We start from the raw sequence: 482,736 nt of genomic DNA, 5'->3' as shown, positions 1-482,736 counted from the left end.
CTAATGACACTGCCTAATTCAAACAAAATTAAACTTTAGACCAGAAAATGTTGCTTTACTTTAAATGCACTACTGAGCAAAGGGAGGACTGCCAACTCAAGTCTGGGCTACTTGATCCATGTGATTCTTCACTGATCATCTGCACCTAAGTTGAAAACTGCACATCTGTATCATGCACTCATTCAGAGAAATTAAATAAATGGGTTTTAATCTTACCAAAATACTGATTTGCACCCAGCCAGGTAAGCCTTCTGATTTAGCCCATCATGCAGTCAGACAGCATTAATGTTATTACCAAGACAATGGGAAACCAAGCAGCTGTAAGAGGACAAAAATGTGAAACTGCAACAGCCAAAGATTTAATTTGCCTTAACTTCTGTGGAACCACAACTTTAGTCACAAAACAGAAATCACTTTGTTCTGTAGTGTTATCATATATTGGTTTTAATAAGTTTTTAACACATAGGTGTTGTGATGCACTAAATAGTTATTTAGTTTGTTGTTTTGCACTGGGTGATTGGGAATTTGCACTGAGTAGTTTTTATATTGCACTGTGTCACATTGGTCTATTCCACACACCTTTCCCTCCCCCCCCCCCCCCCCCAAACCTCAGGTGTGATGGGCTCTCCCTGACCTGCTCTCCCCTCCCCTTCTCCTCACCTGTGTCCCATTGGATGTGGCACTCTCTCTCAATCAAACGCCTCGGCCTCTGTTACCCCCTGAGGTGCTGCCTGGATCTGAAGTGGCTCCTGATAATAAACAGGATTTAGTCCCAAGGAGAAGAGCACCTTTCATCTTTTATCTGTGTCCATGTAGGATTCCCACCCCATGATCAGAGGAGACAAAAAGGGAATTCCTACACATAGGGATACAAAACAGAAAAAAAACCCAAGCTTGTGTCTCACACTCTGAAAGTATTGATTTAAACCAGTCATGTCTGCTTGATGCTGGTGTGAGCTGGTCCACTGCATGGAAAATCAAGATTCCTGTTGTTAATATTCAAAACCAAGCAATTACTAGTGTTAAGTGGCATATTGCATTGCTATTGAGCTTGACATGACTAACTTCCACCCAGCAAAAAAGATCCACACAAAACTATAATAAAGATAATTTACACACTAGACTCTCCTTGCTCACATATCAAAGAGCTGAAAGAACAGTTGGAGAGCTCTTATGCATAAAAAGAACAATCTTTTCTGCAGTGACAAGCCTTAGCTGTTTTTTTTCATATAAATTATATTTCAGAATTGGCAGAATTACAGGTTGATAAATAAAATCAGAAAAACAACTAGTGAAAAACAGATGGGGAAGAAAAAGTCTTTTCATGTAGAAATTCAATATTAAAGAAATGAAGATTCAAAAAGACTGGCTGGTAAAATAGGAGGAGCTGAGAAAAAAAAAAAAAGGCTAAACATACTCTAGGTCAATACCTACCACAGTTGAGTGAATATTTTACAGATTACTGAATTTCTGAAGGCTGTGTGAAGTCATCAATAACTGCATAGTTTGGCCCATTTGTGCAGTGTAATCTGTAGAGATTTGCCTAGCTTTTCCTGTTGCAAGGAACATAATTTTTCATTGGACTAGGACATATGTTTAGAAAAGGCCTCTAGGACTGATTCAAGGACTTCAAGTGAAGCAGAACCACTGCACCCCTAAAGTATTGTTCCAGTGGCTTCCCATCCTCAGGGTTAAGCACTCATGTTTTCAGGTGGAATGTGTTTGGCTTTAACTTGCCAGCACTTAGGAAGAATTTCTATCCCCACAGGTTTCAAAGCTTTTCCAAAGTTTTAGAATACCTTTACACAGAAAATTATCTTCCTCTTTAAATGCTGTTTTGATGGTCAGATACAAGCCTTTCACAAAATCATAGAATCATATATAAATAGAATACCCTGAGTTGGAAGGGACCCACAAGAATCATCAAGCATGCAACAGCTTTAGCTAGCACTTGAGCTAAATACTCAGGAAGCAGCCAGAGCTGCCAGGAGTAAGGGAGAGGAGGATTTAGGAAAGTAGAATGTGCTTAAGAAGTCAGGAAGTTTCATAGTGCTAATAGAACGCTCATAGGCCTACAGAAAGCGCTTTGGACAAAGAAATGAACAGTTCGGGTCAGAAGCTTAATAATGGCCTTATTCAAAACATAATGCAACTCTAGCTGCTGGCTGAGCTGTAGCAACATGTGACAATTTCACCTCTTTAATGTTTCTGGTACCCATCCAGAATCCTGAAGTGAAGAGCTTTTATTGAAAAAGTTCTCTTACAAGGTGTCAGCCTAGGATGACACCATCTGATAGCCTAGTTCTGTACAGCACATTATACAATTTATGAAGGTGCAATATTCAATAATATTTATCCAGTAATTGTACCTTTTGTATGTGTCTTTGATAGGAATACTGAAAAAGGCCGGATCTGACTTTGTTACCCAGCGATGACTTTTACATATGACTTCACATCATGCAATTCACCTGTTTACCTCTGTTTTTATGGATATACCTGAGCCCCCTTTACATCATAATAAAGTTTATTACTAAGAGATCTTTCTATTACTGTCTCAGGAGGAGGACATCTCTCAATTAATAAGCAAGAGTTAGATGGGGAAAACTAAAAAAAAAATACAGAGAAACAAAAATCAATATGTCTTTCCCCTGTATTTTATGTCCTTTTGTATATACTAACCAGAAAATGTCAGTGCCAGGGAATTAAGTTTATTTTAAGAGTTCTCCAAATATGAAACAAGCAACTGGTTTAAAAGAAGGTACCAAACAAAATCAAGCTGTCAGCATCAGTTTTCTCAAAGATGTGGGTCTTTGTAAGGGGCCAGGCATCTAACAAAGCCCTTTGGTGTGTAACTGGGAGTGTGGGTTGTTTTAGCATCTAGGGGAGTGCAATGTTTTCAGCCTGACCAGACAGGTTTATAGGTTTACATACTGTGAGAGAATGAGGCCCATGATGGGTCCAAAACATAGCCAAGAAATCTATTGGTTTTGCTGGGAAAGTTTGAAGCATGAGTGATAGGTTTTAGTCTATTTCATAGCCAAGGCTTATAGTCTTCCTTCACTATAGAAGAGCTATTAAATGGCTCAGTAATTTTATTAAGCTGGGCCAAAGATTGACACAACTTGGCTGGCTTTTCATTTGAGTGCTTCCAGTGTGTCCAAGTAGTGGTGTGAAGGTCCACTTTCTCCAGAGGAGGAAGATATATATCAGCTTTTCTGGTGAATACAGGAGGCTGTAGTCAAGCTTTGTATTTTTCCTGAAATTCAGTTGTAGTGGAGAAAGGAAGACAGGGACTGGCTTTGTCTGGTATGGTTTTGGAAGTTTGGTTGGCTAACCAGCCCACCCCAGGTAAGAAAATCTGTGTGTAGTGAGGCCATCAAATGAAACATAATTGACCTTTTATTTCTGCATTTTATGTACATCATGTTTCACCAGAGGAGGTGGCACATCACAGAATCACAGAATGACTAGATTGGAAGAGACCTTGAAGATCGAGTCCAACCCATGTCCTAACACCTCAACTAAACCATGTAACCAAGTGCCACATCCAAACTTTTTTTAAACACATCCAGGGATGGTGACTCCACCACCTCCCTGGGCAGACCATTTCAGTACTTTATCACTCTTTCCATAAAAAAAAATTTCCTAATATACAACCTATATTTCCCTTGGTGCAGCTTAAGACTGTGTCCTCTTGTTCTGTCACTTGCTGCCTGGAGAAAGAGACTGACCCCACCTGACTACCACCACCTTTGAGGAAGTTGTACAGAGTGATAAGATCACCTCTGAGTCTCCTCTTCTCCAGGCTGAACAACCCCAGCTCCCTCAGCCATTCCTCACAGGGTTTATGTTCCAAGCCTCTCACCAGCCTCGTTGCCCTCCTCTGGACGCGCTCAAGCGTCTCAATATCGTTTCCAAACTGAGGGGCCCAGAACTGGACACAGCACTCAAGGTGTGGCCTCACCAGTCCCAAGTACAGGGGAAGAATGACCTCCCTGATGCTGCTGGCCACGCTATTCCTGATACTGGCCAGGAGCCATTGGCCTCCTTGGCCATCAGGGTACACTGCTGGCTCATGTTCAGCCGACTGTTGACCAGTGCCCCCAGGTCCCTTTCTGCCTGGGCACTGTCCAGCCACTCTGTCCCTAGCCTGTAGCACTGCAGGAGTTGTTGTGGCCAAAATGCAGAACTGGGCACTTGGACTTGCTAAACATCATCTTATTGGACTCTGCCCATCCATAATTCATTCTGTAATTCGTTATGTATTCAAAGGGAGCCTTGCTTTTCTGGCCCAGATTCAGAGGTTTACAGTTTTGAGTGGCAACTAGTCCCCTGTAGAAACAGTTGTTCTGGACAATGGTTCTGTGGTAAAATTTCTCTTTTGATGGGGCAAATCTATTGTTTGGTCTGATCTGCTCTGACTGGGTTCATTCTGTAATACACAGTCATCTGAAATGAAAGAGGAATAATACTGAAATTCTCAACTGAAATGCTTTGACAAGTTCAGCCATATATCAATATTATGATCATTACATTTTCTACTTCAAGAAATATTTGTTTATGATGTGGTGTTTCACAAATCTTATTCAAAGAGGAGCTGTAGAATACATTATACACTATTGTGTTAAGCCCTGGAAATGCTGTGCATCTACACAGAAAGTTAAATCAAATAGGCCTGTACCCACTCATGCCTACAGAGATGGTGAAATACTATGAGGGAAAATTCAATTGTATTCTCAGTCTCACAGAGACATTTTCTGCAGGTAACTGAGTGGGTGCCATCCTCATGCTCAGTAAACTAGGAATCATGGAGGTGTAGCATCAAGGCAATGCCTTCAATCTGCTTCAAACATCTTCCTGCTGCTGGGCTGTGGCTGGCTCTGAGCACAGAGTATGCCTGTGTCTGCAGAAGGCTTTTTGGATGTCTCACACAGCATCTCTAGGACAAGGAGAACCACATGTCCACCATTCCACCTTAAAGGCTGAGCTGCAGTGCTACCCTTCTTCTTTCTACCCTCTCACTTGGCCTGGTGGCTGACCTGATGCCTCAGCTGTACAGCTGGGATGCTGCCTATGGTTTGCCAAGTTCAGAGGCTTGCAGCTCATCTTGATGTTAGCAAGCTGTGCTGTGCAGCATCTCCTCAGTCCTTGGCTCTGCTCTCCATGGTGCTCCAGCTGTCAGAACAAACAGAAACTGAGAAAGAACTTGCAACTCTGCCCCAATTCTTCCTTACTAGAAAAACTGTGCCAAAATTTGCAGAATAAGTCTGCACTAATGTGAAACACTAAATTGTATTGCAAAAATAGCCCATATTCCAGAAATCTTGGTATCCAAAGTTATGACTAAGAAAACATTTTAGGTGGTATTTTAGAGACATTCATATGTTCCTTTCTTGACAGGATATCAGGGAAATAAATGAGGCCCTGTAATCTGAAAAGATTTGTGCTATCAAACTAGGAATATATTGCAAAGCTTCCTAACTCACTTACCAGTGCTGAGGCCAGAAGACCACAGTTTTTTCCCCTTACTAGTAATTTTGTGCAACATTCCCTAGAGACCATTATGGTTACTGGTAGGAAGTTGAAATGAAAGAATCTTGGAGCTAATCCAAAGCATGTTTTTTGTTTTCTTTTTAAAATTTTACTTTCTTTCAAACCACACTAAGAGTCATGAGGCAAATAAGTTTCCAGCTGACTCTGCACAGGAAGGAAGTCTAGATGTCAAAGTACTATAGAGTAAATAATGCAGTTAGGGTATTTGTATGAGGAAATTTGAATTCTACGATCCAATCAGAATTTGCCACTCTGTTTCCCTTGGGAAGTAGGAGATGTCCACGTGCCACCACACTGGTAAGATGCTGACCGTGTACCCATGCCTAGGGTACATAATTTTCCTGGAGAAACACTCCAACAGGGTGAACCAAGAACATATACAGATGTGTTTTTACAGGAAATGCATTAATAAAGTGTTTAAAAGTCAGAAGCTAATGAGATTCAGACCACCTCTAAGAGGAGAATGATCAATTTTCTGTTGATCATTCAGACACTCGGTAAGCCAGATCAATAATGGTCTTCTAAATGTTTTAACACAGCTGATTGAAATAAAATCACTTGAAATTTTGGCTTCAATCTGCAATGGTGTTTCATATATGAGAATATTCATTTGAGGGAGGAACAGAATGTTTTGATTTACATATACCTTTATTAAACTTCTACTTTGAAATATATTTTACCAAGCAGGCTTTCAGTTCAATTACAGCAATTGCTTTTCAGTCAGCTAGATAAGGGAAGTATTCACACACACATCTGCAATACCCTCCTTGTCTGTTACTCCACCTCAGTGAACTCCTTGAAGTTCCAGAGTTGTGGTGTAATGTAAGAAAATAATGAGGCACGGCATCAGAGTTTAAAAGGGTGAGTGGTCCCGGCAGGGTCTGCACCAAGACAACCAGACCATAGAGGCAGAGGCTGCACAGGATGCAGCTCCCTGTCCTCTGCAAGCCACCACCAATCCCAGTACAACGGTCCCAAATCCCTTCTTGCCTTGGGCTGTTGTCATCCTTTGGAGCCATTAGCACTTCAGGCACTTCTTTCTCCATGACAAGAGCACTCTCTCAGCCTGAGGGCTGGCTGCTGGGAGCCCAGGGTGCTCTGTGCATCCCCACATGGCTCTGCCCAGGAACATCTGCTCAGGTGACAGTCCCTGGTCTCTATTCTTGGGGCTTCTGCTCTGCCTCGCTGGGAGAGGCCATCATCTCCAGGCAGTTCAGGCCAGTCCCTGCACAAGATATTCCCCTTTTTTGTTTTAAAGGCAGAGTTTGCTCTCTCTGCAGCCTCACTGCACTTTGCATCAGTTTTTGGGGCTGTGTGACTGTTCTGCCTTGCTTGCCCAGTGAAATGGTTCCCCTTGGTGCTGTCCAGTGGAAGTGGGGCACCTAACCCAGGAAAGGATTCCTTTCCCATTTCTTTTGGCATCAGTTTTTTCACTGGCACAATGACAAGGCCAGGCATCCACCCTGGGAACCACACGGACACATTTCACATGACAGCATCTTGCTCCCTGCTGGGCATTGCTCGGGCAAGGGAGATGCTGGAGCTGTGGCTGGGGGTGTCCATGTGGCCCCTGTGACCTCACTGGTGACATCAGCTCTGGAAGCTCTGGTGTAACAAGGGCCTTCACTGGCCAACTGTGACCTCACTCGTGATTTTGGTCCTTCCAAACTCTGATGTCACAAAGGACCGATTGTGCTGTAACTGGTGACATCAGCCTGCAAACCTCTGCCATCACAAGGGATTCCATCCTGGCCAACTGTGACCTCACCGGAGATGTTGGTTCTTTGAAGCTCTGGTGTCACAAAGGCCAGCTCTGCAAAGCTCTGGCACCACGAGGGTTCCACTGTGACCCGCTGTGACCTCACTGGCGACATTGGCTCTGCACATCTCGGGTGTAACAAGGGCTCCCCTGGAAGCATTGTGACCTCACGGCTGATGCCGCTCCCTCGCTGCCCCGCTCCGCTATAAAAGCGGGCGCAACGCCCCCCGCCCCCGCGGCAGCATGGCCCGCTACCGCCGGCGCTCCCGCAGGAGCCGCAGCCGCAGCCGCAGCCGCAGCCGGCGCCGCCGCTCCCGCCGCCGGGGCGTGCGTAAGACGCGCCGGGCCTCCCGCCGCTCCGCGTACCGCCGGCGCCGCCGCTCCAGCCGCAGACGCCGCCGCCGGCGCTGAGCCGAGCGCGGGGCTCGGCCTCGCACGGCGCGAGGAGCGCGCAGAGCGCGGCCGCGGCGCGGGGCTGCGGATGCCAATAAAGGCCAGCAATGTTCACCAGGGTGTGCGTGTCTCTGCCTGTGCCTGCGTGTCCGTGGGTACCCGTGCGTGTCCCGGCTGTGCCTGGCTGTCCCTGAGTTTCCGTAGCTGCCCATTTGTCCAGTGTCAAATCTCTCTTGTGCAGGTGGCGCGGTCCTGAACCCCCAAGTGAAGGGAACACAGAGGGAGGTGTGCAGAGAGCTGTGAGATCATCAAACACAAACATTAACCAAAACTACCAATCCCACCACTAAGCCATGTCCCAAGAGCCACATTTACATCCTCCACTACGCCCCCGCAGAGCCTCGTGGATTGGGCCATGGAAAAAGTCACCAGGAAATAAGAAGACACTTCAGGGTCTTCAGGGTGAGGGCAATGTCACTAACTGGGAGCTTTCCCTGAGTCCCTGTCAGTGACAAATCGCTCCTGTGGAAGTGATGGGGCCCTGAATCCCAAAGTGAAGGGAACACAGAGGGAGGTCTGCAGAGAGATCTCAGGTCGCCAAATCCAAACGTTAACCAAAACTACCAATCCCACCCCTAAGTCATGTCTCAAGTGCCAAATTTACTCCTTCTTTAAAACCCTCTAGGAATGGTGACACCACCACAGACCCGGGCAGTCTGTTCCAATGTTTGACAACACTTTTTGGACAAGAAACCTTTCCACACAGCCAACTAAACCTTCCCAGGTGGATCTCTCAGCACCTTCCTCTCATCCTTTCTCTTTTTCCCTGGGAGAAGAGCCTGGTGCCAGCTGGCTACAGCCCTGTCTGCTGCACCTTGGCAGGTGCTGTCCTCAGCTCTTTGGGTCTCTGTTCTGGGCAGTCCATGGGAGTTAGAAGTTTTGATAAGGATAGTAGAACCAAACAGCCTTGGACAAGTAGATAAAAGCTGTAACTTAGGCAAACAGAAGCCATGCCAAACGCAAGCAGGACACCAGTTCAGCTCTGCAAGTCTGACAAGGCACAAGTTAGGCAAAACAATGATACTGTGCATACTCAAAAGCAGGGGTCGAGGAACAGGTCAAGGAACAGCACCTAAAAAGGACACCAGATGTTGAAGTCAGACCCCAAAGAACCATACAAGGACTTCCAGTAGGGGTGTGACCATGTCAAAGTTAAGGAAGTAGGGATAGCTGATGAATGTGTAATCAGTGTGTGAGATAAAATCTCTGTTCACCCAGCACTCACAACATTCGAATGGAGGAAGGATGCCTGAATGCCCACGGCTGCAATAACGAACAGCTGCTTTCTAGTACTCAAATTGTGTTAGAATGTTTCTATTGGCCAATTTCAGTGTCATTACCCACTCTCAAAATGCTCAGTCGTGGTCTGGTCTTTCTGTAGCAGCAGCAGCAGAAATAAAAGGTCCTTTTGCCAGTCTCTGGTGACTTGACTCCCGTTCTTGCCAAAATGCATGGATGGCATGTGGCCACTTCATAAAGGTGACAGGAAATATCAAAGGGTCATTCCTGGTGTCCTAAACACCAGCTGGAGACACAGTGTACACAATGGAAAAGAAAATTAAAACATGATTTTTATGGATGTTGATTGCTCTCCAACACAGACATTTTTAGAAGTTTAAATACAACTTGTATTTTTTCTTCTTTTAAAGTAGTCTGCAAAGAAAATATAATAGAATTGGCCATTTCTTTCCATGCACAGCAAGGACATCACTACTCATTGAGGAACTGGCACCCAGCAGCATCAGCTCCCTGCTGAGCACCATATCGGTGATGGTACCACACAGATAATGAAAGGGGCAGCCAAGAGAAGGGATGTGGAAGCTGGAGCCCAGGAGCACCTGAGGATCCACAGGATGCCTGGGGCTCTATTTTTATCACGGGAACCTCACCTTCAGGGCCAGTTTTTCCAAAGCAGAACAGTGAAAACTGCACCAGCTGTGCTGGTCTCGGTGTCTCTGAGCACCCGGCACTGGTGGGTGTTCCTGAGTACCAGTTCCACTTGGGATATGCCGTTCCACCGTCCTTCCCAACTGCAGCACTGGATCTCCAGACAATACTCGTTTGCTTTCCTGTTTCTTGAGTGATCGAGCACATGTTTGCTCCTGAAAGCTGAAGGCACCTGACAGATGAACTTCAGCAGTACCAGGAGATCCCGGTGTAACAAATGACTGTATTCCATTGCCACAAGCACCATCTCAGCATCTGTGTTTAACCCTATATGAGACAGATGACACAACGAAATTATGGATTTTTAATTTTCTTTTTCTTGTAAAGGTTGCTGCTATTAGATGAGAGTCAGGTGCTGTCGTGTCCACCTGAAGCCCGCTGGCTTCACCTGCCCAGCTGTGACACAGACAGCTGCAGGGGACACTCCCCTGTATCTCCAGGAGAGTCGGGGAACAGCTTGGACTGAGCGCTTCACTGTCAATCCAGTATGGAGGAGACACAGCATCCAAGGAGAGAAGAAAGGAGTCGACTCAAGGCTGGGGAAGCAATTTGGTTTTAATCCAGGCTCCGAGGAACTCCAAACACTAAATGATCCAGCAACCGAAAGCGCTCTCTGGGAACAGTTTAAATATGGGGGAGGTTACAGGGAAAAGGGAACACCCATTGACCAATGGGGGGATTCGAGGGAGTGGAGGGTGAGGGGATAGATGGGTACAAAAACCAATGGGGGAGGATTAAGGGAGGGGATACCTGGCCCTCATCCAATCACTCGACGCCCAGGATAGAAGAATCTGGAAGAGGGGAATGGGGAGCCGAGTGGTGGACAAGGCACCAAGGGAAGAACAGGGGGATGACTAAGAAATTTCAGGGAGATTGACATGGAGGGTAGAGGTGGGGAAACTTGGGACAGAACCATCAGGAGAAAACGTGGCGTTAAGGGACAAACTATTACAGAATAATTATAAAACTGTAAAAACACAATACAACAGTCAGGTAAAACAAACTCTGTAATCTAGGATTTCATTCCGTGGGAATCAATATCTATCATGGAAGTAAGGCTGTGGCGGAGCCCTTTGTGATGCCAGAGCATCGCAGAGGCGACGTCCCCGCTGAGGTCACGGCGGGGCTGCCCCGCTCCGCTATAAAAGCGGGCGCAACGCCCCCCGCCCCCGCGGCAGCATGGCCTGTTACCGCCGGCGCTCCCGCAGGAGCCGCAGCCGCAGCCGCAGCCGGCGCCGCCGCTCCCGCCGCCGGGGCGTGCGTAAGACGCGCCGGGCCTCCCGCCGCTCCGCGTACCGCCGGCGCCGCCGCTCCAGCCGCAGACGCCGCCGCCGGCGCTGAGCCGAGCGCGGGGCTCGGCCTCGCACGGCGCGAGGAGCGCGCAGAGCGCGGCCGCGGCGCGGGGCTGCGGATGCCAATAAAGGCCAGCAATGTTCACCGGGGTGTGCGTGTCTCTGCCTGTGCCTGCGTGGCGGTGGCTGTTCCTGCGTGTTGGTGGGTGCCCGTGCGTGTGGAAGTGATGGGGCCCTGAATCCCCAAGTGAAGGGAACACAGAGGGAGGTCTGCAGAAACCTCTCAGGTCATCAAATCCAAACGTTAACCCAAAACTACCAATCCTACCACTATTTCATGTCCCAAGTACCATTTTTGCTCCTTTTTGAAATCCCTCTAGGAATGGTGACACCACCAAAGTCCAGGGCAGTCTGTCCCAATGTGTGACAACACTTTTTGGACAAGAAGCCATTCGAATTAAGCCTTCCCGGGTGCAACTCTAGGCACGTTTCTCTCATACTGTGCTTTTTCCCTGGCAGAAGTGCCTGAAGCCAGGCTGATCAGCAGGAATCACAGTACCGTTCAGCACCCTCCTCTCGCCGTGTTCCCTGTGGGATGCGATGGCATTCCCTTAGTGACACCCGGCCCTTCCCGCTCCTCATTTCCTCCCTTCTCCTCCCAGATACAGCCCAGGGACCCCCTCACTGCCGAGTGCCCCGGAGGTGCCGCTGTGGCCGCTCCCGCTGTGGCCGAGCAGCAGCTGCAGCCCCGGCCGGAGCTGCCGCGGGCACCGAGGCTGAGCGGGACGTCGGGGCCGGAGGCAGCGGGGAGCCCGTGAGGAGACGGTGAGGCTGAGGAGCACCTGCGGGGCTGCGGCGCCGGGAGGGAGCGGCGGCACTGAGGGGTCTGGCGGGGAGCTGAGGGGCACGGCGGGACTGAGGGGATTGAGCGATGGCGGGGGCGGCGGGGGCTGGGACGGCCGGGGGCTGAGGGCAGTGGCGGCGCTGGGGACGCTGAGGGCAGCGGTGGGACTGAGGGGGGTGGGGGTGAGGCCATGAGGGCGCTGAGGCCACTAAGAGCAGCATGGAGAGCTGAGAGTGATGACTGAGGGCTGAGGTGGGTGAGGCCGATAGCAACACTGAGGGCTGGACTGCGAGGGCTATGGCAACCTTAGGGCGCTGGGGGCAGCATGGAGCGGTGAGGGCGATGGCGGCACTGAAGGTCCTGAGGGCAGCATGGAGAGGTGAGGACGATGGCGGCACTGAGGGCCATGGCAACACTGTGGGCGCTGAGGGCAGCATGGAGAGGCGAGGGTTATGGTGGCTCCGAGGCCGATGGCAGTGCTGCCGGTCAGAGGGCAGTGACAGCTCTGGGGACACAAAGGGCAATGCCACACATGCATGGTGTCGCAGCATGGCCCTGGCTCTGCTGCTACACCATTCCTGATCCAAATCTGATAAAATGGTGCCACTGGCGTTCCTGGGCACCATTTGATGTCTGGCTGTTGTGGAGCCGTAGCACACACTTTCCACAAGATACTCTCAAATAAAAAGCTCGACCAAATGCCATAAACATTGTCACTGTAGTACATTTTATTAATGCTTTTATCCTGTTCACTCATATTCCACTGATTAATTCAAAATAGCTGTCACCACTTTAATAGCATTCTCTTCTCTCTGGAGACAGGGATGGCCATGCCTTTCTCAAAGGTCCCTGAATGGTGTTGAGCCTCTGAGTAAGTGGAAGCAGCAGTTAATATTTGGTCACTCTGGGTTCCAGTGATCTAAACATTATTTTGACAGATACCGAAATCAGCTGGAAAAGAAACTTTCCAACAGAGTTTGAAGCATTAGAAAACAGGCATTCTTCACCAGTGCCAGACTCACTGGATATTTCCTTTAATCTGGTAAAATGTGGTAAAATTTTACAGCAGGGTATTTATTCCATTACAGAATCACAGAATTCACAGAATGACAAGGTTGGAAGAGACCTTCAAGATCATCGAGTCCAGCCCATGCCCCAACACCTCAACTAAACCCTGGCACCCAGTGCCACATCCAGTCTTTTTTAAAACACATCCAGGGATGTTGACTGCACCACCTCCCCAGGCAGGCCATTCCAGAATTTCATCACACATTCTGTAAAAAAACTTCTTCCTAATATCCAACCTGTATTTCCCTTGGAGAAGCTTGAGACTGTGTCCTCTTGTTCTGTCAATGCTGCCTGGAGAAAGAGACCAACCCCATCTGGCTACAGCCACCATTCAGGGAATTGTAGAGAGTGATAAGGTCACCTCTGAGTCTCCCTATTCTCCAGGCTAAACACCCCAGCTCCTTCAGCCATTCCTCACAGGGTTTATGTTCCAAGCCCCTCTCCAGCCTCATTGCCTCCTCTGGACATGCTCAAGCGTCTCAACGTCCTTCCCAATCTGAGGGGCCAGAACTGGACACAGCACTCGAGGTGTGGCCTCACCAGTGCTGAGTACAGGGGAAGGATGACCACTCTGCTCCTGCTGGCCACACCATTCCTGATACTGGCCAGGAGCCATTGGCCTTCTTGGCCATCAGGGCACGCTGCTGGCTCATGTCCAGCCTGCTGTCGACCAGTGCCCCAAGGTCCCTTTCTGCCTGGCACTGTCCAGCCACTCTGTCCCTAGCCTGTAGCACTGCAGGGGTTGTTGTGGCCAAAATGCAGAACTGGGCACTTGGACTTGTTAAACTCCATCTTATTGGACTCTGCCCATCCATCCAGCCGTTCCAGGTCTCCCTGCAGAGCCCTCCTACCTTCCAAGAGATGGACACATGCTCCCAGCTCAGTGTCATCTGCAGATGTACTGATGAAATACTCAATCCCCACATCCACGTCATCAACAAAAATACTGAACAAAGCTGGCCCAGCACAAAGCCCTGAGGGACACCCCTGGTGACCGTCTCCAGCTGGATGCAGCACCGTTGACCACCTCTCTCTGGGCCGGCCATCCAGCCAGTTCTGAGCCCAGCAAAGAGTGCTCCTGTCCCAGCCGTGGGCTGCAGCTTTTCCAGGAATGTGCTGTGGGAGACAATGTCAAAGGCCTTGCTGGAGTCCAAATAGACACTTCCACAGCCTGTCCCGCGTCCACCAGGAGGGTCACCTGGTCATAAAAGGAGACCAGGTTGGTCAAGCATGACCTACCCCTTCTAAACCCCTGCAGGCTGGGTCTGACACCCTGGCCATCCTGTAAGTGCTGCGTGATGACACTCAGTATAAACTGCTCCATGACCTTACCGGGTACTGAGGTCAGGCTGACTTGCCTGTAATTACCAGGATCCTCCTTCCCTCCCTTGTTGTGAATGGCTGTCACATTGGCCAGATTCCAGTCATCCTGAACCTCACCAGTGAGCCAGGGCTGCTGGTAAATGATGGAAAGCAGCTTCACAAGCTCATCTGCCAGCTTCTCATCACCCTGGGGTGGATCCCACCTGGTCCCATGGATTTATGAACATCCAAGCAGCTCAGCAGTTCTCTGACTGCCTCCTCCTGGAGAACAGGGGGTCATTCTGCTCCCTGACACCACCCACCAGCCCAGGAAGACAGTTGTCCTGAGCACAAGCTGTCTTCCCGCCAAAGACTGAGGCAAAGAAGGTGTTAAGCACTTCTGCATTCTCCTCATCTGCATTACTAAATTCTCTTCGACATCCAGTAGAGAAAAAAGGTTGGTCTTACTCTGCCGTCATGTCCACTCAGTGTCTGCCTGAGTGACCCGGCCAGGTGACGTGGCGATGTCGGAAGGCACTCCCTTCGGTTCCCTGTGGGTTTTCCAGGAGTGCTTCCAGAGGAGTGACCGAACAGCTATTCCACCGAAGAACGAGGCGGACTCTCTTTGGGGGTGAACGTCAAGGAGTTTATTAGCAGCTCCTGGGAGCTCTAACATCCCTCAACAAGGACCAACCAACGAGAGCCCCAAGAGGGACTCGGCAACTGCTTATAACTGGGGGAGCGGAAAGGGCTTACAACCAATAAGGAAGAACTAGGGAGTGGCTCTCGAGAAGATGGACTGGGACAACAACATATCAGGGGAGGTTAGGGGAGGGGTCCCTGGCCTTAATCCAATCACTCAACGCCCCTGATGGAAGTTTCTAGATGGTGGGGATGGGTTGCTGAGTGATGGACGAGGCACTAGGGAGGCGACACAGGAATGACTCAGCATAAATGCTGAGTCAAGGGGCAAGTCTAGGGAGGAGTGACAGGGGCTAAACCACAAGGGTATGAGGGAATAACAGGAACAAACCATTCATAGAACATGGGTAATAACAACAGTATAAGTGAACACAATACAACACAATACAACAATTCCCCCTTTTTGTTTTAAAAAGAGACAAATGGAACTTAATAATTAAACAGAACTTGAAAACTAAAAGGAAGTGAATTCAGTCCGAGGGAGGTATTCTGATTCCGGGTACAGGTCCCCAAACCACGGTTGCTGGGTAGGCGCTGTTTCCTGCCACGGCTGCTCTTCAGCCGGGGTTTCCTCTGAAGGTGTTGAAACAGAGACCCAATTTATCTCTACCGTGGTATTCACTAAGTTGATCACCATTCGTTTGAGGATGCTGAACCCAATGATAATGATAATCAGAAGAAACAAAATCAGAAGTCCGATTTGGAATAAAGATTGCACCCAACCCATGAGTCCCCATCCTTCGAATATGTTCCTCAGCCAGTCTCCTGATTCTTTCTTAATGTCCGTAATCATGTTTTGCATTTTATTAACGGTGGTGTGGATGTCCTCAGCAAATGATGTCAAGTTCAGGCAGCAAAGTCCTTCGAATTCCTCACAACGGTGATTATGGAGGAGAAGGAGAAAATGAATTGCAGCTCGACTCTGAAGGGTAGCCTGCCTCGTTATCTCCTCATCAGATAGGAAGTCTGAAAGCATGGTTGATGTCAAATTGGCTTGTTTAGCAACCCAGCATTCGAGGTGAGCCAATTCCCTGAATGCTTTGGCTACGGCCACCCAAGGCAAAAATGTGATGACCGCAACTCCTTTTGGCTTAGATCAATGGATGATTTACGAGTCACAATTTGGGTCCAGATCTTTCAATTCTCTTTTAGGATGAGCCAATTGACGGGTTGCATTTTTCGTCTGCCAGTTGGTGATTTGAGTTTTGTTGGGTGTAAACAAGCCCAACCGGCCAAAGGTACAGGGACCTCCGATCAGATGAGGGGGGATGCCAGCCCAAGCCCGATCTCCACAAATTAGAAAGGTGCCTTTGGGAAGGGAATGGGGTCAACTATCCGGGGTGGATTGCAGGGGAATGTGAATTATTTTTTGCACCATTTTTTTGCTGTATAATTGACATTATATTGCTTGATTTCTGTAAAGGGTTGGACTTGGGGGTCGGGGTCAACCGCAAAATGAATACAAACAAAAGCCTTGGAGGAACCCAAAAGATCTAATTCTTGGGGAAGGTTTTCCATGATTGGCAACTTTTAGACCCACTCTTTCCAGAGGTTAACTTCTCTGATTACGAAAGAGCGGGCCTTTCTCCAAGGGGAGGCAGAGGTTTTAGAGAAAACAAAAGGAAACTCATCCAACTTCAATGGGATTCCCATGAGGCAGGAGAGCATAGGGTTGGCAGCCGAGGAGGTGGATAAACAAATGTGATCCTGATTCATGGCTTTTGTCAGAGTGGTCCAGACATTGTCCTGAGGCTGAGGTACTATCCATGCCTGCTGGGGATGTAAGATGTTTGTCATCACCACAAGAAGGACGAGGCTCATCCTTGGTGTCATGTTGGGTTGGGTCAGCGCCAAAGGAAAATCTGGGGAGAAAACTGAAACATAACAAGATTAGAAACTTATAAACTCTAAACTTTAAAGGGAGGACCTCTGGCTTCTCTTCCTCCTCCACGCTGCATTGCCTACCTGGGAACTCTGGGCGGGTTTTGGGAGCTTTGGAACATAAGGCTTGATGAACTTTGAAGGGATCCACTTCAAACCGGAGGGAGTGGACATGCAAGCGTACCCACGCCCCCAAGTTATCATATCGTAAGGCCCCTCCTGCTCCCACATCTCCGGATTCTTTACCAGCACAGGAGGTCTGGCTTTCAGGCTGGTTTGTACACTGGTGTTGAAGTGTTACGATTGGCGGGTTCAGGTTCTCAAATGAGCAATTGAGGAAGTTTAAGGTGAACAGTGCTCTCGACAGCCACACCTGGGCGGGCTCCACCTTCATTGTCGGTTGTTGCTGATGTAAAATCCTCTTAAGACTCTGGTGGGCCCTTTCCACCACGGCTTGACCTGTCAGGGAGTAGGGGATGCCAGTCTTATGTTCTACTCCCCATTGCTGCAGGAAGCTTCGGAATTCCTTGGACTTGTACGCCGGGCCATTATCCGTTTTGATGACCCGCGGAACACCGAGCATGGAGAAGGCTTGTACTAGATGTTTTTTGGTATCCACTGCCTTCTGCCATGTGTGGGCAGAGGCGTAGACTGCACCAGAGAAGGTATCTATGGAGACATGTAAGTATTTAAGTCTGCCGAAAGACGTGACATGGGTCACATCCATCTGCCACACCTCACAGCTATGCAACCCCCGAGGGTTGGCTCCTGAGCTCAGTGAGGGTAGGGAATGGGTCTGACACGAAGGACATGTGGCCACAATGGCCCGAGCCTGTTCGCGAGTAAGGTGGAATTGGCGAACTAGGCCGGGCGCATTTTGATGGAACAGCTGGTGGCTGATCTTAGTTTGTTGAAAGACATCTGGGAGTGGGGCCATCCTAACTGCTGTGGCTGTGAGGGCATCGGTGCGCTGATTGCCCTCAACGATGAACCCCGGCAGGTCTGTATGTGACCACACATGCATCACATAATATGGTTGCTCTCAGTGGGAGACTAATTTTACTAATTTTGAGAGCAATTTGTAAAGGGGAATGTTGGACACCTCCTGCAATATCGCATTCTCTGCTCTGGACATTACACCTCCTACCTATGCCGAATCAGTCACCAAGTTAAATGGTTCAGAGAACCTCTCAAAAGCTCTGACTACTGCAGCCAACTCAGCTATTTGGGGTGACCCCTCTACTTGGGCAACATCTGCCTCCCACCGCTGAGTCTGAGGATCCCTCCAAGTCACCACTGACTTGTGGGATGCTCCGGATGTGTCTGTAAAAACTGTCAGAGCCTTAAGAGGTGTTTTACTCTGAGCACTTTTTAGTGATAATGTAAACTGTACCTCCAAATTGAAAATTCTGTGGGCTGGTCTCTGAACAGAGATTTCTCCGGTGTAGCTGTCCAGTGCAAATTGCAGAGCTTCGTTTTCCTGAAGCAAGTGTTCCAGCATCCCTTTTGTGAATTGGCCTGATTCCAATGGGATGTGAATGCATGTAAAGTCACAACCTGCCAGCTCCCTGGTCCGGATTCTGGCTTTCTGGATCAATTCTGCCACCAGCTCTTGTGGCCTTGTCATTCTTTTGGACCGCTGGTGACTGAGGAAAACCCACTCTATTATTGAGAACGGGTCCCTCTGGTCCTGGTCCTTCTTCCTACCCTGGATGATCTCCCACTGGAAGATCATCCCGTGGCGGTATGGCAGCTTACCCAGTATGATGAATTTGAAAGGCAGGCCCGGTTGGTATCGGTGGGCCTGCCAGGCAGACATTGTCTCCTAAACCTTCTCCAACGCAGCTTTCGCCTCTGGGGTAAGAACCCTGGGAGAACTGGGCTCCTCTCCCCCTTTCAATAAATTGAAAAGGGAGGCTAGGTCTTTGTTGGTAATGTCTAGCCAGGGCCTTACCCAGTTTAACAAGCCACACAGCTGCTGGATGTCCGCGAGAGTTTTGATGTTGTTTTTGATAGCAAATTTTTGCGGCACAATGGTCCGCTTATTTATCTCCAGGCCCACGTACTTCCAAGGCGGCATCCGTTGAACCTTGTCCTCACGGAGCTCGAACCCTGCAGCAATCAATGCATTGATTGTCAGTTCAAGTGTGTGGGTAAGCAAATCGTCAGTGGGGCACAAACGAGGATGTCATCCATGTAATGATGTATTATTACGCCCTCGAAGGCTGCACGGACAGGGGACAGCAAGGAAGAGACATACCATTGGCAAATAGATGGACTATTTTTCATTCCCTGAGGAAGAACTTTCCAATGGTACCTCTTCCTTGGGGCTTCTCGGTTGATGGTAGGAACCGAGAAGGCGAAACATGGGGCATCGTCAGGGTGTAGGGGAATTTGGAAAAAACAATTTTTAATATTTACAACAGCCAAATTCCAATTTTCGGGTAGCATCGTAGGGGACAGCATCCCAGGTTGGAGAGAGCCCATATCTTCTATGACTTCGTTAATCTCGCGGAGGTCGTGGAGGAACCGCCACTCGTCTTTGCCTGGTTTTTTGATGACAAAGACAGGGGAATTCCAGGGAGATGTTGTTTCCTGGATATTCCCCTTGGCGAGTTGCTCCACCATGAGCTCCTCAAGCGCCTTCAATTTTTACTTGCTGAGCGGCCACTGCTCTACCCACACTGGAACATCGGTTTTCCAATTCAGTTTCTGGGTAGGGCGCTCATCAGTGACTGCTGCCCGAAAAACCTGGGGAGTCGGGATGTCAATTGTGACTCCCCATTGGGCCATTAGCTCTCTCCCCCACAAGGGTTCCGAATAGTCTAATATGAATGGGCGTATAGAAGCCAATTGCCCATTCAGCCCCTCAATTTTCACGATGCTCTTCGATTGTTTCACCAATTGAATCCCTCCTACACCTTGTACGTGTCCAGCCACGTTTTGCAGCTCCCAATGTGACGGCCACTCCCGAGAGGGAATGATCGTCACATCTGCCCCTGTGTCTAAAAGTCCTTTCATATATTTGTACTCACCCCCCCCCCCCCGTGCAACCCGCACGATATTCTAGGTTTTTCTCTCCCCAGCACCTGAGTCCAACAAACTGTGGGAATGGACCCCAGGTGTTCAGGGTCCCACGGAGGCTCAGGTACTGGAAGAGCCTGGGCGATTACTTGGCCCTTCAGCAGGTACACCAGAGGGTGAGCACAGTGCAGCCATACCACTAAATTCCCTGGATCTGCTGTTACTAGACCCAAGGCAATGGTGATGTCGAGAGGCATGTGTTTGGTGTCCCCAAGGACGATGTACTTACAGTGGAATTTCTTCCAGGTCCCGGGTACCTCTGTGTCCACCGACACAAACCACCAATCGCTGTCCCTAAGATGTAATGGTTCGGTCAATGCCAGCCTGAAAGAGCCAGAAGAGGTAGAGATGGTTAAAATAGGGTCAGGGTAACTGGGATGTTCCCCCAACGGGAATGGAAACCCTTCTGTCTCTTCTGTGCTAGCAGCTGGTTTAGATGTCATCCAGTCTGGTAGAAAATTGTCCTTGTTCCCAGGTAGGTCATCTATTTCCTTGTCCCTTCCCGTAGATGGTATACGACCCACCCTACTTGTGTCCTCATGCAGGGAGGGACTGCGCTGTTTGTTTAGTTTTTTTGAGTCACCTCCTTGGGAGTGCTCCTTTGCCCTTGCTGTCTTTTTTTGAAGTCAAAAGATTCATTTCTTAGAGGGCAGTTCTGCACCCAATGTCCTTTTTGCCGACAGAGATGACAAAGCTGGTCCCTGTTGATTCCCTTCAGTGGTGGTCCCGTGAAATGCCGAGGTGGTACAGCCGGTGGAATGGGCGGTGGCTTGATGCTAGCCGTGTCTGCAGCAGAGATTCTCCTCATAGAGTGGAAGCGGTCCTGCTGGTCCTTGTGAGGGATGGTGACTTTCCTCTCACACACCTCTAGCATCGCGTGGAGTGTGGGGATAGGATCCAATGGCAGACTGAGAATGGCTGCCTTGCAGGGCTCATTGGCGTTGAGCTTTGCCATCTCGGTAAGGATGCCCCGCTTGGCTTCCTCATTTGGCACTTGCAGGTCCATGGCTTTCCGCAACCACTCTACAAAACTTACAAAAGGCTCAGAAGGCGACTGCTTAATATAAACGTAATTATCAACAGGTGTTTTCAGGCTTTAATTTAAAGAAAGCCTTTTCAGCTGCCTTCAGACTCTGCTGCAGAGTCCCCCTAGGTATTTTCTCGGCCTGCTTTTGCCCTGACACCCAGTGTCCTTTCCCACATAATTGGTCGAGTGATAAAATCTGACCCTCAGCATCTAGAGCGGTGTTCTGATCGGCCCACAACTCCGGTAACACAGCCTAGACCTCTCTTTCCCATGCCACCTCCCATAGCATAAACTCTGGGTAAGTAGGCACGAGAAGAGGGTCCATAGATCCGCTGGAGTATACTCATTGGATGTTAATGTTGCCTTTAGGAGGCTTCGGAAATATTCATTTTGGGCCTTGCACAATTCTTTAATTACTTGCTGAGGGATCGGCGACCACTGGGCAAGGAGCCTACCCTCTGGCTGCGGGACGTCTGAAACCAGCGCAGTTGAAAGGGTAGGAAGGGTGTCAGGTAGGCCTGGGTTCCCACTGCCCCCCTGCCCCGGAACCCAAAGCATGGAACTGGAAGAAGGGTTGTGGGAACCATGGGAATCGGGGGCAGAACTGGAAGGGACGACAACAGGGCCAGTGGAAGTGGCATTAGGTGGTAACGTTTCCAGGTGGGTGGAGACATAGGGTGGGGTTAAGGATGACGTGGGAGGGATGATAAGTGGAGAAATAGAACTGGCGGGAAAGTCGGAGAGCCGGAAGGGGTTGGTTCCAGGGAGGAAAGGGTTTTGGGAAGGAGAGGGAGAAGGATCATGGGGAGAAGGGCAAGTGTCAAGAATCGCCAAGTGGCGTCCGCCATTTTGCGCCTCTTGGGGGACATTTTGAGGGGAGATGGGGTGAGGGACACAAAACCAAATTGTAGATCTTTGGGACAGGGCTGTACATTTCGGAGAAATTGGGGGACAGGGAAGGTCCCCAGCAGTCTGGCCAGGGCTGCCTGGGTAGGGGTTGCGAGGATTCTGTGGCGAGCTGGGGAGACGTTGGCAGCCCCATGCCGAATGGCGGGTTGCCCCCCTCAGAATTCCCGATCGAGGGGCTGCAGGAGAGGAAAGAGGGGTAGGATGGGACAAACTGGGTTTGAGAACTGGGGAAAAGTTTGTCAGTGGATGGCTGTCTCTGCATTTGAAAGTAATTTTTTACAATATTTCAAATTTGTAAGGCCAAATAAGTGAATTTGGATAGGGATGGATCCCCTAATCTTAAGATCTCATTCCCTACTCTATCCCAGAATGATATTTGCAAAAGGTTTTGGGCCGTAACATCAGGGAAATGCAGGGACAACCATCTGACAAACTTTTTAACTTCTGAATTTTTAAACTTTTGTTCTCCCCCCGAAAGGATACCCACAACTTGGTAATACAACCTCTTCTGCGAGACAGACAGCCTTGCGCCCATGCTGTCAGATGTTACAGCTGTCTCGCAGACCCGATCCCCAGCCAAGAGAAAAGCAACAACTAAAAAGCAGTCTGCCCTGGCTACCTAGCAACCTACTCAGAGGTTGTCTTGCAACCTGCCCAGTAAGCCTTAGAGAAAACCTCCCTCCCCCCGCTGTACAGCAAAGACAGGGAAGGGACCCAGAGAAAGGTGGGCTAAGCCCCCAAGTGTGCAGAGTTGCTCAGAAAAAATTCTCACCCCCTAGGAAGAGGGAAGATAGAAAAATGGCAACTTACCCAAGCTGCATATTAATGGCCAGGGCAGGAACAGAAAATCCTCAGCTGGGGGGCTTCGGTGGGGGTCTGACTTCTTGGGTGCTGGAGAGGCTACCAGACCCTTCCCCGGGAGCACGACTCACTAAAACGGAGTCTGCTCCCAGCGAGGTAGCTTGACGCCCAGTGGCCGATTAGTCTGGCACCACCGGAAAATAGACTAGTCCAACAGGAAAAATCCTAGGCAAGACAAGCAGTCCCCCGTAGTGTCTGGTCACCTCCTCCGTGGGGTCCGGCGGTCTTCATGGGCCCCACATTGGGCGCCAAGCTGCCGTCATGTCCACTCAGCGTCCACCTGAGTGACCCAGCCAGGTGACATGGCGACGGCGGAAGGCACTCCCTTCAGTTCCCTGTGGGTTTTCCAGGAGTGCCTCCAGAGGAGTGACCGAACAGCTATTCCACCGAAGAACGAGGCGGACTCTCTTTGGGGGTGAACGTCAAGGAGTTTATTAGCAGCTCCTGGGAGCTCTAACATCCCTCAACAAGGACCAACCAACGAGAGCCCCGAGAGGGACTCGGCAACTGCTTATAACTGGGGGAGCGGAAAGGGCTTACAACCAATAAGGAAGAACTAGGGAGTGGCTCTCGAGAAGATGGACTGGGACAACAACATATCAGGGGAGGTTAGGGGAGGGGTCCCTGGCCTTAATCCAATCACTCAACGCCCCTGATGGAAGTTTCTAGATGGTGGGGATGGGTTGCTGAGTGATGGACGAGGCACGAGGGAAGGGACACAGGAATGACTCAGCATAAATGCTGAGTCAAGGGGCAAGTCTAGGGAGGAGTGACAGGGGCTAAACCACAAGGGTATGAGGGAATAACAGGAACAAACCATTCATAGAACATGGGTAATAACAACAGTATAAGTGAACACAATACAACACAATACAACATTACTCTTCCTTTTGCCATTAATATATTTGTAAAAAGCATTTTTTATTATCCTTTACAAAAGTTGCCTAATTAAGTTTTGCGGCGCTGGTTTTTTGCTCTCCCCGGCTGCACGCAGCTCTTGGGAGCCCGGCTGTGGCGTAGCTTCCACGTGCTGCCGGGGTTTGCTGCCGCGGGTTCCCGGACACGGCTCCGTGTCTCGGGCGCGTGGGCTGACCAGTCTCTGTTACCGTGCGCTAGGGATCCGGCAAAGAGGAAGGAATTTGTCCATTTACTCCGTGCTTGGCAGGAACGGTTTATTGGTCACGCGGCGCGGTTCGATGGAAAGACGCGACCGCTCCCGGCACTCGCATGGGAGAAAATGGCGCCTAACTGCCGGCGGGATAGGGCTTCATAGAGGGGCGGGGCGAGAGGATCCACGGCCTGCCGGCCAATAGGGGCGGCTGCCATGGCGGTGACGTCAGCAACAGCGACCAACCAGAGAACCCCACAGGGGCGGGCACCGAGCCAGAGCGGGCTGAGCGGGACCGTGTGGCTCGGGGCGGCCAGCACGGGGTTTCCCGGGGCCGGACAGCAGGGTGCTTACAGGAGCGGCACAGGGGGAAGATCCGGCAGCAGGCAACATGGGGCCAGAAACCGCGGGGGGGAACAACGCGGGGGAAAGGCGGGATTACAGCACTTGACTTATTTTAACATAAATTAAAAACCCTAATCTAAACCCAAACTCCGGGATGCAACAAGTTTGACCTGAGCTTTGGCCTCCCAGTTTTTTTCCTACATGCTCTAGCAACCCCCTTAAACACTTCCTGAGAGACCTGATCCTCCTTCCAAAGTTGATATATCCTCCTTTTATTGCTAAGTTCCTTCATTGCCAATCCAGGCTTGGCATGTGCCTCATCAACTCATCTTTTGGCACACAGGGACAGTCTGTTCCTGTGACTGCAAGACCTCCTGCTTTGAACCACACCCACCTTTCCTGGACTGTGTGTATGATCACAGTCATACATATTCATTACAGCTTGCCAAAAAACCCACTGTGGCAAGCACATTTCTCTCTCTCTCAGGATTTTTCATAGAGGTACACAGAGAGAAAGAAAGAGAAAACAATTTCTATTTCTGCTCTTTGTTTTTCTCATGTGGAATGTGCTTGGAGAAGTGTTTTGCTGGGGTGATTGCTTGATTGGATTCTGGTGAGGATTGTTTGAGTCTGGTGGCCAATCGGATCCACCTGTGTCTGGACTCTGGAGAACAAGGTCATGAGTTGGGAGTAGTTAGAGAAAGTAGCATGTAGTTTTTTGTATCCTCCTTTAGTATATTAATGTATTATAGCATAATTATAATAAAGAAATCATTCAGCCTTCTGAACTAGAGTTAGACATCATCATTCTTCCCATTGGGTTCGCTGGCATCTACAACAACCCACCACAATCCTCTTCATCTGTTTCTTCACTGGTTCCAGCTACACTTCTCCTGTGTGCACAATTTTACATTTTTTTATCCGTTTTGACACTCTGCCTTTAAGCTCTATCCAGCACCTTCAGGGTAACTGAAAATTTATATTCTGTATGTTGTTTTTCAGGACAAACTACTGTTGTCCAGCATGAGATTTTTGGATACTGCATCTTTGTCTCTGGTACTGAAATCTCAAATACAATCAGCAGGAGCAGAAGGGCTGTACAGCAGTGAAGAGGCTCCCTGAAGTCCCTTTCACCAGAGGAAATGCCCAGGGGGGTTCTAACTCCAAACAAGAGCAGGGACCCAGGGCAAGGCACAGTGCTGCCTTCAGGACTGGGGCAGGTGGGCTCAGAGTTTCTGTGGTGCCAGTGCCCAGAGAGGCTTTGGCGATATGCTGGGTGTCTCCAGCCCCCTGCTTCCTTCCACCCAGACCTGCTGATCCTCCTTTTTCCAACCAGGCCATGGCTCTGACACTCGTGTCCTTGCAGGTTCTGCTGGACATCCAGCCCAGGCTGCAGCACCATGGCCAGACTGATGTGAACGTTGCCAAAGGCATGCATTCAGGGCATTCCAGGATGGAATCAAGCTCAGCTGATTCAGTCTTGATTATAGCATATGCCAAATCAGGAGGAGGAAAACTCAGCTTGCACTTCATATTTTCTTCAAACTTACCTTGTTATTAGGTCCTGTGTGAGGCTGGTATGGATTCTCTTGGAGCTAAATTGCTAAATCAGTAATTACATAGGACTCCTGTGCTACTTGGATGTTTTCTAACAGGCAGCAGCCTTTCAAAAAAAAAAAAACAAAACAAAAAAAACAAAAAAAAAAAAAAAAAAAACCAAAAAAAAAAACAACAAGGAAGAAAAAAACCCCCATATATATAATTTGGCTGTCTTATAAAGGGCAGGTTAAGTCAAGCATAGATGCTGAGATGGTGCTTGTGGCAATGGAATACAGTCATTTGTTACACCGGGATCTCCTGGTACTGCTGAAGTTCATCTGTCAGGTGCCTTCAGCTTTCAGGAGCAAACATGTGCTCGATCACTCAAGAAACAGGAAAGCAAACGAGTATTGTCTGGAGATCCAGTGCTGCAGTTGGGAAGGACGGTGGAACGGCATATCCCAAGTGGAACTGGTACTCAGGAACACCCACCAGTGCCGGGTGCTCAGAGACACCGAGACCAGCACAGCTGGTGCAGTTTTCACTGTTCTGCTTTGGAAAAACTGGCCCTGAAGGTGAGGTTCCCGTGATAAAAATAGAGCCCCAGGCATCCTGTGGATCCTCAGGTGCTCCTGGGCTCCAGCTTCCACATCCCTTCTCTTGGCTGCCCCTTTCATTATCTGTGTGGTACCATCACCGATATGGTGCTCAGCAGGGAGCTGATGCTGCTGGGTGCCAGTTCCTCAATGAGTAGTGATGTCCTTGCTGTGCATGGAAAGAAATGGCCAATTCTATTATATTTTCTTTGCAGACTACTTTAAAAGAAGAAAAAATACAAGTTGTATTTAAACTTCTAAAAATGTCTGTGTTGGAGAGCAATCAACATCCATAAAAATCATGTTTTAATTTTCTTTTCCATTGTGTACACTGTGTCTCCAGCTGGTGTTTAGGACACCAGGAATGACCCTTTGATATTTCCTGTCACCTTTATGAAGTGGCCACATGCCATCCATGCATTTTGGCAAGAACGGGAGTCAAGTCACCAGAGACTGGCAAAAGGACCTTTTATTTCTGCTGCTGCTGCTACAGAAAGACCAGACCACGACTGAGCATTTTGAGAGTGGGTAATGACACTGAAATTGGCCAATAGAAACATTCTAACACAATTTGAGTACTAGAAAGCAGCTGTTCGTTATTGCAGCCGTGGGCATTCAGGCATCCTTCCTCCATTCGAATGTTGTGAGTGCTGGGTGAACAGAGATTTTATCTCACACACTGATTACACATTCATCAGCTATCCCTACTTCCTTAACTTTGACATGGTCACACCCCTACTGGAAGTCCTTGTATGGTTCTTTGGGGTCTGACTTCAACATCTGGTGTCCTTTTTAGGTGCTGTTCCTTGACCTGTTCCTCGACCCCTGCTTTTGAGTATGCACAGTATCATTGTTTTGCCTAACTTGTGCCTTGTCAGACTTGCAGAGCTGAACTGGTGTCCTGCTTGCGTTTGGCATGGCTTCTGTTTGCCTAAGTTACAGCTTTTATCTACTTGTCCAAGGCTGTTTGGTTCTACTATCCTTATCAAAACTTCTAACTCCCATGGACTGCCCAGAACAGAGACCCAAAGAGCTGAGGACAGCACCTGCCAAGGTGCAGCAGACAGGGCTGTAGCCAGCTGGCACCAGGCTCTTCTCCCAGGGAAAAAGAGAAAGGATGAGAGGAAGGTGCTGAGAGATCCACCTGGGAAGGTTTAGTTGGCTGTGTGGAAAGGTTTCTTGTCCAAAAAGCGTTGTCAAACATTGGAACAGACTGCCCGGGTCTGTGGTGGTGTCACCATTCCTAGAGGGTTTTAAAGAAGGAGTAAATTTGGCACTTGAGACATGACTTAGGGGTGGGATTGGTAGTTTTGGTTAACGTTTGGATTTGGCGACCTGAGATCTCTCTGCAGACCTCCCTCTGTGTTCCCTTCACTTTGGGATTCAGGGCCCCATCACTTCCACAGGAGCGATTTGTCACTGACAGGGACTCAGGGAAAGCTCCCAGTTAGTGACATTGCCCTCACCCTGAAGACCCTGAAGTGTCTTCTTATTTCCTGGTGACTTTTTCCATGGCCCAATCCACGAGGCTCTGCGGGGGCGTAGTGGAGGATGTAAATGTGGCTCTTGGGACATGGCTTAGTGGTGGGATTGGTAGTTTTGGTTAATGTTTGTGTTTGATGATCTCACAGCTCTCTGCACACCTCCCTCTGTGTTCCCTTCACTTGGGGGTTCAGGACCGCGCCACCTGCACAAGAGAGATTTGACACTGGACAAATGGGCAGCTACGGAAACTCAGGGACAGCCAGGCACAGCCGGGACACGCACGGGTACCCACGGACACGCAGGCACAGGCAGAGACACGCACACCCTGGTGAACATTGCTGGCCTTTATTGGCATCCGCAGCCCCGCGCCGCGGCCGCGCTCTGCGCGCTCCTCGCGCCGTGCGAGGCCGAGCCCCGCGCTCGGCTCAGCGCCGGCGGCGGCGTCTGCGGCTGGAGCGGCGGCGCCGGCGGTACGCGGAGCGGCGGGAGGCCCGGCGCGTCTTACGCACGCCCCGGCGGCGGGAGCGGCGGCGCCGGCTGCGGCTGCGGCTGCGGCTGCGGCTCCTGCGGGAGCGCCGGCGGTAGCGGGCCATGCTGCCGCGGGGGCGGGGGGCGTTGCGCCCGCTTTTATAGCGGAGCGGGGCAGCGAGGGAGCGGCATCAGCCGTGAGGTCACAATGCTTCCAGGGGAGCCCTTGTTACACCCGAGATGTGCAGAGCCAATGTCGCCAGTGAGGTCACAGCGGGTCACAGTGGAACCCTCGTGGTGCCAGAGCTTTGCAGAGCTGGCCTTTGTGACACCAGAGCTTCAAAGAACCAACATCTCCGGTGAGGTCACAGTTGGCCAGGATGGAATCCCTTGTGATGGCAGAGGTTTGCAGGCTGATGTCACCAGTTACAGCACAATCGGTCCTTTGTGACATCAGAGTTTGGAAGGACCAAAATCACGAGTGAGGTCACAGTTGGCCAGTGAAGGCCCTTGTTACACCAGAGCTTCCAGAGCTGATGTCACCAGTGAGGTCACAGGGGCCACATGGACACCCCCAGCCACAGCTCCAGCATCTCCCTTGCCCGAGCAATGCCCAGCAGGGAGCAAGATGCTGTCATGTGAAATGTGTCCGTGTGGTTCCCAGGGTGGATGCCTGGCCTTGTCATTGTGCCAGTGAAAAAACTGATGCCAAAAGAAATGGGAAAGGAATCCTTTCCTGGGTTAGGTGCCCCACTTCCACTGGACAGCACCAAGGGGAACCATTTCACTGGGCAAGCAAGGCAGAACAGTCACACAGCCCCAAAAACTGATGCAAAGTGCAGTGAGGCTGCAGAGAGAGCAAACTCTGCCTTTAAAACAAAAAAGGGGAATATCTTGTGCAGGGACTGGCCTGAACTGCCTGGAGATGATGGCCTCTCCCAGCGAGGCAGAGCAGAAGCCCCAAGAATAGAGACCAGGGACTGTCACCTGAGCAGATGTTCCTGGGCAGAGCCATGTGGGGATGCACAGAGCACCCTGGGCTCCCAGCAGCCAGCCCTCAGGCTGAGAGAGTGCTCTTGTCATGGAGAAAGAAGTGCCTGAAGTGCTAATGGCTCCAAAGGATGACAACAGCCCAAGGCAAGAAGGGATTTGGGACCGTTGTACTGGGATTGGTGGTGGCTTGCAGAGGACAGGGAGCTGCATCCTGTGCAGCCTCTGCCTCTATGGTCTGGTTGTCTTGGTGCAGACCCTGCCGGGACCACTCACCCTTTTAAACTCTGATGCCGTGCCTCATTATTTTCTTACATTACACCACAACTCTGGAACTTCAAGGAGTTCACTGAGGTGGAGTAACAGACAAGGAGGGTATTGCAGATGTGTGTGTGAATACTTCCCTTATCTAGCTGACTGAAAAGCAATTGCTGTAATTGAACTGAAAGCCTGCTTGGTAAAATATATTTCAAAGTAGAAGTTTAATAAAGGTATATGTAAATCAAAACATTCTGTTCCTCCCTCAAATGAATATTCTCATATATGAAACACCATTGCAGATTGAAGCCAAAATTTCAAGTGATTTTATTTCAATCAGCTGTGTTAAAACATTTAGAAGACCATTATTGATCTGGCTTACCGAGTGTCTGAATGATCAACAGAAAATTTGCATTCTGACATCACAAGTATCCCAAAATCTTACTTGAGTAAGTCAGATCTTCCAGAGAATTCAACAAACAAGTTTTGAGTTGAGTACTTTTTCTGTCTCTAAAAGAAGCCAAAAGCACTCACAGTTTTGCTTACTCAGTTCAAATCAAACAGGTTGACAGGGGACACTTGGCTGCTGCTGAGGTCACAGATCCTGGATTCTGAGCACTGCCAAAATTATGGCCTTGGCTGTCAGACTTAAGACTGAAAGGGAAACTAAAAAGGGAAATCAGCTGAACTCAGACTCTACTTCACCCTGCCATTAAACCACAAAATTGCTCTCTACCCTTCTCATTAATACAAACACAGAAACACTGACAGGCATGGTTGCAGAGAAATGAAATGGAAAGCTGTCAGTGCCTGTCACCTCATAGCTATGAGAGCAGTCAGTGTTGGCAGAGCTTCTCTGCATTTAGGTCTCCAGCCATCACCTTGCCTTGCTGAGTTCAGATTCCACATCTCTGCCTCCTGGGCAAGGCAGCCCCGCACACCCTCTGAGCTGTGAGTTATTCTAACAGCTGAAGGAGCTCAAGGTGTAGCAGGTTTACAGGAAAAATGCAACCCTTTGAACATACTTTTTGACTCCTTGTGACAAGAGGTCTATCAAGAAAAAACTCTTCTTAAAAAAAATGTTCTAAAGTGTGTGAGTTATGTCTGTGTGTGTATGGGGGCAGGAGTTATGCAAGGAAAAACTGTGAATTTTCCATGCAAGAAAATTTGTATAAATGCAGAAGCTTATGCCAATACAGTACAGGCAAAATTGGCACAAGATGATCAGGTGGTTTCGTTCATCTGGTCAGAGTCAGATTGTTACTAAAGATCAGTAAAATAAAACATTTACACCAGTGTAGCATGAAAGAGCAGGGATCCTTTATTTGACCAGATGTATGGGGATTAACTGTAATGTCTAATTAAGTATGTAATGCTGCAGTTCATTCAGAGGTTTGCTGTGGTTTGGGGGTTAGTTGGGTTTTTTTTGGTTTGGTTGTTTTGGTTTTATTTTGTTTTGGTTTGTTATGGATAATTTGCATTGTGTTTTGATTTATTTTTAAATAATACTGTATTTTTGAGGGACACAAGAAGTAGTATTTTTTTCCAGAAACCTGTGAAGATGGAGAAGTAATTAACAGAAGTGAGAACGAGGTGAGGACTTAGGTTCCTAAACTGTCAGAAAACAGTGTACTCACCAGAAAGTGCTCTGCTGTAGCCTTGGGTGAGGGATGGCTCAGTCCTGATAACCCTGTTCTAAATAACAGCATCCTCCCAGCCGTAAGACCCATGTAATTTTCCAGAAAATATTTACTGAATTAATTAAGCAGCACAGTTCACTGCCTTAATATAAATAAAATGTTATGTTTTGTAGATGTTTGCCACACATAGATAAGATTATCAGTCATGTATTTTAGTGTAGTTCTGCTGGAATGATATTCTCTTCCAAAACTGTCCCAGCATGAGGAAAATAAATTTAATTTTTTTTCTTGTTTGGACAGTGGAAAACAAAGACAAGTATTAGAACAGCTTTTCTAACCTCTACGTCAGGATGCAATTTTGGACTATGTTTTCTTCATCACATGCACAGCATATCTGAGTTCTGTATCCTTCAGTGAGGAATCCAGCAGTGATTGAAAATATGAGCACCTTTACAGACCAGAGACAGCCTGGCTTCTCTCTCCTCCCAAAGGAGGGATGCCTCTTTGGTAAGATCTGCACCTCCAGCTGCACTGGAACATTCCTGGAACACCTGCACTTATCCCCTGCAAAGAGCATGCTTGGAGGCTGCTTAGGTCAAAACAATTGGTCAGGGTTTTTTTTCCATGGGCTGAGGAACTGCCCATCATCTGCTTTATCAGAATAAAGGGTCACGTCTTTGGCTTCCTTTGGGGTCACAAGCGTCTAAAGCTGAAGAGATTTCCCCCCAAAAGCAGGGAGTGTTTGACAGAGATACCCATGGGTCAAGGGAAGGTCCTGCTGCCTAGAGCCCCAGCCCCCAGCCCCTAGAGCTTTGCCACATTCTCTGTATCCTCTGCTAGGGGTGCCCAGAGGGATTCCAGGGATTCAGGAGCATGGGGAGGCAAAGCATGAGCTCCTGCTGGTATTTCCCCTCCAAGGGAAGCACCTCGGGCCAGCACAAATTCTCCAGCTGTGACTTCACAGGCACTGCTGGCAGTGCTGTGACAGCCTCTGTCACCAAGCAAAAGCATCTGCGAGGGTGGGATGGTGTAGAGAGAACAGAGAGAACACCTTCAAACAGCATCTGACAGAGGTAATGAAGGGGTGGTAAAACACTTTTGAAGGATCAGATGGTAAAAAACTCTGTATGTGAAAATAAGAGACAAAATGAGCTATTGGGGATACCAATATTTCCTGTGGGAACACGCCCAGGCTTGCCCCGTTGCTGAGCTCAGTGGTGGCAGCTGGGGTGGTTTAACCCCAGAGACACCCTTTGGCTCACCCAGAGGCTGCAGGTGGCTGCGAGCTTGCCAGAAACCCCAGTGGATGGTATTCCTCAGTGGAGAGACTTTGGGCTATGGTGAAGGAAGGAGTCACTTCTGCCAGAGGGTTAAATCCAGAGTGTTTATTCCAGCTATGAGCTTCTGAATCCAGTAACAGCTCTAACAGAAGTCCCGACCCCATGGCCGGTGCCCTGTTTTATCCTGGGGGCAGGGGGGAGAGCAGGGGCAGGGGATTAACCAACCAGGTGAGGGGAGATGGGTCCCAGGGAGAAAAAGGCACCTAGATTGCTCAATACTCCCTGGGGGGCAGGGGGAATCTTTTGAAGCTACCAATCACTCGACGCCCTCTCTGGACTTCTTCCAAGATTGACAAATAGGGTTCACAGCAGGGGTTGGAGTGGGGGAAAGGGGAAGGGCTTATACATCTGGGAGGGAGAAGACACACCACAACATCTCCCCCTTTGTTTTGTTTTAAAATGAAGAGGACTGGGTTTGGTGGGCAGAATGCTCATCAAACCATGGTTGGTAAGTTAGGTCCTCTTCCTCAGGGTCAGTGTTAACTGAGCCTTCTGGGTCCTCCATTGGAGCTCTGGGGGCTTCCAAATGGTAGACTTCAGGAGGGGAAGATGAGCTTGAAATCAACTTATAAAACATGCACTTGATTAGCCCAAAAACTATGCTAGTAACTACAATAACAATAACTAGAACAAACAGTACAGAAAACACAGTTTTCAGTATAGATCCCAACAAGCCCGAGAGTCCCCAGCCCTTGAACAGTGCACTCAGCCAGTCGTCTGTTTCTCTCTTGATGTCGTTCACCATGGTTCTCATTTTGTCGATCGTGGTATGGATGTTCTCTTCTTTCAATGAGAAATTGAGGCAGCGAAGTCCTTCAAACTCTTCACAGCGATGGTTGTGCAGGAGGAGCAGATAGTCTATGGCTGCCCTGTTTTGAAGGGTGGCTTTCCTGGTAATTTCCTTGTCTGATAGGAGGTCACTCAGGGCAGTAGAAGTGAGGTTTGCCTGTTTTGCAACCCAACATTCCAATCAGCCTAATTCTCCCATGCGTTTTGCTGCTGAGATCCACGGCAGAAGGACTGTAATTGTGGTGGCCTTAAACCTGGACCAGTGAACAATTTCTGAATTACAGTCTGGGTCTAATTGCCTTAGGTCTCTTTTTTGGATAGCCAATTTATTTGTGTTGCTTTTTATTTGCCAATGCATTAGATTTGTTTGGTTTGGGATGAACAGGCTCAGCTTGCCAAAGGTGCATGGACCTCCGAGCAGACGAGGGGGGAGACCTGCCCATGCTCTGTCTCCACATATTAAAAACACACCTTTTGAGAGTTCATGGGGCTTATAATCGTCACTTGATGGGTGCATGACTAGGACTGGGTTTTTGCACCAGTTCTTGTCTGTGTAGTGTGGGTTGCTAGGGTGGGGGTCGGTGTTTAGTTTGGCTTCATAGTATGGTACCTGGGGATTAAATTTAAAGTGAATGCAAAAAGTTGCATTCATGGAGCCCAAGAGATGGAATTCTTGTGGCTCTTTCTTTGGCACTGGTAACTGTCTTGCCCACCCCTGCCAGAACAGTAGAGGATTGTCAGCAGGGTAGCGACCAGGAGGAGGTGCGAGTGAGTTAACTTCATTTAAAGCGTGCCACATTTTGTTTGGGAACTCTGTGGATTTAAAGGGAACTCCCACCAGGCAAGTTGACAGGGGATCAGAGGCTGTTGCTGTGGACAGACAGATGTGATCTTTTCCAAGGGCTTTGGTCAAGGTGGTCCATACGTTTGCTTTGGGCTGAGGGACTATCCAAGAGATTGCTGGTGGAGTGATCACGAGCAGGACGAGGAGCAGACTTGGTCTCATGGTGTCGAGACTGCACACGAACAGCAGGATCTAAACTGGTAAAAGGCAACTTAAGACAGAAAAAAATTACTACAAACTGTTCCCGATAGGAGGTGTAAATGGAATTTCTTCCAGGGAACACACACGGCGTTTCCTTCTCCAGGCAGTGTCAGCCACCTGGGGCACTTCTGCAGACTCCCCTGAGACCTTGGGGACATAGGGCCTTACCGATTTAGATGGAACCCACTTTAAACCAGAGGGGGTGGACACTCAGGTGTATCCATGTCCCCATGTAACCAATTTGTTAGGTCCCACTGTCTTCCAAGTCTCAGGGTCTTTTACTAAGACTGGAAGCTTTTCTTTCACTGACATTTGACTGTTCCCCCCAAAGTGGCATATGATTGGCAGATTCAAGTTGTCAAAAGAACAGAAAATTAATTGTGAAAATTAATTGTAAAAAGTGCTCTGGACAACCAGATGTGGGGCGGTTCGATTTTCAGCACCTGATTTTGCTGGTCCAGGACTCTTTTGATATCACGGTGAGTCCTTTCTACCACAGCTTGACCTGTAGGGGAGTAGGGGATGCCTTTTTTATGCTCTACTCCCCATTGCTGCAGGAAACTCCCGAATTCCTTGGATTTGTAAGTGGGCCTGTTATCAGTTTTCAGCTCCTTGGGGATGCCCATGAAGGAGAAAGCTTGTAGGAGGTGCTTTATGGCATGAGAGGATGATTGTCCCGTGTGGGGAGAGGCATAGACAGCTCCAGAAAAGGTATCTACACTGACATGGAATATATTTCTGCCGTCCGAAGGATGGTATGTGTGTTGCATCGGTTTGCCACAGCTCACAACTATTCAACCCCCTCGGGTTTGCTCCCGCGCTTATCGTAGGGAGTGCATGTTGTTGGCAATGGGGGCAGGTGGCTACAATTGCTCTGGCCTGTTCTTGAGTGATGTGAAATTGACGAACCAGGCCAGGTGCATTTTGGTGGAAAAGCTGGTGGCTGATTTTTGCCCGCTCAAAAACGTTTGGGAGAGGGGCCATCTCTGCAGGCGCAGCAAGGGTATCTGCCCTTCTGTTGCCTTCAGCGAGAAAACCTGGCAAATTGGTGTGTGACCTGATGTGCATCACATAAAATGGTTGCTTTCAGTGGGAGACTAACCTTTACAAGTTTTGAGAGCAGTTCGAAAAGTGCGATGTTAGGCACTTCTCGCAGTACTGCTTGATCTGCCCTGGATACTACCCCTGCCACGTAGGCAGGGTCTGTAATCAAATTGAATGGTTCTGAGAACCTTTCAAAGGCCCTGACAACTGCAGCCAATTCAGCAACCTGAGGTGAACCTTCCACCTCAGCAATGTCCGACTCCTACTCCTGAGTTTTGGGATTCATCCAAGTCACAACGGACTTGTGGGACTTCCCGGATGCGTCTGTAAAGACAGTTAGAGCCTTTTTTAAAGGTCTCCTACTTTGAACGCTTCCCAGTTTTAGAGTGAATTGTGCCTGTTCCTCAGAAAGTTTGTGGGCAGGCCGATGGATAGAAATTTGTCCTGAGTAGGAATCCAGGGCAAACTGCAGCGCTTCATTTTCCCGAAGGAAACCTTCGAACATTGGTTTAGTAATTGGGCCCGATTTTATCTCAATTGGAATGTGAATGCACCCAAAGTCACATCCTGCCAGCTCCCTGATCCGGGTCCTAGCTTTCCGGATCAGTTCTGCTACCAACTCTGGGGGCTGTGTCATTCTCTTGGACCTTTGGCGACTGAGGAAAATCCACTCGATGATCAAGAGAGGGTCCCTCCAGTCTTGGCCCTTTTTAGGTGTTTCCTCTGCCTTAGGTGTTTGTTTCTGCTCCCACTGGAAAATGATCCCATGGAGATGTGGCAACTGACCTAAGATGATAAATTGGAATGGCAGATCAGGCTGACATCGGTGGGCCTTTCTTGTGGACATTATTGTCTGAACCTTTTCTAGAGCTTTCTGTGCCTCTGGGGTAAGAGCCCTAGGAGACCCTGAGTCCTTTTCCCCTTCCAATAAATAAAAAATGGGGCCGAGGTCATTGTTAGTCAGACCCAGCCAGGGCCTTACCCAATTCAAAGACCCACACAATTTCTGGACATCCACAAAGGTCTCAATCTTTGTTTTGATTTCTAATTTTTGAGGAACAATGGTCCTCTTTCCAATTTCCAAGCCCAAATACTTCCAAGGTGGCATCCTTCAAATTTTCTTTTCCTGGAGCTCAAACCCTGCAACAACCAATGCATTGATCATTAGGTCACGCGCGTGGGTGAATAGATCATCATTGGGGGCACACACAAGGATATCATCCATAAAATGATAGATGATGGCCTTTTCTGCGTCTGCACGCACTGGGGACAGAAAGGAAGCAACATACCACTGACAGATCGTTGGCGAGACCTTTAGTCCTTGAGGAAGAACTTTCCAATGGTACCTCTTCTGTGGGTCTCCTTTGCTGGTGGAGGGGACCGTGAATGCAAAACGCGGGGCATCGTCAGGGTGCAGGGGAATTTGGAAAAAACAATTTTTTATATCAATGACAGCCAAATTCCAATTTTGGGGGAGCATCGCTGGGGATGGCATACCAGATTGGAGAGAGCCCATATCTTCAATAACATTATTAATTTCTCGGAGGTCATGGAGGAGCCGCCACCTCTTTTTGTCAGCCTTCTGGATGACAAACACTGGAGAGTTCCACGGAGACTTGGTCTCCACAATGTGACCCTTTTTCAGCTGCTCTTCCACTAGTTCCTCGAGCACCTTAAGTTTTTGTTTACTGAGCGGCCACTGTTCTATCCAGACTGGTGTATCTGTCTTCCATTTTATTTTTTGGATAGGGCGCTTCTCAGTGACCGCTGCCCAAAGATTCTGTGGAGAGTCTGGAATGTCAATTGTGACTCCCCACTGGGCCATCAGGTTTCTCCCCAATAAGGTCTCTGGATAGTCTAAAACAAACTGAGGTAGATTTGCCAATTGTCCGTTTGGCCCCTCGATTTGGACGATGCTTCTTAGATTGTCTCGCCAATTGCAAGCCCCCTATACCTTGAACGTGACCAGCCATGTTTTGCAAAGCCCAGTGTGATGGCCAATCCTGTGCTGGGATCACTGTGCAGTCTGCACCCATGTCTAAGAGCATCTCAATGCGTTTAGACTCCCCACCCCTTCTGACATTACACCAGATTTTGGGTTTGTCCTTCCCGATAGCTCGGACCCGAGCAACTGTGAGCCCTTGTTTTCCAGTGCTTTCAGGTAGACTCGGCACTGGGATAGCTTGTGCTATGATTTGTCCTTTGGGGAGAAACAGGGGTGGGTGGAAACAGTGCAGCCAGAGAACAAATTACCCAGGATCTGATGTTATCATTCCTGGAGCAATTTCAATGTTTTGTGGTGTGTGTCTGGTGTCCCCAATGACAATGTACTTACAGCGAATTTCGTGCCAGGTACCCTGCTGTTGTGGGTTCACAGAGACAAAATGCCAGTCAGTGTCTTTCAGGTGGAGTGGTTCCGTCAGCTGCAACCTGAAAGGCTCAGTTATAGAAGTTGTGGTTAGAATGGGTTCTCCTAAGTCATAGCAAAGGTTATTTGTTGTCACATTTGGTGGTGGACCAGCAGAAGTGGTTTTTGAAGCATCTGCTTCACTTAGAGAAATTGGGATGTTACCGCGCACTTGGTCTTTTTCGCTTCCCTCATTCCCTTGGCCTGCTCTTTTTGTGTCTGCGCGCCTGGCAGGCCGGCGCTCCCCATTTAGTTTTTTTGCTGTTGACCCTCTGGGAGAGCTTGTAGTTCTCTTTCCCTGCTATTTTTAAATTCATCAGATTGTCTTTTCAGGGGACACTGGTGAGCCCAATGCCCAAGGTTCTTACAAAGCATGCATGGCTTTGTGGGGTCAACCATTGCTGGTCTTTGCTGCTGCCAAGTATGCTGCTGTGCTGATGGAATGGGTGCAGGGCTGGCAATGGCGACTCGCTGTGGTGGTCTTGGCAGCAGCTTTGGTCTGATGTCCTGAGCCACACTCATCAGAGGCACTTTCCTGTTACATACTAGAAGCATATCGTTTAGAGTAGGGGGGGAGTCTAGAGGTAAGCTTAAAATCGCTGCTCGACACTGTTCATTAGCATTTGCCAATGCCATTTCCTCTAAAACTTCTTCCCTTGCATTTTCTTTCCTAACTTGGACTTCAATAGCTCTGGTCAACTTTTCTACAAATTTCGAAAAAGGCTCTGATGGTAGCTGTTTGATCTTACTATAGGGCTCTAGAGGACCCTCAGGTTGAAGGGTCTATCTTCTTTGACTCTCTCAAGGACTTCTACAGGGATTGCTGCAGCTTGGGGCCAATGACCATTGACCCTCACCAGATAGATGCTCAATGGTAACTGGGAGGCCGTTGACATCTTTCGCTGTTTTAGGATCAGCATGCAAGGCTGGGAGAGCCTCTTTCAGCAGTTGTTTCCATGTTATTTCCCATAATTTGAATTCTGTAGTGGTCATGAGACATGCGAAAAGCTGTTTTAAATCATGTGGGACTACTACAGTTCTACTCAGTTCAGGATTTAAAAGGCCACAGAAGTATGGGCTGTGTGGGCTGTATTGTTTATGATTTTTGCAACTTTCCTTTATTATTTGTTGGGCAAAATTTCTCCAATTAGCGGTTGTGGCTCCTCCCCCTTGCCCTGCATGGTGATGTGTAACAGGAGCGAGTGAGAAAATGGGACCCTGTATTGGGTCTGCGGTTCCTTGTTCCTTTGAATTGGAAGCATTGGGATCACCTGTGGGGTTATAGGAACAAGCAGTGGGCGTGTTCCCACCGTGGGAACCCAGGGAGGGGGCGGGGGGGCGGTGGGAACAGGGGGTGGGGCCGGGGGTAGCAAGGGGCGGGGATGCCATGGGAACAGGGGCGTCGGTAGTGTCCAAGACTGAGCACCAAGATGTTTCCTATTACCATCCGAGTAGCAGTTGCATCTAGACAGTTTTCCTTATCTCCTGTTAATAGGCCCATCAATGTCTCGCCTCATGACTTAGAGATAACACTCTCCAAGAGCCAGTTCTGTTTAACAGGTGATTAAGAACACACCTTGTGACTCAAAATAACATCAGCCCATTGTGAGATGCTCCGCCCAGGGGGAGAAGCTAGGCATTCCCACCTGGATAAATCCAGGAATTTCTAGACAGAAAAGCAGCCTTTCCACAGGTTTCCAAGAAGACACAGCAACCACATCTGCCACTCCAAGAGGACTGCAGCCACTCCAATTTGGACTGCTACCAGCATGCTGGCCAAAGCGGATGTCAGGTTGTATTCTGACTTTGCCAGTGGTCTTCCTTTTGTATCATTGTGTGTATTTTTGTCTTTTGTTTTCCCTTTTCCCAATAAATTGCATTTCTGACTTGGAGTCTCTCACTGGTTTTGCTTTCAAACCAGAACATATTTTTGGTGCCCAATGTGGGGCAAGAAGGTACTGAGAGAAGTCAGAATTACAATTTTGTACTGTAGAGGGTACCTATTCATTATGATGCTTAACATGCTTTTTTGGGTCTTATACCTAGCTCTCTATATTTTCCCGAATGTGGGGAATTATCTGGCAGTTGTAATGCTCATGTGTAAACCAGGGTATGGTATGAGAATTGCTTTATTGATCTATTATGTCTATTGCATTATAACCTCTGAGGCAATGAACATGATTTGGAATATGTACTCAATTCTGTTTGCTTGTCCTAATCTAGGCTGGTACATCTGGGGCCTTGGCAACCACACCCAGCCCCTGGGGGGAGGGGTAAAGATTGATTTTTTCCAACCTTTCAGGCTTGACACAGCAGTTTTTGAAAATTTTAAGTTCCCTCTGGATGCCAAGGACAGCATAATGTTGTTGTTAGTTCTGCTTTGTCTTCTCTGCACAGTCTGCAACATGCTTAGAAACAAAACACTACATAGTATGGTGCAGCAAAACATACATAGTGTGATGCAGCGTCTTCTTGAGGAAGAAGAAACAAGGAGCAAAGCAGCAATGTCCGTGTCCGTACAAAATGCCACAACAGCATCCATGTCGACACAGACTGTCACAGAGGAGGAAGGAAGCAAAAGCAAAACAACAGTGTCCGTGTCTACGCAGACTGTCACAGAGGAGGAAACCAAAAGCAAAGCAACGGTGTCTATGCCTACACAGACCGACACAGAGGAGGAAGGGACCGAAAGTGCCATTAGCATCTCCACACAAACCATCACCAAACCAGAGCAGCCTGAACCATTAGTAGTTGCCCCCATTCAGAAGAAGAAATCAAGGAGCAAATCAGTTCGCATAGTGACTGATGAGGATGCTGCAGGACCTTCGTACCCAGCGGAAGAGACAGAACCAGAGATCATCACTCGCTCTCTATCCCTGGGTGAGCTGCGTGACCTGAGGAGGGAATTCACCCGCCAGACAAACGAGTCCATCCTGACCTGGCTGTTCCGCATCTGGGATGCTGCAGCCAATGACACCATTCTGGATGGAAGTGAGGCCAGGCAACTGGGATCACTGTCCCGGGATGTGGTCATTGACCAGGGGATCGGGAGAACCCAAGAAACTCTCAGCCTCTGGCAGCGACTGCTCGCAAGTGTGAGGGACAGATACCTTTGTAAAGAAGACCTCCAGGTGCACCAAGGAAAATGGAACACCATGGAACAAGGTATCCGATGCCTGAGGGAATTGGCTGTGTTGGAGATAATTTCCTCAGAAGACGAGAGATTTCCTAAGAGTCCAGACTGTGTCCAGTGCACATCGCAAATGTGGTTGAGATTTGCACAGCTTGGACCAGAGATGTACTCCTGTCACCTGGCAACACTGCAGTGGAGGGAAGGCGAGGACAGGGTGGGCGTCTTAGCCAATAAATTAAGAATTTACGAGGATACTGTCACCGCCCCATTTCATACCCATGTCTCGTCTGTTGAAACAAGGTTGGCTGAGCAAGTCCGGGACTTGATTGAAGAGAGTCATCAGAAACTAGAAAAGGAACTTAAGGAAGAAGTCTACCATATTTCACCAGAACCAACAAGAGTCTCTGCCATTAGGAGCCAGTGTTCCCAAGCCAAGGAGAAAGGATACACTCCACGAGGAAACCTCTGGTTTTTTCCTTCAGGAGCATGGAGAAGACATGAGGAAGTGGGATGGAAAACCCAGCTCTTCCTTAGCAGCCCGAGTACGTGAACTAAAAAGAACACCTAAAACAAAAAGCTCATCTAGAGTCAATGCTGCTCCAGTCTCTCAACACACAGAATTCCAGACAATATAGGAATGATGATATAACTGATCCTCTCGAAGGAACCTCAAGAACCTATTTACAGGAAGACAGCAACGTGTACCATGACCAGGAATAGAGGGGCCCTGCCTCTAGCCAGGTAGAGGACAGGGACAATCGGATCTATTGGACTGTGTGGATTCGATGGCCTGGCACGTCTGAACCACAAAAATATACAGCTTTGGTTGACACCGGTGCCCAATGTACCCTGATGCCATCAAGATATGTAGGAGCAGAATCCATTTCTATTTCTGGGGTAACAGGAGGATCCCAGCAGCTTACTGTATTGGAGGCTGAAGTGAGTTTAACTGGGTGGCAGAAACACCTCATCGTGACTGGCCCAGAGGCCCCATGCATCCTTGGCATAGACTGTCTCAGAAATGGATATTTCTAAGACCCAAAAGGACATTGCTGGGCTTTCGGAATAGCTGCTGTAGAGGCAGAAGACATCAGAAAGCTGAATACTTTACCCGGTCTCTCAGATGACCCCTCTGCTGTGGGACTGCTGAAAGTTGAAGAACAACATGTACCAATTGCCACAGCAACAGTACACCGTCGGCAATATCGTACCAGCAGAGACTCTGTGATCCCCATCCATGAGATGATTCGTAAACTCGAGAGCCAAGGGGTGGTCAGCAAGGCCCATTCACCTTTCAATAGCCCTATATGGCCAGTGCACGAGTCCAGTGGGGATTGGAGACTGACGGTGGATTATCGTGGCCTGAATGAGGTCACACCACCACTGAGCGCTGCCGTGCCAGACATGTTGGAGCTTCAGTATGAGCTGGAGTCCAAGGCAGCAAAGTGGTATGCGACCATCGATATTGCGAACGCTTTCTTCTCCATTCCTTTGGCAGCAGAATGCAGACCTCAGTTTGCCTTCACCTGGAAGGGAGTGCAGTACACCTGGAACCGACTGCCCCAGGGGTGGAAGTACAGTCCCACCATCTGCCATGGACTGATCCAGGCTGCACTGGAAAAGAATGAGGCTCCCAAACATCTACAGTATATTGATGACATCATTGTGTGGGGGAGCACAGCAGGGGAAGTCTTCGAAAAAGGAGAAAAAATTTTCCAGATTCTGCTGAAAGCTGGTTTTGCCATTAAGCGAAGCAAGGTTAAGGGACCAGCTCGAGAAATTCAGTTTCTAGGAGTCAAGTGGCAAGATGGACGTCGTCAGATCCCGACAGAAGTAATTGACAAGATCACCGCTATGTCTCCACCTACCAACAAGAAGGAGACACAAGCTTTCCTAGGTGCCATAGGCTTTTGGAGGATGCGCATTCCCGAGTATAGCCAGATTGTGAGCCCTCTCTACCTGGTCACCTGCAAGAAGAATGATTTCCACTGGGGCCCTGAGCAGCAACAAGCTTTCACCCAGATCAAGCAGGAAATAGCTCATGCGGTAGCCCTTGGCCCAGCCAGGACAGGACCAGAGGTAAAGAATGTGCTCTACTCTGCAGCCAGGAACCATGGTCTGTCCTGGAGCCTTTGGCAGAAGGTGCCTGGGGAGACTCGGGGTCAACCACTGGGATTCTGGAGCCGGAGCTACAAAGACTCTGAAGCAAACTACACTCCCACAGAGAAGGAAAGCTTGGCTGCCTATGAAGGAGTTCAAGCTGCCTCAGAAGTAATTGGCACCGAAACGCAGCTGCTTCTGGCACCCCGGCTACCAGTGCTGGGGTGGATGTTTAAAGGAAAGGTTCCTTCCACACATCATGCCACAGACACCACATGGAGTAAATGGATTGCCCTCATCACTCAGCGTGCCCATATTGGAAATCCGAATCGCCCTGGGATTCTGGAAATTATAACAAACTGGCCTGAGGGGGAGACTTTTGGATTGTCTTCTGAAGAAGAAGAGCAAGTGGCACATGCCGAGGAGGCCCCACCATATAATGAGCTACCAGAAACTGAAAAGACAATATGCCCTTTTTACGGATGGTTCCTGCCAAATCATAGGCACTAGTCGGAAATGGAAAGCTGCAGTGTGGAGCCCCACATGACAAGTGGCACAAGCTACTGAGGGACAAGGTGGATCGAGTCAGCTTGCAGAGCTTAAAGCTGTCCAGCTGGCTTTAGATATTGCTGAGTGAGAGAAGTGGCCGAGGCTCTATCTCTACACCGACTCATGGATGGTAGCTAATGCTCTGTGGGGATGGCTGAGTCGCTGGAAAAAAGTCAACTGGCAGCACAGAGGGAAACGCATCTGGGCCACCGAGATCTGGCAGGACATTGCCACCCGAGTAGAGAAGCTGACCGTGAAGATCCGATACGTGGATGCACACATACCCAAGAGTCGGGCTACTGAAGAGCATCACAACAACGAACAGGTAGACCGAGCTGCCAAGGTGAAAATATCCCAAGTAGACCTAGATTGGCAGCATAAGGGAGAATTATTCCTAGCTCGTTGGGCCCATGATGCTTCTGGTCATCAGGGGAGAGACGCAACATACCGATGGGCCCGTGACCGAGGGGTGGACCTTACTATGGGCAACATCTCACAGGCCATACACGACTGCGAGACCTGTGCTGCAATCAAACAGGCCAAGTGCATGAAGCCTCTGTGGTACGGTGGGCGATGGCTAAAATACAGGTATGGGGAAGCCTGGCAAACTGACTATATCATGCTTCCCCAAACCCGCCAAGGCAAGCGCTATGTACTGACCATGGTGGAAGCAACCACAGGATGGTTGGAAACCTACCCTGTGCCTCATGCCACTGCCCGGAACACCATCTTAGGCCTAGAAAAGCAGGTCTTGTGGAGACACAGTACCCCTGAGAGAATTGAGTCGGACAATGGGACCCATTTCAAGAACAGCCTTATCAACACCTGGGCCAGAGAACATGGCATTGAGAGATATATCATATCCCCTATCATGCACCAGCTGCCGGGAAAGTTGAACAATGCAATGGACTGCTTAAGACAACCCTGAATGCACTTGGTGGGGGAAACTTCAGGAATTGGGAAATGAACTTAGCAAAAGCTACCTGGATGGTCAACACCTGAGGGTCCATCAATCGAGCTGGTCCTGCCCAATCTGAACCCTTGCACACAGTGGATGGAGATAAAGTCCCTGTGGTACATATGAAAGGTATTTTAGGAAAGACTGTTTGGATTAATCCCACCCCAGGCAAAGACAAACCCATCCATGGGATTGTTTTTGCTCAAGGACCCGGTTATACTTGGTGGGTAATGCAGAAGGATGGGGAAACCTGTTATGTACCACAAGGAAACTTAGTCTTAAGGGAGGACTATGTGTAAGGTTTCATCATGATGCAGATGGAAATAGGAAAAGGGGTGGATAATGTCCAAGACTGAGCACCAAGATGTTTCCTATTACCATCCGAGTAGCAGTTGCATCTAGACAGTTTTCCTTATCTCCTGTTAATAGGCCCATCAATGTCTCGCCTCATGACTCAGAGATAACACTCTCCAAGAGCCAGTTCTGTTTAACAGGTGATTAAGAACACACCTTGTGACTCAAAATAACATCAGCCCATTGTGAGATGCTCCGCCCAGGGGGAGAAGCTAGGCATTCCCACCTGGATAAATCCAGGAATTTCTAGACAGAAAAGCAGCCTTTCCACAGGTTTCCAAGAAGACACAGCAACCACATCTGCCACTCCAAGAGGACTGCAGCTACTCCAGTTTGGACTGCTACCAGCATGCTGGCCAAAGCGGATGTCAGGTTGTATTCTGACTTCGCCAGTGGTCTTCCTTTTGTATCATTGCGTGTATTTTTGTCTTTTGTTTTCCCTTTTCCCAATAAATTGTATTTCTGACTTGGAGTCTCTCACTGGTTTTGCTTTCAAACCAGAACAGGTAGACTCCCCCTGGGGAGGGTATGGGGGCGGCACTGAGGGAGAGACAGGCAGGGTAGGGGGAGGGAAGGTATCATGAGGATGAAGAGGGGTGAGGGGTAAGAAGGATTTTTGGAATGCAGAAGGGACTCATGGGAAGGAGAAGACCAGGTGGGAGATGCTGCCATGTGGCATCCTCCATTTTGTGGGCTCTCTGGTGACTGGGAGAGAAATCACTGCTCTCTGAAAAACCAACACGTGCTCGGGGTTTCTGAGCTGGGGAGACAAGGGGTGGGGGAGAATTCCACTCAGTCTGGCCAGAACCTTGTGGACAGGGGGTCTCAGACACTTTAAAGTGCTCAGGAAGACCAGCTCCCTGGGCATGAGCAGATTCTGCTCTCTTTAAAATATCAAGTTTTGGGGTACAGGGTTGAGAACTGGGGTGAGGGGGAACAGGGAGAGCAGAGGCACATTCCTTGCTGTTTGTCTTTTCCTTCACTTCCCTTTGTTTGAGCAAAGCAGATCGAATTTGCAAACTTCAAAACACAAATTTTGCAGAAGTATTTCCAGACTTTCCCATTTTTACCAATTCGCATCCAACATTGTCCCAGAACTGGGTGCTGTGGACATCCTCGGGTGAAACTTGTGGGAAGTGCAGAAAAAGCCATCTTATAAACTGCTTCAATTTTCCCTTAGAAAACGACACATTTCCACTGACTAAAATTCCTAAAATCTGATAATACACTCCTTTTTGTGCAGTGCTAAGTTTGGCCCCCATCTTAGATGTTACAAGCACAACACAAATCTCCCGCCGACCTAAAACAAAGCCAAAATCACAACCAAATTGCAGAAAACCATGGTTAGGAAGCGAAAACACACCTGGCTTTCAGCCTTGCACAAAGGAGCAGTCTCTGCATGCTTTAAGACTGCTGCCGGCAGCTCCTGCCAAATCCCGCATGCCACGTGGCTGAACCGCGCTGCCCGCGCGCAGCAAGAAAGCCGAGCTGCAGTTCCCCTGCCGCCTGCGCTCCCCCCATGCTGAAACTCGCGCCGAGAGAGGGCTGGGCAGGCTCTGCCGCCTCTCCGTGTCGAGCTGCGTCAGCAAAGCCGCCCTCTGCTTTTAAAAATGGCGGATTCATGCCGCACAAAGCCGTACCACACGTGCTCCCATTCCTGATCCCGCGGGGCCACGCAGCCTTCCCTTGCCCTAGTAAGGGCGAAAAAGACGGGATCCCTCATCAGAGACGTCCCTTTGAGCTTCCCTCCCCACCGTGGAGCAGGAATACTCACCGATCGATGTGAAGGGCTCCTTGGTCTGGCGGGGTTTTCTCTTCACCGGAACAGGACCTCTGTCGTGGTTTGACATAGAAGTGAATTTTTTCTAGGAAGTTGGGTCAAACCAATTAGTAGTCAAGTTTAGATATTAGTACCTGGAGTGACCACTGAAAGTATAGACACACCTCTGAGAACACAGGGGGTTAAAAGCAAGAACTCCCAGGAGAACTGTCTCTTTTAGTTCCGGTCGTCAGAGAGTGCAGACTCTCCCCTGCCCAGCCTTAGGCTGGGTGGGGGAGGGGAAGCCACGCGGCCTTGTCCAGGTAGGCCGAGGGGCTGAGGGTCTGGAACCGAGCCAGCTCCTGTGGACGGAAGGGTGGAGAGAAGTAGAGATGCCTTTGCCCCCCCCCCCCAAGAGGGAAAGAGACAGAGAGCCTGATGGCACCTGGAAATTTGCCGGCAGAGGAGAAGGAGAAGGGGGGGAATGTCCAGCATGGGAGACGGAACACCGGATTGAGATATCAGCCGTCCAGGGAGTCTGAACGTTTAACCCTTTCCAGGAAATGAGGGCTTTTTAAAAGTATTACTCCTCCTTGATTTGTAGTGGAAGAGAGATAGTCCGGGACCTGAGATGTTAGAAGAAGAAATATTTAAGTGGGAGGAGATGATGAAGTAGCTTTTGGCTGGACTTTTCTTGTTAGCCATAGACTGAACCAAAATCTCCTGCAATAGAGACTACATTCTAGAGGGATGCAGTGGTGACCCAGGAAGACCTGTTTCAGCTTCGAACAGCACAAGAATGGCGAGAAACAAAGAAAGCTGAAGAGAGAATAGTGATGCCCTCTGTCTTCGGGAAGAAGATGAGTCCTGTTTTTAGACCCCTCGGCCCCAGGGGAAAATGGGGGGGACTGTAGTCCCAAGATGAGAAGCTAAACTGTTGTATCTTTGGATCCGTAACAAAGCATCCTTAAAAGAGCCCTATGAGCAGTCTGTCCATGCACGGTGGTGAGAGCACTGTGACATAGAATAGAGAGTGTCACACTAGCAGATTTTTTTTTCCAGGCAGTTGCCATGTGTGACAGGGAAACACAGGGTAGCAGCTGTGTTTCCTGGGGGGTCTGTGGTGCAAGAGAGACTTCTCTCTCCCTTGATAGTTTGAGTATAGATTACCTGAAGGGTGGTAATTTGATCAGGAATCCCGGGTAATGTTTCATAGCTGAGTGTTTTTAGAAATTAGGAGGAGGAGGGGTGTTTTAAAAAGTCTTCATCCTAGATTTAGTTTATGTGTTTTCTGTATTAGTAATAGTTTAATAAAGTTTTTTTCCTTTGTTATTAAGCTTAGACCTGCTCTGCTCTGTTCCTAATAACATCTCACAGCATTTATTTAGAGAAGGTGCATTTTCATGGGGATGCTGGCATTGTGCCAGTGTCCAACCATGACAACCTCCGGGGCTGTGGAGGCTACCCTGTTCACCCTCTCGGAAGGTTGGCTCACCAGAAAGGAGCTTTTCTTCCCAGAGGTGCAAAATGTCCACAAAACTGATTCCAGGACAGATCCCACGTTTCTGCTGGCGAGCTAAGAGTTCAAAGCTCCGCCAGTGGACGCCAAGCTGCCAAAAGTCTCTCCGTGGTCTTGCGAAGCTCAGATGTGTCCCCGTCTGGTCGCAGGGCCGAATTTGCCCCACATTGGGCGCCAAATATTGGGGATACCAATATTTCCTGCGGGAACACACCTGGGCTTGCCCCGTTGCTGAGCTCAATGGTGGCAGCTGGGGTGGTTTAACCCCAGAGACACCCTTTGGCTCACCCAGAGGCTGCAGGTGGCTGCGAACTTGCCAGAAACCCCAGTGGATGGTATTCCTCAGTGGAGAGACTTTGGGCTATGGTGAAGGAAGGAGTCACTTCTGCCAGAGGGTTAAATCCAGAGTGTTTATTCCAGCTACAAGCTTCTGAAACCAGTAACAGCTCTAACAGAAGTCCCGACCCCATGGCCGGTGCCCGGTTTTATCCTGGGGGCAGGGGGGAGAGCAGGGGCAGGGGATTAACCAACCAGGTGAGGGGAGATGGGTCCCAGGGAGAAAAAGGCACCTAGATTGCTCAATACTCCCTGGGGGGCAGGAGGAATCTTTTGAATCTACCAATCACTCGACGCCCTCTCTGGACTTCTTCCAAGATTGACAAATAGGGCTCACAGCAGGGGTTGGATTCGGGGAAAGGGGAAGGGCTTATACATCTAGGAGGAGAAGACACACTGCAACAATGAGCAAAGAGGGGAAGGGAAAGGGTAGAGGATAGAATCCATGGAAATTCTATCTACAGGCCATTTTCTGACAATCTGTGTCTCCACCTAAAGCCTCTGGATTTTAGAGCAGTGAAAATCTGGCTCCTCATCTTCCTTGCAGATTGTCCTTGGCCTAAAAGTTAACTTGTATATAATTAGTTACACAGTCTTCTATGCTAGTTGCATCTGCACAATTCTTAAGCAGGATATTTGCTGTTCCCTTGCCCCCCCCTGCTCCTTCTCCCGCATCAAATTCTTATTTCTTTCAATGCTCGTTTTGATGAACAAAGACCTTTTTATTTATTACAATCCCTCCTTTTTCTCTTTACCAATTTGTTCATTAAAACGCTTTAACTCTTTGTAGCTTAAGACCAGGGTTTCATCTACTTCTGAGTCCCTGGGCAATGCTTTGTACCTATCTCTAATAAGCATTAGATGAGCTGCCTCTAGTCTTCCTTTTACAATGGCTATGATTTTATTAAAAATGCAAGGTCCAAAAGTTAAACTTAGTAACAACAATATCACGGGACCTGCAAGGGTTGATAGTAGCATGATAAGCCAAGGGGAGCTATTGAACCAAGTCTCATACCAGCTTTGCTGTGCCTCTCTCTCCCTCTTTCTCTGTTCGAGGCCTTCCCTTAGTTTAGTCATTGTATATCTCACAATTCCCATGTAGTCTGTATATACACAGCATTCCTCCCTAAGAGCAGCACGTAATCCTCCTTGTTGCAAAAATATTAAGTCTAATCCTCTACAATTTTGTAATACTAGCTCTGACAGGGATCTTACAGACTTTTCAAGGGCCGAGATCGACTGTTCAATGCGGGCTAAATCTTCATCTACAGCCCTCCTCAATGAATTGAATTCTTGATTCTGCTTTACTAATGATGCCACCCCAGTGCCAAAACCTGTTTCACCTACAATCATTAGGGTAACCACTGCCAAGGCTGTGAAGGGTTCCCTTTTTGATAAGTGGTGTTCAAGACTGACTTGAGTGTTAAACACATATTCCTCAGGATGATAAATGATTTTAGGGACTATTAACACAATATGCAAAACTCAGAGATTTCGTTGAATAGGCCAAGAGCAATTCAAGGTGTAAGCCCCCCTCTGGAGCATATCCATTTAGTGTTTTTGGCTGGAATTAACCTTTTTGCCGGGTTACCCTTCTGCTGTGCCTTACCGATTGTCTCACATAAATGTTTTTTTTGCCACGGGACCCTCCCTATGCATCATCCCTTTCCAGTTACTGCTGCTAATGTTATTCCTTGGGTCTGGGGGTCCTTCCAGCTACATTGGGGAGGATTACTTCTATTAACTCGCTTGGGTTTTTCAGTGAGCCCTATTGCCTTATAGAAAGGAGGTTTATTATCAAAGCACAGCCAGGATTGTTCAGTAATGTTAGGTCGTGTTACATTGAGGACTTGGTATGCCGCCTGCATAAGTTTCCAAAGGGTACTTTGCTGGGTATCCGGGGTTGGGAGTATGAGGGTCTCGTTTCCGGGCATTGTGGTGTCACTAGTCCCTATAGCTGCTTCGGTTAACGCCTCCTCAGCAATTACAGAGTTAAGGCCTATGGGTAGAGGATCATGTGGTAGGATTTCCTTTTTTATTTGAATATACCCTCCACAATCCGTAGCTGGTTCCCAACACCTTACTCCCCAAGTTTTTCCTATCAGCCATCCTAGGTCCAGGGGGTTGAGCACTTGTATTTTCAGGGACCTGCAATTCCCCTTATACAGAATTTCTCCTTGAGTGCCATACCATGGAGTTTTGCACCCCTCAGGCTACCATGAGACCTTTAAAAATTTATCTGGATGGGTGGCAACCTAGGCGGTTGCTATAGTTTCACAGCCCCAATACCCACACAGATATTCCCCAGGATAATTACAATATCCCCTCCCAGGATTCGAACTAGGACACCAATAGGTAGCCAGGAGTTCAGGTTTACTCCATCCCCTCATAGAGTTTACCAAGTCCTCATTAGTAACAAAAAAGATGGGAGCTACAGTGGTGGCATTATGCTTAATAACTTTCCCTTGGTCTATTTTGGTCAGAGTCCAATTAAATGGCTGGTGTGCATAGTCCCCTTGTACAGGCCTGGTACAACATATAACTAATGCGCACAGAATTTGCCAGCAAGGGTGGAGTCCAAACCGCCCCAGGATTTGATTATCATTATCTCCCCATTCCCAGTGTTTGTTTTGACATGTTATTGCCGGGCTCACCTTTACCCTTGGGAGATCAATATCCTTGAGGCAGTTCTTGAAATACCTTTGAATTGTCCCAGTTTGAGGGCTCTTTCCTCCATCGCTTCTTATCCCTCTGCCTCGCTCGCCAACTCAGTTGCTTCGAGCCGCGAGGCGTACCATCTTCTCGGCAGCAAGGATATTCTTCAGGAGGACCCTTACTCTGTTTTTATTGCCTCTTTTTGAATGATTCCCAGTTTTTATCCTTCACTTGTGGTGAGTCACACCGAATCCCAGGTAAAGTTTTCTGGCAATTCCCTTTTATAATTTGAACAATTAGGGGAATTGGTTCATTGGAGTGGAAACAACAATTTTCAGGCCTAGCCCCCTTAGTAAACACCTCCCACCACTCTTGGGATTCTCTTGGTAGGGTCCCGTTCTCTTCTTCAATCCTTAGGACTGACTCTGTCAGTTCTCTTTCTAATTTATAATACCCTTTACAAATACCCCTAGGAGGAGTGCCTCTATAACTATGGACCCACCACCGTTCCTGGCAGATTTTACAAATATAGCATACAAAAGGGTAACAATCACAATCCTTATTTGTACAATATACTCTAAAATCATTAGTTATAGGATATCCATAGTACAGTATCTCACCATACCAGCTGGTTCGTACAATTTTTACTGAGTCCATTAAGTCAGTTTAAATGTGACCTTAAGATCCCCAGGTTGGCTGGTTATTCTCCAGGGTCTTCGGCAGCAGCAGTAATTGGTCCCTTTATTTGGCTCGCATGTGTCCACCCCTTCTCGGTGGTTCTGACTGCAGTTTCTGTAGTGAGTAAAACAACATAGGGGCCTTCCCAATTTGGAGTCAGTGAGGTTTCTTTCCAGGTTTTTATTAACACCTTATCACCTTGTTTTATATTATGGATTGCTAGGTCTAAAGGAGGTCATTGCACTAGTAACCCAGCTCTTCTAAGCCCTTCCCAAGCCTTCATAAGTTGCATGACATATTGGTTAATTTGTTGATTACTTATTTCAGGGTGATCTATAGGAGAATCCATGTCATAAGGCATCCCATAAAGCATTTCAAATGGAGAAATTCCAATAGCGGTTCTGGGCTGAGTTCGTATATTTAACAAGGCTAAAGGTAAACATTTTACCCAAAATAACTGTGTTTCATACATCAATTTAGTTAGTTGTTTCTTAATTTCCCCATTTACCCTTTCCACTTTACCCGAGCTTTGTGGATGCCAGGGAGTATGATATTGCCACTTTGGTCCTAGAGCTGTAACTACCTCTTTAATTATTTTGGAGGCAAAGTGTAGCCCTCTGTCTGAGTCTATTACTTCTTCTTTTTGCTGTAACACTCCTCGAATGTTGTGGGGAGATAGTACATGTAATTGCCCTCCAAAGGTTATTTTTACTGTTTCCTCTACTAACAGTGCTGCTGCAACTATTGTTTGTAAACCAGTGGGCCAACCCCTAGATACTGGGTCTAGCAGTTTTGATAAATAAGCCATTGGTTTTTTTACTCCCTGCCCAATCTTGAGCTAATACTCCGTATGCTGTACCATCCTTAATGTTTGCAAAAAGATAAAAGGGCCTTTTTAAATCAGGAAGACTGAGAACCGGTGCATTTACTAATTATGCCTTAAGGTCCTGTAGTTTTTCCTCATCTTCCTGAGTCCACCTAAGCAAGTCTTCTTTTGTTAGTTTCTCATATAGGAATTTTACTTTCCTGCTAAATCCCTCTATCCGTTGTCTACAGTACCCAAACAATCCCAGCAGCTGTTTAACCTCCCGCTTCGTCCTTGGCCCTGGCATAGCCAAGATTCCCTTAACCCTTTCCGGGTCTAATTTCTTCATTCCTTGACTCAGTCTATGTCTGAGATACTTCACCTTTTTTTCCACAAATTGCAGTTTGGATTTTGACACTTTGAGTACTTTCAGGCTTAGAAAATTGAGTAATCTTATACTCTCTTCCCTGACAACTTCCTCTTCTTTTCCAGCTATTAACAAGTCATCTACATACTGAATCAGGACAGCCCCTTCTCCCAATTGAAAATCTGTAAGTAACTGCTCCAGTGCCTGGCCAAATAAATCCTTGAATTGCTTTTCATCTGCCAACCTTTTTTTTGCATTCCTGCCGAAAATGCCCTCTCTTGCCACAATAAAAGCAGCTTCCCTGTCCACCCTCCTTTTCTCCCTCCTTCTACCCTCTGGCCGATCGGCTTACTTCCGTGGAACCGATTAGGCGTTCCCTTCTGCCCTTCACGTACCACAGCCATCATTACTCTCGCTTGTTTCCTCTGTCCTTCTTCCTCTCTCCGGACGTACACTTTCTGAGCTTCCCGCAACAACTCATCCAGGCCTCTACCGTGCCAATCCTCAATCTTTTCCAACTTTCTCCTAATGTCAGGCCAGGATCTGGCTATGAATTGGGTCTTTAACAATATCTATCCTTCTGGAGTGTCAGGATTTACTCCGGAGTACAGCTGAAAAGATCTCCGGAGCCATCCTAACCATTCCACGGGATCCTCATCTTTCTTTTGACTCTCACAAAAAGCTTTATTCACATTCTGCCCCTTAGGGACTGATTCTCTGATCCCTTGGATAAGAATTGTTCTTAAGTCTGACATATGTGTTCTATGCAGGGGATCCTGTTTATCCCAATTAGGATGCTGTAAAGGCCACTTAGTATCTGCTTGGGGTCCTGCCTGATGGTGTCTATCCCAGATTCTCATACCGGCCATCCTGATCATCCCTCACTCCTCAGATGTGAATAGAATCCCCAGTATTGACTGCATTTCGTCCCACGTATACACGTTGGGCCCCAGAAACTGATCCACCCACTCTGCAACTCCGAGGAGGTCTTCCAATAGGTGTCCCATTTCTTTCTTGAACTCCCTCACATCTCCTGAGTTGAGAGGTACCTCCACATAACCTATTCCCGGAATTTGGGCTGGTTGTCCCTGCTGACCAGCATTGGGGTTAGGGATCATTCCCAAAGCTACTTCCCTTAATGGACATAGAGCTTGCCCTTCCCTTTCTCTTTCCCCCCTTGTTAGGCTACGAGTAATGCAGCGATTTTCCTCAGGGACCGGCTCTGGGATTTCTACCTCTTGGTTATCAAAATCTCCCCCTTGAGCCAAATCGGAGTAGACTATGGGTGGTGCTGGTGGGGGTGGAGGAGGGGGAGGTATGTATGGTAAAGGGGGTGCAGTTGGAACTTCCTCAGGCTTTTTATTTTTCTTTTTCCCTCCCTGGGTGCTTAAGGCAAAAAGTTTTGCTCTTGTTTCCCCCACTATCCAGAGAGCAGCATACTTGCTCTCTTCCATATCAAAAGGTTCTTTAGAGTTTACATAAATGTTTAATGCCCGGCAAATCCAGTCCTCAAAGCTTCCAAACACTGGCCAAAATAAATTATCACCACGGATCTGTTTCCCTCCCCATACTTCCATACATGTAATGTATCATTTTTGCCCTATCCTTCCCTTTTCTTGAAGGATATTCATCCCAAGATTTTATCATTAGACCTAACGGACTGTCAGGTGGTATCTGGGGAAGTTTTACTGGGGTCCCCATCTCCATGGAGTCAGAGGGCTTGCTTTTCCTCTGTCCCATCCTCCAGCAGACCTTCACGCACACACACTCGCGGCCCCCTGTTCGTGGCTCAGCCCCTCTCGGGGTCTGGAAGCCGCACTACTTAGAGGTTCACACTTGCCTAAAAGGATGTCTCATACATTATGTCCTGGGATCCCAACCCCAACCGAGCGGATTCCCACTTGTATACTCACGCTGTCCTGCGTCTTCACCCGGGCTTTGTGCACAAAGATTATGGGGTTACCAGTATCCCTTTTGCTTAATACCAAATTTAGGTTTGTTGGTAAGGGTCTGGGAAGGCAAAGCCTGCACCAAGGCCGCTGCAAAGGCAGTGGAGCGCCTCCCTGATTAGGAATTCCCACCCGGTCGCCCTCATCCAAGTCACAGCACCAAATTTGTTAAGGACAAATTCAATTGGGGAGGCCAATTATAGATAAATCAATTAACAAGAATTTATTAAGCAAGCCGTAGTAAGCAAAAGACAGTGCTGGGCAGCCAGGGAGTTGCTGCTCTACCACGGCGCGCCCCCCCACCCCTTTGCCCTTTTTGTTTTTATAGTCCGTCTTTTTTTTTTTTTTCTTCTTTCCAGTTGACGTATTTTCCCTCAATGCACTCTGCTCCTGTGCGATTGGTTGCTAGGGGGTCTTTTTTTCTGCCCTTGGTGGTCGTAGGGATGAAGGCTCCTCATCTTCCTTGCAGATTGTCCTTGGCCTAAAAGTTATCTTGTATATAATTAGTTACAGTCTTCTATGCTAGTTGCATCTGCACAATTCTTAAGCAGGAGACTTGCTGTTCCCTCGGCCCCACCGTCTCCTTCTCCCACATCAAATTCTTCTCTCTTTCAATGTTCGTTTTGATGAACAAAGACCTTTTTATTTATTACAGCTGGAAGCAGGGCTGGGCACCTCCAGGCCACATGGCAGGTTCTCCTTGTGGTACCTCTTCAGTCTCTTGGTGTCTGTAGGGACCTCGGGGCAGCAGTCGGGGCTCTGCACCAGAAGCTGTGGCCCGCAGCGCTGCCGCCATGGTCACCCAGCAGGGCCGGCCCAGACTGGGAGCTCGGGCACTTCCTCCTGTGCAGGGCAGCCCTCCTGGCGAGGCACACCAGGTGGAGCTCTGGGAAGCACCAGGAACACGGAGTAGTTCCTGGTAGCACCGGGAACAGGAGCAGCAGCCCTCGGGCACGTTTCCCAGGGCAGCAACTGTGCTTCTAGCAGGGACTGTGACAGATGGCCGGAACGGCAGACTGTCACTTGGGAATTTGAGTCTGCTCTGTAGAGAACAGCAATCCTTCCAGAGTTTTCCAGACTGTAAAGTTTTGAAGTATCCCCATAAAGCCACAGCATTCCCAGTGCAAGTGGCACCCACGAGAGCCTTAATCAGTCCCAGCTCACACAAAGAACGCCAGCCCTGTGCTTTCCCTGTGCTGACAGAGCCCTCAGTCCTCAGTGAAAGGGCTGAAGCTGAAGGGTGCTGGGAGCTGAGTCATGAACCAGCTCCATTCCCTGGGATAGAGGAACTCCCTCTGCAGTGAGCCACACCTCCTCCAGCCCTGCCACCAGCTCTGGGAGGAGCAGCTGGGAGGGAAAGAGCTCCCTGCGAGGCTGCAGGCTGCACCAGTTTTGATCTGGAATGCAGACCCAAAGGGCTCCCTCTCTCCTCTGAGGCCTTGCTAAGCTGGGGACCTTTAGGCTTTTCCTTTAGTTGCTGGACTGGAGACTTGTTTGGCCTCAGATGTTCTGCTGCTTGTTTTTCTCCTGTGTCTCAGGATAGGGATCAGCAGACTGGTACCAAATTTAGGTGATGATTTGAGGCAAGAAGTTTGGACTTTTGCACTGGCTTCATCATTTTGGTGGGGTTTTTCCTGTTGCTGCAACAGTCACCCCACTCAGTGCTGCCTCCATAGCATTGTCACCCTGCAGGACATGGATCCATGGACCTCAGCTGGCAATGGGGACATCAGGGCTGGTGACACAGCTCGCACGGGTCAGGCTGGTGACACAACTCCCACAGGTCAGGTTCATTCATAGCTCTGTTGCCGTGTCGGTGCCTCTGCAGGAGCGTGGGGGCAGGGCTTGGGGAGGTGGTGCCAGTGCAGGATTTGAACCAAAGGCACAGGAGGCTGCAACGCTGCAGACAGGGACTGAACTCTTCTGATCTCCCTTCCTGTCTGCCCAGCTCAGAGCAGCCCTTTTCAGAGCTCTCTCCAGGAACGTGGGCTCTCCTCTTACCAGGCTCCTCGGGCTCCAGGGAACTGTTCCCATTGCTTGTGTTGCCAGGCACCGCTGTCTCAGCTGCAGCTCTGTTTACAGGCTGCTCTCCTGAACACTCAGAGGCAACACTGACATCCTCCTTAGAAGAGAAACAAAAACAAGTTAACCAAAGATCACTCGGTATTTTTTTGGAGTCACTTCGGGCACACAGTAACGTTCTTCTCCACTCCCAAGGGATGTGTAACGAGACGGGAGCACTACTCTGGTGGTTCATATGACAAGTGTTTTCAACTCCAAATTAAAGTTGCCAACGAGAAGCTCAAGCTGCCACAAAATGACTTCCTAGGCGAAACATGAACTCAGAAAACCATAATACAGCAAATGAGGGTTCACGCCCTCACACTCTTGACACTGGCCTATGCCATGTGCTGTAAGAAATGAGGTGGCAGAAATCCAGGTGCTGTCCTTGTTCCCAACCCAGCTGAGCAAGGACAGATCTCACTCCAGGCACTGCCAAGACCGTGTGCTGCAAACCCAAATGCAAACCACACATTTCTGGCTGTTTGCAGGCAAAAATACATTGAAATTGGCCATTTCCAGGAGCATGTGGCAAAAATCTGTAGGCTAAAAAGCACCACTGATCATTAAAAGATGAATGAAAGAAGCCTTTACTTCTCTAGCCTGCAAGTCCAGACCCCAGCAGTGCCATCAAGCAGACTTACCTCCAAAGAGGAGGCCATTTCAGGCTGGAGTGTTGAAAGCTTCTCCTCAAAGAATCCGACACAACTTCAACAGGTGCTGAGCTCGGGCTGATGGCTGTGGGTCAAGCTGGCTTCCTCGGTGCAGTGGCTGCAAAGAGCTCCCAGTGTCCTCCTCAGTGTGCTCCCGAACAGCTGTCGGCCTCAGTGCCGCCGCTGCCCTCAGATCCGCAGAGGCACCATTGCCCTTCGTGTCCCCAGAGCCGTCACTGCCCTCAGACCGGTGGCGCCGCCATCGGCCTCGGAGCCACATCGCCCTCACCTCTCCCTGCTGCTCTCAGCGCCCTCAGTGTCGCCATCGGCCTCACCCACCCATCACTCTCAGCTCTCCATGCTGCTCTTAGTGGCCTCAGCGCCCTCATGGCCTCACCCCCACCCCCCTCAGTCCCACCGCTGCCCTCAGCGTCCCCAGCGCCGCCACTGCCCTCAGCCCCCGGCCGTCCCAGCCCCCGCCGCCCCCGCCATCGCTCAATCCCCTCAGTCCCGCCGTGCCCCTCAGCTCCCCGCCAGACCCCTCAGTGCCGCCGCTCCCTCCCGGCGCCGCAGCCCCGCAGGTGCTCCTCAGCCTCACCGTCTCCTCACGGGCTCCCCGCTGCCTCCGGCCCCGACGTCCCGCTCAGCCTCGGTGCCCGCGGCAGCTCCGGCCGGGGCTGCAGCTGCTGCTCGGCCACAGCGGGAGCGGCCACAGCGGCACCTCCGGGGCACTCGGCAGTGAGGGGGTCCCTGGGCTGTATCTGGGAGGAGAAGGGAGGAAATGAGGAGCGGGAAGGGCCGGGTGTCACTAAGGGAATGCCATCGCATCCCACAGGGAACACGGCGAGAGGAGGGTGCTGAACGGTACTGTGATTCCTGCTGATCAGCCTGGCTTCAGGCACTTCTGCCAGGGAAAAAGCACAGTATGAGAGAAACGTGCCTAGAGTTGCACCCGGGAAGGCTTAATTCGAATGGCTTCTTGTCCAAAAAGTGTTGTCACACATTGGGACAGACTGCCCTGGACTTTGGTGGTGTCACCATTCCTAGAGGGATTTCAAAAAGGAGCAAAAATGGTACTTGGGACATGAAATAGTGGTAGGATTGGTAGTTTTGGGTTAACGTTTGGATTTGATGACCTGAGAGGTTTCTGCAGGCCTCCCTCTGTGTTCCCTTCACTTGGGGATTCAGGGCCCCATCACTTCCACACGCACGGGCACCCACCAACACGCAGGAACAGCCACCGCCACGCAGGCACAGGCAGAGACACGCACACCCCGGTGAACATTGCTGGCCTTTATTGGCATCCGCAGCCCCGCGCCGCGGCCGCGCTCTGCGCGCTCCTCGCGCCGTGCGAGGCCGAGCCCCGCGCTCGGCTCAGCGCCGGCGGCGGCGTCTGCGGCTGGAGCGGCGGCGCCGGCGGTACGCGGAGCGGCGGGAGGCCCGGCGCGTCTTACGCACGCCCCGGCGGCGGGAGCGGCGGCGCCGGCTGCGGCTGCGGCTGCGGCTGCGGCTCCTGCGGGAGCGCCGGCGGTAGCGGGCCATGCTGCCGCGGGGGCGGGGGGCGTTGCGCCCGCTTTTATAGCGGAGCGGGGCAGCGAGGGAGCGGCATCAGCCGTGAGGTCACAATGCTTCCAGGGGAGCCCTTGTGGGGACAGACACGCCGTCACCGGTGAGGTCACAGTGGCCACCTGGGCATGCCCTGATACTCTTCAAACTTCTCTGGTTTGGACACACACATCCCACAGTTTCAGTGTGAGAATTCTTTAGATCTTTATGAACGTTGAGGTATGTCGGCTGGCGTTTGTTTAGTTTTTGGCTAGATTGCTAACGTATTTGTAATTCCCTCGTGCTGTGCCAGGAGACAAAGGGAAACCATGAGGAATTCCCACCGATGCGGAGACTCGACGTGTGCTCACTCTTATTTTTGCAAAACGAAGTCAAAGAATTTGTTCAGCCCAGGGACTCCACCCATTTGAGCTGTCTTTGGTGCTGCTTTAAACCGAAGATCAGGCAATTCTAAATTCCGCAGAAATGTTTACATGCCTTAATCTTCTTTTTATCTTTCATTCCTAGTGTAGCCCCGGCTACTGTGAAGAATGGATATCAGTATCTGCACAACAATCTGTCTTACATTAAGAGACTAATACAGAAATTTGGCAACAGCGAGCAGAGTCCTGGCACCCACTGTCTGCTTCAGCCAGGACACGTCTATCAAGTGTACCTTACTTATTTAAAACTTTAGGTTAATACCTGTAAGATTATGTATGTCATTACTGAACTGTAGCTTATGTACTTAAAATTATGTAAGTTAGCGTCAAACTTCTGTATTAAAGAAGTTTCAGCATTGTAACTACTTGTGTTGTTGCCTTACTTCTGTTGATAATATTTGTTATTCAAATATTATCATATTTGAAGCTGAATTTTTTCTGGTCTTTTAATTTCTTCAGGGCTTAATAATAAATTTAGCAGTAGATTCTGGAGATCCGGTACCTTTACTATGCAGCTGTGTAGATTGTAAGAAAAATACTGTAGGACAGTGCTCTCAGGCACATGGGATAGTGGGGATGTCATGTGCAGGGCCACTAGCTGGACTTTGATGGTCCTTGTGGGTCCCTTCCAACTCAACATATTACGTGATGTTGTAATTGGTGGAACAATTTTGGAATTGTTCGGTGATTAAGAGAAGAATAAAACCGAACATAGGGGAGAACTGGCATCCGAGGAACGAGAGAATCTTTTGACAATAGCGCCTGGGTCCCTCAGCCGCCTCAGCCGCCTCAGCCGCCTCAGCCGCCTCAGCCGCCTCAGCCGCCTCAGCCGCCTCAGCCGCCTCAGCCGCCTCAGCCGCCTCAGCCGCCTCAGCCGCCTCAGCCGCCTCAGCCGCCTCAGCCGCCTCAGCCGCCTCAGCCGCCTCAGCCGCCTCAGCCGCCCTTTGCCCGCTCCCTTCCGCCCCGTCCCGCCCCTTCTCGGCCCGTCCCTTCCCTCCCTTGCCCGCCCGGATTCGCCCCGTCCCTTCCCGCCCGTCCCCGCCCCGGCAGTCGGCGCCATGGAGGACTCGCTGAAGCGAGCGCTCGGCACAGCGGTGCTGCGGCCGACCGGGCACATGGGGAGCGGCTGCGTCAGCCAAGGCCACAGCTACGACACGGACCACGGCCGGGTGTTCGTGAAGTGCAACTCTCAGTCGGAGGTGTGGCGGGGTAGGGATAGGGGCTGCCGGGGGTGGGCAGGCCCCGCGACGGGAAGCAGCATTCCGGGCTTGGTGTGGCAGCAGGAGCAGGGCAGGACTGTCCCTGCGCTGGCCCTGCTGAGGCCACACCTCGAGTGCTGTGTCACCTCTGAGCCCCTCACACAGGGAATGGAGGGGCTGGAGCGTGGCCAGAGAAGGGAACGGAGCTGGGGAAGGGAATGGAGCCCCAGGAGAGGCTGAGGGAGCTGAGAAGGGGCTCAGCCTGGAGAAAAGGAGGCTCAGGGGGGACCTTGTGACTCTGCACAACTCCTGACAGGAGGGGACAGCCGGGGGGGTCGGGCTGTGCTCCAGGGAACAGGGACAGGAGGAGAGGGAAAGGCCTCAGGCTGGGCCAGGGGGGCTCAGGGTGGGCAGCAGCTCTTGGACACTCCCAGGGATCCAGGGGCAGCCACAGCTTCTCCGGGAAACCTGTGCCAGGGCCTCACCACTCTCACAGTCAGGAATTTCTTCCTAATATCAAACCTACTCTCAGCAGCACTTTCTTCCTGGAAAAGGCTGTTGAGCATTGGAAGGGGTTACCCAGGTAGGTGGTGGAGTCCCCATCCCTGCAGGTGCCCAAGGAACGCCTGGACGAGGCACTTAGTGCTGTGGTGTGGGTGACAAGGTGCAGATGGGTCAAAGGTTGGACTTGATGATCTGGGAAGTGTTTTTCCAGCCTGACTGATTCTGAGGCTGGATGGTGTTGTGGTATTGGTGTTGTTTGTCCAGGACATGCAGTACCATGACATGCGGTTGTCACCTCCAAGGGTTGCAGTGGTGTAACAGTGTCTGCAAGTGCTGTGACAGGGGCTAAAGCAACCCAGCAGGCATAAAATTGTCTGCTGAAGGAGTGTGTGCCTTCCACGATTTTAACTAAAACTTCTAATTCCCTGCACACAAGAAAGAGCTTTTCGTAGTGATATTTTTTCACAATTATTCAAGCTTTTCTGCTTTGTCCTTTCAATATCTGGAACGTACTGTCAAAGGTAGATACCTGCATGTGGTAGAAATTTAACTTATTTCTTCAGCATCCTTTTCAGAAACAGTGATCAAGTGGAATTTACTTTAAAGCTACTCCATACTTGTGTTTATCACATAGATAGCTTCCGTGGCAGAACAGGAGCCAAACTTGTATTTGCCCTTCATAGCAAGCAAATGTGTTTGAAAGCATGCATGCCACTATATCTATTCCAAAATTCTCAACAATTTCTGATCAAGTTGGGGAGCTGAATGGGGATGGGATGCATCCCATGGGATGCATGGGATAATACAGGAAGGCTATCCTGATAGTCAGAAGAGAGTTTAAATTGGTGTAGCCCTTCCTTAGGCCGTTGCTAATTCTGTATTTAGCTATACAATCCAACTAGCTTCAAGGTCAGACTTGGGGTGGGGGGAGGAAAGATCTGGATGGATTTTCTGTTCAGCAGTTTCATTTTGTGTGCTTTTTCCTGTGTGTGGATCCTGAGCGCTGATTAAAGCAAACTTTGTTGAAGTGCTGTAAACACTGTGCTGCGTGGGCAGCAGCTGCTGTGCATCAGCAGTTCATAGCCAAGTGTGGTGCTTTAGACAGAGACACAGTATTTCCTGATTTCCTGTGGACACTCTTGAGGCAAAAGGACAGCCAGAGATGTCTCCCAGAGATGGTCAGAGGGACGGAGCACCATGAGGAAAGGCTGGGAGAGCTGGAATTGTTCAGCCTGCAGAAGGGAAGGCACTGTAGAGACATAATTGCACCTTCCAGTGCCAGAAGGGAGCCCACAGGAAAGATGGGGAGAGACTTTTTACAAGGACCTGGAGTGACAGGGAAACGGGGAATGGCTTCCAATTTAAGGAGATTAGGTTTTGGTCAGATATGAGGAAGAAATTCCTGACTGTGAGAGTGGTGAGGCCCTGGCAGAGTGCCCAGAAAAGCTGTGGCTGCACCTGGATCCCTGGCAGTGTCCAAGGCCAGGCTGGACAGGGGTTGGAGATAGTGGAAAGTGTCCCTGCCTGTGGCAGGGGGTGGGACAAGGTGGTGTTTATGGATGTCTTAAGGTCCTTTCCAGCACAAACCATTCTGTGATTGCCTCTTAGTTGATGCCTACTGCAAATTGTCCTGTGACTGTGTTGCATGGAACATTACTAAAGGACTAGCATTCTCTTTCTATTTTATTCACTCTGCTTCCCTGCTTTTGCATTTACCAGATATGTTAAATTTCCCATGTGCTCTGTCTACAACCCCTGCCTGACTCTTGTAGAGAAACATTTCTTCATGTGATGAGTGTCACTCATCTCAGAGGAGAAGTTCAGGAGAGTAGGTTTTCCTTGCTGTGGGTAGCAGGTGCAGAAATAGGTCCCAAATTCAGAACGTCTTCCAAGCAAATGCAGTTGTTGGTGGCTTGGGTTGGGCAAGTGTGGTAAGGGGCATTTGGCTGGTACAGTTGATTGCCACCCATGCCCTTCTCTCATGAGGTAAAAGAAAACAGCATGCAAAACCATTCTGGTGAAAGCTCTAGAACACAGGTCTGATGGGGCATCGCTGATGGAGCTCATACTTTATCCATAAGCAGTTTGCACTCCTTCAGTTGCAAACAGACTTTCTAAATTATAGAGAATTCTAGAACCTAAGTCATTTTCACTCACTTGTTTTATGAAGTGACTTTACTGTATTTGTAAAACTACTGTCAAGTCTGATGGTGTGGTCCTGTCTGTATCTTGTGTGTGAATAAACATTTCCTCCAGCCTTTCTATGTAAGTTTTACTGATTTTGTGGAAGTGCTTTGTTTGCCTGTGACTGATGCTCATGGACACTAATGCTTTCCCTTAATAGGAAGAGGAGCCGCAGAGCGCGGCTGCGGCGCGGGGCTGCGGATGCCAATAAAGGCCAGCAATGTTCACCAGGGTGTGCATGTCCCTGCCTGTCCGTGTCTGTGGGTACCCGTGCGTGTCCCTGCCTGTCCCTGCGTGTCCATGGGTGCCCGTGCGTGTCTTTGCACATCCCCAAGTGGAAGCTTGCCCTGAGTCGCCGTCAGTGTCAAATCCAAACATTAACCCAAACCTACCAATCCAACCAATTTAGTCATGTCTCAAGTGTATGGTGACAGCACCACAGCCCTCGGCAGTCTGTTCCAATGTTTGACTTCTTGGTGAAGAAACTTTTCTCTCATCAAATCCAAACGTTAACCCAAAGCTACCAATCCCACCATTAAGCCATGTCCCAAGAGCCAAATTTACACCCTCTCCTGCAAACTGTCCCTGGAGAGCTCCGCTCCGCAATGAGCCGCTCGCAAATGGGTCACCAAAAAGTCACCAGGAAATAAAAAGACACTTCAGGGACTTGTGACAGTTGCAGGGGAATCAGGAGCCCAGGTGGTGATTTCCTCAGTTCTTCCCAAAACACCCAATTATAGCAGTAGGAATAGGCAGATCTGTCAAGCCAATGCCTGACTCTGAGGTTGGTGTCAATGGAAAAATCTGGGATTTGTTCACCACAGAATGATCTACTCAACACCTGAACCTCTCACACCTGATGGGAGGCACCTTTCTCACAGAGGAAAAAGAGCTCCAGCACAGGAGCCAGCAGGGCTTATTGACAGAGCTTTAAGCTGGCTTGGAAGGGGCAAAAGGTCCAAACCAGCCTTGCTGATTCTAAGAAATGGCATGGTGTGCCAAAAATTGAACAAACAAGCAGGAATAGGATCCCTCAATCTGCTTCAGGAGCTGTTGGCTACAGTGTACCACACCTGAAATGTTTCTACATCCATGTGCTCAGCATGAGGAATAAACAAGAGGAGCTCGAGGCTTTGGTCCAGTCCCAGAGATTTGACATCCTTGGCAGGAGTGAAAGCCAAAGCTGCTGGGATGAGTCTTGGGAATGCAGTGCCCTGGTGGACACTTGCAGGCTCCTCAGGAGGGATGGGCAGGGCAGGAGAGACAGAGGGGAGGCTCTGTAGGGAGCAGCAGGATAACAGTGGCTGGAGCTCCCAGCTGGCAGTGGCACAGCTCAGGTTCTGGACAAGAACCAAGGAGCAAAGAGATGATGTCGATGAAATGAATGGGCCTAGGAGACCTTGTGCTCCAATCAAATAGGCCTTTATTAAGAGATTTCAGCTTAAGGGGTAGGGGGCTCGGGGTTCGCGACGCCACCGCTGCTCCCTCGAGCCGGCGAACGGAGGAAGGGCTGCGATTCCTGTCAGCCACTGGCAGGGTCGGAAGTCTCCACCTTCTTCGGAACACGTCCGAGACTCCCCGATCGGCTCGCAGTCTTAGGGGGTGATTATCTTCAGGTTTCTTCTAAGTTACAGTGGCTAACCCGAAATGCTTTTATGCCCTCTTTCTTCTACCAGGAACTGTCTCCGACTCATGGGCACCGGTAATTTGTAGTTCTGGGCTCGCTTTCTAGGGATACTTCAGATTTAGTTAATTCCGAAGGTATGGTAATTAATATTCACTCCCTGCTAGGCATCTTGGGAACCCGGAAATCTTCTCGGGGAGCAGCAGCAGGAGTACCCGACGCGAGGGAGAGGATTACAAGGATCTGGGTTTCAGAATACAGGAAGATAAAACAGGTGAATCATAACTTTAACATCAACCTATCAACTTTAACATTAAACAGGGACAGCTGGTCCAACTCCTGAGATGTATAGAAAACAGATAAGTGTGAGCTAGCATTGGTACAGTATTAAGAACAGTATTTAGTAACCACTTTAACAAACTCCATCCATGACAACTCCCCCCTCTTTCCCTTTGACCGGGCTTCAGCCCGCGTCAATTCGCTGTATCTAGTTCTCTTTCGTATAGCTTTCTCCATTTCTTATATCTGGCATACAGTTTTCTAGCCTCTTTTCTTTCCGCATCTTCTAATTTCATGATTTTAGCGCTCTCCGTGGGAACCGAATGACTGGACTGGATTATTGATATAATCAACCGGGTTAAGTAGGGGATGATACAAGGAAGAAACAGTAGTCCCGCTAGTCCTATTATCTCAATAACAACCACTTTCTTCCACCACGCACCTTTCCATCCCCAGAAGCTATCCCACCAGTCTGTTTCTAAAAGAGAGGACCATTCCTGCGTTCCTACATGTGCAATCTTCCTTATTTCCTGTGATATGTTCCTGATTACCTCACTTTGGTCATTGATTTCTAAACAGCATTCTGTGGTGTTAAACTTGCCACAGATTCCTCCTTCATCTGCCAGGAGGTAGTCTACCGCCAATCTTATCTGGTAGACTACTGTTCAAGTCTGAGATAACTGCTCACTGACATAGTCGAAGGCTAAAGCTGTTCTGTTAGATACTGTTTCTAGGACTGCTTGCAACCTGATGATTCTATTTAACATGTATATCGGAGTCCGGTAACCCCATGATCCGTCTTGGGCCCAGGTGGCCGGCCCATAGGTTTTTATGATTTCATCTGGGGTCCACACTTGTCCCTTCCACTTTTGGGTGCCCCCTACTTCAATCAAACTCCTCTTTTTCTTTCGATTTAGTTTCCTCAGATCGTCATAAACAGGAACTCCCAGGTCTTGGCCCGCTCCCTTGGGTAGTAGAAAGAAGCTAGGTTTTATGGCCCCTACTGTACAACTCCCCTTCCAATCTCCGGGAAGGTGGGTGTACGCCACCCTCCCACAAATCCAAAATAAATCTTCTGGGGCTTCCCAAAACTCCTCCTTAACCTCATGAGGGAGATCCCAAAATTTAGCTATAGATCTTATTCCTTTGAAAGGATTTGCACTCTCTTCTGCGCATTCATAAAGGTTGCTTCTCTCGTTGTAAATGCATCCCCTCTCCTTTTTGTTTCTAGTCCAGTATCTATTTGGTTCTTGGGGTACCCACCGTGTGAAGAAGGGGGTCCCCTTGGTAATCAGATATCTTTTACAAGCCAATTTTCCTACAGGGGTATGAAATTTTTCTCCAGTTCTCAAGATACATTCTTCCCTGATAACTTCCGCTTTCAACTCCCACTTCTCTTTCCTTCTCTTTTCTAACTTACTCTGACCTTCTTTCACTTGCTGCACCTCTAATACTTCTTTAGGTCCCAAACTCACCCCTTCCCATGGCCACACGTCTGTCATTCGTGTACCCCCACAAATCCAACAGTTTGTTACGTTCAATTCTTTGCTAATCCTCTCCATTAGGTCTATAAATAGGTTCTTCCCTCCCAGGCTTCCCCAGTCTTTATTTCCAGTCTCCATCTCGACTCTCTTTTCCTTTATCATATCTATTCCCCTTGGTATTCCTTCTTCTTTCTTTTCAAAGCATAACCAAGTATCTTTCATAGGGCAGTTCCCTAGGAGTCTCTGCCTAGAAGAGGCAACGTTTCTAGTCATCCAATAAGTTTTTCCTCCCTCCTGGCATACATCCAGTTGGGAACTATTATAGCATACGGGGCTCAGGTTGGTATGCACTCGAACTAGAGATTCCACGTTCTCTCCGTTGTATATGGGGTGATAGCATTTTACACAGGGGTCTACTTCTTTGCCCCCTGCAAGGCTCAAGATCATAACGACTGCTACCACAACCCTTCTCGGAGATAGAACTCTCGCTCTCCGGAGTCCAGTAGGAGCCTTTCTCTCTCTTCTGGCCTCCCCCGGTCTTGCCTCCTTTGAGCCGCCTCCTCTTTGTCTCAGGGTGCCCATTTTCCTGGCCTCGTTCTGCACCCTCCCTTCCTTCCCTTTATCCTAAATTTCACTCTCTAAGCGGATCTCTGCCCGACGGAAGATAACAATACTACGTAACCGCGTAAGTATAACTTATTAAAAGAACTCTTACAGAACTGGTATAACTTCCTGCTAGGTTAACAATCCAGAGAACAGTCTGATACCAGGGTTAGTTTCTGGGAACTTTCCTTAGTTTTATCTTCAAATCCTGGATCAGTGTGGCTGTCCAGGCTGCAGAGGTGTCTGTGGGAGCGCTGGGAGCTCAGTCTCCTCCTGGTGGTGTCACAGGTCCTTTCACTCTGTTAATATGGGTCCACCCCTTTTCCTGTGTTCGGACCGCTGTATGGGTGGTTAACAGCACTTGATATGGCCCTTCAAATCGGGGTGTAAGGGGAGTATGTGTCCAGGTTCTTATTAGGACCCAATCTCCGGGGTTAATATTGTGCACATTCACCTCTAGAGGGGGAGTTTGGGGAAGATACCCCCGTTTCCGGAGTTTTTCAAGGGTCTCCACTATTGTTCTCAGGTATTGTTGGGTGACCTCTTCCCCTTCTACGTACTGTCCCGTACTATACGGAGAAATGAGGAATGGTAAACCAAACAGCATTTCATATGGGGACACTCCTACATCCGCCCTGGGCCTCGTTCTTATTCTTAGCAGTGCAAGGGGTAAGCATTTTACCCAATCCATCTTCGTCTCTAACATTAACTTAGTAATAGTGGTCTTTATACTTCTATTCATTCTTTCGACTCGCCCTGAACTTTGGGGGCGCCATGGGGTGTGCAACCCCCAATGGACCCCTAAGGCCCTTATGATGTCCTGCAAAACCTTGGCTGTAAAATGGGGGCCTCTGTCTGAGTCTATGGTGTTTACTATCCCGTACCTGGGAATAATCTCTTCTAATAATATTTTTACCACTGTTCCCGATGTCTCATTTCAGGTGGGGAACGCCTCCGGCCAGTGGGTCAGGTGGTCTACTATTACTAGTAAGTATTTGAACCCCCTTGCCAGTGGCATCTCTGTGAAATCAATTTGGATTCTCTGGAACAGTCTTTCTGCCAGCTTTCTCCCACCTGGCAAAGGTTTCCTCATGACTTTTTGATCTACTTGTTGGCATGTTATGCACCCTTTCGTCACCGCTTTTGCGATGTCGTACACCCCTGCACACACGTATTCTCTTAAGAAGTGGTCGCAGAGCCCTTGCACCCCCCAATGGGTGAGACGGTGTAATTCAGTTATGATGTTTCTCGCTAGAGCTTTGCATAGAAACTTCCTCCCATCCGGGAGTTCCCATTCCCCTCTAGAATTTTGCTGAAGCTCTAGTTCTTGGATAGCCTTTTTATCCTGGTCATCCAAGAACACCATCCCTCCCCCTTTAGGGCTTCCCTCCTCATTTGTAGGGGTTCCCTTTAATGTAAAGATCCCCCCTGATTCTTCTCGGGCTTGGGCAGCCTCTTTAGCTGCTGTGTCTGCTGCTCGATTTCCCCTAGCGACCAATGTGTCTCCCCTCTGGTGACCCCTCACATGCACGATGGCAACTTCTTCTGGTAGTAACAAGGCTTCTAAGATCTCCTTTATCAGCTCCCGGTGCGCTAAATCCTTTCCTTTCGAATTTAGATAACCTCTCTCTTCCCAGATTTTTCCAAACATATGTGCCACCCCGAAAGCATACCTCGAATCCGTGTATATTGTCCCACTCTTACGCTCAAGCAGTTCTAACCCTCGTTTCAATGCGTACAGTTCACACACTTGGGCGGACCATGAGGCTGGCAATTTTTCCTTCTCTACTACTTCCATATTCCCGTTCTCTGCCGCTTTCACCACCGCATACCCCGACTTCCTTTTTCCCTCTACTACTCTAGACGACCCGTCGCAGAAATAAGCATCACCGTAACTTAAGGGTGTTTCCTTTAGATCTATCCTCATCTTCATCTGTAAACTTACGGTGTCTATGCACCGGTGTTCTACATCTGGGGCTGGCTCCCCGAATAAAAACTGGGCAGGATTCACCAATTTTGCTGTTACTAATTCTAAGTTATCTGCCTCCATGAGCATGATCTCATATTTTAACATTCGTGAATCCAAGAGCCATTTATGTGCCCCTTGGGAGAGTATCGCTTTTATATCGTGAGGGGTATGCATTTTTATCTTCCCATGGAATGTCAGTTTCTTGGCTTCCTCCCCCAGGATAGCCGCCGCCGCTACCGCCTGTAAGCAGGTTGGCCAGCCTCTGGCTACTGGGTCTAAAATTTTTGATAGATATGCCACAGGCTTCTTACATCCTGTCCACTCTTGTGCTAATACTCCATAGGCGACTCCCTCATCTGCATTGATAAACAGGTGAAATTCCCTTTCCAAATCGGGTAACCCTAAGACAGGAGCGGTGACCAATGCGTTTTTCAACTCAACTAGCCTCTCATCGTCTCTCTGTGTCCACCCGGATCTGGAAGCACTAGTTTTTCATACAGAAATTTAACTCTCTGGGTATAATTCTCTATCCAAAATTTGCAGTATCCAAATAGGCCTATGATTTTACGGACATCTCTTTTAGTCTTTGGGGCCGAAATGTTAACTATACCTGAGATCCTTTCTGGTGTCAATCGTTTATATCCTGGTCCTATTATATGTCCGAGGTATGTCACCTGCTGCTCGACGAATTGAAGTTTATCCTTTGATGCTTTCAGCCCAATAGTTGCTAAATAATTTAACAATTTCAAACTAGTGCTTCGGACAGATCCCTCGTCCTTCCCCGAGACCAAGATGTCATCTATGTACTGTAATATCTGTACGTCTCCCTCTGAGGTGAAGGTCTCTAGTACCTGTTCTAATACCTGCCCAAATAGATTGGGTGATTCGCAGTACCCTTGGGGCAGCCTGGTCCACCTTAGTTGCATGCGTCGATTCCCGTCTGGGCTTTCCCAATGAAATGTGAACCAATCTCGGCTCTCTTCTGCCAAAGGGCAGGCGCAGAATGCGTCTTTCAGATCAATTGTGGTAAACCAGGCATGGTTGGGAGGAATTCGGCTTAATAAAGTATAAGGATCCGGGACCGTGGGGTGTTTGGCCACAGTTCTCTTATTTACTTCCCGGAGATCTTATACTAAGCGGTACTTTCCTCCAGCCTTCTTTACCGCCAATACGGGAGTATTGTGGGGGGACATGCATACTTCTAGGACTCCCTCCTTCATTAATGACTGGATGATCGGTTCTAATCCCTTCCGACTTTCTGCCGACAAAGGGTATTGCTTAACCTGTATGGGCGGTCCCTCAGTAATTTCTGCCTCCAAAGGGGGAATGTCTAGCCTCCCGTACTTCCCTGGTTCTGCCCATACTTTGGGATCAATATCCTTTGAGTCTGTCTCCGTCAGCCACAACATCTTCACTACCATCCTTCCCTCCTGGGGTATCACTCCCAATCCCAGCTGTACTTGTAGGTCTCGCCCCAGTAAGTTGGTGTCTAGGTCAGGCAAGTAGACTAAATCCACTTGTCTGGTCCGAGAGTTTCCACTCACTGACACCCCCTCTAATACTGTCGCAAAGAAAGGCTTCCCTTCTGCTCCCACAATCTCGCACTTCTTTTCTCCTGCCTCTATGCCTGATGGAATTATATTGATGCTTGATCTATCTGCACCAGTGTCTACTAGAAATTCTAATTCTTGGTGTTGGGGACCTACCTCTAAAGTTATCAAGGGCTCTAATTGATGGAATACATGGTCCCCTAAAACAAAGAGCCCCCGACACCCCTAATCCTCCCCCCGCAAAATTCTCTCCAAGGTTTCTTGTTCCCGCATGATGGCCTCGTCCCTAGAAGCCTTCGGGCAATTCCTCTTGAAATGGCCTACCTCGCCACAATAGAAACACCTCGCCCCTTCAGTCCTTCTTACCTTCTGCTTCCCCTGGGGAGTTGGGATATCCCTGTTCAATCCCTCCGCATAACCAGAAGCTACACCACTTTTCGGTCTAACTGCTGCTCCCTTTTCCGATTCCAGGCTCTCTCTTGCAATGGCCACTGTCGTGGGGACAGGACATTTTCATGCTCATTATCCCAATCGTGGTTTCTGTTCCCTGTCCTCAGTTTGTTTTGTCTTCCTTCCCCCCCCCCAGCTGGCTGCTGGCTTGCTGCTTAGCTGGCTTGCTGCTTTTGCTTGCTGCTGGCTGCATGCTTTGCTGGCTCTGCTTTCCTCTCTTTTTTTCTCTGCTTTTCGCTGGCTTGCTTTTTTGCCAATTTTTTTCCTTTTTCCCGGTTTCCGTTGTTCCCTTCCCCCCCCCCCCCCGAAGACATCGGACCTACTCCGGGCAGGAGCTCCCCGGGGTCTGCGAAAGAAGCTCCGTACCCTCTGCGGCGAAGAGAGATACAGCTCAACCCCCTTGGACTGGTGAAAACATCTGTGGTCATCTTGGGCTATTTCTCTTGTGCTGGGGAGTGTTTTTTGTTGTGCCTTAATAAACAAGTTTTTTCCACTTCCCCTCTGAAGGAATTCCTCCCGAACCCGGTGGTGGGGGGGAGGTTGCGGAGGGTTTGTTTTCCTATAAGGGGCTCCTTTGGAGGTGTTTTCCCCTAATTTGTCCTAAACCAGGACAAATAATTTGGTGGCCCGTACGGGGAGGCCCAGACAAAGTGGAAAAAACTTTATTCTAATAATATTTTTGGCTTTAACCGTTCTGCGGGAATATTGGTATGTCTCTTTTTAAAGTTATGATGTCATTTGGAGTGAAAGCCTGCCTCTATTTGTGGTCATTAGGGTTCTTCGAAGTTTTGATTGCTTTATGGTCCCTGGAGTTATTTTCTTATCCAGAAGTAGCTCCGGTATTGTCCCTAATACGTAGCTTTTGTAGCAGAGGGGCACTAACGAGAATATTTATCGGGCTGGGCTTGGCTGTAATACTTTGCAAGGGGCTTATAAAAATGTTGTTATCGGCTCCAGGAATGTATAACTCGTGGTTGTGGCTGTGTACTAAATTTGTTATGGGGGAGGAGGTTTTTCAGCCTTTGCTTTCCTTTTCCTCCTCCGAATTGTTTACATCTCTATTAGGAAATGTCCTGTCCTCCCTGACTGCCAAGGATACCATCTTTCTGTTATTTAATTTAATAACCTTTCTCTATACTGTCCGCAGTTTATATAAGATGAAGGCTGAGATTTCTAGAGGGGCTGGTGAGACCTCTGATTTAGGAGTACAACCAAGGGTGAAAAATCCTGAGTGGTGCGGGAAATGGGAGGATATGGGCAAAATTTTAAAGGAGTTTTCTGATCCTGTAGTTTGGGACTTTCCATCCGAACACATCCAGAACCCAGCTGAGGTGGCGAAGTATCTGAAAGGGAAATGCCAGGATAACCTCAAGGAGAAAAGGATCATTGCAGTGAGCTGGGCCCTGGCATATGCTTATTGTACTCTGCTCGATACTGTAGGGCAGCAGACAGAGGAAGGGGGGCAGGGAGATAAACCAGCAGCAATCCCAGTCACTCAGGCTGCAGCCAACAGCCCAGGTTCGAACCCAGTAGTTAAACCAGACTGTAAGCCTCAACCAATGGCCGTGGCTACTAGCACACGAAGTGGAAAGTGCACAGAGAAGACTGATCGACCCGTGGATGACAATGATGAGTACGATGCAGGAGAAGGACCCTCAACACCTCCTGACATAAAATCAGGAGTCAAAGCAAGTGGCACAAGATCAGAGGCTAATATTGATTCCTTCTCCCTGAAGGACCTCCGAGGCCTAAGGAAGGATTATCGGCGACAGCCCGACGAATCTATAATTAGTTGGCTGGTCCGCCTTTGGGATGCGGCAGGGGAGGCTACCATTCTGGATGGCACTGAAGCGAGGCATTTGGGGTCCCTGTCACATGATCCTGTCATCGACCAAGGCATGATGAGGGGGGCTAGCCCTCAAAGCCTCTGGGAACAGGTCCTGGACAGCGTAGCACAAAGATATCTGTGTGCCAATGACCTCTATGTCCAGCAGACACGATGGAAGACCATAGAACAGGGGATCCAGCGCCTGAGGGAGATGGCAGTGGTGGAGATCATTTTTTCAGAAGACGTAACAATTAGGAATCCGGACCTTGTACCATGCACACCTGTAATGTGGCGGAAACTGGTGCGACTTGGGCCACCTGAATACGCTTCTGCTCTACCAATAATGAAGCGGGAGGAGGTATATGAGACTGTGCTTGATATGGCAAAGAAGCTTCGGGCATATGCGGATGCTGTACATGGCCCGACCCATGCCAGAATTGCAGCTGTGGAGACACGACTGCAGGAATTAGAAGGAAAAATAGAGGAAAGCCGCAAGAAACTCAGGGAAGAGATTAAGGAGGACCTCCTCCAAATCTCAGCTGTGCAAATTAGAGGCCCTGGCACCCAACGCAGACGTTCCTTTGTTGGGGAGAGAAGGTACACCCCACGAGCTGAGTTGTGGTTCTTCTTGTGTGAGTCTGGAGAAAACATGAGGAAATGGGATAGGAAGCCTACTGCTGTTCTGGCACAACGAATTGAATTGAAGGAAGGTAAGAAAAGGAAAGCAGCCCCAGTTGCCCGTAGCCGAACAGCCAGGTATGATGATGACATGTCTGACCCCCTTGAGGGAACCTCCAAGACATATGCCCAAGGAAAGAAGGATAACCAGGCATAGAGGGGCCCTGCCTCTAGCCAGGTAGAGGCATGGGAAAACCGTGTTTTCTGGACGGTGTGGATCCGATGGCCTGGCGCATCAGAGCTACAAGAATATAACGCTTTAGTGGATACTGGTGCACAGTGTATGCTAATACCATCCGGATATGTGGGGGCAGAGCCTGTTTTCATTGCCGGTGTGACAGGGGGATCACAACAACTGACCCTGGTGGAAGCTGAGGTGAGCCTGACTGGGAAGGAATGGAAGAAACATCCCATTGTGACCGGCCCAGGGGCTCCATGTATTCTGGACATAGACTTCCTCCGGAGCGGCTATTACAAAGACCCGAAGGGATTCAGGTGGGCCTTTGGAATTGCCGCTGTAGAAGCAGAGAGCATTAAGCAATTAAACACCTTGCCTGGACTGACAGAAAACCCATCTGCAGTAGGGCTCCTAAGGGTGGAAGAGCAACGCGTGCCAATTGCGACCTCGACAGTGCATCGCCGGCAGTATAGAACGAATCGAGATGCCGTGATCCCCATCCACAAACTGATTCGTGAGTTGGAGAGCCAAGGGGTGGTTAGCAAAACCCACTCACCCTTCAACAGCCCCATCTGGCCTGTGCGTAAATCTGAAGGAGAATGGAGATTGACTGTGGACTACCGAGCATTGAATGAAGTGACTCCACCACTGAGCGCTGCTGTGCCGGACATGCTGGAACTCCAGTACGAGCTGGAGTCCAAGGCAGCACAGTGGTACGCCACTATTGACATTGCTCATGCGTTTTTCTCCATTCCTCTGGCAGCAGAATGCAGGCCTCAGTTTGCCTTTACGTGGAAGGGAGTGCAATACACCTGGAATCGACTGCCCCAGGGGTGGAAGCACAGTCCTACCATCTGCCATGGACTGATCCAGGTTGCACTAGAAAAGGGTGAGGCTCCAGAACATTTACAGTATATCGATGATATTATTGTGTGGGGGAAAACGGCAGCAGAAGTGTTTGAGAAAGGAGAGAAAATAATCCAGATTCTCCTGAAAGCCGGTTTTGCCATCAAGAGGAGCAAAGTCAAGGGACCTGCTCGAGAGATCCAGTTCCTGGGAGTGAAGTGGCAAGATGGACGGCGTCAGATTCCTACAGATGTCATCAACAAGATCACAGCTATGTCCCCACCAACCAACAAGAAGGAGACGCAAGCTTTCTTAGGCGCCATAGGTTTTTGGAGAATGCACGTTCCTGAGTACAGTCAGATCGTGAGCCCTCTTTACCTGGTCACCCGCAAGAAGAACAATTTCCATTGGGGCCCTGAGCAGCAACAAGCTTTTGCCCAGATTAAGCAGGAAATTGCTCATGCAGTAGCCCTTGGCCCAGTCAGGACAGGACCAGAGGTCAAGAATGTGCTCTACTCTGCAGCCGGGAACCATGGTCTGTCCTGGAGCCTTTGGCAGAAAGTGCCTGATGAGACTCGAGGCCGACCACTAGGATTTTGGAGTCGGAGCTACAGAGGGTCTGAAGCCAACTACACCCCAACAGAGAAGGAAATTTTGGCTGCCTACAAAGGAGTCCAAGCTGCCTTAGAGGTGATTGGTACAGAAGCACAACTCCTCCTGGCACCCCGACTACCGGTGCTGGGGTGGATGTTCAGAGGAAAGGTTCCTACTACCCACCATGCCACCAGTGCTACATGGAGTAAGTGGATTGCCCTCATCACGCAGCGCGCCCGTATTGGTAAACTGAATCGCCCTGGGATTTTGGAAGTGATTACAAATTGGCCTGAAGGTGAAAATTTTGGTGTCACAGATGAAGAACAAGAACCAGTGACACGGGCTGAAGAGGCTCCACCCTACAACCAGTTACCAGCAGAGGAAACACGCTATGCTCTTTTCACTGACGGTTCCTGTCGCGTCGTAGGGATGAAGCGGAAGTGGAAAGCAGCGGTATGGAGCCCCACACGACAGGTCGCAGAGGCCACTGAAGGAGAAGGTGGATCAAGTCAACTTGCTGAACTCAAAGCCGTTCAACTGGCGCTAGACATTGCAGAAAGGGAGAAGTGGCCAAAGTTCTACCTCTATACTGATTCATGGATGGTAGCCAATGCTCTGTGGGGATGGCTGGAGAGATGGAAAGGGGCTAACTGGCAGCGTCGAGGAAAACCAATCTGGGCTGCTGAAGAATGGAAAGACATTGCTACCCGGGTAGAGAAACTGCCTGTGAAGGTTCGCCATGTAGATGCTCATGTCCCCAAGAGTAGAGCTAATGAAGAACAGCAAAACAATCAGCAGGTAGATCAGGCTGCAAAGATAGGGGTGTCAAAGATAGATTTAGATTGGCAACACAAGGGGGAGTTGTTCCTAGCGCGATGGGCCCATGATGCCTCAGGCCATCAGGGTAGAGATGCCACCTATAAGTGGGCACGAGACCGAGGGGTGGATTTAACCATGGACAGTATTTCTCAGGTTATCCATGACTGTGAGACGTGTGCTGCCATCAAACAGGCCAAGCGGGTGAAGCCCCTATGGTATGGGGGACGGTGGTCCAAGTACAGATATGGGGAGGCCTGGCAGATTGACTACATCACACTGCCTCAAACCCGCCAAGGCAAGCGCTACGTGCTCACAATGGTGGAAGCCACCACAGGATAGTTAGAAACCTACCCTGTGTCTCATGCTACTGCCCGTAACACCATCTTGGGCCTTGAAAAGCAGGTCCTTTGGAGGCATGGTACCCCTGAGAGGATTGAGTCAGACAATGGGACTCATTTTAAGAACAGCCTTATCAACTCCTGGGCTAGGGAACATGGCATTGAGTGGGTGTACCATATCCCCTACCATGCACCAGCTGCAGGCAAGGTAGAGAGGTACAATGGACTGTTAAAAACCACCTTGAAAGCATTGGGTGGGGGATCTTTCAAAAACTGGGAGCAGCATTTGGCACAGGCCACCTGGTTAGTTAACACCCGAGGTTCCACCAATCGAGCAGGTCCTGCCCAGTCTGAGTCCCTGAATATAGTAGACAGAGATAAAGTCCCAGTGGCACATATCAGAGGTTTGTTAGGGAGGACAGTGTGGATCAATTCTGCCTCGAGTACAGACAAACCCATTCGTGGGATTGTCTTTGCTCAGGGACCAGGTTGTACATGGTGGATAATGCAGAAAGATGGAAGAACACGATGTGTACCTCAGGGAGACCTGATTGTGGGGTGAGACTCATATGCAAACATCTCAATTTGCTGGATGTTACTGCCATTGTTTGTACATTAAACCACACAGACATGGGACAGAAGGAAGTGTGTAAATGTCGAAAGTCAGAGCAAGTGAGAATGGAAGGGAATGTGTAAGTGTGGAAGGTTTGAGCAGGTGGGAAGGAAGTTCAGTAACATGTTCACGATATGGGATAAGGGGTGGAATGTCGTGGGGACAGGACATTTTCATGCTCATTATCCCAATCGTGGTTTCTGTTCCCTGTCCTCAGTTTGTTTTGTCTTCCTTCCACCCCCCGGCTGGCTGCTGGCTTGCTGCTTAGCTGGCTTGCTGCTTTTGCTTGCTGCTGGCTGCATGCTTTGCTGGCTCTGCTTTCCTCTCTTTTTTTCTCTGCTTTTCGCTGGCTTGCTTTTTTGCCAATTTTTTTCCTTTTTCCCGGTTTCCGTTGTTCCCTTCCTCCCCCCCCCGAAGACATCGGACCTACTCCGGGCAGGAGCTCCCCGGGGTCTGCGAAAGAAGCTCCGTACCCTCTGCGGCGAAGAGAGATACAGCTCAACCCCCTTGGACTGGTGAAAACATCTGTGGTCATCTTGGGCTATTTCTCTTGTGCTGGGGAGTGTTTTTTGTTGTGCCTTAATAAACAAGTTTTTTCCACTTCCCCTCTGAAGGAATTCCTCCTGAACCCGGTGGTGGGGGGGAGGTTGCGGAGGGTTTGTTTTCCTATAAGAGGCTCCTTTGGAGGTGTTTTCCCCTAATTTGTCCTAAACCAGGACAGCCACCATTACCCTCGCCTTACTCTTTGCCTTTTCTTCCTCTCTTCTTAAATACACCTTTAAAGCCTCCTTCAATAATTCATTCATATCCCTCTCTTGCCAATCGTCCATCTTTTCTAATTTCCTACGGATATCTGGCCATGCTTTCGATACGAACTGTACTTTGAGCAACACCTGTCCTTCCTGGCTCTCAGGGTCTATGTTAGAATACTGTTGAAAATTCCTTTTCAACCTTCCCAGCCAGGTGGCAGGGGTCTCCTCTTTGTCCTGGCAGCAGTCGAAGGCCAATTTGGAGTTAGTCCCCTTCGGTACCGCTTCTTTCATTCCCCTTATAATCAAGGTTCTATACTCTTCCATATCCCTTCTCCCTTGGGGCCGGTTAGGGTTCCACCCTGGGTCCGCTAAAGGTAACTTATGCTCCCCAGGGACCCCCGCCTGATTCTCTCTCTCCCATATCCTTATGGCTGCTGCTCAAACCAATCGGACCTCCTCTGGGCTAAACAATATTTTCAAGATCGAGTTGAGCTCCCCCCAAGTGTAGATGTTAGGTCCTAAAAATTGGTCCACCTGCTGTGAGACTCCCATGGGGTCCTCTATCAAATTGTTCATTTCCTTTTTAAATCCTCTCACCTCCGAGGACGTGAGGGGAGCATTAACATACCCTACTCCGCCCGCCATTCCTCCCATGGGTACCTCCCTCAACAGAAACAACCGGCTAGCCTGTCCAACTCTAGAGCGTGTATTCCGATATGGTCCATCCTCTTCACCCATTTCTATACTTTCTATCTGCGGGGTTTCCACTTCAACCCAGTCTTCTGCCTGATGGGGGTTTCTCTCCCACTGAGGTGGGGGCCTAGGAACTACTCCTGGTGTGGGTGAACTAAATAGGGGAGTGGCAATATTCGCTAAGGGATGTTCTAAGACATGGGGAGAGGTTAGCAACAGGGTTATGTGGAGGACTACTGGGTCGGCGTGTGGCAGGCGTGTTAGGGGTACGTACCTGGGGAATAGGGGTCGCAGGATTGAGGGGTAATAGAGTTGGGTTAAGGGGTTCTGGAGGAAGAGGAGAGGGTACAGGGACAGAAGTCTGGGAGTCAAGGGGCTGATGAGGTGGGTTAAGCTCAGGGGCAAGGTTAGGCGGAGGGGGTAAGGGAATAGGGTTTCGGATCTCTGGGGGAGTTACCGGATACAGGGGAGGTGGCAGATGATCAAGAGGATCCCAAGGTCTACTATTTTCCTCTTCCTCCTCCCCAGTCTCCTGCTTCTTTTCCTTTTGTCTACAAACTTTAACCGGCTTATTCCTAAGCCTCCCTTTTCCCCAACATGCAGCATAAGCAAGCTGTTCCTCGTTCCGCTCTATCTGATCGTACAGACTCCGTATTAATTGGGAGCACATCCACTCATCTTCTGAACCAAACCACGGCCACTCTATTCCCAGTCGTGGCCATACCTCTACATACAGCTGAACCATTCTAATCTTGTCCAATCCTCGGGTCAACTCATCCTCATCCCACTTTTCTAACATTCTCCCAAGGGGGCTGTTTGGGGGAATGCTTTTCTCCTTCCTTCTCCTTCTCTCCCGAGTGCTCCTAATGCTGGTACACTGTCCCATTTTATACACACACAAAAAACGTACCTTGCCTCTACCCAAAATGAAAGCTAATAACAAACACAAACCCGCAAACAAAAGTTCCTGAGGTAATAGCAGTCTCCCTTCTTAGGGAGTGGGCCTCCCCTGCAAGAGAAAACCGCCCTAACAGAACAGAAAACCTAGGGTACCTCCCCGCGCGTCCCTGCTGGGTCCCAGCGGTCACACCTAGGGCGGGAAAACCTTGAAACGGGGTCCTGGCGGGCTACTCCCTCCCCCGGTCCTCAACTCTCCCTTCTCCAGGAAACCCGACTCCTGGTCCCAGCAAGGTAGCGCTCACCCCTTCCAGCACTGCCGGGTCCCTGCCTAGAGGCTGGGTCCTAACGGAAGCACTCGCGTCCTCGCTCCCTCCCTGTAACCCCTTCACGGGTCAAGTCCCTATCGGAGCCCTCACGCTCTCTCTTCCCTCCCCGCGCCTCCTGTGGGGCTCGGTCCTAGCGGGGCCTAGGACGTCCCTCCCTTCACCCCACAACCTTTTTCAGGGGAACCCTCTTGTTCGACCCCGAAGGGAGACGCCTCTTGCGCTTCACCGGGCCCTGTTCGGGCCTCCACTCGCTTCCCCCTGTTCCCGGCCGGCCCCCTCGCGGGAGTCCGGAACCGCGGTACTAGGGGTTCCCATGTGATTCGGGGGTCCAAGCTGCCGGCCCCCGTCTCACTCACACTCGCACTCGCACGCCTCCCGTGTCCCGCCACCGGAGGGGCTTACCACTCCGACGCTCCGTATTCTCGCCGGCTCCTCCCTTAAGGAGATCTCGTCGTCCGGGCGTGGCCAGCAAGTCCCCCGAAGTCCGGAGTGGATGGCCAGTCCTCGTCGTCCTTCGTGGGCGTGGCGATCCCGGACGAGCCCCCAGTTGAAATGAATGGGCCTAGGAGACCTTGTGCTCCAATCAAATAGGCCTTTATTAAGAGATTTCAGCTTAAGGGGTAGGGGGCTCGGGGTTTGCGACGCCACCGCTGCTCCCTCGAGCCGGCGAACGGAGGAAGGGCTGCGATTCCTGTCAGCCACCGGCAGGGTCGGAAGTCTCCACCTTCTTCAGAACACGTCCGAGACTCCCCGATCGGCTCGCAGTCTTAGGGGGTGATTATCTTCAGGTTTCTTCTAAGTTACAGTGGCTAACTCGAAATGCTTTTATGCCCTCTTTCTTCTACCAGGAACTGTCTCCGACTCATGGGCACCGGTAAATTGTAGTTCTGGGCTCGCTTTCTAGGGATACTTCAGATTTAGTTAATTCCGAAGGTATGGTAATTAATATTCACTCCCTGCTAGGCATCTTGGGAACCCGGAAATCTTCTCGGGGAGCAGCGGCAGGAGTACCCGACGCGAGGGAGAGGATTACAAGGATCTGGGTTTCAGAATACAGGAAGATAAAACAGGTGAATCATAACTTTAACATTAAACAGGGACAGCTGGTCCAACTCCTGAGATGTATAGAAAACAGATAAGTGTGAGCTAGCATTGGTACAGTATTAAGAACAGTATTTAATAACCACTTTAACAAACTCCATCCATGACAGTCGATGTCACCGTGGGAGTCCCCGCCCCAAAGGACAGAGAGCTCAGCTTGCCAAGTGAGTTCAGTGACAGGCCATGAGGGTGACTGTGGGAGGGGTCCCCGGAATGCCATGGGAAATCACACAGGTATGAGAGACACATGCAGAGAAAGACATTTCCATCATATGATGTACCCTCCCCAGTTTGTGTCAGTCAAAGGTTGTTCCATTCCCCTGTTCTGGAAAGTTCTTTGTTCTTGTTATCCCCATTAGTTCCCTCTGTAAGATCATTCCTTCCCTTTTTCCTCATTGGTTCCATGTATGTCACTTCATTCCTAGAACCTTCCCCTCATTGGTCCATCTGTACCCTGACCACGCCTATCCCTCCCTAGTTATATAGCTTAGCCCCACCTTCCCTGAGGGCTCTCAGAGTCAGCGGCCCCTTCAAGCAGTTGTGTTCCTGCACCTCTCCCTCCTCCCTCATCCTTCGTCTTGCCTTCCATAAACCCTTGAGGATTACAGCTGCCTGGGCATCCTCCTGTTTATCGGTGGAGCTATCCTTATCTATCTGGGCACCAGCTGATCAGCCAGCTGTGGGCCACCCTGCTGGATCGGATCCCGGGGCGGCCTACAGGTGACTGAGGGCTTGAGCCACCTCTCGGACAAGCTGGACAATCCCAGGAGGAGCCTCGAGACTTTGGTGACCCTGTGGTTCCATGGATTTGCATCTCACACATGCTGCCAAGACAGAGAGATGCTTCTGAGCAAAACCAACACAAAGAAAAACACTGAATGGGAGAGCTGAATTGGCAAATATCCTGCACTTGCATTATGCCATCATTTAGGAAGGTTTATTTGTCTTAAATTCTGTTCTGATAATTCTTAAGATCAACATCTTATGAACTGAAAAATGGAAGAAAAAAGTACAGAATGATCTCTTTAAACCCAAAAAAACCATAAACATTATGGAAATACATGCTGCATGCTAATTTTCTGAAGTGCCACAGGATCACTGCAGCTTGAGAAACATGTTTCTCTGAAAGGTCCATTAGGGATCAGATTTACCACAATGAGAATTCCGATTTTCAGAACCAAGTTTCCTCCCATTTAATCAGGGACACTTTTACTTGTTCTCTTACCCCATGCAGACCTGTTGTGTACGTGCCAGCTGCCAAGGGATGTTGGCAGGAGCTGGGCAAGGTTTTCTCTTCATTAATTATTATTGCTCTTCCCAAAACCAGTGCCTACAGCCTCTGCAGAAACACTGCAAACTTCCCACTGCAAACACCTACACACACCTACACACAGCAATAACTATGGAGGCACCAACAGTAAAACAGCTGCAGGAAATTCCCATTTTTCCATGTGACTTTAACTTGTTCCCCACAATCTAAACAGTGTCAGGCACTGAGGGACAAGTGTCCCTCCTCTACCCAAAGCTCCTGTGTTTAGTCCAGCACAGCCACAACCTCTGCCCCAGAACTCTGGCCATGCCCTGCTTTAGAACTCCCCTGAACACTAACTTGTTGCCACAGGGGGTGACTTTGAGGCTGCATTTGGCTTTGAAGTCAGCCCTGCTTTGTGTGCTGGTGTTGGACAAGAACCTTTAGCTATCAGTGCCAGCAGGGCTTGTCCTTCATTTCTGTGCTTGCAGAGCTGCATTTGCCAGGGACTTCAGTGGCACCAAGGGCAGCTGGGCACTTGCAGGTTTAGACATCACACCCTTCTTTAGTATCCACTCTCAAAATGCTCAGTCGTGGTCTGGTCTTTCTGTAGCAGCAGCAGCAGAAATAAAAGGTCCTTTTGCCAGTCTCTGGTGACTTGACTCCTGTTCTTGCCAAAATGCATGGATGGCATGTGGCCACTTCATAAAGGTGACAGGAAATATCAAAGGGTCATTCCTGGTGTCCTAAACACCAGCTGGAGACACAGTGCACACAATGGAAAAGAAAATTAAAACACGATTTTTATGGATGTTGATTGCTCTCCAACACAGACATTTTTAGAAGTTTAAATACAACTTGTATTTTTTTTTCTTTTAAAGTAGTCTGCAAAGAAAATATAATAGAATTGGCCATTTCTTTCCATGCACAGCAAGGACATCACTACTCATTGAGGAACTGGCACCCAGCAGCATCAGCTCCCTGCTGAGCACCATATCGGTGATGGTACCACACAGATAATGAAAGGGGCAGCCAAGAGAAGGGATGTGGAAGCTGGAGCCCAGGAGCACCTGAGGATCCACAGGATGCCTGGGGCTCTATTTTTATCACGGGAACCTCACCTTCAGGGCCAGTTTTTCCAAAGCAGAACAGTGAAAACTGCACCAGCTGTGCTGGTCTCGGTGTCTCTGAGCACCCGGCACTGGTGGGTGTTCCTGAGTACCAGTTCCACTTGGGATATGCCGTTCCACCGTCCTTCCCAACTGCAGCACTGGATCTCCAGACAATACTCGTTTGCTTTCCTGTTTCTTGAGTGATCGAGCACATGTTTGCTCCTGAAAGCTGAAGGCACCTGACAGATGAACTTCAGCAGTACCAGGAGATCCCGGTGTAACAAATGACTGTATTCCATTGCCACAAGCACCATCTCAGCATCTGTGTTTAACCCTATATGAGACAGATGACACAACAAAATTATGGATTTTTAATTTTCTTTTTCTTGTAAAGGTTGCTGCTATTAGATGAGAGTCAGGTGCTGTCGTGTCCACCTAAAGCCCACTGGCTTCACCTGCCCAGCTGTGACACAGACAGCTGCAGGGGACACTCCCCTGTATCTCCAGGAGAGTCGGGGAACAGCTTGGACTGAGCGCTTCACTGTCAATCCAGTATGGAGGAGACACAGCATCCAAGGAGAGAAGAAAGGAGCCGACTCAAGGCTGGGGAAGCAATTTGGTTTTAATCCACGCTCCGAGGAACTCCGAACACCAAATGATCCAACAACTGAAATGCTTGACTTAACCTGCCCTTTATAAGACAGCCAAATTATATATATGGGGGGTTTTTTCTTCCGTGTTGTTTTGTTTTGTTTTGTGGGGGTTTTTTTTGTTTGTTTGTTTTTTTTTTTTTTTTTTTTTTGAAAGGCTGCTGCTGTTAGAGAACATCCAAGTAGCACAGGAGTCCTATGTAATTACTGATTTAGCAATTTAGCTCCAAGAGAATCCATACCAGTCTCACACAGGACCTAATAACAAGGTAAGTTTGAAGAAAATATGAAGTGCAAGCTGAGTTTTCCTCCTCCTGATTTGGCATATGCTATAATCAAGACTGAATCAGCTGAGCTTGATTCCATCCTGGAATGCCCTGAATGCATGCCTTTGGCAACGTTCACATCAGTCTGGCCATGGTGCTGCAGCCTGGGCTGGATGTCCAGCAGAGCCTGCAAGGACACGAGTGTCAGAGCTATGGCCTGGTGGGAAAAAGGAGGATCAGCAGGTCTGGGTGGAAGGAAGCAGGGGGCTGGAGACACCCAGCATATCGCCAAAGCCTCTCTGGGCACTGGCACCACAGAAACTCTGAGCCCACCTGCCCCAGTCCTGAAGGCAGCACTGTGCCCTGCCCTGGTTCCCTGCTCTTGATTGGAGTTAGAACCCCCCTGGGCATTTCCTCTGGCGAAAGGGACTTCAGGGAGCCTCTTCACTGCTGTACAGCCCTTCTGCTCCTGCTGATTATATTTGAGATTTCAGTACCAGAGACAAAGATGCAGTATCCAAAAATCTCATGCTGGACAACAGTAGTTTGTCCTGAAAAACAACATACAGAATATAAATTTTCAGTTACCCTGAAGGTGCTGGATAGAGCTTAAAGGCAGAGTGTCAAAACTCTGTAAAAAAAAAAAAGTAAAATTGTGCACACAGGAGAAGTGTAGCTGGAACCAGTGAAGAAACAGATGAAGAGGACTGTGGTGGGTTGTTGTAGATGCCGGCGAACCCAATGGGAAGAATGATGATGTCTAACTCTAGTTCAGAAGGCTGAATGATTTCTTTATTATAATTATGCTATAATACATTAATATACTAAAGGAGGATACAAAAAACTACATGCTACTTTCTCTAACTACTCCCAACTCATGACCTTGTTCTCCAGAGTCCAGACACAGGTGGATCCGATTGGCCACCAGACTCAAACAATCCTCACCAGAATCCAATCAAGCAATCACCCCAGCAAAACACTTCTCCAAGCACATTCCACATGAGAAAAACAAAGAGCAGAAATAGAAATTGTTTTCTCTTTCTTTCTCTCTGTGTACCTCTATGAAAAATCCTGAGAGAGAGAGAAATGTGCTTGCCACAGTGGGTTTTTTGGCAAGCTGTAATGAATATGTATGACTGTGATCATACACACAGTCCAGGAAAGGTGGATGTGGTTCAAATCAGGAGGTCTTGCAGTCACAGGAACAGACTGTCCCTGTGTGCCAAAAGATGAGTTGATGAGGCACATGCCAAGCCTGGATTGGCAATGAAGGAACTTAGCAATAAAAGGAGGATATATCAACTTTGGAAGGAGGATCAGGTCTCTCAGGAAGTGTTTAAGGGGGTTGCTAGAGCATGTAGGAAAAAAACTGGGAGGCCAAAGCTCAGGTCAAACTTAATTAGGCAACTTTTGTAAAGGATAATAAAAAATGCTTTTTACAAATATATTAATGGCAAAAGAAAGGGTAAGACCAACCTTTGTTCTCTACTGCATGTTGAAGAGAACTTAGTAATGCAGATGAGGAGAATGCAGAAGTGCTTAACACCTTCTTTGCCTCAGTCTTTGGCGGGAAGACAGCTTGTGTTCAGGACAAATGTCTTCCTGGGCTGGTGGGTGGTGTCAGGAAGCAGAATGACCCCCTGTTCTCCAGGAGGAGGCAGTCAGAGAACTGCTGAGCTGCTTGGATGTTCATAAATCCATGGGACCAGGTGGGATCCACCCCAGGGTGATGAGAAGCTGGCAGATGAGCTTGTGAAGCTGCTTTCCATCATTTACCAGCAGCCCTGGCTCACTGGTGAGGTTCAGGATGACTGGAATCTGGCCAATGTGACAGCCATTCACAACAAGGGAGGGAAGGAGGATCCTGGTAATTACAGGCAAGTCAGCCTGACCTCAGTACCCGGTAAGGTCATGGAGCAGTTTATACTGAGTGTCATCACGCAGCACTTACAGGATGGCCAGGGTGTCAGACCCAGCCTGCAGGGGTTTAGAAGGGGTAGGTCATGCTTGACCAACCTGGTCTCCTTTTATGACCAGGTGACCCTCCTGGTGGACGCGGGACAGGCTGTGGAAGTGTCTATTTGGACTCCAGCAAGGCCTTTGACATTGTCTCCCACAGCACATTCCTGGAAAAGCTGCAGCCCACGGCTGGGACAGGAGCACTCTTTGCTGGGCTCAGAACTGGCTGGATGGCCGGCCCAGAGAGAGGTGGTCAACGGTGCTGCATCCAGCTGGAGACGGTCACCAGGGGTGTCCCTCAGGGCTTTGTGCTGGGCCAGCTCTGTTCAGTATTTTTGTTGATGACGTGGATGTGGGGATTGAGTATTTCATCAGTACATCTGCAGATGACACTGAGCTGGGAGCATGTGTCCATCTCTTGGAAGGTAGGAGGGCTCTGCAGGGAGACCTGGAACGGCTGGATGGATGGGCAGAGTCCAATAAGATGGAGTTTAACAAGTCCGAGTGCCCAGTTCTGCATTTTGGCCACAACAACCCCTGCAGTGCTACAGGCTAGGGACAGAGTGGCTGGACAGTGCCAGGCAGAAAGGGACCTTGGGGCACTGGTCGACAGCAGGCTGGACATGAGCCAGCAGCGTGCCCTGATGGCCAAGAAGGCAAATGGCTCCTGGCCAGTATCAGGAATGGTGTGGCCAGCAGGAGCAGAGCGGTCATCCTTCCCCTGTACTCAGCACTGGTGAGGCCACACCTCGAGTGCTGTGTCCAGTTCTGGCCCCTCAGATTGGGAAGGACGTTGAGACGCTTGAGCGTGTCCAGAGGAGGCAACGAGGCTGGAGAAGGGTTTGTGTTACGATCCGCTTGTTGCGAGGTGTCATCATGGTTCTTTTCACCGATCCCAAAAGTGCAAAAAGGCAAACAACAAAGGACTATCAGTTAATCACAACAAATGCACCTTTATCAGGCGCCAAAACAGTAAATGCGATAGTGGGGTCAGAAAGGAGATAAAAGAATAGAGAGAGAGAGAGAGAAGAGGGGTATGGGAATAGCTACCAACACAGGCAAGATCCTCAGTGGTCTGGATGATGGGGATCCATCTGTTGTGTCAGGGGAGTCTCCGAAGTTCTGGTCAACTCAGGGGTCCAGTTATAGTCCACAAAGGAAAGAGGGGGGAACAAGTGTAACAATGAAAGTCCATTGTAATCGCCACAAGGGAACAGGTGAGTCCACAGAAACCACCAAAGCAAGACGAATACAATGAAGAATAAATCCATTGAAATTACTGAAGGGAAACAGGTCATGTCATTAGTGGTCAGACCACCAATTTCCCCTCCTCCCTATAGTAGGGGTCTCAGTCTCAGTCCTTGGGAGGAGGGTTTTCATTCTTTCTTTGTCATGGTGGTAACAAGGCAGATGAAGTGTCTTCAATGAAGGACCACGGGAGTCATCCCAAAAATTCATTGGGCTTAAGAACGGAGATTAGAAACAGGCCACGCGTCAGGCTGTCCTGTGCTGGGTCCATGTCAGGTCTTTGCCAAGTCCTTGCCAAGTCCTTGCCAAGTTCTTGTCAGGCCTTGTTTGGAACAGCTAGCATGACGGTTCAGTGGTTCCACCTGCGCTGTGTCGTGTTCTAAGCCGGAACTGCAGTGGAGGAAGGGATTCTTTCTCGTGGCAATCGGAAGGCAGAATGGAGAACGAGGGCGCTTCAGACGGCCTCTTACACCACCCCGTGACTGACGATTGCCCTCAAAACATCTTTTTCAGCAGGGTTCCATGGTATCGTTGTGGAGTCTTCAGGACTTGTCGAGTGTTGGCAGCATATCCCGGGGAAAAGAGAAGAGAAAAAAAAAAGGAAGGGAAAGAGAAAACTGAAAAACTAAAACAATCACAACATATTAGTAAGCAAATTATAATTAAACAATAAGCAAAATCAGCATTAATTAAACCAGTAATAGTTAAACAATACATGTTTAAATAATAATAAATATGAATCAATTAAATAATAAATTGATCAAATAATAAACCAGTTAATCAATATTAAACAATAAAGTAATAAACCTAGTATAATCAATATTACTCAGTACAATTTTCTAATCAATCAACAAAAATAATTAAAACAGTGATTAGAACAAATCATAAGAGAAAATTAGGTAAAACATACTTTCTAATCTTATAATCTCCTTGTGTCTACAGTCCTGGGAATATTATAGTGTAAAGGACATCGGCCAAGTGGTGTGCATTAATTATAGATGTCAATTTTGTTAACAGTTTCATCATTCTCCAATTCATAATAAGCAAGATTACTGATAAGACAAAGCCAATCATAACTAAAATCAAAAGGACAACAAAGGGATGACACAATTTGTTCAGGACACTGGTGGCAGTAGGCGACCACCTGAAAAGGGTATCCCACCACCTGTATTCAGCATCACTTTTCACCCTTTCTACCACACAATGTATTTCTTGCACATTATAATGAACGGTTACCAGAGTTTTCTGTCCATTCTTGATTTTTCCTAAGATTTCTATTAGATCTTGAATGAAGCAATAATTGCTTTACCAGAGTAAGGTTCATCCCAGTGGGAGTAGGCAATAGGTTGTGAATCAATGTGAGATTGGTTTCTAAAAGTTCATGTGAAGTAACAGGAGCCTCAAAAGAAAAATCACATCCTGCAATTTTAGTAAAGGTTCAAGCACAAAAATTTGAATGATTTTTAGTATCTACTACTGTACTTCCTACAAACACAGTGTCACAAGCAGTTCTGAAGCATGCACACCCATTGCCTGTATGTACAAGGACTGTTTCAGAAGTCTCATTAGGATGAATATCAAAGTGACAGATATTTTGTTCTGTGTCCAGACAAATATCCTGAGCTACAATTGCATTACCTTCACAGATGAACCCTACTTGTTCTCGGATAGTACAGGACTCTAAATTGACATTTTGCCATTTGTCATCAATTTGACAGGCCCATTCTCTATGTTCAGAGGGATAGAAAGTGGCTCCATCATGATTCAATCCTAGTGCAATGATAGGGAATATCAAGTGAACTGAGGCATTACTTATGGTCAACAGAAATGCTGTGGCTGTGTTTGTGCTGGGGTCATAGGTAAAATTCACTAAATTCCACCAGGATTGGAAATCTCTTATATTTTGGCGCCTCAGCCCGGGTGTCCAGTCAGGCGGGGAGACCCTCGACTGGCCGGTCCACGGGGGGCACTGATGGGGTACGGATAACTCCACCAGAAGGACGAGAGGTCACTCAGGCTGCTATGTTCCTCGAGGGTTTATTGGGGGTAAGGCAGAGGATGAGGGAGAAGAGAAGGGTGCAGGGAGACAACCACTTGGGGAGGGAGCAGGCTCCGAGAGCCCTGAGGAAAGGCGGGGCTGGGTATATAACAGGAGAGGAGTGGGCGTGGTTAGGGTACAAACAGTCCAATTGGGAAAGGGCTAAGGGGAGGAGCAGGGATGGGTTGACATACACAAAGCCAATGAGGGCACGGGAAAGAAGTGGTCTTACAGAGGGAGCCAGTGAAGGTAACAGAAACCGAGAACTTACTAGAACAGGGGGGTAGATTAAACCCTGAAAGACATTAACAAGGGAGGGTACAATATTTGATGAACAGGTCCCCTTAGACTTCTGTCACCTCCCACGGGAGTGCAGGGGCCCCTCCCACAATCTCTTTCTAAGTCAGTGGCACTGTCCCAGACTATTTTCCGAATTTCAGTAGGAAAAGTGCCTTCTTCACCTTCTCTTATAATTAAGGCAGCAACTGACTGCATCCATAATTGAGCCTGGATACAGCTAGGGGCTAAGGAAACATTGTTTTGTGTAGCATCAAGTGCATCAATTATCAATTTGTGGTCATTTATATTTACCTTTTCCCAATTTGGTAATATGTTTGATAGCAACCACTGCTGAGTTCCTAAAGCTGATATGGATGACTGTAGTGGTTGTTGTAATTTGGTCAAATCTCTAGTCGTAGAAGCCAATTTATTCATTAATACCTCTGAATCGATACTCTTCAAGATTCCCAATCCTGTTCCCACAACACCGGTTATGTCTCTTAGCATCCGTCTTTTAGAAGGGTTCCCCTGTCGCAACCAGGCCGTCCAACACTGAAAAGAAATTTGCAAAAAAGTGAACAAGCTGGCTGAATTTCTGAAACATTGTTTTGCAATTTGACTTAAGAGCCCATAACGGATTAAACAATATCTGTTGTTGGGCAGTTTTCCTGATTATATATGGTCCAGTTTCAAAAATTTTCAGGCTAAGCGTAACCAGTGGTTGGGGTGGTAGGTGTCACAACATAAACATCAAGTCCTCCTCTGTATTTAAATCAATACTTTAAACTGTAGATTTGCTGTAGGTTTGAGTGATTCTGGAAGCCCACAATTTAAAGGGGTCATTATTTGGGCTTCACAGTTAATTGCATCAGGGATTCAAAGCCAGGAATTAATTTCTTTTCATGAATCGTTTGCAAGCAAGCGGCTTCGTGCACACTTTCCAAGAGTTGGTCAGGGGTTTTAATTATAGCTATGGGATCTCCCCTTTCCAAGGGGCTTGTTCCCCCGGCCCAAAAAGCCACACACTGTGTCAGGGACCATGTGTCATGTTTATCTCCTGTTGGTAAGAAGACACCATGTCCCCAGTACCCACTGGCTTCCTGTTCAGTTAATTGAATTTGATCACCACCAGTGAGGGACACCCAGAAAACATATTCTGTTTCTGATTCATGTGGGAGGCGCCCGCATTCCCTTTTAAGCTTAGCTAGCTCGGTGGCAGTGCTTAGTTGTGATGGTATGTGTTTAGTTGTGATGTGAGGTTCGAGATCATCATCACTGAGATAGTTATACTCTGTTTTAATCAAGGGTCTCAAGTGATGGCAGCAATGTTCCCCCCAGTTACTTGCTGCTTCAAGTTCTTTATGAGGATAGATTTGTTTAATGTGAGGCGTTTCCTTCTCCTCAGGCTCTGTAGAGGAATCAGCATTATGTGATTTGTTAAAATGTTCCTCTGTTAAGGCAGCTCGCAATGCATAGATCACATTTTTTGCTTCATATAACTGTTTTTGAAAAATTTCAACTAGATATTGAAGGGAGTCTATTATAGCATGTTCCTCACTTCTTTACTCAAAGAGATTTTCTATAGCTGCCGTGAGACAAGCTCACAAAACTGAGCATAAGATAGTTTTATTTTTGCCCAGTTTGAATTTTGTTTCATGTTGTAAGGAACACAATCTATCAATAACATTTTCTAAGTTAAACCAGTTATTTTGTGCCCATTCCTCTCCTCCCGGAGAAGGTTTGGTATTGTGTTTGGCTAGTAGTGCATAAAATTCAGTCTTAATTTCGACACTAAGATTGTCACACATTTTGTGAAGGGACCAAAACCATGACAGGGAGGTACAAACTTAAGTTACACAAAACTACACAGCCTTCGCTGTGTCACCCTTTGCTTCCCTGGGTGGGTGAAAGGACAATAATCTGTCTAGGAGGCTCTGCTTAGTTTCTTCAAGTTGTCCCTTCCTTCCCAGGCCAGATATACACAACAACAACAAAACAACAGAGTCCCACCTTTTGCACTAGGGATCCTTTGTGAATTTCCAAGGACAGTGTGGGTGCTTTTTCACCTGCAACCCGTCTAGACAGAAATCCTGTCCATGACACCAATTTTAATGTCACGATCCGCTTGTTGCGGGGTGTCGTGATAGTTCTTTTCACCGATCCCAAAAGTGCAAAAAGGCAAACAACAAGGGACTATCAGTTAATCACAACAAATGCACCTTTATCAAGGGCCAAAACAGTAAATGCGATAGTGGGGTCAGAAAGGAGAAAAAAAAGGATAGAGAGAGAGAGAGAAGAGGGGTATGGGAATAGCTACCAACACAGGTGAGATCCTCACTGGTCCTGACAATGGGGATCCGTCTTGTCGTGTCGGGGAAGTCTTCGAAGTTCTGGTCAACTCAGGGGTTCAGTTGTAGTCCACAGAGGAAAGAGGGGGGAACATGCAGGACAATGAGAGTCTATTGAAGTTGCTGCAGGGGAACAGGTGAGTCCACTGAAACCACCAACGCAGGACGAACACAATGTAGAATAAGTCCATTGGAATCACTGAAGAAGAACAGGTCATGTCATTAGTGGTTTTCCCCACTCCCTGTGGTAGGGGTCTCAGTCTCAGTCTCAGTCCTTAGGAGGAGGGTTTTCGATCTCCGTCTGTCAGTCACAGGGGTAACGAGGCAGATGAAGGGTCTTCAGTGAAAGACCACTAGAGTCACCCCAAAAGTTCATTTGGCTTAAAAGAGGAGAGTGGGTGAATATGCAGCAGGCCGTTCCTTGCTGGGTCTATGCCAGGTCCTTGCCAACTCCTTGCCAAGTTCTTGCCAGGCCTTGTTCGGAACAGGTAACGTAATGGTACAACAGTCGCACCTGCACTGCCGCTCCCTCCAAGCTGGAACTGTAGTGGGGGGAAGGGATTTGTCCTCATGGCAATCGGTAGGCAAATGTGGGGGCTTCAGACAGCCTCTTACAATACCGAAGGTCACAAGGCTAGAAGAAGAGCATCAGAAGATTAGAAGAACAAGTAAAGATGAATTGCATGTAAGGTGGATGATTATTGTGTGGAAGAATGATGCTGAATGAAGAAAAACAAAGTATAGGTCAGATGGAAGAACTACTAGACACAGTGCAGAAGAGCCAGAGTATTCACTTGAGAAAGAGCAAAAGGGAGAGATGGCACTGTTTCCATCTTGGCAAAAAATGTTGGATGGAAGCATTTGCAGTAACACAGAAATCTATTTTTTTAAGATTTAGTGTCTATTAGACAGTAGAGGTGATTTCTAGAAGGCTGATGAAAAAGAGAGAAGAGATTAAAAAAGTAAAGCACTTCTATCTGGTATGTGTTCCATGAATTCAACATGTAAGAGTATTTTTGAAGTGCAAAAAGAATTCCAAACTTGAAATAGAGACATATGTATGTGTGTTCCTTGGTTTAGTACTCGACAGTTTTTTGTGGAAGTTTTCAGTACTTAAAGTGTCAGTGTTGAAGGAAGTAATTGCTGTTTTTACTTGCACAACTAGCACTGCCACAGGTAGTAGGTACTTTTAAAGAATTTTAGATTCTTGAAAAATCAAAGCATTTGAAAAGGTTCAGCTTATTTCTTTGGGATTCAGTCAAGTATAGTGTATTGGGTTTGTATGGCAAAGCTTTGGTAGTGAGGGGGGTGTTTTTTGTGAGAAGGAAGCTTCCCGCATGTCTGATAAAGCCTCTGGCAGTCAGCTGTAAGAGACACCCGCCTCTGGCCGAGCCATCGGCAACAGTGAGCGTGACTCTGGAGCAGCATATTTGAGAAGAAAATGTGTGCAGCAGTACAAAGAGAGGATTGCGAGTATTTGAGAGGAATAGTTCTCCAGACAGCGAGGTCAGTGCCAAAGGAGTGGCAGGAGGTGCTCCAGGTGCCAGAGCAGAGATTGCCCTGCAGCATGTGGTGAAGACTGTGGTGAGGGAGGATGTTCCCCTGCAGCCCATGGAAGTCCACAGTGAAGCAGTCCATGTGCAGCCTGTGGAGGACCCCAATACCAGAGCAGGTGGCTGCCCAAAGGAGGTTGTGACCCTGTGGGAAGCCTGTGCTGGAGTAGGCTCCTGACAGGACCTGTGGCCCCACAGAGAGTGGAGTTTTCACTGGAGCAGTTTTGCTGGTGGGACTTGTGACCCCATGGGGGTCCCATGCTGGAGCAGTCTGTTCCTGAAGGACTGCACCACATGGGAGGGACCTACACTGGAGCAATTTGTGAAGAGTGGGAGAAATCCCCCCTGTGAGGAGGAAGGAGCAGCAGAGACAAGGTGTGGTGAATTGACCACAGCCTCCATTCCATGTCCCCCATGCACTGAGGGGTAGGAATTGGAGAAAAATGGAAGTTAAACTTGGGAAGAAGGGCAGGGTGGGGGAAGGTGTTTCAACATTTGATTCTATTTCTCATTATCCTACTTGGATTTAATTGGTAATACGCTAAACCGAGTTGCGCAAGTCAGGTCTGTTTTGCCCATGATGGTAACTGGTGAGTGATCTTTCCCTGTCCTTACCTTGACCCTTGGGCCTTTTGTTGAATTCCTTCTCCCCTGTCCAGCTGAGGAGGAGAGGGATAGAGCAGCCTGGGTGGGTGCCTGGTATTCAGCCAAGATCAACCTACCACATGTAGACAAAGACTATATCTGAGGGTATTTGGAAGAATTGCAAACTGTTTTTTCAAGGCAGTCCACACTGAATTTTCCAGTAGATTAATAGAACATGGCGAGGTTCTTAAGATTCTGTTTCACTTGGTTATTAATTTAGAAAAAAATATGAATATTTCCTTGTTAATGAATCACTTGTCTGAAGTTTTTGAGCATTAGTGCTAAGAATCCTTAGGAACTCTTAGGGAACAGGCATAGTTTATAAACAAGTAGTATGTCTGAGCTCTTTGGTGACAGAACTGCGATTCCACTTCTGGTGAGGAGCTGTTCAGTCTTTAATTTTCAGTAAATAGTGGGAAACTAGCAGCATTTAGGTGGTGAAAAAAGCTGAAGCATCTCTGTTCACTGTTGACTAGGGTATCTCCAAAGACACTGGTAACCTTTTGCACTAATGGCATACTGCTTCGCACGCTGATGGCAGGAGACAGCACCCTCTCCACCGTGTCACATGTTACTGTGGGAAGGATCTTGTATTTTGTGTGAGATGGAGCATATGTATTGTTTCTTAAGCGGAAGATGTTTTCTGTATTAATTAGATGGACATTTAAGGTGTATTTGTTGAGTTAGAATCTGAATTAACGTTAAAGAGTTACTGATTTTTTAATTGTAATATGCATATTTTTCTGGGGTTTGTTGTTTTATTTTTTTCTTGTAAAAGCATCTTATATTCGTTTTTTGTCAACAGTTAATTTTGGAACTGTGATGTGATTGTGGAGGGCAGGGGTCAAAATGTTCTGAATTTCCTCTGTCAGCAGAAAAGCCTTAGGAAGGCTTACGTACATATGGTTCAATGCAAGCATGTCAGAATTTCTGTTATCATGTACTTGATTTTGCAGTACCAAGTTTGCAGTTCCTTTGTTTGCCCAATGTTTTCAACATAAAATCTAGTCTAATTTCTAGCAAATTATTTGTGTTCATGTATGATTATGTGAACTTCCTATTGTGGAATTTGGTAAGTCAGTGGAACCAGAATGTTTACTGCAAGTTCTCCACTGCTGGAAAAGAAAAAAACATGGTAATTTTGGCTGCCTGTCTGTTTTCCGAGGAGGGAAAGAGTAGAAGAATCGCTTGTGCATTCTTTACTTCAGCCTGCAAATCTTGTTCTTGATTCATACATTCAGAATATAAAACTAAACAGAAGATAGGCAAAGATGATTAATCAGACATGTGTCTTAATGTTAAGCTTTGCTCGTGATTTAATGGATCTAAGAAATATATGGGGTTTTTTCTCATTATGTGGTATCATACAGCTTTTTAATTCTTATCAGTTGTGAAAGGTAATTTTATTGAAATAAAATTTGTTGGATTTGCAGTTTGTGGCTTTATCTTGAAAATGAGGTTCAAGTGCAAGAATTAGAGAAGTTTCAGATGTACACTTGGGTCTCTGAAATTAAGGTCTGTGGTGGGTGGTGCATTACAGTGCAGTCTACTCTGATACCATTGTAAAACTTTTTGAAGTATTTTCTTTAGTTGTGGATAGTTTTTTTTAAAAATCCTTCTTAAGCTAAACTTAAACATTTTAATACCTTTGCAATGCACCACCAAATTACATGTTTTAGTTTTAAAAAAATCATATTTGTGAAAAATTATGATCTTGGATCTGTGATGTTTACATGTTCTTTTTTGTTGCTGTTTTTCTTTCCATTCCTACAGGATTAAGCACATGAGAGGGATAGGTTCAGTGACTTCTTGCTAATAAAACTGAGAGGTGTGTTGCAAAGCCAAGCTAAAGTAAAACTAATTATTTCTAGTGCTGCTCTAGATGCAGATCTCTTTATTAGGTAGTTTAGATGTTGCCCAGTAATACACTGGAAGTACTTAAGTAAACTCTTAAATCTCAGTATACCTGCCCTGAGACTCATAGATCTTAACTGAACTGTACCAAACCATTCTGAGTAAAGGCACGTGATAAATACACTTACAGTTACCAGCAGTAGTTGTTCCTTGTTTAGTTCTGTTTGTTATTTCTTAACTATTTGTATCTACCTCAGAGGGAATTGTTTTTATCAATGGACATTCTGTAAATGCAGGGATGTCCTGGCCCCCTCCATGTTCAATTCAAGGAGGAAAAGGTTCTTAAAATGCTGGTCTGCATAGCGATAGAGACCCTAGGATTTACAAGAGTGTGATATCTATTAGTATATTCTGGTAGATTCTAGTTCTGGCATCAGAGATTGCTACTAGTTAGAGGATAAAACTCAGATAACTCTGTCTGTTCATTTCAGAAATGCAGTCCTAGGCAAGTTGGCAAGTTTTATGTTTTAATCATATTCTTCAGTTTGTTTAGAATTTTCTACACAAGTCATTGGTTAATCTTAGGGGATGTTAATGAGAAAGTTCTTTTTTCTTATTTACACATAAAAGTGTTCATTTCTGGTTTTCAATTTTAAATTGAAAATAAGGAAAATAAGGCTTGCAGCTTGTTTAATATTTGGCAATGCTTTTTTGGAGGAGGAAAACCTCATTGTAATTTTTGTGTGGCATTCCAGTTTACTTTTTTTGCAGCTTCTCATCCTTTTAGATCAATAGATTTATTTTGGAAATTCTGGCTATAGTCTCTTTCTTCAGTTTGCCTCAGGGGTTATACTGTTATCGCATATTGGACTTCACAAGTGAAAAGATGCTTTTTCCAATTTTGTTAATTTAAGAATTAAGAAAAGGAGGTTTAACATACTTTGTCTGTTAATATAATGAAAAAGATTTGATTCTTCAGCAGTATAGCCGACAGAATCCTGACTACAAAAACCAACATTTTTTAGTTGTGGGTTTCTGTTAAGCACAGAGTTTGTGATTAGAGTTAGAGCTTCTAAAAATACGTGAACTGTAGCTTGTTCTTTCTGAAGGAAAGGTAAGTCCTAGGTGACCTGAACTTAGTTGTGGTAAGTGCTAAGTTATGCTAAGGAACCAAAAAGAGATACGAATTCTTCCTCTGTAGAAACATAATTTAATATCCATAAATAAGGTCTAGAAAACAGTGATGTTAAAAGAGAAATCAGCATAAGTTCTTAGGAGACAAAGACCATGGGAAGTAGTCAGTAAAGAAAGCCAAAATTGGCTGCACTAGTTGAGGACATGGAGAGAAGTCCATCTCCTCATACACTTCTCATGAAAGGAGGTAGTTGAATACAGACGTGGCAGTCTGTTCATGGGATCTTATGCTAGAACTGTGTTAATTGCTCTTGTATTGAGTAATTCAGGTGGCTTACACAGTGAATTCTTTTTTGTGCACCTAAACAAAAGTGACTGTTTTCTTCTTCTCATTTGATAAAATTGCAGTAAATAAATGTCAATCTTATATCTCTTGCTATTAACACTTAATAGCATTGAAGAGGTTAATGAAAAACAAGGTACGCACATGCTTTTCTTTTTTTTTTTTTTTTTTTCGTGGCCCAGTCGCTTAAAGAAGGTAAACTCAAGTGAAGATACTCTTATAAGACTTTCCAAGGGACATAGTCTTTCATTAAATCAGGTCCTAATCATGTTTAATTCATTTTCCTGTCTAGAAAAACTATTTTTAAGAACTGATGTTCTTAAAGCAAAGCTTGGGAATATCTAATCTTTAACGAATTATTTCTGCTTTTAGTCCAAGGAAGACCTTTTAAAGTTAAAGAGATGTTTTTGGAGGACATTTTATGAAGCACTGGGTATACAAACAGAGATGGAGAAGCAGCAAGGTTGGTGGACTTGTTAATTGTTCTGGCTTGACAATGAGTCTCATTGATTGATTGAACAACAAGTAAAATGATTCTCTGTTAAAATTCTGAAGTCAGATTGTTAAATGAGGCATGATTAGATGACAGCACGTATCTTCAAAACTCTGTGTTTACATTGTTGATGTAAATTGTGATTGAAAAAAGTATTTTTACTTTCAGTAGTTATAGTCTTACTTCTTTCAGTTGATAAATGTTTTATTTTTCCTAATTATTATGAAGTAGAATTACATACATGTGTGGGCTTTGCCCACATGAACACTATAGAAACATAAGATACAACATGCATACAATATGCTATGAACATTTTTAAGTGCATTCTTCAGACATGGATGCATTTAACATATTTAGGTCAAGGAGTAGTAACACACTTGAACCAAATATAGGATATTCTTTTCTATTGATTAAATATTTGGGTATACTGATCACAATATTTGAGAAGTTTTCCTGACAGCTGAAATGAATTATTCTCATGAGTATTAAAAATAATTTTTGAAAGGCCAACCCCAAACCTGTAACATACAGTCCTAACTAACATTTATCATAGTGCTCAGCTCTGATCCCTGTGGCTAGAAAAGTTCAGCTGGGGCACTGATGGCTTCTACTGTTTCTTTCACTGGTACACAAAAATTAGTTGGTACGTGCAAGAGTTATATCACTGCTCTTTGGCATTTCTGGAGAAAGATCTGGATTGAGAATTGTGTAGAAGTTACTTATTAATCTCATTTGAATGCAGCAAGTTGCAGGCTTAATGGAGTTAAGCAACCTTCTGACCTTGTTCTTATAGCAGATTTTTGCAGTGGTGCACTTTGGGTGCCCTTAATCAGGGACTTTATATTGGACTGGTAACAATGTTCTAGATTAAATAAGAGATCAAATAGTTTTAACTTTGTGATTAGATATTTCTATTTTTTAAAAACTGAAATTAATGGATAATTAAGATGACTGTAAAACTTTTCACAGAAATCCTTTATGTATTGTAGAAGAAAAACAGCAAAGCACTCTTACTGAGTGGTGTTCTGCTCGAGAAAATTATAGTAAGCTAGAACCTGAGAGACCAAGCTTTGTCCCAAGGACAACTGAAAAGTGTAGTCTGTTGGGTGATGATGGTGACACAGTATTTAATCAACTGGTAAGTTTTTCCTTTTGTTGGGAGATGGGTTTAAATCTGCTTTAAAAACTGTTTTCTGAAGATACTACTCCTGTAGAATTTCTTGAAGAATATTAATATATTTTATAGATGATTTTTTTTAATTAGCAAAAACTACTCTAGTCAAAGTGTGCTTTTCACTTACAATGGTTTGTACACAATTTTTCTTCAGCATACATGGCCAAACTACCATTGCTTAAAGTACTTGCATGATGCAATAAATGCATTAACTGGTACCTGAATGCTGGATTTCAGATTGTTACTTGGAAAAGCAACTGTTCCATTTTTTCATGCGTAATATATGAGAATAAAGGTAAATCTTGGAAGACATCTGTCTTTCAATACTGTTTTTTCTCTTCAGACTGAAAAAGATGCAAATTGCCTTGAACTATGGTCAATAAAAGAAATGGATTCTTGTCTTTCTGACACCTGGTTGCATAAAGATATTGATGCCTTTGCTCAGGTGTTCCATATCAATGTAACTGAAAATGTCAGTGGTAAGTCTATCTTATTACATAGGAAAAAAAACAATAACAAAATGACTTTAATTTCTGTGGCTGTTTTGTCTCCAGGTTCAAAAGTTGTTAGGTTTGAATTCTGATACCTATTGGAAAAGTGAATAGAATTAGCAGAATTAATGCATTGTTTAGTTATTTTTTGGTTTGTGCTTGTTTTGAAGTATTAACAGTTGCTGCGGTGTGTCTAAAGTAGTGTTAAATTCATACAAACTGAGTGGTGGGATGAAGTCAGAAAACAAATTCTGTCTGGCCTGGATTTTAAAAATCATGTAAGCCACATTCACACCACCTTTAGGTGAAAAAGAAAGAATGTTTTTCTTTGGTTTGCTGGTTTATTTGTTTATTTATTTATTCATTTGTAATTCTCAGTTGATAATAGGCACAGTGAAACCAGTGCAACTGCACTAATGATTGCTTCAGGGAGAGGCTTTTTGAGTCAAGTAGAGCAGCTGATCAGTATGGGAGCAAGTATCCACTGCAAATCCTCTAATGGCTGGTAAAAAAACAAACAGGTAAACCAAAACATAGATTTGTCAGTATACAAATGAGAAAGAATTTTCTTTAACATTTAAACTAATTGCTAACTTAACAGACTACTGTAAGCAATAGTAAATTTTGACATTTGAAACATATTTGAACTTCTGCTTATCACATTGTGTTCCTGAAATTATAAATTGAATACAAAAGACACACAGGCTGTGTGTCTTTTGAAGCAAGAAGTTTAAAAAAGATTTCTGTGTACTCTTTCAGGATGGCTGTGGACTGGGCTAAGCACTTGGGAGAGATGGAGGTGGTTGACTTGTTGGAATCCTACAGGTAAGCAACAACTACTTTCTAGAAACAGTTGAAGGGAAATGTTGAAGGGAAATTTGCATTTTGTCTTCTAATCAGAACAATTTTTAGCATTTCGTGCCTTTAAATCTGACCTAAATAGCAGGATTTATTTGAGTCCAGGAATGTTTCAAAAACATGCTTTTTAAAAAAAAATAGTGTTTGTAGTCAGTGTATTTCTTTGATTATGTTTGATTATTGATTTGCACTTGATTATATGCAAATCCTAGGATAAGTATAGTTAGAGTGGTGTAGACTTCTTTCATTTTTTTTTTTTTTTCATTTTGATGCGGGTGTTGCTGTCATGATTATATGTCTAGGCAGGAAATGAGTATAGTGACTTAGATAAATAGAGATATTGATTCTACTATGTACCATTTTCATTTCAGATGCCTATTTAGGAAACAAACCTGCTGTGTTTTTGTCTATACAGTGTTGTCTATACATAGCAGCCATATTAAAGAAACTCAGTAGAAGTGACATTTATACTAGGTCATTCTGGTTTCTTCAGGTTTCTGATTAACTTACAGTTACATTGTCATTTTGCAGAGACTAGTATTTTTTGAACACTTTTTAGTGTAGTTTCCATTTGCATAGTACCTACTTATGGGAGGAAAACATTGCTTTGAAATACTTTTTATTTAACAGGTAAACAAGTAGTGTCTTTATACTTTTGAGTTCTGACACTTCGCTTATGGCTGTGTTTCAATAAAGAGTAAGAAATGAAAGTCATGCTAAAAATTGAAGTTTCATGCTTTGTTGGATTACACTTAAACCAGTGAACAGTAAGAGTACTTTGGAGGTGCTGTTCTGCTACACTTGAAAATTAAAATTGGAAAGGAGTAGTCTTGTTGGTGTTGATCTAAGTTTAGTTCGTTACTGAATGCAAACCTGAAACAGCCTTGATTCTGGTCTGGTCTGTGCATTTTTCTATTTGCTTCAGCAGGTTTTGGAAATCTGGATGAAAGCTCCCTGGTCTGAGCAAGTGGTAGTGACCTTAGCACAGAGGACAGAGAACTACTGACAGCTTATCATCACAGTTTTGATGAAAAGGTGGATCTGGACCTCATTATGCACTTATTTCATAACATCTGTCGTAGTTGTGAGACTGGTAAGTATAAACACACACTCCCCGTAAATTATTGTACTTTGAGCCTTTGATGAATCCTGCCCTTCTTTTGGAAACACTAAATAGGTAAAACCTTCCAAATGCTACTCTGCACAGTACTGATGGATGTTTTAAGCGAATTTGCTGCTTAACTCTGCAAACCTGCTTCTCTTTCAGGAGCGATTTTAATATTTCTTCCTGGATATGATGAGATAGCTTTAGGGACCGCATTCTTTTTGATGACAGGAGACTTGCTGACAATGCGCACAGGTAAAGCCTCTATGGTTGAGGTTTTCACTGTGTCTTTCAAAAATACTTAAATGTGCTCTTTGTCTTGCATTAGATATCAGGTTTTCATGCTTCATTCAAATACGCAGACTTTGGATCAGAAGAAAGGGCTTAAAAGTCACCTCCTGCTGTGCGCAAAATAGTACGTTTTAGAGGACTTTGTCAGATATTGTATTAATCTCTTTTGTCTTTGCTTTTAACTATAGTTCTGATTATTTTGATTATAGTTCTGATTGTTTTGATTGCAGATTCTTTCTACAAATACAGCAGAAACCAGCATAACAGTCAATGATGTTGTATTTGTTATTGACTCAGGCAAGGTGAAAGAGGTATGACTGGTTAAAACCTTCTGTGACAAGTAAACTTCCTAGTGTTATTCTATAATATGTAATAGGTAAATTTTAGAGTACTATTTTCTTATAGTAGGCTGACAGCTAGTGCATGTCAAGTAACAAAGATCACAGAAGTTTTCACATTCTTTTTATGACAAATACTGTAAATAATTAGCTGTTAATAAACCTTGTAAAAACTATTGTAGATTGAAATGTTGATGTATTTTACAGTTTCTGTTAGGTGTTTTAAAATGAGTCCATCTGTTTAGACTGCCATATTCCTGAGACTTAAGAGAGCACTGGGAGTTCCCTTTGTCCTACTGTTGTGTCAAGTCAAAATCAAATCCATTAAGTTTTTAAGTATTGCTTATGTTGTGCTGAATGCCCATTCCCAAATTACGTGTGAAGGAAAGCAGAGATAGTATGATGAGGTAGTTTAAGACCTATGTCTTTGAAAATGAAGTTGGATTTCATAGGGGAGATACATGCCAAATTTCTAAAGTTCCTGTCTTTTTCTGTAACTTTGCATCAAATGTAAGAAAATAAGGATGTGCTTTCCAAGTGAGAAAAGAAGACCTTAATCAATACAATAGCATGTTTTTTCCTGGTTTGTGATAATTCAAAATACTGTCCATATATTTCATTGACTCAAAATTGCCTACTGAGACTACAAAGAAAACTTCAAGTTAGGAAACTGTAGCACAAAGATAATGCAAAACGTGTATTATATATTCAATTGAAAGGAGGTACTTCAGAGCATACCTTTGTGCCAGAAGCTGCTGGTGTTTGTTAAAATTATTTTTTCTATTTTTAAAGAATTTCTGTTAAAAGCTTATTAATAACATTTTTATTTCATGTATCATGGTTAATCATGGTTTTATGTTCCTTGCTCTGCTTTTATAGAAGTCTTTTGATGCACTGAGTTGTGTTACAATGAAAATGGTGTGGATTTCAAAAGCCAGTGCTATCCAGAGAAAAAGCAGGTAAAAAATGCTTGATATTTGTTTTTATTTTGCAGATTTCAGCCGTCCTGTATGTTAAGAGTGAAGTGCAAACCTATAGCAGCCAACTGTTCCCCAGCCAAAACAACTGGGTAATATTTCTAGGCTAGTCCAATATCATGTTGAACAATGGCTAATACTTCTTCTCTGCAGTAAATAAAGAGTCAGCATGTATTTTCTTGGAGTAATTTCCCAAGATACAGAAAAGCAGCACTCAAGAATGTCCCAGAACTTACATTAGGTCTAGGTTGTTGTTCCCCCATGAACTGAATTGCTCTTTCTGCCATGTAGCACCAGCACCACAGTCGTTTGTCTGTGGGTAAAGGACTGCCTGCTGCTAGTTTTTAATTGATACCCTGGTGTCCCTTCTTTAGAAGTGACACTGAGCAGTGATTCCTTATTGACCATCTCCAAAGTACTCATATATATTCAGACTTTGCATATTCATCAGGATCCGCAGGACCATATTCCTCTCAGCGCAGTGAGGGCTGAGAAGTTACATGTGCAGATAGCAACAAATGCCTGTAATCTTGTCATTATCCTCCAGGTTTCACAATTCAGGTTGAGCATGAATTGTGAGCATTTGCTGTCTCTGTTCCTTCGTTCACACATTTTAGGGTCTTCATTCTACCATTTACATCTAGACTTCTAACTGGGGAATTTGAAGAGGAAGAAACAAAGTTTACAACTTACGTTCCCTATGGCACAAGATGGCTGAGATTTGGATTGATCTCAAGTTAGCAAAAAAATTACATCACTTTATTTAGATAGGTCTTACTTCTTTTTGTCCAGATTTTTCAGGGTAGGGTTAAAATTATAAGAACTATTGAAAGTATTTTCTTATAATAAAATTATATAAATTTCCATACTGTCAAAAATAATTAATGCACTGGAAAAATCTTTTAATTCATAGGAGGGACTTCCTCTTCACAACAAAATTACCATTCTCTTAGACCTTCTTCTGCATTTGCATTCTAAGTTTGTGTGGGTTGTTTTTTGTTTGGTTGGGTTTTTATAAAAAGGAAACTCTAATTTTACAGCTTCCCACATTTTATTCTCAAGAGCTGGGTACTGTCAGCTGTCAGCCTGGAGTCTGTTTCCATCTCTTCAGTAGGCTCTGATTTGAGAATATGTTGGAATTTCAGACTCTGGAACTTCTAAGAATGCCGCTTCAAGTGCGTGTTCACTTAGAAGCTAAAACTTTAAAAAAATGTATTATCACCAGACCATACTAATAACTCCAAAAAGGTGTGTAAGTATTTTCTCTTTCCCAAACCTTAATAGTATTTTTCTTCTTTTTAATTTGCAGGAGCTTTGTTTACATACAAAACTTCTGGCTCCAATTAATTGTCCAGCATAGACTTTCTGATGAAAGCTCCTGATCCTCCACCAGCTTGAATTGTGAAAAATGCTCTGCAAATGCTCAAGGTCAGCAGAGGAATACATTTAGATGGCAAATGTGTTTAATTAGTGTTTGTGGTGTGGTAACATATCTTACTGACTTTTAATTGTACTGAAAGGCTTGTTCACTTACTTAAGGATGCTTTGAATTTTTGTTGGTTTTCATTTTGTGTGTGTGTATGTATTTTTCCATGTTAAGGGAAGGGACTACTGTGAAGTCTTGGAACTGAAACTAGTTTGACGTGCTTCTTTAGTGTTTGGGAGCAAATCTAGGTAATGTCCAATATTAATATTCTTTCTGCTTTCATTGTAAATTAATTTTGCCCCCTTTTCCCTTCTTCCCCTTTTCTCTACATCCCCACCGTTTTTCTTTTTTCAAACAGACCATAGATGCCATGGACCCTTGGGAAGATCTCACTGAGCTTGGTTATCACCTCACTGAATTACCTGTAGAGCCACACCTCGGTAAAATGGTGTTGTGTAGTTCTGAAGTCCTGTTCTGACCATTGCCTGTGCTCTTGCCTGCCAAGATCCTTTTGTACTGCCCATGCTGGCCTCCCAAAAGCGAGCAGCCATGCTGTGCAGGAAGCGTTTTGCTGCCGGGATGTTCAGTGACCACATGGCCCTGCTCGGGGCTTTCCAGGTAACCTTTCAGAATGAGAACTGTTCACATATCAGAGTAAATGACCCACCAGCCAAGCTGGGCCTAGAATGGTAGACTATGGCCTTCCTGTATATTGGACTCACAGATTTCTGAGGGACACATTTTGACCTTTTCAAACCTGGTTAAATTCTGTAAGATGCAGCAAGATGCCACTTTATATCCTGTTACATGGGAAACTTAAAATAGCGACCTTGACATAGTGATCTCTATAATAACATAATGAACTTAAAATAGCAGAATTATTGTTACGTTTTGGTTAGGGAATGGGGAAAACAAATCTAGTAATTAAATAAATTGGGGTAGATACATTTACTTTGATTAGTTTTATTGACGTAAATGTAGTTTCTAGAACTCTGCATTTTTTGAATTTTAGATATTTAAATGAGTAGGCAAATGTTTAAAAATTATTCTTTACAGGCATGGCAGAAGTCACGAGTGACGGCTGGGAGAGAGAGCCTTCTGTGAAAAGAACTTCCTGTCTCAAGCCACAATGGAAATCATTGTAGGAATGAGAACACAGTTGCTTGGCCAGCTTAGAGCTTCAGGTAAATAGGTTGGAAAAAGTTCTAACATAATTTTAGAGTTAATTGTTAGAGTAATCAAATTGTAAAGTAGAGTAAACAGAGTAAACAAATTGTAAGGAAAATAGCGTTCACTTGTCATTTTCCTTCCTAAGCTGAAAAAGACCAGTACATATTCATGTTGGGCATGGGCGAGATGCTAGGGTGAGAAAATGTGGCTGGGGAACAGCTGTCATAACTGAAAGCACCCTGGTTGTTCAACATCCTGCTGTCTTGCAGTGTGAGACATGTATCCTTTTATGTTTTTATGTTCCAGTAATTTTTTTCCTGAGGCAGTTGTTCAAATGAGTTTAGACCCTAGGTTCTGAGGCAGAGTCAGTTAATTTCAGCTTAGGCTGGATGTCCTTGGAGAGTGTCCTGAATAAAGAAATCCCTTTATCCCTTACTGTCAGTACTGCTGTGCTTATTCCTTGCATGCTTCTCTTGATCCAATGGCAGTTTATGGTCTGGGGTCCTCCACTACCTCCGTGTGGACAGCCCATTACCTGCTCTTATATTCCAGCTTTGGAATATAAAGCCAACTGTGGGGGCCTCCAAGGTCTCATCCTTTATCCAAAGACAGCTGTTACTTCACCTGCTTAGCTGTTCATGCTAACAGAGAATTCACCTACACTATATTTAAAGTTCACCTACTCTAGATTTTGAGCAGGGTTCACTCATGCTAAGTTGTAAGCAAGTTGCAATAAACTACACTATTTCTAATATACTGTTAAGCTAAGAAGTATTGTAAAAAGCAATTCTATTCTACACTAGTATGAAATCCCCTACCAGGAAGGATTTCAGTGTAAGGGTTTCTTCTTGGTGCTGTTAATGTTGGCAGTTGTGAAAAATGCAACTAATTTGTAGTTTATTTCACTTTTTTTTTTCAAATTCCTTTTGAGAAGCAAAAACGTAGATCTTAAATACAATCAAATATAACACGGTTTTGACCTCTTTCTTTCTTCAGGTTTTGTGAGAGGCAGAGGAGGAGCTGATATTAGAGATGTTAATGCTAACTCTGAGAAGTGGGCTGTGATTAAAGCTGCCTTAAGTGGCCAGGATGTATCCCAGTCTTGTGCATGTAGACAGAGAAAGCCTGCTGTTGACTGGACCAAAGTAGAAGAAAGTGCGATTTCATCCTACCTCTGTTCTTCGTCAACCTCAGTATAAAAAGGTAAAGACACTTTGAACTTTTTAGAAAATATTTTTTCTGGCAGGGGATAGAATGAAAATTTGGAGTTGGTTTACTTTTCCAGTATTTCAGTTAAGTCCTGCTAAGTGGAACAAGACAAAATAGTAAAAAGAAAAAGATAGTTGTAGAAGTATTTGGATGAGGTAATAATTGCTGCTTATGTTTCTGAGGAAAGAGTTCTACTCTGAAACTCCTCTATTTCTTTAGATCTTCTCTTAAAGCAAAATATTTTCCTTTGAGGTGATAGGGTAACTTTTAAATCTGGTTGAATATACTTGTGCTTTTCTTATTCTTGTGTATGTAAATATATATGTATTTATTTCTACATACATAAAGTAAGAACTAAGTTTAATATTTATTTTAATTACACATATATGATAAAATAGCCTAGTCTTATTTGCTCCTGCACAGATTCTCCCAGTGAATGGCCAAACTGCAGCTGTGCAGGCACTCCCTACAGACCAGCTGGAACACGATGAAGTGATGAGAGCTCACAGAACAGCAAACATCAGGTCCTGGTCTGTTGTAACACCCATCGCTATTGCTCTCTTCTGTGGACCAGCTAGGTTACCAGTAATGCTTACAGGCCTTTTCATCCTATCAAGGTATACTGGAGTCTGGATTTGGAATGTTTGTGTTGGTATTATACCAGTATGTGATTTGGAAAACTTATTTTTCAAGTTTATTTTCTACATATTTTGGCTAATTCTTAAAATGACAGAGCTATATATAGTTCCTGTAGCTCTTCAGGAATAATTTATAGGCTGTGTAACAAATGTCTCGAGTTTTGTGAATTCTTGTAAGTTCATAATGTTTACAGTTCTGGAGTCTCAGAAATGACAGTATAGTTTTCAAAAAAAAAAAAAAAAAAAGCAAAACCAAAATGTCTAAAGACAGTACTAATGCTGAGAAGTGTAGTATGGTAGTATGTATATTTTTTCTACAGCCTAGTTTATTTCATACTTTTAACCATATGATTCAAACTGAATAATGTAGGTACAGTTAACGTGGCAAATAATCATATTGCTTTCAGTTGACACATGCATTTTAAAGATTATTTTCTACTGATAACTTTTAATGTCAATTAGCTGTATTATTAGCTAGAAGTAGTAGAGAATTTATTAACATTTCCTTTTTTCATATTTAATTGTGTAGTACTGTAAGAATAGAACCAAAAATAATCTTATCTGTTGTCAGTTCTGTAGATATATTAGTTTGAAGTAAGAGTCCAAGCTGACTTTCCTGACTGCTCCAAAACTGTTACCCTTAAAATAATGTTAATGCTGATTGAATTACACTTTGAAAAAGGAATCCTAAATAACCATATGCATTTATATTTTTTTTCTTAATTGTTATACTAAGATATAAAGCATAAAGCAGTGTGTGTGTGGTTTTACAAACAACCTCAGGCAGAAGTTTGATAATGGCTTGTTATTGACGAAGGTACGTCAGAAGGGGTCAGATCACATCAGTATATGTGTTGATGCAGTAGGGCCCTTAAGAGTTCTGGGAACCTGTTCTCCTTATTGAAGCAAAGACCTTCCCTGAGATATATATGCAGAAATGAAAAAGTGTGCTTACAAATGTTTACATTTTAAGTGAAAATTTAGAAGGAAAATTAGCGTATTGCTGGTAATATAGTAATGTTCAAGTTTTTGTATGTAAGTGTAAGTAATACAGAAATGTTAATGCACTCTTTCTACTTAATTCAGGAGACACAGTACCCAGTGATAGCAGTGACAGTGAGATGGAGGAGAGAAGAACTTCTAATGTATCACTACTGAAGCTAGATGTATGGCTCCAGCTCAAACTGGACTCTGAAGTATGTAATCTTATCACATCCATGCCTGTTTTGTGTAGAAGAATATTCATGTCATGCCATGCCATCATAAAAAGATTCTTACAACAGTTGGATAACCAAAAATTTACTGTAAGAATGGCTGTCATGATCTCTTCAGGTCTCTCAAATTTACAGGAAAACTTACTAAATGAGTTAACCTTTATTTCATGAGTTCAGTAAGAAATATGAAAAACATACAAACACGGACTCAATCTCCTTTTGTCCAGGGTAGTCAATTGTGTGAATTCACATATTCAACATCCAAATTGTAGGGCTTCCTATGGATTGTAACAACCCATGACTCTTAAATTTTGCACCTGCGAGCAAAAAGGAAGAAAGAATTAGTTATCTAGCTAACTGCAAGTGTTCATCCTTCTTCCTCTGTCATGGTGCAGCTGTCCCACATAACACACTGGGAAGCAGGGAAGCCTCAGCAGTCAGCGCTGTTGGATCTGCTTCAGAAGCACTTTAGGTAAGCTGATGTTTTATAATGTCCAGCTTGGCAGTTTGATCCATTTCCATAAGTTAGGAGATTCTAAAGAAAGTGTCAGACAAAAGAAAATGGCCGCAGGGAACAGTAAACTGCAGGAGGCAGTGGCTGCAATAATGGCCCTTCTGCTCTTTGTGGTCACCTGGATTGCCTGTGTGATGCTCCCAGCACACAAGACCTTAGCTTGAGCTGGATTACACAAAATCTGAGGAGAAGTTGAGAGAACATTAAAAATGGCATATTGTGTGTTTCCTTTTCTGAGAGGATGATTAAAGATGCTTGACTAAAATGGAGCACTTGAAACTGGAACCGCTGAAAGAAAATTGCTGTCAGATTTTATGAAAAGCAGAAAAAAGCCCCAGCCTTTGAAGATACAACTTTTCTGGTTATTGTGAAACTCTGATTGTCTTAGAAGGTAAAGTAACCACAGGTCTTTTCCATCAAGTATGTCTAAAGAGCCCATAAATACAAACTGAAGTGGTAGGAAGGGCATTAGACATGAAAAGACTGCTTTTAAAGAAAGGATAAATTTTTAAAGTGAAAAATGAAAAATCCTGTGTGTTTACAATAGAATTTTAAGTTTTGTGCAGTGCAGCATGAAATGGTTTAGAAATTATCTTGGACCTGAGGAAAGAAAAGATAACACCATAATTTAAACGTGAGGTTTTCTTCCCCTCCTTGAGACCTTAGTCTTGCCTTTCAGTTTGCCGGAATGCCAGCTGCTTGATAGGAAAGATGTAGGATACCTTTTGCCTAACGGGTATATTTTTTATTAGTCTTTAACAGAACTGAAATTCATTACAGGCTGCTGGTTTGTTGTTGCAACTCAGACAGAAGTGGCATAGCTTATTTCTGTGTCACATGCAGCTCCTTCTAAGCCATGGTCTCAGGTTGATGAAGCAACTGTAAGAGCAGTTGCAGCTGTTTAAACTGCTGAAGAACAGTCTGCAGGTTTGCAGCAGCCTTCAGGAATTGGCCAGAGACCAAGACCTGTGGCTTCTGAAGATCATCTTGTACCATCTACATGGAGGTCAACTAACACCAGAAGAAGTACAGCAGAAACTGAATTCTCTGACTCCTCTAATGCTGAAAAGTAACGTGTTGAGATCTTCCAGAGACTGTAGCTTGTAATTTATTTATCTATAAAAACATCACTTGAATTTCTGCTAATATTAAGAAAAAAAAAACCAATATAAATTCAGTTAAAAGTTTTGATACTGTCCTGTGCTGTGTTGTAGTTGTGATTTCATTCAGAACTATTTCATATATATGCTGGCTGTTTGGGAGAGCAGTCAGAAATAGTGTCCATGAGTTGTGCTCCTTGGGAAGTAGCAGAAGAGGTTTAACCGTAACACTCAGAAAGGATGCATGCTTTTTTTATTTAGTGTTTAATATGTTCTGGAATTACTGTAATATATATGGTCATCCAGTAGGCCGATATGTAGATATGAATTGTTCTGTGACCTCTTGCAATAATCATGGTCTGTTGTGTATCTACCTTTACTTCTTAGAGTTCTGATGAGTCTACACGTCCCATACTTCAACAGCCAAAGAAGTACAAACGAAAAAATATTTTGCACTCCAAACAAACTTCAGATGACAGGTCAGATCAATCATCAGTGAAGTCTGCAGACAGCAGTAGCTTCCCTAGCCCCTCTGCTAGTCCATCTTCTCCTGTATCTGGAAAGGTACAGTTCTTATAAGCATATTACCCTGCTCTTCAAAATTAACAGAATCTCTTGCTGACATCTTTCAGCAACTATCAGGTACTGTATTGATAAATTAAGAACCTAACTTAGATTTTCATTGTTAACAACCACATAATATTTCTTTTGGAATCGAAAATCAAGAATAAATATCCTTGCTATACTGGTCTAATACAGTAAAAATGTTATTCTTGGCAGACTTCTGAAGTACAGCTATTCAAAGTAGAAAAAAATCCAATTTTGAGTTGTTTTTTTTTTAAACTTGGTATAATAAACAGTGACAGTGTATACAGTACATGCATTTCTGAGCTCTGTTACTGTTATAGCATACATTGGTACAGATTCTCTTTAAGTTTTGTGTTATCTGCCTCATTATGACTGCTTGGCAGTTTTTTGATGATTATTTAATAAAACATACATTTTTAGTGAGGTTATTTTCATGAATAAATTTCCCTGTATTTTTTAAATTCAGTCAGTGTTACAGAGAGAAAATTTGGTTCCTGAAAATGGAAATGCAAGTGTGCTGCAGGCTACGGTCTACAGTGATTAATTTTGTGTCATCTGAAGCTGTCTCAGACTTCAAAAAATTGTAATTAATCACTAGACTCTGTAGGCATGTTCTGTCTTTTTTTTTTTTTTTTTTTTTTTTGCTGGCCCTCATGAATGAATTATAATTCTGAAAAATGCTTAAACATGTAAAATAGATGTAAATATACTTTCACATCAATTCTGACAGAAACAGCTGATAGATAATACATAGTATATTTCTTGTATAGTCTTGGAAAGGAGAGGAGAAACTCCTTGAAGGGTCTGTCTGCATGTGTGTAGAACTTCAGAACTAAAGCTTGGTTTATTTTGTTGTATTTATTAATTGAAATTAATTCTTTCAGGCTTCCAAATTGCTTTCACCAAGACAAAATACTCCAGTTCAGTACTATCTAATGAAAAGTAGCAACTTGCAAAACATTGATACTTCTCAACAGAAGGGAATATGGTCCACTACACCAAGTAATGAACGGAAATGGAATGGAGCCTTTTGGGAGAGCAGCATGGTTTACTTAATATTTGCTGTTCAAGGCCCTGGATGCTTTCAGGTGAGTTCTAACATGATACCAATTGGTGATGGTGGTGGTTGATGGTTTAGGAGAGTGCAGGAAATGGCTGTGTACAGTATGGAGGGCTTTGCTTATGACTTCTGACTTTCTAATAAGCATTGTGCCAATGTCTCTGGTTGCTGAGGAAGAGTACTTCATTCTTCTCCAAAATAGTCCCTTTTAATGAACTTAGTTTTTCCATCAAAGGATAAAACTAAGGTGGCTCCAAACACAATGAGTCAGAATAATGTTTCTACCCTACATAAATGCTTTAAAACAGCAGCAGTGGAACAAACAAAGAAATCCATAAAAAGCAGAGGATTGCTGCCTTTTTCTCTGCATGCCAAAATAAATATTGTAAGTGAACAAGAAGATACAGTCAAGTAAAGCCAGGAAACTCATATGCCTTTAACACAAATTTTAATAAAAACTGTTCTGCTGCAACTGTAGTTTCTCAATGTTAGGAAACCAGAAAGTCATGGCCATGTTTCTTCCAGAGCTGTCTTGTGTTCACATTTAGTGAGGTATTTGTCAACAATTTGCTGACAAATTTGTGGCCAGTTTAAAGGTGAAGACTTGACCTGCTACTGCACAGTTGCAGGTTAACTGTGTTGTAGAGCCTGCTAAGCTCAATTGCTCCAAGTAAAGAAAGTTCAATTTACCTCTTTATATATCATAAACTATTAATAAAAGTCAGCTAAACTTAAAATTTAATGAACCAGTCCAAACATAGAGATCTTGATGATTTCACTGAAGAATTGTGGTGAAATGTACATATGTGTACAGTGATTTGGCAAATGCAAATTCCACATTGGAAAGTAGTTTTCAGCATGCCAGTTGAATCTGAAAATGGCCTGTTGTATTGGTGCTCTTACACAGGAAAGCTGGGAGGGGAGGACACACTGAAGTCAGGATGTAGGTGGATTATGTTGCCTTGCCCTTCCAGTTTTGACAACGCACTGATCTTCATGGGAATGTGAGATTAACATTCCTAATAATATTTTCTTGCCTTAGGTGTCTCTACTTTCAACCTGTAGTTTTCCTCTATTCCTTTCATTAATTTTCATTGATTTTAATGTAAGGCTTGAGCTGTCTAGGACTGCGTGACTTAGAGCAGCAGCATGTGCTGGTAACTTCAGGCAGTGCACTGCATCTCTTGGACTCCTAAGTCATAACTGGAGTAAATTTGCCTGAGCTGTTGATACATTCTGTGTGGCCTGGGTTTATTTTTGGTTTGTTTGGTGTGTGTGTTTAAAGGGTATCCTTAAGTAAGTTAGATGCAATCTTGGATTTGTGGTTTCTTTCATTTCATTTCTGAATACTTGTGTTGTTGGAATTTATTTCAGCTTCATTAAAAAAGGAACTTTAAGCACTTTGACTTACTTCTTTGGAGAACAGCTCCACATTTTTAATTCTATATGAAAATTTGTTAATGAAGAGGCAATAAGGGAAAGAAGGACAGACGGAAGGATGGAAGGAAGAAAGGAAAGGATTTTTGAAATAATTTTGTACAAGTAGCGAGGTATAGCTAATGGACATAGAACATTGATCTTGATACCTGGCACTTTTTACAACTTTATTCAACCTCTGTGTCCTAAGTTGACTGTATGATGCTTTTATCCCCAATTGTCTGTTCTGTTTATGCTGAATAATAAGTTTTACACCTTTAAGACTTGTTCCAAGAGTGAAGGGGAGGGGGGAGAAGTGCAGAGTTTGTTTTCAGAAATGGCACTCACTCCTCCACATTCCTTCTCCTAAACTGTGTTGTCTGCGGACGGACAGACAGCAAGACAGAGCTCTCCTTTGCTTTTTTAGTTAGTTTTAGCTAGCTGAGACAAAGAAGTTCCCTAGACTGTAGCTTTTCCTTTTCTTTAGACTTGCTCAAACCTGCTCTGGACTAAACACCAAAAAGAACAACAGCAGCTTGCACCGTTTTTCTAAGTTTGTCCCTCTTTTAAAGCAACCTAAAGTTTCATTGTTTAATATTGTTTATGTTTTCTTATTTAATAAACAGGTTTTTTCCACTTTTCTAAAAAAAAAAATTCCCAAACCAGTTAAAAAGAAAAGCCAATTAAATCTACCTTCTAAAAGAACCCCTTTAAAAATTCTCTCCCAAATTTATCCTAAACCATAGCAAATACACTCTGTTACAAACCTTAAAAAAGCCCCTTGAATGGTAATTGCGAGAGATTAATTAAAGGACATCCTTTATGGTCAAATTCTAGAAGGTATATTTGAAGTGGGAAAAACAAGTGATAATTTCTGGAGATTTGTTTCCTGTTTGATTCAGATGTGCTCCCCGAGGTAAAATAATCTGCCATACCCAAATAACTGTTCATAATTAGAGGTTTGCATTTCCCGTAAAGCCTCAAGGGAATCTTGATATTTGAGGCAGAATAAAGCTTAGTACTGTTCTCCAGTTTATTAAAGCTAAATGCAACTACAAAAAGCCAGAAAAGAATTTGTACAAGAATTCTCTGTGGCAGTTTTTGCATTCTTCTCAGTCTCCTCCCAAAACATGTCCTTGATACAAGATTCTGGAGCTAAACTTTTTGTATTGTCTTCTCACTGCTTCCCCAAAACCTTTGCAGTTGCAAGAATAAGGAAAGGAGCATGCTGTAAGAACAGGGAAAGGAACATAGCACATGTTTGAAGTTGACAGTGCTTATCCTCTAAGGGCTCTTAAGATGTAAAGAATCTGAACGATAGCAAAAATAAGTCATTTACATTAATGTCTGTGATTCCACCAAGAGCCACTAGCATTATCTGTGACCTGCCTTTCCACATTCTCCACTGCATTTAATGGAATTAAACCTAAAAGATGTGGAGAGTAATGATCTTTAGTTAATAAGGAAGTGACCTGTGGAAGGCACAGATTGGATGGAGCATCTGTTCTAGTGATGGCATCTTCATTACAAATTCTTTTTTGAGAACTGACGTCTTGCCTGAAACAAAAAACCCCAAACAATGGGTAGGCAAAGATTACTTAGGAAAGTTTCTAATCTGCTGTTGACCCCTTGTAGGGAGAGTTCTAATATAAGTCACTATAGCAAAAGTAACAATTCTTTTGGAAAGACCACCAGCAATGTCTTCCAAGGATTTTGTAATAAACAGTTTTTATATGCATAATGGCAGCAGTGCTAATAACTTTTCTAATTTCCTGATCACTTCTAGGAGCTGGAACCACAGGTGGAGAGCAGTTGGAGAGCAGTTGCTGCAGCTTTGGGACCATATTCCTTTGGAATGGAAAAACTCAACTAATTAAGCATGTCAGATAATGAGATAGCGGTAGTTGTTATTTCATGAATTGCATTCCGGTTTTATGGTAGAGTAGAAGGTATCAACATACACTGTATCATTACAGTACTGTCATTTGTAGCTTGTGGAAGAACAGATACACAGAGAACTAAATGTTTTCTTCCTTTTGATTTTTCCTAGCTGACATTGTTGAAACATGAGCTCTAACCACTAGAACCAGCAGCATGCCTACAATACCAAGATAAGGAAGAAGGTGGCACAACAAACTAACTTCTGAAGCTCTTAGTCATGCTAGCTCTTAGCTAGCAGTGGGGAAAAAAAAAATAAAAATAAAAATAAAAAAAAAAAAAAAAAAAAAAAAAAAAAAAGGGACTTATGTTCGTTTCAGTGTTTCCTTGTAAAAAATGTCAGTAAGTTTATCCACCAGTCTTTTTTTTACTGAATTCTTTTTTCTACAGTAGTGTGCAGATATTTGAAAGTGTGATAAAGTTCTAAATTAAGTTTAAAGCACTGCACCACATGTAAGTTGTTTGTGGGTTTAAAATAGCACAGCAGACAGTTTACATTTAAAGCATTCTCAATCCAGTAAATGTATGAAAGAAACCAGTTTAATGTTAATTAATCATTCTTGCAGTTTAATTAAAATAAATAATTTCAGAATAGATATCTCCAAATATGTTGGGAGATTCTGTAATTTTTTGGTGAACTTCTGTATGCAGAGTACAAGAGAGGATGTAGTGAATTACAAACAATTAGACAGCTGGAGAAGGCTATTTTTTTAATTCTAGTTTAAATACAGAAGGGAAAGAAGCATGAGACCTTTTTGAGTGTGGATTGGTCCAGTGGTATTTCCAGTTTCAATTTTTTTTCCCATAAAAATACTCACTCTTTGACAGGCTGAAACAGTCCTTCAAAGGCCTGTGGCCAAATGGTATTCTAATAGTTCACTAACTTGTTGTAAGATTTCTACTTCTTTTGTAAAAAATAAAAAATAATTACCAGTACAACTTGCTTCATCTTTCCATGTAGTTTTCATTTTTTCTTTCCATACCTCGTCTTTCAAGCTCATGTCTTTCTTCTGTACTACTGTTGTTTTGGTTTATTGGGTTTTTCCTTAGTCATTAACATACTGTAATGTAAGGCTGTTACAAATTCAGTCTGCTCACTGTCAGCAATGTTGCTCATTCTTAGGTTAAACCAAGAGCTTTTTCTGCTTCTGAGCTTCTGCTTAGTTTCTCATGTCCTCTCAGGTTGTTCTCATAGTTCAGACTATCCCATGTGTTCATTAACTCTGGCACAGCATCCCTAGAAATTTAAGTTAGACCTGAAACAGGCTACTGCAGGACCTGGTGCAGTCAATAAAAAAGCTGCCAAGGATATGAATGGCTGTGAAAGAGAAGGAGATGAAAAAGGTAGCCAGAGATTTAAAAGAAGAGGGATATTTAGGCATTAAAAAAACAAACAAACATTTAAATAAATAAATAAATAAATAAATATGTTTTCATCTTGAATCCAGTACTGAAGACTCATTTGCACCAAGTAGTGTTCTTTAAAATCCATCTATCTCTCTCTTTTTTTTTTTTTTTTTTTCCCTTGGGAGACATTTATTACTTGTTTAGCACTCTAATTTATATAAAAAGAGTAAAGATAACCTACAAGAACCCTGCTTTTGGAAAACAGTCAGATTTTTGGCATGTTGCTACTTCTCTCTGCCAATCAAGATGCAATCATTTCATAAACAGGCCTAGGACGTGCTTGACATTTCCTCTGACTGCTACCCTTTCTCTCCACATGATCAAAGTGGTCATTGTTGTTCATTAATATGGCATTTGGAGGAATCCTGATTACAAGGACCTTAAGAGGTAAACTTATTTCTTTGTAAGAGTAGAAGCTGGAATGTGTCTTTTTTTTCCCTAGATCTGAAACTGATGGAAGGGAGGGAGAAAATCTGTACTAAAATGTTCAGCTTCTCAGTGTTCCCATTGAACAAGGTACTCGGCATAAACTGGATTTTGTGGACTTGGTGCATTTCTCTATCCTTCAGCTTTCTTCCTTTTTTTAAACTGTCTTCATGCTGTCAAATAACCTGTATGAAGAACTGTGTAATAAAACATTAGATAAAAGCTTTTGTATTGATCTTGCCTGAAGTGGCTCTGCAGTTATTCTGCAGTCTCCTGGAGCTTTCCCAGTGCCTGTGGGACACCTGGGATGCATCTATTTACTGTTTAAGGGAGCCATTAAAGTTTGGGTTTGGTTCACATCTACTGGTGGAGAGAAGGTGCTGAGTAACAGGTAAAACAAGATAGTATCTCTGAATTTGGAAGATCATAAGGACCTCGTTGCTTTAATTTCAAGTGAGGATAAGTACAGCATGGAGCTAAGATCTAGATCCAAGCTGGAGAGAGGCTGAGTTTCACAATGGTTCCTGCTTGTTGTGTTCATTAAAATAGGTTTCTCTGTCTTTCCTTTCCTTGCCTGTAGTCTGTGACTCCTGCTGCAGCTGGGCTTTTATACTCTGTTTTGCTGGATTACAGGTAATTAGTACCAAATACAGAAGGGGTGAATCTGGCTGATACACTGCTTCTGGAGGTCTTAAATTAGAGGAAAAAAATCAGCTGTCTACCATTTGGTGGTGATCCAAGGCCTAAATGAAGTGTAATGTGAGAAGTGGCCTACTGTGTCAGGCAAAACAAGCAGATCTTCTTAGAGAGGTGTTGTGAAAGCTTAAAAAATACCTGCTAAAGGTTCCTCAGGATTTTAGCAGGTGTAGAAAAGGGTGCCAGATCCAACTGGGAAGTAATGTCTGGGAGGTAGTCCAAATAATTAGATCCTGGTAGTTTCTTGTGAGGAATATTTTCTGTGATACAGCTCCAGTATTTGATATAGGTCTCCTGGGATGCAAAACAGCCTACCTGGCTGCTGGCCTTCAGCACGTGAGAAGGTTCTTTCTGGGAGATGACACTCAGATTCTTCTCAGGGCCTGGCAGACGTGTCCTGCTGATGTTCTCCTCCACGTTGGGCAAAGGCATTTCTGGGTCCTTCTTGCCCAGGGGAACTGCCACAGGCACGCTGTGTGCCTGGTCCTTTGTGGCAGTTGACTGCTGGCTGGGCCTTTGGATCCCAGTGGAGACCACACAGGAGACTCATACAGGAATACTGCTCCTGTGCACTGTGTATGTGCCATGGGATGAGGTGCGGCACAGTGCAGCCCCCAAGCTCGGAGAGCTTGTGGCTCTTCCCTGCTCACTGTGGTTGCCCCAACAGTTGGGGATCGTCTTCTCCTCCACTGGCATCTCTGTGGTCCTCTCCTGCAGGACTGGTCCAGGAGATGCCCAAAAATGGGAGGAAAACTTCTTGAGACAGAACTTATATTAGTGTGTCCATGGTGAAACCACCCCCTTGTGAATCCCCCTTATGGGGAAGGAAGCATCCAAGACTCATAAATGTTTGTGATCAAAAGGAACAGCAAAAGTGACAGAGTCTGCAAGACCTCACCAAATTTTGTTAATAACTTACACACTTGGCATGTGAAGTGCTGTATTAGTCCATAGCCTACCCTATATACACAAGGCAGAGGGTTTGGGAGAAATGGCAGGGTGAAAGGGAAGGGAGAAAAGAAAACATGAATTAAAGAGAGGGAGAGAAAGAGAAAGCGGGGGGGAAAGTGCATGAGAGACTGCTAGCCCTGGTTCTAAACTACACACTTGGCATGAAAATTGCTACGTCAGTCCCTAGCCTACCCTATATACACATGGCACAGGGTTTGGGAGAAAGGGGTATGGTGAAAGAGATGGGAGAAAAGGAGAGGTGAGTTAAAGAGAGGGAGGGAGAGAGAAAGAAAAGGGGAGAGAAAGAGAGATCAGCAGTACTGGTTCGGCATCAATCCAGATGATGAGATGTCATTCCTGGTTCCATTGTTGATGCAGATGATGAGATAGATGTCCACGGTCCTGGGAGCACTCTCCAGGATTCAATGGGCTTCCTTCTTGTGGATGGGTTTCCCTGCTCGGAAGCCAGGTTTCTTGCTTTGTATGCCAATTAGTTGTCATGCACAGTCCATTTTTTCAGACGTTTCTGGAAATGGGTCAGAGGCTTTGTGGTAGGTTCTTGCATGATCTTGACTCTGCTCTACAGCCCGTGCTCACATCTTGGCTTCATTCCTGCCCTTTTGCTGTACTGCATTGTGTTTACCTCCAGTGACTAAACAAGGATGTTTGTCCCAGAGGAGTGGTGTCCTACCTCAGCATGGTCCCCTTCTCCAGTCACAACTTGTTCTTTCTCATGTGCAGTTATTACCCACAGTGCTGGGTTCCTCCCAGCATCTCTTGCATGTTTTTACCAGGAGTCCTTGGCGGACTCCACAGCCACGCGGCTATCAGTGTTTGAGACACACACGCTTGCCTCTTCTCTTCTGACATTCTCCACCTGTGTTGCTCCCGTGGGATGCTGAGCAGGCTCAGGGCCAGCCAGCATCTCTGGGGCCTGACCCGGTGCTGGCAGTGGGGCCCGGCTCAGAGCCCCAAGTGCCTGCCTGAAGTGGGAGGGACACAGGCTGGAGGACAGCCTGAGCCCTGCTGAGGCCATGAGCTGCCCTCTGGCAGCCCTGCACTGGCACCTTGCCAAAGGCCTGTGCCTCACAAGGGATGAGCCCCTCTCATGCAGCAGCACTGGAAGCTTTGCCCTCTCTCCCTTTGTACCTTGGCATGGTGTGTCTCGTCTTCCCTTTTGGACAGTCCTTTGTCACCTCCTGCTTTGGACAGTCGTGGACTCTGCAAGCTTCCTGTGCAACAGCTCTTGCTTGAGATTCCCCTTTACAGGTGTAGAAAATATAATGACAAAACTCCAGGATGAGGCCTGGAACGGAACTTTATTGGCAGGAAACGTATAAATACGATCCTTCCAATGCACTTCTAAGCAGAAGAATTTGGGAAAATAAGTTTTAGCAAGTATTTAAAGAGGCAAAGCATTTATGAATATTCTGAAGTTAACTTCCTGAAAAGAGACAATTCTGTTGAGGTGATTCTTCCCTGGTTAAACTAACTGCAATATAGTTTCATTGTCTGAATCCTTTCTTGCTTTTTGCACAGATTTGTGTGGCTCCTCTGTTGTGGTGGTGCATAGCTATGCAAAAGGGCAAAAAGCTTTGTGAATCTGAAGTTGGAGTTTCGTTTCTGTATTTTTCTGTGTATTCATCCCTCCCCCTGAAGCTATTCCCATTGGACTTGACCTGTGATGTATTCAGACTGGGCACTGTCTCTATTGGTTTTACCTTATCACCTATACTCCCTATAAAAACTGCAACCAGACCTGCGCCCGGGGTCACTTGTCCCTGTGGCGTTCGAGCAATACAACTTTCTTTGAACTGCACACGGGTGTCCTCTCTGGTCTCTTTGTCTCGGTCCTAGTAGCGTTCTTAGAACAGTGCAGCCCGTATCACACGAACCAACTGCTGCCTGGAATCTCGGCATAGACCCAGGAGCAGCGGCGTGTGTTGCCTAGCAATGCCCCCCTCGGTGAACCGCTGGCTGGCGCATGGGAAGAACGGAAGCCGGGTAGGACAAAAAAAGGCGACAAGTGGCGCCCAGCCTGTGGGGCCAGGTACGGAGGAAGCTGTTTTAAGTGTGCTACAGGTAGCGCTCTGACTCTGAGCTTTTCCAGACGCCTTTTCCATCTCCATCACTGCAGGAGACACAGCCACCAGCACTGCCGCCGAAAAGCCACCGGCGCCAGAGTCAGCCCAGCGAGGAAAAGCCCTTGGACCACGCCGCTCCTGGGGGGTTCTCGCCCCTCACGTTCGGCTCAGCAGCATTATCGCCACTGACAGACAGTGACGATTTTTGTAAGGTGCCGCTCCCAGAGGGGGAAGACGCAGCTTCCACACACCCAGGAAGATGGCTTCAGATCCAAGAACTGCCGCTGCAGTTTGGTTTTCTAAAAGTTGGTGGTTTGGTAAGTTTCAATACTAGCACGGGAAGGACCTGGCTAGGAACTTACTGGGGGAGGCACCCGCGTTCCTGGAGAGGGAAAGGGCCACGCAGCGTGTGGCGTGGGCGGTGCTGCCGTCGGTTTTTAGACCTTTTGAGGTTTTTTTTCTTTGCTTTTTTTTCCTGTAGCAGGTGGGTGGGACTTTGCTCATGGTCAGAATGGGTATTAGAATGTCCACGCAGCAGAAAGAGATTTATAACCAAGTAGTAAAAGGAACCCTGAGAGAGTCAGGAGAAAGTTTTTATAAGAGTTTTGTGAAACAGTTTATTAAGTGGATGTCTGTAAGCTTTCCAAACGTGTCAGCTCAGGACGTGAGGCAGAAGGATTTTTGGAAGCGTGTCACTGCAGTTTTAACTGAGGGCATTAAGAAGGGAGACCCCTCCATCAAAGAAGGCTTTATGAGAATATTTTTGTTATGAACAGTTTCCACGTGTTCCCCAGAGATGCGGGCAGGGCCTTCCTAGTTCCCATGGCAACACTAACAGAAACTACTAACTCTAGCTAAGTACCCATCTTGAAATGCTAATTAGCTAATTGCTCTGTTTGTTTTCTCTAAACTACCTGGAGATAACTGGCCTCCCACCCCTCCACGCTGCCATTCTGGGACTAACATGCAAATAAAAACCCCTTAGGATCATGGGAGTATTTTTAGGAGATAAAAAGGAATATAAATCAAAAACTGAACACAATAGAGGAGTCTAAACAAATGCCCTAGCTGAGGAAGAGGGAAACACATCCCCTGATTGACTTTTAACTGTCACCATCACCTAAGAAAGAACAGACTATATTAGGCTCTGAGAAGCAGGGAGATAGAGACAGAGAGCCCTGGTGCTGCCACCACGGAAGGAGCGGGGACAGCTGTTGTTCTGGACTTCAGCAACAGACTCTGCACACCACGCCTCCTCATCCTCGGGCCACCGGTGTGCCACAAGGAAAGAAGAAAGGACAGCTGCTGCTCTGGACTCCAGTGACAGACTCTGCACGCCTCCTTCCTTTTGGCTGCCTGGGAAAGCTACGACCGCGGGGGCGAGCTCTGCGTCAAGCTCCCTGCCCAGCTGATCTTTTAATAAAGAGCTGAACATTAATAAAGGCATTAGCCCTGTTCATTTCAATTGGAGGCTCCTCCGGGATAGCCACGCCCGAAGAGGACCCCTGGACAGCTCGACCACCTGCTTCGAGAGACCCTCGGGGCTCGCTGGCTACCTTCGGACCCTAGGATCCGCGTGAGACGAGCAACTCAGTGGAGCATCGGATGGGTAAGAAAAACCGGGAGACGAGTGAGTGAATGAGTGAGTGAGTGAGTGAGTGAGTGAGACGGGGGCCAGCAGCTTGGACCCCCGAAGTGAGAGGGACCCGCTAGTACCGCGTTTCCGGACTCCTGCGAAGGGGCCAGCTGGGAACAGGGGGAAGCGAGTGGAATACAGGAGCGACTGAGGCATCTCCTTAGAAGTAAAGCAGGCCCTCCTCCAAGTGTGTGGAGGTGCCCTAGGGGCAAAGTAAGTCCCTGGCAATCAGGGCAAGGGGAATGTCCCCAGCAGGGCAGGTGGGATGTGGAGGTCCTAGAGGGCATGTCCCCGGCAGGCAGAATGGGATAGGACGGCAGGTGGGATGTCCCTGGCAGGTAGGGCGGGGTGTCCTAGCAGGCAGGAGTGGCATGTACCTGGCAGGCAGAGGGCATGTACCTGGCAGACAGAGAGCATGTCCCCGACAGGCAAAAGGCATGTCCCCGCCAGGCAGGACAGGACAACAGGTCAGGTGGGATGTCCAAGCAGGCAGGAGTGTCATGTCCCCACCGGGCAGAGGGCATGTCCCCGCCAGGCAGGACAGGGCAGGTAGGGCGGGATGTCCTAGCAAGCAGGAGCAGCAAGACCCGCCAGGCAGAGGGCATGTCCCCAGCAGGCAGAACAGGATAACAGGGCAGGTAGGATGTCCATGGCAGGCATGGATGGAGGTCCCCGGCAGAGCAGATAGGGGAATGTCCCTGGAAGGCAGGGCAGGATGTCCCCATCAGAGCAGGCATTAACCCGAGTAAGCAGAAAGGCAGGAAGGCAAGCAAGCTAAGCCTAGAAGGGTCAGGCAAGGGGGCTTGGCCGGAGTTCGAGTGTAAGGCTCAGCAGGACGTTCGACCTTACCTCGGCAGGGAGACCAAGCTTCCCAAGCCTAGTAAGAAGGTTAGGCAAAAGGCCAAATAAGAGTTTGGGCAGGACTTAGCAGGGGTACAAGTCTAGAAAGTCCATCAAGAAGTTCAAAACTTAGGCCAAAGAGAAAAAGAACAGAAGACAATAGATGAGAGTGTGACTAGGGATTGTCCTGGCCAAGAGACAATGTAAAGTGCCAAGAGGGTAGGACCAAGAGTGGGAATTTAGTTAAAAGAGATTAAGTTTAGTCAAGTGATTCAAAATACGAAGTTGGGAGGGGCCAGATGAGCTTTAGCTGCCTGTCAGTATATTCCATTTTAGATAGAAGCACCATTTAAGGTATATATGTTTTTGTTTTTGAGGCCTGAAAATGGGAAGAGGTTATAGTAAAGGAGCAAATCCTTCCAAAGCAAAGAGAATTCCCCCTAACAGCGCCTTGGGGCAACTGTTAGACTAATGGGATTCTCGGGAGACCATGAAGGGTCTAGACAAGAGTAAGATGATACATTACAGTATAGAAGTATGGCTGAAGTTAGAATTACAGGGAGAGTGGTCGTGGTATGGAACCCAAGATCAGTGGATGTGTAATCAATTAAACCAACACCAAAAAAAAAAAACCTGAGAGGACCTTGATATAGAAGAACTATCTTATGCAGCTTGCTGGATGGAGAATTCTATAAATAACAAGACTGAGAATATGCAAGTTACAAAGAAATAGAGAGGAAGACAAAGAGAATAAAGAGGGGGAGACTAGAAAAATAAAGGAATGGGACCCCCTCGATTGCCTGTCCCCTTCTGCTCCTGTTACTTCCCCAACAGTTTCCCCAGTTGGTCCTTCAGCCCCTCCTACTGAATCCCTGATTCCTTTCCCCCGTTTTCCGACCTCTGTTTCATCGTCCCTTCCCTTAGTTTCCTCAACCATCTCCCCAACTCCCTCTTCCCCTTCTCCAGCTGGAGTTTCCTTGCCTCCTCCCACTTGGGAGCTGAGGCCACCCTTGCCCAGGGTTGGTTCACCACCTGGCATGCCCCCTGGCCTCCAGTGTCTGTCTCCACTACTCTTTCCCTGCTTGGTGCCTTAGAAAAAGGGCTGTATTGTAGCACCTGATCCAAAGCACCAAGGGTGGAGGGGCTCTTTCCCCTTAGAGGGGTTCCTATGGGTACAGCAGCTGGGGGAGTTAGGTTTGTGGATGCACCTTTGGCAGCTTCCGAAGTCCGGGGATTAGGGAAAGAGCTAAGAAATTTAGTGGAAGACCCTGTTGGAATATCTAGCCAGTTGGACCAATTTCTAGGGCTGAGTATTTGTATCGGGGGAGACCTGAGCTATTCTAAGCATTCTGTTCTTTCTGAGAAAGGTCCAGATGATCTGAGCGGCAGGGGTGAAGATATGGGAAAGAGAGGGTGGATTGGGGCCCCCAGGGAAGCAGGGGATGCCCTTGGTGGACCCCAACTGGAGTCCCAGCCAACAAGAAGGTAGGCAAAACATGAGAGACTATAGGCCCTCATGATAAGAGGGACCAAAGAGCATCCCTAGGGGAAGCAACACAAAATTGGCCTTTGATGGTACTCAGGAGAAGGATGAGACCCCGGCAATTTGGCTTAACTGACTAAAACGAAATTTCCAGTTATATTCAAATATAGACTCACATAGCCCAGAGGGTCAAGTCCTCTTAAAGGTCTAGTTTGTCACCAAATCCTGACCCGATATTAGACAAAAACTAGAAAAGATAGAGGACTGGCAAGAAATGAACATGAATGAGTTGCTCAAAGAAGCCCCAAGAATGTATTTAAGTGGGAAAGATAAAAAAAGCCAATAGCCTACCTCTTAAAACTACTAGACCCAGTAGCCAGAGGATGGCAAACTTGCCTGCAAGTAATCGCAGTAGCAGCAGCTATCCTGATAAAAGAAGCCCAAAAGTTGATCCTGCAAGGGAAAATTAAAGTACAAACATTTACTAGTGATCATGGATCACCTCACTCACTGGGTGGAGGCTTTCCCAACCAAAAAGGAAACTGCAGGAAGTTGCAAGAATAATCTTAGAAAACATCATACCACAATATGGGCTAGTCAATAACATTGACTTGGACCAAGGTCCACATTTTGTCGCTCAAACTTTACATCAAGTAACAAAAGTCCTGGGGATAAGGTGGAGATTGCACACCCCATGGCATCCTGAAAGCTCTAGAAGAGTGGAAAGGATGAATAGAACTCTTAAAAATGTGTTAACTAAATTAATTGAAGAAACAAAGATGAATTGGCCAAGGTGTTTACCTCTCGCTCTCTTGCGCATCAGAACCAGATCTCGGTCCGACATAGGGGTCTCTCCCTATGAAATAATGTTTGGACTCCTTTTTTTTTTTAATCACCCCTTTCAGTACAGCAGATTATCTGGAAGGGGAGGCAGCAACTCAGAAATATTTAGAGGTCATAGGAAAATCCCTAGAAGGCCTCCGAAATAAGGGATATCTCTCCCAAACTTCCCCTCTGGACGCCAATGCCCACATCAGTCCTGGGGACTGGGTGTTGATAAAGTCATGGTACACTACCACTCCATTAAGCCCCAAATTTGAAGGACCTTTCCAGGTACTACTCACCACACACACTGCGGTACGGACCCAAGAAAAAGGCTGGACCCACGTCACCAGAGTTAAAGGACCAGTGCCACCCCCAGACGCCAGACCAGACCCAACAGTGTCACCTGCCTCCTCTTGTGCATGGACAGTAATTAAGAAACCAGAGGACATAAAATTAACTTTAAAGAAGACTTGCTAGAGGCTGATATACAGTAAGGTGTTAATAATTGTTTCTGAGTTAAAGTACCATAGTAAAGGTTTAAGTACTTGGTAATTGTTTAATAAGACTAAGGGTCCTTTAGCCAAAGGAGTTAACTGAAAAAAAAAATTAAATTTAATTAGAATATTATTAAATCTTACTTGGTTTCTAAAGGACATGAGAATTACCATCAGACATGAGTAAAAGCATACAAAAGCAAAAAGCAGTTAGCCCTCAAAAGCCAAAGACTGTAAGTTGATGCAGGCTTAAGCCCGAACAAAGAAATAGAGGAGGGATTTGTTATGAACAGTTTCCACGTGTTCCCCAGAGATGCGGGCAGGGCCTTCCTAGTTCCCATAGCAACACTAACAGAAACTACTAACTCTAGCTAAGTACCCATCTTGAAATGCTAATTAGCTAATTGCTCTGTTTGTTTTCTCTAAACTACCTGGAGATAACTGGCCTCCCACCCCTCCACGCTGCCATTCTGGGACTAACACGCAAATAAAAACCCCTTAGGATCATGGGAGTATTTTTAGGAGATAAAAAGGAATATAAATCAAAAACTGAACACAATAGAGGAGTCTAAACAAATGCCCTAGCTGAGGAAGAGGGAAACACATCCCCTGATTGACTTTTAACTATCGCCATCACCTAAGAAAGAACAGACTATATTAGGCTCTGAGAAGCAGGGAGATAGAGACAGAGAGCCCTGGTGCTGCCACCACGGAAGGAGCGGGGACAGCTGTTGTTCTGGACTTCAGCAACAGACTCTGCACACCACGCCTCCTCATCCTCGGGCCACCGGTGTGCCACAAGGAAAGAAGAAAGGACAGCTGCTGCTCTGGACTCCAGTGACAGACTCTGCACGCCTCCTTCCTTTTGGCTGCCTGGGAAAGCTACGACCGCGGGGGCGAGCTCTGCGTCAAGCTCCCTGCCCAGCTGATCTTTTTAATAAAGAGCTGAACATTAATAAAGGCATTAGCCCTGTTCATTTCACTTTTTGCTAGTTTATGACATTGTAAAAGAAGGCGCGGATAGTAAGGAAGCACGGGAAACTGAAAAGAGTCCATCTGCTTTATCTCCTGTGCCTCCCCCATCTCCTCGGTCTGAAAATGCTGATCGCACTGCTGAAACCTCAGTTTCTAACCCCTTTCCTGACCCTTCTCATGCAGCTCACAGTTCTGGTTGTTCCCGAAAATGCTGTACCCCTTCTAACCCCTTCTCACACCCCCCACGAGAAGACCCGCCAAAAGATGGCGGCGGCCACATGGCAGGGGGCTTTGTTCCATCACAAGAGGGCCAAAGCAGCGTGGCGGGGGTTTCTCCTTCCCAGAATCCCTTCGTACCCTTCCCCATGCCAGCCCCAGACCCACCTTTCCCTTGTCCCTCCTCCTCTCTTGAGGCAGACAATGAATCCCATCCCAAGTGCTGTTGCACGGCTCCACCCACAGCACCACCCCTCAAAGTTGTACCCACACCTTCACCCCTCAAGGTTGCATCACCCGCTCCCGCCCCACCGGGCATCATCAACCTCAGCCACTCCCACACAAGCTTCCACCCTCCAGCCACCGAACCCTGCCCCCCACTTCCTGTTTCCCACACCCCGGGCTCTGGTTCCCATGGCAACGTGAAGGGCGGGGGAACCGAGCCCGGGAAACAGAAAACAGCCAGGGATTCAGATTCCCTGTTCCTGGCTCCAGTAACCTACAATGCAAGAGGACAAAACCCCAGATGGGAACCCCTTTCGTATGAATGCATAAGGGAACTCTGCAAAACATAATGTGAATTTGGGCAGAAAAGCGAATTTTTTAAGAGCATTTTAAAAGCAACTTTCAATTCTAACACCTTAGTCCCTGCTGATTTAAAGTGTTTTGTTGCATCCCGGAGTTTGGGTTTAGATTAGGGTTTTTAATTTATGTTAAATAAGTCAAGTTCTGTAATCCCGCGTTTCCCCCGTGTTTCCCCCCCCCCGCGATTTCTGGCCCCATGCTGCCTGCTGCCGGCTCTTACCCCTCTGCCGCTTCTGTATCCACCCTGCCGTCCGGCCCCGGGAAACCCCGTGCTGGCCACCTCAAGCCACACGATCCTGCTCAGCCCAAGGCTCGGTGCCCGCCCCTGCGGGGTTCTCTGGTTGGTCGCTGTTGCTGGCGTCACCGCCACGGCAGCCGCCCCTATTGGCCGGCAGGCCGTGGATCCTCTCGCCCCGCCCCTCCATAAAACCCTATCCCGCCGGCAGCCAGGTGCCATTTTCTCCCATGCGAGTGCCGGGAGCGGTCGCGTCTTTCCATCGATCCGCGCCATGTGTGACCAATAAACCGTTCCTGCCAAGCACGGAGTAAATGGACAAATTCCTTACCTCTTTGCCGGATCCCTAGTGCACGGTAACAGAGGCTGGCCAGCCCACGCACCCGAGACACGGAGCCGTGTCCGGGAACCCGTGGCAGCAAACCCCGGCAGCACGTGGAAGCTACGCCACAGCCGGGCTCCCAAGAGCCGCGTGCAGCCGGGGAGAGCGAAAACCCACACCGCAGTGTTTGTTCAGTTGCTTGCTCCCTCAATCAGAATATAAAATGTGGGAAAGAACTTGGAAAAGGTTGGCAGGAATCCTTCTTCCAGAAATTTTGCAGAGTGACGATTATGCCACAGATATAGAGGATGAAGAGATCACCCTAGAACATCTTGTGGGTGAGGGTGATTGGAACCAAGCTCAGAGGCAGGCAGCAGGAATTCCCAAACCAGTGTTAAACCTGACAAAGGATGCAGCAGAGCGAGCTTTTCTTAGTATGCCTTCTAAGGAACCTGTAATACCTTATATCGCTCTCAAGCAATCTGTTACAGATTTCGTTGATCGAGTGAGAGACACTGTCGAGAAGAGGGTGGAAGGGCAAGAAGCACAAGACCAGCTCATGTTAGAAATTGTCACCACAAATGTAAATGAAGCCTGTCGGCGAGTTATCATGGCACTTCCAGTGTCCCCTCCACCAGCGCTGGATCAGCTCATCAAGGAGTGCACAAGAAAAGCCACACTGATGGCAGAGGACTTGGTGAAAAGGCCTCGGGAAAAGGTGGTTGCTCCGACATCAGCAACCCCAAAAACTCCAGCATTGAGATCTTGTCCACCCAAATGCAGGTGTTATTACTGCAATCAGGAAGTCCACCTCATCAGCCAATGCCCCTTTCAGGGGACAGCGCCTCTTCAGGGGGGGAGGGCGGGGGGGGGGGAGAGTTCTCCAACCAGTAAAAAAACTAACTGGGGAGCGCGGACCTACCCCGCGCGATGATACAAATGGGGTGTGTCAGGGTGTTGTTGCCAAAGCTGCTGTACACTGCATAGTTCCAAGTGTCAGCAGCCAAGCTGACACTACTGATAAGACTGAACCTTACCGATTGCGACTCACTGAACCCATTCATTTTTCTGACCAGGACTGTTATTTCATCATAGCAATTGCAGAGCTGCTACCCCGCATTCGGGACTGTGAAACTCGCAGATGGAATGATCTACTAAACTGCAAGTACCTTGTCATTGGTGGCACAAAGTACACCCCACAAGAGACAGAGATCCCTCCTGCCATCCTTTCACTTGATCCTAGGACCTTCTATCTCATGGCACGTTGTGTCCACCCCCCCCCCCCTTCCTGTCACAGGGACAGATCATTGCCCAGGCAATCCCAGTGCCTCAGCTTTTTTGTGATGATCTAGACCTGTCAGTCTTTTACACCGAGACACTGGGAGAGGAGAAGCCTCTCGTGTGGTGTGGCCTTAAAGAGCAAGGGGCATTCCATTCAAATTCAGGGGATGATGGACACAGGGGCAGATGTAACAGTCACTCCCTCACACAAATGGCCGCAACAGTGTGAGCTGGAAAGTGTAGGCAACCCAATTTTAGGTGTGGGGGGTCCACAATTGGCACAACAGCCTAAGAATACAGTCCAAATTAAGGGACCGAATGGGCAATTAGCATCTCTACGCCCGTTCGTTTTAGATTTAAAGATCACTCTCTGGGGAAGAGATGCCTTAGCCCAGTGGGGGGCAAAATTAGAACTACCAGACCCCCAGGGTTTTTAGGTGCGGCCACTGAAGAGCGCCCTACCCAAAAACTCAAGTGGCTCACAGATTGGTAGACTCTACCCAAATGTGAGTCTACCAATCTGTGAGCCACTTGAGTTTTTGGGTAGGGCGCTCTTCAGTTTGGGTAGAGCAGTAGCCGCTGAATAAAGAAAAGCTAAAAGCGCTCACTCAGATTGTAAAAGATGAATTGACAAAAGGACATATAGTGGAAACCAACAGCCCTTGGAATTCACTGGTTTTTGTTATTAAGAAACTGGGGAAGGACAAGTGGCGACTCCTCCACAATCTCAGAAAAATTAATAACGTAATTGAGGACTTGGGAGCTCTCCAACCAGGGATGCCTTCCCCATCTATGCTCCCCCAAGATTGGAAATTGGCAGCGACAGACATCAAAGACTGTTTCTTTCAAATTCCCCTGCACCCAGATGATGCACCATGCTTCGTCTTCTCTGTACCTTCCATCAACAGAGAGGCTCCCATGAAACGCTACCACTGGAAAGTCCTACCTCAGGGCCTCAAATGCTCTCCTACCATCTGCCAGTGGTACGTTGACAGAGTTCTATCCCCAGTGCGTGCCAAGTGGGAAAACTGCATTTTTTATCATTATATGGATGATGTCCTTGTCTGTGCTAACAGTGACAATGTACTTGCAGAGGCATTGGAGGACACTATCACAGTCTTGTTGGCGGTTGGATTTGAGTTGCAGAAAGAAAAAGTGCAACACCTGCTGCCTTGGAAATATCTGGGCCTTGAAATTAACAACAGGACCATCATACCCCAGAGGCCAATGATAAATGACAGCCCAAAGACATTACGGGACCTCCACTAGCTGTGTGGGTCTTTAAACTGGATCAGACCCTGGCTGGGGCTCACCACGGGAGATTTATCTCCCATCTTCAATTTATTGAAGTGGGGGGAAGAGCTAGACTCCCCGAGGGCTCTGACCCAAGAAGCCAAGGCTGCTTTGGAGAAAATTCAATCCACCCTAGCAGACAAACAAGCCCACAGATGCCATGAGGGCCTGCCCTTTCGATTTATCATCCTTGGTAAGCTGCCACACCTCCGTGGGTTGATCTTCCAGTGGGACACAGACCAACAGGATCCTCTCTTGATCATAGAGTGGGTGTTCCTGGGTCATCAGTTGTCCAAAAGTATCACCAAGCCACAAGAGTTGATGGCCCAGCTGATCATGCGGGTCAGGGCTCGCCTGTGGGTGTTGGCAGGGTGTGATTTCATGTGCATTCATCTCCCTATTAGAATATCTACGGGGAGACTCTCTAAGGAAACTTTTGAGCACCTGCTTCGGACCAATGAAAACTTGCAGTTTTCTCTAGACAGCTACACCGGACAAATTCTCGTTAACCATCCAGGCCACAAATTGTTTGAAACACAGTTTGATTTGATTCCAAAAGGTATTCAGAGTGCCACTGAAGGCATTGACCATTTTTACCAACGTGTCCAGAGGGTCCCACAAGTCTGTGATCACATGGAAGGACCCCCAGACTCAGCAGTGGGAAGCTGATGTAAAGGTTGTAGAGGGTTCCCCACAAGTTGCTGAGCTGGACACTGTTGTCAGGGCCTTTGAGAGGTTTCCAGAACCAATTAATATAGTTACAGATTTGGCATATGTAGCAGGTGTTGTGTCCAGGACAGAACATACAGTGCTCAGGGAAGTTTCCAACCCAGTAATATTCAGTCTACTCTCGAAATTGATCCATCTGGTTTCCCATTGAGAGCAGCCCTTTTTTGTAATGCACGTGCAATCACACACCAACCTCCCAGGTTTTATCGCAGAAGGCAACCTCAGGACAGATGCTTTGGCCGCTCCTCTACAGCTGGCTGGCCAACCAAACATCTTAGAGCAGGCCAAACTAAGCCATCAATTGTTCCATCAAAATGCACCAGGTCTGGTCTGCCAATTCCACCTGCGGCTTGACCGAGCCAAGGCAATTGTGGCTGCATGCCCTGAATGTCAGGAGTCCACTTTACCAACTCTGAGTTCTGGAGTGAACCCAAGGGGACTTCGCAGTTGTGAAGTGTGGCAAACAGACATCACACATATACAGGAGTTTGGGAGATTTCAACATGTACATGTTTCAGTAGATACTTTCTCCGGAAGACTTCCGGAGAAGTCTTCACCTCAGCCCACAGAAGACAAAAAGCCGCAGATTCAAAAAAGCACCTCATGCAAGCATTCGCAACCTTGGGGGTTCCCACCACTATCAAAACTGATAACGGCCCAGCTTATATTTCAAAGGTGTTTGGTGAGTTTTTACAGGAATGGGGGGTGAATCATCGGATGGAAATTCCACACTTCCCCACAGGCCAGGCTGTGATAGAAAGAACACATCATACCTTGAAAAAGGTCCTCCTTCGCCAGCGGGGAGATATTCCAGCTTTATCTCCACAACTGAGGCTCTGCAAAGCCCTTTTTACTATCAACTTTTTAAATTGTTCTTTTGATAGGCCTGAACCACCAGTTCTGCGTCATTTTAAACAACATCAACAGCTAAGGCCCAAAGAGAGACCACCAGTGTTAATTAGGGATCCAGACTCTGGAGAAATCCAGGATCCACACCACCTCATCACTTGGGGATGGGGGTATGCCTGCGTGTCCACACCCTCTGGACTCAGGTGGATCCCTAAGAAATGGGTCAAACCCTATACTCCTGAACAGGGAGGGAGTCCAACACAGAGTACCACCCCTGATGTTTTAGAAGACCCCACAGACGATGCAGTTGCGTCAAACAGGAAACGCCGCAAAGGAGGAAGAGACCCCTATTTCCTGTTTTCCTTTATACTGGCAGAGCAAATGGTATTCTTTTTTATAGTTGGTTTACCCTGTTGTATGGTTTCAATTTTTTTTCAGACTAGCAGGATGTCAATTTCTATGTTCCTGCTCCTCGTTTGGCTCCAGAAAGTGACCCTCTACCTGTCCACATTGGACGCGTGGATCGTCCCACAGCCTCAGAAAAATGTGTGGGTCACCCTTGCCCAAGCCTTGAAACAAGAACACCTGTGTTTAGCTACTGCTTCAGCAGAAAATCCAATCTCCACATGCTTTGTAGGGATTCCGAGTAAGGGGTAAGAATTCCCAAAGTCCTTGTTCCGCTTCCAGAAAGAGTTAAATGAAAACAATCCACCTAATGTTTGGGCAGAGTTCTACAGGCGCCGGGGAGTCATAGAACATCTTAAAATACCTGTTCAGAATCCCCTACTCCTGTGGCAGAAGTTTGTTCTAGACCTACCCGCTGCTGATGGGGAGCCCCAGGAATTAGAACTACTGGACTCCACAAAAGCTGAATTCTGCATTCAGTTTAATTTCTCACCAGTTAAAGAAATAAACCTATATGACCGGGTCAGACAATACAAGATAGAATTCAGAGCGGGCCAATGGTGCGCAGCTGTCTCTGTTTTGGAGCTCCCTACCACCACGGATTTCTATCCCCGCAAGCTGGACAAGGGAATGTTTTTCATCTGTGGGGATAGAGCATATCCAGGAATCCCTTCTTGTCTTATTGGAGGTCCATGCACTCTGGGGCATCTTTCCCTTGCTTCCCCCAACATGACTCAAATTCCAATCGGGCAAGAAAAAAGTGAAATAAAAATTACTAAACGGAGTGCAAGTCAATTTGATGAACATTGTGATGCCAAAATTTACCATTGGGCAAAATCAAAAAGGGTTGCCATCTCTGTGTTCCTACCATGGGTAGCAGCAGCCAAAGCATTGAGTGAATTAGGCAATCTATAATGCTGGGTGACGAAACAGGCAAATTTAACATTGGCAGGCTTGAGTGACCCCCTTGAAGACGAGGAAATAACCAGGAAGGCTACCCTGAAAAATCAGGCAGCTATCGATTTCCTGCTGCTGGCACATGGGCATGGATGCAAAGAATTTGAGGGATTGTGTTGTTTTGATTTGTCATCAAAAGGCCAAAATGTTCACTCATCCATCCGGGAAATGAGAAACCTCATTGGTAGCGTGAAGCAGGAGAATGAGGACTGGTTTAAGGGCATGTTTAAAGATTGGAACCTTTCTGGGTGGGTGATGTCCCTTTTAAAAGACATTTGTTATTTTATAGTTGCAATTTTTTTAGTTTTGCTATCATTTGGGATTCTTAAGCTAATCATTTCCAGCATTGCCACCTCCAAGTCTACAACTTCCGCACCTGTTGTGGTTGCTGCTGCCACCACAGAAGAAGAATGGTGGGAAAATGACAAACAGGACGACACTGCAGTTTAATAGACACAGTTTCACCTTTTCCCCAAAGCTCCGTTCATTTTATTAAATAAAAGAGAGGGAGATGTGGTGGTGCGTAGCTACGCAAAAGGGCAAAAAGCTTTGTGAATCTGAAGTTGGAGTTTCGTTTCTGTATTTTTCTGTGTATTCATCCCTCCCCCTGAAGCTATTCCCATTGGACTTGACCTGTGATGTATTCAGACTGGGCACTGTCTCTATTGGTTTTACCTTATCACCTATACTCCCTATAAAAGCTGTAACCCAACCCCCGCCCGGGGTCACTTGTCCCTGCGGCGTTCGAGCAATACAACTTTCTTTGAACTGCACACGGGTGTCCTCTCTGGTCTCTTTGTCTCGGTCCTAGTAGCGTTCTTAGAAAAGTGCAGCCCGTATCGCAGGAACCAACTGCTGCCTGGAATCTCGGCATAGACCCAGGAGCAGCGGCGTGTGTTGCCTAGCAATGCCCCCCTCGGTGAACCGCTGGCCGGCGCCTGGGAAGAATGTAAACCGGGTGGGACAAAAAAAGGCGACACTCTGTGTTAGTTATAGCTGTGTTCATTGTTTGACCAAGCTGAAAACTCCAGGTTTGTCCACTTTTGAGAAACGTTCCAAGGAACAGTTCAATGTGGCTGGCTTTTAAATGTGTGTTATCTTGTACTTACATTTAGCTCAACATAGTGATGACATTTAATTTTACAAGTCTCTGAACACATCTTCAAAAATTTGGTATGTTTCCTTTTTTTTTTTTTTTTAATATTTAGAAAATATATACTGAGTTAGTCTTTATTTTGTGTTTCTGCCTTATAAAATTACTTCAACAGAATATAACTGGAGTGGTGGCATGGTCTTACAGAAAGAGACACTTTAATAGTGATTGCAATACTAAGTAATTTGTTTGGGAGAAGCTTATCTACAAATGAGACCTCAATCTTGATTCATAGGTATATCAGAGGCAAAAAAAAATTCTATAGAAACATATCCATTGGATTATATGAGATGCTGGTAAATATGGGGTTTAATTCTATGATGTGTACTAGCCTAGTTTTAGGAGATAACAGTAATCAAGATGCTATTTCCACTTAATAGCTCTCTCTACTGGGAGGGGTTTCCTGAAAATGTCTGAATTTCCTCTTTCTAATTATTTTACATGTAAATTTAATTCTAATTTTATCTGATACTAATGAAATAAATTGATCTGAGATAATGTCAATTAAAAGGATAAATTTTCTTACCCAAATAATATTTTTACTTAATTCTTTATCAATTAATCAGTCTTTTAAAATCTTCCTACATTTCTATAGAACATCCTATTTAATTTTCCGTAGGATTTGTTTCCAATATAAATAAAAGAAAGGATTTTTCCTCACTGAAATTTTCTCTTCCCTAACAGCCTTCTGTTTTCATGTTCTAATCAGCTTTATGGAAGCTCCTGTAAGCAGACATGATCGCTAGGTGGTGATGTTCTACCAGAGAAAAGCTTAAAATGTGGGAACTACAGATTTATGAATAAAGGATGAAAAAGGCCAGAGAATGTAGAGATTACAATTATTTAGTTATTTTAGGGTTTGGTTTTTTTTTTTTTTTTTACATTTTTGCAAAATTTGTAAATTCGGGGGGGGGAAGGCATCTTTTCTGGTTGATTTCTTTCAAATTTATGAATTATTTGTTATGGACTATTGCAGTGTGTTGCAACTGGGTTCCTCGTGTCCAGGGAGGGTACCGCTGCCAGCACCAGGCATGGGAACAACTGAGACAGATCGTCATTTCAGAAAGCTCGAGAATCCATTTATTACCCCTGAGAAGGAGGGATGGGATGGAGAGGAAAGACCAGGCCAAGGCAGGATCATGGGGTTTTTATAGGGTATCGCAGGGGTGGAGTTAGGGTTCAGGTCAAGGAAGGGAGCAACATAAGAGGCGTAGGATCAAATTCCTGTCTCTTCGGAACAGGGGCATTTCCACAGATAAGCACATCCCGAGGATGGTGCAGGAAAAGAGAATTCCACGGAAGGAGGGAGAACGTTAGAACGAGGAGCTGCAAGGCACTGCAGGCCTAGAAGGGGGGAAGAAGTCCTTGGGAGGAAGTGGAGCGGTCGTTGCTGCAGTCATCCTTCATAACATGAAACTGGCTATGAACTCGAGTAAAACCAGCCTTTGGTTTTGACCATGTGGTTTCATAAGCGGACATCCAAACCAGTCCAGTTTAAGAGCTCTGCATGTGGCTGACAGCAACTTCCTAAGGGCTTGCATTTGAAATGGGATCTCAGGGCAATCTCTGCCAGCTACCTTCCTGAAACAAACTCATTTCTTGTCTCAGATTTACACAGGCTCTGTCACTTAACCTGCTGCAGCAGCAGCAGCGCCATCCCAAGGAGCCTTTGCTCCCCAGCCTGAGAAGTGGAGCTGGGGCACTTGGTTCACCTCCCGCACTGACCCAGCTGCTGCTCAGCAACAGGAGATTGACGATGCCTCCCTGAAGCACCAGAGTACGTCTGGTGCCTTTCTTACCTGTGGGACAGCATAATGTGTGCACGTGTCAGCACAGCTGTACCAGATGGTCCTCCTCAGTTTGGTGTCACAGGGACATTTAGGACTCCCCGCAGGAAGTGCTGGCAATGCTCTGAGGCAGCGAGAGAGCACTCTGGGTGTTCCTGCTACCTCTGAGGGCAGCTTGGACTGGCTGGAGTTTGCCTGGGCTTCTCTCTGTGCCGAAGGCAGAAGCAGGAATTGCTCCTGGATCAGCAGAAGGATGCGACTGCTTGAGTCCTAGCCATTGGCACAGCCCCTGCTCAGATCAGTCTCTAGGAGAAGACATCAAGCCCTTTGTGATTCTGCAGCACAAGGCATTTATTCTGCTTCTTGCCCATAACAGCTGCCAGTGCTGTGCTCTCAGATAAGACCTGGTAGGGTTGAGAACAGAGTTGATGCTGTGTCTGCCATCACCTGTTGGGACAAAAAGGCTCGCTCTGGCTTCTTCCCATCAATGCCTGTCAGTGCTCATGCTTGGGCTTTGCCAGCCTTGTTGTGGTAGCTGCCCTGGCCCTGAGGGCTGGTGGGACTGCAGAGGCTGGAGCCTTCCTTAGCCAGGAGAGTCCCGATGCCGCCCAGCCACTGCAGCGCGGAGCTGCCTGAGCCAGCAGCCCCTTGTCTGGGCCAGCTTCTGCGTCACATGGCCTGGGCCCACGAGAGGGTCAGCATCTCCTCTGGGCAGCTGTCTGTGTCACGCTGGCGCCTGAGGAGCACTGCTGTCCTCTCTGCCCTTGCCTGCCATGCCAAGTTGGGAAGATAGGGATGTGTGTGGTGCCAAGAGGGCGAGTCCAATGGGAGTGACTGATGCGTGCTGTCAGGGTGAAGAGAAGGAGTGGTTCTTCATGTGGGGTACAAGCAAGGGCATCTTTGAACTCACCCTGCTCATAAAGAGTGATGGTCCTGGTCCTGAAAGCCCCATTGGGATTGGTTATAGCATGAGCTGCTCTGGTTTACAAACACAGAGGCATTCTTCTGGCAAATTGCTGCAAGGTGGAGAAGATGGGAACACTTGGCAATGTTCCTGCTGTTCTGAACTTGGCATCTGTTCAGAGGAATTGATTCTAGATATCAAGGTGCATTTAATCTTAACAAGTAGGAAACCTTTTGTTGAATCTCACAGTGTTTATTCCCAAGAAAACAAAGGCTCTCTTATTTCCAGCTCTCCTTAATGTTTTTAGATTACAAACTTACTTGCCTTGGTAGCTGTTCTCTTCTGGTCTCTGTCTTCTCTGAATGTATCTCCCTGTACTTCCCTGTGTATCTGCTGTCAAGAGCTCTCTCTCTTCAAAGGACTCTAGAAAATCAGTCTCTGTGCCAGTCACTTGTGCTGCGGAGCTGACTGTCTTCTTGTTGTTGTTGCTGTTCCTGTTGTTCTTGTCGTCAGCCAGCTGACCACAAAGGGCCCAGAGCTCCAGACAGTGGGGCTGCCTTTTGTATCTCCTGGAAGCTGGGATCTCTGCATTAAAGTGAGCATCTTGCATTTTGTTTCCCTCAGGGAGAATGGTGAAGATGGAAAATCCCATTATAAAATACATTGACCTGGAAAATATTGGCAGTGGGTGAGTCCAACCAATGTTAATTTTACAAAACTATGCACCAGGTGTCTTGCTGGTGGAATATCCATCAAGTGTGAAGTCAGACAAGCTGCAAACATATTCAGACGCTGGGGTTAGATTGTCAGTGCTGATCGGAATTTGTAAGTGTGGTCAGAAGGCATTGCCAAAGACATGTCCATGCTTCCAGTGTCCTGCAGGTCTTAGGCACTTACAGCAGAGATCTCTGTGGGCTGGCTTTCACTACAAGATCTAAATGGCTTCTCCTTTCTTTGCTACTACTTTGTTTCTAGGACTTTTGGAGATGTTTGTAGAGCACTCGACACTGCCACAGGAGGAGAGGTAAATGTCAACAGCTGCCACTCAAAGGCTCTCCCCTGTGTTTTGATAAGCTGGGGCCGGAGCTTTGCATAAAGCTGTGCTGAAAAGGCACAAGAAGCACAGACTGGTGCCAGTGTGCAAATTGCAGCTGGGACAGTCTTTGTCCTTCTCAGCTGCCAGAAGGAAGGCACAGAGGGCAGTGGTTCCTTTCAGAGAAGGACGCTCTCATTCGTTCTCCATTGCTGAAACAAAGGTGGAGCCTTTGAGCATTTCACTGCTCTTTGGAGCTACAGCTTCAGAATTCTCACTTCTGGTTGCCAGCAAATACATCTGAAAGTTACTGGTAGTTCCTTAGCCACCTGCAGTGCTGCATTTGGGAACTGCACGTAGGGAGAGATCTGCATGGCATCCCTAAAAACCCTAAGCCCTGCCCATAGCCTAAGATGTATCCACAGAGTATTAAGGCATGGATTACTTCTTCTGAATCCCATACAAAGCAGCAGGGAGTGTGCTCAGAGGTTTGTGGGTGATAGTTGAGACATCACTGTTACCAAATGGTCAAGGCAAAATCTCAGTGGCCACATGTCCTGTAACTGGCCCCAAGGAGCAGAGAAATGGGCTGTTGGAACTCTGTTCCCATTCCGATGTCTAATCACAAGGCAGTTTGGCACAGTTTGGCTGTGTTTGACTCACTCCATGTGAGAAGTTGTTCTCACGCCACCAGCTTTTAATGTTACTGATTTTCAACATAATTTTAGGTGGCCATAAAGAAAATAAATCTTCAAGGACTGATCTGGAAGGAAGTAATCTTTAATGAACTCATGGTCATGAAAATGAATAAGCACCCAAACATTGTGAATTATTTAAAGAGGTGAGAAGTTGTTGTTTTATCCCAGCGATGTTTGTTTACATACTGCAAGCATGCAAAGTTAAAAACCCACTTTGGTCACTGGCAGAAAATAGAGCTGGTAATTATTGGTTAATTATTATTTCTCTACTTATCTCCAGTGGATGGGAAGAGAGTGCATTTTGTCTGCATTAAACTACCCTGGCAAATGCAGTTTGAAAATTTTTCAAAAACCTGGATCAGCCCTATCTTACTAATTCAATACCCTGTAAGTTCACTGCTTCCACATTGTTTTGAGGCTTGAGTTTTTCAAATTTTTCTCAGCACCTTTTAAGTTCTGATAAACCATCCTAGAGAGGATTTCCCTTGGATTGTTGTCCCTTTTCCATTGCTGTGCATGCCAGGAAGATTAGGTGTTTATTTCCAGAAATAGCATGTGTGACAGGCTTTTTATCTAGGCTGTTACTAAACCGCACTTTTCGCTTGCTGGCCATCTAAGACATCTCCTTTTTCACAGCTGTACCTTTCTCCTTGAGACTGCACAGATTGCAAACAATGCACAGCTGAGAGGGAATGTCTATTCCTTTTATTCTGTCCTTGTCACAAAGGCACCTGGAAACAACCCTTGTTGTTTTCCAACAGCGACGCTGTTGTTTTCAAACATGCACGTTCATCTCCACCCCTTGTTTCCTTCTTTCAGCTACCTTGCGGATGAGCAGCTCTGGCTGGTCATGGAGTACATGGACGGAGGCACTCTGAGCGATGTCATCAGTGAGACTCACATGTCTGAAAGAGAGATTGCAGCCATCAGTCAGGAGGTCAGCAATCCCACCTGTACTTCGGAGGGCTTGGGCAGGATTGTCTGGGAAACAGGGGCTCAGACCTGGAGTGGTTTCATGTGCCAAGCTTTGTTTCCGTGTTGCTGGTATGCTATGGGCAAGCAAAAGCATCTCAAGTGAAATGCCTGCCAGTGCCCCTGCACTCACTGTACTCTGTTCCTGTACTCTTACCTTCTGCTGTTGTATTCTCACTCTCTCTTGTGTATTTGTATTTGCTGTTCTCCACCTTGCCTCTCTAAACATTTGCCTCGAGCCTGTCTGCACTGCATTCCTTGCCTGTAAAAGCAAAGGTGCTGGTGGCAGCATTTGAAACTAATGGCAAAGAAAAAGAGACTCATTTCACACAGTCCTTAGCTGAAAAGGACAGTAGTCACACAACACAGTGTTTGCTTCAGGAAGGTAACTGATGTGATACTTCCAAGCCTGTGCTGAGGCCAGCAATAAAACCTTTGTCATGCAGCCTCCCACCCCAAAGTGATCCACTTCACACCAAAGGGAGGGATTTTTTCTTCCTTGGCGAACCCTAGTTTGAAGAGAGCACATCCACTGCAGCTGCAGTCATCCTGGCTGGTTTGCAGGGGACAGTCTACAACAGCAGCTGCTGTTGCTCTTTCAAAAGCTGACATGCCTTTCCTTAGAAAGGTCCTGCTCTGCAAGTGGTGGAGCAGCAAGCTCTTCCTCTCAATGGCACTGTGTTCTGCCATTACTCGCCATTCCCCTGCAAAGGCAATCTTTTAGAGCTGTTTCCTTTCTTGTGTGGTGAAATCACATCACTATTTTTTGCCCTCCTGTTTCTGTTTTCTCTCTCAGTGCCTGCAAGGACTGGATTTTCTTCACTTGAACCACGTGATCCACCGAGATGTGAAGAGCAGCAACATCCTTCTCAGAACCAACGGCTCTGTCAAGCTGGGTCAGTATATTCTTGGTCAGGTGCAGCATTCCATGGATGTGGGGTGTGGGGCTGCTTTGAGTGACTGCCAGCTCCCCAAAAATGGTGCTGGTGGCAGTGCAGGGACCCCTGCCACAAACTGTGGGCACAGTTGCAACATGCACAGAAGTATGACAAGGAACAAGGAGTCAAGAGTGGCGTTGGTTAGTGTGTGTTCCTTCCAGAGGGAGGGAGCTAGAAGTCTAAAGCTTCAGAAAAATAAAAGGCTGGAGGTAGTCTAAAAAATGAGGTTTTTTTTGAAGTGGCCAATTCCATATTTCCTTGTCTAAAGCCCTGAGGAAACCAAGCATGGACAGTTCTCCAGGAGACTCAACAGCACATTCTCAGACTGAGAGTGGGGAATTCTTTTGCTTGATTTCCTAACTTGAGCTGGCTTTCATGGTATGTTTTTTTCTCCACAGCTGACTCTGGCCCCTTTGCTCAGCTCACCCCTGAGCAGAGTTGATGGAGCTCAGTGGCCAGCACTTCTGGGTGGATGGTGCCTGAAGTGGTGACAGGTCAACCATGTGGCCCCAAAGTGGACATATGGTCTGTTGGAATCGTGGGCATCGAAATGGTGGAAAGAGAAGTTCCTTACCAGAATGAAACTCCTGTTTCGGTAAGGTGCAAATACTCACTGAGCCCGCTGTTTTTCTCACCTGTCCCATGTCCATTGGACAAAATCCCATTGCCATCTGCTGCCACCACTTCCACCAGGGTCCCCTTCTGAAAATGTCCCTGCAGCACATCAGCATCTGCTGTCAATTTGGTTGTATCAGAAGGGAAGAGGAAGGTAACCAGTTCAGAAACCTAACCAGCTCAGAAACCTGCCATTTTGGCCTCCAGCCATGCCTGACATTTCTCATTTGTTTTTTGAACAATGTTGGAGCTCTGTCTCTGAAGAAAAGGAATTTTTCAGTGGAATGGCTGGATATGTGATAAATATCCTTCAAAATGGAGATCGAATCTTCCTAGTTTCAATTTTATAGAAAAAGAAAAAAGAAAAAAAGAAAATGGAAAAGAAAGAGGAAGAGAAAAGGGAAAAGAAAAAAAGAAAAAGTAAGAGAAAAAGGGAAAGGAAGAGGAAAAGGAAGAGAAAATAAAAAGAAAAAAAGGAAAAGGGAAAAGAAGAAAAAAAAAAGAAAAAGAAAAAGAAAAAGAAAAAGAAAAAGAAAAGAAAAAGAAAAAGAAAAAGAAAAAGAAAAAGAAAAAGAAAAAGAAAAAGAAAAAGAAAAAGAAAAAGAAAAAGGAGAAAAAAAACACCAAAGCAATGCCCAAGCAGTTCTGCTTGCTTTTCCCTTCATTAACCAAAGCACATCAATTTTCCTCCAAACTATACCATCTTTTCCCAATCCTGTGGGTCTTCAAAACTTTCAGGCTTTCAAATCATCTGTACATTGTTCAGTCATGTGTGTAGGTGGCCTGGGTAAGTTTAGGATGTGTTTTTCTCCAACTGCAGTTAGAATTGTACACTAAACTCCTGGCTGTTTCTGGGTACTTTAACAAGTTGATGAGATTGCAGCCAGGTGCCCGGAGCTGGGATCCAACATGGGCGGTTGATGCCAGTGCTGTGTTCCTTTACCATAGGGCCATCCCTGGCTTGCACAGTTCTAAGGACAGTGAGGACTCCAGCTCCCCGCCATGTCCAGTGGCTGAGCACAGCTGCAGAGAGACAGGATAAAACCCTCTTTGTGACCTCTGGGGGTGTGGGAAAAGTGAAGGAAATTTTCCTCTGGGTTGAAGAAGAAAGTAACAAAGTCTCTTTGGTCACCATCTTTTTCAGTGCCACCAGCACAGAGCTGTGACTATTGTGGTGGGCATTTTCATGGAGACTCACAGGCCTCCTTCCATTGTTATTTCTGTCTATTTTAGATGGATTCTGTATCTGCTTTTTTTTTCAAGAGGAGAAAAATAAAAAAAACTTGATGATTTTTGTTTCATGGAAGCTGTGCTAAAGGGACCAACAGGCACTGCAAAGATTCCTTTCATGTAATAATCCTTGGAAAGAGTTTGGATAGAACAAATTCCCCCTTCCAAATAGCCTGTCAGGCTGGTGTGAATCCTCAGAGAAGCAAAATGTGCTTTTGCTGATGTAGTTCCCACTAACTAGGTCATTCAATGAAATCAGCTGCCAAGGCAAGATCTGCTGAATGCTGGAAAAGCTGTGGCTGCATCGGGGTTTGGGTTTTTGGTTGGTAAAGAAAGTCATCTCTGGGTCTCTGCCAGGGCAGAAACTGCCCTGCAGAGTGGAGCTTAAACAATGGGATCTGGGAGAGCAGCTGAAGATGGGAAAGAAGCAGGTGGAGCCTTATGTTTCCTTTTTCCCCAGCCTCAACTCCTGATAGCCATACAAGGGACACCAAAGCTGCAGCAGCCCAACCAATTCTCACCTTGCCTGTATGACTTCCTGAGCTGCTGCCTGCGGACAAATGAGGCACGGCGCTGGTCTGCCAAGGAGCTCCTGCAGGTAAAATGCAAAGGGGCTGCAGATGAACGAGTGTCTGAGGGATGGGCTCCTCCTCCACTGAAGTCCAAGGCATCAGACGAGCCCTCTTGCTCCCGACCTCAACTCCTGGTGCTGTTCAAATGAAAACGGTGAGGAATTCTAGGCTGGGCTGGGCTGGGCTGGGCTGGCAGGGCCCTGTGAAGGTCATCTGGTCCAAGTGTCCTGCAAAGAGCAGGGAGAGATCAGGTTGCTCAGAGCCCCTTCCCACCTGACCTGGAATGCTTGCCCCATCCCTACCCAAGGATGGGGCACCTACCAGCTCTAAGTACAACCTGTGCCAGTGTGGCACTATGTTCCAAGTAAATAAGTTCTTCCTTAGACCTAATCTGACTTAATCCCCATTATATATTATAAATATTATCCCACGTCCTATTGCAACTGAGCCTGTTAAAAAAGGTATTTCCTACTTCCTGAGAATCCCCTTTGAAGTACTGGAACTCAGCAATGAAGTCTCCCTGGGGCCTGTTCTCCTCCAGGCTGAATAACTCCAGGTCTCTCAGCCTTCCTCAGAGGAGAGGTGCTCTGTTCTCTGTTTCTGCCACCCTGTTTTGTAATTTGGTGGGGTGTTCTGTTTTATCCAATGGCAAAAAAACAGAAATAGAGCAATGCAGGGTACAGAGCCATGAAACGGTGGTGGAGGAACCCAAGGAAGCCAGTCCTGGCAGAGCAGTCTGGAGAGATCTGGTTGTGGGCAGGAGGGGCTGTGGGCCCTCTGAGGGGCCCTGGTTTGTGCCCCCCACCCCACACTTAGAGGTTTCTGGCACACAAACAGGGACAGCTGAGAGGGTCTTGTCCCAGTCCCATCTGCTGCCTGGCACGCTCAGGCAGAGGGGAACTGGCCTAGGCTTACTGCCAGGTTGTGTGGCAGAGAGGGAACTGCAGGAGCCAGCGCCACTTGGCTGGCCTTGCTGGGAAGGAAGGTGCCAACCAGCACAGGAGGGGCAGGGCATGGAAAAGTAGACAATGCTCTGTCTCCCTGTGGAAATTAGTACGGTGCCTGTCTTTTCAAAGACAGGGACCTATGTGAGTCATTGGAGTTTCCTGAAAGGAAGAAACCCCAGGGACAGAAAGCACCATTTCTAGAGCACTGGCAGGGCAAAAATCCTGGCAAGATGGAGAAACCAGAATAAACGGATAAGTGGGATTCTGGGCCAGGTTTGCCTGTGATGGCAAGGTCCTGCACAGGACAAGGGGTGGTAAATCTGATCCCTAATGAACCTTTCAGAGAAACATGTTTTTCAAGCTGCAGTGATCCTGTGGCACTTCAGAAAATTAGCATGCAGCATGTATTTCCATAATGTTTATGGTTTTTTTGGGTTTAAAGAGATCATTCTCTACTTTTTTCTTCCATTTTTCAGTTCATAAGATGTTGATCTTAAGAATTATCAGAACAGAATTTAAGACAAATAAACCTTCCTAAATGATGGCATAATGCAAGTGCAGGATATTTGCCAATTCAGCTCTCCCATTCAGTGTTTTTCTTTGTGTTGGTTTTGCTCAGAAGCATCTCTCTGTCTTGGCAGCATGTGTGAGATGCAAATCCATGGAACCACAGGGTCACCAAAGTCTCGAGGCTCCTCCTGGGATTGTCCAGCTTGTCCGAGAGGTGGCTCGGGATCGGGATCCGATCCAGCAGGGTGGCCCACAGCTGGCTGATCAGCTGGTGCCCAGATAGATAAGGATAGCTCCACCGATAAACAGGAGGATGCCCAGGCAGCTGTAATCCTCAAGGGTTTATGGAAGGCAAGACGAAGGATGAGGGAGGAGGGAGAGGTGCAGGAACACAACCGCTTGAAGGGGCCGCTGACTCTGAGAGCCCTCAGGGAAGGTGGGGCTAAGCTATATAACTAGGGAGGGATAGGCGTGGTCAGGGTACAGATGGACCAATGAGAGGAAGGTTCTAGGAATGAAGTGACATACATGGAACCAATGAGGAAAAAGGGAAGGAATGATCTTACAGAGGGAACTAATGGGGATAACAAGAACAAAGAACTTTCCAGAACAGGGGAATGGAACAACCCTTGACTGACACAAACTGGGGAGGGTACATCATATGATGGAAATGTCTTTCTCTGCATGGAAAAGGGGAAGGTCTCTCATACCTGTGTGATTCCCCATGGCATTCCAGGGACCCCTCCCACAGTCACCCTCATGGCCTGTCACTGAACTCACTTGGCAAGCTGAGCTCTCTGTCCTTTGGGGCGGGGACTCCCACGGTGACATCGACATTATCTCTTTGCTCCTTGGTTCTTGTCCAGAACCTGAGCTGTGCCACTGCCGGCTGGGAGCTCCAGCCACTGTTATCCTGCTGCTCCCTACAGAGCCTGCTGCCCACCCTGAGCCCCCCCTGGCCCAGCCTGAGGCCTTTCCCTCTCCTCCTGTCCCTGTTCCCTGGAGCACAGTCCGACCCCCCCCGGCTGTCCCCTCCTGTCAGGAGTTGTGCAGAGTCACAAGGTCCCCCCTGAGCCTCCTTTTCTCCAGGCTGAGCCCCTTCTCAGCTCCCTCAGCCTCTCCTGGGCTCCATTCCCTTCCCCAGCTCCGTTCCCTTCTCTGGCCACGCTCCAGCCCCTCCATTCCCTGGGTGAGGGGCTCAGAGGTGACACAGCACTCGAGGTGTGGCCTCATCAGGGCCAGCGCAGGGACAGTCCTACCCTGCTCCTGCTGCCACACCAAGCCCGGAATGCTGCTTCCCGTCGCAGGGCCTGCCCCGGCAGCCCCTATCCCTACCCCGCCACACCTCCGACTGAGAGTTGCACTTCACGAACTGTCGGAGAAGCGCCGCGGGAGACAAGACTCATGATATCATGATCATCAAGTCTCAGTTTATTGTAACAAATTACAAAGTTTATATATACTTGTTAATTAGTTCATGCATATTGCAAAAGCCAAGCTCATGTTTGGTTGCTGTGTGATTTGCGCATCTGTCTTGTTCGGTTGCTCTTGCTGTTCTTGTGATTGATACTTTTTGGTTCTTCTCTATCTATTTCTACATACCAAGCAGTTTTCATCATTCTGATTCTTGCAAACTCTGATTTCTACATATCCTGATTTCTATACCCAGGGTCATGCTGACCATTGCAGCAGTCACGTAGCCCCTCATACTTTGACCAATTTGACAGTTTCATGTCCCTTGCTGTTTAACCATTCTTCTGCCAAGCTCTCTACAACGAACACCCGGCTGTGGTCTGTGTCGTAGCTGTGGCCTTGGCTGACGCAGCCGCTCCCCATGTGCCCGGTCGGCCGCAGCACCGCTGTGCCGAGCGCTCGCTACAGCGACTCCTCCATGGCGGCGACTGCCGGGCGGGGACGGGTGGGAAGGGACGGGGCGAATCCGGGCGGGCAAGGGAGGGAAGGGACGGGCCGAGAAGGGGCAGGACGGGGCGGAAGGGAGCGGGCAAAGGGCGGCTGAGGCGGCTGAGGCGGCTGAGGCGGCTGAGGCGGCTGAGGCGGCTGAGGCGGCTGAGGCGGCTGAGGCGGCTGAGGGACCCGGGCGCTATTGTCAAAAGATTCTCTCGTTCCTCGGATGCCAGTTCTCCCCTATGTTCGGTTTTATTCTTCTCTTAATCACCGAACAATTCCAAAATTGTTCCACCAATTACAACATCACGTAATATGTTGAGTTGGAAGGGACCCACAAGGACCATCAAAGTCCAGCTAGTGGCCCTGCACATGACATCCCCACTATCCCATGTGCCTGAGAGCACTGTCCTACAGTATTTTTCTTACAATCTACACAGCTGCATAGTAAAGGTACCGGATCTCCAGAATCTACTGCTAAATTTATTATTAAGCCCTGAAGAAATTAAAAGACCAGAAAAAATTCAGCTTCAAATATGATAATATTTGAATAACAAATATTATCAACAGAAGTAAGGCAACAACACAAGTAGTTACAATGCTGAAACTTCTTTAATACAGAAGTTTGACGCTAACTTACATAATTTTAAGTACATAAGCTACAGTTCAGTAATGACATACATAATCTTACAGGTATTAACCTAAAGTTTTAAATAAGTAAGGTACACTTGATAGACGTGTCCTGGCTGAAGCAGACAGTGGGTGCCAGGACTCTGCTCGCTGTTGCCAAATTTCTGTATTAGTCTCTTAATGTAAGACAGATTGTTGTGCAGATACTGATATCCATTCTTCACAGTAGCCGGGGCTACACTAGGAATGAAAGATAAAAAGAAGATTAAGGCATGTAAACATTTCTGCGGAGTTTAGAATTGCCTGATCTTCGGTTTAAAGCAGCACCAAAGACAGCTCAAATGGGTGGAGTCCCTGGGCTGAACAAATTCTTTGACTTCGTTTTGCAAAAATAAGAGTGAGCACACGTCGAGTCTCCGCATCGGTGGGAATTCCTCATGGTTTCCATTTGTCTCCTGGCACAGCACGAGGGAATTACAAATACGTTAGCAATCTAGCCAAAAACTAAACAAACGCCAGCCGACATACCTCAACGTTCATAAAGATCTAAAGAATTCTCACACTGAAACTGTGGGATGTGTGTGTCCAAACCAGAGAAGTTTGAAGAGTATCAGGGCATGCCCAGGTGGCCACTGTGACCTCACCGGTGACGGCGTGTCTGTCCCCACAAGGGCTCCCCTGGAAGCATTGTGACCTCACGGCTGATGCCGCTCCCTCGCTGCCCCGCTCCGCTATAAAAGCGGGCGCAACGCCCCCCGCCCCCGCGGCAGCATGGCCCGCTACCGCCGGCGCTCCCGCAGGAGCCGCAGCCGCAGCCGCAGCCGCAGCCGGCGCCGCCGCTCCCGCCGCCGGGGCGTGCGTAAGACGCGCCGGGCCTCCCGCCGCTCCGCGTACCGCCGGCGCCGCCGCTCCAGCCGCAGACGCCGCCGCCGGCGCTGAGCCGAGCGCGGGGCTCGGCCTCGCACGGCGCGAGGAGCGCGCAGAGCGCGGCCGCGGCGCGGGGCTGCGGATGCCAATAAAGGCCAGCAATGTTCACCGGGGTGTGCGTGTCTCTGCCTGTGCCTGCGTGGCGGTGGCTGTTCCTGCGTGTTGGTGGGTGCCCGTGCGTGTGGAAGTGATGGGGCCCTGAATCCCCAAGTGAAGGGAACACAGAGGGAGGCCTGCAGAAACCTCTCAGGTCATCAAATCCAAACGTTAACCCAAAACTACCAATCCTACCACTATTTCATGTCCCAAGTACCATTTTTGCTCCTTTTTGAAATCCCTCTAGGAATGGTGACACCACCAAAGTCCAGGGCAGTCTGTTCCAATGTGTGACAACACTTTTTGGACAAGAAGCCATTCGAATTAAGCCTTCCCGGGTGCAACTCTAGGCACGTTTCTCTCATACTGTGCTTTTTCCCTGGCAGAAGTGCCTGAAGCCAGGCTGATCAGCAGGAATCACAGTACCGTTCAGCACCCTCCTCTCGCCGTGTTCCCTGTGGGATGCGATGGCATTCCCTTAGTGACACCCGGCCCTTCCCGCTCCTCATTTCCTCCCTTCTCCTCCCAGATACAGCCCAGGGACCCCCTCACTGCCGAGTGCCCCGGAGGTGCCGCTGTGGCCGCTCCCGCTGTGGCCGAGCAGCAGCTGCAGCCCCGGCCGGAGCTGCCGCGGGCACCGAGGCTGAGCGGGACGTCGGGGCCGGAGGCAGCGGGGAGCCCGTGAGGAGACGGTGAGGCTGAGGAGCACCTGCGGGGCTGCGGCGCCGGGAGGGAGCGGCGGCACTGAGGGGTCTGGCGGGGAGCTGAGGGGCACGGCGGGACTGAGGGGATTGAGCGATGGCGGGGGCGGCGGGGGCTGGGACGGCCGGGGGCTGAGGGCAGTGGCGGCGCTGGGGACGCTGAGGGCAGCGGTGGGACTGAGGGGGGTGGGGGTGAGGCCATGAGGGCGCTGAGGCCACTAAGAGCAGCATGGAGAGCTGAGAGTGATGGGTGGGTGAGGCCGATGGCGACACTGAGGGCGCTGAGAGCAGCAGGGAGAGGTGAGGGCGATGTGGCTCCGAGGCCGATGGCGGCGCCACCGGTCTGAGGGCAGTGACGGCTCTGGGGACACGAAGGGCAATGGTGCCTCTGCGGATCTGAGGGCAGCGGCGGCACTGAGGCCGACAGCGGTTCGGGAGCACACTGAGGAGGACACTGGGAGCTCTTTGCAGCCACTGCACCGAGGAAGCCAGCTTGACCCACAGCCATCAGCCCGAGCTCAGCACCTGTTGAAGTTGTGTCGGATTCTTTGAGGAGAAGCTTTCAACACTCCAGCCTGAAATGGCCTCCTCTTTGGAGGTAAGTCTGCTTGATGGCACTGCTGGGGTCTGGACTTGCAGGCTAGAGAAGTAAAGGCTTCTTTCATTCATCTTTTAATGATCAGTGGTGCTTTTTAGCCTACAGATTTTTGCCACATGCTCCTGGAAATGGCCAATTTCAATGTATTTTTGCCTGCAAACAGCCAGAAATGTGTGGTTTGCATTTGGGTTTGCAGCACACGGTCTTGGCAGTGCCTGGAGTGAGATCTGTCCTTGCTCAGCTGGGTTGGGAACAAGGACAGCACCTGGATTTCTGCCACCTCATTTCTTACAGCACATGGCATAGGCCAGTGTCAAGAGTGTGAGGGCGTGAACCCTCATTTGCTGTATTATGGTTTTCTGAGTTCATGTTTCGCCTAGGAAGTCATTTTGTGGCAGCTTGAGCTTCTCGTTGGCAACTTTAATTTGGAGTTGAAAACACTTGTCATATGAACCACCAGAGTAGTGCTCCCGTCTCGTTACACATCCCTTGGGAGTGGAGAAGAACGTTACTGTGTGCCCGAAGTGACTCCAAAAAAATACCGAGTGATCTTTGGTTAACTTGTTTTTGTTTCTCTTCTAAGGAGGATGTCAGTGTTGCCTCTGAGTGTTCAGGAGAGCAGCCTGTAAACAGAGCTGCAGCTGAGACAGCGGTGCCTGGCAACACAAGCAATGGGAACAGTTCCCTGGAGCCCGAGGAGCCTGGTAAGAGGAGAGCCCACGTTCCTGGAGAGAGCTCTGAAAAGGGCTGCTCTGAGCTGGGCAGACAGGAAGGGAGATCAGAAGAGTTCAGTCCCTGTCTGCAGCGTTGCAGCCTCCTGTGCCTTTGGTTCAAATCCTGCACTGGCACCACCTCCCCAAGCCCTGCCCCCACGCTCCTGCAGAGGCACCGACACGGCAACAGAGCTATGAATGAACCTGACCTGTGGGAGTTGTGTCACCAGCCTGACCCGTGCGAGCTGTGTCACCAGCCCTGATGTCCCCATTGCCAGCTGAGGTCCATGGATCCATGTCCTGCAGGGTGACAATGCTATGGAGGCAGCACTGAGTGGGGTGACTGTTGCAGCAACAGGAAAAACCCCACCAAAATGATGAAGCCAGTGCAAAAGTCCAAACTTCTTGCCTCAAATCATCACCTAAATTTGGTACCAGTCTGCTGATCCCTATCCTGAGACACAGGAGAAAAACAAGCAGCAGAACATCTGAGGCCAAACAAGTCTCCAGTCCAGCAACTAAAGGAAAAGCCTAAAGGTCCCCAGCTTAGCAAGGCCTCAGAGGAGAGAGGGAGCCCTTTGGGTCTGCATTCCAGATCAAAACTGGTGCAGCCTGCAGCCTCGCAGGGAGCTCTTTCCCTCCCAGCTGCTCCTCCCAGAGCTGGTGGCAGGGCTGGAGGAGGTGTGGCTCACTGCAGAGGGAGTTCCTCTATCCCAGGGAATGGAGCTGGTTCATGACTCAGCTCCCAGCACCCTTCAGCTTCAGCCCTTTCACTGAGGACTGAGGGCTCTGTCAGCACAGGGAAAGCACAGGGCTGGCGTTCTTTGTGTGAGCTGGGACTGATTAAGGCTCTCGTGGGTGCCACTTGCACTGGGAATGCTGTGGCTTTATGGGGATACTTCAAAACTTTACAGTCTGGAAAACTCTGGAAGGATTGCTGTTCTCTACAGAGCAGACTCAAATTCCCAAGTGACAGTCTGCCGTTCCGGCCATCTGTCACAGTCCCTGCTAGAAGCACAGTTGCTGCCCTGGGAAACGTGCCCGAGGGCTGCTGCTCCTGTTCCCGGTGCTACCAGGAACTACTCCGTGTTCCTGGTGCTTCCCAGAGCTCCACCTGGTGTGCCTCGCCAGGAGGGCTGCCCTGCACAGGAGGAAGTGCCCGAGCTCCCAGTCTGGGCCGGCCCTGCTGGGTGACCATGGCGGCAGCGCTGCGGGCCACAGCTTCTGGTGCAGAGCCCCGACTGCTGCCCCGAGGTCCCTACAGACACCAAGAGACTGAAGAGGTACCACAAGGAGAACCTGCCATGTGGCCTGGAGGTGCCCAGCCCTGCTTCCAGCTGTAATAAATAAAAAGGTCTTTGTTCATCAAAACGAGCATTGAAAGAGAGAAGAATTTGATGTGGGAGAAGGAGACGGTGGGGCCGAGGGAACAGCAAGTCTCCTGCTTAAGAATTGTGCAGATGCAACTAGCATAGAAGACTGTAACTAATTATATACAAGATAACTTTTAGGCCAAGGACAATCTGCAAGGAAGATGAGGAGCCTTCATCCCTACGACCACCAAGGGCAGAAAAAAAGACCCCCTAGCAACCAATCGCACAGGAGCAGAGTGCATTGAGGGAAAATACGTCAACTGGAAAGAAGAAAAAAAAAAAAAAGACGGACTATAAAAACAAAAAGGGCAAAGGGGTGGGGGGGCGCGCCGTGGTAGAGCAGCAACTCCCTGGCCGCCCAGCACTGTCTTTTGCTTACTACGGCTTGCTTAATAAATTCTTGTTAATTGATTTATCTATAATTGGCCTCCCCAATTGAATTTGTCCATAACACAGCCACTCCCAGCAGCACCTGGACTCAGCCCTAAGCAGGGACCTGCTGCTGCCACCCTCGAGCCAGCTGAGCAGTGAGACCGGGAGGACATGGGGGGTTTGGGAATTTGGGTGGTGTGGGGTTTGAAAATCTTGGGGTCTGTGTGGGGGCAGTCGTGTGCCAGGACACCTGGAACTCCTGTCACTTGAGTGCAGAGGGGAAAGGACCTGGCAGTGAGACTTCTGGCAGTGCTTTCCTGCCGAAGAATTGCATAACTCCTGCCCCCAGCCCAGCCCATACACACACAGACATAACTCACACACTTTAGAACATTTTTTTTAAGAAGAGTTTTTTCTTGATAGACCTCTTGTCACAAGGAGTCAAAAAGTATGTTCAAAGGGTTGCATTTTTCCTGTAAACCTGCTACACCTTGAGCTCCTTCAGCTGTTAGAATAACTCACAGCTCAGAGGGTGTGCGGGGCTGCCTTGCCCAGGAGGCAGAGATGTGGAATCTGAACTCAGCAAGGCAAGGTGATGGCTGGAGACCTAAATGCAGAGAAGCTCTGCCAACACTGACTGCTCTCATAGCTATGAGGTGACAGGCACTGACAGCTTTCCATTTCATTTCTCTGCAACCATGCCTGTCAGTGTTTCTGTGTTTGTATTAATGAGAAGGGTAGAGAGCAGAGTCTGAGTTCAGCTGATTTCCCTTTTTAGTTTGATGACATTTTTTCAGTCTTAAGTCTGACAGCCAAGGCCATAATTTTGGCAGTGCTCAGAATCCAGGATCTGTGACCTCAGCAGCAGCCAAGTGTCCCCTGTCAACCTGTTTGATTTGAACTGAGTAAGCAAAACTGTGAGTGCTTTTGGCTTCTTTTAGAGACAGAAAAAGTACTCAACTCAAAACTTGTTTGTTGAATTCTCTGGAAGATCTGACTTACTCAAGTAAGATTTTGGGATACTTGTGATGTCAGAATGTTCAGAGATCTCACATTTCAGCTGCCAACCAAGAGTTACCAAAAAACTGTTCAGGTCCTCCCATCATCTTTGTTGGAGAACATTTCGGGCATTTTGGATCTAACCACAGCTGTTGCAAAATATTCAAAATATGATAAGCAAGTCCATCTGTCTTCAATTTTTTAAATTTATAAGCTCTACACGTTTGGACACCTCATAGGCATTATGAATTTATTTTACTTAGTGTAAGCCAGAAGTGCTACTATTCCTTCAAAATATGTTACAGTTTTATTGTAACTCTAATTCTTAACCATAGATATTAATAGTTTTCCATGTAGCACAATCTTGAAAACATTAGGGGGTACAGGAGGGAATGCAGGATCTGAACCATATGTTGTTGGAGAGTTAGGCACATCTCCCTATAACCAAGCAAAACTTAATTAAGATTAGATTACAGATCTGAAGATAGGCAGAAACAGCTATGTGTGTAGCCTGGAGGAGATGAAAATTTTGAAACTAAGTTGCAAAGTCATCTGACATGAACTGTGATAAGCAATAGCAACAACTTAACCCTACAGTGTCATTTGGTATATGATGTGTTCAGTGGGAAAGAACGTGACAATACAGTAGGAAAGGTAACTTAATACCAAAGCAGCACTGTTTTAGATGCTGTTCCAATATTTTAGTTATGATAACTAATTGAATACAATGTTCCAAACACTTGGGTAGGTGTGCTGGTTCTGGCTGAGGTGGAGTTAACTTTCTTCACAGTGGCTGGTATAGTGCTGTGTATTGGATTTGTGCTGAACACAAGAGTTGATAATACAGAAATGTTTCTGTTATTGCTGAGCAGGGCTTACACACAGCCAAGACCTTTTCTTCATTTTGTACATTGATTCTTTTTTGTACTCCATGCTGGTAAGGAAGTTGGGAGTGCTTGGGAGGTTGGGAGTAGACACAGCCAGGAGAGGCGACCCAAACTGGCCAAAGGGACATTCCAGACCACCATCATGTGCTCAGTGCATAAACTGGGGGGAGGAGATTGTGGACAGGCATTTGGAGTGATGGTGTTTGTCTTCCCAAGTCACTGTCACCTGTGATGGAGCCCTGCTGTCCTGGCAATGGCTGAACACCTGCTTGCCCATGGGAAGCAGTGAATTAACTCCTTGTTTTGCTTTGCTTATGTGCACAGCTTTTGCTTTCCCTATTAAACTGCTTTTATTTAAACCCATGAGTTTTCCAGCTTTTACCCTTCTGATTCTCTCCCTGATCCTGCTGGTAGGGGAGTGAGTGAGCAGTTGTGTGGGGCTTGGCTGCTGCCTGGGGTTAAACCATGACATTAGGGATCACTAAAACTTAGCAATGCTTAGAGAATAGCACAATGAAAACTTGCAATTTTTGTTGAATCTGGGCCTATAAGAGAATTTATTCAGTATGCAACTTGATCTTTGAGGAGGCTTGGACAAAGACTTCCATTTGCAGTGTTTGGAAAAATACTGTAAATTATAACAAAATGTGGCTGTGATACCTTTTATTAGAGCTCTGGAGTTACACTTCAGGTGCTGACCTAAATACTGAAAAAAGACCGAAATATACATATGTTTCAGATCTGGAGAAGTTAAGGATGTCTTAACACAGAAGGACAGACCCACACCTTGCACACAGCTGCCTTTTTTATTGGTTTCACTGAAGCTATTCCAAATAATATCATCTGGTGACATAGCCTATGCAAAAAAAAAGTGTTCAAAAGTGCGTAGATATGGATATTTTGCACCTGTGGGTCATAGTCTTCACAACTCAAGTCATTCTAAATTGACATTTCCTATGTGTTTGATGTACAAATTGCAGTTTATGCTGTAGCAAACATGCAGCTGCAAACATGCAGCAGTTAGAATAAAGTAAAATTTTCAGTCATTTAAGCCAGGTAATTTTAATTATGTATTCACATGCCTTTTATTCCACAACTTCTTTCATCATTTTCACTTCCAAGAAAAATATTGTCTTTACATTGGGACAAATCTGCAATAATAAGCAGCAGTCATAAGCTATTAAATTTGCACAGCATAATAAAATGAAGTACAGAAACACATTAAACTATTTATCTGCCTATCCATGTTAGCTAGCTGAAAGGTGAGCAGAGAAGAGGTAAAATAATCTGACTTTCTACTTATGACTTACTACCAAAACTAGTAGGGTTGTTGTAACTGTGTAACTGAAAGTTTTCTCCCAGTGCATGGGGAAAAGAATTTGTGATGCTGAGGAGGAGGGGGGAAAGCTCCCACAAAGACAAGCCACCAAGTTAGTGCAGTTGAGAAACAAGGGCATAGTTAGATGCACAGCTCACCTGTTTTACCAGCAGTAGAGCTGGAGCACATTGTGTCTATATTTCTTGTATACATCTCTTGTACATTCCCAGACTGACTCTAGAAAGGGTCTCATGCTTCTTGAACTGCTCAGACCTAGGAAATTCTGTATATTTTAGATGTGTCTCATCCACTAAATGTGTGTGTCAGCTATGCAGTATACCAGAAATATGTTCAGTACATCCTAAAGATGCTGTTGTAGGATCAACATACAGAATTCCCATGGCTCTGCTTCTACCTAGGATTCCTTTAGGCCTGTTAAATATGGAAAGGAGGTGAATTCAGAGAGATCTCAATGCTACCATTAATGCAGTGCTATATTACCAACTACCTATTTCTGTCTGCATGACTCCTGCACAGCATGTTAGCATACATATAGAGAAGGAATAAAAACTGCATGATGTTTTGATCTGTCTTCTTAAAAAATGAAGTTATCTGTGAAGTCCTGAACAAAGCTGCAAGGGCAGCTTACCTTTGTAAGTGGTTCTTATATCCATCTTGGTCCTGGTGATATGTCTCCTCATCCTCCAGGAGAGACATGAAGATACTTGAGACATAGTGTATGAAGAGGTAAGTAAGTGGAGGTCAAATCCATATTCTCATGTCTCTTGACAGGCTTTTCAGATGATTTAGGTTTCTGTGGCAACACTTTATGAGCTATGTAATCTCTACTGTGAAGAATGATTTCATTATTTATTTTTTGTTCCAGAAAAAAATATGCTCCTTTTTCTGGACACACAAAGAAATTAATACTTCCCCTTACCTCCACCAGCTAAGAAAGTTTGGATATGACATGAGCAGTTAGTGAAATACACAAGTGAGACAGAGTAAAAATTTAACAAGGTAAAAATCCATTTGAATTTAGGTGAAATGTGCCACTTTGAGCTTGCTAACATAAGTAAAATATGCTGTTTATTCTAGTAACTGCAGCACTAGCAAAACTGCCCCAGCTAAGGAGAAAGAATGCAAATTTCCAAGCTAAAGAGATAAGAGATAAGAAAGACTCTTCAGACCTTGAAACAGACAGCACACAGTGACCCAGGAGTTCTCTCTGTACTTTCTGACAAAAACTGAGTACAAGTGTAACTAGCTGTAAGTGTAATGTGAAATCAGAAGAATGAATATACATGAACCTATTGTGAAATTCTGTGAATATGTAAATTAGCTAGAGTAATAAAAAAGGATCAGGAGGGGCACGCATGTCCTTTGAAAGGGAAAAAAATCCCTTACATGCATCCAGCGCTGAAATAAACATACCGTCCCTACAAATCTTTATAAGAATTGTGGGGTCTTGATTTTTCACCACAGTTCACAAGCCTTTTGTATTTTAAAACATGGACACTGCAAAAGGAACAGAGGCAACTCCTGATAACCCCAGCCAGGCCAGGTTTCCCCTTCTTTCCACCCAGCAAGGGTAATGGCTTTACATAGAGCTATCTCTGTTGTACAGTGGAATTACATCAGAAGACATAACTCCTTTTAAAGGGCAATAATTATAGCAGGCCATCTAGTGTGTATAGGAAACAAAGGAGAGAGGCAGCAACAGCCTTCCGAGACAACATGCTGGACACCAGTTCAGCCCAGGTTGGGGAGGTAACATCAGAACAGTTTTATAGCAAAACACCAGTTATGCAAAGAAACATCAGCATGGCAAGATAGCTTTTTCTCAGCTATTGCTTTAAAAGAGCTACTTAAGATACTGGGGTGGTGTTACTTAGCTTACTTAAGTAAGTGGGTAGTGTTACTTAACTTACTTAAGATACTGGGGTAGCGTTACTTAATAGGACAACCTTGCAGAAGCACAACAAGACTGAGAAGAAAACTTGACCATCCAATGTTCAACATCCTGAACCTATTCCACTGCCCAAATCCTTTGGTACAGGGCAGAGAGTTTGCTGCCTGGCACAAGCAAATTCACTTTCTTACATCAGAAGTACTTCTCCACTGGTGTGCAGATCTGTTTAGACCATTAGCAGTCAGCCAGGAGAAGCAGCCAGTATAGAAGCTATTATAGTATCAATATTCCACTTTGCTTCTGGAGGGATGCTGAATGGACAAGAGCCTGAGCCTCTGAATACACTGTATTAGTAATACATTTTAGCAAAATATACAAGGCTCTCAAAAGTCTGTGTAAAGTAGAAGAGGAAAGAATTCACATTGCAAAGTATTAGGTATAGTGATAAAAACAGAAATTCAGAAGTAAAAAATAACCAAGATCATCAAGGGGTCCTTATGTAGATGTCACACATGTTCCAGCCACTTGGCATACTGTTTTCAACAGTCTAAAGCAAATGTAACTTTTAAGAAGGGTCAAGAAAAGACAAGCTGGAACATAAGAAACATTCAGCATCCTCCACAGCAGGGAGAACCCAGTAACGGAGAAGGTCTTTTCCAAGCTAGTCACTGCCCAATTCCATGTTTGAAACAATCAGTATGTACTAGAACCAAGAAACAGATCACAGGTAGACAATACTTTAGCAGAGGGCTGAAGTGTTTTCTGGCAATAGGTAAGAAGGGGATGGAGTCAGTAGAGTTCTGCATCAGAATGGGTACTGCCAGAGCTGAAAGAAGTCATCACTAAGCCACTCTCCATCATTTACAAGCCACCCTGGCTAACCAAGGAGGTCACAAAAGACCGGAGATTAGCAAATATTACTCCCATCTACAAGAAAGGCTGGAAGGAGGACATGGGGAGCTACAGGCCTCTTAGCCTGACCTCAGTGTCAGGGGAGTCATGAAGCAGATCATATGAAGTGTCATTATAAGGCAAGTGTGAGACAACGAGAGGATAAAACCCAGTCAGCCTGGGTTTGTGAAACACAGGTTCCAGGTCCTGCTTGATCAACCTGATTGTTTTCTATGACAAGGTAACCTGGTTAGTTAATTAAGGAAAGGCTGTGGATGTGTCTATTTGGACTTTTGTAACACCTTTGATGCCAATCTCCCAAAGCCTTCTTCTGAGAAACTGGATGCTCCTGGCTTGGACAAGTGTTCTCTTTACTGGGTAAAGAACTGTTTGGATGGCTGGGTCCCAAGAGTGTTGGTGAATGAAGTTAGATCCAGCTGGGGCCCAGTCACCAGTAGTGCTCCCCAGAGCTTAGTATTGGGGTCAGCCCTTTTTGGTTTCTTTATCAATGATGTGAACAAGGGAATTGTATGCACCCTTACTCAGTTTGCAGGTGACACCAAGCTGGGCATGAGTGTTGATCTGCCAGAGGGTCAGAAGGCTTTGCAAAGGGATCTGGACAGGGAGGATCTATGGGCTAAGCCAATGGCATGAGGTTCAACAAGACCAAATGCCAGGTCCTGCCCTTCAATTGTGTGAGAGACTGAAAACCTGAAAGACATAATGCAAACCTGAAAGAGCTAACATCTCAAACACTTGACAGAAGAGAAAAGGAATGCTACCATGCCAACTAGATAAGGTGTGGTTAGAAAAGAGGGTATTGCAGAGGCAGCATAGTGCTTCTCTGGGACCAGCTTCCTTATCTTGGGTAAATATTTTTAAAAACAAATTTGAAACCATGAGACCATCCAACTCCTTCCAAAAAGTTTGATAATAACAAAATGCACATGCAAGGACTAGTCTATAAATAGTGCAACAGAGAGAGGCGAGAGGGTATGCATCCATCATCCATGCAACTACCATCCAGAGGAAAGAGACCAGAGCCAGTACTGGAGCCCTGGGTGGTGACACAGATCTGTTTTCTCTACTTCTATTTTCCTAACTCTCCTTCTTCCTTTCTTCCACTGCTTAAAAGTTTGAATGACTGCTGCTGCAGGCTGTTCAAAAATCACCATTGTCACATGTTGTTCAGAAAAGTTTAATCTGTGGCTGTCCAGAAAACTTTAAATCATTGCTGCCACAAACCTTTCAACTTATCATAAGATTTAGATCATTCCTACCATAAATAAAACTTTTAAATTAATCACATGGCATTATTTTGCTGTAATTCAGCCCATAAGGACCCTGAATATGAGCTCCCTCAGAGCAGGCGACGCAGGACTGCCCTCTGGGGATCTGACATGTTACAACAACCCCAGGCAGTGCAGCAGGCTGGGAGCAGTGTCTGGAAAAGTGCCCGAGGCAAAGAACCCGAGGATGCTGGTCAACACTGGCTGAACATGGGGAGTGAGTGCCCAGGAGGCCAAGAAGGCCAATGGCATCCTGGCTTGTACCAGAAATAGTGTGGCCAGCAGGACGAGGGAAGGGATCATCCCCCTGTGCTCATCACTGGTGAGGCCACACTGTATTCACTTTGGGGCCTGTCACTCACTACAGGAAAGACACTGAATTGCTGGAGTGTGTCCAGAGAAGGACAATGGAGCTGGTGAAAAGTATGAAGCATGAGTCCTATGAGGAGGGGTCAGGGGGCTGGGGTTGTTTAGACTGGAGAAGAGGAGGCTCAGGGGTTATACCCTATCACTCTCTACAGCTACATGAAAGAAAGGTGTAGCCAGCTGGGGATGAGTCTTTTCTCCTTGATAGGATTACAAGAAATGGCCTCAGGTTGCACCGGTGGAGGTTTAGAATGGATATTAAGAAGAATCTCTTTATGGAAATGGTTGTGGAAGATTGGAACATGCTGCCCATGGAACATAGTTGGGGCATGGTTGAATCATCACTTCTGGAGGTATTTAAAACCCATGTAGATGTGGCACTTAGGAATAGGGTTTACCGGTAGACTTGCTAAATTAATGGCTAGACTTGATGTTCTTGGGGTTTTTCCAGACTGAATGGGTGGTGATAGCTGGTAAGCCTTCAATAGCTGTTGTCTTCTCTTAGGTCTCCAATTCAGCAAAGGTGAGAGTGATATTACTCAATATTGTGCTTCTGATGACACAGGAAGTAAATGCTGTGGTACATTTTCTAGCTTTACTTGTTTAACCTTTCATTATGTTTTATTTCCAAATGTTTTGTTTGTTCAAATTGTTCCAAATGGTTTGTTCTTATATACCCCTTCCTTCCTATAAAATGGTTTGTTTTTATGTTCAGCCCTTCCCTTATGCCCATCCATCAACCCTTGTACCTACCCCTCTTTCCAGTCCCTTCTATGTCAGTCCATGTAATCCTGACCCTACTCCCTGTCACTCATTGCAAACCCTTCCCTTCCATCCAGAACCTTCCCTGTCATTTGTGTAATTCCCTACCTCCCATTGGTTACTTACATATGCTCTCCTCCCTTCTTGTACTTTATTGGTTGTTTGTTAATGTTAGTCCCACCTCATGCTCCACCCTGAAGTTAGCCCATTGGTTGTGAGGCTGTCTCCTCCCAGGTGCCTCTGCATGTCAGCCGAACAGCTACCCTGTGTGTGCCGGTGGTCTGAGGCGGGGAGTGGCTACATGTGACGTTCACAACAAGGAAAGGGGTTGAGCTAGCCAAACTCACCCCTTCCCTTGGGATCGTAGGCGCAGTGTCAAGTAAGCATCAAGATCAGGCAACAGCCACCATTTGAAGAAAGGGAAGCTCTCATTTTACAGGATGAGATTCTTACTTTTCATGAGTTCCTTCTGTGGACAAGTACTTGGAACACCATTCTTCAAGGAGCAGGGAAAAGCCTCAGAAGTGAATTCTGTCAAGGTAATGGGCACAGTGTAAGTACAAGGACTTCTTCTAAACATTAAGACTGAAGAATAACATAGCTGAGAAAAATAAACAGCCCAGCAATCCAACAGTGACAAGTAGAGTTCCTCAGGGGTCTGTATAGGGAATGGTGTTATTTAATGACATAGTCAAAGGGATCAAGTGCATTCTCAGCAAATTTGCAAGTGACACGAAGCTGAGTCATGTGGCTGACACATCAGAAGGACAGGATGCCATTCAGAGGGACCTGGACAAGCTCAAGTATTGGGCTGGTGGGAACCTCATAATGTTTACCAAGACCAAGTGCAAAGCACTGCACCTTGGTCAGGGCAACCCCCAGTACCAACACAGGCTAGGGATGAACAGATCAGAGCAGCCCTGCCCAGAAGCACTTGGGGGTGCAGGTGGAGGAGAGGCTGGACATGACCCAGCCATGAGCACTCATATCTCAGAAAACCAAACATGTTCTGGGCTGCATCCGAAGCAGCATGGGCAGCAGGGCCAGGGAGGGGATTCTGCCCCTCTGCTCTGCTCTGGTGAGACCCCAACTGCAGTGCTGCATTCAGCTCTGAGGTCCCGGCAGAGGAAGGATATCGATCTGTTGGAGCATGTCCAGAGGAGAGTCAATAAGATGATCAGAGGGATGGAGCAGCTCTCCTGTGAGGAAAGGCTGAGAGAAATAGGCTTGTTGAGCCTGGAGAAGAGAAGGCTTCAGGGTGACCTAATTGTGGCATTCCAGCATCTGAAGGGAGTCTTGAAAAAAGATAAGACTTTTTACAAGAGCATGTAGTGACAGGACAAGGGGGAATGGCTTCAAACTGAAAGAGAGTAGTTTTAGATTAGGTATTAGAAAGAAGTTCTTCACTGTGAGGGCAGTGAGGCATTGGCACAAGTTTCCCAAAGAAGCTGTGGATGCCCCATGCCTAGGAATGTTCAAGGCCAGGCTGGATGGAGCTTTGAGTAATCTGGTGCCCTGCCCATGGCACCAGAGTTGGAACTAAGTGACCTTTAAGTTGCCTTCCAACCCAAGCCATTCTATGATTCTATGACGTCTCTGAAAGCAGCTCAGTCTGGGTAGTGCAAGACATCTCCGTTACATGTGCAAAAATGAGGACAGTGGGAACAAACTGATTTTTTTGAGTAATCTCCATACTAAAATGCCACCATGGATTGTCTATCATTGGTGACTTCCTTTTTTCCACACACTGGGACCAGGCTAGAACAGGGTGGGCAAGAGGCTTGGGATCCCACCCTCAGGTTTCTTCCCAGAGTCGTAGAAGTTTGTCTCTTTCTGGTTTGAGTCAAACACTTTACACAGTGAGTGTGATTTACTGATTAAGGACTTCAGGAACCAGCCCACAGGAATTACAGTGAGAGGCAGAAGCCTCTGTTTTTATGTCTCATACATCATTTGTGCAAAATCAATATTCCCTAATGAATATATGTCTTCCGGTGTGACATTTAGTTAGATATTAATTACTCATTTGAAAGGAATTCTATATTTAATACAGTCTCTGTTAAATTAAATACACAAATGTAGGCAATTTAGGGTCAGCAGGTGGCTGCCTACATTTGTAGAGATGATCTCTGGTCTACATTCAAGGGTACACCTCTGTATACTGAATTGTTTTCCAAAGCAGCACAACAGGGGAAGATGGCCCCAGAGGGCTCAAATAAATAAAGTAAATAATTCAGTATACAGAGGTGTATCCTTGAATGTAGACCAGAGATCATCTTACCATCTTTTTGCGGAGCCAGTGTCTCATTTGCATCAAAATTCCTTCTGTGAAATCATAAATGAGGAGGAGTCCTTGTGGATTCAGTTTTGTTTCAAAGGAATTTTGAGTTAGGATTGAAAAAGGAAGTCCTTACAGGGAACAAGACAGAACACAGATAATCCCGAACAATTAAAATATTAGAATAAAACACTTTGGAATGCAGATCTGGGGTGGGGGGGGGAAATGAGCCTCTTCCTTAAGAATTTTATAAATTTTTTACTTTCATGTAACTGAAAGAGAGGCAAACAGGAAGATGTAAAAACAATGAATGTTCTCACTCTTGCTAGTCCATGTGACCTTTTTGGAATGGATTTTTTTGACAAAACCCTTCCAAAACAGCACTGAACAGCACTTTCTGGCCACACTTGAGGTCTTCCAGCATTCTTTGGAATTATTCATCATTCTCCAAGGGAAAATGATCTGCCTATTCTTTCTGCTCCATTTTTGCTGGCTTCACATTGCTTTAGTCCCCCTGCTCTCCTAAGGTCCGTGGTGCAGCAGGCCAGTCTTCAGCTTGGTTCTGGAGTGTGTTGAGGAGGCCCTTATGTCAGCTTTTTATGGTAAAACTCTCTTAGACCTAAGTGGGGAAAATCGCTATGCTACCTTGCTCATTGTGGACCTGCATATGGCACAGCCAGGTGCCAACAGTAGCATTTTGCAAAGAAGAAACGGATGAGGAGCAAATTAATGGCACTTCACTAATACCTCAGTTAGTATCCCAATACAACTCGGCTGCATTGCATAGTGTTTGGAGGGACGGGGTTTGGAGTGACCAGGAGGGTGAGGGGTCCTGCAGATCAGCAGAACAAGGGTGTGCAGTGCAGGTACCACTCTGAACACCCCACAGGAGCAGGCAGGGAACAGCTACATTTTTCCCCTTGCAGACATTCCTGGCCTTATAATGCTAGGGAACTTCTCAACAGCTCAGGGAAAAGTGGCCAGAATTGAAAAAGGATGGAAAAAAGGCCAGAATTGTCTGCAGTAGCCCCAGGCTGCCATAGTCTTTGCTCGGTAATGAAGTTTTCAGCATGATCTGGCAACACAATTTGTTTTACACCTCAAGTATTTCCCCCTTCTGGTGTGATAAATATTTGTAAAATAACTACATGATTCTTCAGGGCCAAAGGCACTGTTTTGTAACTGCTGCAAGTCAGCACATTAATGTCAGCGGTAAACAGTTAAAATGCTGTGTAAGCATTTTGATGTTGCAGTTGTCAAACAGTCCCTTTTTCTCTAAAAATGAATGATACCTCTATTTTGGTATCCACTATGCTTGTTTGCTTAGCTGTTTTGTTAATTTTTCTGATTTTCACTGGCTTCTGATTTTCCAAATTGTGCTTTTTCTTGACTGAGGTCTATCAAGTTAGTCTCATCAATACTGCTAATAAGATAAAACAAGTACATAAGGATGGGGAGGCTTACTAAGAATTATGGAAGAATAGCAGACCCTTTGAGGGTAAAAAGAATACAGGTGTTCTTCATTTATCTAAACAAAAGCTGAGATGAAACTCATGAATAATTTATCAGCTTACATTAAATACTTGTTTAAACCAGGGAGGACACCTTGGAGTCGCAGCGCAGAACCAGAATACAGGATATTTGCTATGTGGCTTACTACTGATAATTACTGTCCACAGAGGTCATGGATGTCATAGTACTACTGCTTGAGAGAAAAAACTGCAGCCCCTAAATGGTTGAACTGTAATTCAGGTGAATTTAGCGGTCCTTTCCTAAAATTAACCCTCACAGGGAAAAGCAGCATTTCCTTAACCATATAATCTACTTCTTTTACCACCTCTAATTTCTGTGAATGGTCAGATTGAAGCATAGAAATCTCTTCTTTAGATGGCATGATGATGCTGTGCATAACAAGACAGGGATGTAAAAAATGTGGTGAAGAATTGGGGCAGGCTCTAATAACAAGAACTGGTTGCCCAGAGTTAGGTTGCAAAGAAAATCACTGAAGATGAGCCTTCATTTTTGTAAATACCTTCTCTTCCAAGCTACGGAGATACAGTTAGAGGCCCAGCTTCCTGACTGAGTTACAGAAGAATAGATGACAGATGAGATGTTTGCAAAGGGAAGAAGATCATCCATGTGCAAAGTATCAACGTATATCACATACAAATATTGAATATGAAAGCAAAAGAAGCATATGAAAAGTAAAACATTCTGCTTTTAGATGGTGAATAGATTTGAAAAAAATAGTGAATGTACAGTAAGAGAAAGGTCTCCCTTGAGAGAAGTTTGAAGCCCTTGTGACCATAACAGTACAAAAGCATGTTAACCAGAAACATTTGGAAGATTATCTGTAATTCCCACACAACTCAGAAACTTTTTTCTTTGTGCCATATCAGAAGGCTGAAGTCTGGATGCCAAATGTCACTTCTTTCACTAACACATACATTCACATATGTTAGAATAGATGGTTCAGTAGTCACCTCCCAGTTAATAAGTAACTATTGAGAGCAGGCTTTAACCATTTACATGCGTACAGTGTTCACTGCAATTTTGGGCAAAAGTTTAGCAAAAGAGAAAGATATCTGTAGCTGTATAGTGCTCATCAGTGCCTAAAGAATGAACTAAAGAATGATTGCTTAATCGTCCAAATTTACTGTCATGAAAAACTGCTAGGGAAAAGTGCAGTGCATTCTGACAATATAAATGTCATGGAAAGATCACAAGCTGCTCTATGAATCCATGTAGCTTAGAGAATTGAATGCAAATGTTGGGTAACTGTTAAAAGACAGTCATTTTACTTTTGAAGGACAGATGTTCTTAAGGTATAAAAACCCCTTTTGATGAGAAAAAACATTAAGTTAAGTAACTTATACATTAGGAAGAATTCATATTTCCTGTTGAACTGTTTCTTGTATCCACATTTATCCTGCATGGTAATGAAGTCCTAGACTTTGTCATTGAGCAGTGTGGTTCTGTCCTGGCAGCCAACCTATCCAATTCTTCCATTACAGCTGCCTTTAGCAGAAATTCCCAATGGCTTTTACATAAAACTGGTGCATCAGCTGAATTGTGCCTATACAGGTGAAGCCATGCTCTCTGCTCTTTGTGTTAATGTGGTCATACAGTTTTGTATTCTTTCTTATTCCTACATACCTATGTAAAACTTTCCAAATTTCAGGAATACACTGCTGATGGGAATTTTAATTGTTCAATTTTCATTTCCCTAATCTCTGCTGCTGCTTTTCATACAGTCATTCTTATGCAGAAAAATTCAAATTATTCTGGAAATTTTAGATTCAGGAAGCCTTACACAGTCACTGCTGTCTTAGTGCAGTATACATGCATTTCTGATCAAATCCCTGGGCTAACTCTAGAGTGTAGAATAATATCTCTCATTGACACAATGCTTTATATGAACTGTTGATACATAATGTAATTAACAAACAACATGGATATTCTCAAAGACGTTTCTGGAAACACTAGAAAATGTAATGGGCCTTTTCTCTAGGATTTTTCTGCTTTGAAGAAGCAGGATGTAAGCACTTAAATAATTTGTGAGTCCATTTAGGACCTCTTCCACCCCTTTTGACAGACAACTAGGATCTCAGGAGCTATACCTTGTTCATTCACATTAAAATGCAGTTCCCACAAGTTTCCCATCAGAAAAGTCTCTGCAGGAATCAGGTATGTGCAAGGAATCAGGCTGTAAGCAGGGAAGAAGAACTCCTGAAACTAGAAGGATCAAATATGCTTAGAGGGAGGCTGGGGAGAAACCATGCTGAAAGACATGGAAGGCACTGTCTGTCCTTACAAGAGGGCAGACAAAGTAAAAGGATATGAACATATTGGAGGGGACTATGGAAAGCCCTCAGAGGGGCTTCCAGGACTTCAGGAGGAAGGATGAAGTGTGTGAGAACGGAAAAGTGGCATCAAAACACTAGGAAGAACGATCATTTGGGAAACCTGGATTTTGCTTTTAGTGATCAATTTGATTATATAACCAGGCAGCTTGCATTAATTGTAGAAAAATCTGGCAAAATATACACTGTGTCTTTGGCCTGTTAATTCACCCTTACAGTACTGCACTTACTTGCAGGTGCATGACTTTATGATAGCATATTAATCAGAGGTACTTGTCCCCTTTAAAAAACAAATAGAACCTACTGGAAACCTTTTAATGCTATGTAGAGTGCATGAAAATATTTTTAATAAATATATACACGAACATTTGAAATCTGACTTCTTCATTCCTGCTTTTTGGTTTACACAAAGTTGGTCATCAGATATGAAACCTCATCATGGGCTTTAATGGGAATGCACGTGCATGTCTTAAACTAATCAAATGTCACAAATGAATGACGTCTTGCATATTGAAAGGACTATTTCGATAATGACATTGTGATTACTTTTTTATAAATATGCTTGGAAAGGCTCTTCTCATATAATGAAACCTGAAGTTTTCGTATGTAATTTTCTTAATAAGCCTGTCCTGGTTTGGGACAGATTTGGGAGAAAACTTCCCAAAGGTGTCTCCTCTAGAAAGCAACTTCCAGCAGCTTCTCCCTCAACCAGTTCAGGAGAAAAATCTCCTTGGAGAAAACTGGAAAAAACTGTTTATTTAACAAGCAAAGTACTCTCAAGCATGAAAAAATGAATCATATTAAATAATTAAAACTGTCGTTGCTCTGAAGAGGTAGCAAATTCAGAAAGTCCTTCTATAGTTCAGGGAGTCCTTCCGTGGAGTGCAGCTTGGCTTGCCCAGTTTCTCTTAGTGCCTCTGGGGCTCAGGCCCAGCATCCACATAGCAGTTCAGGATCCCCCTGGGTGATTGTCCTGGGGTTCTGGACCAGAGAGAAGCTGAACAGTTTCAGAAAAAAAGACCCAGAAAGTCCTAGGAAAAACCTTTCTTGCCATAGCTAATGAGGAAAACCAGCAAAAAGAAAGCAAAGATAAACTTTCCCTGTGTCTCTCTCTGCAAAAGCCAAGAACTCAGGGAGCACTGGACTCCTTACCTCTCTCTGTGCTTTGAATACAAGCAGTGGGAAATTCCACCAGTTTCCCCCCAGCTCAGAAATTATAGAAATTAAGATTGTCAGTAGCAGATCAGTTCATACCCGCTGTCAGTATGGAGTATGGTAGAATTTAATTTACACAACAAATATCGTATTTTCCACAGATGAAGACTCACTTGAGAGCCACAGTTTAAAAGCATTTGTATCTTTTATTTTTCTTGGCTTTTTGGAACTGCTACCATGTTTTGCTGTAAATAGGTCATTAAAGACAACTGCAGGCACATCACTGTTTTGGATGTGGATTAGGAATCAGCATGTACTAATAAATGGCAACAGCAGGCAACACTTAGACTGTGGCATCTTGGACTCAGTCTGTGGTTTGTTAGTGGACAGGTGGGTCTGGGTAAGAGCAAGGGACCTTCAGCTGGCTCTTACATGTCTGCCCATACTAAGCATGTTAATGTAACTCAGCCTTCAGCACACAGGGAAATACAAAGGTTTGACAGTAAGTTTCATCAACCCATAGTGCAATGGATCACACTGGTTGGATTTGCTGTTTTATTTCTAAGAGAAAGACCTGCATTTTCCTGTGCTTACATTCTTTGACAGGATGGGTTTGCAATGGTGAATTTATTCTGCAATATTTCAATTTATTGAAAATAGAATATTTCTAAGTGTATCTAACTCTGGCATTTTGGCTATATTAAATATATACTATGGCAAATATTAATTTATGGCTAGAGGGTAAACCCATCTTTGTTTCTATGGCTAACCTAGCTTGTTTTCCATTCAAGATACCACAAACATTTGCAAGAGCTGCTGAATTCCACATATTTTATCATTATTTACATAGGCTTTTCACTGCAAACAGTAATTCTTTCTGCACCATACAGTATCAGTTCCAGTCCTTTCTTCACTTTTGTTGTTTCTGTCACAGAAAACATGCATTCACGTTTAACTGAAGTTTATTGCCAGAAAAATTAATTCTAGAAACAGAATGAAATCTTTTCTTGAGCTGAAATGCAATATGTAAGAATTCAAGCTTATTAAAGCAACAGTTCTACCTGCTCTGATTTTTCTTAATATAAATAAATGCTCTTGAAAAACTGTCAGCTGAAAGGACATCACTGAACAATGGCCAGGACTTGCAGAGCACTTACAGACCAGCAGCCAGCCAGAGCTAGAAACCCATAAAAAGGCTTCACATGCAACAGTTTGCCTTGCTGGGTTTCTTGGTGTCAGTTCTGATAAGCTATTTGGTTTCAAGTATCTAGCACAGTATCTCCACGTTTATCCAACAATAAGTAGTAGAAATATTTGTGACTAACATCAACCTGCTGCCATCTTTTGGTGAAAAGTTCAGGATATTAGACAACGCCAAATACAATTGTTCCCATTATCTTGGACTTTTATCCCACAGAAAAACAATTACTGGTGGAGTAATTACTTAGAAACAAAGGGTCATTGATCTCACAGGGATTAAGGATGCTTTTCATAAATCCCCTTTAAGTGACCCTTTACCATACATGCAGTAACCTGGACTGTCAGAAGGACAAGGTGTCTTCAGCATACCTGCTTAATCCACTTGCGTTACAATTAAGTAAGTTTTGATTTTTCTATTCAGTAAATATTTTCAAAATTTCTATTTCGAAGTAACATGTAGAAAGATATTAATTTAGGCCTCCTACTTATGCAGTAAGTTAAAATATTACTGCCCGAGCATTAAACTGTAATTTCTTGATAAAGTCACAATTTTCTAACCACTAGCACTTCCCACTAACTGAAAAACAATAGTTGCAAGAAATATTAACTGATGACTAATACAGGCTTCCAAATCTAAACCTTCTAAGCAGCAGGGAGAGGACTTACCTGCCTGACCAGTATTAATACACAGATTGTTCCTCCTACTGCAGAAAATCTGCCTAAAATGAAATCCAGCACAGCTGGTCAACCCACAAGAAACAATTCTTGGCTCACACCAATACTTTTATCTTTCTTTAAGATCAACAGCTTTGATTTGCAAGAATTGTCTGTTTATGCTCCTTGAGCACACAAACTACATTGAAGAATGAACATGTGACTATGTTCACTCTCAGCCCTGGTCTTTATTGGTATGACTAGCTTTCAGCATGTCCCTGAGATCAATGGAAAAGACTGGATCAAGGAAGAGGAACAGGTTGGGAAACACTTAAACAAATGGCATGCTCAGGTCCATGGAGTACCCATGAGCAATACAGGATTGTAATTTGAGGCGATTCTCTCTGTCGTTAAAAGGTTGTGACAACCAGGAGAGGTTCCTTATTCCTGTCTTCAAGAAAGGCAAGAAAGATGTCAACCTCAGTCCTTGTAAAGATGGTTGAGTAAATAATCCTGGAAAATCAATTCCAGATACTGACTGTCAAGTCAGCTGGAGGAGATCATTTGGAGTGGTCAGCATGAAAGGGAAGTCATGCTTAGGCCAAACTGAAAACCTTCTACAAGACTGGGTTGGTAGAGTCTTCTGTAAGATGAGAGACAGAGCAGTACAATACTGCATGTCTTGAGTTTGATAAGGTTTTTGACACTGTCACCCACAACAACCTCATCAACAAACTGACAGAAATGCGGGCCAGGTAAGTGGAACCTGAGACAAAATAAATAATGTTCTGAGCTGCTGGACTCAAAGAGTTGTGATCAGTGGTACAAAGTCCAGTCAGAGGGCTGCCACCAGCTGTGATCCCAATGACTGGGAAATGGGATAAAAGCTACTATATATATCCTTATAAATTACATATATAATGGCATACATGGCACCCTCAGGCAGTTTGCAAATGTTACAAAACTGGGACAAGTGGTTGATACACACATAGTGTGTGTTGCCATCAAGAAGGATCTCAACAGGATGAATAAATGGGTCAATGGTATTCTTCACTACATTTTAGTCTGAAAGGCTCTAGGAACAATGACTGTTTCTACTTGTGTCATTACTGAACTCCTTAAAAATAAAAGAAAATAAAAAGTGTGTAAATCAACTCTTTAAACAATTAATAATGTCCCACCATCAGTGAAATGATTGTGTCCCCGTCTCCTGGAGTACTTTGTAATAAATATGATAAACTTTCCTGCAGCTTTCTCTGACTGGTATTTCTACATGCAAACTAGTAAAATGTATACAGCTGTAATAGACAGACTGCCAGAAATACATAACTATGTGTGACTATGGATTAGGTTCACACCTTGGGATGACTGCCTACACATAAATGAATCAGAAATTAGCATTTGTTCCACAGAAAAACACCATCCAAAGTAAGATGTTATTTAGAAATGATAAAATGCCCACAATAGAGACAAAAATGTACACAACTCTCTGCAGTTGTGCTTTTTGCCAGTTACACACAGAATTCCCCAGCTGTAAACCCATGCACAACCCAGCAGACACAGCTGAAGAGCTCCACATAGACTGAAGTGTAGGCATGTATCTACAGGGATGATGGTCCAAAAGCATTCCCATGTAGAAAAGCTACCTCCAAATGGTGCCCCACTGGAGTTAAACCCAGCTGAATGTAAGCACTGTAGGGGTTAAGAGACAGAGCTCTCCTAGTGTTTTGCCATCACTACTAATAGAGTAATTTCTGTCAGTTTTTCTAAATTATGCAACACAGAAGACTGAACCAGACTATCAAGCCATGAATGTAATTCAGGTTTGCTCAAAGACTCTCTGTCTGAAATTAATCTAAGTACTCGTATTTTACATGTCCCTAATAATCTCATCTTCTCCCAGTCTGTTTTGGCTGGGCTAGAGTTGATTTTGTTCACAGTGGCTGGTATGGGGCTCAAACCACTAATTTTGTAGTTTTCGCCGTTCGGATTCTCTCCAATTACTTGCAGAAATTAACTCACAGGACTGTACTTGCATTTTTCAATGCTCAGTGAATTAGTGACATTCAAACATTCTTTCAGCTTTACTTTTCAATAGACTGCTGTATGCTCAGTACAGAGAGAACATACAAAGCACAGACTGCAAAGCTATTTATTATCCTGTATATAATTTCAGAGCAATTTATGTTTTGTCACAGCGACAAATGTATTATTTGATATGCTACTACCAGCCACCACAGCACTTGATACAATTACAGAATGGGTCAGGCTGGAAGTGACTACAGGACGGCATTCAGTCCAACCTCCCTGCTGAGGCAAGGTCATTGCGGAGCACATTGCAGGGTCACATCTAGATGGGTCTTGAGTATTTCCAGTAAGGGAGACCCGACAGCCTCTCTGGACAATCTTTTCCAGTGTTCTGTCACTGCACAGTAAAGTTCCTCCTCATGTTCAGGTAGAACTAACTGCACATCAGTTTGTTGACTCTTGTGCTATTGCTCAGCACCACCAAGCAGAGCCTGGATCCATCCTCTGACACCCTCCCCTCAGACACAGACACTGATGAGCTCCCTTATCAATTGATTCTTCTTGAGACTGAACAGGCCCAACTCTCTCTGTGTATCACATTGCTCTGATATAATAAGTATTATAGTACTCAGAGGAAAGATATTCCAGAAACTTCATCAAACCTTTGTGAGCAATGCATATAAGCTCTGGCAAGAAAACCTAAGTATAATCTTCCAAAGTAAAAAAAAAAAAAAAAAAAAAAAAAAGAGAGAGAGACTAAGGAATACAGAAGTTCATAAAGCTATCCCTTGGCGCTTATGTGGTAATAATAGGCAACTCTGAAGTTTGAAATACTGGCTGCTGTGCACTGCTGCACAAAATTATGGCTCATCTGGAGTGGAAAGCAAGGTACTGTACCTTGCATTGTATTTCAGCTAATTATAATACAGCACACCTAACTTCAGAAGCCCAAATTGCATACTTTTAGGAAGGCAAACAAAGGAATCTTTTGATTAGGAAGTTCATGAGAAACTGAATTTCTCCAGGCTTAATGGGCAGGAACTTCTGATAGATAACTTGAGATATTTAACACTGTGCATTAGGAATACTGTATTATCTTCAGCAAATACCTAAGTTTAAAGAAGTCACAGAAATACGGACAGCTATATTTCTGGCTGCTCATAATACCCTGCTGTTCTCAATTTCCCCTTATTAACTGTTGAGGATTTTTTGCAGGATTTCTTGCAAGACAATGGACACTTGTAACAGTTGCACAATCCAGCCTTCATGGAGACAAACTGCCTAATCAGTAAGGCCAGAGTGTCCTTGAGGGCAAGAAATGAAAAAGAGCTGACTAAGGAGTAAGCAAGTCCAGGATGTGAAGCAAGACGATGGGGCGGGGTAGATGACCAGAGCATGGTGCGTGAAGAAGAGAAGTAACCCAATCAGCTTTTAACATTAGACACATGAACAGTTAGGATTAGCCAATCATGTATTAGCTTAAGGCACATGAATAGTAGAACACAGTATAAATATGGCCTTTTTTGTGCAATAAATCAGCTTCACTTGCTCATATTGATCATGGCATGATGTCCCATTATTGATCCTCCACAATTAATCAGTAAATTACTGCTCTAAATGAGAATTTTGCCTAGATTTTCAAATTAATTATGATGGATTTCCAATATAAGCCTAACTAAAAATGACTTAAGTGTTCAACATAAACCAATGGACAGGAGAGCTACTACTTATAATACAAAAATCATGTTGCATTTAACTACAAGGAGGAAAGATTCTGCTTTTATACATAACTCAAAATGTGAGGCCAGGTCTTCACAGGAAACTCAAAAATTTTAAATGCCATTTTTTAATCCCAAACTGTCAATGAAGTAGCAACACAAAATGCAGTTTAACTTTTCTTAAGACAGGCCACAATCTTATCCACATCCTTACATGTAGCTAGCCTACAGCCCATCTAGCTACCTGGCAATGTTTGTGAAGTCACCAGTGCCAAGCTCTAGAGTCAAGGCATGGACAGAACACAGCTGGGCCTGTTCCAGGCAGCCAGTAGCTAAGGTGGTAACAGGATCATAGAACTTAGGTTTGAAAAGACCTTTGGCTATTAGGCAGCACTTCCCTCTTGTCTGCTAATGTACACCTCCATTTACATATTACAGCTTCCTCAACCACCTACATGCTTTTTCACAGAGTCTGTCAAATTCTCTTTATAATGAAGATGTCAAATACAGGTGAATCTTCTTCTTAAAACCCAAGGTAACTTTTGGAAGAAAGAAGGAAGACAATCCAGAACAGAAAAACAACTTTATTTAACAATGCCTCTAAACACATCAGGCTAGGAGTCAGTATTTTTACAACACTAACTTTACCTCTTGGAATCTTGAGTTGTACTTTCTCCTCTTAACACAGGCCCTATTACTTTTACATCACAACATAATGTGCATGTCAGTTGTTAATATCAAGTAGCATCAACACTACCACAAGCAATACATTTTTTTTAACTTTAGTGTAAAGCATTTATTCGGTAATATCGCTCAAGAAATATGCACTCCAGTGAAGTTCAGAAAAAGGGAACAGCCTCTATCAACAGGTAGAATTGATGGCAATATAGACCAGAAGTCTCAGTAAGGGAGATGAATGCAATGTAACGTAGAGCACCAAGAAAAATTTCAATCTGTTGGGTTGAGGGTTGGGATGGGGTATGAGACGTGGATTAGGAGCAAATTAACAGATTTCACTATTTCTCCTTTGACATTTATTTTTTCCATTTTCTAGGGTAATGCCATTTACTCAACATCTGCTGTTCAAAATATGCATAAAGAAGAAAGTATAGTTCTGTATTGAAATGATGCACTGTACATAGAAAGCCACAGTGGATGATGATATGAAACTGGCAGAGTCAGAGCAGGCAAGAGTCAGAGCTGGCCTCTTTCACAAGGAGACTGGAATACAGTCTCCTTGCATGCCAAAAAGAGTGCAACTTCCCAATCCAGAAAATGCTTGGAGAAGATGCTACACACTCAAGTGAACCATAAATGCACTGCTCTGGTGTCGTAGTTTGACACAGAAGTGAATTTTTTTCAAGAAGTTAAGTCAAACTAATCAGTAGTCAAGTTTAGATATTAACATCTAGAGTGACCATGAAGGCATAGACACGCCTCTGAGAACACAGGGAGTTAAAAGCAAGAACTCCCAGGAGAACTGTTTCTTTTTAGCTCTGGTCGTCAGAGAGTGCAGACTCTTCCCTGCCCAGCCTCAGGCTGGGTGGGGGAGGGGAAGCCATGCAGCCTTGTCCAGGTAGGCCAACAAAACTGAAAGTCTGAAACCAAGCCAGCTCCAAACCTGTGGACAGAAAGGTAGAAAGAAGCGGAGATGCCTTTGTCCCCCCCTCCCAGAGGGAAAGAGAAAGAGAGCCTGATGGCACCTGAAAATTTGTCAGCAGAAGAGAAGGAAAAAAGGGGGGGATGATGCCCAGTGTAAAAGTCAAGAGTGCTAAGCAAAGATTTCAGCCATCCAGGGAGTCTGAACTTTTAACCCTTTCCTAAGAAATGAAAGCTTTGTAAAATAATACTTCTCCTCAATTTATAGTAAAACAGAGACAGTCCGAGACCTGAGATGTTAGAAGAATAAATTTTTAAGTAGGAAGAGATGATAGAGTAGCTTTTAGCTAGACTTTTCTTGTTAGCCATAAACTGAACCAAATTCTCCTGCAATAGAGACTGCATTTTAGAAGGATACAGTAGTGACCCAAGGAAACCTACTTCAGCAACCACCAGCACAGGAATGACAAAAACAGAAGAAAGCTGAGGAGGGAATGGTGATGCCCTCTGTCTTCATGAAGAAGATGATCTCTATTCCTAGACCCTTGGCCCCAGGGGAAAATGGGGGGGACTGTAGTCCCAAGATGAGAAGCTGAACTGTTGTCTCTTTTGGTCCATGGCAAAGCATCCTTAAAGGAGCCCTATGGGCAGTCTGTCCATGCATGGTAGTGAGAGCACTGTGACATGGAAAGGAGAGTGTCACACTGGCAGATTTTCTCTGGGCAGTGCTATGTGTGACATGGAAACACAGGAGGTGACAACTGTTTCCTGGGGGGTCTGTGGCGCAAGACAGACTCCTCTCTCCCTTGATAGACTGAGTATTGATTATCTAAAAATAGTAATTTGATCAAGAATCCCAGGTAATGTTTCATAGTAGTTGTTTTAGAAATTAGGAAGAGGAGGGGTGTTTTAGAGGGTCTTCATCCTAGATTTAGTGTGTGTGTCTTTTAGTAGTAGTAGTAGTTTAATAAATTTTTTCCTTTGTAATTAAGTTTGAGCCTGCTCTGCTCTGTTCCTGATAACATCTCACAGCATTTATTTGAGCAAGTGTATTTTCACAGAGGCGCTAGCATTGCGCCAGTGTCAAACCATGACATCTGGTTATGCTGCTGCTTTACAAATTCCATCCTGATGAAGGTTCCTTCGTGCCCAGCTTCCAACTCAACTGTTCTTATCTGAAAGAGAAAACATACTATTTTGCACTCTGTAGTATTCAACTATTAAGACAGAAATACTGAAGTTGTTTCATATGTATTAATAAAGCATATGTGAAATGGTACTCTAAGTAGTATTTGATAAGTGCTCCCATCATTTGCTGGCAACACAGCTACAGTTCTAAATGAAACCTTTCTTGCACAAAGAAATAAATTTCACTACTCCTTGAGACTAGTTTTATATTAAATTCCAAGTACATCATTAAATCACAGAATCACAGCACAGTTAGCATTGGAAAGGACCTCTGGTGATCATCCAGTCCAACCCTCCCACCAAGGCAGGGTCACCTAAAGCAGGTGACACAGAAATGTGTCCAGGTGGGTTTTGAATGTCTCCAGCGAGGGAGACACTCCAGGCAGAGAGAGACTCTCCAGCCTCAGTGTAAAATTCTGCATCAAGTTACGGTGGAACTTCTTGTACTTTAGTTTGTGACCATGGCTCCTCGCCTCTTTCTTGGGCACCACTGAAGAGTCTGGCACCACCCTTCTGACATCCACCTTTGAGATATTTCTGTGTATTGATGAGATCCCCTCTCAGTCTTCTCTTCTCCAGACCAAGCAGTCCCAGCTCCCTGAGTCTCTCCTCATGAGAAGCTCCAGACCCCTGATCATCCTTGTGGCTCTCCACTGGACCCTCTCCAGTAGCTCCTTGTGTCCCTTATGCTGAGGAGCCCAGAACTGGACACAGCACTCCAGGTGTGGCCTCACTAGGGCTGAGTAGAGGGGGAGGATCACCTCCCTCGACCTGCTCGTCACACTCTTCCCAATGCACCCCAGGATGACATTGGCCCTCCTGGCCATGGGGGCACTGATGGCTCATGGACAGCTTGTGATGCACCAGCAGTCCCAGGTCCTTTTGCACAGAGCTGCTCTGTAGGAGGGCAGCCCCAGCCTGTGCTGGCACTTGGGGCTGTTCCTCCCCAGGTACAGGACCCGGCACTTGCCCTTGTTGAGCCTCATCAAGTTTCTCTCTGCCCAACTCTCCAGCTGATCAAGGTCCCACTGAATGGCAGCAGAGCTTTCAGGTGGATCAGCCACTGCCCCCACTTTAGTGTCACCAGCAAACCGGTGCTGAGGGTGCATTTGATCCCTTCCTCAAAGTCACTGATAAACAAGTTGAATAAGATTGGTCCCAGTATTGATCCTTTGGGAATACCACTGACTGCAGGCCTCCTGCTGGACTCTGCTGCACTGATCATGACCCTCTGAGCTCTGCCATTCAGCCAGTACTTGATTCACTTCACTGTCCATTCCTTTAACCCACATTTCCTGAACCTACCTATAAGGATGTTATGGGGGGACAGTATCAAAACCCTTGCTGAAATTAAGGTACTGCTGATACCATCTGATCCATGCAGATGGACACCCAAGCTGATGACTGAGATGTAATCTGAGCTCTGGGTGGGAGCCTGTGAACTGCCAAACCTTAGGATAACATGGGGTATGAATATGGATGACAGCAGCCAGGTGAATGGACACTGACAGACACATCAGGAGCTGGGAATTGCCTACCTCTTGGATAACAAACGAGATGAAGACTGATGACACCATCTAGGTGGATGGACACAGAGAGTGGGGACAGAAGCTGAAGACTCGGGAGGAATAGCAAGACTTGCATGCGGGGAGACTGAGGCTGTAGAAGATCTGGGGTTCCTTTGCTGGGGGTCCTGCTCAGAGGCACCAGCTTGAGCTGTTTCTGTGTTACTGCACTGTGAATAAATGGCTTTATCGACTGAGACATCTGAGACATCTGCCATGGGAAATCTGGGACCCATAAGGAGAACTGATCTGACTGCATGTGAGGGTGGGCCATGTGAAGTCAAGCAGGGCACCCATCAGCTCACTGGAGTCACCCACTGTCACCCACTCCATTGGGCTTCACTCCCAACAATGAAAGTCTCTGACGTTGGGAATGCCACTGCCAGAGAGTCTCGTCAATGGCCAGACTGGGAAGTTTCCTTAACAGCAAACAACATCCACTGCTCTCCCCTAGGCAGCCCACCCTGCCATGTCATCTCAGAAGGCTATTGGTAAAGTATGATTTCCACCTGTCTACTCCCATTGGCCATCCTGACTACTTGGTGAATCCATTCTGACTACTCCTGATGACCATTTCTTCTACATGCTTGGTGATGATCGTCTGAATGATCTGTTCCACCACCTTTCCAGGGATGATGGTGAGGCTGACTGGCCAGTAGTTTCCTGATTCTGGTTCCTCTTTGTTGCCCTTTTGGAAGATGGATGTAACATTGGCTTTCATCCAGTCATGAGGTACCTCCTCTTCTCCATTTCTCAAGGATAATGGAGAATGGCTTAGCAACAGTATTTGCCAGCTACCTCAGCATCCATGGGAGCATCCCACTGGAGCCCATGGAGTTATGAGTGTTAAGTCTGTCTAGCTGGCCTCTAAATGAAACCTTTATGACCAGGGGCAAGTCCTCCCTTCTCCAGCCTTCCTCTCTTTATTTCTGAAGTCTGGGATTCCTGAAGGACATCAGTAGCAGCACCAGTAGTAAAGACTACAGCAAAGAAGGCATTAACTAATTCCACCTTCACTGTGTCTTCCATCACCAGGACATCTGTCTGCTTCAACAACAGTCCCACACTTTCCCTAATCTTTCCTTTTCCTGCTGATGTACTTATTGATAACCCTTGCCAAACTCAATTCCAACTGGGTGGTGGCCTGCCTCATCACATCCCTGCATACCATCTGTTTTTATGGAAGTCCTCTGTGCGAGGGGTCCCTGAAATGCCATGGGAGGTTACACAAATGTAAGGGGACTTGTCCATCAAATACTGCACCCTCCCTGGTTCATGCCAATCAACAGTTGTTCTACTCCCCTGTTCTAGAAAGTTCTTTGTTCTCGTTACCCCTATTGGTTCCTTCTGTAAGACCACTCCTTCCCTCCTCCCTCGTTGGCTCAGTTTGTGTCACCCCATCCTTGTTCCTCCCCTTAGCTTTTCCCCTATTGGGTCATTTGTACCCTGACCACTCCTATCCCCCCACTGTTATATATCCTAGCTCCGCCTTCCCTCAGGGCTCTCAGAGTCTGCTTCCCTTCCAAGCAGCTATCTTCCTGCACCTCTCCCTCCTCCCTCATCCTCTGCCTTGCCTTCAATAAAACCCTCGTGGATCACAGCAGCATGAGCGTCCTCCTGTCTCTTCGGTGGAGCTATCCTTATCTATCTGGGTACCTGTGGATTAGCCAGCTGTGGGCCACCCTGCTGGACTGGATCCTGGGGTGGCCTACAGTCCTCTATTACTAGTTCATTTTTATCAATGAACTTCAATAATTTAACCTCACATGTAACTAAACACTGCAATACTGGTTAAACAGTTGACATTTCTGTTGGAAATGGGATAAGGGGATAGGCAGGCTGGAATGCAGGAAAGTTCTGTCAACACCTTAATGAACTCACAGAAGTTTCAATGACATGACACATTTCTAAATAGCCAAATTTCTTCAGAGTAAACACAAAACTTCAAACTCTCTTTGTGAATTCTCAAAATCTAAGTTCAGATTATTCAAAATCTAACTGCAGATTGCAGTTAATGTACTTTGAGGCTTTTTTGTTTTTTAAACCACTCCAGATTACAGCAGAAAGTCAAATGAACATCTTTTATTGTACTTGGAAGATGTTTGATAGAACTCTAGAACTAGAGAAAGCGTGTTTTCTTTATTTTTAATGTTTCATCCTCTGTGAGAAACAAGCATACAAATAATTTGTTTCCCTCCACTTCCACAGCACAGTCCAACTACTCAGATGTTATTCATGGTAGTATAGCCAGAATGGACAAAATCTTGATGCATAAAGAACACAGATACTTACCCTTCAATTTATGTAGTAAGTCTAATGGGACTTCATGTACCATCCATCTGTTGACAGGATACCAGCAAAGATGACAGGGAATGTTTGCTTTCATCAGGAGAGTTTGGCAATGACATCTTGGTAAATTCTTCATCCATGGAAGGATCATCCTCATTTTCCTCTCCTTCTTCTGCTATCGTACTTTGTTTAGCTCTATAACTTTGAGATTTGTCCCCATTATGTGCTTGATGCAGCTCCTCTTCACTCTTAGATGCAGTCTTTTTTAGCACTTCATGTGAGTTGGACAGGGACTGTCTATCTAGGTCTGGTTTTTTAATATCCTCATTATTTTCTGAGCCATCCATTAAATTTTCACTGTCCATTGTAAAAAAAATGGAGTCTAAGTCTGCAGATATGCTGAGATCTATATTATCAGATTCTGGAAGTGTCTCATCCAATATTCCCACATCAGCAGTTTCATGACAGACAGAATTTAACACAGATACATTCCAGCACAGCATCTCATCCCTTAGAAAACTGCGACAGTGGTCTGAAGGCCCTGTATTTGCTCTACTATCACTTTTCAAAGTATCTGGAATATTCATGCTCTTCTCTACATTTTGCAAATTCTGGCTTAGATCTTTTACAGAACTTCCACTCAAAGCAGAACAATCTAGTTCCTCTGATTCAGTTCCCGCAGTTTCTTGAATTCCAGATGTTTTTGAATCTGAAGATTCAAATCTATGACTTACACTCACCTGCTCCTGAGAACTAGACTCTGTAGAATTTAATTGAGACTTCTTTTCTGATACAGGAGGACCCAAGTCACATACAGAAGACACAGGTTCAGAGCACCCAAAGGTAGAGTCCACCTCCTCCTGGATACTGGGTGTAGCATTCATTGAAGATTCTTTTGTCACCACTTCAGTTGAGGACTGCTCTAGGTCTAATGAGTCCTCAGTCTGAATAGCTTTTCTCCACGAACTTCTAATTTCAGTAACTAAACAGAACAAACCAAGATAAAATTTTAGTACTTTCAATCAGTCTGTTTTTTTCCTGTCCCCTCAGGGACATAAGCAATTCAAGAGGGAATATGTATAGCTGCTTTATATTGTTTATGTTTCCTCAACACAAAGGGGATTCTATGTAAGAAAAAAATCTCTTAAATCAAATTCAAAGTATTCACATCTTATTAGGTCTACTGTGTTGTGTTAGAGTGAGCCATTAGAAAAACATGCAACATCACTGAAATAATTATGTTTCTTATTGTGTGACATGTCAATGAACTAACCACATTTTTTATCAACGAGCATTATAAAAACAGAGTTTCAAACTCACGCAGATTTTCTGGAGTTCGGGGCATTTGTTTCCTTGTTAAAAATGGATTGAAAGACAGTGAGCTAATGAGATCATCTAATGCCATTCCTTTTTCACCACTGTGAGGCGACTCAGACATCACCAACTTTGCAATCTGTAGGATGTTAGAGAAAAGCAAATTCTAAGAAATCAAAATTATAACATCTTCATTTCTATCAGTTATGGTTAAAAATAAATCTCATTCTCCAAATCATCTGGAGAATTTGGAATATCCTAACTTCTGTTATTTACTAAGTGTCACAATGACCACAGTATCCTACAAACACAAAATGAAGATAAGGGACTGAAATCAGATTCAGTTTCAATCTGAAAATCAATCTGAAATCAATCAATTCACTCATCATCTATGAATACACCTTTCAAATAAGAAACTCTGCTCAGATAGAATATTTTTAAGACATTAGCCAAGAACTGCATAAGCTTGAAGACTAGAGATATATTCATCTATTTCAAAAATTTTAGCAGATGAAAAACAACTATCATTTCAGTTAAAAATGCAATTTACTTTCCAAAATAAGAAGTGGCACATTTTACAGTAACCCCTGTAAAGGAATTCCTCAATCAAATATTAAATAGAATACCAAAAAGGAAAAATACTTACATTCCTGCTTAAAATTACCAAGTTCTTGTTAAATATTTAATCTGTATAACTTAAGAATTCAACAGGTTTTTTTGCTTCTAAATATATGCTTTATACTTCACAGACTTAAGTGTAATCATACAATGATTCTACTGAACATGCTATTCAATGCACCATGATTTTTAAGTATGATACCTGCACAAACTCGATGCTTTCAGTATTTATCAGTCCACACTAAAAGTCCATGACTGATAACTATCTAGCAGAATAGATATATAGAATTGATGTATGTGGAATGCAAGAGACATTTTTTGTTATAATTAGTGATTTGTTCTCCAAACTTAGTGATAATTTACTTTAAAACAAACAAAAATTACATCCTAACCTCTTCTGCCAGTTCATCTATGGCTTTCTCAAGGTCATCTTTTTTCACAGGAGACTTTGGCTGGGTGACATTTTCATCTGCATTCTCCTCCACTTCTGAGGTAGGGAACTCTTCCTTTCCATTTTTTAAATTTTTTTGAGGCACAAGTTTTTTATCTCCCATGCAAGTATTCAAGTTCTACAGGAATACACAGGAATTATTAGTAGTTTTAAAATCAAGAAAGGTTATTAGCATAAACTGTTGTGAAATTTCTGAATTGCAATGACCCCAGTGTTTAGTCAACAAAAATATTTCAGTCTTGAATTCTAACTAAATACAAAGTATTTTTACAACTGTATTCAAAGTAGGACCTAAGTAGTGACTAGGATAGGTGTTACATACAACACAGATTACTCACTTGCAACAATCCTGATCACAGTACAGTGATCAGTTGTGCAATGGACAACTGCACATCCAAGTTGCTTTTACAACACATTTTAACACTTAAATTTAATTTCCAACTTAAAGAAACAAAGTCTGACCACCGCCCACACCTAAAGAACTGTATCAGCAAACAGGGAATCAGTCATACACTGTATGTTATACAGGAAGTCAGATACTAGGGCACCTACTTCCTACTGTTATTTCCTAAAGCTTAGCAAAGTCACTGAGTTAGCTTTTACATTTTTGCCAGACTAACTCAAATGTGTAAAAATATTGCTCAAAAAACCACCCCAAAAATCTCATAAAACAAACCGAAGCCCCCAAAAAACCACCCCCAAAACCCTTTTCCACAAAGTCAAAGTTTCAACCAATATAAAAAGGACATGTTGTAAGTTTAACTTATTTCAAAGATATATACATTTTCAATTAACAGGTCTCCATTTTCAGATGCTTCTGACGACGACGGCACCAATGAGCTCCTCAAGAAGGGAGAGAGACAAAAAAAAACCCAACAATTTTAGAGACAAATTAAACAACTGGAATGCAAATCTTGGAAGGCAGTTATATACTGTGTGCTCCGTATCTGTCCGTTACGATTTCCCTCAATTCGTCCCGGTCATCAGAAAGCAGTTTTACTATAGGGAGAACAGTGTGACAATTAGAGCAGCTTTAGCCCTAGTTGTGTATCAGCCTCCCAAAAATAGTAAATTAATAAACTCTGCTATTGATTAGCACACAGGAAAAGAAGGGATTTTTCAATACACTAGTAAAAAAGTCTTGTGCATTCTACTATAACAGACAACTGGAAAGTCTTCTGCAGACTTGACAACATTCTTTTTCCTACGTAGTCTTTGTCTGAACCATTTCTGGCATCCACAACTCTGTTCCTATGTAAACTTGGTATTTAACAATCACCTGGCTACCAAAAACTTCAGCTTTATCACTTATAGTAAGTTTTGTGCCAATTACATAGCTCTCAAAACTGCACTTGCTCTCAACTTGAGCGCTCAAGTCCTCACTTGCTAGGAAAAGCACACCTTAAAATGTTTTTTATGTTACCTGTCTGTAGCCTCAGAAGCAGACAAGTCTCCATGCTGCATGAAGTTACTGAAAGAAACCCAGGATTTAATTGTTAACTACTTTGAGAGCCTCTGAGACTTATATGCAACTATGTCTACTGATGTCTAAGAATGGATAGCATTGATAGACATCAATTTGTCTCTTAGTAGGTAACATTCAAACATTTGTAGGAGTCATATTATGAAAGATAGCATTATTCAAAAGGTCATGAAATATTCCTGGACTAAGCAAATGACAAAAGGAAAAAAACTTTCTAGGACACCATTGTTCTGTGTTTAACCCTTTGCTGGTACTGTAGGAAGAGTAGCTACAGAACAGTGTGACTGTAACTCTCAAGAAAAGTAATGAAAAAAGTCTTATAGAGAAGTTTTAGCCTGAGAAACAGAAGCTTCTGTTCTTTCCATCTGTCTCTTGAATCCTTGAATATAGTTAGAAAGCAAGAAAAAACCTTGCAATTTGACTGCTACTCCTCCTATTCAGCAGCAACCAGTTGATCAATCTGTCATCAGCTGGAGAAAGCAGCAATTATTTTAGGACTATCTTGCTAAAGCAAGTAGTTGTGATGTAAGGAGTGGGCTACTGAAATATTCCACTAAGACTCAAGTGATGCAAAATATTCAGGTCCAGTAAGTCAACTTCTAATATTTCTACTGCTTTTTTATCAAATTCTCATTAGGCATACCATATTGAGGGTACTAATGTTGTACCAGTCATGTTTTCCAAAGCCCCATCACTTTTCTCATGGCATTCTTCATGATGATAGTCATAATTATCTAGAAAAGCAACCCAAAAGTTTAGTATTGCTTCCATTTTCTTCACTTAGGCTTCACATGTGACACAGTTCACTCACACTACTTCTGTAGATTACACACTGGGTGGATTTTACACTTCAAGAAAAATAAATTAATACATAAGCGGGATAGTACTATCAATCCTTTTGCTCAGGCAGTAGCTGTAGTAACAGATGCCCTTAGCAGCTAGCACCTCTTTCTGTTGTTCCTGAACACATGTTCAAGAAGCATGATTCTATCTGCTGCCCTGCACATATCAATCAGACTTTCTACTTTCCTCCAAACTACAGTCACAGACACATCATCATTATCCCCTCCTCTCCACATACACCTCAACTGTACGGTACATCAATTCCACAAAGCACAATTCCACCCACCTTTACCCCAACTGCATTAATCAATAAATATTTTTCAACGTACTAACTCTGGCACATCTTGAATACACAGCCAAAGTTTAATCTCAGTAGTTCTCTACTAATCCTAAATTTCAGCTTCTGCAGGGACAAACGGCATTTCCATGAGTCACATTCAACTCAACACATCAAAAATCCAAGCTCACTTCAGTAGTTAGGTGAGGTCAGTACTTTGCTTTTGGATTTGACGCCATTAATAGGCAGAAGTTCAGCTTTCTTAGTGGCTGTATTATCAGATAATGCATCTCAGCCTCAGAGAAAATGTCACAGACATCAAATTGTCTCAAGCTTTCGGATCCTACTAGCTCAAACATCATAGTACAGTGCTTCAATATTTTAAATTTTTAAGGTAAACTATGTTCCAAATCCAATTCTGTAGCCTTTTCTCTGCAGCTTCTAGCCTTATAGCCACATACAGTCAGATGGTTGGAGCAGTACTTTCACCTTTGTAACCAAAAGATCTTCACACTTTTTTTGCATCTTGAAATTCCAATACACCTCTGCTGTGCCATTTTTCCTAAAAGGAACTGCAAATGACATAATCCAAGAAGTCTTCTTCCTTGCTTTGTAGCTTTTAACTTACTTAACTGTACTAGTGACAGTTAAGACTTTATCAGTAAGTAAAATGAGGTTACGCAGTAAAATATCATCAGATCATCAGCCAATTAGCATGTGCAACAACCATGCCTGATCAAAGTGAGCTGTGACTATTACCCTAATAACTGAACGCAACTAACACAAAAGTGAAGTCCTAACCAAATGGCACACTTACTAAGGAATAAAGTATTTCAGAGTGCATCAGGGAAAGATAGTCACATGGGAGGACATCTTCAATTTCTTTTCCTAGATAGTAAATGGGAAAAGTTTTACCTTCTTTCTCTCTTTATTAGTGCTCCAACCCAAAATAACCTTTACTGTTAGACTGAATGTACTCTCCAGAATCCATGAATAAACCTTTGTACGTGGGCATCTGTTTCAACATCCTTTGTGCAAGAACAACAAAATATCAAACAGCTCAGCACTGGGTTTTTGCCAAGCTTCAGAGAATCTCCAAGATACTATGAAGTTGAAAAATGCAAGGCAATTTTGGCATGAGTCATTCAGAACCAATTTCCACAGACTGTCAAGGACCATCTGCAAATGCAAGTAGGGAGCCTTTTTGACTCCACCTAACTTTTAACAACTGTGGTGGTGAGGAAGAAGGAAAAGAAGTTTCTCCTGTTCACTCACCTGAAAACAACTGATAAAAGATACTATCTTCATCTTCGTCTGAAGAACTAAAAGATTGAAATGATGAAGCTCGTTGCTTTCAAAAGAAAAAGTTACATAAGCAGGCAGAAAAAGTCAGTTTATCAACAGCAATTAACAGACAGTTATTTAAAACAACTTTCCTGCAAACCAGCTGTCAGACCCAACATGAAGTTTCTTCTCTCTCTGCTGGGTAGCTACATAAGGGTATAACCTCTGTCAGTGTGAACGTCAAAATGGAAATTATTGTTCCTTCATCAAATACATAGTTTTAGAAGGGGAACACAGAAATCAGCAAATATTCGGACTGTACATACAAAATGGTCAGCTTCCACAGAGGGACAGACAGAAACAAAACAAAAACCAATCTGCTCACTCTTAAGCCAATCTACAATCTCGGCATCTCCAGTGAATACATCAGTATAATAAAGTCCAATGTATTCTCTTTAAGAAACATTTATTCTCTTTACTTCTTAAAGCAGAATCATGTATACTGCATTACGTGAGTCCCCCTAACCTTACATATAAAGATGAAGTGTTGTAAGAGAACACACTAGTTTAGACCTACATCCTCTCTCACCTTCACCCTTTTCTCTTTCCTAGAATCAGATAAAATGAGTACTACTTACTAGATCATCTTTCAAGATTAAATTAAAAGGACAATGGCCAAGAATCGTTTTCCACTTCGATTCCCAGATTTCCTGTTTTCTGGGAATAGACTGACACTTTGGCTCACAATGCTCTTGCTTTCTTCTTAAACTGTAACATAAAAACATGGAAAATGAAGACATCTGTTGGTAGAGATAACAATTCTACATAAAGACAGTAAGTATTACATGTTCTTCCTTATCCTGACAAACCTTCGATATATATGAATTTATTCACGCATTTATGCATACACTAAGAAATGAAATGCACAGCCAGAAAAGCTGCTAAGTAGTCTTGTTTCTTACAGCAGAACTGGAAAAACTACACTAAAATACATATACAATAAACACTTTAAATTCTCCTAAGCCAGTTACAAATAAACATTTCAAAAATCTCAGAACTTACTAATGCAACAAGACAAAAAAAAGCAAAAATTGTATCAGCAAGCAAATGAGATCCCCAGGAACAAACACTAAAATATTAATGAAACAAAGGCAAACAGCTGAAACTAACTACAGAAGAATCTCAATAAGAAGTTATATAAATAATTAAAACAAATACTAATTTTTCCAGAGGCATAAGAAAAAGACCGAACCAACATGTTTTTGCTGTAACGTTTTTCTAGAAAAGACTCCAGGAGACATGATCCTACCATTTAAGAACAAGCAATTCGAGAAAATCTCCTAACAATTACCTTTTTGTGTTCAACTCCTGTAGTGCATTCTTGTAGGATGTAACTATGTCCTCAACTCTGTGAAGTTCTTTTAATTCACAAGGACAACATTCATTGCTCAGTATCATCAGGGCTTCATTTAGCAATTGAATAACTGTTAGGAAATTCAAATTTCCATCTTCATATAAATTTCCTGTAGCAAACTTGAAGTAGAGCAAGCAATTAAAAAAATAACTAGTGAACAGTACCAATATCAGAAAGTTACATCTTCTGTAGTCAGACCCAAGACACTGTATACATTATACTTAGATTCAGGTCCTGATAGTTTCATTTTTCAAAAAATACATTCTAGGTTAAAGCAATACAAGCCAAGAAAATTCCAACAATGAGGTATTCTGTTTGACCACTTCCCCAAAAGATGCAGCCCAAACAACACCAATGCCATAACTGAACAACACCATAGACTACAGAATGGAAACAAAAACAAATTAGTTGAAGCACTGGTTAAAACAGACAACACAATTTTAACATCTAAACAACAAAAAAGTACTATAATCAGGCAGACTTATCAATGTATTTACTAAACTGAAAAAGTTAATAACAAATACAAACTAGCACTATAATGATAAGAAATCTCTGCATATGAATTATACGTTTTTCATGCATCCTTCTACAATTATCTCTAATAATCCATGAAGTACTTGTTTAATTTTTAAGACATTTAATTGCATCCCCGGGGACTAAATGAAAGCAGTTTAGCAATTTAGCAAGAAGGACAAAAACCACTTACTCCATGTACGTTACTTTCAATTCTGTAAGTTAACAACCCTGGAACACTCAAAACAACATCAGCTCCATCTAAAATACATGGGTTAACACAGTCTTCAAGTACAGAATCCACAACTTCCTTTTCCTTTTTCAGAGATGTAAGCATTTCCACTATAAGTGTCCACATACTGCGGACCTTATTAGGAAAGAAAAAAACCACTGTGTTAAAATGTTTGTTATAATACCTATAATGACAGAGTATCAAAACAGCATGAAGGCAGATGAAAGTGCTAGCATAATCACAGGTAGACAAGTGCAAATAACAGCACCTGACAGTAGGTGATGCAGAACTGTTCAAATTCAACATGCTGCCACAGCAGGAACAAAATGCTCACCTTTTGGATTCTCTCATTTGTGTCATTTTTGTTTTGGTCATTTTGTTTCTTCCTATATGCACATGCAAAACAAAAGTTCAAGTGGACTACAGTGAAAATTACAGTTCATATTTCATAAAACTGAGCATCTAATCTATTTCATACATCCTAACTTAGTTACAAGGAAAAGCACTTACCTGCAAAACTTATTCCGCACAACTGCATATTCAGACTTTGTCCGCTTTATTTCTCCAATTAAAACCCTAGGAAAAAATTCAACAGCTAGTACAGGGTTATCAGAATTGCTTACAGTCACTAACCAGCTGTGTCCATTCTTTCCAAATCTACATACTGAGGCAGTTGTTTCTTATACCCAACAGCAGTAAGTTACTATAAGCATCTATTATCAATGTGAACTACAAATATATTCAGCAATTCTACAGTACCCAAATCCCTCACTTTCAAAAGACCAGAGAACAGAATACTGCAGTACAAGCAGCTGGACCACACAAGCTCCTTTGTCAAAGTGCTTTTATTGACATTTTAGCATTTTTAAACATGTGAAAATGTAGTATTCTGATTTTCAGAAAAATTGGGTGCCTAAATCATGCTGCATTCAAAAGGATCTTCAGAGTTCTGATGCATTGCCGAGAATAAAAAAAAAAACTATAAAGAATTACATTTGTGAAGGGTATCACTTAAACAGTAAACAGTGGTAATATTTCCCAAACAAGGTCACAGGGGACACAGAATTACAGAAATCAGAGATGTTTAGGAGATTTTGACCTCTGGAAATTGTATTTTTGAGCCTTCCATTGAAAGCAGAGCCTTTAATTATGCTGCTCATGATCTTGTCAAACCAAGTCTTGAATATTTCCAATATTTCACTTCTGAGGGTAACCTTTTTCAGTTTAATTGCTCTCACAAGAGATTTTAACAAATCTTCAGATGGAATTTTCCCTGAAGCACCTGCTGCCTTGTCCTGTTAGAACACATCTTTGTGAAGAGTACCTTCATGTTCGCTACACCTACTTTTTAGATACTGAAATTCTGATTAAACCCCTAGAATTGCCTTTTTCAAGCTAAACAAACCAAATTTCTACAGCTTTTACCCATACATTTCACACTCTGAAAGCCTCTAATCCACTGCAGTCCTTTGTTAGTATCTCTCCCATCTTTCATTCTCTACCTTCAAGTGGGCTGATCAAAACTGAACATTTTAATGCCACATGTGGTATTAAAATTGCAAACTCCAGCCCGCAACTAAGTACCACACAGCTGCCCACTCACCTCCCACCTCCCCAGCCCCAGAATAGGAAGAATCTGAAAATTGGTAAAATTTATGGGCTGAGGTAAGAACAGTTTAATAACTGAAATAAAAATACTATAATACAGATGTAAAGAAGAGAGAAAAGAGTAAAACTGAAGAAAAATGAGTGATGCATAATACAGTTGCCCACCATCTGCTGACCAGTGCTCATTCCCATACAACATGGCACGCTGCTCATCCTGATTACCAGGATACTCTACTGACTCATGCTCAGCTTGTGGCCACACACTACTCTCACTTCTGATTCTTCTTAGCAGAGCTACTCCACAGCTAATCACCCACAAACTGATGCTGCTGATGGGGACTATTCTCTCTCTCAGGTGCAGGACCTCACACTTGTCTTTGTTAAACCCCACACAATTTTTGTTGTGCAAGTCTCCAGACCCAACAAGGTCTCTGTGAAATGCTTCCCCACTGCAGTTATCTTCCTTCCTCACAATTTGGCACTATCTGCAAGTTTGGTGGTTTGTCTTCAAGTCTGTCATCCATATTCCTAAAGAAGACACAGCACCAGCCTCATAGGAACTCCACTCAAAGACCAGTTACTTGAGTAACTTCGAGGCACTGTCACCCTTTGGGCTCACCCATTTAACTAGCTTTCTGTCTTTCCAAATATGTCAGATCTGTTCCGACACAACGTCAGGTAAGTACCCCTGTGCTCTTGGATGAAAGCAATGAAATTTTTGCTTTATACTCTTCTGTTATCAGTGTTTTGTTGTTTCTTTCACCATTGCTTCTTGGCACAGAGACTGGGCTACTGATCTTACCCACGCAGCCTAAGGCAAGGTACATACTGGGTATCCCAACCTGTGAGACATGCAACTTACATTTTGTTCAGAAGCAGATCTAGATCTTCCATGCACTTCAACCTCCTAATGACATACTACGAGATTCTTTATTCAAGCTCTTAGTAGGCTCTTAGAGAAAGCTTTAGCTGAACTCAGGCCATTCTAGATACATCACTGCACACCTCAGAAATATTTCTGTACTTGTGCCTTAAGAGTCAATTCCCTTTTCTATATTCCATATGTTGCTACACTGTCTTAATCAGGCTGGTTCCTTGTTGTACCTGTTTGTTTTTTGACTTAAGAAGATGGATCACACATGAACTTCAGCAAGGATCTCTGAAAGTATCCTACCACTCATGAGCTTTCCTGCTTTCCACAAGATACCTCCTACAGTTGCCTAGGCCAGTGGATATACACTCAAATTAAAAGGCCAATGTCATCAGTTTTCCTCGTCTTCTTCACATTCCTTTGCATTTAAAGTTCTACAGTCTTGGCTGCAGTGACCATAAAAGCCCAGTAACATCTCCAAAGAAGTTGTTTCTCTCATTTACACACAGCAAGTTCAAAAGACTACCACTCCTACTCAGCACACTTAGTGATTGCATCACAAAGCCATCCTCTAGGTACTCCTGTTTCTTACATTGCTAATCCACCACTGAACTACTTTCTCAGTGAATACCAGGGTAAGCTGAAGCCCTCTGTAAGAATCAAGGTCAGCAGAAACCCACCACAAGGTCTCCATGGATGCTAAACCCTCATCCAAAGGCATGAAACATGACTGGTCCTCTTGTATGGAGCTATACTACATGCACATATGCTACTGACACTGCTCTTTTACCTACAGTGCAACCCCTCGCCCTTTTCTGCCATTTACTAAACAACTGACAACTGTCCATGACAGTGCTCCAGTCACGTAAACTATCCCACACAAATTCTGTAAATTCTGCTGATTCATAACTCTATGCTTGCAGAGGAAGTTCCAGCTCATGACATTTCTCGAGATGGGAGTGCTTGTCATAAACAAGAGCTAAGAATAGCATACTTTTGGTGAAATAATTAAGGTTTAAGTAAATAAAATGTGTCTCACAGTCAATAAACAAAACCAAATGTTTCATCTTCAGAATGTTGTATTTTAGGATATGACCCTTCAGAAGAAATCATACTGCTATACATGTAGAATTCCCTGACCATTTAAATGCCTAAGTAACATAGAGCATCTCCTAAACAATTCATTGCTTTAGACTATTATGCTTCACGAAAGATCTACAAGCAGTAAAACTGTTGATGAAAGAAAGTAAAGGGGGAAAATATGGGAGGATTTCAACAGAATGAGTTCTGTGATGTAAAGCATATATAGACTTTTCAAATCCTTCTAAAAACACACACACAAGTCAGCTTTTATAAAAATACTCACTTTCTTTTAATGCATTACTTACTGTGCTTTTCCCCTATATTCTTGAAAAACAAAGTCTTCCCTTTGAAGAATTTGCAGCAGTTTATTGTATGCAACTCTGTGTCTTGCTTTTGCCATGTACATATCCTGAGGTCTCCACATTACAGCTTCAGCAAAAGGTATACCAGTGCCTAAATAGAAGCCAGGGTTTGGATTACATTATTTGCTTTTAGCAAATGGACAACCTCCTAATCTACCTAGATCAAATGGCAAGAATCACAAATCAAGATGCTCATTTTTACCTGGACTGAAACACAGCATGCAGTGTACTGCCTCTTTTGCCTTTTTTTCTGTTGTTTACATCTTCATTCCCTCACTCTCACTCCCTTTCTATATTCTTTAGGTTACAATAATACAAGATGCCTGAAACAGACAGATCTGATCCTTCAGAATTCCTCAAATTCCAAGAAAAAAAATAATGTAGCTGTCCAATATTTTTGGACCAAAACTGCTTGTGTGGGTAATGGTGCAGAGCATTGCACAGGTGAACCTTGGAACAAGACCCATAAAGCAATAGAGAGCAAAACCATCTGCACTGTTCTATTAGCAGTAGCTCTATGCAAATACACAGAACCCTGTGAAAGACTCTGACCTGAGCATCCAACTAAGAACTTCTTAAAGCTCCTGTCATATATTAAAGACTTTACACATTTACAAACATAACATTTGAAGCATTTTTATTGTCCCATACAGCTTACCTACAGAGAGCTTTTTCATGTTCTCAATCACTACGTATCTTGCAAAATGGTAGAACATGTGAACAATTTTAGCACCACCAGGAGAAATCAGTGCAGAAGGTGTAATTCGTGGAAAACCTACTTTCTTCTGCTGCTAGAAAAGTACAATCATTTTAAATACAAAACTAATCGGAGAAGCAAAGCATAAACAACAGCAATCAAAGACTTGTCTGCATACCAAATTACCCACTAGCAAGCCTGATGACAAAGCTAAATGACTTTGCCCATCACTGTTAACACCTACTGTAGTCAGGAGAAGAGTATAAAGCTTTTTCCAATGTTCCCAACACTACTCAGTTCTGTACACAAGACGGTTTCAATGCAAATACTGAAATCACTGTTGGATAAATGTTAAAAATTGGTGCCCTCCTCATTCCTAACTGTTAACCTCTATCTTTGAAAACACATTCCAATTTTCTTTCCTATTTTCTACTGAAGTCATGAATCAGTGTACTTTAATCATATTTAAAGATATTGCATCCTTCGTTTTCACCCTACCCACTATTATTAAAATACTGAAGTGTAGAGGAACATAAAGACAAGATTTTTAGAACAATCATTAAAACAAAGGCAGCATAAGAAACCAACATAATAACCAATGATACTTGAAGCAATCAGTTTTGCTTTGTCTTTAAAAAGCTTGCCTTATATTTTAGCCCCTTTCCCATATACAAGAAAACACTATTAATTAAATTTTTCATGCATGTGAATCAGCTTTCACAATAAGAAACACCTTCCCAGGCAACTTAAACACCCCTCAAGCTGAAGGAAGTTATTCTCACTCAGGGCTAAGGGACTTTCTAGACTTCCATTTAATCAAATACTGTTACCCAAAAGCAAGCCATAGCAGTTTTAGGACCCAACTAGGGTTTTAAAAGAGTCCTTTAGGACTCTGTCTTCTAAATTCCCCAGTGCCAACATCTTTTCTTCACTGAAGTCCAAGATAAACTATATGAAAGGATATACAAAAGCTAAAGTGAATTATTTGATAAAAAATTCCTTATTTAAAACTCTGATATAAAACAGTTCTCTCAAAAAAACAATACGGTCACAGAAAGCAGTAGAGCATCAACTTGCACTTTTCGTAATACTCACTGAAATTTCTCTTAGCCACAGACAGCAGTGCTTCCTAAATCCAGGACTTGATAGTTTTGTGAATCCAAATTGCCTTTTCATTTAACAAGGAAGGGGAAGAAGGGGAAAAAAAAGGTCACATCAAAATGCATTCAAATATTATTCCTAATTAACCACTCTAAAAACAAGAGTAAGACACAGATTTCTTATTGATGCCAAGCCAGAAAATGAGGAGCATACACCCTAGACCAAGAACAGATAAAAGTTTGTCAAGTTACAATGTTTTCTTTCTGTAAATTAATTACAGATTATTTCAGACAGAGATTTGTCTGCAGCTCTTTCTAACTTGGGACAGGGGAAGAAGAAAAAAACAAAAAGGAGGGCAGAACCCCAACCATTTTCAGATCATTTGTCTTCCTCCTGCCATGTCTTTAAATGCATAAGCTGAAGCTCTGTTATACAAAAAAAAAAAATCATTAAATAACACATGGTTCTTGCCATGTTGAAGGCCCTGGAAACAATCCATAAATGGCACATGTTATTTTCTGTTTGGTCAGAAAGAATGGGACAAGTAGATTATTCATCAGCTATTAAAATTTGTATCAAAAGTTGCTAAGTAAGAGAAACAACTAATTAAGGCAAGGTTTCAGACTGATCAAAATTGACTGAGTTGTGATCAAAATGAAACAAATTCTCTGCCTGTATGCTCTTCTTCCAAAGTATTCCCCAAGAAACCACTTCTTTCCTCTCCAGCAACTATATAAAATGTATTCTTAATTAAGGGCACAGCAGTAATCTCAGAAGCCAAACACTTACTTGAAAGTTTGTCTTGCACGGTGCTTATCCAGCTTAGTAAACAAGAAGTAGGCAACAACAGAAAGCGCTTTGCTGTTCGGTTTAGCAAACATATCCCTAAGACACAAATAAACAGCCACATCAGAGGTAGTTATGGTGACTAATTAACAAAGCATTTTTACTGGCTGCTAAAGACTACAAAACAGTGTTATGTTACAGAATAATTAATTGAACACTCTATTTCCTATGTAAAAGTAAACACTTTTCATCTGATTTAGCACAGGTGAAATCCAGGGCTGCCACAAAAACAGTGTGGCCAACAGGTCGAAGGCGGTGATTCTGCCCCTCCATTCTGCTCTTATGAGACTTCCCCCCACCTAGAGTGCTGCAGTCAGCACTGGTGCCCCCAAATTAATAAGGACATGGAACTGTTGAATCAAGTCCAGAGAAAGGGCACGAAGTTGAAAAGCAGACTAGAGCACCTCCCCTACAAAGACTGAGAGAGCTGGGGCTGTTCAGGAGAAGAGAAGATTACATGGAGACCTTATAGCAACCTTACAGTATCTGAAGGGGGCCTACGGGGAAGCTGGAGAGGGACTCTTCGTCAGGAATTGTAGCGAAAGAACAAGGAGTAATGGGTACAAGTCGAAAGAGGGAAAATTTAGGTTAGGTATTTGGGAAAAAACCTTTACTGTGACAGTAGTGAGACACTGGAACACGTTGCCCAGAGAGGTTGCGGATGCCCCGACCCTGGCAGTGTTTAAGGCCAGGTTGGGTAAGGCCTTGAGCAACCTAGTCTAGCTCGAGATACCCTGGCCCACGGCGGAAGGGCAGGGGTTGGATCCGTGGGATGTTTTTAAGGCTCATTCGAGCCCCCTAACGGTCACGATGCTATGAAACAATTCCGGCAAGAGTGGTATCTTTCAGGATAAGTTTTTAAAACACGCGCTAGGAAGCCCTTCACCTTGCCTTCCCCACAGGACTGTGAGGGGGAGCAGGAGTTCTCACCATTCCTGGATTTTATTTCCTCAGAAAGTCTGCGATAGTGTGGACTGCGGCGGCACTGAGGGCACTTCCCGGGCGCTCTATATCGTATGGAGCACCGGGCCCCTCGGTGGCCATGGCGAGACGCTCCCGCCTCGCGCTCCCGAGTGATACTCGGGGCCCCGCTCGGACCCCCCGCCTCCGCCCTCCCCCGACTCTCCCTAGCACTAACCTCCCTAGTCTGACGCCATGGTGCCGTTTCGGGTCGAAGCCCAAGGCCAGCAAGCAGAGCCAGAGATGATCGCTCTCCCACTTAGTAACAACGGCAGCACTCAGCACAGAGGAGCTAAAAGACACCTCCCGCGCCTCCATCTTCCCGAGCCCGCCAAAATCTCCCGCTCGCGAGCCGGCCCACACCACGCCCCGACCCTCGCGAGACCTCCCGTCCGCCACCGGCGTCCGAAGGCGAGGCGAGCCGGACGCGCTGCCTCACGGGAGCTGTAGTCCGGATGCCGGTATCCTTCCAGAAAGCCCTTCGTTTTTGTAATCGGATTGCAGAATTTACTCGGGGGGAAAAAAAAACTCACCAAAAACAAACAAACAAACAAACAAACAAACAAAAACAAAAAAAACCAAACAAAACAAAACCACAAAAAAAAAAAAAACCCACCACCAAACCAAAACCAAAACCCGAACAAGCAAAGAACGCCAAAAGCAAAAGAAAACAAAACAAAAATCACAAAATCAAACAAAACAAACAAACAAAAAAACCCCAACAAAACATAACAAATTTAACAAACAACCAAAAATACCCTAACAAGAAAAACTCGCACTGCAAGCGTGCTGTGCGGTTCAAACTTTTATTCCAAGGCATTTCAGTGACCAGACTCCCAGGCCCTCACAAGGCCAGGTGTCCCAGGACGAGGGCACAGCGGTGTCCCCGCGGCCGCAGCAGAGCGGCATTCTGCCGCAGCTCCCGGCACTGCGCTGCAGTCACACCCACGACACCGAGAGGTGTCGCTGCGACAGCAGCTCGGCCTGGTCCTCGGAAAGAAATGTTAACAAGTCCACCTCCAGTCCCATTCCCACTCTCCCCAGCTCTTACAGAAGTTACTGTGAGAGAGCAATGGAGACTCACCAGCCCTTAGCAAACAACTGATTGAGATTTTATTAAAACATTTTTAAAAATCACTGTCGCCAGAACTCTCCTTACAGTCAATGCCTATTTTTTTTTCCAAATTTTCTTTTGCCCTTTATCTCTTTACTCTCTATTCTTCATTTCTTTTTACAATCTCTTCCTCTTTCTTATTTAAATACTATTCTTATACCCAAAACACTTTAATATTGAAGCATTTACTCCCTTTAATCTCAGGCGCCACAACTTATAGCATCATGACAGCCAAAATACTTGCACACAGAAGGCATGTGGAAAGAAAGGAAGTCCTTTTGTGCATAAAGCAGTCTTGCCAAAGGAAAGCTCTAAGCGTCTAAGCTCTGTAGGTGCAGAGCCTAACAAAAGAACCTGAGAAAATCTGAGATAGACAAAGTCTCTTACCCCTTCCAGCAGCAAAGAGGTAGGATGCAGCACTGCTTTTCACATAGACTGAAAGTGGGCAAATCCTCATCAACTCCTTTTGTTGGCAGCCCTGTATGCAAAGCACTGGGGTATTCTCATGGCCGCTTCCAGCAGGAGAACAAATCATCAATAAAAATCAGAGTAGTTGGATATACTGGTTAGGCTATACCTGGCTTGTAGATTGAAGCCTAACACCCGTGCTAACCAATTAATGTAGCATGCATTCCTTACATTGAAAAACCCAGATTTTTGATGCAGCTAAGTGAAACAGTACTGATTTTTTAAAAAAGTATCCCCATAATCCCTAAACTAGGCAAGTTCATCTTTAAAAAGGAGGACTCTAAATTAAACATGGCAAAGGTACATTGTATCAAAAAGACATTTTTATGCTTCTCTAGTCAGCTCTTTGCCCTGTAGTGTAAGGACCATTTGTGCGTGAAAAATCCTGTTGATCCTCTTCATCCAAATCCAAAATGTCGGGGACATCATCTGACTCTGAAGACAGGTCTGTAATAGTGAAATCTGGAACCTGTGTAGGAATGAAATTTCAATCAATTCAAAAGTAAAACTAAACAAATTTGTCCAGTACTCCTTCACTGCAAACAGGACACAAAGGTGCTCAGCAGCACTAGAAATCAGACCAAACATCCTGGTTACAGAGTGAAATATGCTCATGCACAAAGGAAACGGGAACCATTAAGACAAATTAAAAATACCACACAAGACGGAAATCTGTTGCTAAGAAGGTCGGATTTTATAGTAGAGATGGAAAAAAGCTGAATGTAGTGGATTAAGTTTAGTGAAACTGGTGACAGGAAAATTATGAAAGGAGGTTTTGGAACTAATTTTGCCTTTCTTCTTTTCACTGAAGCAATGGACTATACAAAGTAATCTGCCTTGAAGAGATTGATACGGATTGCTGTGTTGCTCTGCCTGCCTACTGCATCAGACCTTTTCTGATGAAACAAATACCTGGAACAGCAATCTCACTTTGGCCTCTGTTTTACCTGCATGTTTCTGTACTGCTAAGCAGCACAGGGTTTCAGGAATTGCCAGAAAGACATCAGGATACATGGATGTTAGAGACTTCTAAAAATGTTGGCTAAGACACTTAGAAGCTTAAGTCTCAACCCTTAAGTCCCCTTAGTAGGACTTAGATTACTTAGGCAGTTCTGAAAAATGGGATAAAATTAAGCAATTTACTCATAAGTTTTTTGCCCCAAGTGAAAAATACTCACATCTGTAATATGGTTTATGGTTAGTTTTAATGTTGGTGATGTGACATACTTGAAGACACAGTATCAGCAAATAACTACTGCTGCATTTTGACAGGACCTTGGTTCTGCATGTTCAAAGCAACAGCAGCTTGTAGGCATTTCTATAACTTAAGCTCAGCACTGACTGAAGAGGCATTTTAATGTATTCCCTAACTGCAAAACACCTTATGACTTACTTTAATAAAAGACAGCAAGCAAGAAAAATCTATGCTTTGTCGGCTATGATGACAGGTCAGAAGGTCAGACAATGTATCAAATAAAGGGACTGCTGCTTCAGCTACCAGATTGTACACAACACAGAAGCACTGCACTTTAATTTTCTGGTCTTATAGAGTAGGTTGTCACTGGACACCAGGGATCTTTGAAATATTAATTATTTACTAAAACTGATCTTTAGAAGAACTTAAGCAGCATGTGACTAACCAGGCACTGCTGTGAATATCATGAAATGCATGTACCACTTTGGGAAATTAAACTTGATCAAAATAAGATGAGTAATTTTTGTTTCCCAAAAGATTAAAAGGCACTAGGAATGCAGGAAACACATCTTTCTACCAGCAAGAATTATCTTGCATCTTTCTGCTTATGGTAGTTTTCCTACTAGTTTTCATTACTGTACTTAGAGAAAGCAACAGGCTTCCCCAGTATCAGCACATGATCTTGTATTTCATACTGCAGTACAAACGTAGGTATCCTAAAAAGATAAGTAGTCCGTATACAGTTTTTAAGAATGTGCCCAAATGGATAGTTTTATGTGTTTTCATTGACCAGGACACAGCCATGTTCAATAAGAATTTTCTCTATCATACAATTAAGAGGTTTTTATTACTTACATCCATTTTGTTCTTAGTGACAACAGACTAATTGCTCAAATTTAAGTTCCTGCTTTCTTCATCTTCTTAACACATGCAGTAGAAGAACCTGACTTCTTTAATATAATAGTAAAATTTCAATAGCCATGAGAGAATTTCAAATTGGAATGTATCTCAGCATGAGTAAAATAAACTGGATGTCAATATGACTAAACTCAGTTCTGACCATGCTAAATTCTATTAGAATATATCTGCACAAGTCTAACTAAAATAATGCAAAGCCCTTGGTGTCATGGGATTGCTTATGTAAAAGACCTTCGCTTCCACTCCACTTTTCACAGTTGACTCACTGCATTCTTTCAACTTCCTATCAATTCTTGCAATAAAAGAGTAAGACTAGATATAACTCTTCTTCATGCAATTTCTCTGTATGATTCAGTAAATCATTTACAAAGATATAATACTTGCAAAATCCCTACATAGAACAGTGCAAAAAAATACTTTGGCATTTTGTTGTCTTCATATACAAATGTTGATGTCAATACTAACACCTTCAATCTGTTTTTTTTTTTTTTGCTAAATTTTTAGAACTGAGCCACTAGCATTTTGACATAGTGTTGTCATTTTGTGAGCTTTCAGAACAAGCGCTTATTTTTAGTCATCAGAGACTGTATTATCCAAAAGAACTAAAATTGCCGTGAATTTGCAATAAATGAAAATAAATTCATTTAACAAAATATTGTGCATAATACCTCTAGCAAGCTGCTGCATGTAAGACTCTTTGATCATGCAAATTACTAACCAAGCATGCTTAAAAATAAGTTTGGTTCTGTTTCATCATTTTGAGGGTTTAAAAAAGCCTTTTGGTGGTAGTTACTGCTTTTTTTAAATAATGAGAAATAATTAATCAGTTGTTCCCAAATCCTTTCACCTATTTTACTAGCTATAAAATATTACCCTAAGTTGAATTCTGGAAAAGATTATTGCAAAAATATTAGAAGAATAGGAGACATTTCCAAACTTTTACATCTTTCTTTAGATTGAGGCAAACTAACTGCAACTCCAGACCTTATACAAATCTTGTAATTTGGCTTTGACCAATGCTATAAATATGTTTGCAAAACTTGTATACCATATGGAGCTATTTACAAATGCTTATATTGAAAGCTTTTCTAAAAAACAATTATCAGCAATGACAGAATAATAGTTCTCTGTTAAATCCACCTGAGAAGAGGAAATGTCAACGAGCATGAACAATTTTTGAGTGATCTCTAAAAGAGAAAAAGTAATTTTCTGAATTCTAAATAAACCCTAAAAACCTTAAAAGTGATAATGATCTTATTATCAGGTTAGTATTCTAACCTTTACCATCCCAGATTTTGTGACGCTAGAAGCCTATGACATTCTTCCATTAAATCTAGTTTACCTGCCTTGTTGAAAATAGTTGAATCTACTTCCTATCATTTTCAACACATCTGGTCTTACCTTTTTTAAAAGGTTCCAGAGAAACCTCACAGTTTTCTAGCCCAAACTATATCCTCAAACATTATTTTAGACTAAGAGGAAGCAAGCTTCTGTGCAGCTTCTGATAATAAGATAATACAGAGTTAAACAGATAAGATAGCAGTATCTCAGCTTTCCCTTCTTTATTTCTGAGGAAGCACCTCAGCTTCCTCACTTCAAAAACAGCAGCAGAAAGACAAGACTTTGGAAGGCATCATTCTTGCCTTCAGTGGACATGTTAATAGTCCCTCTCTCTAGCTGCACTAGAGAAAAATCCCAAGTTCTGGCTGTAGGGCTGCAGTTAGACTGGAGTCTGGAATATGCTATGCTAAATTACCTGCAATAAGATACCCAAGCAATTACAGTTGCAAATCAGTTTAAACATTCAATGCTCTCCTTATTAGCAGAGTCTAATAATCTTAATCAAAGAACTTTATTATAGTTAAAAAAAACCAGGAACATACAAATTTGCTATTACTCAGCCGTCTCTTCCACTTGGGAAGAATTGCTAATTCTGATGGGGGGGTTGGAGGGTTGTGTATGTGTGGATAGAAACTTAAAAACATTTGGGGGGTGGGCAGCGTCCAACAAAACAAGCACCTATCACAACAGTATGACACAAGAGCCCAACACTTAGGTAACCATTTAACCAGGTCTTGCCCTGTTTGCAGCCACCAGTTGTAGGTCAGCTGCCATGAAGAGAAGCCACACAACAGTGCATGGTAAGGAAGAAGTGCTTTGGAGGTCTGGGCTGGTAACAACTTTTCCTTGCTTTCCACTTCATCTGCTTGCTGAGATTTAGTAAAGCTGGAGAGCCATGCAAGAATACAAACCAGTAACAGAACACAGAACAGACACAATGTACTGCTCCTGCACTAATGCTAGATGATGCTGTTTATTTCTCAGTCCTTAAAAGACATTTAAAAGTTTGACTATCTTATTTGATTGATCACCTCAGGATGAAGTCCTAGAGCAACTAGACTTTAAAATACGCACAGAAGAATGTGAATTCCTTTCTTTGAACAGCCTACTGCTCCAACCACTAATTAGTTCCATTCAGTTTCTGAGAATATCTACAATAGTAGATATTATTAGGATGCACTATACAAGTGTTATTGCAAGTGGAGATAAAAAGGTTATTTTTCCTGGATCTATGCAATAGTAAAGTAAACTTAAAAATAAATTAATTCCTGAATGTGCTATGTCTCCAGAAGTCTTAACTCAGGTCCTAGCTGGAAAGGAGTCTCATCATCTCATGTTAATTTCATGTTAAGCACTGCCCTTATATAAGGTGACTATTAAAAGCTGTAAGTTACAGAAACTTTACCTGCAATCCTGTTTTGCTACAGTTTTGTTTAATACTGTGCTTAAAACAGTCTTCCTCACGCTTCTAGGCCAACCCTGATCTAATAGCTAATCCTCTCACATTAAAAGGCTAGACAACATGAAATTTGCTTTAGTGCCTACATCAAGCCAGGTGGAGGTATTTGTTCCATGTAGCAATGTGTGACTATGCGTAAGTTTTCTTTGAACTGCGTTTTTGCCTCACTATTTGGTGACTTCTTTGAAAGTGGTGGCTGGCATTGCTACACTAGATGATTGCAACCCAAAGTTGTATAGGGCATGCATCAGGAAAAAGGATACAGCTTACCTGGACAGCCCTAACCCAAGAAAGCTTATTTCTCAGTTACTTCTTTTCCAGTGGAGGGGTCCACAGGACTTACTGACAACAATTCCACTGAAGTAGTTGAGTGTTAACATACATTTGTCGCTCACGTTCAAGAGGACAACAAAGTTAAGTTAAAACTGGCGATGCAGCTGAGAAGTAAACACTGTTTTATAGGGAGTCAGAAGATTAAGCAGGTAGATGGCCATGTCAAGCACATACAACACCTACTGTGAAGGGATGAGAGAGTTCTTTTGTCCGTATCCATGTCTTTTCAATATTAGAATATCCAGCAGCTCACAGCTTAGGTCATGTTTAAAGGTGACAACAGCAAAGATCAGCAAAAGCAGCAGTAAAGCCAAGACTCAATGCACTGATACATAGAAATTCAAAAGGAAGAAAATGCTGCAGCAGTATCTTATCTATCCGTCAATACATACACAAACATTTTCAATGCACATCTACATCATTTGCATGTCAAACTTGCTTTCTGCTGGACCCAGTCTGAGAGAGTCACAGAAGAGCAAGTTACATTGTTTTAAAACAAAGGAGACAGGCTTTGGCTACTAAAGCATTTATTACTAACGTACAAAAATGAGTTACAAAACGATGGCTACAAAAACACACACACACAACAGCAGGCACCTGGGTACAAACAGCATGAATCTTGCCTTTATACTGCATATTAAAAAATGTGTTGATAATTATTTGGTCAATCACTGAAGAGTGTTCATGGAGCATCTAGATGATGCTCTTAGTCATATGGTTTAGTTTTCAGGTAGTCCTGCAAGGAGCAGGAGTCAAACTTGATGATGCTTATGGGTCCATTCCAGCTTGAGATATTCTATGATTGTGGTCAAGTTACTGTGTTATACAGTAATTCAGTTTGTATAGTTAATGGTAACACTGTCACAGGATTTAACTCCGGCTGACTCATTCAGAAACCCCACCTTCAGCTTTGGCATTCTGCACTCACAGAACTTTTGTCAGGAATTATGTAGCAATAGAATCTGAGATAGTCAGATGCATATTTATCAAATGTGTGATCTGCAGCAAACACAGCATTTAAGTGTATATAGCTAGACTGTAGAGCTGTTAAATGCATTTCACAGTATGTAAGGCTTTTACATCATTCTAGTAGAGATTAAGCAACAAATCAAAGGCTTTCAGCTATCGTGGGTTTCATTTAGACTAATGGTATTAATACCACTGAAGCACAATGAGGTGCCTGACAGACTAATAGGGCATCTTGACAATTGTCAGCTGCCCATACTTAGGCACTTTAGTCTAGTTTGAATTTTTAAGAGTGGCTTAACTACACAGGACAATACAGCTCATGTGCAAGTGTCCTGGCCTGTAGATTCCCCTATTCCTGTATTTATGAATTGTTCACCAAATAATGGCGAAAATGGATTTTTTTGACACCTACACTTAGTAAGGCCACTCTTTTGGTCAGTCAGCAGAGTACATGCGTGCTATGCAGTTTGTTCAGTAGTGTGTTCAGGCTGTTTGTCTTTCTGGCTGGAACTTTCTTCCCCTTCACCTTTGCTTTCAGCATGCTGAATGCCAGGCAGCTGTGGGTAAAAGGGACCTACCAGCCAGTTGAGCGGTGTGTTGTTAACAAGATAATCCATCACATCATCCAGAGACTCCTTCATTTTCTTCAGCTGTCCTTTGCTAACTGCAATAAAGCTGTCTGATAATTCTTGGAAAGAAGATGCTGACCAAAAGCTCTGGTAGACATCACCTGCCATTGACCCAACACTGTAAACCTGATCCTGTACATTCTGTGGCAGCCCCTGTAGGCTTGAGACCAGTGTGAGGCAGGTGGTCTGAAGCTGCTGAGTGAGGCTCCGTGCAATAGTTAAAGTTCTTGACTCAATGTACTAGAAAGAACAAGCACAACAGCACATTAGTGTCTTTTTATGACTGTAGCAGTTTTATGTTATTCAAGATACATAAAGAAGCAAAGTAAAGGGGAAGTAGGTGAAATAAAGCTATAGCAGACAATAAAAGAGGTTTTAAGTCTGAAGCATCAAAGATATTTCTTCAACACTCAAGTATTTTGTGAAAAGAAACTGATAACTTCTACCCAGCAACAGTCAAGCAGATTCTTGTTTAAACTCTGGTTAACAAGTCACAGCAGGTAAGTACACTCTAATCAATGAACTATCCTTGAAAGCTACATGTAGGACTCAGTAAGTCTGTCCCTAAGACTGCTGACAAATCATTATTTCTGGTCTGGACACATCACATAAATCGTTTCTAGCTAATCTACCTACAGATATCCAAACATGGGTTAATATGCTAAATAGGATGAGCATTCTCAAGAGAGGAGAGTGAACCCAGAGTGTTTGCAGCAAGTAGGCTCATTTAAAGAGTTTGGGTCCCCTAGTTCTCAGAAGTCAGCTGTCCTTAGCTTCAGCATCCAGCCTCTCTGTTGCACACTTTGGGGACCATTAGTTTGCCATTACCTTGATGGGATAAAATACATTTATTTTTGGTGTACATCTATTACATTTATTTACCTCAGCACTACGCAGATCATCACCATCATTTTGGCCTGTATTTTTCTTCCATTCTACCCAGGATTGATAAAGCTTTTCCTGAGCACCAAGAAGTTTCTTATTGGCACTATTCACATTCTTTCTGGCATACTCGATCTGAAATACAGCCAAATAAGGAAGTAGAGCCAAGAGTCCAAACAGTTCCTTTAGGGCTTCTCTACCTTGACTGTTTTGTAACCTCCTTATAAAATACTTCAGAAATTCAGTAGAAACAACTTTGTGGGGTGTAAGAGTGTGTTTCGTTTCAAAGAATTGAATACTGAAAGCAGTTTTAAGCTATTGTGTAGTGTTCCCCACTATAGTTCCAACTATTTCCCCATCTCTCACTGGCATTCTACAGGAGGAATTGAAAGTGTATAGAAGGCCATGACTCTATGTGCACTTTGTCATGTACATAAAGGTATTTGCTGGGATAAGACTACTGAAGTACCAGAAATACTCAGAGATAGAAGTAGAAAGACAGCAAGTCCCAGACAGCAAGAATTTGAAATTCTACTAACAAAAAGGATTTAAAGGACTGATGTGTTTCTAAACTTCATGACACTTTCTTCACTGAATGAAGTATGTGTCAAAACCAGCACTGCAAAACAGGAATAAATTCAAACATGTCACTTCTGTTTCTGCAGTGCTTGCAGTTACAAGTAATTGCTCGTTAGTTCACAGTTTAGCCTGATTTAGAACTCTCCTGAATGGTGAAAAAAATAGCTTAATGGCAAATTCTTTGTATTTAATGTAATAATGTATTAATGGATTTAGTCAGAGAGCAATCCCAGTTTTCCTGTGACTCTTTTGGCTGTTTTCTTCACTCTAAACCAAGGCAAACATACGGCTTTTATATATCAAGTGAAAGTTTTAAACTTACCAGACTAATGGTGGAGTGGAGCTGAGAGATTGTCTCCTGGCTTCTCTGTTTAGCATCTCTAACTTTGTTTAAGGCTTGTTGGTAGGCACGTGTGCGGACCTTTGAAGACAGGGATCCTAGTCTAACATAGTAGCTTGGCTTTTGGACTCCAACTTCAAAGCCTTCAACATTTGCAGCTTCTTTCTCTAGGTATGTAGAAAGGAAGCAAATTGATCACTGGAGGAAAACTTAAGAGGTCTGAGACAATTTTATCTGCCTAGTAACAGACAAATACAGGGCTTGTTGAGTAGTCCTTTAGCACCACGATTAGGCTGATAGAGAAATCCTTACTTTCATTCTGCTTCCTTGTGAAGATGCTGCAACTACAATCAGCAAGGCAAAAGACAGTTTGGGAAGCATGTGCACCCTTCCCCACTATGAGTAAGCAATAAATAGATTATTGCTTGCTTCTCTCCAGTATAAGCATTCCAACAAAATCAAACCTTCAAGTGGTCTTACCTAGTTCTGCTTCTGTAAGTGGAAGATACTGGTCTACAAGGGTCTCTGACTTTGTGAGAGCACTGTCCACACCGCTGCTCACCATTTGCACCACACGACTTCCCAGGACAGTGTTAATGCTGCCATTAACAACTGACTTGGTCATTTCTACGCTGTCTTGCATGGCTTCTTTTGTCTTGCCCACAACTCCAGTGATCGTGTGAGCAACAGTTTCCTTGGCACCAGTCACAGTGGTTGTTACAACTTCTCTGGCTCCAACAACTACATCCTTGGCATTGGCAACAACCTGCCATAGGACATTCAAGGATTTACTAAGAGTATTAACTCGTGAGAGCTACATAATCCAGGAAATAATAAATATATGCTAAAGCTTGTACAAATATTGGATATCTAGGAGAAAATTTGCCCTAAAAAAATTTGTAAAAAAAAAAATTAAAAAAATTAAAAAAAAAAAAAAAAAAAACCAAACCATGACCGCCACACAGCTTTTGAAGTTTTAAAAAAACTTCAGTGAATGTAATCCAGGCACTTCATGCAAGAAAGAGACAAAGACTCAAGTTTTAAAAGACACCCACCGTGAACTGCACCCATAGAGAAATGTTGTCAAGTGGTGGGCAATTTAAAATAATTAAAAAAAAAAAAAAAAACCAAAAAAAACTTAATGGTCTCCCAAAGGCAACAAACAGCTCTACAGATAAATCTTTGACTTTCTCATTGCTTCCAAGCTGCACTTCAGGCACAGCTTTTTGAAAAGTTTCTCCCTTGGGTTTTAGTGGTAATAGAAAAGAAGGGTTTATGGTTCTTCTGCTTAGTATACATAAATGGAAAGAACTTACCTTGTCAGTGGGTTGATTCAGTATAGGCAGTCTCTCTTCAATTTTGTCTAGACCTATACAAGCATAGTTGTTGGCAACTACAACTATAAAAGAAATTACAAGAGTTGGTTTTAATTATTTTTCCCCTAGTAAAACAAGTCAAATTGAAAATTCCTCTTGAAAAAGAACTCATGCAACACCCTTGAAGCAGTTTCTTCCTCTTCTCAGTGAGATTTGACTCAGCAAAGCCAAATAAAAAGGCAGATTTACAGTGCCAGAAAAAAAAAATCCTTACTTGCAGGCAAAGAAAATTAATTTGATAATTTACAAGCAACTGGCAGAAGAAGTTCAAACACCTGTCTCTCTGCCATTCTATGAAACCAGGCTTCTGGTTACAACAGCCTTGTGACACAGCTTCCAAATTTAACCAGTGCTTAGTGTAAGAAAGCACAACAGTAGCATCTGAAACCAGGTGAAAGGTGAGGAAGGTGTTGAGCAAGAGACTGCGTAATCATCTAAAGTATAAAAGTCATCCATCAAATTAGTTTTATGAAAGCTGGAATGTGTTTTCACTCTGGATTATTACCTTTTTTTAAAAGTCTTATCAATGTGTAATCAGTTACACAACAAATCAGGCAACAGGTTCAGTCAGGTATGCGAAACAGCGTTCAAGACCAGCATGACCATGTTAAACCATAAGTGCATCTGGATATAAAAAGCAATCACTTGAACTAAAGTTATCAACAGCTTAATCTTTGCCTTACTTTGTGGTTCCAGTTTCTGAATGATAGGCATAGCACTTGTCATGGCTACTGATGTAATCGTCTTCACTCCTTTCTCTGCTATCTCACATACTGACTTCAGATAAGGATAGTTATCCTTTGTGGTGATGTAAGCTGTGGACACCATATCATAGGTGGAGCTCACCAAAGGAAGGTTGGCAACCCTTGATACAATGTTCTGTTTTAAAAGAGAAAGGTGTTAGTTGACTCCTATTTTCTGATCTAGACAAAGAAATTATAGGACTAACTCAGACATACCTGCTGTGGATCAATTGCTGCCAATGCCATTTTTTCAGGTCTTGAACCTTACACAGCCTGTGAAAGAAGCATATATGAGTTATGGCATCATATCTGCTTCATCTAAGAACCAAACTTTGAAACCAACAACCTTCTTGTGATCCACCCCATTTACTGGGATCAGTATGTTCATCATGCATACAGGAATTATTCTATTGTAACAATTTACAAATCCAAATCCTGGTTTAGGTAATCCAAGTACAGTATATGCACGAGACAAACTTTAAGGTACAGCAGTTCATTGATGAATAACCAGGTGGTGGAGTCATTTTTTTCTAGAAGAATTAAGACAGACTTATCTGTTGAGCCAGGACAAACAAAAGCCAGCCTGCAAGTCACTGAAAATCTAGTTTAGAATGTTCAAGTCAGACGAAGAACCCACCACCAATGGCTTTAATCAGATTAGATTCTAGGGAGCCCACCTAAGGCTCACTCTGTTCTGCTTGCTAAGGAGTTAGCATTCCTGTGACACAGAGAGCATCGGATTTCCCTACTGCAGAAAATAAATCTCCTTTATGCTAATTCAGACTAAATTATTACACATTCCCCACTGAAACAAATTGCAAACACTGGTCATTCAACAAATCTACAGTACTCAATATGCATTCCAACATGTATTCCCATGGAGAAAATACTAACAGTTGTCCCCCCAAGAACCCTTTGGAGGGGAAGGGTATTGCAGTACTACAAAAGGAGAACACATTGAAGCACACTGTCATCCTATGTACACATGCAGGCTGAACTAAATCTGCAAAAAGCACCTTTTCCATTAATGATTTCACATAATGATGCAGTTCCAGAAGAATCTGCATGAATGAAGGCAACAAAAAGGTAAACTAGGAGTCCGTCCTCAAAAGCATTGTAGCTTACAAGGTTTGCCAGGTTTGGTTTGCTACGTTTGTCAAAGAGCCAACAGCAGTTTTCCGTCTCATATGTATGACAGCAAAAAAAGGAACATGCTAATATTCCATCTGAGGTAAAATAAAACTTTCCCCATTACATAACGGGCAACAAGAACAAAGGCATCCTGTTAACATTTTGTAGGCATATTTGCACATATTAACATACTTTATGTGCCATAAAGTAATGCCAGTAATGAGATTAACCACTGTACATGGAACACACAAGGAAGACAAGTAATAGACAATGGTTACAGCAGTAACAAAGAAGTTCTCATTTAATTTAACAAGATTTTAAATACCTGCAGGAACATGCTATCTTTTTCACACAGCATTACAAGTCAGATCACTTGAAGTACAACTGTATTTCACCATGAACTACAAAGCATGCTACAGAACAGAAGATGCTAACGGCACAGAATCTGGCCTCCAAAGGAAAAAGGGCCATCACTTTAAGGATTATTCAATATTTGTAGTGTGTCTCACAAGATCAATCCACGCAGGGCATGCCTTTGAATTATAGTCAATAAACCAGCCCAGTTAGCCTGTGAAGTTATTCCTTCCTGTGAAGTGCTCCTAAAGACAAGGAAGATAACTAGAATCTTGCACGCTTTCAGAGACCCCCTGAATAGGCTCAGCCCTAGCAAAAGCTGGATCCATCCTCTGGAGCAGGTGAGTGAGACGCCTGGAATCCAAGGCCAAGCATACTTCACAGACAGCAAGAGTTTCTGGAGAGGAAAGCACACAGGCTACATCACAAACTTCTTTCCTATTCGCCCCCTCCCTATGAAGAGAAGTGCAAGAAAGCAGCGCGACAAGCCATGCACAACAGCCACGGAGCCTGCTGTGGCTCGCCACGGTACCCGAAGCAGGAAAGAGCACCACTTTCCCAAGTGCCTCCACGGGCCGCTTCCGGGATGGGGCATTCCAACGCCGCTCCCGGGGGCGGACGAGGTTCTCGGGACTTTCTGGTCCCGGGAGAACCGCGGCCAGCGCACCGAAGCACGCCGGGCCGCGAGGCCCGCGGGGCAAGGGCAGCGGGGGTGGCCCGGCGGTCAGCGCCGCACACGGGGCCGCACCCCCGGCCGCTCCACTCCACCATATTGCGGAGTCAGCCCCGCGGGGCGGGCCGGCGCCCAGCGCTGCCGCGGCCGCCAAGAGCCGCGCTGGAGCACCGGGCCGGCCGTACTCACCCGGAAGGAGGAGCCGGAGCCGCCGCCGAAGGGTGCACGGGCAGGGTCTCAGGCACGGGCTGCGTGCGGAGCGCCGGCCTCGCCCCGCTATTTATGGGGCGTCACCGCCGCCGCGCGTCACGGCCGGCGCGGGGCGGGCCCGGACACGTAGTGACCGCACCGGCGGTCAGCGGGAGGGCATTGCCCTGTCCGGGAGCGCCTTACTGAGGGGAGCTCGTGTGCGACCGGTCCTGCAGAAGGCCGGTTCACTGAAGCACAGAATATGCTGCGTTGGAAGGGACCCACAGGATCATCGAGTCCAGCTCCTAGCCCTGCACAGGGCAGCCCCAAGAGTCACCCCGTGTGCCTGAGAGGACTGTCCAAACGTTTCTTGAACTCTGTCACGCTGGTGCTGTGACCGCTGCTCTGGGGAGCGGGGAACTTCCCTATTCCTGTATCCAACCACCCTAGGAGTGAAGAACCTTTTTCTAATATTCAACCTAAACCTCCCTGATAGCAGAGCAGAACAAGTGGAACAAACCAGAATTTTTTATTCTTTGAACAGATTTATTACACCTCTGCTAGCATGCATACCAAAATTTACATGCACTCTGTTCTTTTCATTACATTGTTGTCATGTGAGAGCTCTCTTAGTTTATTTTCCCGGTCATGTGGCTTCTCAAGTGTAAACCACTCAGCGTGCCCATGGCTACCACACGACTACCCTTTGTCACGACTACCCTTTATCACGAGTGTCTCTACAGGGAATTCTATACTGTCCCAGGGATTTATTTACTAATAAGTAGCACCATCTGTAGTACAGAAACACCGAGACTCTCACAGCCCAGTGACACACTCTGTCAGAACGCAGTAACTAGAGATAGTACCAACCCCGTGACAGTCCTTGGCAGGCCAAGAATGTAGATTGTGCTCATGTTTTTCTTCACAACTAGGTGCCTTTCTGTATTTTATAAACTTGGAGGGGCTTACCTGAAGTTTTGAAAATCTACAAACATGCCTCTTGAGAACATTGCCTTTCTTACAGTGGCAGGCAGACAGGGAGAAGGCAGGGAGAGAAGGGGGGGAAAGGATGACATTAAATTTTGGATTGACCAAATTCCTTAAATATCATAAAACAGAGAGAGCAGTGGTGTGGTCCATGTCAAGATTGATGAAGAGGAAGGCAGAAGAGTATCAAGAAAAGCAGTAGGAACAGATAACACAAAAGCATGACACACCAGCCTTTCCTAAAAGAGGAAGGCAATAATAGTATATACCCTACCTTTCTCTTCCATGAGGCAAGGGCAGATGTTTAAAGTCACATAATGCATTTAAGATGTTTCATTCTTTCAAGAAGTAATTCACAGTAATACATCAGCACATTCATCCATCCAATTCCATTTAATTAACATTTTGGAAAATAAGTCCACCTACATATCCTTAACTGCAGAAAAAAAATTTTAAAGATATGAGTTAATTGACCAGACAATAAACCTATCTATCCTTCCTTGCATGTCTTTTAAACTCATAATAATGTCCTTTGTGATATAGAACACCTCAGGTTTCAGCCCCCTATCTCTGTAACACAGCTCTGGCAGAGATAGCAGCAATAGATAACATGGGTCCTTCAGCTTTTCTTACCATCTTAGTACAGCCAAGGGGAGGAGCTACTGGAACATCTACCCTGGGGTCTAGCAGTGCTCAGGGAATCTAAAGAGCATCCCTGCTGTGGCATCACTGGGGCAGGGGCTGGCAGCCCTGGGAAGCTGAAATGGCAGGATGTGGGATGCTCTAGAGAAGGTGGGGCAGGGACAGTAAGTCCTATCCATGCCATCGAGGCCCTGACCAACAGTTCCAGCAAGGGAGAGGTACTTCCACTTGTCCTGAGACCATGTTATCAGCTGTTCCCTAACAAGGTGACAGAAAGGCCAAAGGGGAGAGCAGTGCTAAGTCTGAAGGGACATGAGTAGTCTGCTAATATTCCTTTAGGAACAGGTTAATAGTCTAATATGCTGATCAGCTAGAGTGCTAGTGTATTAACCAGATCTGATACAGGGGTCTTCACCTCACCTCACAGCTGGTGGATGGAGGGAAATCTTGGGAACTCAAAAAATGACTGAGAACCCTTCCAACAGATTAAAGTTACTTTTATTTAAAAGTAGTCATGCTTGCACATCGAGATAGCTAGCCATAGCCTCTTCTCAGTCTTTAGAATAACTGTTCAAATAGTGAAGTGGTGGCATACTCCTAGCCATGTAATGAGAAACTATACAAAAACTAGTTTGGCCTGCAGAGAGCAGAGAAGGGTGGCCCTTTGGAGCTGTCAACAAATTATGTCCGCTCACAGCCTTAGGAAGCTAGCAGGCTTTGAAGGACTGCTGCCAGACAGTTTTTGAGGTTCTCAGTAGGAAACTAGAACCACAAGAAAACTGACATGCTGTCTTTGCTTCTAGTTCTTGCCAGTAGCACCAGCATTAAAGTATTCCCAGCAGTCAGGAATGCTGTAGGGACACAAAGGAAACAAAGGTGTTTATAGCTATGAAGGATGGATGGTTCTGGGTCCATAAAATAAATAATCAATTCAATTCATTACACCTATTCATCTGACCTCACAGATGTCTAATATTCAAGGAACATTTTTCTTTTATGTGTTTAGAGGTGTCATGTGAGATGCAAGTGATTCTACTGAACTGGGAACTAATTTACTTGTGTTGGTCACCCTGAGACTGTTAATTGTGAAATAACAGAATTGTCAAAGACTATTTTCTCTCAGCTCTCTCATTATTCCCCTTTCTTTCCAGTCTCACAGTAATTCTTTTCTAGTCTTTGTAATCCTGTCTTGCATCATTCTGTTTTGGAACTTGCAACTAACTTCTTATTCACTTAAACTGTGTATTTGCCTTATTTCTTGGGTTTGGGATTAAGCCTTTTGTATGTTCCTCTATGAAAAGCTTTGCCCTTGTCTTGATTAATCATGTCAATAGTTTTCCTGCTGTGACTCACTTAGTTTTCCTGTCTTCAGAAGAGGATGTCAAATTTGTGAGGCCTGATCCTCCTTTTTTAAGTCCACACTAATTGTACTTAGAACAACATCCTTATTCTGCTCTGTCCAGAAGTAAAGCACTCCACCTTTTTTTTTTTTTTCTGAGTAACACAACCTGCAGATTTTCTCTATAACATACTCATTTTTTCTGGAATGTATTTGTCTTTCAGTGTGTCTTACGTTTTTTAGCTGTCCAAAGATCATTACCTCTTTCCTCTTCAGCTGTAACAGAGTTAACCTGACACCTGATTCAAAAGAGACTAACTGGGTCAAACTTAGTTCTCCTCTAAATACTTGAAGAAAGGCAAAAGCAAGCAACAGCATCACCAATTACAGGCAGACAGGCACTATAAAACCACCCCCACCACAGATGTTATATATTTAATTAAGACAGAAGAAGAAGGAATGGGAGTAACTCATTCTGGCTTGATTAGGGCAGGGAGTCCTTATACATGTTTACATATTGTACAGGATTTTTTTTTTATTTGACTACAATTCATTGATAACCCTGCCAGATATCATCAGAAGGCTAGGCAGCAACCAGTTGGTATGGTGTCATGCTCCACTTCAGACAGATAACAGCAAGCCTTCATGTCTTATGTGAAATGTAACTCCTATCAGCCCATGTGTACCCCTTTACATAGTAAAACACCCTTTACATAGTAAAAACACACTAGATGAGGCCACAACAGGAGTTATCAATAAAGCAGTGCTATTTTAAAAGACAAATTACTTCATAATAACTTACCATCATAAAGAAAAATGTCCTTGTTTGGCAATTATCTAGGTACCATCAGTTAAACAATACACCAAGTATTGTATTTATGCTAACAAGATCCTGTAACTGTTTAATTGTATTTCATTAACAGTAAGGAGATATAGCTATGGATAAGGATTTTGTCAGTAGATACAAAATGTACAGGAGAAAAATGTCCAGGCCTATTCTAGAACTAAGCAACAGTTCTAGGGCTATTAATATAATTAATAACTAATTAAAATGTAAATATTAAAACATAGCTATTAAAACTATAATGGCTCTACTATAAGACCTTCTCACCACAAAACCTGGGATACTTCATGTTATTCTCTACCTAAACCACGTGCTTTTTTAATGTTTTATCAACAAGCCACTTATTAGCAACTAATAATTTCTTTTTATCTGGATCTGAGAGTTTCCTTTATTAAGTTCCAAAAGATCTAGTTCCTTACTAGACTTATTCTTATATACTACGTAAGAATCTAAGGTGAATGCAATACAAAACAAGCTTTCTCTTACTTACATTTCTTTTGATTTGATACAAATAGAGGAAAGAAGGCCAGACAGTTGCTGGAAATCATCATCAAGCTACTGACTTCCTGGGTTCTATTCTGATCTTTTGCAGGATCCTTTGCAAAGGCAAAAGCCTTTGGAGACAGAATCAAGTCTCAGGTTTGGCAGTGTGGAAGACATTCTTCTTTTGCAACTCAAAGAGGCTTCCATGGAAGCCTTGCTGTTACCCCGCCATGTTTGTGGAGGATACTTGTGATACTCTAAGTTTTCCACAAGCTGCTCACCATAGTGTTTTTTTTTCCCTTGAACAAGGCCAAATGTCTTTCTCTTACAAGCATTTTAGCGTCCCTGAATAGCACTGAAAATTATCCTCTTGACAAGATACTTGCTTTGAATATGTGCTACTGATATGCAACTTATGCATGGAAATGTTCACATGCCCTGGTTAAGGCCCACTTGGCTGTTTTGCCACAATCAATAAAAGTGACGCATCTTTTTTTGCAGTACAGAGTACACCAACCTGCTAAATCAAACACTATCTTATAGTATTAAATCAGGCTATTAGGTGCTTGCTTTATTGTCCTGTGCAATGCGTGTACACAAGATTATGTATTCTGGTCAATGATTCAGGGAAATGAAAAGCAGCAGATCAAGGTTCAAAATCCACTGGTAACAATGAGGGTCTCCCCTAGATTAATACTTGCTAAACAAAAACTGGTGATCTGGAAGTTTCTATTGCTATGTTAGCATGCCATTCATTTCCAATTCACCAGCTCCAGTGAGAAGCAGAGTTTAAGTATCCCATTTTATTAACAGGGGTGCATGGCTTCCTGCCAGACTGGAGTGTAATGCTGTGAACATGGAGCTCATCAGTGTTGACCTACCCTAAGTTACAGAATTTATAACTACTTACTTTGTTTTTTTGAGATTATTATATAATCTCAAAAATTCTCCACAGGGTTGCTGCTTAAATCTGTTTAATTGCTTATTTCTGAATGCTATTCTTGTAGTCAGAAACAGAGCCACTCACCCCCAGTGCTCAAAACCAAAGTAAAGTGAACTTAATAAACAAGGAATGTAACTGGTTTCAGATTCATAGCCTACTATGCTTCATAATCTAGTAGTGTTTTCTTTCAAATTGGCAAGCCTGGGCTGATAGCTAGCATAGCTTTGAACAAGGGCAAATTTCCCTCAGCTCTAACATGAGTTTCCAAATATTCAGTAGCTCTGAAAGGCATGCTCAACTTAGATATTCAAAATCAGGTTGCCTTAGAAACTGGATTCTAGCTCTCTTAGTGCTTCAGTTTTCCCAACTGTAAAATTAAAATGATGAGTTCACTTTGTTATTAACAAATAAATATGAAATGCACTCAGTGACCTCCAGTCTTTGCAGGAGTTTTGATCTGTAGTCCTGTATCTTTGTAATTAGATGACCTTTAAGGTCCCTTCTAACCCAAACTATCCTATGATTCTGTGATTTTATACTCTGGATCTAACTAGCACTCTTACAGTTTTGTCTTACAACTGGAGGGGAAAAAGTTTTCTTAATCTGAGTAAGAAAGTATTCTTCATCTAACTAACTAACCAAAAGTCCTAATGAAGGAAAAATGTTTGTAGATTTCATGTCAATGGAATAGTCTAAGAAGTGTGACAGTTAAACTGTAAATTTGTGTAAAACTATACCTTCATCGACTGTACAATCCGTAGGAAAATCTAAGAATACTTATTTCCTTTTCTTTTTAAGAGCATGTGGAAAACTCTTTCCCAATCTCTTTGTTTTGATCTATGAGGTTACTTCTTCCTTAAGTTTATTGGCAAAGGACTTCCTGAGAGTGTTTCTTAATTTACTTCTGGCAAGATAAATCTAGCTAAACTTGCCTTGACAAGTTCAAGGCAGATAACAAGCAACTTGCATGAGGACATGGGATGATGTTTCTCAATGTTCTGTTATCTGAAGTTTAACGAAACCTAGTAAAACACGCAGATGCTGAAGGCTGTTCTTTACCAGCTTCTGTTTCCTCTTAAAAAAACAGAAGAGCACACATCAGCAAGTTCACAAAGGTCCAAAACTGCAACAGAAACTGAAATGGAGTCCAGAAGGAGAAGGAAAGCACTTAGAATAAAAAAATAGCATCTGCATAAACTTAGTTGAATTTCTGAAAGTGATAGAAAGTCATCATTTATACTATTTTGTTAAGTATATTCTGAGGGTTAAAAAATATGGTCCTCTTTCCCACGTGCCCACCAGGGCAGGATTCTATCACTCAAGAACCTTCAGAATTTGGATAGCTCAGCAATTACCCATCTTAAAGTATCCATTTGTATCAAGTTCACAAATAATGGATAATAATGCCTCATTTGTTATGGAGAGGAGCAACCATATTTGTTTGAGGGTATGATGACAATATTCTGAAGCCCGTACAAAGTTCACTGAAGAGGAGTTGAAAGGCATTTTATTCAACAAAATCACTACATTCTTATTTCTCTGATGCCCTGGCAGGTTAAATGCAGAGACAAAATGATACAAAGAAATAGAGAAGAAATTGCTACTTTAACATTTCCCACGTCTGTTCTGTAGATAGAGATGTCAACACCTTCTCAGACCTTCCAAAGGAGAGAATTGTGTAATACGTGTCCATCAAATTACACCTGCTTATTTCAGATAGTTTAAATAACATTGTTAACTCATCTCACATTGTCTCACATGGGTTAATGAATGAATAATTTACACAAGAAGATCAACCTCTAGATCTGAAACCCTTGTAACTTAGTAGAGGATAACAATCTGTTCCATCAGCATTGGTGAAACAGAAAGCTGTATCTCCCCTGTACAATACTGTAACCATGCAGTAAAATCATCACAGAAGAGAACTTTCTCATTAAAGTATAATTTTATACATGAATAGTCTCCCAGATTTTAATTTTGAAACAGCTGGAATGAGGAATTGGCACAGTACCCTGATATTTTCTTTATAAAGCCCTGTTCTGTAACCAAATGAACAATAGGTACTGAGCCTACGAAAAACTCTGCAGTAAGACAGTGAAACTGTGATCATAAAAGGTTCCAGGACTAAAGTAAAGCCAGCTTGAATTATGTGTGCAGAACAAGGTCATTTTTTGGAACTTCATCTTCCATTCTTACAAGGAAACACATAAAGAACAAAGCAGGGTAGAACACAAAATCAAAGAATGTAATGGAATGATCAAGACCATCAGGCTCTTTTGTAGAACATATTAATGCCAGGTGAAACTGAAAATGGACTGGTTTGGTGGATTTTTTTTTTTTTAATATATCTTTTCTTAGATAATCCTGGATATTCCTGCAAGGCATATGTGCCTTTGGTACATATGTACTTTTGTACCAATTACAGACTGTTGTAGTTCCTCTCTTTGAGCAACAGTTTTCTACAACAACCAGAATGAAATCTGGTTCCTAATTTTCTGGGTCTGGAGAGACACCTTTCATTGTGCTGTTAGGTATGTTCACAAGCACAGTTTTCTCCCAGGATACCTATCACTGCTTCAAATACCAAAATAAATGTAAAAGTTTTACACACTAATTAGTGTAATGTATACACTACTTACTGTGGCATATAGATTAAAAAGCTGGAGAGGAGGATTGTGAATTGCTCAAATGACTTTGCAGCTGGGAATGACTCTGGATAGCATATGTGAAGAGCAGGTCAGTGATCCTCTAGCATGGACTGAGGTTTTAAGCGTGCCTGCATGTCCACTTGTATTCCTCTGCCCAGGTGTTGCTCTGTGGATATACCGGTTCACAAAGTAACAGAAATTAATTCGCCCTTTGTGTTCAAGCCACAAGTTTGTGGTTGTTCCTTCTGCCTGCCTGTGTCAACTGACCCACTAATGTATGCCAGTGTAAGTACTGTAAGTGCATCCCTCCTCAGAGGCTGACCAGGTTGTGAGTTCAAGAAAGTCTGAGGTCACCATGCTGCACAGACTGGGTACTCCATAAGGGAGGAGAGCTGGGAGCTGAAGGAGACCCCAGAAATTTGCCAGGAGCACAGGACATTAGGCAAGGTCAAGGTCATGAGATGGGCTAGGGAAAGCCAGAAATACAAGCCAGCAATTCAGAGTTAGGACCAGGCACTGTAAGGCTAACAAGTGATCACCAGATAGGACCATAGTGATGAGGAAGGTCCAAGGTCAGGATAGGACATCATCTTGTGCCCTAGGGTCTGGACCCAGATTAGCAGGCTAAAGGCCAGGCATAGACAGCATTGTGATGAGGTAGCACCTGTAGCTCAGGTAGGATCCAATCACTAAAGGTCAGATTCAATCACTTAGGTCACTTCCCACAAGAAGGTAAGGACTTTCTGCAGTGCTGTCTGCAAGGGATGTCTCTTGGAGGGATCTTTCCAAGCTTACGAGAGAGAAGGGGTAGTCCTCAATGACATTAAATTAGGTAGCCAAACCCCCAGGAGAAGGGATGGTATCAGGGCCCTTCACACAAATGTATTTCATAGCTCCAGTAACCAACAACTGCTGAGAGGAGAAAAAAAACTAACTCAAGGGTTGAGAACTCTTCTTATTTCTGTCAAGCCAACTTCTTGTGCCTTCTAGATCTCTTTGGTTTTTTCTTCTTCCACCAGAAATTTAAGGTTTCTATATTTAAGTTTAAAAGCAAAAGGATGATACAAAGACAAAACAGAAATTAATTCTCTATGTTACTACATGCCTGCTAAAAAAACGTAAGAGTATGTCTCTTCCTTTAAGAGATTAGGACAACAGATTTATAAATTCACCCCAGCTGCTTAGTAAGTAAATAGTGTTAAGGCTGTGACTGCTCTTTCAAACAAGAATAATGACAGATATCCACTAAAAATGATTTCATTAAATTGCTGCTAGCGTCACATAAGAATGAACAACTAGAGACCTCTACAAGTGATTTTTCACTCAAATCCCAGGAAGCAGGCAGTGAATCTAAAGGCATGCAAAGAGCCATTTGAATAGCCATGCCCTTCCTACTCCAGCAGTGGGAGAGTTCCAGGGTAACTACTTTCTGAAAACCTTTTTTCTGAACATCTGCAGACATCTCCCTATAAGGGAGGCATCTCTCTTTAGTACTTTAAGCAAGTGGAACCTACTTCAAGCTTTACTTACAAAACTATCTCTTGTGGGTATTCTCAGCTCAGTCAGAGAGAAAGAGAAAGATTTTTCTAACCAGGCGAGAGCCTGGGAAACAGTTGGGAAAGAATGTAAATAATTCTCTAATCTATCTTGTTATTCACATTGTTTATGAATATGCTCTGCCACTGTGCGTCATTCACTGCACACCAATGGTGTGACATGTTTTTACTCTAAGACCAATGAAATTAGTCTTCTCGATGTTCTCTATATATAGAGCGGTGCATTTGAAATAAAGGAGAGAGTTCATTTTCTTAGCCTTCTGATCTGGAGTTCTCTGTTCCCGTCCTGCTCAAGAGCATCAATCTCTAGCCTTTTTCCTGCAGCCTACCAAAAGCCTATGTTTCTTCAACTTTTCTTACTTTGTCACAATCAGGTTTTATTTGCACTAAGCAGGTATGCTTTTGGCTTAGTCAGCATTTCTGTTCTAGCTAGGCTGCCTTTAAAAAAACCCCAGAAAAACAAACTATATCATGTGGAGTTTAAACCTATTCCAACAACAAACTTCCTAAGTGAAGTCAGTGGTCTCTATTTCTCCTCTATTTGGTAATGCAATGGGATGTTTCAGACAAAGATTGCCAGACTGCTGTATGTATTTACCAGAATTGCTAAATACTTCATCTTTGACCTTTCCTCTAGTTTCTCTTGCTTTTCTTTTTGTATGTTCATAGTCTTTTGTATTAAAGCAAACATCCTTGATTTCAAAAATAAGGAAACACAACAGATTCACAAATTAGGGTATATTCTCCCTGATTTTTTTTTTACTTGCTTATCCCTCTGATCAGTAACTACATTTACAAAAATAGTAAGGACAGAACTATTCAGGTAACAGAAATCCATTAATTTATTCTCCTAAATAATTAATGTCAATACCTCACTTTTTGCTAAATCCCTTTAGCATCACCTATTTATAAAGCTCTCTTACTGATAGAGCTGCAAAATTATGGAGCTTCTGTCAGAAAACAGACATCATGGCTTCCTTTACAGACATGTAATATTTCTTATAGCAGCTGAAACTAAGAAAAAGAAAGAAAAAAAAAAAGAAACAAAAACAAGCAAACAAAATAAAACAAAAACCCAAAAAAACCAAACCAAAACAAAACAAACCAACAAAAATACCCCCAGCTCTGTGCTATTGCTTCATAAGAACTTTGAAATTTTGGAACCACTAACAGTGATATCTGAAAATGTAATTCCAAAGAAAAAATTATAACTTTCCAAAACCACATGATCTTCTCAAATGCATTATACACTATTTAAAGCACAAAACATGGTGCTCCTTGTGGAAATTATGCTAATAACACTAAATAATAATGATATTCAAAATTATTTTGCACTAATAATTAATAAAGTGTATAAAAACTTAATTAGAAGCAAAAGGGCTTTTAAAAATTGTTATTATTAAACAAGCATTCCACTTCTGACAGTCCTAATTCTTAGACTTAAAAAATACATCAGAAACTTGTTAACTTCACTAAACTTTGGATTAGAATGCAAGTGATCTGTCAAACATCCCTTAATGAGCAGACAGAGGTTCCAACAGGTACTGAAAAAATCTCTCAAGGTTTGGAGGCCACTCTTCTATGTCAGTCCTTTTCTGGACAAAAAAAAAAAAAAAGTTCCTATTTTCTTAGGTTATTGGCAGATAACGGTTCATTTAGACCTAAATCAAAATACAAAAATAAAGCATCATGCTATAAAATGGCTGGTCAGCATCAGTATAAACTATGAGAGTACATGCAACTTAATAGCTTTGATGCACTCTGTTCCCTCAGGTGCCTCAATACAAGCCTCACAGTCTTGTATTTGCTTTCATAGAATTGTTAGCATTCAGGAACACATAATCACGAATATGATGATATGCATGTGCTTTTATTTGAAGAGCTCTGGAAGTCAGGGGTTTCAGACTGACATGGTTTTGAGCTGAACATGTTTTATATTCTATTGTTATATAACTACATATTAATTATTAAACTTATATTGGTCTATTGTATACATTGATTTCATCCAAGCATGGATTTCTTGTGACCCCCCACCCCAAACCCCCAAACATAGTTCTCATGATTCTTGTTACAATCAAACAATACTTATATCTAATTACTAAGCATGCATTACATCTAACAATCATATCATTTTTCATATAATAATTACACAGGTGCGGTGCAGTTTCACATGATCTAGCAAAGACAAGGTCTAACATCTTCCCAGGGCCTACCTGTAACATTTTCCCAGGTCCTACCAAGCTCAAGTCCCTGAATTCCCATGGTTTTAGAAACCTTTTACCATCAGAATGACTTCACTTTCATACTTACATCCTCATCTCTCTTTCAAAGACAACCCTTATGAACTTACTCGAACTGCTCAGGTTTGTTGATTTCTAGACAAGCTCTAGAGTATCTGTATTTGAATAAAAAATGGGTGGCTGTGACCTATGGATGGTTAAGGTCACTAAGTATGCAATTCTTAAGCCTACTAATATTCCTTCTCCTTAGCAGCTATGTCTTTATCAGCTTTTCAACGTTTTTCTGTTGATAGTCTTAACCCAGTACTGATCTTCCAAGCTTTTCTCACAAAGCTTCAAAATTCAATATGAGTAAATTTTTTTTCTTGCTTTTAGATGAAGAATCATAGAACCATTAAGATTGAAAAAGACCTCCAAGATCATTGAGTCCAAACTTTGACCAAACTAAACCACTGCACTAAGCATCATTCCAGTAATCTCTTGAACACTCAGAGGGATAGTGATTCCACCACCTCTCTGGGCAGCTCATTCCAACACTTGATAACCCTTTCAGGTAGAAATTCTTTCTCATGCCTAACTTGAACCTCCTCTAGTTCAGCTTCAGGCCATTTCCCCTTGTCCTGTCACTAGCTACCCTAGGGGAAGGGGTCAATTCCCACCTTGCTACAACTTCCTTTCAGATAGTCATAGATTGTGATAAAGTCCCCCTGAGCCTCTTTTTCTCCAGGTTTAAGAACCCCAGTTTCCGCAGCTCCTCCCCATAAAATCTGTGCTCTGGACCCTTTACCAGCCTCATTGTCCTCCTCTGGACATGCTCCAGCCCCTCAATGTCTGTCCCACAGTGAGTGACAGGCCCAGAACTGAGCACAGGATTTGAGGTGCAGCCCCAGCAGTGCCAAGCACAGAAGGACAATCCCTGCCCTGGTCCTGCTGGCCACACTATTGCTGATCCAGGCCAGTTGGCCTTCTTGGCCACTTGGGCACAGCTGGCTTACGTTCAGCTGCAGTCACCAGCACTGCCAGGTTCTTTCCCACCAGGAAGCTTTCCAGGCAAACTGCCCCCTACAGCCTGTAGTGTTACATGGGGTTGTTGTGCCCCAAGGGAAAGACCTAGCACCTGGCCTTGTTTAACCTCATTCAGTTGGCCTCTTAATTCTGCTTACTGTTGTAACTTCGCTTGAATTTCCTCCACTAGTTGTTATTTAATGTACCTGTAAGTACCATTGGTAGCCAAATTGTTTAGGTAGTGGATCTATCACAAGCCAAGGCTGTTCATATGTAAGCAATTTTAGTTTTATACATATATTTGCTAAATTCATAGCTGGATGTGAGCAATGCATTCATTTTTTGATAAAAATAGTTCTGGTACCTTCTCATGGACAAACACTCAGCTAACATATTCTTGAATAAATTACACATTATTTATGAAAGCATTATAGTATGCTAAATAATTAAAAAAACAAAAATAGATTTTGGCATTAGATGGCATTATATGTCTATTTTTAAAAAATGGGAACTTAGTGTAAATGTTGGCCATGAATTTTGTCTCACTACATTACTGGTGATCATTTCTGTTTCTCAAACCCTTGAGATGAATTTGCCAGTCATAAGACCAGGAATAAAGAAGAAATCTATACTCTGAGGAATATAGTCTTAAAGCAGACTCTATATTTTTGGTAACTTTTATCACTATAACTTCATGTAATTTAGTATTTAACTTTTAACTCTATTACTGGATGCAAACAAATATTCTGAAGACCAGAAAAACAAGTATTTACAAAATCCTTGGGAACACCAAGCTCTTCTAATTCCTTAGTATTTTTGATAATGGCTGGATAGAAAATTTCTAACACAGTTTTGAGTATTAGAAAGCATACTGGTCGCCTGGGGGGGCCTTCCTCCATTTGAGTGCCCTGAGAATTGAGTGAAGAGAGTTTTTATCATACACACTGATTATATATTCATTAGCTATCCCCACTTACTTGACTTTATTTGACATAATCATACCCCTTATTAGAAGTCTTCATCTGATTCTTTGGGATCTGTCTGCAGTGTCCTTTCTATGTGGCTGTTCCTTGACCTCTGCTTCTGAGTAAGTGAAATATTGTTGTTCTGCACAACTTCTACTTTGCCAGCCTTGTAGAGCTGAGCTGGCATCCTGCTTGTGTTTTGCATGATTTCTGTTTGTCTAGGTTACATCCTTTATTTATTTCTCCAAAGTTGTGCTGTTGTGTTTTACTATCCTTGATAAGATCAAATGTTGTTCTGTCCTACTGACCTTATCAAGTGAATAAAATGCAGTTCTGTTCTACTGTCCTTGCCATGTTGACCAGCAAATTTCACAGACTTTTCTCAATCTTCAGTCATTGTAACTTGTGGCAGAATGACTGCAAGCTGCCTCACTGTGGTCTGCACCATGTGCTGGAGGGGAATCTCAGGTCTGGAGCCTGGACTGCCTCTTCCCCCTCCTTCTCCAGTGACCATGGTGACTGCAGAGTGGTTCCTCTCAAATATTCTCTCCCTGCTTTTCTCTAGAGGCTGTTACATCTGCTCAATACCTGTTTTAATACGTTATCACAGAGGTCTTACCACCAATGCCATGGCCAGTAGCGCGTTCCTTTCAGGGCCATCTGTCATTGGCTCTGTCAGACACTGAGAAAGCTTCTAGGAGTTTATCAGAGAAGTCACCCCTGCAGACCCCCTGATACCAAAACCTTGCCAGGCAAACCCAATATGGATACACAACATAAAACCTGTCACTAACACGAATCTGATCAAAATTTCATATGAAAGTAGGAGATCTGGTGTGCAATTCCACACACAACAACAGATAAACTAGCTATATAAGAGTGAAACAATCATTCTAGAAGAAATTATTCAGAAGTAAGCATACTTACTTTTGTAAGTTGCATAAGACATATAAGAAACCCATAACCATAGTAACATGACAAAAGTGCTTCCCAGTTCCACACAAAAATAATAAATGAAGTGAAAACTTAATTCCTGTTACACTAATACAGATCTGCTGAGTAGTAAGATTAATATATCATATGAATTTTTAAAAAATTATATCATTCTCGGGGTAACTACTAATTTACATCTAAGAAACACTGTTATTCTTATTAAATACTAAAGGATGGCCAGCCCTAGTCATGTGGCTACTGTGAAAACCCATTCTTAGAGGTCAAGCAACGTCAATATAATTCCTCCTGACTTTTCAAGACTCCTCAAACACACAAGATTTTAGTGAGACAAGAGGCAGGAAGAGACTCTCATAGATTACAAGAGCCTTCCATGAACTGAGACAATTAACCAGGACAGTTTCACTCAGGAGAATCTCCAAAACAGTGACAACCATTAAAGCCTGAAATTATCTTCTCAGTGAAAACAGTATTAGGCCCTACTACAGCCAGTGATGGATTATGATTTCTGTCCCTTAAATACCACAGAAATACCATTTTATTTCCTAAAAGAAAAGTGTTTTCTCCTCCATAAAACCACTTATAAGATTTGCTTCTGCCTTGCAAGTATCATCTAGCCAATTTAACAGTATTTTATGGCTTGCAGCTTACATGCTATTAAAAATTAAAACCATTAATTGAACAAATTAAAAGAATACTGGCTTCTGAATTTTGTATCAGATTTGGAAAGAAACATGTGTCACAGCAGAAATTAAAGTTTAGACTATTAACCACAATTTTAAAAACCTTATGAATACTACATCATTTTAAAAATTGCAAAATCTTTAGAACCTTATACATAGCGTGAAGGACAGTATGAAGGAACATGCAGGAATTCTTCAAATTATCTCAGTGAAATATAAACAAAATAGAATGCAAACAGCAGCTTTGCCTATTTATAATAATCACAAACTTATTTACAGATTTTCAGAAGGAGTACCTATAATTTGGAATACTTTTCCTTCTCTTCTTACAAAAATCACACTATTGTTAAAATGTGTAGAATATCTTGTGCTTCCTTCCCTCATTACAAAGAAGAATAAATGCTATAAACCACAAGTTGTCACCTTCCTCCCTCTGGTCAGGACAGTTGCATGCCCTGTGAATTACAAATAAAATTAAGACATTTGCACTCCAGTTTTAACTGTATCTGTGTGTAGCAGCACTCTGCCCTAAAGAAAGTCCATGCAACACGAGCAGGACACAACACATTTGAATTATGTTTAAGTATCAGGACCTCCCAAATCACAAACTGTAGCTGGTTTTAACAATTTTAAAAACTGATATCAGAAAGACAGGTAATTATGTATTTAGGGTCCATGTGATATGCAGGCTTATTTCACCTGGTATTTTAGTGCAGCAATCCAGACATATAAGGCATATGTAAGACACAACCTAGTAATGTGCTTAAACATTTGTTTAACTTAAAAGCTTGACAACATCCATAATTAGGGAAGCCTTCGTTATGATGATTTTATTGCTGAGCTTTTGAAGTAACACCAACTCCAGTGTCTGAAATTTCCTGAAAGGAGATTATACAATACTGCCACTCTCTGTCAGGGAAAACTAAAACACAACAAAACCAAATAGAGGTGGGAACAATTTGATGGAAAGTCTAATAACTTTCCCGTATAAGAGATTTTTAGCTCCACCTAATGGTCATAAAGGAAAAGGTTTTCTGTACGCCACACAACCACTGTTTGGAGACACAACTGAATAGGGTGCATCAAAGTAATAAACATAATTATATCAAAATAACACTATAAGTAGAATTTACTGCAGCAATAACTAAGAAACACCAGCAATTTTACCTCATGCATTCAACAGCTAATGGATTTTTGCTACCCTTGGAACTAGATCAATGGCATCATGGTAGTTTCCAAAGAACAGAGAATGCCCTGAGTGTTGCTGCATTTGTACATTAAATAATGGGAAAGGTCCTTTCTGTGTAAAGACTGACAGCACTTGAGTGAACTACCTGAAATTACACTGATGAAGATCTTATGTCATGTTTTGTTTGCTGAAGCTTTGTTCCATACTGTACCAATTACTCATGTAACATGCATTCTCCAGATAAAACCAAAGCCCTTCACACATGCTGCTCAAAGATCTATGTGCTAATTCACTAGGTACTTGCAGGTATGGGTTTTTTTTCACTAGGTGTGAACCTGCAGCACAGCCCATCAGATCAATTCAGTGACATCCTGCGGATCAGATTGGTGGTTTATTTTTTTATGTAGATATGGAAAAATTCTGTATTTACTACCGTGGATATAATTAAAAACACCAATTTGAATAATCTTATGAACACTGCAATACGTAATAAGATACAAAAATTTCTCCCAAAGTACCATAAATTACTAAGGAAGGTTTGAAATAAAGGTTTGTCTTTTTCCCAAAAATAATTCTGTTCTCAGGCTTATAATATACAAATCATCCATACCTTTACTAAGACAGACACAGATTACCTCCAATAGTACACCTTTTAGTCCTACAGTATGTGCTTCTGGTTCTAGATACTGTCATCAAGTATGGGCAGATTTGGTCTTAGCTAAAAAATTTCTATGAAAGAACAGAATACAGCTGAAATGGAAATTCCAAGTAATTTATGTAAAAACAGGAATAAAACCCCAAACAACAACAACAACAAAAACATCAACAAAAAAAACAACAAACAAACAAAAAAACACAACCAGAGATGAGAGGAAAACCAGCATTAAATAGACAAGAGGAATGAGTAGACCCTAAAAAGTAGATTAACATGTCCTAACAGAATTACATTTAATAGGCCATTAAAAATTCTTAGTTTGCTCAGCATTAAGGAGAACTCTTGCTATACCTAAATCAGCTACCCCAACTAAATTTTTATTAGATTTTAAAAGAAAAATATATTATTAGTTATTTTGTCATTGTTTTATCAATTTTTTATTTTATTGTAACATTGCTTTAAAATTGGCTATTCTGCAAAATGTTATGTTTAGAAAAACTCAGTAAACTCATAATAGAAATACATGAAACTGTGGAATACACAATACTGATTTCTTGTTAAGACACTTGTGTTCCAGTGATCCAGATTCTAATGACAGTCAAGCTCCTTCACCTTTTTTTTTTTAAATACATTAAGCATCTTTTCTATTTCTACAGTTTTGCAAATAGGAAAGCCTGTGGTTTTTTGAAATGTATGTATATTAGTGTGAATAAGCAATTTTAGACTTTATACTACAGTACACAGCTATTCTGAAATTCATTGATATTCATATTAGTATCCACATACTAAATTGTTTATATATGCTTGTAATGTAAAACACCAGAGGAACAGCTTCTGCTGCTATACAACAGTATCCAGTTATGAGCCTTTAAAGCTCTATATCAAGTATTTATCACTCTATTATTTTAAATATAGTCAAAATAACAAAAATCACAGCCTAACAGGCCATGCTCTCAGTTATATCCAGTTGTGCTTGGGCAACATGTTAGCAAGGCTGACTACTTTATCAGGCAACTGTTTTGGAACTAATTCATATAAGTGTTTTTCACCCAGTGCTAACTATATGTTTATTCTTGCTGTTACTCATTCTGTTTGTAAAATAACTTTTGCTTTCAGACAATTTGAGGAAAATCTTGTTTTTATGTGCTTGGATTATCTCTGATTGAAACAAAATTTTTACAGGGTTTTGCAATGTTCCATAGTTATAAACCCATGGAACAGTAAAATTAAGTCTGAAACCATTGTTCTAGCAGATAAATATTTTTCTGTTTGAGTACTAGGTTTTTTAGTTAGTCAGTAGTAACATAAAAAAGTTAACACTTTTGATGTGTTTTTATCCTGATATTGCAAAATGCTTCAGAAAATATTATTTATATAATATTATAATTAGCATCGAGAGATTAAGGAATTCATAAAAGGTAATTAAAAATCCTGGGGGAAGAAGTGGAATTACAGGACCTGTGTGATATGCTCTGGCTACTAGATTTTCCTGTTGCCTGAAAAGATATAAATGAACAGCATGCATCTGGAACATATCTGCACACTTTGCCATCGAATGGCACTGATTTGATCATACATCTAGGCTTTCTCTTTGTTATGTGAAATGTTACTAATTTAGGAAAGGAGTTGGAGAAGCACAACAAAGATTCAGGGAAAAAATGTACAATGAGCAGTTACTCTTCTGAAAAATTGAAGAGAAATATATGGAGCAAAGAGAATACAAACTTCTAAGGTCATGAGTGAAACCACCCCCCATGGTACACTGCAGAGAACTCTGTTTATTTACTTCGTGATGAAAGGCTGAGTCACTCCTGAGCCAATGGGTACGGTAGTGTAGGGAGATATCCGACCTCATTTCTCACATCTGATGCCAGAAATATGTTAAAAGGTCATTCCCTCCAGCTTTCTCAAGCTGGAGATAGAAAACTTGAACAGAGAGACCTCTGAGAATGCTGAAGTCTTTTATGTTCAAATGACAACACCATTAGCTCAGGAATGAAAAGGGCAAGGCAGCATTCATAGGTAGCTAACTGTTTACCTGCAGGGTCCTGCAAGAGAATCACTTCTTTATTCTGGAATGCTCCAATAGGATCAAATATTCCATTTCTATATACAAACCAGCCTCTGTACATAGTCTATTGTCCTATCTCAATTTCCATTCTTTTCCCTGTAAAGCACCTAATAAATGAAAAAGGAACTGTGAAAGGAAAAAACAAAACCAAACGTACACACCCATTTGCTGTATTTACATATGCTCTGGAACACGGGACCAAACTCCATTAGTCACATTGTGTGATTATTTTTCCCCCTTGAGATAGTGTCTCAGATAAATGCTTCCAGGATTAAAATCTTACGAGTGGACTTTACTAAATCCATTTAGCTTTTAAGTTCACTTACACCAAATGTAAACAGGGTTTTTTAATAGAAACCCAAACTGTCTGAGTAAGGCAACTCTACCTGCTGCCCCACACATCAAACAGTACTTACCTGCTTCCACTGTGACTAGAATTACTATGAGTCTCCAACCACTTTTCAAAGGTACTTTCTGAACTCTTTAGACTGAGTGGCTTGAGAAGGGGGTGCTCTTACTAGCACCCTTGCTAGGGTGCTTTCTTGCTAGGAAAACAAAGCCTTTGTTTTGATGTCTTTGTGGTATCCCTGGAGCCACAAGAAAGCTAAACCTGTGCTTTTTGGCCTCCTCAATTGGCTTGAAGTTTTTGTGGAATCACAACCTGAGTTAACAGGTTTCAGATTACATTAAGACATCTGTCTCTGCAGACACAGAAAACCTAGTGTTCATTAGTATATAGTCAAGTATTCTTGTATAATATCCTTACTTAATAGGATAAGCAAGGATGTATTGTATATGTTGTCATATGTTGTATGAGGGAGTTTTTCCCCTCATATGTATCCTCATGGAGTGGGATGACTGAGGACTGAGGACATTCCGCTGTCACTGAGATTAGAGAACAGGAGTCAACAGGGAAGAAATCGCTGGAGGAGGGGCAAAGTCAGAGGATAAAGTATTGAGAAAGCTACAGTCCAGCAAGAGAGACGTGGTTAACTCTCAGGAAGAAACACCCTCATGTATTCCCAGTGAGTTAACTGATGCCATGTAGCTCCCAGACACCTGGGCTCTTAGCCAAAGATCCTCACAACAGTAGTCCCCAGCCTACATCCCTACTCTCTTCCCAGAAAGCATTTTGCTCTCCCCCAGTGTAAGAATTGTTGCTTCTCTAATTCTTAAACTAAAATAGCAATAGAATGATAATGTTTATATTTACTTGCCTCCACTTCCTTTTCTCTTGTGTCCTGTTTCTCTTGTGTTCAGCTTTGCAGGATAATGCCCATTTCCAGCAGTATCTCTGAGATTCAACAAGGAACAAGGAACATCCTATTAATATTGACAATGTCTAACTTCTATCTTTCTGTTAAGTGTGGATAAAATGACAAATTAATTTGTTATGCATTTCCAGTCAGTGCTCAGATGACCAATTAAAGATCAGTTGGGTGGACCTATTTTATAAAATAAATAAGCTAAATGTTGGATTTAATCATAGATGTTAAAGCCTAGAAAAGTTATTAGCTCATATTGCCTTCTTTAGACTACACATAAATAAACAATGCTGCCCCAAAAAGCATCTAGAAATTAAATATCTACCTTTCTTCAGTGGGTTCTAGCACTTATAATTACACAGTAAGAAACTATGTCTTATTTCACATCTGAGTTTCAGATAATCATAGGATGTCTTGGGTTGGAAGGGACCTTAAAGATCATCTATTTCCAAGCACCCTGCTCTCAGCAGCAACAACTTCCACTAGAATAGGTTGGTCAGAGCTCCATCCAGCCTGTCCATAAACACTTCTAGGGATGGGGCATCCACATTTTCACTGGGAAACCTGTGCCAGTGCCTCACCACTCTCACAGTAAAGAATTTCTTCCTAATATCTAATCTAAATCTGCTCTCAGTTTTAAGTTTCTCCCCCTTGTCCTGTCACTAGATGCTCTTGTAAGCAATCTCTTTCCATCTTTCTTCTGGTACTGGAAGGCCATAATTAGGCCACACTAAAGCTTTCTCTTCTCCAGGCTGAGCAATCCAAATTCTTTCAGCCTGTTCTCTTAGGAGAGGTGCTCCATGCCTCATCTGAACTCTCTCCAACAGGTCCATGTCCTTCCTGTGCTGGATGCAGCCCTGCAGGTGGGGTCTCAGCAGAGCAGAGTAGAGGGACAGAATTCCCTCCCTGGCCCTACTGCTTTGGATGCAGCCCAGGACACGTTTGGCTTTCTGAGCTGTGAGTGCTCATTGCTGGGTCATGTCCAGTCTCTCATCCACCTGCTCATCTGTTCATCTTCAAGACTGTATTTATACCAGGGATTTCCCCAACCCAGGTGCAATTTGCATGACATTATATTCCAGACATTATTTTTTGTTTCTTCTCTCTAAATTAAAAGGTCCTATTTAGATTTTGTGAAGGTACCTATTTATTTCAATCAAGTCAACCCAAATCTTTTGATAAACTGAGTAAGTTTTTGCTCAAGAAAAAGAGTTTTCTCATTTCCAAGAAGTGAGTTTTCTTGGAAAATGAATTAAAAAATGAGGTTATGTTACTAAAACCAGCCATTAAGACCTAAGTAAGTACCTACAGTTAAGAAGTCAGGTTAGGTGAGTGAGGGAAAAAGTGAGTCAGCATAAAGTGACCTGAACTTTAAAACAGCATTTATGTTCAGAACCGTTCCTATTACAGGATCAATTATCTCAGTAATTACAGGTGGATCAAAAATTACACAAAACACAAACCTGAGTGTACTTAAAAAATTACTGTCTTTTCTGCCTTTTTGCTCACATGGACTGATCAGTCAAATTCACCATGCAACAGCATAGAGAACCTTCTGTGAATATAGAGAAGTGACTGCTGTATGACAGCTAACCCAGGAACCTGCTAAAAAAATAAAGAGCCAGATCTAACAGCAAAAAGCAGACAGAGTGAGTCCTAGCAAAAACAGGCATTGTGAAGAGGGTCCCACGGAGAGCCAGCCAGAGTAATGACACTCAAACCAATATGGCAAGATGTCATCCTCCTTTATTGTCTAATTTATCCATATTTTATACCTTATTGCCTTACATAATACAATAGCTAATTAACATTCATTGGCTAACATAATATGATTACATATACAAGTCACTTATTGATTGACTGTTATACTACAAGTGTCTGATCAGGTTATAGTACGTGACAGTTTTCAGCATCCAGCATTGACTATTATGTTTGTACAAAGCTTATTGTCTTCTCAAGGATGTCCTAAATACTTCTAAAGTAACTAAAGTATCTCTGTAATCTGCAGGCCAGGGTTGTCCAGTTCCTGCAAAGAAATACCATCAAGGATATCATGCCCTTGTTCCATGAGAAATTCCTCTACAGCATTGCAACAAGCTTGTGCTTTCAGAAACCCCCATTTTCTACACGCAGCCAAAACCAAGAGGTATCATGCTCAATAAATTTTAGCAGAAATAACATATTTTTTCCAACTACTGAGGACTTATGTAAGAAATAATACTTGAGGGAATCATAAACATTTGAAAACAATTCTAAGACCTCTTGCCTTCTAAGCTGGACACAGAGAGACTCTAACCAAAAGTTTTTACAAGGAAAGGGAACGTGATATTTTTCAGAAAAATATACTGAGAAAGCCTTTGGAAGATAAATATCTCAAAAAATCCTGCAACATTTCACACAGAAAAGTTCAAGATAACCAGATTTTTTAAAGTTATTAATTTCAAAGTACTCTCAAATTTAGGTCAGTACTTTAAGCAGCACATATTATTCATTTAAAAATAATTAATATAAAGAAAGGTATCCTTACCCTCCCCTGCTGGTATTCATGAAGACCTTTCAGCAAGAATAGCCTAACTTAGGTTTTGATCTCATAACACAGCGACAACTAGCAAAAATTTATAATACTGGATTGAAATCCTGACACTTTCAGACAATATGATGTTTTTTCAACAGATGGGCTTGCTGAAATACAGTTGCCAATTACAGGATACATGTTTTAAGCTGAAGCTATATATGACAATGATTTTATGTTTATCCCATCTCTGTATGTCACTGATTAAATTACTAAAGCCAGAGAGAGCTTGTGAATCTTCAACTCCCACCCATACCATACAGTCTGAGCAAATAAATTGTGAAACCATAACCAGCTACACAATAAGAAGAAACACTCGGATTCAGAGCTTTCTGTCTTACATGGAATTGCACAACAAAGCTATAATTGTTCAAAAGTAAAGTGATCAGATCTCCCACGTATTACAGTGATAGCATTACCTCACACAGTCTTTAATAGATTACGATCAGTAGAACTCCCTGGGGCAGCAGACAACTATCCCTTTATTAATTTTCACTACCCCCTTTATAGACCCAACTCCTACTCCATCTGTCAGTTCCAAAAACCAGAGAAGATGAAGTGGTCTCTGATGTAATTTCCATAATTCATATGAGTGGAGGCAACCACAAGATTAAGGAATTAAATCTTCCAGCAGTTATGAAGAAATTTTCAATTGTTCTGTCAGAAATCTGAAAAGGCAAGGCATTTTTATTCCCAAGCACTCAAAATAAACAAATTCTTTGCTTCAATGAGTTTGAACGATCAGGCCTACTTGGAGTATTAATGTGGCAATTGGTGATTAATCAAAATCAAGGCAATTTTTGAAAACTATCCAAAATTACATTGAACAGAGGGAGATATTTTGCTACTCAGGTACAAATTAAACAGAATAAATAACATAAAAATTCTTAAATTATTGGTTTTCAGGGTCAGTAACAAGCTACCTGACACATGCATGATTTAGAGGATTATTTAAAAAAAACATTGATGCTTAGATTATCTGCTTTGGTTAAAAGACAAAAAGGGCAGAATGGATCCAGAAACTCATGGTATTTCAAGAGAAAAACCACAACCCACTATTTCTTTAGATGCAAGGATCAGAGCTAACCTCTCTGGGTGAAATAGGTTCAAGACCACATAAATTAGCTGCCTTTCTCTTAGCCTCATTCTTTCCTTTCGGTAGGTGGAATTTAAGGATGGCATGAACAATACCATGACTAAGTGCTACTAGAAGGACAGTCATCTTAATTTTTATGGCAGATCTACTACTCAGTGACTTTTTAGGATATTTTTTTCAATCAAGAAGTCAGAAAAAAAATGAACACATTAAAGCACCCCTTGAGCTCCCTAGTCAGTTATTGAATAAAACCAGAATAGTGGAACACCTGATGGATGTCAGAGTTGCTGAGAGGTGGTAGAAATCTGCAGCCAGAAAGGAAGACACCTGAGGGCAGAACCAAATAGAGAACTATAGTATAGTTCCTCTTGGAAGGGACCTATAACAATCATTTAGTCCAGCTGCCTGACCACTCCCAGGCTGACTAAACGTTAGAAGTCCTTTATTGATGCCAATATCCTAAACCCTCTCAAACAGTGACAGGTTTAGGGCATTGACCTCTTCTTTAAGAAGTCAGTTTCAGTGTTTGACCACCCTCTTTGTAAAGAAATGCTTCCCAGTGTTCAGTCTAAACCTTCCCTAGTGCTGCTTTGAGTCATTCCTACACATCGTGTTGCTGGGTCCAAGGGAGAAAAAAACAGCACCTCCCTCTCCACATCCCTTCCTCAGGCAGCTGTTCAGGGCAATAAGGCCATCCCTCAGCCTCCTCTTCTCCAAACTAGACAAACCCAAACTCAGCTGCTCCTCATAGGACATTCCTTCCAGCCCTTTCACCAGCTTTTTTTCCCCTCCTCTGGACCATTCCAGGACCTTCCCACCCTTCTCAGACAGTGGGGCCCAGCACTGTGCTCAGCAGGGTGAGGCTGCCCCAGGGCTGAATCCAGCAGGATGATCCCAGTCTCAGCTGGTGATGCTGTGTCTGATGCACCCCGGGATGGGGTTTGCCCTCCTGGCTGCCCGGGCACACACTGCTGGCTCAGCCTGAGCTGCTGCCGACCAGCACCCCCAGATCCCTTTTGCAGGGCTGCTCTACACACACTCATCTCCCAGCCTGTACTTGTGTCCAGTGTTCCTCCAGCCCAGGTGCTGAATCCGGTATTTATTCTTGTTAGACATCATGACACTGATTATTTTCCAATGCTCTGATATATCCAGATTGCTCTGCATCCAAAGAGTCCCCCAAGAGAGTCAATAACAGCCCCCAATTTAGTATCATCAGCAAATATACTAAATGTGCTTTCAACTCCTGCCTCCTGATCACAGATAAAAACATCAAACAGGACTAGCCCTAGAATTGAACCCTGAGGAACACCAATTGATGAACTGCTGTCAGCCAGATGTAGCCACATTGACTGCCACACTTTGAGTACTGCCTTTCAGCCAGTTCTTCATGCACTGCACTGTGAACCTGCTCCTCTCACTGCTGGACAACTTGTCCAGAAGGATGCTGCAAATACAAATAACCTCATTGAAATACAGAAAAACTGTGTCTACCATCTTCCCTTCACTCAAGGTAAGCTCCTCTGACCTTGTCTATACCACTACACTTTTATATCTTTCAGAAAATGTGATGAGCACTATTTGGTTAAATGAGAGTCACCTATAAAGTGCATAGTCTCATCACGGTAGGTAGCTGAAATGATCGTGGTTGTACAAGGATAAGCTGAGGTCATTTGGTCTGTTCAGCCTGGAGGAAGCTGAGGACAGTCCTCATCATAGCCTACCGGTTCCTCATGGAAGGAAGTGGAGGGGCAGGTGCTGATCTCTCTGGTGAACAGTGACAGGACCCGAGGGAATTATAAGATACTGCGTCAAAGGATGTTTAGATTGGATATTAGGAAAAGGTTCCTCACCCCGAGAGTAGCTGGGCACTGGAACAGGCTCCCCAAGCCTGCACCAAGCCTGACAGAGTTTAAGAAACATTTGGACAATGCTCTCAGTTCGATTCTTGTGGCTGTCCTATACAGGACTAAGAACTGAATCTCTATGATCCTTGTGGGTCTCTTCCAACTCAGAATATTCAGTGATTCGCCAAGTTTCCTTTCTTACTACTTTTTTCCTGGTACAACCCAACACCTCACCGAAGCCGCAGCGGGGACAAGAGCACCCCCGTACCCCCGCCCGGCTGCCCGCCTGAGGGGACACGGGGCCGGCTCCTCGGGGTGCCCGCCGCAGGTGCCCCTGCCGCGGGGCGAGCCCCGGGCTCCGGCCGCTCCCGCCGGCGCCCCCTGGCCGCCGCAGCGCCGCTCCCCGGCCCCGCCGCCACCGCCTCCTTTCGGGGCGGGCCCTGGACCCGCCTGTAGGCGTTGGAGGGGGAGAAAGTAACATGGTGGCCGCTTCCTCCCCAAACGGGAGCGGTGAGGAGTGCGGCGGCTCCTGAGGCAGCGGCGAGCAAGCGGCGAAGCGGCGGGGCGGGGGCAGCGCGGCCGGCGGCGCGCTTGAGGGGCAGGGGCCGGCGGCAGGTGAGCGGCCGCGGCGGGGAGGAGAGGAGGCGGCCTGACAGGCGGGAGCGGGGGGAGGCGGGCGAGCCGCCAGGTCCGGCGCCCGCTCCCGCGTCGGGGCGCGGCACTCGGTGGGGGTGCCCCTCTCCTACCCCCGGCTACACGGCCCCTTCCTTCCCTTCTAATGTGCCCGGAGGAAACTCCCCTCCTCGCCGGACAGGCAAGGAAGTTCGGGGTGTTCCCTCGCGCCTACTCGGTCCCTGGGAAGGGTTCCTGCCCTGACGTGCCCCGTCAGAGCTTCTGCGCCTGGGCTCGTCCTTCACCCGCTCTGCGCGGCCGGGAGGGCGGAGGCGCTTTCTGGACTTTTTCACTATAATTATTACCATGATAATTGTTACTTTCCCTGCTTCCGTCGGGCGTGGCCGCCCCACGGGAGCGCGGGGCTCTCCAGCGGCGCAGGTAGCAGGCGCTGCAGGTGAGTACTGGGGCAGCTCCCTCCTATATTTCTCCATTTTCCTCTCCCTTTCCTTGACCCGGCTCCTCCCCTAAGCTCCGGCGTCAACGAGTTTAACCCTTGCGGAGGTCTGTGCCGAACTGGAGATCGTCACCGGCTGTTGGAAGGCTGTTAGGATAACAGGGATCGTCCTGACTAAGTCACACTGGTATTTTGGAAGCTGGTCGTATGAGTGAGAAACTTAAAGTACTGAAGATGTGAAAACAAGGAAAAGCTAAATGCATAACTTTTAATCAATCTGTATTATCATCTGAGGGTGTCTCGTGTGTCTTTGCTGCACAGCCAGATAGCCTGTGGAGCAGAAAGATCTGGTGATATGCTAGGGCTTTCGTGTGTCAAATAGTGAAAAAATATTCACAGATGCTTTAAATATGATGTAAGCTGATTAACTATGCTGTTAATGCCAAACACAGTTCTCAAAAGTGTTGGTTCTGCAGTCTCAGAAGGGATGCAAAAACTGAACAACATTACATTAATTCTAAACAATGTCAATTCTGTACCAATCTTTTTAATGCTTTTAAGTCCTCTTCTCTTGTTGAGATCAAACACATTGCAGACATGGACTGTTGTGCTGCTGTCAAACAATATCTGTGGCTAACCTTTTATACGTGCATGAGGGCAGGACAAACAACAAACAACATTTGACCTTTTCTTTCTTTTTTTTTTTTTCCATCTAAGTTATGTTAGTGCGACTTCTCGAATATTTTCTTGGCTTAATATGAAATTCTTAAATTTCATAGTAGTTTAAAGTTTAAGTAAATTTGAACCTGCACATGGACATATTAATAAAAAAAGGAATTATTTGCTGTTAGTTTTGTTGGCTGTTTCTTCGTGTGGACCAAACACAATGTTAGAAGTTAAAAGTTTTTGCATCACTCTTTTTAAGGTGGCATGTTAGAAGTTGGGGCAGTAAATGTTTTATTCCTGTGGAAAAAATAATGGTGAAATGCAAACTACCTTCATATCTGTTTGGAAAATGAAAGAATTTTTATTTGTATTTTTTTTGAAAAGCAGTCATGACCAGACTTAAGTGATTAACCAGACTACTAACCAGCCATACTAGCATATATATTTCAAATCCTTTGCACAAAGGACCAACTAAAAACCATAACTGTTAGATAGTTTGTGAATGTTTATATTATAAATGTAACAGTAAGTGTTTTTTAAGATTTTTAATTTTTTTAAGAATTAGCTGATACTCTGCTTTTTACCATTCCAGTGGATATGAAATGCTAATAGTCCATGTCTGTCTTGAGCAGTGTAACAAAGTTTAGTAGAAACCAGAAATATAAATATAGCTTGCCTACGTGAGTTCTGACTTCTGTATTAAAACAGTTACTAGCACAACTTGATACCGATTACTGCTTAAATATCAATGTTTGAATCTTTAAAAAAAAGAAATCTTGCAAGTTAAGATGGGCATTTTCATAAATACTTACGGATAAGTATAATGTTACATTTGGCTGTTCTATTCTTCGGTTAAGATTGGTCCCTCCATAGCCCAAAGTAAAGTAATGACCTCTTTTTGGACCATGTCTTACATATTTATTTTCTTATTTGAAAACTGTATGTGTGATTTCTTTCTGATCAACTTTATACAGTTTTCATTAAAACCCAACTTGAGCAAAATTGGAATATTAAACATTGGTATGTATAGTATCCCTCTGACTCAACATATTTAGTTCTCATTTGGAGTGATACATATTGTTGAAATACAGTTCTAGAAGTGGTATCTTTTTAAGCTTAGTTCTTCTTTAGCTCTGCATTTCACCAGTGGAGAAATTATTTTGGAATTCAACCTTGATATTCAGGAAAAAGATGTTCAGGTGTTAATTTTGACATGCTATCTATGTTTGCTTAAAAATACAGGAGAAAAGTCTCAATAGAATTTGGTAGAAAAGATATATTGAAAAAGCTGTAAGAAGAAGGGAAGATAGTATTTTGACTGTTACATCTTACTGTTAAGCTTTCAGATAAATCTCAGTGGCACCTGTGGGTATAGAGCAGTGTGTATAAAGGCTAGCATGTTTGGTGGCCTTCTTACTGGTTTCAGTAAGGACTTCTGACTGAAATAACAACAAAAAGTGCCTTTAATGTCTAAATCAGGTCTGTTTGTCGAAGGGTAGCTTGCACTGTCAAAGGCTATCTTCATCTTCCTCTGCATGCTAGTCATCCCCAGGTGAGGATTGCCCACCTTCAGCATGCTGCTTTCTTGGATGATATTCAAAGTACTGGAGATCTTGTCATAGGTGACCTGTAAAATAGTTCTTGGGGGTTGTAGTCATAGTTACTAAGTTGTTTCCCATGTGACTTGCCTGATAGTTGTCCATAGTGCTTATTCAGATCTGTAAAATTAAAATCAGTTTGCTGCACTTGCATCATGAGACCTGTTTTCCTTCTGTAGTGCTTCAAACAGTAAACTAATGTTTTAGGGGTTTTTATCTGCTTTGGAATTTCTCGTTTGCAACAAAAATAATCTCTCTGTTAAAGTTGTCGCCCGTGGTTGTACAGAAACGTGATGCTGCTTCTTTCCCATCTGATAAAAAGGTGGTATTGTTGGAAATGCTACACCCCTGTAATGATAATGACAGTGTTTCATTCTGCAAATTTGTGTAGATAAAGGTTCACAGTTCTCTGTTCTTAGAAGCAAAGTGACTTACTTCAGGACAGTTTCTGGAGTGTAATATAGTTTCTGGTGCAGTGGTACTGTTTCATGTTCAGTTAATTCTTGTGCATCTGTCACAAAATGTGAACATGTAGACTTATTCTAAAGTTTCAGGAGTACAAGTTCACTGTGCTTTGCATTCCAAGGTGTGTTTGAGCAGAAAGTTTTGTCTTGGTAAGTATCTCACTTTAGCCCTTTCTGCTTACAGACTTTTTGAGGGTATGAATGTAGTCCTGATGTTAAACTATTGATGTTTACTGTTTGCTTTGGCAGACAGGAAACTTGAAAAGAGTTTTCAGAATTGCTAAGATTATGATTATGGTCTTTGTTTAATCATGCAACTATTTTCTATGTTTTCCTCTTTTTTTTAACAGCATCTCAGAGTTGTTGACTGAAAGAACAGTAAAAATGTACCCACAATTTCTTACTGAATGTTGGCTTGCATGTCATTAAACAGTCCATTTGCTTTGTTTCAGTTAAATGCAGTGGGCCAATTTTGCCTTACTCTGCTTTCATCTTTGCATTTAGTGACACTTCAGTTCCTTTCCTTTATTCTCTAAAAGTCTGTAAAGAGACTTGATGCTTTTCAAGCAAAAACCAAGAGCCTGTTGCTCCTCTGCCTAAAAGATACTAAAAATAGTGTAAATCAAGGATTGATGTCCAAATTAAGTTATTCACTTCTAGCAGCAAAAGCTGAGTTTACAATTACAAGTGTCCAAAGGTGTAGAAGCTTTCATAATTTTGAAATGAAAGTATTCTCCAGTTGTGAACAAAGGGCAGGTGTAGCACAAAATCTAACCATTTTTTACCAAAGAGGCAAAACCCCCAATGTTCTTGATTTTTTTTTTTTAATGAACCAGCTCATTTCAGTGACAGCTTTTGTCTTTATAATTAATTTCAGCCTGTGATCAGTAATGCATAAGCTGAAGTCTCCTGATGCATTCTTCAGTGCTGCTCTTCCCTTTTGCACATCTTTGTAATGTAGAGGAGTTGACTGCTGAAAGCAAGACGTTTTTTTTCTTCCCTGTTGAGCAACTCAGTGCTGCTCTTTCTGGTGTCACATAACATGGCTCCAGCCCTCGTGCCTATTCTCTGGGGAAGAAGCTATACTCTCAACCAGATAAGAAACCTGACATAGATAGAAGTCTTGTGATTAAAATATCCTCCTGCTGTGTCTACATAATGTGTATATTTTTCTACTTCAGGAAGGGATAAAAGCATGGTTAAAGTTGGGAGAAAGAGAACACAACTAGAGAGCAGCTACCTATAAACAGCATATGAAGAAAAAGAAGTCCAAGGACTTAATTAATGTTTCCAGAAATTCAAGAATTCAAGGCACCTGTAGTTGTATAGTTAAGCCCTGAAACTTCTGCAGGATATCCATCTTGGTCTAAGAGAAGGTTATAGAAAGAAAATATAAAGTAAAATCCTGAGTCACAGCAATAGATTATTCATTTAGTTACTCTAATAATCAAAAGGGACTTGCAAAATATGGAAACCAGTGTGGGCATTTCTTGACAGCTGATCAGTCAGCCATCTTTGGATGTAGCAGCAGCAGCTTGCCTACACTACAGAGTCATTTGTACCTGTGCTTTCACAGCTGAGCATGAAATTTCATAACATTTTAACTAATTAATGATCCTAGTGAGAATGTAAAATTATGGGTATCTAGCTGGAAGTGGCAGAAGATTGTTGTATTTGCAGGTAATGTGAGCTTAAGTATGCTGAGGTGTATTTTTTCACAGCATAGATAATACCTTTTGCAAGTTTCCTTGAAACAAATCCTAAAAAATAAGCTGTGTCTTTGCCAGAGGAAATGCTTTCAAGGAGGAGATGGATAACTTGAGGAATATTTGATGTATGTAAAACATATGTGTCTTGTACCTGTTAGGGTGCTAAACTTGCCAAAGAAGTGACTGAAGAGCAATACTGACAGAAATTTATTTTAGCCTAAGGAGACTCCAGTTTCTAGGCTTTCTTCTCCTATTTTCCACCACCTTCTTTTTAGGGGGTAATTCAAAATGAAAGCCTAACTTCAGGTGCCCTCGATTACCAGCTGCAGCTCTTCTTCCAGTTCCTGCAGAAGGACTATGGGAAGGCTAACCCTAGGAAGTTTAGTTTTCTGAACAGGTACCACATAAATTTAAGAGTAGAATTTGGATTTGGCAAGAGGAGGAAGAGTACAAATGCTTTTATTATAAGGTTTCAAAGTAATGAAACCACTGTGATGTGGCTTGCTAGTGCTTGGGAGCAGTTTGCTTCTTATAGGTCACATCCAGGTTTGTTTTCAGTTCTGAATATTCAAAGGTCAGTAGGACATAGAAGATAAAACTTTATAACTGCATAAATGTGTTACTATTTTCTCAAAGTTTTGCTGAAACCAGAAAAAGCAAGTGTATATGTCTGCCATAGAATGTTTATTTGACTTGCAGTTAGAATCATCAGTGAAAGACTTGAATTTATTCTGGCCTTAAATTCTTGCTAAAACTTGGGGATACATCCTTCCTTTCTTTTTGCTTTTTGTTATGTCTTAGTAGTAGATAAGTAAGTAGTAATTCGTAATTCTCCCTGTACAAGAGTGTTGATTTTGTTTGTGAATAAAGTATAGACATACCATTAAAATTTTCCAGTACTAATCAACAATGTATGCAAACCTGGAACTGTACTAGTATAAGGAAATCTCAAGCCATAAGTAGAACAGATTTTGCAAACAAAAAATTTGTTTTGTAGTGGTGACATACTTTCACAGGGGCTTATATCGTGTGTGACCCTGAAGAGCAGAATTCTTTTGTGGACTTCTGGCTATGCTAGTACAATTCTAGGAATAAATCAGATGTACCTAACACACAATAAAGGGAGAAGTATGTAGTTCAGGATTGGGTAGATGAAATAGCAAGTTCACCTTTGAAAAAAGGCATGCTACGCAAACTTTCTTAAAAGAAACCTATGCTTTCTTAAAAGGCATTTCAAACTCTGATACATATACTTTGCTGCATTTTTTGCTTTGAACTTTGTAGAAATCTACTCATAAGATAATTATATGTAAATGCCTGAAGTTCTTTTGGACTATGATGACTCATTCACTGTGAACGTAGTGGCTAATGTGACATTTCAGTTTCTTCTAAAGCAGAACAATTCCTCTTCAAAAACATTTACAGATTTTCTTTTTTCTTCTGTGAATTCAGACGTACAGTGTATGCAATGTACATCTCAAAACCTCTTAGGCTTTTTGATCCATCTGATTCTGCTACAAATAAAAGATCTTATTTACTCAGTCACTCCTCTAATTTTGAACTGTTTTTCTAGTTATATTAGTAGCCAGATGATTCACAGATCTGAGGAGGGAAACTTCTTTGATCCTCAAGTGTCTAATTGTCTGTTGTTCCTTTTTAAAATTCTCACCATTAACTAGCATGCTTTCTGGTTTGAATGTCTGAGTTGAGATACTTTGCATTTGAGTTGTCCAGGTTCTTCAGTGTAAAAGTAATGTCAATCCGTTTATAGTCCTACTCCCCTTGTCTATGTGGAGCATTGACACTGCCCTAGACCTGGCAGAGGTTAAAAAAAAAAGAGTGTAGAGGACAGGGTTATGCTCTCTCTTTTGAGCAGGGACTAAAATGATGGTAGCCCATCTCTTAAGGTAAATCCTCTGACTCTACAACTGTCATCCTCCCTTGTCCTTTCAAGAGCCAACAGTATGGTAAAGTGTACAGTGGAGCAGTATCACTGCAGGAAAAAGGATGTTCCACTGCTGAATACTTGGGAGCACATTGTGAGGGCTGGGATAGGTGTCTGGTTTTTTGGTGGTTTTTGTTGGTTGTTTTTTTGTTTGGGTTTTGGTTTGGTGGGGGAGGGTTTGAGGGATTTGTTTTGGTGGTTTTATTGTTTTGGGGCTTGGGTTTTTTTGGTTGGTTTGGTTTTTTTGTTTTGGTTTTTTTGCAAAGGAGGAAATGTGAATTCCACTCCACCCTGTGCAGAGAAATGAATGTTGGATGTCTCAAACTTTTTGTGCATGCCACAGCAAATGAGCATTGGGACTATGCTGTTCTGTAAGTCATATGGGATCAAGTCTTGGGATTTAAAAAAAATTTGGAAAAGTCTTAGTTCTCTAAGTAAATCAAATTAATTCATTCCTAAATGGTTAAATTGGAAATACGAATGTTAACAATTGCAAATTGTATTCATGATAGTCGTAGCCTACTTTAGGGAAACTGGGGCTTTTATTTTAAACATATTGTTAAATCAGTTACTAAATCCAGAAATATATAGTGTGTCAAAACAGTAAAAAATACACAAAACCATAAAAACAAGCATGAAGAATATTTTAAATACAAAGACAAGGGCATGTGTTAAATTATGACAGAAATTAATGGTATGCTCTTGACAATGATTTGACTTCTTCTACTGCCTAAAAGCTGTACAGTTTATCCTAGAAAATCAAGTTCCCTGTAACTATTTTGTCTGAGAACTCCACAGTGTATTGAGTAATACAGTATAGGTATTTTGAGTATCATATGATGATATTAAGAGAAGGCTCAAAATAGGTTGTCAGGTAATGTCAGACTTCATATTTATCATGTCTGGTGTGTGTTAGGACTCCATGACAAAGAATCTCAAGCTTGCTACCCTTGATAGCTTGTTTTGATGTCTGAGGAAAATATTTACTGATACATATGTCTGTATAAGTAATACATGGCTGCAGCTTAAGACCAAAAGCATGAATATTCTAACTGCTGTCAAGTGTGTGCTTCGGACTTAATTTTAAGACATCTTGGCAAACGAGAGTTTCTTAATGAGGAGTTGGCAAGAGGATTAAAAGACAGACTTCTGAAGTGTTAATAAGCTTCCACCAAGCTAGAAAAACAGCTGAGGAAGAATGAAAATACTGAAGCTGAGTGGTTTGAAGCTAGTTATCATAGGCCAACCAGAAATGGGAATAATTTAATCTTGATAGGCACAAGAAGAGTTCAGTGGGGTGGGGATAGGCTGTGGGGCTCAATGTGTTGATGACGCAGCCTGTGTTTGGTGTGGTGAAGCTGTCAATGAAGAGACCTACAGAGAAGAAAGATGCCTTCCTGCAGTGGTGTGTATTTTTACCAAAATATAAAAAGGAGGAAAATTTTGCTCTTCAAAACCAGAGAGTGGGTTTTTCACTCTGGTTGTGTAGAGCCCTTAGATGATGATTTCAAGTGACATATGGCTGATTGTATTGTAGATGGCTAGCAGAAATCTAGTCAGACCATGATTCTATGATCTAGCAAATCTCTTTGTGGAGATTCTGGCAAAGTAATTTCAATATTAATACTTAATTATTTCAATGCTTAGTAGAGAGAGCAATAAGAAAGAGAATATCTCTGATTCTTACAGCTTACTTGGAGTAACCTCTCAGGTGAATTTTAAGCAACATTCTTTCTTCTCTCCTTTGTCCTCTGAAAACCAAATCCTAGTCCCTAGTCACCTCAACTAAAAAAAGGCACCAAAATAACTACAAAAAGCAATTTTGTAGATTTGGACTCCCAGAAGAAATTTAACCACTGGACTTTTTGTCTCTTGACTTTTTCTTTGCTGTTTTGTTTTTGTTTCAGGATACTGTATTTGGCTTTATTCCAAAGGAGTTTCCAATTACAGAAAGAGTTCTCTAACAAAGAATGTTTCCAGGGCAGCAGATGTTTAACTCATTGCATAATACTGAGCATGGCTAACCTTTAAAGCTTTCCACTGGGGCAGTAAGTGTGTTTTATAAAGTACTTTTCTTGCTCTGAGAATGTTATTATTATTGTTGTTAAATTTTCTCTTTTGAGCTATTGCAGTCTTTGGAGTAGTTGCCATCTTCTGTTACATGAAAGAACAGTTTGGGTACAACACTGATGAAACAAGATTAAACTGGTTTAGTAAATGAGTGTAGCTGGACTGCTTGCTGATTATCATGCTTTCTGTCTCATATTTTTTCCATTTCTGTTTTCTGTCCTTGGAAATAGAACTTAGTTTGCTGGTACCAAACTTGCCTTCATTGGTTCCAGCTGCTTCTCAAGACTGTCTAGGTCAGTTCAGAATTTGAGTTTTGGCCTTGCATATCTATAAGTGCTCAAATATTTATACCATTGGACAACTTGAAATTACCATTCAATTGGAAAAATTAAACTATTGAATATTAATATTGAAGAAGTAGACTGGATGATCTGGAGTAGGTTGGGTATTTCTTAGATTTAGGGGATTTTTTTTGTTCGGTTTCGTTTTCTTGGTTTGTTTTTGTTTTGGTTTTTTGTGGTAGTGGTTTTTTTTGTTTTGTTTTTTTTTTTCCTTTTTTTGGTTTTTTTTTTTTGTTTGCTTTGGTTTTTGGTTGTTTTTTTTTTCCTCAGAATTTTTCTGAGGTGCAAATTTTCAGACCTCTTAGTGTCCTCAAATACAGTGTCCAGTAACTTAGTGATCTTTTCAGCCATTTTTAATTCATGAGTAGCTATTCAACTTGCTATCAAAAAACTTTGCTTCTGAAAGCTTTGTTATGTTTGATACAGGCATTTATATCATCACATTGTTGCCTCACTATTTTGAAGCAGTGGTAACTGGTTTTGCTGACAATCAGAAAAAAATCAGACTAAAACACAATTCTACTTAAGATAGAACCTTAAATTGTTAGTAGATTGCTTTTCTAACTAATTTTAATTTATTAAATATAAACCTGAAAAATTGTGGCTAGTTTCCTCACTTCCTTTGATAATCTTTGCATACAGGACAAAAAAACAAATACAAAGAAATTTCAAGGTAATGGGGAACAATAATATATTTTGTTTAAGGCCAAAGTGCTCTCCACTTTTTGTAAAACATGTCTGGAAAGCTGTAAGACTTCTTAGTAACAAAATTGATGCATAAATGGCAAAGTGTTTATGACTGAGAAAACTAGATATTTATCGCTATGTCATTAGCACTTCTTAGAATACTGGATTTACAGAGTCAGTTTATTTCATCTCCACTCTTCTTCCTATGATGTATACTTTTGGATCATCTCCAAGCAAATTGGAAAGGAAGTCTACAATGAAAGAACACAGACACCTGTTTCCCGTTATAAGAATGGTGTATTTTTCAGTGGCTCTCATGAAAATGTTAGTAACAAATTGCCAAAAAGAGACATCAAATACCTGTCCAAGTTTTTAAAAACAATTGTTTTCTTTGGCCATTGTAGGAGTAACAGAGAAAGTATGAAAAACATCTTTGCATTTCTCACCTGTGATGTTCTAGGTTTTGATGTTTGGGTTCTAACTATGGTAATTTGAGGTTAAGATTTATTTATTTAATCAATTTATATCATACAGGCTTTTTTTCAGTATTAATGGTATTAAATATGTTTGACATACCAAAAGCTTAATGCAGAAGTGATTTAGTTCTCATTCACAGTCTGCAGAACTCTGCTGCTCTGAGAACTGTTTTCTGTACAGGTGGAGGGAAAAAAATCTCTGTTGTGTCATCAGATTTTTTTCCTAGGCTTTGTGGCTTTGCTTCCACGAGAGTTGCTTACCTGAGGTGATTTACTGTGATGCTTCCTACTGTAGTGGTCTGATCTGTTTGGAATGCTTTGGAAAACTTTACCATCAAGCCTAGTTACATGCCTGGTTTCTGTGTTCATATGCAGTCAGGAAACAATCTGGTACACAAACAGCAACTGCAGAGTCAACATATTTTTTTCTTTGCATATGTTCAAATTTGCAACAATTTAGCTATCTGATGCAAAAAGCTAGTCTAGATTATTTTCTGTGCCAGACCTTGATACACGTTATTTTCTGGATGAAGTTCAGTTAATTCAATCCTAAATCATCCTGTAGGAATGCTTCATTAAAATGTAATTGGCCAGATTTTTATCTTTCACCTTGTCCTTAAGTTTATTTTTCCAGTGTTAGAGGCTTCTGTAAGATAATCACCATGTAGGTTGTAATATATTTCAGTTGTGCAATTACGATATTCTCCAATGTTTACTTGAAAACTGCTAGGAAGGAATGGCCTTGTATTTGCATATTTGCGTGTTCAGACCAAAAATGCCAGTGACATCCAGCCATTCCTGTTCCACAGGTTGTGTTAAGACCAGTAGAAGGTGAGCAGTGCATCTCTGAAGTTATTTTTTCAATTCTGGTTTTTCTAATACTCATGTAATACTCATCTAATACTAAGTGACTGTAACTATTACTTTTTCATAATAATCCAAAAAATAAAGTATTTAAAAACATTTCTAATAATTTTTTTTCTCTTGCTATTGACTGACTGGCTAATAATTTGTAGACTACTTTTTTTTTTTTTCTATTTTAATCCTTTTCAGTGCTAATGGTATGCTGGAAGTAATGTTGCCTTACCATGTCTTTTGTTAAGGTATATTTATATATGTGTATATAGGGATGCACTTTCTGTTTTTACACATTGTAAAACATGCTTCAGAGAACTTATACATAGGTATGTCCCTATGACTTCCCTGTGTGCTGCAAGTGCTGTTTTGAGTCTTTGTTCACTAATTCCTCCTGAACTCACATAACTTCGTGGGATAGTCTAGTTTATAATGTTCCATTCTGTTATAATATTAACTTATCTGTAATGTGTATGCAAGGTCTGATTTCTGCTGTGAAAATGAAATGTGTAAGCTGGAATTGCACACTTACCTGAGTAGAAATGAGTTTGCTTAGAAGTGAGTGTGATATTGACAAGCACAGTGATGTGAGCAGTAGCAGTGAAAGGTATGCTGGAGCAGACAAGCAACTGGAGTGCCAGCTGCAGTACATTCTGGTTATTAAGTGGTAATAGTGGGGACTGTTTGCACTTGCTGTGTTCATTTAAGCCTGTGTGGGTTCATGAGTGTGTTAGAATCATCACTGTATTTTGTGTCTAGAAAAAAACCTACCAAACAAAACAGTATATAAAGTTTTCATACCAGTTATAGTCTATAGTTACATTCCTTACTGCTTTTCAGAGTAAATTCAACTATCAACTTTCTGGTTTTGAAATCTAGTTAAACAGAAAAAAAAATTGAGGCAACTAGAATAAGAACAACCATGCAGATTTATGGAATACAGTTAACATTGACAACCACATTTACTGTATTCTGTCTGTTGCTGTGGAATACAACTAGGAAAGAGTGGGGGAAAAAAAAGCCAAAGGAAGCACTATAGTTGATGTACTTCACTAATTTGAAGTTTTAAAAAAACGAATTCATAGTATTAATGGTAACCACTATATTCAGTAATACAGCCCTTTAGCATTTGTATTTACATTTGATTTTTATGTGCAGTCCTAGAGACAAAACTTTTTAGTGTCTAAATCCTCACTGCTGATCAAACTTGCTATCTTCAGGCCTTCAGGTTCTATTTTCTCTTGCCCCAGGTGATTAAACTTAATTGTTCTGATTTAGGATCACCTGCTTCTGCAAAAATTGGTCTTTTTTGATCGTCTGTCATCTGTTTCTTGCCACTGGCTTTGTCATACTGTTATCTTTACCACTGTTGTGAAATGCTACATGGAGATTTTTTTTTTGAGAAGGCCTGTAGATCACAGAATAAGGGGCAACAATTTTAAACTAGATTGTACCTAGGAGAGAATGAGGCTGGTGAGGTGCAGCTTGCCCAGAGAATCAAGGTATCCAGACTGTAGATGCCACATTCGTGGAGGTGTTCAAGGGCATGTTGGATGGGGCTGTGAGCAGCCTGGTCTAATGGAAGGTGCTCCTGCTCATTGCAAGGGAGGTTGGAACTAGATGATGTATCAAGTCATTCTGCTCCCAAACCAAATAATTTTGTGATTCTGGTATTTCAAATGTGCATAACAAAAGAGTGACAAGCTGAAGGCTTAATGCAGCTCAGATGTATCTCTTTGCTGGGTATGACAGTGATTTAACTTCTTCAAACATGTATTTAAAGGCAATTATAAATCTTGTTTAAATTTTTTTCTCCTTTCAGCTTGAACGGAAAGCTGATACTGTTTATCTTAAGAAGTATCTCTTTCTTGTTTCTTGATGTGCCTGTCCGAGGTGTATGTGCGTACTATGTAATACTTTTTATGTGTTTTAAGGCACACTTCCAAAATCATGATTAAAATAAATTCTGCAGTGGTTGTTTTGTTATAAAATAAAGATTTAGCTGGCATCAATGAAGATTATTTTATACAAAGGGAAGACACACTTTTCTTCCCATTCCTTCACAAATAGTGCTATTTAATCTCAGTACAAGATAAACAATGGTCTGTGTGAATAAAGAATGAGATATCTCCCTTCTTTAGCACTCCAGGGAAAGTTTCTGTATTTTCAGAATCTGTATACCCTTTTTCTCTTCTGATTAATTCGTTGGAAATAACAGAGAAGACTTTGGCACATAGCTGTATTTCTGTATTGAGGAGTGAAATGCCTGTGGTAGTCATTGTGTTGTCTACAAAGTTTAGCCTAGGGCAGTGGTTGAGAAACACAGTAATGCTTCTCTTTTACTCAGATGGTAGCCAATACGTTTTCCAAGTCTTGCAGATGACCTCCTAATGCACTGTCTTCTGACTATCTAGTAATGTCTTTCTCTGTTAAATTAGTGTAGTAAATTCAGTTTTTTCAGTGATCTTTAGGTCAGTTCATTTTAAAAGTAAATGTCAGATAAGAGTACACGTGCATTTTTTTTGACTTCTTTACCACCAACAGCCAAGAATCATTCACTTGCTAAGTTAAAGAATTATACAGAAGTCCTGAGTTAATTTTAACATCTACCTTGCTTAAAATTCTAACTGTGGAGGCTGTTGACAAAACAGATGTTTCAAGCCCAGTGAATAAAAAGTACCAAATTTATTCTTCAGTCTGGAATAAACTCATTTCCTGTGCAGTCGGGTTACAAAAATATTTCTAGTTATGAAGGGAAGAACTCATCTTTCTAAGTTCTTCAGTCATCTGTGTAGCATGTTACAGGCTTCCACACAGCAAGTGCTTTGTAACTAGTAGTTTCCACACACCTAGTATTTTGTGGGTGATGTCAGTATGTGAAAGAAGATGCAAGTTTAATAAATCGCAATGCTGTGTGTTAGCCATTAATCACTTACAGACATTACTACCTTTTCAGGTAGTAGAGTGCTTACTGAAGTGGAAATACAAGACTTTAAAGACCAACTTGATTTTTCTGAGTAAATGTATTCTAGTTGGCCTCCTGAGCCTTGTGCTGGGTTTTCTGGAGAACACGTAAGGTTAGCACTCCAGTCAGAAGTGAAATGAAAAAATACCCCTTGATATCCACACATACTCTAGAGGTAAGTTTATTTTGTTGGTTTTGTGCATTCAGCATTTGCAACACTTCTTTCTAGGAGCTGAAAGGAATTAACAATACTCAAGGATTTGTCTGCACATAAGCCTTATAACCAGGTCTTATTCTTACTCTGGAGTGAGAATGTACATACAGTTTTCCAAGAATGCCACCTTTTTGTTAGTTGAAGGTGTTATTATTTATATGCAAATTATCAGATTGGTGTTTGTAACAAACCCTTTCCCTTGATTGCTTCTGTATACAGTTCTGCAAAGCTTATGCTTCCTTTTCTTTAGGACACATGTCAAAAACTGCGTTTAACTGTACCATTTTTTTGTAGACTTATGCTGACTTTCTAGCCTAATTTTAGAGGCTAATTTGACACTACATACATCTTTGGAATTTAACTGAAGCTTTAGAGACTAGTAAAGAGCTGAAGCAATTTCTAATGTAGTAATTTTTTTCAAAAATTATAAAAATCATTTTTATAAAACTGGAATCCTTTTTACCAAGGCAGTTTCCCTGTGAAACCTCTCCTTAAGAAAGGTTAGTGACCTTTGTAAAGATAATAGCAACTTAACTATATTTTTACTAGAACTTTGTGAAGAATTATAAAATTGCATTTTGATTGTGAGAAAGACTATTATGTTCTTAAAGCAGCCAACCTTAAGTGAACTGTGGGAGAGAGCATTTTGTCATGTTTCTGGCATTTAGCACTGAAAATACATTATCTTCGTCAGTGCTGTATATTTTTGCTAAACAAATCTTGTCTTAGGCTAGATGTACTAAATGCCTTAAAGTGTGATCTGTGTTGACTGGTTTGGTTTTCCGTCTACAAAACTAATTACTGCCCATGGGAATTCCTTTTATAAGAACGTGGGGGGGAGTGGATTAAAAGTGCATCTTTTATTCTAAATACATTTTTTTTTTCCATTCCTTTATTTAAAAAATAATTTTGTTCCTAATCTGCTCACAACAAACTTTCCTATTGTGGACTATGAATGAATTGGAAGACAAACTTAACTTAAATAGTTTTTTTATAGCCCGTGTGGGTCCATATGGACATTGGGGTTCACAATTCCTTAAACACTATTGCTCGTATTCTTAAAATGGAATTCCCAATTTTTGTTTTCATTTTATTTAGCTTAAAATAAAGTATCTTTGTAGACTTCAAAAACAAGATATTTCATGGGACTTGTATGTTGACTTTTTTTCCAATACATCCTGCATTATCGTTGTCCAACCTGAAAATAGCAGTTTTTAATTTTAGAATTGTTTTTGTAATTAGTTTTTTTCCTGCAAGGAAACACACTATTGTGTGTTACAATAGAAATCCCAATATTTTCTAAATTTTGAGGTTTTTTCTTAGTCTTGTGATGTACAGAGCTGTGCTCATAGAAGATGGATGGAGGACAGTGGCTTTTGAAATTCTTCTTGGGAAAAGTTGGTTTGATAAAACTTAGAGTAGATGGGCTCTTAGAAGAATGTTTGTTCCCCTGTCTATTAAGAGGAGCAGTGTTCATACTTGTTCTTGTGTGAATCATCACAAAAATCACAGAAAATATTAGTGGATTCATTTTGCTCCCCACAAATCCTATGGGTTATTTTTTTTTCCTGCAGTTCAGAAGGCAGAGTATTCTTGAACTTGGCGAATCCTGTTGTTTCTATTTGTATTGGTGGCTGTCTGCTAATTCTTTGTCTATTTATGTTTCTAAAACTTGCATTAGAGAAGATCACTGTGGCTTAATTAAGAGCTATTTCTTTCAGGTACCTTTTGAGTGATCCTGTTTCTTTAAGTCTTTTTGAAACTGGAGAACAACTTCCTGGAGAACTGACTTGTAGTGCTTATTTGAAACCTTGTGGAAAATGAACTGTTTTGGAAGACTCAGAACATTTTGAAAAAACTCACTAAATGTTGTGCTGACATACAAAGCTTTTCTGCCAAGTATCTCAGCTGAATTGTCTGGTGACTTTGACTTTTGCCTGCCACATATTACACAGAGTTTCTGTGAGGTAAAACATAGCCATGGCTAAGAGAAAAGTGTAGTACACACAAGGAGATACAAGCATGTGTTCCTTAGCAACTAATTTCTACAGTTTTATTGATCCCCACTGATGAAAATTTAGCAATGGATTCTCTTAGTTTGCATTCTAACTTTCCAAATCTTAGTATGTACTTATTCAGGTACTTTTAGGTTTTCCTCCCTCTATTTTCCCAGGAAAACTAAGTTCTCCCTTTAAAGTATATTTGAGGATAACATTAGTGCAATTCCAGGAACTTGAGCTGTGATTAAAAAGATAAACTCTTGTGAGGTTTTGACATATGCTGTTACTGTTACTGTTTGATTTTTTTCCTGCTCTGTGTGTAAAAGTAAATGTAGGCCATGATTTTAATGTTGCATTGAGAGAACATGATACTAAGCTGTGTGAACGTGACCCAGTTAATAAAAGGCTGGAACATTTAAAAAAGGTTTTGGGTAAGAAAAAACCCCAAAATGATAGGATGCCAACCATTTTGCTGTTTTAATCAGCTTTTCCCAGTAATTTTATTTCAATTCAAATGGTATTCTACAGATGGCAAGATATTCTAGCTCAGGACATTCTTTTAAGAGGAGCAGAGAGGATGGTTTATTTCTTTATTTCTTTCTTTATTTTTATGATTCTGCAAACAATTCCAAGCATCTGAGAGGCAAACTGAAACGTTTTAGAGTTCACAGTTTTATGATTAATCCAGTGTAAATCAGTGCTGCTGCTGAAAGAGTCATACTGCTACTGCTTTTGTGCTGACACAGGCAATTGCTGGAGAGCTGCTCTGGTTGAACACTAAGTCTCTGCCAGGTTAACATTCAGTCAGAGCAATTTATTTTTCCAGTTCATTATGCGGTTGCACAAACTATAGTTCTGGACAGAAGCAAAGGTGGAAATGAGCAGTGGCAGTGTGAGAAGGGACCTTTTAACTGAAGACTAGTTTATAGAGATGAAGTTGAGCCCACTCCCCCTGCATTTCTTGCTGACTTGCTTAGCTGTAAGGCACTTTATTGCTGATTTCATGCTTTTTATGACAGTAAAAGTAAACTGAGGCAAGTTCTGTACCTAAAGGTGGTAGGAGCTTCACAGGTATCTATGGCTCCTTGTTCTTCAGGAGATGAACTTCCCAATATTGGTGCACTAATTATTTTGGTGGTGATACCCATGAAACACCGCTCCTTGGTAGGTAGGACCTTGGCAGATATGGCAGTCTTGTTTTCAGAGATGGGAACCAGACTTCCATTACTCATTAGCTTTTTATATGGGATTCCCAGAAATCCAGTGATGGAAACAAGGAGATCTAGAAGAATGTCATACTTAGCTTCCTGAAGAGGTATAACAGTATTCAGGCTCATTGCTTGACTGCCACTGTTTAAATATGTCTTATTCATCTTGTGAAAATAAAAGATTTAATGAGATTTGGGTACTTGAAATTGTACTTGAGGTAGTTGAGCATAGGCTGTCAGCTATGTTTGTTCTTAATAGAAACTTATGTTTTACTGCTTTAACATCATATTCTTAATGAACATCAGCAGTGTTGAGAGGACAGCTCTTTCCAGATCTGGAATGTGCAGCTGAGCAGTGATATATACTGCCTGATCAGCTGATGAAATGTGGGTTTGGTTGTGTGATTTTTGTAAATGGCTTCCAAATGTTACAGTTGCCAGTTGAGTGTCTCAAGACTGCACTGTTGGGTCTATGTTATAAAACAAAATGGATGAATTATGCAGTAGATAAAGTGGTGAGCCTGTACTTGCAATTGTTCTCTCTCTGTCAAAAAAAAAAAAAAAAAAAAAGACAATGTGATTTTGTGGTCATATTGCTCACAAGCAATGGCTGAAAAAATGAGTGCTTTTAGGCTGGGATACCTACATCAACGTATAGCCTGTGAAGAGCTTGGACAGTCTCATAGATAACACAAGAATTTTCTGTGTAGCTGCTGTCTTAAGAGCTTTTGAGTTATCCTATATCTCACTTAAACTTCCTTGTGCTAAAACATTACTGTTGTGGTGCTAGAACTGAAATCTGATTACCCACAATAATTTTCAGTATCTTTTTTTGTGCAGCAAAAGTCAAGGTTTGTTTTGCAGTTTCTGTAGAATTTTCATGAACTCTGTATATAACTCTGTATTTTTCTATTTTCAAATTTTTTTTTCAAAAGTTCTAAATCCTCATAGTTGTTGAGAGAGGGATTTGAGTTTGAAAGCAGAGTGTTTGATTTCTCTCTTTCTTTTACCCAGGAAGTATTGACGTAACGATGATAGAAAACAAAGGTCCACGAGTGGCTGACTATTTCGTAGTGGCAGGGCTCACTGATACAGATACAGCAACACTCCTGGACCAAGAAATCAGCCGACATGAAACGAAGTCAACTGGTCCCAAGGCTCCAATTACTGACATTGCTGTGATAATTAAATCTGCTGGTGAAACTGTCCCAGAGGGATATACCTGTGTTGAGGCCACCCCTACAGCCCTCCAAGCCAACTTAAACTATGGAAGTCTAAAGAGTCCTGAACTTTTTCTTTGCTACAAGAGAGGCCGGGACAAGCCACCTCTTACTGACATCGGGTGAGATTTCTATTGCAGTTCAGTTCCTCCTTCAATAATGATAAAATCTTACTCTTCATAGATGATAGTGAAAAGAGATGTGAGAAAACTTCTTTAAAAGGTCCTGTTTGAATCTGTATTGCTTACTGTATGTTTCTGTATCAAATACGTCGAACAAAGCGTCAGTCTTCTAGTGAATTTGTCTTTTTAAAATTAATGATAATGCTTTTGTTTTAAAGATGGAGGATAGAGAGGTGAAGCTGATAAAATATGAGAAATTAAGTTCTCTGCTGCAGTTTTATGAAAGATGATTGAAAAACACAGAATTAATTTATAGAAAATCTGTAGTCCAAATCCAGAAACATTAACATGCTTAATCTGAAAATTATTACTTCAGAAGTCAAAAATTATCACTTTGGAATTCACTCTAATGCTTATGGTGAAAGAGACAACTTAAAAATATATGAGGACATTGTAGAACTACTGGGGATATAATGAGAAAAAAAATAGAGCCTGGTTGTGGGGTGCTATTACAATTATGGCAAAATAAAGAATGTGTATTTTTCTCCCTATTTAGTAAATAAATAGTAGGGAGTAAAAATCATGCATCTATATATATGCTATAATTCTTTTAGTTATTTTCATTTATAAGCTTAAATGCTTTGGCTTGAAGCCTACATACCCTGGTTTTGACCTACAAATTGCATGCTTACTGATAAACAGTGTCCAGGGAGGAGACTGATAGTGAAATCTGAATAATGAAAGCAGCTGCATGGCGAGACAGTTCACTCCTAAGGATTGTAGTTCAAGTTTTATAATTAAGCTGATGCATTCTAACTTGTGTTCATCTTGATGATCTAACCTGCATTCCAATAGGTGATTTTTAATATAATCTTTTTCCATGTGTATGACTGGCACTGTGAGAAGAGACACTACAGTGTGAAGTTACATTTTGACTGATTTTTTTAAATTTCATTAAGTTCTTACAGAAGGAAGAATTTCTACAGGGAGTGTTTCCTAAAAGGAAGTAATGAAAAATCAGTCTTCAGCATGTGCCTTTAAAGAAGCAGCTTGGCTAGCATATGTGTATTTGGTGTCTCCCACGACCTTAGGAGCTTGAATGCTTGGGGAGATTTTGTAAACAGAGTAGGCAAGTAGTTGGCTAAGATGATGGCATTTGGAAAATAGTATTTATTCTGTATTATGCTGTAGACAGATCTAGTTAGGGTGTCACACCTAACACATCATGGCAGTCTTTTCTCTCTGAGCAACGGTGCATATTCTCCCCCTGCTGTTCCTCCTGCTTTGCATCTATGTGCAAGAGATGTGTAGAGCAATCTTTTTTTCTTTGGTTTTTTATCTGTGAATTCCATTGTGTTCAGATAAAAGCAGAGTTCAGGCAAGATATGCACGTACAGTCTGAAGGCTAATTTATGCTGTTTTCTATTATTTTATTAAAGAACCAGTGTGAAGTAATATTTTACCTTTGAGCCAGTCTGACATGCTGAGTGAACTCAGTATGTACAGAAAGAGTACATCCCTTGAAAGGGTGAAATGTGTACTATTATGTTAATGTATGTATAAAATTGAGTTATGTCATAGTTGGAGCATTCAAGTGATTTGTGATGAATGTTTTTGTCTATCTGTCTATTTCTTTCACTGTTATTTTTAGGAAAAGTAGTTAAACAAATGCTGTTTGGTGAAAAGGGCTGGCACTGTCCTTGTGTTTGGTATTTCTGTGCCCTCCATCCTCATTCCTTTCTATTTGCCCACTGCTTGTTGAATCAAAGTGTCTGTAAGTTGCTAGAGCGAATTCCTGCTGCAGTTACTTCCTTGCACACAGTTAGGCCATGTGCCATCCCTTTGGATGTTACGTTTCCCAGAATTAATCAGATTAATTAGTTGGAAAAATAAAGGTTCATTCCTAGGATAAAAGATCTCTAAGGTCTTCTTCCTAAATGTGGCTGTAAAATTTAGCTTGTATGTCTGTGAAATAATTCAGTTACTGTCATTCTGTTGTTTTCTTCACTAGTTTTTTTGCTGATGTTCCAGAAACAGACAAGAACTGAGATTTGAGATCTGTTTTTGTTTAGGTGGAGTGGGACTTTCAAACAAAAGCTCACTTCTTTGTTTTACACTTCAGTTAGGACTCTGTTAGTGCTCCAGCATATGTTTCTTACATGGAAGAAAAACCACACAGAAAAATGTTTTTTTTTAAGTACAAGTGGTTTTGCAATTCATAACAATTAGCATAGAAAAGAAAGAATATCAGACTTCTTGTCTGAAGCAGAGGTTCTTGTAATACCAAGTAATGCTAAAGTTAGGTAACTTGCATTATGTAAGTAAAGAAATTCTGATTTTTAACTTTTTTTTTTAAGTGGTATGGGAGACTTTCATATGCATAGGGTTTCTGTGCTAAGGACCCGTGTGATTCTATATGCCTGATTTCAGAAAATGTCTGCAGGCATTTCAATTGAACAAATTGATGATGATGATCCTCTTCATTAGAGATGTATTTCAAAAAAGAAAATGAACCCAAATTTCAAGAAGGGTAATAGAAACCTGGAGGATGTTCTTAGCAGCCAGCATCTTCAATTGTTCCTTAATTCCACCACTGTGACAACTGTATTGGGTGTTTAGAACAGTGTAGAGTAATAATGATGAAACTAGTAACTTATTTGTTCAGACAAATAATACTAGAGATGGCAGTAGAAATAAAGTCTTTTAAACAATAAAAGTCTATCAGTCTTTTCCCTTTTCTTGATCCACCACTTTTCTGACCTTACAATATTTATATAAATTCCTTTATTTTTCAATACTTGAAAAATAAGAGAGGAAGAGGAGTTATAAAGGCATGTTTTGCCTAAAAACTGTGAGAGACAGGATTGTATTTGGACCTAGAGAAGGAGTCAAACTGGACAGCAGTCTTAGACAAATGCGATTCACAAAAGTCTAACCATTTTGAAATGGTTTTCCAGAAGCAATGTTTTTTATGGTTTATGGTTTTTAGCTCAACAGCCACAAGGTTGTATCTCTTCTTTCTAAACTCTATTGCCTGATACACTGAAGTACACTTTTAAATCAGTAAAACTGGGCGTAAGAGAATCTCCACATACAATGTCAAGCAGTCTAACAATGAGAGGATAAGATTCTTTTGGTCCTTCTTGCAAAGGACCCAACATCTAGAGGAAACTGGTTTATATTTTGCTTGAAGTGAAACTGTATTGAAATTGATAGAATAATGTTGCAAATAATTTGTATTTAGGATTGAGACCAAACTACAAAAAGGCAGGAAACAAGATTAACCGTGATCAGTAATACTTAATCAAAGGCAGACCACTTGGAAGTTGAAACAAGTAGAAGTAAACTTACCCTGTCAGGGAGGACATTGTATACACAGGGTATCATGTGCACTATTTCATGCATCACTTCTGAATTTTTTCTCTGAATCATTAAAACCATTGTTTAATTTGAGTGATTCATGGGTGGTGGCTTTCTTCTGTTTGCTTGAGATACAGCATCATACTGTAAGTTGAGAACTGTGCACGAGGTTAGGAAATGGTGTGGTTTTAATAATACTTCTCTAGTGTACATGTAGAGGTGCATGTTGCTTTCATTTTCTTTTTTCTTTTGGTGAGAGGTGACCCCACTGGTAAAGTCTTGAACACTTAAAGTATTTTTCATAGTATACTTGTAAACTTGTTGACTGCTGGAACATTCTTATTAATGCTGTGCTCCTTCTCATAAGCTGACAGCTGACAAAGGTTTCTGGAATAAATTTATAATTTTTATTTTATTTAAAAAACATGAAACTGAAATAAAACTGAACGGAAACTTTTATTGTAGACTGCTCTGTTAGTATTTTCTTCTGATTGATGTAAGACAGTGATGTGAAGAATTCATGTAAACTCCTTATGCACAATGGATATGGCCTGAGAGCTGCTGCCAATGTAATTGTTTGGGTTCTGTTTTGTTTGAGGTTCTTTAACTTTATGGAGGAGGTAACCCAATAAAAAGAGCAAAATAAGTGTTCTTCCAGAATGTTCCTTTGTTTAGAAGTAGTTCAAGTACACATTCTTTTTCTATAAATATCTTGAACCAGTAGGTAGTATATTAACACTAATGTTGCACTTTGGAATTGCTGGTTGTGGGCTAGATCTGAGAGTACACATTGTTTAAAATGTACGAAGTCTGATGGTCAGAGTCTTTACAACTGAAACCATTGTTGAATATTGTTGTCCTCCATGAACTAGTTGAAGAAATTGGCACCCTGGTAGCTACATCAATATAGTCCGAACTCATGTGATTTCTTTGCTTTTTTAAAGTATTCTATGACTGTAATTTATGTCTATCATCAATACTATAACAAGATGTGTTTTTTCTGTTAAATCATAATAAACAGTAATATTTGCATATTCCAATTTAATGATGGAACTAGTCTTTAAGTTATTTTGGAAATTTAATATTTTTTTTAAGTTCTGAGGATAGTTGTATATGAAAAAAGACTCTTAGCTTAGACACATAACTTTATGAAGTTGTCAAATACGTACTTAGTATTAGTCTGTCAAACATTTAAGCAAAGGTATCTGGGGACAGTAAATATGTATTGCCTGGTTATTTCTTTTTTTAATGTTCTGAGGGGCTACGAGTGAGAAGCTGAGTATCACAAAGGTTTAATGTGTTACCTTTATCCTAAGTCTTGTTATGATAAAAACTGATTTGAAGGTGACAACTACTCTGTACGTACTGCAGAGAACCAAGCAAATGGAGCCATTGCTTATTTGGGTGTGGAATGGGAGATAAAGCTTGCCCTGTAATAGCATCTGTGCATTAGAAATGTTCACGTGTATGTTTTGACTTCCACATTTTTTCGCACAGTGACTTTCTAATAGCTTTATAAACATTATAGCTTATTTAGCTGCTGTGAAGCTGTTAAGAATCTTTCATTTTTTGCTAAAAATATGATCATCTAAGGTAGTGATCTTGCAAAAAGAAAAAAAGTCATGCACCACATGAATGTTGCTGTACAGCCATGTATAAGATATACAAGATATATAAGATATATACTGCTTTCTAGGTGTACAGTCAATTGTACTTACTATTTCTTCCTTTACTGTGGAACAAAGTACTAGTTTGTCTTCCTGCCTCTTAATTGTCTTAAGCATTGTTATTCAAACTGTGAATGTCACTTATTACTAGGCTTGGATTGTTTTTTTCTGGAAAAATTCATCTGGGAAGCAGACTTCTGTCATCTGTTGTGCTTTTCCAAAAATACTTATTTTTAAAAAAGCAAATAAACAAACAAAAAACCCTCTGAAACCAGAAAATACTTAACAAAAAAAACCAGAAAAAAAGTTCTAAAAGACTTAGCAGTAATTATCCACTTATCCACTGTCATGTGTGCAAGAAATTTAAAGTGGAATTTGTATTTATTTTTCATTGGTAGTGCAGCATTCCAACTAGTTTTATAACTAAATCCTTTACAATGAACCTTGATTTTTATTTTTCTGTAACTCTGGTTTGTTCCCACAGACAGTTCAGTATAGTTTTAAATATTTCTGAGCAGTTTCTTCAAACTCAGGCGCTGCATGATGAAAGAGAGTATATGAGATTCATGTTAAAATGTTGCAATGATGACATAAGTTGCTAATGGATGGACAATTCCTCCAAATTCACTTGAGTAACTTTGTATCTATTTGAATGCATATGATATTGTTTCTTTCCTATGCGCAGAGTTCTCTACGAGGGCAAGGATCGCATAATTTCGGGCTGTGAGGTGATTCAAGCTACTCCGTATGGTCGTTGCGCTAATGTTAACAACAGCTCGGCTTCTTCACAACGCATCTTCATCACCTACCGAAGGGCCCCTCCAGTGCGACCCCAGAATTCACTGGCAGTGACAGATATCTGCGTTATTGTTACCAGCAAAGGGGAAACCCCTCCTCACACATTCTGTAAAGTAGATAAGAATTTAAATTGTGGTATGGTGAGTATCTGTAAGCTTGAGTTTCTTTTCCTTTCTTTTTTCTTTTTTAGCCCAGAACATATATTTGAAGGAGGAGCTTCTTAAACTATTCTTAGCACAATTGTAATTGTATTCTATCACTACATCAGAATTATTTCATTCTTTATACCATATGTGAGATGTCAGTTTTGTAGGTTTTGTTGCTTTGATTTCCTTTTGTGTTGAAAGTTACTGTTTCATACTGACTACTTGTTACTTCAGTTTGCATATTCATGTCTAGGTACTATTTAGGAGTAGTGCAATGAAGTTTTAGTTTATTTTTTTAATTATCTCTCCCGCACCTTTTGGGGATGCTGACACTTGGGATGAAGCAGAAGTGTTTCTTTCTTAGTTATTCATAATGCCTGTGTTACTAAGGCATTGTAAGGATGATAATTGCTGCTTAGAGTTTCTCAGTGTGCTTTGCTTTAATTAGTTCTCTTTTATTTAGTCTGTTTTGCCTTTAGTTTACTTGCAGTGGAATAAGTGAGTTTTTTTGAATGATAGAGTATATGTAGCCAAACTGCAAAAACACTATGTCAATAATGTGATTATAGAAGTACAATAAAAGCTTCAAATTATGAGTTATGATGATTAGAACTTGACCTCATTAGTAATGAGGTCCCCATAAGAGTCTACTTTTAAAAGGAAGGAAATATAAAGGTGGAAATTAATCTGCTCATTTTTGCCTTTTCTTTGGTTGAAATAGGTCAGAGAGTAGTGTGGCTGTGTGTGGTGTGGTTATTTTATGTAAATCCTGTGATCTCTAAAAAATGAGAGAGGGGTGAATTCTCATTTTTGTCATTTACATGCACTCAGCAGCCAGCTGGTCATTTTATTCTGTAATATTTTTTGTTAAAACACCTGATTTGTTTGTAAAGGGAGTATATTCAAATGCTTGATTTCTGTTGCTTGTTGTCATTTTTGCTGGTTCTGAGATGAAACTTGTGTTTTTCAGTGGGGTTCCAGTGTATACCTTTGTTACAAGAAGTCTGTGCCAGCTTCTAACTCTTTAGCATATAAAGCTGGTAAGTAATTTTAGAAGCTGTCTTAACACATTAACAAAAGGATTCAAATGCCTTCTTAAAATGAAATAATTTTAAAAATTTAAGTGTAGCCTGTCAGAATATTGGTCCTGGAGGATGCCAGTTGAAATCAGCTTCTCTAATGCCTTCTTTGCTCACCTTATTTTTTCCCAGGGACAAAAATGGGAATAGCATTTTTCTTTAGTTCTTATCATGACAGGCTTGCTAACTGAGGAGCTTTAGCAAACTTTTGTCTTTGCAAACATTACACATGTAAGAAAAGACTTCATATATTTTGTATTGGTGATAATGGAGAAGGAGTAATTAAAATCCTGTTCAGATTTACTTGTATTTCATTCTATGCCTAAACATCTTCTGTTTAATTTGAAAGTTTAATGTGTTTCTTCCCTTCAATTCTGCAACTATTTTCTTGTTCCTTATTACAAGAGAGTGAAAAATATTCTGAACAACAAATGATAAGTCTGGCTTTTAAAATTTTCTATTGCATTGCTACAGATTATTTTTTGTTTCTGAAGAAGCCCAAAAAAATCTTTCAGAAGCATTTCTGCTGAGCAGTAAGCACACCAAATTCCTTTGAAAGGAGTAAATTACCAAATAGAAGTTGAAAGAATAGATAACAAAGTTGTGTACCACAGAACAAGCAAGATGAGCAGGAGTAGTAAACCCATGGTTGTGTAGATGTTGCCATATTTTGTGGAAGATATATTGTTTGCAATATTTAGGGCTTACAGAGCAAATATGCTTACTTTTCTTTTTTTTCTGTTTTTGAGGCTTACTTTTCAGATACCCTCAAGAGAACTATGAGTCATTTCCACTGTCAGACTCTGTGCCTCTCTTCTGCCTTCCTATGGGAGCTACTATTGAGTGCTGGGACCCTCAAACCAAATATCCACTACCAGTGTTCTCAACATTTGTACTGACCTGCTCTTCAGCACAGAAGGTATGGCTCCACACCGTGTTTTTGCTTCTATTTCAGATGGCTGTTATGGAGCTAGATAGGGATTGTTTGTTCTGTGTTTGAGAAATACACTGTCTAATACTTATAAAATTATATTTCTTAAGCCTTCATGTAAGATGAAACTGAACCAAAACAGGAAGCAGCTGGAAGAGTATGTGCTGTTTACTCCTGTGTAGGTTGAACCATACACTTAACAAAACCAAAGCTCACAGTACATGGATTTCCCTGTTCTTTCATGTAATGGGAATGGAAGTGTAGTCTATATATTAAATAGAACTTAATACATATATTAGTGATGTAGCAAATGGTTACAATTTTCACATGGTTACCTTAAAAGACACTTACATATGACTTTATATAACAGGGCATGTGACTTTCTGTAATAGGGCTCTGTACATATCTCTGCATATGAATTGAAAACTAGTTACCAGAAAGCAAGAAGGCAGGGAGAAGAAGAGGGGTAGGATGTGGAAGACTCTAATTTGCATGAAGGGATCTGAATTCTATCTTCTAACATTCAGGTTTGTCTGCTGAATCAGTATAAGGCCATCAGCACACAAAGGCACCAAAAATGTGTGGTATGACTTAGGTTATGGGTGGGAAGGTAGTAGAGGTACTCCTGATGAAGCAAGGGAGCCTTTGCTTAGGGTTGATCTCCCAGCTGTTGTTTCAGCTTGCCAACTGGTGGGTGTGTGTGTGAACTGTATGAGGGAGTAAGTGATTGTAATGTGTGATTGGCTCTCTGTATCAATGTGTGATTAGCTCTCTAGTAAACAGCCATTTGGCTCTGTGGTGATAACAGCTCAACTTCCACTCTGTCTCACTCCCCTAACAGAAAAATTTACATACTTCTCCATTTCCAAACAGAAAAAAACTGTGTTGCTTCAAAATATTAATACTTCTTTTGAGAGGAGGAATGCAGTAGCTGCTAGTGTTTTTCTTTCCTTATTCATTTTTGCTAAGCTTGCCAGAATAACTTAGTTATGAAACACAGACAAATAGGAAAGGAATATTAGAAAATATCTTTTTAACTTGATAAAACGAGGGAAGTCAAAACTAAAATAGTTTTATTTTTTTAATTTGATAATGATAGGGGAATTTACTGAACAGAAAAATTTCATGAGGGTTTGGGTTTGAGATTTTGGGGATGTTTTTGACCCAGATGATTAATAGATAAGGTTTTGTCACAGAATTAAGGCTTGGTTCCTTCCCTTTGAATTGAATATGAATATTTTGTTGAGGAAGGTGCAATGAAAATGAGGAAGACACTTCAAGGCATTTTGTTTATAGGGTTGCTTTGTGCATGTTACATAAATAATTTCATAAGGTACCAGCAAAAGCACTGTAGTGTTTGCAAACTCCAAAGACTTAAAGATGCATCAAAAGTTGTAGCCCATATTCTTGTTAAATACTGGGCCTGCTTAGCTGATTTTCTTCATCTTGTAGGTTTACGGTGCTGCTATCCAGTTTTATGAGCCTTATCCCCGGGAGCTGCTAACAGAAAAACAGCAATCGCAGCTGGGTCTTCTGACAACTGTAGAGAGAAAAGTGATTACTTCCAAGTCCATCAATTCAAACAAATGCATCTGTCTTCTCTCACACTGGCCTTTCTTTGAAGCATTTCGAAAATTTCTGATGTTCATCTACAAACTCTCTGTCTCTGGACCTCATCCTCTTCCCATTGAAAAGTATGTAAAACATTTTTCATGTTGCAGTGGGAATGTAGTTATAATCTCAAGAAATCATGTGATTTGTGCATGTCACGGTTGCTTAGTTGTTTTAGTTGATCCACTATCTTCTTTGTGCTGTTCAGCTTATGTTATACTGGTAGAAATTATTGCTGCTTCTGTTTAATAGTACTGGCTCTTGCAGTGCCAGCAAAGTTAACTGAATTTTAGTCTGGGTCATTTTTAGAATATGTCAAGCCAGTTTACCTTTCTTTTAGCTTCATCAAGCACAGAACAGGCTGTGCTGTGATACATGCTACATTTCCATTCCTGTGTTTTAGCTTAATAAATATAAGCTCAGGAATGCTGTACATTAGCAGTGATTATCTGTGCCCAGTTTCCAAGCACTGCAGCTAATTCATGTCTATGAATATGCATGCAAACTCTGCAGAGGATCCTTGTCATAGTCCTGAAAGTTTGCTGGGAAATGATGTTACCTTCAAAACTGTTAAGAAATCTGGCAAAATACTTTCTCTTAGCAGAATCTCTTTAGAAACTGGAGAACAGAGTTACGCTGCCTGCCTGGGATTTGAAGTGGCTTGCCTGTATGTTCTTATCTTTTGCTTCTATATCTGAAGTTGCCAGTATAAATTTGCAGGCATGCAATTGAGTGAATGAAGCTTCTTCATTTTGGCTTGCATAAATAGGCTCTTAGACTTACCAAAACAGTAAAGAAGTCTTAACAGTCTTTCTAAAAAATGCTACCATATTAATTCTAAAATGTGCTTAACATTCCTTTCAGCCCTTCATTACGCCCTAGTTCTGTTTTTCTAATACCTTGTCTTCTTTGCAGGCACATATCCCATTTTATGCACAATATACCTTTCCCTTCACCACAAAGGCCAAGGATTCTTGTGCAGGTAAGCAAAATTTTTCATCCATTTTAAGCTACAGCAACAGCAAACCCTCTCTTGCCCTTTGGTGTCTTCCTTTATTTTTTTTTACTTGGGTTTGAATACACACCTCCTGGAAGGGGGAGGGGAAGAGGTGGATGGGCTGGCCTTCTCTCTCATTGATACAGTCCTGGGACAACTTAGCAAAGGAAACAAACTATTTCATACTTCAGGTAGTGTGGATGGCAGAAATGTCCTACTTTCACTTTTGAAATATCTGGCATGTATTATGCTTTCATTTTATAGGCACCATTTGCATTACCTCAGTGATAGGGGTTGTTTTCTGTCTTCCCCTCACTTGTCCACTCACTGCTGTGGGGCAGAGGTTAGTTCCCTAGGGCACTGTCTCTTGTGCTTCTCTGTTTAATCACCTAGCAGCAGTTACATGCTGAAGGCTGAGTCACGGACTATTTCCTGTAATTCTCAGAATTATTTCAGTGACTAATACGAGCTCTGTTCACTTAGTGAACCCGAGTCCCAAAGTCACTGTGTCTGTATGCCAGGCAATTTATGAGACTATGGATATATATTTATATTGGAATGTTATACTGTATTAACTTTGAGGTTGTTCTTGTCAATCACATATTACTTTATGTGTTTCAGCTTTCTGCCCATGATGCATTAATATTGTCACAGCCGGTTTCTACACCATTGCCATTAAGGTATCATTATTAATGCTTTAGATATATGCTACTTGAAAAAATCAGAGGCAAGCAGGAGTCAGTCATAGAAGAACGTCAAATATTAGTGCAATATCATGAGGTATTATAAACAGGAAGCTCAATTTGCATTTATAATGTTACACAGTCTTGTCTTGACATACATGCCCCTTGTGGAAGTATAATATAACTAATTATCCTGAAATAAAGATGAATTGCCAGAGTATTGCAGGAACTCTAAAGCAATTATAAGGCATTTGTGAGGAGAAAAAAAAGACCCATATTTAAAGATCTTGTACTTTTAGAACCAGTGTAGTAAGCAAAATTTAATGGCATAGAGACTGCTATCTTGCTTTTTTGCCCTTTTTGGATCCAAGAGAGACAATAACATCAAGCAGTTAGGTGAAATCCATGAATACACAAGTGCACAAACATTTAGCGAATTCAAAGGTATACCTCCAAATTAGTATTTCTGCTTGAAGGTTGTTGCAGTCTCTCTGGATACTTCCAGCATCTTCTGGGTTAGACCTCCCTATGATTGTGACTTGTGGTTTTATTTCAACATTTCTATTCATCTGTGTTTTCAAGTTAAACACCAAAATCTTCTCCTTTTTTATTCTCTCCACCCAAAACATTATCATATAATATTCTTTATGCAGAATCCCATCTTTAATCACATTTGTTACACAAGGATTTGGGTGAAAAATTGCAGCCAGGCACTAAATTGCAAAACAACACGTAAGAACTTTTTCAAGGACAGAATTTGCACCCTTGTACTCCTAGATGTCATTACAATTCCTAAATGCATGGAGTCCCAGCAAATTGAAAGGCTAAACTGCAGAAACTGATGGATGGCATGTTGCCATCAGAATGATGGATTAATTTTGACTCACACAGGAATTTGATGCTGTGATTCTAGGATCAGATGGATACTCTAGTTCATGATTCTTGTGTGAGGTAACTCATCATATGAAACTGCTGGTGTTATTTTTGTTTGAATTAGCAATTAGGTTTGCTTTACTGTTATGAAGACAAGATACCAGTGCATCTCTGAGAGAGAGTGCTGTAAACAAAATAATTTTAGCAGTAGCATGGTTTATTGTATGTTTCTTTAGCATTAAAATTCAAATTTAGGTTTCTTTGGGGTGGTACAAGCCTTAAAATGACATGATAGCTATTAGTTAGATAGGTAGGTATTTGATGTATATTAGCACCATTCAGGTAGTTGATCCCAAACATTGACAGTTGTCAGAAGTTTGATGGTAGTGAATTTTTTTTAAACCCTATAACATTTTTCTTTTCTTCTCCTTTCACATCCACTCCTTAGTGGAGCAAATTTTAGCACTCTGCTCATGAATCTTGGACCAGAAAACTGTGCCACTCTGTTACTTTTTGTATTATTAGAAGGCAAGATCCTCCTCCATTCCCTTAGACCTGCTGTGTTGACAGGAGTTGCTGAAGCTGTAGTAGCTGTAAGTACAAAGTGTTCTGTACAACAGTGAGAGAAACTGATTTAAGCATCACAGTTGTAACAAGGCTTTAAGTTAAAATGACTGATGTACTAAATGGTCATTTTCCCCAGCAACAGTATTTAGTCCAATTGCCCTATCTAGTAATGCTTAGAAAGATCATTATTTTTGCATAGCTAACTGAGAGTTATACTGTATTAAGTGACAAACTTGGGACTTTTTTCTGATAGTGTTACAAAGCTTTTAGTAATTTCATTTCAATGTGTTGCATGTAACTTCTTGTTTTTTCTTGTACAGTATCTGTTGTCTTGTTTTAATGCATTTATTTCATTTAATTTTTCCTTCAGATGATATTTCCATTTCAGTGGCAATGTCCATATATCCCCCTCTGTCCTTTGTCTCTGGCCACCGTACTCAGTGCACCTCTTCCATTTATTGTTGGAGTTGATTCACGATACTTTGATCTGTACGATCCACCACAGGATATTGTGTGCATTGACTTAGACACAAACATGGTCTACATGTAAGTTCTATGGAGATTTTACATTTTTCTGTAGATGAAGAGATTGCTGAAGTGCTCAGAAGACAAAATTGTTAAAACACTGTTTGATCCAACATGGTTTGTTTCTTACTGCCCCTTTTTTTTCCTCATTTCTAAAGCTTTAAAGGAAATTAAAACTTAGTAAGTCAAGAATCAACACTTCCTATAAAAATGTCATGCAGATCTTGCTATAAATGTAGTAACAATGGTAAGTGACTAGGGAAAGGATTGTCCCCCTGTACTGGGCGCTGGTGAGGCCATGTCTCAAATTCTGTGTTCAGTTCTGGGCAAGAAAGACATTGAGGTGCTGGAGCATGTGCAGAGAAGGTGGTGAAGGGACACACAAGTGTTGTGAGGAGCAGCTGAGGGAGCTGGGGTTGTGTAGTGTGTAGAAAACAACCCTGAGGAAGACCTTAGCACTCCCTACAACTGCCTGAAAGGAGGCTGTAGCCAGGTGGAGGTCGGTCTCTTCTCACAGGTAACAAGCAGCAAGATGAAAGGACATGGCCTCAAGTTGCACCAGAGGAGCTTTAGATTAGATAGCAGGAAAATCTTCTTCACTTGTGGTTAGGCATTGGAATTGACTGCTCAGAAAAGTGGTTGAATCACCAGCCCTAGAGGGTATTTAAAAGACGTGTAGATGCAGTGCTTGTTTTAGTGGTGGACACGATTTTGTGGTGGTCATGACAGTGTTGTGTAAGTGGTTGGACTTGATCATCTTAAAGCAACCTACACGAACATGAATGCTTCAGGATCTTTCATAATAACTCTTCACACGGTCTTGCACTTGGGCTACTTTATGTTAGTGTTAATAAAGAAATTTTTCTGAAGTTACAAGGACCATTTTTTTTTGTGAGACCAATCAAGCAAAATTTGGTGCCTTCACTATATTTATTCTAAAATATTTTAACTTAATTATTGTATTGCAATATAGTACTTTTCTTAAATTGAAGTATTCCTTGAACAGTTTCTTTGCACCTTCTTGAGGAGAGGTTAATTCAATAATTCTTCTGGGTTTCTATAAAGTGAGCACAAATAATAGAAATGAAAAATAAGTTTTTTCAGTATTTAGTAACTACTTTTCCATTTTCAACTAGAATATAAATAGATTTTATCCTGGCATATTCTGCAAGGGCATCTCTTGGAAATTAAAAAATATTTCTCAATAGCAAAAATGCTAAAAGCCCTGTAATGAGGAGTGAAGTAATGGTCTTGATAGAAATGGAAAAACAGTAGAGAATGGGGCAGAAATCAGAAATATAGCAAGCAATAAACAATAGTCAGCAAATGTTACTTCCCTCATCACTGTTAACTATTCAGATCTGTTCATCTGTTCATTCTGTTTTTATAATGTGAGCACAAACAACAGAAATGAAAAATTAGTTTTTTCAGTATTTAGTAACCACTTCTCCCTTTTCAACTAGAATATAAATAGAAAGATGGATCTAAGCTAGTTCAAGATGAGGGTGATCATCACTAAATCAAATGCATACCTTTTTTCTGAGAAAATTTAGTTTTACTTATCATGTCATCTTTTAACTCTTCACTCTTTTTTTTACTCACTTGAGTTAGAGTTAGTAATTTGACCTGTGGATCAATGATATGCTTAGTTGATTTTTACTGTCTCAGAAGCACCCTTCCTCTACTGATGCCAATGTTTCCTTTACTGACATGCTAGTAGCATCAGAGGAAATGGAAAACAATGAAACAAATTTTGTTTGTTTTTCTGTCTTGGTTTTTTTTTCTTCTTCCCCTAATTCTTCATAAAAAACACTTTAAAAATAATTTTTATCAGTTTATAACAAAGTATTATGCCACCAAGAGTATAATTGTAGGTGTTGTGAAAGAAGAATGAATTGAGAAAGTCATGACAGATAACTTAATTATTTGAAGATACTTGCAGGGAAAAATACCTCAGTATTTTTGTTCATAAGTAGAATGGAAGTTGAGGATTGTGTTGCAGAAAAATAGAGATAAATGCAGGAGATTTTGCAGGGTGATAAGGATGTCAAGATGCTTTAGGACTGTTAGAAATCCCAAGTACCAAGATTATTTGGATTGGTTGTTGAACTAAAAATCTCATAGTGACTGACCTCTTATCAGGCAGTTAACTTTCCTACCCTTTCTTTTACTCTCTTAAAAGCACATTTCTCTTTCAATATTGAATTAAGCTCATCTGGTTTTGCTGCCCATTTTGCATTTATCCTATCTATGCAACATGTTTGACTTCCAGAGGAGTTCAGCATCTGTAACTTTTGACTTTGGTAAATGGGAGGTATTGGTATCTGTGTTATAAAGCATTTTTAACCTGGCAATGAGTATATCTTTCAGTTTTGGAGGTGTGTGGGTAAACCGAAATCTCCATCAAGCACTTTGTGTTGAAGATAATATCGAATTATGAAAATGCTGTGTTATTAGTGAATAAAGATTTTTTTCATTTAATTTCATCCACGTCAGTTTCTGCCCCTTTTTAGTTCTATGGCAATACAATAGTACCGGATTTGTTTGTTTGCTTGTTTAGGTGTAAAAGCATTTAACAGCATTGTTGCTGACTTGGAAAGACTGCTTAATGGGAAAATCCATTTCTAGAGCAAGTATGCTGCTTTCTTAAGCTATACCAAAAAATGCTAAATACCTTTTATTCAAAATAAATAATAAATAAAATACCTAAAATAAAATAAAAAATAAATAAAAATACCTTTTTTTCATTCAGCATCTTCCTTATTACTTTTATTTTTTTTTAACTCTCTCTGTGATACTTAATGAGCTTTCAATGTTAGCTAGCCTTTTTAGGGCAAAGATTTGAGAGTTTGTTTTATTTTCGAAGCAGGACTTTTTTCCTGTCACTTTTGGAATGGTACTACTTATATTGTTTATAGGCATGCCATTATTGTGGGGGAAGAATGGGCAAAGGCATCCATAAGCATAGAATTTTTCTTTAACTCCATGAACTTTGGCTTCCTTCCTAAGATATTTCTGTGTTCATGCCAATAAAGCAAATAATAATGGAACAAGTATTTCACAGGTGCAAAGTGCAAAAACAACTAGTGCCAGTATCAGCTTGGGTGGCAATAACTGGTTAGATTTCATGGCAAAGAGGTTTGTTATAGTCTCTGTAAGAACAATTCTCTCCCATCTTCTGCCTTCCAGAAAGAGGCATAGGAGTTCTTGGGATTTATTCCCTTCTCTTTATTTATATCCATCTGCTAAAGAGGGTCTATTGTATCTGTTGTTGTCCTTAAAGAAGATGAGCATCCTTTTAGGCAATTTACCCCACTGCTTAATCAACCACATCATTTTCCAACTGTGAACTGAATTCCCAGTCTTTCTAGTACCTGTTAGACTGTGAAGATGCGACTGGGTTGCCATAGACATATAGCAAAATACCGTATGACCATCAAGTTCCCAGACTGATCTGGCCTCTTTGACTAACATGTTGTACTCAGAACTGCTTTTATTTGTAGGAGCAGTGGTATGGCAGGTTTATGCTAGAATAGACTTTGTATAATAATCACATACAGAAGTGTGTGTTTAAATCATATTGGCAAGGCTGATAAAAAATCTGAAAGAGAAATAGTCTATAAAGTCTAAATTAAATCTGAAGGCAGATCTCCCTGCAGACTGGAGGAAACGCTACTCATTACTCACTTAATACTGTTGTGCATCTGAATAAATGAAATTCTGAGTTATGTCAGTCCCATTTTTTTTATTTTTAACAAACAGGTACAGTGACAGGATTTCAAAATAATTTGAAGGTACTGTCTTCTGTAAATGAAGTGACTTAAGGCTGTTGGCATTATTCTTTTTTATATTGTTTCTATTTTATATGTCCTTTTTTGTGTCTCCTCTGTTTTAGATCAGATGATAAGAAGAGCACCAACTGGAAGCAGTTTCCTAAAAAGCCATGTAAAAGTCTTCTCAGCACCTTAAAGAAACTGCACCCACAGCTTGCAGCAGGTGAAATAGATAAAATAAGAACTTCTAATTAGTATATAAATGTAATGATTCCCTCATATCACATGAAGTGTGATTTTTTTTTTTTTAGACTTTTAAAATGTAAATTCTTAGAATTTAATCTGTTTTTTATCCTTTACTCATGGTCATGTTCAGCCTCTCATCCACCAGCACCCCCAAGTCCTTGGCAGAGATCTGTTCATCCCCCAGCCTGTCTTGACACTGGAGGTTTCCCCACCTCAGGGTGCAGCACCTTGCACTTGGTCTTGTTAAATCTCATGAGATTTCCATGGCCCCAGTTCCTGAGTTTGTCCAAGTCCCTCTGGATGGTATCCCATTCCACAGGCGTGTCAACAGCATCACTCAGCTCCATGTCATCTTCAAACTTGCTGAGGGTGCATTCGATCACTTTGTCTGTGTTACTGATGAAGATATTAAATAACCCAGACCCCAGTATAGACCCCTGAGGGATGCCACTTGTCAGTGATATCCATCAGGGCTCTAAATCATTCATCACTATCCTCTGGATGGGACTAACCAATTTCTTATCCCCTCTAGCAGTCCCCCTGTCAAATCCATCTGTCTCCAATTTAGAGAGAAGATGTTGTGGGGGTGTGTGTCAAATGCTTTACACAGGTCTGGAGATCTGTAGCCCTTCCTTTGCCCACTGATGTAGTCACTCCATCACAGAAGGTCACTGGGTTGGTCCGGCAGGACTTGCTTTTGGTGAAGCTGTGCTAGTGTCTTAAGTCACCTCCCTGTTCTCCCTGTGCCTTAGCACAGCTTCTAGGAGGATCTGTTCCAGGATCTTCCCAGGTACAGAGGAGAGGCTGATGGGGTGGTAGTTCCCAGGGTCCAGTGCTACTGAATATCTTAGATAATGACTTTTCTATCACAATAATGCAGCAACTCTTTCGTCAAAAAAAAAAAAAAAAAAAGACTGGCTGTATTCAGCCTAATGTCTTTGACAGATAAGAGCAAAATTTTAACTGACCTAACAGTTTTCAGGTATTGTTTCTTTCTAACTGAAAATAGATTCTTTCAGATAAGATGGTTCAGGGTATGTAAGGTTATATTATTATGGAGAAGGAAACTATGATGGCCTCATAGGTGTACCTAAGATACAGAAAATTCATAAATGAGAAGAGTAAAAAAGAAAAACTAAGGACTTCCTGCCTTAGTTTTCTATGATATTTTTTTCAAATAGTCTTTACTTTATCTTATAGAAAATCTTAACTTTTACTTTTATCAACAGCACATATCATTCATTAGAAACTACTTCCTAATTCTATCTTGAGCACAGCCAGTGGTCTCTCTTAAATAATTTTTCTATTTTGGCAATATTATAATAGTTATGATGTAATATTTATTTATATTTATGTAGAGGTATTTTTATTATTATAACTGATATTTTTGTTATAAGTGTGGAACTGTCATTTTCAGCAATACCTACTGCTGGTTTTTTAAGAATGCAAGAGTAAACTCTAAATGTCACTTACTTGTTTCCACCATTTGGTGCACTAAAATGTTAGGATTGTTGTTAGAAAAGTAGTTTCAGATGTGTATTTTTCAGAACAGGGGAAACATGGTGTAACAAATTAGTGGTTTAGGTCACTTAAAGAATCAGTGGCAAAGCTAGCAGCAAAAGCAGGTTTTGTATGAATTTGCAAAAGCACAACAAAGTTCAGTAGCAACATTCACTCTAACACTGATGAAGAACAAAAGGAAAATCAGATTAGACTCAAAGTGGAATGATTTTAACAAAGTCTGGGAATGCAAAGGGACAAGGGTATAAAGAGCTAGGTGCGACCCTTCTGTAGAGTCAAGGGTTTCAGAGAGAACCCACTTGCTTCCTAAATTCCTGATGGAGCCTGGATGCAACTGAATCCAAACTCAGCCTTAGACCAAGGGGCCAAGTCCAAACTAAGCCCCAGGTTTGTCTAAAGGATTTAGCAGCACTCAGTCGTTGACTGATACAACATTTACAAAGTGATTTAATAAGATTTACTGTAAGCACCGCAGTAACTTCTTACAGATCTGAGATGGAAATATTCATACTATACTTGCCATTGGGTGTTTAAATCCATTGACACATACATGCACACAGACCCAAAGAACTGTATGCAAAGGTGTATGTACCTGTTGAAAATTAACTTTGAGTTCAGTGAGATACTCCCAGACCTTGACAACACTCAAAGGGTGACAGGTTGAGCTTTGAGGATTGGGTGGTACTCAGTACTGCAGGGGATAGCCCAGACCTTGTCAGCAGGTTTCAGCAATGGTCCTCAGAGTATGGCATGGCATACCATGGCATGGCAAACTAGAGAGCTGGTGGGCTCTGAGAGGTCCCACTGAGAATGAGGCGCTGGTACAGTCATAGTTGCCCCGGAGAGCTCAGAGGGCCTGGCTTAGGACTAATCTTCATAGTGTCACAAAATTATTATCTTCAGTCATCTGTCAGTCTTCATCCTGTGAACTGAAAACTACTGGAATTTTCCTCAAAATCCAGTTATATTATTAATTATATATAATATAAAATTATATATATATAATTATATAATATTATTATAATAATATTGTTCTCTTAAAGCTATGATTCAGTCAGATAGTGTTCCAAGCCTACCCATTAGGCAGGAACTGCAGCAACAGTTCCTGAGAACAGCCAATGTTTCTGATTAGCTGAAGGGGACCTTAACTGCTCAGGAGCCATTAATCAAGGCCAAGGCCTAGAGAGAATGCTTGAGGAGACTGGAGATTGTATAGCAACCCAAAAGGAGCTTGGCTGGGGCAGGGAGTGTAAAAAACTACCACACATGGTTGCTTTGTGTTTGTGTTGATTTATTATTTAAAGACTATATTTAGTTGAGTATGAAGGAACATTAACTGAGCTGACATCCTTGTTTTGTGTCACAGACTGCTGCATGAGTTAGAAAAATACACTTTTGAGGTAACCTTTTATGTCAACCAATTCAATTGGAAAATAATCACAGGATTTCTAGTGCTCATCACTTATGAACATTGGCAAATAGAAGCAAATTTTTGAATTTGCACTGAATTTTTATTAAGGGCTTGTATGTGTTGTTCATTGCTAGTTCACAGGAAAACTCAAGAAGGCTGTGCAGTGGAAATGACTCCTATAGAGGCAGATTTCTCCTGGCAGAAGAAGATGATAGAACTTGAGATGGAGATCCAGGAAGCTTTTCTCCGTTTCATGGCATCTATTTTGAAGGGTTACAGAACATTCCTCAAGCCAATCACACAGGCACCTTCAAATAAAGCAACTGCTGCCGATTCATTGTTTGATCATCAAGGTGAGGGTGGGGCAAACAAGCTGCTGATAGCATTGGCAGTGTTACAACTTCAGAGCTGAAGAGCTGCATAACTAAAAGGTCAAAGTTCCCTTTGGTTCTTGGCGGTATTTAAAAGTGCAGTTGTCTGAAGTTAAGCTATTCAAAGTTGATTGGAACACAGATACATACACATAGAACTGCAGGTTTGCACTAGATCCAGTATTAGAAAAAGTTTTTTTCTAGTAGCATGATGCCCTCTCATCTGGCATATTCTGCAAGGGCATTTCTTGGAAATTAAAAAATATTTCTCAATTTGTATGATGCAAAAATGCTAAAAGCCCAGTAATGAGGAGTGAAGTAATGGTCTTGATAGAAATGGAAAAACAGTAAAGAATGGGGCAGAAATCAGAAATATAGCAAGCAATAAACAATAGTCAGCAAATGTTACTTCCCTCATCACTGTTAACTATTCAGATCTGTTCATGAGTCAGACACTACATAAAAAGTCACAGGGGTTTTGTCTGTGGTGGTGTTTTGGGTTTTGTTCTTTTGGGGTTGTTGATTTTTTTTAATTACTGGATAAGATATTTGAGAAGAGATTTTTAGGTAATCATTTGTAGAGTTTTCAATTTTACCAATCCCATCACCTTTTAGAATAACGTAATTTTTATTTTAGCTGTTGGATGCTTTTTAGCTGTTGGATGCTTTTGTACAAGGTTATCTTTTTCTTGCACAATGAATCAACAAACAGAGTGACAAGGGATTAGGTGGGTGTGACTGGTTGCCAAGGATGTAAAAAAACCAGCTATTAAAAATTCTGTTATTTTAATCTTCCAAATGCAAGTAGATTTAAGTAGTTGTTATTGATAAAGCAAATACTTTATGTATTAGCATCCTAAGTAATTTATATTGATTGTGTGATTTCTATTTATTAACACACTTCATGTGTTAATTTCTTATGGAACTTTTAACTGGTATTTAGTTGTGTGTTCCCCTTTATAACCAGGATTTTTAAAAAGCAGAGACCGGGCCTATACAAAGTTCTACACGCATCTCACCAAAACACAGATATTCAGCCGCTTTATTGAAGAGTGCAGCTTTGTGAGTGACAAGGATACTGGCTTGGCATTTTTTGATGACTGCATAGAAAAGGTGAAAAATATGCTACTAAAGAATATTCTTCTGTTCACTTTGTGTTACTGTCCTGTCCTTTAGTTGGGAAGGTACATAACTTCTGCAGGAAGTATTCAAAAGAATTGGAATTCTTGGTGGTTATTGCTGAGTCATTTTCCTTTCTTCATCTTCTTGCATGGTCATAATTTTTTTGTTGTTGGAGGAAATTTTAATTAAAGGCCTGTAGGATTTCAATATATAAGATAATGTGAGCATTATCAGTAGTTAGCTGACACTTCAGCCAAATACCATCCATGTCTTCCCATTAAATGTTAATTTCCTCCCTTTAATGTAGAATTGCTACCAGTGGTCATCTGCCATGACCAAAAACATCATTGTAGTTTTTCCCACAATTTCAACTTCAAACATGCCTAGTGTTTCAGATGTGATCAGAACTGGTTTATGTAGATAAGTTCCCCTTTCACTACATGCATGTTTTAGGTGAAAGATTACTCCTTTTTTTTCTTTTTTTTTTTTTTCATGTAGTCACATCAGTATGGTTCTGGTCTAGATAGGTCATAGAGTTTATAGCTTCATCTTTAAAATTCCAAGTTCACAATATTAAAGTTAGAAGCTGAAGAACTGTATTTGTTTTTAAGGCATATGTATATGATTCTTTCTGGGAGAACCTTCATTTAAATAACAAGGTTTTATAGACTGTGAGTCTTTGATTCAGTACTGATTCTAATCAGATTTGTGAATGGACAAAAATTTGCCTTTCCTTTTCTCTGCTAAATGTGGGGTATGCATCTAGAGAATACTTTGTTAATAGTTTGTTATTTCTGCAGGTTTTCATATTGGAAATAGCTGCAAAACAGGAGTTTCTCTCAACTAAACAAAATGAAAGCACTTTTCCTTTGATAGATAAAAGATTTTCTATTTAGTAGATAATGTCAGCAGATAGAAAGCATGCTGATTATTGAATTCCTCACTGAAGAATTTGAAAAAGAGCTTAATTGATTCTACAGTATTATGGAAAACTGCCAGTTTTTCTTTAATATTTCAGCAAGTGGCACAGCTTTAATATAACTATTTAGGATTTTGGATTTGAGTTGAGAAGAAGCTCTTAATTTTTTTTCTTTTCCCAGCTCTTTCCAGATAAAGGAACGGAAAAAGGAGAGAAGGTACTTCTGCCCTTGAAAATGTTTAGGAATATCTGATCATGAAATAAAAATGGAACTACAAGACTGTGGACTTGATATTTGAGTAATTAGAACAAGTATAATTTTTATATATACAGTCAAATACAGTGTATATTAAATATATTTTTTACATATTCCAACATAATTGACATTGAAAAGGACAATTTGTTGCAAAGAGAAACTCTGTACTTAATGTACAAACTCTGTTTTCAGGTTGATGTTGATTCAGTTGAAGATGCACGCTTGATTGAGCTTGATGAGTCACAAAAAAGTGAACACACAGTGTTCATAATGCCACCAGAACCACCTGCTGATGATGGACAGGACCAAGTGCCAAAATACAGGTACAAGTTAGACAGTCACATAGAGTGCCTATGATGGTTAGCAGGGCAGATTTTCCATGCTGGTGCAAGACTTGCCTTAGTACTGTATTCAGAAGAACTTTGAAAGATATGAACTGCCCAGATTCTGGTAAGTTTCTGAACCTCTAGAAGTTAGTGTTTTGGGTGTGTATATTTGAGGGCATGTGGATTATGGTATTACTTTTTCAATAACATCTTGCCAACTTTATAGTAATACTTTTCTGCATGTATTCAGTGTCCTTGCTCCTGTTTGAGCCATTTGTGTGTATTTTGTAGCAAGTGCAGTGCTCTTTGTTCCATGTTGGGAATGATGAAGGGTGGGTTATGAGTCTGCCCAGTACTACTGATCTGCAGATGATGAACCAAAAGAACAAAACATGCACTCCACTTTTGAGATTTCTTGCATTCAGTCTTTTTCAGCCCTGTGCAAGAAGTGTGGAGTTTCTGACACTCTGGATATGATTTGTTTCTTCCTGTCTCTCTTGGGGATCATGTGTTCTATTTTTTGCTGTTGTCCTTGTTAATCATTGTCTGTGCTACCCTGACCTTCATGACATGGTTAGCAGTCTGGTTCTTATTTCCATAGTCTTTGGAGGTTTAATGTCCAAGGCATCTTCTTGTACTATCTTTGTGAATAATGCTGAAAGGATCTTGCTGTTTTCTCTTTTTTTCCTCCTGGTTCTTTATTCTCCTGTTTGTCATTTCTTTTCCATATCAGTTGTTTTCATATGGCTTTCCTGCTATGACCAGGTATGCAAAAAGCTTTTATTTTCTGTTTTTTTAAATCATCTATATAGCTATAAAAACTTTCCACGACTAGATTTCAAGCTCTTTGACAGGCCACAGGAGCTCAAGCTGTCTTTCAGCAGACACCCAGTTGGAAGCAGCATTTCAAATAGTCCAGCACTCATGGCAAAGAGGACAAAACAGGTCAGATGAGTCTCACTGTAATCACTGTGTAATTGCTAAAAGATACAAATTTTCTTGGTAAAACTGCCACTGCCTGTTTATACTGTAAGTTAATGTTAGAGTTTTGGTCTCTGTAACTATTCAGAATGAACACTTAAAAAAAAAGAAACAGAAGAGATTAAAAAATTGTCATCTGAGATTTCAGTTTATTGTCAAATGCATTTTTAAGCTTTAGGCCATAATATAAAATTAAATTTAAATTTGTGCTTAGTGTGGGAAAAAAATATTTATCTTGATGCTAGTTTTTGCTTGCAGAGTATCTTAATAAGAGAATGGCAAAAGGGGATCTTCAGCTGAACGTGTGTCTATTAATATTAAATGCTTACTCTTAAGAAACCAGTGTCTGAGTTAGATTTCTAGATTCAAGATGTTATGTCTTTTATCTGCTTTTGTGTTTTGTTTCACCCTTACAGGAGATAAAAACAGCTCATAAATTAGCCAAGAAGTATTATGTAAGCCCCTCCCAGTGGGCTAAATGTCTCTTCAGTCATAGTTACAGCCTATGGTTTATTTGTCTGCCAGCCTATGTCAGAGTTGCACATCCCAAGGTCAAAGCACTACAACAGGCATATGATGTTCTGATTAAAATGAGGAAAACCGATGTGGAACCACTAGATGAGGCAAGTGCAAATCAAAAAAAGTTACTATGACTGAAATAGAAGAGAAGGTGCAAATACAGTGTGTTTTGCTGACACCACCACGTTAAGCATACTTATGGCTAGACCTGTGTTTAAAGCCACCTTAAAATCATCTCAAGTCAGCTTAACTACAGCAACTGGAAATTAATTCCCTTTTTTATCCCCAGCATAGTGTGTGCTGGGTCAACCATTCCAACTCAGTGTTGCTAGTCTTCTCACAGATGACTTCCAGAAGGAAGTTCTTGAATAACTCTGGTTTTTATTGCACTTTAATTAGTGCTTTGCAACCTTACTGGACTGAAGAGATGATGGGTTTGTGTGCAGCATACTATTCTTTCAGTAGTATCCACACGCACACAGCAGCCAGTTGTCCTGCTTTTCACATGGGCACCTTACCTCCTTTATTAGAAAAATAGAAAGAAGAAGACCTGAGTGGAAAAAAAAATTGGCATGGTCAACAGTGTGACTGCTGGTGTTATTTCAGTTTCTGTGACTTGTTCTTTAATTTTTGCTCCCTCTTCTGGCTGTAGCATGTTATGGACTAACTAGTTGTTCTCACAGTTTTCCCTTTTACATGTGTAAAAGTTGGAAATCAGGAAAGAGCTTAAGATACTACAAAATTCATGTCTTTAGTCAATTGACACATTTCTGTATCTTGTCAGGTCTGTTACAGAGTAGTAATGCAGCTCTGTGGATTGTGGGGTCAGCCTGTTCAGGCTGTGAGAGTCCTTTTTGAAATGAAAAATGCTGGAATACAGCCAAATGCCATCACCTATGGTTATTACAATAAGGTAAGGGCCCAGTGTCTTTTGCAGTTGTCACTCTCAATGTCTGGTAGCATGTTTTTAAGGTTGTTTCTTGCAGCTCTTCTCTTGGATTTGCTGATTCTGTTAGTCAAGCAATCCTTTTGGACATGCTTACAGAATGACTGAATCTACACTAAATGGTTCTACACTGTTAAATTTATATTCCCATGCTGTTTGGCTAACCAAAAATACTATTGAAATACAGATTTACACTGTTTCCATTTGCAAATTTTGGAACCCTCTAGTGCTTCCATGTCAAATAAATCTATTCTAAGGTATATTCTTTAAGATAGGAAGATCCAAGATGGATGAAGGCTGGAATTAGGCTAGTTGAAGTAGCCTCCCCCTCTTTCCTTGCTATCCTGATGAAACTTGATGGTAAACTATATAAAGAAAAAAGAAAGGAGATGTTAGTATGGTCTTCTGTTGCTATCAAAATATATAGATAAGAACAAATCCCACCTTGTTTAATCAAAGTAATTTTGATCCATTGTCTGGTTTTACTCAACTGTTTTGTATTTAGCTGTGGAATAAAAGGGAAGAGCTTATAAAAACTCAAGTATTTGTCCTACTTCACATGGTTGGCAGTAAATGCTTTTTTTATTGACAGGGGGTAGGAAGCTTCTCACTGTTCTGTGTTTTTTTAATGTAACTTCCTTACTGTTTTTGTTATTGCAAAAATGTCTCTTTCTGCAGGCAGTTCTGGAGTCTTCTTGGCCTAGTGGTAACCGCAGTGGCATATTCCTATGGACAAAGGTACGAAATGTAGTTCATGGCACAGCACAGTTTAGGCAGTGCCTGAAGAAATCAACGCAGAACCCACGAGTGCCTGTGATACCAGGTAACAAGTTAGTTGAAGTAGATTTATTTCTGGTGAACAGAAATAACATACTTTCAGAGGGATTGCAGCTAACATTGTGGCTTTTGAAAGTGGAAAAATCTGTCCTTAAATGTATAAATATTGATATTTGCCAACTTGATGCTTGTAATAGGATTAGAATGTAAATTGCATCCTGAAGAATTAATTATCTTGATTTCATGCTCTTATTTTATATGTGCAAGCAGGAGTATTTACTGTTGTCTGAACAGGTTAGATTTATTTAAAAACCTGAACAATTAAGTCCTCTCTTACTAACCAGCTCTCGTTCATGTCTTTAGCTCTGCGGAGTCCCACGGGTGGAAGTGATGGGGACATGGTGAGCCATGGTAGCGTGGATAGTTCTAATGATGCTAACAGTGGGGAGCACACCCTCTTCGTCAGTGACTTAGTCAGGCTTGATTCCGTTGATAATCATTCTAGCACAGGTACTAGATTCTGCTGGGTTTACTACTAACAGTTCCCCAAAAGGCTAAATTTTCTAGTCTCCTGTTGATTTCCCCATTCACATCTACTGCTTTCCCTTCTTGAAGCTGTAGAGAAGTGTGGAGTTAACTTGTGTAGAAAAAGAAGTACACTATTTTTGAACATTTCTCCTTTACTGCACATCATGCTTTAATTCAGAATGTACCATAACATAAATAGTTATATTAAAATAAATGTTTTGCTGTGGTCTCACGTACCCTGCTTTTTGTGTTAACCTTCAGAAAAGATATGAAGCCTCTGACATATGAGGCTGTTCAATTTTTGCATGTTGTCATTTATTCACAGAAGTAGTAGTCTATGTCAGTAAAATCTTTCCATGAAAGCAAAGGAGTGATATTTAGTGAGGTGATTAGAAGGTAACACTTGAAAATGTGTTTCCTTGATAATATCTCAGAAAGTTCTAATTAACATTCATGGAATTAGTACGTTATGTTGGGTTATGGTAAACTACGCTTTTAAACGCTGTATTCGAATGTCTTAATAGTAGTTGCTAAACTTTGAAGTAAATACAGAAATTGTCAGAAACTTGTTATATGGTTTTTAGGAGACACCGTGGGAATGGAAAGGCAGGTGAAAGCTGGAGAAAAACTCCACGTTAAATATAGTGTGCACTCCTCCTGACAAACTGAAGTAAAAAGAGTGCACAGGAAGTTAATAGTTTTAAGATGGCAAGACAAAATGCATGGTTCTTCTTATCTGCTCTAGTACTGATCACATCCTACCTGTGCAGTTTCAACTAAACTTCCTTCTTGTGTGTACTTCAAAACTTAATGCATAAAATGATTCTTACACACTCTTCATGTTTTTAATATCTTGAGCCCTTTTGTAAAGAGAACTTTGAGTCTGATTCCTGTGCTTCATCTGATATGTCTGCCTAGATTACTGAACTTCCCTTCTCTCTGCTCTTTGTTGCTCTGCTTTTTGCTCTTTGCTGTCTCTTGGGTGCCGCATTTGTCCTTGGCTATCACGGTGTGGGGTGCAGACTTATGGTGTGAAGCCTTGGATGCACGTGTGCATTATTTCTACCCTTGAATGTTTCTCCTGCAGGTAATTCACCCATTTATTGATGGGGTATTCGCACTTCTGCTCAAGGCAGGAATACTAACATTATTGAAAATCTGACAGAGAGAAAATAAGCACCTAAAGTCAGAACTTAATTTTCTGTATAAAAGGTTTTTAATATAGTAGCCAAATGTATTAATTGATGCCTGCTCAAATTTTTCATTCTTTTTAACATTGTTGTTATTTGTTGGTAAAATAAATAGCAGTGATATATATGGTAGATTAATTATATCTGTCACCCAAGTTTTATGGAGCTTCCTAACACCTTTCACACTCAATAACTTACTTTGATCTTTTTTATTGCAGTAGGAATGCTAATAAGTACTTTGATGTGTACAAACAATCCAGGTCGACATTGCTGAGAAATGTGTCCATATAGTATTTTTGTCTTTTTGCACATGCAGCAGCACTTCAGATAAAAAATAACAGAGAAAAGAGACCTTCTGTATGTTTTCATGTGACAAACTTTTATCATTACTGTAAACTTTTAGTTTTTTAGTGAGTTACAGCTGACAAGTTTAACTGGTATAGCAGAGGAACAGATTTTTAAAAAAATGTTTGTAGTTTTACTTTTTTTTTCCATTACAATTTATACTTTGGCATACAGTGCAAAGATATAGCACAGTTTATAGTACAGGTTTTTTTCCAGGGCTGTATTCACTGTTAGAAGCTTGCTCAATTATGGCTGTGCTTGTCTAAATTTCTTTTGTTAATGCATTTGAGAATTTAGCTTACCCAACAGTTAAATATTTCATGCTGATGTGATAGAAAAGGAATGAGAGCAGATATAGTGCATTAAAAATAGTTAGTCACCATAGAGTTTCTAGGGGAATTATTCATATTTAGTATTAATTAGAAAAGTAAATTTGGATTGGTATAACCAAATTATCTCTGGTGTTAGCATCACTGAGTAGGTCTTTCCACAAGTTAGACATTTTGGAGATCTTAATATGAACTTTTCTGGAGAGATAACATGTGAAACAAATTTTAGATCCTTTATTTTCTTATTGAAAACCAATTTAGGAAGGGAAAATGAACTTGAGGCATGTGTTTGTATTTCTTCCAACAGGTGGTCAGTCAGACCAGCGTTACAGATCCAAGGATGAACTCTTGAGAGATGGTGAGGATAGTCTTCTTGCAACTGAAACACAAGTAGAGAAAGATATTTCTTCTAACCTTGAAGACTTAATAGGAGGTTAAGTATGCGTGTTTATGTTAGTGAAGGCTTTTGGTAATAAGTGTGTTTCATGCATAAGAATACCACAGATACCCAGTGTATTGAATTAATAATTTTCCAAGCTCAGAATACGATAGATTTCATATAGTTATTTTACTTCTGTGCCCTAAATTATAGCAGTGGAATGTGTACAGGTAGAAATAGCCTTTTATTAGATTAACTTAATATAGATGGAAAAAATGGACAAATGTTGGGGTACACAGTAATTTACATTCCATTTCCCTCATTTATCTGTTTGAAATCTTGACAATTTTTTTAGCTGTACCTGTTGACCTAATAAAAGGCGCTACTTTTTCTTACAAACTCTTCCCAGCTATAGACGGCCTTAGGGTCATCTCCTGTCTTCTGTTCAAATTTTGCCCTTAGTTTTTCTGTATGTTGTTGTTTTCATTGCTGAATTTGTTTCATATCTGGGTTATGAGATCCTTTATGTGAGTTAGGGCTTTTAATGCTCTCATTAAACAAATTGCCCTGCATGAAAATCTGTGAACTAGAGGTTCCTTCTATGTTACCTGTTCTTATTCTGCTTTGGTTAGTTGAAAAAATACCATGGGGAGAAATTGGCAAATGCTATAACCCTGTGAACCGCTAAGCACTCTCTGCATAATGCTGGAAGCTGTAACCTTTCTGGGTATTGCTTCCAGAAAATGCTCAGTACCTAGAAGGACTGATCCTTTAGTTTATTATTACATAAGGTGGCAGTTGGAGTTTATGTTTTACATACCAGTGCAAATAATTACTAAGTTAAATCTTAACTCTTAATATCTATATATTTATATCTATCTATCTACTAATGTTCACATTCTCTTTCTTGCAGAGATTTCTGCAGAAAAATCTTATGAAAAGCAACAGCTGAATACAGAAACTCCGAGTCCAGCTGATACACCTGCTTGGGGTAACAGTATTGTGAAAGTTCCATCAGGCATTTTTGATAGCAGTGGAAGGAAGAGCAGTGATGGTGAGTTACTGGGTGAAACAGAGCTTACTAAAGTCCTGATCTTGTTGTGCTGTAGTGTTTTACAATCTGTTTCATGTTATGAAAAGAAACAAAACTTCTGTTCAAGGCAGATGTCTTGCACAATGTTTGCTTTCCACCATTATCCTGTGCAGGTAACATAGGATAGAAGGAATCTCTAGATTCTAAGGTTGAAAATCACTGTCCTGTAGACTGAAATCAAGATTTTTTTCCCTGCCCTGCACTGAGTGTGTTTCAATAATATACTAGGAAACAAAGAGAAATAGTGTCTCCAGTCTTGATTTTGTCATCTAAACCTTGCTGATCTTGGAAGTCTGTCTCTATTCCTGCAGCTTATATTGCCAATCTATAATGCAGGAACAATGTGTGTTGTCTTTGTGCAAAAGACAACACACATTGTGTACAAAATTTATTTACTTATCTCAAGATTTGTGATGAGGAAGATTTATGGATATATAAAAGCCAAATCTTGGGGATGATTTTTTTTTTTTCTGCCTTTGTGTCTGTCCTTTACTAAGACAAGGTGGTCCAGCTTCAGTGTAGCTTGATAGCACAGAATGGAGTCTCAGGTAAGAAGTTGCTTGGAGCATTTTGGCAATTATGAGAACTGCTGGCCAGCCAAGAAGCAGCATTGATGTGAAACTCAAACATCCTCCAGCAGGTGGATATGGTACAACAGGTCTTTTCTTGAGGTTCTAATATAGTAGAATTTCCATACTTATGAAGGTTTTAACTTTGCTAACACAGCTATCTAGGTAGTACGTATTCCCAATTACCCATAGGAAACAGGAATATTTATAAGATTAGTTTATGGCTTCCACATGCTAAACTTAATTAGCACTTTCTGAATATACATCTGTGTCATAAATGAAATAATGCATCTTTATTGGGCAGATACACATTATAGTTTTTTTCAGAACCAGAATGAACTATGCAGTTTGATGTTTAAATCTTGAATGTAGCTGTTGGAGGGGAAAAAAAACCAAAACCAGCCAGAGCAACTTTTACTTAAAATTGTAGTTTCCTTCAGCTCATGGATGTAGTACTTACTCTCTGGGTGTTGGTGCAGGGAAAGGAGGTAGAAGCTATAAACAGCTTTGATTCCAAAGAGTAGGTGGCTTTTGATCTGCAGAATGTCTTTGCAGTGAAATAACGTGTTCATGCTATTGTAACTTCTTAATGGATATCTTGGAACTGTAGTACTCCTAGTCTTCTCTATGTAAGGAGATTAAGGAGATTTCACATGGTTTCAGGAAATGAACATTTTGGTGGCTATGGACACCATATTATTAATGCATTTTCCCTTTTAGAACCTGTTTCTAGCCCAGTGTTCATCACTCAGGATTCAGTTGAAGATACAGTCTTTGGTAATGTTTCTCCAAAGAAAACAAGTGAAAAAAGACAGAAGAGGCAAAAACTGTTTTCAGAGAGAAGCTGCAGTTTCAGCAGTGAAAGCAGAGCTGGAATGCTGCTGAAAAAAGGCAGCTTGGACTTGCATTCTAAAGAAATAGCAATAATGATGGGAGCAGATGCCAAGATCCTAACAGCTGCTTTATCTGGGGCCAAAACTTCACCTTCTCATGTGAATAAATCCCACAGCTTTGAAAATATTACTGACCAGCAGGTTTCTAACATAAGTGGCACTTGGAGTGGTGTGACTGAGAGTGACTGGGACCTAGAACGTAGGTCTTCACCAGTGCTGGAAGAACCTGGGGAAGGGCAGGAGGATCTTGAGAATGGAAGAGATGGAAACATGACCACAGTGGAAGACATGAATGAACAGTCAGCTGAGTCTAAAAACCGGAAACCTGAATCCAAAGATGCAACTGCTAAAAGAAATAGCTTTTATGGAGTAGTTAAGCCTATTGAAAGGGAAGATGTTGAAGTAGGCTTGGACCCTCTGTCTTTGCTAGCTACTGACAGCACACAACCAGGTTATCCAGAACCTGGGGGAAAGTTGATGTCACCGGTTGCAGCACGTAATTTGGCAGATGAAATAGAGAACTATATGAATTTGAAGAACCCATTGGGTAGTAAGTTTCCCAGCATGGAACTGCACAAGCCAGATAAGGATGCAGAAGCTTCTGGCATACTTGGTCACTCCCAAGAAAGAAGGTCAAGCCTGCCTTTGGATCCCATCCTGCCATCCTCCAAGTGTTATGAAAGTCGAAGAAGTCCTTCTGTCTCCAGATCCAAAACATTCACTGTACGATCAAAGCAACAAACTCACCCACAAGTTCAAAAGGAGCGGTCTTCATCTTTGACAGGACTGGGTCGTTCTTCTCCACATGGCTCATTGGGAACTGTTGTAACAACTTTATCCAATCTGAAATTAGACAATATACTGTCTGGACCAAAAATAGATGTTTTGAAATCAGGCATGAAGCAGGCTGCCAATGTGGCCAGTAAAATGTGGGGAGTGGTAGCATCAGCATATAGTTACTCAGATGATGAGGTAAGTGTTTTTCAGTGTGAAAAATTTGGGGACACAAAGTTAGAGTGCTAACTTCTATGTCCAGAAGATTGCTTCCTAGGTGGTGTTTTTTATAAAGCATTGACTTTTATTAGCTAATAAAAATTACACTTTATCTATGGTGTTTTTCCTTGCCATTAAAAAAACCCTCACTTTTCAGACAAAAGGGAATTAGATGGTCTCAATGCAGTAAGTTTTAGCTTTTTGTTCTCAACAAAAATCTCCCATTTGTTTATTAATCTTTTTATTTATTTGTAAAGAAACTGAACCAAGAAACCCTGGTAAGTACAAATTTCTGTCACCTTAAATGATGCCATACTGCCCTGTCTTACTTTAGAAAACTAGGTTGTGAAAATAAATTACAAACCCAGGAAGTCAGGTTTGTGAGGGTCAAAGTTGAAAGTAATAAGGTACAACCTGAGATCTAGTAAATTTACTTATCAGGAATTTGGAAACTAAATGTTATCGTTCTTCTGTGATTAACAGAGTGTTTTTCAGAGTAAAACATTTCACATGACAAGATTGAAAGAGAATATAGAGGGATGAATATTGTAACTTCCTATTTTTTTGTGATGTCTTGTTATTGTGCCTTCAAATGATGTTTCATCATTTTTCCTGTTTCTTCTGTAATTAGTAAATTTGTATCACTATTGTTTTGTCACTCAGTTTGTCAGTTTTTCAATATCCTCCTGCATTTTCCAGTATCTGCACTTTTTGGGGCTACATAGATTCATCTTACATCTGATTTTTTTTTTTACATCAGGATTTATCTTAATCTGCTAGTTTAATTATTTTTTCTTTAGGATAAAGATGGAAGTCAAATAATGGATGTGGAGGTACTCAAAAATGCTACTTTTTCTTCTTGCATTAAAGGAAGAAAGCCATCGACCAGACTATAACTTCCCTGTGGGCTTTGAAGATAGTATTTTAGGAGATAATCTGTCATCAAGAACTGGAGTCCCGGGCCTACTTACCAATGAGCTTGCACAAAGCACTACTAGTCTTGGTAGTAGCAGCAGTGGTGGAGATGTAGGAAGACAGCATTACAGTGCAGGTGAGATGATTTGGTTTTATTTTCCCCTGATAACTTGATTATAATACAACAAACAGGGAAAACTGTTGTACGTGAAATCACTCAAATCAATGGAAGCTATGATAATGTGAAATTATTTCATGCCCTGAAGGGTATTACAAGCAAATTTTTACTTCCATTCTATACTCTTCTCTTGCAGTAGCAAGTAGCTAATGCTTTGTTGAATGTATAAAAAGCTGATACAATATGCAGGAGTTTAACCATAAAAATACTTCCTGTATATGTGATAGGAAGATTGCAAACTAGTTACAGCAAGAAACACCTGCTCATTCATGTAAAATCACAAGACCCTTGAAAGTATTAATAGTGAAATATTAATGCAGAAAAGCTGAGCAGTTTGACAACTGCAAATAGTTGTATAACTAAGAGAGACAGATCATTTAAGGGAGGAAGAAGCAAACCAGCCAAAACCAAATCAACAGAACACCCTTGTAGTTCCATGTGCACATAAAACCTAAAGCAATACACACTAGAAGTTATTCATCTTTGTGGTGACGTGCAGCTACGTGAAGGGCAAAAGGCTTTGTGAATCTGAAGTTAGAAAGTTTTGTTTCTGTGTTCCCCTGAACATTCACCCCTCCCCTGAGTTATTCCCATTGGATTGGACCTGTAATGTATTCAGGCTGGACACTGTCTCTATTGGTTTTACCTTATCACCTATACTCCCTATAAAAACTGCAACCAGACCTGCGCCCGGGGTCACTTGTCCCTGCGGCGTTCGAGCAATACAGCTTTCTTCGAACTGCACACGGGTGTCCTCTCTGGTCTCTTTGTCTCGGGTCACAGTAGCGTTCTCAGAGCAGAGCTGCCCGTGTCGCAGCGAACCAACTGCTGCCTGGAATCTCAGCAGAGACCCAGGGGCAACAGTGTGTGTTGCTCAGCACTGGCTGCCCATGGCAGCCACTGGCCAGCGCCTGGGGGAGTGGGCCGAGTGGAGAACAAAGGCAACACATCTTCACCATGGAATAGGAAGTGTTGGGTACTACTTGATTTGAACTTACGTAGGTAAATAGTTGACAACTGTGAGCCTATTGCAAACTCTCCTTCCCTCCTCCCTGCCAGATATAAAACTGGATTAAATAAATCTAGTAATTTTCAGTTCAGATTTAATTTAGTTCGATTTGATTCTTACTTTGAAAAAAAAGATGTGTTTCTGAACCTGCTGTGGGGTTGGTTTAGGTCTCTTTGCAATACAATACTTCAGTGATGCAAATATTGTAAAGCTGTCTGCTTTATAGAGAGAGAAAAATATCAAGAGAGGAAGAACTATCTTGTATAGTGGAGATAAAGTGTCCCTGTATCGCAAAATCTTGACAAGATATCTTCTAGTTCCAGTTAGTTAGGAGGGTTATAAGAGCTTATAAAGAGTGGCAGCCAACAGGGTATGCAAAATTTGTTCACAAACATAATATTGAGATGAAAAAACAGAGGAGCCTTCTTTATGAGGAGGAGATACTGGTGGTGATTTTTTTTTAATAGAAAAATTTGGGCTTGTAAAAAATAATTCTGATAATTTTGCCTTCTAGGATTGATTCCATCCATATCTTTCTGCAGAATGTATTCCAACTCCTTTTCCTCTTTTCCTGGACAAGGCTCATAACTATAAAATCTAGCATTACCAAATTAAAAATACTTGGTTTAGTGCAGTGTTAATCAGGGAAAATCTAAGTGCAGTAATAGCATTTTTGGTATCATACACCTCACCTGATGCTGTTTACATATAGATGTATTATTCAAGAAACCATGACTAGTCAACTTTTTAGAGTTGGTCAATATACATTGAGTCATCTTACTGCTCTTTACTAGTCTATTTTTGTGTTTTTCTTTTACTAATCTGTGATATATAGTGTTAGAAAAATAACCTTGAAATGTTAATCACAAACATTATATATACATTATTATATATATACTGACATTACATTATATTGTAATGTCAGTAAGATACTAATATATTTGGAGATCTTTTGGTACAATTTTCTTGCCTCGTTTGAAGAGAAGTTATTTTCTTTGGGAATGGATTAATTTGCTTGAATACAAAACTCAAATGACTCTTTCTGTACAGGTGAAGTTTCATTCCCAAAAAGTATGAAAGTTCTAGATTCTGAGAAATCAGAGCACAGCTCTTCACATAATACCAGTTTATCCAGCATTTTCCAGAACTATGCAATGGAGGTAAGATTAATAAACTCGTAGATGAAAGCTATAATGAGTCAATAGTACTGTATGCATTAATTGCTTGTTTAGTTGCATTGTGGTTGGTTTTTTCAAAACAATTTTTTTCCTTGTTTCTACTGCAGAGATGCTTAATACTTGTAGCTTGGAGTGCAACAGCAGCTTTAAAAATGAAGAGTGTCTTAAATACTTTCATGTATCCACCATATATATAGAGAAAAAGTTGTTGAGGGAAGAGTCAAAACTTGAAGTGAAAAGAGAAGTTAGAGATGAAACAGGAGAAATATTCTTTTGTGGCGTTTTATATTTTATTTTCCTTATGAAAATGGTGTTGTTACTAAAGAATTGTGATGAGTTGACCACAGCCAGCACCAAAGCCCTTACACAGGTATTTGCTTAATCCCCTTTAAATGGGGGACAGAATTGAAAGTGCAGAAGAAAAAAGCTTGAGAGTTGAGATGAAGACAATACATGAATTTTGGGGGGAAAGATGAAAAAGAGGGAGATGCACCCAAAAGAAAATAGTAATACAGAGATCAGTCAGCACCCTGCCACCTCAAGGAAGAGCTACCTTGGAAAAACACACAGAGTTTTATCTCTGGACTTGATGTTACACAGTGTCATTTGGTCAGCTGAGGCCAGCTGTCCTGGCTGTGTCCTGTCACAGCCTGCTGGCTGAGTTGTGCACATAATTAAAAAGTCCATGATGATGTATAAAGCCCTGTGCAGCAATAACTAAAATATTGGAGTGTCATCAATTAACATGGAGCTGGTTACCAGACTGAAACACAGGACTATAAAGAATACTAAGAAGAAAATTAACTCTATCCCAGCTAAACCAAATGAAATAATGTTTTAGTTTGATTCTCTGTTTCCGTTATTACTTGTAGATGCTTTCAGATTTCAGATATACAGTGAGTGGTCACTGCATTTGCCTTGGTTGCTTTTCTTTCAGCTGCAGTGTTATTTTGCTAGATCCTATATAATTTTCATTTATGTTTGGTGTTCTAGACATCTAGGCTTGTCAAGCTTCTGCACTGCATTATATAAAGGGTATAGCATAGTAAAAAATGGCATTATAAATGGCATTATAATGGACTACATACCTTACATAATGAAATTATATTAGCTCTAAAAATTATTAGAAGCTGTGTTTGATGCTGGTTTTTTGGAGTTTTTCACCCATCTGACTGAAACAATGAAGTAAGAGGATAGAGTAAGGTATGTAGTCCATTTTTCAGTTAGTACAGGATTAATTCTATCATTTTTCTCCAGTTCTCTATCTAGCTTAGTGATGAAACTTCTATTAGGTAAAGACACAACATTGTGATTTTCCACTTGTACTGGGTTTGCATGGCAAGGATTGGGTAGCAGAAGAGCTGCCAGACTCTGTCCGACAGAGTTAATGCCAGCCAGCTCCAGATTGGACCTCCCATTGGCCAAGGCCAAGCCCATTAGTGACAGTGGCAGCAATGCTGGGATAGTGTATTTGAGAAGGGGAAAAAAATGCTGTGCAACAGCAGCTGCAGGCAAGGAGTGAAAACACGTGACAGAAAATCCCTCTGCAGATACCCAGGTCAGTGCAGAAGGAGGGACAGGAGGTGCTCCAGGCACCAGAGCAGAGATTCCCCTGCAGCCTGTGGTGCAGACTACAGCAAAACAGCTGTGCCCCTGCAGCCATCTGCGCTGTGCTAGAGCAGGTGGATGCCCAAAGGAAGCTAACCCTATAGACAGGAGCCAGTGCTGCTGGTAGGACTTTTACCCATGGGGAGAGGAGCCCTGGCTGGAGCATGTTTGCTGGCAGGATATGTGACCCTGCAAGAGATACATGCTGGAGCAACTAATAAAGAGCTGAAGCCCATGGGAAGGACTTACCCTGAAGAAGTTTGTGTAGGACTATGTCCTGTGGGAAGGATCCCATGCTGGAGCAGGGGAAGAGTGTGAGGAGAAAGGAGTGTCAGAAAAACATGGGATGAATTGACCACAATCACCTTTCCCCATTTCCACGTGCCGTTTCAGGGAAGAAGGTGGAGAAGTCAGAAATTAAAGAGAAGCCTGGGAAGAAGGGAGGGGTAGGGGGAAGGTGTTTTAAAATTTGGGATAATTTCTCATTAACCTACTTGAACTTTTAATTGGCAGAAAATTAAATTAATTTCCCCTAGTCAAGTTTGTTTTAGCCTTTTTGTGACAGTAATTGTTGAGTGATCTCCTTGTCTCTATTGTGACTCACAAGCCTTTTGATATATTTTTCTTCCCTAGTTCACTTGAACAGGGAGATTGCTTGAGTGGTTTTGGTGACCACCTGGCATCCAGCGAGGGTCAACACACCACACTATAAGGGTTTCTTTTATGTCTGATTGGTTTTATGGGATTTCCTTCCTCTTTTGGATAAGTAGACATGCATTTACTTATACAATTCAAAACAATTTGTATATGCTGAAGTCTTCATAGAAGCAAGCAATTGCAAATGCTAAATTAGTACCCTTTTGGGGTAATGCTTCCATGTCAGAAATAAATTACTTACATCTTCATTTCATAGGTAAAAGTTAATATGGATGAGATAATTCTGAGTATGGTGAGAAAGAAGTGGTGAACTCATTTCTCACCACTGGCCTTCTGGTACCTATTAAACTTCTATGGGTACTGAGCCTATAAAAAAATTGTAAAAGAGCCCAAATAACATTAATTCTTTGCTGTTCTAGGTCTTGATGTCAAGCTGCTCTCAATGTAGAGCTTGTGATGCTTTGGTTTATGATGAAGAAATCATGGCTGGGTGGACAGCAGATGACTCAAACCTGAATACTACCTGCCCTTTCTGTAAGAGTACCTTCCTACCTTTGCTTAATGTTGAATTCAAAGACCTTCGTGGCTCTGCAAGGTCAGTGCATTTTATAGATACTCCGTTTCTGACTTTATACCTGTGCATGGTTATATTTTTTCACAAGAGGATCTTCAATATCTTTCCCCATCTAGATGTTAGCAAGAATGTTACTTCCTATTTGATGGTCATGATTGTACTGACGGAAATTATACGTTGTGTAAACTATTGAGTTGCACTGTAAAACAGCCAAAACCCAAAAAGAACTGGTTGCCTTTTTATCACTTTTTCGTTTCATATTTTCTTTTTAAGTGTAACTGTATGAAGGTGTAAGTCAGTTTTGTTTCGATGTTAAAACAAAGCCTATGGACTTTATAAAATCATATTAAGAGGTTTTTAAATATGTCAGCAAGAATTTTTCCCAGACCAAATTTGTTAGCAGCTTTTAGTTCCCGATGCTCCACCTTATTGTTCCTCTAGTTTAAGCTTCTCTGCTTACTGTTTTTAACCTCTTTTAGTTGCACTGTGAAAAATGGAACTTAATTTTAAATTCCAGTTGTCACTGTAGTGGTTATTGCTGTGAAACAGAGGTTCCACTAGTTCTCTAACACAGAAATTGAACATCTGTATTAACTGTAGAGTATGTACTTCAGAGACTTAGCAAAGCAAGATACATTTGTGTTGTCATGTGCTTATAATGGTGTATGATCATGTAGTCTGTAATATCACATTGCAATAGCAACCATTTTCAGTGATGTGTCACCTCTTAATGTACTGTTCTGATTTGAAATCATGACAAACTAAGGTCACTTGTAATTATTTATGTCCAGTGTAGGATGTCTTCTTTTGCAGATCAAATCTCTCTAATTTACTCTGCCTGTTTAAGTTGCAGAGGTGAGAGTAGGATGAAATTCATGTCCTGTTCTCAAGCTTTTTAATGTTGTGTTTCCTTCTTTTGGTACTTCTGAAAAGTAAATGTAGAAAATAACTTTATGATATATATAATATCATAACTTTATGATTTTATGCTTATATTTTTACCTTTGTATTTTTCTCCCTCCCATTCATGTTGTAACTTCAGCTTCTTCCTGAAGCAAAGTACCTCAGGAGATAGTTTACAGAGTGGCACCCTTCCATTAACCACAGATCCTCTGGAGCAGAAACTGTTGACCAGTCCAGCTGTTGCTGACTTGATCAGTTTTTTGGATCATCCCCAGTCCAGCCACACCATAGCTGAAGAAACCAGCTCTGCAGCTGATCAGGGGTAGGTAACACAGGATTGTTAGTTCTGTCAGAAATGCATCAGTACTTCCACACTTACAAGGGTAAGGTTGCCTTTTATATCAAATATGGTGAAGTACAGTTGTAACTTGAGGATCATCTCTTTTCTTTCTCACTTTTTGCATGTTTTAAGCATGCTTTTATCAGTTTGAAGTCAATTCATTCCACCAAGTGAGTAAGTTCTAAAGATATATGTATAGAAATGAAAGTTCATGTCCATCTGCTACTGATCAATAGGTAAAACCTCTACTCAGTGTGATTAAAACCCAATCACCGCTTAAACTCACACAGAAATTCAAGCATTGCTTCTCCTTTCCTTGAATATATTATATAACAATAAGAACACCACACTATGGGAAACAATAAGTCCATTTGCTGGAACACATTGCTTCAGAGAAAGTTCTGAGAGCACTCAAGACTTGTGCTGAGCTTGTGTTCTATAACAAACAAAACCTGTGTAAAACTGAAACTCTAAAAAAAAATACCACTTCTGAAACAGTTTGAGGGAAAAAAGCATTAAGGGGAATGTGTCATGTTGGATGAGGGAAGAGCTAAAATAATTCTGCTATGAATTGTGACCTTTTTGCTGGAATTATTAAATTTTGTTGTAATTGTTTGGGGTTTTTTAAAATCATCATTCAATTTGAAATTCTGGAGTATTAGTGCCTCAGAGTAATGAGTTAATCCCTGTGTCAGACAACTAAAACTTTTATCAGTGCAATAGTAGTTAGTCTTAATACATTAAACATTCAAGGTAGTACTGTGCTTACGTTAACATCTTTATTTTATGACAATGTATTTTTAACTAAAGTAAAATTTAGAACCAAAAGTCACCTGTAAATAATTTCTTCTCTCTCTACAGATTATCTGGAAGCAGACACTTTCTGTTTCACTTTGTTTCTTCTTCTGTATTGTAGTTGTAGCTGTCGTTTCACCCATTATAATTATAAGGAGCACAGAACGAATATTCCCAGATCTGCAAATGTCTTGATTGCATGCGTTAAATCTGACAGGCCTGACTTCTCTTAAATTAGCTTGCTGGATGAGTTTGACACATTTTTTTTATTATTACTTTGGTGTGCAATTTTTAAATTGCTTTCTGCTATACTGTTGTTCTCTTTATGACACTTAGAACTTAAAGGGAAAAGGAAGTAAAGGTGAGCGTAGTCAAAAGAAGATAATGTTCATAGATTGGCAGAACTGTGGATTGATGGTTTTTTTAAGCAAGGTAAAGCTGTACAAGAGCAGTAATTTTGGTACAGAACTGCAGTGCTTTCAGATTCATATCTTAAGTTACACCTAGCTGCTTTTCTGAAGGGATGTTTATACTGGTCTGAGGCACGTTTTGTTCTGTGTTCCTTAAACAGTGGAGCTAACTGGAAAAATACAATTTCATATTAACAGAGAAAATTGGTTTGGGATCTTCACTTGGCAGCCTTCCTCTGCTTCCTTCCTGTTGCCATAGAAATGCTGAAATATTAGCATATTTTCTTCTAAAATTCACACAGTGATTTGGCAGAAGAACAGACTACAGATTCCACCACCATGAAGACACATGCCAATAATCTACCAAAAAGAGGCGTGTCCTTGACTCGGAGCCACAGCGTGGGGGGTCCGCTGCAAAACATTGATCTCTCCCAGAGACCATCTCATGGTGTTTCAACAGTTAGTCTTCCAAATAGTTTGCAGGAAGCTGTGGTAAGTCTAGAAGCTGCATATTCAATTGAGAGAAAAATATTGAAGACAATTAATTTAATAATATTCTACTAGTAACATTCCTGTCCATTTGCGGAATGGGAATGGCCAAGCATATTTTCACCTTCTTACAACTGAAAAAAAAATCTTAGTTCAGTTAATCTAAATTGCTTTTCCAATACTTTGTCAAATTAACAGTTCTACTTGATTTGAAATGTTCTCTCTAACAGAATGAAGCTAGTCTTTGTCTTTCTAAAACTAGAAGTTCAACAGTAAAGCAATACCAACAGCTGACTAAACACAATCGTGCAGTGCGTTGCAAGATTGAAAGTTTGTTAAGTTTCTATGCATTTACTTATACTCCTGCAGTATATTCTGTTAGGCTTACCTGTGGAGTGGATGAGAGAAGGTGAGAGGCAGTATTGAGACTCCTACCTTTCTTGTGAAAAAAAGTGTTTCTCCTCTCTCTTAGTACTTGTTATTTTCCAGAGGCTGCCTTAACATGTGGAGTCATGATTCAGTTCCACAGCTCATATAATTACTGACATTTCTTTTCACTTTCCATTGCTGCAGGCTTTGTACTGGCTACTAGCTCAGATAGCTTAAAACTGCACAATCAGGAACAAGTTCTAACAAATCAGAATTTTTTTTCTTTTTCACATAATAGAGAATGCCTAGGTGATTGAGCTTTAAAATTAAGAAATCCCCAACAGTCAAAACTGGTGATGCTGTTAATGTTATTGTGTGCTCAGTAGTTCCAGAGCTTCTTCCAAGTGTCAAAAGAAACTCTGCAATGGAGGTTTCTGGGGCAAGTAATCCTGAAAAGTATTTCTGGAAGAAAAATCTTCTTTGATTTAGTAAAAAAGAAACTCAAAAGCAAACAAAAAAAAAAAAAAAAGCCACAACAAACAAACAAAAAAAATCACCCCAAAACAAACAAAACCAAAAAAACAAAACAATTTTTTTTTTGTTCTATTTTTAGCATCCTTTAATAAAACAACGGAACCCTGCCCCTGTATCTGTACCCTACTTGAGCCCTTTGGTACTGCATAAGGAGCTTGAATCACTCTTGGAAAATGAGGGAGAGCAAGTAATTCATACATCCAAATTCATCAATCAACACCCCATAATCTTCTGGAACCTAGTCTGGTATTTCCAGCGGTTAGATCTGCCCAGCAACTTACCTGGACTCATTCTGACATCTGAACACTGCAATGAGGGAGTGCAGGTAAATGGCATCCTCACGTTAGATCAACAGGTGTTACAGCGAGTAAAGCTGGAGGGCTTGGTTCAAAACAACTGGGTAAATAATTCCTGAACAACTGAATAGAAGTTCTTGGGTTTTTATCATACAAGTAGATAGGTTTGTTTCCCACAAGCATTCTTGAAGGGAGATGTGTGAAAACAGTAAAACAGTCTTCAAATTCTAGTCAAGGTGGTCTGTACTGAAAAGCAAGAGAGTAAGATTCATTGAAGATTAGGAAACAAGATGTGTCTGCGAAGAACTCAAAAACTCTAATATATTGCAATACACAGAGTGAGTTATACACTCGAGTTTATAATCTTTAAAGTTACTTCAAAGTAACAATATTTTTTTTTCTTCCAAGAATAGGTTTTGCTATTGAATTCCACCGAGTTTTGTTACTACATGACTGCAACAAAAGAATGTAGAACAGATCTATCTTTTGAGTATTTTGCCTTTCTAATTTAAAGGAGTAGATTGAAACCTATATCATTTTTATGTGTACTTACAAATTGAAATTAAATATGTATTAATACCTGATGTGTGCCAAAAAATTAGTATTTTCCTCTAAATTTGTACACACTTCAACTTTAAATTCTTTCCCTCAGTTTTCAAAAAAATACCCACCTAGAACTGAGAAAAATTTTCCAAGAAATGAAGTTGAAGACAATACTAATGAAATCTAAAGCATCTTGGAAAACCACAATGCATTAACAGAGAAAACAGCAAGATGGGACATAATATCATGTAATTATTATTTAAATAGACACACTAAGTGATAAGTTTTTCTTGCCTGGTAATTCTTATTGTATTAGTGATTCCAGAGACACTTAATTTTATAAAATAATTACATGAGTGTTGTTTTGACCACCATATATTTTTAATGGAAATAAATACTTCATATTTGTATACATATGAAGATTCTTTCTGCTTTTTGGGAAGGCCAGTACATAGACATGCATACCAAAATGTTGATCAGGTCAGAAAATATTGCAATATTGTATGATTAGTAGTACAGATCAAGTACTGCGTCTGGTGCACAAAAGATATTTCCAGATACATACTCAAAAATATTTTCTTCAGATGCCTGTAGAAAACTAAATGCTCTTTATACATTAGGATAAACTATAAAAGATAATTAAATGCTGCAGTATTTTAACTGCTCTGATTGAGTGCAGTTTACCGTAGAGGATAACATCTGCTCCTGTTTGTTAGATTCAAGTTAAATAAAGTTAACCTTCTTTGTTCGCAAAAATAGTGGAAGGGTAGGAGTATTAAATAATGTGACACTGTACTGGTGTTTTTAAAATGTATTCCCCTTCCTCATGTGTTTTAGCTTCCTTTGACATCTCTTGCTCAAGATAGCAAGCTAGTATACATCCATCTTCTATGGGACAATATCAACCTTCACCAAGAGCCGGGGGAGCCCCTATATATATCTTGGAGAAATCTCAGTAAGTAAAACAAATGCTACAGAAAACAGAGGGAAAAGAGACTATGGAAAGAAACTGTTGGTTTATAGTGGCTGAAGTGTACGCAGCCCATCAAATTTGCAGTATTTTTTTAGTATCTGAAGCATCTGCAATCCCTTAGGTACTTCACATAGTCTGGGTATCAAATTAGTTGTGAAAATAAGTTTGATCTGCCCATCACATGTCATACACTTACAAGATGGGAGGAATTGCTGATTGCTCTAGATGTGGTGCTAAATAACCCTCACTTGATTTGAATGCATTAAGTTTCACTTCAGTTTCACTGCATTATCTATCTGGTAATAGCAATGTGGGTATGTACAAGAAGGCTGTGTTACAAAAAAGTATCTTTTACTTCTCTAAATGAATGAACCATCACCAGTCCCTTTAATAGGTACATTTGTCACCCCTCTTGACTGTCAAAAAGTAAGATCAAAAAAAGCCTTGTCTACCATAAGAACAGGCAGACTGGTTATAATATAACAGGCAATTCTGGTTATAAGAACTTAAGGATTTCCTTAATTCTGATCATCAGAAAAATTTTGTTAACCTAATCTTCTAAATCCATGTTTTAACTTCTAAAAACTATGCTAAAAACTTTGTCATATCCTAATTTTGGTTCTAAAGAATTAAAAGATGCTTGTTGAAAAATGTCCTTAAAATAAAGAGGCTGATCAGAAAATTACAGTCAAGAGCACAGAACAAGTATGTTATTTCCCTCAGATTCTACAAAGCATATTGATGTAACCACAGTAGATGAAAAGCATCCCCAAATCATCTAGCCACGAATGAAGATGCATAAATATATATATATATTTGTGTAAAAAAAAGGAGCAAAGGGCCTGTTTTAGATATGGAAGAAAAATAGACAGGCTATATAACAGTGTCAGAAAATACTCTGGAAACACAAAATTACATTTGTAAAGCATCATATATGTCAATTTGGTGAAAACATCATGTCGATGTGGTGAAGATTACTAGGCTTGGTCTGCAATTCATTTACACACCATGTACTCACTGCCCAATCTGTAAACTTTCTTCTTTGCCAGTACATGGACTTACTATTCCCTCATGAGTTACTGTCTTCCAGAAAATAATAGTCCAGTGTTTTTCTGAGATGGCATTTTAAGTGACAAACCATGATAGTAACTGTCTTGGTTGTTTTCTTTCCTGTTTGATTCAACTTTGCATTATCTATTTCAATATGTATCCCAAAGTTATCAGTTAATTGTAGGTGTCTTTTAAGAAGGGCTTTGATAAGAAAAGTTTCTTTGCTAAGAAAAGTGACACTTCTATTTTATTTCTTTTCCTTCGTGTAACAATGATCTTCTTGCAGTGAACCTAATTTTTAAGTACAGCAATAAAACTGAGCTAACCAACCATCACAGACGACATCTGATGCTGGGTACTCTTCAGTCTCGTGTATTTCTCTGTTATGTGGGACCTCTTGCACATGGATACTTGTTGCATCCTGTAACTTCTGGGTAAAATTACTTTTCAATGAAGACTATAAGCAGACAAGGTCCTTCCATTATAACAAACTTCTCTAGATTGAGTAAAGGTTCTCTACGTGTATCTCACTTTTAGAAATACTTCTGCTTATTAAAGTGAAAAAAAATCTTTACTGCTGTAATAGTCTGTACGGTTCCACTTTCCAGATTCTTCTGAAAAGAAACCCTCCACACTGGCAGAAGATCAGCAAGCAACAAACACTTTGTTAGAGAACATCAAACTAAGTATTCAACACAATGATGTTATGAAGCCGATCAACCTCCTCCTACAGAAAGTTAAGCCAGATGTGAAACGACAGAGGTAAAGGCATAATCTCTTCTTAGCTTCTCCCTACTAAAAATTAAATAAGATCAAACTGTGTATGTTTCTTAGTGATAATTTCATTGCATAGTTGCATAGTTCATCCAGATCAAATGGATGAAGGTGATTCTTTAATAAAAATGGACATTTTAGAATGAGTAAGAAAAATGCAGGTATTAATTACACAGATTTTGATGTTGCTCCAGATCTAGCAAATTGATAAATAAAAGTGTCCTGTTGCAGTGTGTGGAATATTCTCCCTAGATGTGTAAATAATTCATGTATTTTGTAACCTGCACTGCAGTTCAAGGAAGGCTTTGTACAAAAGCACAGACTCTGAAGTAAATTACAGCAGATATAAGATGTGTTTGAAGTTTGTCATGCTAAGTCATCTTTGTTCCTGTGTTTTGTAGTTACTAAAAAGAAACAGAAACTGCTCTGCCTAGAGCAGCATCTTTATGACTTCCACAAGGGGAAAAAATAATACCTGATAATTTAATGATACATATTTCTGAGATTGACCATGACATTCTGAAACAAAAAACAAAAATATGGGTGATCTGAAAGAAAGCCATACCCACACATTGCTTCATGGTCAGGCAGGAATGAATTATTAATAAATAAAAATGTGGTCATTAATTTAATATTTCTTGGGTTTTAGTCATTTCTATGGCAGAGGAATTTTTCACAGAAAATGTAACTACCAGGATTTGGCAATAATCTGGCTTTCTGCATCAAGTAAAAGTATTCAGGCAATAAAAAACCTTAAGCTAGTAGTCATGTAGATTGGTCACTTTTTTCACAAGCAAGGTTAACAGAACAGTTATAGAAACTACATAATGGAAGTCTTCAAAATTGACTTTGGAAACAGGATAGTTGATGCTTTCATTAACTCACCTTTCAAAATATTCCCCTAGGAGTTTTTACAGAGAAATTCTTTTCCTGTCTCTGGTGTCTCTTGGAAGAGAAAACATTGACATTGGTAAGTAAAAAAAATACTGTGAAATGCGTAGTCCCTGTGGATATTTTACAGGAAAGCTAGTGTATAAAATCTGTTTCTAAAATTCAGTTGTGTTTTAGTGAAAATTACTGCCCTGTCAGTCTTTAGGTGTTGCTTTTATGTAAATATAATTCAGATGGACCATTAATTTTGACTTTGTTTGAAACCAGTAATGGGTTACTTTAAACAAAGAGTATTTGAAGAGCTTGAAGTTTTAATTCTTTGTGTCTGAAAGCTTGTTTCCAGTCTTGTCCATCTTTCTCCAACCCACATATCAGACCTGTGTTATCTAAACACCTGATTTCCCACCCTCTACTGATCTCTTCTATCCTGTCTTCTATTTGGTACTACACAATCCAAGTGACTCCCTTATGGAATGAGATAGGGGAACTACACTGGGAACAGGCAAATGGAACTGTGAAAGAAGCAATGGGCATCCACTGTCATGTGTTGTGGTGCCACACCATCTTATGGGGATGCTTTTCAGGTCCTCTGAGAAAGGTGCATTTTGAAAAAAAAAATCAGCATATAGTTAATGAAGATAATTCTGTTACTATATAAAAATCACCAAAAGCATTTTATAGGAATAGTAGTGTGCATTGTACAGTGTTTCTTAAATAGCCTTAACTGTGCTTTTTCTATTTCAGAGGTCTTTGATAGTGAATACAGACTTGCACTTGAAAAACTACCAACAGAAATTCTTGAAAAGATGCAGAGAATAGATGTTCCACCAAGCAGCAGGGTTGAGTGTTGCAGGAAGTGCTTTGGAGCACCTTTAATATAAAAACAAGGAAGACACACACCAAACTTCAGAGAGATAAAAGCAGAGCTGAACAAACGCAAGAGCATGGTGACATACACACTTTTGAGTCTCAAAAGGTGTTTATTGAGCAATTTGTCAAACCAGTTTTATTGAACTGCAACATATATTCTTCTCATTCATCTCATAGACACATTGTAAAGTTTGTCAAAATGTTTTAAAATTATAAGTTTGTTTCAGTGGCTGACCTACTTTTCCCCCATATATATTCTTTAATTTCCTCCAAATTTTCCTTCACAATATCAAGTTGTTCAAAAAGCTGATGACAAAACAGCAGTCTCTGGTTGATGACTTTCTTAAGGGCCACCAATATTGGTGTATTTTAATGAAGTACTTTTCCAGTGCTCAGATTCTTCTATGCTTCTTTAAAATTACCTTTACGTAGAGAGGGGTCCTTTTATTAGTGTGTGGTATGGTTGTATGAACGTAAATATTTGAAACCTTGGATTGGAAGCTGCAATGCAGTTGCTTTCATCAGATAGTACATACAGTTTCATCAGACAGTACATTAAATTGCTACCCTTCTCCTGACTCTTGTCCCAATCAGTATTCTGAATTACCTTTGCTGACCTTTTCAAAATGTGTATCTACAGCTGTGAGAAAACAGAGACTTAGACTCAACTTCCCTGTATTCTCTATCTGATAAACTATAAGGTTCTGTAAACGTACTGGCTGCTTTCTCCAAAGAAGGATAAGCTTCTACACAAAGCAGCTCAGAAATGGATGGCTTTCTAAAAATTATGTAGGAAGCTCAAATGGTATTAGAAGACACACAAGAATTTCAACATATACTGCCTGAAAAAAAAATTATGCTTTATACTATTTGCATGTGTGTTTAAGAGGTGTCATTGTCAAATTCTTTATCACCCTCTCCCTTGGTTTTATACTAGCCTGTGGGTTAATTATTTTGCACTGATAGTCCAGATTCAATATTTCAATTAAGATGTATTTATAAATGTGGTATTCAAGGTGTATATTAGCAGAAATTAAGTGCTTATGTGTATGATCTGAAAAGATGTATCCATCTTTTGTATTGCTTCTAGTAGATAAGACACTTCCTCACCTCATGTATTAAAATTGACTACAGTAGTCATAGTCTTGGCAAAGAGAGCCTGGATACTTGTCAACAGTTTAAGTGTTTCTGTTACTTGAAGAAGATGATAAGATTTATTCCAGGTTTTTGCTGAAAGTTAGTGGTATGGCTTTTACAATGGAATACTGCATAGAGAAAAAAAGATACTTGTAGCATGTAAAGGGAGCATAGCTTAAAATATTAATTGCATTTGGGTATGAATGTATTTACTTGATACTACTTTTAAAACTTTCATTCTTCAAAATGATGAGGGATGAAGATCTGTCTGGAACAATTTTTTACATGAAACAATAAAACCAATTTTTTTTTTCATGAGGTGAAAACAAGGGAGTTGCACTATATATGACAAAATATATTTACATCATAGACTGATGCCTTGTATTTTGTCTGAAAGTGCTGATCCTAAGTTAATATGGGGATACTACCTGGACAGATTCTCTCCTGATAGAACTGTTATGCTTTCTCAACAACTAAAAGCAAGAAACCACACCATATTTTTTTTTATTATTATTCTTTATTCTTTGGGTTTATGCACAGTTGCTTGCTGATATCTGACCTACATCACAATTAAAGAACAGTCCTTGATTCTTCATCTTTTCCTCTCTTCTCCAGTTACATAACTGACATGGTTCCATCCATCTAAAATTGAAGTCTATCTAAAGCATTGGTCCAAACAACTTAATATTTCTACAAATCAAAGCCAGGAAATTTTTCTATGTAACTCTATACATTATTTTTCAGTAGACAGCTACACAAAGACCATTATTTTTGAGTATTAAATGGACAAACCATGTGATTATGTGATGCAACTTGCAAGGAATCAAGGTTTAGTTACCCTTAAATTCTCCCAGCTCATTAAATGGCAAGGAAAATCTGTCTAGTGAGTGCTGTTTTAGATACATGACATCCAAACAGTTTTAAAACTTAGTAAATAATATTATTAAGAACTAGTTTCCGTGAACACATCATCTTCATTTACAAACAACTTTCTCATCTGTTGCTGAAAATACAGATTATTAAGGGAGTAGTGTTCTAAAGACAGCAAAGCAGATTGTGTCACAACATCTAGTGTTAATTGTTAAACCCTTCCCAGCTATATACACTAAACAAACAAACAAACAAAAAAAAAAAAACCAGCAAAAGTAAAGCCAGAAGAGAAAAGGACTGCTGCAATATTGGACTTGCTTTGATTTGCTTTTGCATACTGGCATTTTTGTACACTACAAATGCTATTCCTGGTGTAGGCACCTGGATTTCGGAGTGGTAGAAGTCCTGCATGTAGCTACTTGAGGTCTTGAATCTGCATATTGGAATTGATTCTTTAATATAGAATAAAAAAGAAAGACCTTCTCCTTTTTATAGGGAGTTCTTAATGCTTAGGTTTTAGAGTAGCTAACTAATCAGTTGATTTTTAAATGTAATCCATAGCTCAGATGAAAAGGGAGATCTCTGAAAACAATTTGTTTTCATCTCAGATGCTTTTTTTGAGGGGAAAAGTAAGAGTTTCACAAAATCTGGCCAAAAATAACCAGGGGAAAATTCTGAAAGTTTTTTTTGAGTGCATTGCAAACACTTTTGTTCTTCTGAAAATTAGGCACTAACGGCATACTTCTGCAATTTAGTTGACAGGGTGAACTTCTTGGGCTACCTGGGGATGACTTAGTAACATACAAATGCTTCTAACTTGTTTGACACCCAACTTCTAGGAATCCAAATTTATCTGAATCCATAATACATTACTGATCTGAGCAAAGTGTTCTGAAGGAGGGATGAGGATAAGCTAGTTTTTGGTTCTGTTTTACTGACTATTAAACAGAAGTAGCATTTTGCTCACTTGTGGAACTCTTGCCTCCACATTCTCTTTCTAGTATCTCAACAGTGTTCAGGAGATTATTCTTTTGTGTATATTTTGTAACTCCCACATACAACCCGAAGACAACGTTTGCAGCTCAGCATTAACTTCCAAACATGCAGTGTGTGCACAAAATGAAGCTGTAAAGCAACCTGATAACAGAAGTGGATGCAAACAATGAATTTCAGGTACACCCAAGAACTTAGAAAGTTTGTATTGGAATAACAGTTATCAAAGAGAAGCTTCCTTGAATTGTTTCCATAAGGATGTTGAACCTCAGCCAATTGTATTAAGATACTATCTTGCACCTTTCACCCAGATATAAATCAGTTACATATACAGCTTGTGTGCTCACATGAGAAGAGCTGGGTTTTTTGTGGAATTAAAGCAACAAATGAGGCCTTAAATGTTTAAAATCAGGATTTTTAAGTTACAGAGCTTTTCTTTATTAATTATATTCCGGCACATCACCAAAACTTGATAACTTTGAAAACCTTTTAGGCCTAGGAGACTGATGTAGCTGCAGTGTTGGTGCAGTAATTGGTACGAGCTTTTACATGTAACTAGAAGCATCTGTATGTTACTTAAAATCATATCCTGTCTTCAAATTTTATGTAACTTAAGTTTAGACAATGCAATTGTAATGGAAAATATTTTATTTACTGTATGTGTCTCAAACTAAATCACTTTTGCAAGTAACTTAGTCTTGTTCCTGGTGGAATTTCACATTGGTTAAGTTCAAGCTACATTGCACTTGTGAATGAGTAATCTATTTTAACTGTGAATTAATGGCTTTTTGTATTGCTGCAGCTAAAAGAATATACCTTTCATTGAGTTTACTGCTTTCCTTGAATAACTGCAACATAGGGGATATTTTCAAAATGTATATTAAATTAGATAATAGAAATTATATTTTTAAAACAAATTGTTAAAATGTAAGAAACTGAAGAATCCACTCAGTAGTTTTTTCTTTTTAAAACTCTTAATTCAACAATTATTTCAATGCAGATAACTCCTATTTTATTGACAGTAAGCAGGTAATCTTATTCACATAACTGTCGTTTCAACAAAAGGGTTCTTTTTTTTTTCAACTAATAAAAATCTTAAAATGCATTCTGTATATCCACTTTTCACTATGTATCTTTTTAAAAACAAATACCCTTTTAACTTGTAAGAGTTGAAACTGAATGGCTGAATTGGATTCTAGTTCTGTAGTCTCCTGTGCTGTATATTGTGATGCATACATGAGAGGATTGGATGGCGTTTTTATTTGTTCTTTCAGTCTGCATCAACCAATGGTGCAAATAAAAGGGATTGTTTGCCATTGTTTAGAAGCACATTAAACTCCTATTAGGAACTTAAAATAAACTATATTGTAACAGGGATGAAATGAGGTAGTGTGAATAAATTATGAATCTATTAAGTGAGCTGAGAAGCTTAATGCAATAAAATTTGCACTGGTTTAGAGACTGTTTTGAACTGTTGAAAAATGGCATCTATTTACTGTGCTTTGATTAACAATTGTTTCTCTGTAATATTTTTGTACATTTGACAAAAAAATTGAGTTTAAAAGGGCACTCTATATCCTGAATTCTGTATAGATATTCTAGACTAAGAAACAATTTTTAATGTTGTTCCCAAAATAAAATATATATGCATCCTGTGTAAAAATATGCCATTGTTCAGATTTTTCACCACCGGCATATAAATGACTGACAGTATTTAATTTTAAGTGCAAATTCAGCCTATCGTTCGGCAAAATATTTTTGACTGTCTTTTTGGGTAATTATTTCACAGTACCTCAGTGGCTTCTGAATGATGGGAAAGAGCAGAGGCAGGGGGAGAGGGAAATTGGGAAAAAAAATGGGACTCACTGGTGGAGATGTGGCTTCTAGAGAGTGTGGATGGCTCTGTGGCACCTTCAGCAAGCACTGGGCATCAGTAGAGGTAAGAACAGGTGAAAAACAGGCTCAGTGTGACAGAATCTGTAAAGCTCTTTGCCGCCGTGCCCACCCTGAAGCTCCCTGTCTTCGCCTGCCCAGCAGAGGCACGGTCAGCTGTGCGGGACACTCCCCTGTGTCTCGTGGAGATTCGGGGAGCGGCTAAGACAGAGAGCTTCACTGTCTGCCTTGTATGGAGGAGAGGCGGCGTCCGAGGAGGCAATGAGGGAGTCGACTCAAGGCTGGGGAAAAAGTCTCAGGTTTAATCCGAGCTCTGAGGAGCTCTGAATGCCATTGTATCCAAAAGTGCCCCCGAGGCTTTCGCAATCATCTTAAGTACCAGGGCAGTAACAAGGGGGAAGGGACACCCTTTAACCAATGGGGGGATTTGGGGAGTGGAAGGCGGAAGGATACATAAACCAATGGGGGAAGTTCAAGGGAGGGACCCGTGGCCCTCGTCCACTCACTCGATGACCAAGGTGGAAGATTCTGGGAGAGTGGGATGAGGAGCTGAGTGGTACCAGGAGGTACCAGGGAGGGGAGTGACAGGGTACCAGGGAGGGGAGAGGGGAATGACTGAGCATTTTCAGGGAGATTGGCATTGAGGGAAAGGCGGGAAAGCTCAGGGTGGAACCAACAGGAGAAAATGGGGTTGAAGGGGCAAAACATTACAGAACTGTTAGATATAAAAACACAATACAACAGCTCTTGTTTATAAGAAAAGCATGGCTCCTGGCTTCCTGAGGATAGCTGGTGCTCTCTGCAGCATATTTGTGACTTTACTTGGGAGAATACTTCCCAGGAGTTCTGGTTTTCTGTGGCTTCATAATGCGATCACAGAGTGATGCTTTCACCTGATGCATCCTAGGTTGTCAAAACACTGGTGGACCTCTTGACTCATAAGGTTACAGTTGCAACTGCAGTTGCAGGTTACATAGTTACATAGTTGCAGTTTCCAGGGTTTTTTTTGAGGGGTTGCAGTTTCCAGGGTTTTTTTTTTTTACTTCACAACTGAGTATCTTTCAAACCCTCTCAGGTACGGCAGTCAGTTCATTAATCTGACTGTAACAACAGAAATAGGAGACCCTAAAGACCTTTCTTGGCTGATGAGACTAATATGCATAGCACAGATTGATATCTTGTGGAGAAGATTCATAATAAACCCGTATTTCCAGCCTTATTTTTAGATAGAGAGCCGAGGAACAGTTAGCTTTTTGGACTTGTGTGTCTTGTAAGCATCACGCTGACTTTCCTTGTTTTCCTCTGACTGCTTTTGTCACTGCTGTCTTTTCAATAATGCTGCTTGCTAAGAATGTTACCCCCTCTTTGCATTTCCTGCCCTTCATGTGGCCTGTTAAGGGAGAAGACAGAAAGGAGGGAGAATGCTGTGCAAAAACAAATGCTTCCATTTGAGGAATCCCCAAAAAAGCATGAACACAGGGCTTGAGTTTGAAGCTGTAGAGACAAGGGAACTGCTACTTCCTCTGCCAGCATCTGGTGGGAAATTTGAGGGAATGTGATGGTAAAATAGCAAAAGGTGCTTGTTTAAGGAAGCTCTGATCCTTCATGTGTTCAGAACCACCTTGAGTGGTAGTTCCCTACTAATAGTGATAGTTACTCCTATCTCTAAAGACAAACTTCTACTGTCCACATAGAAAAGGAAGAGCCAATTCACCAGGCTGGAGAACTGATGGGGCCCGTAAGTAATCTGAAAGGCCTTGCCTCTCTGTAGGAATAATTGCATGTGCCAGAGCAGCTGAGCAGGGAAGTGCAGCGGCTACTTGCCACGACCTCAGGCAGTCGAGAAGCGCCGGCTAGCACTGCCCGTGTGAGGCCGGGTGACCGCCACATGTGTGGGCACTCCAGGGAAACGGTGTCTGCCACCCTGGTAGTGCTGAGTGCTGCAGCAGTTACACAGCTTTGGTAGCTTCACACGCTGAGACAAAGAGACGAGAGAAGGACACTTGTTTGTAAGCGCAAAGAGCCTTTATTCCCCCAGGCGGGGCAGGAACAAAGCTGATCTCAGGGTGGTTGCAGTGCAAAATGCCGGAGAAACAAAAGATGGCAGCAGATTAAATAGGGAGTGAGCGGACAGGGGTGTAAACCTGTTTTGCCCAATGGGGACAAACAAAAGAAGGATGATATTGACTATAACAACCAATGGTAACATAACAGAGGTGGGCACAAAGTCTGGGGACAAATAGGAAGGCTAAGATGGGATGATTGATACAGAACTTTCTTGAAGAAGCTGGGGTGGTTACAGGATTGACACCCGACAGGGAGTGAACAAACCCTGACTGATGGGACCAAATAAAGAGAAAACAGGGAGAGGTGAGAAGATTGCCAGGTAACTGTGGATCCAAGTGGTGGGAACTCTCAGGGTAAACAACTTGGAACAAACCATTGTGAGGGGAAAAAAGGGGGAGTACAAGGAACAAACCTAACTAACATTAATAAAACAACTGACTAAATAAACCCAAACCACAACAGGAAAGGCCTCGTGTTCCTCGTGGGCACCAACCTGACCCTGAGACAGCCCATAAAAAATGCTCAGACTTGTCCAGCCATTGCCCTGCTACAGCAGGTTTTTGCACATTACTGTTTTTCCTGGAGGAGTCCCAGTGGTTCCATGGAGTTGGGTGGCAGACAAATTGCCGGGAAGAACAGGGGCTCACTTCACCTAGCTATGAGAGTAGTTCAGAGGGATGTTCCAACATTTTTGTTTAGGTTTCTTCAAGATGCTTTCCTTTGGCATTTTTTCCTCATTTGTTTTCTGTGTCACGCTGTCTAAATTCAGACCGTGCTGGTTAAAAGTGATTATGTATGTCAGTGTTATGTGTATTCTGTTTCCTTTGGTTTCAAAGTCAAAACTGCTGAGACATGCAAGGAAAAGCTGCTGTTTGCAGATGGCATTGTGTTTAGTATCACAGGTTTTGAACTGCCATTAAGCTGCTAAGGGACTTCAGCAGCTGCTGGCCTTGTGGTTTTATTGCAGTTTCTACTCCACAGGGGCAGAGAAAACACGCTCTTTCCTCATTAGCCTCTTTCAGGTTGGGGATTTGAGTCATCCATGACTTAAAGCCACGGTGAAAATAGGTGACTGGGAAAACTCAGTGTGACTTTATCAAAGGCAAATCATGCTGAGCTAAATTGGTAAGTGCTACAGAAAAATAGCTTGTCAAGAGAGAGCAGTATTGTTTAGCCGGACCTTGGCAAAGCATTTGACGCTATTTCCCATAGCCTCCTCCTAGACAAATGTCAAATATAGAGTGGATGGGGGTGATCTGTGACATGGGCAGCAATCATCTCATAGGTGATAAACATGTTTTACTGAGGCTGGCAGCGTGTCCAAAGTGGGGCCTCCCAGGGAGGGAGCTACAGGTTTTAACATCTCCATGAGTGATCTGGACAGTGGGACCAAAAGCACCCTCACCACCTTTGCTGTGTCACTAAACTCATGTCAATTGAGGGGGACACCGGGGCAAGGAGAACCACCTTTCACAGACCTGAACACACCAGACTAGATGATCTTGCAAGGTCCCCTCAAGCCAGGACTGTTCTTTGAGTCTACAAGTCATGATATGTCTAATTTGCACTTGAAAGCCTAAGATTGCAGAAGGAAGCAGTAGATGATCTACTAAGGCAGCTCCCAGAAACAAGTGAGGGAGAACTGTGCAGAAAAGATTTTTTTTTGCTGCTGGTGATAAGGCCATGTATTTCCTGTCTCTGACAAGGCCACACATCCTCAAAGCTTGATAAAAATAACCAGGACTCCACTCCAGGACTCACACAATCATACAACTGGGTATTAGTTGCACTGCTTCAGAGATGCAATCACAGCCTATATAGCAGAACAGGTCATACAGAATAGCCTGTACCACACTACTACTTAGTAGTAGCCTGTTCAGAACATTCCTGTTCTTGTCCAGGATACACCTCAGTGCTTGTACACCCAGACCAAAGTACCTCTTAACCGTCTGCAAGTACATCTTACTAGGATTAAGAACCTAGACAGTGCTATTTCCCTTCTGAAGATCGTAAAATTCTTAGCATTGTGAGTTTAGTGAGTGCTACTTTCTTATCTACATTTTCTCCATATTAATTTTTGCAGCTGAGAGACTACTGTGGAGTAAAAAGGCACCATTTAGTGAAACTCAGGTTTAACAGGGATCTTCACTATTAAACTGTATGCAATGAACATGGTCTCCATAAAAAAATACATTGCAAAATAGTACCACAATTACCTCTTAACCTTTTCTGATTAGTTGTCCTTCAAAAAGTCTGTTAAGCTGTGAAAGATGGCTTTAAGCTTGGTAACTGCTGTAGCCAAGTCTCTTTGTCTAAGGTTCCACACCACACAAGTGCTTCATGGCAAATTCTGTCCTTGTCAAGAGTTGGTATCCCACTATCCTAATACAAACCTTAAGTTCAAGGACCACAGGTTTGATCCTTCCATGTCCCTCATGTACGGGCAGCAGATCTTGTCTTCTGCAACTTTTTTTATTCTAGATTTTTCATCTGATGCTTAAAATATCTGCTTCTAGCCAGATGACGCCCTGACTTGGAAGAGCCTTCCCACACACACAGGAATAAAAACCTTCCCAACTTCTTATGTTGTAATGAAGCTTCATTTACTAGAAAGAGAAACATCCATCTCAACAAAAATAGAAGTGGATCAAAATTACTATTTTAAGAACTAAGACAACTTACTTAGCTGCAGACCATTTTAACATCCAACACATGTGTTTTTGAGTCAAATTCCCATTACCCTCATCCTGTATATTCTGAATACATTAAGGCTACTGAAGTTTCTAATCCCAAAGTCAAATTTTCAAGTCAAACCTTTAAAAGGTGCCTTCTCATCTCAGTACCAATTTCAAGAGCAGAATGCTGCAATACCTACAGAATCACGTTTGCCGTAACCCAAAAGGATAATCGAGAGGAACACCATGGCTCCTCGATGTACTACCACCAGTAAAGCTTTGGAATAAGAGCATTGTCCAGACGTTCCCAGAACTCTGGCAGGTTTGTGGCCACTTTCCTGGGAAACCAGTTCCAGTGAGCATCTGAACTGCACTTAATTCTGCCAAGAATCAGCTGAAGGTTTAAAGTTTTACCTATGTTATACTCAGTATCTGAGTGAGTGACACAATATTTTCCTAAGAGAACTGCATCAAGATCAGGATTTGAGGTTCTGCTTTGGTGTACATGATGCAGTAGAATGAACTCATGTTTAAGAAATAGCCAGTAACAACATGCACTACAAAGTCTCATACTGGAAGTTCACCACCGAAGGAGTTTATTGGTAATCAAATGTAAAATGTCTTTTTAGTATTGTGCATAACATCTTTACTTCTGACTTGATTCAGACTTGGATGTAGAAGCTCTCAAAGAAGAAAGCCGGCGCCTCTTGGCAATCTGCTCCTGGCGTTTCTCCTTGGCTTCCTGAAAGTCATGAAGCATGGAGATGTTACACATCACTGAGCACTTTGAAGCATCTACCAAGGAACAAACTAGGGAAAATGCAACTTGAAGGAATGAATTCTCTAAGTCAATAGTGCAGAATTTCCCTTCTACAACTCAGAACAATTCTACATGTATCCAAACCAGCACAAACCTATGTGCACAGAGTATGCATCCTAAACTTTGGTTAAGGAACTGATGTAGAGTTTTCAACACACCAAAGATGAAGCTCTCTGTTTCTATCTGTAATTAATGAAATTCAGGAAGCACTGTGCCAAATATTCCAACTGTACTGCTTTCAGTACTGCTTCAGCAGTCATTGCAGTTTTAGGAGCAAGGGCAAACACATGCTAACAAAAACCTTCTTGCCAACTTATCCTCCATCAAGATCAACTGCTGAATCTCGTTTCTCCACACAATCACTCAAATGCTTGGGCATCTTGAAGTTAAACCAGAATTCATTTGAACTAAAATAGCTATGGAAAAAAATATCCTCAGAGGCCTTAACTGTTTATTTCCATAAAAAAAAAAAAAAAGGCTCTCAAATTATTTGGCTTGGTTAACTTCTATTATCTATGACAGAAACAGAAGAAATATTCAAAAACCCCAACTGATCAGCTATGCTTATATTCATATTTAGGCACTTATATTCAAAATGAGCTGGTACAGAGCAGCTGTAGGCATACAGTCCGGTTTACCAAATCCTTTGATTCTGGAGCTATCTTCCATACAGCTGAGTTAAAATGGCAAACATACCTTCATTCTCTTGGCCAACAGCTTTGCATACTCTGCAGCTTCCTCCTTGTTCTTCTGAGTGCGCTGCTTCTTCAGGGCGATACGCCTGCGCTTATGCTGCAGCACTCTAGGAGTCACCAGTCGCTGGATCTTGGGAGCTTTCGTTCTGGGCTTCTTGCCTAAAAATCATTACAGATCAGCAAAAGTGGCAGAGTACCTTCCCAAGAGGCCACAGGCCTCATCTAGCCAACTTTAGAGTAAGTTTGATTTACTGTTACATTATTTAGTACACTACGTATGAAAGGAACTACAGAGAGTTCAATACCTTCACAGATTTTACAGGAAAAGATTATCAATTATCACCAGACACAGCATTAACAATATACTGTCTAATGCTTGTGATTTGTTATTAGAAATGACGTGTGAATTCTAGCTTCTCAGCAGGCCTGTCTCTTTAACTCCTCTCTAGACCTGATTTTTTATTAACAAAGGAATCCATTATATAGCTTCCAGAACAAGCCATTGTTTCCAGCATTAAAAAGACATCTACAATTTTACTTAGGTTTGACATTGTTCATCCCAAAAAACAGGTCGACTGTCCACAATGGGCAAACAAAACAAAGCACCACACACATATGTAAAATAAAATTTTACTACACAATCCTGACAGACTTTAACAGTCATACATGACAGACTGATGATGTCCACCAGGATCATATTATTTTAATTGAGAAAATAATTTCCTATGATATGTTCCTTTCCCCAACAAACTTTTCACAGTACTCAAGTATAGTCATATCCTTCTAAATATCCACATCCCCCCCACACCCGGTCAAAAGCAAAAAAAAACAAAATTAAAATCTTACATCGCAATAAGAGGTAATAAGGTAAAAAGTAGTGCCCTGTCAGTAAGACCTCTATTCAGACTGCCTGCCATAATCAAGGGGGGAAAAAAATCTTAGCATTTTCTCTCTATACTGCCTTTCCCCCCACACCATAAGTTTTAACAACATTCTACCTTGTATTTAACTTTCTTTCGTCAGCAGCTATTTCTGGGTGATTCTTAGAAACACTAGTAAAAATTACTCTAGATTCTATCAAACATCTAAGAACAAACTGTGACAAAACATGGCAGAGGGGTGAAGGAAATGAGGCAACCAAGAAACCCTACTTTTTTTCCACAAGTTACGGCTGACAAAGCTTAAATTCCCAGATGCACTATTAACTGTGCTTTGTTCAGTGCAGTAGGCTGGACACCTTGGCAGTAGTTATAAGAAACCCGAAGAGCTGTACTATTGGGAGTTCTTACCCTCTTTGTTCAGAGGCTTCCTCACAACATACTGGCGAACGTCATCTTCCTTAGAGAGGTTGAACAGCTTGCGGATCCTGCTGGCCCTCTTGGGACCGAGACGACGGGGCACAGTTGTGTCAGTCAGCCCCGGAATGTCTTTTTCACCTTTGGGAATACAAGTTTAAACATGCCAATTACTGAACTACTGAGCACCAGGTTCAGCAGCTAAACAGTAAGTTTAAAATACATAAGAATTCAAGGTAATGCTAGGTAATCTTTGGCACCACCCTAGCCACTCTTGGCTACTTTGACATGATCAAACTGCTGGCAGCAACAGTAAGTGTTTTAGTGACCAGTTTTAGCATTACAAGAATGCAATGGCTCAGAGGACTCCTAAGACACATTCACACCCTGAAATTGCAACTGCCATTTCCATTCTACACAACTTACCAACCACTATCAAGCAAGCTCCTTCCAGGTGCCTACATCTAGCTATTTATTTGCTGTGTCATTCAGATTCTTACCCTTTTTCACTATGACCAAGTTCAGGACACTCAAGTTTGCATCAACAATGCAGCCACGGACAGACTTGCGCTTTCTCTCGCCAGTTCTCCTGGGGCGATAGCAGGAATGGCCCTTGCTGAGCAGAAGGCGGACACGTCCGTGAGTCAGGACACCCTGCTTCATGGGGAAGCCTTGCTTGTCATTGCCACCACTTATCCGGACAACGTATCCCTATGAAAACAGAAACACTTCTGAGTTACTCATGTCTTTATTCCCTCAAGAAACAGATACCACAAGAGACTGCACGGAACAATGGAGCAGCGTGTCCATGATTTAGCTTAAGTCACTGTTACTGCTAGTGCTAAGAACTTTAACCAACACCTTTGGAACAGTTCAGCAATTTTACTCAATAAATGTAAAAATTACCTCCGAATACCAGAATTTACATTTAGTGTAATTCACATACCTTTCAAGTTTTGTTGGATTGTAATAGTGCAAAATCTCTTAACATTATTGTCTATCTTTTTTGCAATTGTAAGCTTAATTAAAGCCAGTTATCTGACAAACTGGAAATCTGCACAGAACACAGGAGTGTCTACAGTAGTGACACACAGGAAAAAAAGGGTTTAATCACTTGTGAAGATGGCAGCATAAAAGATCACATTCCTCAAATTCAGCTGCACTGTCCATATTAACACTAATCCAAGCCCATCCACCAGGCCAAACACGTTTTTTCCCACACTTTAGCAGCAGTTTAAACAAAGTCAATTTTGAACCAGCAGTGTTATACCACAGATTTAACTTGTCCTGCATACCAGGAGACAGCACTCAAATGAAGAGCAATAAGCTACTGTGAAGGGGAGCAAGAAACTCTTAAACACAAGGCTTTAAAAACAAACCCCTCCACTCAGATAAAGTACTGAAAGAGGCTTGCCTAACCAGTCATTTCAGTACTTATATAGCAAGAGAACCTTTCACCCTGACCACTAAATGCACATCATACAAGCACCAGAGCATGACAAGTGCACACTGGAGAAATTTTGTATTTTAAGCTCCTAAAATACAACTCTTACACATTCTTCTGCACTACTTACCTTCCACTCCTCACCAAGGGAATCAGCCAGCACCTCCGTGGCCATTCGTTTTTCATAAAACGTCCTGAGCTTACGCTCATCGTCTACTTCAATGAGCTTCTGGCAGCCAGTAGCCGGAAAAGAGATGTTGAGCTAACAAAAGAAAACACAAAATAAAAAAAATCTGGTTGAAACTTCTGATGAAGGATTTTAACAAAAAATTAGAACTTACCTGATACTTTGAGCTTGGCATTTCAAAGCTGGAATTCCCCAGCTGCTTACACAAATGCTCACCAGGAAAACCTGTCACCACCACACCTGGGAGAGCCAAGGCAGGGAAATCTATATTTGGCGGCACTGGGCTGTCCTTCAGTCGCACAGAAAACTGATTTTACTGCTGTCAGAGATCAATCACAGAATGCGAGCAGCAGAAACCTATGCTCTGCTCTTCCTACAAACCCCTCACAGCACACGCCGCCACCAGACAGACGCGCAGGTCGCCGCAAGGAACCAGCACCTGCTGTGGGAGATCACTCGTACTTCCTGGGCGTCGCTGCAAAGGGCAGCGCTGCACGGGCGCCTGCCGCCACTGCCTCGGGCACAGAGCACACGGCACATCCCTACTGGGCCCTCCAGTCGACTGCACAGCCTTCTCACCCACAAAAGCCCTTCCGAGCCAAGCGGCTGCTCCGGAAGCTCGGTGCTCCGCAACCCCGCGGCAGCAGAGCCCCGACAGAGGAAATGGGGCCCGCAAGCAATCCACTCCCATCCGGCCCGCAGCTGCGCTCCAGCCCCGCCGCTAGGGATCATCGGCCACCAACAGTGACTCTGCAGGCAGCGCCGCAACCATTTCGGGCGGTGGAGCCCGAGCCCTCCGGCCCGAGCGCGGCCCCGGCCCGGTGCGGCCTCACCTTCATCCTGCTCACGTCTCTACGCCGCGGGAAAAGGCCGCACTTCCGCCCGCACTTCTTACATACACCCAGAAACTCTCGCGAGAGCGATACCAGCCGCGCCCCGCGTGACCGGAGCTGCCCAATGCCGAGCGAGGCTTTTACGGCGGGGGGCGGGGCCGGGAGGAGAGGTCGGGGGCGCGGCCTCGCTGTGTGAGCGGGCCCCGGCCCTGCGGCGCGCCCGGCTTCGGGCAGTTGGGTCCCGCCAGGGGCAGGCCCGGGCCCGTCCCTGCTTCCTCGAGGGGCCGCTCGCCAGGGCGAGTGTTCCTTAGGAACGGCCAGTGGAACAGCACGCAGGCGCTCCGGGGCTGTGAGCACTGACGTCTGTGGAAAGAAGCGCCATCAATACGCGACGCGCCGGCTTTCAGGGGAAGGCGCGTTGTTTGCGCGGTATGAGCGGCTCCCGCCGGGATGGGCTTCCCGGTTCCCTGCCGGCGTTGTGTCCAGCACTTTCTGCGCACGGGGGCAGGGGCGTGCGGGGAGCGGCCGCTCCTTTCCATCACACGGTTGGAACTGACACTGTGTCTTTTATCCAGTTCTGGCCTCCGCAGCACGAAAGAGACAAGGAGCTACTGGGGGGCCACAAGGATGGTGATGATCGGGGGTCTGGATCTTCTCTCTTACGCAGAGAGACGCTGGGAGCTGGACTGTTTGGTCTGGAGAAGAGAAAACTGAGAGGGGATCTCATCAATACATAGAAAAATCTCAAACGTGTGTGCCAAGAGGATGACGCCAGAAAAATTTCAGTGGTGCCCGGTGGCACAGCATAATGTCCCTAAACTAAAACACAGGAAGTTTCACCTTAACATGAAGAATTTCTTTACACTGAGGGTGGCAGAGCACTGGAACAGCTGCCTGTGGAGGTTGCGGAGTCTCCCTCTCTCGAGACACTCAAAACCCACCTGGACGTGTTCCTGTGTCACCTGCTTTAGGTGACCCTGCCTTGGCAGAGAGGTTGGACTGGATCATCTCCAGAGGTCCATTCCACACATAACAATTCTGTGATTCTGTGCGAGATATCTCTAAGCGTACAAGGGAGGCGGTCATGCTGCCCACGCCTGTGGAGCAGCTGGCTTAAAGCCGCCGGGGAGCGGAGAACTGGCGCTCCCACCGCCTGGCACTTCTGTGGGAAGTGCCTTCGTCTCAGGCTCGGGAAACCCAAGCGCTCGGGCTCGGGAAACCAAGCGGGGCCCCGCTACCTCTCTGCTCGTGGAAGGCCGGCCCAGGGCCGCCCCGCCCTTTGCGCGGGCCGCGGAGGAGAGGCGGGGGCGGCAGCGCGGTCACCGCCCCGCAGCGCCGCCGGGCGGGGCTGGAGCGGCGGCTCGGCGGGCGCGATGGGCGCGCTGCTGTGGTGGGACCCGCTGCGGGCCGGCAGCTCGGAGGTGGACTGGTGTGAGGACAACTACACCATCGTGCCTGCCATCGCCGAGTTCTACAATACGGTGGGTGGTGGTGGCGGTGCTCGGCAGAGCGGGAGCGGCGGCCGCCTCGGCGCCGAGGGGCTACGGGTGGACGAGCGTGCGGCGGCGGGCAGGTCCCGCTGCAGCCCGGGGGGCTCCTGCTGCCTGCCAGCTCCGTCTCCAGCGGGGTTTTCGTGGAATTGTAGCATGCCCTTTTATGGCTGTCGACTTCTTTTTCTTCTCCGGCCTCTGGCATGCCTAAAATTAAGGAATTTTTACCTAGTTTTTCAGGTATAAAATGGGAAGGTTTACTACTCCCCATACTACGATCGGTAAGTAGTGTGTAGCAGGCCCTGTCTTTGTCGAGACTTGTGGTGGCCAAGCATCAAATTTTTGGTGCTAGATTGCCCTGGTCTAGTACCCATTTGCACAAACAGGTGTCAACGCCTTGATGGGCATGCACGGCAGTGATGGGTCAAGATTAAAAAGTACCCTGGTGTTTGGAGGCGAGGTTTTTCTGGTTTCTCCCAGACATATTTGGCTCCAAGAAGGCAAAGCTTTCATGGAGAGTTTGCGTTTAGGTTGCAGGATGAAGTAAGGAGTGTACTTTTGGAAGAGGAGGAGATAGGTGTTTAAGAAAGCAACTGAAGTATGGAGGAGAGGGAAGAGGAATAATGTAATTGTTGCTTCCTTCCAGTTAGTCATGGTTTACCCCTGCATTCTTTTGCACCTTTCCAGTACCTCTCAGCTGCTGGAGAGAACTTACAAAAACAGCCACAGCAGCAGAGCCAGACTGCCCTGTATGACGTACCTTGGAAAGGGAGTAATGCTCTGACATCCTGTTGATGTAAAGAATGGCAGAGACTGCCAACATGTAGTGGAAGAAGAAGTAAGTGCTTCTTTGACTGGAGTTTATATCAAGGGAGGTTCTGCACATACAGAGCAATTAATTCTGTGGTACACTGTTATATATTGCTAACTTGTTTTCTTCTTGTACTTAGCTGCCAAAGTCCTAAAGATGGTGGCTGGTCCATGCCACTGAAGAATTTTGAGAGTGTGTGAGGGAAACTGTCAGCTTTTTTTGTGTCTGATGTCACTGTGCAAGAACCAAAAACAAAGGGAGGAAAAGGTCAAGATAAACAAGTTATCGAAGACAGCAAATGTGTTTTGTAGCCAGCTATGCAGGGGGATGGGTATCTTTCTACTGTATGTGCTGGTTCAGTCTGGGGTAGAGTGAATTTTCCTTATAGGCTGTGGTGTTATATTTGCGCTGCTACAATAGGCACTGGTGTGGGGGGATGTTTTGTGCTGGAAACAGTGTTGGTAACTTAGGCATGTTTTAATTACTTCTGAGGAGACCTTATGCAGACCTTTTCTTCTCACCTCACCCAACTACCAAGTAGGCTGGGGGTGCAGAAAGTTTTCGGAAGGGACATAGCTAGGACAGCTGATTCCAGCTGACTCAGTGGATTTCCCAGGCCATATGGCATCATGGTCAGCATGTAGAGCTGGAAGAAGGAGAAGGAAGCAGTTTGGGCCTTTAGGGTGGTGGCATTTGTCTTCTCAAGTCAATGTTATGTGTGATGGGACCCTGCTTTCCTGGGAATGGAGAACACCTGCCTATCCATGAGAAGTGCTGAATTAATTCCTTATTTCACTTTGCTTGTGTGAAGAGGTTATGTTTTCTCTATTGGACTGTTCTTATCTCAACCCCTCAAGTTTTCTCACATTTACCCTTCTGATTTTCTCCACCATCCTGCTCTGAAGGGAGCGAGCAAGCAGCTGGACAGTGCATAGTTGCTGGTTGGGATTAAATCACAGCACTGTACTGAGCTGATTAGCGGTGGTATAGAAGCTGCATTTGTGTCCAGATCAATAACTGAGGCTTCAGATAGGTGGACAGACATAGAAGAAAGTTTGCCCCAAAGCCTGCTGTGTTGTGGCAGCTGTATACAAATCAGTAAGCTGTACGCTGAAAGGGGAGGAGAAGAAAAGGCAGTGTTGAGGGTAGCCATGTTTAGGCTCTCTTCAGTAATACCAAGTCATTGTTAGGGCTTGAATTCTCTGTTAGCAATTTCTGAAAATTAAAACAGTGAGTTGCAGTGGATTGATGCGATTATGCAATTGTGTCCTCAAAAAAACCAGATGCTCACAAGACAATTATGAAGTTTTGGCCCTACTCTATAAAGTACCTTAGCTGGCATCTAAATTATATTCCTTCTAGGGGGAGTTTGTTCTGACTGATTCAAACTCCCTCAAAGTTCCAGGAAGCACTCTTCAGCAGACCTGAATCTGGCATCTGGGTCATTAAGCTTTAGATTAAAGCCTTTCTAATCCGCATTTTAAATTGCTATGGCTGAGCTCAGAGTTGTGGTTGAGGTCTCACGCAATATTCATGTAAGCACAAAACTGGAGCAGCTTATCTGAAATGTATTCTGGTGGGACTTAAACAGAAAACAAAAAGCATTCAACAGAATTAAATCTGTAGGAGAAATCTGTTAGGAGGTTTTGTATAAAATGATCAAACTAATTTTTTAAAACATACACGACTAGACTTAACATGATTTTTGTCTAGCTAAAGTGATTCAGGTCTTACACTTTTTCAGTACGGAGGCCACAAAACACTCCATAGCTCAAATTGAAGTTATAAAACAATGTATTTTTTCTTTTTTTTCCTTCTGAAATGAATAAAGTAATGTGTTCTGATGCAGTGTACCCTACTCCACCCCACAACAAATGCCTCCAAATGATCAAAACAATTTTCTCTGTGAAGAGGTATTTACAAAATAAAAGATACTGCTTATATTTTAAATAAGCAACAATACCTGAAAACAGTATTTTTTTCCTGTTAGCTGGGAAAGTCAGTATCTAGCAATTCAATATGTTGCATTTAGTTGTGCTTGTAATTTCCATTTACTAAAGGAATTGCCAGGGTTTTATTCTTCTTTTGCTCCCTAGTGGCATGGAAATAAAAATTTTAAAAAGTTATAAGGTAGTCTTAAGAATGTGAGAGAATACTTGTACTCTCCCTACAGCATCCTTTTTTTACCACAGAAGAGTTTTAGTATACATGAATGTCATGTTTAGGTACCAGGAGGATATATACCTGCTGATGTTACTGGGAGATACTTTAGTCCAGTTTTGCTTTCTGATCAGAAAGACATGGTGCAGTAGGTTTTTCTGTAGTAGTTGAATGCTGCAGCTGCTCTCTGGGAGATGTAATCAATAGTGATGAATACATGAGCTTTGGTAGGACTGCAGGCAATGTCTATGTCAAGACAGTGGCCAGATGTGAATGAAGTTGCATGGTCATGATCTAAGCAAGCCCATTCTCTCTGTCCTATAGGCTTATGTTCTGAATATCTATAATATAATTAATTAGTTGAAAATTAAAACTAAAGGTCCAGAATTGTACAATGCCAAAATAATGGACTGTTACTGAAGGGCTTCTTGCCTATTTTCCAGAACTGTAATATTTAATCATTGCCTTTTGCAGATGCCAAAGGAAATCTTCTGTACTCCTGATGTGAATTTTGCACTTATTGTAATTATCAAAGTATTTGAATTGTACATTACCAAATCATGGAGGCCAGTTATGTATTAATATAAAAAATACACATGCAATGTACTTTCTGAAGCCATACTTTAATATATTGTAGTACTACAATTATTTCAGCTTCTGAGATGTTAGGAGATCCTCCTGATGACCGCTGTGAAGAGTACAAGTCATGCTCAGGCTCCAGTTTGCAAGAGATTTCTTGCATTTGCAGGCAGGACCTTAGCATGAGTGGGAGTTCATTCCCAGAGGAACACTACAATAGCACAGAACTGCTCTCTTGTTTGCTAATAACTTGTATAAATCTACATTGCTACAGCTGTGGTAAGTAGATCTAGTGTGTCCTTCATCACCTTGTTCCTAGGTGGAATAAGGACTTCCTAGCCAAATTTTGTTAGACTGTATTTGCCTGTTCTGATTTCTTCATTGGTCAGTTTCATCTGTAGAGATGGAAAAGTTTACTTCCAAACCACTTAGTTTATAACCACTTATTTTCACCCCTTGACACTTCCCTTTGGCATAACTGTGTCTAAAAGCCTAAAATGCATAGAGCACTCCCAGGTTCCCAGAGGACTTGTTCCTATTCCATTATCCCTGCTGTCACTGTATATGCTTCCTACCTGCTTTGGAGTGAAGAAAGTCTTCTTGTTCTGTATATGTACCAGCACATCATGCACTGGGATCCTTGTCCATGACTGTATTCCCAACTTTGCTGACAGTCTCTGCAGCATGAAGACTGGGTGGGGTTTTTTGTGTATTAAAGTTGCTCAGATGAACCTGTTTTGTTGACTGTTGCTTTACATGAGTTAAAACTTGATCTGCCTGTTAAAATCTGTTCTTAGACTGTGTTAAGAAGTTGACAACAGCTGAATGAAAAAATTCCTATATTATTCCTGAATTATTTCTCCACTAAATTTCCATTATTGTCGGCACAAGTTTGTAACCTGTGAAGAGGCGATCTGTCCCAAAGGAATGTTCTTGACCCAGAGTTATTTTCTACATCAGCTTCAGAGTTTTGTTGGGGGTGATTTTATCTTGTGCTTGGGATCAGCAGGCAAACATGAGAAAGCTGAGGCTGGAGATTTCCTCCTGTCCTTTGGCCCATTGTGAAGCAGCAATAGAGTCTTTTCATAACTGCTCAGTTACTGTGCCATGGCTGGCCCTCAGCACTGGCAGCTCCTGGGAAGAACCAAGTCATCACTACTACAATCACAGTTCCTGCTAATTGATAGTAAAGTGTTTTCAGTATTTACAGACTCATGCTTTAGACTGTTTGTAAGCAAGAAAAAACAGAAAACATGTCTTCATTCAGATCGTGCATATAAAATTTTAAAAAATTAGATCACCTAGCAGTGGTCCTAATTATAGCCTTTCCACCTTCCTGTAACTAGTTTTCAATCATGTTCTGTAGTGGAGAACCAAGGGAAAAAATTGAAGCGTAAAAGGACTTAAAGCTCCAGGCTTACTTTACCCTGTACAAAAAGGGTTCTAACTCTTAGCCTAGTGTTGTATTTCACATCTTCCAGACAATAACTATTGCTTAATAAATCGATTTACACAAGGTTTGTCTAGCTCTGCCTAGTGTCAGTACTTCTAGTGCTTTTTCCATGCTAGACTTGATAGTCATTGAAAGGACAGGTCACTGGTCCTCAATAGCTTGATCTTATACACTTTCTGAATTGCCACAGTCTTGAACTTTAAAATTTCTTTGGGAATTGAATTGTGACTAGCCACATTTTACATTGCTGAAAGTTTTTATGCTGTTACTAATTTAATGATATTAAACAAAACAAGTCGATGCTTTTGCAAAAACAGCTCAGCATAGGCAGAAATAGGGGGTCATAATTTGTTGAACTGGGGCTTCACTGAATGACAAAATATTATAGAAAGCCTGTGGATATTTAAGATCTGTTTATTTTCTGTCTTTGTGAGACTGTTTGTTTTTTTTTTCCTAGATAAGCAACATCTTGTTTTTCATTTTACCACCCATATGTATGTGCTTGTTCCGTCAATACGCAATCTGCTTCAACAGTGGAATATATTTAATATGGATTCTGTTAGTCGTGGTTGGTAAGTTGATTATTCTGTATTTGCCAGCTCATGTGTGGACTGAGAGAGGACATCAGTTTTTCCTGCTTGTACTTTACTGTTTTTTAAAACAAAGCAATCCTGACATCTACAGAAGAATTTGCTTGTATTTGCTTAAAGCTAAAGCAGCCATAATTTCTGGACGGAAAATGCCTTTTGCAAACTGAGGTTGGTGGGAAATTTGACCATAGTTCTGTTCCTTTCCAATCCTTCCTTGCATACCTTTTTTTTTTCTTGTCTTTGGGTTTACTCTACAGCTATGCTGACCCTTATTGCTTAAATAAGAGCTGAAGTGCCAGTGCAGCTTAGGAGAGGAATAGGGTTTATACTGAGAAGGCCCAGAGATGTAGATGTGAGATTCTGAAGTTCGTTCATTCCTGGAGGCACTTCAAGGGGACAATCAGAGCCCTCTGGAGTAGTGTGACACTTTCCACCTGTAAATCTGTATCACGGAGTAGTCATCTGATGCTGCTTTTTCTCTTTTCTTACCCATTCTTGTGCTATTGAGAAAATTCTGAAGCAGCATTTGGCATTTATTTCTTAATTGGTTTTGCTTTATACTTTTCCACCTGGTATTTCTTCAGGCACATCTTTTCTAGTAGGAGCTGACATTTTTAGCTGCTACTTTTGTAATCTACTTTTGTAATGTACTTCTCTTCATGACTAGGGAGAGTATGATGACTTGATTGCCTCTTAGTAAAGTTGGTGTTTTTTATCACCTTTTCTAGACCATTTCCTGTAGCTACCATTTCCTGTGAAGTTTTGAGCATGAACAGAATGTTTCAGTCTATTACGGTACTACAGCCATTGCTAATACTGTCTCTTGATTCATTCTTCCAGGAATTGGATCTGTTTATTTTCATGCTACCCTCAGTTTCTTGGGCCAGATGCTGGATGAGCTGGCTATTCTCTGGGTTCTGATGTGTGCTCTTGCCATGTGGTTCCCTAGGAGATACCTGCCCAGAGTTTTTAGAAATGACAGGTAATCATACAATGATACATGTACACTTTCATGTTTTCTGAAACTTCTTGTGCTCCCCGAGTCAGCAGTTGCTGGTAGTGGGATTTTTGTCCTGTAACTTCAGGTGATTAGATGAGATGTTCTTGTTGATTCTAGGGAGACTTCTATGATGAGTAGTTTATATAACTTACAGCTAATGTAGAAGAAGCCATATTTCACTCTTCCTTTTGTATATCCTGAAGGCTATATACAAGTGAACCTATGGAAGTCAGCTGAATGTTCATGTAAATTTTTATAACAGCGGTTAAGGATGGTGTTTAGGTATTCAAAGCCTAAGTGTTTCTTTAGAAACCTATTGTTGTAAAGGGATTTTTTTCTTTTTCTTGCAGGTTTAAAAAGAAATACTTTATAGCCAGTTTAAACCATTTGGTTGTGGTTTGCCCTCCCCAACAAAAACATTTTGTTATTCTTTTATGCAGTAAAGAAGTTGAGGTAATGGAGAGGCTTGAATTGCAGCATCAGTGCTGTTCTCTCTGAAGATTGCTAATACTTTTGCCCTCTTACACTGTTACTCTCTGCAGGAGTTTTTTGGGTTTGTTTGTTGGGGGTTTTGTTTGGTTGGTTGGTTTATTCTTGGCAATATGCCAGATTAGAAGTTGCTAATGCATGGAGAGAAGTTTGGTGCCTAGACTGACTATACCTCAAAATAGCTTGCACTGGGTAGAGTGTACCTATAATTACTGTATACAGTGTATGTGCGTGGCCCACTTCTCTTCAACATCATCATAAATGACTTGGACTTTGACACAAGACTGGAAGGAATACTAACTAAGTTTGATGACCACACTAAATTGGGAGGAGCTGTTAAATCCCTTGAGGGCAGAGAGGCCTCCACAAGTGAGAGCAATCACCAATCAGGTGAAGTTCAACAAGGGAAAGTGCTGGATTCTAAAATGGGGCAACCCTGGATGTATGGACAGACTGGGAATGAATTGCTGTAAGCAGTGCCATGAAAAGGGACCTGGGGGTCCTGGTTGATGGCAAGTTGAACATGAGTCAGCAGTGCCCTGGCAGCCAGGAGCGTCAGCCCTGTCTTGGGGGGCATCAGCATCACCAGCCGGGCAAGGGAGAGAATTGTCCTGCTCTGCTCTGAGCTGTGGCAGCCTCACCTCGAGTGCTGGGGGCAGTTCTGGGCATTGCAATATATGAAAGACATTAAACTCTTAGAGAGCATCCAAAGGAGGGTAACGAGGGTGGTGAATGACCTTGAAGGGAAGCTGTATGAGAAGTGGCTGAGGTCACTTGGTTCATTCAGTTTGGTGAAGACGAGATTGAGAGGAGACCTCATTGTAGTCTTCAATACCCTAAGGAGGGGAAGAGAAGGGGCAGGAGCCAGTCTCTTTTCTGTAGTCACCAGTGACAGGACCTGAGAGAATGGCCTGAAGCTGAGTCAGGGGACGTTTAGGTGGGATATCAGGATAAGGTTTTTCACTCCAGAGGGTGGTTGGGCACTGGAACAGTTCCCCGGGGAAGTGGTCACAGCACCAGCCTGACAGTTCAAGAAGCGTTTGGGCAGTGCTCTCAGGCACATGGTGTGACTCCTGGGGATGGTGTTGTGCAGGGCTAGGAATTGCAGGTGTTGATCCTGCTGGGTGCCTTCCAACTCAGTTATATGATTCTATGTGGTTTAATGGCTTTGTTGCATTGGTGTAAATTTAGTACTTTTGCTTATTACAGTATAGTGTTATTACAGAACATTGTCAATTTAAGAAGCTTTACTGGTGTCTTTGTTTATGGTGTGACTCTTAGATGTTCCATTCAAGTAAAGAATTCAGAGTCCTAAATTTATGTGTAATTTATGTAAACTCTGTAAATGAGCTCCCAGATGCCTAGAGGTTACATTTTGTCAATTAGTGTCTTCTGATACTGCAGGGTAGGTTCATAGTATGGAGCAGGATGTTAAACAATTGGTTTATAAAGGAATAACAACACTTTTGGGGTGAAATACTGTTTCTGTTTAACTTTGTGTTAAAACTGTAAATACTGAGATGAAAGATCCTATCTTATCATACTTCCACTTATCAGAGAATGTGTCAAAACAGTTACTTTTTAGGGAAGGTCTTGATTCCTTTATGAAGTATGCAGACACTCTGGGCAACAAACCTGTGCTAGTTTGAAGGCAAACCAGCAGAAGGAATTAACTCCACATAAATATGTTGCGAAGGATTCCAAGTAAGAATTAAAATTTAATAGGAAAAATTTGCAATAAAGGCAATAGTACAGGAACACTGGCTTAAACTGACAAAATCAGAATACAACCCTGTTGGTCAGGGTGGTGGCAGCTGTCCCATTGGAGTAAGGGATGTGGTCTTGTCAAAGCGCTGATCCTGTAGAAAGGTCTGGTCCTTCTTTGGAGGTCCAGTGGTGATTATTGAGAGCTCTTGTCCTCTGGGAGTCCAGTGGTGATATTGTGGTGTCCCAAGTGCCAGATCATACACAGGTAGAAATGTTAGGTACCTCCCCCCACCCCGTGTAGACATCTCACAGTGGGATGATGTAATTCTGTGACTCATTCTGGGGAGTCCTTGATGGCCCATGAGTGGAGATGGCCCTGCTTTAGGCTGAGTGTGCATTGGGCAGCTATTGCAAATAACTGATCATTAACAGCTCATCAGAATGTGCTGTAGGTGGTGATAAAATGCATACCTTACATTGTAACCCAAGACAAAGCCCTAACCTAGAACAGATTTGATTAATATTTTTAAGTTTTTTGCTTTGCCTAACTAATCCTCTAGTATTATGCCTATCATGTGCTCACAGCTGTACTGTTCACTTTCATCATCCTCATCACACTTCGAATTTTCAGTGCTGAAAATGTTATTATCTATCATGACCAATTAGTGATGTTATTCATTAATATTATTTATTAAGACATTCATGTCAGATCAGAACTTCCTACATAAGTAACTTGTTGCTTTCCAGCAGAAAGAAAAACTTTAAAGCAAAAAGCAAATGAAATGAGCCTAGGTGACGGTCGTGACACTTGTGGCCATGGAATGCTACCGTACAAATATATTGAGACTCTACTTCAAGCATAGAAGGCCATCCTTGGACAACAATTTTAAAAAGCTATGGGCCAGTAGTTAAAAGGCAGCGTGGTGATCCTCTTCCTCAGCCATAGAGTGGATGTGAGTTGTTTGAAGTGCAGACGTGGAGTTTAAACAGTTAACATATATTTAATTTAAAAGTTGTCAGGCATAGGGCACAGTAGTGATTTCTTATTTGCTAAGAATATACCAAATCTTGGTCTTATAAAAAAGTGGGAATTTCTCACCTACTGTTGAATTTGATTAAGGAAATGTTCCAACTTAGCATGTAGGTTTCAGTATCTTTGAAGGCTCTAAAGAGATAAAGGAAAGTTAAGCATACTGTAACACAGCTGTAGAAGTTGAGGCATTAACAGTAAGAAAATATCCTAAAAATCCATATTAAGAGCTTGAAGAATGATGAGACAGAATGTTTTTGAAGACATACAGTGCTGTGTGCAGAGGTAGACCTAGATTTTGTTACATTTTAAAAATAATGTTGAAATTTCTGGGTTTAGTAATTAAAAGTTTTGAATTTAAAGATGTTTTTCTGCCCGTATAAACTCTACTCAGGAGTCGATTTAAAGCTGCTGTGGGTGTCTTGTCTGGAGTTACCACCTGCCTGGCCTTCATTAAGCCTGCCATTAACAACATCTCGCTAATGACGCTGGGAGTTCCCTGCACAGCTTTGCTCATTGCTGAGTTGAAGAGGTAAGTACAATTCTCCAGAATGCAGGCAGTGTTGCCTTCTCAGATCCTTAGGGCACCATGAGATGATACATTATATCCGGCTTCAGAGCATGTGACAGCAGATCAGAAATGCTTCTGCCACAAGCAAGAGCAAATCTAGTATATATTTTCTTGGCAGTTCAGACATTTTTTTGACAAGGATTTCTTTTCTCTAGGACTTTTTAGTAGGTCAGATATTTTCTGTGTTCTTGCAACATACCCCTTGCTGCAACCTGATTTAACTTCAATTTGTTTATTTATTGTGAAATTAGGGCACGGGTTTCACTTCATGGACAGCATTTTTTGCTGTATAGTGTGCATAAGGGTGAGGTGATGGCATGGTTGCAGTCTGGATGCTAGTGGGAGCAAGGCCCAAGCCCATGTGGAAGATGTTCCAACTCCCAAAGTTGTACTGTGAGTCTTGCATGACTTTGTCATCTGATATGAATAATATGATGGAGTCAGAGTGACAAAGATAAGGTTAATCACTACATTTTGGAGGATAGGTGTCAGTCAAGGCTGTAAAAATCATAAAGCCAGAATGCAAATAGAGAACAACCTGAAACTGATTTCCACATTTTAGAGAGTTGTTCTGTTATAGTGATACCAGCAGCTGTCCAGAGATTTTTTTTTCCATCTCTTCACCCACAGCAAAAAGGATCAGAGCATTTGACCTTGTCTTTTTTAACCTCTTCTCTATTGTCTGAGAAAGATTTTACAACTTAGGCTTTCTCTTATATGTTGCATATATCCATCAAAACGAGTTGGAACAAAATGTCTTCATTCTAGTTGCATCTGTTAGAATAGAGACCTTTCTGTTTGCTACATTACCCTGATCTGCCCCTGCTATACAATGGAAGCCTCTCCAAACAATGTTTTCTAAAGGTGTTCTTGAGTCTTTTCTCGTTAGGCATCCTTCTGTGTATTTCTGTGGTCAAAGATACTTGGAAACAGCATGCAAGTTAGTTGATGACAAGGTCAGTAGTGGAACAATATTGGTGGTGTCTCATTTTGATGATGGCACGAAGGAACTGCTGACCAGGGCAAAGGGACATCTGGTTGTGACACGGGATAATCTGTGAACTCTCTGTCAGTTCCATATCAGTTTTCCAGGCATGAGCTCCTGAGAAACTTGAATCTGTCCCTGGTTTGGGACAGATTTGGGAGGAAATCCAGCATCACAAAGTCACCTCAGGACAGAAATATATTACTAAAATGTCTGGAGTTTCCTGGTCATGTTTTTTTAAGGAGAAAATTATGGACACAGATAGACCTTCTTTTAGACCTTAACTGGTGAATAAAAAGAGACCAGAAGTGATGTAGGGCCTTCTCTGGCTGTGCATTGGGATGGTTTAAATACCACTGATATTTGTGGATGAATTTGTAAGTGCAAACGGCTTAAAAGCAAAAAAAAAAAGCTTTTATTTTAAGCTATGCTGATCCTTTTGAAATTTAAAGGGTTACATTCTTGTAAACGGAGAGGTAAAGATTCAGTCATCTCATCCCCTTTTGCAGGAGGAAAATTAGAAAAATAGCAAACCTTTTAAATAATGTTTAGATTATTCTTTGGTGCCATAGCCAGGAGGGGATTTCACATCCAAGTGTGGCAGGCTGCAGTGGAAATGTTTCTGTGAAACAGATATTTGAGGAAGAAAAGTTGCTTCTGTTCCATGCTGAAGTTTCTGATATTTTAGACCAAAACCCCTTGTTGTTATTCCTATTCTAGGCTGTATCAATTTTGTACGTAATTCTGGAGAATCAAACCATTGTGTTTTCAAACAAAAATTTTCTGCTTTATGTTTGTCTTTGATGACGAGATAATATTGTCACAAAAGAGCATTAAGTTCCTAGATGTGGACCTGGTAAGGTAGAGTGTATGGCTGGGAAGTATTGTGGGTAGGAGGTGATCAAAAGAGCAAAAGGTAGTCAAGTGTCCTTGAAAGACAAAGAAATTGTTAAACTTCATTGTCATTTCTGTCACAAAAAATTCCTTCCTGTGTTTCTTAAAAGAAAAAGCTCTACTAGAAGATGGTATCAGTGGAAAGGTGGATGTATATCCTTTGATTTGCCTAATCCAAGCCATTGAGATTATAATGTCATCAAATTAGTAGCTATTTAGGGAGATAACTTCCTCCGTGTGCAGATAGATGCTAGAATATTGTTGCTCAGCTGACTTCTGAGTTTTGAGTAGTGAAGGTTTACCTTAATTTCTGGTCTTACCATTATTATTTGATTCTTCTATTAGAAATCTGACTAAGGGGGGAGCTTTGCTTCATTATTGCATGTTCCTTTATTCACTTGCTTAAAAGGTTAAGCTAGTTAAAAGTTTAAAATATTCCTTAGGATTTAAAGGGAGATATTGGTGTAAAATTCAATCAATCAACATTGCACTGGTTTGAAGAAAAGCTAGAATGCTTTTTTGGGGGTTTCAAGACATCAGAAGACAATGCTGCAGGAAGTGTGTATATAAGTGTCCCTTAAATAGCAAATTATTGGAGCTCACAAGTGTTTGCAGAAGTGCTGACATTTGAATAACTGTGTTTTGTTAAACAGAGAACATTGTGCATTATGTAGATGAAAGGGGAAATGGAAGCGCAAGATTTGTGGGATCCATTATCTTTCAGAATAGAGTAGGATCGGATCAGGGCAGCATGAATGTGTGTTTTAGACCCTCAGCTAACAAGTCCTATTTTAGTTCTTATCAGTGTCCATGTCTGTTGAGAAAAAAAAGAAAGGCTACATGTCCAGGTGGTATTTGCATTATGTCTCTTCATTGTAGTACAGTGGCTTTGCAGTCTCCTGCTTCGTCAGCAAGCATGTCCTCACCTCATCTGAAGCACAGTTACTGCAGAAACTGAAGACTCCATGATGGGTGATCTCAGAAAACCCAGGAGTATTACAGAGATCAGCAGGCTGTGCTTTTCTCATTGTGATCTTTCTGCCTTAAAGTAGTCCTTTGCAGAACACTCTACAACATAGTCTTAAGTTTATAAAAGTAATTTGCAGTATGTGATGGTGGTACTGAGCAAACCTGTCTTTACAGTCTGTACCATTGCTATGGCTGATCTTGTACTGGGTAAGTAAGCCTTCAGTTCTCCTTTGCAGCCTTGAATTCTTTGAACCATGCAGGTTAATTGCCTTTTCCATTTGGAATTCAGATAGTCAGGTCCTGACTAAAAGACCTTAAGTTTGAGGCCAAACCTCTTATCTTAAATGGGATGCAGTTGCATGTGTTTATCTCCTTCAGATATGTCCAGGAAACCCTAATTTTCTCAATACGCACACCCTTTCCTTTGTCAGAACACACAAGTGTTCCATCTCAATAGTCTAGTTTTATCTGTCAGATAAACAAAACTGATTCATGTGCCCTGCTTAGGTACATGGTTTAGTGCTTTTAGGAAGAGTAGTACCTCTCACTGAGGAATTTAAATGCCGTAGCATTAACAGAAGTCTTTATACAGTAACAAATATGAGCAAATCTGAGCATTTGCTGTATGGCTGGTTGTTAATGAACGGCATGTGTGACTAATCACTAGTTACACCCCTTCCTAGGTATAGGAATAGTTTGACGTTTGCCCACTATTAGTACACTGGTATTTAAGACAATACCCAAAGCACAGGGTACTTTTTACTGATAAAAAGTTTTGTTTTGCTTTCTCAGTCTGCCTTGCCTCAGAGCCATACTGTAAGTGAAGTTAATCTGTTAAGTACGTCTGTGGTGGAGTAATTTTAATGATGCATGTCTGGCATTGTTTTATAACTATTTATTTATGTTTTTCTCCTTAGGTGTGAAAACCTGCGTGTATACAAACTGGGTCTCTTTTCAGGTCTTTGGTGGATGCTAGCACTTTTCTGCTGGATCAGTGACAAAGTGTTTTGTGAGATCTGGTCCTCATTTAACTTTCCCTATTTGCACTGTGTATGGTAAGTGTTGTGTATAAAGTCCAGAGTTTGATTCAAATGTGATCCATTCTCACCACATTACCCTTCTGTGCAGCTTGGTGGCTATTTCTGGTTAGTTCTAGACAGAATATAGAAGCCCAGATCAAGTCTTGTGCTATTCAGGCTGGCAGATTTAGGCCTGATTGTATTCTTAATGGCCACTAGGTTCATTAATTATAAATGAATTCCTTGCCATACTGGTCACTAAAAACCATAGCTGTGACTATGAAAACTTAAACTGCCATTGATAATGATGGTAATCCTCATGATGAATGAAGATTAGTGATTAATTAATGATGGTGAAGTGGAGAAACAGTAAAAGGCTTTGATGCCTTTTCTCTTTTACCACCCAGCAAATCATGGTTACTTACTTGAGCTGCCATATCTCACCATTTCTGCACAAATCTGGGAGGTGCAGAGAAGCCAAAAAGCTGGAGCCTATTTAGACCAGGGATAAACTACAGTTTTGTAGTTTTCCTTTACAAATATTCTTTGCCTCCATGCAAAGGACAGACAGCAATCTTATGGGGAGCTTGTGAGAAGATGGTGAAGGACAGACTGATTTTAAAGTATGGTGGTACAGTTGATGCTTTATTGAATTTATGTTACTGATTCTTTTTTTCTTCCCTCTTTTTTTTTTCCTATCTTGGTGTATGGGTGGCTATTCTCAGGCACATTTTGATTTGCCTTGCGGCTTATCTAGGATGTGTCTGCTTTGCTTACTTTGATGCTGCCTCTGAGATCCCTGAGCAGGGCCCTGTCATAAAGTTCTGGCCCAGTGAAAGGTGGGCATTCATTGGAGTTCCCTATGTCACCCTTCTCTGCGCACACAAAAAAACATCTGTGAAGATTACATGAACTTGGAAGCCATGGAATGGGGATGGATTTTCAACTTATATTCCATCACAGACAATATTTACATAAGGATAAATGACTAGTGTTGTATTTTCCTTTCTTCCTAAGACAGGCAGCACTTCAAGTTTCATAGGAAGAGGAGGGAAGTGTGTTCATTCCTCTCTGAAGAGAGAGGAAGCAAGAACATGGGGGCCACTTGAACACTAAAGTAACCAAATGGCTTCTTTGTTTTTTGCACTGTGTTTTTGATGTAGCATTTCTCTTGATAAAAGCTCTTTACAAATACCAGGGTCAAGGAATGATCTTTTTGTAGTAGGTCACCTTTGGTGCTTGATCCACTTCTTTTGTAACTTTCTTTGCAAAAGAAGGCAGTCCAAGATGCCTACATGCCATCCTGTGTCCTTCTTAGCTCTGATTTTGCTGTGCTTACACATGGCCACAAGAGTGTGCTCGAAGCCCATGCTATTCCCAGCCTGGTTTGGCACTCAGGCTGTGCATCACTTTGGATCACAGAATAAATACATGGTTGCTTCCCCAAGTACAACAGGATATGAGTGTTTGCAGCTGGATTACTCTGTAAGTGCAATTAGGCAGTGTAAATGCAGAGGGAGCTGACAGAAGTTCCTAAAACTAGGTAGGAGTTTGAGGATTTTATTCTATTTCCACTGTCCTGTGAATACTTGTATGCTGCGTATTTCCTTGCAGAAATGTCACAGAATCCCTCTCTACCTCTTGAGACGTGTTTGGTATTGAAGTGCTCACAGAAGTGTGAGCATTGCCTTCAGTAAGATCTCAGGTCAGCATTGATTGACAGTGTGATTAAACTATAAAAACTCATAGAAGCCTAGCTGCACATCTAATTTGAGAGCTGACTTCGCACCAATGCATTGCAAGTGATCTCAAAAATAGTCCAGAGCTCCACTGGTTATACTTAGGAAAAAAGTAGTTAACTACTTAAAAACCTAGCTGAAGACCTAGATTTCAGTGAGCAGTGAGATATAATATTGAGTCTTGCATTCTTGCAAAATATTCTGATTTTCTGTGTTTTTTCAGTCCATTTTGTAAAGATAAGGGATGTCTAGGTCCATTTAGTTTTAAGGTTATTGGTGTTGAGGTTCAGGAATGGCTATAGTTCTTGCAAGCAATTAATACAAAGCCTGTTTGAAAAAATGGTGCAAAGTTAGGCATGTTTTTCAAGTATGAGCAATTGTAGCTGCTAATAGCTGCAGTTTTGGAGAAAAAAGGGTCTACTCACATTCCTCAGAACTCTAAGCAGGCTAAGGCTTTGAATATACACTTTTATTAATAAGTGTTATTTCCTTTTTTAGTATTAGACTGTGAAATATGATTTTGTCTTTTGTTTACATGTCTTATGTTGTAGTTGTTTTTTATCAATGCAAAAATGTACTCTATACTGTATCATCTTTATGAAAGTTGCTTTTAGCAAGAACTTTGGGCTGAATTATTTTTCAAGAATTTTGAAACCTTTAAAACTTCTGTATTAAAATTTATGCTTAGAAAGCAAGAAGTAAGGTGTATGCTGATACTCTTGAAGCACATTGTTAGAGGGAGATATGACTTTTTCATTAAATCCTTCAAAATAGCTGAGTAGACTACTATCACATGACTGCCAAATCATAAAAGCAGCATAAAATCTTTCCAATGGAACAGTACATATTTATACTACTTGCTAGTTTTTGAAGCATCTTTTTTTTGACACACATTGATACAATTTTTGTATGAAACCTGTTTATAAAAATGTACGTAGTGATGTTTGTTACTCTTTGAAACACAGCTATTTTTTCCTTTTCTTTCCTCTCCCCCGATTATGAAATGCTCAGCTTCAAACACTTCTCAGGTATTAAAAGTTCTATTATTAGATTCTTATACAAATAAAATGCTGGCTGGAACCCAGCTAAGTTTTCTGATGCCTAACATGGCCCTACTTTAAGTAAGACTTTTTGATGGTGTTAGCTAAATTATTATGTTATGGTGAGTTATTTTCAGTATTGCTTGGGAATCTAATAACTGCATACATAGTGGACTGTTCAAAAAGACTTGAGCCTTTCTACTTAATATTTTGCTTGAAAGTAACCTCTGACTCAAAAGGCTCTAGTTAATCTGCTGTCAGTTGCTGTCTTCTACTCTGCAGAGTCTGACTGCTCACAAAAAAAAAAAAATCTCGGTAGGCCATTCAGCTACTGAAGAAATAAATAAATGCAGATAACAGGCCAAGAATCATCTCCTGTATTTTTATTATCTAGCCTTTTTACCCTTTATGGGAGATTTTGTGAACAAAGGTCACTATGTCTTGTTCAAAGCTTCACTGGAGAAATGGTTGGAGTATTCCTCTGTAGCAGCACCACCACACCACTTTTAGATTTAGCTATTGCACTTTACATTAAATTAGTATTAGCATATATAAAACTGAAACTATGTAACTACACTTATTTAAAAAAATAAAAAACCTGCAATTTTTACAAGATTCACCGTTTTACAGATTGCACCTACACAATAATATTAGTACCCAAAGAAGTATATGATTGATATACAGAAGGGTTTGTGCAGTGGATCATACAGATTGATAGAGTGTGCACAAGGAGCTGTATTACATTGCAGTATAAAGTGATTTATATGCACCTGCAGGTTTTAAAGCCCCAGAATGTTTTCTTACCCTGCCAACAGGAAGTGGGTTAGTTCCTAGTGTTTAGGTTCAGTTAGTATTTTAGTCTATTTAGCGGGATGCAATACTGTGTTGAGTGTATTGTAAATATTGACATGTGATACCCATCATTCTTTTAACGTTAAATTTAATTTTTTTTATGAAAGGATGGTTAGTTTTCAGTGATAGCAAACACCCAATTCGCAGTCATTAACAACTCAAGAAGTACTCTCTAAGGAGTGGTGTAGGGTTGGGGGTTTCTTCCATCTCAATTTAAGTCTGTATACTAAATGTTTGTGGAAAACATGTAATACTTTGCGGCATTAAACTGTATTTGGAGTAAATATTTTTTGCTTTTTAATGCATCATGTTTGTGGAGAAGAATGCAACTGCCAGTATAATGCCTTGAAATATAAAGATAATTGTTTCCTTACACAGTTATCAGCAATTCTGACTCAGTGAGAAAGAGGGAGACTGCATTGGATAGAATATCATTAATTAGTGAGGTAGTGATTACTTTGCATATCAAACTGGTTTTTGCAACTAGAACATATATTTAAAAACTGTAAGCCTGTGAATCAACAAAGACAAGTAGCAAGAAATGGTTAAAAATTAGTGGCCTGTATTTCCACAAATAGACAAAACTGGGTCAGAGTGTGTACATCGGGGAGAACAAAGTGGGGATCTTCATCTTCATGTATGTTACCTAAGACTGTGCTTGGAACTTAAGGGAGTGAGATTGTGACTACATAGTAGCCTTGCACCTGCCCTTCTCCTCCTGCTTCCCTTTTACCATGGTTCCTCTCACTTCATGTAAAAGACCATTTTTGAGACATTCATGGATCCTCATAAGCAATTATAATCAAGCTAGAAATAGCTGTTGTGTGAAAGCATAGCTGTAATTCAAGAATATTACTCACTCAGAATTAATGTCTGTAGCTGCTAAAAATTCAAAAACAGCTGGTGGGTTGGTTTATACATTGTTGTGTCACTCAGTCTGCTCTTATGTGGAATTTATGGATGTGGTTTCCCATGGAGACGAGAGGAGCATCATTATATCACTGCACTTCCCTGATAGCTTCAGAGCTCCATGCTTATTTTGTCCAAATCTGACAAAGGCAGAGCCTTGGAGGTAATTTTCTACAAGCTGTGCAAAAGATGGTCAGGTAGAAAAGCCAGGACTCTGAGACAAGCTATTGTTAAAATAATAGAGAACTTAACCAGGAAGGAAATCAAAGCAGTGCTCAGTTCTAGATTCGCTTTTCCTGTGCTTTGTATCAGCTACAGCATCTGGAGCTCCTTACACATGGAAGGAATTTCACATGCTTCTGTTCCAGAAATAGAGGAATTACTTTCTTCTGTAACACACAGAGATCAACATTTTGCTCCAAACTTACAAGGCAGAAACTCTCCCAGGAGGTTGATTGGCAATGTCTTGTATTGCTATGCTCCAGGCTGTCAGTTAAACACAAGCTGAGAAAGTGCAAGCTGATAAAGACTGCAGTTTGAAGGAGGTGACTTCCATGTCACAAACTCAGGAACCATAAAAACCTGTTTGTAAACTTCCAGCATGTAGTGAGGAGGTGAGTAGGTGTTGGTTAAAAACAAGTTGTGTCTGCCTAATTTAGTTTCCTTCTACAACAGGATATTTTCTGTCCATGTGGCTGTAGAAGAAACTGTACTGTTAAGATTTTGACACATAAGCATTCTAGCATGGTTTGACAGGACATCATTATAGAAGTGCTGGAAAATCTGTTTTTGATAGAAGTTCTGTCTATGGATTTGTGAAAAATTGTTTGAAAAGCTGTTCCTGAGCTGTCCTAGGTGATCCATTATAAAATCAGAAAAAGGTATAAAGTGGACTTCAGCAGAGTCCTTCTTGGATCACCTTCTGTCTAATTGCTCAGCAGTGCGCACATAGAAGTTACTGATAAAGTCTGGGAAGATCTGTGGATACCTTGAGAAAGAAGTCTAAAATTCAAAGGTGGTTGGCTGAATTGTGGAAAAAAACCAAGAACAAAAACAAGAACAATGTATTAAATCTATATAGTTATTACTGACAATGCCGAATGCAGAATAACCAGGAAAGAAGTTCTTAGTACAAGAACTGAAGGATAGCGTGGATCAGGAGCCAAATATAATACAATAAGACATCACCTCATTAAAAAGAAAAACCCAAAATCATTCTGAAAAAATTCTGTAAAACAGGAAGAAATCCTTTCCTTTAGAGAGTACCAATGAGGATTACCAGCAGTTGGAAAAAACAAAAGGCATGTATGGAGGGAGACTTAGCCTTAAAAACCAGTGTGAGGTAGATATGAATATGATGCAAGTATGTAGAAGGAAGTGTGCAAAGATACAGGGCATTTGGAGAGGGTAGGTGCAGGAAACACGGGAGTAGACTGTGGAGGGTCAGTATCTTCATGAAAATAGATGTTTAAGGAGCAATTGGAGAAGCTGTAGGTATTTGTATAGGACATGAACACTGCTGATCCTTCCTTGGGAGATGGATATGAAGTAGCTGGTTGTAGCAGTGTGGGGGTTTAGATGGTGGATGCTGCTATTTGTTTCCCAATAAGCATCTCCTGTGGAAAAGCTGCTTGGGTAAACATTCAAAGAAGTGAAGTCCACACACCACCCTCACCATGGCTAGCTCAGTGAAGAGAGGCAGAAGGGCCTTTTGTATGATAAATTCCAGCGAAGGTTTATTCCAGCACGCCAAAGGGGAAATCAGCCACAAAAGACTAGGCCATGTGGTGTGCACAAGGTTAAGTAGGGGCCAATGGTCTGAGGCCACAGGGGCAGTACAAGGGGCAGGGCAAAGGGTATTGGCCTACAGGGAAGGTGGGGCTGGCCGCTAGCCATACCAGAACCAATGAGGAAACGGGAAGGAGAAACTACGAGAATTTGGGACATACAGGGAAGGCAAACTGGGGTGGATCCGTGTTGGGATGCTCCATAGGGAAGTCTCTGCTTTCAGCCAAGGTGAAGACTCTATGGTATATTCTTCCAGGGTAAGGACCTGGGGATTTCCCGATGGGGTTCAAAGGATTCCCGATGGGGTTCAAAGGATTCCACAGCTGGTGACAGTCTGAAGACTCAGATACTGATATTTTTTTTCCTCTTGTTGCTGTGCCCATGGGCTGAACAGAACAGACTGTGGGCAGAGGTACTTGGCCTGATTGCGCTGGCAGAGGAATACCGCCTGTACATAACAGCATAATTGTGGGCATTACTAGAAAGTAATTATAATTGTAGATTCGTAGGTTAGGAAGAACCCAGGAACACAAAGGTTGAGCCATGATCATGCTTATGGGAAATCTGCTGTGACACTGACAGTTTACAAAGCCCAGTCTGTTTGGAGAGCACAGAATACACAAAATCACATAGAATATTCTGACTAGAAAGGGACTCACAAGTATCATTGAGTCTAACTCTTAGGCAAATGGCCTGTATGGGGATCAAACCCTTGACCATAGTGTTATCAGCAGTATGTGCTAACCAACTGAGCTAATTTTTAAAAATAGAAAGGCCCACACAGCACTAGATGTGCTGACATCAGATGGGACTCACTTTCCTCAGCAGAGGAGAAGAGTCTGCTTGGGAACTAGCAGGGCTCACTGGCAGAGCTTTAAACTAGACATGATGGGAGAGGGGGACAGTATCAGTCTTGTCCCTGGCAAGCTGTAGTATGGGAAGCAAAGATTAGAAAGACAGGGTGCTGGCAAGGGCCCTCAGAGTCTGAACTGTGCTGGAGCACACCTGCCGTCTTACAGAGATGAGCCAGAGACTCCTGAGGAGCCAACAGAGGAACACCAGGGAAATATCTCAAAAGAATTGAGGGATGCACCTCTAGGAAGGTGGCACTGCTAACTAGTCCAACTGAGGTGCCTTTATACCAATCCTCACAGCACGGGCAAGATGCAGGAGTTGGAAGCTGCTAGAAAGTTACAACCTTGTTGCCATTACTGAAACTCGGTGGGATGAATCCCATGTCTGGAGTGCAGCTGTGGAAGGCTACAGGCTGTTCAGAAAGTACAGGGGAGGAAGGAGTGGCAGAGGGGTTTCCCTCTGCATCAGGAGGTTGATTGAGTATGGAGAGTTGTCTCTCAAGAAGAGCCACGGCCAGGTTCGACTTTGGATCATCTGCATTATTTTGCATCACATGCAGTGCTCTGGTGCAGGGTCTGGGGAACCCTTTAGGAGGGCCTTTGCTGGGCCATGACACCCCCTCAGGTACCCCTCACATGAATGTTGTGTAGATGTGACTTTCCTGGGGTGGGGGAGCTAGTCACTGCCTCTGACCAGAGGTTTTCACATGCACCCAAAACCTTCCTTCTCCCCCCTGGTGGGGTGTCTGTGCAAACCTGGCAACAGATGAGCGTGGAGCTGTGGCCTCCACCCCGAAGCTGCTGGGCTTGGTGCTTCAGTGAATGTTCTCCCAGCCTTATCCATTACTTCCTAGGTGTGACATGCTTTGAACAATAGTTTCACTTTTCTTATCTTGAATAGCCTTAGGTGGTTTTAACTCACCATTCAGGGTTTCAGTCAGGATTCTGATTCAGGGTAAGCTTTGGTGGTGCAGCTTTGTTATACAATTTTGCCATAATGGGAAAGATGTTTATGACAATGTTTGAGCCATGAATTACAACATTTCAGGCTCTGACATCCACCTGGAGTTCTGTGTCCAGCCCTTGTGTCCCCAGCACAGGAGGGGACATGAACCTGTTGGAGCATGTCCAGAGAAGGATCAACAAGTTGATTAGAGGGATGGGACAACGGTTGTACCAGGAGGAAAGGCTGAGAAAATTGGGATTGTTGGGCCTGGAAAAGAGGAGGCTTTGGGATCATCTAATTGTGGCCTACCTGAAGGGAACTTAAAGATGGAGAGAGACTATTTACAAGAGCATGTAGTGATAGGACACGGGAGAATGAAGTGAAAAAGAATACTTAGCATAGATGTTAGCAAGAAATTCTTTACTGTGAGGGTAATTAGACACTGGAACTGGTTTTCCAGAGATGCTGTGGATGCCCCATCTCTGGAAGCGTTCAACACCAGACTGGATGGGGCTCTGAGCAACCTGGTCTAGTGGAAGGCATCCCTCTTCAGAGAAGGGAGGCTGGAACTAGGAGATCTTTAAGGTGTCTTCCAACCCTAGTCATTCTATGAATCTACCATTCTTTAAAGCTTCTTACAAAATGTTTTGAGAAGTAGTGTGGCTCTATCTCTATTCCCATTATCTTAAGTATTTTTATGTCAAGGTTCCTACCTCAATGCCAAAGTATAGCACTTTATTGTGTTGCAAGGGTTCTGTTAAGTCAGTGTTGTGATTTGATACTGGCCAAACACCAGGTACCCATGAAAGTAATTCACTCACCTTCTTTCACTATATTTGGGCAGAGGAGAGGGAAAAAAGATTGACAAAAGGCTCATGGGTTGAGATAAGGATTGGAAGAAAAAAACACTCTAACAGCAAAACAGGTTCAAATTTAAAGGTATATATTTATTATTAACAGAGTCAGAGGAGAATAATAAGAAGTAAAATAAGTCTTTAAAATACCTTTTTTTTTCCCCCAGCCCATCCCTCTTTCCAACAGACAGCACAGGGAGACAGGGCATGGTGGTTTTGGGCAGCTCATCACTCAAGATCTTTTTTTGTTTGCTCACAGAGACAAGTCATTCTCTGCTATGCTGTGGGGTTCCTACCACAGGCAAACAGTCTTCTCAAAACTGTTGTGGCATGGATCACTTATCCGCGGGGTGCAGTCCTCAAAGAATAGGCTGCTCTAGTTTGGAAGCAAAGGCCCTCTCTCTCTCCCTTTGGGTCTCCCACTAGACCACAGCTTTCTCTAACATCTACCTGCTTCAGCATGACCACTTTTCTTATGGGCTGTGAGTGGATCTCTGCATCCCCCATGGACTTTGTGCATTGCAAGGGGACAGGTTGTTTTATCATGGTCCTCACCATGGCTTGCAGAAGAATCTTAGCCCTGGCACTTGAAGCACCTCCTCCTCCTCTTTCTTTTCCACTGACCTTGGTGTCAGCATGTTGTTTTCCCTCACATGTCCTCACTTCCTCCTCTTCTCTGACTAGAAGAAAAACTGCTGCTTATAGGCACCACTGTCAACAAGTTCCACTAATTCAAAGATTCTTGCAAGGTCCTGCAGTGCCAAGAAGTTGATTTTGTCTAGGTTCTGTGTCGGGGAATCACTTGTCATGCTTCTGCTGCCAGCCAGGCAACCCCACTGCCATTGCACAGGCAGTGGTGGCTGCCATGGTGCTGGTGCTATTTAACACCTTTCTTCATGCGGTGTGCCGGGAAGGAGAAGCTGCCGCCACTGCTGCCTGCCTTTTCACCTGCAGTGCGGCTGGCTAGGGCAGCCAGGCAGGCAAGGAGAAGCCACGGGCTGCACCGAGATGGTGGCAGCTGCAGCAGTGCATTGCCATGCACCGCGCCGGGGATGGCTCCCAGTGGTGGTGCTTCACCACCCCTGGAAAATAACTCCACCTGCACTGTTTTGATTGTCTTCTTAAATATGTCATCACAAAGGCATTACCAGCCTTTCTAATTGGGCCAGCAGCATGTCCATCTTCAGAGCCATCAGAGATTAGCTGTGTCAGACATGGTGGAAGATTCTAGCATCTTCTCACAGTAGCCTCCCTGCTACCAAAAACCAGGCTGTGCTGAACCAACACAGTCAGTTAACTCTGTAAAACTTGTTTTTCATGTAGCTCTTATGAAACATTCTTAGAATTAGAAAGTGATCAATTTAATAAATACTAAAAAGGAAAATATTAACCTAAAAAGAACAAAATTCTAAGGGAGTTGTTTTGATTCTCATATTCTCATATAACCTTAGTATGAATGAGGACCGTGTAGAGTTCAAAGAATATAAAAGATATGGAAGTTTTCTCTGGATGACTTTCTCTGGGTAAAACATATTTTGATCAAGAAAGAACGGTGCAATATGGTCACAGCATGAACAATTCAAGTATCGAAAGACGTGTCATCAGCAACCACACAGGTACAAAATAAAAGCAAAAGCACTTGGATAGAAAAAAAGTATATTTAATGAAAAAAGATGAAAGTTATTTGAAAACACTACATACATTCAATATTTACATAATTTGCTGTGGGTCTTCACTCTGTAATGTATCATTTGTGACCACGTTGTGTTGGTACTCTTTCTCCATGAAAAAGGAAGTTACAAGCCCTTGCAGATGCTCATTTACGACGACAAGTGACGTGATCGCAAAAAAGCCTGTTTTCTGAGAGAAAGAAAAAAAAAGTACATATTTGAACAATGAACCAGAGGGCAAAATCTGCACGTGGCTGGATATTGTGTTTATATAGAAGTGATACCTGTTATTGATGTTAATGACTACTTGGAGAAATTACTTAACAGCTGGCATGCAAAACGAGTGCCTGTGCCTGGCTCTCGTTGGCCACGGGATGGAGGTTCACCAGCTCACTGTCCTGTTTGTGGCCAGAGTGGCCACGTGAGTGGCCGCCTCTGAGTCTCTGCCGAGACTGTTGCGGGTGGCGGTGATTGCTGCGGCGTGGGTAGCACAGCAGAGGCACAGGGCACGAAGAAACTGAGGCAAAGGAGTAAGGGAGGGACACTTGCCTGAGTCTCCAAAGATTGAATCCTGAAGTGGGGGCAGAGCAAGTGACAAATCTGAACCTGAAGGGGCTACTTTTATAGGGATGGGGGGAACATGGGGAGGACACAACCTTTGACCAACAGGAGGGCATTAGGGGAGGGATGCAGGGTAAGAGCTCCCCAATAGAAGCCAACATGGGGAGGGAGCAAACCTTACAATCCAATTCTGCTTCAAGGAAGGGATGAAAGACAGGGAACACTCTAGACCCAAAGGAGTGTGCTATCTTTGACAGACAGGGGTGAGACAAGGGAACAAGGGAAGTATACAGGTGGATTGACATGTGGATTGACATACATTTTGGCGGGGAAAACTGTGGTAAACAACTCAGGACTGAACCATTAGGGAAGCCAAATGGGGTACAGAGATGGAACCACTACAAACTTATAACAAGGAATATCAAAACATACTACAGAAGAACAAACTGTAAAATAACAGACTACCACAAGTGCCTTACCAGACATATGTGGGGGAAAGAGCTTTGATGGAGGTGACTGTCTGTTCAGGGGAGATGTTCCGCTGACAAGAGGTAACTGCTAAGTTGTCCGTGAGAGAAGTGGGAAGGAAACTGAATGATGTCCTTACTGGTAGGCAGAAGGGGAAAAGTCACTAGCAGACAGCTGCCTAGGGAGAGACTATGAAGGGAAAAACCTAAAACAAAATGTGGGCCTTGTAAGAGGACTGCAGAGGAGGGAAGATGACCTAGTTTTTTGTAGAAACACATGCAGCACTGCAATGTGATTTTCCTCATGAACATATTTTGGAGTGATGCACTCCTTCTAAGTCTGTCTAGAGAACCGTTGTCTCTGCTGGCCGTGCACCAAGCAAGGATTGCAGTGTACCAGGCAAACAGACAGCTCAGTGTTTCAATATTGTGCTGTCATAGCTGCACATGATATCTCCACAGAGAAATGGTGTGGTCTGTCTCACTGACCACAGTATCTGGACCACCTTTGTTAATTGCTAAGCTGCTTTGCTAAAAGGAGAGAAGTTGATCAATACAGCAAAACCCATGTGTCATGAAATGATGGCAAAATAGGGCTAGAAATCATCTCAAGAAGTCACATAAATCAACAGCGGCTCAAAAGCAGGCTCAGCCCTTCAAAAATGCCTCAGGAAGGTTTTTGCCTAGTCTGTTCATAAATTCCAGTGCTGCAGTTACTACATTTTCCCTTTGTTCCAGTCACACAATCAGAAGGGACCAGTGAACAAACACAGTGCAAGACTTACTACCAGCACATTTGTGCAGTATGAGGAAGAAGGCTAACATAGGGGAAGGTTTCCTGCTGCTCCTGCACTCACATGTCTGGCTGAGTCAGGACATTGATGGTGCCGAAGTCCCCTGGGTAACATGCTAGCTAGTTTGCCACCTTTGTGAACCGCAGTGAAAGGGATGGATCAGGCTAAGGGTGAGAAGATGCTAATTTAGGCTTGCCTTCTGAATTTAGCTGTAAAAGAAATCCTAAAACCAGCCAACCAAAAAAATACAAACCACGAAGAAAAAAAGAAAAACCAACAAAAAAGAACAAAACAAAACAAAAAAAGACAAAAGAAAAGCCATGGCAGAAGTCACTCAATATGTTAGTGATGCCTATTAGATCTTCCTGTAGAAATAGAGAGGTGTAATCACAACATGACTTTTGCTAATCCACTTCCATAATCTGAATAAATCCTGATCCTGAAAAATGGAGTACATAATTTGGACTACCTTTGTAGTACTATTACGGTATTTGAAATAAATAAAGAGGTGGTGATGTGAAGAAAAGTTTAATTTGAAAGTTGGACTGAAGCAATCTGGTTCCAGAGCCTGCATTAGTTTTATAAATGCAATGGTTTATCTTGGTTACTGTAGACTCTTGGCAATTATTAGGGCCACTGGAAGAATGAAATGTTAAACCTGTGAGCAGGATTCTCTATCTCTAGATGCCCTAACTTATGGTTTTCCTGGTAGTTACGAAGCTGCAGTGTCATGAAGAGCTGCTCAATTGTTAAGGTGCTGTCCTACCTTTGAAAGTAAATCCTTCCTCTGGCAGCGCATAATCAGTTTCCAATACCTTTAAAAACATACCACAATAGGACCGCCCTGGCATATTCATATATGTGTTTGTGTGAATCCTATTAAAAGCTACTACAACCATATCCCATACCTGCAGAGACTTGCTGATATGCTACTGTCCAACTCGGCTTGCAGGTGATTAGGTAAATTCTCGTTCAAGTTCCTGACACCGTCCTGTATCTTAGACATCTGAAGACCAGGTATGAAGTCAAGCCAATCAGGCTCTATACAGATTATTGTGAGTCTTTCCCCAAGATCATGAAGTTTTTGTCAAAAACTACACTGTTTTAAACTTAGGCAAGCAAGACTTTTTTCTGGTATTAGCTTACATACTCATGCAATGTTTCCATTCCTCGTTTTAAGAGCTATATCTTTGAGCCTAAAGTCAACAGTTCATGTTGCTTCTGTGGAGCATGACATCACAATCCATATGAAGAACTGAGGGCTACCATCAAGAAATCAGTTGTGTACCACAGGGAAACCTAGTCTTAAGTGAGAACAGTGTGTAAGGCTTCATTGTGATACAGATGGAAATAGAATAAGGGGTGGATAATGTCCCAGATTGCAAGGCAAGATGTATTCTATTTGCCATCTGTATGGCAGATGTTAAGTGGGCAGTTTTCCTTATCTCTTCCACAACTAATCCTCCCTCTGGGGAGACATCTGCTGATAGTGGGTCATTGAGTGTCACTGCATGACTGATAAGAACTATAACATCCCATTGTGAGATGTTCTGCCCAGAGGGAGGAGCCAAGCATTCCAGACTGGATATAATCTGAGTTTTTGGGACACCAGACTCAGCCTTTTTTTCCACTGGATCTTCAAAGGAGGACTACACCCTTCTACAGGATCACTGCTCTGACAGAACCACATCTGCCACTCCAGGAGGACTGCAGCCATTCCAATTTGGACTGTTACCAACACCCTGACCAAAAGAGTGTCAGTTGTATTCTGACTCTGTCAGTGGTTTTCCTTTTGTATTATTGCATGTATTTTGTTTCTTTTCCATTTTCCTAATAAATCGTATTTCTGACTTGGAGTGTCTCACTAGTTTTGCTTTCAAATTGGATCACCTGTCCTTCACCCATCCAGGAGAATGAATGAAGAAGCCAGAGCTTCTCTTGCTTGGGTCTCCTGATCTCTGAACTGTAGCATGACATCAATCCATGGATACTGTATGTTTCTTTTCACTGTAGTGCTGTACCTATGTCAAACTAAGGTGTCTTTATAAAGGGTCTTCTCTTGAAGACAAAAATCCTTGCGCTGGGTATCTGTCACAGGAAGTCTGTTCAGTTGAGATTGTGAGGAACAAACTGGGTAAATGGCTCATGTCTTCACAGGCACAAGGGAGGGGGAGGGGGTTACACCGCAACACCTCCTAGAGCATGACATGAGGCAGTTACCAAAGGCAAGGCTGCATCTGCTGTCTAACAAACATTTGTTTCTTACTTCATACTCTGTGTTAATTTTGTGTCACTCCCTGAACTGTGATGGATAGCGCTATGTCTTACTATTGAGGGAAGGGAATAAATAACCTGGAGAGGGAAGAAGCCTAGTGTGCCAGAAAAAAGCTGCAATGTGCATTGCCAATACCAGTTTTAATTTGACTGCAGAAAGGGAGAAACACTACAAGGAATAAAATGCAGAGGAAAGGAAAATAATATCATAAGTGATGTTGGTGAGCACTTTCATGGTGTTTTGCAATCGCAGACCATGTGGCACAGCTGCCTTGTCCTTTGACCTTACTGCTTGGTACTTTTTCTTCAAATCTTCCCTTGCTAGTTACCTATTTTGCTAATTAACCTGATGTGTGCTCTCACAATCCAGTGTCTTTGTAGTTCTCCTCTTTTCCTCTATCTCTTATTCACTACAGCAAATAAAACTGCTGTGTCCTGGGTTTCAAACTCATACCTCTCCTAGACTGAGTTCTTAAATCTTTAACTCTTTGTGCAACCACTGCCAGTGATTGCAGTACTGAGAACTAATACAGACAGCAGAGCTGTTAGATACCTTCTACCCTGCTGATACTGGTGGTAGTTTGTGGCTGCAGTGTTCTTATAGTTAAAAATGATCAAGCCATATTAATAATTAATAAAATAGATTTTTATTTCACGACCGAGATTCGGTCTTAGATAGCCACAATAAAAAAGGCAGTGCCGAGCCTGAGATCGGTGCTGGATGAACAGAGATCCGACCTCTACCACATTGGATCACCTCTGTTCACGAATGCTGTCTCTTCCAGTCAGTTTTTATACAGTTTTTTCTGCCTGAGGCAGAGGTTCTCCTATTCCTCTCTTTGCTTCACATAGTCATGCATCTCCTTTTCTCTGTGCTGAGCTGGACAAAGCTGTTTCTGGGAAGCAATGAATGCTGATATTGAGTTAAGGGAACCTGGCATTGAGATGTGTTCCTGATGATGCTCCTGACCACTCTGACTATCCTGATTGTAGATATCTCCCGTGTATTCATCGCTGGGTGTCTCCTGGATGCTCCAGGAAAGGGCCCATCTCTGCACAGAGCCACGCTTTTTCGTTTGTAAATGAGGTCTTTCTGCTTGCTGCCATCTGTGGTTTCGCAACCTTTACCTGGCGGCGGCTTGTGATTTAAAACTTTTTAAGTATTTTTTTCATACAAGCACCATTTATTACATATATATATTTTACATAAGCACGAATTATTCCGTAACATATATTACAGTGTTCAGCAGCTCAGAAATGTCTAAATACATAATATACATTGGACCTGAGCATACAAAATAAATTTTAATGTAAGTCATAATATAAAGTCCTTTTCACAAGCAGTACTCTGCCTAAAGTGAAAGGTGTTGCAAAGGGGGAGATCAGCTGCTCTCTAAAGACTATGTTATCTTAATATTGCACATTGCTGTAAATTATATGAAAGGCCAGTCCTCCACTGAACTGTGATGAATGCCTGACCTCAAATATACCTCTTAATTATGAATATCAGAATTTAATTGTAAAGTGTGAGAGTTTATCCATTTTTACAAGTGCTAAATTATTTTTTGATTCAATATCTTTATACTTGTGTCATGGGGTGAAATCTTTTCCCGAACCAGTGCAAGGGCTGCTTGAATCTGCTTTCTAGAGGGACCCCTTTGGAAGTTTCCTCCCAAATTTGCCCTAAACTGCCGCCATGCCTACTCTGAAGCTCCCTGTCTTCGCCTGCCCAGCACAGGCACGGTCAGCTGCAGAGGACACTCCCCTGTTTCTTGAGGAGATTCGGGGAGCGGCTAAGACAGAGCGCTTCACTGTCTGCCTTGTATGGAGGAGAGGCGGCGTCCGAGGAGGCAATGAGGGAGTCGACTCAAGGCTGGGGAAAGTCTCAGGTTTAATCCGAGCTCTGAGGAGCTCTGAATGCCATTGTATCCAACAGCCAAAAGTGCCCTCAAGGCTTTCGCAATCATCTTAAGTACCAGGGCAGTAACAAGGGGGAAGGGACGCCCTTTAACCAATGGGGGGATTTGGGGAGTGGAAGGCAGAAGGACAGACAGACACACAAACCAATGGGGGAAGTTCAAGGGAGGGACCCCTGGCCCTCGTCCACTCACTCGATGACCAAGGTGGAAGACTCTGGGAGAGTGGGATGAGGAGCTGGGTGATGGACAGGGTGCCAGGGAGGGGAGAGGGGAATGACTGAGCATTTTCAGGGAGAGATTGGCATTGAGGGAAAGGTGGGAAAGCTCAGAGTGGAACCACTGGGAGAAAATGGGGGGTGAAGGGGCAAACCATTACAGAACTGTTGCAGAAATATAAAAACACAGGGGTATAAAACCACAATACAACACTAAACCAAGACAACTTGGAAAACTGAGGGATAAAGATCTGTCAGTCCTCAGACTGGAGCATGCTGTTTTATAGCTGATAATTATCTGCAATATGAATAATAATAAAGATAACTTAAAAATGCATGTTTTATCCTGGTCAGCAATTGAATGCAAGTGTTAGCTTTTGCTATAAAGCTCTATGACTGTTTCTAATAAAGCTGAGCATTTAGATAAGCAAATAATTCTTACTATTTTAATTAACCACATTTTATTTACATATTTACAGTAGAGAAGAGTATAATCTGCTGTTATTGCTATTTCCTTTTGGGAAGGTTAGAGATGGTGTAAGTAATACAAGTAACTCTGTGATATCACTGATTACTGCAGCAACCAAACCTATAGCATAGGCAAGACATCAGCAAATGTAACATAGAGTGAAAGATAGACCAGGAAAAATCACAGAAGTCTTTTCCCCTGGTGGCATTTGTGGCAGATAAAAGTATTACATCATAGAAGAGATGCTGTATGCAGTATTTGTGAAGTTATTTATTAATCTAAACAGCATTCAGGAAATAATTGTAACCTTGGGAATTTCAGCCCATATAGTATCTCAGCTGGAATCAGAAATGGAAAGGGCAGAACTCCAGTAGGGGCTGTCATTTTTTTATATCATTCAACTGGAATATGTGGGTGATAGCATCTTAATAGTGTAAAGAAAATGCATAGAAAAAAATGCCTTGACTGTGGAACAGCTTTGTAATCACTGATAGGTTTGCAGCTGAATGATGGTTAGGTACTCTGGGAGACTTCATGTCAGGCTCTCTCTTTGAGAAACCAGCTCTTTGCTCCTTCATTCATAATGAAATATATGATTGACCCTTAAACTGTTCCTAGCAATAACCAGCCTGTCAGGAAAAAGTGGGTATTCTAACAGAAAAAAAGAAGTGGAAATATTCTGCAGTGGTCTCATTTTTTTCTCTGTTCCTATTGCTCCTCCCTTCTCTAACCCCAGATGTTCATTTTAGGAAAAGGATGGTTCATGCAATAGAAAACTGTAAATGTAAAGTATATACTGTACATGTAAAGCATAGATAAATGTAAGCATATATGGCATTATTTGTGACGGTATAAATGTGCAAGTGAAAATTTGTACAGTCCTGGACCTTGCTTTTATAAGGTTAAAGCTTTAAGAAAAACAGGCAAGACAGTCGGTATACACCATAGTAACTTAGGACCAAATTCATGCTAGCTGTTAGAGAAGTCTTGTTGATAGCATGCAAGATAGGTTCTCTGTGAGGCAGATTGTTCATTCCTTGTGTGCTGCCTTTTAGAGGGGCAGAGGATGCCACAGAAGCAGCTTCTGAGAGAGAAAGCTGCTCAAAGCTTCTACTATGTCCAGCAGAGTCAATCTGTGAAGGCTCTGACAATGGACATGTTGTTGGCCCAATTAGAGAAGTTGGTAACATCTCTGTGATGACATATTTAAGAAGAAAAAAACCATACGCAGTCCTTCTTCTCCTTCGGAGGGGTGGAGAGGTGCTGCAGCCAGAGTCCTCCCAGCACCACAAGCAGCCACATGGCTGCTGAACCCACACGGGCAGGGCCACACAACCAGGGCATCGCGGCCGGGACCACGCATCTGGGGCCATGTGGCCACCGCCACAGCTCATGATGTACTTTGCCTGCTTAGCCATTTTTAACCAGCCGTGCTGCGAGCAGAAGGGCAGAAGCAGGGGCAACAGCTTTTCCTTTTTGGCACCTTGCATGAAGAGAGGCACTGAATGGTGGCAGTGCTGCAGTGTCCAACACTGCCCATCTGGTGCTGGCAGGGACCACATGGCAAACAGCAAGGGGCATGGTGAGCAATTCCCTGATATGCAACACAGAGGAGATCAGCCTTTCAACACTGGAAAACCCTATAAGAATTTGTCAACTGATAGAACTTGAGAACAAACCAACCTGAAGACAACAATTTTCTCCCGAGTCAGAGAAAATAAATAGTGGAAACATGTGAGGAGAACAACATGGCAACACTAAGTGAGGGGAAGGAGGGAGAGGAGGTGCTCCAAACTTTGGAAGTGAGATTCTTCTACTGGTGAACTGTGGTGAGGACTATAATACTATAAAACAAACTGTTCCCCTGTAATTCATGAAATGCTTGGGGTGATGCAGAATTCACCCGCAGCCCATGAGTAATGGTGTTACGCTGGAGCGAGTGGATGCTGAAAAGCTCTGTTCTCTCAAACAAAGAGAGAAGATAAAGAAAGAGGACCCTTGCTTCCAAATTAGAACAGCTCATCCTTAAAACACTACACCCCATGAACTAATGACCCATGCAAAACAGTTGTGGGAGGACTGTATGCCCATGGGGGGAACTCATGTTGCAGGTTGGGTGGGACTGCTACTTGTGAAAATTAAAACCATGCCGGAGCAGCTCACAGAGAACTGTCTCCCATGGGAAGGATCCCACAGCACAGCAGAAAAAAAACCCCTCCTTTCCTTAAATGAACTGAAGAAATATTTGAAGAAATTACAAGCTGACTAAAAACCCCATGCTTTGTCTCTCTATGCTGTTGGTGAAAAAGAGGGAGAGACTGGGAAAAAAAGGTGTTCTAAAGGTTTAATTTAGTTGTTATTGTCCTCTTTTAATTTTACTAATAAATTTTCTCTATGCCATTTAAATTTGAGCCTATTTTGCCTTTAGAGTGTTCCTGATTTTTATCTCAACTCATGAGCCCTTTGGTTTTTCTTTCCCCCTCCTCTGCTCAACTATAGCAGAGGAGAAGTGAATAATTTTTTCGTAGGTGCCTGGCTTTTGGCCAGTGTCAAACCACGACACCTTGCTTCAAGAAGGAAGGCTTTAAAAGCAAATAAGACCTCAGTGGGTGAGGATTATGATGCAACTTCATCAGGCCATTGCTAATTGGATACTAGGAGGAAGACAGGTTGCAAGGATTCTCCTGCTTTCAGTCAGCATTGGGGAAAGGCCTCTGGAAATGTCTTCTCAGTGTAATTCTCTGCCACTAGAGAACCATGATAAAACCACGAGAAGTGGCAGATTACCACACATTTCTGTTGAAGTTTATCACTAGAGAAATAAAATTCGTATCTTTTGTCCCCCAAAACATGTTTAATTGAACTTTAATCAGAAGACTAGAAGTTAATTCAATAGGCAACTATTGGAGAAAGAAGACTTTACAAAAAAGTTACCCTTCATCAGTATTAGTCTGCAATTCAAATATAAAGGTCATATGTCTTTCTGTACATTTCTTTCCAGATATCCTCAACAAGAGAAACCAGATGTTAAATTTCCTTCTTGTTATAATCCTGATAGCCTTTTCAATAACAATTGTGGAAAAACTTTCTAAAATGTAAGACGTTTCTCAGTCTGTTGAATGTCTGAAGTTGCTTAGTACCCAGATGAAAAACCATACCATGTTAAGCAAATTAAAGTCTCTGACAAATGCAAGCCTTTGATGGTGTTTAAAATCCCCCCAACATATTCAGCCAGGATACACCTCAGAGATATATGTGGTGTAATACACACAGAGGAATGGATAAAATATTAGAATCATCATAGAGTCATAGTATGGTTTGGATTGGAAACAACCTTAAAGATCCTCTAGTTAGAACCCTCCACCTTCCACAAGATCAGGTTGCTCAGAGCACCATTCAGCCTGGTCTTGAACACTTTCAGAGGTGGGCCATCCACAACTTCTCTGGATAATCCATTCCAGTGCCTCACAACCCTAACAGTAAAGAATTTCTTCCTAAAATCTACTCTAAACCTACACTCCTTCAGTTTAAGGTCATTCCCCCTTGTCCTATCACCTATCACTACATGTCCTTGTGAACAGTCTCTCTTCAGCCTTCTTGTATGCCCCTTTAGGTACTAGAAGGCCACAATTAGGTCACCCTGCAGCCTTCTCTTCTCCAGGCTGAACAGCCCCAACTCTCTCAGCCTGTCCTCATAGGAGAGGTGCTCCAGCCCCATGATTATCTTCATGCCCCTCCTCTGGCCTTGCTACTGTAGGTCCATGCCCTTTTTACGTATGTGTCTAGCACTCCAGGTGGGCTGTCACAGAGCAGAGCAGAGGGGCAGAATCCTCTCCCTCACCCTACTGGCCACACTGCTTTGGATGCAGCCCAGGATGCAGATGTGTTTCTGGGCTGCAACTACGGTAATATACAGTAGTGTAGTGTACAGTATTGCCAGGTCATACTGAGCTTCTCATCCACCACCAACCCCAAGTCCTTTTCCACCCCACCTGTGTTTGTACTTGGTATCGTGCTGACCCCAGTGTGCAACCTTGCAGTTTGCATTGTTGAACATCGTGAGGTTTACACAGGCCCACTTCTCAGGCCTGTCAAGTTCTCTCTGGATGGCATCCCTTCCCTCCAGTATGTTGACTGCACCACACAGCTTGGTGTTGTTAGCAGCCTTGCTGGGAGTGCACTCAATACCACTGTCCATGACACCGATAAAAATGTCAAACAGGTCTGCTACAAACACTGACACCTGAGGAACACCACTCATCCCTGGTCTCTACCTGGACATCAAACCATTGACTGCAACTCCAGAAAATTCCTTATCCACTGAGTAGTCGATATGTCAAATCCATGTCTTTCCAACTGAGAGACAAGAATGTCATGTATGACTATTTACCCTTTAAAAAAGGAGGTGTTTTTTCCCCTTTTTCTCCTTTCCCATTCAGTGGGAACTTCATCAGACTGCCATGAGTTCTCAAATATTATGGATAGTGGCTTAGCTACTTCCTTGGCCAGTTCCATCAGGACCTGTAGATGTATCTCATAAGGTCCCATCAACTTGTGAACCTTCATTTTCCATAAATGGTCTCAAACCTAGTCTTCTAGAGCAGGCAGTTCTTCATTCTCCCAGTCTCTGATCTTACCTTACACAACTGAAGCATTTGCTGGTGAAGATGGAGGCAAAAAAGCTGTTGAGTACCTTGGCCCTCTCCATGTCCTGGGTAATCAAGTTTCCCTCTGACAGATGTCAGAGTGTTGAAATTCCCCATGAGGACCAGGGTTTGTGAATGTGAGGCTGCTCCTCTCTGTCTTAGAGGGCCTCATTGGCTCTGTCTTCCTGGTCAGGTGGCCTGTAGCAGACTTCTGCTATAAAGTAATCTGTCCCTTATTTCCCTTTATTGCTGACCCATAAGCTCTAAGCTCTTTATCCAGCTCCTGGTGGAGCTCCATGCACTCCAGATGGTCACTGACATAGAGGGAAAGACTGTCTCCCTGTCTTCCCTGCCCATCCTTCCTAAAGAGCCTATTCCTTCCATTCCAACACTCCAGTCATAGGAGTCATCTCACTATGTTTGTGTGATGCCAGTAAAACCATAGCCTTGCAGGTGGGTACACGTTTCTTGTTTCTCCTATTTATTCCCTATGTTGTTGTCTGCATTAGCATAGAAACATTAAAATTGGGCCCCCAATGAGGCTGACTTTCTGTCTGGAGTGGCTGGAATTCTTTAAAGCTGCCCATCAGATGCTCTCCTGCTGACCACTGTATCCGCTGAAGGCTCTGGGCATGTCTTGCTTACCCCATTGCAATGCAGCATGATACACAGGTTTGGTTTTTCTTGTTCAAAAATTCATATAGTTCTTCCACTCAGGAGACTGACTGTATATGCAGCACTGCTAAACTGTTAGCCCTACTGGGGAACAGTCACCTGGGATAACAATCAGTCCTCCACCCCTTGCTGCCTGCCTAAAGCTGGCACTACCACTGGACTGGTGCCTACCTCAGCCCCAGCCTGAGGCCTCTGGGTTAGAGCTTGTAGCAGGCAATCTGTGTCTTCAGAACTGTTATAAATGAATCAGTCAATTTAATAATTAAAGGAATTTATTAAAACAAATCAAAGTAAAATTAGAAAATCCACAAGCAAGTCAGCACTGAGCCAGGCGATCGGTGCTGGGTGAACTGGGTCTGGACTATGCAACTCCATACCTCTTGCAGCTCACAAGGTACTGATTTCAAAGGGTCATTTTTATACTGTTTCCAGACTTAGTGGGATTATGGGGGGGGGGGTCCTCCTGTTTCCTTTTGTCCTTTTTTACATATTCATATGTTCTTTTCTTGTGGTGCTTCTAAACAGAGGTTTTCCTGGAATACTCTGATTGCTGAAATCCTGTTAGATGGTAGTCCCCTTGAATATCTTGTTCTGGTGATGAATATTCATCTTATCGTTCAAGGCATATCTTCTAGACAGAATAATCCTTCAGAATAAACATCTTTTGAGACAGGAATTCATCCTGTGTATATTGCTCTTTCCCGTCACTTGGTTCCGTTTAAAAGGATACTGTATTTTTTAGTCCTGACCACGAATTTATTCTAAATCATATATTACAAGAACCATACCCTCCATGGTTTTGCTAACACCAACACTTTTATGACTGCTGCTACAGAAAAGGCTTTAGTTCCTGTAAAAGCCAGCCAGCCAGCAAAGCAGGAAAAGCAAACTTAGAACCGTTTTCTGCCTTACAAATTGAAAGTCTTCATGTTGTTGATGTATTTATATGTATTTTTAATGTATTTATATGTATTCTTAATGTATTTATAATGTCTCTACCTCTCCCTCCCATGAATTCTCTATGCTTAAAGTGCAGAAGGTCACTGACCTCTTTTTAAACAAAGGCACTTGATAGCAACAATTTGCTCTGCACTAAGATAGCTACTTCCATGTAGCTCATGGAGACTGGATTGCTTTTGGGATCTTCACCCTTCTGTCAAATCTGAGTGAAACTAGCCAATGAGTAAAATACAAGAATATGTAGTCACTGGAAGAGGCAGGCATCCTGTCTTATTTTATAAGGAAATAATATCAGACTTTTAAAGGAAAGAGAGATAACTGAGATACTGGGAAATCTGTTTCTCTTGATCCCCTCTTGTTTTGACTGCAACAGACTTCATACCTTCTGGATATTTCTTCATTACACTTTGGAAGACTGAGGTAATTGTCTAAAATCAGCAATTACCATTCCACAGGATGCATTTTGTCTTTTTTTTCCCTACAGCAACACAATGAATTTGAACTTCTGTACTGTCTCCCTAGCCCTTTTGTTCATGAAGAAGTACTGCACACATTATACCCGATTGTAGTTTTAATCTTTTGTTGGCACTAATGGATTTATCTTGCTTTTAGTTCTCCTTATGCAATCTCTGAAAGCAATAGTCCAGAGAGTAAGACACAAAGTCACTCTTTGAGGCTCACTGTTCATGCATCTACTTCATCTCCCACTGCAAAGCCCATGGCGATTTTGCTATCACTGAGGGCAAGGCCAGTCCTGTAGACACTGTTCAGACTGTGAAATAAGCTAGCTTGGTTAACTCAGGCTGCACTACAAAATTAAGGGAATGCAGACTCCAGTCGGAGTAATGCAGACCAGTTTAAAGGAACAAAGAACTGTAGGCCTGACAGAAGCAAGGCAGGGGATCATGTCATAAAGAAAACTCTTTTCCTTTTGTATTTTCTCCCTGTTTGCAACTACAAGATGATCATCACTCAGGCAGCATAGCTGTAATGTCTATGGCTTTGATCTGAGGGCTTTAGAGTGCTCTGTCATTGAAGTCTCCTGACTGAACTTTCCCCAGTTGTCCTCCTTACAAAGGCACTGAAGGTAAAGTGAATAGATTGTTCTTCACAGCTGCTCAAGGAGCATTTTTCCCTCCTTTCTTTGAATCTTATGATTCCCAGTATTGCCCTTGACCCAAATAACTTCCTACAGTTAGGAGAACTCACAGCAGTTCTTCAGCTTCAAGGACTGAATACTGTTTATACACAGGAGAAATACCTTCCTTCAGACAGTCATTGTCAACTACAAAAATGTACTACGTATTGCTTCGGGTAGGTGTCTCAGGAAAGAGAGATCATTCCTCGTGGGTTCTCAGTCATGCTGCTGTGGACAACAATCTGAAAGGCATGTTAGAGCTTGTGGTATCAGATTAAAGAAAAGTCAGAAGCAGAAATGATATCAGTGGTCACCAAAACTGTGGGGAAACGGAAACTCTCCAACAACATCTTTTCCGTGTTAGAGAATCAAGACATTATTTTATTCTGGCCAGGATGTGCAACTGAAATAATTCCATGCTTCTTTACCAGACTTTTCACATACCTATACAGACAAAACCCAAAGAAATTCTCATATATTGATCTTAAATTACACAATTCTTAGTATGCAATCTCCTATTGGCTATTGATCCCTTCACCTCCGATGCTAACTTTTCCCAGCCCAGGTGTCTCTGACCTCTCCAGGGGGTGATGTTTGGGGTAATGTTCGTTAATGCTCATTTCTGTCTTGTCCATCTTCTGGCTACTCCCAATCCTTAGATCTTAAGTTCATCAGGCCTCTCCCTGTGAACAGAATCTGTTGTAGAGAAACTTCAATTCCCCTGCCCGTGGGCAAAGGCAAACAAACCCTTTTCTAAAGTCACTGTAGATGTTTTTTTAAGTTATATCATTTCCAACAGTATCTGCTGTGGAATAAGTTAAATATTTTTTAATACAAAATTGCAAACAAAACCATTCCAGGCATCTCAGCTATTTAGAATATTGGAAATAGTGAAAATGTATGTTTGTTTCCACCAAACAATTGTTTTCCAATTACAAAACAATTATTAAAAATATATCTGTCCTTTATTGTACTTAGTGTCCTTCACTTCGAGTAAGACTTGTCCTCATGTAACAATGTTCCTTTAATTTACCCTGTCCCCTGTCCCTGTCTCTCATGAACCAGAAGATGTTGGAGTTACAGGATGTCTGACAACTTGTTTCACATGCACTGCTGGAAAATAGCGTATGCTGCAATTTTCAGGCATTCAGTTGATGCCCTGCTTCTGATAGGAAGGATTGATGCTAATCGCTTTACAAACAATTCAATGGGTGAGAGTCTTTAGGAGAAATTAATGTCTTTGAAATGGATCCTAATGTCTCTATCACTGTCAAGCCGCACAAGTTTGTTACAGAACCTAGTTATTTTGACTCCTGAACTTCAGGCTAATAGACAAATGGGTCTGCCCAAAGTCTATTGCAGAACCCAGATAGCCTGAATTTTTAAACATTGGAGGAAAATGCCATGTTCAAGGGGGGAATATGTGGTAGGTGGTTTGGGAAGGCTGTACCTTCCTAGTACCTCAGCCAATGTGGAAAGGAAGGGGGCAACATGTGGCTGAGTGTTGAGGATAAAAGGAGGCTGCATCCTCTGAAAGCTCAAGAGAGGGAAATCCCACAGGACTATGCCCCAGTGGATGGGTGCTCTCCCTTTATACAAATAAAGTTGCAGGACTCCTCTTACGGAGCCAGTTATGGACTGGCTTTTCATAGTGTGATTTTCCACACACTTCCTTTGCATTACCTTCATCAGATTTGTTATAAATGAATGCTCTGATTTAATAATTAAAGAAATTTATTAAATGATCAAAGTATGAATTTGGAAAAAAAAGAAAGCCACAAGCGATTTCATTCTGAGCCAGGTGATCAGTGTCAGGGAGACTTAGGACTTGGCCTCTATTGCACCAAAGTCCCCGTAGTTCTCCAAGGCTCAGTTCTAAGGGGTCCATTTTTATACACTCTCTTGGGCTTTGGAAGGGGGTCTTCTTTAGCATATTATCGCGCTTTTCCCAGAACCGGGGGAAAATTGCTGGAATCCTGTCAGGTGAAGATATCCGGGATAAGCTTCTGATGATGCCTATCAGAATGCCTCCTGCTGGGGTCTAGTCAGATGAGAAATCCCTTGGAATATACATTTCTGGGGACAGTGTCTTCTTGATGTTTGAATCTTTATCACTTAGTCCGTTGCTGCTGCTGCTGCCTATCAAAAATGCCTCCAGCTGGGGTCTTGTCAGACGAAAAATCCCTTGGAATATACATCTCTGCAGACAGTGTTTTCCTGGCGTTTTGAATTTCTATCACTTAGCTTACTTTTTGCCCGACACTGGTTTTAGTACACAAAATGCTGTGGTTTTTAATTTCATCTAGCACAAATTATTTTATAACATATATTACATATAACAGATTGCTGTAGTAGATGTTTTCCTGGTGTAACTGTCTTGCCTGCCTATTTTTTGACATATGGACAGTGGCACAGTGAGTTCCTGACATTACAGCTCCTCATCTTCCTCTGTCTTATGTAGTGGTTAATCTCTCGTTCTGCTCTATTGAAAGTAATCTTCCAGAGATTCTCATCTTTATGTTTGTGAACGTATGCTTTAAATAAAACCCTAGCCTGGCATAAGGTATCTGCTCTCTGCGGACTATAAGAAGAGATACAGAAACCTGTGGGAGAGAAACACTTGGATCCCTTGCATTGACAGGCCCTGTTGACATCTTTCTGCCCTTACACCCCACCAACTGGGATGTGATAGCAGAGGATGAAAATCTAGCAGAACAATCATGTTTTTATAAGGCTGATAGCGTTTCTCGACTATAAAAATCAAATACTGCTGGAAACCACTATATATTTCATTTTTCAGGGTAACATAAATAACAGAGCTTCCGTTGCCAAAATAGGTAGGTGACTGTTGGAAATCATACAACTTTTAATATTCTTTAATGTAACTTTAGTAAAGGGTTTGTTTGCCTTTGCCCACGGGCAGGGGAATTGAAGTTTCTCTACAACAGACTCTGTTCACAGGGAGAGGCCTGATGAACTTAAGATCTAAGGATTGGGAGTAGCCAGAAGATGGACAAGACAGAAATGAGCATTAACGAACATTACCCCAAACATCACCCCCTGGAGAGGTCAGAGACACCTGGGCTGGGAAAAGATTATAAGAGAACCAAAGAATGAGGACCAAGTTAGCATCGGAGGTGAAGGGATCAATAGCCAATAGGAGATTGCATACTAAGAATTGTGTAATTTAAGATCAATATATGAGAATTTCTTTGGGTTTTGTCTGTATAGGTATGTGAAAAGTCTGGTAAAGAAGCATGGAATTATTTCAGTTGCACATCCTGGCCAGAATAAAATAATGTCTTGATTCTCTAACACGGAAAAGATGTTGGAGAGTTTCAGTTTTGGTGACAATACCTTCACTTAGCATGCAAAGCCAAACTTCCAAACAAATTCATGCCCAGATATTGTCTCCCAATTCCACAGAAAGGCCGGTTTAAATACACTCACTTGATTTCACCTAGTTGTGGATAGTTGTAGATAGGTGTTATCTTCTCAGACTAACTCTGCCCCCAGTAAATGTGAAATTGAGGAAGAAGTACAGTTTAGGGTAGAAAAATTACTTTTCCTATATGAATTTGTCTTTCCTGGTTTTTATTTCTTTCAAATTAGCTGCATATGAACTGAGATTAAAACCAGACAGCCCTGTAGGAGAAAGAGAGAGGTTCATTGAGCCTCTTTCCTTTGCAGTTTCTATCTCTCTGTAGCTCGACAAGCTTCTCAAAGACATAATTTTTTTTCTCTGCTGCTGACTCATTGGTCAAAACACAGATCAAAATCAGTAAGGCCTTCAAATGCAGCCAGTCCGGGTAAGTTGTTCCATGCAGGGAATATGCTGGCAGGCTGCATGTTGCATAGTGGGTTTGTGTAGTTCAGAATGTTGAGCAGATGTGTGCTTTCACCCAGAGCTCCCCCGGGAGGTGCAGAGACTTACACCATCCCTTCCCCAAGAAATGATGGGATTCACTCCATTACTTGGCATGGCAGCCAGAACACATAGTGAACAGGAGGAAATCTGTTGAATCTCAGTCTAGAAGGAAAATACAATCTGCAGCTCTTCAGGGGTGTATGGTGGGGCTGAGGAAATTCACCCCATATGAGTGTTAAGTGGGAATACATTCCCTACATGGGTCCCTACAATGAAAGGCAAAGCTCCATCCAAGCCCAGCTGCTCTTTATCGTACCTTCGGCTGGTGCAGGAGCCTAGAGAAACCTAGAGATTTGTTTAGGTACCAGCCCTATATTGGCAAATGTAATAACTATTTACTGCACTCTTTATGATCTCTATCACTGCCCTTATTCTTTAACATTCAGCATTGAAATCAGCCCATGCTTTTGTTGCAATGAATGACAGCAGGGGCTTTGACTGGAGAACAGCTGCTGTAATGCTAAATATATATTTGGAACAAGGACATGATGAGATGTACTGCCCTGCTTAATGTCCTTGCCTGGCTGTGCCTTGCTCTCTTCCTGCATTAAGGGTTTTATTCTATCTCCTTGTCAGCAGAGATAATTGCCTGCGAATGTCTGCAAGCACACCTGCTACCAGACACTTTGCTATTAAGGTAATTCCAAGAAAATGAAAGCTTCAGCAACCATGCCAGCACAAGTTATTAATCCACATAAGCCACCTTCCATGCACTGAGGACATGATCTGTTTGTGTTTCAGTCCACCTACCTCCCCTGACATTCTAGAAGATTAATGTTTCTTTGGGAGATCACTGTGCTCACCTCTTCCTGATTTTGTGGCAGACCTGGTGACTAAGACATTTTTTTTTTGCCCTTTCCCAGAAGTGTCCGCTCACAAGGCATGCATGCATGTTGAAGTCTGTTATTTTAGCAGCTCTAGACAAGTTGGTACAGGTGCCAAAGTACCTTCATGCCAGAAAACTTATTTCTGTAGGGCAGGAATGGTAGAGCTGACCAGGGCAGGTGAGGCAGTAGGTGCATGTATATGGCACCACCTTTCTGTTGGCACCCAGACTTTGCACAAATCCGCTGTGAAACAACTGAGGGTGCCCTGCTTCTGCCAATTGCTGTCTGCTCCTTCCACAGTGCCTGGTGGTGCCTGCAGAGCTGACATTGCCACTCTATGTTTAGCTGCCAAGTGATACCACAGACAGCTAGAAGTGATGTCAGCTGTGGTGCCAGCTGGGACAAACTGGCCTTGCCTGGCCTGAGACCTTCTCACTGAGTATCACCTGCCTCCACTTGCTGGGGCACCATTTGTGACAGGAATTCTTTTGGATGCTGAGCAATGCGATGAACAGAGAGGATGGGAATAAAGAGGGAGCCAGGACAGTAAAAAAAGGCCTGAGGACAGGGAAGATTTGGCTCCATTGTGCTTGTCCCAGCTCTTCTCAGGACAACACCCTGGCATGTTTTACATAGGATTTCAGCAGGATAGGCGGTGGGGAAAAGCTATCCAGGAATTTTATTTTTTGAAAAACTGCATATTAACAATCATGAAGCTTTAGCAATTTCTGCTTCCAGTCAGTTTCTGGTAAAAGCTTTGCTGAAAGCTACTCTCTGAGTGGAAAGTAAAGTGAATTTTAGGGAATAATTTTTCAAAAATTCATTATATAATATAACAGAAAATGGGTTTACTAATACTTTTGACTGAGGCACAAATGCTGAATCCAACACGTTAGCCTGGAACAAGCTAATTTTTCCAACACTCAAACTGATTTTTCTTCAACAGTCTTGTGTTTTGTGAACTTCAGTGAAACTCTTTAGAGATAGTTTTGGCCAGCACTATGTCCTAGTTCCAGAGGATCAGACTACAGTCTCTTAATCTTGAAAATCCAGCTATCAAATCGGCAAGAGTTGATTGCTGCTATGGGAGGCAAATTCTGAGCAGCACTATGGCATGGTATCAAGGCAGGCAGGCAGTACATGACAAGAGCAGGTCCGGATCTTCACAGGGAATTTGACAATTCTGGAAATAGTCTCCCTTTTCCCTCGTACTAGTTGGTAACAAAGAATAGGAAATAAGTTGGGGTGGGGAGTGGGCAGTGCGAGCATTTTTTCACTAAACCATTCACAGAATCACTGAATTTGGTTGGAAGGCTTCACCGGTGGGCTCATCGAGTCCAACCTCCCTGCTTATACAGTGTCTCCTAGAGGATGTTACTCAGGGTTGTATTCCTTCATTTTACAGGAAAATTAAACTGGGCTGCAGAGAGGCAAGAGGGAAAAATATTTGTTATATGTCCTTTAGACATAAATTGTAACTGATTTTTATGTCAGTTTTTCTCATAGTCTTCCCTCCTGCCCTGCTCTCTGGATCACAGTGTCAAATGCAAAGTCCAGAGAAGTGTCGTGTTTTCGCATGTCGACAATGCCCACAAACACATGCTCCCACCCACCTCCTCCTCTGCCTCCTCTGCCTCAGTCAGCAAGCCCAAGCCAGACCGCTCTTCACTCTGACACAACCCCACTGCAGGAAATCCTCCAACACAGCAGAGGCAGCACACGCAGTTTCACATTTTTTAGCAGCAGTTGTAGCTGCTAAATGGGTCAGCATTTGCTCATCATTGCTGATGGACAGGCAAAAAGTGTTTGCGAGCAACCCAAAGGTTTGCAGGACACCTTTTCTTCTGAAGTTTCATTCATTGTAAAACTGTTGTTCAAACATGCTATTTGGAGTGCTTTAAACTTACAGAATGCTGGTAGCTTCTCTGACTATCCTCATATTTAGCTAATAAGAAATTGTTCAGAAATGGGTTTGATGCCTCTGAAGCAATACTGTAGATTTACAACTAACTGCTAGTACTTCATCATCCTGCCAAAAAACGCTCCCTTGTCCACAAAATATATGTGTGAAACCATTTTGTCAAAATTTGCATAAATAAGAGATGAAGGGATGAAAAAACATCTCTTCAGGGCTAAAATCTTTGCAAGTTTCTGGCACAAATATTTATTTCTCTGAGGTATGTGTTGACAGAAAAGGAATTCTTTGTTTTAAAGGGAAATTCTGAAGTCTTTCCAGGGAAGGAAAGTTTGAACTCAGTTTTAACATACACATTGCTTTTCTCTTTGTCAATTAATACTCCAAATGTGACTATTTGTACAGGATAAAAGTAATAGTAAATGGTTTTTTCAGCACTACAGGTAAGGCAGTGAAGTACTTGCTTGTGGACACATAGTAAGGCAACTTGCCTTCATTCCTCCAGGAAGGATTGTGGTGGATATATAATATGTTTTTATTTTCTCCCTGCTCAATGCAGTCATATAGCATCAAGGCCTGCTGTTGCACTGAAGGATTTAAAATGCTCCATTTTACAAAAGTCACTGCAGTTGAGGAAGGGATCAAATGTTAGCAAGCAGTAGGGTAAGAAAACACACAAAGACCAAAGCTATGAACACCTCTGTGTGTATGTATGCATGTTCACTTCTCAGATAAACATTAAAGGTCTTTTTACAAACTCTTTATCTCCAATCTAAATTTCGAAACGTCCCACATGTGCCTCTATGACTTGGAGCCGACACCGATTTTCGTAGGATGTGTTTGACCTTGTTGGTTTTTGTTGTTTGGCAGGGATGGATGTCTCAGGGCAATCATCATTCTCAACTCCTAAGCTATCTGCAAATTTGTTTCCAATCTAAAATTTTAAAGCTCTAGTAAGGTTAAAGATGAAGGAAAAACCACTCTCCTGAGCTCACACCTTCAGTGTTGGCATGATGCCTCACAAAAAACACCTTAATTCACTGGGGAGGATGACTTCCTGGGGCTACTGTGGGAGAAATAGTAAGTAATAATATCCATGTGCAATGTTTTGTAACTTGTGAAGATGGAAATTTTGGTTGAGAAAATGTTAGTATTATTGACTTTATTTAACTGTAATTTATTGAAGATCATTCTTTTATTTAAATGCATCATTCACCCAAGAACAGACTAAAAAAAAAAAAGAAAAAAGAAAAAGCCCAGCTGGCAAGGACAATAGACCGTGCAGCCTGGAGATTAAACAACGTATCAATGTAAAGAATGGCATTCTAAACATCTTGCGATCAAATGTATTAGTAAAGAATGTAAGGGAACTTGATCCTGAATGGAACAACAGGGCTCCAGACATACACCGCTCCAGGTAGTTTGGATTCACATTGGACTGTAGATGAGAAATCCTTGTCTAACAAAATTTTAAGTTCACTGAAAGACAAGCAATTTCCTTACTCTGTGTATATACAGAAGGTAGCACTGGGACATGGCAATAGGCAAGCAGTGCAGCTTGAACACCAGTAATGATGAGCAGCACTGCAGATCATCACTGAACATGGAGAAGGTAGTTAAAATACTATATTCAGAATAACAGCAAACCCAAGACCATTAAGACAAAAGATACTGAGCAAATTGACATACTCTTCATTCTTTTTATTAGTATTTATTGTTGTTATTGTTATTCACACTTAGACAACTCAGTTACATTAAGTGATTTATATGAAGAACTCTGTATTAATATGATAAGGTGAGAAAGTGTACACGCCACAGTGAAATATTCTGTAGATAGTGAAGTAGGACCTTGATAGAAGGGATTATTTCCAAGAGCCTATGTACAAATAAAGGTAACTTTCATACTATATACAAACTTATATTCACAGAGAATATACTGATTCAGAGATACAAGAGTATCGTCTAGTGAATAATGATCCATACACTTAAACACATGAGAAAAATTGGAATTTTCAGGGGGTTGCCTGGACTTGCAAAATAAAAAATACATGGAAATGTATTTTTACTTTTAAAGTTTGAAATGAGTAAAGATGGAGGACTTCAGATTTTTCTTAAAATAGGCTCAAAATGATGGATGATAAGAGTATGAAAACTACAAAGTGAAACAAACATGCTAGAAACACTTTATTACAAAAATAGCCTCTGATTGTCTATTATAACAACACACTACTATTTTCACATTGCAATACCATGTCCTGGTCTTGCCATCTTAAGTGACAGAAATAATTTTAATTCATGTAAATCAACTCTCCAGAGTCAGGATTGCAAAATTAAAACTGCAACAGAGATCTTGATAATGGAAATGAAATAAAACCAAGTGAAATCCTTTGGCATTACTTAATTTTGATGAGGGATTAAAATAAATGATTTATTTCTATTGGATAACCTGACCCTGAAAACTTTTTGAAAAACTGACAGAAGCAACACATCTCTTATAAACTTACTAAAACATAAGGAGCTTCCTTTACTGTGATCTCAGTGGGGGAAAACATCAGAGTAGCAGAATTTTTTTTTTTGCCTCATTGGGCCCTGATTCTGCAAGTGCTTTATTCCTTCTCCTGGGGTGAACAAGGGTAGCAAGATTGAGTCCCTACTGCAAAGGTAGTGTGCAGCATTTTGTGCAGCCCCACAGGAAAACTCAAGAGTATGAGGAGTAAATTCCCCCGACTTACTCACAGCATCACTAAGGCAAAACCAGATCCTGCTTTACTGTACATTTATTTGTCAGTATTTGACATTATACCTTAAACAGAGACATGGACTTGATTCTTTACTTTGAAATTAATGATCCCCTTACTAAGAAACCCCATACTAGTCTTCTGGGTTCTTTATGGCTTCTTTTTGCATTAAGACAACTATGTGACATAAAATAAAAATAAAATAGTAAAGTGCACGATCTTTAAAAATGTGTACAAATTTCATTGTTGGGATTGGTTTTGTGTTTCATGAGTCGAGAATTTACAATAAATCTACATGAATGTACAGGTCATTTACCAATCTTGAATTACTCATTCTTGTCCTGGGCTGTTTCACTTATGGCTCATGTAGGAATTATATGGCCAATTATGTGCCTGGTCTACCCACACTCCAAGGGATTACATGGCTTCTAGGCTGAGGCTGACCTGTGTCTGGCTGGCTGGAGCATGGGCTCAGTGCCATGCTAATGTGATGACATGACTTTGGAGAAGACACGGCTTGCATCCACTCAAGCAGGAGCATAGGCAGGGGAAGGCTCAAACTATCTGCACCCATCCAGGCAGACAAGTCCTGGGATGCTGCACACTGACACCCAGCAACACACTGCAGGATAGCCTGTCTGAGCTACAGGGCTGTGAGCCATATGTGACTGCTGCATTTGACGGGTGCACTGAAGTGCGGAACTTCAATTTGGAGGTGACTCTCCCCAGTTCCAATGGAAATGACGGATATCTCAATACCAATATTCCTGTAACTGATGGCAACAGACCCAAGAAGGATAATTTTAACATCAACCAGGAATGAAACCTGTGGCTTTTGGAGGACTGGAGCAGGATTCTTCTCCACACTGTTGAATGCAAACTATCCCATTTGATAATCTCAAATTCACTTTCTGCAAGTATTTTTCCAGGTGCAAATTCTTCAATTTGCAAACCATGCCTCTTTCTCAGTTAGTTGTGTCATTGTTATTTACAAGAGGTAAAATTTTTTCCAAGAATAAAAGTGAATGTAATTTATCTCTTTGTACATAGCTCCCAGGACAATTAGGTTTGTAATGTAACTTTATGAAATATGCATTTATGAAATATGGGAACCTAAGCTAAAAGTCTCCATCTTGTCCAGGTTAATGGCAGAATTCTTCTGAATTTAATTGGGCCAGTTCTTAGAGAGGGATTATTTCCTTGTTACAAATAAAGAAAACCATCTGATACAGACTCATGCTTGACTCAGAACATAAGTTATATGGACCACAAGATGCTATTTTAAGGAATTACTGCTGAAAGAATAATAATTAGAAAACATTGAATATCCCCTTTTTTGCAAAATATGTAATGAAGTAAAAGACAACCAGAGAAATAATCCCTTAAAAAACACCCAAACATTAATAATATTTCTAAGCATCTATTTTTTCACTGTACTTGGATTAACTACATGTTTAATTTACCACTTTGTGGACCTTCATATCCACACACAACAGTACCATGAGTGACAGTGACCATAAACTACTTCAGAGTAGTATATGTGGAAATTAAATGGTAGGTTCATTGCCATTACAAACAAATGACACCTAAATAAGGTTGCTTGTCACCCACTGTGCTTTATGCTTCATGAAGTTTATGCAGTCAGCCACATCAACTGGATACATAAGCAGAAGCATACAGACACAAGAGCCTGTCTGCACTATAAGAAAGCACTAGCTTTCAGTAAAATAGTTAATTTAAAATACATAGAGCTTTGCTGAAAGACTTTTCCATGTCTACATGTAGTTCTTAAGGAGAGAATCTTCACACCACACTTTTAATCACATTTCTATAGCTTTTACCAAGTTGTGACCAGGGTGGCTTATGCAGACGGAAAACAGAAAATAGTTGTAGAATTCCAGTGGTATTTTGTACCACTGGGGCCCATTCTCATATTTAATTCCAATTAAGTTAATACAGAAAACCTTTAAAACTGGCTGCAATATGAACCATGATTCTATTCAAATGCCAACAGAAATCCCTTCCGAACATTGTGTACAGCATTGATTCCATTCGGAGATGATGGTGCCACAGAGGGTTAGTTAATCTGAAGTTGCATTCTTATCTTACTTCTGTGTTTCCAAGCTGGTGTCCTGAAAGTGCTAAGCTAGAACAGGATCTTTATCAATGCCAATTTTTCTATTAATTATTCATTTATACTTCATAAGGATTATGCAGACAGCAGTATCAATTCAATAAGTAAGCAAAGGCATACAAGCAGGTGGAAGAGGCTTCAACACCACCAGCTTGCTGTAGAATTTGGGCAGTGTGAAGGATCAGATCCCTAGTGAAGTCATTCAGAACTTTGGCTGAAGTAAATAGAACTTTGACTTCTAGGTGTGCAATGTTGAGAAGAGTTCATGATCCCACACTGAAATAGTTATGAACATTGAGAAACACTTTATGCTGGGAAATTTGCTGAAATTGTAAAATAGGAATGTTGCAACATGTGTGTGTTTCTGGCAGCATTGAGCCTGGACAACTCACTGACATCCAGTCACTGGTTGGGAGCCACTTTTGACTGTTTTTTCAGCATTCTAGTTTAAGACTGAATTCCTTCTGTACAGGATAAGGAACTAAGCTTCTCCCTCCATCCCACTCCTCTTTTTCTCTACTAGCCAGCAGAGTTGTTGTCTTGTAATCAAAGAGCACATCAGTATCGAAGAATCCACAAACAGTTTACACCAGCAGCAGAAAAGTGCCTTGGCAAGTATAAACATTGCTCATAGGCAGCCTTCCCAGAAAGCATCACACAATTGAAATATGTCCTATTACCTCTGGATCTGAGGTACCACTGGCACAGTTATTCAGCCATTTGAAAAATAATATGCCCAACAGATACAAGGCAGTGGGAGCAATGAGGTGTCTTATTCTGGAGGAGGAAAAGTTGTTTTTACCTTCTTAGATGAAGATGTGATAGGGACAAACAGACACGGGAAAGAAATGAGACACATTTTAAGACAGTACAGAAATGCCATCACAGGATACCAGTCCTTAATGGTATACATAAAGGTCTTCCTATAAGCTGTTCGTGCTAGTTACTCTCTACTCCCTACCTGCCCTCAGTGGGGCAGCAGTCTCTGCTGCTGATGCCCTGAGTGCACCAGAATGCTCTTAGTGCTCTGAAGGTCAGGTAGGAGTTTTCCTTTTCCAGTATGGGAGTTGTTACACCATGATGGTATGAAGTTTAAAAAAAAAAAAAATAGTGTACTGAATAGAAATTGGACTCTGGTCTGATTTCTTGATTTGAAATGTCAGATCAGTGAATCAGGACATTGCAGTATTTTGTAAGTGCCTACATACATAGCCCTTCCTTTAGGTCACTCCTATGTATGATTCTGCTTACTTGGGAAAGGATTGCCTGTTTTGAGCACTGTCATCAGAAACAAAAGCATTTGGCGACTCCTCTGGAATAGATTGTACTGTGGAGTCAGCTCTGTATTTTGGAACACACGTTTTGGTTGAGGTCAGAATTTGGGTTAAAAATTTGCTTTAGGTTGCTGTTCTGTCAGTAGAGGGCACCACAGTTATGTATATGCACCCACCTTTCCATCGCGTACGCCCGTAGGAACAAATGTTAGAGATGGGCAGCACTACTGTTTAAGACAGGTAAGGATTCTGCACCAGTAAAGGATCTTGAATACAACGACAAGTTTTTGCTCTCAATGTGAGAAGCTCACTTTAAAAAGCACTAAGAAGTAAGAGATGTTGCTTGTTCTATGGTTAAGATCAAATACTGATTCTGCATGTAGCTAGGACTTAGGACAATATATGAGTAGCAGACATTGCAACTCCTAGTATCCTTCCTTTATTTCATTAACATCTCACTTTTTTTCTTCATGATATCACATAATATTAACATTCCTAATATGAATTTGTACTGTTTTCTCTACCATTGTTTTCTGTCAAGTCCTTACTTTCTAATCATACATTGTTACATACAAACACATATAAGAGGAAAACAGTAAGGGACAAAAGGAGATGAGTGAGAAACAAACAGTGTGGAGCAGAGAAAAACAGACAAGACAAAATGTGCTGAGACTTCTGTTACACAGATGTGCGAATGACATTGACATTGTGAGCACAGTATACATATAAAACAATGCTGAAATAGGTCATAGAAATGCACTGAAACTTCATGAACTCTTAATTGCACAGAAGACTTGAACAAACAAATTATGATTATCTGAAATAATTTCTTAACATTCATTCCAGTCCTTTCATTTTTTAAAAAAGTCAGCCAAACTACTGAAAGTTAGTTGCTTTCTCCCTTCTTATTTTTTTCTGTTCTAGGTTTGGACCTTCTTATTGTCTCAGTATCTCAAAAAAAGGATGTTGCATTTTCACTCCTTCCTTTCTTTAGACATGTACACTTCCAGCAACACTGAAGTATTCTCATGTAAGTTTCCTGCAGCTCCACTGTATTTAAATTGTGTTTCTCCTAACTAGTTTCAAGATTTATAACAGCAAATGTGAACTTCCCAGCTTTATACAACAGCTGGAGATCTCTTCCAGCAATAACTATATGTAGCTGTGAAGGTCCTTACACTCCAAGTAATTGTGAAAGCCTATAAAGTATATATTCACTTAGCAATTAGGCTGCCACTTTATAACTACTTCTATTTTCTGTATGAAATACTATGCATAAGCAAATTAGCCTTTTTATTCTGGCATGAAAAGGCAAACTCATAACAGCATCTGAAAGCCATTGGTACTGTTGATATTGCTGCATTAGAAAAAATGGTGTGTTCACATAGTTCTATGATGTCACTGCATGCTGTGTTGCTATTAGAGAAGAAAGATTATCCCCATTCTGGTCTTTGCATGAGAATGCAATGAAAATCTGCACCAGTTACAAAATGGTCAGGCATCATGGCTCCTTCAGTGCCAGAGTTTCTGAAACCTGAAGAGTTTTGCAAGATGTAAAAAACCACCATTAACATCCTGCTGATTGCCTTTACGGACCTGTGATGCAGATGATCAAAACACTGATGAATTCCCTGGCTTTGCTGAAATCACATTGCATAAATCCACTTACATGAAGAGACATACAAGCCCTTCCCTGTTTGTGACTCATCACTTGGTGTCTGCTTTCCACTCAGGAGTTTCAGCAGGTTATCGGAAAAATCCTGTATCAGGGTGCGTGGGGGATGGTGCCTCCACAATGTTAATATTAGCAATCCTTTTGGAAGAGGAAAGCTTTAAGAACTGAGCACACTGTGTGTCGGTGTATACTACTACAGAGAATGAGAAGTCTGCGGGTAGGTACCGTAGGCAGAGGAGAAGCAGTAACTTTCACTGCTGCGTACATCGCATGTCCAGTGCTGAGCAGCACGGATGTTCTGCAGCAGAGGAATCCTTGGTGCACCCAGACTCAGCCCTTCAGGCGTAACTGCACTGTCCAGCAGCAGCCATTCTTCAGCTCTGAGACTGACCCTTTGTATCCTTTTTTTTCTTTCACTCTTTTAAAATTGAGGAAGAGGAAATTTAGAAATCCATGGGTAATTCCTGCTGCAATTTTCCACTGTGGTTTTTTTTCCTGCTGTTTTGTTTTGACATATGTATCTTTTCTTTAATAAATATATATGTTTTGGTTTTTTTTTTTTTTTTTTTTTCCTTTTTTTTCTTTTTTCTGTCGAGAAACGTCACTTTCCACTAGATGGAGACAGGACACTGGATCACTTTGTCCTCCAGAAGGACACTGACAATCAGGAACACAAAATAAAGCCCAAACATGAGGAAACCCAGGATTTTATTCATCCTCCACTTGCAGGAAGCAATGGAGAGGATGACAAAGAGCAGCATGATGAAAAGTAGGACAATCGCACAGAACAGACCATTGCTGCTGACTGTCACGGGGGCAAAGCTGTTAACCACAGCAAACAGCAGCCATGGAAGAGGAAGGCTGTTAAAAAACAGAAAAAATAATTTACAACATTGCAGAAGTCCAGAAGGGAGCACTAGGAAGTTTCTGGTGACAAATCAAAACACAACCAAAGGCTTCCTGCATAAAGTGAGGCAGGAAGAGGTTCAACTTTTCTAATAATTGCATAAATACAAATTGTAAGCTTTCTCATGGTTCCTGGGGAGAACACATGAGATTTTTTGCCCCCCACTCTTCCACCAATTATACTGGTGAATTATATTTCCTTGAATGGCATCCTGTCTGTGAAGAGGAAAACCCTTTTCATTTGTTTCTAGATTTCACACTATCTGCAGAAGCTATTAGCACACTCTTTCCAAGAGCCTGCCTGACAGGAGGGTGGAATTGAAACATGTCCTTGCCATGAAGAGCCAGCACTCTGCAAGGCACTGCCTGCAAAATTTCACCCTGAAATATCTTTGTCCACATTTACTGTATAAACCTCTGTTAAACTGTGAACTTCAATTGAACTTGAGCTTAACTTCTATTTCTGTGTTTGCTGTCATTTCATTTCTCATCTCTCATGCCACAGAAGGAGACAATATCCCTCTGCAAGATGTCAAGCTGAAATAAATATTTAAGACACTGATTGGAGCTTAGCAGGCTTAGAAAGCATAAAGTGAGTTGTCAGAAGCTCACAACATTAAAATTTTGAATAAGCAGCTCAGGAGAGAATAATTTATTACAGCTGCAGTACTAACTACACCAGTCTATAGCTCAACGGTGCCATTTCTGTTGTAAATGTAGCAGACTGGTGCAGGACAAAACCATTTCCATGGGCAGGAAGATTAAACATTTTTTAAAAAGAAAGCACTGTAAAAGAGAAATAATTTTGTAATGCAGCCTCTGTACTCCAAGTAGGAGGACATGATTTTCATGTATTTTATAGGTTTGCTGCATATAGATATTTCAAAGACTTAATGCTCGTGGATTAATAGAAAATTGACCAAGTTTTCCTACTATGTTTAAAGTACTGTCATTAGCTAACAGATAAGGTAAAAAATATATTTACTATACATTCTGACTTCAGGATCCTTCTTTGTACCTTTGTGCAGTTGCTGGTATATTTTCAGCTGTGAAAACCAGGATCTCTTCTACAACCAGGCTGTCTGGCACTGTAACTATGACTAGACCTGTTCTTCTGTTTGTGTGTGATAGCAAGAAATAATCGAAGACGGAGAAATTGAAAGTATGGACATGATTCTCAGTACCTCCATCCTCTGTTGAAGATGGGAATGTGGGAGCAAAGACAGGATTTATCTCTGTATTTCCTGCACATTTTTAAAACACTGAGGCATAGATTACACTCTTTCTGAACCTGATCTACCTTGGTCTCAAAAGCTCAAAAAAGAATTTGAATTACAACATTATGCCAAAAATCATTACCCTAGAGCTGCAATGAAGCAGTGAAGTGTAAATAGAAAACCTCTGCACAATCTCATGTAGCTTCAGATTGTTAGAACTATAAAAAGGGTCCTTTTTGTTAACAGAGAATTGGTTTGTAATTTGGGACTTGTCAGGTATAGAAAAAAATTAATCACATGTCAACAGCAGCCTAAACCAGTTACACAAAACAATGACTTTCTGTTGCTATTACAGCAAATGTTGAATACTGCAGAGGCAATTAATTGTTCCTGATCATCATTTATAAAGAAAGCTCTAGTATAAGCACAATGAGCAGTAGCAGAAAGCAAACAGCAACCTCACAAAAGCATAAAAAGCTTTGAAATTCCTTTTCAGAATAATGTCCTTGCACAATTTTAAAGTGCAATTCACTTGCCTAAGCCTCTCTGTAACATATCAAAGCAAGGATTAGGTAACAAATTTATAACATTTCTTCATGCAGATATCTGTAAACTTCAGAGCACTTGCCACAGTAACATTAGCTTCGTATTTGCATTACTCTCCATTTTAAAGATCGCTGCTTGTAGGCAATACCAAGCAATGTACTAAGAACAAAAGACTTGTTTAAAATAGACACAATTTTCTTGGTGTAGAACTTACCCCACTGTGATGTCAAATATGTTGCTTCCAACAGAACTGGATACAGCCATGTCCCCCAGACCTTTGCGTGCTACAATAACACTGGTAATAAGGTCAGGAATGGATGTGCCAGCAGCTAGAATAGTCAATCCCATGATTTCTTCAGTAATACCAATGGTCTCTCCAACCTAGAAGAGTTTAAATAAAACCAGAAAAAAGTGTCCTGCAGTGAAGAAATGTTTTCAGCTGTCCTGGACTTTCCCACTAGCTTGGATAATACCAGGCAAGATAAAGAAATAACTAGTCTTCACAGATTTCCCCATGTATCAAGAGAAAGGTAAGGCTTTCAAATAGAAGCATAAGGTATTGACAGGCAGTTGCTGACAGCTCTAATGTTACAAGAATGATAAAGTCCTGTGGTCAGGCCAACCTGACCAACAGCTCTCTGAACTACTTTCCATTTAGCGAGTACTGATTTACTTCATCCATGGTTACAGCTCCCAAAATAAAGCAGCACCCAGCATGAGATAGATGGACTCTGATTAGAAATTATCTTTTACAATGCAAAACATAATGCAGGGCTTTTATTTTGTACCAGTATCACCTCCTTACCTGGTGTGCCCACCAGACCATCAAGTAAGAAAAGAAGGCAATCCAGCTGATAGAGCCAAAAAACGTGATAGGAAAAAATTTTCTTGATGTCTGAAACAGAAATAAGGAGAAATAGTGAAAACCTGTATTGAAGGGTGACATGCTTAATTGCTTCTCAATATGAGGGTGGCTTCTCATTTTTTCTGATGGCCTGTTCTAATCAACTGTTCTGATCATCATCAGATGATCAAAATACCTGTCAAGAAATTTAAGAAACAGATGCCCTGACATTGGTATTTAAGTACCTATGCCTCATTCCTCCAATTGCTTCAATGATCAAATAAGATTTCCTAAAAACTTGTATGATGAATGGGAAGTTCTCGGTTGTCATTTTTATCATAATTTGTCACGATGCAGTTTGCATATGTGTTTAGCTCAATAGTGGTTTGACTTCTGAATTTACTAATAATTTCATGTTTCTTCAGAATGATTGTTTTCAAATTGCTTCAACAGGTGCACATATCTTTCCTTCCTACATTAGTAACATTTTGCAACAAATTTCACAGTCAGTATAAAAAAGACTGCCATATGGCAGAGCTAAAGACATATACACCTAAAATTTATTCTGGCACTTACTTTGCTAGTGAAAACTACTCACTTTCTCAATAGAAGATATGTTAAGCACATATTTTCCATGCTTCATTTTGTAGAGAAATTTAATGATATAATGCTATAAAAACATGCAAAACATACTAGCAGAGTCCTACAAATTTGCATGAATAACCAGTAGGACTGCCTGTGGAAGTAAGTTATACCACTCTGAATGCTTCTTGCAGCTGCTGCTCAGTCCTGCAGTATTTCTTCCCATTTGGTCCTCACTAAATCCACTTCCATTCCAGAATTTTTGTGTCCCCTTTCATTGCAGGTCATGCCCCTACTGCACCAGGGAGTTCATTAAGACTGTGCATCATTTCTAGGTGTTGTGGAAGTATATGGGATTGCAGGGCTTTCCCTCAGTATGACTTTTGGAGAGAAAATACCATTTGTTCTGATTCAGATTCTTCAAGCCATAATAAACACTTCTTTTTTTAGGGAGTTTACAGAGCTGCACAGTCAGCTTTCCTTATAAAACAAACTCAACAGGCATTTGTATGAAACAGCTTCACATTTAGGAACTGATCAGCATGGAATCACAGGGTGGCTGTAGACTAAAAGATGATCAGTGTATCGGGCTGGGCATTAGAGCTGGTCAAGCAGGAATGTCACTGCGTTTTGCCAGCTGAACCTGAAAACAATGAGGCTGGTCTGTAGCTCAATGAGACTCTGTAGACTTTCTGTGGATGTAATAGGAATGAGCTCAGGACATGAACTGATATAAAAAGGGTAAAGTCAGCAATGCCAATTGTGCACACTCATCTACAGCATGGGACAAATAGTAGTTCCATTTCTGCTCCAGCAGCAGGTGCAGCTGCTGGCTGTGCCACAGACCACTAACTCGTTCCCTGTGTATACTTTGCATAATGCTAAATGTCCTCCTGAAAACTGAGCATGCTGACTAACATGAGTTATACAATTTCATAACTGAATATGCACAGGAGAACACACATTAAAAATGGGACAGATTTAACAACACTACCAGAGGGATGGAACACCTCTTCTGTGAGGAAAGGCTAAGAGAATTTGGATTGTACAACCTGGAGAAGAGAAGGCTTTGGGGAGACCTAATTGCAGTCTTCCGGTACCCTGAAAGGTGCCTCTAAGAAAGATGGAGAGAGACTATTCACAAGAGCATGTAGTGACATGACAAGAGGACTAGAAAAGTAGAAAGAAAGAAGGTTTAGATTGGACCTTAGGAAGAAGTCTTTAGTATGAGGATGCTGAGGCAGTGGAACAGGCTGCCCAGAGAAGTTGTGAATGTCCCATCCCTGGTAGTGTTCAAGGCGAGGCTGGACGTGGCCTAGTGAAATGTGTCCCTGCCCATGTCATGGGGGTTGGAACTAGATGATCTCTAAGGTTTCCATCCAACCCAAACCATTTTATGAATCTATGATTCTAAACTCCCTCATAATATAAATAACTAATCATATGTTGGAGTAAAAGTGGTCCAGTAGGTGTTTTAAGCAGATTACCCTTAAATAACCATGACCTGGAAACATCCTTTTCATATAAATTCCACTACTGTCACAAGCATTGTTTTTAGAACTACTCAGGGTACTTTGATTGATCTATTCCTTAATTGCTTCTCAACTCATTACAGTTACTTTTTCAAAAGAGAGTTCTAAATTTCTATCAAACCAGAAAATATGATAATGAGCTTATGATTTTTAAAACCTACTAAGATGGAATTTTAAGTTTAAAACCAAAATTTTATATGCACTGGGGGACAGAAGACCTTAATGCAAAAAGGAACACAATTTGAAAGAAACATATATTGATATTGGCTGTTACAATGATCTGACACCAGTGGGAGCAGAATTTAGGACTGGTAGAAATAAATTAATCTAAATACCAATTTGTCTTTTAAAACTAAGCAGCTAGCACTTTTTTTTCACCATTCCTGGTAGTCGACTTTTCCAACTTCCAATATTTTTCATCTTCCTTGTAAAAGCTCCAATCTTTCGGCAAGACATATGGTTAATGAGACAAAGAAGCAATAAACTTGTTGGAACTGGTCACAAAGTCTGCACAGAGCACCTTGCAGCAATGCAGTTTGAATGATCACTGCACAATACTCAAGATTTAAGCATACACTGGCTTAAGCAAAACTAATACAACCAGAGCCATGCTGGTCAGTAATAGCTCTCTGATGGTGCGATTATATACATCAAATGGTTCTTGCAAAACAAGGAGACACTGCCTATCTGAGTCAGACACCCACAGAATTTGGATGGCTAAGAATTACGAGTCAGTATCTTTGTAGCATGTGTACTCCTCGCCTGTCTTAGCTAATCCTCTCCCACTAAAATTAACTGATAAGCAGCACTCCAAGATACTTTAATAGGCTTAACACTTAAATTAACTATTTTAAAATGGGGAACATTTAAATTCAGAAAGGGCAAAATTTAAAGCATGTACATTTTACAGGAGATGAAATAAAAATGGACTCCATAGATGCTGCTATATAATATGCATATAGATGAAAATTTGAAAAAGCCATAACCAGAATGCTGATTCTTTTTTGTATGCTGGATTTTATTCCAGACTGTAACAATAATAGTCATGCTTGTTTTGTAACTAGTTTCAGTATTCTTTTGAGATTTATGTAATTTCTACTCCCTAGCTCTTTGAAATACAGACAGCTGCCAATTCTAAGTATTTTCCTAGAAGAATTAGTCAGAGACAGCAGACAGCAGTACTTCTCTCCATCTTTTTTTCAGTAGTTGTTGTGGTGGTTGCCTTGTAAAGACAAAGAGCAGGGTTTATTAGCAATTGGCTCTTTTGTGGCCCTAGTAACAGATAAATGAGAGAAGCCATGGCTCATTCAGTTCATATGCTATTTTTCTTTAACAAAAGCAAAAGGGTTTTGTAGTTCCACTGTAGATTGGATGGATTGGTACTGTTCCTGTCTATCAGAAAGAATATTCCTGTCTATCTTAAGAACATTTTTCTTGATACGTTTCTATATATTTATTTAATGCCAGTGTCTGAAAAACAGGGCTATAAGTAGCAAAAAAAAAAATCCAGGTATGAAGGCTTTTCTTCTAAGAGCTTGATCCTGGAAGGTGCTGAATAATTTGGAAGGTAACTATTTTAATTTTAGCCAGCATTATTACCAGCATCTTTAACCTAAATGATTCACATATTTGTCTTGTTCATAAATGTATCTGCATTGCAAAGTTTGATCTTTCTTTCACACTTAACAGTGCTTAACTCTGATTACTCAGAATCTGCTCTTCTAACTGGATCTGTACAGGAACATATTGTCCTTGTCCCCTTGGTAACAGTGCATCTCTATATGACAACAAGAGTTCATGGAAGTTGTAGCTCTTCATTTGTAATGGGAATTTGCAGAGATAGAAGGAACGCTCCCATATGGGTCCAGTGATGGCAGGACTGGAGCCTCAAGAGCCATCTTTCTGGCCTGTAATGCAAAGGGATGGACAGTGGAGTAAGGTTATAATAAAAGAGGTGGTGTTCAATATCTGCTTCTGACCTACTGGGGCACCTTGGTCACATAATTTTTCTTTTAATATCTGTTACTCCAGGAGATGGGCAGTTACATATGTGACCTTTACACAGCCACTGGGGAAACAAGCCATTAGGACAGGAAAAATAGCCATTATTGTTCAAAACACCTGAGCAAAAGCTCAGGAAAAAAAATTCCCTAAGGGCACACATATACCTCTGGGATATGCCAACAACATTATTGATGTTATAGTAAGGATTTTAATATATACTGGCTTAATGTGAGCAGGTGTTATTAAGGCAATAGACACATTAAAACAGCTAGTCAATCAGCTGCCAGTTAGCTGAACTAATGCGTAATCTACTTTACGTATACTTTAAGTATATAAAAATCTGCATATGTGTCCACCAGAGCATAATAAGGCAGCAGGATTTTGCCAACTTTAGAACCAGATACCTTGTCTACAAAATATTTTTTCTAGAGCTTCTGGGTTTCATGGAGCTAAATGTATCTCAGAATAGTACAAATAAATGCAGGGAAACCATCTCCATTTTGTGGAGATAAAATATACACTAGAAAAAAGACTCTAGATATAAATAAGAACTTATTGAAAAGTAGACACCCACAGAGGATGTCAAAGGCTCCATATGGTCTTTCAAATCATTATATAGCACACAAGCATTCACTTTATATATGCATATGCTAATCTGAGCATCCTGATGCAGAATTTGGGTTTCTGACTAAAATTACCACACTTGCAAATTGAGCCCCTGATGGTAGACCTATCAAAAAAGTGTAGTTGAGTCTTATTTTAGGTTTGCTTTAACTTTTATCACACAGTTTACATTGAAAATTGTTTTCTGATGCACATGCTGAGCTGTGATAGCAGACATAATTTTTGTTAGGAAGGGATTAGTGGGGATGGCACACAGAAATAAGTGAGAATATTTTGAAGATACATTACTGAAGCATACTTAAGATGTAATATAGTTTATGCAACCATCCGGTTAATTCTTTGACAGCAATGTTCGAAGTAAGCAGCTTGTCATACTGATACAGCCTATTCCCTCTTCTGTTAATCTACATGTAATTACAAACTACATTTTTTTTCTGTATAAACTATTCCTTCCAATGAATGGAGTTTTAAAACTCTGTTTTTAAAACTTGCCAATCTGGAACATATATCCATGTTTATCTTTTGTGGTATGGCACGGTGTTCTAGGTGCTGGATGTCAGCATGGAGTTCTGTTGTGAATGGTACTAGTGTTAATAATCACATGCATCATATAGTTGCAGGCAGCTTGTCAAGATATTCACTTTCCAGAACTATTACTTAAAAATGTTCTCATTTGTACATTACAGAATATTGGATAAAGCTACAGGTCTACTTATATTAGCTTCAGATTTTCAAAATTCAAAAGAATGCCCATAAATATTTCTTGCTCATTTTATATCAAATTATGAAAAAAATTACAAGGATGGTTTTGAATGATGAAAGGAGGGCATAAATTCAGAAATAAACAATCTTGACATTCATGTAGCATGTTCTGTGTGTTATGTAACAAAAGTGATTTCCAGAGTTTTCTGGAATCTTTATGAAAAAGAAAGCTTAAAAATTGGGAAGGGAAAAAGCGTCAGAAGGGAAAGAAGGGAAAATGTCACTTTACAGTCTTTGGAACCTTTTATCTAAAAACATGCCAGAGATCTTATTTTAGCTTCCTTCTTGCACTGAATTGCAGTTTTTCAGTATGTGGGATAAGAAGGTTTTTCACTGTGTGTGGGGAGGAAAGAAGAATTCAGGGTGTTGATTTATAAACTTACATGCTGTGCATGCGTCTCTTGCAGCAGTTTTAAACCTGTTTTTGATCCAGAAAGGAAAAGAGATCGAAACACTACTAATTTTTTTTCTTCAGGTCTTGATGCTCTCTCTTTTACTTTCCATGAGCTTTCCCAGTCAGGTCTATTTGTATATATAAGTATAAAAATGGTAAGTTCAAACTTATCAAACTTACTTCAAACTGTGTTTAGGACAAAACTAGCAAGTATTTTATACATGAAAGGATTTACAGATCTCATCGTAGTATGAAAATTATAATATTATGGATGGAAGAAAAAGGTCTAATAGAACATAAATCTAAGAGAAATGCATATCATTATGTTTGAACTACAGTAAAAATTTAGACAGTCCAAAAGCCTTCCAGTCATACCCTATAGGGCACTGCAGATAGACAGATACTCAGCACTCATGGGTTCAGCAGAGATCCAGAAATACAAATGTGAAGGCCCCAAAGAATTTTTCACTTTATATCATAAAGTATAAGTGAATACAAGTTATGATCTTTATAGAGCTCTTAAACAGTTGCTCATAAACACCCATTTGCCATTAGAAGAATTGAATACTAATGTTGTAACCTCTTCTTCAAAGAAGAAACAATAAGAAAAACCTAATATCTATAGTTCTTTTTTGGCATTTAACTAGAGAGCCACCTTTTGTGCAGAACACACTGACTTACAACAACAGTTACTTACAGGTTTTCTGACATCTGGCAGGGTAGCCCACAGTGGAAAAACAATGGGTAACACGAGAAGATAGGTGACCTGCTTGCGTGGGGTTTCAGGCCAGGCCAGGCTGAGAGGCTGCTCCTCCTCATCCTCTTCACTCTGTAAGAAAAGCTCCAGTGAGCAGATTATCAAAGTGGATGAATAAAGTTAGGGATTCATTCAAAAGGAGTTGAAGGACAGTGTTGTGTTTCAGGGAGAACTATGGCGTCTGAAAACATTGCATTAACACTACACCTACTTAACAGTGTTAACCAGGACACACCAAAAAAGACTTTGGTCAGACTACGAGGTATCCCTGCAGCACAGGCTGCCTGAGGATGTCCATTTGTTGACAATGTGGGTGATCCCTCGGGATGCACAGGGTGTCTCTGACAAGTGTTCCCATGGCTCTCCCTTGGCATGTGGGCTGGTCTAGTCAGGGATTAAGACTTGTCTGGGCTGCATCAAGCCTGGCCACACAGACAAAAGAGAGAGAACATGTGCACATATATGCCAGGGTGGGCACACAGACATGCACACACGCATCTTTATGCGTGCATATAGAGGTATACATGTATCTAACTTCTTAAGCTTTTGCAAGTAGCTTGAAACTTTACTATTAAATATATAGGCATACATATATTGGTATGTATGGTCTTCTCCACAGCGAGATAGGGTAATTCAGGCAACTGTGGAGCTCTAGTGCTACGCTGCTGGGGTCAGACTGGGCTGCTCAGGGCTCTGCCCATTCAAACTGTGAAACCAGCAAGGATAGAGATGGCCCAACAAGGATGGAGATGGTCCAGCTTCTCTGGGCCCCAACACTGTTGCCAGGTTGTCCACATAAGGAAAGGGCTTCTCCTCGTGTCTACCCAAAGACTCTTGTGCTCAGACCAGTCACAACATGGCAGTGTTCCTAACAACTTGGTGCTAAAACTGAAGACACTCCTCTCCAATTCGTGTCACTGATTTTCACATCGGCCCCTAGTCTCCATTTATGTGCTGCCCACCTGTCATCCCTGTTATAGAGTAGGCGTAGAGGAACCCTCTCCTATGACAGCAAACATTTGGCTTCCACACACTTCTCTTTCCTTAGACTGCTTCTGCTAACAAAATGGAGCAAGTATAGTGGGCATGACTCATCCTTTTGCACTCAGGTATGAAAATAACTTTTTAATTGTTAACATAGTTAGGTGATGTCTCCAGAACTACACATAAATTGCAGAATTAGGCAACTGAAAAAATGGCCTGAATAATACTTTCACACAGATGTGTATAATGCAAATGCTGTTGAAACTTGGAAAGATTTCTAGAGAGCTCAATGAAAGCTAAAAAAGTCTGAAAAAGAGCACCCAGTGAAAACTGTTTGACAACGTGAGTGATATATGATGACTTCTTCAGATAGTGTTCTTGGGTTTTATTTTTGAAAAAAAGATAATAATTAAGACATCTCTGCAATATGCATATTATTCCTCCTATAGCTTAAAATTGGTTTCTTTTCAGTTACTGCCCTGTACTAAGATTGCTTACATAAACCTTATGACAATGCTATATAAAGCAATAATTTAAACACCAGTTGTTCTTTTCTAAGCAAAAGAGTTAGTGATGAAATATCACCATATGTTGATAATGTTAATAACATTCTACTTACTGCTAATTTTGAAGAACTGGTCTTGATTATTCCACTATTGTGAACTTCTGAATTATTCAGCTACCTGAACTGATCAGTATCTACACAAGCAAGCTCAGCTCTTAGCTTGGGATCTTTCACCATGAAGGTATCACCTGACATCAATGGACTGGAAGCAAATTCCTATTTACCTCTTGACACACTCACAAGTTTCATCTATTTTTGAGTTGCATGTTAATGTTAACAGAGGACAATATTTTGCTAGCCCCTATACTTTGTGAAACTCCCAAGTTGCACAACTGTATGACAACAGTAAAGTGAAGATGTCATAATGGCTGTAATCATTAAAAACATTTTAAAAATGTATAACCACAATTTGTAGCACTCAACACAGTACTTCAGAGGCTCCTGAGCAGCTTAAGAGGCTAGCTTTTGCCTTTAGCTTTCAGCTCTTCACTGAAATGGACATACTATGCTTCATTGCTGGAAATCTACTGAAGCCTGACTTTAGAGGAACTGTGTTGGAGGAGGAGTTTATGAGGCTACTTCTCAAACCCAAATCCATTGTGGTAGATGCTTTTGGGGTGGGAAAAACCAACCTGAGACACAGGCTCAGCTTTGAAATTTGATGACCGAGATAAAATTTGAGCACAAAAGGACCAATTGAAGGGTTGCCTAGGTAACTCTTTCTGAATGGCCTCTGTGTAATTCAATCAGCCAACTCAGCTGGAATAAAGCTTTCTAAGCGACTGCTGCATAAACAGCACTGAATAACAAAGTACTTCCTGAATTGCCATCTTTAGAGATTAGCCATGATTAACAATTATATTTAATCACAACAAAACTTTACACTAGTCTGAGTTTGCACATGAGTCTTAAAAATATCTAGACAGTAATGCCTATGTTGGTTCATGCAATACTGTACCAGTACACACTATAGCTCAACATTGGGCCTTGTTCTATTCTCATGTCTGTGTCAAACACCTCTGGGTGTGCATGAGTACAGAGGCAACATGAGTGGCTGTAGCGAAGAACCATAAAGAATTGCTTTTGGAGATTGCCAGATGTCTCCTGAGAAACCTTGATCAATCTGTTCAAGATCTTTTCACCTTCCAGTTGTCTTACATCATCCCTTCCCCCAAGACAACTATCCCCAAAATATAAGGTCAAACACACAGTGCAGGCAAAACACTTTTTCTTGCTAGTTTAACTCCAGGATACATTACAGATGTTGCAGAATGGATATTCTTTTCCTATTTTGTAAATTGGATTTGGCATCTGATTTTCAATGCTGGCCTTCCAAAAATCAGTGGAAGTAATGAAGTTCAAAGTATTTGTAGATCTAGCTTCCATGAATTTCAAAGCAATATTAAATTATCCAATGATGTTGAAAAAAAGAATGGGAAATAATTTCAGCAGCTCTAAAACCACACAAATGCGAGTGTCATGCTGTGGACTAAGCGGCAGTGACAGAAAATGACTCAGCATGGATTTATGGCAGAGATTGCATGCACTGTCTGTGGATCCAGACACATACATTCTGAATATGCACTATCACAGTTTGTAGAAACTAATCCTGAAAATATAGTTTTATTTCAGTCTCTATGATGAAAAATCTCTACTTGCAATGTTCAGTATGATAATATTCTGCAATGCTAAGAAGAAAAGGCAATTACAACATGATATATACCCAGGAATTCAATCGTGTAAACACATATGACGGTACCATTTCAAGACACTTTCTGGTATCTGCCTTGTCCTCCACATGCTCTCACAGAAATAAAGAATATTCTGCTCACTTTATGACCCACCTGCCACTACTGTGCAAAGATCTCAGTTTCTTTAGGGCAGCTGAAGTACTACTACCTACCCATCTCCACTCCAAAACTCATTCCCTGCTATGACTCAGTAGCTAATTAATTTCATCGATACTGGACTGGACATATGGGAAAGCTGCATCACATGATATGATGAACTCTGATGAGAATCCATTAGAAAGAAACTGCCATATTAAGTCAGAACAAAAGCCAATTTACACTAGTACCTTGCAATGGTCAGACATCGGCATTCAGAGACTAAGTATTGGAATATGGCATATTTCTTCATCTTCCACAAATTCATAGAATCATAGCAATATTTAAGCTGGAAAAGACACTTTAGATCATCAAGTCCAACCATAAACCTAACACTTCCAGCTCCATCACTAAATCATGTCCCCAAGCACCATACCTACACATATTTTAATACTTCCATGAATGGTGACTTTTATGCTTGATAATTGATCCAATCCTTGATAACCCTTTTCATGAAGCAATTTTTGTAATATCTGATCTAACCTTCTCTGACACATCTTGTGGTAACTTCCTCTTGTCCTGTCACTTGCTACTTGGGACAAGAGGCTGACCCCTACCTGGCTACGCCCTCCTGTCAGGCAGTTGTAGAGAGCAATAAGGTCTTTGCTGAGCTTCATTTTCTCCAGGCTGAAACACCCACCTCCCTCAACTGCTTCCCACAGGACTTGTGCTCCAGACCCATCACCTGCTCCATTGTCCTTCTTGGACACACTCCAACAATTCAATGTCTTTCTTGTAGTGAGTGGCACAAAAGTGAACACAGGATTTGAGATGTGGCCTTACCAGTGCCAGGGGTACAGCAGGAAAATCACTGCCCTGGTCCTGCTGGCTGCACTATTGCTAATACAAGCCAGGATGCCACTGGAACTTTTGGCCACCTGGGCACACAGTTGGCTCGTGATTAATTGCTGTAGCCCAGCACAGAATCACAGCACCATAGAATAGTTAGGGTTGGAAGGGACCTCTGGAGATCTAAACTAAATGACCCCCAGGTTCTTTCCCATCATGAAGTTTTTCATTCCCCAGCCTGTAGCATTGTTGCATGGGGTTGTTGCGACTCAAGGGCAGACCACAGCATTTGGCCTTACTAAACCTCATACCACTGGCCTTAGCCCATGCATTCAGCCTGTCTGACCCCTCTGAAAAGCCCTCCTACATTCCAGAAGACCAACACTCCAACCCAACTTGTGTCATCTGCAAAATGAGAGGGTGTACTTGATCCCCTCATCCAAATTATCAATAAAGACATTAAGCAGGACTGGTCCCAGTACAGAGTCCTGGAGAACACCACCAGCAACTGACAGCTGGATTTACCTCCATTCACCACCACTCTTTGAGCTCTGCCATCCACTCAGTGAACTGTCCACACCCAGTCCACCCATCCACACCATGGAAAGCCAGTATCTCCATGCGGGAAATGGTGTCAAATGCTTTACTAAGGTGCAGGTAGACAACATTCATAGCCTTCCTCACATTTATTACATGAATCAATTTGTCATAGAAGGAGATCAGATTAGTCAAGCAGGACCTGTGTTTGACAAACCCAGGCTGGTGGGGCATGACCCCCTTGATGTCCTGCACATAGTGTGTGATGGCACTCACAGTGATCTGCTTCATGACCATCCCTGGCATCAAGGTGAGACTGACAGGCCTGTAGTTCTCTAGATCCTCCTTCCCACCCTTCCTGTTGTTGGGCATCTCATTTGCCAACTCTGGTCAACTGGGACCTCCCTAGTAAGCCAGGACTGCTGGTAAATGATGCGAAGTGGCTTGTGAGCACTTCCATCAGCATCCTCAGTACTCCTGAGTGGATCCCATCCAGCCTCAGAGATTCGTGTGTGTTAAGCAGTACAGCAAGTCACTGAACATTTCCCCTTTGATTCTGGGGGCTTCATTCTACTCCCCATCCTTGTCTTCCAGCCCAGGGGTCTGATTGACCCTGATGGCAGTCAATCTTGTTGTTAAAGAATAAGGCAAAAAAAGGCATTCCATAGCTCTGCTTTCCCCTTATTCCTTGTTGCAAAGTTTCCTTTTATATCCAAGAAAGGATGGAGATTGTCCCCAACCCTCCTTCTGTTGCTGATGTCTTTCTAGAACACCTTTCATTTCCAGAAACACCTTTCATTGTCTTTAACTGCAGAAGCCAAATTAAGTTCTAGATGGGCTTTGGCCCATGTAATTTTCTCCCTGCATTACCTCACAATATCCTTGTAGTCCTCCTGAGCTGCCTGTGCCTTCTTCCAAAGGTCATAAACTCTCCTTTTTCTTCTGAGTTCAGCCTAAGCTCTGTTCAGCCAGGCCAGTCTTCTTCCCAGACAGCTCCTCTTTCAGCATATAAGGACAGCCTGCTCCTGCACCTCTAAGATTGTTTTCTCAAACAATGTTCAGCCTTCCTGCACTTCCTTGTCTCCTTGGGACCACATCCCAAGGAACGCTATCAGCCAGTCCTGTAAACAGGCCAGAGTCTGCCCCCTGCAAGTCCCAGGCAGTTCTGGCAGTTCTGCTGACCCCTTCCTTACAGCTCTGAGAATAGAAAGAAGCTCTCCTTTAGTGGTCTCTGTGCCCAAGATGGCCTCTGACCACCACATCTCCCACTAAACCTCTGTTCACAAGCAGCAGGTTCAGCTGGGCACCTTCCCTGACTGGTTTCCTCACCCACTGTGAGAGGAGTATCAAGGCATGTTTCACACAGTTCAGAAACCTCCTGGGCTGTTCCCTCTCTGCTATGTTGTATTTCCAGCAGGTATCTGGTATGTTGAACTGTCCCAGAAGGAAAAGGTCCAGCAATTGTAAGACTGCTTATAGCATATTTTTTTCTTCCTCTTTGAACTGGTAGGATGGTCTACCTCTCTCCCACCAAGATATTTATTTTGTTGGTTTTACCCATAGTTACTCAACCCTTTTATCACCATCATCAAGCTCTAGAAAGTCAAACACTCCATAACATACAGGGCTACCACACCACCTCTCCTTCTTTGCCTATCCTTTCTAAAGAGTTTATAACCATCTATTGCATTACTCCAGTTGTGTAAGTAATCCCACCATGTTTATGTTACTGCAATTACATCATAGCTTTCCATCTGGTCAATGGTTTCCAGTTCCTCCTGTTTGTTGTGCATGCTGCATGCATTGGTGCAGAGGTACTTTAGGTGGGCTATCAGTCCTGTCATATAATGGGGGGGGGGGGGGGGGAAGGAGTCTTAATTACCATGTGACTGTTCTCAGGTGCTTCTGTTGTTTCTAATGGATTGATGATGATTAGGTCTTTGAAGCTGTATATGGATCTTGACCTACCACCTCCACTGAGATGGTGAAGGTGTTATGTGAAATAGTACTGGGACATTTCAAATGTGCTTTGGTGTACTCCACACAAGACAGAGCAGACTGAAGGACCGCAATAGCACACTGCTCCTCAAACACTGATGTGCCACTCCTAGGTTTATCTCTAGCATGCCTAGTTTCATCCCTTTTTTTTTCAGATCTAGTTTAAGGGTCTTTCACTAAGCCCTGCTAACCCTTTGCCCCTTTGAGACAGGTGTGCTCTGTCTGTCATCAGCAGGCCCAGACTTGTTTAAGCCAAGCCATGATAAAACCCCCTAAAATTCTGCTGGTGATACCACTTTTGGAGCAAGTTATTGACCTTCTGAGTCTTCCTATTTTTTTCCAGCATCATGTCCTGCAACTGGAAGAACACAGAATGACATATCTGTGCCCCTCATCCCTTAACCAGTCATTAAAGATCTAGGCGTAGCTGCATTGGATCTTCGCATATAACAGTCATTACTGTGTTTCTATGAAATCCTTACTAATTCTGTCGTAATTCTTTTTACTCTTTATGCATAGGATCCTCATTTCTTCTTGCTGATGTTTGAGACTGTTTTTTTGTTACAGAGACACCTGCAGTGCTGAATATGAAATGCATACTAATGCCTAGATGGGATAATTGTGGTACCCAGGCATGTATTTTATTGTTGTTATTATTATTAATGACAATAAGGAAATGAATCCTCCATTAGGAAAATGCCCTCTTTGCATCTTAAGAAATGAGAAGTGTTATTCTGCTTGGTATTCTCTTTCATACATCCGTAACAAATACTCTTTTAAACCAATCTACATATATTCAAAACTCTATCCTTGCTACTTCAGCTCTTCTTTTATTTAAATCATTACAAACAATTAAAAGGGTACAAAATCTATGGATGTTCCATATTTCACAGTTCTTTATGCAAGAGCATCTATCAAATACTTATCTGTAATCCCAAAGAAGAAAGCACTTACTGGTTTGCTCAGGACCATTTTAGAAACATGAGGTGATGTGGGTTGGAAGGGACCTGCAAGAGCACCTATTTCCAGCCCCTCTGCCATGGACAGAGACCTCTTCCACTAGATCAGATTGCTCAAAGCCTCACCCAGCCTGGCCTTGACCACTTCCACAGCTCCAGTTGGGGCATTCACAACTTCTCTGGGCAACCTGTTCCAGTACCTCACCACCCTCATAGTAAACAATTTCTTCTTATTATCTAATCCAAACCTATCCAATTTTCCTAGTAATTTTTTTTTTCAAACAGAGGAAATTATGGTGTGTTCACTTTATGTAAACAATACAAACATACAGTGACATTTCATCCACAATTATTTTGTTTATAAACAACAGTTTATAGCAAACTCCATCTGCCAAAGTCACAAGGCAACTCCATCTGCCAAAGTCACAAGGTAGTCACTCCTTCTAGCAAACATCACAAAATCACTGTCTCAATAGAGGCTTACAGTCATATTACATTAGGAAAACCAGTTGCTTTTCTGGCACAACATGAAACAGAATTTTACACTTTTTTTCCACACATTAGGAGTAAATGGAAAACAAGTACAAAGAACCACCTCAAACTTACTAGAAATACTGAATCTGCCACTGTTCACCAACTACTCATATTGTGTAACAGCTATAAATATGAAGTATAAATACCATATTCTGAGGATTAATCTTAGTCCACCTAAGATGAAGAGCTAAGCTATAAATTCTCATGCTCGTACATTTCTTGTGCATTCTGACTGCTGATACAATTAATCAATAAAGAATTAGCATGAGGGCTCCAGAAGAAAGGAAACTTAAGACAGGAATTATGCACAGTTCCATTTGCTTATGCTACAGTACCACCTTTGTTTATGCCTATATATATATATATAAGCATATATATATATGCTTATACCACCTCTAAAGAGGCAATTCCTTTCTTTGCTGCAAAGGACTGCTCAGGTCTTCTTTTGTTTTGGGTTGGGTTTTTGTTTGTTTGTTTGTTTTTGAGGTTTTTTTTTGAAATGAGCTCTGTACAAACCAACTTTTCACAATGAGTAAGTCAAAAAAAAACGGATGTGATTGTGATCTCAAATATTCTCTGTCCCAGAGGTTTATTTTTTTCTTTAGAAGGGCACATCTCACATTAATCTATTTTACTAGAAAGGCAGAAAGTACAGACAATACTCTATGAACAGCCTCAAATCTCTGCCTTCTGCTTATCTGTAAGCCACATCACTCATTTATCTTCTCATACATGTCATTTAAAGAAAAAAAAGTAAAATAAGGTGAGATAGTAAGCTAGTACAAGAGTATGCAATTTCTATAGGGTGACTAAGAAAGCAACATCTTTCCATACAAATTCTTGAATAAAATTCAAGCAGGCAGTAATATTAAATCCATTAGCTTTCAGAATGCATTCTGTATATGTGGATACTCTTCTTAGGATGGCTAATTTGTGCTAATCCTTGCTGCACCATCACTGAAAAGAGCTACCTTTAGAGCGGACCCTACAGGAAGGAGTAAGGTCAGGTAGATGTTTGGTTCAGATTCTCCTCTTGCTGCTTGTGTCCTCTTGGGCACTTGCAGAAATAAGTAAAATTACAGCTCCCAAAACTTTTATGCTAGTTTCTATGCTATGTTATTGCCAGCACTCTTTAGGGAATTTGAGAAGAAATTCTCAGAATGTAACACACAAAACTGCAGTCAGCCCACCTGAAGAAATAACAGCTATGGTATAATGGAGATTCTTCTAAAGAATAAGACTTCATTGTCATGCCATTTTTCACAGTCCTAATTTTCAAGTAAGTCAAACTGGTATACAGCAGCAAAAAATGTGGAGCAGGCAACTAAGCAGAATTGTGAAAATAAAGATCAACTCCATTTGATAGCAGCACCTTCTCTTTAAGTTACAATGAACAAACAAGACGTAGACATTTACTTCAGTCCAAGTGTGGCAGCTGAAAAAGTATTTGGGCTTTGGAAAATAACCTTTTTATGATGATCAAACAACTACCAGGGACGCTGGAATATATCACAGCCTTACAACAAAGGCTGCTCTAATCTTCTCTACGTTCTCTCTCTATGAAATAGTAATGTTTAACATAGCTCAGATTAATACCCTAAGACAGAGAATGCAATGCTACTCATATTCTCACCAAGCTAATTTGATGTGAATGGAATGAGTATTCCAGGGGAGGGGAAATATATCCCAGTCAATGCTCTGTCCTGAATGGTGCTGCTGCTCTTCAGTGGGGAAGGCAAAACATGCTTTGCCAAACTGTTGCTCAGGTAAGCAGATTAAATCCAATGATCCAATGCAAGCAACGAAGCTTTTGCACCACTCTCCTATGACATAAAAATTGCCTTATATTTTCATGGAAAACTTAGTCATGGTTGGCATGTAAATACTTTCAGCAGGGTTTCCATGGAAACAGGAAAAACTGTGTGCATGTGTGTATGTATGTATGTGCGTGTATGCGTGCATGTGTGGGTGGGAGGAAAAGGTGTTATCTTCAGATTGGAAACTATTTTTAGGTAAGCCACAGGTTAAAACAGCTACCAAATGCTAGTTAAGAAGGTGTCAGGGGGTGGAACTGGACTTCTCAGAAGGATCACATTCTGAAGGGCACTTTATAAAACATTTAATGAGCTAGTAAGTGTCCTTTTAGTCTTCTTTCATTTTCTTGTGCATGCTTGGTACCACTCTATGAAGTGTTATATAACAGAGTCTTCTCCCCTGTGGCAACCTGCTAAAGGTTAAGAGACAGACTGCTGTAAGTAGAACAAAATCCCCAAGGAAGATGCAATATCCAGCAGAAAGGAAGGCAATTTCTGACTTCAAATAAAGCAGTAATGTCTTACAGATGGTATGGTGGGAGGAGGTATTGTTCCCTCCTGTGCTGGCTAAGAAATAGGAAGGAGACCACAGCCGACTGTCCTTCTTAGCTGATGATCCCAGTTTTGTCGAAGAGTAGGATACCAGCTGCTACTTATAGTAAAGTGGGCGATAAGAGTCTCACTGTCTGGCACAAATGTTGCTGGGTACATTTTCTGGACACCCTTTTTGAACTTCTGCAAGCAGCATTAGGAGAGAGTTTTTCTTGTTGCTCAAGGGCTTGAGATAGAAAGAGAACAGTTGAATTTCCCTGGAGGACAGTGGAGTAAGAAAAATGGAGTTAAAGTCCTAGGAAAAAGGGAAAGGGAAAAGCAAGACAGTGGAATTTGGAAGAGAGAAATGAAGAAATTAAAAACAAAACAAACAAAACAAAAAACAAAACAAAACAAAAAAAAAAAAAAAACAAGCAAAATACCCCAAATAAATTGGGTGAAATCCACGTAGTCATGACACCTTTCAGGAGTCATTAACTTGACAGTGTCCTGCCATCTATCTTGTGTGGTGTTTCAGCTCCATGCAAGCCTTTCCTTCTTTCTTGAAAGAGAAGGAAAGGAGGAAAGAAAAAGAACTTGGGAAAAAATATAAAGAGGTTCCTAAAAAGCCCCTAAAGAAACCAGGGGAGGTAAGTGGAAAACTAAATCATGGCAATTGGGAGTATTATCCTTTTAAAAAATTATTTTACAAGTATATGAAAATTAAAATACAATATGAAAGCTGGTTTTTTTCTCCTTTGCTTGCAGTCTTAGCCTGTGACCATCTTTTTTTTCACAAGGGTCTTTTCCTCAACATTGTAATTTTAAAATAGTAGTGAATTTATAAGTAAAATGGGCTTATGTGCATATTCTGTTTTTTTCTAAACGAACATGGACTATTTAATGTACTTATTTTCAGACAATTCTAACTCCAATATAGAGATAGATATTCTAAAATTCTTGTGTCCAGGGATTTAGACCCAGACACTATAATCTACATCAGTGAAATGTAAGAAAAAAGTCAGAAATATTCTTGTATTGCAAGAGGGGAAGCATGAAGACCATAGTGGAACTTGACAATGGAGGAGAAAGAATTACATGCCTATGCAGGTCTTCTATATCATCATGGCAAACATGCTTCACAATGACCTGCTATGTGACTAGAGCCATTTCACATCCTGTGTTTTTCAGCATTTTTTTTCCCCTAAAGGCATACTTGAAGCTTTGTCAGTCCAGACTGACAGTGTCTCTAGTTTTCTCATTTCTAAATTATCATTACCACAACATGGAGGCACTAACAGGTTTTTTTAAGAGATTTTTCTAAGCAGCACTTACGGATCACAAAACCTTATCCTTAGACTATACAAGTTGAAAACCAGACAGAAGCAATTTTATACTGTCTTTCCAAACTCTGACACTACAACAATTCCTTTTACATTAGAGTAAGGAAGAATAATCTAAATTTCAAGCTACTTGATTGAATTCTACTTAGAAACAGAAGCAAATGGTATCAATACACAGTTGAGAACACTTGGTTACAAAAAGATCAAAATTCAAGACCATTTGTAGGTCAGGTTTTGAAAAGCTAAAAAGAAGGCTTAGGAGGGCAATGACCAAGCTCCTTTCTTCAAATTTTAATATTCATCAATGGTAAGGGTCACAGAAATGCTGTGAGTGGCCTTCTGTTGTTGCCTGCAAATTTTGCTGTCTTCTATAAATGGAGAATAATCTTATTAGTGTCCATTAAGTCAATATACAGAGCAGAAGGAAACTGTACCACCCAGTGTTAGCTTCAGAGTGATGCTAGAGTTTGGAAAGGTGTTTAAGGAAGCTATGCACAAAAGCCAGGCAATACATTGAGGAGAGCCTCTGGTACACTACAGAGTTGGCAGAGACCCTGACAGTGAAATAGGGTCCTAAGTATTATGGAAGCCTATTTACTTGTTCCATGGATGAGTAAATTATTTGTATTACAACTTCTCAAAAATTCCAGTATGTACTTTTAAATTATAAAATATGTTTCAGCAATACTCAAGCAGCCTAAGAAAGCTGCCAGGTTACCACTGGAAGAAGATAAAATTGGAGAGGCCACTGGGGAGGAATCCAGCATGGACCATCTCAAAATGCTGTTAGGAGACCGCTAGTTTTTATTTTGACAGCAGATAAATCCTTTCATTCAGATTGATGGAGGTAAATCTGCAGACTCATTCCTCCATCAGTTACAAACTGCCCTACTTTGCTCGATTGTGCCATTTGGATAAGGATAAATAATGTATCCCACATCTAATACATCAGAATCATTGTTCAGAATGTCCTAATACTTGCTGAAATTAACATAAAAGTTCCAAAGCCTGCATCACTGCAAATTTAAATTGTCCAAAGGGAGGTGAAAGGAATTGCACATTGTTGAGTAATGTACTCTTGCAATAATTTTCCCTTCTTCCCCTGCAGTGGCTTGAAACTGAAACCATTATCTCAAATGATAAAGCTCCTTGACCTTGCAGATTTCTGAACAAGCCTAGAAAATGTTTTATTACAATGTAAATTAAAAGCATGTGGACATTGCTGTGATATGTGATTGCTTTTTCGTCATTGTTTTCACTGAATATACTCAGTGGGAAAAAAAAAATCTTATGAAGCAAGACAACAGAAGGCAGGATGCAGAAGTTTGTGTACAGGTCCTCTTCCATAATGAATTTTGACTGTTTCATGATGTGCATCATGACAGGTTCTCTTAAGAGAACAGGTTTTATTCAATGTGACAAGCAATTTTTATTAGCTATATTTATGGCTTCAAACATCTTATCTGTAAAGTAAAAATACATTTCCCAAAAGAATAGATTCCAGACTCCTACCTTACCTTACACTAAAGGTCAGGAACAGAAGGCAAGATCTTTTACATATGGCAAATTGTACATTGGGTTCAGCTGTAAATGAAATCTAAATATTATGTAGACCTGTCAGCTTCATTCTATTAAGATGTTTATTCTCACTGAAAAGCACAATCAAACATGCAATATATTTGCTAACACAAGAATAAAAAGAAGAATGAAAAAGTCATTAACCTCTTCAACATTATGGGCGATTCCATTCTGCACTGGTCCTGAATCGCTCGGCGGTGTTACTGCAACTTCCACTTTTGCACCTTTCTCTGTGGCATCAGCCATAGATAAGAGAGGGAAAGCAACAGATCAGAATATTAAATTACAAATATACTAGTGAAATAGCTGTTATATATTCAGTCAGAACAAATTATCAAATACTAATGTTAAGCCAGCATCTGTGTTAAAAGAAAAAGAAAAAAATCTGTCTAGTACAGATTTTCAATAAAAATCTTATAAGCAGTAAGCTAGCATTTTGAGAAATATTTAAGTTCATTGCAATATTTAGTGCTCTTTGTTTATGCTAAATGCACTGAGCCTAGTACTTCAGGTAAAAAGTGACATACAGCATTCACCCCTGATGTTATACAATGCACCGTGCTGTATACAGCTAAGAGGATACATTCAGCGATAGAAGTTTTATAACACACTAACCCCTGCAATTAGTAAAGTTACTTCCAAGCTGTAATCCTGCTGTCTTCCATGCAAAAATATGGGAAAGAGTAAACATATGGTAATAACATCTAATAATAGAGGATGATCTTTAAACCAGAGTCTTTGTGCTAAACTTCCACAGGAGTTAAAGGGATAAAGTTAGGCCTTTGGTTTCTGATGCCAAATTTATTAAAATTTATTCTTACTTTGACTATCTTGGAATTCTCTAAGCGGTAAAGTATGTAGTACATAAATGTGTCAATAGCACAAAATCCCTTGGACAATACAAACTAATGGGGAATAGCAATATGAAATGCCTTACTCAAGTTTAACATGCCTTATGGTATGCTCTTGTGCATAGAAGTAAATACAGCTGTCTAGTTACATTACTGCTATCTTGAGATTCTTCTAAATTAAAAATCTGAGATCACAGCCACAGCAGAGTGCCAGACTATCTGTAATTATTTCAGCGTATGTGTGTTGTCTCTTAACCCCGCAGTCAGCATTATGGTTTATTAACAGACCGTCCCAACCAACTGCCTGATTTTGGAAGCAAATACTATGTAAACATAACACAAGGTCAGAAAAAGTGTCAAGTAATAAAATAATTTAGATTTTATTGGACACATTTGTATCTGGTTTTCTATTGCAGATAATATGATGAGGTAAAGTAGAGAAAACAGGTCATGGTACAGATTTTCCTTTAGCATAGGAACTTTGGAACTAAAATAAAAATTCTTGCCTTAATGGCAAAATCTAGTAAGTTAATTTTCCACAATTAGCATAGATGGGCCTCAATGACTCCCACAAAGTAGTATACAGACAAATCAAATCTTAAATATGAAGGTGATGCTTTTTGTGATCAGGATGGTACCTTATAAAACACATTCTACTAGAGCATGTCAATAAATTAACTAAATACTGCAAGAAGTTTTGCCTCTCTGTCACTTCAACACAGAACCAAAATCAACTTTGCTTTTTCTTTTTAACCTGCTAGAAGGCTTTCTATATGCCTTGACTGGCTTTCTATTCTTGCATTTAACTTCTCTCCCATCCATAAATTTAATATTCTTTGGTACATAAAATCAGAATATTTTTACTAAAATAGCACATGTAATGTTGGAGAAAGTAATGATTAACAATTTTCAAACAAAATAAAACAGTGAAAGAGACTCTCAGGCATAGGTGATAAATCTGCAATGCTGCACTCACCATGATTAGCAGCTCCATTCTGCCTTTCACTGTCTTCCACCTGGCACTTTTTTTTGGCAATCTTATGCAGAATTGAGGCCCTTTCCTTGAACTTTCCTAAAAGAAAACATTGTCATTATTACAATGCAGCCACTTTGAGATGCAGTTTATTTGCTATAGCTTAGGCTCTATAGATCACTGCTGATAATCCATTTCAATTCCCCCTCAAACAGCAAATATGCCATTAAACACTATCTCATGTTCCCCTATACAGTGTTGGGGTTTTTTTTTTTCTTTCTTTCTTTTTTTATAGAATTTTTTTCTTTTTTGAGAACTCAGAAATGAATAGAACAAGAAATTTAAACCAAAAGCTATTATTTTTCTTTGGAAGAAGTCAATAAAGTTTCACCTATAAATGTGCTGGTGTAGGATTTCAGCTGAAGCAGAAGTTGAATACAGATGAATCAAGATATCATAAATAAACACAAACAGTTTCAGTTCTCAATTAGTAGTACTGTAGAACAGAATTTCATATTAACACATACATTGCATTATAGTGAGTGTTGTCAGTTTTCTCAGTTTTGACTTATCTGTCTGTGACTTCTATTCACTTCAGTGCTTGGTAAAATTATTAAGATTATTCTGGGAGTTACTGAAAAACACCTGAAAGACAACACTATCTGTTGTCCTGATTTTTTAAGATGTTCTAAAGCCTTCTGAGTTTACATTCTTGTAGAGAACTTTCCCACACAACTTTCTGTAAATAACCTATTGTTTTGCATTCTTTCATAAAGGAGGAGAAATTTGATGTACAGGTAGTTTGTCCAGTGTCGTTGGAGAGGTGGCACGTTCACCCTCCAATCCACTGGCACCTTTTGAGAACTATAAGTGATTGGAGTCAGAGGAAATAAATTAGTCTCTTCATCGTGACCAAAGCTGTGGTGCATTGTTTTTCCTTGTGTCATCTGGTGACAACTATCACTTATCACAGCCAGCATGAGGGGAAAGTCCTGCTTATCAAACCTGATTTCCTTTCATGATAAGGTAACACATACTGTTGATAAATGGCAACTAATTTATGTGATCTTTGTGCATTTCAGTAAATCTTCCAATACTGTCTCTCACAGGATCCTTCTGGACAAAATGTGCAGCCCACATATGGATAAACACATCATGGGATGGGTGAGCAGCTGGCTCACAGGTCAGGCACAGAGGGTTACAGTGAATGGGGTGACATCAGACTGGGAACCTGTCATTACTGGGGTTCCACAGGGCTCCATTCTCAGCCCTCTGCTCTTCAACATCTTCATAAATTACTTGGATGTAGGACTGGAAGGAATACTCAGCAAGTTCCCAAAAAGGGAGGAACTGCTGACTCCCTCAAAAGGCAGGGACACCCTGCAGAGAGGCCTTGACAAATCAGGGCTCTGAGCAATCACCAATCATACAAAGTTCAACAAGAGAAAGTGCTGGATCCTTCATCTGGGATGGGGCAACCCTGGATGTATGGACAGACTGGGAAATGAGATGCTGTAAGCAGTGCCATGGAAAGGCACCTGGGGGTCCTGGCAAGCTGAACATGGGTCAGCAGTGCCCTGGCAGCCAGGAGGGCCAACCCTGTCCTGGGGTGCATCAGGTACAGCACTGACAGCCGGGCAAAGGAGGGGATTGTTCTGCTCTGCTCTGAGCTGGGGCAGCCTCACCTCGAGTGCTGGGGATAGTTTTTGAGTGTCATGATATGAGAAAGACATTAAACTGTTAGAGTGCCCAACGGAGGACTATGAGGATGGTAAAGGTCTTTGAGGGAAGCTGTATGAGGAGCAGATGAGGTCACTTGATCTGTTTGGCCTGGAGAAGAGGAGACTTAAGGGGAGACCTCACTGCAGTTGCAACTTCCTTGTGAGGGGAAGAGGAGGAGCAGGTGCCGATCTCTTTGTGGTGACAATGACAGGACCTGAGGGAATCGCCTGAAATTGTGTCAGGGAGGTTTATGCTGGATGTTAGATAAAGGTTCTTCACCCAAGGGTGGTTGGGCACTGGAACAGCTCCCCAGGGCAGTGGTCACAGCACCAGCCTGAGAGAGTTCAAGACACATTTGGACAGTGCTGTCAGACACATGGTGTGACTCTTGGGGATGTCCTGTGTGGAAGCAGGAGTTGAACTTGATGATCCTTGTGTGTGCCTTCCAACTCAGTATATTCTGTGATTCTGTGATTCAGAAGGGGAAGAAGAAGTCTCCAGAATACATGATTTTCGTATCAGATTCTTAGAGGTAGTTTCTCTTCTAAACCTGCCAGGTTGGGTTTTTTTTGTCTCCCATGTAGTTAACCATGCAGCTCAACCTCTACACTCTCTCTAGGGCTACACACTCTCCAGAGGTCCCAGATTTTGTCACTCTTTATTGACCACTGTGTCCAAATGACATTAAAACAAGGTAATTTCAAAGATGTCCATTGTAGGTAAATCAAAACCTTTTTCTGCCTTCATAGATCTTTCTATGTAAGGATTCTTTGGACATCTTACGACAGCCTATGATGTGTAGGAAGTTGATGTATCTGCCTTTATTGATTTATCCTGATTGTTATTGCACTTTAAGCATTTTAAAGTATTTTTTAGAAGTTTAACTGGTGTCTATTTTACAGCACATTTTCTAATTAAAAATACTATTATGATACAGGGCCTGTAGCTCTGTTAATTCTCCAGTTAAAAAATTCTATTGAAAACTGTTGGTGTCCCTGCAGCAAAACCAGCATAGGCTTAAGACCAGAAGATATTTCAATGGCATTATATAAAAGACTAACAGTGGAAAGTAAAAGTAATAAGTCCTGAATTAATTCAATTATTTGGATAACAATCACTTGTTGCTAAGTTAAAACTTGGAGAAATTCCAAGCGTACAGCGTACAAGGATAAATCATTAGTCAGGAAAGAAATCCTCTCTTCCCTCCTTAAAACAGAAGCTTCACACCCCTGTACCCACATTTTTGTACGTGGAGAAGCATATGACCAATTCACAGGGACTAGCAGCTATCATTTGCTGGGAAGTGGAACTAATTTCTCAACAGAAAACCACTTGGAAAGTAAAAAAATACCACAAATATTTAAAAAGCCATACTGTCCTTTCAGCAGTCCCTATCTTTTCATAAACACATCATGCTCCAAAAAGAAAAAAAACCACCAAAATTAGCAATTCACAATATTTTGCAAATATTATCTTTTTTGGCACCCAGAGTTAAACGCCTGCAGAATAGTATTTAAGCACAGAATACAATCATAAATAACAAGGCATCTCATTATTTCACTGCACAGAGTAAGAGGCAGAGATTCTAGTTAGAAGGGAAGAAGTAACAAAGAATTAAAGAAAAAGAGAGTGAAAGAAAGAATAGGATTTTTTTTGGGATAGCAGATAAAAGAGAAAAAAAACAGAAAAAATACTAATCACATCCTCAAATATTTTAGGCTGAAATGCAGAGTCATGGTGGTTCCTAACTTATTTTGAAAGAGTTGGGGCATTTAAAACTGCTTATTCAGAAGAATGAGTAGATATTAAAAGGTGCCTGATATAACTTCAGTCTCGTAAAGGATTGTGCTAGCTTTCAGATTCCAACTAATCTTTAAATGTTTGAGAATTCAGCTTGTGATGCCACATATAGAAAGGCATTTTATGCAAGCAATGAAAATGATGCAGCTAACACATTTCTGAAAAATATATGTGGAGCCATCCATGTCTCCACCTATTCCAAGATGGCGTAGGACCTGTCAATTAAAAATCCAGTTTTAGACATTAATTAAAATGATGAAGAACCTAAGGATATTCTGGTATTTTATTTGAGACTGTGTGAAAATGTGTAGGTTTTCTTAAAAGAGAAACATGGCCACTATTAAACTGAAAAGAAAATGTCTTCACAGAGATTCACATTGGTTTAGATTAGTTTAATTGAATGTATCCTTCATGTTTTTCACATTTACAAAAACCTTCCAGCATCTTTAGAAAGAATTTCTTACACTGACTTTTAACGATTTTAAGTTACACCATTTCATTCAGGAGACTGTTCCACAGTTGTAAATCACTGTCATGGAAGTTAAAATCAACATTCGAAATGGAAAATGTCTTTTGGTTTATTTTTATTTCTCAGTAGATGCATGATTCAGTTTACATTGTTTTACATCATTACCTTGGATTAGGTAACAAAATGGCAAGGAAATTATTAAAAAACATTATTAACTATCAAAAGCATGAAACTGACAAAAGCAGTAGTACTCGCCTGCATGAAGACACTGAAATGTAGAAAAGACAACAGAGCAATGTCCCCTCCCTCCCTCCCACTCTTTCTCTACCCTTTTCCTCCTTTAAACCAAACCAAAACTTGTTCACTGAAGGGGAAGCACAGAGCCACCAAGAAAAAGGACCAGCTGAGGATGTATCTAAGTAATTCCAATTTTCAGAAAGCCACTACAGATCTTATCTCATGTCTTTTTTCTTCTCTTTAGGTGGGGTCATTAAATAAAGCAAGCATAGGAATCTTAGGTCACTGTTCTTATTTCTAGAAGGTAGGTGCCTATGCTTCCTCTGGAACAGTCCTATGTACTATGGTTTGACTATGTAACAGAGCTTTTCACAACAGGTGGTATAACGAGAGTTTAGATGAATGACAATGCTTGCTTCCATGGACCTAAAATAGGACAGACCACTATAGAAAATTCTTAGTTAATCTAGGTTCACTAAACTCCAACAGATTTGGCAGCTTCTTTTAATTTGCAAAGAATGAAGTGGAAGGAAGAGGTGATCAAGGCCAGATGATTACCAATAGTAGCCGGATGATTACCAAGGTAGCTTAAAACTACATTGGTTTTTGTTTGAATAGATACAAACAAATCAGTATTGTATAATGTAGATATGCGTTGATCTGCATGAGTAACTCCAGCTGGCATTAGCTGGCAGAGATTCTCTTCCTGATAAAGGATATATTAAAAAGTCAATCCTTTATCTACAAACTAAATTGCAGTCTACAGGCTACCTGGGCCAGAAAAATATCTAATTTGATGTGAAAACAGTTCTTCAGAAATTCACTTACTTAAAAAATTTAAGACTCTACCACTTGCTTTGTTTTCAGTCTGCAATCAAAGGAAAATTACTGCATCTATGTAGCTATAGCCAAGCTTTCATGAATCTGAACATGTCAAATCTGTGGCTGTTGAGCACTCTGAACTGTACTTACTAATTCTGCTCATGACCTGCTGTGGAAGATAATTAGTGAGCCACTACAAATCTAAATCCAGAAATCCACCTTACATGCTTTCTTCTTTAAGATCAAGCAGAAGTATCAAATGAAAACACATGCAATTTTGTCATGTTGTAGACTATTGTGGAGCACAAGATTACAGTGAGGGTCTCTTCTCATCTTGTGGGTCACATTTACTCTCTCAGTTTGACCTGATTAACCTAAAATTAATTTAAAGTCACTTTCAGACCAAAGAGAAACAACCAAAACAATAGAAATAAGTTTCTAATATATGGAGTGCAATGGGTCTCTGGCCATTAGGCTGAATTTGATTATGTATTATAGCTTAACCATTAATTCTTATCCCTGGTTGTTCTGATGCAGCAGGAAGAATAAATGCACCTGAGTTTCTTCACTGGACAACTGAAAGAATATTCTGTATCTCCACTGCAGGCTTAAGAACTGGACATAAGGACGTCACAAAAAAAAAAAATAAATTGATTTGTACCTGGATTTATGTATTCCTGTGACTAAGATGCTGTGCAAAAGGTACAAAAACCTCAGTCATAAAAAGGAAGAGAAAGAAGTAAATGGGTAATGCAAGTAAGTGTGATGCAGAGTGATAGCAACTAAACTTCTGAAAATCCAAACAGAAAGCTGAAAATATAGTACACTTTGATTGAAATACAACTTCTGAGATACACTAATCATTACCTTGTGAAAGACAAGTGAAAATTATGATGGTTCTATTTGAGAAGGTAAACTGCACCACAGACTCTTGTCAATGTTAGTGTTTCTAAAGTCAATTTTTCCTGTTGCTACAGTATGGTCCTGAATTATTGATTCATGAGAAATGCATTCTGAGGTGACATTGAATTAAAAGCATTAATTCTGCATAGGCACGGGAATAATATACATATATGTATGTATTATAATGCAACAGGTGTTTCCCTACAAATAACTACATTTATACATCAGTAGGGTATTTATGAATCTCAGAAGGCTACTTTTGAAATAATAGATCGGATACTTCACCATAAAAAATAAAACCCTTAACATACCCAGGTTTAAGGCTACAATGAGAAATTACCTTTTTATCTTGATTGTAATGAAGACTGAGAAAAGACATACTGTAAAAGCTTTATCTCTAGTAGCCATATCTGAGTGGCTCAGGTTAATGGCTCCTCACAGGATCTTGGTGTCTATTTAAACAACATAGACACCATTATTCGCCTGTTAAAATCTACTTTCAGACATCTTTTCTTATATTGGTACCACCCCTGTGAACCAGATGCTTAATCTGGGCAATGGAGAGCAGTGAGGCAAGACCATTCTACAAGCTCAGGCCTGCCACAGAGGAAAACAGCATGTTCCAACACCTGGTGCAAAGGTGCATGGAACCACCTCCCACAGCCAGCCCCAGAACCGGATGGTTATATTGGTGTATCAACAGCAGATACAGGAAGAGGGAAACAGGCATTATCACTTTCCGTCCTCGCTGAGGAATGATCATGAGTAAGTCATGCAATGAAGATTCTCTTAAAATCTTCAAGATTACTCAACACTAGAAAGCAACTGTGTTTTTAAAAAGAGAGAATTACAGTATTTGTCTTAAATTCCCAAGATTAAAAACAAGTAGAAATAGGTGGCTAATTTTTCTACAGGCCTCAAGATTTTCCCCATCCCCAAACATGCTGCTAATCTCTAAATTTAACATAATGAAAACACCTATTTGGCATTATAATCAGAGGGATGGACAAGAGGCCTCGATCCTACAGACAATCAGGTCTCAGTTCAGAGATAATTCCAAACTGTAGAAATGCTGACCACACTAGGACAAAAAGCATGTGCTGGAAATTTAGTACAGAGTTAACTGCTTTCCTGAATTAATATGATAGAACTGCAGTGCTTTTGAATCAGCAGAAAAATTTCCTGAGATTTCACTGAGCCCTGATTCAGGCCCTAATTGCTTCCTTCTTGTATTGCTAGAATCAGGATTTCAAACTGCAATTTTTTTGCACTGCAATCAAGCATACAATTAATACTCCAGGAATAAACATGTCTAGTTTTAAAGGTTATTAACTGCTTTTCAATAATACGGTGAACTGAAGTCACTTATCAATTGTTCTGAGTGATTTGAAAATCCATAAATTAATTTCTCTTCTTGAATGCATTGTAAAAGATGGCATCAAATAAGCACCTACAATCTATGTTATACTGTGCCATGTAATTTGCAAGTATTGTTTTGCATATCTTGTTTGCTAAAAGCATCCCATTGTATTTTCTTACCTGAAACTGCAGAACTGAAATGTTGAAAACAAAGACTTAAAAAAAGAGTCGTAACTGATTGAGCCACCAATAAACACATGCAAAAATGAGTTATTCAAAAATGGAGAAAATGAAAATAGGACCAAGAAAAACAAAGGAAAATGTAAACACAAAAAAGGCACTCAGAGGGCTTCAAAAAAGCTCATACAAACAATTCTAAAATATTTCTTACCTTCATCAGTCATTGTGTCATAATATTTTAGGTTTCCATATGATCCAAGCTCTATAACATCACAGTAAAAGACACAGAGATAAGGAACCAGCAGACATTCAAGAAATGTACATGTTTTTGCATGTGCTTCATAAACTGGAACAGTGATTATGCAAAACATTTTCCAGGACAACGAAACACAGATTACAGAAATGGCACTGCTTTCCCCCTCCAAAATTTCACAAGTCATTGACTTTAGTTAAAGTGTTAAACTTGCTAAAGTGAGATGTAGGAGAAGCACTGAAATATAAAATTTAACCTTTTCAAGTTTCTTGCTAATTTGGTGCCTTTACATTTGAAAAAAGATAATAAACCTTGAGAGTACCTAAACAGTGGTAGTTTTGCAAACTAAGCTCATTTATCATTCCCCAGGTCAGACATTCAAATACTTCTGTATCCAAGTTAAACAAAATAGTCTCAAAACACTTAATTTTAAGAACTGTTCATAATACTGTCTTCCAAACACTGTTTTGATACCAGTGCTATTGTTGACTGGCTTTAGAGGGGCTACTTAATTTAACACTCTCTTGTCACTTGTGAAAACAGAAAAAAAGTTACTTGCTTCATCAGGTGATATGACACCTAAATTAATTAAATCATTAAATCTATCTGAATATATTGCATTACTATATTCTATCAAGGCAGAAAAAAGAATGGAATGAAGAGGTCTCCAGGTCTGTAGCAATACTACTATTTGTTTCTGTGTGATAAAACCTTGCATGAAATCACCTTTTTACTCCAGATGTGGCTTTACACTACTTTTCTTGAAGTGCTTTTTTCTAAATATTTGGCATATATCTTATTGTATGTATAAACACAATAATTAAAATACAAAACAGGACAATGAAAAATTAAGCCTAAGGAGGAACAGGTAAATGGTCTGGCTGAGGAATTTGTGGATGACCACTCATCACTTTTATGAAAAGCTTTGCAACTGAGTTTCTGAGCATCCAATCTTTGACAGAATGTAACTATTAAAAATAGATATTAACAGTTTGATGATGCTTTTTTTTCTTTGCAAATATTCTCTTTCATACTTATGAAACAGCTTAAGTAATTAAATGCAAAAATGATATAAAATTATTTTGGTTTTTGATGATGCATGATGATTTTTCAACCATTTTTCACAGAGTTGAATTTCAGTAGAGACATGGCTATTAGTTTTTAAGTGTAAAATACTGTGATGATATAAAATCCGACACTTTGAGAGATACATTTAAAAAATAAAAAAAAAAGGAATCTTATATCATTTGCAGATATGGAGAATGCCTTACGCCATGTAACCAAAATATACAGGATATTATCATTGGGTTTTTTTAGTCAGTGTGATTGGATTGTAATGACTTTTTAATAGACATATTATAAAGAAGCTTACAAGTATTGATATACTCTAGCTAGTACAATGCAGTGTCTTACTTGCCCATAAGCAAGCCAAATAGAATAGGACATTAAGTCTCTCTTAAAGCAAAGAAAAATGTATTTTAAAGAAAGAATTTAATATATTGTTTTACAGCAATAAAGAATATATATACTGTTTTGTAAAAATGTTCTTAGTCTTGCAACAAAGTCTTTTTAGCTGCTAGTACATATAAGAAGCTATTGTCCTAGCATCCTAATTTTAGTTCTAAAGATTTAATTTCCTTACCTGGAAAGAGCTCCCAATAACTTCAATATAGATGTCCCTATATACAGCATTTGGAACTACTTGTCCTATTTAATTAGGGCTCAGTATTTGCTGATTCTATGGGCAACACCTTTGCTTGTACTTATTCTCACTGATCTTTGCCTTCAAGTGTCTGGGTTCTGCTTTGCTAGAACCTGGGCTGAGGCATTCACTGGAGTTTGAGGACAGGACTGGAACACACATGCCAGAAAGAGCCTGCCAAAAGGAGTATAGGAGTAAATAGGGAAGTGGAGGTACATAGAGAACAAAACATTGGCAGAGAGGGAAAAATGAAGCTGAGAAGAACATTGCACCATAGCAACAAACTTCAGAATTAACAGAATAGCATGAGGCTTCTGACTCAGCAGATGAAGCAGAAGAGACTTCAGAGGAAACCAACAGCTGTGAATTCTAAATCTCAAAACGAAAAGCCAAAAAAACGGGGTGGCAGCAAGGCAGGACATTTCACACACTGGCAATCCCATTTAAATCTATTTACTTCCCATCTGAAGTGAGAGATAAAAGACAAATAGTAAAGAAAAAAATGGTCAATCTGACCTTACAGAGACCAAAAAAGAAGAGAAACAAGGTGATGCATGACAGTGCATGATGCTGATGATAATCATGTTCTGGGAACTTCATCAGTTCAACTCACCATGGATTATACTAGGTTAATTCCTGCAGTTAGCAAAATTATTTCCAGGAAAACTCCAATCTTGCTGGTGAGATTATGTTCTCCAAAGCTTATAGTCCTATACCCAGAGTGAAACACTTCATCCAATCATCAGCCCAGTGACTGCAATGCACTACAATGATCCCAGAAAACATCAGCTGCATGTATTCACATGAATTATATTTGAGGGTTTTAAGATTACTTAGGTCAGTGCTGCTTAGCAGCATGACAGATCTGCCTCTACACAGTCTGCCTCCAATATATGGTACTTCTGCTGTAAAATTTGGACTAAATTTGCTCTTTGGATTTGTTTTTGAGTTCTCCTGTTATACCAAGATATACCCTCTTTAATATAACTTTGAGTAAACAGAAAATGAAGTACTTTTCAGAAAAAAAAATACTGTATTGGAAAAAATTCACAGCTTTAGAAGTAAACTTGTTTGAAATGGAATTGAAATAGGTACTTGAAAAATTATCCCCAAATTCCATACAATTAAAATTTGACAATTCCATTTTTGTGAACATGCTATGCAATTCCCATGGTGAGGTCATAGTAGATAGACTGGATAGCAGCCAGTACCTGCATCCCTGCTCCTCACATGAAACAAAGAGGATGCAGAGATGCAGCTTAACAGCTGATCCCCAACAGTGACATAATTCAGTCACTGAATTAATTTGTTCCCTTCTGCATATTTTTACACCAGAAAAGAACAGAAGGTTCCTAGTAATCCTGACTGACATTCCTGAAGGATTACAGCAACATTTGTCTTACTACGTACTGTTCTCTACTGTGTTTGTAGGTGTCACATCACATCAAACAAAAAAAAATATATATATCATTGGTTAATGGGGCTGTTATTTGTGATTTCAAATTACATTCAAGACACCAAGCATGGCTTCACCAAGAGAAAAGTCCTGCCTGACAAACTTAGTGACCTTCTATGATGAAGTGACTATATCAGTGGGCAAAGGAAGAGCTACAAATGTCACTTATCTGGACTTCTGTAAGATCTCCTCATGCTCCCTCTCACTGAATTGGAGAGGGATGTATCTGTATTAGTGGAAAGAAATTGACTGGATGATTGCATCCAGAGGGTAGTGGTCAACTGCTCAGTCCTGATGGATGCCGGCAATGAGTGGTGTCCCTCTGAGATCAGTCTTATTTAATATCTTCATCAACTACATTGACAGGGGAGATCAAGAGCATTCTCAGAAAGTCTGAAGACAACAACAAGCTAAGTGATGCAGTTGCCACATCCAAAGGACAGGATGTCCTTCAGAGGGACCTGGACAAATGGGAATGGGAATTTCATAAAGTTTAACAAGACCAAGTGCAAGGCGCTGTACCTGGGTTGGAGTAGCCCCTGGTTTCAACACAGGCTATGGGATGAATGATGGAGAGTGCCCCTGGAAAGAAGGACTTGGGGGTGCTGGTGGGTGAGAGGCTGGACATGACCCAGCAATGAGCACTCACAGCTCAGAAAGCCAAACGTGTCCTGGGCTGCAGCCAAAGCACACAGGCAGCAGGAACAGGGAGGGGATTCTGCCCCTCTGTTCTGCTGAGACCCCACCTGCAGTGCTGCATCCAGCTCTGGGGTCCCAGCACAGGAAGGACATGGACCTGTGAGAGAGAATCCACAGAAGGGCCACCAAGATTATTAGAGAGATGGAACACCTCTCCAATGAAGACAGAACATTTGGGTTGTTCAGCATATAGAAGAAAGGGCTCTAAGAAGACCGTAGAGCAGCCTATCATTTAAAGGGGAACTGCAAAAACAATGGGGACAAACTTTTTAGTAGGAGTTACTGTGGTAGAAAGAAAGTAGATTCACACTAGACATAATAAAGGTATTTTTTTATATGGAGAATATTGAAACAATGGCCCAGGTTGTTCAGAGAGATGAGGTAAATGCCCCATGCCTGGATATATTCAAAGTCAAGAGGTACAGGGCTCTGACCAACCTGACTAGTTGAACATGTCCCTGCTTGTTGCAGGGAGATTGTAGTAGATGATCTTTAAACGTCCATTGCAACCAAACTCTTTCATTCTATAAGATATAGATATAAGATAGCCAATAACTCTGTTTATTTTACACTCACTAAATATAGTACATACTGTCTGTGATGAAATACTCATTTCTGTCTTATAAGTAGATAGCCCCAGGCTGCCATAGAAGAAAAGCAGAACCAATATTTCTCTTCTCTCTCCTGTGACTAAGATCTCAGATGCAGAGTGCAGCTGACCCAAGTAAGGCCAGAAATGACCCTGTCTCAAAGTTTCTAGAACTACTCATAAGCCATACAGCTATTTTGGAGACAGCAACCTGCATTAATGGAAAAGTCAGACTCTGACTTTTGTCAGAAATGTATCCCTTCATGTAAAGTCAGCCTCTCAAATGAAAGAAACTCATTGTCGATTTCTTCAACAGGCATGAGACTTTCACTTTGCATAAAAAATGTATTTGTATGAGAATTCATGTCACACTCCTCCAAGTTCATTAAAAGCTTCAAAGTTGATATATCTATTATTTAAAACAAAACTGGTAAAGAGAAATTACTGATGGCATCCCCATAATTTTTAGTACAATTACACAGTTATATTTACTAGACACATCTTTTGTTTGACTTCTACAGTCATGAAGGTGTCAAGGCTTTTTTTATTTGCATTTTTTAAAAAGAAGATCAAAAAATTGGTCAAAAGAATTAGAGAAATTAATATGATAATATCAAGGAGCACAAGGATGTCTTTACTGTTTTTTCTGCTAGACGTCAAGGTTTTGAGAAAATTTAATTAGATGATCAGTCTCATCCAGAAACAGAAAAAGAAGGCCACTTTAAAACTCTTCTAGATAAGTTGTAGTGACTATCCAAACTAAACTGGAATCAAAGTTGGATTTAGTTTCAGCAATGATGTTAGATTAGGAACAAAGATCTCTTGATGTTAAGAACTTGTGAAAGACCTAGTGAAGATTAACATTACAGTTTTAAAATTAGAGTCCTAACCTCTAAGAGATCTTTAACAAAAGAAAATGCCTTTTACTTACACTATTAGAGGAAAAACACACAAAAATCCCATCAACTGAAGGCTACCAGGAATTGTGAATTTCAAAAAGAAAGAATTATTTGAAATAATTTTTTTTCAGTGAATATCATCTTCTGACTCCTGTCACTTACAAACTTCCTAAATCTCTTAGCTTTCTTACTGAGTAATTACATCCCATCTGGAATAGACTGGGACTGCTGTGGGAGTATGTAGTATCATTGCAGAATGCAGAAGAGAGAAAACAAATATTCTTTTAAAAAGCAAAATATTTATTTTCCCACTACATCTGGATAATCAGATACTGTACCCTACATTTTCGCTTGTGGGTTTTCCAGCTGCCAGTCCTTCAAAAATGGAGGTTTTTCCACTAAGCTGTTTCTGTGGAAAATACAAGAAGATCCCTTTTGGATATAAGTAATGCAGTTAAAAATTGCACTGAATTTCAGAATTGCGTATTTTTTGCTTATACTACTACCAGTACTGCTTCATTAACGGTCCTAAACAAATACAGAAAATAATACAAATTAAGTCTTTCAGGTACTTGGCTATTGGGCAGTACATTGAGAGTAACTAAATAATTTATTACTTTGTGCACCTGAGCTCTAGTAACATGTGGCCACCTTTCATCTCTTTAAATTGCAAGCCTTCTATTCCTGTTCTCTCTCCCCGTGTGTCCTTGCCCTGCTTTTTTTATTTTACGTGGTTTTGCCCTAAAAATAATTTCATTAGAGTTGTCTGCTTTTATATAATTGGTTTATTGCAATTTTATCAAGTTGGAGTGTGAATAGAAACATAACAAAAAATTTTTACAGTCATATCAGCAGAGTTCTGGGCAGCTTAAGATAGTGACAACATCCAAAAGTTAGATCTACCTATTACTTTGCTCTTACTGCAACATTTCATTTAAAATGAAGAGTGAAAATCCACTGGTTTTAGTCCATACCATCTAACAAATCTCCTTGTGGTAATAAATGGAAATTTGTTGGAGTTTTAATTGATATGGGCTGAAGAGCAAATGTTTTTAAGGGGATAGTCAATGACATATGCAATGGAGTAGAAAGTAAAATTCCTATTGCATGTCAGACACAGATTTTGGTATTTTTAGGTGCTTTTATTGCACTTAAATTAAAGAAAAGCATGAAATTGCTTGTTCCTGAGAGCTTTGTTTCTTCTTCTGTCATAAGATACCATTTTCCATCTGCCATCAACTCTTGAAGACAAGTGCCAAGCATTCTCCATAATGTAGTAACACCAAAAGACAACCAATACAACAGAATTGACTTGGCCTGGATCAAACACAATTCCTGGTGACGTTAAAGAAGGTATTTACCCTTAAACGATTTTCAAATATTCATGAAAATAGGAATTTCAAGGTGTAGAAGTGAAAGCCTCATTCTGCTGATGATATTGGGAGTTCAGCAACTGATTCTAGTGGGATCACGATTTCCTTGAGTGTCTGTTGGGCCAGACACTGTAGGGTCTGGAAACCTACAACTCCAAATTAATAAATTTCAGCTATTTTGCCTTCCACCACATCTAAGGAGAATAACAGAAGACAGCATGCCTTCCTTTCACTAGCCAGTCACAAAATCCAACCTGTGGTGATGAAGTCATCTGTCATGTGAACTGTACTAAAGGAAATCTCCCACTTTTCAGCTTCAATGGAAAGCCCCTCACAGACACTACTTCCCTGACCTGTACAGGTTTATACATTGCTTATGTTCTTTGTTGTTCATGTTTTTAACAAAGAAATACTGAGTTAGGAAGAAGCTTAAAATGAAGCTAAAGCCATTAAGCATATAAATACATAGTCAGGACAACTGTACTCTGTGCTGGGATCATGCTTGTATTTAAATATTCATGTCTTCCTTGCCTTCTCTGTAGGGAACCCCAAGAATACACTGTCTGAAAAACAGGGCAACACTGGAAAAAATTATGGAGAAGAGAAACAAGAATTCTGCCTGCAGTGTACAGCTTGAGTAGTTTATAGTTAAAACAACAAAACAGGCCACGCAGAAGTAAATTGTTGTGGAAAATGACAGCAAAACAAACACAATGATTACATTTCAGATTTAACACGAAATTAAAGAGGCATCAGACAAGTTACGTTATTTAACTTTTTCCACCTACAAAGATCAATAGGGATTTTAAAAGGAAACCTATGCTTTAATTTTATGTAAGTAGAAATCCTCTCAATGAAACTAACACAACAATGAGTTGTGCCTTCTCTCTGAGTTTTGGGAACCTCTGAAGATAAGCAGATCTGACACTTACTGCTACAGAGTTGGAGAGCATTAACAAAGAGCTGAATTTTCCCACTGAACTGCCCTTTCTGAGAGAAATCTGCAAGGTTTTCATTGCCCACGAAGTTATGTATAACAGAAACACAGTGAGTTTTTAATATCTGTGGGTAGGATAAAAGTTGCAAGCCCACTCACCCTATAGTTATGGAAGTACAGCCTCTGTTACCTAGAAAAAGCAAAACCTACATCCCGAAAGTATGACAAGAATGAAATAGTTACTGTATGTAAGCTAAACACATCCACTCAGCAAAATAATTTAGACTTTGAATGTCTACTTCTTTGATTGTCACTATATATTTATGATTGACATACAAAAAATCAGTGTAACCAAAACCTCATAATAAAATTCTCTTCACTAGCCCAAGACATCTTTTTTCTCTATGCCAAAATCACACATTTTTATAGACACCTCAGGTTCCACAGCGGTTACAGTGACATTTATATCTTCTGTGTGTTACATGGAAGTTTGTAAATACAACTGCTATCCATTCTTGGCTTTGAAGTCCTAAGTAATACTGGGGGAAACAGCTATATAATTTCTGTCTTTCTCTTTCTGACAGATATGAACTAGGCTATCTAAAATACTGTCTCTGCCTATTTAAATACACAGTGTCCTTAGCTGCATGTAACCCATATGGGTTTCTACTCTACCTATGTTGTTGCTTACTCTGGTATTATGGGGTTTGATGTTGGAGATACTTTTAAAACACTCATTTCATCTACATTATCATGGAACCTCAGGTATTTAAATTAGGTACACAATTTTGGTGGTCTCTACTGCAGCTGAAACACAGTGAAATGTGAAAGAAAACCTTGCTGGAGAATGATGCGTCTCACTCCTTCACCTGTTTCATTTAGCTGTTTCAACACTTCTTCTTGCAAATGACTGTGTGGAGAGTCATGCCACCAAAAGCAAGAAAAGTGCCACTGCAGCAAAGGTGACCAACAGCACCCTTCAGGTGCTCCACTAGGGAGAGCACTGCCACCAGGTCAAGGAGGTGATATTTTGTTTCCACCAGTGCTCAGGAGACATAAGTAGGTGCTGGGACTAGTTCCAGGCTCACCAGTACAGGACAGTTGTAGACATACCAGAACCAGTCCAGCATTGGGCCGCAAAGATTATGAGGGCACTGGAACACTTCTGATCAGAGGAGAGGCTGAGAGCTAGGACTGTTCAGCCTGGAGGAAAGAAGGTTCAGGGAGATCTTATCCCTATGTATAAGCACCTGATGGGACAGAAAGAACAAGAACAACACTTCCTTCAGAAGTGCCCACTGATAGGGAGTCAATGGAGACCAACTGAAAACCAGCAAATTCCATCCAGACACTTATTAGGATGATGAGCTAACACTGAAATGTGTCTCCCAAAAAGACTGTGGAATCTCCATTTATGAACATTTTAAAATCATGACTGGAAGCTGTCATAGTCAACCTGCTGAAGCTGATCCTGCCTGAGCAGGGAATGGGACTAGCTGGATTCTGTAATGCAAAAAGTCCCTTTCAACCTAAATAAGAAAAGCCACATCACTTTTGTGAAAGCTAGATACATAAAAAGAGTATGAGTATCTGCCTGATACTACAGATGAGTATCTGCATGACACTACACTTTGAAGGTTAGCCTAATTGTCCTTTTCATTGGTTTCCCACCATCATATCAGACTGAAATACCATGGGAAGGAATTAAAGAAAAAACACTGTATTATAATTAATAGCTACTAATATGTATGCAAGCCTGGCAGGGAGCCCCCATCTTCTCTGGCAGAAATCCCTTGCAAACATTTCAATCTGCAGTTGAGAGGAGAGCAAGAACGGTCTGAGCACTGTGCTCAGAGGAGTGTTTTATCTTGCTGGGACAGAAGAGGAACCAAGGACAAGCTGAGTAAGAACAAGGGTGCAAGAAGAAGGATGTTCACCTTTTTTGAAGGCCTATGGGCATCCTAAAGCATGCTCAAGAATGATTGATTTAAAGCAGAGACAGTTAATAACATACAAAATTACTCTAGATTTTGTCTAGATTTGCATATTTCTTCATGTTAAATTAAATACTTTTGTGCCTATATAGTTCTGAATATGTATTCCTTTCTTCTCTAGCATGGTGCTAAGAAGTGGTGAGGCCACACCTTGAGTGCTGTGTCCAGTTCTGGGCCCCTCAGTTTGGGAAGGACATTGAGACACTTGAGCATGTCCAGAGAAGGGCAACGAGGCTGGTGAGAGGCTTGGAACACAAGTCCTATAAAGAACAGTTGAGAGAGCTGGGGTTGTTCAGCCTGGAGAAAAGGAGAACTTATCACTCTCTACAACTTCCTGAAAGGTGGCTGTAGTCAGGTGGGGGTCTCTTTCTCCAGGCAGCAACTGACAGAATGAGAGGTCACAGTCTTAAGCTGCACCAGGAGAAGATTAGGTTAGACGTCAGGAAAAAATTCTCCACTGAAAGAGTGATTGTGCACTGGAATCATCTGCCCAGGGAGGTGGTGGAGTCACTGTCTGTCCATGGAGATATTTAAAAAAAGACTGGAAGTGGCACTTGGTGCCATGGTTTAGTTGATGAGGAGGTCATAGGTTGGACTCTATGATCTCAAAGGTCTTTTCCAACCTAGTTCATTCTGTGATTCTCTGTTTCTGCACTTCTGTGAAGTGCACTCAAGTCCTGCCACATAACAGAATCAAAGGTTGAAAAAGATTTCTGAGATCCATATTCATGGATCTGAGATCCCTATTCTGAAGATGAGAAAAGTGGAAGTGCTCAGGCTACTTCAGCCATGCAGGAGCTGAGCATTACCCATGAGTTGGTGTAAGCTGAGCTGCCTGGCCTTACTTCTCTGAGAATATAGCAAATAAACAGCTTCAGGCAAACAAGGTTTCCAATGGCACTAATGGCAGTGAGCACAGGCATGATGATGCATCTCACCTAGGCCATGGGAAGAGTAAGAACATGAGTTTTTTGCAAAATGAGACAAAAGCTGGGAGGTTGCTGAGTAACTGTCCAGGCAAAGGCTACCCAACCTCTGCCAAATGCCTTTTGGGTAAGCTGACAGTTTCCATGACATCTAAGAAAGTACCCAAGCAGCAGGAGCAAATGAAGCAGAACAGTTCGTGTTGAATGGAAAAGTTGGAAAATTCTTAAGACCAATATGTAGGAACACAACAGCATCTACCAAGCCATTATAAATAATTCACTACTATGTCAAAAACTTTGAGTATTGTTCTTTATTTTCCTGAGAAGTATGAATGCAGGTTTTTGTTTTTTTTGTTTTTTTTTTTTTTTTTTTTGTCAGAACAGTGACAGTACTGTATTTTTCTGTGTTCAGTGAAGGAAGTGTCAAAATTGTAAGCTCAGCTTTATGTAACAGAAGGTTACTTCTCTCACCAATAACATGCACCATATTTATATCTTAAAAAAAAAAAAAGGTACAGCTTATAAGATAAACAATTCATTTTCTGCAGAAGTACGTCCTGTAGTTTTCCATTTTGGAAATAGGACTAGAGATGGGAATAGGAGAAAATTGCCAAAGATACCTACTTCTCACTGGGGACTAAGACATCACAGAGATTTATATCACACCCATTTTCATGCAGAGGATGTCATTTGCATATGAGTTATAGCCTTGTCACACAGAGCAAGAAAGTCAGCAACTAGCTAGATTCTCACTTGTGGGAGATGTTTTGCTGGCCTGTGGCACCTTATCAGCAGGCAGAAAAGGGGTGCTATGATAATGAAGATCTCATTCTTCCTATATCTTGATAAAGCTGTGCAAGAAAAACAATGTAGCCTCAGATTGCACTGGCGCTCTAAATCTTCACTTCAGTGCTGGTATCCTCCCTGTTCAACAGAGTACCTGTAAAAGCCTCCAGAGAGAAAATGCTCCCTCCACACTTCTGAAGGAATCATCTTTACAGCAACCTACAGCTTATAGGGAGAAGGTAGGATGACTATTCATGGCACACTTTCATAAAAAAGACTTACCATCTTATTCTTGCCCTGCTCCCTCTGCAAAAAAAAAAAAAACCAGTCACCTATTAAAAAATTTAAAGAGATCTTTGTAAAACCTACACTTTCATGACCCAGGAATATCCCTTTCAAAACTAGGACAAAGGTATCTGAGGTACAGGACTCAGAAGAAAACAGCTACAAATGATCAGTGACTGTCATGATTTATGTTCAGGTTGCTTGGATTTTGGATTGGGGCCTGAACAACACAGCAGGTCAGATGATGCCATCCTTATTCATACAGGTAATGTTGTTATGAACAGACCAGCTGGATTGCAAGACTAGCACTTAAGCAGAAGCAAATATGGCATAGGATTTCCTGGGGATTAATGACTGGCTGAGAGTTGATGATAGCCAGAAACATACGCAGTCATTAATCTTAATCTTCAAGAAATTATGTCTATCAAGGTCATTATTTCTGTAATAAGATAAAAGCAAACAAATACCTAATGTCATACAGATATTTATATTTTTAATGAATGAAGATGTCTCAGCTGCAATGTAAAGTTCACGTCTCATTAACAAACATCCTACACATTCACCTGCTAGAGTGGCTGAACTCTTATCTTCTTAGAAGCTTTATGCTGAGACCAAGATTTTGAAGGGGAGAAGCCTTCCTTGTCTAGACTGTTAAATCCACAGCATGACTGCACACCTGCGTGAATATAAAGAGCCAAATATCCAGCAGCTCCCACTGATCTCAGATATTACTCATCTGTCAGAGATGGGCTGAACACCTTGCAAGCCTACTGATTCTGGATAGTTTGCAAGTTGGCTTTTACAAGACAGTCACAAACCATACAAAGCCACATTAATGTGAAAAGGGAAAAGGAAGGACAGGTTCACAAGTGTGTAATAGTATATTGGGACCGCTCTGTTTATCCACATTTTTGGAAGGTAAATCTTACTCTCTCATTTCATGTTATCCTACTTGCAAGGTAAATCTTACTCTCTCATTTCATGTTATCCTACTTGCAATCAAGTGCATTTTTAATATGCTTTAAATTGCAGTAGAGGTTGGTTCTGACTTCACAAATGAATTATTCAGAAGTAAATTTGATGAGCTGGTTTTCTATAAATACACTGAATGTTAATGCAGTAATAATGGTGTGTAGGTCAAGCTGATCTTTAACAGTCACATGGCCTGTTTATACACTCTATACAGCTTTTGCTACCAAGAGGATGCAGATGGGACTTCTTCTCTCTCACCCTTGCAAAATCCACACAACTCCAAATGACAGTGCAATGTGCCTTCTGATGCCCCCATTTTCCTTGCAATTGTCCAAGGGAATGCAACAGTGAATTTTATTACTGATTTAAAGAGAAAGAAAAGCTGGATCTCTCAGCAACAGTGCAAAAATTAGAAATGTAACTTCTAGAGGCAATATTAGGTCTAGAAGCCTTCAAGAATCAAGCACAGAGCTCACAGACTTTAGCCGCGCTTTTCCAGCCACCGAAAACATAGATCACTTGGCTGTGGCAGCTGCAGTGTTGCTGGTGTCTGATCGGGAAGTGATCTGACTAATGGAGCCAGCAGTCCAGAAAGACAGCAGGTCGTGAAGAAGACATCTTATGGAAGAAAGCTGAAAGAAGGTGGGTGCAGGTGAGAGATCCAGTATGAGAAAGGCCAAGAAGTAAATGCTAGAAAAATGCAGAGAAAGGAAATGCAACAAGGAGGAGGAAGATGTAAGGAGTATGCCCAAGTGCAGGGGCTGCCAGAGTCCCTGTGTATATGTTAGCTTTGATAGACACCTTTCAAACTTTTTTTTTATTTGAGAGTGGCACTTTTTAATGCTTTCATAAATTGTTCTTTTTCTGCACATCCAACAAATTCAGCAAATGATGCAATGTTTTTGACCTGTTGATCTAAGTCATCATCTGACAGAAATACTGAGGAAATTTAAGCTGACTAAAGTAAGAATGAAAAAATTTTATAACATCTTTCTACTATTTCTTTGAGTCTGATCCATACTTGCATCAAATGATTTGGAAGAAACCCTTTAGCCTCACAGGTCATGCAGCAGGTCCATCATCATTCATTACATGAGTGCAGCAGAGCTGATTTTCTTTGCTTACACAAAAGTCAAAACTGTTGAGTTTTTTTGGTAGAGGAAAGGACATGTAAATTGGAGAGAGCCACATGGGTCAAAGAAGGCACCAGGTACTCCTTTACATTTCTACATCTCCCCATATAATGGGTTTATAGAGCAAAGGACTGATTTCTCAGACACTTTTAATAAATACTATTTCTTTCAATTTGTAACAATTAAATGTTATCAGTTTAAAAATTACTTAGTTGGCATGGTAAAAGACTCTTAAAATAAAGATGATGCACTAATTTGTTTCTTCAATGTCATTATACTCAGATTAAAACAGAAAAAGATGGGGAGAATTTGGTCAGTAAAATTCATACAGATCCAAGTAGATAATTAATATTGTATATAGTAGGTACCCACAACCATTTTCACACATAGATTTTAAGTGCATGTAAGATTAAAATACAACAACATCCAAATGTATTAACTAGCATTACCTGCCTCAACCTGACACAGTATTTACATAAAATGAAATTTTTCTTTCATGGAAGTTTGCAGAATAAGCTGAATATTAAATAATTAATACAGACATTCAAAAGCTTAAAATCTCCAAAAACAACATGAGTGTGTTCAGTGGAGAGATCCAGTACTCCTCATGTTTGCCCTTCAAACTGCCTGCTGTGCAAAAGATCATGAAAGCCAAGTCTGTGTATAAATGAGGTGGTGCCTCAGAAAAGGTTAATAATGTGTGACAGAAACATGGATGCATTTTTCTCAGATTTTTCCTACAGTCATAAGTCTGCTTATAAAAAGCTAAAACCAGAGTTCCAAATGCAAAAACAAGTGATTGAATGAATTGCACTTTCATGCTCTCATGAACTAAAATTTGAATTCTGTAAAGTCAGCAAAAGCTTGAAATACTGGCTTCTTTATATATACCAACTTAAATATCTGCACATACATAAGCTATTTTCCAGCAGTTTTTTGGCCATTTCTTCATGGTAGTTTTGCATTAAAATACAGGGTTTACTTTAAATGTAGGTAGATTTTTTCCCCCTTTGTAAATTTAACTCAATGTGCTAGTTTTAATGAAACATCCAGGTAATTAAATGGTTGCTGCCTTGCACTTACTTGAAGGCAGCAATATATTTCTATTCCAGTTTTTTTAAAGCATATTACTTCCAGGACAAATGTAAGATGTTGGAAAGGAAAAAAATCTGCAAACAGTAAAGTACTACATGGAAAAAAACCCTGAAGAAAATGTTACTGGATTAATTTAAGTAAGATTTACGCATTGCAAACATCTCTATCAATCCAAAATCAATCGTTTCAATTGTATCAATCTTTTCACAGACATAATGAAAACAGAATTGAGTTACTTGACAAACTTAATTATAAGTAATACCTGTTGGTCAGAAGTGTAAGGCTTTTGTTTCTCTCAAGATGAATTTCAGATTTGTAAGAGGCCATCTGAATCCCCCCTCATTCTCCTTTTGTCTTTCAATTGCCATGAGGACAAATCCCTTCCCCCCACTACAGTTCCAGCTTGGAGGGAGCGGCAGTGCAGGTGCGACTGTTGTACCATTACGTTACCTGTTCCGAACAAGGCCTGGCAAGAACTTGGCAAGGAGTTGGCAAGGACCTGGCATGGACCCAGCAAGGAACGGCCTGCTGCATATTCACCCACTCTCCTCTTTTAAGCCAAATGAACTTTTGGGGTGACTCTAGTGGTCTTTCACTGAAGACCCTTCATCTCCCTCGTTACCCCTGTGACTGACGGATGGAGATCGAAAACCCTCCTCCTAAGGACTGAGACTGAGACTGAGACCCCTACCACAGGGAGTGGGGAAAACCACTAATGACATGACCTGTTCTTCTTCAGTGATTCCAATGGACTTATTCTACATTGTGTTCGTCCTGCGTTGGTGGTTTCAGTGGACTCACCTGTTCCCCCGCAGAAACTTCAATAGTCTCTTATTGTCCTGCATGTTCCCCCCTTTTTCATCGGTGGACTATAACTGGACCCCTGAGTTGACCAGAACTTCAGAGACTCCTCCAACAAGACAAGACAGATCCCCATCGTCAGGACCAGTGAGGATCTCACCTGTGTTGGTAGCTATTCCCATACCCCTCTTCTCTCTCTCTCTCTCTATCCTTTTTTATCTCCTTTCTGACCCCACTATCGCATTTACTGTTTTGGCCCCTGATAAAGGTGCATTTGTTGTGATTAACTGATAGTCCCTTGTTGTTTGCCTTTTTGCACTTTTGGGATCGGTGAAAAGAACCATCACGACGATCTCGCAACAAGCGGATTGTGACAAGATTTCAAAGCTCTTTTGCCCTTCACTGTCGTGAAGGGGGAAGCCTCTGAATCACGCTACACAGTGCAAGCTTACTACAGCAGAAAAATAGGCAGGTCTGAACACTGAACAAGTTATGTATGGGAAACAAGTGAAATAAGCTTGAGCAATGGAAAAATACCTGAGAGATGATATTTTTCTCAATTTACATTAGGTTTAAATTGTGCTCCAGTCAACAATTCTAGCTTTCTTGTACTCTTCAATCTGTCATGTATGCTCATGTGAAGTGCTATATATAGTTTTTGGTCACTGAAGTTTGAAAAGTCAGTCAGTAATATTTTAGCTCTCTTTAGAACATCCTTAGTCCTTCACAAGTGCTATTTCTCAAGTCAACTATTACTGTAGCAAGAGAAGTTCTACTGACACACAGACATCGAATAACACATGGGCTTGAATTTTTTGGTTCTTCTACTAGAATCTGAGAGTCAGATCACCCCACAATTACAAAGCCAATATGGTTTTCCTGCAAGCTTCTCAGATCAAAGCAGTGGTCTTCTTGCTAATTTGTCAAAGAAACAATAAATCACGCCACACTTCAATAAAGCAAATAAACTGTTTACATACATGTAACACAGAGGACACCTTGGCTGCATTTTTATTAATGTCAGCATTAAACAACCTGAAGTCAAATAAACAGAATCTCATTCTTTTCTACAGTGCACATGACAAATTATCCACCATTGTGACATTTTTTTAAAATAAAATCAAAACCAGAGAGGAAACCAAACAAAAATATGAAAGTACAGGATGGTACAGTCTGTGTAGCTTTTACATTGCTGCTGGAGCCAGAAGAGAAGAGAATCAGTACTTATGCATCGACCAAGTGACCAGTTTTAGTTTTACTGTAATGAACATATTTACTAAGTTGAAAGTCTTGGTGGGAGTATGTATATCACACTATAAAAGTTAAGAGCTCTCTTAGAAAATCCAGACACATTCAGAAAAGACTGATGAAAGCAAGAGAAATGAAAAAAACAGTTTCATGAAGGAAAAGAAAAATAAAGCATTTGTTTACTTTTGTATCAGGAAAGCAAAAAAAAAAAAAAAAAATTAATAGTCATACCTTCAGCAAGTGGGTCAAGTGTGTGAATCATGAGCTGGAAGATGCTGTTCCTCATTAGACTGTTGTGGAGAGATGCGGAGCTTCCTCCCCGCTGGAGACGTGGCTTGGTCTAGGGTAAAAAATAAAGTGAAGAATTTAGGGTATTTTTGGTGTTTGTGTGGAATGATGTCTGAAACAATATGAATTAATCTCACAGCTCACTGCACAATGAAACATTTTGAACTATTGCCTATAGCAGGGTATGTTAAGCTACAAACTTTATCACCCATTGCCATTAACTATAGACAATTTCTTTGGAGGGGATGGATTGTCAGAACAGCCATTAGTCTCCCAGACTCAGGAAAAAAACATGGCAAAAAGAATCCTTCTTTGTGAAAACTCATAAAATGCTAAGAAAATGAAAACCTTATACTTGCACCAGGAAGAACTAATAATTTCTTTATTTGTAGAACCTTTTGCTTGAATCCCTGAAGTAAGTTACAATTTTTATTACTTCAGTACATCGTTAATATGTGTATGATCAAAACTATGGAGAAAAAGGGCAGACAGTAGTACTCTTTTTCAATGGCACTCAGTCAGAAATATGCTCCTCACTTTGGCTAAAGTCTCATGGCAAAAAGAGATTGAAAGTGTGGTAAGGCAGTACAGACATCTACAGTAATGAATCTAATGTACAAGCATCTTTTGCATGCTTGTAAATAAATACAAAACATACTCTGAGATTCTGTTCCCCATGCAATTGTCTAGTACAATAATCAATGCACTGTATATATCTCACAGAGTAACAGTGTTTTGTAGCTGTTTGTTTCAATAAAAAGGATAGTGAGACCCAACAGACTACTGACTAGAAAGACCCTAAAATCCAATTAGAAAGAAAATAATATTTGGCAATAATACGTGGATTAATCTTTGGTGTCATACGCATATAAAGTGATAAATTATAGAAACCAATAAAGAAGATTAATTCACTGCTTTATGTTTGGAAATAAATTATTTAAACTCTATAGCAGTATAAGAAGAGAAAGAAATCCCAGCAATTTAGAAGAATGTTGATGCATGGCAAACTAATGTAAGGCTTGCCTCACCACCCTCCTGAGAAACAAATACTCAGATGCATAATTGCTGCCTACCGTCAATGTTTGGTCATCCTTGTCTCCAGCATTAGGTGACTGCATGAATGGGAAAAAGAACAAAAAGAAGTGTCAGATGGAGCACACAGGGAGTGGAAAGACAGTAGAGCATCACACATGTTTGATCCTATGAATTTTGTTGTGATAGATTTTTGAACCACTCAAGGCATCCTACTCATCAAGTAAATCAGAGTAAATTCACACTGCAATGTGCAAGCGCCTTTTGCTTTTGTCAGTTTCTTGGGCAGGAACTGGTGTCATTTTGGGCCTGGCACAGCAGCTGGGCTGCAGATCACAATGTTCACATCATACAAATTACCCAGGGAGGCAAACTCCCTGCACGGGAACCAGTTTGAGAGAGTGAAGATAGAAGACTAAGGGCAACAAGAAACTCAGGAACTGTTCCACAAAAAGCCTAAAAAGAATAACCTTCGTATTTTGCAGGAAGAGACTAGGCAAGGAAATGAAAAAACGTGTTTCAGTTTACCACTCCCTACAAATTACCATTTAGCTCTGATTAAGGGCAACCAACATGGCACACACTACCCTGCCATGAAGGAAAATGAGACTCTGAATGGATCTTAAATTATTTTCTCCATCTCAAAGACTTTTTAGTGCTATGTAATACACAGAAAAAAAAAAAAAAATTACATCACAACTGTTCTACGGAACAATCTCTCCCATTCAGCGAAACACAGTTTTTGGACACACATCAACTGTAATTTTTTGGACACGCCTTTTGGGTTAACTAACTTTGAAGGTTAAGTGGAAGGCAAGCAGCCATGAACAAACGCTGATGACAGAGCAAATCCTCTATGTTCCATAATAAATACAAGAATAATGAAAACCAAACTCCTTGTCAAAAATGTACTGCTACAGCTCTGACTATTAACTCAAAGAAAAGATAATCAAACAACAAAAACATCTTTGTTCTAGTAAAGGAACAAAGATGTTCCTTTTTATGTTCTATTGAAGAAAACTATCACAAAAAGAACTTTGAAAGGAATAAAAAAAAGGAAGTTTTATGCTCTATTGAAGAAAACTATCACAAAAAGAACTTTGAAAGGAATAAAAAAAAGGAAACAAAAAGAAAATACAAAATCTGCGTTCTAAAATGTCATTTTAAAAGTAAATGCATCTCAGAAAATGTTGGCTTAAAGTGTATGTATATATGGTATATGTTATGCATATTCATGCATTTCACATACAAACGCACAAAAATTAGCAAATCCACAATTTATATGTGAGTATTTTGAGGGACCTTCACGGAAAAAAAAATACATCTCACAGCAAAATTTGCAAGAAAGCAAAATGGACAAGCTGGGAAAGGCTTTTATTGTCTCCAAAAAAAAGCAGTTTAGGGTAGTTGAGTCCTAAGGATCAGTGGGTATAGTTATAGAAGTAAACTCTGTGATAGATGGATAAATGTGTAAACTGGAACTTGATTAGAAGTTCAAGAAATGTATTATTTGGAACTTTGATTTTCTGAAGACAGGAAATCCATTTTTAAATTTTTAATATTGAAAGAAATGAGAATGTATAATTGATGAAACTGAGTACATTGTACTTTCTACCTGATAAAGGTCTGAAGACTATCACTTTTCAAAATTTCATGTTGAATGAAACACTTCTCATTTATTTGAAAAAGAATGAGATGAAGCTAAATGAATGCATAAAAGCAGCTAGTTGATAACTTGCACCACATATTCAATTAGTAAAAGATAATTATATAAAAAAGGAAAAGAATAATGAAACACATTTTCCATATGCATTAAGGAAACAGAAGTGTGAAATAATTTAATTATTTGCCAATACAAATTGGGGCATACACCATGAAATGGATTTTTAAAATTATTTTTTTCCACACATGATTAGCCATGCTAATTGTTTCTCAGTTTAACTTGCCAGTAAAGTCATATTCTAGCAGAAATATTCAGAAGAATTTCAAAAACAGGAATGTAAACAATTGTTTGACATTCTGGTGATACTAAATACTTCTATTTCCTAGATTATATCCTGGAGTAATAATAAAAAACCACATCTTTCAATAGTGTCTTAAACTATGGCAGTGAAAAATTCAGTTGTGTTGCTGTTTACAGTATTGAATGGCAATTTTGTCCAAACTAGGATGGAAAATTAAACTATTTTACCGTTGGCAAAAAGAACCCTTCTTTGAACTTTGAAGTTTTGAATATGGTCTTTGCTATTTAGCTTTGGTATCATTCACTGCATGGGAAAGTATTTTAAAGTATCATTTTTCCCTTGCAGAAACATTGAGTATTCAGGCATTTTATGCCATCTGCCTTTGAGGCAACACTTAAAAACTGGTGTTTCTTTGCACTGGGAGCGAATGCTGCATTTATGGACACACTCAACAATGATATTTAAAAGAAAATACATGGTTTCTGTAAAGATAGATTTGTTCTTAAATCATGGCAACTGTTGCATGTTAGTTCCCTTAGGATCAGAAAGAGATGAAGGTTCCATGTCTTATACACTACAAATATTTCTGAAAATTTTAGTAGTAAAAATTATCTTTTGCAATTACATGCTTTAATTACTTTAAAACCATGAATTCATTATGATTCTGTAAAGTGAAAAAAAAAAGCCTTCTAGCATACCTTCTTATTCAAAATATTTGGGGCACAATCCATTATACTGTTTTTATCAGAATTATAAAATGATTAATCATTAGACAGATCACTATTTTTTTTGATAATTCAATGGAGTATTTGTTAGTTCTCCCAAACCCCATGGCAGGACATAAGAATTCGTCCATCCTCCTGACGCCATCAATGATCATGTATTCAATTTTGCTTCAGGTAAGCTAAAAGTCCTAAAATATTTTGTTTCAGGAAGGATACATTAAAAATGTCTACTTGATATGGAGAAATGTTTTCTGGAGTTTTTTTTTTTTAAGTCTCTTTTCCTCAGCGAACTAGGTTCACCAGCGATTGAGCCTGACAACTTCCTTGCCTTGTTTGGGAACATATGTTGTTGAAAACCAGGCTTCTGAGTAATTCATGCAAGAGGTGATGGCTCACTAAGTGCCTGGTGAGCCTCCCAGTGCTTTCCTTTGACATAAAGGGCATCATGACAGTCAAAGGAGGAGCAGAATCTATAAAAAGCTCTAGGTATTTGACATAGAGCATCCCTGTTAACAAAAGATGGCTACTAACTTGAATCATCTGTTAGAGTGTGAAGTCCACAACCAGAATCAGAAAGCTGATTCTCTGCAGCTCAAGCAGTTGTTGCCCTAATTGAAGCTTCCATGTTAAAGTAGCCAGAAACAATGAACTGGACTGCCCATTCTCTTCTCCTAACATGAGAAAAGCAAGTTGTCAAACAAAAGCAAGTAAAAATGTAAAGGGATTTCAACACCCTTTCTGCAGTGTGGGTTCAATCGCTTCTGCTTGATAAATATTTTCCAAATGTAATAATGAAAAGCTGTTAAAAATCAATCAATCAATCAATCAGCTTTTTTGGGAATAATAGCATTTAATGACATTTGTTTGTTTGCAGTGTGGTGCAGTATGGTGTCTCCCATTACTGTATTATATGAGCCCAGACAGAAATTTGCATAATTGCCTCAAGATGCTTTCTAGCCCAGGACTTCTGCTCCTCTCTCTTACGCCTGCTTTAGAAAGTGGCATCTGGAAACAGCAATTTTACACCTGGCAGTGAGTCACCACTTGTAAGTTCTCAAGTAAATTACAGAAGATAAGTATTCTTGGAGCATTTGTCTAGAATTGTCTAATCTTACGCTTAAGGTCTGTAGGGTATTTTGTTAGACTGAACTGCAGAAAAATGAGATAGACTTCAAAGCCAGCCACTGAAGTCAATCTAGTTAACCTAAGACAGTTTAGCTAATTTCTAAAAACCAGTATCCTAAGGAGCGCTAGTAATGCACTTGGAATAGAACTGTTCTGCATTTCTTTGAAATTATATGTTAAGTCAAGTTAAAACATAACTAAAATCCTAGCAACAAATTCAGCTAGGCGGATTTCAAAAATAAGCCTAGTAAGCTTAGTGACAGAACCAAAAAATGAAGCTAATACTTTTATCTAGTTCTCTTAATACATACATCTTTGAATTTTACCAAATTAGAATCCCTTAGAGCTCTTTTCTTTGAATACTCCAAAACAATCCAAAGTTATAATCTTTTACCTACTTGATGGTTGGCTCAAAAGATCAAATCCTAGTGGTCTCAATATGCTTACATAAAAATTCTAGGTATCCATGGAAATAAATATTGACCATCACCACCCGCAGAATCTCTGTGAGGTGCTGCAGTGGGGCCAATACAACTAAACTGAAGGTGACATACCTCATTACTCCACTCTCTAGATTATTTCTGTAGAAAGGCTGTAAGTAGCTGCAAGGGAATACCTCTGTATTCCAGCTATAGTAAACTGATGGGAAGGATTTTAACTTATATGTTACTGCTTAGACATCAATGTCTGAATCCAGACTGTGAATTATCACTCCATAAAGGACCCTGGATCTTATTTAAAACAGAGGAAGAAACAGCTTTAGTAACCACTGTACAAAAATATGCTAAAGTTGTTTTTAACTTTGCCTTCTTTTCACCTTTCCTTTCCTAAAAGTAAAATGAAACAGGGAGTTTTATCTAAAAAAGCAGATTTCTGTATTACTGAAGAAAGTAAATTTGATTCACAAAACCACACAGAAAATTAACCTGAGGTTGTAAAGTTGCTTTACTCATCAAAATGAAGAATTTATAAAATTAGAGGTTGAACTTCCAAAGACATCAACCTGGACCACCAAAATGGAATATCTAGCTACATTTATAACTGCTTGTTTAGAGGTACCAAGTGTGAAAGCTGTAGCTCTGGAACAAGCAAAATGGCTTTGTTATTTCAGATCAGTTGTCTCTTTTATGCCAGTCTATTCATGCAATTACTCAATGTGCATAAACATAGTGAATCCTCATAAATGTTCAGGAGAGATGCATCTTAGGTGATTCGAGCAGTGACAAATACATGGTGTAAGCTATCAGCTGGTAAATCACATGCTAAAGTTAGGTCAACTGTTTTAATTCCAGATATCTGTGCATGCCACTGTGTGAAATAAGGCTCTTCTAGTCAGACTGTATAACCAATTACATAGTATTTAGTTACTCATCATGTGTAAGGAATAGTCTGCCCCATGTCTCTTACCTTCTCTGAACTTGCTTAAAGTCAGGTATCTTTGGCTTAGGGTGGCAATGTAATAGCTCAAGCTTAAAGACTTCATGAGTTTTTAATCCCCTTAGTGTCAAAAGTAATTATGCAGTTTTAAGTTGTCCCTCTTATCCTCATTTCAAGACTTACTAATGAAGTCACCTTTTGCTATTTTCGAGTCAAATAATTTAGCACCACAGCTCTGTATGTCTATGTAACTTTCAGGAGGGTAAAATAATTGATAAACAAACAAACAAATAAATAAACAAACCTAGGTACTTAGCAGTCATTAGATACACATGCACAAAACATGTGTTCACAAGTGACAGTTTAAGTACTTCAGTATGGATTTATGTGGATAACTTTAAAATACGTGGATTTAAAGTCTTTAATATGCTGCTACTTCATCAACAACATTACATGAGAAAGCATAAGTGAGTGCATTAGTATAAGTTCTCGAAACTTAAGAAATTTTGGAAGTAAAATCACCTAAAAAACAAGAAGCAAAATATAAGGTGGGGACTGGGAAGGTTTTAATCCGAACTGCAACTACACCATAGAGACCACTGACAGGAAACACTTGCTCTTCATTTCTTGTAACTCAATCAAACACGAGTGGCTTAGTAAGAAGCAAGCAAAAAAAGCATTTCCTGGTACTTCTCCTTGCCTAAATGCACAAAGGATCTGCTACAGATAATGGAGGTTTCAGAGTTCTCCTTAGAAGTGGTCACAATAATTCCCAGAGGGGAAATAGACAAATCTCAACTGTGGCTGTTGCTATGCAGATTTGCAGTTCCTGAATAAATTTCACTGCAGTCAGTTGGCTGTATACTGCAGAGGATTCATCACATGGGCAAAAAGGCTGCAGTTTCACTGCCTTTCCACCTCCAGCACCCTGGAGATCCTGAAGGACAGCTCCAGCTGCAGAGAAGAAACCAGCCTGCACAGCCTATAGGGAGGAAATGCTGAATAAACACATCCTCAGCTGCCCTCATCATGTCCCTCTTCCACCAAGATCTGCTCACTTCTCTCATCTTATTTCACAGCTGCCTTTCCCCTCCAGGCAACTTTTTTGTTACCACAATCTCCACTGACTTTATTGTCAGCTGGCAGAAATGCCTAATCGAACTCTCCGGATAATGGATGCAGGAAGAATATAAGAAAATGTGTGAGGGGCATGTACAATAATGAATGATATTGGGAAAATTAGCTGAGTATCGCTGACAGTGGATGTTTCCCACCGTGCTAGAAAGGGACAGAGAATAGAATGTAGAACACTGGCCAAAGGGAAAGTCTTGGCTAACCTGTGGGACTGCCTTTTACATGAAACAGTAATAACATTAAAAGTGGTCTAATTCACACATTAAAAAAAAAAAAAGAGAGAGAGTGGGTCGAAAGGAAATCATCACTAATACACTTGGTATTGAGGTACAAGCATTCCAAATAACTGTGTTTCAAAACATAAAATCATCGTCCCTGGGAGCATGATGGCAGCTATGGGCTGCAGGAACATGGGTATCAGTTTTACACCAGTGTAACAGGCAGAATCTAGCAGTCAGCTTCTGTTCCTCCATTTCCTCATTTGTTAACTAGGAATAGAGACACTGTTTGTAAAGAACTTTTTTCTTATGGAGATGGCTGCTTGCTTTGGGGGCAGGTTACTGGGTATGACTGTCCCCTCTACAGAAATTAACTGTGCTCATTTGGGTTTTGCATCTCCTGCTGAGCACAACATAGAGGTTCATTTCAATAAGCTACAAAGCAAATCTTCTTTGAGAGCAGTGTCTCCAATAGCTAAAGCTATATTTCATCTACAAATTTCATCTACAACCATAAAATAAAACAAAAGAGTTTTCTTCAGATTAGGAGAAGAAAAAAGAGGACTACATTAGCTTCTGTCTCACTCTGCTTACACCTGCTCTTAACTATTTTTCTACAGTGTTCTGCTTGGCATTAAGATGAAAGAGATCTAAGATTTGTGACTCTGAAATTAAGAGCATCCCTGTGTGCTGGGATTCTAGAGACCAACAGACATGTTCTGGACAATCTGCAGTATGCACAAGCCAGGTTACTTTTAACTCTTTCAGAGCTGAGAGATGAAACTGAGGCAGAAAGACCTAAATGACACTGTTCTTCCTAAACAAAGGGTTACAACATTCAGACCTTAAATCAGACCTCCCCCATTTTGGCTCTCAGTGACCAGATAATTAGAGAAATTGTGTCCTTTATGACATAACTGAGGATAGATAGAAAATCTTTGTGTTCACCTTCCTTCATCAGTGCTATTTTACGCTGCCTTTTACACTATTGATTTGTCCCTACAATTATGAACCAGATGCCTGCAGGGAAATCATTGCCAGTGTCTCTGTTGCTCTTCCCTGCAAAGTCTGGTCCCCCCAAAACAGCTTCCAATTCATATTTAAGCTAAACGTACAGCTCCAAGGATAATTCCCCTTGTGATGGAAGAGAATAAGGCACTGGGGAAAGCAGATGTGCTGGAGTTAGGAAGGACTTACACGGATGTAATAAGAGACCATAGCTACAGAAAAGCAAGAGAGGATTCATGGTGAGGAGTGAGGGTGGTAGTACTGGTGTTACTGAGGTACAGCTCTTAGCTGTGTTTCATCTCTTTATCCCATTTACAGCCTATGGCAAAAGCATTTTTTCACCTGTAAGCTGTCAGATGAGCTTCATTGCAAAACGTGAAGTTTCTCTGAGACTTTTGCTGAGAAATGCTATTTTGGACACCAGCCAAAATCAGAGTCTGCAAGGTCTTTCAATTAGCAAGACAAGAGAAACTCACAGTAACTCCATCCATCTTTTATATAATTCCCTTCCACTACAATAAAAGTCTGATATCTCTAAGTCTGCAGTCTCTAACTGCAGCAGTCACAAGCACAAGACCGTGCCATTACGCCTAGCTGTAAGCATCCTTTTAGCCATCAGTTACTCCCCAAATGCACAGTCTGTCTCTATCATAAAATCACAGAATCACAGAATATGCTGAGTTGGAAGGCACCCACAGGGATCATAAAGTCCAACTCCTGGCCCTGTACAAGACAGCTCCATGAGTCACACCATGTGCCTGAGAGCACCATCCAAATACTTCGTGAGCTCTGTCAGGCTGGTGCTATGACCATTTCCCTGAGGAGCTGTTCCAGTGCCCAACCACTCTCTGGGTGAAGAACCTGTTCCAAACTAAACCTTCCCTGACACAACTTATGACATTCCCTCAGGTCCTGTACTGGTCACCAGAGAGATGAGATCACTGCCTGGACCTCTGCTTCCTCTTGAGAGGAAGTAGTAGACAGTGATGAGGTCTTTTCCTCTCATGATTTTTCCTCCAGAACCTATGCTTCTTTCATTGTATCTTAGACTTTCCTGGCGCCTTTTCTCCTATCTCATTGGCAGGCACACCACACAATGCTCATGGAAACCCAGCCCATCAGGAACACTTCTGTTTCAGGGACTGGCACACCTCTGTATCTGAGAGGGATGTTCCTACTGTTTCAGCTATCTGCTTTCAATAAGAAGTGTGGTCATAACCATCTGCACCTAGCAACAAGAGGGCTATTACATCCCACTACTTTCAATATTACCCAGTCCTTCTTCAGTGTAAAAGGTACACCAAATTGAAGGATCAGGGAGAGTTTTTAACTAAAACTACACCCTTGCATTGAGTGAAGCCACCCAAGACAGAGGAGATTTGAAACTAAGAGCTGAACTTGCATAGTGAAGCTGGACCCTCATAATGAAATACACTGGATATGAATTCTGTTATGATAAATAAAAACACATTCTGAGCCTTAGTATAGACATTTGTGGATTATGTAATAGCCAGTTCTTGTGGCTATGTTCTAGGTTGACATATTTTTTGTTGTAACATCCCAAAACAAATCTGTTTCCAGGTAGTGCACATATTGTTGGATCTACAAAAATCTGGTTGCTCCAGGAGGGAACAACCTAGTTCCCTAGGATATGATTTTAACACAATTAAATTAGTCATAAAAAGAAAACACATAGTTAAGGTAACAGAAATCACTATATGCTTAGCAGTGTAAATCCATCTGGAAGTAATCCATAAACTGGAAAACTCCCATTGCTATGAATCTACATGTTTCTAGTTCAACATTATTTTGCAATCACTCTGCAAGCATATAAAAATGTCTGTGAGCAATGCACGCATGATTCTTTGCACAATAGTCACCTGAGATTTGGACAATTGCAGTCTATTTCAAGTTAAATTGTCAGTAAACATGGTTCTTTCACACAGGAGTTTGTGAGTATCCAATCAGGATCTTATGAATTTATTTTTTATTATATGGTCTTTTATTTATTATATGGTCTTCCTATTTATTATATACATGGTCTTTTACATTAACCTTTTGTGCTTGTAATGCTGACTAAGAGAGTCAAATGAATAAATGTGTTTGCATCTTGTAGAGTCATCTTTCCATTTGTAAAACAGTGTGTGGACAGAATGAGGATAAACACAGATTAGAACGCCCAAAGTCTGTCTGCCTCCTGTTTGCTTTACAGTAGCTTTGCTGGCAATTTTACAGTAGACATCTCTGTGTATATACATTTTTAATATGCTTCATAAATAGTATGCAGTTAGTGTGCTAACCGTGGATATCAATGGTGATACCTGAAGTGTGCTTGTTTTATTAAAGTAACTTTTTTCTTTTGGTTCAAATCCATGCTTATTGAAAGAGACAGAATCATCAGATCTGTCACTGTTCAATTCCTGCTAACAGTGTTTTGTTTGCAAACTAAACTTTTCTATTTACAATCACACAAATCTTTTCTCAAACCAATCATGGTTTTCAATAGTTTTCAATATTCTAGTTAAATCTGAATTATCAAAACCTCTGCATTCTGGTTCACAGAGATTACATTACAAAAATTAAGAAGATCAGGTAAGATAATAATATTAAAAAAACAAACAAACAAGTACGGGGGACACTGCCATATGCTCAACAGATTAAAACAACAACAAAAAAAAAACTGGCACAAAGTCTGATTTCACACCACTTGGAATTAATTTCATGGCATTAGCATAAAACTAAATTAACTGAGACCTGGATCTGATTGTGCATGCAGGAAAAGAGGTGATAGTTATTCCACAGCATGCTAAAAGAAGGTGTTCATCTAATGTAAGAGTTCCTGCTGTGTTAGATATAAAGCAAAACCACAGTGAAAATAAAAAACACATTTTGCAATGCAAATTATGGTTTTATTATGATTATAATAAAGTTTATCTGTAGCATGTGCTCCTATTTCAAACCTTTTCCCAGACCTTCCCTGACAAGGGCTTTTGAAGTCATACAGTCAGGCTCTACTTTCACCCTGCAGATTGTCAGAATTTTGCCAGCTCAGCCTGGAGCCTCTCCCAGAAAACAGCCAGATGCAAAAATTTAAAGACTTTGGTGTAGTTTAAAGTCACAAGTGTCTGACACACAACACTGAGAGCTGGGAAAACGGACAGCTCAAGGTTGAGTTATTTACCCTGACAAGCCAGATCAAACTGCATTGATGATCTGGAAAGTTTAACTACTCTAACAAGACCGACTGCCTAAATATTTCTGCAAAAAGCATTTAAGTCACTTCATATCCTACCTATGCTAGTCAACTCTCGCAGCAATGGCTGTTTAAAAAAACAATGCACAATTAAAATTGCTCTCCTAAGGCTACAGCAAACTGAGTTGTGCTGGTATTTCTCCCAGATAAAGGAATGCCCAGCCACTCCTAACTGCAGCATCCAGAGCAGCTTCACACAGCAACAAGCAGTCACACTGTGGCTCAGCCACGTGCCATTACCACTCACTGCTTTCACTCCTGGCCTCCACCACAGTCAGAGTCATAGGCAAGTAAGGACAACCTTATAAACTGCTCTCTGAGCTCATTAAAGGATGGCAAAGCAGGAACTATAACAGGATTCCAACCTTTTCATGTCTCATTTCTAGCTGAAGGCTTGTTCAGGTTGGGTATAAACAAGAGCTGCTCCAGTCTGCTGGATTAGTAATGCCATCTGTGAAAAAAGAACTGCAGAATCGACCTGGGTGATTTTGTTGTATTAACAGAATCTATCACAGCATTTCCAATCCCTACCAATCTTTTGGGCACAGCTAGGGAATAGCAAAATACATATTTGCATAGGGATGGACTGGTCATTTCACCAAAGACTTTGGACCTAAAAGCCAACATAGAATCAAAGTTTTGGTACACCCTTTGAAAAAATTGCTCTCCAGAATCTTATTGGTTCTGTGGAGAAGCTACATATATTAATTCCACTGATGGAAATAAATTGGCTAACACAACTATACCACCTAAATTTGAAATTGTATATAATACAGAAGAACACATTCTTTGGTTTAGGCCACATGAAATGACATGGTATCTTGGATGACAACAAGTTAAGAGATGGAGAACCAAAACAGACAAAAGTGCTTCCAAGACACAGAAAGTACAAATTTTTTTGTGCCTGAATAAAATGTGCCAGCCACAGAATCAGTGGTGTTTTTCTCTTACCCACCTTCTTATTAAATAAAAGATGAAATTACTGCCTTTATTTTTTTGTCTAAAAAGTGTTACTTTTCTGCCTTAGAAGCAATCACAGACCCAGGGGCAGGCTAAATTCTAACCACTGATTTTTTGGGGGAAGGAACTGATCTATGTTATTTATCTCTCAGAAACACAGGACAGAAATCTTCCAGAGAAAAGTTGGCTAGATCTTTCCAACCATGACTTCCCAAAGAAGAGTAATCCTGAGATCTATGATTGCATCTTTTTCTATGAAAACCATAGTGATCATGAAACATTTGCTGCACAACTTAATTAAAATTATGCCTTCTGGGACCATGAAGGAATACCCAGCAAAGGGGCCTGTGTATGTCTCTGATGAAGGTACTAGACACTGCATATCTTGTAGCTAAGGACAATTAAGTATATCAGAAACCAACAGAACCAGAAGTAGAAATGCTCCAAACAAACAAATCCTAGTAATTTTCATCACAAGTTCAGCAAGAAAGAAGTCATGTTACACACAGAGTTGTAAAAAATTTGATGTGGCAGTGTGGATTATACTTACATAAAATGTATTTAGAAAGAGAAGTTTTTTCCACTGGCATCACAGCACTATGAATTTCTTAAAATCACACCCTACTTGCTATTAAATTGAAAGAGATTTAAAGCCTTTGCAGCAAGTCTTTTATTATCAATTTTCATGTAATTCTTCTAAGAGATAATTGGAGCACTATTTTGTTTAATTACTTCAGGCATTTTGTCTCTCAGAATGTGTAGCCCTCTACAGAAAGGAGAATTAGATAATTTCTGCACTTTGTTTTTGTCATGTAGGACCTCACAGTTTATTGTGGTGTCTGCATGCCTCACTTTTGTAGAAAAAAATACATTAGATTTTCTTAATTTATTTTTTCCCTTCTTTCATTAGCTGAAAAGAAATCTTGTTCTCTGATCTAAATTTCATGAAATGTTTTCTCCTGGTGAAAAAAAAAGTATTTAATCTTCTAGGTATTTACTTCCTCTAAATTTGCCCTTATCGCTTGTTCAAATTAATGCCAAGTGTCTAACACCTACAAATTCTTCTGATTTCAGAAACTATGAAGGTGAATCTCAGTTTCATTTATAAAATTATATTTTTGTTGCTTTATCCTTGTAAGGATAACCTTGTAAACGTAGATAGCCATAAACTACTTTTTAGGATTAAACAAGTTAAAGTAAGCAAATTTCATTTCTGCATTAAAGGGCTGGCATGGTGGCATAGCGATATGCAAGATACTAGTCTAGTATACACTGAGAAGGAAACCTTCTTCTTATCCCATATTTTATATGGGATACATATACACATCTTATATCCCATATTTTTGTATTTATCTCCCCCAAGGAGCCAGCAAAACTTTTCAGCAGTAACTGCGCCAAGAGCAATGGTTCCTTAAATGGTTATGGATAAAACGTATTGGCTTCTTCATAGATGCTTTTTCTTAGTTTCTTACATTTTTCTAAGGGAAACTTCAGCTTTCAGTAGTACATGACTCACTCTTGCACATGAACAAAAAACTTAACTTTTCCTATGCCTTTTTAAAGTTCTTTAAAGAGAATTACAATTTTAGGGTCTTAATCCTATTCCACATGCTTAATGAAAAAGGTTTCAGAATCTCCTGCAGAAAAGGCTTGATTCAGGACTCTTAGTCTACTTCTGTTTTGATCTTCAGTCTGATACTCTCAGAAGAAGGACCAATTAATTGTGTTATTTTTTTTTCCCTCAACACTTTCTGAATCAATCTTACCTCTTTCTTACTTTTTCTTTTTCATTTGTAAGTTTTATAGCACTAACATATTCACTGTTTTGTCTCACATTTCTCTGTAAAATTGCCAGATTTTCTGCAAGGTCTGTCACTGATTTTAGGACTAAAAGTTACATATGATCACTGCTGTGGTCAGAAATATGTGATGGAACTTTAAATACCTGTGTGGGAAAAGCCACGCAGTGCAAGTATCACTTCTTCAAAAAACTAATCTGCTGGCAGCAAATTTGTCTGCTGAATTTGATTTGAATAAGTGGCATGGAGAGATGCAATTATGACTCCTGTTAGCTCACTCTAAAATGTACACATTCATGCTACTTGAGCCAGAACATCCTGCAGCAATGGTTGATCATTCTCTCCTCCCTGAACTACACCACTGAATGAAAGAAACATATGGGGGAAAAAAAACCTACAAAAATATCCAAAGAACAAACACTTGTCAGTGTTAAACCAAAAAAGCAGCCTGTTAACTAGAGAGCCCTGAACACTGAAGAATAATCAAGTTTCATAACTAGTTTTCACAACTAACTCTCTTTACACCTTTTTAAGTAACTCCACTCCAAGATGTTTTAAGGCTTTTGCTATAGTAGCTCCAGCCAGAAGTGTAGTCATACGGCAAAACTCTCACGAATATCAATTTTAAACCAAGGATGACAATATAAAGGGACTTAATATCAACTTCAAGGTCAAGGGGACTTGGTCTAGTATGAAAAATATCAACATTATAAAACAAAACAAAAAGCAAGTCTAGAATACACAAACAGAAGGTCACCCAGCAGTATAGGGGATAACAGCAGTGTAACTATATCCCTGGAAAAACCATGGCAAACTAGGGAAGATGTATTGTAGAGTAGATTTGTGTCTGCATGTGAAGAGCTGGATTTCAGAATTCAGCTGAACAGACTTTGTAGCCTGATATTCCTACTCTAGGTGATGACTCCTCTTCCTCATCAGTGTCACCAAAACCCACAGTTTTTAAGTAAATACAGTTTTGATTAACATCTACCACACAAATCCATTTGTTTTTTGATTGGCATGAATGCAAATGGAACAAAAATCCTTAGCAAGGGACTGAGTGTAGTGGAATAAGGTAGTTTTATAGGCTAACTGGCTCCCCTTGGGAATTTTTTGCACTTCCCATCATCTGCAGTATTTTTTTAACCACAGAATGACCATTTTGCAGACCCTTAAAGATCAGGCAAGTCACCAAGGGGTTCATACAAGTAAGAGTTTTTGGGACTGAGCTCATAATTTCTAATAGCAAATACATTAGGATTTTATAAGCTCAAAAAGGCTTGTGAGACTAATAATCCATAAAGCCTATTAAGCTATTAAGGTAACCAAATAAAGCATCTGCATTTTGATCTGTCTCCAATCTAAATGCTCAGCATGAAGCCTCCTTAGTCATATAAAGAAGACTGAAGAAATCATTCACTGTAAGACAATTTTTTCACAATTCAGCTTCTGTTAGAAAAGAATATAAATCCCAGAAACTTCTTCCGTTCTTATGTTATGTTCTTATGTTATATCAGTGTCATGCTTTAAATATTTGAAAACACCTTCCCTGTTAAAATGATTTTTCATTCATTAAGACAGAGGATAAAATACACTGCTTCCTTTAGCCTATTTATATTTTTACTTGTCTGCACTATTTCACCTGCTGCAAAATGCATCAGACACACTACTCCCATAGCCATCTCTGCTACACTTACTACTTGTGACTACTGCTCCACACTCTTTTCTGGATATTCTCCACAAGCATTTGCTTCCTTTTATTCTTCTCATACAGAATGAGAAGAATTCTTCTCATTCTTCTCATTCTCTTTCATTCAGAATCTGCTTAAAGACAAATTTCTGTTCTCATCATAACCAGTGAACTCAACAAAACTAAATTAAAAGGAACTTTTTTTGGCTAATGTTCTTTGGAGGTTGCCATTTTGCATCCTAGCTATTTTGTTTTAACTCAGTGAAGTGTTAATGTCCTCAGCCTTTGACTTCTTTTGGCACATCAAGTAGGGCTAATCAGAGAGGTATGGCTAGCTTAGAATACATTTCTTATAATTTTTTATTGAGTGTCATGTGCTAACATCACCAGCAATAATCCTAGCTTTTCTGTCATAAGCAAATAGGTGGACATTTGCTACCCTCAATGCAGTCTATTAATTTATGTTGAAAACCTAACTTTCATATCTCTGAATGAAAATGGTTTACAGTACTGGTTTTATAAATGTGAAATTGTATTCTCAGACTTGAGATTTCATACACATATCTCAAAATAATCATAATCAAATGACAGGAAAAATGGTAATGTATTCATCACTGCAATGCCACACATTAATTTCTGCAGCATTCATGTCAGAAATATGTTTGGTATTTCTCATCTCTAAAACTTTACACAGAAATGCCATTCTTCTGTCCTTTTAGTAAATGTGGTTAAAATTAAGCCATTCAATAAAATTATGTATTGTTTCTCACTTAATTGTGAAGTGTCCATTTTGACAAACTATTTCCTTACATTTTCTTTAATTTTAACTGCCTTTCCTTTCCCAGCTCTGGGAAAGTTTAAATTTCAAGACCATGTGCAATTATAATCCAAAAATAACAATTAGAAATGCTTTACAGATAAGCCAACCAAACAATACTATACTGATTATGATTGGAAATAAAAAGATGAGTCTGTTTCCATGGTAAAATGTAACTACCATATTAGACATGGGTACTGCAGCAATAAACAAAACCGGCACTCGTCTTTTGCCTGACTCCAACAACAGGCCAGTGCTTATCTCCTCAAGTAACATTGATTTTATTTTTTTTTTCCTCTTTACCTTTTTCATGACAGCTGATATTGTAACAACACATCACATCAAACAACACTATGTGTCAGAAAGTCTTAGAGGACAAAGACTAGTGGTTCAGATTGTTTGTTTGGAGGATGAACTTAGCAGACACAAAAATAAATCCTTTACCATATTTATAATTTTTATTGTCACTAAATAGTGCTCACCATCTGCACATTTGAGCAGTATTCAGAAAAACTGAGTATGGTGAGTTTGGATTTCTAGAGAATATATTATAAGCACTTGTTAAAGTACTATTAGATAGTTTTTGTATTTTTCAGATATAGATACTCCAGGTTTGGTCTCAGCCACACAAAATTAATAAAAATACTTTTACAGTGCAAGGTAAAATAAAGTACCCATATGCCAACACTGAGCCTTTGATTTGTTCAGTCAGAGAGCTTGCAGGAGAAGAGACTGTAACATTGACATTTCAGTAATTTTGTTTATTTTAAGCCTTATGTAAGTAATGTAATGATTGTGTTTATTTTACAAAGCATTTTTGAAAGAGCGGACTGAAAACCACTAAGCCTGCTTAGTGTTAAGTTAAACTTAGCTGAAGTTAAACTTCTACTGCCTTTAACATCTTTACTTCCCTCTGTCTATCAAAGAAAATCCCTTTATTTCTCTCTGAAAGACAGCTACAGTTCACTGTAAAACAACACAGTAATTTCAGACAGAGAGGATAAAAAACCCCTTGAGAAAACCAGGGCTGTTTGGTCTATTTTAAATATTTATTGAAGAGTGTGACAGTTTTCTCCATTTTTATTTACTTTTTCACACACTGCTGTAGTATGTTGCCACGTGGCTGCTGTGTTTCACCTGAATTTTGCCCATCTGTCAAGTGGCTTGTGAGGTACTCTACATCTATTTTACAGTGTTCCTCATACTGAATCTTTTTCTGGATAACATGAATTGCTCCTTCCAATATTTTATTATTAAAAGACTTTTATATAAGTCTCAGGAAGACTAAGCCAAATGTCAGTGGAAGCCCACGTCCACACTGTGATTAATGGGGCTTCTTTCCTTGCTGTGTACTGAGTCTCATAGCATCCCCGATACAGCTACACACAACCAAAGGCAGGAGGCACATAATGCTCCTTGTTGTGTCCCCTCCTACATCTAAATACAATTAATGCCTGTGTAGATCACCAGATTAGACCAACATGCCAGAAATTTGGCTAAGGCTCTTTTACTGCAGTTGACTATAAACCACTGAAGTGAGAACAAGGATAGTCCTCTATCGACTTGTGGCAAACACTGATGTGCTGCTTCTCCCACACAGATGACAAGCACTGAAGGGGAATAGCAGGGTCAGTGAAGAAAACTGCAAACTGTTTCTACAGTCCTTTGAAGGAACCACAGAAACAATGATGAAATCTCACTTACATCTGCATGTGGATTTTGCTGCGCTGGACAAGTTAGATAAGTTCTAAGTAATTTTGCATAAATATCTTTCCTTCAAATGGAATAAAATTAGTAGTGGACTTAAGTCGCATTTAAATATAAGATCCTTAGGCCATCCAAATCACTCTTACCAGAGGTGCTTTACAGTCAGCTTAGATCAGCGGTGCTGTCCCTTATGCAAATGGAAAGGATAATCAGGATCTGGCATTTGACCAGACACATTTGTGACATCTCTTTCCTCCCTGAGATTTGCTGGGACAGAGTTGGGGCATAATTTTTCCTGGCAGATGGAAAGGAACAAGACCTTGCTTTCATTTCTTCTATTAGAACAAGAATGTATTTATACCTGAGTGTACTAGCACAGGTCTGTGGGTACTACAGCAGTTTTCTCTTAAAAGCCTCAAAATTCATTCACATACTTTTTAAAGACAAAAATTACTCCCACACTGTGTGAGAACATCCATTTCTTATAGCCTTGTGTATCTACATTTCTAGTCTGCTGGGAGATAAGAGAGCCTAATACTAGCTCCGTAATAAGAAAGGTCTCTTCCCCTCAATATACCCACATTTTTATTTAAACAATGTTAATTCACAATTTTACTTAGATGCCAGACAACTGTGCACAGAGGAACCCCATTCGCCTCAGTAAAGCAGCTTCAGATTTCCCACGGTAGTTACAGAACTCAGCTCAGTACACCATATCTTACTAACATTTTCTTTAAAATGGGGGTACCCTCCTGCCAGTCTATACATTTTGGTCAGAGCTGTTTACAAGTGAAGGCAGAGTCACAGATTTGTCAGCTGGGGGAGTGGTCAGACAAAGCCCGAAAGCGGCTATAAGGATTGCAGCAACAGCATTTCATACTAGTGCTTTACAGCTTTGCATTTTAGCATTTCCTTCATTTTGGGCAGGTAAATGGTCTCAATTATGCACAATAAGGAAGAGCTAGAAAGAAAAGTGAAACCTAACAAAGAATGTGTCAACTTCTTGATCTAGATTTAGAACTTATTTTCCTGTTTCTAGGCAGAAAATAGAATTACATTCTTTATGCAGTGGCTAAAATCTTGGTTTGAATGGAACAGATCCACACAGCACCAGTTAGTGCTGCTGAATCTTGTATGTCCTATAATTTATCAACCTTTATAAGCAAAAGCAGGGAAAGAATTTCTACAATTCTGAGGAGAGAAAATGGTCACACAAGCTACTGAAAGCTTTCATTTTACAGTTGGAAAGTATCTAAGCAAGCACTTATGTAGAATTTGTATAGGGATTTATTTAATTCATTAAAATGCGAAATGAAAACCACTACTGATTCAATGATGAGCATTACTATATGAGGCAATATTGTTATATTCCTCTAGGGCAGGAGCTGATCTAAGCTCTTCTTCATTTGCCAATAAATGGAAGGTTTAAAAATATTCTCTAGCCACTTTTTCTTGTCTTGCAAGGCCAATGGTGTCCTAAAGTGGGAGAATCTTGGCTTTTTTGAAAGCTTTATTGTTTATTAAGACAGGTAGGACTTGGATGACCTTGGCAGTCCTAGCAGAGGTGGACAAGAGAACAGAGGTATTTACAAGTGCTTCTTGTGATATATCTAACAGAATACAGTAAAACATCAAGGTCATACAATATTAGTTGAACTCTAAAACCAAATCTGCCTTCTCCCTATAACTGGCAAATTCTGTTTCCCATGTGCAGGCTCTGCCGCCCTGCAGAATGCTTGCTCAAAATGCTGGAAACTGAGGGGCCTACTTGAAACTGAAAATCTTATTAAGTGTATCTTTGATCCCACTAAAATGTGTGTTTAAGAACTTTTGTGAAGCAGGTCCTCATGAATATGAAACTTTTTTATTAGCCACAGAAAATATTACAAGAAAAAGAGCAACCTGCCAAGAGATAAAATTGTCTCCTCTGGAATGATTTTCCTTCTGGAGAGTGTTGCACCATTACTGCATATTTAGAACTACAGAGTTTTACATTTCTACAAAACTTACTGACACCAAAGGGCTACCCCTTTGTTTCCCCAATTGCAAATTTAAGATAATACTATGGACTTTTTGCAAAGAGCTTAGCCAATCACACACAAAACATTCAAAGAATGAACTAAATATTGGATTAATCATCCAGCACCTTCACTACTCCCTTGTTAATAGATATTTCTAATTCCATCTGCTTCTAGTTCAATCTCATGCATCTTGGGCAGTGATTGCGGTCAGTGATGAAAGCAAATATTTGAAGAACTACTATTTCTGTGTGATGCCCAGAATGCTTTTTATTGCTGCAATGCATGTATAAATTTGAAGAAGAGATTCAATGCAGAACTATTTATTTTTCATTATATGAAATTTGCAAAACAAACATTCCTTTCAATACTGTAACATAAGCCAGACCAGCAGAAAGCATGTACCAACATGTTAACCTGTTTTAAGCAAGGACCAAATCAATGTAAACAGAATCATCACCAGACTGGTGAAATAAATATGTACAACATTCTTTTTACATTTTCTAGAAGTTTATATGCATACTTTTCAATTATTAAAATGTATGTGCATGGTCATAGCTGTTTCTTGCTCTGCACAAATTACTATATTCACAGGTGTGTGCATAGTGCATCTTCCAATTGTTTGACTGTGTTTTTGGCTTTACTTACTGATTTAAAGCTAAGAAAACTCAAAACTGGGAGGTTCTTTATTTTTGTTTTGGTTTGTTTTGTTTGAGCAGATATTTTATTCATTCTCCCAAAACAATGTTACAGCTTTTTTCCGATAAAACTGTCTTTTATCATCTTCTGGTTTGTTGGACTTCATGAAGAATACTGAAGCTTAAGTACTGCATTTGGTAGTATTAGTTATTTGATGAGGTCTTTGTACCAATGATGTGCTGAAAATCAGTCCACGTTGTTCCCTGCATGTGCTACAATATGGCTCTTGCTGTGAGATAAGGCTGGCAACACTGACTAAAGTCTGTCCTTGTTTGATTAAAGCAGCACAGATTTTTCCCAATGGACAATAAAAGGTCAAAGAAAGAGACTGAATGTTGCATTGAAATACTCAGTTATGCTCAGATATTACTGATTCTCACTTGAATTGTTTTGTGACACTGAAAAAGGGAGTGTATGAGTTAAGAGATGAGTTAGACTTTTTTTATTATTTGTAAAGCTTTCGATAATTTCACAGAACCTAATTTACAACCTTATAAAAAGTAAATGGTTACAAAATACACAGCAGCAACAACACCTATGAGAAGACAATGGAAAAAAAAAAAGCCCCTTCATGCTGTCTGTCCTTAGACACTTACTGGGGCAGAAAATTGCAAATCAAGATATATTGTCCCTGTCTCACTGCCTAAGTATTTTCATGCCCTTCAGTACTGATGAAGACAAATCTGATTCTAGTCAGATCTACTACTGTGTAGTAGAAAAAACAGTAGTCTTGTTTTTTTTAAAACATTGTTAAAATTCAGCAAAACTATAATGGAATTTTTTAGCATGTTTTCTAATGATGTTTTGGTGCACAGAAGAACTTCATTGGCCTTAGCAGCTTGCTGTTAAAATAAGGAATGCCATCTAATTTTGGAATTCACCTATAGTAAGTGAACAGTGAAAATCACTGAAATTAAATTGATAAGTAAGTAACAGACTGCATATTTTGGATAGGTCTCTACAATTATGTCCATATAGAGAAAGGGTTTTATAAAGACATTCCATTACTTCAATTAGGTAGAACTGATCAAAATCTAGGGAATCACAGTTCATGAAGTAGCAACATAACCGTTGCAAGGAACTATCAGTAGGAAATTACAGAAAAGGAGAAAGGTCATATTCTGTCACATGATGATAATGAGACATGTACATTTTCACTGTAGAAAAGCTAAATGCTAAGGATGTGCCAGTAAAAGTGTTTCCAGTAGAGACTGGCAGCCCTTCAAAAAGGTACTGACAAAGGCTCAACTGCAAGATGGTGAACAGCTCTAGTCTTATGCCTAGATGAAATATGGGTTCTGACTAGGACACATGCTGGGAAGGGTGCCAGTGAACAGAAGAAAACAGAAGACCTCAAAGCTTTATTTCTCTGTACAGGAAAAATGGGAGAATGAGAACACAAAGGCATTTTCAAAATTTATCAGTGAAACAAGGACAGAACAAAAGGTTATAAGCTGGTAGTAGAAACAATTAATCTTGAAATAAGAAGGGCATATGGGAACGGTCAAATTCTGAGTATCCACACATGAATCTGCCTTTTTCCTGTGGCTCTGAGAAGTGTTTACAAAGGATAGCATTCAATAATTGCCTCTGATTGCACCTAGCCTGCACTTGCAGGACAAGTAAATCCATGCCAGTGCTATGTTGTCAGGTTCTGCAATGAATACTTGCAGCATATCCTGATGAAAAACCAAGAGGAGATTTGAATTTTACTAGGACCTATCAAAAAAACATTTCATCTACTTGGTGATATGCAAGTAATAGAATGCTCCTTAATTTTAACAGCTGATATTCATAACAACACATTCAAAACATGTAAGTAGACACTCCCCTCCAACCTCCAAAACACTACATTTTGAATGAAGCAGAAATTGTGGTTTTGATTTGGAGGTTGTTATTGTTCTTTTTCTTGTTATTATTGTAACATTTTATTTTAATAAGCAAAACCTACTTTTTCTGAATTGTCCTCTAGTCAACACAATTCACTGATGATTCATTACTTCAACAGTTGTTAGACTTCTGCAGATTCCTGGTAGGATGGGATCTTGTCACTGTTCCCCACTTAAAGTATGGTAATGGGGAAGAGAAGATTGAAAAATTGGGGTAAATTATTTCCCAGGAAGGAACTCTGGACAGAAAGGATATTTTAGAAAGCTTTGTAGTCATCTACAAAAATAAATCTCAGTGACAGAATGTGAGTACATTTTTGCATCTCAGTGATGCTCATGTGTCACTTTGAGAAATCTGCTTATTTTCATGTTGGAAGAGCAAGAAGGTTCATATAGTTGCTTTCTCTGTGTACACTAAATTACAATTTTTAAACAAAAACCTCTGCAGGTTTTTATTACAGTCAGAATTACTGTGAGCCAACTAGAATTAGATGTGAAGTGACAATCAGTATTAATTCAAGATTATATGAAATTTAATATCTATCAAGGTGGGATATTTTGTGCTTAAGCCATGGAAGATAGCAACTATTTCAAGGACTCAGCAGGGAACTATACTCATATTGCCTTTTAAATCCTTCCATCATAGCAATTGTAAAAGGCCATCTTTACTGGGTTATACTAGCACTTAAAATTAAGGGCAATATATATGTTGCAACAGCAATCATTTCCTTGGAAATAATTTGGTTGACCAAGTCAAGTGTATAAATGCAATATTATATTTAATTTATCACAACGTACATCCACTAAAACATTCAGCCATATTGATAAAATATTAAAAAGTCACTAGAAAAATTAAAATACAAATATTATTTACTTAAAAATTTGTATATTGACAATATACTTTGAATTGTGTTCAAATGAGAAGTCTACCTAGTATATTTTGTGAAATAAACCCACATGGCCAAACAAAAAATTATGATAAGAAGCCCAAAAAAATATTACTCAAATGTTTCAATATAAAACCAGATTATTTAATTTGGGTTTTATAAAGAAAGTTAGTTGGTATGATACTTAAGAAGAATGAAATTATTAATTTCAATGGAAAGTGGCCATTCTGATATGATATGCTTTCATATGAAATAATGACCTTCAAATACAAATAAGAAATAAAACACTGTACAACAGGAGTATTCAACTGCCTTGAATACTCTTATTTGAACATGAGAATATTTAGGTAACCCTTCAGCTGAAAGTCTAATGTCGCAACCCCTTATTTCTGGTATAATACACAGGCAGTGGCGCACTGCTGTCTATGGTTTTAAAGAGTTAGCAAAGCCAAAAAAACCCAACTCATAAACTCCCATTTAGGTCTAAAGAGTTAGTGTTATCTAATTTTATGAAACATCAAAACCACTAATGCTAAAGCATGCAAGCACCTAATGCTTAGATACTTAGATTTAAGTTCAAGTGATGCTGAGAAAATGTACCTTAAAAGAGTGCTAAAAGATGAAATGTCACCATTTCTTAATTTTTTTTTCCATTTAAAAATCCCACCACCACCACCCCCAACTTCAATTTCCTATTTTAAAGCAAGCTTTCAGTGTTCTGTTCTGAGTCATACCACTGGGGTCTGGCAGGCATCAAACTGTGGAAACCAGATGACATTAAAAGCTACAAAAGGTCAGGCTCCTTAAGGAGCCCGGATGGCTGGAGACACCTTTGAGATATTGTCCCATTTTGCCTTGCACAGCAGGTACCTTAAATTCCTTCACAAACAATTCTGCAGTCTGATCCATGAATGCTGATGATTTAAGAAGTAGACAGGCAAGGAAACTGACTCAGAAACCTTCCTATCTCTGCCACTTCCTCCAAAAACCCCTCATTTACTTTTCCCTAAAATTTCTGATAAGGCAGAATTTTAAACCTTTAGAGATGGGATCAATGAAAGTTCAAGCAGATGGGTCTTTGGGAAAAACTGCACATGTGATATGAAATTCCAGAAGAGAATATTCCGTTTTCCAGTGGCCAAATGTTCTTCTGTCCCAATCCACTTCTTCAGAGACTGTGAGAGACTTCAGAGACAGAACTCTCTCATGTTTTATCTCTCAGGGAAAAAAGTAAGGGTTAAGTTTTATAATGAAAAACATTGACTAAAATTTTCCTACCCCCATTCCTCCCTTTTTCTATTTCTCCCCTCTTCAGAAGGGAGGAAAAATTCAATCCCCGCAGCTCAGAGATTACTTGGTGCAAGGCTTCACTGTGTAGCACTGTCTACCCTTTTTTCTAATTGTTTTGTCTGTCTGTTGTTTAAAGAGGGAGTTACTGCAAAAAAGCTTTTTTGATGATGGCATTTACTCACTTTTCCATAACATTACTACAGAGTTATTTCAATGTATAATTTATTTCTTTTTAATCCACGACTGAAAATCAATTTAAGCAAGTATAGCAGCTAAATTCTGTTTAGAATGTACATATATAGTCCTGGGAAAAACTCATAGCCAATCTACTTCTTTCACTACTTCTGCCTTTATATTCTTTTGCCAGCAATAGTATTGCAATGTGATCATGTGGCATGCTAGTAAGTTTTTGGCTAAGACAGAGGAATGGACTTCAAGAAAATGGTGACCTTTGCTTTAATATTTCAGAATTTCAAATTCATGTATAAAGCTGTTACGGAGATTGGGGAGTGGGGGAGAAGCCAAAATAGATTGTAGCAGTGAATATTTATGTCTCTGGAGCAAAGAGAAGGAAGGAATTAAATTACCACATCAGAAATTATGTCCTATGAATGTTTCTTTAGAAAAATAATGGTTTAGAATGCCTATTTTTCTTTTTCAAGGTCTGGTGAGAGAGCCTGATTTATATTTCATGACTTTTACAATGAGCTTCAGACACAACTTAAATTAGTCATTGTGCAACAGCTTTCTGATGATGCCTGCTCTGTGCCCTTCCCCTAGGACCTCCCATCCGATCAAGCAGAGACATTTTGCTGACACAGTATCATGTGTAGCAACCTCCTAATATTATTAAACCCCTAGAACATTGCATAACCGGAACAAATAATTCACTAGTGTTATTTTAAAAAAGGGGATATAAAATGTGCTAATGAAAACTTCTGCACATTATTGCACCTGAATGTAAGAATGCATGAAGTGAGATAAAATACAACCACTTCCAAGCACTGTCTGATACTGCACAGATACAACTTAGTCACACTGGAAATCATTTCCCCTCCTGTGGTTTTAACATCAATAGCATCAATATTTTAGAAACTTATAGATGTCATAAAAAAAGAGGGAGCGGGACTTTTCACACAGGCAGAGAGCAATAGGACATGGGGCAATGGTTTTAAACTAAAAAAGGAGAGATTTTGATAACATGTTAGGAAGAAATTTTTTATTAACAGGGCAGTGAGACACTGGAAAGGTTGCCCAGAGAAACTGTGGATGCCCCATCCTGGAGGTGTTCAAGGCCAGTTTGGATGGGGCCCTGAGCAGCGTGAGTGAGTGAGTGAGTGAGTGAGTGAGTGAGTGAGTGAGAGTGAGTGAGTGAGAGTGAGTGAGTATGCCCATGTCAGAGCAGTTGGAACACCATGATCTTTAAGGTCCCTTCCAAACCAAACCATTCTGTGATTTTACAGTTTTTCTGCAATGCCTGAGGTCTAAAAATCTGAGCAGAAAGGGGAAAGATCCTTTTATGTGGATACTCAAAAATTATTTCAGTTTCTCGCAAAAATGGGATTTCACATTTCAAGAATAGATGAACCAGTGCAACATCAGAACTGCTAAAGCTCTGTAGGGAACTGTAGCTCAGTACCTCCACAGGTGTACTGTGGTGCCACAAAGAGCACTGGCACAAGGAATTACATGCTATAATTATGGTAACACATCAGAATGCACTAGATGTATGAAATAGACATAGTAAAAAGCAATGGTTTAGTAATCCAGGCTACAGAAACCTCATGTGAAGTCTTTCCTGAGAAAATCTTTCTCCTCTTTTCCTGAGAACAGGAGAGACACTGACAATTTTTGTGTAAATTAGAAATATGTGAATTATTATGGGTCTGCTGTATTACCATTTTAAACTCATCTCTTAAATTTTAATTATTTTTAAACTAAGTCCATTGTTAACAGATCCCAAAGAACACTTAATTTAAAAAAAATAATAAATTAATCATTAACAATTAAATACTTCCATAACAGCTGACTTAGAATCAGTTTTATATGATGATATTAAAATATTTTGTTGAATATGTAATTTATAAAAGCAGTCAAACTCTAACCAACTGTATTATTGCAGCTTATTATCTAGTAAAATAGATTGTAATCTTACTAATATAAGAATATTTTGTGGCCAATGTTTCAATAGGAGCACCCAGTTAACTACTTGCATAAATCCAGCACAGGCAATTAATATAAATTGGAAAATCACGTGAAGCACTGTGTCGTATTATGGAAAAATGATTTTACCATTAAATAATTTTACTTAACATCTACAATATTCTCTATATAGGAAGTGAACATTCAAACAATAACATTAAATAACAGAAAATTTTCATTTGCAAAATGAGTTCATTAATTATACGTGAAAACTTAAAAAAAACAGGAAATAAAATAAATATCATAAAATCAGATAAATTGTAGTAATAAATGCAATATAAGCATAGCTTCTTTTTTTCACACCTTACAAAGAGTTCTGCTTATACTTTGGACATACAGGAGTTTCTCATAAAGATGTATACCAATAATTCTTTGCAGAATTTGGAAAATCCTCAGTTATAAATATCACCTCCAAGTGAACCAAGAACTTCTGGAGTTAAACACCTCATTTTCTTGGAACAGGAGTATTCATTTAAACTATCTTGCAAGTCACACTGTAGCAAAGACTGCCATTGTGAGCTATTTGAGGCCTGATTAAACCATCCTATTTTAAATGAATAAGGAAAAAAAAATCTGTTTGGCTCTTCCTCTGCAGGCTTATAAGTTCCTGAAGGTAATGTCACCTTCAATAATCTCTTTAAACATCTTCCCTTACTATCATGCAGAGCACAGCAAACAAGCTGTATTGCAATAAACACTGAGCAAAAGCACACTTGAGACTACACAGACTTGTGGACAGCTCCTAAAGTCTTCAGGCCTGTGAACATATTTTAGAATTATCAAACATTCTGGCTTGTAAGGGACTTCTAAACGGTCATAGTTGAACACTCCTGCAACAAGCAGGGGCATCTTCCATTATACCACATTTGCTCAGGGCCCCATTCAATCTGGCCTTGAATGTTTCTAGGGATGGGGCATCCACAATTTCTCTGGGTATCCTGTTCAAGGGTTTCACCACCCTCCCTGTAAAAAAACCTTCTAATACCTAGTCCAATTCTACCCTCTTTTAGTTTAAAACCATTACCCCTTGTTCTATTACAGCAGGTCCTGCCTGCTAAAAAGTGTCTCCTCATTCTTCTTACAGGCTCCCTTCAGGTACTGGCAGGCTACAGCTAGGTCTTCCCATAGCCTTCTCATCTCCAGGATGAACAATCCCAGCTCTCTCAGCCTTTCCTCAAGGAAGAGGTAGTCCAGCCCTCTGAGCATCCTGGTGGTTTCCTCTGGACTCTCTCCAACAGGTCCATATCCTCCCTGTGCTGAGGACTCCAGAGCTGAACACAATACTTCAGGTGGGGTCTTACAAAAGTAGAGGATCTTAGGGACAGAAATCTGGAACCAAATTCCTAACTGGCTTCACATTCAGTGCATAGAACAAGCATATCAAATTGAAGTCCTGCTCAGCCCATGTTCATGAGCAGGGAACCTACTGGGACGAACAGTAGGACATGGTGAGTGTGGTGACACAGACAGAAGAAAGTTTTGGCTCCTCACCCTTCCTGCCAGGTGGCAGGAAGATGCACTTTTCTGCTTCTGTGCCCCAGCTTATGGCTGGATCCTGAATGTCAGCCCAGGCTTTGAGAAATCTCCTGCCTGCTGAAGAGCCGCTTCTGTTACTGCTGCCCACATTTCAGAAACACCCAGAAGCACTATGGTGCAGCAATCCACTTCAGAGTTTGCAGGCACCATGCAACCACCACTGCCACTGCTGCCAAGGTCCCCAGGAAAAGCAGCAGTACTGCCCCCTGTGTTCGCTTCACTGGTTCTCCACATCCTCTGCCTCTCCCTTGCCAATACACAGAGCAATCCAGGTCCATGAAAAATGAGGATTACAAAATTATGGGGTGCAGACATTTCTACATAAATATCTCTCTTAACAGTATTCACTGTAATTCAGAAATTTGCTCTTGGCTAACATCACTTATCTATGAGTGACCAAATAAGATTGAAGTTTCCAGAAAAATCAACTCCTGAATATAAGGAATCATAGTGCTGTTGTTGGCTTATCTGATGGTTAGAATCAGCACAATACCTGAATGAGATAACAGAGACTGTAATGCAGTAATTTAGTAATTAAAGATTTCATTGTTTCTATTGAGAGACTCTGTAGTTTCTATTGCTTCTATTGAGAGACTCAAAGAGCTGTTTGACTTTGTGAAAGAATCACCCTTTTCAACTGACACTGCTGCCAAATATAGACTTTAATTAAAAAACAAGTAACTGCTCCTCATAATATCAACAATTCCATTCCAAGCTAAACCTACAGAATGTGGTGTTTGTTCAGGTACCAGGAACTGTGGCTGCAAGCTGCTTTACTGAGCACCACTCTACAAAGTGGTGTATAATTCAGTTTACATAACAGTGCTGATGAATGCTAAGTCTGTGTAAGGTGCAGAGCAGTATCTAAAGTAGGAAGAGATTAAAATGATATTAAATCAAGTATTCCTGCTTCCTGCTGGATGGCTGGAATACATGATATTTCTACAGAAAGACAAAGGCATGTTAAAAGACAACTTTGCTTTGAATCACCTGTGAGTCAAAGGACACAGTGACCTTTTCAGAACTGAATATTCTGTGAAATGTGATTTTCCCTCCCTTCCTGGTTTTGTTAACCACCATAGGTTAACCTCCTAGGTATGTGGATACCTGCTGGTTAATAACGCAATTCAGCTTTGAATTTCTAGATGTCATGTAGATACTCACTTAAAGTAATTACTAGTCTTTCTATGCTTTTAATATGATAGAGGGATCATTATCCTTGCTGGCAAGCTTCCTTAAAATTAATTACTTCTTATTCACCAATGTTCCACAGATTTTTGCAAATAATATGATGATGTAGGGTATGAGGATTCCTTTCCTGTACCAAGAGATGAGGACTCCTTAAGGATCTTTATAATAAAGTTTTCTTCACTTCTATATTCTCCTCATTCTATGCCTCAGCTATCATACACAAGTGTTAATAACCTCCTATAAGAACCTAAAAAGATTAAGTCTAGTAGGGGTCACAAATGGAAGATAGTATTGCTTTGAATGTCTCTGTTTTCTTATAGTGTTCTTTATACAGGGTGAAACACCACTCTGTACGTGTGAGGACAGAAAGATTATCTTCTACCTAGAGAACTACCAAATACCTATTTGTATTTGTAAGAACCTACTTCACAGATATTTTGCACATTTCCATGAAAGAAGAAATAAACACAGGATCCAGCAGTACTTAGGTCTTGTCCAAGAATTAATTTTCCCCAAACATTTTCAGTCAGGTCATCATATATATTATATATATCACACAGTCTTAGCTCACCATTACCCTCATCCATTGCCTTTATCTTATAGTAAGATGTAAACATAAAATGCCAAAGCCTCCTCAGATGCACAGCTGCTTTTGGGCAGACTTTTACAACAATACTCCCATTTACATCAAGCTTGAGTGACTGCACACTGCCCATCAGTGTGCATGCATCTTGCCACTGGCTGCACAAGCTACCAGAGAAGGACCTGGTCTTACAAACAGCAAGTTCGTCTTGTCACAAAGTGCTCTTGCTTCACAGAACCACGACAGTGCGTGGTGGAACAGATACGTTTCTGCCACCTTTGCCGAGTAACAGCCCCACAGGGCTCTTTACTAAATTACTTGGTCCTACTGTGATTTATGCAGCATGCCTAGTTAGGTCTAATTCAGTGAAGCCTCCTACACAGAGAAATCTCCCTGCTAGAACAATTTAAATTTTATCACATTTGAACAAGGCACTGCTTTAAAATTGCCCCTTGATTACTGAATGCAAAGAATACTGCTAGGCCACAGCCAGCTGCTGCAGACAGGAAAGCACTACATATTGGTGAGTTTTGCACTGAACATATTGCACTGAATATTGGTGAGATAGACATAAGCAAACCACAGTTTCCACTGCTCTCAGCATCATGTCCTAGTGCTTATAGTGTGCTGTCATATCTATGGAAGTTTAAGCACTGGTGTATCTACAAAGGATTTCTTATAAATATTTCTGTATTTAGAACATAGGCATAAAGCTGTGAGTAGAAAAACCTGAAATAAGTAAACAACTGTGTGTGTCTATTTCAGCCAAGGTCACAACAGCCACTGCCTATTCCTGCCCATTCCTAAATAACTCATTAAAACTGAAATTAACCCTTTTGCTTGACAGCTACTATTCATCTTATGTAACTCTTCAGTAAACTAGTTCTATTTTCACAAAGATTGAGGATATTTTTCTATCATCAGCATACAGAAGATAGAAAGTAGCAATTCTACAACAATCTACCAGCTGATTTTTCTATTCCCTCTTCCACCTCTTGATAATTTACAATTTGCATTCAGCAGTCACTGATTGCTAGTCAATTATTTTAATCCTTTCTACTCCTCCTGATGTGGTGATGTGCTTTTTGCTGGGGAACAAAGGAGATGGTAAATCTTTGTGAATTCTTGAAATCCTTGTGGCTCTGTGATTTATATACTGAAGGTACTCACCACTTTCTTGCAATAACTGAAATTCAGTCTGATTTAACGGTCCATGGCAATGTGATCCTTATATCTGCCACACATTAGCCAGAAAACCGTTATCCTACCTGCCCATCATGGTTGCTAGCTAACAGGATCCCAGACACAGGTCAATCCTGTATTAGCAACCTTGATCACTCCTCTGAGGACTGTTTCTGAAGCCATGTCTAAAGAGTCTTCCTGGGGAATAAGGTGGACCTTAAAAAGGCGGGGTGCAGCACCCCATTGCACCTCACCTCATGTCTCACAAACCTGCACGATTATTTGTCTCTTTCAAAGGATGTTCATATTTAGGGACTGTCAGACATGGTCCAGTAACTGGAAGGAAATCAGCTAATACTAGGGCAATTCAACGAATTGACGTTAGCCCTGAAACTGATTGACATTTCATTCCTTGCAGACAGTACATAATTAAAGATAAACTTTGCTCAGGTCACTCAGATAGTTTAAATGTCGTAATATAACTCTGATGAACCTTTATAGTTTTCTTGTACACCACAAAATAAAAAAACACTTCCTTGTTGCAACACAGGAATTTTTGTCTTAGATATGTTATGCAGATGCATTTACTTCTATTTGTGGACTATAAAGAGAGTCAGGTCATAATATCCATACTAGAAGAATCTTATGCCAGATAAATCTCATCTTAGTGTACAAGAAAACAAGCACATGTGGCTTTCTATGTATTTTTACTGCCTTCCAAAATTAAATGCTGCTGTAACTGTAAGTAATTATAATGGTGGGTATTTTAATCTGTGAGGCTCAGAGGATAAATATGTTGAGGAAGAAACAGTTGATAAAATAGAGGTGATAATAAACTTATTTTCATATAATAAGAAAAATATCAGCTTCTCAGGAACTAGCTCTGTTACAAGTAATTTCCACAAAAAAAAAAAAAAAATGGGGGGAGGTTGGGCAGACCTCTGAATTTTAATGCTGTTTAGAGCTGCTTGGAAGTCCAAGTTTTCAAAGAGACGTCACTTCTATGGAAAATAGACCCATTGAGTTAGTCCTAGTGAATATTTCAGAGTGCTCACAGAGAAGGCATTTGGTTTCCACTGTGACACCTATCATGACAGTACAAAGTAATCAAACAACTCATTTAGTTCTTCTTTATGTTGTGCCTGAAGAAATGTTCATCAGAGATTGGTACATTTTTCTATAAGATTTGAGAGTGGATAAAAAATTTGCTTACAGAATACAGTTGCATCATTGTTTCATCTGTTTTCTGCTATGGTTGGCCAAGTACCAAGGTATGATTCTGCAGGCAAAATGTTAACTGTTGCCATTTCATATAAGTGTCTACAATAAAAAAAGACAAAATTTCACAGTGCTCCCATTAGGCTGACTGGTTTAAAATATAACCACACAAAAAAAATAAAAGTAGGTTTAGTCTCAGTTAAATTTGTTTTGTCATAATTGCAAGGATATTTCATACCAGGCTCATGGAACAACAGAAATCAGAGATTTAAAAGGATTTCTATAATGGACACCAGCTGTTCTAGAATTTGGCATTAGTGGTGCTCTAGGGCACCTTGGTTTTTGTTCAAAAATCAATCTCTCAATCTCAGTCTCTAATGATTCTCTTTCAGCAACTTATCTCTGCACTACTAAAGGTTTCTTCAGCAAGAGAAAGCCATGAGGCTGTCCCACGCAAGACAGCCAAAGTGACCCGCCTGAATAGGTTTGTGCTATTAAAAAATAGCATATCTTAAGCATTTCAACAAACATCTTTTACTTGTTGACCCTGCAAGAAAAGTACTGCATTCCATACTCATCCACATTCCATCTGTACCAGGACAACCCATTTACCTCTGGCTTATGGCATGTTCTTCATGGACATCAGTTAATGAGTTCTTTTATTGCCTCTCCATAGACTCATTTTTTGATGCTTTTACTACGATAGCAAATAGGCAGCAAGAAGTCCAGATCAACATTAAAGTAACTCTCCATATCATTCCTTCAAACCTCATGTTGTGCAAAGCAAGTTAGCCCTTTCCGAACAGTTATTTAAGCTGAAATACACTGGAATTAATTTATTCTGCAAAATCTAAAACATTGATCTGGGACAAGAGCATCTCTAACACTTAATACACAAAATGCAAACACATGTTGCCCTGGCTAAAAACGTAGAGGTTTTGGACTTGTAGGTTACCAACAAGAATTCTGCTTGATACATAATTAGTTACTGGTGCAGTGTATGTAACTCACCTAATCTCCTTTCTTGCTTCCTTTTAATTTCAAATATAAAACAAATGTGAGTGCATTCTGTATGAAATTAATGATGGGATCAAAAAACCACAGAAAATTAATACCCAGACATTAAAATAACTCCTTAAAATACTGACAGCTTTTAGCCTCTGGAAAGAGGCTGAACTCTTGAATTTGCCTATAGGAAAGAAAAAGTAATTGCCTGCTTCCATTCTAGATGTTCAGGGTAGTAGGCAGAACAGATCATGCCATAGGAAGAAACACTGAGTGAGCTGGGCCTGGTCTGTCAGGAGCAGAGCAGGTTCAGGGACAGCTTTCACATGTGCATAAGTACCTGACAGAAGGGTGTAAAGGGGACAGACCTGCTCAGCAGTGCCCAGGGAAAGTACAGGAAGCAATGGCATGGATTGAAACACAAGAAAATTTTTTTTTCACCTTTGGAAGAAAATTATTTTGAACTACGAGGGTGGTCAAATAGGGGTACAGATTTCCTAGGGCAGTGTGGATCCTCTCTCCTTTGAGGTTTCTAAGTCCAACCAGCTATGGCCCTGACATGACCCATAGTAGCTGAGCTGCCTGAGGTGGGCTGAGTCTGGACAATCTCCAGAGGTAGGCAAGCCTCAACCCAGGTGTGATTCTAAATGGAGAACCTCATTAGACATACTTTAATGAAAGCTGTTTATTTCAATAAGCTTGCTTATAGTCTCTGTACTCAGAAGGGCAATATATTCAATCAAACTCATTCAATAACAAAAGAAAGCTAAATACAGAACTTACATTCATCTTGTCTTTCAGGCTCACAAAATTTAACAAAGGCGTCTGACTTCCAGAATTTAAGGACTTGAAGGACAAAATACTTTTGCTGGTGTGTACCTTGCAGTACTTTTTTTTACCGCTGCCATTGAAAAAAAATCATAGTGTTTGTGAGTATATTCTTGCCTATTAAAAGTTCTTATTTATTCGCACATTTCTGTTCATACTTGCAACATTGGTAACCTACTGAAAATCACCCCACATACATCTGGGCCTTTACGTGAACTTATTTGCTGTACACAATACATCTGATGACTGATCTGTGATGGGACTTAGTGCTTTCTGGCCTAAAGCGTGGATAACTGATTATCTGTATAGACAGGTGAACGGCATTTCCTATTACAAATTACTATAATTACAGAGCAGGAAATGTGATACCATATTTTATAGTAATAACAGTGTACATGTAATAGTTTCTTTTACTTCAGGTCTCATCCATGTCTCTTTTACCTCTCCCCTGCTTCAGAAACAAGAAGGTGGAGAAAATGGGAAACGTATTTAGGGAAAAGTTTAAGATGATCTTTGGTTGTCCAACTGCTGCTGAGCAATTATCTGATGCATTATCAGATTTCTTGTCTTGTCTCTAAATAGGTCCAGCAGGGGTACAGAGATCTCCAGGCGATCCATCTGCAAAGCTAGGGGGTTATATATTTCTTTTTTTTTTTTTGCGGCTCTTTGCAGCTGAGAAGTTGCAAAGAAAAGGATCTTCAGCCCTATTATCTCCGGATCAGGCAAGAGACTGAGAGCCATGGCTTGCAGCAGTGTGGAGAAACTGCTGCTCCCACAGGAGATTAAGCCCTATGACAAATGCCATGACAGATCAGCTCTAATCAGCAATGGCAAGGCTGGCCTGTACAGGAGGTGTCATTTGACTTGCTGAAGAAACAGTGCATTAAGAATAATCTGAATTCCTCATCAAACTGAATGGGTAGCACAGTTCTCAGCTGAAGCAAGAAGACACATACGCCTATCAGGATATGTAATAATTGTATTTTTTCAATATCAGTATCATTAGAGAAACAAACGCTCCAATTTTTTATACACATGCTTAAACAGCATACCCTCATTTATCTCTAGTGGGCTGATAAAATATTCTTTCTTGATAACTCTGAATTTCAAAGGAATTTGAATAAAAAAATTAAATCTAAAGGCTTATTGTGTTTCTAAGCAGAATATCTTATGTTGAGTCACATATTTTCACTGCACAATCTGAAAGAAGGTCACCAGATGGCACTATTACACATTGTCATCCTGATTTCAGTCACTTAATACACACAGAAAGTTTTTAATTGTGGAAGAACTGGTGTTATTATTACTGTAGCATTACATCTATTTGGGGCAAGTGTGACGAGTACCATCTCTTTTTTAATCTCTGCAGCTGTAACAAGTTCTTCCAGAGGAACTGTTCTCTGAGAACTAGATGTTCTTTTGCAGTTTAAATACAGACATAAAAAGAGGAAAGGTACGAACTGTTCTGTTATTTATGTATTTCTCTGCTCAAGGACTAGGATGTAATGGGAGCACATCACAGCAGGAACGCATACACATTTGCCTATGCTGATTTTTCCTCTTTGGTAAGCAGAAACCCTCTGCTGTCATTACAGAGAGATTAAAAGCCCTAGGCATACTTGTAATACTTACTTTTCTCTATTATACTAACACACAGCCAGCATATCCAAGGTGCATCTTGGACCTAATTAAAATGCATCTGCACACCTCTCAGAATAATACTGCACACAATGATAGTTGGCATTTGAACTTCTCTTGATTGTCCTCAGCTCATCTTTTAACGACATGAGCAGAAATACTAACCTGTAACACTCCTAACTGCCACAGCACATACAGCATGTACAGCATGTTCTGAACAACTCCTGATATGTGTATTTTACAACAGAAAACCATTGCTCATTTCTATGGCTACTAATCTGTGATCCTCTGATATGTGCGTCATGTTTAGTTTTATAGCTTGTTAGAACCATAATTTAGAATAGTAATTTAGACTTGCTAATGCTTCAAGGTTGTAGATGTTTTTTAGCTTTATTCAGATACAGCTTTGTTGAAAGCTTTTACAAGTTGCCCAACAGTTCTTTCCTGACTCACAGCAGAAAGAAATAGACTCCGTAAATTATTATTTTGCTTTCACATATCCCATTCATAACACTTTTTTTTTTTTTTTTTTTTTTTTTTGTTAACTGTATCTTATACTTCAACAAACTCAGAAGTGGTGAAACAGGAAAAAAACAGGCCATGAACTTTGGATGGAAATGGCCAACTGTTACAAGAAGTCCTGACCCACACAAGGTTGACTGAATTTTTTCTGAAAAAATGCAGTCACCTTTTCATAATCTTGAACGGGATTAATGTGATAGCAGAATTAATGAAAGAAGTTTACTTCATGACAAGAGTATTATTGGCATACATGCTGCACTGGAGAAGCTAGCAACCTTCCTGAAGAAAAACACTGGCTAACACCAGAAGCACGACTATTTGTGCTGATAAGGAGCCCAGCTTTTCAATATCGTATCTAATACTACTGGGTCATCTGAACAAAAGGTTTTCCCCTAAATTCCAGTTTTGAGAGTTTATGCTTCCCTGGACACTTCCAGTACCCAAGTGGAACTAACCAAAAGCAACAAATCAGCCACCACAGGCCTGGGAGAACCCTGCCAGAAGTCCCCACACATAGTTCAATCAGACAGGACACATTTCTCCTGTATTTCTTTTATAAAATTTTTATTTCTTTTATAAACTTTCATGAATTTTACATGGAATAAATTCACCCAGCAGACAATATAGCAGCACCATATTTTGGAAGTAAACTGAAAAAGGCAGCAGCATTTTTCATAGGAAATGGTGCTGCATTTTATCAAAAGTAAAATTCAGAAACACAGATACATCCATAGTTATTTCTGATCATATAAATTAGCAGTTCTTCTCAACACTCATCTTTATATTTATATTTTATATAAATATATATATTCATCCATATTTTCATGAACTTAAGTAAGCTTCTTATATCAGGAGCGCTGCAAACTATAGTAATAGTTCAAGCCTAGGAAAAAACTGTATTTCTATCAAAATTCTCCTTGCTTGAGGGGTTAATATTGGGCAATATAGCTACCCTCCAACACTCGGAAAAACTCGGGAAGAAAGGTACAGGATATCATTATGGGTTAGAAAATACTGCTTTCTTTTTCTGCAATGTTTGATGCCAAACAACATCATAATGGTCAGCAATTTCTGCGCAGAAATTGCTTCAATTACACAAAGTCCTTCTAGCACTTTGAATCTATCCAAAACCCATTAAACTCAATAATGCTGATATCCATCTACTGTGAGCAGAAAGCCAGTCCCATGCAGCTGTTCAGCTCTCTGCAGTTCACAATCCTTGGTTGACATTTGGAGTTGAAAGAACAGATCCTTTTGCTCTTGATGTCAAGATGCACTTTGCTATGTGGTCTTTCACAGGCTGCCAGAAAGCATTTCTTGGCTCATACTTTGGGAAACAGTGATGCAACAATCTCAGTCCCTGATAGCACCTGACAAAGCTGACACATTGAAGCAGAAATGTCAACATATTAGGAAATCAGGTAAGTAATGGCTCCTTGACCAGAACCTGATGATTTTCTTTATTCTTTCCTTGCTCTAAGAGACTTGTTGAACAAATTGCAACCTGCATTGGCCCTAGAAGAGGTCAGGGAGCAGGGACTGAGGCCTATAACTGGCCAATCCCCCACACCCCATACTCTACATTTAGAAAGAAGGTACTCATGTCTCAAAGGGGTGATCAGTAAAGGGAAGACAGTAAATTTAGGTTTTCCATGACAAATGGACACTGTATGGTATGTACTGTACTGTATGGTACAGTATCAGTGGCATAACAATGAAATGTGGCATGAAATCCTTATTGTAATGAAAGGAAATTTGCCTTTTAAAAATACCCATTTCTCAATACAAATCTCCTACACTTATGCCTCATTCTTTTACCCTTTCACTGATATAACAGGGTAATCATTACTTTGATGATTCATTCATAATGTCAAAATAGGGTGATGGTCAGAACCACTGCAACAGGAAGAAATAGATGGTGCTCTATATTTCATCAGTGAAATGCTACTGTCTTCTTATTTCACATAGATGATGTAACACTGATTATTTTAATGGGATGACATCCAAAGACATTCAGGGTTTGTGTTTTTTTTCACAAATGAATAAGGCAGGCATAGTATTTTACAACTGTGAGGAGATCCAAGACATCGTGAAATCAATTACTTGCTGAAATTCAACAAACAAGCTTGAAAGATCCATGACTGCAAACTGATTTCCTTTTGTTAAGGACTGTATGTACACACCTCCTTACAGCAGGCTCTGTTCCCTCACTAAATTGTGAAATATTTGAAAACAACAATTACCATTTAATTGTGAAGAAAAACACCCGAAACCAGTTATAAGCAGATGGAGCAAGAACAATGTAATCTGAATTTTTATAATTAACCACTCTTTTTTTCCATTGGAAGCTGGAGTTTCTGGATCCTAACAAGGCTTTCCTTGCTATTTTTGGAGCTCTATGCAATTTCATAATTTGTTGTAAATGTTCAGTCATCCACATGGATTAATTAAAGAATGGATTAAGTAGTTAACCAATACTGTAATTCTCTGAAAGTTAAAAGGATGCCACATTTTATAAAAATGATAATCCAGAACAATCTGCTATGAAACATGTACATTAACAGTGTCTGTGGCTGCAGTGCCAATAACTTTTCTATAAATAACAGTAAGACTCAATAGCTTATTTGCCTCAAGTACCTGTTTGGAGCCCTATGTAATATCTCCATACTGACCTGAATAGAAAGAGAGCAAATTAAATGTTCACAGACTAGATTAACACTTAAATGTAAGCTTGTTTTGGTTTTTTTTGGTTTTTTTTAACCTCTATTTCAAAGGTGACCCTGTGCTAAATGACATCAGGCTATCACTCTCACACAACCTGATATAATTCAAGGTTTTAGAAAAGGCAGCACTGTGGTAATTACTCATGGTATTGCAATAAAATCACAGGAGACAGCTTTTCAGGTTTTACCAATCTATTGCTGCAGGTGATAGCCCAGATTTTTGCCAAGTTCCAGGTCAGGAGAGGATCAAACATTACAGTAAAGATCCTATTGGTGGAGTATTGGTCCACAGCTAGTTGAACATGAGCCAGCAGTGCCCAGGTGGCCAAGAAGGCCCCTGGCATTCTGGCCTGTACCAGCAATAGTGTAGCCAGCAGGACCAGGGCAGGGATTGTCCCCCTGTACTCAGCACTGCTGAGGCCACACCTTAAATCCTGTGCTCAGTTCTGTGCCCCTCACTGCAGGACAGACATTGAGGTGCTGGAGGGTGTCCACAGAAGGGCAACAGAGCTGGGGAGGGTCTGGAGCACAAATCCTGTGAGGAGTGTCTGGGGGAGCTGGGCTGTTCAGCCTGGAGAAAGGGAGGATCAGGGATGACCTTACCACTCACTACACTAGCACTACGAGCCTGAAAGGAGGGTGTAGCCAGGTGGGGACCAATTTATTCTCCCAAATAGCAATGGATAGGCCAATAGGCAATGGCCTCAAGTTGCACCTGGGTACTAAGAAGAATTCCTTCACTGAAAGGGTGGTCAGACATTGGAACAGACTGCCCAGGAAAGTCTCCATCATCCCTGGAGATATTTGAGAAGAGTGTAGATGTGGTGCTTAGGGACATGGTTTACTGGTAGAGCTGACAATGTTATGTTAACAGCTGGACTCAGTAATCTTAAGTGCTTTTTCCAACCTCAATGAATCAATGAAATGCCCATTTCTCTTTAGTGATTACATAAGTAACATGAGGAGACTGTATTCATAGGTCAGGCAGCACAACTAAGCCAGGTGAATCTGCAGCCAAGAGCTGGGTCCTGCAATTGTCTACATCTTGAGCTTCTCATTGGTAATTTTGAATGTAGATCAACTAAATCTGAAAATTAGTCTTTGTATTTTTGCAGAGTAGTTTTCTATATGAAGAGCACATAATTCACAGAGAAATGTTTTCTTCCACTTGATCACTCACAAAAATGTGCCTGTATGTGTGCCTAATTAACAAAATAGCTAATAGCTTTTCCTACCTTTCAGAAAGGAATTTACAAATTTTTCCCATGCCCACTCTTCCCCTTAAGAGACAAACCCCTTAAAAAGGATGAAACAAGCAGTGGTTTTTAGCAGTGGTCTGGGAAAAGACAATCGTGATCCCACCACATAATAATTGCCTTGATATTTATCAATAATCCACATGACAGGACAGATCATGCTGTGAAACACTGAGTGCCCCTTTCCAGTTTGAGTCCAAGGGCAAAGAAAGCTGATAAAGCCTGTTTTGCTTGCTACAAGTGGAAAAGAAATCACTTTCTTTGTTTGCTAGGGGTGATATAACATGGAAGGAAAGCAGCTCAGAGGCTTGGAATCATACATGGCACATAGAGATCAGAGAAGCATCCAGATTGTAAATCTCAATGTCCTTTTGGGCTTAATTTCACTTTCATCAAAATCAACAGGAAAACTTGTCATCAACTTCAAAGCTACCTTTCATTGTGTTTAGTCCTTTCCCTCATAAAAGAAGAAAACAACATAATTATTGAAATTGTAAAAATCTGCACATATAGGATTTATTCAAGTTTCATTTGACTTTTTTCACTACTGTCCTTCCTAACATTTTAAGGAAGGACAATAATGTTAATGATGGGAAGAATTCTTAAGCAGAAAATCTACTAACATTTAAAGCTTTGGCAAAGAGGATATGATTACCAAGATGCTTCAAAACCAGCATGATACAAAATGAGTGCCTCATGTATGCTACCTGGTTTCTTTCAATCAAGCCTGACCACCTTTTTCTCAGATGCCACCATGTTCTTGCTTTGCCTCAAAACCATTTTGCCATCAATACGCTGACCTTTTTGTTTTCTTGCATACAGTAATCCAATCACTCAAGTAGAAATAAAACTTACCTACAGCACACTGTACAATGTTCTATGACGTTTGAAAACCACAGGTTTCTAAGACAATTAAATGAGAGAACCACATCTTGACCCTTAAATCCAAAGCTAAGGCATGAGTTTGCAATTCAGTCCAGCCTGTTACTAAGCCTATTGCTGTTATTTTAAGATGAGAGTCTGAATTTCTTCACACATGTCTATTTATGAGATCATAAATCAACATTTATTTCCCACAGCCCTAAAAATAAGAGGCTGTATATTTTGTTTTGGGTTTGTTTTTGGTTTTTTTTTATATAAAAATATATATACTAAATATATAAACACTATATTGTATGGAAACACTTATGGTGTTTCTTGCAAGTACAAAATTGACACAGGAAGTTATCCAAATAATTCAATAAGTAATTGTAATACTAATCTATTTGAAAATACTGATTTTTAAGATTGATATTTGTAAATAATTACTAATATATTTGCAAATATATTGTAAGAAATAATTAAGGAATGGGTGCAGAAACATTTCTATTACTTTGCTTGAAAGGACTTACACTTTACAGGTAACTTTAAATGAAGAAAGTAATAAGTTCTCACCCCAACTTTCTGCACAGTTCCTTACTTATGTAACAAATTTTAGTTACTGTAATTACAGCTGTTGGCTTTTCACCTCAATAAGAAATGCCTTTTCTCCGCATGAAATGTCATGTAGCAAAGAATAGCACCATAGGCCATTCCCATGATAGAATAAAACCATTACCTCACTGTAAAGCAAGAAATCATCCCAGTACAGTGATGTAGACCTGCTGTTTCTCTCTCTGTAGAGGTGCAGGATAAAGACTCATTAATGTACATTAATGTACATTAATACTCATTAGGTACAGTAAAATATGTCCATAGTCCAGTACATTGTGTCCTCGGCCTCAGGCAGGATTGTTGTTTGTTGCTTGGAAGGAGTCCATATTTAAGAAGAAAACACAGACATTTTTCTCTGAATAACTAATCTAGAAAAATCCTGTGAGGAATGTGCTGCTCACAGCACATTTAAATATTTGAATTAGTCTTATGGAAAAGGGTTGCTAGGCAGAAGACAGGTGAAATGGTATAGGAAGCACACAAATTACTATCCTAGAGAAGTGTGCCATTTCTGATTTACCTCCTGTGTGGCACACATGGCACCTCTTAGACTGACAGTGTGCGCACACCTGTACGCGTACATGTAGGTGTGCCCACACACACATACAAACAGGAAACAGCTCCAGTACAGCCTGACAATGAGACAATCAAAAGGTTACAAAATCACGTCATTATAATGTCCAGAGTAGGGTTCGGAGCAGCAGCAAGTAGTGATTTTATTTCAGAAAAGGAACACAAAAAAAACCCAACAGTGATACTCCTCTTCAAGGTAGTCCCAGGGCCGTTCTCTGACTAAATTTCAAAGGAATTTTGCCAAGAGTTTTGAGAGGAGACTCAGGTATTCTGCCTGTGACTTCTGGAGAGAAACTAGCATTGCTGTATCTGCTTCTAAAAAACTCATTCAGATCTGGAAAACTTAACAGCTTTCCAGGATTTGCAATATAGAGAGGAAACACTAACCACTTCTTAACTCAGACTTTGCAGAGTATTTAATAATATTTATATCACTGCAGCATTTAAAAATCCAGCCATGACAAACAGAAAGTGCTTCTACCCAGAAACATTCTAAATGAAAAGAAACTGTATTAAATAAATATAATTAATATTACAAATAAAGCAGAAAAACGGGAACATTTAAATAAAAATATATGGCAGCAAAAGTAGCTGTAAGACAGCATGAGGCTTTCAAATTATTTCAGTTGACTTTAAAAATCCATAAGTAACTAATAATAAGAATTATTTCAAACAACTCCTGGACAAAGAAATTGTTGGAGTTCTAAAATCTGGGGGTTTTCCACTCCAATATTTGGTTGTCATAAATTTTAGTTAAATAATAACTTTGTGATTGTGCCTGGTAGCAATAGAAGGACTTTAATTAGTAATTTGATAAAAGCTTGCAGCACAAATTAAAAAAAAAAAAAAAAAAACCAAAAACAAACAACAACAAAATGAACCTCTAATTAATCCCAAAAGAGATGCTCATCCTCTAATGTTACGAACCCTGCAAACTTCAACCTTCTCCCTTGGGCAAAAGTCTACATAACTAGACAGGGCTCAAATGATGCCCTGAAGGTCACCAAATGCAGGCTGTGACCACAGACGTGCCTTTTCCTCAGTGATCTGTATCAGCTAGAGCTGTTTTACAGCAATGTGAGAGGGTGAAGAGTTTACATTAGCTGGTTATGCAATAAATGTCACTGGTATTACTGCTGACTTCAGACTAGACTCGCAGCATTAAGCAGTTAAGAGGTGATAAAGCAGGATTAATTCCTGAGGAAAATTTTTTGTTGATTTGTCAGCATAGTTTGTAGTACAAATTCCCTGCTACCTTTATTTTTCCTCACACAGGAAAATATTTTACACCAATCTGTTATTCCCTTAAGAGTAGGACTTCATAGCAGTTTTAATATCATTGCACAGACAGACCTTTAAACCTGTTTTCGCACACTCACCTCAAAGGAAGTCATCCAAGATCACAGCTATTTATGGCTGTTCATGTAAATCACAATATGGACGACAATGGAATGGTTACGGAATAGTGCAAAACACAGTAACTTTGCAGTAATTGTTCTTTGAGCTGCCCTGATGAAATTGTACCTGACAGGGACAGTAAAATTACCCAGAGTGAGTGATTAGGGCAGGGCAGTAGCTATACCACTAGATAAAACTGCTTTGGAGACAATGTGAGCTCTGAACCCTCCACCTGCTGTAGAAACAAATACATGATCAATACACTGAATTCTCATTGCCCTCCCCAGCCCTGAGGCCCACTTCTGTTACCAGCAAGGCAGTGGCTGTTTTTCCAACACAGCATTTTTTTTCATTTCCTTTTTTCAGATCAGAACACAGGTAAATGAACAAACCACCAATGAGAGCAAATAACTAATTTCCTCAAAGATACAGGTACTGCCTGCAAAATAACAAAACCTGGTAATGTATTACAATATATATTCTGTCAGATGCAATTTGTTTGCCAAAAGTATGCCCTAAGGCTGCTCTAACTTAAGATTTTCAGTTTGCCTCTGATACTGACCTGCACTTAACAATACAATTGCAAGAATTTCAAATACACAAATTTACAACAAGACCAAACTTAATCCAAAACATCTGATCTGACTATTTTCCCCAAAAGCAAAATAGAGCATCAACAGTACTGTTTTGACTTAGGTCCTGTAATACAAAAAGATGCTGCCTTCTACCAGATATTTCACTGATAACACCTGTGAAGATCTATTGCAAGACCATATAGAGAAATAAGCTACTTTAAATCACCTCTTGGACATCTATGTTTAATAAATAATCAGCAACTCAATGACAGCTTGGGTGAGGTGGAAAAGACTGATGTTATGCTAACTGTACATAAAGTTGTATACATGACAAATCATATTCTTCTTATCAGGTACTATGAATCACATTTATCTTTTTTCCCATGACAAATTTCTTTCCACTGAGGAAGGAAACTGTGATTTCATACAGCTACCAAGCACCTAATCTAGGAGAGACCAGGTTATCATCTCATTATTTTGGTAGGAAAATTAAAAATAGTTTAAAAATAAGATGTGCCTGTCTCAGAACAATAAAGTGTCAGGAGCATTGTATAAGGCATTCTACTTGAGAGATCAAATTTCCAGCATTTTGAAATGCACAGCTAAGTATTATTAAGGTATTTGGTTTCCACTGCTAAAAGAAGATAGTGATTTTCAGGAGTACTTAATGAGCAGTTTTGAATTAAAATGAACAAACAAACAAACAAACAAAAAAAACCAAAAAAAACCAAAAAAAAATCCACAAAAGCAGTCACCTTTCTTTTTCTAAGCCACCTACATCTCATGATGCATATGTGTGCATGATAAATTAATTATAATTACCTAGTATTTAGTCTATCTTGTCATTGTAGGTTCTAAAAAACTTGTCAGTGCCAAGAAAGCATTTGACTATCTGGTTGTGCCAATAGCACACATACAGCTGCAAAGATTAATGGAAGCAGCCATTAAGTTAAATAATAAAAAGTGATGTTTAAGTAAAAGCTGGCTGAAAAACAACAGAACATGGCTGATTTAGGTTAAGGTGAAGGAAATACCATTTGTTCTACAGAGTTATTAACATCACACTAGTCACTGCAAGTTAGGCAAAACTTAGTAGATGTCTGGGAGAAACAAGGAAGTCTTTATATTTTTACATAAAGGGAAAAACATTTATAAAGTCCCCTGATTTCCTCTCTTTTTACAGCTTCTGTACAACAAATTTAACCATGTCTGGAGTTCTCACAGCATGGTGAACATTTGCCAACACAGCTGGTTTTGCACAGCCTCTAGGACATATAATTTGATTTCTTTTTAATTACATAGGCTTTATATTTTTAAATATATTGATGGATATTTTTTCCCCTTGCTATTAATTAACGGTGGCACAGTTCTAGACTTCCTTTTCCCATCATACTTAACAAGGGTGGCATCTTAGTGGATGGCAATATGTTAAGAGCATTTAATCTACACTACATTTGCATGCTGTCACTTTTTGCTTGTTACCAAAGTACATACATAAAAAACCAAGAGATTCCAGTGCTGAAAACTATAATTATTGCTTTGTGGTCAATAAATTACTGAGAAGTGCTAAAAGAAGCTGAGAATAGTATCCATTTCACTGTACTAATGGTTCCATATATAAAGTATCAGCCTGTGGTTATGTCAGTTAATAGTCCTAAATTGAAACAACAATGCTAAAAACTTAAGGCAAATTAAACTAAAACTTAAGGCAAATAGTTACTGCTACTGGAGTAATATTAAATTAAAACAGAAGTAGATTGAAAATTATCTGAGAGAATAAAAGCAGATAAAATATGACACAAAACCAGACATTTATCTAAACAAGAGATGGTTCAATGTCAGTGCTGAGGCTTATGTTTCAAACATGTCCTTAAAACAATGCAGCTATCTTGCAAGATCCAGATACTCATGGCTCTGTATTCACACAGATACTTGCACAAGTAGACCAACTAAGAAACGTCTCTAGAATAAAAGTCAAATCTTCCTAAGAACAGTGAAACACTATGAACTGTGAAAATGTAAAAAAAAAAATCTTTTCTTGGTAGTGATACAAGGAAGGTTATTCTATGGTATTCTATGGATAGAGTTACAGTTACTGGGTCTGTGGATTCAAAATGAAGAAGTCCTGAAAAAGGAAGTTTCAGTTTTTCTTGAATGCATGCAGGTAATTTGTGTTTTACCTTGAATATATATTAGATCAGACATTATAACAGTGAATGTGCATGTGAAGTGCTAATACAACCACCAAGCAGCGAAGTACCTAAAATACTGTTACTTTAGAATGTAAATATTGCCATTAAGTACACCGTGGCAACACTTGAGATCAATGTGGATCTTAAAATATCACACACAAGCTATTCAAGTTTCTTAAGACAACAAAATTGGCAATAAAATTATAGTTACACTGTGTTGGTAAAAATAGCTCATTTTCCAAATGCACTTCTCTGTAAGTAGAAAAATTGCAACTGTCTTGTATATACCATAAGCTATTTATCTAAAATGGTACTGTCAGTGAAACAGATGTCATTGCACAATATCCCTGCACCACCCACATTCTGTTCTCCTAGTTGCCAAACTGAACTGTTTTGAATTATTTACTGAACAATCAGATTCAAGCGTTTCTGCAATGAAAAAAGTACTTAAAACTGAAATGTAGTTCCAGATTATGTTTTAATGTGACTTAATACGTTCGACATATCTTCACCAACACAGATGATGAAGAATAGACTGAAATCTTAGCATAAAGTTTAAAAAAGTCTTTTTTTAAAGACATTTGTCCATCAGCTTCTTCTGTTTTCCTCTTCCTGTCTATTATAATAAATTTCAGGCTTATGTTTTTAAATATCTTTGTTCAGCTGAGGAAGATACCAGATTAATACCAAAGTCTCTACCTCAGTCCTTACCTATCTGTTCTTTGCAGGATAGCTATGTCAAACCTAAAAATCATACCACAGAATAAGTTAAGCTGGAAGGGACTTCTGGGTATATCCAGCGGTGGGATGGCATTTACTACTGCAGGGCTCATTCAGTGTGACTTGTTAGGGACCCATCTTGATCTGCATATTCCATATACCATCCTACACTGTAGAACTTAGCCATCTGGTTTTTATCTTGTCTTTTCATGCTGTCTTGCTTTTTCATCTATCCTCCTTTTTTTCATCCTTTTCACAGTAATCTCTGGAGTTCATCAGTATCAGACTGTCATCAGGCTTCCTAGGGGGCGGCATGAGGCACAGAACTATCCACAGTTCAAACAGAGCCTTGCCAATGAACTCTATGAACTCTAAATGCAAAAAGATTTGTAGTCTGTTCTCACCAGTGCCACAAAATTGTTCTGAAAATTAAAGCTACCAGATTTTCTCAACTTGACACTTTAATAATCCAGACTAAATATGGTTGAAAGCATGTGAAGGAAAATAGTGAGCACAGTGAAATTCATATAGAGTACTCTGTCTGCATTTACATTTGTTCAAGCAATCAACACACTAAAGAAAATAAGATCAGAAGTCCAAATTGTCACAGTCTTCTAGTACAAAAAGATGTGCTTTAATTTTTAAGAATGGGGATAGGAATCTAAAAGGCATCTACAGAGATACACATGCATTCCAGCAACCTGATGAATACACCTATAGCAAATGAAAGCTAGACAAAAAAATCAGTTCATATCTAAAGCCTTTCCTCATGGGAAATACTCTCCTTGAGACAAAAGTACAAAAAAAAAAAAAAAGTAAACCTTTCTTCAACCTCAAAGACAACTGAGAATAAAAGCAATAAAAGCACTGAAATTAACATTAAAATAAATTTTAATATTTCAAGAAGTTTCTCATCTGATCAGTTTTTTACTGTTTGGTACTTGTTTGCTAATAAGCCACCTAACCCTTCACTATCCAGCTTTATGATGCCTTATTTAGACTTCTCAAATTTGTTGAGCTGCTTTCAGATTACAACAGCCTTAAAGGTAAATACGACACACGTATTTTTTAGCAAAATACTTGCCAGTTTGGCAGCAGCAGAATCAACAACAGATAGGTAAAGGGAATTTTGGTTAGAGGAAAGAGAATTTTCTCTACTCTCCTGAAATTAAAATATTTCAAGAGACTTCAACACACCCAGTTCCAGATAGCTGCCAAGCAATTCTCTGGCTCAATGGGGGAAAAGAGAGTGAAAAAGTTTCCATCAGAAACAACTGAGATTGCAAATTCTGTGTTCAGTATACTAATTCAATACATACAATTGTACATATACACTGTTGATGAGTGGAAGCAATCTAGGCTAACAGTTAATACTGTAGGAATTAAATCTTTTTTGCCACCAAAAGCCAAGATCACTTCTGTGATAATTATAAACCTCAGTGTTTAGGAAATAAACATCCATGTGCATTGCATTCACTACAAGGCATCACACCTCAGACTATAAAAGCACTCTATTCTTTGCTTTAGACAATAACTTCAAGGTGAAAGTACTAAGCATCTCTATCAGGCTTAGGATTACATGTAATAGTTTTGGGGTTTTTTTTTTGTTTGTTTGTTTGGTTGGTTGGGTTTTTTTTGTTTTTTTGGTTTTTTTTGCTATTTTTTAATTTAAAAAGCAATCTAATAATAGCAAATAAACTAAGAGAACTTAACTGAGATTTTTATCCAACAAACAATCTGTGGCATCCTTGCTATAAGAAAATAATTTCATTCATCCTGCTTAATGCTGTTCAACTGAAGAATAAAATAATTCATAATGACTTATCATTTCAAAGTGCAAGTGGAATATTCAAAAATATGTCATAACAGCATGGGTCACAGAGTAAAAACATGGTCTGACACCTTGAGAAGCTATTTTTCCCAGGAAGCAGAAAATACGTATTTGCTAAATTGCAACAAAATTAGAACATCTTTCATCTTTCTTCACCCCTCGATTTATGAATACATTATTTTATCATTTTAATTAAATTTAATTCAGGAAAAATATTTTCATGAACACATCATGCAAAGCTTGTGGTTTTAGGAAAAGTAGCCAATTTTTGATTTTTTTCACCCCATCTGAAATCTGTGTACCTGTACCTGTATTATAAACAAACTCTAAGTAATTCAAATGTTAAACAACGAGTGGTTCTAAAGGTATCCTTTTAAAATCAAGTCCATCTAGAGTACTTCAAATATAAATAATGTTCAATATGGCTCACAAATTATTTTTTCTTCTGTTCAGCCGAAAATAATTAAACAGTTTGATATACAGCTACTCTCCCTTACCCTGTAGCCTGGACAACACAAGGCAGCTGCTTTTCATATTGATAATGCTTCAGACCCATTACAGATTTATATTTTCTGTCCAGTTTTGGACAGATGAAGTTTGCTTCGTATACCATAGTCTTTCTATCATCACACATTTTTAGCACTGTCAAAGGACTTACAGTGCACTATGAACTCTGAGATTATTTAGAAACCAACTAATGTAGTTAAAGGAGCCCCTTGCTAATTAGCGTAAGTATTTTGTTGGTGTTGACCGTTCTTTTCATTTACTTATAAAATCCCAATAATGCATTTTGAGAAAGATGAAGATGAACATGCTGATTTTGTGAAAAAAACAAAAGGAAAAGATAAAGTTACAAGTAAGTGTACAGCTGTTATACCTGGTTAGAGAATACAAGGAAAAAAACGAGACTTTTTCGGGTTTTAATTTTGGTGATTTGTGGCTTGCCCTAAAACTGAATGTGTCTGTCACAACTTTTAAAATATCCAGCTCTGGCATGTCTCTCTCCTCCTGTGCCTGTGCACTTTATGTGCCTGTGCACTTATATTGGTGGATTGTGCCTCTTCTGAACCACTTAATATATGACTGCTAAACAAAAGAAACAGAACAGTGAGCAGCTAGGTCCCTGATAATTTGAATAATTACTGCATAATAAAACCTTATCTGATGAATATACACAAAGTGATAGAAAAACAGACATTCCAACCAACATATTGCTACATGCATAAGTATTAACCAGCTCAGCTTCATAGGTCCTTAAATATTGCTTGCTTTAAGCAGAAGGCTGTTTAAAAGATTATTGTAATTGCTGAAGACTCAACAAGCCCTCTGTGCATAAATTTCATTATCTACTTGTGGACAAAAATTAGTTTGCACACTTGCAAATAGCATATGGGAAACCATCCTCCTTAAACAGAGAACCTATGACTTTTGCCATTGTGATCACTCTTTTCACGATTTTTTTTCATGTAATTGCCACTAATTACAACAGGAAGTTAATGCTGTATTATCAGCATTGGTAGATGAAAAACACGTATAAAAATACTTTTGTATACTATTCTGAATTATTTGCGCCTTCTCTGAGGAAGAAAATGCATTGAAAGTCTTTAGAAAGCCAAATTTTGTCACAAGATCCTCCCCAGATATTGTCACTGTTTAATCCAAAAGCTTAGGGAAAAAATAGCTCAGACCTCATCAATGTGCCAAATGCTGAGTAAAGGTTCATGTTCTTTTGCTGGCATTTTATTTCTTGCTTTCTATGCGATCAGGATAATTCTGGAGTTAAAAGCTATTGATTTACTGAAAGGCTACTTGTTTTTTTAGTTTCAATAATATCAGTTTGATTAAACAAAAAGACATTTGTGCAAAACTTTTCTATATTGACTACTGTACTGTATTAGAACCCTTATGCTATAGAAGGACTTAGCACTTATAAGGACAATAGTACATATAATGCAACTAAAAATTGACCAACCTTTCCTTCAGCATCTGTTGTTACCTTCTCAACCTTGTTCCTGTTTAAAAATTTCTTCACCAATTCTTCTACTTGGACATTGAACTTCATAAATGTCACATAGAAAAAATATGCTGTCAGGAGTGTTATGCTTTCCCACCACATTATGAAGTTATCCAGAAAAAAGATGATTAGCAAGATCAAGTCAATGATGTAAAAGGACATATCTCGAAAGAGTGGCCACCAAGTAAGGTTCAAGATCTCTTTAGAAAATAAAGCACACATTCCAATAACAAATAGGATATTGAACACGGCAGATCCCACTATGGTACCAATGCCAACGTTGCTGTGGGATATAAACACTCCTATCAAAGAAGTGAAGAGTTCTGGGGCTGACCCACCAGCAGCCATGAAGGTTGCACCTGCCACGTCATCAGAAATGGCCAGTTTTTCAGTGATGACAGTCAAGGAAGGAACAAAGAACTCATCACAGACTATGGCTAATGCTATAAACATGTAAATCATTCCAATTATGTGGAGTATCACTGCTCCCTGTCTTCTCTCCTCAAGAGAGAAAAGGTCCTCGGGGTACTCTCCCTTTGCATGATCATCTGTTTCATTGTCGTGTCCAGCTTCATATTTCATAGAAGCATGTGGATCTGGAGTGCTGTTTTCATTCTGTTCTGTGAAATCCAAGAGAGTTCTTTGGTGCCCATGCACCAGCTTTTGGCTATCTAGGCTGCTGACCAGTGCCATGCTATGTGGTTCCATCTTGAAAAAGGCACTCATTGAAAGTGAGAAAGTACTAATGGCAACTACACTGACAAGGAGCCCTACAATTCGTATCAGTCTCAGTTTTTTCCTGACATTTTGGTGCCACCTGCACCCGAACAGTGGTTCCGCCAAACACCACTCCTCCAAGACACCAACAACAGTTTTTTTCTGAAGAGCCATTTTGTGTTCTGTGTGAGATGCTGAGGGAGTCAGATGGACTGTTCCTTCATACTTTTCTCCAGCTTTGAAGTTAGAAGTGCTGTAAGATTCTTCCCAGTATCAAGTTCTTTTACTCTGCACAGGACGTATTTTCTTCATTTGTCTTAAAAGGACAAACATTGATATTAGTAAAACAGGAAGTGATTAGAAACTTATGAAAGCATTTTACAGACTGGGTTACATTTAAAATTTGAAGCAGAATATATAAGATAAACCTCTGTCACATCCCATCAGACACAGCAATTATATGTTTGTTTAAGCAGTAACCCTGTGGATAACAATTTACCAATACTCATTTTACGCCTCTCATATGCCTCTCTGCTCTGCTCAGTTGCTGACAAAAAAAATCCTAGTGAAAGGTAAAAACCGTCCCCAGATGTTGTACAAAAATGAAGAAACTATTATTTTAATGGATACACCAAAGATTATTACCTGCTGTAATTACTTTCCACTATGAACTTGTAATGTCCAAATCCCAAATGCAGGAACAATAGTGCCAGAAAGGCAATCAAAGTGCTAACAAGCATCTCATCAGACCTTTAGATAGCTGAGGCAGCATTAATTGAAATGTTACATGTGCACAGAACAATCATTGGTGTGTAAGTAGAACACTCTGATGCTGGAACAGGATTGAAATTGGAGTTTCTTTAGCTCCTCTGTAAAATCGACTCAGCTTTACAGAAAGAACTTGGTTTCCTTCTGATCAGAACTAGGACAGTGTCTTGGATAAGTCAAGACAAAATTTCCAGTCTTTCTCATTTTCTTTTGATTTATGTCATGCATTCAGAAATAAATGTAGGATGTTACCAAGAATACCTATTAAAAGTGCTCCTCTTACTAATACTTTAGAAAATAGTTTAAATTTACACAAGAGTTGATCCTGAAACAAATGAAATGGTAAGAAATTATGCAAGAATGACTATTCATGTATGCCAGAGATGAGCGTTCTTGACTAACAGCACTTCTAACACAAGAAAAAAAATCTCTACATAATAATAGGTGTTTTGGTTAAGGAATTTGAAGAACATTTGTAATGTAGAAGTTAGCTAAATATATGTCTTTCACAGTTAGTTGTTTTTTATATTAAACAAAATATAAGATACTTTCTCAATAAAACTGCATGTTAGTCTTTACAATTACTGCCCAAAATTACTTTGTTACACCTCTTATTCAAGTCATTTGTAGCAGTAGCTGAATTCTGAACATTCTATCAATCAGCAGAATAACTGACTTTGTATTCTCAAATACAGGATTACAGCTATTATATGCAGTTATTTCCCTAGAAGTTATTAAGTCATTCTCAGTTTCTCCTGATTTTTTCAAACAGTTTCCACACTAAGATGTCATAGAGACATCGTCCGCGAGATGCAGTAGCACAGCAGAGATATTTATTTTCCACCCCAGAGTTAACACTCGACGGACTGCCACAAAAACATTTAGCAGGAAAGATACCGGAACGGCACCACCACCGCTGCCGTGCACAGCCGGCGGCGACGGGCCGGTGTCCGCGCTCCTTTGACCATTACGCGAACGGGATACAGGAGAAGGGCTCGATCTGTCCCCTACCCGGGCACTCGCACGGCAGAGCTCAGCCAGGCCGCTCCCGACACGGCGGACCCCAGACCCTGACGGAGCGCAGCGCAGCCCCCCGCCGCCCCGCCTTCTTCCCCGTCCCCCCACGGAGATGCCGCAGAGCCTCGCCTAACTCAGCCCAAGTTCGCACCGCTCCGCCGCGCTCCGCTCCACGCCGCACAAACTTTTTCCACCTCCGAAAGGGGAGCGGGTCCAGCCCCAAGAGCGGAGAGCCGCGGGAGCACCGACCGGGGGCTCGGGGCAGCGGTCGCCCCTCGGCAGCCGGTACCGCCCATGGAGGCGGGAATTTGCGGATGGGAGTCCCCGCACCGCCGCAGCCCAACCCCCGCCCGCGCACTTCGCCGGCGCTCACCCGGAGCTGCGCTGCGCTGCGCGCCGGCCCGCGGACGCTCGGAAGGGGCACGGGAAGGAGCGGGATGGGGACAGGGACAGGCGGCCCGTGCACAGCTCCGCGCGGCACCGACGGCGGCGGGCGGTGGCAGCGGGATCCGCCCCGCGTAGGCGGGGCAGGCGGCGCCCCGCCCCCGCCCGCCGCGCTCCCACGGGAGTTGGGTCACCCGCCAAGCAAAGGGGCCAAGGAATTTTTTTTTTTTTTTCTTTTTTCTCTTCATCCTGGGTTAGCAGAAGCGGTTTTAAGCGAGGTAAAAGTCAGCGCTTCTAGCAAAGGTAATAAGCCTCGAAGAGCGGGGCTATTTTTAAAAGGTGAGGCCTTCTGATCACAATATCCTTTATGTCAAACGAAGGGAAATCAGGAAATTAAAGAGAAGGATATTTCATTTTGGTTTTGATTTAAGGAAGACAACATATCCATGATTAAATTATTTGTCATTATTAATTTACTGCTGAACAGAAATTTCTTCAAACTGCATTTCAAAGTTGCTAAAGAGAACAATAAAGATGCACTGAACACACAAGGAAACAGGAGAATTCCTTAGCTAGAGCTATCCCCTTCTATTTTGATCTTCTGTTTTCAACATCAATATTTCCTCAATAAACTGTGCTTCGTTAAGCAAATGCTTCAAAATTCACAAAACATTGAAACAGTCACAATGCAGCTCTGTCATAGCTAATTTCCTGTGATGTATGCTGGAGATCTATTAGAGTACACAGGTGACACTCTTTTGAAATACCAGTTACACTCCTCTATACCATTGTTAAAAAAACCTACTCGGTAATCCATGGATAAACCAAAGTAATCCAGTGTAGGCGGGCCAACATCCCAGGAAGACCCTGATTGGTTCAGGGCAGTTTAAGAACTTCATGTGGAAGTCCCTGAAAAATGCCACGCCCAGGATATTCGAGTCTGTTGGGTAAGAACAGCCTTTGAGATCTGGGAAAAGTTTGGTAAACAGCTCATTAACACTTCTCTGCTTTCAGTGACATACTTTGCACATTCTGAAAAGCCCTACTATAAGAGGTGAACTCTCAGTCTCTTTGAGGTAAATAATAACCTCTTACAGTTTCTACTTTTTTCATTTTGAACTCTTATTTCATCCTTTGGCAAACAGAAAATAACTATTAATTTGTGCTTCACAATACAAAAATGTAAGACTTTATTATAAAGTGATAATACATGGATATTAGAAGAATTATTAGGACATCACATGAAAAATAAGGACTGTTCAGGTAAGCCTGGCATGCATAGCCTAAAGTTCTAAAGACTTAGGAGATGCCAAAATAAGACACACTAAAGTACAGCAGGCATCTTAGAAACTGTGTGACCACAAAAGAGATGTAAAAGGTTACAAAGGTATTCCCAAAATTTCCAGTGAGAACCACAGCTGAGTCACACACACAAAGTGCACTTTAAGGCCAGAGTCTGCTCGTGCAGTGTACATTTATTTCATGTTTCATATTGGGAGGTGGTCATTAGTGGCTGACAGTTGATGGAGGGGGCCTATTGATTATCACAATTTGCCTTTGTTCAGTCGCAGGATGATGCAAGGAAGCGTGTGGAAATTGCTTTTAACCACGCTTCTAGAGACCCCACATAGATAAGAATTACTTGAAATATGGATTTACTTCTGTATTCACATATGCAACACCTAAATGAAGTAGCTATATCTCAAACATTCAACCTGTGCCTGCTATACAGTGCGACAGGGATTAAGGGTAGGTATGCTTATAAAATTTCTTCAGACTGCTGAATTGTTGGCTTGCAGTCTATGAGAA

At 41.4% G+C, this 482,736-nt stretch overlaps 8 protein-coding genes, 5 long non-coding RNA genes, 1 other non-coding gene and 1 pseudogene across 28 annotated transcripts; 8 read left to right on the top strand and 7 right to left on the bottom strand.

The window, feature by feature from the left end:
• Positions 1-2,748: 2,748 nt before the first annotated feature.
• Positions 2,749-7,427, bottom strand: SAXO1 (stabilizer of axonemal microtubules 1). The gene is given in 7 exon segments (XM_053932485.1): positions 2,749-2,803; positions 2,805-2,922; positions 2,925-3,001; positions 3,003-3,286; positions 3,289-3,449; positions 4,241-4,417; positions 7,322-7,427. Coding segments are annotated over 7 exon segments (978 nt in total).
• A 22,347-nt stretch (positions 7,428-29,774) lies between these two features.
• On the bottom strand, positions 29,775-31,975 carry LOC128782539 (uncharacterized). The gene is made up of 2 exons (XR_008428837.1): positions 31,109-31,975; positions 29,775-31,024 (listed from the first exon to the last, which is right to left on the bottom strand). It is a non-coding gene; the product is annotated as an uncharacterized LOC128782539 (long non-coding RNA).
• A 26,236-nt stretch (positions 31,976-58,211) lies between these two features.
• LOC128782532 (uncharacterized) lies at positions 58,212-74,114 on the top strand. Of its 7 annotated transcripts, XM_053932928.1 has the most exons (5): positions 60,604-60,799; positions 65,279-65,385; positions 68,004-68,146; positions 68,419-68,464; positions 71,468-74,114. In XM_053932928.1, exon 5 carries the CDS (start codon positions 72,157-72,159, stop codon positions 74,107-74,109), a length of 1,953 nt encoding a protein of 650 aa, XP_053788903.1. In that variant the 5' UTR covers positions 60,604-60,799; positions 65,279-65,385; positions 68,004-68,146; positions 68,419-68,464; positions 71,468-72,156; the 3' UTR covers positions 74,110-74,114. The 7 variants fall into 7 exon arrangements, with proteins under 7 accessions (XP_053788902.1, XP_053788903.1, XP_053788900.1 ...); XM_053932927.1 differs by lacking the exons at positions 60,604-60,799; positions 68,004-68,146 and adding an exon at positions 58,212-59,397; XM_053932925.1 differs by lacking the exon at positions 68,004-68,146.
• Positions 74,115-94,993: 20,879 nt separating this feature from the next.
• Positions 94,994-115,987, top strand: LOC128782237 (3'-5' RNA helicase YTHDC2-like; annotated as a pseudogene).
• A 19,447-nt stretch (positions 115,988-135,434) lies between these two features.
• LOC128782538 (uncharacterized) lies at positions 135,435-136,409 on the top strand. Its single transcript, XR_008428836.1, has 3 exons — positions 135,435-135,510; positions 135,595-135,652; positions 136,317-136,409. It is a non-coding gene; the product is annotated as an uncharacterized LOC128782538 (long non-coding RNA).
• Positions 136,410-140,967: 4,558 nt separating this feature from the next.
• On the top strand, positions 140,968-144,306 carry LOC128782536 (uncharacterized). Its single transcript, XR_008428834.1, has 4 exons — positions 140,968-140,991; positions 141,823-141,922; positions 142,363-142,559; positions 144,270-144,306. It is a non-coding gene; the product is annotated as an uncharacterized LOC128782536 (long non-coding RNA).
• A 30,536-nt stretch (positions 144,307-174,842) lies between these two features.
• LOC128782535 (uncharacterized) lies at positions 174,843-175,808 on the top strand. The gene is made up of 2 exons (XR_008428833.1): positions 174,843-175,008; positions 175,528-175,808. It is a non-coding gene; the product is annotated as an uncharacterized LOC128782535 (long non-coding RNA).
• Positions 175,043-197,421, bottom strand: HAUS6 (HAUS augmin like complex subunit 6). Its single transcript, XM_053932923.1, has 18 exons — positions 197,250-197,421; positions 196,055-196,150; positions 195,260-195,332; positions 194,126-194,258; positions 193,411-193,558; positions 190,054-190,119; positions 189,878-189,929; positions 189,505-189,678; positions 188,736-188,917; positions 188,023-188,152; positions 187,376-187,451; positions 185,624-185,714; positions 184,921-184,968; positions 184,280-184,340; positions 183,439-183,615; positions 182,435-182,567; positions 181,118-182,096; positions 175,043-177,247 (listed from the first exon to the last, which is right to left on the bottom strand). Exons 1-17 carry the CDS (start codon positions 197,387-197,389, stop codon positions 181,150-181,152), a joined length of 2,727 nt encoding a protein of 908 aa, XP_053788898.1. The 5' UTR covers positions 197,390-197,421; the 3' UTR covers positions 175,043-177,247; positions 181,118-181,149.
• On the bottom strand, positions 184,428-184,558 carry LOC128782568 (small Cajal body-specific RNA 8). The gene has a single exon (XR_008428851.1). It is a non-coding gene; the product is annotated as a small Cajal body-specific RNA 8 (non-coding RNA).
• Positions 197,422-197,858: 437 nt separating the features above from the next.
• PLIN2 (perilipin 2) lies at positions 197,859-211,870 on the bottom strand. 2 transcript variants are annotated; one of them, XM_053932932.1, is made up of 9 exons: positions 211,765-211,869; positions 209,634-209,690; positions 209,358-209,553; positions 208,615-208,697; positions 207,783-208,064; positions 207,281-207,469; positions 206,380-206,514; positions 205,447-205,737; positions 197,859-199,122 (listed from the first exon to the last, which is right to left on the bottom strand). In XM_053932932.1, the coding sequence occupies exons 2-9, from the start codon at positions 209,661-209,663 to the stop codon at positions 198,988-198,990; spliced, it is 1,341 nt and encodes a 446-aa protein (XP_053788907.1). In that variant the 5' UTR covers positions 209,664-209,690; positions 211,765-211,869; the 3' UTR covers positions 197,859-198,987. The 2 variants fall into 2 exon arrangements, with proteins under 2 accessions (XP_053788907.1, XP_053788908.1); XM_053932933.1 differs by lacking the exon at positions 197,859-199,122 and having other exon boundaries at positions 204,410-205,737; positions 211,765-211,870.
• A 146-nt stretch (positions 211,871-212,016) lies between these two features.
• LOC128782537 (uncharacterized) lies at positions 212,017-213,251 on the top strand. The gene is made up of 2 exons (XR_008428835.1): positions 212,017-212,197; positions 212,883-213,251. It is a non-coding gene; the product is annotated as an uncharacterized LOC128782537 (long non-coding RNA).
• A 43,792-nt stretch (positions 213,252-257,043) lies between these two features.
• DENND4C (DENN domain containing 4C) lies at positions 257,044-310,099 on the top strand. Its single transcript, XM_053932921.1, has 32 exons — positions 257,044-257,354; positions 263,067-263,319; positions 264,296-264,365; positions 265,154-265,323; positions 266,788-267,029; positions 267,862-267,928; positions 268,565-268,623; positions 269,948-270,092; positions 270,437-270,612; positions 274,487-274,587; positions 277,677-277,895; positions 278,881-279,026; positions 280,136-280,171; positions 280,403-280,533; positions 281,349-281,481; positions 281,934-282,140; positions 282,821-282,949; positions 283,661-283,805; positions 284,123-284,269; positions 286,459-286,584; positions 287,444-287,584; positions 288,913-290,057; positions 290,949-291,129; positions 293,231-293,340; positions 296,043-296,218; positions 297,240-297,422; positions 298,948-299,137; positions 300,117-300,362; positions 301,714-301,831; positions 303,508-303,661; positions 304,579-304,643; positions 305,309-310,099. Exons 1-32 carry the CDS (start codon positions 257,044-257,046, stop codon positions 305,443-305,445), a joined length of 5,859 nt encoding a protein of 1,952 aa, XP_053788896.1. The 3' UTR covers positions 305,446-310,099.
• Positions 310,100-315,642: 5,543 nt separating this feature from the next.
• On the bottom strand, positions 315,643-320,705 carry RPS6 (ribosomal protein S6). 2 transcript variants are annotated; one of them, XM_053968848.1, is made up of 6 exons: positions 320,344-320,705; positions 319,454-319,585; positions 318,380-318,590; positions 317,874-318,020; positions 316,586-316,743; positions 315,643-315,811 (listed from the first exon to the last, which is right to left on the bottom strand). In XM_053968848.1, exons 1-6 carry the CDS (start codon positions 320,347-320,349, stop codon positions 315,716-315,718), a joined length of 750 nt encoding a protein of 249 aa, XP_053824823.1. In that variant the 5' UTR covers positions 320,350-320,705; the 3' UTR covers positions 315,643-315,715. The 2 variants fall into 2 exon arrangements, with proteins under 2 accessions (XP_053824823.1, XP_053824824.1); XM_053968849.1 differs by lacking the exon at positions 320,344-320,705 and adding an exon at positions 319,665-319,817.
• A 1,011-nt stretch (positions 320,706-321,716) lies between these two features.
• On the top strand, positions 321,717-340,005 carry ACER2 (alkaline ceramidase 2). 2 transcript variants are annotated; one of them, XM_053968846.1, is made up of 6 exons: positions 321,717-321,824; positions 327,294-327,408; positions 328,267-328,408; positions 332,047-332,184; positions 335,989-336,126; positions 336,816-340,005. In XM_053968846.1, exons 1-6 carry the CDS (start codon positions 321,717-321,719, stop codon positions 337,000-337,002), a joined length of 828 nt encoding a protein of 275 aa, XP_053824821.1. In that variant the 3' UTR covers positions 337,003-340,005. The 2 variants fall into 2 exon arrangements, with proteins under 2 accessions (XP_053824821.1, XP_053824822.1); XM_053968847.1 differs by lacking the exon at positions 321,717-321,824 and adding an exon at positions 325,642-325,662.
• A 5,117-nt stretch (positions 340,006-345,122) lies between these two features.
• SLC24A2 (solute carrier family 24 member 2) lies at positions 345,123-481,006 on the bottom strand. 6 transcript variants are annotated; one of them, XM_053931625.1, is made up of 11 exons: positions 480,917-481,006; positions 478,000-479,074; positions 426,863-426,901; positions 425,733-425,841; positions 408,565-408,615; positions 400,865-400,960; positions 399,182-399,267; positions 385,460-385,603; positions 378,826-378,915; positions 378,235-378,401; positions 345,123-346,932 (listed from the first exon to the last, which is right to left on the bottom strand). In XM_053931625.1, the coding sequence occupies exons 2-11, from the start codon at positions 478,930-478,932 to the stop codon at positions 346,893-346,895; spliced, it is 1,755 nt and encodes a 584-aa protein (XP_053787600.1). In that variant the 5' UTR covers positions 478,933-479,074; positions 480,917-481,006; the 3' UTR covers positions 345,123-346,892. The 6 variants fall into 6 exon arrangements, with proteins under 6 accessions (XP_053787600.1, XP_053787595.1, XP_053787597.1 ...); XM_053931620.1 differs by lacking the exon at positions 345,123-346,932 and adding an exon at positions 374,115-376,212; XM_053931622.1 differs by lacking the exon at positions 345,123-346,932 and adding an exon at positions 374,115-376,212 and having other exon boundaries at positions 385,460-385,591.
• Between the last annotated feature and the right edge of the window lie 1,730 nt (positions 481,007-482,736).

The sequence above is a fragment of the Vidua chalybeata genome, chromosome Z, assembly GCF_026979565.1.
Source record: "Vidua chalybeata isolate OUT-0048 chromosome Z, bVidCha1 merged haplotype, whole genome shotgun sequence".
Taxonomy (NCBI): Eukaryota; Metazoa; Chordata; class Aves; order Passeriformes; family Viduidae; genus Vidua; species Vidua chalybeata.
Note: the sequence above shows the minus strand (reverse complement) of the source record. Positions and strands in the feature narration are given on the sequence as shown.

Excerpts from the sequence above, each read along its gene's own strand:
- LOC128782532 (XM_053932927.1), top strand. The coding sequence starts at position 72,157 with ATGTCTCTTTTTAAAGTTATGATGTCATTTGGAGTGAAAGCCTGCCTC.
- HAUS6 (XM_053932923.1), bottom strand. The coding sequence starts at position 197,389 with ATGGAGGCGCGGGAGGTGTCTTTTAGCTCCTCTGTGCTGAGTGCTGCC. Across the intron at positions 194,259-195,259 it reads TGTGGCTAAGAGAAATTTCA|CAGCAGAAGAAAGTAGGTTT; the intron begins GTGAGTATTACG and ends GTACTTTTCTAG. Across the intron at positions 188,918-189,504 it reads TTGAAAGTAACGTACATGGA|TTTGCTACAGGAAATTTATA; the intron begins GTAAGTGGTTTT and ends CTCTACTTCAAG.
- PLIN2 (XM_053932932.1), bottom strand. The coding sequence starts at position 209,663 with ATGGCATTGGCAGCAATTGATCCACAGCAG. Across the intron at positions 206,515-207,280 it reads TCCACTCCACCATTAGTCTG|ATCGAGTATGCCAGAAAGAA; the intron begins GTAAGTTTAAAA and ends GCTGTATTTCAG. Across the intron at positions 205,738-206,379 it reads ATGATCTGCGTAGTGCTGAG|TACATTGAGTCAAGAACTTT; the intron begins GTAAATAAATGT and ends TGTTCTTTCTAG.
- DENND4C (XM_053932921.1), top strand. The coding sequence starts at position 257,044 with ATGATAGAAAACAAAGGTCCACGAGTGGCTGACTATTTCGTAGTGGCA. Across the intron at positions 277,896-278,880 it reads TTCATTGTTTGATCATCAAG|GATTTTTAAAAAGCAGAGAC; the intron begins GTGAGGGTGGGG and ends CTTTATAACCAG. Across the intron at positions 281,482-281,933 it reads TGGCAAAGAGGACAAAACAG|GAGATAAAAACAGCTCATAA; the intron begins GTCAGATGAGTC and ends TCACCCTTACAG.
- RPS6 (XM_053968849.1), bottom strand. The coding sequence starts at position 319,685 with ATGCCAAGCTCAAAGTATCAG. Across the intron at positions 318,591-319,453 it reads CCCTTGGTGAGGAGTGGAAG|GGATACGTTGTCCGGATAAG; the intron begins GTAAGTAGTGCA and ends CTGTTTTCATAG. Across the intron at positions 318,021-318,379 it reads CTTGGTCATAGTGAAAAAGG|GTGAAAAAGACATTCCGGGG; the intron begins GTAAGAATCTGA and ends GTATTCCCAAAG.
- ACER2 (XM_053968846.1), top strand. The coding sequence starts at position 321,717 with ATGGGCGCGCTGCTGTGGTGGGACCCGCTGCGGGCCGGCAGCTCGGAG. Across the intron at positions 327,409-328,266 it reads GATTCTGTTAGTCGTGGTTG|GAATTGGATCTGTTTATTTT; the intron begins GTAAGTTGATTA and ends TCATTCTTCCAG. Across the intron at positions 332,185-335,988 it reads CTCATTGCTGAGTTGAAGAG|GTGTGAAAACCTGCGTGTAT; the intron begins GTAAGTACAATT and ends TTTTCTCCTTAG.
- SLC24A2 (XM_053931620.1), bottom strand. The coding sequence starts at position 478,932 with ATGGCTCTTCAGAAAAAAACTGTTGTTGGTGTCTTGGAGGAGTGGTGT. Across the intron at positions 385,604-399,181 it reads TCGCCCATAATGTTGAAGAG|CTTTTCTTACAGAGTGAAGA; the intron begins GTTAATGACTTT and ends TGCTCACTGGAG. Across the intron at positions 378,916-385,459 it reads TGCCAGATGTCAGAAAACCT|ACATCAAGAAAATTTTTTCC; the intron begins GTAAGTAACTGT and ends TTTCTGTTTCAG.